This window comes from Thrips palmi, unplaced genomic scaffold, assembly GCF_012932325.1.
Source record: "Thrips palmi isolate BJ-2018 unplaced genomic scaffold, TpBJ-2018v1 HiC_scaffold_8, whole genome shotgun sequence".
Classification (NCBI taxonomy): domain Eukaryota; kingdom Metazoa; phylum Arthropoda; class Insecta; order Thysanoptera; family Thripidae; genus Thrips; species Thrips palmi.
The window spans coordinates 2,473,824-3,019,863 of record NW_023144635.1 but is presented as its reverse complement, the minus strand read 5'-3'; the positions used below and the strand labels follow the sequence as shown (position 1 = coordinate 3,019,863).

Here is a 546,040-nt window from a genome sequence, read left to right as displayed (position 1 = left end):
CATCGCTAGAGCTTCGCCGGCGACACAGACGCGCCGTGAGATTTACGCGCCGCGATCCGCCGTCCGCCCCGCCCGCCTCGTGTTGCACGCTGCAGACTGATTCCGAGAGTCGTTTTCGTCGCTCTGTCCCTCTCGCACCTGCACGTGACGCCCTTGGGCGCGAGAGAGACGGAGCGACGAAAACGACTCTCGGAATCAGTCGGCTGCAGCGCGGCGGCCCCCGCCCCGCTTCCCGCTCCGCGGAGACTGACGGACCTGACGGACTGACACCGGAGTGGCGGCTCGGGTTCAACTCCCGGTCACGCCGTCAAAACTGTGCGCGAAATAAATAGCAGTGGCGTGACCCAGAGAGCGACGACGAGGAGGATGGTGTGCTCACGGCCTGTGACGCGGCCACAGTGTGGCGGCCACACCTTCGGCCGCGGCGTGGTCATCGAGGTGGCCGTTTAGGCGGCACAGCCGCGCAGCCTCACCGACACGTGAGGCAGGCGACGTGCGTGGCGGTGCGACCGGATGCGCACACACACACAGACAGACACACGCGCGCACACACGCACACACACACACACACACACAGGGCGGCGAATGAATGAACTGTTGAATGAACGGATGGTGGCGCTCTCACTTTGAGGAATGAATGGCACACAGTATGGGAAACGGCGCGCCCTGCACTGCACCGCGTCCACCGCGTCCACGGCGTCCCCCGTGTCAGCGATCCGAGAAAGGCGACAGGCGACAGGCAAGGCGGCGACCAGCGCGGCGCTTCCCCATTCACGGCGAGCCCGTCTCTGGAATCACTGCCTTCATTTAGCAAAAAACGACGGCAAAACAAATTGGTTTTGTTGCGACAAGGTGTCGCACCGAGGTTCGCCTCTGCGTTCCGACGGACGTGCACGCCGACGGGATGATGACGGGCTGTGTTCCTCATCGGCGAGGTGCAAATAAGGGAAGATGATCGGGCAGATTAGCATTATCCCGCCCCGTCCCGCCCCGCCCCGCCCCGCCCCGCCCCGCCCCGCCGAGGCAGAGAACAGAACATACATAGCGGGCCGGGCCGGCCGGGCCTTTGTAATTCGGCTGGGCTGGGCCCGTCTTAATACCTCCGCTGACAATGCCACGCTGTCGCACGGGAGCAGCTCGGGGCGGGGCGGGGCGGGGCGGGGCGGTCGGGATGTAAGCCGCGCCCGGTTGGAGAGGCTGCAAACTGATTCCGAGAGTCGTTCTCGTCGCTCTGTCTCTCTCGCACCTCACGGAACGCTCCATGAGTGAGACAGAGAGAGACGGAGCGACGAAAAGGATTCTCGGAGTCAGTCGGCTGGCTGGCAGGCCCTGCCGAATCTCGCGCGCAAATCTCATCTTGTCGCGCGGCCCGCGCGCACGGCGCGGCACGGCGCGGCACGGCGCGGCACGGCGCGATGTGAGGCGACCGCTTGCCGCTTGCTGCTTTGTCGGCGCGGCGGGGCCAAGGGCCGCCAGGGCCCGGCAGGACCAGGCCATCGACAAGCAGACGACACGGCATGCACGGCGAAATAAGAGCGGCCATTATTATCCTCTCGCGCGCCCCGCCCCGCCCCGCCCCGCCCCGCCGCGATGTAAGTGAGGTAATGGCGGTGTGGGAGACCGACACGGCGAGGGCCGTGCCTGCCTGGCCGTGCCGGCGTGGCGTCCCCCGCCGCCGAGCCCACGCCGCCGATCGCGAAGAAGACGACCGCGTTTTGAGCCGCGCGCGTCGCGTCGCGTCGCCGCCCTGCGACACCTACTCACCGCCTGTCTCTCTCGCACCCACACGCGGCGCTCCACGAGTGCCTGCTGCTTCGCGGCGGCGGTGCGGTGCGGTACCGTCCGGCCGGGCAGCATCCATCCTCATCCGGTCCTTGTTTCCTTGCCGATGCCCTGCGTGGCCTGCCCGCTGCAGACTCATTCCGAGAGTCGTTTTCGTCGCTCTGTCTCTCACGCACTCATGGGGCGTCGAGTATAGGTGCGAGGGAGACAGCGCGACGAAAGCGACTCTCGGCATTAGTCCGGCTGCTCCAGATTCAGGGCAATGGGGCGCCCGGCCGTTGTTGGGAGCGTAAACCACCTGGACGGCCCTCTGATGCCGATTCTCCGATTCGGCCCCAGTGCCCTGCGCCGTCCTACGGTGTGCACGCTGAGAGCGAAAGTCCACCGCGTGGTGGCGTTTTCCATATGTCGTGCCGGGGGGACCCCGCCCCGCCCCGCCCAGCAGGGAGGAACTCGAAATTCCAATCACGCCGCTGCAGGGCTCCCACCGAGGTCCCACCCACCGGGCCATCAAATTGCACTCACTTTTCGGCGAGATTGCGTTGCAATGTTTGGTCATCACGCGAACGGCGCCTTCAACACGCACGCACACACACACACACACACACACACACACACGCAGTTCGTCGGCTGGCGATCAGAAATCGTCTCGACGTCGAGACCGCCCGCAGACACACCCGCCCGCAAAAATAATATATTCGTCGGTACAACATACGTCCAACTAAGTTTACGGTTTCCACAGAGAAGATTGCGGGGACGCTAACAAACTAGCCGGCTGAAAAGGTACATATCGAGGAACTTAAGGCAGCACCGCAGGCTGATTTCGAGATGTCGCGTCTCTGTCGCACTCCTGGAACGTTCCCTAAGGGTGCGAGCGAGACAGAACGATGTCTTCTGCCGGCGTGGGAGAGCCCTGCGCGCCCTGCTCGGCCTACGGCGGCCTACGCACTGCGAAAGAAAGACAGAGAGGAGAGGACCCCTCTCCAGCAGGACACTTCCGGCCAGAGCAACGCCAGCGCCTCGCGCCGCGTTCGGTATCTACTTTTCCGCGTGCCAAGGTCAAATAAGATAAAAAGAAATGGAAAGAGGGTGACGCCAAAAATACGCAAAACAACAAAACATGGTGGCGGCGGTCCAGCAGACTGATTCCGAGAGTCGTTTTCGCCGCTCTGTCTCTCTTGCTCTCATGGGGCGTTCCGTATCGGTGCGAGAGAGACAGAGCGACGAGAACGACTCTCGGAATCAGTCGCCAGCCTCGCAGGTCGCCTTGTTGGCCCCCTTGGACGACCCACGTCGCCGCCAGTCGTGTCCCAGAGTCCCGGGGTCCAGGGCCCAACTCTCTGCTATCTATCATCTTCCCCCGTTTACTTCCCAGCAGCACTACGAGACAAATCTTGTCCTCATCTCGGGGCGCCAAGGAGAACCGTGCGTGTGCGTGCGCGTAACACACACGCGCGCGCCGTGCCGAGCGCCGAGCGCGCACACCACTTACCGGCAGTCCATAAGAAAGGATCCCACTCGAATCTCGCGCCGTGGGCAGTTTGTCGTTTGTCACGCGCGGCGTTTAGCCGCGTTTAGCGCCGCGACAATGAGCCTCGCTCTGTCTCTCTCGCGCCTCCAGGGGAAAGCCCGTGGGTGCGACAGAGACAGAGAGCGATCCTTTGGAATCAAGAGGCAGGCCAGGCAGGCCGGGCAGGCATTTCTCATCCTTGATTCTTCATTTCTCTCTCGCACCGAGCAAGCGGCAAGCGACGCGGCTCGCCGCATCGACGGCCCTTCCGCGGCCTCGCGCGGCACGCGGCACGTCGGCGTTAATCTCGCTGATTCCTAGTCCAGCCTCCAGTCGTCTTGGTCGCTCCGTCTCTCTCGCACTCACGGGGCGCCCCGTACGGGTGCGAGAGAGACGGAGCGACGGAACGAGCCTCCGGCCGCGGCGTGGTGGATTCGGCACCGCCCTCGCGTCGCGGCCGCGCGTTATGGATGTGCTTTGGCGCTTGGCGGCTTCGGAGAGCAGAGGCGGGACTTTTAAATCACGCGCTGCAGGCCGATTTCGAACGGCGCTCGCGTCGCTCTGTCTCTCTCGCACTCACGAGGCGAGCCGTAAGGCCGTAGGGGTGCGAGAGAGACAGACGCGCCGCGCGGAGTCGGCCTGCTGCAGCTGTGCGCGCGCGGTGACGTCACTCGCGAGTTTCAACACGCGTGCCTTCGCCTTACGTAAAAAAAATAAACTATCATCTTCCTGTGGAAGCGGGGCTCGTCGCTGGGATACAAATGATAAGCGGCGGCAAGAAATGGAGGAAGGGAAAAAAGGAGCGTTGCACGCGCTGCGGTGTGACACCTGGGATGTCAATAGAGGACTGCAGTGTAAGTTTAGGCTTATCCAGGAGCCAGCCCCTCCAGCCGCCTCTCTCCAGTCCCGGGGCGCTGCGCTGCCCGCGGCGGGGCGGGGCAGTCCGCAGTCCGCAGCCTTCCGCTAACAGCGCCAAGGACCCCCGGCAGGCGATGAGCCGCGGCAGTAAACTCGCGGCGCGATCGGTAAAACAGGGAGGCGAGGACTCCCGCCGGCCGGTAGCGCCTCTCGTGCTCTCGCGCTGACTGCGAGAGACGCGCGAAAACGAAACGGCGTCGTACCGCTGAATTATAGACGGACATAAATTACCGGAGGGACTCCCGGACGCGGACGCCCCGGCGGACGCCCCGGCGGCATGCTATGCACGGGGCATGCGATGTGGGAATGAGTTATTTTGGCCGCCACTCGTCCCCCACGACGACGACCTACTCGGTGACCTCCACGACGGCGACCTCCTCGATGACCACCACGACGGCGACCTCCTCGATGACCACCACGACGGCGACCTCCTCGATGACCACCAGAAGGGCGACCTCCTCGATGACCACCACGACGGCGACCTCCTCGATGACCACCACGACGGCGACCTCCTCGATGACCACCATGAAGACGACCTCCTCGATAAACTATACGACGCGACCTCCTCAGCGCCTGTGGCGCTGACGATACCGGCCCGTAACGCAGGCGCGCTCGGCGGGGCAGTCTACCGGCCAGGCGCCCTCCGCCGCCTGCACGATGCCGTCCCGCGGCGCACGCCAGTGCGACGGCACGGCCCACGCTGCAGGCGGCCGGCCGCCCCGCGCGCCCCCGCGCCCAGGCTCGGACTGGCCCCCAAAAGGCCCCAGCGGATAAGGCCGCAAAAGGCCCCCGATCATCATTATGTTCTTACCCTTCATGACCAACTTTGTGAGGCTACCGCTCCCAAACTAGTTGCGGTCAATAGCCTTCCCGATACAGGGCATGAAAGAGTGGGGTCTTAAGAATACTAGGTCGTCGAGGGAAGCCTTTTACGGCAACTACATTGGACACAGTGGCCGCCCAAAGTCAGCAAAATCAGCAAATTTCCGAGATTCGACCACTTTTTGACCAACTTGGTCGGAAAATCGTTGCGGTCAAAGCCAAAATCGTTGTGGTCAACGTCTTCCCGATACAGGGTATGAAAGAGTAGGGTCTTAAGAATACTAGGACGTCGAGGGAGGCCTTTTACGGCGACTAGATTGGACACAGTGGCCACCTAAAGTCAGCAAAATCAGCAAATTTCCGAGATTCGACCACTTTTTGACCAACTTGGTCTGAAAATCGTTGCGGTCAAAGCCAAAATCGTTGTGGTCAATGTCTTCCCGATACAGGGCATGAAAGAGTAGGGTCTTAAGAATACTAGGACGTCGAGGGAGGCCTTTTACGGTGACTAGTCAGCAAAATCAGCAAATTTCCGAGGTTCGACCACTTTTTGACCAACTTGGTTGGAAAATCGTTGCGGTCAAAGCCAAAATCGTTGTCAACGTCTTCCCGATACAGGGCATGAAAGAGTAGGGTCTTAAGAATAGGGCGTCGAGGTAGGCCGTTGGCCGCAACTAGATCGAACGCAGTGGCCGCCCAAAATCAGCAAAAACGGCTATACTTTCGGAGATTCGGTCACTCTTTGACCAACTTTGTGACGTTACTGGTCCCAAACTCCGCCTGCAGAACCCACGGGCCAAGAGGGTGGCGGCGACGACGGGGCGCGTTGGATAGGAGGAGGTTCGATCAGGCCAGGCATGCGAGCGATAAATTAGAGAGACGGTCCCTCCCGCGGCACGAGAGACGAGAACACGAGGAAGGCATACATCACGTTAATTATGAGGCAAAGACATTGATTTTCTTTGTTCCGCGCAGCAGCCGCGGCACGCACGGGGCTAGCCACGCCCGGGGCGGGCCACGGCAGGGGGCGCGGCAGCCAGGACACTAGAGCAGGGGCCGGGCCGCGACGTGTGGGAGGTCAGCGCCGTGGCGCTCTTCTCGGCCTGCGGACTGATTCCCAGAGTCGTTTCCATCGCTCTGTCTCTCTCGCACCTATAGGGGACGCGCCATGAGTGCGAGAGAGACAGCGCGACGAAAACGACTCTCGGAATCAGTCTGCTGCTCCGCCGCCACACCGTAGGAGCGCTTGGCCGTCACTGACGCGGTGCAGCCGCCGCCAGACGCCGGGGACCTCCCGGACGCGGGCCCCGCCCCGGCGGCGACGCGGCGACCCCGACACGCAGACGTGGCCGTCGACGAACAGGTACGCCCGGGTGCCATTAAAGACAACCAACCCGTCGGGTATCGCCGACTTCCAATCAAAGAAGGGGCCGCGCCGTAGGCCGTCCCGTCCGCCTGGGCGTGCCTGTTAATGTCTCTATGTTGCCGAGCCGCGAAGCCGCGAAGCCGCGAAGCCGCGAAGCGCACGCAGCGACGCAGCAGCCGCGACCCGGCACCAGCAGGCCGTGCGTCTCACCTGCAGACTGACTCCGAAAGTCGTTTTCGTCGCTGTCTCCTTCATTGGGCGGCCCGTACAGGTGCAAGAGAGACAGAGCAACGAAAACAACTGTCTGTCTACTTGTGTCTCGCGCCGCCCTGCGGGTTGGTTACGAAAAGTGCTTCGGACTCTCTCGCACTCGTGGGGCGTCCGTTGAGGTGCGAGAGAGACGGAGCGCTGCGGAGCCACCCTGCTGCACCGGCAGTGCACGGCCGTGCGCGCGGACTTGGAGACGGCCCAACAATGACGGCGTGCGTGCGCGTGCCGTGCCGTGCCGCGTGCCGTGCCGTGCGTCATCGGGGGATGAATGGGAGCGAGTACTACGCGGCGCACTGCTTGTTGGTCCGCCGGGCACGCGCGTGTGCCTCGCGCCTCGCGCCGCGGTCAAGGTGAGCGCGTCCCATTAAGGATGAGTCGCTGCCGCCAAGCTGCCGCCAAGCTGCCGCGCCGTGCCCTATCACCCCCGGGGCGGGCCGCGGGCCGCGGGCGAGACTCTAGCGCATCGCGCCGCGTCACTGCAGGCTGATTCCGAGAGTCGTTTTCGTCGCTCTCGCACTCATGGGGCGTCCCGTGTGGGTGCGAGAGAGACAGAGCGACGAAAACGACTCTCGGGATCAATCCGCTGCGCGCTGCGCGGCCGGCCGCGGCGACCAAGACGTCAAAGTCACGTTAATGGTGGCTGCATGGTGGTTCTCGGGGTCCAGGGGCGGCCCAGGCGCGGCGGGGGAGGGGGCGGTCATGATGATTGTCAAGTCAAAAGCAATTGGCGAGGAGGAATCCCATTTATTTCTATTGCCAGGACGTGGCGGGGCGGCGCGGGGCGGCGCGGGGCGGGTCGGTACCCTTTGAGCGCTGCAGCGCGGTGAGCCTCACGACGGCGGCCATGGCGGGCGGCGACGGCGGCGTGCTCGACGGCCTGCAGGTGGCCGACGAGACCAAGACGACGCACTCAGCGCGGCGCAGCGCGGCGCTGGCATTCCTCCTGGGTGGCTACTGATCCTGGCGAGGGCGGCGCGCGGCGGCAGCTGGCCGGTGCCCGCTGGAATGCGATGCGTTCAGTGTACCGCGACATGGCGTGCATGTCGTCGCGCAGCGCGCACGCAGCGCGCACGCACCGCCCGGCGGCGCGAGGCGGCTGGACATACCCGCCAGGACAACACCCCCACCCTCCGGAATGCGCCGACGTGGACGACGACGCGGCCCGGGCGCCTCGTTTGGCCGCCCCAGTGCAGCCTTCGTCTTCATCCCCCGCGTGCCCGACGCTGTCTCTCTCGCTCTCCGACGGGACGCCGCGTGAGTGCGAGAGAGACAGAGTGGTGGTCGGAGTCAGCCCACTGCAGCGTGCCGCTGTGGCATTCCGGCAGCGATTCCGCGATCCCCGGCCGAGGCCAAGACGCCCGTGACGGGCAGCCGGGTGCTGGCTGCACTGCACCCCCGCGCCGCAGTCGCCGGCAGTCGCCACTCGCACGCGGCTCGGTTACTACTCTGCACCCGGGCACCGTTACAGATGCCGCAAGTGTCTGCTTTACGGGCAGCACGGCGCACCAACAACACGCACCAACACGCACGCACACACGCACGCAGCAGCAGCAGCAGGGCGCGCCCACGAGAGGGCCTGACCCAGCCCAGCCCACGGCACACAGTGCACGCCACGCCACGGCCACTCCACGCCACACAGGTGTGAACGGTCAAACGGCAGCGTCCGCGCAGCGCAGCGTCCTTCACGCCCAGCGCGGCTGGCACCCGTAGCACCCGCAGCACGGTCCGTGCGTGTGTGTGTGTGTGTGTGTGTGTGTGTGTGTGACGTGCGTGTGAATGTGTGTCTGCTCTGGGTGCACTCCGGCTGCCGTGTGCGTGCGCGCGTGTCTGTGAGTGTGCCGTTTGACGCGTCGCAAACAATGACAGTGACCGGCACCGCGGCACCGCGCCCCGGGCGTAAATCACCTTAACGCCAACACATAAACGCGGGTTAGTGTTCTACCGACCCGCTGCCCCCGCCAACACCAACACGGCGACAAGAAGCAGTGGCGGTGCACGCAGTGGGCCGGAAAGACTGGTGGAGGCGGTCAAAATTCCGGACGCGTTTTGAGCTCCAGAGTCGCTAAATGAAACTCGAACCGAACGTGTGTGACCAATGGATTGCTCTCCGAACGAGCAATCCATTGTTGGGGTCACACGTTCTATTCGAGTCCCATCCAGCGACTCTGGAGCTCAAAACGCGTCTGGAATTTCGGCCGCCTCCACCGGTCCACTGGCCCACTGTGCGGTGCCCCAAATCCGCTCCTCTCTCTCCATTTTCTCCCTACCAAAGCACGCATCGCATCAGACAATGCAGCGGATGTCCAGCGCCCCGAGGGGCCCGGCCGGCCCGGCCGGCCCGGCCGGCCCGATAGCCGAGGCAGCCGCCGTCCAAATTAAGATATTTCCCGCGATAGGATCGAACCTCGAAACAATCGCCGGTGCGATGACGCCCAAAGTGACGCCACAATGCAGGCGCAGGCGCAGGCAGGCCGGCCGGCCGGGCTGGGCGCACTCAGCCGCGGTGCAGCCAGCAGACTCATTCCGAGAGTCGTTTTCGTCGCTCTGTCTCTCTCGCACCGATACGGGACGCCCCATGAGTGCGAGAGAGACAGCGCGACGACTCTCGAATGAGTGCTGCAGCCTGCACTGCTTGGACTGGACGGACGGTGCGCGACAACATTGTCTCGTCCTGGCGGCTGGCGGCAGGCTGGCGGTGGTTGGACGGGCCTCGGAAGATGGGCACACTGTAGTGCCGCACTGCACGCCATAAACTGAGCGGCGACGGCCAGCCTGGCTCACGCGTGTAGTAGTGACCGCAAAAAAGGAAAACAACGACACGGCCGCGTCGCGTCGAGAGCGTGAGCAGCAGGTAGGGGATAGGGATACGCTCGCCAGCAGACTGATTCCGAGAGTCGTTTTCGTCGCTCTGACTTCTCCCTCGCACTCATGGAGCGTCACTTATGGGTGCGAGGGAGACGGAGCGACGAAAACGACTCTCGGAATCAGTCTGCAGGCGTCCGGCGCCGTGTCCACCAATCAGGGTCCTAAAACCCCGTAAAGACGGTTTTACAAAATCCCAGCGACGGGCCGCGCCTTAATGTGGCCGGGAAGGTCCATTCAGGCGGTTTATCGCATCGGCAATGTCGGCCCGGCCGGCCAGCCCGCAGCCCGCAGGCCGTAGGTGTCTGTTTAGTATTGGAACAACATTGACGAGCTCATCCGTTTACGACGGCCCCGGGGCCCGTCGCTGAGCGACTGGCTGCCCAGGGCCGCGGGGACGGCCTGCATGCAGTGCAGTGGTGCACGGCCCAGCCCCCCGCCACGGCGGCCCCGCCGAGCGCGGAGCCAAATCGGCCACGGAATAGGAGGAAATGCCCTGAGTGATGGAGCGGTAAATCACGAGCCACCGCTCGCAGGGTCGGTTTCGGGTGTTAAACACACACGCACACACGCATCGCGCCGGTGTCCCACGGGGAAGTCGCCAGCGGCCTGCTTCTGCGTCCCGACGACGCACAGTGGGCCAGAAGACCCGGTGCCGGCAGCCCAAAACTCTAGACGCGGTTTGAGCTCCAGAGTCACTTAACAGGACTCGAACCGAGCGTGTGACCCCACCAATGGATTGCTCGTTCGGAGAGCAATCCATTGTCGGGGTCAAACGTTCTGTTCGAGCCCCAGTTAGCGACTCTGGAGCTCAAAACGCGTCCGGGATTTTGAGCGCCTCCACCGGTTTTCTGGCTCACTGTGCGACGGCTCCCCGAAGCTCTGCCTTCTCCAGCCGCGGTGGTACACTGGTACAGTGAGTACACGAGTACAGTGCGGCCCGGCCGGCCATGTGTTCGCGGGGGGACCGACCCCAGTCCCGAGGCCAATAAGGCGGCCGCCATGACTAACACTGACACTGACTTTGGCTTTGGCGTGCAGACTACCGGGCTCGAAATAAATTTGCCTGGCAGAGCCGCAGCGCCGTCGGGACGACCGGGACGACCGGGGCGACGCGGCTCCCGGGCCCGTTGAGGTAGGCCCCAAGGTGGGTGCGACGCTCGGTGCGAAGGCGTGACAGACCCCCCACCACCGCGGTGCGCGCGACGGTCAAGTGTTGCTGTGCTGCCAAGTGCGAGCAGGCAATTAATCTCTCCAATCGCAAAAGTAGCGGCCGCCGCCACACTCCGCGAGGACAGTTTTTTCTTTTCTTCTCGATTTCTTTTTTTAGGGAGCTTGCTTTTCGCTGGGCCGAGAAGAGGAGGAGGAGCAGGACGAGGAGCAGGAGGAGGCGAGGCAGTGGAGGAGAGAGACTGCAGCGGGAGCGATTTGTCTCGGCTGACGATCATCAGTCGCACCGTGTGTGGTGGCGGACCTTTTCATCACGCCCTTCACTCGCACCAACACACAGGTACACACACACACACACACACGCCGGAGACGGAAGTGCCGCGGGTCTTCATTAATCAGCGGAGCCACAAAGGCACGCAAAGCGACGTAAAGCAAAGGCAGAGATGCGCCGCGATGCGCCGCGATGCGCCGCCGCGGCGCGCTGCGCGTTGTCGTACCGGAGAGAAGCCCATCCATATATTACACCGCCGGGAACAAAACAAAAAAAAATTCAAAATAAATAACGACTCTGTGAAAACATTCCCACGAAAGGAAACAGCAACCCCTTACATAGTAGTGGGCTGTTTATACCGCGCGGCGATTCGTCTCGATGGTTTTTGCGCGTGCGTGAGGAGGACATAACCGCCCCGCCCATGCATGCCGGCGAACGCAGCGCCAGTGACCCTGTGCCGTCACGGGCCGTCACGTAACGCCGCGTCGTCACATCGCCGTGACGCGTTGCCGTGACGTTGCTTCGAGGAGCTCGTCACGCCGCTGTAAATCTCTGCGCGCGTCGCATCGCACAAACAACGCGGCAACGGCAGAGCCAGGCAAAGGTCCCCAGTGTACTAGGCGGAGGGACTCGAACCGAACGTGTCACCCCACCAATGGATTGCTCTACGAACGAGGAATCCATTGGTGGGGCCGCACGCTCGGTTTGAGTCCTGTTTAGCGACTCTGGAGCAAGACTGGCGACCCGTGACTATGAGGCATCTATACTACTGCCGCGCTGCGCCCACGGGAACGCGGCTGCACGCGTGTTGGCCTGGCGGCCTGGCGGCCTGGCCGGTGTTGGCGGTCGGCCATGCCCGGCCGTGGCAGCGCGGCCCGTGTAAAATGGATCAGGCAGGATAATCGGCGGCCGCGGCCGATTAGGTCGTTAATGAGGCGGACGGAAGGAAAGCCGGCCGTCGTTGCCACTTACAAAACCTCCAAACTGCAATCCGCGGCGGGCTGGGCCCCGCTGGGCGTCGAGGCCACGCCATAGCACGCGGCGCCCCGCGGCCCCCATACCGCCCAGGGCTGCCCAGGGCCAGGGCCCGCCGGGGCCTCATCGGCCAGCCTCTTGCCGCGGCCAAAACGTGGATGCGAGATGGGCGAGGGAGATAGCGTTCCCCTTGATTGATTTGTGGGTCCTGGAAGTGGTCCTAGACACGCCGCCGCGCCCCGCCCCGCCCCGCACGGCGCAGCCACCACGCCCCCGAACACGGCGAACGCATGTCGCGGGGTCATTAAGGACCACCGTGCTGGAGCCGCGAGCCGCGAGGACTGCATTCCAGTCGCGAAACACAACGAGCGGCAACGCGCGGCCACCAATCGACTGGAAAGTAATCAGGCCGACTCGGAATAATGACTCGAGCGAAAACAGAATCACATTTATTTTAGAGTGGATTAATTTTACTAGTACGACGCCAGGAAAGCACTGAGGCCGTTGTCGGCCAGCACCCCGCTGGCGAAGGCCGTGACGAACATGGCGACGACGGCGAGGTGCGAGCGCATGCCCAGCGGCCCGGCGTCGCCCCCAGCACTGCCCCCGGCGGGGCCCTTGGCGTGGTCGGTCGCGCCCCCTTTCCCTGAGGGCGCCGCGGGGGCCGCCGTGTCGCCCCGACTTCTCGACCACGACCGCCACGAGGCGCGCGGCGCCTCGGCGACGACGTCCTCCTGGGGGGCCGCGTCGGCGCCGTCCGCGTGACGCTCGCTCCGCCGCTGCCGCCTCCGCTCCTCGGCCAGGCCGCGGGCCTGCCCCTCCAGCCGCTCCAGCTGCAGCTGCTGGCGCTCCATCTGGGCGCGCAGCCTGTCCCAGGACCGCGGCCGGCCGCCCGCCTCCGCCAGCATCCGCCACGTGCTGCAATCCAAGTCCGCGACTCCGCGACCGCCACTCGACTCCCGGCGCCCGGCCCAAGTAGTATTTCTGGCACCTGTGGACTCTCATTCCGAGAGTCGTTTTCGTCGCTCGGTCCCTCTCGCACCTCTACGGGACGCCCCATGAGTGCGAGAGAGACAGACCGACGAAATGAGTCTGCCGGCCGCTCTATCAGCGGCGCGTGTCGCCGTCGTGTCGCCGCACCTGTCGTCCGAGAGCCGCCGCGGGGGCCGCAGCCGCTGGGGCGCGGCGGAGGGCGTCGACGGCGCGGCGTCCGCGCGAAGGGCCGACATGCTCAGCACCCCGGCGTACAGCTGCTCGAAGCGGATCCTGGCCGCCAGCAAGTGCTGCCGCTCGGGGTCCACTGAAAGTCCCCCAAGGAGCACCACCCCGTCGTCACCGGCCGGCGGGTCACCAACGGGTTCAGTCGCCCGGCGGCTCCCCGAGTCACCGACCCACCGAGGTGGGAGGGGGAAAAGGGGGGGAGGGAGCACCAATGCCATGATATGTAATAATGAGCGCGGACTCGAGACGCGAGGCGCGCTCGAGACCATCTCGACGCTTTTTTCGTTGCGATCGTGTTCTGCGCGACGACGCCTCACTCGGCCTCCTTTGCCAGCTGGCTAGCCAGAGCGCCGTGCAAGGTAGGCAGTCAGAGCGCACGTCTGCAGGCGGGCTGCCTACCCGCGCCCCTGTGAATTCGCGCCCGTTGCCTGCCAGTCCTTAAACTTGAACTTGAGAGGCTACACCGCAACCGAACGGGGGGCAGAGCGCAGTAGACTTCCTGCCGCCGACCTGCGAGTGGCGCGCGGTGCCCGTGCGGCTGCACGTCCACGCCGTCGCCCCTTGGCCCCGCGTCCTCGAGGCCATGGTCGAGGCCGAGTTCACGGCCGCCGGCAGGGTCGGCGTCGGAGGCGGGGGCGGGGGTGGGCGCAGGGTGCGCGTCGAAGGCGGGGTCGGGCTGTGGGTTGAGGTCGGCGCTGACGCGGGCCAGCCCCGCCAGCCCTCGCAGTGACGCGCCGCCACGCACCCGCGCGCCGCGCGCCACCGCCAGCATGTCGCGGACGTCGCGGACGTCGCGGACCGCGAGCAGCTGTGCGAGGCCGACAGGCAGGCGGACGGTCGCCGTGACAACCGCGACACCCTGTGTTGGCGCCAGCGCAGTCCCGCGCGCCAAAAGTGATTCCTCGGACAATGCCACGCGGTCCAGCCGCCGGCCGGGCCAGCGTGGGGCGCAACGCCTTACACTGTACACTCCACTCGGCTAACGGACGGACGGACGCCGCACTGTATTAATTTTGGCAGCCGCGCAAGTCAAGCCACGCCGCAGGGGTCCCTGCCCCGGGGCGATGGGGCCCGATGGGGCCCGCTACGCCCATGCGGGGGTCATTGCGCCGAGGACAGTGTACGCCACTACTCCAGACGCGGCGGGGCGGGGCGGGGCGGCCTGCAGGGTGCATTGCACACCGATGCAGCTCCGCGACGACGGCGGCGGCGGCGCGTAATAAGTCAGGCCGAGACGAGAGCCTCACAGCGTCGAGGATCCCGACGTCCCGAGCGCCGAGCGCCCCGACCCGAAACAGAATAAAACAATCCCCGACCCATTACCGGCCGTCTGGCCTGGCTTGCTGGCCTGGCTTGCTGGCCGGCCGGCCGGGTGGCGGGGTGCGCGCGAGGCGAGGTGCACGAGGCGGCGGTGTAATGCTAATTGATTATGTTTGCAGACGTGTCTGCGGCGGCACCGCACCGCGCACCGCCACACCGGCACGGCGAAAGTGATACATGATGGAGTGATGTAAGGAGATACCACGCCGATAGAGAGGGGGGCATGCGTCGTTCGAAAATACACGACGAGTATGTGTCGTCGTGGTTGTAGCGGTCGGATATTAATTCCATCCTCCCCGTTCGTACGACACGCGAAACACGCGCACCTTGCGGCGCATTCCGGGTGAAGACGGTGCACGGCAAGCACGGCAAGCCGGTACGGCAGGCGGCGGGGCCCGCCACCGCTGTTTGTAAGTGCAGGCAGGATGTACACGTACAGTCGTACACTACTCGTGCACGTACGCGCGGTAGGGCCGCGGTGGACAAAGAGATGACGGTAAAACATATATGCGCTATTGTTGCGTCCGCCCGGGCCGCCCCCTCCCCCTCCACCCTGACCTGACTTCTCGGAAGCAGCAGCGAGCGTAGCGCTGTGCCCCGCCGGTTGGTCGGTGAGCCCTCCCCTCGCCGCCGCCTCCCGCGCTCGCCCCGCTGCTGCCTCACAAACTTTGTGTCGTCGGACAGAACCCCTTCGTTAACACTTAGCTTCGTTAGCAGCCTTGTTAAACACATAGAGTCCGCCCCAGAAGCGACGGCTGACGACGCGCCCCGCCCCGCCACGCCCCGCCACGCTAACAAGCCCTGATTGATTTTATTTCGGGAAGATAGTTCCGTCGATTCGGTGCGCCGGCCCTGCCCGGCCCTGCCTGGCCCTTTCTGGGCAGTAAAACGCCTCATGAATCTGCTGTCGTCGCGTGCGGGTAGCATTCATTGCCCCGACCAGGCCCGACCCCCACCGCGGTGGTCCGGGCGGCGCGGGTTCGAGTCCGGGCGGAGTAAATGTTTATTTTTCCCGCCTCATCGTCATTTCCCGCTTCCCAACGCCCGCACACGCACACACGCGCGCACTCTATACACACACAACCACACGCACAGCTGATGCGACAAAGCCGGTATAATGCCTACAGTTTTCTGGCTGCAGCGTCCAGGAAGCTTCGCGACGGAGGCCTTCGCATCGCATTCGCGCTGCCGCCTGGCTGCCGCCCTGGGCTGTGTCCAAGTCCGCGCTAAGTGTTGCCCTGCCTACACTGCGAAAGACAAGACAGCTTTCCGCGACCACGTGCCGGGCGGTCAAATCATTCCATTCATCTGCGTTTAGCCGGTTTGAACGGTTTTAATAGGCGTCCGCGAGGCGTGGGTGGCTCTCGCGGCGGCCGGCGCGCTCGCCAAGCAAAGTCCACTCCGTCGTTCACTTCTTTTCCCTGCCCCGCCTTATTTGCTGCTTTGCCGCTTTGCCGCTCGCCTCGTCGCGGGCAAGGACGCGCCGGACGATGACTGACAGGCGGGGCGGGGCGGGGCGGGGCGGGGCGGGGCGGCTGTTTTCGAAATCCAGTGGCAGGCGAGGGACGGCGTGCTGCATGCATGCACGCCGTCAGGCAGGGGGAATAACATTGGCGAAGGGCGCTGCGAATGTGTACAGCAAGGGTCTCCAGGGACGCGAAGAGCGCTCTGCCGCCGCGGCACCGCGGCAGGGCATCCTTCCCGGGGAATCCGCAGCAGACCCTGTAGTGCCCCCGCCACAAGGACGGCGTCGACGGCGTGGAGACGCCGCGAGCGCCGCACGCGGAGTCCCCGTTTGGTTCGGGCCGACGCACCAAAAGGTAGAAAAACTTGGCCGCTCGTGCACCACTACACTGCGAGTCGTGACTGCGCCATGACTGCACCGCGGCGGCCGCGTGCTGCGACGATGCGACGTACCCGGGGCCTCCGAGGCCCGACGGCTACGGTGTTTTCTCGCTCTGTCTCTCTCGCACCTGTACACACCGCCGTAAGCGTGCGAGAGAGACAGAGCGACGTTTGGAATGGGTCTGCAGGGCCACAGGGCTGCAGGGGCCCCACGACGACGAGGGCGTGTCTGCGGCTTGGAGGACCGCGGCGGCGTGCACCGTGCGGGCAGCGTGCGGTGAGAAGGTAAGGCGGTGCAAGGCGGTGCAGCATTGCCACACGTTTGTTTTTTCGTCCTTTTCCCAGAAGGCGGTGACGACTTGCAAGCGGCAGGGCGAGCAGCGCGCACACACACACACATACGCACGCACGCTGCGCGGTGTGCAAAGCGGTGCAAAGCTAAAAGGCCCCGCCGGCCGGACAGTGGCGTGGCCGCCGCGCCGTGCCGTGCCTCGGCCGCGTCGCAATGAAAGCGCCAAAACGGCGTTGCATCGCGTTCTCACGGCCGGCCGGGCCAAAGGGGCGACGCCCGCGCGCAGCCGACGAACAGCCGGCCGATTCAGAAGAGTCGTTTCGTCGCTCTGTCTCTGTCGCACTCACGGGGCTCCCCACAAGGGTGCGAGAGAGACGGAGCGACAGGGCGCGTCCCTGCAGGTGCAGCGGGGCGTCGTCGGCCGCCCTTCCGTCTTGCCGCCCCTCGGCCAATCTCCTCATTTTCTCGACGTGCAGGGCGTGCTGGGCGCAGCGCGGTGCAGCCGCCGCGCTGGCCTTCGCCGTGCAGACCGTGGTTCCGGATGGAGTGCGCCGACGCCCCCCGACGTCAAGGATGCTCCGGACAGGGTGAGACGGGCATGACGCGTCATGCAGTCCAGCCCAGCCCGGGCCGGTCCTCCGCGCTGGCGGCGCCCCGTGCACCGGAGTCCCCGGCAGGAAGCCTCCATTCTCCTTGCCGGCATTGTCCGCCCCGACAAAGCCGAGCACGGGGATCGGGGACCCGAAACGGACGATGAACGTGTCGCCTTATGGCCCGTGTATGCACACGCGCGTGCCCGCCCCGCCCCGCCCCGCCCCGCCGCGCCACGCTCCGATGCGCGTCGACGAATGAAACCAGTACGGGAATAAATCTGAACGGTCGGCCGCCCCGCCCAAGCAAGCCGAGCAAGTCGAGCAGCCCAAGACGGCACCGCCGGGCACCGCACTGCGGCTGCACCTACTTTATTGAGTGGAATCCACTTCACGTTTAGGCCCGATAAATTAGGTATTAATCAGCCTCGCGCCCCCTCGCCCTCTCGCCCCGGCGCGCGCGTTGAAATCCCTCCAGCGGCGCGGCAGCGCGCGGGGAAGGGAAGCGTGGCGACCGAAGCGGCTCGGCCGCGGTCGTCCTTTTGTGGCCGAGAGACGGAAAACAAATAATGCAAAACCTTGACGCCGAACAAGTCGAACTGGACACAGCGGCACGCCGCCGCGGCCGCTACTTTTTTTACGGCTTGTTTTTGTTTTTTGTATTTCATACATCATTTCATTTCGTTGGGTACAAAAAGTGAAAGCGGTCTCCCTGGACCGGCGTCGCGTCCCGGGGCCCCGGGCCCGGGGTCGGTGTTGTCACTCGCCTGGATTTACATTTGGCGACGGGCCAGAGCCGGGCCGGGCCGCGAGCACCGCGCCCCACGCAGCCCGCCAACCTAGCCTAGTCGGTGGTCACGGCCTCCGCGGCCTGCCCGGCGTGCCGGGGCACTGGCATGGCGGCGGCCTTGTCGGGGCCCCGGCGCGGCGCGTAGGCAACCGGCCTGCACCAAGGAGCAACCAGAGCAGCCTCAGCAGCTGGGATAACCAGCGGACAGACGCAGGGGGTTGATTCCGAAGACTTCACTGTCTCTGTCGCACCACTGGCCGTCCCGTGAGGGTGCGAGAGAGAGAGTGCAGTCCGGGCCGCGGGGTGCGGGGTCGGCCACCTCTGTTTATCGCGGCCCATCATGTCACCCCGCGCTCGGCCCCGCGGCCGCCGCCTTGCGCGCGCGCGCCGCCGTGGCGCTACTTTGTAGCCCAGTGTCACTCGGCCAGCCCGGCAGCCAGGCAGCCAGCCAGGCAGCCAACCCACAGCACAGCCAGCGCAATAAAGCTAGATAGTGTAGTGCCCCAGTTGGCACGCGGGGCACGACGATAGCGCCACCACGTCACAAGCTAAATCAGACGACAAAAAAAAAAAATTACCGCCGCCGCAGCTGGTATTCGATCCTGCGACGCGGGCGACCGGCAGGCGAACCGGCGGCGGCCGCAGCAGCACACCTCCGGTAGCGCGACGCGTCGCTGAGTGCACACAGGCCACACAGGATGCGCACCTGCGTCACCCGAGCCCGTTGTCGCTTGTCGGCCTGCAACACTAAGTAGGGCCATTCATGGCAGGTGCCGGCGGGCAGGTGTGCCGCCACCTTAGGCCGCCTTAGGCCCTAGACCAGACAGACTCCGAGAGTCGGTCTCGTCGCGCCGTCCCTCTCGCACTCGTGGGGCGCCCCGGAGAGGTGCGAGAGAGACAGAGCGACGAAAACGACTCTCGGAATGGTGTGCTGTAGACTGTAGGGACTCGGCGGCGCGGCGGCGCGACCACGTGTGCGGAGGCTCGCTGGCGCACAAGGCGAGCACGGCCAACGCGGCATGGCAAACGCGGCACTTGTTTTCGCACTTTCCCAGTGTGCTCGGCGTGCTCGCTGCTCGCCGTGCTGTGCCGTGCTGTGCCACCAAGGTTCGGCCGTCGCCGTCGTCAGCTGCTTCCTGACGACCGGGCGGCCTGCTGAGGTCGTCGCACTACCTAGTGCTTGGGCCCGCTCGCTGGCCCGCTGGCCCCCCGAACGCCCTCTGTGGCACACTGCCCGGCAACCGTCTCTGTCGCTCTCTCTCCCTCCCTCGCGACCGGCGGCGGGGCTTTGCTAATGAAACGTGACTCGACATCTGGCTCCTTTTGCATGCTCGATCACAGATCCCCCCTCTCTGTCGCTCACACGTCACGTGACAGACGCGGCGCCCTAGTCAGTCCCGCGGCGCCCGCGACGCTCTCCATCGCTCTCTCTCGCTCTAGCGCCTTATTCATTCATAGCGACATTAATCACTGCAGTGCCACACCGCGCGCCGCACGTCCGAGTTGTCTTCGTTACTTTACCTCTCCAGTGTTGCGAGTCGGTTAGTTCGGTCGTCCATCTGACTCGGTGCAACAGCCAAGCCGGCCGCCTTCAAGACGCCCCCATTCACTCACTCACTCACTCACTCTCTTCAACATCCATTCATTCTTCATTCGCGGGAACAAGCAATAGTTGGCCCAACACTGACTGTTCATTACTTGTTCACTGCGAAAGTAGTTCGGGGGCAGCGCAAGCAACCACTCTACTGTTACGTCGCTAACCACCATGTAGCTTAATACACAAAAATTATGGTTCCTCGCACCTCAGTTGGAACAACGGGTTTTAATTTTTTGTTTGCCCGCCACGCGTTACGTCACGTCGGCGTCGAGCACACTAATCCTCGCTTTCCGGACGAGACGCGGTACGCGGTCGTCATGGAAACAGAACCACGCGAGCGGCTGGTTCGTCACCGCCGGGCCGACCAGGCCGTGCCTCGAACGTGTCAAAAGACACGCCCCGCCCCGCCCCGCCGATCCGGCACGTCTAGTTTTTGCGCGCGGCGTGGCGGCGGTGAAGCGAACGGTACCAGGAAGGACGCACGCCGACGAGGGGCGGGGCGTTCTAGGCGGGGGCGTGGCGGCGTGGCGGCTGCAGCAGGCGACGGCCACGGTCAACAACACAGTTCCTAGAGCAGGCCCGCATCATCGCGAATCAGCCCCAAGTACCACAACGGCCACCACGAACACAGCAGACCGATTCCGAGAGTCGTTTTCGTCGCTCTGTCTCTGTCGCACCTACGGCGCGTGCCCTAGGGGTGCGAGAGAGACAGAGCGACGAAAACGAATCGGTCTCCAGCGTGATTCGGGGAGAACGGCGCCGCACGCGAGCCTCATGCCGTGGCCGGCGCGGCCCAACGCCCCACCGTTCGGGGAAGACGACGGACAGACAGACGGGCGCGGCACCGCGAAGCACCGCGAAGCACCGCGAAGCACCGCGAAGCAAAGCGGAGCGCCCTGCCGCGGCGAGGTGGCCGTACAGTGCATTGGGCTGTACGCGATCTTTATTCATGCAGGCGATGGCCGCCTTTTTTACTACCGTCCTACACACCGTGACGCCGACGCCGCCCGCCACCAAGTCCACGTCCACGTACGCCCCCCGGCCCGGCCCGGCCAGCCGGACTCATTCCGAGAGTCGTTTTCGTCGCGCTGTCTCCCTCGCAGCTGCACGGAACACCCGATGTGTGGGAGAGAGACAGAGCGACGAAAGCGGCTCTCGGAATCAGTCTGCCGCGGTGCAGGACAGGAAGCCCGGGGGATTGCTCCTGCTCATCAGGACGACGCGATCCTTACGCCGCGCTTTTGCTTTTGTTGGCTTCTGGTGTCGCACACTGTCGCGCCAGCCGGCTGCTTCCGGGCGGAGCGTCGTCGCCGCTGTCTCGCTCGCTCTCCTTCCGAGACGCCCGCAAGAGTGCGAGGGAGACAGAGCGGCGAGAGCACTGTTGTTGGGAAGCGGCCCCGCACCCGCGGCTGCGCCCCCGCGCGTGAAATTGACGAGAGTCTCTGGCTGCCTCTGGCGTGGGCGGCGCGGGTGGTCCCGGCCTGCGGCCTGCGGGACGGCCTGGGTCGCCTCGCCGCGGGTCGCCGCCAAAACGAGTGGCGAGGGCGAGGAAGAAGACCCCGTTCACGGAAAGCAGCGTGATCTGGCCGCCGGGGAAACGGACGAGCGCTGCAACGGTACGGTCGGGCGGGCTGATTCCAAAACACCGCTTATTCGTCGCTCTGTCTCTCTCGCATTCACGGCGCTTTGCATGGGGGTGCGAGAGAGACAGAGCGACGAGGATCTGCTTGGGCCTTGCAGTGCAGGGCCACCAGCAGGGCGGAACGCAAACACCGCGCCAAATCAACGGGCTGGACCAAACAGACAGACACGCCGAGTCAGAAAAAAAACACAGACTTTTCCCAAACAACACAACTCGCGGCGCGGGAAGTTTTCGGCGCCGTCATTTTTGACGGGGCAGCCCTTATCACGTCGGCGTCAGGTCAGAGAGAGAGAGAGAGAGAGAGAGAGAGAGAGAGAGAGAGAGAGAGAGAGAGAGAGAGAGAGAGAGAGAGAGCGAGGATGACTCGGAGGATGAGGTGATGTTGCAGACGACACACCCCGGCTCGCGGCACGCGCCCGGCCTTGACGATTGCAGCATTGCAGGGCTTTTGGCGGAGGACTCAAACCGGGCCATGCCCTCAGCCCGCGGCCCTCGGGGCGCCCATTTTTAGCGGAGTACCCGAAGGGATTAGGTACTCAGAGCCCCGCCTGCCCCGCCACGTGGAGAATCCACACACCGAACTCGAATGGATCGAGATGTCGTCGAGAGGATGTACAGTAGCCTACACTGTTCGAGTCCGTTAAATCTGACTCGCGAAATTGGCCTCGCGCAGCCATCGGGCTGGCGGGCCACTGCATGACCTTCAGCGCCTTCAGCGGCGCGGCCCGGCGCAGCCCCTCCAGGAGGCAATGACCCCCGTGTTGTGACGCCGGCCCCTCCCCCACCCTGCTCCCCTTTCACTGGCGGATTAAAGGACGTTCGGCTGCCAGAAGCGGGCGGCGTGGGCAGGGCGGGGCGGGGTGGGGCGGGGTGGGGCGGGGTGTGGTGGGGCGGGGCGACAGCCGTGCGGGCTGCGGTAATACTTACGACGACGCCCTCGGCGCGGTCCGCCCCCGGCAGGTAGGCAGCCCTGACGAGTCGGTCCTGCTCAATGTCTCGTCGCTCTGTCTCTCTCGCACTCCCTCGGTGCGCCTGGAGCCCTGGGAGCGCGAGAGAGACAGAGCGAGTCTGCCGGAGGAGCGCGGGCAGGCACTCAGCAGGGTAACGCGACGGCGCAAGGCGCGCTCGCCCGGAAGGAGCGCGCTGCTCCTTCGACTTAGTGCCCAGGGCTCCATCAAGGCTCCAATTACGTCGGGGAGGGCAGGGAAGAGACTCGCCACCTGGCCAGCACCCATCGGGCACCCATCGGGCACACATCGGGCCCTGATCAGACATCAGACATGACTGGCAGCAAACCCTCATTCAAAAGAAACCATCACGGCGCTGGCTGGACCACCAGAGCCATCGCCGGAGCAAAGCCCAGCAGCCTGTCTCTATCCCTCTCGCGCACGCTGGGCTTCCCACCAGAGCGAAGAACCTCCGTTCGAACCTCCGGCGAGCGAACACTGCAGCCGCGGAAGGCGTCGAAGCCGTGTGACGCGTTGAAAACTGCCACCGCCTGCCGCCGGCAACGCCGCTCGGTGCGGTCGGGGCGGCCGCCGGTCAGCGCGGGTCAGCGCGGGTCAGGCCAGGAGCGGTCTCAAGTGTCCTGGGAAAGGCGCTGCTGACGTGTGCCATGCACAGCCCTAAGCCCTGGAGCACGCAGCGGCAAGGCGTTCCACACGCTCTCTCTCTCTCTCTCTCTCTCTCTCTCTCTCTCTCTCTCTCTCTCTCTCTCTCTCTCTCTCTCTCTCCGGGTGCACCCCGCCCCACAAGTGCGAGAGAGACAGCGAACGACGAAGCCACGCGAGGCGCGAGGCGGCTGGTTGATTCAATCACTCCGCGGCGCGTCCACGACGCCGCCACCTCGCTCCGCTGCTCCGCTCCAGGCACGTCGATAAATTAGACGAACTTGCGCCGATAGGGGAGGGGCTGGCTGGCCGGGCTGGCGCTGCGGGCCGCCAGACTGATTCCGAGAGTCAGTTTCGTTGCTCTGTCTCGCCCGCACTCACGCGGCGCCCCGTATAGGTGCGAGAGAGACCGAGCGACGAAACTGACTCTCGGAATCAGCCTGCTGGTGGGCCTGGGCGGGCGCGATCGTGTTGGGCCGCGCGCGATTGCCCCCGCGCCTTGCCTAAAAATTAATTGCCCCGTCGTAGTTTTTTTATTCTCGATCAACTTATGGGCACGCGGTGCCGCGAGGCGCGAGGAGGACCAGGCACTTGGTGGGCACGCAGCGCGCACCCGGCCAGGCCCTCTAGCCGCCAATGACACAACGCGGCAGCACCTGCCCGGAATCGGATATCAAGATGCTGGAAGGCTGGATGGCTGGCCGGTGGACGTCCACCCTGTGAATGAAATGAAGGATCGGAATGAAGGGTCCCGACCAACGACAGCTTAATTTTCGAGCAAACTGCCTGCGGAGGGTTTTTCTCCTTTTCCTTCCTTTCCTGCCTCCGCGTTTTCGTTTTAGTTTTCGTTTTTCGCGCACTGCTGGCCGAGACTTTCTCGGAAAAGCAAGCAAGCACTGCGCCGCCGCGCCGTTGTGCCGGCACAGGCAGGGCAGGGCAGCAGGGCGAGGCAGGGCAGGACGGCGAGCTCCGTCTCAGCGTCTTCGTCTGGCGGAGAGGCAGGAGGCGGGCACCGCCACACCGCCAGGGCTCAGAGGACCCTCTGTTCGGGGTCCTCGGCGCGGCGCGCGGGGCATGGCGGGGCACGGCGGGGCCGGGCGCACGTGGCCGCCCCGGACCAAGACAAGGCGATCCTCGAAGCACTCGGACGGCCAAAAAGATAAATAGGCCGCGCCGCTGGCGGGGCAAGTCCACTGTGTGTGTCGGTGGGGCGCGGCGGCGTCGTCGCGGGTTGCCTGCATGTAGAGCCCCAGGCGCGCAGTGGGCCGGTGGAGGCGGCCAAAACTCTAGACGCGCAGTATTGAGCTCCAGAGTCGCTACACAGGACTCGAACCGGACGTGTGACCCCACCAATGGATTCCTCGTTGGGAGAGCAATCCATTGGTGGGGTCACACGTTCGGTTCGAGTCCCACTGTGAGTCCACTGTGAGGCGCGGAGGGTGGGCGAGGCCGCCCACCTTCGCACTTTGGCCCTGTGGGTAGGCTACTTTCGCGACATCCCCCTGAGCCCATTTCCGGATCCACCCTATGGCAGGCCCGGCCGACGGGGTCCCGGCCGCCAGGCAGCAATCACACAAGCCGCGCCAATCTCCCCGAGACGACGACGACGACGACGCTGCCAATGCAGGCTTCGGCGGGCCATCGTTCGGCTTGAATGGTAAGGAACGGCCACGCGGCGTCAAGGCGCGACGGCGGCACGGCAGGGCGGGCGGGTCCTTGCGGCCGAGCCCAGGACCGGTCCGGCTAGTCCGGCAGGACGACAAGAAGGGCCCGAGGCAGCCAGAGGCATCCAGCGGACGGGACTGCACGGGACGGGAGCGTTGACCCAGGCCCGAAAACACACCAAAGAATAGAGGGCCGGCCGGTCGGTACCTGCAGGGGGTTCAAACATCGCAGCGCGAGAGAAAAAGAGGAGAGGACGCTTTGCGAGCGCCTCGACCCAGACCTCGACCGAGACCTCGAGCCTCGAGGCGGCAGACGCAGCGCTGCGATGACGGGCTGACGGGCACGTCGGCATGAAAGACAGCAGCTGCGGCCCGGCGTCGTTTCCAGCGATACTGCGAATAACGAACGACTAAATACCCTCGTAAAGTCGGCCCGCCGTATTTCATTTGGCAAATCCCAAGTCGACTTGGCTCGCATTACACCGGCCCGTAACGCAAGGGCGGCGCGGCCAGCGAGCCTCACTCCGAACCGCGCGGTCTGTCGCTCTCGCGCCCCGACGGCACGCACCGCGAGAGCGAGAGAGACGAGTGCACTGTTCGGAATCAGCCCGCAGCCGGGCCATCCTTCCTTCGGCTGGACAACAACAATCAATGAGGATGACTGTCGGTAAGTCGGGCTGCCTGTGGGCTGCCGACGCCAACGCGCAGCGCTGAGCCCGAAGTACGCAAAGGTGTCCGTGACGCCATGCCTTTATGAAGGGGTCATAGATAGTGATAGACAGTCACAGCCACGGACATAGACGGTCATAGACGCAGCCTTTATCCGCCACCATAAAGAGTCGTTAATTCGTGAACCGCCGTTCAGTAGAGAGTCGTTTTCGTCGCTCTGTCTCTCTCGCACTCATGGGGCGTCTCGTATGGGTGCGAGAGAGACAGAGCGACGAAAACTACTCTCGGAATCAGTGTGCTGCCGCCGAGCCTCGGAATCGCAGCGGCAGCGCAGCGAAATCGGCCGTCACCGTCAGTCGGTTACGAGGCCGGTAACTAGGTGCTCTGTTCCATCTAGTGCTCTAGCTCTGGGCCTGGCTCGAGTTCAACTCGCACTGCAGCGCGGCGCGCGCTGACCGCCCACGCCCACACGCAGCACTGCGGGGCACCCACGTCCATCCATCACAAGCCCACACTGCAAAGTGCGAACCGTCATTCCACTTTTCCAGGCGCCTCGCGCCTCGCGCCTCGTTCAAGTGGAGGAAACTGCTGCTCCGCGGAGACGGACGGGCGGACAGACAGCAAACAGGCAGACGGACAGACAGGAGACAGGTGACAGACGGGCGGGCGGCGCAGGCGCAGCAACCGTAAAGGTGATATCCAGAATCCGCGCGGTTCTCGTAAAAGACGTGTTTTATGGCGGCTGAACACGGAGCGATCAGCGGCCGGGCAGGGCGGCCAGCGGCCAGGGGGGCAGCACGCGGCGACGGCAACCAACGGCAACTCATCTCAGGATTGGTTTCACCACTCGCTGCTGCACGGCACGGCATGCGTGCCGGCGCCTACATTGTAGGCCCGTCGCGTCGTTTCGTTCATCCCGACGCGGCAAAACAAGGCAGGCATAAGAAGACGCACTCACCTGGCTGCGGGTCCACTGGCGCGCCGCCGTCCGCGAGCGGCGTCTCGTCCTCGGCCGAGTGCAGCACCACGTCGTCGTCCTGGTCCAGGACCTCGTCGATGACCACCACCTCGCTGTCGTTGTCGCCGCCGCGGCCCATCAGGAGGCCTCCGCCGTCGTCGTCGAGGACGCCGCCGCCGCCGTCACCGGGGCCCAGCGTGGCGCCCGGGCCGGGCATCGGCGGCGGCGCCAGCACGTTGGCGGGGGCGGGGGTGCGCGCGGTGGGCGGCAGGTCGCTCGGCGTCCGTCGGCGTGCGGAGGGCGCGTGGCGGAACACGCCCGTGCCGACGCCCGTCCACAGCAGCACGATGAGCAGCAGCAGCACGAGCAGCCCCGCCCCCGCGGCCACCCCGGCGGCCCGCGCCGCCCGGGTCTCGCGCCGCGTCGCGCCACCCCCGCGACCGGGGGCCAGCTCCGCGCCCACCCCCACCCCCATGGCCTCGTTGTCCGTGTCGTCGTGGCGGTCACTCTCTGCAACAGAAAAGAAGACTCGGTGTGAGGGTGTCGGGTTGCGACGCCGGTCAGCTGTTTCAAGGGACAGGTGTAGGCGGCGGCCTCGCCCGGCCTCGCCGGCCCTTTGAGGCTGACATCGGCACCGTGCCGACGCCAATTTATTTTTTATACCCGTTCCGCGAACCCTCTCTCGCGGAACAGCGTCGGTGGAGGCGGAACCTCGGCGTCAGCACCAAGACAGGCATGCCGCCGCGCGGCCCTGCGGCGTACCGGAACTCGCGGCGCCGGTTGCCAATGTCGCCGTCGGCAGGGCGCAGGGGCCGGGACCGCAGCAGACTCATTCCGAGAGTCGTCTTCGTCGCTCTGTCTCCCTCGCACTCCTGGGCGTCCCGTAAAGGCGCGAGAGAGACAGAGCGAAGAAAACAACGCTCGGAGTCAGTCTATAGCCGCCCCCATTCCAGTACAGACATCCGGAGACCCGCAATGCCCTCCCCTGCTGGCACCCTATCAAAACACGCCACTTTATTCACCCTCCAAGATTTATCCGAATCGCGCTGAAATCGGCACGAAAACGACAACACGCGACTGAGTGCCAGGCCGTGCCGCGCGAGGCGGTGCCAGCGGGTTGCCAGCGGTTGCCAGCGCAAGTGGACGCGAAAAAGGCCGCGATGAAATAGTTGCTGAAGCAGCGGCGGTTCGATGCCCCGTCCCGTCCCTGTCGCGTGTCTCCGCGCGGCGCGCAGCGCGAGCGAGCGAGGGATGCAACTTTCCGCCGCCCCGCCGCCCCGCCGGCACGAGGAATGTTTAAAGTGCAAGTTGTCCACTGCCACACCGCCACACGTCACCGACGGCGGACTGCGACCGCGGCGACCGCGACGACCGCCCTGATGTCTGTGTCAGGCCGCCCCTCGCCGCCCCGCCCCGCCAGGCTGTCAGGCCGACGGGGACGCGCAGCGCGCAGCCCCGCGCCTGGAAAAGGTTAGCGCAGCCCCGGCGTGCCCCAGCCCCCATTCAGCAGGCTGCGGCGGACAGATTCCGAGAGTCGCCCTGCCCTCGTCGCTCCGTCTCTCTCGCACCCACAAGGACGCCCCACGCGTGCGAGAGAGACAGAGCGACGAAAACGACTCTCGGATTCAGTCGGCAGGCGAAAGGTCGGACACAACGGCTCGTAAAATTTCGCTTTGATGCCTCCATGCATGCGCAGAGTCAGGCCAGTGCCTGGCAAGGTCGCTTACACGGCGGTGATGTAAGCGCGCCGGGGGGCTGTAGCACTACCACTGCGTGTGCTCATCCGCGGCAGGGCGTCGAACCTCGGCCAAGCCAACCATCGGCTTCGTCGCTCTCGCACCTATACGGATTGCCCAACGAGTGCGAGGGAGACACAGCGACGAAAACGACTCTCGGAGTCAGTCTAGAGCAACCAGCGCAGCCAGCGCGCGGCCCGCGCGGGGTTCGAAGCCCGGCCCACCGCAGGACCCACACTGTCAGCGGCCAGGACGCTGAATTGAACGAAACGGCCGGCCAAACTCGGCGGGAAGGCCAAGCCGGGCGAGCAGCTGTAGACTCGTTCCGAGAGCCCTTTTCGCCGCTGTCTCTCTCGCACCTACACGGGACGCCCCATGAGTGCGAGAGAGACAGAGCGGCGAAGACGACTCTCGGAATGAGTCTGCTGGACACGGCGCCGAGGGCCGCGGCCGAGGATGGCGACGGCGCGCAAGGCGGCGATACCGCCACGCCCCGCGTCATTCATTAGCGCCGTCAATCAATCGGGGAGGCGCGAATTAGCCGCGCAGTGCCGCGCAGTGCAGAGACTGCCGAGGGCGTGGCCCGCCGTCATCGGCGTCCTGGATTGGGGGAAGGCCCCGCCCACGACTCTGCCTCCCCGCACACCGTGTGCACACGTCAACCCTTGTCTGCCCTAATCACCCTCGCTGCAGGCACAAGCGCTGGAGGCAGCCCTGGAGGCGCCTGGAGGCCCTGGAGGTCCTGGAGGTCCTTGAGGTCCTAGTGGCCCGGGAGGCCCTGTAGTACCTGGAGGTTCTGGAGGCCCTGGAGGCCGCATCCCCCTTTATCGGTGAATCTGCTGCCCAGTCGGACTGCCGGTCGGCCGGGCATCTACTTGGCCTGCTTCTCGGCAAGGCTGGCAAGGCCAGCTCTACTCGCCGTCCGCGCCTACTCGGGCCACGCCGCCCCGCCACGCCCCGCCACGCGGCGCACCGTCAGCAGGTCCGCGGTGGCGTGGCCGTCCAGGCCGTGCAGGCCGTGCAGGCCGTCGTGGCGCGGAATGGCGTGAGCAGTGCAGCAGTGCCAATACGGGAAGCCTGCCGTGCCCGCCGTGCCCCAACCCCAGTGGGCTGATTCCGAGAGTCGTTTTCGTCGCTCTGGCTCTCTCGCACTCATGGGCGCCCAGTGTAGGTGCGAGAGAGCCAGAACGAGAAAACGGCTCTCGGATTCAGTCTGCAGGGCGTCTGCTTGGCGACACCGCACACCGCATCGCGCTGCTCGTGTTCGGCAGTCCAGCGCACGGCACCATGGCATGGCGATGGCGACAAGGCGGGGTCGAGTCCTGGCGTCCTGGCAGTCGAGGCGCCAAAAAATGCGTGCGGCGATGCTGGGCATGCAGACGGACGGGCCTACGGACGGACAGACAGACAGACAGACAGACAGACAGACAGACAGACAGACAGACAGACGGACAGACGGACAGGCTGGCTGGCGCCGCGGGCCGGCAAGCATCCGCGACCCCGGAGAGGCCCTCCCGTCCCTGGGGCTGGGCAGGCTGGGTAGGCTGGGCAGCGCGTAGCGGCCAAGGTCGCGCTGCCTGCGCTGCCTCGCCGGCGTTCATTCATGTCACATATCCTCTCTTACGCTCAGCCCGACCCGGCCCGGCGCGGCGCGGCTCGCCAGTTTATCGTCGTGTCGCCAACTCGACCCATTCCTCGCGGCGTTGCTCGGCGTGGGGCTGGTGCTGGTACGGCGTGGGGCCGCGCGACGCCGCCACGCCCGGAAGCGTAAGCGTCGCCCACAAAGTGCGCTAACGAGTACGACGCCGCCCTCGCGGCGCGTAGCGCGTCCTAACGCCGCGTTAAGTGCGGCAAAGCGGGTGCCCAGTGCCATTAATGTGCCCTGCGCTCTACGCCCTACGCGGCCCAGTGGAACGACTGGCCGGCTGGTCCCCGCTCGGAGCGCGTGCAGAAGTCGACCACAAACCCCGCGCTGCACCATTTTCCGAGACTTTCCGCTCGCTTCGACTCGTCCTGGCCGCCAGACGCGCGCCGCGGCGCCTCCGCCGCGCGATAGCCATCAGTGCTGAGGCTGCAGCCTCCGCGTCGCGTCCCCGCCGTCCCCGACGGCCCCGACGGCCGAAAAGGAAAGGAAAGCAACAACAGCGGGGCGAGGCGAGCGCGAGGCGAGGGCCGCACCGCCTTCATCCAGCCCTTGGTCGCGGCCAGCACTGCCCAGTGGCCAGCCCGTTATCACACAAGGTACCCGGGGTGTCGGGTGCCGTGCCGGGGTCACAGGGTGAGGGCCTTGAAAGCCTTTGAAGGCGCCGCCGCCGGGTCCCTACACTCGTTAGCAAATAGGGGGAAGGGCGGTGCGGTTGTCGGCGATAACGGCTCGCCGATGATGCGAGCCGCCAGGCAGTGGCTGCCACCGAGCGCGGCGCGGCGAGTCTGTAAATCAGTTGACAGCAGCGCCGCCGCCCTTTTTCGCCACGCTCGACACAATATCTGCTCGATTTGCGCACGCAATGTCGCTCTCCATGCGTCGTGCCAAACTGAAAAGTGGCAACTGGCTCTGCACAGACAGAGCCACGCAGCGTGGCCTCGCGTTGTATCGCGGCTTGATGAGATTAAGAGCGGCGTCTAAGAGGTATCACAGTCTCCCTCCCCACTTTTTCCACTTCTGCCCCGCCTATTTATTATACACGAGATACGATTCAGGGTTATCTTGAGTCAATGGCCTCGGAAACCATTCATTCGTGTATTCATTCATTTATCGAAGTCGCCAAGCGCCCAACGGTTCATTCATTCATTCGCTGGGCGAATCGTGGGTACTTACTGTGGTGCAGAGGGGTCGTAATCCAGTCCGGCGGGAGGGCGCCACCCCCGCTGCCCGTCCACCCCAGGCATTTCCTTGCCGCCGACGTAATTTTCGAAGAATTTCAGCGACACTCGAACGAAAAACACTGCCGCACTAGTCCACTGCGTTGCTCACTTGCACTTATTCCCTGGTGGTGCCGGCGACGTAGTCCACGTTAAGGCGGCGGACGGCGGCCATGAGGGAGGCTTTCGTGTGCTCACTTGGTTCGTGTCCTCCGGTTCCGAAAAAGAAAAACTCCAACTTTGTGCGTTTCAGTGTGAGGTGTTTGCGTGCCTGTGTCGGCAGGGCAGCTCCGCGACGCTCCGCGACAGGCATCCGATCGTCTCGCGAACGAGTTCACGCACGAGCCTCGTCACTCTGCACCGCCCTGGCCGTGCCCAGCCTTCCCGCGCCGTGAGCTGCCAGCTACTCCACCGCCGAGAAGCCGGCAACTGAACACCCGAGTGGGAAGCACCGCAGCACCGGCACGGCCACCACCAATGTGGCTCCACCGCGCCAACGCCAGCCGCGGCCGCCAGCCCGGCCAGCCGGCGTACCGAACAGGCGTAAAGTCCCCCCCACCCTCACCCCTTTCTTCACCCCTCCCCTTCCCTTCCCTTCCCTTCCCTCGGCGCCCGCACTCTCCTCCGCTCCCCTCACCGCTCTCCGCCAAGTGTGGATCAGACTCGTTGGAGTTGTTCTAATTCAATTCATTATACTCCTTGGTGTTGAAATTATTTGTCTTGGATTTGAAAGGGCCGAATTTGGAAGGCCATGCATGCGAGCTTCTCTCATTGAAGTTTTGTCCTCGCGATGGATTTCGAACTTAATGGAAGTTTAATGAAAATGAGTTGGAGGTCGCTCTTTAAGAAAAATGAAATAATTTAAAACTTCTAAGTAAAATGAACAGTGAAAGCCAGAAAGCAAAGCGAATTTTGTATCGCAAGTTCGACTCCCGCCAAAAGGTGGAAGCAATCTCGACCAATCCTGACCGAACTAAGGGGGGAAGTGCCAGTTCGTTTAGAGTTTCAAAAATAGCTTTACCGTGTAAACAAAACCGTTCGCGCGTTGCACGAAAGTATGAGAACTTACGAAGAACAAATCAAGTCAGAGACTGCGTATGAGAAAAAAAATTGTCTTCTGCTTCTGCAGCCTCAAGCTTGGAGAGAAAATAGAATTTGGTGTTGTACACATTCTAAAACAGATATAATCATGGTAAGTGTTCTCTCTATTTTCATTATGATTCATTCATTCATTTTTTTTCATGCAACAATTTTAAAAATAAAGGAATGTATTCATCTTTTCTGACATTGGGTTAGATAGATTGAGTAACATTTTTTTATTTTAAATCTTCGCATAATTGGTGATTTGAAGGCAACTGTGTTCTAATGCTGAAGTTTGCTATTATCAGGGGAAGAAATCCGAAGCAGTCGTGGAGAAACGGCAGATACCCCAGGTCTTGCGAGGCGTACTTCAGCTAGATGCCCTACTGACAGATAAGTTCTGTGGACTTGTGGAAAAAATTGTCCCTTCAAAATGGCGAGCCCAGTACAAAGCATTGGAGGTAATTTTTGATTTCACTTTTCGGTTTTGTTTGAAGGATTTGTTCTATTATTGTCATTCGTCCACTTTCTTAAGATTTCATGTCATGGGATCCCATGGATCGCTGGATGGCTAGCATTTATCTGGTTGTGGAATAGCCCTTCCCTTTATCAAATGCAAGTGAACTTCTTCATAGGTTTGTATTTAATCTAAAAAATCAAAACCCTCGTGTTTGAACATTTAATCAATTTGTTCTTGTTGTAAATGCATCTTACGTTTATGTTTACCCAGGCCTTCTTCTGGATGTTTTGGTCGTAGCAGTTGTAAAAGCCATCACAAGGAGGAGGAGACCAAAAGGAAATAGAAGCGATATGTTCGCCTCAATGAGTGTTGACAAATTTTCATTTCCTTCGGGGCATGCTACAAGGGCCTGTTACATTGCTCATTTTTTCTCAAGTGCTTTCGTAATTTCACCATTACGGCTTCCACTGATATTGTGGTCATCTGCTGTATGTGTATCTAGAATCTTGTTACATCGACATCATATTCTGGATGTTGTTGCTGGTGCAGCAATAGGTGTTTTGGAGAGCATTTTCATTAGCTATATGTGGATAAGCGAAGAATGGTCGCTGCAGTTGTTGTCAATGATTACAGATGAGAAACTTGAAGGAGGAGAATATCATGTTTAATTGGATGGCATAGAGTAATGCTAAGTTAAAATCTAATTAATTTATTTTTGAAGTGATTTTGCTCTTGTGATAATGATTTTCAAATTCAAGCTCTTGACAGAGACAGATATTTATTTTTAACCAAAATGATGTGCTTCTAGGTAATTTATTTTTCAACAAGACTGTTTGCATTTTCCTCAGCCTCTGTTCTATTTTCCCTCTCCTCCCTGATTTTCCATTTCAAAATAATTGGGAAGTAACAATGAACTGGTCTGCACTGCATTAATGACAATAACAACTTAATACGCTCTTACAATCTTTATTTTAATAACCTGTTATTATAATTCTTATAGATTTAAGGAAATATAATAAACATATTGGTAATTTAAAGGGCTAAACTTGCAATTAATGAGTATAACATCAAAACACCATGGTATCTGTCATGCATTACAATAAATTTTCCACTGAGTTGAGGGAAAACAATTTGCAATAGCTTCTGAGGTAGTTATTTTCTGTAAGGACTAAGATTCTGAAACATAGTCTTCTTAATTCGCACACTGAAACACCAATAGAAAACAAAGAATTAATTGGGACTGCGACAAAAATGAAGTCTATATGAAGTACTATACTGTAAAGGACTTACTCCCGCATGCCAGTAGTGCCCACAGAAAAGAGATGACCATTTTGATTAGTACGCTAAAATCGAAACAAAATTTGCTTTTACCAGTCTAAAATAAGATGAATCAGGAAGCTCACAGCAGTTTAGAAACTCACCGCGGGTGGATGCGGCATTGCTTCATCAAGCTCATCCTCATCCTCAGAATCGATATTCCCCACATTTGGAATGTTAGAGATTTTGCGTACAGCATGTTTCAAGCTGGAAATAGAGAAAACTTTCATTTCCACGTCTCCTGACAAAAGGTAAAATCTACATGAGCTTCACATACCCATTGCCATTCTGATGAGGTATGCTGTCTGTTTCAGAGGTCTGATCTTCACTTAAAAGCTGAAAAGTGGTGTCATAAACAGATTAATTTGAGCAAATATGGGTAAGAAGATGAAGGTAGTCCTCCTGTATGAAGGGTACTCACACCACCCACCGATGACCAGTAATGGCCATATTGAGCCAAAGGAACAGCATGGTGGCTCATGATCCACTGCTCTGTGCTGAAATAAATATTGTAGTAATTTTAAAAAAATCTTTTTTCAATGGAATTTAGGATGAAAAAAATCCTTACCTTCCAATATTGTACTAAAACCTCCCCTCAATTCATATGATTAAGCTTTGTACAGTAATGGGTGAAATTACTTTGAGATGAATCAGTTAGTACATAAAAATTATTCATGTTAAAAGAAAGTAACCCTGATTGATAGTATTATTAATTTGGTTTGTTTCTTGACATGAGCAGGTTAGAGAATAACATTGTTGTGGAGATAGAGAAAAGCTAGAGTTAAATAAGTTAACTAAAGTGTTTATTTATTACAAGTTAAAAAATACAAATAACAAAGCTACAGCAACAATCAAATTGGAATTGAGAAACAAGGAATGTATGGTTCAGTCCAAAGGACATAAAATTGAATCAAATCCAAGACAACAGGAGATAAAGTAAGAACTAGACATGCTCTTTTCTCACCAACGGAATAAAGAAGAAAAGAAAAGATTAGAATCATGGAAAAAGAGAACAGCATCCAGTAAATGGAATGCTCAAGCATGAGATAAGGGAAGGGTACCCCTGTCTCATGTCGTCGATTTCCCAGTTCCTACATTTCAATTTCTTTTGATTTTGTCAATGGCAAAGGAGCATTAATTTAACTATACAAACAGCTACAGGATACTACAAAACCAGCCTGCTCTGATAACAGCACCATAAAATTTCAACTGTTATATAATTTAAGAGTCAACAGAAACTAACACTGGAGGATAAAGACTTCAATAAATGACCCAATTCTTTTTGCCATTGAGAGATTTCTTATTGCTACAAAACGTTGCAGGCATTCTGGTTTGGATTGAAGATAAACCAAAATAGATCACAGCCTGAGAAAATGAAGCATCTAATGCTCTGAGCACACGATTTTTCAAATGTTTTCAAACAGAATTTAAACATGCATTATTATCTAGAAAGGTTCCAGTACATTGAAACATTGACAGATGTGACTTTAACATCTTTGGTATAAGTATTTTTGTAAATAAATTAAAGTAAGTACTTTGGCCTCTATAATAAAGATTAGGTCATCCACAGATTAACAAATGAGAAATAAATAGGAACATGTTAATGTAGTTAAAAGGAATATGCCATTAATAAATATGATGGCATTTAGTAAACAGAATGTTTCGTTGAGTTAAATATCTTGAGAACATCTATCAACATAAGCACATTGTAATGGTCTAAAAACTTCAGAGACAAATACTGACATTCAACTATCAAATTTAATGTAAAAGGAGATCAGAAAAGTAGAAAATAAGTAAGCAAAGTATCTTTGGAACTGCTTGGCAATGTTATGATTGTCAACCTTCCAAGAAAAGCTGCCATGAACTTTAAAAAAAATCTTCTCAGTAGCACAGCTAGTGCAAGACTAGTAATATAGTCGTCAATCAACACACACTTATTAAGGTGCAAAGAGAAAAAATAAAAATAAAACAAACTTAGCACCTTCATAGCAGTTTGCAGATCAGCAAGACTTAGGTCTAAGGCACATACAAAACCATGTCAAAATATACCTCACTATTTTTGAGGATTGATACTGGTCAAATTCATGATGAATGATTACATAGAACCTTCACCGTACAATACAATGAGAGTTGCAACCTCCTGATAGCATTGGAATTGAACTGTATACCCTCTTGCCACAGGCAATAAACAATAATCACATAACTGTTCATACCATTAAACAATAAAAATCAAGAGAAGTCATTGCACAAATGTGCGAGTCACAACATGTATCTTGAAAAATCTTTGTGAAGAATCACAGAAAAGCACTTAAAAAGGGGTATATAACAAGTTTTAAGCTAGGGTATTGAGAGCTGAAGAGGGTGAACAAATGATCTCTAATGCACCATCTTAAATTTATGCAATAAATTTAAAAAAATGGTTAAATAAATTATTCCAATATGAATGAAATCTGCAACTGAGTGCAACTTGTGCAATGTGAGAAGTGTTACAGCAAATTTTTAAATTCTCATTGATACAATTTCTACCAAAGATGCGTGTGATGGAATTTCAGATCCAGTTTACCAGGGACTTCTTCAGGAGTCACTCCATTCGGACCATCACCAGCACCATCGGGTAAGTCACCTTGATTTATAGGTGACACATCAGCAACTGGAGAAATTGAAGATGGACCATTTAGCTTCTGAGGGAGAGAAGATGGACGTATCTGACTTTGCGGCTCCTGTCCATTTGTTTCTTCGCTGGCTGGTGAATCGCTTGAACTTGTTTTGGCAGGAGTAGATTGGTGATTAGTAGCATGAGAACCTTGTCTGTAAGTATTCAAAGGTGTTATTCCCAGTAGAGCAAATTATAATTCCACCTGAACCATGTTATAATGAAGCAATTATGAAAAGAAGCAATAAGTTAACATGACAAGTTGTCCATAGACAACATAAATTTAGCCGGTCAGTGGATGCATTATATCATCCAACACCTTAGTTCACGATCCAGAAATGCGATCACTCATGCTTCAGTAAAGATAGTTAGTCAATGGCATTATAAAAATGTAACAAACCTTGAGCCATTCTGGGCACCCTTGTATTGGTCTTGCATATACTGAAAGGGAAAAAAGTGCAAAGTTACTTAGACACCATATATATTTTTAAAAAAATATATATAAGACATATTTTCAATGCAAGGTTACAATCTGACTTACCTCAGCCATAACACTTCCAGCCTTCTTTGCAGAGTGTCTTCCATATGTGGGCATGGGCGTCATCTCCCCTGAGCGGGACATTGCTTTCACACTTTGGACTGGGTTCCTACTTGTTTTGGAGTTTGAAGAGAAACCTGATGATCCTCTTGCTTTGTCTGGTCAAAAAAACATAAATAACTTAAATTGAAAAAAAAAAAAAAAAAACATAGAGAAAGAAAGACAAGACTTTGTGAATTATTTACCAGATCGTCCATCAAAAAAGCTGTCATAGACAACAAAGCTGTTGGTCTGAGGAATTATGCTGTCTAAGCCATAATGCTTGCACATGAAGGAAAGAAATATTTCCGATGGTTGATCCAAGGCCAAATGATGTGGGTTTGCTTGTTGGTCCTAGACATTCATGGACAATTCAGTTTAATGTTGACAAAACACACACAAGCTCATTAAGAATTTGAAGGTACCTTCAGCATGTATTCGAACAGAGCCCTGCCATTGCCTGATCTCTGTTTCGATTCATGCACATAGAAGTCCAAAACACAAAGTGGATCCATCTCCCACTGAGAACCACTTAGATCGTAGACAAACAATTTTTTGCGACCAACTTTCAGTATGCCGACAACTGTTCCATGTCCCCTAAAAAAACAAATTTAATGTAAAACATAAAAACCAGCAATAATTATGAAGAAAAGGGAAGGGAAGGAACATACTTGTTACCCTCAGGGTCTGTCAAAATATACACAACATGATCAGTATTCCTCAATTTGGCTGCACTGGTAATGGCGACTGGGAGACCCTGGGCTTTTGCAGACACAACACCCATTTTGTCCAGCACCGTTGATATCTTGGCAACCACATCACTGCAAATACAAAAATATAATCACGACCTACATAGAAAAACAAAAGCAATAACTGCTACAGGCTACACGTTTATATTTCCATCAAATGTTCCACTTCCTGTTGGCAAAGAAAAATTTAAACTTTATTCATTTGTGTTAAATCAGGTAAAAGCCAAAGTTTCCTTCAGCCCGGGGAACGCAATGAATGCTAAATTGTTCCAGCCTGCACCAGGTGCGCACTGGCGCCTGGCGTGCACTTGGCGCGCACGTTCGCATGCCCAACCAGCCGTCCCGTCAACGGGGGCATGGCACCATGACATCTGCCCTGATTTTGGGGAAAGGGTTCAACAATAGGGCACGAGTTGAGTTCAATTTAAGGCAAATGGCCCACTTACGGGTGAGTGTTTGCCATGTCCGCAGCATTCCACCAAGCCGGCTCAGATAAGGCCAATAAAACCCACTTTTAAGATATTCCTCCCAACGTGTGGGAGGATTTCGCAACAACCTCATTTCGAAGGTGTGCTGCAACCGAAGACGACGAAACTAATATTACTTACCCGTCCCCTCTTCGGTCGGGCAAATGATTTTCCGGAAGCAAATTGTTCTTGACTTTCACCAATTTCTCCTTAAATAACGCGTTAACACTGAAATTAAACTCCATGTTGACAGATGCTCACAGATGTGCCGACAATCCTACGCTTCTTCTGTTCTGTCAGTTTCGTTTTGTTGTCCTTGTTTTGATGTTGTTGTTTGCTATCGATCTATCTCGTCGACTGTTCGACTCAATTCGATTCGATTGAGATCGAAGTGTTTGGTTCGATACTTAGTCTGCTTTCCTGCTCCTGCTCCGAGTTTCACTTGCATTTTCTTTCTGCAGCTGTTTATATTTTCACGAAAGAAGATTGTGCAATCTTAATTTATCAGGGAAACACATCTAAGCTGGTGCTGTGGTTTGTCATTGGTTCTTCAACATGTCAGAGCCTAGAAAACCGAAACTGATTGTTTTTGATCTTGGTTAGACCTGTGATCTTAGTTTCAAAACATAATTATTTCAGGAGAGTATTTTTTAATAAAATCTTGATACACCATTTCTTTTTCTTTCAGATTATACATTGTGGCCTTTTTGGATAGATACTCATATTACGCCTCCATGTCATCAAAAGAAGTGAGTTTGCATGCAGCCTAGCTTGACAGAGGCACAGTTCTGTTCTTAATAATCTGACACTTTATAAAATTTATTTTCCAGTGGCAAAATATATGACATGCGAAACCAATTAGTGAAGCCCTTTCCAGAGGTCCCAGAAATACTTTCTGATTTGCATAAGCAAGGGTTTGAACTAGCTATTGCATCCAGGACAAGTGAAATTCAAGGAGCTAATCAACTGGTCAAACTGTTGAATTGGGATAAGTACTTCAAGTACAAAGAAATTTACCCTGGATGTAAGGTGAAACACTTTTCAAAGTTCTGTGAAGCTTCAGGGTACAAACATGAAGACATGTTGTTCTTTGACGATGAGCAGCGCAACATCCGAGACCTCTCTGAGAAAGGAGTTACTTGTATACTCGTTCCAGGTGAGGGTGTAACAAAAAAATTGTTAGAGAAAGGTCTTCAGAAATTTTCCTCTAAAGGTTAGACTTACAGAGATTTAAACCCTACATTCCACTTTTCATTGTAAGAGAAAGTAAAGTTTGAAGCTGTGATAAATAAATAAAAAGTCATAATTTTGAACAAATTACTATTGTCAAGTCTTCTTTACAGTGAAATAAAATTGTGAAGGCGATAATGCAGGTGTTGAGTTTTGGTTTGATGCAATTATTTCCTTATTACCTTCAGTAGAACTAACTTTTTCAGCGTAAAAACTTTTCAGTGCGTCTAAATATATGTGACATTTTTCTTTTGCACTCTTATCATTTCCAACGGTTGAGAGAACATCAAATTTGATCTGATTGTGAAGACAGTTCAAGAGCTTTTTATCATCAAAGCTAAGGAAAGGGCATCCTCCATCAGATAGTGGACTAGATGACATATTCTGCCGAAACAAACATTAAGATTATATTGATGGACAAAGTACTTGAGAGTGTTAGAAATCTTATTGTTATACTGACTTGCACTTGTTGGCAACAAGGTGTATGATACTCCCGCCTGGAGCCCTCCAATCCATACATATGACGTAAACTGTAAACATATTTCCTGCCATCTTTTTGCCATGAGTGACTGCATGAAGTACAACTGCCGGTTGATTGAGCATATTCCTTGCTCCAAAATTCAATAGATTCCATTAGCGGCATCCCAATGTCCTTAACAAAATTAAACCAAATTCGCTTTAAAAATTAAAAACAGCAGATAATAGTAACAATAACAAACTCAAAATTACCATGAAATTATACCTTTAAAAATAAACTGTAATAAAAGCGGGAATAATGGGAAAGACGATGACGCTGTCTGAGAGTGATATGCATGTTTCGCATGCATGGAGGGAACAGCAAGCTTGTTTGGTCAACCTCATTGGCTCTCAAGGTGGAATACTTGGACATTGCATTGCTTGGAGCATTTTGGTTAAATTTTAGTTTTAGGACCCGAAACAGGTATCTTACTCGATCGTCATCCCACATGGACGTATAAGAGTTAGACGCCAGCAGCTGCTGCATTCCATGTTTTAAATGTTCACCAAACAAACATCCGAGCAACTGGGACCACTTTCCACATGGTACTATCACTTTGCCTGCAGTCAAATCAACATCCCTTCGAACAATTAATGGGAGGCATAGTGTGAAAGGAACTGAAATGAAAACAGAAATCAGTTCGATTCAAGTTAAAATGGAAGAAACAATAAAAGTACCTACTTTACCTAGAACACAGTGGTCTTGACAGCTTAAGTCATGCTCATCAGTGAAAGTGTGACTTATAGCTTTGCTTTCGATCATGTCTTCACACAATTGCACAAAATGTTTCAGAAAAACTTGGTACTTAGGAAGTGGTTGACAATGAAATAAAATCTCCTTAACGTGGCGTCGAGCTATCCTGAGCTCTTTATCAATCTGATTGTGCTTAAGAAAACGCAACCTCTTGGTGAAGAGAATAGGCTCCGATTCTAACAGAAATTCCTCTAAACTTTTCAATTTTAATGCAACTAGTCTGAAAATAAAATGAGTTGTTATCAAGCAAGTAAAATACAGTTACTTTATTTTTGATGAATTCAACCATGCCCTGTAATTGTTTTTACCTCAGCATGAAATGTCCTGTCCTGTCAAGAGCAGACCCATCAATGAGGTACTCAAATTTGAAATGATCATGGCATTCTGAAATGTCAGTCGATTCCCTGACAAAATCTAAGTAACTGATCCTCTCTTCTACACATTCTTGAAGTTTATGTAGTGGAATATTCCCTCTTGGAGGCTTGAAATAAAAAGTCATCCTGTTTAAGTTTCTCTCAGACTCAACAAGACATATTTTTCATATGTCAGAATTTTTCATACTGTAGTACTGTCATTCTGTTTGTTTGTAAATATTCGAAACACGTGTGTGTTATAAAGCTGAGAAAATGGGTAAAACGGGAAATAAACGACAGGCAAACGACGAAGAGTATGACGCTACTCCACCAGCAAAGCAAAAGCTCGCTCCTCATTTAAAAAATCAAGAGAAACGTTTAATTGTTATTCTGGAATCGGCTCAATTGGAGAGTGTCAAGGTGAGGTTATCTCTTGTAGTTCTGTGATAACCAGTACATTTATCTTTTGATTTCACATGTTTGCCTACTTAATGAATTTCTCTAAGAATATTGAACCCCAATTCAACGGAATGTATCGTCTGTGATCAATGAATCTGTGATCCTGCCATAGCTCTTGTTACTCTATGTTCTACTCTTCCTTGTCCAGATCGGCAATTCGTTTGAGCTCTTGAATTCAGATGATCATCTCAACATGTTACGCAAAAACAATCGGGAGCCTGTTCGCCCAGACATTGCACACCAGTGCCTCTTAATGTTGCTGGACAGCCCTCTGAACCGGGCTGGACTCCTCCAGGTATGCAGTGCAAGCTTCGAATCCTCTGCTTGTATTTTTAAGTCATCTGGTCACTAAGCCCTGTGTTTTACTTAAAGGTGTATATCCACACTGAGAAAAGGGTTCTTATAGAAGTAAACCCTCAGACCAGAATACCAAGGACCTTCAAACGATTTGCAAGTTTAATGGGTATGTGTAGCCTGTTCAATTTACACGATTTTTCATTTCAATAGCATGTTTTAAGGTGTGTTTATTTTTGTTTACTTTTACAGTTCAGCTCCTTCATAAATTCAGTGTCAGGGCAACAGATTCATCTATGAAACTTCTGAAGGTCATCAAGAATCCAGTCACTGATCACTTACCTGTAGGCTGCCGTAAAATTGCGTTTTCATATACTGCCACTAAAGTTGTAAATCCCCGAGAATTAGTACCACCAGAAGAGCCCATTGCTATAGTAATAGGGGCTATGGCTCATGGCAAGGTTTGCATCTCTAACTTATTCACTTTCTGAGGCTGAAATGTCATCGAATTTATATATTTTTCCATTTTACTTTCAGATAAAAGCAGACTATGCTGAAGAGTGGACATCCATTAGCAGCTACCCATTGTCTGGTGCATTGGCCTGTGCTAAAGTGTGTTCAGGATTTGAAGAAGTCTGGGGTGTGGTTTAGCCTAATGTGATATCATCCTTCTGCAAGATAGATTATAAGTTCCAATATTGACTAATAAACTTCATCAAAAGTTAATGTTGATGCCCTGCCCTCTCTCTAATATTGAGTAACAACAAACTGTGAGGGTGTGGTGTCGTTTCTTAACTCCACCCAGAATCAATAAAATATACTATTTCATTGCTTGGTAAGTTACATTTAATTCAACATAGCAACAGGCAAAATTAGACCATACCAAAAGAGTAGGAACAACAGGAAAACTTGAAATGCCCAGGAAACAAAAGAGTGAAAATCCACTTAATCTAGGCAGTTTAACAACAGGTGTGGCAAATTGTCATGGCTCAATAATTATCACAATTACCTTAATATTGAAGTGGGAGCAGATTAATGAGTGTGCCAGTACATGCAGACAGTAAGGGTAAAGCACCAAAAATTAAACTTGCATCACCAGCCTAGATAATACTCGAGGTATAACAACAAAAACTAAAATATATGATATCATATATAATACCAATCAGTTTCATCATTCACAAAGTAGATGATAACATACAACTAAACGGTTGACGAATAACGCCAATAGACAGCACAAAATTTGTACTGTTACAGGAACACATAATCACCAGAAAAAGTGTGGTACAGAACATCATTCTGTAAATAAATTCATTAAACAATTTCATCCAGCAACTCACATAAATTTCATTAGACAACTTAACTAAGCAACTGAAATAACTTTCGTTACACAATTTCATAAAAACAACTCACATAAAGTTAGGGAGATAATTTCACTAGGTACCCTTCTTGAACCTCCTTTAAAATTCATTAGTGACATGGGACAGGTTCACAATAAAGATTGAACTTGACCCTCTTATGAGACCACTATCTTAAAATTCATTAGGCATTCTTGAAATGCAGTTCATTTAAAATTCATTAGATATTCTTAAACTGTAACTCAGTTAAAATAAATTTCATTATACATTCTTGAAACGCAACTCACTTAAAATCTATTTGACAAATAAAAAATTCATTAGACATTTTTTTAACTGCAACTCACTTAAAATTCATTTGAAAATCAAAACAAGTAATTCATTTTAAGCTTAATAGAAACAGAATTCACTCTAAAGCTTTATCTTATCGTAAAAATGACACATGTGACTTCTTGCTTCGAGACACAACCGCTGAAGCAGCAGCTGCAGCATTGGACGGTAAAGCCAAGAGTGACGTGGCCGCTTGTTTTTTAGGGATTGGTGGCATGTCTTTACCAATCAGATTTTCTTTCCCTTTCACTGAAGTGAAGGACCTCCTCCTGCTGAAGTCACCATCAGCCAATGTTTTATTGCCTTTGTGATACAACAGCATGGCATGGTTCTTGGCATTTTCAACATTTTCTCTACCATTTTCAAGAGATGATTTTGACTCTGATGATTGAGGCGTGCTTGACCTGCAGCTTGATTTTCTTCTGCGCCGAGCACTTCCTCCAAATGCATTTTTCCTCAAGACCACTTCACTTGGGAAGGGAAATTTTTCAGGCAAAGTATTAATTTTGTGGGGGCTTGATGGATGTTTGGCATCCAGAAGTGAGTCAACAGAAGCCCCTATTGATCTCGAATTATAAGCTGTGCTTGTGAATGTGTTTTGTCTCATGAGCTGTGCTTGTGCCGGTGACACATCAGTCTTGTTGTACAGGTCTTTAGTTTGGTGGCCTTTCAACACCGGCCGTTTGGACTCCAAATTTAAAGCATCTATTCTGCTTGTAGCTCTATGCAGTTCTTCACGATCATCAAACAAAACAGTAAGTTTCACAGAGGGACTGCTTGGCTGAGGCTTATCAGGCAAAGGTGACAAATCTGGACCAAGAGGGAAGTCAGAAGTTTCCGATATTGGAACATCAACAGTGATAGCTGGTCCAGTGTAACCAGGCAGATGCAAAATTTTCTGCTGCATTCTGGGCTTTGTTTCTGTATCAATTTGAGCCCGGTTACTTCGAATTGCCTCAGCTATTTTCGCAAAACTTGGCTTTGCGGGAATTTGAGGAGGGACACGGGGCTGCTTGGGATCATCAAAGTAAACATGGCGGCCCTGAAAGACTGCACTGTTTTCTGGCTTGGACACGAAGTTTGGAGGTCTTGGCACTTGTTTGGGGTCCATAAGGGCTGATGTAGGCATCACACTAGTGTCGCCAGCATCAGCACTGAAAGATTCATCGATTTCATTCCAAGCCTGAGGTTGAGGCCGAGGTACACTGGTAGGACCACAACGGTTTTCTTTACTGCGCTTTAGATACACCTGAGACAGGACACAAAGAAGACAACATATTGAAGTTTAAATTAAAGAAAATAAAACAATACAGATTAAGAAATTTTCTAACACCCACCTCTGCAAGAACCATTTTATCTCGGACTGCCCTCTCCATAAGAGCCAGTCTGTGTTCTCGGCGGTTCAAAGAGTGCTCTCTCTCATCCAATTCAAGCTCACGATGTCGGAGACTTGCCTCTTTGTCTCGTAAACTCTGGAGGCGAGCTAGCCACTCAGATTGAAACGCATCCTTGCTAACCTAGAGGTTTTAAAAATAATTTTTAATACATAAATATATGCATATTTTCCAAAAAAAAAAAAATTTTGATTTTATAATTGATTACTTACCCTCTCTGGGTCTCTATCCACAGGACTGGGAGGAGGTGCTCTGGAACTAACAACCACTGGTGGCGGAGGGGGAGGCCTCCTTGCAATCTTGCAAGAAATCCCACCATCAGACTCCACAGGAAGATTTGAAAGAATGACAGGATGACAGATCAAATCAAAAATAGATGGGCGTTGGTCTTGGTTAACTTGCAGCAAACTACTCAAAACTTTCTGCAAACTATCTGAGTAGTTGTGTGGAATCCGCTCATATCTAGAAACATATTGATAAGGTTTTATGAAAACAGAGGCATTTCAAAACTTGATAAGTACAGGTTGTGAGCATTGTCGTGCATTACCTCCCCTTGCTGACTTTGGAAGCTAGCTCTGTGATGTTATGAGCATGAAATGGGGGTTTTCTGGCACACAGCTCATAGACCAGACATCCTAGAGACCACACATCAGATTTACTATCATACATTTCACCCTTTAGCACCTCCTAAACAAAAGGAAAAAAATGAAAATCAATAAAATTTTAAATAAGTTCAACAAAAACATGTAAGTAGTAAAAATAAGTGCTGCAATTCTTACTGGGCTCATGTAAAACGGAGTTCCAACCATGGTTTCAATGCATCCTGGTTGATCAGCGTCGAGTTTACAAGCCAATCCAAAATCCCCTAATTTCACATTTCCACTGTCATCAAGGAAAACATTTGCTGGTTTAATATCCCGGTGCAAAATCACTGTACTACTAACCCATGAGTGGCATGTTTGAAGTGCACTTATCAGCTGATACAGAACCTTCCAGACAAATCGTTCTTCCACATACGTATTGTTTCTGAAATTAAAAAGAAGGAAATTGTACATAAATATTGTATTTGGTGCAGGTGAAGTGGTAAAGCAAGTGGTTCATACCTAACACAAGTTTTGATGACTGTAGCCAAATCGCCTCCAGGACAATACTCAATTAATATATAAAGTTGCTTGGTTTCTTTGCATACAATACGATCAAAGTACCGAACAATGTGGGGGTGACGTAGATCTCGCAAAAGACTGACTTCCGTGACCAAAAGCTGTAAAAATATTAAAATTTCAGTTGAGTTACTTGAGTTTTGTCTCATTAGGAATCTTGTCCGAAATAAGAATACCAAAACACAGACCTGTTTCTTCTCCTCAGAGAGACACCCATACTCAATAACCTTCCAGACAATAATCTCATGAGTGTGTCTGTTGCGGACCTTGTAGCAAGAGCCAAAGGAACCGCTGCCAATCAGTTCCAGCACATCAAAATCATTCAGTCTATACGTCATGTCTTCTGTTTACACTTTCATACCATAACCTGGACAAAGTGAATTCACATTAGATGTTTTGGAGTTAAAAAGCACCAATATATTATTGAGTTGCACTTTGAATGAAACCTATACATGGTGGCCTAAAGGCCCTGCTTGAGAACGCTTCAAATGACACCGAATTGTTTATTTTGATTTAAACTAACCGTTGCGTTGCGGTTTAAACCTCAACCGATTGCTTCACCGTAGTTCGAAAAACACTGATTTAGGTTGAACTGTGCGAAGGAAAATCACAACTGTTTCTGTGTTCTGCTTGTTTACACATTCCAGATTTGTTTGGCTTGGGCGCCGTTGGTCGTTTTTCATTCAAATTTAAATCTCATACTTTTCATACTTGTTTTGCTTTTGTTCTCGGCAGTACCACACCAACAAATGATATTTGACGACGTCTCTTCCCTCGTATTTATGTGAAATAATGACCAGGCCGAGGGAGGAAATAGGGTCTTTCTGACATTACAATAAGTATAATTGAGGTTTTCTCTTCGAGAACCGACAATAAAAGGCATTTATAGTTCTCCTGTTCTGATGAAGTTCGCAGAAGGTGTCCCTATGTTGGCTGCGTAGCAACCGCGCTATATTTAAGCCTTGGAAACTAACATCGGCTGCTATTTATCCTTCTTTGTAAATCTCGTTCGGTCAAGAACACTGAAAGAAGTGTGCACGTCTTGTTGACTTCCCTCTTCGTTCTAGGAATGATGTTAAAATGTAACGTCCGGTTTGGCTCATTCACTTCAGCGCTCGAATACTTTGTTATCGGTGGCTGAAATAAATGTATGGAGAGGTTAGAGAAGTTCCATATGTGCACCCATGGTACACCAGTTTTTAAACCTCAAGCTGTAAAAGATGATAGAGAAGTCACACTTCCAAAAAATCTCGCGACCGTAAGATTTTATAGATCCTAGAAATCTTAGAATGAAATATCACCTTCATTGTTTTCAAAATAATCTGTTGAAAGATTGACAGCTTGCACAGCTTTGAAAATGACTCTGTATTATTGTGGTTGGAATGGTTGTGGTCAAGTGAAAGGCCACCCCATTGTTATAAGTACACCTACTGTTGTAGCTGTCGATGGGTCCATAGAGAGTGTCTCATGTAGTTGGTCAGTTCTTTCCGTTGCTACAAGTGAGTAATTGTGTGTGTTTGTACAAATTCAATTTTTGCACCATCCATTTTGTTTAATGTGATCCTTTTATTGATACAGGAAAGTCATTAAGTATGACAGGGTTCGTAGGTAATCAACATGGCGTTTCCAAACAAATTACTCTTGGCGATGGCTCCAATGCAGTTCATGTGAGGCTAAGTAGAGAGGCGCCATTCTTCAAGTTTCAAATTTTGCATTTAAAATTTAAATTTTTTTTTTTGCTTTTACTTATTTTATTTCTAGGTATCCAGCTGTCTCAATCATTCATTGATAGTTAATGACAAAGGCAAATGCTTCGATTATAATTTGGAAACAGACACATTACGGCCACTTCCCAAATTTACGTCTGCAGAATACACTGATGAGGTAGTATTTATTATTTTCTTACAAGAATGTCCTCATGGTTGGAAAAGGTTTATCTTTTTCTGTTTTTTTTTTTTCTTCTCTTTTTTGTCTTGTCAGGAGGCTGATACTCTTGATGACACCATTGTCAGAGTAAGCTGCAGTGACTATAGCAACCTGGCACTTACAAAGTCAGGTAATGCACATCCGAAGCCCCCATTTCAGCCAAACTTCGCTTAGTAAATTTGGTATCAATCTCAATTTTTCCCTTTATTTTTTTTTTATTAATCTAATGAATGTTTACAGGAAAAGTGTTTACCATTCCATCACCGATTAGCTTGCCCAAACTAGTGGTGACCAATGTGTCTTGTGGCAATGAGCACTGTTTATTGGTTACTCAATGTGGATCGGTTTTCACTTGGGGAAATGGAAGGTAAGGTGTTTTTACTGTTGTGTTTTGTTCCTTCAAAATCTCTTTGCCTAATTTTATTCATTCAGTGACTCTTTTATATTGAAGCCGGGGACAACTTGGACACGGTGATTTGGAACCAGAGGAATCTCCTCGTATTGTTGATGCATTGGCAGGAGTTGCAGTTAGCCAAATTAGCGCAGGAGCATGGCATAGCGCCGTGGTGACCTCAAGCGGAGACCTGTACACATGGGGCTGGGGTAGTGATGGGCAGCTGGGTATCAAGGAAGAAGATGGTGAAGGGAATGAACATCCTGCAAGTAATATCAGATTTTTCTTTGCTTTGTTTGCTCTTACTTTAATTTCTTATGCTAAATAACAAACTTTTGCAGAAAGAAGAAAACAAAAAATAGATTCACAGCTATTAGTGGTAAAGTAATGGTACAATAAGAGAATCCCCTTATCCCCTCTTCGTTAGGTTCATATTTAAATGTATTTTCCCAACAGGTGGAAGAACGGGAAGAGAAGTTCAGGGGTACTGTTCAGGCATTCCCTTTGCCTGTGGAAACTCCAGCAGATGTAGAACAAGTCAGTTGTGGCAGTCGACACACATTAGTCCTCCTCGGTAAAATTTATTTGCCATGCATAAGTCCTTCAAGTTACAATTTTCCACTTTACTTTACTCCCTTTTTACAGTTGACGGGACCATATTTGGCTGTGGATGGAATGCCTACGGCCAGCTCGCTTGCTCCCCCGACGTGTGCACCAGAAGCCCTGAACTAAGAAAAATACTGCTGCCAGATTCGAACACAAGAATATCTAGAATACAGTGTGGAGGCTGGAGCTCTTGTTTTTTTTTGTAGCTGTTGTGGAAAATAAAATAAAACCTAAACACTGCCTTTTGAATGAGTTGTGTTTTTGTCCCCTGTGAATTCGAAACTGCCTTGAAGAGAAAGAAGTCTTGGCGGAGGCGGAGAGGGTGAATTAGCCGAGCCGTGCCAGACTCCCGACTGAAGCTGAAGGGATGGGGTTGGTTGGTAACGCCCGAGCACGCGCGCGTGTGTGTGTGCGTGTGTGGCGTGAAGGTGACGAGGCCTGGCGCACAATGGCCACAGCCTCGGCCACAGTCCTTTGAGCACCTTTGAGTCGTGAGACCAACTTACACGCCGGAAGGCTGCTGGGCCTGGGCTGCTCTCACTGGGGAAGATCCGCAGGTTGTCGCATTGTGTGATTGTGTGGCGTGCTCAGAGGACACCGTGAGGGTCACGCTGGGCGCTGAGCGTGCTGCCCGGAGCCTCGGCAGCCTGTTTGACGTGCGGCGCCTAGCGGCGCCACGCCTCGAAAGCACAAATAGGGGAAAGGGGGGTGAGGCGAGATCGCGAGTCGCGCGCATGGAGTTTCGCAGAAGCGGAGAGCGCTACCGCCCGGCAGGCAGGCCACCCAACCAACTGCGCGCACCACGTGGCCGCCTAGTGAGTAGGCAACCCAACTGGCTCCACCCCTCGCCGGCCGCGCTTTGGACCTAGGAACCGGCCGCGCCCCCGCCCCCCGTTTATATGTGTGTGTGTGTGTGTGTGTGTGTGTTTGAGAGAGAGAGAGGAGCAGCGAGTGGAGAGTGTTGGAAGATGATGGGCCGAGAAATGACACGGGCCTTTTCATCCCTCGAGTTGTCATCGCGCAGGTCCTCACAATCGCCTTCTCCTTCGCCCCCTCCCCCTCCGTCGCTCCGTCTCCTTCCTGACGGGCCCGCAGCGTCCGCAGCCAACCAGCCCCGGCGGGCCTTTATGGCATTATTCGTGCTCATAATCACTTGGTGGGCCGCGGTTTGGCCGCGTTGAAAGGAGGCTGCGATGCATGGCTACGTCCTTGTTGTGCCAACTCGCGGCCCTCCGCGGGGCCCCGCCAAGAAGGCCCCCCTCCCCAAAGCTTCATTCCATTCCACATCAACCCCTCACTACAGCAGTGATGGTTATATTGGCTTCGAGTTGTCAGGGGGAGCGCGCTGCGGCGGTGTGAGAACATTTTGGGGGTCGGCCAAGCGGATTCGAAGTCGCCCCTCTCCGTACCAGATTGGGCTTTGTTCGCACTGCCTGCACAAAAGCTGTTCTGAAAGCTGCTCGGAAAATTAAAAATAATGCAATCCAAATTTCGGGGGTGGGCGTATAATGTCGTTAGTTATAGCTCTCAGTGGCCTCCGAAAAAATGGAGTACAGTACGTAGTACGTAGCCACATTTTTTTTTGGCAACTTGGACACAACACAGCCGCCACGCGGGGCGAGGGGCGGGTCCCGATGCTCGCTCCGGCGCATGGACATTCAGAGCACAGAGACCATGCAGACCGGAGTGCCTCGAAACAACGGGCAACGGCCGCATGGACGTTCATGTCGAGTTATCAGAGCTGCCATTTGGACCCGACTTTTATTTCCCGTTTTGCTCGTCGGACGGATAGGCGGGGGGGGGGTCGACAATCGCCAAGGCCCGTCCGCGGCCCGTCCGTCGTGCGTCGAGGGTGGCGCTCGTTCGCTCGTTCGGCCGAAACCATTCGTCATTTTTGCGCGCGTTTAATTTCACGGTGGGCCCGGGGGAAGTGTGTGAGTGAGTGTGAGTGTGTGTGTGTGGGGGGGGGGGGCTTCGACGAGGTGGGCCATCCGGCAGGGCAGGGCGTGGTGACGGCTCCATGCGCCTCGCCAGCCTCGCCGCGCCGTGAAGCGTCGCGTCGCATCCCGCACATTCCCAAAACCGGTCCGGTCCGACAGTCCGACCCAGTGCGACGCGCCCCTCCCCCTCCCCCTCCCCCTCCCCCGTCCGCCGTTCGGCCCGGAGTGGCCTCGCCAACGAAAACGAAAACCAAGTGTACATGTTGCAGCGAAAACTGCATCGGCCCGACAAAAGGAAACAAAAAAAAACGTAAAATATATATGGTTCACTGGGTCAGGCCGAAAAAGCAGGAGGCATTATTTTGGGGTCCGGGTGGAGGGGGGAGAGAGAGGGGCCCGCTCGGACCGGGGAGCGGGGTACAAAACGAACATGACGCTTCGCTCGCCGAAACGAAATAAGGCGAGTAATAAAAATGCCGAGTGCAGTCTGCAAAAGTGCAAGTGCGGGCAAAAGCGGCCCGGCAGGCTGCACCGTCTGCCTGCATCGCCTGCATGCTGAGACAAAGGAGCGGGGTGCGTGGCGAAACCGCCAAAAAATAAGAAAGGCGATAAAAAACGAGGAAAGGGAAAAGAGCAGTTGCAGCGGCGGACCGAGTCACCTCACATCACTTTCGTTTTCAAGGACCTTCCTTCCTTGCGGTGTGCGAAACGCTGGCCCGGGCCGGACCGGGACCGGGCTGCATCCCGGCCCAGCCAGGCGCAGCCAGGCGTGTGATGCGCGAGGATGCAGTCCGCGTCTCTCTTCTCTCTCACGCCTCCCCAAAAGACGAGGGCATGGACGAGGCCGCGCGACGCAAAATGACGCAAACGACAAAACGCAAGCCGATCGCCGCCGCCAGCGAATTCCCTCCAAGCCCGTCGGCGTCGGTCCCAGCCATGTCCCAGCCATGTCCCAGCCGGGCCGGGGGGGGGGGGGGGGGGGGGGGGGCAGATAAGCCCAGGGTCCTCTGGCTGCCGCTGGCTGCCGCTGGCTGGGCCCGGGCGGTGGCCCCGCGATAGGAAGTAACGCGACACGCGGAGGGCTCGCGGGCTCGTCATCCAGTGAGTCATTCTGCTCAGCTATGTGCAACGCGAGCCCGGCCGGGCGCGGTGCGTATGGTGCATCAGCACGGCGGGGCGTAAGACGACGTTTCGGGTTCGGCCTCTTATCGCCCGGCGCGCTAACCCTTTCCCCCCACCCCTCTTTTTCGCGCGACGCTGCCGACGCTGCCGACGCTGCCGACGCCCCGTCCGGCCGTCTCCCTCCCCCCCTCCCCTCCCCGCCCCTGGCCGCTGCATCGCGCTGCACCGGGCCCGCCTCGCCGCCTTGGCCCTGCCCGCCCTGCCCGCCTGCATGCATCCATTACGTCACGTGTTTTCGCGTACCCCTTCCCGCCCCTCTCCCCCGCTCGCCCTCTCTCCTTTTTTCGGAGGGCCAGATGGCCTCGAGCCCGGCCAGCCCAGCCCAGCCCGGCCCGCCTGATGCTACGCCGTGTTGTACTGCACGGCGGGGCGGGGCGGGGCGCGGCGCGGCGGGGCGAGGGTCCCATCGCATTATGGCGGGGCCCCGGAACTCCAGCAGACTCCAGGAGCAGCAGGCCTGCAGGCTCTCCGGCTCGCTCCAGGACTCCAGGACTCCAGGACTCCAGGACTCCAGGCGGGAGGGCGTCGCGGCGGCGCGCGAAGGACGCCCAGCCCGCCCAGTAATGGCCCAGACTTCTCCACACTCCCGGGCGCGCCCTGTCGCCAAATTGCGTTCCAAATCGCATCCTCGCGGCTTCGGCGGGGGCGTGAAGTCAAAGCGTAGTTGAACCTGGTCCAGGCGGTCCAAGTGCGTGCTTGTTGCACGCCGGCCGGGCCCGGCGGCCGTGCCTGCCGCGCGGCGCGCTGTTCGACGCGCTGCCGCTGTCATGTCCTGTCGGGCGACACGTCAAGAGGCTTGACTCCATCTTCACGTTTGACTGCATCGCCTGCCCGCTCATGGACAGAGGGCGGCCGCTATGACCGCCCCGCCCGCCCGCTCCGAGGCGTCAGCGGCACCGTGTCCCGGCGCGTCCCACGGGGGCGCGTCCGTAAACCGAGCGCGGGGGTGGGGCGGAGTGAGAGAGAGCGCGGGGTGAGGTGAGAGAGGGAGAGAGAGAGAGAGAGAGAGAGAGAGAGAGAGAGAGAGAGAGAGAGAGAGAGAGAGAGAGAGAGAGAGAGAGAGAGCGCACGGCCCCTCGGACGCCGCCCCGGCCGTTAGCCCCTTGGTGCGGGAAATGGCGGGGGCCGTCCTTAAGGCCCCGCCACTGCGTCATGCTCTGGCCTCCGCCAAAAACGCAACAAAGCCGACGACTCTACTTACGGGATGAACCCTTCTGTCTCCCCCACCCCTTTCTCCGCGTCGCTCTATCCACTAGAACCCTTCCCTTCTTTGCGCCTTCTTCCCCTTGGCTCCGTCAACTCCCTCACCCACGCCACCCCCGACACTGTGCCTTGCACTGCGCAGCCCCCCCCCCCCCCCCCCGCCGCCTTCCGCGTCTCTTCTCGCGGCGGCCGGACTGACCAGGGTCATCAACACACGGCTTGTGTGGCCCGGGTGGCGCGGCGGGGCGGGGCGGGGCGGGGCCTCCATCCGGCTGATTGACACTTGCGACAGGACAATCATCCTCGTAATGTGGCCAAGTTTTCACCCCTGCCTGCCGGTGTGTGCGCCCTGCCCCTGCCGGAAGCTTCAGCCGTGTATGTGTTTGCGCGACTGTGCGTGTGTATTTGAAGGTGGATTGATTGCCTTGTACTTGCAGCCCCCACAGCATCGCCCGGCCAAATAAAGTAACGGACACCTGCATGACCGCCACCGCACTGCTCTGGTTCCGATCATTGGCGGCCTTCCGGTTCCGGTTTCCGATTGCTGCGTCGTGTGGGTGGCATCGTGGCATCGGTGGCATGCGATGATCTCGGCGCCGTCATGCAGCGCGTGTGCGACGCAGTGCGGCGCAGTGCGGCGACGCTCCACAGCCCTTGGACCACGTTTTTCACCGCCACCCGCCTGCCACGCCTGCCACGCCCTTCGACTGCACTTCGTACTCGTCGAAGGAAGGGCTTGCGGCGGGGAGGGGGTCACGCAACACCGCGCCGTCCATGGCCGCCAACCAAAAAGACCCCCAAGGGCCCTGCGGCCCTGAGGCCCTCCGGCCCGGCCAACTGCATGCGCAAAATTTTTCGTTCGTTTTGTGGCAGCTGCACCCGGTCCTTTCCTGTCCGGCCATGCACCGCCCTCCTCCCCCCTCCCCTGCCGGCTGCACTGGACGGCCCTCGGGCAGTTGCCTTGCTGCCGGCGTGCTGCACTGTGTGTGTGTGTATGTGTGTGTGTGGCGGGGAAGCTCCCAAAGTACCCAGTGACCCAAATACGGCGCGGGTCCTCTTCCCTTAACGGCCGTTGTGCTGAGTCCCCGCCACGCCACGCCACGCCACGTGTGGCGTACACACCAAGCCCTGATGCCGCGGCCGTGCGTGTCCGTTGCACCCTGCCTGCGCGTTGCGCGCTCGTGTGTGAGTGTGTTTGAGTGTGTTTTGCGACGCTTTCTCCGTTTTGCACATTTTACCGAAGCCGGCGGTTCGAGGCGCGTGGCCGTCCGAAACTAGCGGTGGCGCGGCGGTGCCCTGGCGGTGCCCTGGCGGTGCACGGGCGCTGCAGCAGGGGTGGCCTCCCCCCGCCCCTTTCCCTTCCCCCGGCCGGTCCCACCCCTCTCGCCGTTTGCTTTGATACCGCGTCGTGTATGCAACGCCAGGCTACGCCGGGCTACGCCAAGACGCTAGGGAGGGAAAGGCTGGATGGCCGGGTCGGCGATGCACAAAAGTGCATCCTGCCTGAGCGCTTGTGTATGCATGTGGGTTGCCAACAGGCCGGGCTGGGCTGGCTGGCTGGGCCATGCCGCCCTACCCCCGGCCGGCGAGCCTCCGAGCGAAGGGAGGGAGGGGAGCCGGCCAGCCCGCCAGCCCGCCCTTTACTTCCTGCAGCCCGTCCGCCGTCGAGGCCCTCCAGAGAGGGTCCTAGAGCTCCAGGCTGCATCACTCCAGGACTCCAGGCGTGCGTCGGCTTCTAAACGGGCCGCCACTCTGTCCTTGGCTTCCTCCCCGACCCGCTCGCTCTGTAGTCGATTTGCGAATTTCGACGCGGTCCTCTCGAACCCGTCCGCCTCCCCGCCGCTGCCGTCGACTCGGGGGTCGGCACCAGAGGGACCAGTCGGGGCTGGGACGCCAAGCGACGCCAAGCCGTTGTTTGCGCGGGCTCCAATTCTTGCCAAACATATCGGGGCGTTATCGTTTTCCGCTGCTTTCGTGCCGCCAAGGCGCAAAGCCCGGCGAGGCCCAAAGGGAGAGGAGTGCTCCCGCGGAATTACTGCAGTAATGGTTGTTGTGGGCGAGCGGGGCCGCGGCGTGGCTGCGACTACGGCGTGGCACCTCCTCGCCAGCTCCCCGCCATGGCCGCCATGGTCGCCATGGTCATGGGGGTACCCGCTCCGTTCAAAAGCGTCATTTCACTTCGCTGGTGCCTGGACGATACCCAGGGCGTGCCGGGGGCAGGGCGGGCTGGGGCGGGGCGCGGGCGCGGCGCGGCGGGTCTCGGGAGCGTTGCTAAGCACGGCGCGGGTGAGTTGGCCGCACTATACTATTCAGTTCGAAAGGGGTGGGGGCCATCAGGCCATCAGGACTTGCAGGAGGCGAGGCGCGGCGGGGGGAGCCAGAGGAGGGGCCCGCTTACCGTGGTAATTGTTTTCTTTATTGGCTCGAAGCGATGCAGAACACGGTGTGGGAAAGGTACGAGTGGTACGAGCCGGACTGCAGCGCTATTGCAGTCCCTGCCAAAGTCCTAGCGGTGCCGTTGCAGTGGATGCACTGTCAAAGCGCGCGCGCCCACCATTTTTTATTTGCGCGAAATGCATGCTTTCCGTTTTTCTTGAGGTTGTTTGTAGGAATTTGTGGGCGTGCTGCGTCGCCGCGCCGCCGCGCCTCGATGACCGTCCTGTTCGTTTCCGCCAAGGGCCGCCGGCCGGCCGAGGTGCGCGCCGACTCTCCTCGCCAAAGAAGGCGCAGGCGGCGGCCGGCGGTCCCGGAGTGCGTGACACGGCGAGACGGAGACGGAGCCAGCTGCCTGAGGGCCTGCAGGGCCTTCCCGGCCTGCCGCACGGCGGGGCCTGCGGGGCAGCGCAAGGCGCGCCGGCTGAGTATTTTTGACTCGTCTGCCAGACTTCCTTCTCGTCGCGCGAGGAATGATAATTCGCAATACTGCAGCGTGCGCGCTGCGCCGCCCGCTGCGCCGCGCCGCGTGCGTGTCGCACCGCGCTGGAACTGCAACTGCACTGCAACTGCACTGCAACTGCATGGCGGCGGCGCAGTATCGTCCCGCGTTTGCAATCATTTCAAGCCGCGCTGCAACGGAAACGCGTTCGCGACGGCGGCCCGCGCGTTTCGGCGCGGCTTGGCGTCGTGACACTGCACTGCAGCGTTGCACTCGGCTGCACCGCGCTGCACGGCGTGGCGGCCGCCTTGCAGGCTTGCAGTGCTGCGGGCGGTGAGGTGTGGCGACGCCACGGCAACGCCACGGCAACGCCACGGCGTGCGGCGGTCATGGCCGCCACGCATGTGATCGTATAACAGCGCTAATGAAATGTTTCGCATCAACCCTCCGCCGCCCTCCGCCCACGTCGAGGCCGCCGCGCCGCCACGGCCGCCACCCCTGCGACGTGAATGCGGAAGGAGGCAGGCGGGGGTGGCCGCGGAGGCGAGGGGGACGGGAAGGGGGGGGGGTAAGAGCCCGGTGATGCTTCGCATACTTTCTTCTTGGCTGGCGGGAAAGTTGGCAGCAGGCTGTTTCCGAAAGTGGCATCGCGAACCGCCACCAGGCGCGCGGGGTGTGGCGGCACGGCACGGCACGGCCTGCACGGCACGGCGTCGTCGTGGTGGTGTAGTGTGTCCTGCGCTGACCCTGCCCCCCGCCACCACGAGGCTGCCGGCACTGCCGGCACTGCTGGCGAGACAGTGGACACCGCCTGGTGTTTCGGCCATGACGCCGTCGCTGCCGCCATGACCATCTAGCAGACCGTGCCTCAGCATCACGCCACGCCGTGCCACGCCGCAGCACCGTGCTGCCAGCCCCGCCAGCCCCGCCAGCCCCGCCATAAGGACGAGCGCGCCAAAACGAGCCAAAACGAGCCATGTGCCGGGTAGGGGCAGGGCGAGCACGGAGTAGCCACGAGCAGCCCCGACCCGAGCCTGAGCCGCACTCCAGCGGGGTCCCTGAATATGGAAAAGTTTCGCCCCAGGTCCTCCAGGTCCTCCAGGTCCACCGCGGCCGGCTGCTCCATTTTGAGCGTAAAAAACAAAACACTCAGACGAGCGGAATGCTTTGTGGGAACCATGATGGGACAATTTTCGATGGCAAACTCATTTCCGGATGAAAATTGTTTCCGCCAATGAGCTGCTTGGCTGATCTGGCGCACCGGGATCACTAGAAATTTCTTTGCAGCGGACTTGGGTTTGCTGTTGGCAAAGGCTTTGAAACGACGAGCTGGGCATGGAGTGACCGCAGAGAGCTCCTTCCAGTTATTGCCAAACGGCCGGACAGTCTCCTCAGCAGTGCGCGGCGGCGTCGCGGCGGCGTCGCGGCGACCACCCGGCTTCTCGGGGCACGTGTCGCGTCGGCCGGTGGCGTCGCGGACGCGGCGGACGCCCCGAGCGACTCCACGGCGGCGGCCTCACCGCGGCGTCCATCTGCTTGCGAGCGGCGACGTGCTTGGGGGCCTCGGCGTCGTCGTCGCGGTTTGCATCGCACCGGCAGTCCGGGCGGCCAAGCAGTCCAAGCAGGCCAAGCAGGGCAAGCAGGGCAGGCGAGGCAGCGGACTGATTCCTGCTGTCTCTCTCGCGCCAGCGTTGCACTCCCTTGAGTGCAACGGAGACAGGGCTACGAGGAGATCGTTCGGAATCAGGTGGCCGGCGCGCTGGCGCGCTGGCGCTACCGACCCCGGAGCACGGACGCGCGGCGCGGCGGCGCGGCGAGAAAATCCATCAGCCTGACCAGACCATCGCGTCGGGGCGACCCACCGAAGGACGTGCGCAGCCGATATGCCCCGCACCGCAGCGAAGCGCCTGCACTGCACCGCACTGCACTGCACCGCCATTTCCGCGGCCGACCGCCAAGCCGCGCGTCCTGGAGGCGGCCGAGCTCGGGCCGAGGAGAGAAGACGACCCAGGGCGTCGGATGTCGGCGGTGTCGGCCATGGCGGCGGCGGCCTGCCTTAGGCCTGCCTGGAGTCCACTTGCCGCTTCCCAAATCGCCGAGGCGGCGAATTTGGCCTCTGTCGGGGAAGCGGATCGGGAACCTGGAATCGGGGATCGGGTGCGGAAGCCCGAGGCGAAGCCGCGAAGCGAACGCGCGTCGCCGCGACACGTGCAGCGCCTGCACTCGCTGAACGATGGAAACGAAAACCGTTTGACAGAGCAACGGTGACGGCGCCTCGTCCGGTGTGCCCCGCCAATATCGGGCAAATCTCGGCGACCGGGTCGCGGCGTGCTTCTGGCTCGCCATCGGCATGCATCTGCGTTTTTGTAACGGTGCCGGTCGGCCGGCAGCATCGCGACACGCATTGTCCGATGCGCCGCGCCGCCGGCTAAAAATACGCCATTTCTGTTTCAAAGTCAAAAAGATGCAAACTGGCGGGGCGGGGCTGTCGCAACAACGGTGCCCGCCAGCACAGCAGCGCATCTGCCGCGCAGAATCTCGCCTCGCGCCAACGGAGGGCCGAGGGGTGGGCTGCCCTGCCAGGGCTGGCCCAGGGCTGGCCCCGCCGGGCTGCAACGTGATCGCGGCCGTCTTGGCTTGGCCCTTCGGCGCGCTGGCCCGCTGGCGTGGTCGCTGGCGCCGTCCTGATACAGGTGTAAGTCGATCAGCACCGTCAGCAGCGGCCGCCGCCTCCGCTCCGCGCCCCCGCGTCGCGCCGCCAAGCAGCTGCGCTAGCTGCTTCCTGGACCCGGTGGACGCGACGCGAAGCGCAGCGACGCGACGACCCGGCGGAAAGGAACGGGCGGGCGACCCGCGGCGTCGACTCGAGGCGCTGGCCCGGACGGCCGAACGGCGCCCGCGTGGGCCGACAGCGGCGCGGCGGCGTTGTCGTGGGTGGGCCTGTCTCTGTTTTGTCTCCCCATCACTGCCGGTCCCAGCCAGCACGGCCTCAACCGGCACGGCCAGCACGGCCAGCACGGCCACGGCCGGCGTCAAGTGGAGACGGGCGGGGTCAGCCACCGCACTGCTAGAGCAGCTAGAGCCGAGAGGGGCGGACGGCGGACAGCACCGCCGCCAGCGCCCGGCGCCGAAGCGGCAATGATTAGACAAAACCAGTGTGCAAATTTTTTGCGCGGACGATGCAGCTCCTCTTTTTTGGCGGAGCTGATGGCTGATGTAAACAGGCGTGGGGTGCGCAGGGGCAGGGCAGGGGCAGGGCAGGGGCAGGGCAGGGGGGCAGGGGGTGAGGCGCCACACCAGCGAGCCCGCGAACTGCTGAGCCTGCTGAGGCGGCGAGTGGGGCGGGCGGGGAGCGGGCCGCGGCACGGCGGACCGAGAGAGAGCGAGAGAGACGGAGAGACCATTCGAAATCGGAAACAACGGCTGCTGAAAATTCGACGCTGCGTTTCTGGAGGCCGGGAGGCCCCACGACCGCGCGAGGTGGCGCCGCGAGGGCCCTGCCCCCAGCGAGGCCCCAGCGAGGCCCCACCACCGCGGGGCCAGCGAGCCGACACTGCCAAAGGTTTTCCGTTCCATTCCCGAAAATTCGCATCGACGCGTTCGGCAAGGCGGCGGGGCGAGGCGGGGCGCGGTCGCGTCTCGTCGCGTCGCCGCGGGCGAATCTCACACTCACACTGTAGCACGGCCGGCCTGGCCAGCGTGGCCAGCGCCCTCCACTTCGCCGACGACACGATTCCGAGTAATAACCCCCCCCCTCCCCTTTTCGGGCCGCGGCGGTCTAGTGTTGGCCAGGCATTGCCGTGTCACTCGACACCCCGTCTGGCCACCAGCTCCACCAGTCCAGGCCCGGGCCCAGGCCACAGGCCACAGGCCGGCCGGCCGCGCCCTGCAGGTCCTCGCTCGTCCTCCCTGCGCCTCGCCTCGCCTTGCAGGCCGGCAGGCCGGGCCGCCGGGCCCTTGCCAGGGTCCTTGCAGGACGCAGGGCGGCAAGGGAGGGGCGCATCGACCGGGACAAAGGGCCACGCAGGGCCGCCCCGCCCCGCCCCGCCCCGCCCTGCAACGCCGCTCCGCGCCACGCCCTCGATGTGTCCCCGCTTGCATTCACTGCCCTTGCTTGTCGTTGCTATTGCTTCCCAAAGAAGGGGGAAACGGAACGGGGTGCCGAAAAGTGGCAGCCCTGGCCGCCCTCACCCGATCACTCTGCAAAACAGCCCCTCCTGCTGCCGAAAAAGTTCCAAAAACTTTGAAATGTGTTTTGTGATTCAGAAGGAACAATTCACTTCGATGTTTGTTTCGCGATCGCGCGATCCCGCAAAATCTCCAAAAATCGGCGCTCCTCCGAGTGTGTAATTGCCACCTGCCCCCGTTTTTCGGCAGTCCCGTCTGCGCACTGCTGCGCACCCTGCGCACCCAGCGACAGCCGAACGAGAGCGACGCGTCGACGAGCCACTGACAGCGGGTTTTCTGCTCGAATTGGATTCAATTTGCCCCCCTCTCCTTTCCGGCCGGTGCGTACGTCGGCGTGCCCGCGTGTCCGCGTGCGTCCGCGGGGCGGCGGAAGTCGCAACGCAAAAGGCAGCGGCATGCAGAGCGAGCGAGGCGGAGGAGCGCTGCTCTTGACATGATCAATTATCACCCTCGGTGCGGCGGGCGGCGGGCCGCGGCGAGGGCCTCGGCGAAGGGGCGGCGGAACCGTGGCGGAACCGTGGCGTAGCCGTGGAGGAACGCCCGACGAGGCGTTCCGGCCGGGCGTTCTCGGCGGCCTTCGATGCCCAAAACAAAGAGCGTCTTCGGCCCGCGAAAACGATACCCTGGGCCGCGCAGGGCCGCCCATTGCATAACGATCTAATAAGACGAGGCGCGCCGCCGGACCGGTGCGACGGCCGGGCCCAACTGAGGCGGGGCGGGGCGGGGCGCGGCGGGGCGGGGCGGCCTCTTCCGTCCCGCCGGTGCATCCGACTGAAAAACGATGCATTAAACGCTGCAAGGACACCCCGGCTACTTATCGTCCAAAAAGGGACCAAAAATGCACTCGGCCGCCGTGGCGGGGCGGGGCGGGGCGGGCCAGACAATGTACGTGGCCGGCCAGACGGAGCGCGGCCTTGGCTGTGTAGCCCGGTGCAGTGCCCGCTGCACCGCCCGCTGCACCGCCGCGCTGCAATTTGGGAGGGGGGCATTTTGCAGGATGCGCTCACGCCCGCCCCGCCCCGCCCCGCCCCGCCCCGCCTCGCCCCGCCCCGCCCCGCCCCGCCGCGCCTCGCCTCGCCCTTGGGACGCACGTCGCCTCGACATGTGTTTGCGTGCTTCCCTTCCCGCCAAAAAGCCCTAGAGCCCAGCGGCGTTTGCAGCACCCTTTCGCCCTTTTTGCCTTTTGTTGTCGGCCGCAGAGTAATACCCATTCATTTTCCGCAACGTGTCTCTTTTTTTTCGGAGAGGGTGTCTTTTTTTGGCGTTGCAGTTTTCCGAAAATGTTGTCCTGCCGGCGGCCGGGTCGGACGGCAGATGGTGGTGGTGGAAAGCCGATCTGTGCGAACTGCACAATGATGGCGACAGAGAAAGACAGAGAAAGACAAAGAAAGTGCCATTCTCCGGTAATTGGCGCGGCTTCTCGTCTAATTGCTGCGCCATGAGGAGCAAGGCGGCCCGATGCGTCGCCGATAGACCTGCTTACCCCCCCCCCTTCCAAAAAAACAACAACACAAATCAAGATGAAAATTAGCACACAAAAAAAACCCTGAGCTGCAGCGTTTTTGACCAAATTGTCTTGCACAGGTGCATCAAAGTGGATTTCCAAACCGAAGGACGGCCTCGTCGTCGTCGTCGCCTCGCCGGAAGGGACGTCGTCGTCGCCACTCATTTGGGGAGCGAGGACGAAGAGGCCCGCGCGCCCCGACCGCGTCGTCCTAGAAAGTTCTCTTTGTACCGCATGCCACAGGTGCTACAAGCTGCAGATGGGCACCCCCGGCCCGCTCCGCCCCGCCCCGCTCCACAGATCGATGTTGTTGATGTTTTTGTCGAACTGTGCAGTGCTGTGCAGTGCTGTTCAGTGCTGTGCAGCCGGTAGGACGCCACGGCCGGGACTGGCCGGGACACCCGGGACTCCAGCGAAGCGAGGCACCAAGGACCACGCCACTGCACTGCCATCGCGCATCGCGGCGGCGTGATGGAGGGAAGGCGCTCCGAGGCGCTCCGAGGTGTGCGCGTCGCTCAGGCTGTTCCGGCCCGGCCAATCTCGGCGTCTATTTGCAAGGCGGAGTGCATCGCCGCCAACAAAAACGAATGGCCGAGACAATAAACGGGCCAAATAAAGGAAAGGAGCGGGGCGGGGTGGGGCGGGGCGCGGAGAGCGGCTTGCAGTGGCGCGACGGACGCACTCGCTTCGCCGCGATGCACCCGCGCACCAACTGAAAACGCGAACGCCGGAATATTTTGGCGCGCGTCTTCGACTGACTTCCGCGACGAATGAAATCCGCGAGGTTGGCTTGCCCCCCCCTGCCCCTGCCGCCGCTCCAGCCGCTGCTGCCTTTTGCCGTGCCCCTGCTCTCACGCAAATCACCTCTCCCCGAAAAAGTCCCCCGAGTCCGCGCGCCCTCTACCGGCACCGCCGAGCTGCGCCGAGCTGCGCCGAGCGGCAGCGCTGCCGTACGAGGAAACTCTGCTTTTCCTCGTCCTTTGGTCTCTGACCGAGCTCCGACTGGCTCCGACTCTCTGACGAGACCGAGACCGCCCGACTGCCCTGCCGGGCATGGCGTGGCTGGGCATGGCGGTTCCGTATTCGCCGTCCCCGCCTGGAGAGGTGGACCGTCCGCCCGGTCGGCCCGGCGATCCCGCGCCGCGTTTTGTCTCTCTCTCTCTCTCTCTCTCTCTCTCTCTCTCTCTTGGGACACGGGGTAAAAATGGGACAGCATATTCCAAGGGGTACCCGACTCAAGATAATCATTGCGCGTCTAGTTGGTAACCAGTGAAATAATCAACATCATCCAATGAAATGACAATCATACTTTCGGGGATTCAATCACTTTTGACCATTTTTGCGAGACCACTGCTCCCAAACTATCAGCGGTCAAAGCCTTCCCGAGGCGGGGCATGAAAGAGTAGGGTCTTCAGAATAGTAAGGCGTCGAGGGAGGCCTTTGACCGCAACTAAATTGGATGCAGTGACAGCTCAAAGTCAGCAAAAACCATGATTTTCTGAAATTCATTTACTTTTTGACCATTTTTGCGAGACCACTGCTCCCAAACTATCAGCGGTCAAAGCCTTCCCGAGGCGGGGCATGAAAGAGTAGGGTCTTCAGAATAGTAAGGCGCGAGGGAGGCCTTTGACCGCAACTAAATTGGATGCAGTGACCGCTTAAAGTAAGCAAAAACGGTATTTTCTGAATTCTTCACTGTTTGACTATTTTTGCGAGACCACTGCTCCCAAACTATCAGCGGTCAAAGCTTCCCGAGGCGGGGCATGAAAGAGTAGGGTCTTCAGAATAGTAAGGCGTTGAGGGAGGCCTTTGACCGAAACAATGGATGCAGTGACAGCTCAAGTCAGCAAAAACGGTGATTTTCTGAATTCATTACTTTTTGACCATTTTTGCGAGACCACTGCTCCCAAACTATCAGCGGTCAAAGCCTTCCCGAGGCGGGGCATGAAAGAGTGGTCTGAATAGAAAGGCGTCGAGGGGGGCCCTTTGACCGCACTAAATTGGATGCTTTGACAGCTCAAAGTCAGCAAAAACCATGATTTTCTGAAATTCATTAACTTTTTGACCATTTTTGCGAGACCACTGCTCCCAAACTATCAGGGGTCAAAGCCTTCCGGGGCTGGGCATGAAGAGTAGGGTCTTCAGATAGTACGTCGAGGGAGGCCTTTGACCGCAACTAAATTGGATGCAGTGACCGCTTAAAGTAGAAAACGTAATTTTCTGAAATTCATTCACTGTTTGACTATTTTTGCGAGACCACTGCTCCCAAACTACAGCGGTCAAGCTTTCCCCGAGGCGGGGCATGAAAGAGTAGGGTCCAGAATAGTGGCGTTGAGGGAGGCTTTACCGAAACTAAATTGGATGCAGTGACAGCTCAAATCAGCAAAAACGGTGATTTTCTGAAATTCATTAACTTTTTGACCATTTTTGCGAGACCACTGCTCCCAAACTATCAGCGGTCAAAGCCTTCCCGAGGCGGGGCATGAAAGAGTACGGTCTTTAGAATAGCAAGGCGTCGAGGGAGGCCTTTGACCGCAACTAAATTGGATGCAGTGACAGCTCAAAGTCAGCAAAAACGGTGATTTTCTGAAATTCATTTACTTTTTGACCATTTTTGCGAGACCACTGCTCCCAAACTATCAGCGGTCAAAGCCTTCCCGAGGCGGGGCATGAAAGAGTAGGGTCTTTTTAAGCACCTTTTTTTGGTGGGGGAGGGGGGTAATTAGGAACGTAGGATTTAGAATTGTTTGCCCCCCCTGAGGAAATACACTTCCGGCGCCCCTGCCCGAGTGGGTGTGAGAGGGAGAAACAGGACGCAAATGTTCGGAACCACGCTGCAGCAGCCTTCCTTCTCCTCCTCGGAGCGCGCGCGCGCATGGCCCGCTGCTAGGACGCGTTGCTGCACTTTTCGGCCGTGTTGCAGTTGTGTCCGTCGCCGAAGCCCGCCATGCAGATGGAACGGGGGAAGCCATGGGTCTGCCGGGCCGGGTCGGGCGGGGTGGGGCGGGGTGGGGGGCACCGAGCGAGTACGGTGAGTACACCGCACGGCAACACAGGAAACGGGCGGGGCGGCCTGGCCAGGGTGGACACACACACACGCGCCCATCTACACCCACACACACAAACTGAGACACGCACACACACACACACACACACACATTCTACTCTATATATTGTACAGCTACATATATGTATATTCGCAAATGGCGGGCGCTCAATGTGAAAATGACGATAAGCGTGCCTCTGGCGCGTCGTGTGGCGTGGCCAAAAGTTTGTCCGGCAGATGCTGCTTGGGATCGGGGAGCGTGGAGTGGGTGGGCTATCTAGTCGGCAAAGCGGGGGCCGATAGCGAGGCTCGTATAGCGAGGCGTCCGAAACACCAAGTGACATGCGAGCGTTGATGTAGTGTGCTGCCCGTCGTCCTGCGCTCGGCAGGCGGGCGGGCCGGGCGGGCCTAAGGCGGGCCGGGTTGGCCGAGGGCAGTGTGCGGCAGTGTGCTGCTCATGGGGAGACGAGAGGGAAGGGGCCCGCCTGTCTGCCCGCCTGTCTGCCTGCCCGTCTGCCCGTCCTTCTTTCGGCCGCCTGCACTCGCCGCTGCACTCGCCTGGAATGCAATTAGCGGTTATTATTCTTCTCATCCTGATTGTATTTTTCGCGTCCGGCAGAAGTAGCAGCCGTGGCCGAAAAGGAAGAAGAGGAAGAAGGCAAACACACCGTTCCGCGTTCCGCCAACGGCCGCGAGGACCTAGCAGCAGCTGCCGAGCCCCGTCTGTCTCGTGTCGTCGGTTGTCCGTTTCGCCACCACGTTTGGGGCACTGCTCAGCTGCGAGTGACCTGCGAATAACCTCCGTCACTGAAAAATGATCGTCCCTGTCAGTAGAGGGAAGACCGGGGACCGGCGAGCGAGGCCGCGGGCGTGGCGCGGCGTGGCGTGGCGCGGCGTGGCGTGGCTCGCTGCATTTTGGCAGGACCTTGGGCCCCGCCCCGTCCCGTCCCGTCCCGCCCAGCCCGTCCCGACTGCAGTTTTGTCGTTCCGGTCCTGCTCGGCCTTGAGACGTTGCGCCCCGCACTGCAGGCCGCTGCAGGCCAGGCCGGCCACACACCAAAAACAAAAAACAAAAGACGCGCAAAAATTGCAATGCAGCGCGCGCAGCCCGGCCGAGTGCAAGGGCGGGGAAAGGGGGGCAATGGAGGGAGGGGGAGGGAGGGCATAACCGCGGCTAGGAATGAGGCACGTTTGGCATCGAATGCAGGATCCAATATGCCGGCCTTTCATTAATCTCCTCGCACGATGCACATGCAGGCCGATGCAGGCGATGCAGGCCGTCCGGCAGATGGAAGCACGCTGGAAGCTGGAAGCTGCGTGGTGATGAGCGCGCCCTGCCAGGCCCTGCCAGGCCTTGCCAGGAAGTGCAGTATTTCGGCGCGATGTTGGTAATCGTGATGGCGATGGGCCGATAGCCCGGCTCGGCTCGGCTCGACCCGGCTAGGCCCGGCCCGGCTCGGCTCGGCTCGGCTCGCTGGTCGGATCGAATTGGCGCTGCACGTGACTTGACTGGGCGTAGTGGTGTGGCCTGTACAGTGTACGGTCGGTAACCCTAGGGGCCTAGGGGCAAGGCGTCCTGTACCCGACCTGCCTCACCCCGTCCCCCGCGTCCCAATGTCCCGCGCGTCCGCCCCCCGCCCCCCTTCCCCTCCCGCCGCCGACGCGTAGCGTCCTGAGCCGGGCCTAAAGCCTGCAGCCAGCGCAGCCAGCGTCCCGTCCCGGCCAGAGTGCACCAGGGGCCTTGGCTTGGTGCAGTCTGCCCCCCCCCCCTCCCCCTTTCCCCCCGGCCCCAAGCCCGACACGCCAGCCCAAATGAATTGGCGGGGAGCGTCCGTCCGTGCCCGATGCAGTCCGCAGCCGAACACGAGCCAGGGCCCGGCCTGGTCTTTGAGACGGGCTGTCAGAGTGGAAGGCGTTTTCGGCGCCGTCGAATGCAGGGCACTCCGCGAAGGTAGGGTAGGTTCGGGCAGCGTTATCGCGATGGCGTCTAATCAAATCTAGCGTCATGGCTGCAGAGCCATGCTGCGGGGGAGATACCGGGCCTCGATAAACGAAAAACAAAACAGGAAAAGAGGGGAGACGTCGAGTGCAATCCCCTTCCCAACAACCGGTTCCGCCCGGGCGGGCGCGGCGCGGCCACTGACATGCACTGGGCCTGCACTGGGCCGGGCCTGACCTACGTCACTCCAAAACGCCGAAAACCGCCAGGGTCTCTCTCATGGCCAGGCTTGGCCGGCCTTAGCCTTCGTGATGGGGGGGCGTCGCTGGGTGCGTTGTACCGTGAAGGCTTTGTGCTGACCCGTGTTGGCTCCTCGGATGTAACAAATGTGAGAGTGGGGATCACGCAATGTCATGAAAACGCGTACTGATTTCAGGAGACATTGTTTATTTAAAAATCGATACTTGTAAATTAAACTTAATAGAACGTACACATAGTAACCTTTCATGAAAAGGTGCCTCAAGGAACAGGTTTTAAAGCGTGACCATTTTTTTTCGCACCCCGCTCGCGTTCTCCTTGCATTTGTCTTCGAGCTTAATAAGACTGATGCAAGGGGGCCACACATCGAATGTGGCCACAAACATAAACAAAATAAAAACATAACTTCATTTTCAAGAAATCCATCCATGTATATAATTTCTATTAAAAATAAACAAAACATTAAACGATAAACGAGATAAACATGTACGTAGTCTTAGACTTAGTCTGTAAAATGAACACAAAATGTTTGATTGTTAGTCTGTAGTACTCAGTAAACATAAAAGTAAAACAAAACTAAAATTATTACAGACTATGTTGTTATTTTATGTCTAGAAATTGTATTTCTTACCGATGACGGAATCCTGATAGTTTCTATTTTAACAATGATGCATAAAATTAAATACACTTAATATAAAAAAGGTACAAAAAATAGCAAAAAGTAAAGTATGCATTATGTTCTGTAGGGAGCAGATAACTTTAAACACATGAGCAGACACGGTTAAGTGAAATAAACCGAACAAAAACCTGTACAAAACTTGCATGAACGTGTAGTAAATGTACAAAATAACAACTTAAACCTTCTTGTACATGTCGTTGTATGCCCTACCGCACATATACTAGGACAAGGTGCACTAGACTGTCTATGGTACTGAAAATGGCAATTGTAAGTTTACCTGTCTACAAATGACTGAAATCACATTCTATCGATAGGATTTCTACTGATTAACTACAGTAATGAGCTGTAAATGCAATGTTTATTGAGAAACCTTTAAAAACTTTTGTACAATGGTGTATCTAAGTCTTCATGAAGCTACTTTGTTGTAATTAAACTGTGGGGAAGTCCATTACGAAAATCGAGCTGGTATAATTGCAGTGTCCTGGGCGAGCATGAATTATTGCCAAATCAAACCTGAACAGTGTTAAAGTATTATTTGAATGGTATTAACAAGGCTTGAACCATGACTGCTAGGGGACACAAACAAAAACAAACAATACTTATTATTCATTGCAAGTTTACAAAAGAAATGAGATAAAATTGTTTCAAGGTAACCATTGATCATCATTGTTTTCCTTAGCTCCTTTCGCAAATGCACACAATAGTTAACTTTCTCTATTTAACAGAGAAAACATATCACAAAGTAACAATACGATTGCAATTTCTTATGTAACGTGGAATCGCAAGCATTATATTGCATTGGAAACTAAGGAAAAACACAACTAATTATAACAAAGAATGCAAATTGTATAAAATAATGAACATTCGCAAAACAATTGTCTAGCCATCATGCAGATGGAAATAACCAACACATTAGCGAGACTGCCATCGTATAATAAGTAAAGGTCATACCCCTTTTGAACAACTGGTACGGTACAGTCCCTTTGAGACTTCTCATCACACACACACACACACACACACACAACTTGCGCACGAGGATTGGCGCGTGCGTACGTGCGCCCACGCCACGGCCCGGTCGCACGCACGCGAGCGCCTACCCTGTTAAAAACAAAACACACTCACACTATCTGTATCAGGATGGTTGGGGTGCGTTGGTACTCTTTGAGCCGCACTTGCGTATACATGCCACAGTGGACAGTAATTTACTAATGCCAACTGGAATGAGTCACTGCGGGTCGGGCGAGTTCCGTTCAGGTAATGACAGTTTGCTACGGTTTCACGGAGGAATGACGTATAGTTAGACGTTTGGGAATCGGAGGAATCGAGGGAACGCTGAGGAATCGGCGGGTTGGAGTGGAGACTGAAGGTCGGGAGAGATGCAACTACTGAGCCCAGGGAATGTTTAACTGCAGTGGTTTTGTACTGAGCTATTTTGTTATGTGGCAAATCATTTCTAATTGCACTTCAGGTGTCATCGATGATCAAACAAAAAGCGTCGAATGATCTCTCTTGACGTAAACTATCCTAGTATAAGATATTAAAGAAAATATACATTCAAAATTTGGCATCATCACAGATAGTCACATCCTTGGAGCGTCCCAAGATTACGAAAAACTTACTTTTAAATTAAGCATTTTCTCAATTACTTTAATATTTTGAAAGTTAAAATTTCACAGTCAAAGGAAGGTACTTCATAATATAATATACTCTTATATATTTTATATATTTTAACACCAAATAATCAAAACGCTATTATACAATAAGCTTTAAGAAGTATTCCTCTTCATGGCATGTAAGACAATAAAGGGTGTATCATAGTGTGAACACATTTAAAAATAGGAAACAATGTAAAAATGTATGGTTTGTTCAAATTTCTCTGTAATCTTTTAAAAATCTTGGGATATTCCTACAAACACGAAGACATTCATTAGAGTACTAACTTGCACTTGAATGGTCGCATCATAATTATCAAGCTTGCCAAAATTAAAACAAATAGATACATTTCTTTTTAAGTTGGATCATGCAACTTTTATAGATATAACATGGTCGTTTTGCAAAAGCGATATTTTGAAATTTTTAAATAAATTTGACTTTAAGAACTTTGGAATAATCACATTTGTTGAATATATAAGATCAAAATAGACGATTTGGAGGAAACTTTGATATGCAGCGTGGAAAAAGTGACTGAGACTAGTTCGTTTTTCTTAAGTGAATGAAATAGAAATTTCAATAGTTTTCCTTCCCTTTCTCTGAGAGATGGGGGTCCAAAGGACTGGAAAACAACACCACAAATTAAAACCATACAAATACTTACAAAAAATAATCAGTACAGTCAGGTGGCTTGAAACACGCTCACCGTGAACCACTTCACTGATTCCCTCTTTTGAGTAAGAAACGAAAACAAACAACTCTAGAAATGTATAACAAAAGTATTCCTTCCTAAAAAATTTCTACGAACAATCAGTCTCCTCAGGAAATGTCTTGAGTTTTGGTATCCTCCCGCCCTTGGTCCTCGCTCGAGTCTTTGGCTCCGTCTCCGTCAGGTCCAGCCCCACTCGCTGCTCTCGACTCCACTCTAAGTTTACTATCACAGGCACTTTTCACGAGTCCAGACAAGTCTTCGCTCCTCGCCGTCGGCGCCACCGTCGCGTTCGCGGCCTCTAGTCCGTTGATGGCGCCGAGGCGGGCGTCGAGGGCGGGCCGTATGGCCACAGGCACTGCAGCCACTGCGGGCACACTGCCGGCGAGTCGCTCGCTCCGTTCGCTGTCCTGCGTGGGGGAATGGTTCAAATGGAATGGCTTGGCGTTGTTTGTGGCTTGACTTGGCGGTCTGGGTAACCGATCGTCCTCCTCGCGGTCGCCGTCACCGTCACCGTCCTCCGAGAGTTCGTAGTGCGAGTTCTTCTCCTCGCGGTCCGCCACCGACCCGTCCGACGACGGCGACAGGTGCACCACGTTGCTGCGCAGCAGCGACAGCGGCGGCCTCCGCACTTCGTCGTCCTCGGAGCTGCTCGACGTCCGCTGCCGCATCCGCGAGGCGTCCAGGTGGCCGTCGAGGCGGCCGTCCAAGCGGCCGTCCAGGCGGCTGCGGCACAGCTGGTCTAGTAAGGCGTTGTTGGCCATCTTCTCGAGGGCTTCCTTGGGCGGCCGGGAGAGGCCCTTCTCCAGGCCGTACCGGATGATGCCGTCCAGCAGGGTGTTGTTGTCGCTGGAGCTGTCGTCCATGGCGTCCTCCACGTCGCGGCCCCGCTTGAGGCCGAGCGCCAGCGCTGCGGCCTTGCTGGACACGGGACTGCCGTCCGGCGTGGCGCCCAGCCCCACCCCCGGCCTCAGACCAGCTTCAGACCCGGGGCCGGGGCCAGGGCCCGGGCCGGGAGGGCCCCCCGCTGAACCTGGCACCCCCGGCGGCGGGGGCCCTGATGCCGAGCTGTTCCGGCTGTTCTCCTGGGCCTCCTGTAGCCTCTGGATCATCTGCGTGGTGAAGAGCTGCTTGGTGTTGGAGTTGAAGGGCGTCTGGCCGCTGAAGTCCAGCGGCAGCGGCGCGTAGCCAGGGCCCCAGAAGGGGAAGGGAGGGATGCCGCCGTAGCCCAGCGGCATGCCGGCGGGGTCGAACCTGGCCTTGAGGCCGTTCTGCGGCGCCGCGAGGGGCGGCTGGATGAAGGGCTTGGGCTTGCTGGTGCCGGGCAGCCCCGAGGGCAGTCCCGAGGGCAGCCCCGACATCCCCGGCAGGCTGGGCATCTTGTCGCCCGGCGACAGCCTCAGCACGTTCCCGACGCCGACCGCGTCCTGCTTCGGCTTGTCGTCGGCGGGCTGCTGTGGCTTGGGGTCCCGCTTCCTCGGCCTCATCAAGTGCCTCTCCTTGACCTTGTACTCGAGCGTGGAGTGCGGCACGCCGTAGAAGGAGCCCGCGCGGTGCACGCTCATCTCGCCGCGCTGCACCGCCTTGACGGCCTCGTTGAGCGCGTCGCGGTCGTAGTTTCGGTACTTGCCGCGCTTGGGCCGGGTGCCCTTGCCGCTGGCCTGCGACGACGAGCTGCTGCTGGTGCTCGTCGTGGTCGTGGCGGCCCGGGTGGCGGCCTGCTGCATGCTCTTGATGACGGACTCGGCCATGGCGTGGTGCGCCGCCGAGCTGCCGTAGTGAGGCCGCTTCAGGTCGAAGATGGGTGAGATGGGGCCGAGTCGGCTGAGGTGGGGGAACTTGGCCGCCAGCGCCTTGTTGGCCAGGATCTGCGCGGGGCTGGGCGGACTGACGGCGGGTGCGGGCGCGCCGGGACTCGACGCGGCGCCGTGCTCGGAGTGCTGACTAGACTCTCCGCTGCCGCCGCACCGGGAGAACAGGCCGGCGTCGCCGCCGCCGTTCTTGGAGGTGGGTTTGAAGGACGGAATCTTGAGGATGACGTTGGCCGGCGAGGTGGGCCGGTCGTCGTCGGCCTCCGACCTGGACAGTGAGGGTGACGCCGTGCTCCGCTTGTCGTCGTCGCGGCCGTCGCGGCCGTCACGGCCGTCGCCGTTGTGGAAGGGTTGGCCCTGCGCCCGCTCCTCGGCCATCATGCGGTACAGGAAGTCGGGCAGGAGCGGTGACGCGAACTTGGGCAGGAAGTCGGCGCCCTCGGCGCTGGGGCTTTCGCCGCCGCTGCCCGGCGTGGTGGGTCCGAGGCCGGGGCTGGAGCCGGACACGTTGCGGGCCAGCAGGGACTGCTGCGCGCCGAGGAGCTTGGAGATGTACGGCGCCAGCGCGTGGTAGTCCAGCCCCGCCATACCCCACTGGTCCGCCCCGGGGAAGGCGGGCAGCCCGGACGGTGGCGGCGACGCTCCCTCCTCGCTCTCCTCGCCCGCACTGCCGCCCGCGCGCCGCGCCCGCATCCCGTGCTGCAGCAGCAGCCGCAGCGACTCAGGCCCCAGCCCCGCCGGGCCGTCCAGCGGGGACTTGGACATCTTCTCGGCCAGGTCGTCCTCGCCGCCGGACAGCGCGCCGTCGTCGTCCTCGGTGGGCAGGGCCAGCGAGCTGAGCGAGAGCCGCGTGGGGTCGGCGCCCGCCATGACTAGGCTGGCGGGGTCGCACTTGCGCTCCATGGTCAGCTTGTAGACCTTGTTGCGCAGCGTGGACCGCGGGATGCCATAGATGACGGCGGCCCGCCGCGTCCCCAGCTTGCCGCTCTGGATGTCCCGCAGCGCGGCCTGCAGCTCGTCCTCGGTGTAGGTCCGCCGGTGCGTCAGCGCCGTGTTCGGCCGCGGCCGCGCCCTGCGAACAAGCAAGCGCGTCAGACACTCGTCCTCGTCGACCTGGACTCGGGTGCTTACTGATCCAAAGGAAGCGGGAGGAGGAAATGCCTCACTTGTCCCAAATTTTAATATCTATGTTAGTACTTCACAGGACTTTCAAGCATAAGCACACATCTCAACTTATGTATTTATGAAAACTTAAGTCGAGTGACAAAAATGGCGAGTACTCACTTGAAAATGTTCCTGCTGTCGGGCACCTTGAGGGAGTCCCGCAGCGAGTCGCTCTCGATGGCGAGCGCCGCCAGGGCCGCGGCCTTGGCGCTCAGGTCCAGCGGCATGGGCATGTCGATGGGGCTGGCGCCGCCCGCGCCGCTAGCAGCGCTGGGCGAGCAGGTGCCGGGCGAGGACGCCGTCGGAGGGAAGGCCGAGGGGCTGGCGCCGACGCTCGGACTGCCGGACCCGGGGCCCGGGGAACTCGTGTCCAGCGGCGTGCTCCGGTTGGAGTCCTGCTGCTGCTGTTGCTGCTGCTGTTGCTGCTGCTGCGCCGCCGCCGCCACTGCCGCCACTGCGGCCGCGTGCGGCGACGAGAGGTACCTGCAGACAGAGGGCCCGGACGGGCAGGGCGCGGTCAGCAAGGTTTTGTGGTGGTTGTTTTAAGGCGAGTGGGGAGCGAGGGTCCGAGCGCCTGGGAGGTAGGCAACATAGGCGTGCAACGCACGGCTGTCGGCGTGCTGCCTACTTCACAGGCGGTCTTGGCCCGGCGCCACCCAAAACAACGCCGATGACGGTGTGCCTGATCAGGCGGCACCAGGATGACAACTCGTGGCCACCAACTCGAGGGCACGTCGGCCGCCACCTCGCTTGTTTCCCGGCGCGTCGTGCGCGGCGAACGACGTGCTTGGAACGCCCCGACAACGTCGCACACATTCTTCAGAATGAAGAGGAGAACCCTCTTTTTTCGCGGTGTGGCGGCGAAAATGCGGAACGGAAAAGCGGAAAACGGAGAATACCTCTGGGAAGGCGCTGCTTGGCGGGCTAATGGTCGGAAATGGGCGGCGCGGCCGAGGCCGCCGAGGCCGCCGTGGCGGACGGCGGCGCGGTGGCTGGACGACCCGTAAACTTGGACGGCTGCATTTAGCATTTATAGCGAATAGTTGGCGGGTAGTGCGGACACATGCGAAGAGTGTCGTGCGCTGTTCGACCGAACGTGCGCGGCACGAGGGGAAAAAAGGAGGGAGGGGAGCACTGGAGGGGAGGGGAGGGGAAAGGAGTGCAACGCGCGCGCATGCGCTGCACCGCCGGGGGAAGGGGACGGGAGGGGAGGGGTGGTCGGCGAGAATTTTTGTGCGAATATAAGTGAAAGATGGCCACTAGAGCCGCGCTGCTCCGCGGAGGGGCTCCGCGGCTGGAGGGGCTTTTAGCAGGCCTGCCTGGAGGGGCCCGGCCGGCGTGGGGACTGCGGCGGACGGGCGGGGTACTCGGATAGGCCTATCATCGCGGCGAATGGATGCAATCGGATCACGGTCGTCAGTGAGGCGAGCGCGCTGCGAATCCACTCCCAATTTGCGGGCCCACTGCTAGAGCCGCGCCGAGGACGAGGACCGGAGAGAAGGAGTTTGAATTCTGTCTCTCGGCCGCGCGCTTTCGGCTCGCAGGGACTGCACGCCGACGTGCCGACGTCGCGTCGCCCGCGAGGGGAGTGCACTAGGGACTAGTGCGCGCTGCACTTTTCGCCCCCCGTGGTGGTGCGCCGCAGCCGAGGCGCAGCCGCGCGGCCACATGGTGTAACGTTTTTAATTTGCGCTCTCGCGAGTGCCTGGCTGGCTGGCAGCCTGGCTGCCGGGCTGGCGGGCTGCATAGGGCCTAGACCACCCCGTCGCGTGCTTCGTCCTACTCCGCCGTGCTTCGCGGGGCTCCGCGGCTCCGCACTGCGGTCAGGCTGGGACGCGGCCGCCGCTCGGGCGGGCAAAAAAAACCGACAACACACAAAGTAGGGGGAAATAGCAAATGTGTATACGTCTTTACCCTGCCAGGGGGCGGGCAGGGGCCGGCAAAGCTGGCGAGGGCAAAGCGTCGTGCGGCCGCGCAGGCAGGGCAGTTCGGCCCGCGTCCGCGGACCACGGCGCCGGTTTTGGACCGGCGACGGCAAGGCGCGCCTTGCCGCCAGTTGCCGCCAACGAGCCGACGGTGAGCGAATAATGAAGCGTAATAAAACCACGGCTCGGCGCGTCCTCCGCGGCCTAGCGCGCTGCAGCCGAGGCGCGGCAGGGCGGCAGGGCGGCAGGGCTGCGCGCGGCTTGAGTGCAGAACCCTGTCAGGCGGGAGAACAAAGCACGGAGCTGCAGGCCAGCCGGCCGGGCCGCGCTTGGCCGGGACCGCGCGCGGCAGCGCACCGCAGCGCACCGCACCGCGCCAACTGGATCCTGGAAACGGCGCGGCGCGTCGTCGCCGAGCCAAGTCAGCACCAGAGAGGCCGGGTGGCGGTCCGGTCCGCGGTCCGGTCGGGGCCTCGCGCGCCCCCCAGCCGGGCCCCCACCACGCGCCGACCCCGCCCGGCCCCGCAGCGCCCCGCAGCGCCCCGCCATGGCTACGCAGCGCCGGCGTCGCGGAGAGGGCCAAGTGTCCAGCGTGCGACAATATTAATCATTAGCTGGGGATATGAGAGCCACGGCCGGCGGCTGGGCGAGCTATCGACCCGGCCTTGCAAGAACCGCCATGGCGGCTTGTGGGTCCGCGCCACGCCGCGCCACGCCGCGCCACGCCCTGCTCTAGGGGAAGCCAGGCAAGGGACGACCATTGATCAACGTGTTCTAGGCTGGGCTCCGCTAGACTCCGCCGGGCCTCGCTGGCCTAGGCCGGCCTAGCTCAGAGTCGCCTCCGGTAATACCCACACCACGCCACGCCACGCCACGCCACGCCACGCCACGCCACGCCACGCCACGCCACGCTGCGCCGGAGTGGTGCAGCCCACCGCACCGCGCGTGTGTGGGAGCCTGCGCGCGTGTGTGTGAGTGGGGCGGCGCGCCTAGCCTAGCCCAGCCTAGCCCTGCCACGCCCCTCCATGTCGCTCCCCTCTCTAGTGAGTGGCGCGGGGGCCAGCCTGGCTCTAAGCAGGCAGGGCTGCTCCACTTTGAAGGTACAAAACTATTTTATCTGCACCCCACGGCCCACAGCCCACGCCCCCGGCAAGACCTCCGGCCTGGGGGATCTTCGCTGAGAGTTAAAAGCGGCTGCGTCAACCCCGGCGGCCCGAACGCCGAATGCAGGGAACGGTACTTTCTGGAAGGTGGCGCACTGGCCTAGGGAGTCGACCGCGAAATTAAAAGTCGGTCCCCAGTGAGTCGGAGTGGGGGTGGGGGTGGGGCGGAGAGGACGCGGCGCAGAGAGCTGCGCGCCTTTTTGCTCATCTTGCTTTTAAAGTCTTTCTCTCACACCTGGAACCGAAACAGCGGACGCTGCGTCGCACAGGGCAACGCCGGTACACTGCCTTGACACGCTGCCGTACGATTGAGAAAAAGGAACCCCCCCCAAAAGAAGAACCCGTTCGGTATTTGAACCCTCGTACTCACCATGCGGGCAGCAGCCCGGGGTGGCCCAGCGGGTACAGCCCCGACGCGGCGGTGGGGCTGGCGCTGCTGGTGGAGGTGGCCGTCGGCGTCGAGTTGTTGGCGTGGCCCTGCTTGAAGGCGGCCACGGCGGCGAGGGTCGCCCCCATGGAGGTGACGGCCTCCAGGGTGGTCATGGTGGCCGGCAGGGGCAGCAGCGTGCATGCGCTCCCCTCGCTCGCCACGCTCCCGCTGTCGTCCTCGCTGTCGGACGCGACGCGCTGCTGCACAACCACACACATTACTTTTCCCGCTCAACTTTGGCTTGCGTCAAAGTAGTCATTCGACGGAAAGGGAATATTTCGCTCGGGAAGAGCGGGAAAAGTTGGGGCGTTTCCATATTTCCATCAAAGCAGGACAGGTGATCTTTTTGTTTGGACGTTATCGCCCGCCTCCATACTCGTCACCGCGCGGGGTGGGGCGGGGCGGAGCGAGGCGGGGCGGGGGCCGCGGCAGCGGCCTGACCTCGCCTCCAACAGCCCGACCGCGTATAAAGAAAAGGGAGGGCTAGTGCAATGCATGCATGCAACCTAGTGCGACCAAGTGCAACGGGGTCAGGGCCGAATCCGAAGACGGCGAGTGAGTATTATCGTTAATCGCGCGAAAAACAAAAACAACAAGAAGAAAACGAAACATGGCGCACGTACCGTGCTCGTGTCGAGCGGGTCGTCACAGAAGCAGCACTGCAGGTCTTGGTGGGGCTCGAAGTCTTGCGGTGAGTCTGTCGGCCCCCGGGGCCCCTTCGAGCCTTTCGGGCCTTCGGCAGGGTCCGCAGGGCCGTCGGCGGGACACGCCTTCGAGTCGTGGTCGTCCCAGGTCCCAATGGCTCCCAATTGCCGCCATTTCCGTCTTCCCATCAACTCCTCAGCGACGCGCTCCAAACCTGCAAGAGGAGGGACATGAAGCGGAGACACGCGGAGCCACGCGAGGCGGAGCGTGCGGTGGGAGGGGGAAATCACTCGCGTAATAGTCGGGTCACCGATTCCTAGTATTACGCGTAATAGTAATAGCGTAATAGCCAAATTTTTAAAGATTTTCCCTATTTAGGGTCCGATTTTAGACTAAATCTGGATATTTTCGAGCGTAATAAGCCTTCTGTAATAGCGTAATAGAACGTAATAGGGAGTAGTCGGGTCACAGTTTTTAAGAGTGATTTCCCCCTCGGTGCAGTGGGAGGCAGGGCGGCCACCCTGCCTTGACTACACCCAAAAAATGGCTTTCTCGATCAAGACAAATGAAAAAATAAAGCTTGTCTTGGTTTTCTTTTTCAAGAAAAATTTTTCTTGGATGAAACTTTTTAATCTTGTGTATACAAGTTCTCTAGATCAAGATGTTCTTTTCTTAAAAACAAAAATAGAAAAAAAAAACACACAAGAAAAATATTCAAGAAATCTAATTTTTGGGTGTGGGCGGGTGTAGGCACCTGCTCTGTTTCAGTGTCGACTTCTATTCTACACGCGCTACATGCGCTTTTATATGACATGACATGTAACTTTTTTATTTTTAGTTTGCAGTGATTCATGCACTCTGTCTCATTTTCGTGAGTATGCAGTCACACCGAACACGTTGGCCACAGCGGCAGCCGGACCTGCACACTCACTGAAAAGAGCGGAGCGCGTGAAACAGCCGGCACAACACAACAAACAACAAACTAAGAATAATTCACTGTCCACAGTCCGTCCCCCAGAATAAACAGTTTTCTTTCCTAGACAAATCACCAAGAAATACAGCAAAACAATAAATGAATCATAACGGCATGCAATGACAAAGAAGATCCATTGAGCATAAAAAGAACACGACACCGCCAATAAACAACACCAATACAATGACAAATCAACTGGAGATGGAAATGCATGACATGCCGTCCACGAGGCTTGGACCTCGGTGACGGCACGTCTCATCAACGTCAATCGGATGGGCGGACGGGCCGGGTGGGCCGGACGGCTGGAAGGCCAATCTCACGTTCAAATGGCCGCCGCCCCGCCGCCCCCGCCGCCCCCGCCGCCCCCACCGCCACAGTGCCGCCTGATAGCGCGTCCGAGATAGGCTGATAAGCGGCGCCTGCAGGTAGCATAGGTCATGTTCACGACGACGGTGTCCTCGGCCGGGGGGCCGTCGTCGCCGTGCCCCGCGGCCCGGCCGCCAAACCGCCTGCTTGTTGACCGAGGCCCTGCACTGTGGTGGATTCGCAGAACCGCGTCATCATTACTGGCCGAATGTGGTCCGAAGCCGCGCCGCGCCGCCGCCATGGCCGCCCACGTCTGTAACGGCGTTGGAGGGCGACGCGGCGGCGGGTGGCGGGTTCGGCACGGTTCGGTTCGGGCAGGCCGGCCGAGCTAGACTCATGTCGCGCGGGCACCGCGGGGAGCGGCTGCGCGGCTGCAGCAGTAAGCCCATCTGTATTTGGGCCGTCTTGGCGGGGCCGCGGCGCGCACAGCCGTACTCGTCGCCTTGTACGGCGAGCCCAGGCCAGCCCGGGCAGGCCAGCACGCCCCGCGCACGCCGCAGCTGTCGCGCAGTGTCGTGCCGCCGTGCGTTATTTAGGCTCGGATAAAGGGTCGGCTTGAGTCAGCTCAGGGGATTATTATTGGTTCGAGAATGCAGCGCCCGGCAGCGCCGCTACCCGTCGGTATCGAACGTCTGGCCGTGCGTCGCCTCTCATTCCGAGAGTTTGTTTTCGTCGCTCTGCCTCTCTCGCACTCACGGCGCATCGTGCAGGTGTGAGAGAGACAGAGCGACGAAAACCGGCTCTCGGGATCCGTCTGCCGGGCGCGTATCGAACGCGTCGCGAAGCAGCAAGTGTGTCCAGGAGGGGCCAGGACGCCTTGTAACAGTAATGAATAATAGCGCGCTTGTTGTACGCTCAACACATGGCGACGCGCGCATGCATCGCATGCATCGCCCGCACCGCCCGTCTGCGAATGCAACGGAAACCGTTCGCTGCATCTGGTTTCTTCAGTCGATCGGCCCCGCTCTCTTGGAGGCGCGAAACGTCATCGACTCGTCGCTTTGGTCGCCCCGTTTCTCTCGCACTCGCGGGACGTTCCGTACGGGTGCGAGAGAGACAGTGCAACGGCGGCGGCAGCACTGCAAGGCACAGGGGTGGCGGCAGCTCACGCCCCACACCCGTCGAAACGCCAAACGCGTTCCCGATACCCGCCGACCGGTCTGTCTCTCTCGCGCTCACGTAGCGTCCCGCCAGGACGGCGCGACGAAAGCATCGTTCAGAATCAGCCTGTCGGGTAGCCGCCGGCACAGGCAAAGGCCTGCTAAGCCTAGGCGGGAAACCCTTCTGCCTCCGAGGCCGCCCTGCCGCCCTAGGCCGCCACCCCCGCGCCGCGCCACGCCACGCCGCGCGCCCTGGCGGCGCACTGTGCCGACCGTGCGCTGCACAAGATGGCCCCTCGCTACTTACATGCTTTATGAGAGCCGACTGGAATGGCGGGTAGGGTGTAGGGTATGCGGTGGAGGGGCGGCGCCCAGCGCGCCAGCGCCCAGCCCGGCAGCCCGGCCGGCCTGGTTGGCCTCGCGCGGGTAGGCCGGCCCGCCCGGCCCGGCCCGACCACGGCCAGCCCGCTTCGCTCCTCCCCGTATTGTTACCCCGTGGCACCGCGAGGCACCCCAGGTACCGCCCCGCCCCGCCCCACGGAGGGCCGACAATAATTCAGACGCGATGAGGAGCTAAATTATGGAGCGGCGTGGAAGACGGAAAACCGGAAATTGACAAACTCGTTGCCCCGGAAACGCACGCGTGTAATTCGCGCGGCCCGCTGCCGTCGGCTGCCGTGAGGGAGCGGCCCAGGCGACGACTGCGCGATTTTTCATCCTCGCGCGCCGGAGCCTCGCGCGAAGACGGAGCGCACCGCCGGACGAAGCAACAACAACAGCAACAACAACAACAACCCCCTTCGTATCGCCGGGATAAATAATGGCAAACGAAATGCCCCGTAATGAAGCAAAGCCAAACATCGCGGCGGAAAAGCCTCCGCTGCAGCCCCGCAGCCAGGCAGGCAGCCCGCAACTCAAAAGTGCAATACAAAGTTCGAAACGCGCGCTCGCTCGCCGACTTGGCGAGGCCGGGCTCTCGCTATATAAAGCAAAATAACACGAGATTATATGGACGACACGCCCGGCGGCCGCCCGGCCGGCACAAATTTACTCGGCCGCCGCATATAAGATCCCCGGCGCGGATAAGACAGGCGAGGAACAAAACCGAGAGCCGAGCCGCGCCGGGAAAACTAGACGACGCCACGCCGGAAACGGTATATATGTGTGTGCTGCTGCACTTTGTCAGGAATCGCGGTTCTAAATTACCGTATGAAATACGACGGGGGCCCTACGTGTGAGGGCGGGGCGGGGCGGGCGGGGCGGGGCGGGGCGGGCGGGGCGGGGCGGACGAGTCCGAGGGAGGGCAGTGCAGGACGGCGAGGCCCGCCGCTGCAGCAGCCACGCGCCTGTGGAGCGAGGCATAGGCAGCCCGCGCTGCAGGCGGACAGACAGACAGACAGGCAGACGGACGGACGGACAGGACAGACAGACAGACAGACAGACAGGCCGAGAAGAGGCTCTCGGCATGATCGTCCCTGTGCCATTCACGTTCACGTTTAACGGCACACGACGAGGCAGTCACACACTGTGAGTGAGACGAGGACAGCGGACTGATTCCGAGAGTCGTTTTCGTCGCGCCGTCTCTCTGGCGCTCGCGTCGCGTCGCGCCCGGGTGCGAGAGAGACAGCGCGGCGAAAACGACTCTCGGAGTCAGTCTGCAGCGACAGTGACAAAGGCAGGGGGTTGGACAGAGCACAGGGACCGGGCCTAGGGCCCACGAGGGGGAGGGAGCGCAGCAGCGAAATATCAGAAAGGATGCCATATCCGTTATCTATGAGTAATGTTCCTCGAAACAGTCATTAGCTCGCCGCTGCAGTTACGGTACCACACCGTCGTTGCACCTTCAAACCCCTACACCATCAAAAAATGAGGGAGTGAGAATGCGTCGCTACTTCCCGACGCACTTGGCGGCCTAGAACAGCCACTGCCGCTGCTGGCGAAGCTGGCCGCGTGCGGATGACGCACTACTCGTTTTCGAAATTCGCGCGCACTGCCCCACGTCCGGTTTTTCGTTCCTCTCTTTTATTTTTTTGCTTTACGGGTCTTTCATTAGTGCCCCGCGGTGCGCAAATGTGGTTCGTGTCCAGTAATCTTGGCGTAGTTCTGCGAAGGCAGATAAAAACGGGGGGGCTCCACCGCGGCACCGCGGCCTGCCCTGTTTAGAACCAAACGCACGCAGGGAAGTGCGCGTGCGTGCGAATGTGTGTGTGTGAGCCGGTGCATTTCACAGCCTCTGCGCCTCCTCAGCCCTAATTATTGTCATTAGGGCGTCACTTTATGGAAAGGGGGAGTCGCCTACGATTGCCGCCGCGGCTCACGCCAACGCCATCCCCCAATTCTCGACGAAACCTCCTAGAACAGTAGAAAGAGAGAGATAGAGAGAGAGGAGAGAGAGAGATAGAGAGAAGAGAGAGAGAGAGAGAGAGAGAGAGAGAGAGAGAGAGAGAGAGAGAGAGAGAGAGAGAGAGAGAGAGAGAGAGAGAGAGAGAGAGAGAGAGAGAGAGAGAGAGAAAGGACAGCGCAGCCTGCAACGGGACCGAGGTGACTCGTTTCGGGACGGGCTCCGTGGCATCGACGGCCACGTCGTCGCGCGGCCTCGCGTGGCCTGGTCTGGTGTCTTGGGGAAGTAGACCAAGCAGACCGACGGGCGGCGCCCCGGCCGGTGCGCGGCGTACGGCCGTACGGGCTCGGACGGACGAGCAAGCAAGTTTCGCCATTTGGCCTAAAATGGCCTATTGGCACATCGAAGGCCAGTGCACACACACGCACACACAGTCACACACACACACACTAACGCACACAAGCGCCGCGTCAGGCATTGGCAGCGCCGCCACAAGAGATGCAGCACGCGAAAAAAATCGAGACAACCCCGACGAAAAAAAAAGAGAATCAAAGAAGTGTCTAAAAATTTGTATGAAAATGAGAGCCTGGTACGTACTCTAGCAGCACTAACGCATCGCGCATCGAGAAGAAAGTTTCGCACGGCCGCGCGCATCTCTAGCCGCACGGCCGATGGAGATTATTAGCGACTTGTTCCCACTGCGAGGAAGTACCGCTCGCCGCTCCGCCAAACGGCCCGGCCCGCTTTCACGCAGAAAACTGGACGGGGCGGAAACACAGATTTGGCTTTTCTTTTCCTTTCCGTGAGCGCCGCGACAGTGTCGGGGAAAGTCTGTTCGGGGCAGAGGGCGGCGGACGGATTCGCCATTGCGACATACTGTATGCTAATCCCAGACGAGTTCCCGCCTCGCCCACGCAAGATTCGCGAGGACAGACAATGCTCGGCGATTTCTAATTAACGACGCGCTATTTGAGGACGAGGAAAGTGCTTTCGTTCCAAGTTTCATGCAGCTGCTGGCGAAGACATGCGATCCGGACGGCCCTGAATTCGCCTGATAAGGAATCCCGCTAGTGTGAACGATCTAGCCGCGACCCCGGGGCCCAAGGCGGCCCAAGACGGCGCGGAAAATATGGCGACGGCCGTCGGCTAGGTGCGAAGGCCGCCGTCGTGGCGATAGGGGCTCGGCGAGGGGCTCGAGCAGCACTAGGCCGGCCAGGCCGGGACGCCAGTCCAGGGGCCAAAAGAAAGAAGCACTCGATTTAAAATAGACCAGTGGCCGCGCTAGAACCCATGGGGCCATGATTGCGATTGGTCTACGATATGGTCCTTGAGTGCGCCTAGCCGCCTAGCCGAGCGGCCATGCAGCCAGTGTACAAGTCGGACGCGACATCAGACCTAGATTCCGCAACAGTCCGAGGCTGACACGAATATTCCGTAAAAATTGCCCGTTTTGGATAAGAGTCATGCCTCCGTCGCGATAAGTGCTGACCCTAGGCACTCGGTTCATGATTAGTGACCTACATTATCGTGACACCAGCCACCCCGACAGCCGCCAGGCCAGGCCGCCAGGCCGCCAGTCGGCAGGGACGGCAAAAAGTCCCTTCGTTTCGGATGGCGGCGAGGCCGGCCGGCGGGGCGACGCGACGCGCACTTGTTTTATTTTCGAGGCGAGCAGGCCACCCGGCCAGCCGACCAGCGCACCCGGCGGTGGCGAAATCACGACAAAAGTGCAGGATGCGCGCACACACACACACAACCACACTCAGTCACTCTCACACGCGCGGGCACTACCCGAAGCCGAAGTGTGTGCCAACCCCGAGCCGAGGCCATTCACAAACTAGACTTTGGCCCAATAAACAGTGGCCGTCGCCGACGTGCCAAAGCGACCCGGTCGTCGTCGTGGCCGCGGACACGCGCGCGCCGCGGTGACTTGGCGCCGCTTCGCGCGCTGCAGCACAACAAGGAGGCCGTGAGTCACGCCACGGCCGGTCACGCGGCCGGCTTATCACGCAGTGTCACGCAGTGGCAAGCAGTCGCAGGAAGAGCGGTGTCTGTTTTCAATAAGCATGGTTATTTGGGCGGCGGCGCCTCGGCGCGGAGCGGGGCGGGGCGCGCCACGACTTCGTCATAACAACGATGGCGTCGTCCTGCACTCGACACCGCTCGGGTCCGCGTCAAGCTCCTCGACAAGCTCGTCGTGACCGTGCCGCCTGCGCCGCCTGCGCCGCCGGCCGGGTTTATCGCCGTCCGACTCTATTCGGCGGCCGTGTCGAGTTTTCCAACGCGACACCGCGCTGCGCCGCACCGCGCCGCGCCGCCGGGACGCACGAACGGCACGTCCGAGACCCTAAACGGCGCCGCCGCGTCGCCGCGCCGCCGCGTCCGGCGAATCGGACCTAGACAACGGCGAAGCGGCGCGGCGCGGCCGCCGGCCAGGCAACGCAAGTTGGGGGGTCCTGGCGCGCTGCCCGGTCGCAGCGCCGCGCCGCGCCGTCCGTACCCCCGCCGGGGCCACCTGTTATAACCCAGGGGGCGTGCCGCGGGCCCCGTCGTCGCCCCGCGCGGGGCCGCGGCTCAAAGTCATTGCCACTCACTCACTGCACTGTCACTGCACTGCGCGATGCACCGGTCACTTCGCGTCACTTTGCGTCACTTGCACTTCCACTGTGTCCTCGGCGGGATGGCTTGGAGGGACTCACCTCGGCGCGTTGGCTTGAATCACTGCCCGAGACTACACATGTCAAAACCACGGGCGTGTTTTTCCAGTCCGAGCGTCTACCAGAGGCAGTAGAAGCGTATCCTCACTTGCGGCCGGAAAATTTTTCATCTTTTCATTCTGGTCACTGACAACACCAACCACACACGCCGACGCATTTTCAAAGCACCAGCCGAAAACGGAACTTTTTTAGAGGAAATGCTTGAGGCTTGCTGCACTGTCACTGCACTGGTCACTGCACTGTCACTCCACTGGTCACTGTTCACTGGCGATGCACGTTGCACGTGGTGCAGGCGATGCACATGCACAGGACGAGGCGGCGAGGCGGCGAGGCTTGCACTAGAGTCCCGTCCCGTCCCGCTCACTGGACTCGGCTGCGCTCGGCTCGGCTCGGCTCCCCACTCGCCTCGGCTCGGCTCGGTTCGGCTCGGCGCGTCGCTGCTGCACTGAGCTGCACTCCCTGGCCCACAGCTGATCGCAGACTGCGGAGCGCACTTATCGAAGCAAGTGTGCGCGGGGCGGGGCGGGGCGGGGCGGGGGGTGGAGGCCGGTGGGGCCTGGTGGGGGCACGCACACACAGAGCCCCCGCGCCCGGCCGCCCCGTCCGCCCCGTCCTCGCCGCGCCGCGCTAGCCGCGCCGGCCCTTCCCCGCGACCCGCACGGGGGCGAGGCGATGCGCGGGGCGCGGCGGAGCGACGGAGCGGCGCAGCGGAGCACGGCGTCAACGGAAACGCGCGGGCCGGCCGCGGCCAGGGCGGCCAGGGCGCGCCCGGACGAGCATCACTAGAGTATTTTGGCAACAGGTACTGGACACCCACCCCCGCAGAGGCCACACTACAGAGAAAGAAAGAGAGAGACAGAGGAAGGGGAGCCTCAAACGGCGTCGCCGGCGTCAACTCACCTACGACGTAAACCATGTTCTTTGTCCATCGCTGCAGCTCCTTTCTGATTGCCCTGCGCTCTTGTATGCACCGGGCGTGCGAGCATTCCGCCATTTTTGCCTTCAGCCCTTCCACAGCGGCGGCGGCCCTCGTGACGTCATCGGGGCGGTGACGCAACTGTTGCAGCGGCGCAGGCGGCGTAGGGTGGTGGGGGAGCCGAGTGGCTGTTCGGGTGCGCTCGCCGTCCGCGCCGCCGCCACCGCCGCTGCTGCAGCCGTGGTCGTGGCGGTGGTGGAGGTGGTGGTGGTGGCCGCCGCGAGGACGGCGACGCGCGATGCGCCGTGGCGGCCCAGCCCGATGCACAGGCGGCACCGGCCCCGCTGCAACGCAGGCCTAAGCCCCGGCAAGGTCTTGCAGGGACCGCGGACGCCGCGGACGCCGGCCAGCACGGACAGGCCGTGCCTGGGCAGCCTGGGCAGCCTGGGCCAGGCGGCCGCGGGGCGGAAGGGCAGGGCGGGCCGGGCCGGGCGGCAGGCCAGCTCCGCGCTCCGCTCCGCTCCTCGGCTCGGATCGGCTCGGCTCGGCGCGGCACCGTCCGATCTTGTTTTCCGTAGGAAAGGAGGAACACGCCAACACGGCGACTGGTGGGGAGGTCAGAGCGTCAGAGCGCCGCGAGGGGAAGCGGCGATACTCGCTCTGTCTCGCTCCCTTTCTCTCCCACCTCCGCCTTTCTCTCCGTCCGGCGCGTCGCCCTGTCTCTCTCTTTCTCTCTCTCTCCTCCTCCCTCGTCCTCCCCCTGCTCCCCCCGCCCGCCCCGCCGCTACCTCCGCTGCCGCCGCCGTCGTCGCCTCGGCCGGCGAGGGGTGGGGGCTGTGGGGGCTGTGGGGGGTGGGGCCTAGGAGCGCGAAGAAGGAGGAACTCGGGGAAACAAAAAGAAATATCCGGCTGTAATAATCCTTTAGCGTCTGAACCGCCCGAAAAAAGATAATCAATAACAGAAACGGTGAGACGGTGTAGTGGGGGGAGGGGGTTGTCTGCGTTCCGCTGCGTTCTGTGGCTGCGCAGGTCTGCCGGCTGGACAGGCGGGCCGCCGGGGCGCTGGGCTGGGCCCCTCCTTGGGGCAGCGCAAGGCGGCGCGGGGCGGCGGGCGCTCGGCGGGGCGCTAGGCGGGGCCCTGCAGCAGCCGCCACTGGAGGCTCTGGAGACTCTGGAGGCCCGCTGGGCGGCCTGGGCCTGGGCCGGGTCCACGGCCGGGTAGACGTGTCGTCCCTAGATATCCATGGCGACACACACACATACACACTCACACGCACACACACTCACTGCGGCACTCACATCCTGCGCGCGAACGAGGCTTGCGGCTCTTGGAGGTTAGGTCTCGTCGTCGTGAACGCACTCGCAAGTCCACGTCCACGGCGCGACGCACGCGCTATCCGTCCGACCGGTTTGGTCCACTGACCGCACTGCACTGCACTGCACTGTCGAGGCTTTGGCTTCGCGCTTCGCGCTTGGCGTCGAGCGTTCGGCCCGCACCACACCGGCACTGGCCGGCACTGCGGCCCGGCGTGGAGGCGCGGCGCGGCGCGGCGCGCGGGGCTGGACGGAGCCTTGGCGGCCGCCTTGCTTGCGCGGGTTGCGCTCGCTGCCACACAGCGCAGCGCACACAGCTTAAGGCTGTAAGACCATGAAATGCACTGAGTGCAACAGCTCGCCCTGCCCGCCTCGGCCCGGCCCGGCTCGCCTGGCGTGGCGAGTGCAGGCGGTAGGGGCTGCGCCGCTGCGCTCCCCGCCGCACCACCCCCCGCCGCTCGCCCCGCTCCCCCCGCCGCCTCGCTGCCGCTCCTCGCTGCAGTCGGCCCGGCCCGGCCCGGCCCGGCCGCTGGCTGCACCGGCCGCCTGGCTGTCTTAAGGCTGCCGCGCCTCCCCCACCCCACTTACCTTGACACTTTTACGCGGATCGGTCAACTGCTGGAACAATACGCGTAGACGGTGGCGTTTTGCCGCGTTTTGCCGCGTTTTGCCGCGTTTTGCGGGCCGAAGCGACGCCTCGTCGGCGCCGGCCTCGCTGGCGGAGTGGAATGGCTTCATCGCCGCCCTCGTCTGTTTCGCCAGGACCGCAGCGCAGCCTCGACGCGTTCCTGGAGCGATTTGGCGGCGTCGCGGCGTCGCGGCGTCGGCACACTAGAAGTGCAGAAGCGCGCCGAGTCTTAAATCCACGGCGAGGACGTGTTTTTTGCCGTTCGGCGCGACTCTGGCGTCGGCGGGCTGGTCCGCTATCAAAGCGAGTCTTCTGCGTATTTTTATTTTATTTTGTTCCGGTTCGGTGCAGGCAGGCGCTCCGGGACTCCGCGCCGCACTAATTCGATTCTTGTTGACTCGCAGGCCCGGCCTGGCCCGGCCCGGGCGGCGCGGCGTCACCGCTCAAAACCGTTTTCGCGCCACTTTTACCCATTTGTGGAGCCACTCGGGGGAGAAAAATGAACGGCACGGTTGTTTGAACCCGGGACACTTCCCTTTCCTTTCCCTTCGCCGGCCGCGCTGGCCGCCACCGCCGCCTCTATGTGCCCGCCGCGCTAACGCTAACAATAATTAGACTTGTGATCGTGATGCCATTAGACGCGACGACGGCCCCTCCGTAAACTGCCCCCCTCCCCTTCCCCCTCCCCCTTCCTGCCCAAGACGGCCGAGACCAGGTTAAAGCGGGACCGGCTCGGCTCCACTCAATGTCGCCGACATCTATTTCTGGTTTGATGACGATTTTTCCCGGCTGCCGTTCCAGAGTTCCAGCGAGCGCAGAGCAAGCCTCTCCGCGACACCTTCGCAATCGCGCTATGTCTCGTTTTTCGCGGTGTACACACCAGGAGTTTATGCGAGGGCAACTTTCAAACAAGGCAACACAACAGCCTCATTCTTTTTTGCGTGTTTGTGTTTGATGTCGGTGTTTTTTTCTTTTTTCTCGCTTCCCTTGCGATGTTTGATTGACTGGCCATACAGCAGCGCGCGCTCTGCCCCGCCGCGGCGCGCCGGCCCTACGCCAAGCGGGGCAAAGCGAAGCCTCGGCAGATAAGGCGGGAGGTCCTCGCGAAATTAGCAGAAATATAAGCGAAATGTGTGTCGAGGAGCTCCGTTCCGCGTTGCGGCGGCATTATCTGCAGGTGATAATGATTTTTATTCGCACGATAGCGAGACCCCGTTCCGGTTATCTGCCATCGCGCCGCCGGGGCGGGGCGAGGTGGGGTGGGGCGGGTTGGGGCCTGCGAGGATACTTGGCGACAGGGGACTTGCCGTAATTGAAGTTTTCGAAACGGAAGAAATTTACTTCCCTACACTACTGCTGCCATGACGCTATTTTGCGGAGCCAGTAAGTGGCTCTCGGATTTAAGGACGGTCCCCGCGGTGCATCGGCAGGCCGGCCTGTCGGTCAAGGGCACCTCCTGCAGGCTGCACGTCTCGGCGCTGGCCAGGCGTGGCGCGGCGTGGCGTGGCGTGGCGTGGCGTGGCGTGGCGTGGCGTGGCGTGGCGTGGCGGGCGTGGCGTGGCGTGGCGCGGCGCCCGGCGGCTGCAGCGGGCCCGGGCGGGCGGTGCGCGGCGCGCGGGCCGGAGCGCCCTGCTGGCTAGGCAACACGAACACACGCGTGTCCGCCGGGCGGGCCCAGGGCCGCCTGCTGCGTTTTGGGAGTTGGCCCACCCCGACCTACGCCACGCCGCGCTGCCGCCATGCCGCGCTGCGCTACGCAAGCGGAGCCGGGCCCGGCCGGGCCCTGCCGCACCGCGCAGCCCAGCCGTCTGATCCCGAGCACTGCTTTCGTCGCTCTGTCTCTCTCGCACTCATGGGGCGGTCCGTAGGGGTGCGAGAGAGACAGAGCGACGAAGCAGTGTTCGGAATCAGACGGCAGGCCACTCGACGCGCCGCCCGGCGAGTTAGTTGACGGTGTAGCTCTATCCCCATCCACTTACTATTTTTATTATTTTCGTTTCGATGCAGGAGCCCCGCAGAAGTTAAACTTTCAAACGCGCGCTCCAACCCTGCTCCCGATTTCCGCTCTTAATGACATGGGCCTTTACAGCCTCCGGCCGCTCCGCCGCCGCTCCAGTCGAGCGTGCGAATTTCGATCTCTTCGCGGGTGAGGCGAATCGTCTAGCCGGATTGTAGGCAGTAATTTATAGGTCACACACACACACACACACACACACACACACACACAGCACGCACGCACGCACGCACGCACAGGGCCACAGCGATCCAGCTGCCACGCCGGCGAGGAACATCTCATTCGGACGGTAGCGGTGCAGCCAATCAGCTCGTCGCGGAGCACACCAAGTGCCTGCCGGTGGACCAGCGACTCGCGCGCCTTCCTGAGCTGGCCCATAAATTTCGCGTCCATACGAGGCGAGGCGAGGCGAGGCGAGGCGGTCTAGGCACTGCAGGCACCCCGTTCGGCGCGGCGCGGGGCTGCCGGACTGTTAAGGCCAACGTTTACTGGCCATTGATTAAGGTGTGCTTCATGAGGCGGGTGACGGACGGTGGGAATGCCGAATCACGCGTGCACTCTGCGAGTCGGAGAAGGAACACACACTGCTAGGGCTTGTCGCCGCGGGCAGATGATCGCTCTGCTTGTCCCTCCTCGGCCAGACAAATTCGATCACGTTACGCCGTGCGCCAATCGCGCCGTATCAAGGATGTCATTTTTTCGGTGCAGCGACCTCGTAAGCTGATACCGCGATAAACTCGGCCGGCGCACAGACGTGACGAGGAGGAGGAGGAGGAGGAGGGGGAGGGGAAATGCGTCAGGAAACTCGCTCTTGGTCGCCTCTTTCAGTGGGGCACTCCTCGCCAGCCGTCACGTTCCAAAATCAGCCAACCCAACGTTTCCATCGTTTTCGTATTTCCTGTCCGCGAACATTGGTCCGTCTGCTTGATTTTTCTTTTTCGCCGACCCTGTTTTCCCACTGGCCCTGCACTGCGAGGCGCTCTCGGGCGGGATTCCAGGAGGTACACTGCCGCCACCGCGTTGCACCGCGTTGCACCGCGTTGCACTGCGTGCGGCTGGTGCGACCGCGCACCGCGATGCGTTCCCAAAGGACGGCGGCGGCAGAGAAATCGAGGCGAGTGAGACGTTCGGTTCGGATTCGGAGAAAAGATGGCGGCCTGTTCGGCAAGGCGCGGCAAGGCGAGGCGCTCCCCTAAAACAAGCGACGGGCCGTGGAGGGCTGAGGCCACGCCGCAGCGGCGGAGCTGCAGAGCTAGGGGGCGACGGCGCGACCCCCTGACCCAGCAGTCTTCTTTAGACCAGGCTGGACCTGTTCTTGCACACTTCGTTAACAACCTTGAGTCGAGGACGCGATTGGAGAAGCGCGGCTCGAACAGCCATTGTCTCAGTCTCGCAGGGCCGCGCAGGGCGATCCGAGGGCACGGCGCATCCTTGTCTTTCGCAGTGTACCCCCGGCCGTTCTATTATTCTGATGAGAGATCCGAACGTGTGTGCATTTCCCATTCACGACGCGGACGGACAGGCCGGCCGCCTCGAAGAAGGGCAACAAGCTCGCCTTTTTCGCCGAGCTCCGTCCATTTCTTCGCTTTCCCAGAAAAAGCGTGTTCGAAAACAAAGCCTACTCCGACGACCAACACGGGCCGAGCGGAGTGGAGCCCGGCCATGCGGGGCTTCTGACGGCGGCCGTGGCGGCTAGATCGCGCCTAGGTGGGCCTAGACCAGTGGTTCTCAACCTTAGGGTCGCGACCCCAAGTGGGGTCACGAAAAAATTTTAAGGGGTCGCGGCGAGGTAGCTGGGGTCGTGTTTTGGGCCGATTTTAAGCAGCCACTGCGTCTGATCCGAGGCGGGCATTTTGCTCCCTCAACGGGCAATTGGTCTTTGAACCTTCCTTTAGCATGCCTTTGTTACGGAGTGTGATTATCAGTCTTAGTTTGGGAGCAGTATTGTCTCAAAGTTTACCAAAACGGTCAGAAATGTCTTTGAAAAATCGTGTTTTGGGCCGATTTTAAGCAGCCACTGCGTCTGACCCGAGGCGGTATTTCATCCTCCTTCAACGGGCAATTGGTCTTTGGACCTTCCTTTAGCATGCCTTTGTTACGGAGTGTGATTATCGGTCTTAGTTTGGGAGCAGTATTGTCTCAAAGTTTACCAAAACGGTCAGAAATGTCTTTGAAAAATCGTGTTTTGGGCCGATTTTAAGCAGCCACTGCGTCTGACCCGAGGCGGTATTTCGTCCTCCTTCAACGGGCAATTGGTCTTTGGACCTTCCTTTAGCATGCCTTTGTTACGGAGTGTGATTATCGGTCTTAGTTTGGGAGCAGTATTGTCTCAAAGTTGGCCGAAACGCTCAGAAATGTCTTTGAAAAACCGTTGTGACTGTTTTGGCCAACTTTGAGACAATACTGCTCCCAAACTAAGACTGATAATCGCATTCCGTAACAGAGGCATGCTAAAGGAAGGTCCAAAGAACAATTGCCCGTTGAGGGAGCAAAATGCCCGGCTCGGATCAGACGCAGTGGCTGCTTAAAATCGACCCAAAACATGATTTTTCAAAGACATTTCTGAGCGTTTTGGTCAACTTTGAGACAATACTGCTCCCAAACTAAGACTGATAATCGCATTCCGTAACAGAGGCATGCTAAAGGAAGGTCCAAAGAACAATTGCCCGTTGAGGGAGCAAAATGCCCGCCTCGGATCAGACGCAGTGGCTGCTTAAAATCAACCCAAAACATGATTTTTCAAAGACATTTCTGAGCGTTTTGGCCAACTTTGAGACAATACTGCCCCCAAACTAAGACTGATAATCGCACTCCGTAACAGAGGCATGCTAAAGGAAAGTCCAAAGACCAATTGCCCGTTGAGGGAGCAAAATGCCCGCCTCGGATCAGACGCAGTGGCATGCTAAAGGAGGGGTCCCGTGGGGTCGTGAAACTTTTCCTGGGGGTCGCGGAAATTTTTGGCTCCAAATTTGGGGTCGCGAGCCGAGAAAGGTTGAGAACCGCTGGCCTAGACCACGCCAGGACCTCACGGACGCAAGCCTGACTAGTTAGACCAGCGTGCGGGCCTCGCTGAATAGGCGTCTTGCCTAGATCGACTCCCAGATCGGCTCTCGGGGATCGCGGCCGCAGCGGCCATTGCAATGAACAGCCGAAGTTGAAATGATGCCAGGGTCATGCACACTGCGTCACGGCGCGGCGCGCCACATCTGCATTTTAAATGTCCTTAGCGAACACGGAGTGCACGGAGACCGAGCCGAGCGGTGCAGTGCGGTGCAGTGCGTTGCATTCTGGCTGCCTTATCACAGCCCGCCCAAATGTTTGCTTCCCCCGGCGGGGCCCCGCCACCGCCAGGACCGCCAGGACCTGTTGGTCGTTTACCTCACGAACACGGCTCTGACGGCGTGCTGGCGGCGTGCTGGCGGCCCGGCGGACACGCACACAGCCAGGCAGACATACAGTCGCGCAGTCCCAGGCCAGACATGAAGTAAACGTGCCAGTCACGGGACAGTGTTCCAACCGTGGAACACTACCGTTCATTTCATACGGTTTTCAAAACCAAGATAGGTCTGAAGAATAAAGAAAACTACAAAAGCGCCTAGGAAGGGACTACAGAGTCAAGCAGACAGACAAAGGTAGACGCACGCACACAAACGCAGTGACTCATCCCGGCCCATCCCTTCGATCCCTCCAGGAGTCGCGAAAACGACGGGGCCGAAGGCGACAAGGCGGCATGGCCTAAAGGCTCGGCCGGGGCACCAGCGGGGCCCGTCCCGCAAGCACGTGGTCGAGGCCCCGTGACGCTGGCCCGCTGGCCCGCTGGGCCGGGCCGTGGCGAGCCGCGCCAGCCCGCCGTAACGAACTGCAATGTGAGAGGGACGCAAAGAAAGCGCAAAGGAAAAACGGCGCGTCGTGGCGCAGCGAGCAGCGAAGAGAAGGAGCGACTGCATCGGCGTGGTGGGGGCGGCGCGGCGGCCTGGCCGCGGCCACGCGTGGAGGGGAGGGCGGCTCAACAAGGATGCACCGCCGGCACCGCCGCGGCCACCCCCTTCACGCCGCACCCCGCCGGCCCGCCGCCGCCACCGCCCCGCCGCCGCGACCACCGCCGCCGCCGCGCTGCACTCGGAGACTCGGACCGGCCGGGCCGACCGGCGGAGGGGGGCGGACGAGCCGAGCCGAGCCGAAGGGCCGCGAGCCGAGCCGAGGCGCGCGGCGCGGAGCCTCGCGCAGCCGAAGCGAGGGTGGGCGGGAATGGAAAGGAAGGTTGTCTAACTAGCATCCTAGGTCAGGGATGCGGGGCGGGGCGGGGCGGCACGCCACCACGTGGCGGTAGCGCGCGGCAGCGTCGTTTGAACGGAAGTTTTTGGCGCGGAGATGCCTCTCCCGTCCGTTTGGCGGCAATGTTGCTGCGCACTTCCACGACGCCGTGCTCGAGAGCCCCCCGGCGGCCCGCAAGGTCGGCCTCTTATTGGCCTGGCGCTGGGCGCGCTGGGCGTCCTGGACGACCTGGACGAGGACGGCGGCGAGGTGGTGCGAGGTGGTGACCGCACTGGAATCCCAAGCATGGATCTCATATTGGCGGCGCGGTACTGGCAGGGCAGCGCCCCGCGATTCGACATTCCGCGAGGCAATATTTGGGCTTCCGCGGCCGAGCGGGTCGGACACGCGCGGTGCTAATAGCGGAGCAGCGGAGCCCACCGAGCCCCGATTTCATATTGTCGGGCAAAAGCGTGTGCGCGCGGCGGGGGGTTGTGGGGCTGTGGGGCCGTGTGTTTGCCTTTGAGGTGAGCGCCGCGTCGGCTCGGCCCCGACGCCGGGACACGGCGCGTTGAATGGACCCGCTGCCCGCCAGTCGCTGTGAGTGTGAGGCCGAGAGGCGGGGCCGGCAGGGGAGCTGGTCTTAAAGCCGCCTTTTCTGTGAGGGAAGGGAAGGACTCTGACTGCGCGGACGGGGACAGGGCCAGGGCCACCTCGGGCAGCTCAGCATTCCAAGGACGGACAGGCCGCGGGCGCGTGTCCTTACGCGGCCCGGGGCCTCCTTCGTGATTTGGAAGGTCAGGTCCCTCATAGCGGCGACGTCCCTAGCTTTGCGGTTACACGTGCGTGCTTGTGTGCGTGTGTGCGCGCGTGCGTGCGTGTGTGGTCCGAAGATCCGCAGCGCGGTCCAGCGATCCGGACCCACGACGGCCAGGCAAGCGCTTTTATTGTTACTCTCGTTTTGAATCTTCATGATAAAGGAGCTCTTTCTTGTGTTCGCCTCGGTCGCTCTCACTGCTCGATTGTTGCTTGGACGCTCACACTTATTGCCCCAGCCAAGGCCGCGTGGCGCTGCGGCCCGCTGCGGTGCCTCGCGGTGTGGTGCCTGCATCGCTGCATCGCTGCATCGCCTAGCGCGGCCTTCGGCGAGCGCCGTCGCGCGCCGAGCCGATCCTAGGTCTCTTTCCTTTTCTTTTTCGTGCTTTTTATCTTCATCGCGGAGAAAAAAACACGACGGCAAAAAAAATCGAGATGAGAAGGTGAAGACTAAACGAGGGACGAAAAAAGGCCCACTCGACCCCTGTCGCGGGGCAATGATAGAAAAATAGTGGGGTCTATTACCGGGCCGGGGTGTGCCCGCGCCGCCAGCTCGTGCACGCGTGCGTGCTTTTTATCTGGAGCAGGCCGCGGAGGGTGCGCGGTGCTGCGCGGTGCCCGGGCCACCTCCAAAAACCGGATCGCCGAATCCCGGAAGCGATGTTTCGGGGGTGCGCGCCGTGCGCGTCGCGGTCCTGGACCCGGTCCTGGAGCGCCACGAGGAGGCCGGCGGCTTTCACCCCTGCGAGGGTCGCCGCCAGCCCGCCCCGGCCCGCCCCGGCCCTGCCGAAGGAACCGGCTCTATCGTCTTGCTTCGCTTCGCTTTGCTTCGCCTCGCGCGGCATCGCAGCCTGGCCGAGCAGCAACCGGTCACGGCCCGGGCCCGTCTCTCTTGCACTCACAGCGGTTCTCAGCCTCTTCCGACTCGCGACCAAAAAAAAAAAAAAAAAAAAAAAATCGCAACCCTACAGTCAAAGTTAGGTCCCTCGCCCTGAAGGAAATGCTTTTTGACCCGAATGATAAGTGCTCTTGGTCTAAGGAAATGCTCCTTTGGGCAGAAGAAATGCTCTTGGCCTAGAAATTCAGTCTGCCAAGTATTGCGCCTCGGGCACCAAGCCTCGACCACAAAATATTTTTTCTGCGAAGCTAGGCTTGCCCGAATACGGAACACCAAGCACACCGACGCCGCAAACAGAAATCGCGATTATTTTCGCACTTTTTTCACACGCCGCGTCTCGCGCGACGGGGTTGAACAGACACTGCACGCCACTGCACTGCACCCCGCGAAGCGCGAGAAGATGCAGCGGCGGTTGCTCACCTGCGAGGGTGGCCGGCTGACACCAACGTCGCTGCACCGATGCAAAAGTCAGTCGCATTTTCGCATTCATGGCCGCCTGACCCGCCCCGCCCCGCCCCGCCCGGCCGCCCTGGCCTTCCGTTTATGGACAATTACGGCTAGACGAACCGACTCGACTCCGCGCCGCTCCGAGACTCGCCATTATAAATGGCCGCAGCGGAACGCATCACCTGCGCGGTGCTGCGCGGCCAGCCTCGCGTCGAATCGGCAGGCCGCGCTGCTGCACTAGCGAACCGCTCTATAACCTCGCCGTGTTTTACATACGACCGTTAAAACTATGCAAACTGTCCCCCAAATGTTGTGATTTGTGATGACATGCCTGTTGCCCCGTCCCGTCCGGCCGGCCGGCCTAGGGGTGGCACACTGGCAGGCTGGCCTGCAGGCGGGGGTGGGTAGCGCTGCAGCGAGGCAGTCTCACTCTTGAACGGGCGGCAAAGTCACTCTCAGATGGTGCGCCTTGCACGGCAAACTCTCGCAACCACGCGTAGCTTTCGAGACTCTCGCTGGTTTGGCACGAGTCTCGAGGCTCGCCCCGTTCGACTCACGCCAAAGCAGAGGCGCCTGGCGGGCGGGGGCGGTCCCGCGCTGATACGACCGTTTGACACGCGCAAGGCCACAGCGGACGGCGCTGTGAGGCTGATCACAGAAAATGTTCGCAGAAAGCAGGTAAGCGGGTCGCAGAGCAGTGTGCGGGCGCGAACACACACACACAGACACTACACACACACTAGCCAGCACTACACCCACACATAAAAGAATACATTTGTATAATTTGATCCATGCTCTTCGGCGGCGGTGCAGGTCCGTGTGAGAAGACTCTTTCTCTCTCACCCGTGCAGACCCTCTTCCCCTCTCCCTCTCTCTCCCTCTCCATCCCCAGGTACTGCGGGTACCTCGAGTTATTCCCAGATTTGCGCAGCGGCTTGCCGTCGGGAAGTAGGTCCAACTTGTGCGAACACTGCTCTCTCTCTCTCTCTTCTCTCTCCGGGATTTATCACAAACCAGTGTCGCGTCGCTCGCGTCCCTCCTAGACCAGTGCGAGGTGCGAGGGCGGCCCAGTCCCCTTGCGGACCATGCAGATGCGCGCCAGAAGTCATATGCATATGGCATCGGCGAATATGATTCGGAATTTATAATGACATGTTGTATTTACATAATACGGTGTGAGCGACACTTTTTGCGCGAGTAGCGAGCGCGAGGCTGTGGCCGAGTCGAAACTTTTAGGGTGTCGGCACAGCATAAATAGTGTGCATAATGTTTAGAGTCCTGCTGAACCGGGCCGAGGCGGGGGCGGGTCTAGGTTTGTCTAAGATGATTCCCACAGTCTAGGATTTAAAACGAGGGCGCGGGAAATACATATGCAACACGCTCGTTATTTGGAAGGCGTCGCGATCTGGCCGTTGGGGTCCTCCTGCCGGAACTATTGTGGGAGCGCTCGCCTGCTGACGTGTTTGAATCGGGAAGCTGGAGCGACAAATTTCGTTTCTGTATAAGCGGCAGGAAAATAATCTCACGGACTGTATAGTGTACTCATTTTTTTCAGCACTATGTTGTCCCTTTTTTTTTCGCGGCAGAAAGCGGCCTTTGAAGTCGGCGTTTGGCCGTTTTTCGCTTTTCCCCTGGCCGCGTGGATTCGCACATGTCCGGAGGGCTGATGGAGTCAGCGCAAAAGAGGCATTGCTCAGTACAACGCGGTACAACGCCATGACTAGTCCCTCCCCGGTTCGGAGGGGGCGGGGGGAAGCTCTAGCAAGTCTACCCTCCACAGCACTGGCCGGTCGGCCTCTAAAGGCGCAACGCCCTCAAACCACAACGTCCTCGTGGGCATCCTCTTTCTTGGGGAACGCATGCCGTGGCGCACGGGCTTCGAATTCACTTTCGCCAGGAATCGGCATGTCGTCCTCAAACCCCGAATCTGCTGAGGGCCGTTGTCTAAACTGTTGGTGCCTTACGTCGATCGGCCCAAGACAAAGTCGGCCCAGAAGTTCGGCTCGGATCTGCATGTGAATGCTTGAGGATTTACCGGCACTTCCACGCCGACTTCCCCATTCCTCCACCCATTGCCATGCCATCCCAAAGTCCCGACGGATTCGCGAATCAATGAAACAAATCGGCCCGCATAGGCACCCCTCCAAAACAAGCAGCCACACCCGAAAAACAAGGACAACCTGCTCTGGCCGGCTCCCTCTCTTGCCCCCTCCCCACCGGCCCGGTCCTCCCCCTCACATCACACAGCGGTTTAATGAGGTCTTCGGCATGTTATTGAATAATGTTCGATGCCCGTGAAATCATCAATGGGTCAGCACAAGTGGATAGTCTTTCACTAACTCCGTCACCCCTCCCTGCTCCAGCGGGGAGGGGAACGGAACGGGAGCCGATCGACTGTAACACTTTTTTTCACGGGGTGTCTATTTTACGGCACTTAAAATATACATAGATGACGGCGGTGGGGGTGGGGGTGGGGTGGTGGGCATAGATGCAAGCGTGAGAAAGAGAGATGGCGATCGATCGGCCGGTCATTTCCGCGCAAACTCGATCGCGGACCTTCTTTTTTCCCGCTTTATTCCTTCCATTCGTTTTATTCGGCGTTTTGTGACAAAAACGGCCGCGCCGTCGCCGCGCTGTCGTTGCTTTGCCCGTTCGCGAGAAATGAAGCCGCGGCCGTCGTGGTGCCGTCGCCGTTGGCGCGTTTTTGCCGCGTTCTCTATTTGAATCGCGTAGTAGTTATTCTATTCTGCCGCAACCGCGCAAACATTGCCCGTACTGTCGCGCGCGACGGACGCTGCGGACGCTGCGGACTCGCCCCGACTAGCTCCCACACGACAAGATAATTTTTTCGGCCGCTGCACTGCAGGGAGATCTTTTTAATCGCTTTCTTGCGGTGGTAGGTCAAGTTCTGCACTGGACGCAATGACCCTGCAGCAGCAGCACTGCTGCGCCATTCATATGCACATCAAACTTAGGGATGCAAAACGGTTTCATCTCCCGGCAAGACACTGCACTGCACGGCACGGCACAGTGCGCGCCGGTGACGCGTCCTGCAGAGGGCAGTCGGGCCTGCGTTCGACGCCCTGTCTCTCTCGCACTCACAGTGCGTCTCTGAGGGGTGTAACACCGTGTGGAGCACTGCCGTGCAAGGATGGAGGAAACGTGTGTCCCTGCTCGCCGCGGAGGTGGCCCTGTGGTCCTGTGGTCCTGGTGCAGCAGGATGCTGGGAACGGCATCCTGAAAAAGTCTGTGCCTGGCCCAGCCGAGCCCAGCCGAGCCCGGCACGGATGCCGGAATGGACCACTCACTCCGCTGCGTGCAACTCTGGCACGCCGCGCGGCGCTCAGGGATCAAAACGGCGTTCGCGGCCCGCCACGCCACTGTAAAAGGGACCTAGAGGGGAATATGTGCCGGAAAATAAAAGCGCGCCACGCGGGCGTGAGGCGCGCGGCGTGCGGCGCAGCGGCCGGGCGAGGCTTACGCGAAACGGCGGCAACATTTTCGGTTAGGTGCGCAAGCTGCTGAAAAACTCGGTGCGGGGCCGTGAAGGCCGTGAAGGCCGTGAAGTTGAGCTGAGTGTGCGGGGGCCGGGGGGCGCGCTGGGGGGCGTGGTGGCGGGGCATTCCGGCAGGCCGACGCCGAACCGCGCTTTCGTCGCTCTGTCTCTCTCGCACTCGCGGGGGCTGTGAGAGAGACAGAGCGACGAGGCGGTGTTCAGCCCGCTGCGGCCGAGCGGCAGCGGCAGCTTGCACTCCGCAGCGCCCTCTAGGCACCCCCTCCTCCGCGCGTTCGGCTCGGCTCCTGTCGTAAAGCATCTTTGCCCCGAAAAGAACAGCACAGACACGTTTTATGGCCCGTTAGCCAATAGCACCGCCTCTGGAGGACGCCCGCCCGGGGGCGGGGGCCGCGAGGGGGTGTCGCGGGGGCGGCGGGGGCGGCGGCGTCGCGGCGGCGCCTGCAATATGCCACCCCAACAACTGCACCGCGCATCACTTCGGGGGCTGCAGCGGCGCGGCGGTTCTGGCAGGTCCTGGCGGTCCCCTTCCTGGTCCTGGTGGTCCTGGTGGCGGCCCTGGCGGTCCTTCTGGCCTGGTGGTCCTGGTGGCGGCCTGGCGGTCCCTCTGGTCCTGGTGGTCCTGTGGCGGCCTGGCGGTCGCCTTCCTGGTCCTGGTGGTCCTGGTGGCGGCCCTGGCGGTCCCCTTCCTGGTCCTGGTGGTCCTGCTGGCGGCCCTGGCGGTCCCCTTCCTGGTCCTGGTGGTCCTGGTGGCGGCCCTGGCGGTCCTGGCGGTCCCGGCGGTCCCCGGCGTTCGAACGGAGAGTGCAATCGGTGGCGGATGCGGACAGCCGCGCTGCACCGCGCTGCACCGACCGGCGGCCTGGTGGTTGCGAGGGTGGTGTCGTGGCTCTTCATTGTCCACCCCCTCCCCCTCCCTCTCCCTCCCCTCCCCCCGCCGCCGTCCCTTGTAATTAGGCGACGAGCCGGTTCGCCGCGACCAGAAAAAATAATAGAGAATGTCATCTCAATCTGGATCCACCGCTCACCCCTCCGTGTGAGGCTCCTCCGGTGCTTTCGGTTCCGTAGCGTGTGTGTGTGTGTGTGAGAGAGAGAGAGAGTGTGTGTGCGAGAGAGAGATGGAGGGAGGGAGAGGAAGGTAGAAAGAGAGGGGGTGTGTCTGTGCGTGTGAGCGGGAGAGAGACGGAGAGAGGGAGGGCATGTGTGAGTGTGTGTGTGTGTGTGTGTGTGTGCAGTGCAAGGCTTTGTCCGCGGCTGCTACCGCATATTTCGTGCCTCCCCCTCTGCAGCGATTGTCACCGCTGTCGTCGCCGCGGCCGCGTGTGTATATTTGCGTGTGTGTGTGTGTGTGTCGTGTGTCTCACTGTGTGTATGTGTGTGCTCACCTTCACTCTGAAATGTACTCCGTACGACGTGAAATAAATCCCCGCTCTGAATAAAACCCTTTTTCCCGCCGTGCGTCTTTCTTCCCTTTTTTCCGAAATAACCCCCCGCCCCGCCCGCCCCGCCCCGCCCGCGATTGAGCCCTCCTTGCTCCGGCCGGCCATTCCGACCGCCCGATCGGCCCTGTGCCGCGCTGTGCCGCCCTCGGCCCACTCGTCGGCACGTTGCAGTGCAGCGCGTTGCAGCGCGTTGCAGCGCGTTGCAGTGCAATGCGTTGCACCCACCGACACCGGCTCGGCCCGGCGGGCCTAGAGGCCTAGAGGCCGCGCCGTATTCACGTAGCGTTGCGAATTGCAGGTTTGCAAAGGCGGTCGCGGACCGAGGAAAAACTCAAGGGGCAGGGTCGGGGCGCGGGCAGGGCGCCCCCTCCCCCCTCCTCTCGTGGGTTCGGCCCCTGCAGCCAGCCTCTAGCCCGGGCCGGCTGCATCTCCCGTGGTGCATAATGGCGTATATAAAGCATGCTTTTAGTGCTCCGGGCGCTGCGGGGCGAGGGGGGAAGGGGCGGCAAGGAGGGGGGGAAGCTTGCGCCCAGGGCAGCGCGCAGATAAGAGTGATTGGTTCGGATCCAGACGGCAGGGCAGGAGTGAGGATCGCGCGCTCACACACACGCACACACATACACAGGCGGAGGCGCGAGACACAGCACATTCACGTACACACGCACACACACACGCGCACACGCACACACACACACAGCAAAAGCAAGTGCAGCCCCCCTCCTCTCTCTTCCCTTCTCCTTCCTCGCACGGCATTTTCTGCTCATTATCTGTCAATGACTGATAAAGGCTTGTGGCCGGGGGCTTAGCCGCACGGCGCGATGCCCGATCAAAGCCGAAATGTTCGTTCAGCGACCCCCCCCCCTCTCTCCTCCCCGACGACGCGGCGACGAGGAGAGTAGTCAAGTAGCCGTGCGGCCGCAGCGGCCGGCGCCACAGAGGACTGATTCCGAGGGATCGCTGTGTCTCTCTTGCACTCCTTCGCAACGCGCCGCGAGTGCGACAGAGACGGAGCCTGGAGGTGGCGGGGCGGGGCGGGGCGGTCCCTGGAGGCCGTAGTTCGCCCGCATGGGTGCCCCGGCGTCCCGTCCCGGCCGTCCTGGCGCTCGCTCTACTTGGCGACGTCTCCACCACATTATGGCCAAGGAAAGAAAAACGAATCCCAGCCCGTCTATAAGCCGGTCTATAATTTCGACCCTGGACGCTGGCGCGCCATGGCGGTTATGTTGTGCAGGGCAGCCCACGCGGCTCGCGGCGCGCCGCGGCGTTGCGTCAGTTCGCGCCGTCCACTGTGGGACTGCCTACCTGCACGGCGCCTGGCCCGGCTGGTCGAAGCCTGCGCCGTGCTGGGGGCGCCGCCTGGACATCCGCCGACCCGGCTCGTCTTTTGACGCGCCGCCGTGTTTTGCTTTCCCCTTTTCGAGGAAAAGGCTCTGGCACCGTCGTCCCCGAGGCCAGCAGGCAGCTCGGGCCGCCACACCACCACACCGCTAGGCCATGGCTAGGCCGCGGAGTGCTGATGCGGTCAACTCCATGGAAACTGTTGCGCTGCGCGTGGCGCCAGGAAACGACCACAGCGCGTGGCGTGACGTGGCGTGGCGTGGCGGGGCGGGGCGTGGCGTGGCGGGGCGAGGCGGGGCGAGGCGGGGCGGGGCGAGGCGGGGCGGGCCAACTTCCACGCAGCGGCTGCAGCGTACCCCCGGCAGGGATTGTAGCCGCTGCAGCCGCGCGGCCACGCCGTGGCAGGTGCAGGCCGCCCCAGGGAGGGCCGTGTTGGGGGCAGCTTGAGCCACGCCGGCCACGCCACCACGCCACGCCACGCGGCGCGAGCAAACTTTTGCACAGAAGCACTGACTGGAAAAGGGTAAAAGTAACTTTTTTCCCTGAGCTGCTGCTGCTACTGCCTGTTCCTTGAAGTCCGGGAGCAATACTCAGTTAGCCGCGCGAACTGGTGCGCCAGGGCGGGGCGGGCGGGGCGGGGCGGGCAGGGCGCGCTGGGCTTTGGTGCGACCGGCGGCGCCGCGGTGAGTATTGTACATTTTCATACGGGTGAAGAGGCCGGGTGGAGGAAAAGAGAGAGAGAGTGTGTGGGGGAGAGGGAGGAGCAGTGTTGATTGCAAGAAATGAAGCCGCTGGGAAATATTCGCCGACTTTTTAGACTGCATTGCTTTGCTAGTGGACGGCCGCGGCGGTGCACAAGCAGGGCACAAGCAGGGCAGGCGGCGCAGAGCCCCGCTAGGCCATCGCCGAGCCGAAATTGGATTACCTGCACGAGAAGGGAGAGAAGGAACGGAAGGGATTTTTATTTTTCGCTCCAACTTGGCTTTCCGCGTTCGCGGTCGTGTTTCTTTTGTTTTCATTTTTTTTTCCGGTGTGGAGTCACGGCTGCTGAGGCATCGGCAATGTGGAGTTAGTTGCTCGGCGGCTTTTCCGCGACCCACGTCGCCGTCGTCGTCGTCGTCTTGGCCTCGCCCGGGTCGGCACTAATAAGACTCAAATGCCTCGCCGATTCGCTGCAGCCATCTTCAAGGCGTTCCAAAACGCGTCGTGGATTTCCATGCTATGCATCAGTCTCTCTCTCTCTCTCTCTCTCTCTCTCTCTCTTTCACACTCTCTCCCTTCTGTGTGTGTGTGTGTGTGTGTGTGTGTGTGTGTGCGCGTGCGTGTTTGTGTGAGAGAGTGTGCAGATGCACCGCCATGATCTCGCTAGATCGATCTCTGCCATCGGTCCTCGATCCTTGACCCATTACTTAGCCGCGTGTATTCCTCCCGGTGTTTCCGTCTCTCTCGCACGACCGCCCCGCGAAGGCGGGACACCGCGGGTGCGAGGGAGACAGAGTGTCCGGAATGAGCGTGGAGTACGTGTCCGATTCGCGGCGCATTAATTGAAAGGGGCTTCCGGTGGAGGGGCCGGGGGCGGGCCGGGGGCGGGCCGGGGGCGGGCCGGGGGCGGCCGAAGCGAAGGTGGTTCGGCCGGCAGGGAGCGTTGCGCCACGCGGTGCGCGTCGTCTCGCAGGGAGCCACACTGTGATCATCAAATTTCCTGTTTGAGCGCCTCGCCGCGCGGCCATAATATGATGAATTATTTCCTATAATCGGTATGAAGCCGGGCGATGCGTGACGGGCGAGGCTAGTGGCGTGGCTTGCAGTGCCGTGGCTTGCAGTGCCGTGCCGCGCCTTCATACTTAAGGCGAACCTGTTTTGGCTCGCTGCCGGCGGGGCCGAGGGCGGGCCGCGGACAGATTTATCTCCGAAAGTCCTGAGAATCTTCCGACGGACTGATTCGGAACGGCGCGTTCCGTCGCTCTGTCTCTGCCGCACCCTCGCGGAGCACTCCTTGAGCGCGAGCGAGACGGAGTTGTGCGCGGGACCGCGCGGCTGCCGGGTCCTTCTGTGCAAATATGAGAAATGTAGGGAGCGGCCTAGCGATGGCCCCGTATCGCTCTGTGTCTGGTGCCAATGAGTCGGAGAACTGGATCGCGCCGTGGTCGTGTGTGTGTCGGTGTTGGTGCACCGACGTCTGTGTAAAGGGTGCTCTCAATGGAGGCGATACAGGAAAGTTGTCAATAAACGGAACTCGCCGAAGTTACCAAGGGAGTTGTGCACACAATGAGTGGGAGCCGAGTGGTACCGTCCTGCCCCGCCCCGCCCCGCCCCGCCGGGCCAGGGCCCACGCCACGCCGGGCTGTGTCTTCATGGGAGAGTCTGCGGTACGAGCAGCGCGCCGCGGCCGTGCAGCGCTTGCGGCGGGGAGAAGTCGCTGCATTTCGGCGGTTCGTGCAGTGCCTGCACTGCAGCCTGCAGTTGCAGTGCGGTGGCGGTTGGTGCAAGTGACTCGTTCTGTTCCGCTGCGCCGCGGTGCACCCCGTGGTGGTGGAGGGGGGGACCGGATGCCTGCCTGCCTGCCTGGCTGCCGGCCGGGCGTTTTGGCAGCCGACACCCCTTCGCTCACACCCGTCGACAATGCTGCCGCTTCCTGCAGCCCAAAAGTCATCGCGGTCCTGCAGCCTCTCTGCGAGTGCAGTGCCAGTGCCGGCCAGTGCCGCGCCGGGAGCAACAGGCCAGACAAGCGGCCGGACCGGTTCCGGTTCCGTTCCGGTTCCGGCGCGGGGAGGACGGCGGCGGGCGGCCGGGCGTGGCCGGTATTTCGGCTGGCGTCGTCGTCACGGCGTCACGGCCCGGTGCGCGTCGCGCCGCGTCACGCTCGCCGCACGCACAGTCACGTTGCCCAAGGTTATGGTCAAGATGGGCCGGGCGGTGCCGGGCGGCAGGGCGCAGCTCGGGTGGCCACCGGACCATGAAAATGTATGTTACAGATCGTCCGGGGAGACATGTCCCGGCGTGGCAGTGCCACGGTGCCCCGCCACCGCCCGCCCCGCCGCGGCGTCGTGAGTTGTACTGGATTGTCTGCCGGCCTGCCCAAGGGCCTGCCGGCCGCTAGGACTCCAGGCGGGGCTGGCGAGGCCCTGCGTCGTTCCCAGATCAGATGAATCGCCGCGCCGTCTTGGTCGTCGCCGTCCCGAATCCAGCGCGAGGCCTGCGAGGCAGTATTGTTCGCGGTGACTGGGGCACGGCCGGCCACGGCGCGACGCGGCACGCCACGCCACGCCACGGCGGCCACCCATCTGATCTCACAACGCCAGAGACCCTATCCGACCCGCAGCCCCAAGCCCCAGAGTCCACCGCGGGCTCCACTGGAGAAAATCCAGGCGGCCGGTGCCAGGCCGCCGTCGGCGGGGTAGGGCTGGGCGGTTTTTATATTTCAATATCAATACCCAATATTTAAAATATTGAAATTTCTCTCAATATCAATATTTGGTATTGATATTGAATATATTGACTGTCAATATAAATATTGAGATATTGAAATATTGAAAAATTGAAAAATTGAAATATTGAAAAATTGAACTATTGAAAAACGCAAATATCGGAAATAGTAGATCGAGTAAAATGAAAGGAATAAGACAAGAAAAGGTAGGAAACGATGATATATCCATATCATACATTGAGAGCAGCCAGGCTCGGACTGGCCCCCAAAAGGCCCCGGCAGATAAGACCGCAAAAGGCCCCCGATCATCATTGTTTTTACCCTTCATGACCAACTTTGTGAGGCTGCCGCTCCCACACAAGTTGTGGTCAACGTCTTCCCTATACAGGGCATGAAAGAGTAGGGTCTTGAGAATACTAGGACGTTGAGGGAGGCCGTTTACGGCAACTAGATTGGACACAGTGGCCGTCCAAAGTCAGCAAAATAAGCAAATTTCCGAGATTCGACCACTTTTTGACCAACTTTGGTCCCAAAATCGTTGCGGTCAAAGGCAAAATCGTTGTGGTCAACGTCTTCCCTATACAGGGCATGAAAGAGTAGGGTCTTGAGAATACTAGGACGTTGAGGGAGGCCTTTTACGGCAACTAGATTAGACACAGTGGCCGCCCAAAGTCAGCAAAATCAGCAAATTTCCGAGATTCGGAAACTTTTTGACCAACTTTGGTCCCTAAATCGTTGCGGTCAAAGGCAAAATCGTTGTGGTCAACGTCTTCCCTATACAGGGCATGAAAGAGTAGGGTCTTGAGAATACTAGGACGTTGAGGGAGGCCTTTTACGGCAACTAGATTAGACACAGTGGCCGCCCAAAGTCAGCAAAATCAGCAAATTTCCGAGATTCGGAAACTTTTTGACCAACTTTGGTCCCTAAATCGTTGCGGTCAAAGGCAAAATCGTTGTGGTCAACGTCTTCCCTATACAGGGCATGAAAGAGTAGGGTCTTGAGAATACTAGGACGTTGAGGGAGGCCTTTTACGGCAACTAGATTAGACACAGTGGCCGCCCAAAGTCAGCAAAATCAGCAAATTTCCGAGATTCGGCCACTTTTTGACCAACTTTGGTCCCTAAATCGTTGCGGTCAAAGGCAAAATCGTTGTGGTCAACGTCTTCCCTATACAGGGCATGAAAGAGTAGGGTCTTGAGAATACTAGGACGTTGAGGGAGGCCTTTTACGGCAACTAGATTAGACACAGTGGCCGCCCAAAGTCAGCAAAATCAGCAAATTTCCGAGATTCGGCCACTTTTTGACCAACTTTGGTCCCTAAATCGTTGCGGTCAAAGGCAAAATCGTTGTGGTCAACGTCTTCCCTATACAGGGCATGAAAGAGTAGGGTCTTGAGAATACTAGGACGTTGAGGGAGGCCTTTTACGGCAACTAGATTGGACACAGTGGCCGCCATTCGCACATTTCTTAATGAACCTACGGGACGGGCCAAAGTTGCCGATGTATATCGCTACTTTTCCTGTTATTTCAGTATGGTCCCCTTTAAGATGAGGTTTCATGGGTTCATATGGAATACAAGCAAGTTCTAGAACGGTGGTGAAACAAACAAGGCTAAACAAGCCACATTTGCGTTGAAAAACAGTCGTTTAGCGCTGGATTGACTTCAATATCAGATATTGAAATATTGAGATCAATATCATGTATTGAGATATTGAGACCAATATCAATATCGAATATTGATATTGGTCATTTCAATATGCCGATATTGAAATTTCAATATAAAAAATATTGAAATTGAAGTCAATATATTGAAAAACCGCCCAGCCCTACGGCGGGGACCGGTTTTTGCACTCCAAATCCAAAGGTGATACTTTTACGAAAGTTTTTGGCGATACCAGTATTTTAAAGACGTGTATATTTTTCAAGTTGCACTTGGTATTTTTCAAGTTGCACTTTGAATTTTTCAACTCCGACTTCTGCAAAATTTTCGCCATTATCAGCGCTATCGTCAATAGTGTTGCCTTTGGATTTACAGTGGGGGACAGCAAGCCCGCCGCCCTGCCAAAACTTCGGGTGCTTCGTGCCCCACTTTTAACCCTGACAGTGAGGGCGCACGGGGCGCTGGCGGCGTGCAAAATCACACCGCGATTCACACATCCATTGAATTGGAAGGCAGAAGGCACTTTGAATGGGCCTGGCCCGGCCCCACACTGTGGAGTGGCCCGGTCTAATTCATACGTGCTCTCGGGGATGAATTGGGGAGGGAAGCACCTGTGGCGCCAGGCCCCGGCTAGAGTGCGGCCCGTGGCTTCCCTTTGCGGTTCGCTCTTTGATGTGTTTACACATTCGGGTTGGGATGGCTGGGGCGGCCCCGCTGGCCCCACAGGGCGGCCCGGGCGTAGCGTGCGGGCCACTGAGCCGTGTTAGAGGGGTGAGCTAGCTATCCGCCTGCCCGGCCCTGCCCGGCCCGGCCCGGCCCGCAGTGGTGGCGGCCACACTCTAATTTGGCAACCTGTGGAGCGCGCCGCCCGCCCCTCTCGTGTTCGCCGTGATTCGCAAATAACGGGACGACACCCCGTGTGTGATGTTTGCACTGCATTCGACGCGCCGCTCGCCCGGGCTTCAACGACACGTCGCGCCACACCCACCGTGGCGCTTGCTCGTCCATGAAACAGGGTGGCCCTGCCTGACCGCCAGGCGCCCGGTGGAGCAATTACACCTCCCTGGTCCCCTCAATAGCCGCCAGAAATTTCAGGCAGGCAAGAAACCGCACTTCGCTCCATGCAAAAAGTGCTGCCTTACCCCCCCGCCCCTGAATTTCTGTTCAATAATTTTTATGGAAGTTTTATAAACGTTTATAAAGCCAATGGGACATGTTATAAAATGTATACGTGTCTGATTGCTGTCTCGACAAGCTGTAGCAACGGCCTGTACTAAACTGTAAAAAAATTTCTGAAATTTCAGACAAAATTTGGCTGAAGTTAATTAAGAGTAAGTGGTTCTGAAATTTCAGACCATTCCGGCGGTCTGAAAATTTAGAATGGGGTGGTCTGAAAATAAAGAACTAGGTGGCCTGAAAATAAAGAACTAGGTGGTCTGAATCATTAGACACGGCCAGTGTGAAGAAAATTCCTGCCACGTGATCCCAAAAAATTTCATCGTCCTTTCCCTATCGCACGCATGGGGCGCTCCGAATGGTGCGAGAGAGACGGGGCGAGCATTTTGGAATGGCTAGGCAGCTTCCGCTGCGCAGCGAACGAGTGCCGCGGCGGCTCCTTGGCGGCGTTCTCCTTGGCCGGCTACGCACTGCGGACTGCAGCCTGCACCGCCTGCGCCGCCTGTGCCCAGAGGCCTAGGGGCCCGGGCCCACCCCGTGGCGGGGCGGGGCGGGGCGGGGCGGGGCGTGGGGGCGCCAGAAACAATCCCAAAACGCGGCCCAGCCGATCGATGCGCGCTGCATCTCTCTCGCACTGCACGCCCCTCCGCCTCCTCGCCCCGCGGATCCACTTCCTCCTCCGTCTTGGCCACGCCATGGCCACGCCTGGCCCGGCCCGGGCGTAGCCCCAGTTCGGGGGCGCAGGGGCGCAGGCCAACGGCCCAGCCCGGGCGGCCCCGGCGGCCCCGGCCAGCGCGGCACCAAGGCGGCCCCGTCCCGACCGCACCCCATCCCGCCCCGAAAAGCCGCTCGGCGACACCCCGGCGGCGGCGCCCTTCTCCCTCCTCGCCCTCCACCGTCTCCCCGTCTCCCCGCCGCCGCCGCGCCGCGAGAACGAATTTGGAGGCGCGGTCGCTTGGGCGCGCTCTGCCTCGCTTTGCTTTGTGTCGAGGGTGGAAGTGCGCCACCTCTCTCTCTCCGACACAGCAGACACACGCCACGGCCACGCCGGCCGTCCCATCCCCGACTCGCAATTTGGCAACTTGTTGCAACGTGACGCACGCGTGAGTGAGCGAGGCAGGGCGTGGCACGGCCTGGCAGGGCACGGCACGGCACGGCGAGGCACGGCACGGCGTGGTCCGGGCCGCCGACGCCGCCAACCTGTTGCCAACAGCCGAACCGGGATTATCCCATGCCCACCCTCGTTATTTGTTTAAACACAGCCAGTAGAGCGCGCGTGCGGGCAGTGACGTGACAGGCAGCGCGAGGGAGAGAGAGAGAGAGAGAGAGAGAGAGAGAGAGAGAGAGAGAGAGAGAGAGAGAGAGAGAGAGGCGCCCGTCCGTCCCTTTCGCCTGCAGCCCTCTGAGCCGAAAGAGCAGAGCAGCCCCCAATCAGCATCGGGTCTTTCGGGTCCCTCCGGGGTGCCCAGCGGCCGCTTCCGAACGGCGCTCTCGTCGCTCTGCCCCTCGCGCACCCCTACGAGTCGGCCACGAGTGCGAGAGAGACGGAGCGACGGTTCGAGACGAGCCCGGGCTGGGGCTGACATTTGGGCCGCGCGGTCCAATCAGGATCCTTGGCGGTCCTTAATTCCTGTTCCGAGAGCGGCCGGCCGCGCGGGGGCGCTGCCAGGCGCTGCACTGCAAGGGGCTGGCCGAGCCTCATCGACCCGACCGGAGAGGAAGGACGCGAACGAAGGAACGAAGGAAGGTCCTGCCCAACGCGGCAACGCGTCCGGAGGCCGCCCCGCCCCGCCCCGCCCCGCCGCGCCCTGCCCCAAGGCCCTAGGCCTGCTGGAAGGCCTGCCAGAAGGCCTGCTGCAGGGTGCCGGGCCGGCCGGCTCGGCCCGGGTCGAGGGTGGCGGCCGAGGCGGTCGAACTCGCCGGAACCGGGTTAGGGGAGAGGGGGGGGGACGGGGTGGGGCCGGGCTCACTTGGGTTCGGCGGGACGGGGCGGGGCGGGGCGGGCAGGGCGGGGCGCGGATAAGCGGAACCCAGGGCGACGGCCGCACTCACGTTGAGTTAGGTTATGGCTCCCCTCCCCCTCCCCTCCCCTGCCCCCCACACCGTGTTTGTTAGATCGCGGCCCCACGCAGAGATACTGGCGTCGAGGCGACGCCACGCACTGGGTAGCGTCCCCGATCAGACGCGCCCAGGCACGAACCGAAGAAAGAGGAAATAAAACGAAATTCGGATAGGCTGTGCAGGGAAGCTGTCGCAGTGGCTCATGTTTCGGCGCCGAAACTCTCCGTCCGGAAACTGGATGCTTTCGGTACAATGAGCGGGGGAGCGAGCCTTAAGCCCCGAAACGGAGAGCATCGCTGGGAGACAGCAGTCCGAGAGGTTTGTCTTTTTACGGGAGTTTGGAGAAGTATCGTCATTAGGGGGACCGATCGCATTCTGCGCCCGGGGATACTAATAGCACTAAGCGGGGACAGTAAAAAAGCAGCACAATGTCTGTGCGGATACAGATAGACGCACTCGACCCATCCACTATAAATAAAGCGACAAAAAAGCTCATCAGGAGCATCCTTCCTTCCCATCCATCCCACCGCGCGCGTCACCTTCAACACCTTTTAACCCCTTCTGCACACACCACACACACACACACACACACACACACACACACACACACACACAAACAGGTTGCGGCGGTCACAGCCCGCCCCAACAACAACAATAAACGACGACATGCTCCCATTTTGAGCTGATAGTCGAGGAAGCGCGCAGGGGGGCTAGCAGTGACAGGCCCGGTCCCAATTGAACCGGCCAGTGGTTCGCACTCCAAACCGCGTGCACCAAACCCTCTCAAAGTTGGCCAAAGTGATGGGATCTTTGAAAGTATGATTGTTTTGATTATTTCACCGATTGACGACAACTAGACGTATACACTGAGTGTCTTAAGACGGTTAGGTTTATGTTCTGTCGCTCTGTCCCTCTCGCGCCGCGAGTCGCCCCTCGAGTGCGAGAGAGACAGAGCGACGAGAAGAAAGGCAATGAGCGCGCTGAGGAGGCCGGCAAGGCACTGCAAGGCACCACGCACTGCGCGCCGCTCTATTGATCCTCGGACGCCTTGCCTCGGCCGCAGACCGATTCCGGGAGTCCGCTCTGTCTCTCTCGCACTCGCGGGGCGTCCCCTGTACGTGCGACAGAGACAGGGCGACGAAAGCGACTCTCGGAATGACTCTGCTGGCTCGGCCCGGCCCGGCCCGCGTCGGCCTCCGCGACGCCGCGACGCCGCGATCAAGGGATGAGCGAGCCTCTTGTCTTATCTGCGTGACCCAATTCGCTGGCATACGTCGCGGCCCGCACCGCCACGCACCGCCACGCACCGCGCGCCGCGGAAGCCACCGGGAATGATAAACGAATGTTGTGGTAGGGCATGGTTCGGGCCGCGGCGCTGCCAGGGCCCCGCCAGGCCGCCAGGGCCCCGCCTCGCTCGCCTGCAGACTCATTCCGAAAGTCGTTTTCGTCGCGCTGTCTCTGTCACACCGACGCGGGAGGCTCCATGAGCGCGAGAGAGACAGAGCGACGGCTTTCGGAGTCAGCCTGCTGCTGCATGCGGCGGGGCCCTGGCGGGGCCCTACTGTGGGGCCTCGGCGGGGCCCGGCCCGGCCAGGTGGAGGGTGCCGGGCCACTGGCGGCGCGACGGCATGGCATGGCTCTGCTTGGCTTGGGGCCGCTCGGCCGCTCGCTCGCGCGCCTTGCGGTCAAACATACGTCTGGCGTCGGTCATCGCCCAGGGGCCTCCCTTTCACCCTCTCCCTCCCCCCCCCCCCCTCCCTCCCCGCTCCCCAGGGCGCAGCGCGGGCAGCCGCGGCAGCGCCCCAAGGTCTCGCCGTCAGTGTGTGTGTGTGTCTGTGTGTGTGAGCGTCTGTGTGTGTGAGTGAGAGAGAGTGACTGTACTATGGCCGATCGCCGCCTGTCTGGGCGTGTGTGTGTGTGTGTGTGTGTGTCAGTACCTGTGTGTGCGAGTGTGGTGTGTGCGTTTGCATCGGAAAGTGACGCACCGAATTTTCGAATGAGGGAAATGTTGGGAAGGGAGGAGGGAGGGAGGGGGGGGGGGGCGGTTGAAAGCCTCATTGAAAGTGAGAATACGGAAGCCGCCGCCGTTCGGCGGTGGTCATGCATTGTGTAATTGTGTGCGTGTGTTTGGGTGTGTGTGCTCGTGGGTGTGCGTGTGTCATCGGCATTCACTCCTTTGACTTGCAGCAGTTTTAATTGCATTCCGTTTCTTGGCCGAATTCCGCGAGACTCAATGCCGTTCCGATTAACCTTCCGAGCGAAACTGACGTCAGTGGCTCGAATTGAACTCTTAATTTAAATCGATCAGTCCTGATCGGGCCCCGCCTAAACAGACTTAAGTCCGGTTTGACTTTGCCGCGACCGGGGACAGGCGGCATTCACTCGAAGGGCACTTTCAGGCGACATTCATCTGCTAAATAATTTAAGATAACTTTTCACCGAGTTTTTACAAGTTCGTGTTTGCGAACTTTGTCCGAAATCAACCGATTCTTTGTGACTGTTGGTTGGTATTGTTTAGTTCTTTTCCCGCTTGAATTCTTTCTTTTTTTGTCGTTGTCGGTTCCCTTGCAAGTGTGCCGTCCTACTTGGCCAGTGCTGCACCGTATGGCGGCCCTCCTACGCACTTCGAGATCGCCTCGTGGCGTGAACCGCGCCCCGCCCCGCCCCGCCCCGCCCACACAGCGCCACGCCGCTTTCATCATTAGCTTTCATTTGGAGGGCCGCATTCTCTGTTTAATGCAAACAATGTGATTAATGACGTCGACTAATTAAAGAACAAAGCGCTTCGCGTCGAGGCGTCAATGTCGCCAGGTGATGATGCTCCCCAGGAGAGCGGCGTGGATGTGCCGCTGGACTGGATGGGCCCCGCGACCTGCCCCAACATGGTACCTCGGGTCCGCAACGTGGCGGGCGGGGCGGGGCGGGGCGGGGCGGGGCGGGGCGGGGCGGGGCGGGGCGGGGCGGGGCGGGTCCAGGGCCGCCGGGCGGGCCGCCAGGGCACAAGAAAGCTCCCACGGCGCCGTCCGCGCGTCCGCCGCCACAGCGTGCACTGGCACTGCTGCTAGCCGTGCGGCTCCGACCAAACTCCCGCGACCAACAAAACCCCTTGCTTGACTTACTTCCTGCGGGTCTTTGGGGGCCTCTCACCCCACCCTGCCCCACCGCACCCCGCCCCGCCCCGCCCCGCCCGGGCAGCCGGAGCCAATCACGGGCAAGAAGGCGGCCCTCAAACTGTTTCTTGGGATTGGTTTTGCCGTCGCTGCTACGCGTTGTCGCCCCGAGGAGTCGCAGTCCGCCGCGACGCAGTTGGCCGTACCCGCCGCCCCGCCGCCCCGCCGCCCCGCCGCCCCGCCGCCCCCGGCCGGCCGGCACCCCACTGCGGCCACGCCGCCGCGCCTTGCCTGCACTACGCCGCTGGGCGCTACGCCACTGCCTGCTAATTCGATTACCGTCACTTTGGTGACACCTTCCGCTCGCAACAAAGGCTTCCCCGATAACAGCAGCTGGCGGGACGGGCCGCTCCGGCCACTCTTCGGATTGACCCCTCCCCCCTCCCCCCCCCCCCCGCCCCCGGACGCCCCGTCATCATCCCCCGGCAGTGCCCCCGCAGTGTCACCGGCGTGCTCTGCCAGGCTCTGCCTTGTCCAACACAGCTCAGCCGGATCAGGCTTCCACGTCGCTCTGCCGGTGCTCTGCCAGTGGCCTGCCCGCGCGTTGCGTCGCCTTGCTTCTGCTCGGCTTCGGCGATAACTGGAAACCGAACGGGAAACAGCCAAACAGGAAAAGGAGCGCCCGGCTGCCCCCGGCGCGCAGGCAACCCGCCGCGTGCCGCGCGGCGCGATGCGTCTGGAGAAACAATAATATTTCCCGACTCCGACCCGACCCTCCGCAGCGCTGGCTGGCCGCGCTGGCCGCGCCGATTGTTCGGCGAACAAGCGGCCCGCGGCTCGCTCGCTCATTCCTCCGGGGCTGCTGGCCCATTCCGAACCGTGCTCTGTCTCTCTCGCTCTCCAGGGGCGGCGCGGTGGAGTGCGAGAGAGACGGGGCGACCAAAGTTCGGAATCGCCCCTGCCGAGGTGAGGTCGGTCTGCGTTCCGACCGCCACGCGGAAAAATGAAACGAAACCAAAAACTTGGTTCTCTTCTCTCTGCGGTTTTGTGTCGTTGCCCCTCGGTAATAGGAAGGCATTCCGAAGTGCCGGGCGCGGCGCGGCGCGGAGGGTGGAAGTAGGAAAGAGAGGGGCAGGGGGAGCAGCATCGAAAGAGAAGGTAAAAATATGCCGCACGTTTCGAGCATTGGTGCTCACGGACTCACACAGACACGCACGCGCACGCACACCACCATCTCTGTAGCGAGTCGCCAAGGTGAAGAACAGGTGAGGGGAAGAGGGAAGAGAATAGAAGGAGGAACACGGAGAGAATGGAAACGTGAGAGTGACGGTGACAAAGCCGAGGGGGGAGGGGGGGGAGTCTAGGTGGGGGGAATAACAGGAGCAGCTGCCAGGTCAGCAACACTCAGCCTTGAACGAAATTGCTCTAGGACGACTGAGCTCTACTCGCTGCACCTCCAGGGCAGGAGGGGGCCGCGAGGCCCCGGGGCCCCGAGGCCCGTCGGCCGCTGGACCATCAAACGGGCTCGCTGGACCGTGACGACGCCGTGGCGACGCCGCGCTCGGCGTCCGGCTGGACGACGGCGTCCTGGGCCCCGCCACGGCCCCGCCACAGCCCTGCCGATGAGGCACGGATTGAAGGCAGATTCGTGTCGTGGCAGAGTAGATTCGGGCGGGGGCCTCTCGGGGGAGGGGAGGGGGCACCGAGACCTTGGACTGGCTGGGTGCCGCGGTGGGGGACGGAGCCGGGCGAACGACCGGCGAGTACAGGCAGGCAGGGCCCGGCTGGCGGGGCCCGGCCTGGCGGGGCACGACGGGGACCAACAAAGCCTTCTCCAGCGACTCTGGTTGACACGGAGGCACACGGAGGCCAAGCCCGCCGGCAAGCAGGCAGGCTGTGCTGCAGTGACCCGCGCGGAATTCGCCATGCGGGCCGCGGCGGGGCGACGCGACGCCGCGAGATAATTTTGACGGCGTTTGGTTTCGTGCGGCCGGGGACAGGTGCGCGGGGAGGCCCTGAACGGCCTGAACCCTGTGTGCGCCGCGCGGCGGAGCGGCGGAGCGGCGGAGCGGCCGAGCACACACAGATGTGCGCAGTGTCGCGCACGGCGCAGTGGCGGCGGTGGCGGGGGTATCCGCGTGTTATTCGGTTGCCATGTTGAGGTAGGTTCGGCTCGGCGCCTTGCAACGCCGTGGTGTGAATTAAATCGAGAGGGGCTCATAATGAAGTACTGTGCCGCGTCCTCCAAGAGCCGAGCCGAGCCGAGCCGAGCCGAGCCGGGTCGCGCGGCCACCATGTGCTGCAGGAGCCGTGTCTGTTTTGTAAGGGGTCAGTAATCAATACAGAGCTCCTCGCCATTCCCATTTAGATAGGCAGGGAATGCTGGCGCGCTGGCGGCGGTCTCGCGTTGCAGTGCCGGGCGCGTCGCGGGCGGGCGTCGCGGCGTCGCGGCCCTGGGCGACGCTATCGCCTTTGGGCTTCCCTGACGTCGTCGAGTGACACACCTTATCGGCGACATATGCGCAGCGCCGAGACACTGGGAGGGACACTCGACCGGCGGTGACGCCGCTCGCCCCGGCCCGGCCCGCCCCGGCCCGCCGACAAGCCGGTAGCCGTGTCAGCGCGCTGGGATGTTGGCGAGTCTATTTACGGAGGCCGGGGTGCGCGCCGCCGCGGTCCTTGACGGCGTCCTGGCGGACGTCCGGGTGCGCTATCCTGGACAGAATCGGGTTCAAGCTGGCCGGCTCGTTTTCGAGCCACGTCGCCTCGCACCGGATGAGCTCGAGGGGCCTCTCTCTGTCTCGCGGCCCGGCCCCTCCGATAGTAGTTGGCTTTGATCCCGCCGGTGGCGCTGGCGGGGCTGGCGCACGCTGGTGGTGTCCGGTGTCCCGGCCACCCCTGCCGTATCGGCCCCAGCGACCGGCTAGGCTGGCCGACGGCGGCCTCGCGATATGCGCGACGTGGACGAGCTCGGCGACACGGCGGGCAGCGCGGTGCAAGGCTGCAAGGCCGGCCGCCGAGGACACCGTCGTCCGCTGACGGGCACCTCCACCAACGCACGCACACGCTAATCAAGCAGCCGATGCCACCGGCCCGCCAACACTATCCGAACAGTGTGCCGATTCGCCACCAGTCGCCTCGTTCCGTCGCTCTGTCTCTCTCGCACTCGCGGGCACGGGGGCGACGGAATCGGGTGGCGGCAGTCGCCGCGCATAATTTTGGGCGGGTCGCAATAGATATTCGCGCAGGCACAGGAAGTGAAGTGCGTTGTTCTCGGCGTATGATGGAGGATGTTCTGGCGGGGCGACGCGGCGACGCGGGCCGCTGGCACGGCTTATGGCGGGGCGTGGCCCTCGGCGTGGCCCTCGGCGTGGCCCTTCGAGACGCCCTTTATAGGGAGCGCGCGGAACGGCTTCTGTTTTGGCGGTGTAATGCCTGATAAGATATGGCCCCGCTGCTGCCGGCTGCTGCCCCCCTCGGGGCCTCTGCCGCCCCCGACGCCCCCGGCCCCCTGGGGCGGCCCCACCCACACCCACATTGCGTGGCAAGCTGCCGTAAACACGGCTCTATCAATCAATAAAACTTTTATACGTTCCGCGCGCGTTCCGCCCCGCCAGTGTCTTGGCCCCCATGGAGGCCCCGTGCAGTGCAGGCCATGCAGGACACCTTACAGTGCGGGCGGCAGGCCCCCGGGCCCTTACGGTGTCGCGGCATCGGCGCGTCGCGGCTTGTCAGAGCGGCCTGTGCGCTTGCCGGAGAATAGGCTTTGTTTCCGCAGACTTAGCGCGGCAAACGGCTTTACTTCCAAGGGGACTTAGCCATTGGAGGCAGGCCAGTGTGCCTGGTGCGTGCGTGTGTGTGTGTGTGTGTGGTGTGTGTGTGTGTGTGTGTGTGTGTGTGTGTGCGCGTGCGCGCGCGCGTGACAAAAGAGTTTATCCCCCTTTTGGCCGAACGCCACGCCGGAGAACTGTCCAAGCGAGCAAACTAGTTTCGCAAAGTCTATTTAGCCACGGCCCCAAAGTCGGGCCAGCAGCACACGGTCGCATTCAGCGGCCACACCAGAAGTCGCGCGCGGAGAAAAGAGCGCAAACGAAGTTGGATTTATGTCTGTGCAACGCCAGCCTGTGGGTCACAAGTGCAGGCGCGGGGCTAGGATAGCCCGCCCGTCCGCCCGAGCCAGTGTGTCCCCTTTTGATGCTTGCGGGCCGGATGTGGCCCAATACAATGGACCGGGCAGGGGCCCCTCCCCCTCCCCTCCCGCCCCCGGGGGGTCGACCAGCCAGAGCAGCCAGACCTACACCACGGCGTGGCGCAGAGTGCCGCAACAACACGTGAAGCCCGCGCCGCGCCCGCCGAGCCCGCCAGGCCAGCCTGCAGCCAGCTGGACCTTTTGCATGTCGGCGTCCCAATGTTGCCGGCCATCGACCCCACTCCGCCCGGGCGCGGCGGTACAGGACGGGGGCCGCGGGGCCGCGGGGGGCACCGGGCCACCTGTTACACGAGCCGCCGCCCCTCCCCCGCACCGGGCCACGCCCCGTTTGGGCGCCGCGTGCCTTTTGACGGCGCCTCTGGTGAGGCCCCACAACCTGCACCGAATTTCCCTGTTGGCTTCCTCTTCCAACCGCCGCCGCCGTGGTCGTCCTGGCCGTGGTGGCCCTCCTCGCGTGCAGCGGTTCGACGCCGTGCCTCTGTCTCCACGCGTGACGTCTCCATCTCGGCGGCCGTCTCCGGCATCGCGGGATAATCCGCGGCGCACCGCGGCGCGGGATGTGGCTTCGCCGGCTTATTCGCAGGCTTCGGGATTAGTCCTGCGAATAATGACCTGCCGTCCGTCATTCAACTAACTGACGTGGCCGACGCGGCATTCATTAGGGGAAACAAGTTATATTTAGCGCGGCCGTCCGTCCACTCGCTGAGGATCCCGAGGGGGATCGTGTGAGGCACCGCGTATACCTTGCACATTTTTTCCCGTCTTCCTTTCTCGCCTTTTTATTTTTTTGCGGCCGCCCTGGCCAGCCTGGCCGGCCAGGCCGAGACGGGGCGTGGCGTGGCCAAGGCGTGGCAGCACTGCGCAGCACTGCCAGCAGTCCGGCTAGTGCGCCATCGCGTTTTCTATCTCGTCCCCCCGTTTGCAATCTGCGAGTCGCGGTCCACAGTGGGCCAGAAGCCGGTGGAGGCGGCCAAAACTCTAGACGCGTTTTGAGCTCCAGAGTCGCTAAATGGGTCCCAAACCGAACGTGTGACCCCACCAATGGATTGTTTTCCGAACGAGGAATCCATTGGTGGGGTCACACGTTCGGTTCGAGTCCCATTTAGCGACTCTGGAGCTCAAAACGCGTCTAGAGTTTTGGCCGCCTCCACCGGCTTCTGGCCCACTGTGCGGTCCGCCCAAAGCCTTCCCCGCCTCGCTGCTGGCCGTCTGACCATCCTGGCCGCCCTGGCCGTCCTGGCCCGGCCGCAGCCGCCACAACCCGATGCACACAGGCCGGCCAACCCAACCGACTGGCTCGCCCTGGCTAGCCCGCGGGCCAGGCCTCGGCCGGGCGTGCAGCCATGATGCAGGCGTGCCACTTCGGACTTCGGGCGGCAGGATGCAGCGGGATGCGGCGCTGCCAACTGCGCGACTTTCTCGCCAAATACACGTTTTATGCGCGCGTTGCGTGGAGGTTGGCGGCCCTGGCGGGACCAGCCTGGGTCTAGCCTGGCGTGGTGTGGCGGGGCGTGGCGGGGCGCGGCGGGGTGTGGCGGAGCGAGGCCCCTTGATTGGGGTCGTACCCTACCAGTGTGCCCGCTCGGTGGCTCACTGGCTCCGGAGCGGAAGCCATCCCGGAATAATAGGGATGCCCGATGCGGAATGGAGGCACATTGCACGGGCGTAAGTAGCGAGCGGGCCGGGCCGGGCCGGGCCGGGCGATGAAAGCAGCGATCAAGGCGAAGCAAGGCGGGGTCGTTATCGTCAGATCATGCGTGGCGTCCCGTCGCGGGGGCCTCGCCCGGCCTCGCCGATAAGGCGGCAGTGAGTCCGCAAAAACCTCGGGAAAAAGAAGCTCCCCGGTGAGACGGCGGCAGGAATCCGATAATTGCGCGGGTCACAGACTGGGGCGACTTTCTTGCAGAGCCCTGCCAGAGTCCGGCCGTCGTAGACGCCGCAGTAATGGGCGCCCTAAAAGCGGCACTCCGCACAGTGGGCCAGAAGACCGGTGGAGCGGCCAAAACTCTAGACGCGTTTTGAGCTCCAGAGTCGCTGAACGGGACTCGAACCGAACGTGTGACCCCACCAATGGATTGCGCTCCGAACGAGGAATCCATTGGTGGGGTCACACGCGCGGTTTGAGTCCTGTTCAGCGACTCTGGAGCTCAAAACGCGTCTCGACTTTTGGCCGCTCCACCGGTCTTCTGGCCCACTATGCTCCGCCGCCCTGCCCCATGCCTCATGCCTCCCTACCTGGCCGCGGGCCGCCGCGGGCGGGGGCGTCGCCGGAGCGAGGCGGGGCGGGGCGGGGCCGGGGCGGTACCAGCAGGGAGCGCACCCGCTGTAAAGAATGGGTTGCAGTCAGCACTCGGTGCTGCCCTCTGGTGGCAATATGGCGCACTAAAAGCGAATTGAACCGCCAATATATACGCACCGGCGTCGTAGCCTTGCAGCCCCGCAGCCAGGTCTTGCCTTTGCCGTGCGCGGCGTGCACCAGCAAATGCGCCTGGCGACGCACGGACGCACGGCGACGCGTATACGCGGCTTTACGACGCGCCCTGCAATCAAAAGTCCTTTCACGGGGATCTCTCTCGCGCTGTCTGAGCCAAAAACGAGCCTGCAGCACCAGAGGGTGTTGAGGCGCCCTGAGAGGCGGACGCTGCCGCCCGCAAGACGTCCAAGGGGCAGCGTCGCCGTCCAGCCTCACGGAGGCACCGACCGGAATCGTTGCCAAATTTATCGAGAAATCTTAGGTTGTGACGTGGGCGGTCGGTAGGGAGCCATTCTGGCCGCACCGCCAGGCAGGCGAAGCCGTGCCCCCAAATGCCTCGCCCGCCGCCCCGCCGCCCGCCGCCCCGCCGCCCCGCCGCCCCGCCGCCCCGCCGCCCCGCCGCCCCGCCCGCCCCGCCGCCCCGCGGCCCGGAGCCGGTTTCGGGGGTCCTCGGCCTTGGCCGCCCGGCAGGCAGGCAACCCGGCGGCACGCCTGCATCGCGAGTGCCTACCCCGCAGGGGCCCTCCGCGGCCCTGGGCCTCGGGGCCCGCGGCCGGCCGGCCTTCGGGCGCCTTGGCCCTGCCTAGCTTGGCCCTGCCTTGGCCCCGCCTCGGCGCACCTTCAGGTGTGGTGGTCGGCGACGGTGGGGCGCTTTGCTTTTTTGCGAGGCCACCGCGCGCGAGCTTTAAGGGGGCCAAGGGGTTGGTGTGGCGGTGGCGGGTTTGCGCGCGTAAATTTATTCAAGCAGTAAGGCATGGAAACCAATCACCGGGCTTAATGCGTCTTTGCCATGCAAATTGCTGTTCACAAAATATGCAGTGTTAGAGCGCGGTTTTTTGTTGTTTTTTTTTTTGCTGCACTATAAGAGCGCGCTGGCCCTGCGCGCGAGGCAACGGGCCAGGCAGGCAGCCAGGCAGGCAGGCAGGCAGGCCCAGGCCGGCCAGCCCGTATCGGCCGAACGCTTTTCTCACGCGATGCAAGCAACCCGTCCACCTCGAACGGCCGGGACGGGCAGGCCGGGCCGGGCCTCGCCAACCAACTGGGTGGGACAAGGAGCTTGGGGTGGGTCAGGGTGTGGAGTGGGGTGGCGGGGCGCAGGGCGCGGCGCCAGGAGACGTCGTCGTCGTCCGCGATGGCCGTTTGGACAACCCGCAGGTCCAGGCACTTTCTTCCAATTATAGGCGTGGAGGCGCCATACATCATCGTGGCGGAGAGGTTGTGTCGCGACGACAACGCCCCCCCTCCCCTTTTCACCCCGGCCGCCTCTTCCACCAGCCTAGCCTAGCCGCCTCCGCTAGAGTATATGGGCGTGAACACCAAGGCGAGCGCGCTCGCTGCTGCTGAAAAAAGACGCAAACTATTTATTATTTGAAATGGTCGGGGCGCTGCTTTCTGCGGCCACTGCACTGCATGCAGGCCGTGCAGGCCGTGCAGGCCGTGGGCCTCGTTGTGCATGGAGGCGAGGCCAGGCAAGGCCAGGCGAGGCACCCATTCCCCCGGCGGACCGCCGAACCCAGCCCATTTGGCCCAGCGCGCTCGTATCTTGATCTGCTTGCGCGCACACACGCGCGCGCACCCACACTTACACGCGTATGCACGCGCACTGGCGCAACGTAGGACCGGAGCGAAACCTGTTCACTAGGCTTCGCGCTGCTTCGCGCTGCTCCGCGATCGAGGCGTTGTTTGCGCGAGGCTCATCTCTTTCTTCCCTCGGCCGCGCATCTCCGTCCGTCTGTTCGCCGAGGTGTAAGTCGGAATATCGTAAATTAAAATCTGAATGGGCGGCGGCAACAACTGCAGCGGGGAGACTGGGTCATGACAACGAACTCGCTGCGCGGTGCTGCGCGGTGCTGCGCGGTCAGCGAGGCGCCGCGACGCCCACGGTGGACCAGAGCCTCGCTTGCTAGCGCCGGCCAGAGCGCATCAGTGGAGCCCTGTCCTTGGCGGATCCTGGCAACACACTCACCTTAATGATGATTGCCACCTGGGCCTTCGTTTTGATGAATGCCGTTCTCACCCGGTGTGGTAGAGGGTTCAGGGCTCGCCAATTTCGAAGCCCCCATGCCGGTGGCCCCGGCCAAGCTAGGATTTATGCTGGCACATCGATTAGCGGAACGTTCCACTTAAATTCCGACGCGGGCTGGAATACATGGAAAGAAAGTTCTTTACGAGACTCGCCGGAATAAAAGCTGTTGTTTTTGTGTGAGTGTGAGGGAGTGGTGTGTGTGTGTGTGTGAGTGAGCGCGGCGCCATGCACTTCCTTCAAGCATTATGCCGTGGCATTCTTTAATTCATGAATTTGTTCGTCTGGTGCAGCAGGTTATTCTGCATACTAGATGGTAATAGTATGTGGCAGTTTTTAGGATGCAGTTTCTATTTTACGGCCCTGTTTTAGCGGCCCCGCTGCCCTGGGGACTATAATTTTCTCGTTTATCGGACCTGTTGGATTCCGGCCGGCCTGACGGACCACGGCCTGCCCGGCGCCTGCCCCACGCGTCGCTCGGCCCCGTTCCTCATTATTTGGCCAATCAGCGGAAGTCGAAGCGAATGACCCGCCGCCGATACTCCGCGCGCAAGGCATGCGTCCCTCGCGCGCGGGGTATCGCAATCCCGTTCATTTTCCTCCATCGGCCAGGGGAATCGGTCTCGTTGGAAATCCCGCCCCGCCGTTTTGGCAGCCTGTGTGTGTCGCTTCTTGAGAAACGCCCGGTTTGGGCCGCATGCAGCGATGCAGCGCGCGGCTGGCTCGGCCCGACCGGCTGGGAGAGGGGCGGAGCGGGGCGGAGCGGGCAGGGGAAGGGGCCGGGACGGGCCATTGGCATGGCCATAACCTTCCCCAACACGGAGCGGCTGGGAGAGGACGAGGCAGGCCCGGGCCAAGCTAGGGTGTCCACCCGGCCCGCCGCACGCTGCACACGCGAGGCCGTGGAGCTGGACGCCGTCGTCCTGAATGGCGGCCGCCGCGTTGTCGCGCACGTATCCACAGCCGCTTAAAAGTAATGAGCGCGCCGGGTCCTTGGCACTGCACCGTCAGACGGGGGGCTGGCAGCGCTGGCAGGCGTGCTGTTGATAATTGTCGCTGGGAAAGGAAGTCGCAGCGAAATGCACGGCAAGTCGAAGGGCGTCGCGCAGGACGGCAGGACGCGGCCAATTTCGGGCCGCGCTGCACGCGGAGCGCGCCGAGCACGCCGTGCAGTGCAGGGGCAAGGCCGGCATGGGACGGGTGGCCACCGTAGAGGTGCCTCGGCGTCGCCGTCATCCGGCCGGCCGCATTGGCTTTGTTTTGGGTCTGCGGGCTGGCCGGGCTGGCCGGCTCCCCGTCGCGTTGCGCTCCGCTGCAGTCGGGCGGCCGGGCCCGGCCGGGCGCTGCGTACCGCGTCCAAGGACACCGTCGCCACGGCCGCAGGGCACGGCGGGGCACGGCGGGGCCCCGGGACCAGGACGCCGACGCCCAAAAAAGAGGAAAGGGTGATGCTCACCGCGGCATCGCTGCAACATTGCGCAACCTGCGCCCATTTTGGCGGCCAAGCAGCGCACTCCGAGTTACGTGAAAATCGCGCAGCGGCCGCAGCGGCTCGGCACGGCAATGGAAGTGTTATTGGATTCCTGGCACCACGTCCGGCGAGACGGGGCGGCTAGGCAACCCGTGCAGTGGGGCCGCAGAGTCGTTTTCGTCGCTCTGTCTCTCTCGTGCTTGTACTGCCCGCCCAATGAGTGCGACAGAGACACGGCGACGAAAAGGACTTTCGGAATGGGCCTTGCAGTGCAGCGCAGGCCGAGCCAGGGCCGAGCCGGGCAGGCAGGCTCGCTGTGCACACGTCTGCTCGAATGCGTGTGGTTAGCTTGTCTCCCACCTGGCCGTGGCCGGCCGGCCTGGGCTGGCTGGGCTGGCTGGGCCCCGCCGCCGCTAGGTTATTGAACTGCAGCCCATGGCAGCCGACGCTTGCTTCTACTCCTTCTGCCCCGCGCAGCGCCGTGCAGTGCGTGCCCTGCCCCTCAAACCTGTTCAGGGCCTGCTGCGCTTTGTTTTGGGACGAGGCGGTGCAAGGCGGGGCACGGCGGGGCACTCAGACGGCCGGCTACTCGAGCTTCGCGAACGAGCGCTCGCGGATTTTGAACGAATGGCGACGCGCTACCGTCGTGCGAGGGGCGTTTGCTCCGCGGCGAGGGCTCTGAGGACGCGTTGCAGGCCCTGCCGGTCCCTGGAGGCGGCCCGCCACTCGAGGGCTGGGAAGGGAAAACGGCCTGGAGCGGCAAACTTATTTTGACCTGTTTTGATGATATGGGAACGGAAGTATGCCGCGGACGCATTGCGCGTGTATTGTGTTTATCTAGCTTCCGTTACGTTTTATTTGCATACAACAATTGGCTAATTAATGACAAGAGCGGAACACGCGGCCGGGCGCGGGGCGGGGCGAGGGGGAGCAGTGACTTGGAGTAGTGAGGCATCGGCGATGCGGCCGCGGCGATAATGAGACGACGGGGTCCTTATTCACGTTCGCGACCAGACGGCTCATTTTCCTGCCGACGCGGACCGGCCGTCCGACCGCGCGCCGCGGGTTCAAACCCCGGACGGGTCCGCACTTTCGCGAGGCTTTTCCTCGCGTCGCGCGTCGCTTCGGCGACTGGAGCGGGGCGTTTCCCGGCGTGATTCCATCTGAGTCCGCGCGCCGCGGGTTCCGCGGCGTGTCCGCCTTGTCGCGGCTGTCCGCGGCGTCGCGCGTCCTCGGCGTGGCGGGCGTGTCCGCGGCGTGTCCGCGGCGTGTCCGCGGCGTGTCCGCGGCGTGTCCGCGGCGTGTCCGCGGCGTGTCCGCGGCGTGTCCGCGGCGTGTCCGCGGCGGGGGCGTGGCCGCGTCCGCCTGGAGGTGTGCGGCCGCCGCGCCGCTGCGCCGCGTGCAGGGCGCGAGGCAGTGATGCAGCGCGACCCCATTAGTGCATGTTCCAATCGAACACGCGGGGGTCATATGCTAAGCAAACTGCTGGCCTTCACGCCGAGGCGCCGAGGCGAGGCGAGGCGTGTGCGGCAGGGGTGGCGCCCAGGCAGGCGGCGTGGCAGCGCGGCCACGGCGGCCACCACGACCGCCGGGGTCCTCGAGGGCCACCTGCATAGGCCGTGTAGGCAACGCGGAGCACCGAGCACGATAGGGCCGGGCTACTTATTTTGATCGCAGCGGGGAGGCACCGTAATAGCACCTGCGATTGCCTGCGCGCCCCGCCCCGCCCCGCACTGCACTGGAGCCTCAACAGGATGGCCCCTTGCGCGCTGCGCACGGCCCGGGCCTGGCCAAGCTTCCCAGCCGCAACGCAGGCCGCGCACTGGCCAATTTACAGGCAATATAGCCAGCCTCTATTGGGCGTATATATTTCATACCCGTATCTACTGGGCGAGGGCCCCGCGAGCAGGTGGCAGAGTGAGAGGGACTCGGCGGTGTCGATGGTGGTGAAGAAGACGGAGGTGTGTTTGCTGATGTCGGTTGGCTGGCGCGGCCCGGCGCGGCCCGGCGTGGCGGTGCTGCCAACCTCGCCATTCGTCACGCGAGGGCCTGGCCTGGGCCTGGCCTGGGCCTCGCCGCCGCAGAGAGACGCCGAGACGCACCGCGACGGCGACGCGGCGACGCGGCCCGGCCGGTGCCAACTCGTTAGTGACATGGTTGTGACGTGTCCCAGAGCGTGCACCTCGCGGACGTATCAGAGGTCCTTATCTGCACGCAGGCTTCGCAGGCTTCGCAGTTCTACGTGTCGCTATTAAATTTAAGGACTCCGGTGTGACCAGTGGCGCGGCGGCGCGGCGGCGCGGTCCTCGTCGGCGGGGCGGACGACTAACGAGATCCGCGGAGAGCCGGACTCCGCCACTCCGCCAGGATGCCGCCAGCGGGGGGCTTTGACGACATGCAGGCCGACTTTTCGGACGCCGCCACGTCGCCGCGCCGCCGCCGTGGGTCAAAAGGATTAATGATTAGCACACTGGTTTGGCTCGTTGGAGGACGCCCAGTCCCGCGACGATTTTTAAAAAGTCACACGTTTTTAAAAAGCCACCACAACAAACAAGTGGGGACGTTGAGGTAGTCCTCTCACGCTTCTGGATCGGACGGGGTGGCTTCTTCGTTGTTTCTCCTGGAGATTTTCGTCTTGGAATTGGGTATGCAGCGGTGGCAGACCTCGCCACTTATCCGCGGTAGGACGCCGAGGCTTCTCCGCCAAGCTTCGCCAAAGTAAAGCTACGGTCAGTGCAAAGATGATCCCGGCCGAGATGCTCCATTCCAGATTACAACTTCCTCCACAGGAAATGCGCCTCGGCAGTCCGGGAGTCAAGGGACCCGGGCCTGGTGGTCGGCCTGGTGGTCGGCCTGGTGGTCGGCCTGGTGGTCGGCCTGGTGGTCGGCCTGGTGGTCGGCCTGGTGGTCGGCCTGGTGGTCGGCCTGGTGGTCGGCCTGGTGGTCGGCCTGGTGGTCGGCCTGGTGGTCGGCCTGGTGGTCGGCCTGGTGGTCGGCCCGGCCCTCTCCAGCCATTCCTTCGAGCAGGGAGCCTCTCGTCCAGTTTCGCCTCGAAAACAGCGAAAATAGCACCGCGCTTCACAGCGCTGCGGGCAAAACGAAATAATCATGAATTATTCAAAATAAAGTAAAACAAATAAAGGGGGGGGGCAAGGGATTGGAACATGAAAACAGCGGCAGCACGACCTCTGGCGGGCAGCTCGGTTAATTACTCCGTCACTGGGCAGGGCCTGCACAGTGCACTGCCATGGGCACTGCACTGCAGCAGCAGCCTCGCAGCCTTACAGGCCATGCTGCTATTGGCAGCCCATGCGAGCGTTTAGCGAGCTTCGCCAGGCGTGCCTTGCCCCCCCCCCCCCCTGCCCTTCCGTCCAGGGCCTATCCCTCGGTTCGGGCAGGCAACCGGCCGGGCCGGCCGCACTGCGTTCAAGGCCAGAGGGGCGTGCATTTCGGAGAGCACGCTGACCGCACGTCCCGCCACGCCGCGCCACGCCCCGCCGCCGCGAACAGAGAACGCTTTATTCCCTACCACGTTATTAAGGGCCGTATCGAGGCTTTCGCACCCAGCGAACCATCATATTTTATTTTCGCGTCGGATGTGTGTGGTTGCGAATTCGGAATCGCGCGCTCCATTATTCTCGCTCCCACCGCGGAGGGGCCGGAGGGGCGCAGGGCGAGCATTATTTTTAGCCGTACTCCGTCTTCTTCTGCTTCGCCTGCTTCGCCAAAGGAGCAGCAGGGCCACCAACTTCTCCGCTTCGGCGGCCATCATGCCGGCTGCAAAAAAAGAGCAAGCGAACCCGGCCGCTCGGTTGGCAACAACGCCGCGATTTAGGGACCGCACGGTTGGCACTCCTGCTTCGTCGGCCATGGCATGTGGTGCATCCTGCTGGCCCGGCCGCCCCGGCCCCTCCGCCCATCGGGCCGCCCGCCCCGCCCCGCCCGCCCCGCCCCGCCCCGCCCCGCCCCGCCGCCTCTGCCGGTCATCGCTCCGCCAAGCCCCACCAGGCTCGGCCCGCCAGGCTACGCCAGGCCCGCCGCGTTGCCCAAGGTCGGGGTTTGAGTTTCCTGCACGCTCCGATGCAATCGCCGCGCCAAAATTGTTGGGGCAGGGCATGGCGCGCACGGCCGGCATGGCGGCGGCGGGGAGCCGGCTTAGCACGGCGTCGTGTGTGCATGCAGGCCGATGCAGGCTGCAGCCTGGGCCGGCCTGGGCCGCGTCGCGCCGAGTGACGCATCTTCCAAGGGATTTAAAACTGGCTCCGACCGGCGTGGCCCACGGCCCCCGCCCCGCGAGATGCCTCCCGTCACCTTACAGTGGAGGTACTCTGCCGGAAGGATCGGCTGGGAGACGCGGCCGCCCAGCCGGCTGCCTACCTCGCACGGCGCCCTGCCACGACTCGTTTGGCGGCTGCTCGGCCCGGCTGCTCCTCGGGGGATTTAGATTTAGACGTTTGGCTGGGCAAAGTCCGCGGCAAGGAACGAGTAAGACAGTTTCATGGTCACTGCACAACGCACCGGCTGGGCGTAATGGGGGGTCGAGGCGGGGCGCGGCGCGGCGGGGCGGCCGGGTCGCACGCATTTGCATGTCTCTAGTGCGGCAGGTCAAGGACTGGCCGACGGGAAACTGGATTTTTAAAAGATTTCTGACCAGCTTCAACACGAACCTTGAAGAGGCAGGCCGGGGCGAGGCGGTTTGAGTGAGTGGTGAGCGCTCCGGCTGACAATATTTTAGTGCGGCCATTGTTTTTGTTTTTGTTGTTCGGCATTGCGCAAAAGTTTCGACCCAGATTCGGCCGGCGGAAAACGTAGCAGAGCGGCGCGCGCTCGGCCGGCGACGGCCAACTTTATCGCCCAGACATTTGAGCGTTTCGCGTTTTCGATCCGTTTGTCCTCGTGAGTCGTTTGACAGTCCGTAGTGACTCATAGCGCGGCGGCTGGAATGGGTGCCGTGACTGCGGCGAGGCGGCCACACAGAAAACATTCATAATGGCAGCACGACGAAAAATTACCCGAAAGCATTCCGACGCCGTCGTCGTGGAAACGGACGGCCGTAGTCCTTCAAGGCACTGCGCCTCGTCGTCGTCGTCGTCGGGCTGTGGGTTCTGTGTGTGAGTGAGTGTATGTGTTTCGGCGGGCATTGCCCTGGGCCGCGCGCGGGCGGGGTGGGGGCGGGGCGGGCCGTCCGCGTGGCCAAGGTCAGCTACCCCGCCCCGCCCCGGCCCGCCCCACCACCACGCCGCCACATGCAACAGTCGCATCGTGTTTTGGTGAGGCAGAACCGGGCCAACTCAACTCGGCGCCCGGGCGGCCCGGCCCTCAGCCCGGCCCGCAGCAGAGTGCCGCCCAACACGGAATGTGTTGGGGCAGGCCATGGTTTAGTTCGTCGGCCCGGGCCCCGCGCGCCCGCCGCCCCGCCCCGCCTCGCCGCTCCACATCGTGCCAATGAACTCGCCTAATTGACTAAGCGGCCGATTAGCGAGGGGAGCCCGAAGGACCCACTACACTGCCGACACTGCCCGGGACGATTCAGAGCAGTGGTTTCGTCACTCTGTCTCTCTGGGCGTTCCGTAGGGGTGCGAGAGAGACAGAGCGACGAGTGACGGCGCGCGCGTCTTCACGCAGAAACAAAACGGCTCCTGGTGCTGCTCCAGCCGGCCGTTGCGGTGATGTGCGTGCGAATGCTGGCGGAATGGTGTTCGGAAACCAGTCACATTTCAATGCCAGACTGCGCCGCTGCGTCGGGAGGGCTGCTGACTGATTCCGAGAGTCGTTTTCGTCGATCTGTCTCTGTCGCACCACGAGGCGACGGCTCATGAGTGCGAGAGAGACAGAGTGGATGAGTCGGCTGGTACCGCTGCCCGTCTCCTCGTCGACTCGTTGATGGCACCAACGCGGTGCCGGTGATCTAGCCGTGGAGTGCGGCCGCGGTGGCCTTAGCACGGGCTCGTTAGCCGGCCAGTCCGCAGCGCGCAGCCATGGCGCACCGCGCAGCGCGCAGCGCCCCCCAATGTGTCGCACCGCACTTCCGCGCGGCCGCCAACGACTCCTTCCTGGTGGCGGTGGGGCGTTGGGGCCGTGGGCCACCACAGCCGTTGGCGCGGCGGGTGGGCCAGCCCGACCAGCCGGCCAGCCAGGCCGCCAGCCTGCATTGTAAGCAGTGGGCCAGCGGCCCTGCCGGCCCCGGCACTGCCATAGCACGGCCAGCACTGCCCCGCCGGGCCGCCGGCTCAAGGTCCTTTCTAGCGGCGCGCTCTCGCTCTAGCCGCCGTCGCCCTCCCCCGCCCACGCCTCCGCCGCGCCACGCCGCGCCACGCCGCGTCGCGTTTCGAGGCAACAACGCCGCAAGTCGCGGGCAGGGCCGCGCAGCTACGCCCGTCTCGCGGGGAAAGGCGTGACGGGCCAAACGGTGGGCGGCGGTAATGGTGTGTGTGTGTGTGTGTGTGTGTGTGTGTGTGTGTGTGTGTGTGTGTGTGTGTGTGTGTGTGTGTTGTGTCTGTGGAGGAAGGAAATGAGGCGACGTCTAGGAGGACAAAGACTTCACGCCTCGGACGGCGTGCTGCAGCAGAGGTCTCACCGTTCCGTTGCGTCCCGTCGTATCATCGTCGCCACCTCGGCCATTTTGTGACCCCCGGCGAGTCTAGTCTGCGCGAGTCGAAAACGGGCCGCGTTTTCCGCGCCGTTCGTCGACAGCCGTACTCTCTTGCCTTCAATTTGAAGCAGACAACAGCGGCGTGCTTGAGGCAGGCCAAGGCTGCACGGCCTGCACGGCTGCATGCAGGCTGGAGCGTCGCTATTTTTGGTGCTGCCGGGGAGGGGGCAGGGCGGCAGGGCACGAGCACCGCCGAGAGGGGAAGGGGCCGTCGGAGAGGGGGCATTGGTCCGCTTGTGTTTTGGCCCGGCTCGACTCGGCCCGGCTCAACCCGGCTTGGCTTGCCGGCTCTGCTCGGTTCAGTTGGGCCCTGCCGCCCTGCTGTCGACTCGGCTCGGCTCGGCCCCGGACCGCCGACGCCATAGCACGGCCACGCCGCGCCGCCCGCAAACCAAGGTTGCCCTGGGTGCATGCGTGCAAAAAAATGCGGTTTTCGCTAGCCGCCAGTTATTCCGAGCTTCAATTGCCCGCTTCGATCACCGTCCTTCATCCGGCCGAGAATCAAGTAACCGGATGATTATCTGTTACGGAATTGATTCGACGCCACTCGGCCAGCTCGCTGTATCAACGGATCAACAATGTGCTGCACTACAACTCACACCTCCGCTAAAGCGTTTAAACCGAGACCGCCTCCGCTTTGTTAAACAAAACGCGTCTCGCCGGACGGGCGGACGGTTGCAGCGTCCAAAAAGCCAACAGCGCTATTCTGCGGGTTAGGGCTCGGGCCCGGCAGGCAAGGCAGCCCACGCAGGCATGCAGTGGGCCCGGCGCGGCGCTGCCTGCCCTGGCCTGCCCTGGCCTGCCCGCTCAGACGTTGGCTTGGGATAGGTCCTGCCTGGTGGGCCCCCCTCCCCCGGCGTCGCCGCGTCGGGGACCGGACGTCCTGGCCTGTAACGTCACCCGTCACACGCTTATAACGACCGGGGTCTACCTCACACGAGTACAGTCGGGGCGCGCAAGCAGGCGCAAGCAGCGCGTTCGGCGCCTAAAACACTTTATGTTTATTCGACCACCACTGCATTGTGTTCTCTGGCACGCACTCGCGGAGCAATTATCTAACGAGAGGGAACTCCTTGAGCGCGACGCGGCGCGACGTCGCCGAGTCCGGAGCCAGTCCATCGACGGCGTTCAAAACGAACCGCCGCTACTCGCCATGCAAATGTCTTGATCAATTAACAATCTAGAGAGACAGTCGGTGTGTCTGTGCGAGGCGAACTACACTTACCCTCTGCAATTAAAGTAGTCGTCCCGCCATTGTGCGTTCGGAATTAAACATTAGAATGGAGTCATGTGCGCCGCGGCCTGGCTGCCCTGGCTGCCCTGGCCGGGCGTCGCAGGGCGTAGTGCGCCGAGTCTCAACCTTGGCGCCGTGACATAAGGCGGCCATCATTTTTAACGGTGTGACCTAATGTGAGCGCGTCGTCACGTTCTCGCGCCTCGTGACACGATCCGTGACACGAGTCGTGACACGGCGTCGTGCCGCGGTCCAGGGTAGGCAACCTCACGATAGCGCGTGGGGCCGAGCGGCCGAGCGGCGAAGCGCTTACGACCGGTCCCCGCGGCCAGCCCGATCAGACCTCCCATTGGCGATTCGGCCTTTTGGCAACACTGGCGAGAGCGAGGAATGGCGAGGAGAGAGAGAGGCACAGAGGCTGGCCGGCCGGGCAGGCCGATGGCTTGGATGGCTCGGCATGGCGGCTTGTGGCGGCCCCTGCCTGTTTCGCCCAACCGGCTAAGACAAGCACCGCCTTTTTTGCCTCCCCCCTCCTTCCTGCCGCCCCTGGCCGCCCCTGGCCAGTCGGACGGAGCTGGTTCGGCCCGTTCGGACTCGGTAGGGCAATATAATTACATTGGTGCTATTTCATAGCGGAGTAGAGCCGGGCGGCGGCGGTGCCTCGCTCGGCCGGGCTGGCTGGCCGGGCTGGGAACGGAGAGGACCGGGCCACGCCAGCCACGCCGGCCGGACTCCATGGCCGCGCACATCATGGCTCCCAGAGCACCGCGGGGAAGGGGGGAAGGGGGCGCGGCGGTCCCTACTGCAGAAACGTTTATTGCCCAGCCCAGGGCCCCATAGCCCATCGGGCCAACTGGGGAAGGGCGGGGCGGAGGCAGGGAGCAAGGCGAAGCAAGGCGAGCGAGCGGAGGGGCTTAGCGACGACGACTTGAACGGGAAGAGGCAAAAAGCAAAAACCGCAGCACAGGCCGAACCTTCAATCTGGGCAGGGCAGGGCCGGCAGGGCGAAGTGGAGTCGCCGTTTCGTTTCCAGGCGGCACCTAGCTGAGCTGGCCTGCCAGCTCTCCAGGCCCGTCCAGGCCCTCGCGTGCTGGAGCCTGGCTAGCCTGCTGCAGTGGCGCGGGCCTGTTGGCACTGATGTCCTTGCTGCAGAGTGGCTGCCGAGCCAGACTCCGATAGCAAGTTGCGAAGGTTCGGGTCGCGACTCGCCTCACCGCTCTCGCCGGCAGGCAGGCAGGCAGGCAGGCTTGCATGGGGAAGTCTATTGAGAGCCGTCGTGAGGCCATTATCAGCGCTGAAAGTAAAACAAAGGCCAACTGGAACAGCTCCACTAGCGTACCACCTGCCGCCGCGCTGCTTAGTTTACATACTAGTAGCGCAACAAAAATCTCTAAATTAAATTTTAAAATGAAGTCGGTCTGGCGTATCGCTGGCACCGATTTCGAGATATCGCCCCCGCCGTCGTGGCCCTCGCCTTCCTCCCCTCCACCGGGCCGGCATGGCGGCCCCTGGCAGGCCCTGGCAGGCCCTGGCCCTGCTGGCCATGGCGACCTGCCTCACTGCCACGGACATGGTGGCGGGCCATGGCCGGGCTGGGCTGGGCCGGGCCGACCTGCCAGACCTGCCCTACCTCAAGACGGCCGGGCCGGGCGGGCCTCGCTCGGGCCGCTTGCAGCCAGCACAGCCTGCCCATGGCCTGCCCCACCCGGCCATACCAGGCGGCCCATGCAGGCGGCCCGGCGTAGCCCGGCGCGGCCCCCTCGGTCGTTGGCCTCTGCTTGGCCTGCTCGGATGCGTGTGTTGCCGTTGTTAGGTTAGGTTATGATCGGCCACAGGCGGCCGGGCCGGGCTGGGCTGGGCCCCCACCTCACCAGCCAGCCCGGCCTGGCGTAGCCTGGCGGCCCCAGGCCCCACCACATCTGTGTTTGCTCTTTTCGCCTCGTTTTTTTCGCCCTTGTTTCTCTCCCCTGCATTCGCCCTGCGGCCGCCTACGGCCCTCCTCTGCTGTCCCTTTTCCTTCTCCCTTGCGCACCGCCATGGCACCGCCGCGGCACCGCCCGGGGACGAACTTGAAGGCGGGGCGGGGTGGCGGGGGCCGCCCTGTTGCCGATTTGGTCGTGTGTAGCGCTGCCTTTCCTTTTGTTTGCGGGCGTCACGTACGCCGCCGCGCCCATGCACGCCCATGGCAGGAAGGTGCTGCCAAAACGAGCTGCCAATTTCTGCCAAGGGGGATACCACTGCCAAGGGACTGACGGACGAGGCGGCTGGCTGGGAATGGTCGAGCCCTCGAAGGTCAAAGACCAACGGAGCGCTCCCCAAAGCGAGTCAAGAAGCAGCGCCAGAAAAAGGGCGGCCGAAGGGCGAGCCGCGAGGACCGCGTCGAGAGGAGGAAACTGCAAAGCGACTGCCGAACGCCTTGCCCAACGGCCCAGCTTGCCCAGGACCCCGCCAGTGCCTTTATCTGTCTCGGCCCATCGCCGGAAGTGGGCCTGCCGACTCGAGGATCGTTCCGTCGCTCCGTCTCTCTCGCTCTCGTCGGGCGTCCCGCGGGGGTGCGAGAGAGACGCATCGATCCATCGGAATGAGCCAGGCGGCTGGTGCCACCCCGGGCCTCGCCCTGGGCCTCGCCGCTGAGCCGCTGCCGCTTCGAGGGTCGCGCCAATTGAAATGGATTCGCGTTGCGGGGCGCAGCGCGCTGGCCCCGGCCAAGCAGGCCGTCATCATCATCGGCAGCACTAATCCCTGCCCGGCCCTCAGCCCCGCGGCCCCCCATAACTTAGTCCGGCAGGGCCGCGCAGGGCCAATCGGACAAGCCGCGGAGCTTTTTCTAGTGCCGAAGACGCGCAGAGCCCAGCGCCATAAATATTTGTACCCACATCGCGCGCTTCCAGCGTGCTTCCAGTGCAGGGCGCCACTAGTTGAACTTTATGCAGTCCCGGGCCGGGCGGCCGGGCCGCGGCCACGCCACCCGATTCTCAATAAATAAGCCAGCCCGCGCCTTAAATCAAAAGTCCCGTCCGGTTCGCCCGCGGCGGCGCGGCGGCACGGCGCCACAATCAGACCGCGCGGGCCGAGGCGAGGCGAGGCCGCCCGGCAGGTAGGCAACGTAGAGGGCCTCGGACACGGCTGTCTTCGCGTTGCCTACCGCGCAGGCGCTAGTTGGCCCGGCCGCCGAAAAGAGGGAACCGGGCGCGGCGAGGCACCGGGGAGCAACCGCAGGCTGGCCCTCGCGGCGGGGGACGCGGACGCGAAGAAGGAAGAAGAGGAAGAAGTGGAAGAAGAAGTGGAGAAAGAAGAAGAAGAAGAAGAAGAAGAAGCGGCGTGCGTGTTCGGGTCACAACATCATCGGCGATCTTAATTGCGTGTCGCGGCGATGTCAATGGCTGGCTAGCCGGCTCGGCTCGCTCGCAGGCCTGCAGGCGGGGCGTGGCGGGGCGTGGCGGGGCGTGGCGGGGCGTGGCGGGGCGTAGCGGCGGCGCTGTCGAATCAGAGCTCCCGCGGCGGCCTACGTCGGCCGGCCCTTCTGCTACGCGGAGCATCCACTCCATCCAATTAGGTAAAAATGCCGGCGGCGCCATCTCCTGCTCCTCCTTCTTCTCCTCCTCCTCCTGCTTCTTCTTTCTATTTGCGCTGCAATGCATAAATGTGCGCGCGGCCCGGCTCTAGTTTCACGGTCAATACAGGCCTCCTCGCCGTGCGTGCGTTAGTGCGTGCGTGCGTGCGCTGTGGCCGGCCCGGGCCTGGGCCTTCCTCTCACGCACGCACTAGGGCCCGCCCCGGCCCGCCCCGCCCCGCCGGCCGGGCTGCATACAATTACGCATTCATGCTGGCAGTGGTGCAGGGCCTGGGGAGGGGGTGCCCGGACGGCCCGGACGGCCCGAAAGGGGTGGACGGGGAGGGGCAGGGGACGGCGGGTACGTCCCTTCCGTCGGTCCCCGCCGGCCGGGTCCCCGCAGTACCCACACACGTCCCATGTACGCGACGTTGCCAAACGCTCGCCCGAACACGTGGCCGAGGCAGGCAGGCCGAGGTGGAACAACGAACTCCTTCTTGACCAGCACGGCCAGCGTGTCGACCTCTTGGCCGTCTGGATGATGTCCTCGGGGCGCAGCGCACAGCGCGCACCCACCAGGACCCGACCACAGGGTGCCACAGGGGCGTCTAGTACAGTTGATGAGAAAATAATTAGTGGGCGGTTGTTGCGACCGATACTACCGCCGCCATGCCGCCGTGCCCTGCGGCCAGCGACGGGCTCTCACGCACACTGGCGAAAACCGCCGCGGCGTCCCCAGAACACGGGATGAAAAATTGCGCGAAGGCTGGCTAGCCGCGATGGTTGCCCGGCACAAACAGGGCCTTGGCAGCAGTCGGAACCAGTACACCTCTGCTGCCCATCCCGCCTCGGCAGTCCTGCCTACACCGGAGAGCGTCCGCCGACTCAAACACACCGACATTTCTGTGCAACGACATCTATATAAAAAGTATCTTTCCTCAATAAATAACTGCTACTCGTCCGCCAAATGGAGGACGCGGGCATGATGAAGTGGTGGCCACTTGCACTGCTGATTTGCGGCGAGGCCTTGAAGCGGCCTTAATACTGCGAAGCCAATGCAGTCCGCACCACTCGCACCTGCACTAGTGGCCGGCCGGCCGCTCTAGCTGGCCGCGCGGCCTGGCCGCGGGCCCGGCCGCCACGCACTAACCCGGAAGCCTGTCGCGGCGGTCGCGGACGAGAGCCAGTGTTTAAGAGCTGGCCATCAGACGTGATAGAAACCTGCTTCGACTGTGCCTGCACAGGCTGTGCATGGGAATCCGCGGCTCCGCGTCGTCCCGACCGTCCCGACGGCCCGTCTATAAGTTTTCCCGCTCGCGGCCAACAGCGACGGGCAAAAAAAAATGTCAAGGCTGGCAATGGCGAGGCTCGCGATTCCGTCCGCGTCGGCTATTTTCGCCGCGTCGCCGCGCCGCGCCGTGGAGTGCATGGAGCAGGAATAACGCGGTAATAACAGAGAGCCGCCACAACCAGAAGACGATCGGCGAATTTCGTGAAACGGCCTGGGCGGCTGGCTGGCGGGGCTGGCGGGGCTGGCGGGCAGCGGCTTGCGTGGGGCGGTGGACCGCCGCCGCCACCATGGCCGTGCTGGCCGTGCTGGCCGTGCCAGATGAGACCGGCGGCAGCGCAGAGTGTCGTTTAGGCGGTCGTTGGGCGGTGCACTGGCGGTCTGCCTGCCTGCCTGCCCGCCTGGCCCCCACGACGCTTCCCGGTTGACATGCCACAGTCCCTCGCCGCTACACTAAGTCCCCCAAAGGAGCCCCATTGGGTCCGAAGGGGACACGGCCAGAGTGCATCGCCTGCTGCAGACTGATTCCGAGGAGTCGTTTCCGTCGCTCTGCCTCTCTCGCACTCACGGGGCGCCCCGCTAGGTGCGAGAGAGACAGAGCGGCGAAAACGACTCTCAGTCTGCTAGCCGGCGTAATCGACGAACTAGGGTGAATTGAGTAGACGCCGAGTGGGTGGACGAAGACCAGAGACCGGCGCGCCGCTCCGCTCGAGTACCGGCCCGAATTTCCAACCCGGTTCGCATCGCTTCTCGCTCGGCTCGCTCCGCCGCCGGGGCGGGTGTTTTACTCGTTTTACTGCGTGTGTTGTTGGCTTGTTTCGCCGGGCTGCTGGAGGTGCGAGATAGATGCCGCAGGGCGGGGCGGGGCGGGGCGGGGCGGGGCGGGGCGGGTGCTGGGTTGGCTCCAGGGGTGGCCCGGTGCTGCTGCAACCCGCAGGTTTGGTCAGCAACTTTTCCCTTGTCCGTGATTTTTATTTCGAGAAAAAAGAACACTTTAGCAGGGGGCGAAACTTTCAACAATTAGGAAATGAAAGTTGCGGAGAACACACTTTGGTGTGGCTGGATGCAAAGGCCCTGGGGTGCGGCAGCAGCGCCGGCAGCGCAGCGGAGTGAAAATAATAATCATCATCATCACAACAATAATGGCAACAAACGAGGAAGGAGATGGCCTGCCCCGCGACGTCAAGGTGGTCGTCCGAAAGCTCGGCGGCAACGAGACACGTCGAACGTGACGGTTCGTCCGCCATTGACCGTGCGATCGGCGTGCCGGAGGTGCCGCAGGTTGGTGCCGGCCAGAAGGCCATCGAGGCCCCGCTGCAGACAGGCCGGCGGTGCCGCCACGCCGCCCGCTTAATTAATAATCCTTCCCTGCAGGTGAACCGCAGTGGCACCACCAGGCCGGCCTGCCTCGCCACTGGCCTGCCCCACGTCCAAACAGCACCGTGCTCTAGCTCGTTACCAATTCGTTCGCTTTATTTTCGTCCCACTCTTTTTAGCAGATGGTACCCACATTCACACTTGAAACATACTTAAAACTACTATACACATGAAGGTGTCAGCGTGCTTTTACTCTCGAGTCCAGAAACGAAGCGCGTATCCTAAACAATATAATAGGGGCGAGTATTGACTGAGAAATTTGAAAGGGAAAAGAAAAAAATTTGAACTCTACACCCCCTCCCCAGTCTTAATGGGGAGGCCTCCTGCTTTACTTCGGTGTTCGGGATGGGAACCGGTGCTATCAGGTACCTGGGGTTAATCCCGTCAGCGACCCAAGCGTTCGCCGGGGGACCCAGTAGGACCCCAAAGCTCAGACAGCTGGGTCGGAGCACCCAGTGTGAAGCTCTTAGAGGGGCGGGACGTAGAGTGAGACGACAGAGAGACAGAGAGAGACTCAGACAGAGAAGAGGTTTGGTGGGAGCTTCTTGTTTTCGTAGGGTTGGTTGTGTACCCCATGGTACCCCCACTGTCCGGCGCTCCCGTACCGAACATACAGCGTTTTAGGCCAGCTTCAAAGGACTTATCATCGCCTCCCCGACGAATCGAGGAGGCACCACCCGCAACCACACACCGGATGGTCTGGATTGATGGATCAAATACGCCATCGCTCCAGTGCCGAGGCCAACCCGCCGAAGCGGATTGCTTTTTAGACACCCACAGCGGAGTGGCCAGGTGAATGTGACTCTGACCACTACGCTATCACGCTTGTACGTCTGGCAGCGTGTTGGACGACGGGTTTGAGTTGCACTGGGAGGAAGGCGGTCGAAAAATGTATTGAAATGATGGGATTCGATCCCCGGACCTCGCCATCGGAATCACACGGCTTTACGCTCTCGGCCACCACGGCCCATGATGAGGGCACCGGCGTGAGGTGGGTTCTTGACGCAACAGGACTCGACCGACCCGGTCAAAATTTCGCAAGAAGTTGGGGGAGTCGATCCGCCGACCCTAGCTGGGAACCGACGCCTCTACTCCCTGGACCACCACGTCCCATGCACGGAGTGGGCTCACGTGCACGGGTTTCAACCGCACTGGGAGGGGCAGTAAAATTAAATGGAAATATTTGTTAGGAGTCGAACCTCCGGCATGTGGGTCTGTTGCACACGGCTCCGCTCGGATGGCCTCGAACCACCACCCTTAGGATAGTAAGTCGAAAAAACGTATGCGACGCTGGTATTCGAACGCCCGCTTGCGGTAACTCGATCCCACGTCTCTAACCTCTCGGCTATCACAGCAGTTGTGAAACGCGACGGATCATCTGCTTTCATTAACGTTCGTTGAATGAGATTTTTTTGCCTTTCTCGCTCCCACCTTCCCGCGACGCGCGGCTTGCGTCTTGGTTTCCCGCAATGAAGCCTGCTGCTACGCTTTAGGGACGCGTGCGCGGTGCCCGCCCCGCCCCGCCCCGCCGCGCCCCGCCCCGCCCGGGGACGGACGGCCTGCATTAAAAAATGATAATGCGAGTAAGTTTCCAGCCGGCGAGTGGGTGCATGCATCCATTTATCAGGGGCGGGGAGGGGTGGGGGACGGTAGCACGCCGCAGCACGCGCGTGTGTTTGAGTCGTGTGCGTACTTCATGTGTGCAGGCCTGTGTGTGTGTGTGCATGTGTGCAGTCGTGTGAGTGTGTGTACAGGTAGATTCAACTCACCGTTCATTTCCACCGGCCTGGTGGTAGGCCTGGGCGGCCTGGGCTCGTCCGTGGGATGGGTGTAAACGGAGTGGCCCTGCTGCGGGGGCGTGTGTAGGCAGTGTAGGGCCTAGCCGTGGCTCGGAAGGGACCAACGGGCTGCAGGGTCCTCAATAAACAGACGTGTGTGCGCCCCCGGAGACGGAAAAGACACGCATACAACGAACATACACACAAACGATTCACACAATGCAAGGACCAACTACAATTCTGATGCGCCTTGCCGCCTATCATAACCACGCATGGCTTACCTAAAAAGTGAGTGGTGAAAATTTTCACCCGCATATTGGTGAAACTAGACCATTTCCGGCCAACTCCCGCTTTCATGCGACCAGTCTTCTTGTACGTACGTGCTTTTAAAAGCCGCCCTTTGTTCGTACCTAGTTCGATCTATAAGATGGACTCGGGCGTCGCTCGGCGCGTCTCCAGGACGGTTGGCCGCGCCGACAGCGTGGTGCGCGGGGCGCGCTGCACAGTGGGCCAGAAGACCGGTGAGGCGGCCAAAACTCTAGACGCGTTTTGAGCTCCAGAGTCGCTAAATGAGATTCAAACCGGGCGTGTGACCCCACCAATGGATTCCTCGTTCGGAGAGCAGTCCATTGATGGGGTCACACGCTCGGTTCGAGTCTCATTTATCGACTCTGGAGCTCAAAACGCGTCTAGAGTTCTGGCCGCCTCACCGGTCTTCTGGCCCACTGTGCGCTGGGTAGCACCACGGACACGTACGTCGCGGACCCGTCGACCTCGATCTCGGTTTGGAGCGCGTTGCAGTGCCGCGTCGCCGCGTCGCCGCGTCCACAAAGGCCTCGTCGGCCTAGCGCGGCCCGGCCCTGCCTAGCCCATCATGGCCCAGCCGCACTACTGTCTGCTGAATAAAACAAATGCGGATCATTTGCACAGCGCGGCGCGGTGCGTGGAGCCTTCGTTTTTGCAAACGCGCCGCGCTGCCGGCCACACTGATTCCGAGCGGGGCGCCGTCTCCGTCGCACTCGCGGGGCGTCGCGGGGCGTCGCGCGGCGGTGCGAGAGGGACAGAGCGCGGCTCGGAATCACTCTGCCGCGCGGCTGGCGCCGCCGCGGTGGGCCGTTAACACAGGATGCTTTCCCCGTTAGTTTTTCAAGGTTGCATGTAGGAAGGGGCAAGACTAGGCAGGACCGGCCCGGGTGGGTTCGCCGTCCGGCCGCCGGCCTATGGCCAGCCTATGGCCAGCCTATGGCCAGCCTATGGCAGTCCCAGGGCCGATGGCGCGGCCTGTCGTGCGAGCTGTCGGGGGGAGGGGAGGGGAGGGGGAAATAGTGGCCACCGGAAACTGCGTCGCGTGGCGCACAGCGACCCCCTCCCCCACCCCACCTTTTTGCCAAGCCTCCACCCCCGGGCGCAGGGGCCGAGGCCGTCTGTGGCGTCGCGGCGTCGCCTCGCCTCGCCCCGCCCGCCCGCCGCCCGCCCCGCCCCGCCCCGCCCCGCCCCGCCTCGCCCCGCCCCGCCTCGCTCGGCCCGAGGGGATGATCCCAGCAACCGGCTGCAGGGCTGCAGGCGAGGCCGCAGGCCGCATAGGGCGCGCCGCCCAAGACGATACTCCAGCCCATCCTGCTGGAGACACTCCAGGCGGACCACCGCCAGCCTCGCCCGGTACCTCAACAGGCTCCTCCAGCCCCCTCCCCCTTTCCGTCCCCACTATGCCGCCGCTGCCGCCGCTGCTCCGGATACCCAGGCTTCCCAAGGCTGCTGCTCTGGGATTTTCGCCCCATAGCTGCAGCTACAATTACCCATTTTTTCCGGCACTCGGCGCGGAGCGCGGAGCCGCGCGGAGCCGTGGCTGGCTCGGCGGGGCCCGCCGTGTGTGACCGCTATTTCCTTTTCCAGTGCGGGGCCGCCGAGGAGGGGGGGGGAGGGGTGCGCTCCAGACCCGCCTGAAGAATGTCCCCGCGCGGCCGGGCTAGGCTAAGGCCAGGCCGGCCGGCAGGGCGCTAGTGCTGCAGCGGAGGCGGCGGCAAGCAAGCCCTTCATTGTGCCATTCGGCGGCGTGCAAAATTCCACGCTCCTTCTTTGGGCGGATTGCTCCCCTGCGGCAGGACGCCTCCAAGCCGACGGCCTTCGCGCTTGCCGCTCGGCGCAGCCATGGCGCAGCTAGCCCTAGCAGTGTGGTGGATCCCAGTGGAGCATCGCCGGCCCCGTCACGCCGTTCGAACTTGGCGCGGCGGCGTTCGACGGTGCAGTATCTTGCTCGCCGCTCATCTCGTGTGAAGCACCTCCATCTACGAGGCCCTCACCATGATAAGGCCGCAATAAGGCAACATTTAAGAGGCGACTGCTTTTATGCACCGAGATGGGGCCCGGGCAGGGCCTAGGGGCTGGGCCGCTGGGGCCGTGGGCCGCCGGCCGGCTCTTACAGTGTGTATTCTCAGTTTAAGGAGGGCTCACGCCGCGGAGGGAGCGCCACGCCCCCTGCATATCGTATTTCCATACACGCACCGCACACACACACACACGCCAGCAAGCCATGCCGTGCCGTGCCGTGCCGTGCCGACGTGTCCAGCGGTTCCCATGGCGCGGGGCGGCCCTCACTTCACGCCACGCCACGCCATGCCACGCCCGCGCCAAGCGCCACTCGGACACCTCTCTGCGCCTTCAAAAGAAAACGCATAATTAGATAGCTATCGTAGCGCCGTGCCCCGCCGACCGCGCCGCGCCCCGCCGCGCCCCGTGTGCCCGGCCCACAAAAAGAAGCGTATGAAATTAAAGCAATTTACCGTGGCCACACGGCAGGCCGCTAGGCGTGCAGAAAAGCTGTCCGACCACAAACAACGACCGGGTGACGTGATGTGCGAAAAAAATATAAAGACGTGAAACGAGCAAGGGAGAGTTCTGGCGCGGTATGTAGGCACATTGTTTACATTGTTTCGTGAAATGGACGTAGTGCAGCTTTTTTGAATGGTGCCGTAAGCCGTGGCAGTGCGAGGCGGGGGCCCAGGCGGTCGTTCGGGTCACGGACGCCGCAGCCCGGCACAGCCCGGCCGATGCGGGGACGCGAACCCGGGACCCCGGAGTTGCGGACCGTGGGCCGAGGCGGCCGAGGGGCCATGGCGGGGCCGCTCCGCGCCGCTCCGCGCGGCGTGCAGGTCAGCGCGGATCAAGGATCCCTTCAGAGCCGGCTGCCTTCGGCTGCCCTGCTGCAAACCATGAAAACGAACCGCGCTCCTTGCCGCGCTCCCAGTGTACGTACATGTGTGTCGTACGGACTCGTCGAGGAGCTCTCCCTCCAAGTGCAACACGGCCCGGCCCCGCCCTTGCCCTATAGGTCATCCGGGGCGCGGCGGGGCGCGGCGGGGCATTGCGTTTTCCGCATCCGGGCCGGCCACCGGAGAGTCGGAGCTGGGTCCGCGGGTCGCGGGGCCTGGCGGTCCGAAAGGTCGTTCGGCCTCCTTCGGGCCCGCCGCGCGCACCGCCCTGGCGCCGCCCCCGCGTGGCTGTTTGTTTCGATGTCACCCGCTGCGGCGCGCCCTGCCGTGCCGCGCCCTGCCGTGCCGCACCCTGCCGTGCCGCGAATATAACTGCAATTTCAATCCGTTTGAAGTATTGTAACGGGCGGCGCGCTGCGTGCGGAGTGGCGCGGCGGCGTGGCGCTGAGAATGTGACGTCACCGTGACCAGGTCACGGCGCCGGAGTGGGCGAGCGGACCGCCACGCCGAGGGTGCACCGGCGGAGGCATCAGTTTACCCTCCTTGGCCTCCTTCGGGAGGCAGCAGCAGCGGGATGCAGCGCCGCCGTGTCGTCCCAGACACTATCTCACACGACTATCAAAAGAGACAAAGTGGTCTCAGGACGAAACTCGGCACGCTGAGATATCACTAACCACTTGTACGGACTTTCCTTCAAAGTTCACCGCGCTTACTTAACTACTATCTATGTGGGTCGCGCGCAAGCACAACTGCAAGTCGTCGCGTGAGGGCTCACGTCGGCCTCCTCATCTGGCGGAGCGCCGCGCGGGGGGCCTCCCCCGCCCCGCCCCGCCCCGCCGGTCCAAACTGCAGATTCCATTTCATCTCATCCCCGCCGACATCCGCTGCATTTCTCTGGCTGCCAGCCGCTGCTGCCGCCCAGACGGCCCGGCCCGGCACCCCTTGCTGCTCTGACTGAGTGCATTCCGCTCCCCGTGGACCCCCCCCCCCCCCCGCCGATTCATTCCTTCGGAAAGGAAGGTTGTAGACAAAACGAAAGGAAAGGGTTGCCGCCGCGTGCGTTAGTGCGACATTGCTCCCCTTCCTCGCCGACGTGGGTTTCTTTTCGGGAAATGAACACGGAGACGATCCCTGCGAGAGCCCCCCCCCTCCCCTCGTTCCGACTCTAACTTTCCCCCGCCTCGCTCCTCCATAGGCATGCAGCGGCGGAGCGGCGCCCGACCAATATCTCACCATTTTAAACATCTTATCTCCGCGCCGCCGCGCCAGCAGTAATAATTTCATTGGGAACTTGTTTGTTGCAGCGTGCCGGACTAGCGGGGCTCAGCGGGCCGCACTGCACCAGGTATTAGCAACGGCTGCTGTGATTCGCAGGCCTCGCAGGCGGGAGCAGCCAGCAGTCAGTGGTCGCAGAAGGTGATGCACGATTATTTCCGTTGCCATGGTGGCCCCCGTGGGCCCACCGCACCCCCCTGGTCCCCCTCGCCGCCTTAGGCTGCTTGCGAACGGGGGCTCTCGTCGGTCTGCCTCTCTCGGGACGCCCCATGAGTGCGAGAGAGAGAGACCTCACACTCGGAATGAGCCGCCTAGGCTGGCCTGGGCTGGCCTGGGCCTCCTGGATTGGCGTGCGGATAAATGGCAGTTATTAACACGCCGCTAGAAGAAGACGGCCCTCTGGAAGCTGCCCCGGCCGGCCGGCGGAGCGAGGCAGCGAAGCACAGCGAGGCACAGCGAGGCAGCGCGGAGCGGGTAGGGGCCGCCGAAGTGGTAGTGAGCCCGGCAGGCCGGCAGGCCCGGCAGGCATTACGAGGCGGTGTACTGTACGCAGTGCCCACACTGCCTGCGTTAGTTTTGCCCCCCGGCGCGTTGATTTCCCTCGCAATGAGTGGCCGGTAGCGGCGAGGCCAGGCCGCCAGGCGGCCAGGCGGCCCGGGCCTGGGCGGTGATGGCCTCAGCTGCCACCGCCTGCCACGCCGCGAGACGGCGCCGTTTGACGCGCTGGATTTATGAAAAACTTTGCCCCCGCCAAGGCCGCGCCGCGCAGCGTGGCGCCGCCCTGCAGTTACTACTTCCGACTCGACGGCGAGCCTACGCGTGTTCTCTGTTCCCTCTTGTGGACCCTGCTGACTGACGTCGCTCTGTCTCTCTCGAACCTCTAGAGGACGTGCAGTCAGTGCGAGGGAGACAATGATAAAAACGACTCTCGGGTCCGCCGCGCCGCGGCGCCAGCAGGGCGGTTCGAACACACCTGCGGGGCTCCCCCCTCCACCTCAACAGGTTGACAAAGAACCGAATTGCAGCCGGCGCGCCGAGCTGAACATGATGTGTGTTCTGCATGTCCAACTTGCGCGAGCTCGGCTGGAACAAGTCTCGGTAACTCATCCGTTATTGGCGGGAAGGACAAGTCAGGGCAGCAGTCCTGCAGCAGGGCCGTTGTCACACGCTCGTCGCGGCGCGCGCTGCACAACACGACGCAGCCCGGAGGCCCCGATGAGTAGATGAACATCGCCGGCCCGGCCAGGGCGGCCAGACCACGGTGTAGTGGCTGCTGTGCCCCGCGGCCGTTTCGGGCAACAGCGCAGCCTCTGTGACAGTACGGCGCCCGGCCGCCGAGATGGTAGCAATGGCAGCAGCGACACGCCGTTGCAGCCAAAGGTCTATCCTTTTAAGTTTCCTTTGTACCCAACGCACCCTAGACACACCACTTTTATGAAAAATTGACGAACCTTCCGTGCTTATTGACACGATATTGCTGCCAATAGAGGCGTATTTGCAGCAATATGCTGCCAATACGTGTTGAGGCTAGTAAATTTTTCATAAAAGCGGAGTGTCTTGGGTGTGCTGGGAACTCAAAAGGATAGACCTCAACTTAGAGGCACTCACAGCTCCCACCGACTAGGCCAGCGGTTCCCAACCTTGGGGTCGCGACCCCAAATGGGGTCGCGAAAAAATTTCAAGGGGTCGCGGCGAGGTGGCTGGGGTCGCCTGGGGTCGCGGTGGTTTCCCGGCTGGCCCACACGCCGAGCACTGGCTGCTTAAATGCCGCAAAGTTGATCAAAACGGTCACAAATGTGTGTAAAAGATCGTGTTTTGGGTCGACTTTAAGCATCCAGTGCTTCTGATCCGAGGCGGTAAATCACCCTCCCTCAACGGGCAATTGGTCTTTGGACCTTCCTTTTGCATGCCTTTGTTACGGAGTGCAATTATCTGACTCAGTTTGGAAGCAGTACTGCCGCAAAGTTGGTCTAAACAGTCACAAATGTCTGTCAAAAATCGTGTTTGGGCCGACTTTAAGCATCCACTGCGTCTGATCCGAGGCGGTAAATCGTCATCCCTCAAGGGTAATTGGTCTTTAGACCTTCCTTTAGCATGCCTTGTTACGGAGTGCGATTATCTGCCTTAGTTTGGGAGCAGTTTTGCCGCAAAGTTGATCAAAACGGTCACAATTGTATGAAAAATCGTGTTTTGATCAACTTTGTGGCAAAACTACTCCCAAACTAAGGCAGATAATCGCACTCCGTAACAAAGGCATGCTAAAGGAAGGTCTAAAGACCAATTGCCCGTTGACGGAGGACGATTTACCGCCTCGGATCAGACGCAGTAAATGCTTAAAGTCGGCCCAAAACACGATTTTTCAGACATTTGTGACCGTTTTGATCAACTTTGCGGCAATACTGCTCCCAAACTAAGGCAGATAATCGCACTCCGTAACAAAGGCATGCTAAAGGAGGGGTCGCGTGGGGTCGCGAAATTTTTCCTGGGGGTCGCGGAAAGTTTTGGCTACAAATTTGGGGTCGCGAACCGAAAAAGGTTGGGAACCGCTGGACTAGGCCCACCGACTAGGCCGACGCCCAAAGTCGCCCCAATCTCGATTTCCAGACACAGGTCTCCGTTTTGACAACCTGGCGGCACGTGGGTCGCCTCCCTCGTTTCTTCGGGCAGTGCGTCAGCGGGCGCCAGCCCGTGCAGTCTGTGCCAGTGTCCGGGCTGTGCTGACCACAATTAGCTGCCATTACTGCCTGTGCCGGGCCGTGCGGCAGGGCCGTAAGACTCTAGGCGAGCCTCCAGGCCGGACCGGACCGTCGCGTCGTCGGGGACTTCCGATGGCACGTCGCCGCCGCGGTCGCCGGGCGGTCGGCGCGTCGCTCCGGTCTGGTCGGCAGCGCTGGGCCGGGGCTGCGCGGCGCAGCGGCGGTGTGTTTGCTTTCATGTTGACAGCTGCACTGCCGTGCACTGCACTGCCGTGTTCTCATTGTAGCCGCGTGCGGCGCAGCAGCGCAGCCCGTACCCAGGCCACGCCGGCCAGGCCAGGCGCCACAGCAATTATACGCAGAGTGTGTATTCGCCTGCCAATAAGCGGAGGGTCGCCGTCGTCGCCGTCGTCGTGGGCAACCGCGCGGCCTCGACGTCCGGGACGGCGACTTTGTGTTTCTTGCGCTATCACTGACCCTGTAAATTGGTTCCCGCCACGGAAGTCGTGTACCCGGAGACACACACACAGACACACCAACACACGCGCGCGCGCGGGCACGCAACTGCCCCTGATGGCGTCCAGCTTGCAGTGCTAATTGCTCCAGGACGGGATGGTTGTTTGGCCGTGCGGCGGGCCGTGCTCGCGACGTTGTCTCTCTCCAAAACGCCGTCAGCGCTGCTATTGCTGTCGCTCGAAACCTCTTGGCTCGGCGCGCGGGCCGCGGGGCCGGCTTGGCTGCGTCGCCGCGGCCATGGACCACTGCAGTGCTGGCTCGGGCCGCGCTGCACAGTGGGCCAGAAGACCGGCGGAGCGGCCAAAATTCGAGGCGCGTTTTGAGCTCCAGTGTCGCTGAATGGGACTCGAACCGAACGTGTGACCCCACCAATGGATTCCTCGTTCGGAGAGCAATCCATTGGTGGGGTCACACGTTCGGTTCGAGTCCCATTTAGCGACACTGGAGCTCAAAACGCGTCTAGAATTTTGGCCGCCCCGCCGGCCTTCTGGCCCACTGTGCGCTGCCGCGCTGCCGCGCTGTCGCGATATCCATTTGCATGGATGCTCGCGCGGCCGTCGGGCCGTCCGGCCGTCCATTTCCAAAATGCAAATCGCAGCCCATTTATTTTATTGCAATCACACATCCTGCCACCTGCCAATAATGGCACTGCCGTTTCGAAAGCCAATTGTCTCTGTCTCTTTCTATTTATTTTTTTTTTTTGCCGCGCTCGGCTCGCCTAGCGGCTCTGCGCGGCGGCCCTGCGTGCGCGTCGTGGCGCGGGGCTCGGCGCGGGGGCTGCTGTGAGGACGGTGAGGACACTGTTAGAGGGCCATTTTCAGGCCAAATAATTCCCCGCGCGTGACAAACGCGGAGCCTCCTGCCTCCTTCACGCCGCTTCACGCGCGTCCAGCTCCTCAACATTGTCACGCGAACGCGCCGACGCCAGCGGCTTGCCGCGGCGGTGACGGCGAGGCTCGCGGGAAAGAGCGGCACGACGCGCCTACGGCAGGGCATCGCTCCGTCTCTCTCGCACTCGTGGGGCGTCCCGTGTAGGTGCGAGAGAGACGGAGCGACGAAAACGACTCTCAGTGTGCAGGGCCGCTCTGCATGTGCTTTTGGCGCGGCGCACAGCCAGGGGGCTGAGTGCTTTCGTCACTCTGCCCCTCTCGCACTCATGAGACGTCCCGCACGGGTGCGAGGGAGACGAAAGTGCTGTTGGGAATCAGCATACGTGCGGCTGCAAGGGCGCAACGGCAAGCCCTTCTGTCTCTCTCGCGCCACACCGGGACGTCACACGAGTGCGAGAGAGACAGAGTGACCGGCAGCAGCCCTAGGCGGAGCGAGTGACAGCGGCGGCCTCTTTGGGGAGCCGCACGATGGCGGCTGCGTTCCGTTCGCGTTGCATATCATTGGGCCAGGCTGGCTGCTGGCGGCCGCTGGGAACCTTGTTACATTTTCGCAGCCACAAAGAGGCGGCAGTTTATTGGGGCACACTCGGCCGACTCGGCCACGCCGAGATGCGCCGCGATGCGCCGCGATGCGCCGCCGCGACGGCCGGATCGTTAGGGAGATGTCACGCCACTGCGACACTCGGCCCAAAGGGCCCAGGGCTGCGCGTTTGACGTCGCTGGCCCTTCCGCCCTCCACCCCCGCGGCCTCCCTTCGGGCCCATGGGCCCTTTGGACTGGACAGCAGCATCTGCCGGCCGATACTCATCGGACACGCGCGGCAGCGACGTCCTCTGTCTCTCTCGCACCCCTACGGGCCGCGGCCGCGCCGCGAGTGCGACAGTGACAGGCCGACGAAAGCGGAATCATCGTCGGCCTGTGACGTCAGCGCGCGTCAGCGGCTGCCGTTTTCGCTACTTTCATACGGCCCCGCGGCCGCGCGCGCGTTTTGGCGCATGCAACCTGTCCCTTGCGGTGCCGTGCCGGCCGTGCCCATCTGGGCAGGCATCTCTCTCTGTTCGGGTCCGCGCCGGTTTGGATTTGGTGTCAGGCCGACCGTTCGACCGGACGGCAAGGGAAGGGTTCGTTCGCACGGTCTTGAACTGGTCCACCGCGGCGCGCCACGGCCTGCCCTCGGCCTGCCCGGTCCGGCCGCGCTGCTGCTACTCGGACTGGAATCGACGACCAGTGGCGGACTCGGTTCGATCTAAAACCGTCCGATTGAAAAAGCGCCGCTTTCTCTTTCGGGCCTCGGGCAGTCCTGCAGCGCCTGCAGTGTGAAGTAGCGCTCGCGCCCATTTTTCCTCGTTATCAGAGAGTGTCGCCCCCTAGCGCAGCGTCCCTCCGCGTGTCCACGGCGGCACACTGATTCCGAGAGCTCAGTTTTGTCGCGCTGTCCCTCTCGCACTCACGGTGCGCCCCGCGTGGGTGTGAGAGAGACAGCGCGACTCTCGGAATCGGTCGGCGTCGGCGGGCTGCAGACAAAAGGTCAGGCCGTGTTCGCTTAGCCCCGCTTACGAGTGCGTGATGCGAGCGTCTTCAAAAGCAATGCCATCAGTCCGCGCCGGAGTAGGCTCGTTTCGAACGGCACTCTCTGTCTCTCTCGCACCCGTGGAGCATCCCATGGGGGAGAGAGAGAGAGAGAGAGAGAGAGAGAGAGAGAGAGAGAGAGAGAGAGAGAGAGAGAGAGAGAGAGAGAGAGAGAGAGAGAGAGCTGCGATAGCGCGGACGGACCCGTTAAACCTCTCGTCTCGTCCAGCGACGCAAGCTGCATGCTGCAGCCGCGGCTGGCAGCGCCAAGGCCCGCCAAGGCGTTGTTTCCGGCGGTCTTCTTTCTCCGCGCCTCGCCCGGCCGCCCCCGCAGCCCCGCTATCTTGGCCAGAGAGATGGCCTCCCGTGTGAATCAATGTGGATCATCGCCGCTCTCGTAATTCGTTGGCCTGGGGCTCATCCATCCGAGCCAACAACAACAACAAGAACAAGAAAAGCAGCCGCGACGCGGAGACGCAAGGACAGTTCCGTTGACCAGGTTTAGCTTTCGACCAGTTTGGAGACGCGCCGCGCGAGGAGTCTGTGCGTGACGCCGCGCCGTGGCGAGCCGGCCGCGGGGTTGACAAGCGTGCACTGGTTGCAGTGCTGCGGGGCCGCCGCTGCTGCTGCCGCCGCTGGCAGCTGTCCGGGACTACAGATGCCTAGTTAACACACTGCCACCGAGTACCTGTGGGAAACGGTGTGTGCTAGTCCGCTCCGTTTTGATGCAGTGCGACCAATAAATAGTCGCCGGTCGATACGTCTCGTTCATGTAATCCTCATGAGCAGCGTGTTTATGGCCGCGCCGTGCCGTGTCGCGCCGCGCCGGGCGTGGCGACGCGTCTGTATGCAGGGCCGCGGTGCAAATCAATGCCGATACATCTGCGTCGTGCTGGCAGGGCCCGGTGTTTTTTTTTTTGTGGACGTCGCGAGCGTTCCAGCGACCGGCCTGGAGCAGCGCCACTGGCCACCAGCCGTCAGAAGGGCAGCAGTGACTTTGAACTTCGGCACCGCTTGTCATGTTTCTCGCCGAGCTGGTCAAGCTGGCCGCGCCTTGGACGAGCTGCTGACCCGTGTCGACGTCCTGGCCAGTTTCTAGGCCAGCCCCGGCGACCGGCCGGCCGCGCGGCCGCAGAGCAGTGGCGGCCTGGCGGGGCGGCAGGTCTAGTCCGCGGTCGCGGGGCCCGGTCGGCCCGGTCGGCCCGTCCGGTACAGCCATGCAGTCCGAACCGGAATGACACAGAACAGTCCTCTAATTGCGGAGCGCATTGTCCATAAACAAGGCCCCGTGCCGGGCAGTGCAGTGGTCGGCCGGGCAGGCCGGGCCGGCCCGCCGTGCCCTGTCGGCCTGACCCCCTTGGCGGCGCGGCTCGGCCCGGCCCGGCCCTAGTCCACGTCCACCTACAAGTGGGCTCGCCGGCGTCCCACACAGCAATGCTGCAAATGCAGCGGATCGGGCGACAGTTGTGCTTGTCTAGCTCGGGGGGAGTTGGCGGGGGTGTGGGAGAGTGTGGGAGTCCGTCCAGAATGGGGGCATGCACAACCTCGAGGCGGAGCGGGCACAGCCGCGTCCCGGCGCCTTTTCTCCTTTTCGGGTGGGCCGCACAGTGGGCCAGAAGACCGGTGGAGGTGGCCAAAAGTCTAGACGCGTTTCGAGCTTCAGAGTCGCTAAACGGGACCCGAACCGAACGTGTGACCCCACCAGAATGGCTTCCTTGTTCGGAGAGCAATCCAATGGTGGGGTCACACGTTCAGTTCGAGTCTCTTTTAGCGACTCTGGAGCTCAAAACGCGTCTAGAATTTTGGCTGCCTTCACCGGTCTTCTGACCCACTGTGGGCCGCGCAGCCGCCGGCGCCGTGGGCCGTCAGCCCAGTGGGTAGGCAGCGTAGAGGGCCTCGGACACGCGTGTGCGCGCGTTGCCTACAGTGCAGGCGCTAGTTGGCCCGGCCGCCGAAAAGAGCGCCCGGCAGGTAGGCAACGTAGAGGGCCTCGGACACGCGTGTGCTCGCGTTGCCTACCGCGCGGGCGCTAGTTGGCCCGGCCGCCGAAAAAGGCGTTGGACGCGGTGGCTCGGCGGCAGCGCGGTGCGTAGGGCTGGGCGGCAGGGCGTCGCCGGCGAGGTGGGGCCCGGTGCCGCGCTGTGTAGGGAACACGGGACGGGCGCCGCCCTCTGCAAAAACAAGCCACTGCCTACGCGAGCTCCGTAGCCCAGGCTAGGCCGGCTAGGCCCCTACGTGGAGGACATCGCCGTGTTGAATTGTAGCGCAGGGCACGACTGCCGCACCGCGGGCCGCGTGTAACGGCAGTCTGCAGGCGAGGCCAGGCCCCGCCGCCACCGGCCGCCACCGGCCGCCACGCCATCCTGAACGATGCGTTTGACCCCCGCGCTCCTTTCCGAAACGCTCCTCCACTGCGCGCGGCGCGCGGCCTGGCCGAGGGCCTGGCGCGGCGGCCTGCCGGCGTTCCCACGGGGACGTCGGCCGCCCCTCACCCTTGCCCTTGCCGTGGCGTGGACGACGTCGCGGACAACGTCGTGGACGACGTCGTGGAAGACCTGGTGCAGGATTCCCGTAAAGAGTCAGTTTCGTCACCGATGAGTTAAGGACGCCTGTCTGCCTAGCGCCGTCGCGCGTCGCGGCGGTGGGGGTGGGGTGGGGGAGATCATTAAGTAATCAGCTTCCAGCGGGGATGGCGCGGCTTCGGCGGCGTCCTCGGCTTCGACGACTCGCGGTTGGGAAAGCCCTCCTTGGCCTCCTCCCCGCGTTGGCCGCGTCCGCCGCGTCCGCGTGGAGATTTGTGATCGCACTAACGCGGGTCAAATGGACGTGGCGCAGTGGGCGTCTAAAGACGGCCCGCCCTCCACCCTATATAACGTCCAGCACAAAGAGCTCTCCACATGCTTCTCCTGGCCGGGCCCCGCCGCGCCCCGCCCCGCCCCGCCCCGCCACGCCGCGCCGGGACGTCCACGCTGGCCTACTTCTAGTGTGCCATCCCCGGCGACGTGGCCGGCCGCGCTGCCGCGCTCGACGGGGTGCTCCGGAGGCCGTCGTCCTCGTAAGCGGACCGCTTCCGGAGCGCGCGGCGCAGCAGCCAACTCAAATTCACCAATAGAGCGACTCGCTTTGAAGCTGCTGACGCGCGAGAAGTACCTCTCCCCGCCGGCCGGTGGCGCCTTTGGGGTACGATTTCTTTCCCCTGGTGCGATATTGTGACAGGCGTACCTCCTCGTTACTCACACACACACGCACGCACACACACGAGCTGGCGGGTCAGGGTGACCTGGTCGCGGCGAGCTCTTCCATACATCCTGGCCGCTGCCAGCGCCATTTTCTGATCAGAATGGGAAGCACACGCGGCGCGGCGGCTCAGCCGACATAACTGATGAAACGGTGACAACGGTGACAGGCTAAGGTCTGTCCGCTCCGTGGCGCCGCGGCGCCGTGCCGCGCGAAGAGGAGCGGCCGCGCTGGTCGGCAGTGCATTGTTGGGCCGCGGTGATGAAGTGTCTCGCCGCCACGGTTACCATGGTTACAATCACCGAGTGGCTGCATGGTGACGCCACCGGGAACTCCATCCCAGCGGCTCCATAGTCTGGCCGGCGACTCTGGCTAGGGACTCCACGACGGGCCCAACGGACTGATTCCGAGAGTCGTCTTCGTCGCGCTGTCTCTCTCGCGCTCACGGGGCGTCCCTCACAGGTGCGAGAGAGACAGCGACTGAGTGTGCAGACGGGCAGCCCAAGGCGGGCGACGTCTGGCCGAGTGGGGCCCGGCCCAGTGGGGCTGGCCAGGATGGCGACGGCGACGCCACGGTGATGGGCGATGTGCTCCATTCAGCGACCGCTAGCGCGCTGGCAAAGCCGTAAATCATATTTATGGTTGAATTTCGAGCACGAAAGCGCTGACCGGGCCGCTGTGTGAGTGTGTCGGTGTGCGTCGGTGTGGCGTCCGTGTGCGCCTGTGTGGGAGAGAGGACACGGGGCGAAAGAAGGCAGGGCAATAATAGTGGAGAGCAGGGATGGTTGTGTGTGAGTGTGTGTGTGGGTGGGTGGATGGAGCGACGCAGTGGGGGATCGCTAGCAATAGCAGAATGAGTTCCAACTCGTTCAAAAGCCCCCTCTCCTCTGCCGCGGCCCGGCCCAGCCCGGTCGGCATGGCGTGAAGACCCGCGGTTCGTCTCGTGCTGGCCGCTGGCCTGCCGCTGGCCTGCCGGGCCCCGCTATACACACGGCCCGGTGAATGTCCGCCAAGGGAGCCGCGAGGGGCCACTGCAGGCCCGGCCCGGCCCGGCCCGGCCCGCCACGGCCCGGCCTGGAGGATACGACGTGTTCCATCCTATGCGCCCTGATTCCCGGCGAAGCCCGGCTAGCGAGGCTAGCGTGCGGTGGCGGAGTGTCGGCGCAGGGCCGCGCGGGGCCGCGCAGGGCAGGCCGGGGTGTCGCTCAGACAAAAGGGGCCCACGTTACACACGCCAAGGCCCGCATTACTTCATCGCGGCTGCCTAGGTTAGGTTAGTTTCCGTCCCCGTTGAAGGTCAGGTTAGTTTTGGCCCCCGTTGGAGGTCGGGCTATTTTGGTCCCGTTGAGCTCAGGTTAGGGTAGGTCGCTACCAATTGGTGGGGTTAGTTGGGTGCGGTTGGGTATCAAGGCAACACGACCCTTCTTGTAGCAAGGCCCCGTCAAGAAAACAAGAGATCGCCGAAAAACGCTCTCGGAAACGAAAGCACTAAACGATTGCAGATTGGGGCCCCATCCAGTCCCACGCACGCACGCACGCGACTGTTGCGGCGGCGCGAGTTTGACGTGCGGCGTGTGAACGCGCGTGCCACGCCCACCATTACTCCTCGGGCTTGTCAACCGGCCGGGCCAGTCCCGTGCATCACGGGGCACCGCGGCACCGCGGCACCGCTCGGCCCTCCGCTCTTAAAACAAAGCCTTGCATTATGTTGTGAAATGCATCTCTACGAGGCGCATCCTACACCGCATGCATACGCCAGCATACGCCAGCATACGCCACATAGGCGGCCCGTATCTCTGAGTGGCGGGCCGGCCGCCTGGCGGAGCTTGCGAACAGGGCGGTGGCCAACATTGTAGCATGGGACCTTTATGATGAATAACGTTTAGCATGTTAGGCTAGGGCAGGGCGTGGCGTGGCGGGGGAAAGGGGGGGGGGCTTGCTTTCGGGAAAGGCAGGGGGAGAGCGGAGCGCCTGCTGCACACTGATTCCGAGAGTCGTTTTCGTCGCCCTGTCTCTCTCGCACTCGCGGGGCGTCCGGAGCGATGAAAACGACTCTCGGAATCAGTTTGCTGCCGGCGCCTCTCCGCCGGAGGTCTCCAAGCGGTCCGAACCCACCACTCTCGGAGGGTCCTTCCGGTCGCGGTCGTCTGGTTTCCGGTGCCGGTTCAGCTAGGAGCCCCCCCCCCTCCTCTCTTTCCTAGCCCCGTCCCCTCCTCCAGAGTCCCTGCAGCCTTACGCCGTCCCCTCCAAGCAACGGCCACCTTGACACACTTACCGCAAATTGCCAACAGTTCCGCCCGCCCTCCGCCCTAGTCGGCCCCCGCCCCGCCCCGCCCCGACCCGCTCCGCCATGCCTAGATCCATGCAGCACCGAGATAACCCCGTCTCGCCCCGCCCGTCTGCAGCGGAGTCAGGCTCTCTGCAAATAGCTAATAATATGAATTAGCTCGTAAAAGTTATGCACGGCCGACGCGGCGGCTCCTCCAGCAGCACCGACTGCCTGGTGCCGGAGGAGCCTGTACTTGCAGTGGACGCACCGTGGGCCAGAAGACCTCGGTGGAGGCGGCCAAAACTTTCGAAGCGTTTTGAGCTCCAGATTCGCTAAATGGGACTCGGACCGCTGACCCCACCCAATGGATTGCTCTCCGCACGAGGAATCCATTGGTAGGGTCACACGCTCCGTTCGAGTCCTGTTTAGCGACTCTGGACCTCAAAAAATGCGTCTAGAGTTTTGGCCGCCTCCGCCGGTCTTCTGGCCCACTGTGGGCCGTCGAACGCCGAACACTCCGCGGCCGCGCTCCGCAGAGTAGCCGGGCAGAAATCCGCCGAGAAGAGCGCCTTGTACTGCCACGCGGCTACGCCACTGAGTGGGCAAAGTTGGCTGTGTGTCGCGTCTCGGCCGGGGCATGGCCGCGCAGGGGAGGGGAAGGGGGGCACGGCGAGAGATTTATGTGCGATCGGCGATGGTGGTGCGAAACCAAAAGTTATCGGCTGTCGTTTAGCCGACTGTAGGGACGTAACGGCGAAAGGCCGGCGACGGCTGCTTTGCGCTGCTCCACGTTTGGCGCGCCGAGGTTCTATGCGTCTGCGATGCTGGGCTGCAGTGCCCCGCGCGCCGCGCGCCGCGTCCCGTGGAAAAGAGGTTCTGGCCGCGTCGCGTCGCGTCGCCGCCGAAACATTCCAGTGGCGGACCGGCCGGCCGGCCGCGCGGAGCGGCGGAGTGGCGTGAAGGTTTTCCACGTATTTCGCTCATTTCCAAACGAGTTTTACACCTGTCCTCGTTGTTATTGCGGCTCACCGCCCTCTCTGGCCAGAGCCGATAGGCCTGGGCGATGATTGGTTCTGACGGTCATCATGATTGTATCGTGATTGAGTGCCTGTTTGGATAGCAATGATTTGAACTTAAATAAAGTAGATTTTTCCTAGAGGCACAAAATAACCAAGGCGGCACAGGCTTAGGAAGGGAGATCATCGATAGACGATTAATCGATAATCGGTTAATAATCGATCAAACCTTCGATTTCCGATCCGCCAATTGGATAGTCGCGGAAATGATCGTCTGATTCACAAAATGATCAGGATTATTTTCGATTTATCGATTGCCCAGAGTGTCCGGCCACGCCAACTGGCCTAATCGCTGCACGCCGCCACCGCGCGGCCCACTGCCGCTTGATGACCCCCTTCCCCTTTTCCCCTCAGCCGCAGCGCCACGCCGCGCCTGCCTTCCGTCCGAAATGATTCCTGTATCACGTCCTCTGACGCGCCGCGCTGCCGCAGCCGCGGTGCAGCCGCGGTGCAGCTGCCTTGACACACTTGGGTGGCGGCGCGGCGCGGTCTGGCCCCAGCCATCCGCGAGCTAGGCTGCTGGGCGAGCTAGGCCCGGCCAGGCCGGGCCGCCCCCGGCCCACGATCAGCCAGTGCAGTGGCGGAGGCGGGGAGGCGGGGCGGGGGCTATCGGCCGCACTATCGCGGCGTGGCCGCGAAGGACAGCGCAGGGCAGGGCGGCGCGTCGCCCCCGGCCACGCCACTGGACGTGCACATCACACGTCAGAGATGAGCCGACAAAAACGCGAACGCTAACGCGCTGCCGTCGGCGAGGCTGCCGCGACGGAAGCGCCGCGGCCTCCAGAAATCCGGGAGGCGGCAGTGGCGGGGCGCGGGCCGCGTGCCGCCGTGCTCCGCGACGCCCTTGAGCGCGGCGCGGCGGTGCCACGGCGGCGGTGCCACGGCGGCGGCAGCGGCGGTACCGTACCGCGCCAATCACTGCCGCGCTGCCGCAGTGAATGTTGTTACGTCGGAGAGGAAGTACCGCCGCGCTCATCTGTTTCACGCCAGGCGCGGCGCGGCGCCGCGGAAAGTGAAGGTGAATGGCAAGCAAGCTCTTTATGCTGCCAGCTCGCCAGCCCCGCCGCGCCGCCACCGCGCCGCCGCCGTGTCACTGGTCGTAAATATCATTTTCCGATCAGGGCGTCGTGCGGGACGCCGCCCCGCCGAGCAGGCAGGCAGCAGGCAGGCAGCAGGCAGCAAGCGACGTTTTGACTCCCCGAGAGCGAAAGTAGGAGTAGTAGTTCTCTTTATCCCGGCCGGGCAGGCTGCCAGCCCCGCCAGCGCGGCCAGCGCGGCGTGTCGGTAAATTCGTCTGACGAAATAACGCGCGGGACTAAATTTTAATGCCCGCGTTCTCGTCGGCGTGGCGGCGGTGGCCGCGACCCCCCGCGAGGCCCGCGAGGCGCGCACGGCGGTGTGGTGACTGGCCGGACAGTATGGGGCCGGCCGCGCTGCCAAACGACCGCCCCCGCGTCGGCCTGCCGCTGGGCCGTGGGCAGCCAGTCCCTTCGAACGGCGAGCCCCGTTACGGGGAGTCGAACCCGCGACCTGCGTCACCAGAAGCAGGCGCGCTGACCACGACGCCGCCGGGCCCCATAGCCGCACACGTACGGCATTTATGGCGCATTTTTGCCGGCTCTGCTCGAGGCCCTGCTCCACCGCCTACGCACGCCACGCACCTTGAAACACAACGCGAGTCGTTACGGCGCGCGGCCCCTACTTCGGAAACTCACCTCACTGCTTGGCTGCGGGGTGATCTCGAGAGTCGCTTTCGTCGCTCTGTCTCGCTCGCACCCGCACGCGACGCCACACGAGTGCGAGAGGGACGGAGCGACGAAAACGACTCTCGGAATCAGTCTGCTGCTTGACTGGGGACGAGGCGAACGTGTTTGGGAGGAGGCCGGCATAACGAGACGAGCGTAGTGTATCTGATTGGTCCAAAACGTGAGCAGTCTACTGTGTGCGCACGTGTGTGTGTGTGTGTGTGGCTAACAAGCCAGCGTGGCGCAGGGCCGGCAGGGCCGGCGTCCCTATGACAGACAGACGTGCCCTTACGGGATGGGGCTCGACGCGGACCTGGCCCTTCGGACGTCGTCCGCTCATTCCTGCTCCAGTAACGGCGCGCCGCAGCGCTGCAGGCCGCCGCAGGCATTCCCCTGCACTATGAAAAGCCGCGGCCAGATTGAAAACGAAGCGAGCGGTTCGCGTTCGGCTGAGTGTGAACTGTTCGTCCTGACGGCCTGCACGGCCTGACGGGCGGGGATGCCCGGGGATGCCTCGGCGGGGCACGCGGCACGCCCCCGAGACGCGGCGTGGGCGAGCGAGCCCCGGCCAGCCCGGCCCGGCCCGGCCCGGCCAGGCACGCACAGTGGGCCAGAAGACCGGTGGAGGCGGCCGAAACTCTAGACGCGTTTTGAGCTCCAGAGTCGCTAAATGGGACTCGAACCGAACGTGTGACCCCATCAATAGATTGCTCTTCGAACGAGGAATCCATTGATGGGGTCACACGCTCGGCTCGAGGCCTGTTTAGCGGCTCTGGAGCTCAAAACGCGTCTAGAGTTTTGGCCGCCTCCACCGGTCTTCTGGCCCACTGTGGCACGCCTGCACCAACAACCGGTAGCCGTCGGCCGTCGGCCATCGTTCCGCTGCGATGAACATTAACATACGAGATACGCGGGCAGCGCGGGGCAGCGCGCCCAGCGGCCAAGTCCCTTCGCGGCGGGGAAATGGCGGCGGCGTCGCGCGCATTGAGGAAAAGCGGGCCTCTCTCTGTCTCTCTCGCACCCCTACGGGGCGCCGCATGAGTGCGAGAGAGACAGACGAGTCCCGGAATCCGTCTGCAGAAGAAAAGGCGCTGCATCGCGCCAAGAGGTGCACCCCCGGTGGAGGCGGCCAAAATTCTAGACGCGGTTGGACCTCCAGTGTCGCTTAATAGGACTCGAACCGGACGTGTGACCCCACCAATGGATTGCCCTTCGAACGAGGAATCCATTGGTGGGGGTCACACGTTTGGTTTAAGTCCCGTTTAGAGACTCGCTGGAGTTCAAAACGCGTCTAGAATTTTGGCCGCCTCCACCGGTCTTCTGGTCCACTGTGAGGTGGCGCGTGCGGGCGCGGACAGTTTCTCATGGCATGCCTCTCGTTCCCCGGCGGCAGCGGCGGCAGCTGCCCTTTTGGGCCGTGACAGGCGCGAGTGTCTGACGCTCATGACGCACTGGCCGGTATCCCGAATGAAAATGGGTGCTTGCGAGCCTTGTCGGTCTTGTCCGCCCACGACGACGACGACGGTGCCGTTGGAGTAACTCAGGGAGCGGGCAGTGCGCAACACGACACTCCATAACACGCTTCGTACCTACCGCCTGCCGCCAGCCAGCCTCGTGCAGTGCAGTGCAGGCGCAGGCCTAACAGTGGTGCGAGCGGCGAGCTCGGGACGAGCTGAGCTGCAGCACCTGTCTGGCCAAGGGATACCTTGTTGTTGCCTACAATAAAATACATCATCGTACGGTCTTTGCAGCAGTTGGCACACACTCCCTCTCACGACTCACACACACAGGGACTCCAACACACACACAGACTCACTCACACACATCCCTGAGGGCAGGCACGCGTGCAGCGTCAGTGGTCCAGCGGCTTGCGACATTGTCCACGCCGCCCACCGCGCCCCACGTAACAGAGTAAGAGCCGCCCGATTCCGAAGGATCGGCTCGTCGCTCTGTCTCTCTCGCACTCACGGGGCGCCCCGTAGGGCCCCGTAGGGCCGCAGGGGTGCGAGCGAGACGGCGAGACCCTTGGGAATGAGTCGGCAGGTCGCGGTTTATGCCTTCCTCGGCCCGATCCCCAGTCCAGCGGTTCCAGGCGCCACCCCGTGGTACCCCGTGGTCGTGGGACTGGCAGGACGCGCAGGAGGTGGACGCCTGCCCCCCCCCCCCCTCTCGGCCGGCAGGCGCGCCTCGGGGGTAGGCAGCCCAACGGGCTCGGACCTTGCCGTGGGTGGCGGTGGTGGCGGCTCGCCGCTCGGCGTGGCGGCACCGCACCGTAAAGCAGTCGCAGATTGCAGGTGAGGTAAAGCGCGCCACTCCGCGATCTAGATCGGGCGGCACTCGTAGCCGAGCGCCCTGCGACGCCGCACTGCGCCGCACTGTCAAGGCGAGAGTCCCGGGTTCGGTCCCCGCGGCCGGCCGGCCCGGACAGGATTCCTCTCACGCAGGCGGGAGGAGATTCGCTCGCAGGACCTGCGCGATCGCCGCCCGGATGTGGCACTCTGGAGACATCCTGCTGTGTGCACTGCGTGGACTGCGTGGACTGCGTGCGCTGCGTGCTCGGGAAGGACATCCACCTCCGCGGCGTGCATAGCAATGCGGACGAGCGCTCGGGCCGGCCATCCAGTGCCGCTAACGTGGACCTGCACTATCACTGGCGAGGAGGCCCGCGCCGCTGCTCCCCGCACCAGGGACTCTCTGAGGAGGGGGACTGTGGGGTAGTGCCGTAACCGTGCATAAGTCAGCATAAATCCCAAATCTAATCTCGCAACCATAACCCGCTCTTGATGCCCGCCATGCCCGCGCAGACTCCAGGAATCTGGCGGTTCGTTTACGGGCGGCGCCGCCACCCCTGGCGTCCGGCAGCGGCGCGGCGGCCGGCGGCAAGCCCATGCTGGCAACACACACTGGGAATCGCGTTACGCAAGCGAACGGCAGCGCTACACCCTTGTACAGTGTACACCCGGGGCACACACACCTTGGGGATCATCTGGAAAAGGCAGAAGGGGGAGGGGGGAGGGCATTAGTGTTCGCACAACGTCCTCCAAGCCGCGTTTATCGCCGGCCCGTCGTCGCTGGCCGCTGCGCCGCCTGGCCTGGCCTGGCCGCTGCGCAACGTGTTTGGCGGGGTATCTGCTCTGTGTATCACGTGGAGGACATTACATACAATACGCCTCTGCAAACTAAATGGAGAACCACGCGCTGCCCATTGACGCGGCACGGCACGGCGGCTTGGCGCGGCGCGGCGCTACGGCCGACATAACCCTTCAGTTTATTTGCTGCTCCGCGCCGCCGCCATCTGCCTCCTCCTCCTCCTCCTCCTCCCGCTGGCCGTCGACGCGGTGCTCGCGGAGCGACTTACGGCGGCTGCCTACTCGAAAACGGCGTCGCGAGACCCACTTGCGGTGAGATTCAGGCCGAATAGGTGTGCCCGTAATGTATGGGCCACCGTTGGCGCGCCTCGCCGCCGAGCCACCGCGGAGCCCGGAGTCCTCGCAGGGGTCGCGCTCGCCGCGCGCCATCCCGGCCGGCTCTCGCTGACCCCACCAGAATTCGCTCGGCGTCGCTCGGCGTGCCTCATGGACAAATAACCCGTTTGTTCGCGGCTTGCCGGCCTGCCCATGGCGTGCCCATGGCGTGCCCATGGCGCGGCGAAGGCGGCGGCGTTTCTATGGCTTGTCCGGGACTTGTCTATGGCTTGCCTAAGGCCCGCAGATGGAACAGCAATATGTCTGCCGGGCGATGGCGGCATGGCGGCGGCGCACCGCGCGCACACTGCGAACACCTCCTTATTGCGGTGCTGACGGCAAGGCGATGCAGCGCGTCGACGCGGACGACGTGGACGCGGCGACGGCCTGGTGCGTCCCGGTGCAGCCTGGCCTGGCCGGCCGGGCGAAAATATGGCGGTCGAGGTCCGGCAGTCCGGCCCGACGGGCCCGACCAGACGACGCAGCCCGGCAAGGAATGCCCATAGAAAGTGTGGCCAACATAGAGCAGAAGACAGGGCACGTTGGACTGCCGCGCGCGGCCGCGGCCGGAGTCTCTCTGGAACGCCGCCGCGCCGCGTTCGAGGTCATGTAGTCCCGTCCGGAGAAGACAATGGTATCTCGCGCACTGCCTTCGACGTGCCGCGCGGAGCCTGGCGGTGCCGCGGCCCGTGCAGCCCAGCCAAGCCTAGGTGTAATAACAGGCTGCTGCGGATTTGAGCGCGGCCCACGGCCACGTCGGGGAAGGCCTCCCGGAGCATCGAAAAAACGGGGCGGCCGTCGGTTGGAGCGTTCTGACGGTTTCCGGGGCCCGAAGCGCCACGCAACACCGCGGACTTTTATTGCCACCTGACACGTTGAGGCAGTCCGCCGAGGGGTCCGCGCCCATCCAGCTCTGTCGAGGACTCCGCGCCGTAGCCAAGACGCGGCCCGGCGCGGCCCGGCCCGCGCAGCCTCATCGGAATCCAATCGCTGGATACAATCACGGAGTGGTGTGCTGGCGGCCGAGCGGGGCCGGGCGGTCTAGGCGGTCTAGGCCGGCCTGGCTCGCCTGGGCTGGATTGTCGGCGCTACAACACGCCTATTTGGGTTAATGAGGGAGTCAATGCCAGGGAGGCACCGCCGCTCTGGGCTCCGCGCCGGGCACCGCCGTCCGAGGAAGCGCGTTCGAGCATTGTGCCGTCACCGCCGAACAGTGCAGCGGCGGTCGGGGAGGCTGGGCCGGGCCGCCCCGCTCGCCAAGAAGGAGAAGGCCGCGCCGAAGGCAGCCGGCCACCTTTCCGCACGCCGATTAAGAAGCCGCTGCGCTCTTTTTAGAGAAGGCGGTGCGCGCTTCATTGTCTATTCGTAATTTCCCGGTGCGAATTGGAGGAAAATAGAGAGAGAGAGAGAGAGAGAGAGAGAGAGAGAGAGAGAGAGAGAGAGAGAGAGAGAGAGAGAGAGAGAGAGAGAGAGAGAGAGAGAGAGAGAGAGAGAGAGAGCGCCGCCATGGGCCGCCACGTCGTCGCGGGGCCGTGCGCTTGTCAGCACGACAACGCACGGGGCGGGGCGGGGCGGGGCGGCGACGCACTGGGCTCGCGGCGCCCTTCCCGGCCTTCTAGGCCTTCTAGGCCTCCGCTCTAATTAATTAGTAACAGGAATGCGTAGTGCGTGTCTTTCCCATGGGCGGCGCAGTGGCGGCGCAGTGGTGCAGCGGGTGCAGCCCCGCGCCCCGCACGCCAATAGTTTGCCGACGACAACGCGGCCCGGCCCAAACGGGCTGTGGGAGCCGAGCGCGCCTCGGCTGGCTCGACTCGGCTCGGCACGGCGCGGCTCCCTTTGAACGCCGCGCAGGCCGAGGGGTGAATCACTAGTGTACTCATGTGTACAAAATTGCCCGTACTCAGTGTACTCACAAGTTTAAAAAAGGCAAAATTCTCTAGTTTTTCAACCGATAACGTTGAGTGCCGTTAAAAACGCTAAATAAAGCCTTAAAACGTCTTAAATTGTAAAATTTATGAGTAAACCAAGGTGTACTCACCCGTACTCATGTACTCATGTGTACACCAGAACGCTGAGTGATTCACCCCTCGGCGCAGGCCGCCGGCGAGAAGGCCTTCGGCTCGCCTTCGGAAGCGGCAGTTCCTTTCTAGCGACTCTAGCCTGGTAGCGTGGCGGCGCGGAGTAATGGCAGATTGCCGCAGCTGGTGCTGCTGGTGGTGCTGCTGGCCGTGATCGAATTGGACTGAATTATTATTCGGAGGCGGCTGGCGTGCCTGGCCGCCGCCGTGCAGTATGTGAAGGCTGTTATCAATCCGGAGTCACGCGGTGGAAGCCCAGGCAGCCCAGGCCAAGGTCCGGCACCCGGAGAACCGCGGCCGCAAACCGCGAAAACTCCCTCCCCCCCTTTTCCGCCCCGAGGCCCTTCCCTTAAGTGCAGCGCGGCCTGATAGCCATGTCGCTTGGCAATGCACGCCGCGAGGCTCTGCGCGAGGCTCTGCGCGAGGCTAGGCGCCACTGTTTTATTGCTCATTGGCGGTGTGTGTGCCCAAGGAAACGGACGGTCTTGGTGGCGACGGGGAGCGGGGCGCGGATCTCGGCCCGGAGGTCAAGCTCCCCTTGCCGCCGCTCGCGTGACGGCGCGCTGAGAAGAGCCACTCGGTGGCCGAATTTGCCGCCGGGGGGACGAAAGAGCTCTATCTTGATGGGTCTGCCAAGCCGGCGTTGCTGCTTGCCTGACCCGGAACGCCAAAAAGACAGACGGGAGCAGCGGGGCAGCATGCAGCCGCGAGATTAGACCGGCAGCCTTGGCCTTCACTCTTGAACTTCGGCCGGGCGGCGCGGGGCGGCGCGGAGCCGAGTCTCGAAACCCATTCGGCACTTCCTGTGTACGAGAGAGAAAAAGATGGCCCCGCCGGTGCATCGCAGATAAAGGGGAGATGGCGGCGGAAAAAACGGGCGTCGGTGACGTCGTCGGTGACGTCGCGGAGAGCTCCCCGTCGTCCGGAGGTAAACACGAAAACATGGCCGCGTCATTTGATGGTCAAAAACACGCCGAAGAAACGTTCTGTAATGGATCGCTCGTGTCCATTTGTAGGCGACGCGTGTCCAGTGCCGCAGCAGGCCGGCAGGTGCGGGCGTCTGGAAGCCTGGACGGGCAGGTGCACTCGGCGGACGCACCGCCCTGCTGCGGAGCGGTCCGAACAGCGCGTCGTCGCCCTGTCTCTCTCACCCCCACGGAGCGCCCCCTGGGTGCGAGAGAGACAGGGCGACGAGAGACTTTTCGGAATCAGCCTGCCGGGGGGAGGACTCGCCGCCGTCGTCGTTTTGACCGATGCAGTTTGTCCGAGCCCCGCGTGTTCACCCCAAACGAACGCCCGGGCGTTGAGGGTGAGCGTCAATAGTGGAGCGACGCAAAACCAACAACAAAACGGACCGAAAGGGTGAATTTGGGCGGCTGCATTCGGGGGCAGACAATGCGTGGCGGTGTCGCTCGGCAGACAGTGTGGGGCGAGGGGCCCGTTTTGGGCCGGCGAGGGTGCAGGCCTGCAGCGCGCCGCAGCGCGTCCAGGAAGGAAGAGGAGGGGGAACACCTCGGGGAACACCCCGGGGAACACGGAGACGAGGGTGCAGCGCGGAAAAAGTCGGCTGCATTTACTGCATTTGCATGCAAGGGACTGGCGGCAAGGCAAGGCTGGCCTGCCGCGTCGCCCTCAACCGTCTTCCCGTTTCCCTCGAATTTGGCGTGAATTTTTCAGGAGCGAAAGGGGAGATCGCTCTGCTCGCTCGGCGAGATATTCCGCGGCGTGGGAAAGCCTGCCGTGGCCTAGCCTAGCCTGGCGGGGCGGGGCGGGGCGGGGGGGGCGGGGCGGGGCGGGGCGGGGCGGGGCGGGGCGGAGGGAGGAGGAGCAGCCGGCCGGCTGGCTGTTTGGTGTTCATTGCCGCTATTTGAACCAAGTAAGCGTCCACCACCGCGGGGCCGCAGGGCAGGCTGGGCGGCAGTCCAGGCGAGCCCCTTGAAACCTGGTACCTCAAACCAGAAACCTGGACCCTCGCTAAACCCTGGAGAGTCGGTACACTAACCGGTGGATTTAATTACGTATCTCAAACAACAGGCATCCTTATATAATAAATACTTAGAAAGTAAAAAATTTGTTTGAAATAAAGTTGTTTTTGGTCGTTGTTTGCTCGAAGAAATCCCGTCACTGTTGGGTGCCGTCACGAACGAAGGTCGCGCCTTGCGTTTTCGACCCCGAAATCGCGGCGACATTAACAAAGTTGCAATTCAGAAAGGTCAGTTTTTGCGATACGAGAGGCCGAAAAAAAATGGGCTGACGGCAGCTAAGCGCCGCCGCGCCAGCCGTCGGCCGGGTGGACAACTTGTGGCGCAGATACACGCGCTCCGCCGCTGTACATCGAAATTACTGCTCTCGTTTCAGTTTTGTTTTAGTTTTTGTTTGCTTTTTTCTCCTCCTCTCTTTCGTTCGCCGCCGGGTTCTCCGGGATCCCCGCGGCCGCAGTCGGTGGCTAAATAAGTGCACTGCTCTAAGGTCACCCATCCTTGAGAAAGCGGTTCTAGCCCGGCCTCGGCCGGCCTCGCCCCCGGCAGCCCAGCCCATGCCACGCCGTGCCTCGCCTCGCCGACCAAAGCTGTGATCTGCTCGCGTTTTTGCAGTGCGTCCGAGTCCCGCTAGGCGGCGCCAGGCGGCGCTGGGCGCGGGGCGGCGCGGCGCCTCGGACCATGCGAGGAGCCATCGCCAATCATAGCCGCCTTTATTATTCCTTGTTTGTACCTGCAGTCAGTCTCTCTCGCACCCGGGTGGATAGCCCCGTGAGTGCGAGAGAGACAGAATCGGACTGCTGGCGAGGTACGTGTGAACGTTCGCAGGTGATAGTCTCGCCCTTTCTAACGTCAATGCCGGCAATGCGCGATTAACATCCGTCTCTGTCAGCACTGATTGCTGCCTCATTTTTTTTTTCGCCGGTTCCCCAATCGTCAAACGGCCCTACACTGCGATGCTTCGCGCTCAGCTTAGTGGGACTCGCTGTTAACGATTAACTGGGAAAGCATGGAAAGACAGTGCCGTGCCTGTCGGAATCTCATGCAAAATGGAGTCAGAAATTAAATTAGAATCTCGCAAAGATCGCTGGCATTTTTTGTCCACGGGTTCCCAGGGAAATTTCAAGTACTTTTTTACAGTGCTCGGATCAATCACATGATGGTACCATTGGATTCCACCTATGCGAAGGGAGGGCAGCCCATTGATGCCCTCATTCGTTCGATTCAAGTGTTCCTGAGGAGTCTGGAGCTCAAAAACACGAGTCCGCCGAAACAGGTCTTTACTGTGCACTGCTAGAGAAGGCTCCTAAACAAACGTCGCGTTCCCGCGTCTGCAATTACACATGCACGGTGGTGCACGTACACGTTTGGTGCGCATTCCTCGCGAACTGAAAGACTTTCCGCCGCCGAAGGACCGGCGAACAAAGAGCGCTATGCGGTTATGTTTTCCCAACGACTCGCTTCGAATAATGGCACCCCAATTACACTCCAAAGTCCAAGCGGGCGTGAGACGAGACAAGTCTATGCTAGATCGCATATCGCGACGGTCTGGCTGTTGTACTAGTTGTTGTCGGCCGGGCGGCGGCGCGGCGGCGGCGAGGCGGCGGGGCCGCAGCCGCACTTTGTTGCTGCACTTTGGTGCGGTCCAGCGGGCAACACGGCCTCGGCGACGTCCTGGCGGCGTCCCACAGTGCGGCCGAAACTCTAGACGCGTTTTGAGCTCCAGAGTCGCTAAATGGGACTCGAACCGAACGTGTGACCCCACCAATGGATTGCTCTCGGAACGACAAATCCATTGGTGGGGTCACACGTTCGGATCGTGTCCTGTTTAGCGACTCTGGAGCTCTTTGACCGTTTTGGCCGCCTGCAGCGGTCTTCTGGCCCACTGTGAGAGAGGTAACCGGGCCTGCCCGTTCATTCCATTCGCCACACACGGCGTGTCGCTTCTCTCGCGAGATTGGTCGCATGCTTCGCTGCGTGTCTGCTGCGCCGTCCTTCTGCATTACATGGACTCTTTTTCTTTCCCTTCCACATTTCGCACGTTTTCTGGTTGGAGATGGCCGCGTGTAATGAGACTCCCATGCGGCCGCGCCCCGCCGGCCCCGCCACAGTGGAAGGCGAGGCCTGGAAGGGAAGGCCTGGAAGGTGTGGGCCCACACGTGTTTGCAAGTCCAGGGCGGCCCGACGGACATTCGAGCCCTCGGCCACACCGCGGCGCAGGGCACGGCTAGGGCACGCCGGGGCGGGGCCACGCGGCCACGCGGCCACGCCACAGGCATCCAGGGGGCGTCCCTAAGCACCTACACTTGGAACCCTTGGTACCCTTGGTCCTGGCGCGTGTAGCCCAAGCAAACCTCCGCCTCTCTTTCACCAACCCGTCGCGCGACGCTTTTTTGCGCAGCCGCACGCATTGGGCGTGACATGAACGAGATTGCCATGCGCGGCGTGGCCTGCACGGCACTGCATGGCACTGCATGGCACTGCAGCGCCGCGAAAACAATCAACAGCAAAACGATAAACGCGGCCTTAGCCGCGCGCGCTCGCTGACCTCAAGACACTGCTGCCTGCCAACCCCGCACCGACACTCGGTGCTCCAGTTCTATTTTCAGACCGTTTTCTTTTTGAGAATTTCGGCAGCGCGCGCCGCGAAAAAAAAAAAGGAAATCTCCCTCTGCCCCTGACCTAAGCCACCGTCTGCATCGGGGCTTAGCCAATAAAACACACAGCAGTCGTTTGAGTAGCAGATGTTTCCAGTCTGCATGTTGCTCTGTGTGTGTGCGCGCGTGAGCGTGCGTGCAGGGCTGTGCGAATAACGTACCGTGTTATTTAGGCGTCGTGCACCAGACCCAGGCCCTGCTTCGCCCTGCATTCGGAGACTGCATGTTGCCCCCCCCCCTCCCCTTTCCAGCCCCCCCTCTTCCCAGCCCTCCTACACCCACCGCCAATGAGAGTGCATACGCATGCAATAACTCAGGTGCACTTCCAAATGCATTTCCTCTGCACTGCTGTATTTCCGCTTCGTGTTTTTTTTTCCTTGCCCGCGTCCCCTTTTGGCCCTTCAAGAGGGCTGCTGCTTATCGGGCAGCTAGTGCAAATTGGCTTGACGAAACATTCCCATTTTCTTCTTTTGCAATATTTCGACCCTCTTTTAACGTCTGCGACGCGGCACTCCACGGCGATGGTGCACCACGCATGCAGGCCGCGGCGCTGCGCCGGCGGGTAGGCAACCAAGGCGACGCGCGGGAAGCCCCCCCCCCCCCCCCCCCCCCTCCTCGCCATGCCTCGCCATGCCTCGCAGGGCAAGGACCAGTTTTCAGTGTTTTTGACCCACCTCAACGCGGTTCAGGTTAGCCTAGCCGCGGCTTCACCGCAAACCACATGCCACACGAACGCACACACATACCCACGCACACACACACACACACACGCACGCACGACGCACGCACGGCCGACACGTCGAAACAAACCCAGAAAGCGGAGCAGGAGAAGAAGCAGAGGGACTGCGGCGGCGGGAAAAACATAACAAAACGACGATACAAATCCCTCGTCAGGAATAAAAGGCAGTGGTCCGGAGGAATCCAGCGCACTGGAAAACAGATAAAGAAGCAGCAACAGGCGAGCAAAAATGATTTTGGCGCAAAAAATATGAAACGCGCTACGAGCTGCGCGAGTACGTGGCGCGGAGACGGCAACAATAAACACAATGTATCGGACGGGCGGGGCCAGCAGCAGCCCTGCAGCGCGTAGCACCGCCAGCACCGCCAGCCCCGCCAAGGCAGCAAAGCACAGGAAGAGCGAGGAAGGCGTTTGTTTACCTGCCAATTACCCAGTGTGTCCGCGCCGTGTCCGCGGAGCGTCAAACCTCGCGTCACGCCCTCTTAATTATTCACTGTCACCGCTGCCACCGAGACAAGCAGCCCCCGTCTCGCCTCAGTTTGGCAGCGGTCTTGAGACTTGGTTGGTCTAAACGGTGAGGACAGTGGAGAAATCGTGTTTTAGGGTGGCTTTAGGCGGCCACAGCGTTTAATCCAAGGCGGTATTTCGTACTCCATCGACGGGATCGTATTCTTAGAAGCTTCCTTTAGCTTTTGCTTGCTACGGAGTGTGATTTTCCGCCTTGGTTCGGGAACAGGCTTGTGTCAAATTTGCTCTAAATAGCCTAGGCAACGGCAGTCTTAGCCTGCTCCTGGCAGTCTTGGCGTCCTGAGCAGGGGCCGTCTAGTCCAGCGGTTCCCAACCTTTTTCGGTTTGCGACCCCAAATTTGATATAAAAAATTTCCGCGACCCCAGGAAAAATTTCGCGACCCCACGCGACCCCTTCTTTAGCATGCCTTTAATACAAAGTGCGATAATCCACCTTAGTTTGAGGAGGGCAGTATTGCCGCAAAGTTGATCAAAACGGCCACAAATGTCTTTGAAAAATCGTGTTTTGGGCCGACTTTAAGCAGCCACTGCGTCTGATCCGAGGCGGTATTTCGTCCTCCCTCAACGGGCATTTGGTCTTTGGACCTTCCTTTAACATGCCTTTGTTACGGAGTGCGATTATCGGCCTTAGTTTGGGAGCAGTATTGTCTCAAAGTTGATGAAAACAGTATAAAATGCCTTTGAATGCCATTTTGATCCACTTTGAGACAATACTGCTCCCAAACTAAGGCCGATAATCGCACTCCGTAACAAAGACATGCTAAAGGAAGGTCCAAAGACCAAAAGCCCGCTGAGGGAGAACGAAATACCGCCTCGGATCAGACGCAGTTGCTGCTTAAAGTCGGCCTAAAACACGAGTTTTCAAAGGCATTTTCGACCGTTTTGAAAAATTCTGCCAGCCGGGAAACAGCCGCGACCCCAGGCGACCCCAACCACCTCGCCGCGACCCTTAGAAATTTTTTCACGACCCCCCAAGGTTGGGAACCGCTGGTCTAGTCCAAGGGACAGGGATGGCTCGCTGGGCCCTCTGGTCCAGCCAAGTGAGCAGAAAGACGGCGCAAAGTGAGCACAACTTTGTTGTTGGGGCTGTGGGCTAAATAACCGGCGGCTTTTAGTTTTGAAGCGGCAGATTAAAACCCAGGCAAGGACTTCCCTGACCACGACGGTCCGCGTTCGGGAGCGCGGCCGTAAAGCGACTGGGACGCACGGCAACGCGGCAGGTTTCGAGAACCCCTTGCACCGCCCTTCGCTGCTGTGCTGCGGCGCTGCCTGCCTTTGGCCTGCCTTTGGCCTGCCTGCACTCGGCTAGTGCCCCGCGGGTCCCTGCGGCTGGGCTGGGCTGGACCAAGGGCCGGGTCGGCTGCACGGGGTCGGCGACCCTGGCCGGGCCTGGCCGCCCGTCTGGTCCGGCCCAAGCTGGCTGGCAGGCTGCACCATCCATGCAACGCAGGCAATGAGCCGTCGCCCCGGCCGGGGCGGGGTGTGGCGGGGCGGGGGCGGGGCGGGGCGGGGCGGGGCGGGGCGGGGCTGCAGCTCGCTGATTGAGAGGAATCCATCCGAAGCAGGCGAGGCCGGGCGAGGCAGGCTCGCGTAGCAAGTGCAGGCCCTGCTGCTCCTCGGGGCCTGACAGGGCGGGCCTGCATCGCTGCCTCGGCCCCGCCCCCCGACCGCCGCCGAGGAGTTTCAATAATAATCGCGGTGGCCTCAAAGACTCAAATCCGACCGGTCTAGCATTTTTTTCCCGTCGAGTGCGAGTGCCAGACGCGGCCAGACGCAGCCACCCCGGCGTCTTATCTGGCCTGAGATATTTGCATATCACTGCCCGTCCCGGCCGTCCAGCGACAAGGCGTTCCCGGACCGTGATTTGCAATAATAATGGCCGGCGCGGCGAGCCAGGCTAATAATTCAAGATGGATCGTGTGAGCGAAAACGGATTTGAAAAATACAGCGGCGTGGCCGTGACGCTCTGGGCCCTCTGGACCGCACGCATCCACCACAATTCTCCTCTTCTCCCAAGACTGCATGTCCTGCCGCTCTGATGTCCTGCCCATTCCGTTCTGACCGCCGTCGGGCCGTTCCCGTTTCGTCCTGGCAGCGCACTCACACACACACACACACACACACACTGCCGAAACAGGTTCTGTTGTACGGTGCTCTGCGACCATCCTAGGTCTAGCCCTCCGAGCGGGGAACTGCACCGAACATACCGCGCTCGACTCTGCCTGCCTGACTCGGCCGGTCGGGTCGGACCGTCAGGCCGGCCCGGTCGAAGCGCTACTTCCTCCTCCACTGTGCGACGTCGTTTTCGAGGTTTCGAGTCCCGCGCGGACGGAGAGGGGCGACCCAAAAGTGGCGTCCGGTGACATTGACACTCCGTCACTACTACTGGCCGCGGAGGTGAACCTCTCCACGGACTCGGCAGCCAGCGCAGGAGGGCGGCAAGGGCGGCGCTGCGCTGGGAGGGAGCGGGATAGGTCTAGTTACCCGTGACTTACAGCCTGCCGCGGTCGGCCTGGATTACCACTGAAATGTAATCTTTGGGGCAGCGGCGCTGGGATGGACTCGGGAATGACGGCATAAAACATTCAGAGGGGCTGGAAAGGGAATGTATCTATGTAAAGCATCGCCTGGCATCGTCGGGGATGTGTGTGGAATGGCGGGGGGGTCGGCGCGGCGTTTTCCGCGAGGTTCTGCTTCGGACGAATATCAAGTAAGTCCGCGGAGCGCGCGCACCGGCCCTTTAATCTAAATCAGAAAGGGCGTATGGCGACCGCAGGCTCCGCAGCCTGTCGGCGGCGCCAGCGACCGCCGCGTCGGCCGAGTCCGTCCGGGAGGCCATCGGCGTCCTCGCCGCGGAGGGGCGTGCGCGGCGCGCGGCGGCCGCCTCGGTGGCCGAGTCCTACGTGCAGACCCGCAGCGCGGTGGCCGGCCGCCGGCCCAGGGGGAACCCGGGGGAACCTCCCAGGCGCAGCCGCGCAGCCGCGCAGCCTAGCGGAGTTGGGGTCCGGGCTCATGCGTTTCCTGCACGGCCTGCACGGCCTGCACGCACCGTAGCCACGGCGCGGCCTCGGCGTAGCGCCGCGGTCTGTGCGGGGCAGTAACTCATCATCAACCCCGAAGCCGCGCAGCCTTCGCCGAGCTGTGCGGCCCAGGCAGCCAGCCAGGCTAGTTAGGGCGTTGATAAGGCGGAAGGGTGGTCGTCTTGCAGCCTTGCAGCGCGGGGCTCCATTATGGGATGCCGGCGTGTAAATCGGCCACCCTGTTTCACAGTGGCGTGGCAGCAGTAAAGACTCTCGCGTGCGGGCGCGCGCCCCAGGCCCCACCCCCTACCTGCCCGACGCTGCGCTTAGCTGCGCTCGACCTGCTTCCGGTTTCGGGCGGTGTGGCGGCGGGGGCGGGTTGGTGAGTTCGCGCCCCGCCGGGCCACGCGTTTTCCGCGCCGGCTGCCTAACGAGGCTGCAAGAGGAGCGAAAAGGACGGGCTGAAAATGTGAAACGCGGTCTAGGCGGCCTAGGCTAGATCCTGGCCGCTCCCCTTCACCCGCTCGCCGCCACCCTCTGGCAGGCCGACTGGCAGGCCGACTGGCAGGCCTCCCCTCGCCGCCGTCGCCATTTTGGACGCGTTCTAGGGACGCGCATAGAGCCTCCCTCCGCCACGCTGGCTACGCGTGCGTCGCGGCGCTGGTGCATTGTGGCAAAGGTGGCCGCGGCTACACTGCCAGCCACACGTGCGTGTGTGTGTGTGCGCGCGCGCGTGCCCCGTGCGTGGGTTCTGAGCGCGGTACGGGTTTTCCTTTCCATTCAGTTCGCCGTCCCTGAACGTCGCGGCTGAATGAAACCGCGCGAGCGGGTTGTTTGCGTCCGGGCCAGTTTAGTCCCGTCAGCCGTCGGCGAGAGGGCGCTGCTGCTGACTGGGCCTCCAGGGTGCCGCCAGGGTGCCGTCAGCACGTCGATAAGGTCTGCGGGGCCTAGACTGCCTCACAAAGACCGTCTTTGTCTAGGCCCCTCATTTTGTCGTGCACCTTCGCGCAGCGCCGCGCGCCCCGTCCTCCGCGCCGTGGCCGCCCTGCCCTGCCGACATGGCCCCGGGCGCAGCCTGGCGCAGCCTTCCCAGTGCCACGCTGCCGGGCTAGACCAGCTAGGCGGGCGGCGTTGCGCCGTGTGTGTGTGTGTGTGTGTGTGTGTGTGTGTGTACGCGACGCGTTTTCTGCCATCGATCGGCGAGGGGAGTCATAATACGTGCGTCGGAGAATACCATATGAAGCGTGTGTGAGTGCGTGCAGTGTTTCGGACTCGCGGAAGAACTCGCCAAAAAAGGGAAACCTCGCCAGCCACTTTTGTATTGGCATTATGTGCGCCAGAGGTGTTAATTTTCAGCAGAAGAATTCGTTGATTGTGACTGAAATCCGTGACTGATCTAGTACGAGTAAAGCCAAATGAGCGTGTTCACGGAGTAGAGCACATTGAGTGGGTCATGCTTCACAAAGTTTTTGTCGAAAGAGTCCAATACTCCCTCCGGATCGAGCGCCAGGGAAACGAATTAAAGATGCCAGCGACCGTGCCCCAACGTGCGATTCGCTCCTCCTCGCCCCCGACCGTTATTTCCTCCGTTTCCTCCGTAATAGTGAAACTCGAACTGGCCCTCCACGGCGCGACATCCTTCAAAGGATCCACTCGTGTTCGCGCGCCTTTTCCCTTGAGACGGCCGCCCCTCCCCCTCCCCCCGGCGTGGGACTTGTTGTCCTTTCCGTTATTTCGCAAAACTTACTCGCTGAGAGCAATAAGGGGGTTGGAGATGCGGCTCGCCTAGGCTAGGCTAGGCAGTCTCGATATGCAAATGCCTGTAACCGCTTACGTTGCTAACCTAGAGCAGGCTCTCGCCAGCCTAGACGAGCCGCCCGCCCTCCCCTGCGCACGCACGCCGGCCGCCTAAACACCCCCCGTAGCGGTCCTAGCAGCCCGTCCACCACGCCGCGCCACGCCACGCGCGGAGGGTGGGGGTGGTTTGGCTGGGTTGCATGCAGGCAGTGCCTCACGGCCGCAGAGTGCGTCCGGGCCGTCGGGGCCGAGCCAAGTGGGTGTACCTCTCAGCCCTAGCTGTCCCCTCAATCCAGGCGGCACCGCGTTGCGCTGCCCTCCGGGAGTGGCCCTGGGTCCCAACTCCCGGCTCTCAACACACCGCGCTGGACGAGTCTCGGGATCCGAACTGCTTTCTGGGACCTTCCCGTCGACTTCGCGTTCATGACCTCCTTGGTCTCGTGGGGCGTAAGGGTTATTGCTGCCTGCCCACCCCCTTCCTGGGGCCGCCATGGATCCCTGCCGTACCTGCAGTGGCCATAGGGGCGAAAGCGAGCCTCAGGAACAGCCCCTGCCGCTCAGCCTTGCGAAAACGCAGCAGCGCAGCCCGGCGCAGCCAGCGCGGAGTGCTCCCCTTGCCACCCCCCGCGACGCCGCACGCCGGGGAGGGGAGCGACGCTAGGCCAGCTCTAGGCTAGGCGAGGCTAGGCGAGGCTAGCGAGGCTAGGCGAGGCCTACCCGGTCACCGGCATAGCAGGCCGCGCGGACAACATTGATCGCACATTCAACGCACACTATGTAAATAGGCGCAGGGTGGGGATGCAGCCGAATGAAAGGGAAGGGTGGACGGCCTGCCTGCGCGCCTGCATGCCGGTTTTTGCTTTGCATGCGTGGAGGGGTGCGGGGGGAGGGGGACGCGTTTTGCACGCGGGGCGGGGCGGGGCTGCCTGACTAGAACTAGGGAAAGAATGGGGCGGCCCGGCTCGGCCCGGCTGCAGCGTTCGGCGTCGCGGCGCGTCGCGGTCCCCAGCGGCTGCCTCGGCAAGCGCGATGCACTAGTTGGAGGCGCGGGGCGCGCGGGGAGGCGGTAGTGCGCTCGGGGCGACAACGGCGTGGTGGCTGACTGGGAGTGCGCCATCCGTTTCCGTTTATTTCCGGGACGCACGGCGCCTTTTCACGACGTTTTCGAGGCGTTTTAGGTTTTAGGCCGCCGCGTCTCGTAAAGCAGCGAGTTACAGCCAATATCCACCGCGCCGCCGCCGCCACCGCAAGGCCAAGGCATCGAGAGGGAAAGGAATCCAATTTCGAAATTAAGACTGCATGCTCCACTCGCGGCGCTCGCGGCGGAGTGCTGGCTCGGTGACGGTGCCCGTGCCCGTCAACGACGCCGTCAACGACGCCGTCCTCGTGACCCAGCGTTCTAGCAGCACTGCGCTTGCCCATGGCTTGCCCATGGCTTGCCCGGCATGGACGGCTTGGCCCTGGCGCCGCGGCCTTCCCTCGTCGCTCTGTCTCTGTCGCGCTCACGGGTCGAGGGTGCGAGGGAGACAGCGACGAGGCGCTGGTCTGCCGGGCATTACATGTAAAGCCGCACCGCGAGCCTCGCGACGGCCGCGTTGGTCGTTTGGCGCCGAGTGCTGATGCCGTTCCGAGTTCCGAGCAGGTACATTGTTACAAGACGCTGCTGGACCCATCCGCCGCGGCGGTCGCGCCAAGAACGTCGCCGTCGAGGGCAAGCAGCCCCGGCGCGCAGTGCGCCGCACGCACGAGTTTGCCGCGGTTTTGACGACCACCATGGAGCCGCGTGCTTGGAGACGCGAGATTGGATTAATTTTTATTTTGACGAGCGCCGCTTCCTGAGGATGAACGAGGCAGTCCTTGGCGAACCTCATCACGTATGCCCGCGCAGGGCCACAGGCGCCAGAGGGGTCGTCCGAGCCTCATCTTGAGCAGACAATGCGCGGCTTAAGTTTGATGGACGGTGCCGCGACGCGAGGCGACAGCACACTGAGAGTCGTTTTCGGCGCTCTGTTTCTCTCGCACTGGTGGGGCGTGTGGTTTATGCGCGAGAGAGACAGAGCGACGACGACGCCTGTCCGAATCAGTCCGCAGCGCGACGCGGCATTCCCGAGGAAGGCGGCGGGAGGCCGCCTCGGCGATACCCCGCACGCAGGGCAGGGCCGCGGCCCGCAGGGGTGTCGCGGGGTATATTCGCCGCGGTGACGCGAGCGGCGACGCGCGCGTAGGCAACCCGCTCGCCGCCGAGAACAATATGGCCTGCTTCTCGTCGGCTCGCCCGCAGGGCGGGTTCGAGCCCGGGCCGCAGCGCCTGTTTTTTCTTGCGCGCCCCGAGGCCGCGGCGTCGGCCTGGGCCGTGCACTGCGGTGACTGGCGACGGCCGAGCGCGCCCGATCTGCCTCAATAACACATGTACAGCGGGGCGGGGCGGGGCGGGGCGCCGCATACATCCCCTGGAATGCCGGGGCCAGCGCTGGCCGTGCAGGCCGTGCCCAAGCAGGCCGTGCCCAAGCAGGCCGTGCCCAAGCAGGCCGTGCCTCGGCCCGCCGCCCTACTTAGATAGCGATAGAAGGCGTCGCGGAGCCCCTCGGGGCCCACCAGCCCCGCCAGCCCCGCCAGCCCCGCCAGCCCCGCGGCCCGGCTAAACACAGATACTCTACTGCGCGGAATCCAAGAAAAGCAGTGGCGTCATAATAATCGGCCGGACTGGCTAGCTGGCAGTGGGGCAGGTTAAAAGGCAGGCGACTTTATCTGGCAGTGCTTTATCTGGCCGACGGGGCGGCGGCGGCGGCGAGGAGGGGTCACTCCACCAACACACAAACGGAACTTTGATTCCGGTTTGGGTTCGGGGAGCCATACCGGGTCGGCCTCCCCGAGGCCAGACCAAGGGCCAGGCCCTCCCCGCCGCATCAACAGGTCCCCGCAGTCGAATCCGGCTCACCCTTTTATTGCCTTGCAGTGACGCGTGTTAGGGCGCTGGCCAGGTTGCGTGGTCCCCGACCGCAAAAACTAAGGGGAAAAGACCTTTTCGAGGAGCTGGGAGAATTCGCCGTGGCTGTCGGTTTGTATCTTCGCTTCACCCTCTGTTATTTAAAGAAATAAATCGAAAAGAATAAGAGTCGCGGGCGAGGACCGTCTTCCCGCAAGCATCGTTGCAGCACGGCCATCTTCTTCTCGTCGGCACTAAAAAAATGTGCATCTTGAGGCCCTTCGACCGTGGCCGCGGGCGGCGGACCAGGTACCAGGTGTTCTTGGCGCGGGGTGCGGCGGGGTGCGGCGTCCGTCTAGCGAATGTACACGCCACGAATCTGCACGGAGTCTTGCGGTTCCACCGTGCCGTGCCACGCCGTGCCACGCCGTGCCACGCTGTGGGAACGAACGTGCAGGAGCCAAACCCAATCTCCTGCAGGCTGCAGGCAGTGGGCTGACTCCGAGCCGAGCAGTGCCTCTGTCGCTGTCTCTCTCCCCCTCGCAGGGGGGCCTGTGAGGGTGCGAGAGAGAGAGAGAGGAGAGAGAGAGAGAGAGAGAGAGAGAGAGAGAGAGAGAGAGAGAGAGAGAGCGTAGTTTGGCGTCGGGCTGCTGCCGCTGCTGCCCTCCGAATCGACGGGCCGCAACAAACAGCCCGGCCGCTCCTCACCGCATCTCGGCAAAAAGCACGCGGCCTAGCTGGGCTGCGTTGCAGTGTGCCTGCAGATTGGGATCCCTGGGGATCGCAGGGCGGATCGCAGGGCGGAGGGCAGGGCGGAGCGCAGGGCGGAGCGCCTTGCCAGGAATGCACCGGGCCAAGGCGGCGCAGGGGCCAAGGGAGGCCGAGGAAGGCCAGAGACGCTCGGCGCCGCGGGCGGTCCCGCCGGCCGGCCAGCGCGGCGGATCTAGCCGGGCCCACGCCGCCGAAGCCAAGAGCCCGGCGCTGGACTCCCTTCCGGGGAGGTCCGGGTTCAGCTCGGGGCAGCACTCTCCGCCGGGACACTGTCAAAGGCGAGCCGGGTGCAACGGAATCCGACAATATCGCCGGCGAAACGGACACCGCCGCCTCGGCGCCTCGGCCGTCCGCCACCAGAGCCCCGGCACCTACCCCACCTACCCTGGCGTAGCCCTGGCGTAGCCCTGGCGGGGTCCATCCCGTCCGGGCAGCTTCATTTTGACGCGCCCTGGAATGTATACGCGTCGCTCCGCCCACGTCCCGCCCACACGTTGCCGTGAGGCGCCGGGGGGCGGCAGGTCGTGGCACGGCACGGCGTGGTCGCGCCGCCGTTACGACCACCCCGCATTTCGGCTGCTGCGTGAATCACGCGACGCGGGACGCCGACGGACTTCGGCGTGGGCGGCGTCGGCGCCGCGAGCCAGCGATCCCGGTCGAGGTGTTGCAGGGCCAAAGGCAGGAGGCAGCAGCCAGGGAGCAGGGGCCGGGGGGCCGAGCCGGGGGCGTGCAGCGAGGGATATCACTTTACACCGGGGACACAATGGTGCCCTGGATGGGGCGCGCCCCGCACGCCACGCCGGACTGGGGCATCAAGCTCCGGGAAAAACACGCGGCAAGGGGTCTTAGTGTCTGGCGCCATAAAGGGGTAGAGCATCCATGAAAGCCTGACCCACTCTCCAGGGCCCCTGCCTGACACCACGCGGCTCGGCGGGGCAGGGCGGGGCGGAAAAACTTTTCGAGCTGGTCGCCCCCCGCGGAACGCGCGAGGCGCGCTGAGCCGCTGGGCCGTCTCAGTGGCTGATCGTTACTGGAGCACACACACTTTCTCCCGGTCCGGCCGTCTTTGCAGCAATATGTAGGCACACGCACTAATGGGCGCCTCGCTGGACAGCTCGCGGAGGGCGTGGCGGGGCGTGGCGGGGCGGGGCGGGGCGGGGCGGGCGGGGCGGGCCGTGAACTATCGAGACCCCTGACTCACTGGCGGAGTGGTCCCGCCCCGCCCTGGCCGCGACGCCCACCTCACCGCGCCGTGCCCGAGGACGCCGTCAGGCCGTGAGGTAGGCAGCCCGCGCGACGACGGCGCGGTGACGGCGGCGTCCGCTAAGTGGGTGTTGCCGCCCTGCTTGTCGGCGGCCAGCAGGCGGCCGGTGCCGCGACGCATCGACAGCTGAATGAGTCGCGCGGCCGCCTAGACCAGCCTAGACCAGCCTAGGCCAGCCTAGCCGCGTTCCCACGCCCTTTGGCGGCCTGGGGCTGCGACGCCGCGACGCCCACGCGGTCACTTTGCCGCTAAAAGAGCGTTCAGTACCGCCACTTCGAGTCGTCAGGCCACTGCCGCAGCCACGCCGCTCCTCGCGACATGGCACCGGCGGACTGGCGGACACACACGCAATGCAAATGCAGTAGTTGTGCAAAATAGGAGACTGCTTGTCGTTGGCGCACTACTAGCTGCTAGGGCAGACCGGACCGGACGCAGCCTCGTCACAGAAAACACGTTTCGCGCCTCGCAGCCGCGCAGCCGCGGCACCGCGTCGCGTCTGATGCGTGCTGCGCGGCGTGCGTCATAATTCCAGAATTTTAAGTCGCCCCGCTGCTTTTGTAGCGTTTGCGTGCGTTTGTTGTGTGTGTGTGTGTGTGTGTGTGTGTGTGTGTGTGTGTGTGTGTGTGTGTGGCACGTGCCACCCGCCGGAGCGGCCCTGCTGCAGGCCCCGGTCAGTGACATGCGTCAGAAGAAGAATGCGTCGGATTTATGCGACCAGTCGGTTGGCGCCGCGTGGCACGACCGGTGCGGCCGCTGCAGCACTCCTCGTAGTGCATCGCGGTGGCGGCCGGTCTGCCCGGGCCTCATCAAGGCGCCGATGAATTAGTGATGACGAACCGGGCCTGCACTGCACACCGGGCCGACGGGCCGGCCGCCCTGGCCGCGCCAGGGGCTTCAGAAGAAACGGCTGCCCCGGAGCACGACGGCGACGGCCAGCACGCTGGCGGGCTGGTGGGCTAGCGGGCCAGCAAGGTTTTTTTATACTCCTTAATTGGCCGGGATTTACAGGCCAAGCCGGGCGCGGTGGCGCTGCAGTGCAGAGGGTTCATGGCGGGCCGAGGTTCGCCGAGGTTCGACGGCCACCTCCCGGCGACCCCCGCCCCTCGCCCTCGCGCCCCTCGCGGCCGCGGAGGCTGCACGGCGGCACCGCCATGGCGCGCACCGCCCCGGGGCGAAATGTCAATGTCGGCGCCATCGACGGGGCCTGTAATTATGACGAGCGTTTTGCAAAGTAGCAGTCCATCCGTCCACCGCGAAAAAGGATCGGCGGTGCGGCCGCGGCGCTGTTACCCCGCGGCCTTCAACCGAAGCCAGCCACCTCGAGAACAAGGTGAAAATTTGGCTCAAATGCACTTTTTAACAACGTTGTTTATAAATGAAATTCATTTCTAGCCCGCTACTTGACGTTGTTTCGGTTCCCTCGGTTGTTTGCCGTGGGTCGGATCCCGCCTCGGCTCGGCTCGGCCATCTGTCGGGTCATTTGGCGTTGTGGGAAGCGACCGCAGAATAATGTGAAAAGTGGCCTGCAGGCCTGGCAGCATCCCCGTATTGTGTGCGTACTGCGCCAGCCTTCCGGTCGGGGTGTCCGTCTGGCCTCGTCTAGGCTCGTCTAGCTAGACGAGACCGGGCTAGACCAGCCTCACGATGAGACGCGGCGGTCGCGACGCGCACCGTCACTCTCTCGCTGCAATTATCATTATCGCCCACTTAATGCGGTTTTCGTCGCTTCGTCGCAACGATGCGCAATTACCGATAAACCTGGCCAGACAGGAAGAGTTGGCCGCGCGGATTGTTAATCATGGTTTTTCTGTCGGTTTCCCGTATCAGCATCGAAGTTTTTCGCTTCGCTCATTTCTATAATTATCGCAGACAGGTGGCTGCTAGGAGAGAATTCATTCTAGGATGAAATTGGGTGAGCAAGAGGTCGCTCTTCGGCGTGCGTAAATGTGACTCTGTGTGTGTGTGTGTGTGTGTGTGAGAGAGAGAGAGAGAGAGAGAGAGAGAGAGAGAGAGAGAGAGAGAGAGAGAGAGAGAGAGAGAGTGTGTGTGTGTGTGTGTGTGTGTGTGTGTGTGTGTGTGTGTGTGTGTGGCCGTCACAGTTGCCTGGCCATTGCGAAATGGACGGCGGTGCGCTCTCAGGACGCGCAGAAAACGGGTAAACTAAAATGCATAATTTGTCGGAATGGGAGCGAAAGCAGGCTTGATGCGGCCGCGCCGCACATAATCGGCAGATGCACGCATGCACGCGGCTACGGAGTGTACGGAGTCTTGGAGTACAAAAATAAAGCGAGCGCGAATGTAAACGAAATCCGATCCGGCGAGCACTTCACACAACTCCAGGAAATGTATTTTTGTGCATGAGATTGAATCGTTTAAGGATAATAAATATGTATTTTTGTGCTTTTAGCTTCGTTGCACTGTACGTTGTGTCAACATATGCAAATGTTTGTGAAATATCGGGTAACGGTGGATTCGCAAAACTAGACTAGGACATTCAAAGTGAGAGGGAGAAAAAGTACAAAAGCGTCTCCAGGATGCATGCCCACTATCCTTAAGCTGGATCGAGTAAAAGCTTTCGCAACGACTCTCTGGAAGTACCGAGTTTTCTACTTTTTGTCTCTATTTTTTCTCCTTCTTTTTCTTCGTCTAGTCCGTTGTGGAGGCCGTGCCTAGCCAAGATTTCGTCACCGAGCCGCGCGCACGTGAGCCTAGACAGAAGCCTAGCCTAGGCGAGCCTATAATGGACGAGGAAGACAATGAGGCACAGGGCGAGGACGCCGAGGACTCCGCGAAGGTGGATAAAATAAATAGAAAGAGGGAGGAGAGAGCTTGCGGGTGGTACGCTGCGCGATGCTGCGCCGCCGGACAGTCCCTCTCTCTTGCTCGCTCTTTCTGTGGGAGCCGAGCCTAACCTGGCGGGTGCAACGGGGCGAAAAGGTAATAGAAGAATTATTATGGTGGTTGGAAATAAGCGAAGGCTGGATGAATGTGGTGGTTCGCCTTGTGCGCCCAACGCGGACTGCAGCGCGCCGGTCCGGCCAGCCAGAGGATGCCGACGAAGCCGACGCCGCGAGGGGCATTCCTTAAATTCAGACGTCCCCGGTTCGTAGACCAAGGTCCGGCTGCTGACTCGTCGGCCGAACGATGCAATCGAAAGACCATCTGTTCGAAATAGCGTGCTGGCGACATTTGGTGGGACAGTAGTATAGTAGGCTCATTGTTACCCGCCGCCGGTCCCCCGAACTCGCTTGTGCTTTTGTCAAGGTTTGACGAATAAAACACTTTGATTTCGGGGACCAAAGTCTTCATCGTTGATGTGAAACAAATCTCTGAGTGGGTGAGAGATTGGCTGGGCGTGTCAGTTGGTGTGATCAGACGGCAAACATAACCTCACATCCCGCTGGGTTTCGCCTGGCGGCGAGGATTCGGTCCGCCGCGCCATTCCGGCCGCCCTTCGCTCACCGCCTGCTGCCGTCCTGAAACTCGACTTTGCTCCGCAGCTGATGAAGCCATCGACGCCGGCGGTGATTTCATACTAGAGCGCGTCGGCCACCAAAGAGGAGCGCTGACTAGTGCAGGCCGGGCGAGCAGTCCAAGGGCGACGCACGTTGTGCTGCGGGCTGGAAACAAGTTGCGAAAACCATAAAACCGCTCCACTGCCGACTGCCGAGAACAAGAGTGTTGCTCCACTAGTTTTGGGACCGTCCGCCTTCAGGGTAGGGCGCGAACCCTTCCGTCAACGAGTAGCACAGCATGCAGGCCTCGTGGCGTGCCGACGCCGCGGACGTGTTCGAAGCCGCCAGCTCGGCTCGGCGTCGTGGCCATCGGGGCCGATATCAACCGCCAGCCCTGCGGCACTGCGCTCTGCGGTGCTCGGCGGCACGGTGGCGCGCATCCCGGAGGCCTGCACACAGTGTGCGGCACACACACGCATTCATTATTTTCTAATGAATCGAATCTCGGGCAGAAAATCGGCTTGGTGAGCGCTGCTACTCTGCTTCTGCACTGCGGCTTCCTTCGGACAATAATCCTCCGGCCGTCGTCCCGCCCAGAGCACAGCGCAGCCCTCGGCGCAGCCGGGCCGGCCAGGCGGTTTCGATCCTCGTTTCGCCGCCGCTGCCGCTCCGGCACTGGAAAGGGGGCGCCACTGCCGCGGCGCTGCCTGGAATTTGCTCTGTGTCAAGGACTGTCGCCTCCTTCACGTTGCATTGTCACCGTGTTTGCCGTGGCGGGGCGTAGCGGGGCGTAGCGGAGCGCGGTGGGGCGCGGCGTGGCGGGGCGGGCTCGATTCTTGATTTATGTGCCGCTGTCACGGGGCCCCCACGGGGCGGCCACGGGGCTCCTTGGACCCGTTCGAGCGGCGCGCCACGCCGAGCGCCAATCCGAGCGCCACGCCGCTCTCAAAAAGTCTACGGGCACGGGGCATCTCCTTTATAACTGTGGAGGGCTAGTGTTTCGCACCGCGAAGGATTTGATTTCGCTTCATAACACGAAGCACTTACTTCTTCACAGATTTTACAATACATTCGTTTTCTTCGCATAACGAAGCGACGTGTCTTAGTTTTGCTGTGCGAGGGCCACGCTCACGACGTCTGCCGCCTCGCGGTCCGGATCACGCGACATGGCACCATTTGCGAAATCGCGGCGAGAAAGTGAGACTGTGCATAAGTGGGGCCATCCGGTGCGTCGGGCGGCGGAAATCGGAAAGGTCGCGGACAGGACAGGCGAAAAGCGGCTCGTTAGCGGCGGCGGCGCCGATGGAGGCGACGGAACGGCGGACGCCATCAGGCACGAGATCCAGGGGCAGGCCGTCTCGAAGGCAGACAAAACGTCCCTGTAAGAAGGTAACTTTTACAACATCCCTGCCTCCTGAACTTGCTTCTGGGTCCACCCTTGGCCGCGAAAGGGGGTTGACAACCGGTGGCTGACCGAGGCGCCGGGTTTGGCGGCCGCGGCGGCGTGGGTTCGGCAGCGCCTATCGGCCAGCGCCGCGCGGAGCGTGCGTCCCGTGATGAGAGTGAGTGGGCCCAAAGTTTCGAGAAGCGACGCAGTGAGGCGGCGAGGCGCAGCCTGGGCGCAGCATCACGGCAGTCATCGTCACCGAGACCGAGGCCAAGCACGGCGAAGCCTGGCGAAGCCGAATCCGGCGATTACTACCCATTTCCTGCTGGCACTCTGGACGGCCTGACTCACGGGCCGGGCCTTTCGTGAGGTGGCCCGGAGAGTTTCGTCAGCCTCAGCGAAGTGCAGTGATGCGGCGGTCCGGAAAATCCCGCGCCGGTTTCCAGTCCACGGTTTGGACGCGCGAAATAACCTTCGCTGTCACATTCGCCCGGGCGGACGGAGCCGGACGGAGCCGGGCCGGGCGCCGCGGAATGTGTAATGGCTGTTTGGCTGTTTGCGGGCGATAGGACCGGTTCCCGCCTAATAGTTTGTCCGAAAGAGCTAGGCGGCCAAGCCAATTGCACGGCAGCTCGGGCCGAGGCTCGGGCCGTCACCGATGCTTATCTAAGCGCGGAAGATATCTTGCGCGCACTCTGTCCAATTTATGGCACGGACTTGCCAGGGAGGCTGGGGCCCACCCGTTAACGAAATCGCCTCGCTGCCTACTCTGCGACCACAGTGTTCGCTGCAACGAATTCTTGAGTGGAAAGTGACCCATTCCAAGTCTTTCTTGCTGTAAACATACTAACAAAACAGAAGCCACATTGTAAGTTACACCGGATTCTGGAGCAAAGGTCTCGCGGCAAAGCGAGCGCGCCCATCCACGAGCGAACGTGCTTGCGTGACCGCCCCTGTTGGAAAGTGCAGATGGCTCTTGGCTGTGTGGGGCCGTGTGGGGCCGGGCGGCAGTGTTTTGGTTCGTGTGCAGTGGTTGGCCTTGGTGCGCTGTGTAGGGGCCCAGCCTGCCCAGCCTCTCTAGACTGTAGCTAGCGCTAGACGCTCGGCGAGCGCTAGCTAGCTAGCTAGCCCCGCCCGACACGGACCCGGCCGGCCTGTTCCTCGTCGAAGCCTCCTTGAGCCGCCAGCGTGCGCTGCAGCGTGCGCTGCCCGGCCGGCCGGCCGGGTGGACAACACCGCATTGTGTGGGAGTGGCAAGCAAGCAACCTACAATCACCCGTCGTTTTCAAACCCGTTCCAAACTCCGAGGCGTTATCACCATATGCAGAGCAGCGCCGTCCGTCCGCCCGAGGCGAAGAGGGCTGCCTACCGCGCCTGGGAACCTCACGCCGCGCACGCGGAGCCTGGACCAGGAAAAGGCCGGCCTTTTTCAACGCAGGCGCGAAATCCGCGAAATTGAGTCATGCTGTGGCCGTGCGGCCTCGAAGGACGCGCCGATTCCCGTTACCGCACTGGAAGAGAGAGAAAGAAACATGCGTCACCGCGCGTCTTCCTTGTGTTTCTTTTTTCGTCATTAGAGAGAGAGAGAGGATCCCTCTCGCGGGAAGGTCAGTGCGATCGCCCCGGGCCCCGGCAGCAGTGCAGCAGCGCTGCAGCGCGGCCTGCAGTAGCAAGCGGCCAGCCGCGGCCAGCGTCCCGGACTTCTTGTCCTTCAAATCGACGCACAGAGCGCCGCTCGCAGTGCGGCAGCTCGCAGTAGCGCTGCCGTCTAGCATTCACAGAAAGGCAGAAAAACAACGCTGTTCCCTGGAAGGTCCAGTGACATTTTATACAGGATGGCTCTGTTCCGTTTAGCCCAGCGGTTTTCAACCTTGGGGTCGCGACCCCAAATGGGGTCGCGAAAAAATTTCGAGGGGTCGCGGCGAGGTGGCTGGGGTCGCCTGGGGTCGCGGTGGTTTCCCGGCTGACCCACACGCCGAGCACTGGCTGCTTAAATGCCGCAAAGTTGATCAAAACGGTCACAAATGTGTGTAAAAGATCGTGTTTTGGGTCGACTTTAAGCATCCAGTGCTTCTGATCCGAGGCGGTAAATGGCCCTCCCTCAACGGGCAATTGGTCTTTGGACCTTCCTTTTGCATGCCTTTGTTACGGAGTGCAATTATCTGACTCAGTTTGGAAGCAGTACTGCCGCAAAGTTGGTCTAAACAGTCACAAATGTCTGTCAAAAATCGTGTTTTGGGCCGACTTTAAGCATCCACTGCGTCTGATCCGAGGCGGTAAATCGTCATCCCTCAACGGGCAATTGGTCTTTAGGCCTTCCTTTAGCATGCCTTTGTTACGGAGTGCGATTATCTGCCTTAGTTTGAGAGCAGTTTTGCCGCAAAGTTGATCAAAACGGTGACAAATGTCTGAAAAATCGTGTTTTGATCAACTTTGTGGCAAAACTGCTCCCAAACTAAGGCAGATAATCGCACTCCGTAACAAAGGCATGCTAAAGGAAGGTCTAAAGACCAATTGCCCGTTGACGGAGGACGATTTACCGCCTCGGATCAGACGCAGTGGATGCTTAAAGTCGGCCCAAAACACGATTTTTCAGGCATTTGTGACCGTTTTGATCAACTTTGCGGCAATACTGCTCCCAAACTAAGGCAGATAATCGCACTCCGTAACAAAGGCATGCTAAAGGAGGGGTCGCGTGGGGTCGCGAAATTTTTCCTGGGGGTCGCGGAAAGTTTTGGCTACAAATTTGGGGTCGCGAACCGAAAAAGGTTGGGAACCGCTGGTTTAGCCTATGACAACACAATGACATTGCCTGATTTTGTCTTTAAATCTTCCAGAAATGTTTAGAAAATTGATGGCACGCATTTTATAGTTCTCACAGCTGTCTCCAATCAGGAAAGTAACGCCCCAATCTTTCTTCTTCCTTGTGCTTCCTGGACAGAAAACAATGCGGTGCGACTCTTGTTTTCCGCCGCGGCGCGCTCTGCGGTGCAATACCCAGCGACCTCCACCGAGAGCCACAAAAAGCCCCCCGCCTAGGACGCTAAGGACTCCCCCGCACGGTTGCGCAACGAGTAGGGACACTCTCACACACGGCGACAATCTCGCGGCAAATGATTGATTTCAGCCGTGTTCGAACGAGGAAGTGCATCGTAAAGAGAAAAGCATGTCCTTGGCTGCCGGCCGGCGGGGTGGAGCGGGACGGAGCGCGGAGTGAGGCGAGGTGGACGCGGGCTGGAGAGATACGCGCCAGCACCCTCTCTCTCTCCCTCTCCGGCAAATCAGAACAGACACCCTGCAAAAATAAACGAAGGTAAATTAATTTTTGAGCCATTGCTGAGCTGGTGACGCGCTTGATGGAGCTCCTGCGCCACGCGGAGACCTGAACGCGCGTCAGGACGTCAGGACCTTGGGGACTTACTTTGGGAAACGGTTTTGTCGCGAGCCTCGCCTGACGCGTCCCACTATCGATTTCGCTTCGCCGCTTCCTGCGCCATCCATTTCGCTACTAGCCGCGCTGCCCCGCCCCGCCCCACCGCGGCGACGCCCAGCAGGGCCCAGCAGGGCGTTCATTGAGCTGGCCGTGGCGTGGCGTGCCGTCCTCGGGCCGGATGCGCGGTGCGCCGCCGTTCCGCGCGCGGCCGCCCCGCCCCGCCCCTCCTTGGTGCGGTCCGCGGTGCGTGGGCCGTGGATGCGTGTTCGCCAAACTGCAGATACGCCCTGTGGTCCGCTAGGCCGCTAGGCTACCGGCTGCCACCGCGAGCCAGGCCGCCCCGCCAGGCCGGTTTCTTATCGGAGGAGCATGTCTGACTTGTGGTCCAGCAGCAGCAGAAGCGGCAAGGGGCGGGACGCGGAGGCGAGAAGGGGGGGGGGGACTCAGGTTCTCAGGACTACGCCTTCCACCCCCTGCTGGGCCGCGCTGCAGTATGCGTCATGTGTATTTGTACGCATGTGAGCGTGCGGAGCGGTGCCGAGCGGTGCGGAGGGCCCCGTGTGTGTGTTTCGCTTCCTTCTAGTGGCACTACGCGGCGCTGCCGACACGCGGACTCCAGACGCAGAGCTTTTCTTAATTATGACGGCACGGCGCCGCGCGGTGGCCGCGTAAATCAGAGGCAACGGACGCCAGCTTAAAAGTGGGGTGCGTTCGCGAGGACAGGTGCGGCCCGCGGGGAGAGTTATTTATTTTACGGACACGCCGTAATTATATTCGTCTCGTTCGGTCCGCGCGGCTCCAGGCCGCTCCAGGCAAGGCTCCAGGCCTGCAGGGGCTCCAGGCCACTGGCTTCCCGCTCGGCGGCAGCTGTCCGGGACGGCCGGGACGACGCCGGCACGCTAAAGACTCGGTCATTGTCTGCCCGCCAACGTCGCGGCCGCAGACCCCAGAAACCGCGACAGGCAGGCAGGCAGGCAGGCAGCCAGCCCTTTCGCCCTTCGGCCTTCGGCTTGCGAAACGCAACGCGCCCAGCGGAAGTGCATATGGCGAAGGGTGCCCACCGGGCGTGCAGCGTGGCCAGCTCGGCCAGCCCGGCCTGCGCGCACTGACCACGGCCAGGGCCTGCGAGGGCTGCCCCAGGTCAGGGCGCGCGGTGCACGCACAGGTGTGTCCGGGCCACGCCCCCCGCATTGTGCCCCGCTGCACCCTTCCAGGCCCTGCAGGCCCTGGCCTGGCCGCCTCGGTGCCCCGGGGTGTCATTATCGCCGGCCCGGCCGCCCCGGCCGCTCGCACGGTCGGGTCGGTCAGTCGAACCTGCTTCTTTCCTCTGGCCGCGGCGGCAACGATGTGAGAAGCACAGGAGCCGGCGGGGAAGGTCTGCGCTCGCCGCCGCCCCCATCTGTGTCCCTGTCTCGGACTGATAAGTGCAGCCACGACCGCGGCGCGCATGGCCTGCATGGCGGCGTGCAGGAGCAGTGTGAACACGCCCCATCGTGACGGCCGTCGCCGTCCTGGTGGAACTGCCTGGCGCAGCCTGGCGCAGCCTAGTGAAAGGTCACTCCCAACACGCTGCCTGGCGGCATGGCGCTCGCTGGCACCGTCCGTCCTTGAAAAGTCTTGAATGTTCATAAAGACATCTGCCCCACTCCGCCCTCTCTCCGAGCGTCTCTCTCTCCCTCCCTCCAAGATGGCGATCCCAGGCAGGCCGTAAATCACGTGATTGAGCGCCGTTGTCTCCGCGGGCCGTGTGTCTCTGTCTGTCTCCACCCCGCCAAATCAGATAGCTGGCACGGCGTGGCTACGCCAGTGTGGCTGCACCAGTGGATGCTCTAAACACCCCTTTAGCCGTCTTTGGCCGCCGCCCCCGGCCACCCAGTCGCTCCTGGATCCCCAGCGTCGTCGACGGCGGCGTCCTCGTCGTCGGCGTCCTCGTCGTCGGCGTCCTCGTCGTCGGCGTCCTCGTCGTCGGCGTCCTCGTCGTGGCGCGGCCAGTGGCAGTGACACGCCGGGAAGTGCTCCTCTGCATTCGCTGCCGACCACTGCGGCGCTCGGTGCTCCTCCTTCACTTCCCTGCCCGCGGCTTGTTAGCGCCACGGAAAATCGCTGACGAGACAACACGGTGGTGACGTTGACGCGCTTCGCGGACGCTTCGCGACGCGGCGTAAACAAAAACGGAATTCGGCAGTAAAACTGTTGCCGAACCTCAACCGGTAGATGACGCTGCCGGCGCGCGAGCCGCGAGCCGCGCGATGTGCGAGCGAGCGCAAGCAGCGCAAGCAGGCGGCCAGGATAAACCCCGTATTATTTTTACGACGTCGCACTGCCTGGGAAACCTGGCATCGCCACGCCGGCAGCGCGGCCGGCACCGCGGACGCGTCGAATCCGAAAAATACGGAATGAATAAAATATGGTCGGTGCGCGAGGTGCGAGGCCGTGTCGGCGTCCTCGTGCGTGGCTGCGTGGCCGCTGCGTGGCCGCCGCGACGCCGCGTGTCCGTTGCTTTCGTGATTGGCTGCTTACTCGCTGTATTGTTTTCTTTTCGCGTGTCGCGGCGGTTACAAGAAGCGGGAAACGAATCGATTGGAGGCGTCGTCGTCGTCGTCGTGCTGGACGCCGCGGCGGCGTGGCGGCGCACTGCCTTCCTGCTTCGCGCGTTACGGCCGTTACGTCAGTTTGGCCGCTTCTTCGCGATTTTCGTTCCGCGGCTTCGCGGGCAGGACCATGTCCTCCGTCAAGGTCCTGGGGCAAGTCCCTCATCCTCGACCTCGGAGTCGCGTTATTGTGAAATGCCTCGAAGAGAGAACGCCACTCTTCCGGGTGCAAACTGCGGTCCAGCTCACTTCCAACAAAATGCTCAATCCCATCTTGTTGATTTTCTTAGCTGAGGCTGTTCCTTTGAATGGCGATGATAAATCACTACTCTGTGCATTCTTAAAGGAAACCAAGGACACGGGCTCTATTTGAAGCGTTTTCCCTTTTTGTGTTGGCAGTGATCGCGGCGGTTCCTGGAATAACTCGACACCGGCGGCACGATTGCCGTTTCCACCGAGCTCACCCTTTTGCCGCCCGATATAGCCCGCTCAATCGCTAAGCATCGTGATGGCCGACGCGGCGACAAGCCGCCTCCAAGTTTCATCTGGCCGCTCACCGCGCGTCGCGGCGCGTCGCTGCGCGTCACCGTCCTGCACTGCCGGCCTGAAAATTTAAATGCGGGGCAGGATAGGGTTCCCCCTTAAGAGCAATAACGAAGCCGGCACGCGAGCGGCGCGGCGGCGCGGCGGCGGCGCCCAGCACAAATAGAAAAGGTGAAATCTTCATAGAGGCAAGCCTAATTGACGCCACCTGCACTGGTGTGTGTGTGTGTGTGTGTGTGTGTGTGTGAGTGAGAGAGAGAGAGGAGGAGAGAGAGAGAGAGAGAGAGAGAGAGAGAGAGAGAGAGAGAGAGAGAGAGACAGAGACAGAGAGCGTGCGTGTGTGAGTGAGCCAACGCCGACTGCGTGACTGTACTTATTGTTTTTATTCCAATGTATGCAGTTTTAAACTCGGCGCGCGGATTTTAAGGGCTGCTATAGTGTTACGTAACGAGCGATAGGGGCCCTGTTAAAGGCCCAAATTAAAACTGAATTGCGCCGCGGGCGACATGGCGGCCGCCTTGGCGGCGGGGTGGAGGTCGAATTTGCCCGGTGGGGCCGTGCAGGGCAGTGCCGGGCCGCGCTGGGGTCGCCTGGAGGTAATGACATGCACATAGCGTATGAACCAGGAAATGTGGGTTTTCGCGTTTCGCCTCGGCGGCCTTGGCGAGCGTGCCAGACGCCCCCTCCCCCTCCCGCCCCCTGCACACCCGCACCACTACACTACAAGCTCGCCGTTCGCTCCATAGTTTAGTTAACTGAGTCACCGATACCTCTTGCCACTGCCTCGCGCTCTGTCTGACCCGCCGCGGCGCCCCTCGCGCGCGCTCCGTCTCTCTCTCTCTCTCTCTCTCTCTCTCTCTCTCTCTCTCTCTCTCTCTCTCTCTCTCTCTCTCTCTCTCTCTCTCTCTCTCTCTCTCTCTCTTTCTCGTGCGGCATTACTCACCCCAGCTCTTCCGGCAACTGATTCACTTGGCTCTTGTATCGTGAATTCTAGTGGTCTGGCTGCGCGGTTCTGATTGTGGCGCGGAGAGCGCGGCGTGGCGCGGCGTGCCCAAGGCCGCGGCCTTTTCTAGTTTTCTAGATGTTTGTTTCGGAAGGCGAGGCGCGCTGAATGGGTCGTCAAGGGACACGCCCGGACACGCCCGGCCGGCATTGGTTGGGCCGCGCGGGCGGCGCAGACTCGCCGCACTTCCCGCTGCTCGGCATGGCGACCTTGCCGCGGATAACGGTACGGCGGGCACTGCCGGGTAGCCGAACGGCTAGCGCCTTCGCCCGCGGGCCTCAAGGTGACGGGTTCGACTCCCGGTGAGGAGGCCCTGCCGCATGCTGCGCGGTCCTTCCCTGGACAGCCGCTGGCGCCGCTGGCCGCGGTCGTGACAAACATGACCGATTTTTCAGTGTGATCTCTTTGAAGAGACCGCGCGACCGGATGGCGGCGCGGCGACCGTGCTCAGCCAGCCGCGCGGGCCAACGCGCGATTTATAGATTATCGGCGAGCCGCTCCGCTCCGCTCGCCGCGCAAGGTCAGGGCACGGCGGCAAGGCGGCGCGGCGCGGCGCCGTTGCCTTCCAGAGCGCCAGGCAGGTTGCTGTCGACCGAACCGCGCCGGGCACGAGCACACGGGCCCTCGGCGAGGAGGGACGTCGCCGCGGTGCCCTCCCTCCGCCCTTCCTCCCCGAGCCCCACGCCGGCCCTACAGTGGGGCGGCCCTCCGCTGCGCACCCCAAGGCTGCACCTTACACGGGCCGGGCGCGCCGGGCGGGCCGGCCCGGGGGACCTGGCGGACCTACGGCTAGGAATGCAAGGTTGGTCACGCAGCTAGCTACACGCCCCGCCACGCCCCGCCACGCCCCGCCACGCCCCGTGAGGCGAGCATGACCGAAATGCATGCACTTTGCGTTGGGGGTGCCGCCAGGCCAGGCCAGCGGGCCCTGCTGTGCTGCGCCTGCACTGCAGGGTGGCGTTTAATTGTCCCGGGCCATGGCGCCATGGCCGCCTTGGCGCTGTTCGCCGTGCTGTTTCTGGAGGCAGAGTCTCTCCGTTTGCCTCCGGTCGACAAGGGTCCCCTAAGCGCCCCGGTGACGTCACAAGGCAGGCACTCCACGGCGCACCATGGGAATCAAATAATTTATGACCCGCCCCGCCCCGCCACTCCGCGTGCCGCTAGACGCCACGAGTTCAGTTATGGCTGTTATAATATCACGCCTTAGCGTTTTATGCCCGTTGCCTTTTGTCCCGGAGCCTTGGCCCCGCTGGCCCCAACGGCTGGCCCCAGCGCCCCAGCGCCCGGACTGGCGGCTGGCTCCACTCCGGGGGTTTGGAAGGGACCCTGCAGTCTGGCTCCGAACGACGCTCCGTCTCTCTCGCACACGTCGAGCCCTCGGTTGGGGTGCGAGAGAGACACGGCTGCCGAACCGCCCCACTGACATGAACTGGGGCGTGGTGCCGCTTCCGTGAACAAAGTCGCAAGTTCGGGCCCCAATGAGGCCCTTGAGGGGCCCTTACAGTGCCTCGTCCGCCGGCACGCCCACGTGCAGGGCGAGGGCCTCGGCGAGGCCGAGGGCGGCGTGGAGGTACCCCTGTAATCAGCGCGAGCCCTCGCCCGGCGCCACTCGGTAGTTTGGCGCGAAACTTGAAGGACAAGCGTGGTCATCGGGTGGCCACCGCGGGGACGTGGCGGGGACGACGGGGAGGAGGCCGGCGTCGACGAGTCGCCCAGGTTGGCGTGCCCTGGCCGCGCGGACCCACGGGGCGGCCCTACGGGGTGGACCCACGGGGTGGACCCACGGCGCGGACCCAGGGGGCGGACCCACGCGGCGCGGACCCACAGTGCGCCGCGGCGGGGACAGATCCAATCGGACCGCCTCGAATAATTTCCGTGGGCAAAACGCGGTGAGCGCGGAGACCGCGGCGAGCGCCGGGACCCTGTTCACCCTGTTGCGGCTATGAGTTACGGGAAAGCGTTTGCAAACGCGGCATTAAAAATCAACGAGCGATGGATATCGCTATCGCGGCCGCGAGTCCGGCGCCGCGGTGCCGCCGCGACGCCACGCCCGGCACCGGAATGGACTGAATGGAGACGCGAGCCGCCCCGGCCAAATCGGACTGGGCGCCGCACTGCACCGCGTGCACGCGGAGTAGAGCAGCAGATTGATCGCCACGGCGCCACTCCGCGCCCCGTCACGCCAGCCCCTTTTCGGCCAGTGCTCGCCCCGACGGGGCCCCGACGGGGACGTCGGGAAATGACGAGAGTTACAGTGCGCCGCCGTCGTTTGTTTGTTCAGTTTCCGCTGCCGGGACAGGCCGGCCGGCGCGGGGCGGGGGACGCACGGCCCGGTATGGCAAAGACAGGGCAGCTAGGCGGCGCGGGCCGCGAGCGCAGAGCCGCGTAAGCACGCAGCGACGGCGTGGCAGTTATACGCGCACGCGCGCGTCACCCGTGTCGTGCTTGTGGGTCGCGGCGGTCGCAGTCCGCGGGCCGCCAGGTCGCCGCCAGGCCAAGAACAACGAGCAAGGGCGCAGCGCCGGAGCAGCATTAGTCAGCCAAGTTCGGAAAGAGTGTGCCACGCCACGGGTTAAACGGCGGGGGAGAGGGAGCTGGGGCAGGAGAGCGGCGGCACGGAGGCACGGCGCCGCGCGCACGCCGAGCGGAGAGCAGAGCGAGCAGTGCGCCGAGCGAGATGCAGGACCGTGGTGACCTTGACATTTATTCCCAGCACCTTCCCTTCCCTTCCCTTCCTCGAGTAGGCCACTTTCCGCGCTGACCTGAAACCATCGCCGCCTCTTGGCCGCGTCGCCGCCGCTGACGTCCGCCTCTCTTTGTGAGCTTCCTATGCGCTGGCCTGGCGGGGCACTACACTGGCGGGGCGCCGCGACGGCCGCGGCTCTGGCGGCAACATTTTAACGGTAATTACGCTGCCGACGGTCTGACGGTTGGCAGCCGTGTTGCCTATTTCCCGGCCGGGACGCCACGCCCGCCTGGCCGCCTCGCCGTGGCCTTGTCGCCGGCATTTTTACAGCGCCGGCGCAACCCCCGAGCCCCGAGCCCCCGACCGGACTGCCCCGACGACGGCGTGCCCCTGACTCCCCGACGGCGTGCCGCCCGCCCCGCGCTGCACCGCGCTGCACCGCGCGGCCTGGCACCGCGCTGTAAGTAGTTGTCTTGCGTTACGGCAAGATGCCATTCAGGGAAGGACGTAAAGCGCACTGCATCGCCGCAATAAAGCACCGAGCCGGTGCGTGTGTGCGTGCGCGCCCGTCGTGCGTGTGACTGGGCGTGTTATTTTCTCTCGGCCTGGGTGGCGGCAGTCAAAGGGACACAAAGCACTGGGTGGCGGGGCGGCGACGAAGCCGAGCGGAGCCGAGTCGGCCGCCCCGGGCAGTGTGCCGCGCGCCAGGCCGCGCCCGCCGCGCCACTCCGCTTTTTCGGGTGGGCCATCTAGCGCCCGGCGGGTAGGCAATGTGGGAGCACGCGTGTCCGAGGCCGCTCTGTGCGGCCTACCTCGCAGGCGTTTTCGGCGCTGGCCCGCCCGGCCCGGCTGGCGCGCTGCGCGCTGGCACACCGCACCGCTCCCTTCTTCCGACGTCTCCGCGGCAGGGACGTTGCGAAACCACTGTAAAAATCGAGAAAGTGAACGGCGCGCGCGCGCGGCCGGGCACGTAAGTCACATTAGAAACGGCGTCGTCGTGCTAGTGGCCAGGGACGACGACGACGGGGAGGTTCATTCATTATTTCTCATTATACGCGATGTCGTAGTACTTGTCCGTCGTGATGTTCGCGCCACGTGGGGCCTAAGTGCCGCATTCCCACATGGCCCTGGCAGCCCTGGCAGCCCTGGCAGCAGGGCCCGGCCGGCTGGACCACGACTCTGTCGCCGCGGAGCATAGCGGCACGGCGGCGGCGGTGTCGCAACAGGTCGTGAAATTCTCGATTGCAAATGAATTGAGTTTGGGCACGGCCCCGGCTAAGCCCGGCCAAGCCCGGCCAGTGTCGTGCCAAAGAGCTGTATCTCTGGCGGGGCCGGGAGGATCGCTAGAATGTCACCAATTGCACAGGCAGCCAAAGGCAGCCACCGCATTGGAAAGGAAACTGCGGCTCCCTGACCTCGCCGCGGTAAAGGCTCGCCTCGCCACCGCTATCGCCGCGCCGGCTCATCGAAGCAGCGCTGCGGAGTGAGCGGTGCTCCGTCTCTCTCGCACTCGGGGCGTGCCATGGGGTGCGAGAGAGAAAGAGAGGCGGCTGATAGCGACGACTTGTCGAAACCAGCCCGACTCTCGGTGGCCCTAGCCTGCCCTGGCCGCCGCGCTAGCCTTCGCGACGCCAGGACCCTCTCCGTGTTGTGTCGCTGGCCGCGGACAAGATGGCCATTTCGTTCCAGGCCGGTGGCTGAGGACGCCGCCGTGCCCCCGCCCCGCTCTGCCGTGGCTCCGCGCTGCCCTTTGGCCGGGGCAGTTTTGCATTGATGAACTCGCTAAGTGGGCGGCGGGGCGGGGCGGGGCGGGGCGGGGCGGGGCCGAGCCGTTGTGGTCAGGGCGTAGCCGCGCAGCCCGGCATGCAGCGGCCAAACAGCGCGCATTCGTTGCAGAAGGACTCTCTTTCCCACTGGGCGGCGTTGCGCGGGGGTGCGAGAGAGACAGAGCGACGGGCTGGCTATCGCGCCGCTTTTTTGCCGGCCTGTTGCACCGCCTAATAATTCCCCCGAGCGCGACACGCGCGCCGGAACCGCGCGGCCAGGCCAGGCCAGCCAGTCCAGATAGAGAGCAGCTTATCCGCATTTTCAATGAATTCTGGGAGCGTGCCGCTTTTCCGATTACTTTTCCTCGCAAGGGCTGCCCGTTTTATTTCCCTCTGGGGTGTCGCGGGCCGCCCCGCCCCGCCCCGCCCCGCCTCGGGTCGAACCCGGCCCCGCGCGCTGCAGCCCCGTCCTACCCTTGGCCGCCCCACCCCACCCGCCCCGCCCCGCCCCGCCCCCAGGCCGTACCGTCCGTCCGTTCCTTCGGTTCGCCCGCATACGACCGGCCGGCCACTTCCGTCGATAGCGCTGCTGGGCTGCGCGCTGCGCGGGTGCGCGGTTCGCAGGGAGGAAGGGCGCGGCGAGGCGCGGCGAGGCGGGCAACGACAACGCGCCAACCAACCCGATTATTTTTTACGCCCGCCTCGGATTGTAAAGCCGCAACACTGACACTTTGAGTCGTAAAAGTGTTCAAGTGAGCCCTGCTGGTGCTGGCGGTGCAGGCGGTGCCGGCCGCCGGGACCTGCGGGCCTTACGCAGCACTGGAGGCACGGACGGCCGGGGGGGGGGGGAGGGGGGGTCGACCGGCTTACCTGTTTCCAGAAAAAGAATTACAACTCGAGTCTAAAAAATAATTGTTGACTCCCGCCTCCCCTACCCGACATGTAAATGCGACGAGACTTTGCAGGAAAGGCTGCAGCTCGAAGTGCAATCATTAGAATCCCCATTCCCAGACACCCCATGCGTGGCGACGCGGCACCCCCCGGTGCACAGTGGGCCAGAAGCCCGGTGGAGGCGGCCGAAACTCTAGACGCGTTTTGAGCTCCAGAGTCGCTAAACAGAACCCGAACCGAACGTGTGACCCCTCCAATGGATTCCTTGTCTGAAGAGCAATCCATTCGGTTCAAGTCCCATTTAGCGACTCTAGAGCTCAAATTATCCCGTCGGGGATTTTGACCGCCTCTACCGGTCTTCTGTCTGGCCCACTGTGCGGTACCGAAACACTGCCGCCGTGGAAAGAAGTTGGTCGGTGCAGCTTGCCGAGTCCTGCGCGGCGCGCGGGAAGGGCCACTGGCGGAGAAAAAGGGACGTGCAAACACCGGCTGGATCCACGCGCTGCTCGGACGATAAAAACATCGTAAAGGTGACACGTCTCTTGCCCTCGGTGGGGCGGCAACGCGACCCGCAGTGCAGGAAATGGATTGAACGCCCAAATGGGGTTCAAGCAGTGTGGCGGGGCGGAAGAGGGGGGGGGCATGCTCACCCTGCTCGCGCGGCTTGCCCGGCTTGCCCACACAACACGAACCATTACACGGAACCAATAAATTGCGATAGGGCGCCTAGTTTATGCCTCGTCTCACCGGACAGATGAGTGACCTTGGCTCGGCTTCGGCGTGGCGCTGGCGCGCCAAGGCGCTGGCCAGCACTGCTTTCGTCGCCCCGTCTCTGTCGCACAGACGGGGCGGTGCCGTAGCGGCGCGAGAGAGACGGAGCGATGAAGCGGTGCGGTGCAGTTCTCTTCCTGGACGGCGAGCAGCGCGGCCTGCCGGACAAGACCGAGGCGGTGCGGGCGGTGGAGCCGCGATGCGACCCGGTCCGCAATCAAGCATGGAAATGGCGACCGGACCGCGCCGGCCGGGCCGGGCCCCCCGAACGGCCGAGTGGCCGAATGCTGATGAGCCCGCCCCGCCGCCGCCTCGCCCGCCTCGCCTCGCATCGGGGTCGTCCGGGCGGTGGCGCCACCCGGCCTGCACGGCCACCACACTGCACTTCTTGAGGCGGCCTGGCGCGTACGCTCGCTGATTTACCGCACGCCGCATATCACCGGGTCGTTGGCGGTGCGGCGCGGAGCGGCGCGGTGCGGCGGTACAGTCGCCGCAGAAAGCGGCCGCCTTTTGTTTTCGCGGTGAGTCAGACCCCGGCCCGGTGCGGCACCAAAGGTCAGCTCATCCTCCTTCGCGCCTCGCATTTGCAACGCAAATTTCGCACTTTCACCTTTCCAGTGTACAGTGCGTCGCGGCGTTGCGCAACGGACCACGCCCACGCGACGCGCCGCGACCCGGCTCGTTGTCCCGCGACCCGAACGCCGCTTTCGTCGCGCCGTCTCTCTCGCACTCGCGGGGCCGTCCGGAGCGGTGCGAGAGAGACAGCCTCCCCGGATTGTTTCCATTACGACGGCCGGCAGGGGCACTGGGCCGCGCTGGCTTCGCTGGCTGGGGCTGGATCGCGGCCAAAACAGATTTCTGATGATCGGAAAAGAACCCGCGGCGGGTCGTGGCCTCACCGGCCTCTCTGGCCGCACTGGCACACTGCACCTGCGGGCGAGGCAGCGCGTTGCAACGCGCCGCGCCAAAACGCCGCGCTCTTTCTCCCGTTTTCGTTTTGATTATGTTTTGCTCCCGCGGCGCGAATAGTCCAACTGGCCCCCGCTGGGCGTCCGAGCGGCCGCTCTGCGGACGGGTGTTCCAGTTGTGCTTCAAATGACCCACCTCTGAGCTGACCTATCCACATTTCAATTCATCATATGAGTAGAATAACCTTCGGGCTGAAATCCTTTGGTCCTTTCATCGCTTTATCTTTGGCACCCCTGGGCCGACCCGGACCCCGCCGTCGAGTTCGGGGTTGGCCCGGGCCAAGCGGGCCCCTCTTGACGCCGCCAACCGCCGCTTCCCTCCCTCCTCGTCCACCTCGCCGCCCCGCCTGTCAGAACGCATCAGCCTCTCTCTCGCACTCGGTGATTCGGTGGCGCGCGGCCCGGGCCTCTCCACGCCGAATACCTCGACGCGGCCCGGGCCGGGCGGGCGGCGGCGGCGCGCTCCCCTCGTTTTGGAGGACACGTGCGCGCGCACATGCTGCCCCTCGTGCTGCCCCCTCTCGACCCTCTCGGGGGCACCGAGGCGACCTTATTGTTTTTGTCGCGTGGCCTCGCCAGCCTCGAAGCGAGACACGGCTTGAGCAGTCGAGCAGCCTGCCGCGACGCGGTGCCGCGTCAAGACCGTCAAGACCGTCAAGACGTCGTGAGACCCGCGAGGAGGAAAGGCTTGGCCAAGTGGCGGCATTGGCGGCGACGACGCGGGCCAGCTACTGCGTTTCGGGGGTCTCGGAGGGGAGCGGCGCGCCGTCCGGGCCGTGCTGGCCAGCGCGCTCCACCGGCTGCGTATGTGCTATGCGCCTATATGAGGATTGGGTCCGGGAGGAACGCCGTGCCGTGCCATGCCGCGCCGTGCCGTGCCGTGCCGTGCCGCGGCGGTCACAATAAGGATTCCTCCGTTATGAAGCGCCTCCCCTGTGGTGCCGTGGCGGGCCTGGCCGGGCCCGCTCCCCGACGGGGGCCTCGGGGTCGCACGGCCCGCCCCGCCGCGAGACAGACCCGCCGCGAGACTTTTTGCTTTGTGCCGAGGCTAAGGGGCAGGCCTGGCGTGCCGGGTTCGGGTTGGCGAGGCGGCGAAGAGGCGGCCAAGTGTGCAGTGTGCGCGACGCCCGGGCAGTCGCCTCGATGTGGTTGCATACTCATTCCGAGAGTCGTTTTCGTCGCTCCGTCTCCCTCGCACCGCCACGCGACGCCCCTCGAGTGCGAGAGAGACAGCGACGAGGGCGACTCTGTGATGCGTTTCGCAGCCCGCGGGGACGCCGATCGCGGCGTGGCCAAACGGCCGGGGAGGAGTTTTCGGCCGCCTCCAGATGGCGCCGCGAGCGCTCGGCGGCGTGGCGCGGCGTGGCGCGGCGTGGCACATCCATCAGCCAGTAATGAACTGGTTCCGCGTTGTGCTTTCGGACCGCGGTGCGGGTCGCGGCGCCGCGGTGCCGCGGTACGGTACGGGCCGAAGGCAGCGGGCTGCGAGGCACACTGCAAGGCCGCGGGCCGCTCTTACTACTCTAACCATGCGGGCGCGGCGCGCGGCGCGGCCGGTCGCCACTCGTTATTGATGGCGCATTTCTTTGGCTGCCCCGTCGTCCCGTCCCACACTGCGTGGGGTCTGCTGGCCGCAGTCCGCGCTGCGCGGTCGCGGCGTGGCGACGCGTGGCGCGCGTGATAAGGAGACAAACCGGTGATAACGCATCGCAGACGTGTCTGGGGACGCGCTGCTGCACACACACACACACACACACACACACACACACACGCAGAGGAACACAAACACCTGCTGCCTGAGAAACACAGCCCGAACAAAGAACGCTTTAGCTAGTTACCTGCTACCGTTCTGCTCCGCGTGTGAGTGTGTGTGTGTGTGTGTGCCCCACGTAAGGCTTGCCGCTCCCATACCAGCTCCAGTACATCTTAATATCATCGGCGGGCATTGCAGAGCCGCGCGCTGGGCGGGGCGGCCTGGCGGCCGGGGCGGCCGGGCACCGGGTTGGCTCGGCTATAAATCAGGTAGCAGCCACCACTATAACGCGGCGGCTAGGCCGGCCTGGCACTAAGTTGCTGCCCTGTTGATTCTGAAACTCAATCGACTCGTAGAGGAGACCTCACGCACACAGACGCACACACGCACACCTGTGACGTGTCCGGGAGGACCTCGCCGCCCTACAAGTCCCCTGATTACTTTGGTTGTTCGCCCGGATAGGGCGTCGGGGTGGCGGGGACCGGTCGGCCCGGCAGGCATAATCACCGACACTCTCAGCTTTGCGTCATCCAGCAGCTTAACTGACTTACCATTTCCGCCTCGAATTCGATCGGCCTTTTTCATGGCCGCCATGGCCACGCCGGCCACTCCGACTCGGCGAGTCCATTTCCGCCGCGCGGCCGGTCCAAAGTCTTTTCCAACTATCCATCCATCTAGCCGTCCATCTGTACAGTGGTAGTGGAGGCAAGGCTGTTCCCGCTGCTCCCAACACATCGACATTGCAATTACCGCGTCATTTACATTTCGGATGAGCGCTTAGCGGCCCACCTCGCGAGCTTAAAATATCGCCCGATGCCTGGATACGGCGCTGTCGGGGAGGAAGGACTCTCTCTCTGTCTGTCCTCTCTCTCTCTCTCTCTCTCCTTCTCTCTCTCTCTTTCTCTCTTTCTCTCTCTCTCTCTCTCTCTCTCTCTCGCAAACGCACACACACGTAGACACACAGACGCTATCGCCAGTACACACAGTAGTCCGGCAGTAGTGTGTGAGAACGGTTAGCAGAGGCAGGCCTTCTTGTTCTTCTTCTTCCCGGACAGCTTGCTCGGCTTTACGATTCAAGTTGAGGCGGGACGCACATCCCCCCCCCCTCCCCTCCCCCCCTCCCGGAGGTGCGAGGCGTCGTCGTCGGCGTCGCTCGCGCCGAGTCACTGCTAACCTGCTCCACCGAGACCGCCTCGCCGTGCTGCGCCGCGCTCCGCCGGCCTGCTTTGCCTTTTGACCCAGAACTTGGTGCCTCGGTGACTCATCACGCCTTCGCCTGCACCTACGAGAGAGAGAGAGAGAGAGAGAGAGAGAGAGAGAGAGAGAGAGAGAGGGTGTAGGCCAGTGGGGTCTCCGCGGCCCAAGCCGAAAGTGCGGCGCTTCAGCGCCAAAAGCTGTCGTATAAGTGACTGTGAGAGGAGTGAGGCGGGGCTCGCTCCGTTTCTGATGCAATATCCGACCGCCGCGATTTACAATGCAACAGTTGGCACCTTGCGGATTATAGAGACACGCAACAACAACGACAAAAACAACAAATCAGACTCTGCGCACGCGCCCCATGCGTGTCTGTGTGTGTGAAAAGGGGGAGGGGCGTGGTGAGACGGTTCAAGACTTTGGCCGCGTAGCTGTCTTTCGGTCGCCGCCGGTGTTCTCGTAGTGCTTGAAGAGCTCCCTCCCCGGTCGTCTAAATGAGACGCCTTGCTTCGCCTTGCTCCGCGGTCCGACCGCGACACCGCAGGGACAAGGGACGCCGCCACTAAATGGAGAGCATGTACCGCGCGCAATGCATGCATGTGTATGAGTGTATCGCGTTGTGTCCCACGGATCGGGCCGGCCGGCCGGCCGGGGCGGGGCGGCAAGGGGCGGCGCCTGGGAGGATGGCAGATATCCTTGTGATAGTTGTGGGCAACACCCATAGCGCAGGCCGGCGTTGTGCGGCTTGGCCTCGAGGACCTCCTCAGATCGGACGGACGACGACGTTGTGTGTGTGTGTGTGTGTGTGTGGCGAAACCCCGCGCGCTCGGCCGCTCGGTCGTGTCACGCCTTGCAGGGCCCATCTCAGGTAGGCGAGTGGAGTGTGTTCACGGAGGTCCTGCTATCTCAGCATCTGTAGTGGCGAGCGTGTCGCTAAACCCGCGCGAAGGTCAGGCGGCGTGGCGTGGCGTGGCGTGGCGGCGGTGAGAGGCAACACCCGCGCAAGTCGCGCACCCCGACGGCCAGTTACGGCGACGGCGAGCGGCCGGGGGAGCGGGGGCTTGGCAGCGATCGCCAGGACCACGCCACGGTGCAGCGCAGTGCAGCGCGGCACGCTCTGTCTCTCTCGCTCCCCAGCGGGCCGGCCGGGACGGCGCGTGAGTGCGAGAGAGACGACGAAAGCGCTGTTCAGCCTGCAGGCCAGCCTCCACGACAAACACGTAAATAGCGAGCCGAGCGGTTCAAATTCGGCCTTGATGCGCCGCGCGGCCGGCTGGCTCCAGCACACTGGCTCCAGCACACTGGCTCCAGCACACTGGCTCCAGCACACTGGCTCCAGCACACTGGCTCCAGCACACTGGCTCCAGCACACTGGCTCCAGCACACTGGCTCCAGCACACTGGCTCCAGCACACTGGCTCCAGCACACTGGCTCCAGCACACTGGCTCCAGCACACTGGCTCCAGCACACTGGCTCCAGCACACTGGCTCCAGCACACTGGCTCCAGCACACTGGCTCCAGCACACTGGCTCCAGCACACTGGCTCCAGCAAGCAGGCTCCAGCACACGGCTCCACCACGGCTAAAGTACGCTCCGTTCTTAAAAGCATCGGCCCGAGGGCCCCGGCGTGTCACCGACTTCCGGATTTAAACTGACACCACCTTTGCACTGCCCCCTTGGGAAAATTTACACCAGTGCTTGTATCGCAGCTGAGCAAAAATCGTCTGCCAGAAACAAAAATTCGTTGCCAGTGAAGGATCGTGTACCACAACTCTTTTCTTGTTTCTGTTTTCTTTTTTCAGAAATCCTAGTTCGCTCCCTCGATCGCATGGTGCGGCCATGAATTTAATTGGCCCTCGCCCTTCGGCCGAGCCGGGCAGGCAGGCAGGCAGTCTGCTGGGCCGAGCCTTTGGCCGCATCGCGCGCTTCGCGCTTCGCGCCGCCCCGCTGCAGAGCGTCGCGCTGCTCGGCCGTGGTGGCCGTGGTGGGGCCGTGGTGGCCGTGGTGGGGCTCAACCATGAATGGGCCCGTCGGCCGCGCCAGCCTCCCGGTGCAGCGAACAGCGCGCGGTGCCGTCAGTACCACTACACTGGTAGCACTCGGTGCATCGCTCAAGGGCAGAAGGTGGCCGCTGCGGCGCGCTGCGGTCACAACATCTTGTCCATGTCACTGTAATATCACAACTCGCGGGTGTGGAACGAACCCCTCCACAACGGCTGCTGGTGCGCGTATAAGCGCACGCCTGGAAAACCTCGTTTTTCTTGTTGTCGAGGCGCTGGCTCGCGCCGCGCGCGGGGCCGGCGTCGATCCCAGCGGCGATCGCACACGGCGAATCACCAATCTCCGGCGAAAAACGCTTTTAATAAAAACAAACTCTTTTCGCGCGCGGAATCGGGTAATGAGCGCTCCGCAGCCGCACCACGTGCGGACAGGCTGGACCGCTCACTCGACCAAATATTAACTCAGCCGATAATCGAGCGATAGCGAGATTCAATAAAGTTTCAAGAGCAGAGAGCGCCCGGATTAATTGCTTTAATATATAGTTTGGCGATGGTATCGGTTCCGGTGTTCCTGCCAAGGTGCGCCAGGGACGGCCAGGGATACGCTGCGGTGCGAGGCGCGCTCTGATTGGCCAGCGAAATATTGGCACGCTTTGCGGCCAATCTCCTGCCGGGAAGGACGTCATCTTGGAAGTATTCCATTCACGGAAAATTACAAAAATTATATGAGTGCTAGCAGAAAATTAAAAAACCGAGTCTCTCAATTAATTGTCCCTCATTCAAGGTCAAAGTAGAACAGCGCCCTTTGCTTTCTGTGTCAGTACAGTACTTCTAATCACACCACAATCAAACGGAACAAAATAAAGTTTACATCTGTCTGGAAAATGGAAACATATTTTCCCATCTAAATGCTACATGCGCACGTGAATTCAAATCAAGCGATTCCTCTGGCGCCTAATTCGCGGCACAATTCGACACATACGTCCGCGCTGACGTCCGCTCTCGTGGAGAGCCCAGGCCGGGCCAGGCCCGGGCCAGGCCAGAATGGTTTTGTTGTTGCAACCTTTGCACCCGTTCCACACGTCGATGGGGAGTTTCGGTGAATCTAAAAAGCTGCACGCGCCGCTCTGCTGCTAGGCCTGGTTTGCGCTTCACGCGGATAAACTCTTTGTTTCCCTTCAGTAGGGACCTTCGTTCTTCCAGACCATCGTCGCCGCCCTCGAGAAGAAGGACCTCAGCAGTTCAGTTGTCGTTTCTTACTTGCAACGATCGTGTGTGTGCAATTCGGCTGGATATAGTTTTGTTTTCCTCTGCGAAACGATACAAAAGCTAGAAAAGTGATTTCCAAATTCTGAGCGGAGTGGAGTCGGTGGTCAGCCACGCCGCGCGTTCCGTGCGTCGGCCACGTGGACGCGGTGGCGGCCTGGCGGCGTGGCGGCCGCTCGCCTCTGAATCGGCCGCCGGTGCATCTAGCGGCATCTAGCGGCATCTAGTTGCATCAGCGGGCACCGGGGAGCGGCCTAGCGGCGGCGGCTCGAACTAGCCGCGTCTACTAGAGCGCTGCACTCTAGCCAACCAAGGTCGGCCCCGCCCCGCCCCGCCCCGCCCCGCCCCGCCCCGCCCCCTCCCCGTCGCCACACTCCAGCGGCCCGCGCGCCCTCCCCTCGCCTCCTCCAGATTCCAGATTCGGCTGGAGCGGCTGGCTAGAAAAAAGAGCTGTAAAAATTTCAACATCTTAGAAACCTTCGGCGACGCACATAGGTTCGGCGTCGCCCCGCCCCTCCCGCCGCGGTTCTTGTCCTTTCCCGCCGATGATGCGCCCCTCATTGTCCTCGCCTATCAGCCCGCCGTATCTCGCCGCCGTCCGTCTATGAGAAGGAGCGGGAAAAAATGGCATTTTTCGCTAGGAATTGCTCGGTGCGCTCGGTGCACTCGGTGGCGCACTCGGCAATCATCAGATCCGAATCGCTTTGTCTCGAGGTCCTTTCTGCCGGCCGGACGGTTGAGAACGCCCGGACAGTCGCCCCCGCGGTGGGGCGGGGCGCGGCGGGGCGCGGCGGGGCCACGGCACCGCCTGTCTAGATTCTGCATTGTATTATAAAAGACTGGAAATGGGAGGCGCGCGACCACAGAGCACTGGGCGGTTAGGTTCCTCCAACACGCGAGCCGAGTCGAGCGGAGCGGGGCCCAGTGGGGCGCAGTGGGGCCCGGCCGAGCCCTGCGACGGGGCGGTGCCGGGGGCCGAGCCGCGCCGGGTCGGGCCGGGCCAGGCAGGCAGGCTTGTTAAGGGGAAATTGGATTCGGTCGACTCCGGCCTTACGTTTACTGGCTGCCGCCATGGCTGCGGCGCTGCCGGGGCGATGCCGCCCCGCAGAGAGTGCCTATTGAAACCCCCAGCCAGCCCATCATGCGCCGCAGCTAGCCGCAGCTAGCCGCCCGAGCTCAAGCTGAAGCTCGCCAAGCTAGTTAGGCGATGAGCCGCTACCGTCATCGGCCAGTGGCGGATGCAGAGCCGGCCCCAGGGAAGGCGAGTACTTTTGCCTACTGGGGCCAAGTGTGGCTCTTTGCCCAAGTACGTTTGAGGCGGCTTCCTTGAGGCCAACTGGACCCGCAGACTGCCGTCGGCCCGAACTTGCCAGCGGCTGGCGCTGCGTTCGGGGCTCCGCTCCCGCGGGCGTGGCGCTGCAGCGGGGTGGGGGCGAACAACCAGCCGGCTACAAACTGATTTGCAACTCGCCTAATTAAGGTAAAAACGAGGTCCTAATTCTAGCCTCGCCTGAATTAATTCCCGCCAACAAGCTTGCCCGCCCGGCCGGAGGCTAGGGCTGCAGCTCGGCCCTGCCCGGGCCGTGGCGGAGCCGGAGGAGGTGCCACCCCGCCCCGCACCCGGTACTCGGCGTAGTCGGTGCCCAGGAGGTACTCATACAAATCCGTGGTGCGTGGTAGCCCAGCGTCGCGTGCGGCCCCGTGAGCCTACTAACCGCTAGCGCGCGGCCTGACGGGTCGCCGGGCGTGGATGGAGTCCGGAGGATGCGCATCCGCCTCCGCACCCGTACTCGGCGTAGTCGGTGCCCAGGAGGTACTCATACAAATCCGTGGTGCGTGGTAGCCCAGCGTCGCGTGCGGCCCCGTGAGCCTACTAACCGCTAGCGCGCGGCCTGCGCTGCGCACGCTTTGCATAAAGGAATCCAGGAGGACGCGGTCATCGCGCCTTCCGGTCACCGTCACTGTCAGGAACAAGGATCAAATTTTCTGACTTTCAAAAATTTTTGGAACGAAACGATCTTTGAATCTTTTTCCCTCACGACAACGCTTGTTCTTCGGAGTCGCAAGTGGGAAGGGCTTGACGGGGCATCCCCTCGCCGGGCTACGCGCGGCGTGTCGTTTTATCGGTTCATTTTATTGTGGGTATGCTCCCGATGTCCGGGCGACTCGGCGGGCGCGCGGCGCTGGCCAGGCCGAGGCCGGGCGGCACTGGGCGGCCAGAACAGGTCGTTGCCGCGAAGCGCGAAGGGCGGAGCGGAAGGGCTCGCCGAAATAAAACCTCGCTGCAGTGCCATGCAGTGCTGCGCCAGGCCAAGCCAGGCCAAGCAGGGCAGCGGGGCCGCGACACTGCGACATGCAGCACTATGGCGGACCGAAGGGCGAAGCCGCGAAGCGCACTGCGAGTCCACTCCACTGCAGGCTCGTTCCGACCAGTGGCTTCATCGCTCTGTCCCTCTCGCTCTCGTGGGACGGTCCGTGTTGGCGCGACAGAAACAGAGCGACGAATAACAGTGTGCGGAATCGCGCATCAGCTCAAGGGGACTTCTCCGTCGGCGGGCGCTGCAGAAATCCAAATCACTGAAAATCATTCGCCGCCGTCGGTCAATGATTTCCGCTTTCTGTTTCCACGCCGCGCGTCGGGACGTGGTTTTTGTTTTGTTTTCGTTGGGCGCTTTCTTCCCTTCCGCGCGAGTTTTTCGTTGTTCCCGAGTCAATAAAATGGGCGCGCGGCGCGCGGGGTGTGGCGTTGATGGCGCCGGTCGGACGGTGGTCCCTACACTGGACGTTCACGATCTCTTGGGTGTGAAACTTTGTGTTGCACTAGGAACGCACACTGGGCGAGGCGCCTCCACCGCTTTTTATGCTTTTTCCGCGTAATCTCGTTCTTTTCTTTCCCTTGCCGCGTTGTTGTTGCTGATTTTTGTTGCTTTCCCGCGCCGTGCCGGCCGAGCCTCCGCGCGCGGCGCTCTGCCCGGTGATTATGCGTGATGGTGTCGTCCGATTGGTGGCCAAGAAGTTCGCCATCAAGATGTGCAGCTAGGCGTCGGCTCGGCCACCATTACGGCGTGCGTGTTCGGTCATTACGCTTTAAAACTATCATTTCCAGGGCCGAGGGCGCCGGGGGCCGCCGCGTCCGGGACCGACCGACCGGGACCGACCGGCCGGGACCGACCGGCCGGGGCACGCCGGCCACGTGCGACTCGTCGTCGTGCTGGTGGTGGTGGTCGTCGTCGTGGTCGAGGTGGCGGCGTTTGTGGAGGTGGCGCCCGGGGCCAGAAAAGCGCGCGCCAACTCGCTTGGCGCCGCTCGGCGCTTCGCAAAAGGTGAGGGCAAAGTCGCAACAACAACTCCGGCAACTCGAATACGAGTATCTGCGGGCAGCATCTGCGGGAAACGCAGATTGAGACGTCGGGCCGAGTCATCCGTGCAGCGCGTCTGTTCCTACGCAGTGCGCGGCCCGCCCGGAGCGCGGCGAGCGCAGCGCGGCGAGCGCAGCGCGTAGCGGCCGGAGTGACCGGCTGACCGAGCACGCCGCCGCGGGCAGCCCCAGCAGGCACGCCCCCCTCGTCCCCGCCCCCGCCCCTGTCTCGGCCGCCGCTTTTCGGGGCTGTTCCGAACTTGTACTTGCGCAGCGCAGCGCCACCGGAATAAAATGTATAAAAAAAGTAAATAAAAGTTGGGAGCACTCGAGTTTTACGGCCGGGCTGCAGTTGGCGGCTCTGAGGGGCCCAAAGAAAAGGCGCGGGGCGTTGAGGGACCTGATGCACCCTCCACCTCGCGCGGACTCCCCTCTCCCTCTCTTCTCTCTCTATTTTCTCTCTCTCTCTACCCGCGGGGAGCTCTATCCCCCCGGCCAATCCAATCCGACGCGGGGCAGCTTTCAGCACGCAGGTGCAATATGGGCCCTGCGAGCCCTCGTGCGAGCCCCTGCAAGTAAGTAGCAGTTGTGGTGACTCCCGCCCTGCCGCCGCGCCGCCGTGCCGCTGCAGCACTGCCAAGCACCGCCAAGCACTGCCGCCCGGCGTAGGTGGCGAGTTTGGCCCCCACGGCGACAACGACGCCTCCGCCCCGCTATTTTACGAGCCAATTCCAACGGGGCACGAAATGTGACTCGCCGGGCTCCGGCAGCGTGGCGGCGCGGCGGACTAGCGCCTCCAGCACTGCAGTCCGGGGAGGCCGGGCTGCCCAATGCAGGCCCTCACGGCGCTGCAATGTTGCAGCCCCCGCCGCCCTGACCCGCGCACCACCGCGCGGCACCAGCAGGGCCAAGTTAGGCGCCGCGCGGTCGCAAAAAGCTCGTTCGGGAAGTCAAGGTCTGATATCGCGTGCCGGAGAGGAAATGTTGATCTGGAACGGTTATGTCGGGTCAGGCACCACTTCACCCCGGGGGTACGTACGCGAGTGCGTGGAGCGAAACCACGGTCTTGAATGTTGGCTCGGAGTAAGGGCTCTCTGCCGCGTTCGGAAGGCTCGATGCGTAAGGAAGTGAGAAGACGAGGCCGCCGACGGGAGTCGAACCCGCCAGGCCAGGCTTGCTAAGGCAAGGCCCTCACCGGATGCAGTTTACTCGTCATCCACAGTCTTAAGCACACTGGCCAGGGAAGGCCACGTCCTGGTCCGAACGATCCCCAATTTTACTGCTCAGGATTCGGCAAGTGGGCTAAAGTACGCCAAATTCAGTCACGGTCAGCATCAGTGACCTTACATGACCTTAAATCGACTATGGGTATTAGTGTCAAATTTCCGTCGCAGGAGAACACAGTCATTAGAAGGGTGTCGATTGCCACGCACTCGACGTCGAGAAACACTGACTCTGACCGTTATGGCGTCATCTTGACACTTTGGCATGACCTTTCCTCGTTCCTCTGCAAGGGCAGGTAGGCCTTCTCGCTGGAAGAGTGATGCGGTCGGCACTCGGGCGCTCCGTGTTTACACTGTCGGGCAGCAGGTCGGCACACTGGCAGGGGACCGCTGACGCGGCCGCTGCTGACGGGGTGGCCGGCGCGGCGTGGCGCCCTCCGGACACACCTGCGGGGCGACTCGGTGCCCCCGGCCCCCATGGCGCTGAAGAGGCGGAAGCACACCCACCCAGAAAAACGCTTTCTTCACACTTCGTTTACTTGATTTTTCTTGTAAAAACATCTTGACCTAATTCTTCAAACCAAAGAAAACAAGGTTTGCATCATAAATATTTTTCTTACAAGAAACCAGGTAAAGTATTTTTTTTCCAAGCATGTGATACTCTATTTACATTAAAACGAGCACAGAATAGTACAAGACACTTTCTTACTGGATCCCAAAGTCATTTTTCAGGGTGGACCAATGCCAGGGCAGCAGCTTTGCGGTCCCAGAACGAACACGAAGAACACGACGAGCGCGCACCCCGGGAAAGCCGCGATGGTTGGCGCGGACCAGGCGGGGCGGGGCTTGCTCTGGGCGTTTGAGGCAAAAGGTACGGGGCCGCGAGGCGTTTCCAGCAGCTGGAGCCGTGCACAGCTCTTGAATGTGTGTGTGTGTGTGTGAGTGCGTGTGTGTGTGATCGCCGGCGCATTGACGAGCGGCCGGGCGGCCATACAAACACACGCGGGGCCCCGGGGGCAGGGGGCACACACACACGCACGAACGCACACACACAGGGTACACATATGCCCTGCCCTCTCACGTGTCTTTGAAGCGCTCAGCTAATCAGCAGCCTCTGCCCCCGTACGCTTGCTTGCTCTGTCTCACACACACAAACGCTCACACACACACACTTACAGTGTGGGGCAGATGGCAGCGTCCGTGTGTGATCCGCTCGACTCGGCCGCAAGGCATTAAGTAGAGTCTTAGGGACGCTAAAGCAGCTAAAGCGAGAACTCGGGCGATAATTAACCTACCAACAAGCCGGCAGTCCCTGTGCATGCCGCATGCACACGGTTACGTAACAGTCGAGAGCGAGAGAGAACGAAACAGAGAGAGATTCTTAAGGGCGCACCAAAGAGAAGGTTGCGGTAGCTGCCTTCAGTGAAACAGACCCTGTGTTTTTTCGCTTCCTTCAAAAGACGCACCTGACTGTGTGTGCGCGACTAGTTCCCGCGGCAGCAGTCACCGTCTGACAATCAAAGTCTATTGACTGGCGACGGCGGCGCGGCGGTCCGTCCCGACAGAGACTGTGCCGCTGCGTTTCTCTGGCAGTCATTGTTTTGCGCAATGAATGAAACGCCGCTTGATTGGACCGGTGGACTTGTCCGACGTGTCAATGCCTCTGATTGACTCGGAGGTGGCGGGACGGCGGCACCGAGGCCAGGCCGAGGCGAGGCCCAGGCCGGGGTGCAAAAGACACGCTGCTGGAATGCAAATGCGAACTGAGACAAAAGACGAGCCGCCACCGCCCTTGTCTCGCCGCGGCTCGGATTGTTTCAAGCCAGTCGCCCGGTCGGGGCATGCAGCCTGCCTGGCCTGGTGACGCCGCGGGGTCAAGCTCGGTCAGGCTCTGCAGTCCGATCGGGCGATCGCCAGGGGAAAAGGACGAACGGCGCGGCCTCCCTCGCGAGGTCACATCGGGGGCGGCGTTGGTGTTTTCTCCCTCGAAATTTCCGTTGCATATTTCCCACACAGTGCACCAGGGGCTGCGCCGGGCTGCGGCGCTGCGGTGCAATGGCGGAGGGTGGAGTGACAGCCTCGGTGGGCTGCCCGCCCCCGCTGCCCACCCCCGCTGCCCACCCCCGCTGCCCGCCCCCGCTGCCCGCCCCCACCGCCCCGTTTTAATCAAACACGCATTGCGAGGCCGAACCGGCGGAGTGCACGGAGTGGCTGGCGCTGCGCTGCGCACTGCGGTGGGGTGAAGCAGTGAAGCCCCCTTTGGCTATGCCCTGACGTTTGCAGACGTGGCGGGGGACCCATGGGGTGGGAGCGGGGAGGCATTAGACCACCAGCAGGTACAGTGTGCTGGTGAAATGCAAAGCCCCTGTGCAAACTTTTGCAGTACTTGCTTTGCTTTTCGGAGCGCTATGCGATGCGCTGCGGTGGGCATTCACGAGCCGCAGGCTGCTCTAGTGGCCGCGGCCCCGGAGCAGGGCGCGCTCCCCCGCGCCGACCCTCACAGCAACGCGATGATCAACAAGGCCGCCATCTTGTTGTCCGCCGCGCCAATCAGAGAGCGCCGGGCGGCCCCGTGGAGGGCCGGGCCTGGAGGGTAGGCCCGTGGAGGGTAGGCCCGTAGATGGTAGGCCCGTGGAGGGTAGGCCCGTGGAGGGTATGCCCGTGAGGCCCGTAGAGGGCCCCCGAGGGGCGCGCCAACACGACAGCCTGGCGAGGACGGCGAGGGGTGAACCGGCCTGTCTTATTAGAGGGTGCACGACGACGACGCGCTTCTTGTGCGCCGCCACGCCCGGACACGCCCCGCCCCGCCACGCCCCGGTGACGAGATGCGACGCTTAGAGCGTTCAGATATCAAATGGAGGCCCCCTGCGCGGCAAAACGATGCGGGGATGATGACGACGGCGACGTGAATGCGCCTCCACGCGCGTCGCCTGCACCGCTTGCATCGCTTGCGCCGCGAGGGAGCGGCGACGGGAAAAAAATCGCTCGCAGGCGTTTTGTGTACACATTGCCGCGCATCGCACGGCCTGATGACGTCGCCTTTGCCGATCTGCGCGCGACGTTTCACAGTGACAGTCTGGCGACGTGTGGCGTGCAATTGCTGGCGTTTTGATGCGACTAAAGGGACAGGGAAGGTCTGCAGGCTTTTGTTCACGATGAAAAGGCGGAAGATATAGGCCTTGGCGCAAATGCGACACGTCGCTGGTGGAAAGCGGAAAGCCGAGAAAGCGCTCTAGGAGTGCACTCGGCCGAGGCGCGGTGCTGTCCGCTGAACTGCAGCCGCTGGGGCGTAGAGGAGCAAGAGGCACCCCTTGGAACGCCCAACTTTGACGGTCCCACAGCTCGGCAGCCGCTTCGAGTGGATTCTGCGCGGGGCTCCAACGGCTGGTTCCGGGAGGCCTCTCTATGCTCCACCATCGGCTTGCAGCATTTTCCGAACTCACTCTCCTCCGCATTGCCGGTCACGCGGGGCTGCGGGGGCTCACGTGGGGCATTTCTAGATTGCGGGGCGTTTTGTATTGAAGGGCTTTCGAGGGCGAGGCGCGCCTGCCATCCCGCGCACTAACGAGTTGCCTGCCCCGCCAGCCCCGCCAGCCCCGCAACGCTCACGTCAACTCTGACATGGCGGTAGCTGCAGGGGAGCGGAACGCTGCAGAACGCTGCAGCGATGAGGACAGGGCCGACCCAACTTTGTGTGTGTCTGTGTGCACGTGTATGTGTGTGTCTACGTGTGCAGAGAAGCCCGCCGCTCCGCCCACCACGTGTTCGTTCCGCCCCTGATAGGGCGTCGCTCACGGCGGGGGGCGGGGCCCTCACCGGGGTCCTCGGTGGGGCCGCCGGCGATCGAACAGCTCCCGCAACGCCCCGTTTTTCAGCATTTCGCATTATTTTCTTCCCTCTCCGCGCTACCCGGCGCAAAGGGCGCCCTGCTGGTGCCTGCCGTCTCCGATCACGGCAGTAGTAAGAACACCCCCAAGTTACCCGCCGCCATCTCGGTCGGCCCCAGGTCTCTTCACCTGGTGCGTCACCTCACTTACAATTCCTCACGAACCGCGCGCCCCGGCCGCGTGTTGACGACGTCATCGTTTTCACTGCATTTCGCTACGGCAAAGCTCCCGACCAGGCTGCCGTGCCGCTGAATGCGGAAACCGTTGTCAAATATTTGAACGTGGCAACGAGGCGCCAAGGCAATAGCGGCGATAGCATCGCGACCGCGGGCTTTTTGAAAAGACCACTTTGAAGAACCGTGTGTGCATTGGGGCTCGTTTCGCCCGCCGCGCCCCGCCACGCCCCGCCACGCCCCGCCACGCCGCGGACAAGATGGCGCCGCGCGGTTTCCGGCGGGCGACTCTGCAGAAGCGATTATTGCAAAGCGCCAATCGACGCGAAATAACTTGTCCCGGTTCCTGGAAGGCTGACAATGCCGGCCGCGCGACTCTGGCGGCTCCGCGATCGAGGCATCGAAGGCGGCGAGGCATCGAACTGCGGGGATGCTCCAGTAATTAAGCCCCCCGCCCCTTCCCCTGCCCCGCACTGGTAACAAGTACGATCGAGATTAGTCGAAAGGTCGCATCTGACCGACAGAACAGTAGCATGGTGCGTCAGGCAGCGCGGCCGCCCTGCGGCCTGCGGGGACCTGGCGGGGACCTGGCGGGGACTATCGCGCGAGGCGGAGGGGTGTCTTGGTCTCGGCGACGCGGCCACGGCTGGGAAATGTCATACGGCCGCGCGGACCGCCGGCCTGTCAGCCTCGCCGTCGTGGCGGGGCCGGCGGCAACCCTCTCCGTGGTACTCGGCGCGCAGGACCTGCCGCCACCCGACGACAGTAGTATAAACCGCCCCGAGTCACGGGCCGCCATCTCGGCCCCCGGGTCACCTTACCCGTCTGCCACCTCACTTCTCAATTCCTCGCCCATTTCGAAGCTCAGGAAAAAGTGAAACGAGGTGGAACGGCCGTTGGTCTTCCGCGGATCGAGGCGGGCGTCGAACGGGCGGCGGTCGCGGCGCTGGCGGGGTGGCTGTCAGCTCCTAGACGAGTCGGACGCCTCGTTACGTCCGGCTGAACGGTGGCCGCTCGCTTTGTGCTTTAAATAGGGAAGCCTAGACCGGCCTAGACCAGGCTGAGCCCTGTGTCGGGCAGCCGGGCAGCCGGGCACAGGGGGAGGAAAAAACCCTTCTTTTCAATGCCGAGGGCGGGGCACGGGCAGCGCGCCGCACGACAGGACGTCCTCCGTTCAATAGTCTGTCCTAGCCGCGTCTAGCCGCGTCTAGCCGCGTCTAGCCTAGACGAAGGGCAGTGGATCGGAAGCACCTGGAGGCGCGTCTCACGTGCAGCGCATTCAGCCGCTCTCAGCGCAGCGCGGCGCAGCGCCCCTGGACGCAGTCTTCCAGGCAGACTGCTTTCAAACGGTCGGGTTTGCGCCGCGCCGACCAACACGGAACCGGCCATTTCCGCAATGAGATCACGACAAAAAATGCGGGACTACCGGCTTCTAGTGAAAACAATCTTCAGGGACGTCATTGTATGTCTGAACTCATTCTCCGACGCATCCAACACGATTTTGTTGCTTTCTTATTCATGGATTGCAAGCGTGGGACTGGAAGTCACGTGCCAAGTGTTTCACATTTGCCTGTCAGTTCTCTCCGGCCGTGTTCACTTTCCTTTCGTCATCTCCCATTTTGTGTCTGTGCAGGAGTGGGTGGCTACGCAGCGGCCGATCGCGCTGACGCCGCATCGACTCGGCCGACTCGGCCGACCTGGCGGCGGCGGGGAGTGATTTCAACGCCCGAGTCGTGCCGAGTGGAGGCCGAGGACGACGTGCGCGCTCCGTGCTCAGTGCGTTCGAACATGTGTACGCAATGCTCACTTTCTTTCTGTTTCCTTTCCAGTGTATGTTTAAGGTTATAAAAAGTATGTATCATCTGCTTATTAGAGGTAAGTTGAGGGAGAAAAGTGCACCCTTCAAGGGTTGATATCTTGACTTTGAGGGAACCTTCGCCTTCAGGTGAATTTAACTGTGGCTTGCGTATATTTGGGGCTAAAAGGCGTGGGATCTTGACCTGTGTTACACATAAATACACCTCCAGAGGTGCCCGCCTGTTCGAGCTCGAACCCAGACTCTCCGCACCGACCGGTGTGACGCCCTGCATTCTCCAGTCGGCCGTCCGCTTGAAAAGTGAATCACACTGAATGCGTGTCGCGCGCGCCGCGACGCTGCTGCTGCCGCGTCTCCGCGTCGCGTCAACTCATTCCGTCGCGCTGAAAAATTAATCCGCCAGCACAACGCGGCCGCCGTGTCGCTCCAGTCCTGTAGAGACAATGTAGAGGAATGACGTGCCGTGCCCAGCAGAGGCCAAATGAGTTTTCTGTGTTTGGCGGCGCGTTGGGGGATGGGCTGCGGGGTGGGGTGCGGCGCCGTGACCCGGCCCGTGATTGGCACGGCCGGCACGGCCCTCGCGTGCCGACTGCCCTGCCGGGCCTGAAATGCCGCCTGCAACGCCTACAACGCCGAGACGGAACCGGCAAACCGGCACTCCCATCAGGCGCCGCTGTCATCTGGAGCTGTCCTGCCTGCCAGCCCTGCCTGCCCTGCCTGCCTGCCCGCTGACCTGCCTGACACCGTCGTCCTCTCGGTCCGATGGACACCAGCACTAGCCGCGGCGCCATCGGGCTGCCATCGGCTGCCAGCCCGGGCGGGGCGGCGCCACGTCCTGCTTGTGACTTTGGGGCCCGAGCCGATACCGGATGGATACACTGCCAGGATCGAATGGTCGGTCACATCATCGCAGATTATGTGTGGCACAATACTGAGAAACAGCTTAACTTTTCACGTCATTTTTCAGTAGAAAGTTAAAGTGGCACATCACATAAACGGGAATGGGTGAAAAGTGTTCGTGAACAGGTGAAATTTTGGGTCAACATGGATCGTGTAAGAATTGTTTTACATTATAGCACCCGCCTGCTTCATGTAGAAGTTTCGCATCAAGCCAACTTTGCAGATGACAGTTCAATTTCAGTTGCCCAGTAGAAACGATGACCACGAGTAAGCAGTAAAAGAAGGGATACAAAATTGAGTGATCCCATGCATGACACCTGCAACGCCACCGTGTGAGACGGGTCGCGAAGTTTCCTCGCATCGTCCGGCCGGCGGCAGTCTGCTGTCAGAATAGCGTCCAATGGTTGGCCGCCCTGGCCAGCCAGGCCGTGCCGTGCCAGGCCATGCACCCTGACAGGTGGCAGCCCTGATTCGAGGGGAGGACGTTCGGCCACGCTCGGCCACGCCACACAGATCAGGCAGTCAGAAGGCTGACTCCGGGGGTCGCTTTCGCCGCCCCGTCTCTCTCGCTCCTCGCCCCCATTCGTGTGAGCGAGACAGAGCGACGAAAATGCCCCTCAGTCTGCAGGCGTCGCTGCGCCGCCGGGCCGGTGCAATAATGCACGACGCCACTCCGAGCCGGACAGCCCGGCACGGCACAGCCTAGAGCAGCGGCCTGGGCGAGGCTAGGCTAGCGAGGCTAGCGAGGCCCGGCCGGCCGGGCATTAACCTGTCTGCAGTGGAATTAGTGGCACATATCGGAGTGACAGTCACGGCATGGCTTCGGCCGCGCCGCGCCAAGCCACGCCAGGCCGGCGAGGCGTCGGAATCGGAATTGCAATGGACGCGCCACCTCGACAGGGACGGCGAGGCTATGGGATGACGCTGGGTAAGTAGCCGCGACCGAAAAGAGACCGCCCTGTTCCGAAATTGCAATATTATTCGAAAGTCAATGGGCTTTTTTCGGTAGCAGCCGCTGAACTAGGGGTAAGATGGAGAAGAAAAGTGCAAGGTACGAAATGTGCGCCCCGTGACCTGCTGCAGGGATCGTGACGTCCATCGCGACTCACACTTAGATTTTCATATTTAGTTGAAATAACTTGTCTGCTAGTCAAGACATCAGTTCTGGAAGGTTGCCCTCTCGTTCCTATACTCCGAGTACTCCAGTGCAGCTGAACTGTCCGGGGTGGGTGGACAAGTTTGGAATAGTCCTTGGCAAGATTTCAGAACCCTTCGCTATCATAAGGGTCCTCTCCTCCAACTTATTCTTATTAAGCAGATGATACCTCTATCCCCCTAAACACACACCAAAAGAGGGGACAAAGTTGTCAGCTAGTAAATCGATTTCCGAGGCCAAAAACCTAAAATCCTGATAATTTCTTTTTACAGTGGCGGCCCTGCGACATTCTGCAATCCATCGGCCCCGGCCCACGCACTCAGCCATTCATTGCCGTCATCACGGCATCATCGCACACGTCGCCGGCAAAGAATGCCCCTGTGACAGAAGGAGGCCGCCGCGGAGAACCTGGAAGAATGGTTTCGGCAGAAAAAAAAACACAAAACTGAGACGGGCTGTGGAGGCGCGCGCATAGAGGCTGGCGGCGGCGTGGCGGCCGTTGCTTGGATTTCGTAGACGACGATGCGCTGCCGCGACGGGGCTGGGATGCTGGCACCGGAAGGCAGTGCTCTTAATTGGCCCCATTAGCAGTGTGCCCGGCTAGCCGCGTCGCGTTGCGTCGCGTTGCGTCGCGTTGCGGCGCGGTGCCGCCCGTTGCCGCGCCCCCACACTGAATGCATCCCCGCATTCAGGGCCCCGCCGCCACGCCGGTCCGCTTGATCTCGGACCGCGATACTCCTTTTTGTGCGCTAGGCGGGATGAACGTCCGGGCGTCTCAAGTGCTCGGCCCGCTAGAAAAAAGGAGCTCTATTTGTGTTTGGGGACACAGGCTAGCTGGCCTTCCGCGGGCAAGCGCAGGGTCACAGCCCTCGCTGGAAGCTTCGTCGGGCTCGCTTCAATTCCAATGACTCACCTTCTGATCCTACTATACTGGGACGGACAGGAAGTGGCAAAGGAGTAGAAAATCGGGATCTGGAACCTCATTAACGATTGGCCTCCACGGGAGAACACCATGCATCTCAAATGTGCAGACTGCTTTGGTGACGCGGCGGTCTTCCGTCGTTGGCCGCCGAGCCGTCAACGGCCTGGGCATTTTTGGACCGCCCCCTTGCGAGCCTCCCCGACGCCGCCACGGCGGCGGCGGCCAGGGAGGCCTCCACTCGGCGCGCGCAGCGTGCACGGCGTGCACGGTGAGGCGAGAACCAATCAACCAATGGCAGCGCCGCTCCGGCTGCCTCCGGTCGAAGGGGAGCCTAGGGGAGGATGGCCGGGTGCACGGGTTGGCCGCGCATGGCCGCCGCCCCGCGCCGCGCCGCGCCACGCTGCCGGAGTCAGTCGGCCGGCCTGCCTGCAGGCAAGGCAGGCAAGGCAGGGCGAGCAGCCCGCGATAGGATAGGCCGGGGGGACGCCTCTGTTGCCTGGTCGCCATGCCGACGCCAGCCGACGGCAGCCGACGCCTATTGTTCGCCCCTCCACCGGGCCGGCCTGCTTCGCCTGCATTTAGGCGGCCTCGCACCGCCTCGCGCGGCTAATGGGCTTTCGGCCGGCCGGCCCCCGCGGCGCCATCGCCGTCGTCGCGGACCTGGAGCCGGACACGACCGGAACAACGTCGCCGCCGATCCACTGCACACTCTACACACCTTCAAGAGCTTCCCGCATGTAATCTTTACGCCGCCACGCCTTGACCTGGAAAGATCCATCCGTACTCGTCGCTCCGTCTCTCTCGCACTCACGGGGCGCCCCTTGAGCCGTCGACGGCCACCCTCGCGACGACCCCTGTCGTGCCGCTGTTTCCATCCATTTGACGACGCGCTGAAAGGTTCCGCGGCCTTACAGCGTTTCCAGCGATTCCATTACGAGTCTGTAAACGTAACGACCATCAGCGCGGCAGCACGCGGCAGTGGATCACCGCGAGCGCGCCAAATGATTTGCCTTGGCGTGGCTTGCTGCCTTCCAGGTTTACTGGCTTGGTGTGCTTGTTGAGGGTGTTTATGCCGCCAACGACCGCATTTGCGTGGTGGCCAGGCGGCCAGTCCGCCGCGCGGGTGGGGCAGGTACCTGCAGCACTCCACGGAGGCACTCCGGGCGAAAGCACTAAAACACATTTCACGGAACCACGCGCCGAGGCGACGCGCTAGCTCCCTGTGTGTATGTGCGCAACGTCCGCGTCGCGGCTCACGTTCTTCGGCGAGGGACTTTTAGAAAAACGCGTTCGTTCTCTTTCGGCGGGTTGTTCTGATGCATGCTGGTTTGCCTCAGCGCACACTGGTTTTGCAGATAATGTCCGAACAGGGCCCGTTGCTTCCTTCCGCGCGCCATGGACCAACCCCAGTGAGCATCTGTACCCCGCACTGCTGCGCACGGCCAGCCGGTCTAAGCCGGGACGAATGTTTAGCCAAGGTATTCGTATTCCGGGGCAGCACCTGTGCGCGCCACGCGGCGCTACGCACGCTGTGCGCTGCCAGGGGCCGCACCGCGCACCGCGGGCCGCACGGAGCACAGGGGTTGCTCGCCGCGCCGCCGCTCCAGGCCTGGCTTCCCGGCGGCTGGTATGCGATGCGTCCCTTGGTGCCCACCGCCCCGCCTCGGCCCCGCCGCCCCGCAGCCAACTCCCTGACCTCATTATGAAAAATTCTGCCGCACAACGGCGCAGCGCATCGCCTCCTCCAGAATTTCGTTAATTAAAAGTTGCGAAACTCGTTCGGAAAGGAGGAACTGCTGGGCGTGTCTACGGCGCGGCGCGGCGCGGCGGTGCGGGGCTGCATTAAAAGGAGGCGTCTGTGCGAACGCGTCGCTGCGCTCCCCGCTGCGCCCCGAGTGCACCAGCGGCGCAGCCGACCTGGCGACAACCCCGTGCCCGTCCGAGGCCTAGTCCGGGACTCTGAGGCCCTGTCGGCGGCTCTGCTGTCCGAGGCCGCCCTCCGTCCGCCCACCCTTTTCCCACGCCCACCTAGACCAGAGCCGATTCCACGCCACTGCCATTGTCCCATCCCAAGGCCCTGGCCTGACCCCGGTCCGAGAGCTGGCCGCGGGGCGAGCGGGGCGAGCAGCAGGGCGCGAGGGTCGGGCGCTAGTCTCCGCCGCGCTTCGCCAGGGCGAGGGTAATTTGCAACAATAACGGGCAAACGGAAGGGGAACTAAAATCATGCACGCCGAGCATGAGACGGGGAAAGAAGGGGGTGGGGGGTGGCGAGGCGCGGCGCCGGGCGCGAGCGAGCGCGCGCGGAACTTCGGATAACGCTTATTTTGCCGTATATCTCCCTCATTATTATTCCCACATTTCTTGCCTTTAAATTTACGTTTATGCGGCCGCGGCCATGGGCTGCCTCATCGGATGGGAAGGGAAGAAAGGAGGAAAGTGCGGGGCGGTGTTTCTGCTTCCACTGTAAATCACAGATACGGTATCGCGCGGTCAATCTGATTGCGCGCTGTCCGGCCGGGTCAGGCCCCACCGGGTCGAGTCGCCCCGGGTCGAGCCCCGCCGAGTGGGCCGGCATAGTGCCAGCCGGTAGCACCGCTCTTCGTCGCTCTGTCTCCCTCGCACTCCTCCTCGTGGTCGAGAGAGACAGGGCGGTGAAGAGTGCTGCCGCGTGCCGGAGCTTCATGGCGCCGCCGACACAAATTGAACCGAATAACACACACGGTGCCGCGCCGCCATTCGGGAAACCAGTGGCGGGGCGCTGGGGGCGGAGGGGCAGGGCAGGGTGCTTCCGGGCAGCGAGACCCCCCCCCCTCCCTCCTCTCAGCGCGCTCCTCGGCCGTGCGCCCAGCGCGGCGCTGCTGCTTGCCGGAGCGTGACGTTCAATTCAGAATTTCTTTGTTTCGCAGTAATTTGCCGAGGTGCGCACGATTATACATTTTCCGTGAGCGCCTGCCCCGGCCTGGCGGGCTGGCGGCTTGGCCGCGCGGCGCTGCGGTGGGGGGGGGGGGGGAGGGCAACAAGCGCCACGTCCTGGCGGAACGGAACGGAAGGGCATTTTGTGGGCATGTCGAGCGCGCCGCGGGGCAGGCTGGGGCCCCTCGAGTGGCCGTGGGAGTGACTGCTATGATTTGGGCGCGCCCGGTCGCCTCGCTCTGCCCCTCTCGCACCAAACCGCCCCATCAGTGCGAGAGGGGCAGAGCGACGAGTCTCGGAATCAGTGTGCGTGCAGGCAGGGCCCACCCAGCAGCCGTCTGATTCCGAACACAGCTTCGTCACTCTGTCTCTCTCCCACCCCTACGGACCGCCCCACGAGTGCGAGAGAGACAGGGACGAAAGCAGTGCTCGAAATCAGACGGTAGACCCAGGGCTCGCTTGGCCTTGCGACATGCGGGTGCCTGCCAGCCTGCCGCTGTGACACCGCTTGGCTCCGCTTGGCTCTGCCAGCTGGCGAGCCTAAACGCCCCAACGCCCACTCCCTTGCGGTAGGTCAGTCCGCTCCATTCACGGCCTGCTCCTTTTTATTGTGTCGAGTCCCCCTGCATGTGGCCTGCCGGCCTGCCGCTGGGCCCTGCCCTGCCCTGCCTGCCCTGCTTGCCCACTCCGATTTTCCCATCGCACACCTGCTGCCGTCCGGAAGGGGCAGGTAGTAACGCGTCTGGCGTCGGCCGTCGCTTCGGAGTGCGTTACCACGCTGTAGAAATCCCCGCTCGTCACGTGACCCCTGGGTGCGACTCGGCAAGCGGGGGGGGGGGGGGGGGGCAGCCGCCTGCCTGCCGTCGTCTCATTTCTCTGCGGCGAGGCAATTCCGAATCCCGCCGCGCCCCGCCCCGCCACCGTCGAACGTCTGAATTACGTCTTTGCCGACCTACCGCACGAGTCGACAAATCAGTTAGCACTGTTAGCGGTGCGGCTGCCGCTTGCTGCCGCTGCCTTTCGAGACGCAGGACGCAACGGGAGAGAGAGAGAGCCCGCGTCACCGACAGTCGCCTCGCTGGCCGTCGGCAGACTGATTCCGAGAGTCGTTTTCGTCTCTGTCTCTTTCGCACCGATATGGGAGGCCACATGAGTGCGAGAGAGAGGAATCAGTCTGCTACGTGGCGTCTGCCGCGTCTGCCCGACAAGGGCGCCGAAAGTGTACTTTCCGCTTCTGCGGTGCCGCTACCGAATTCTCTCTGACGGCGGAACCGTAACAGCGCCATCATCACCACCTCGCCGTTTTTCGGCACTCCGCTTTAAATATTTAAACCCGATTAGCGTTTTCCCATTGACGCCGCGTCGCCTCCCCCCTCTCCCTCGCTGCGCCCTCCCCTCCCCTCCCCTCCCCCCCTCGCCCGCTCCGGCGTCTCGACTTAGCAACAGGCGTCGGGGAGCAACGCCCGCCTTCGGGGCTGGCTCGCCGCGCTGCGCCGGGTGGCTTGCCGGGTGGCGGCGAGGGCGGCGGGGCGCGGAGAATTGGGCAAGGGGAGGGGGGGGGGGAGGTCGGGGTGCCGCTGAGTCGATCGCTGGACCGCCGCTGCGGGGAAAGGAAAGGACCTCCCGGGCTTCCGGAGCCAATGCGGAGCAATGCGGAGCCAGGCCGCCTGCGAGGTAGGCAACACAGAGGCGGGCGGACACGCGTGCTCCCGCATTGCCTACCCGGCAGGCGCTAGTTGGCCCACCCGGCGAAAGTAGGCGAGCACCGATCTGCCGCGCGGCCGGGCGCTGTTTTCGTGTTTTCAACAGGTGCTCCTCTCCGGTCCGCTACTGTCGGGTAGTACCAACAGGCGGGGCGCGCTTCGGCAGCCCGCCGACAGGGGGCGCCAGGGGCCGTGGGGCCGGGCCGGCGGGGCGGGGTGTCTGGACCAGTCCGGACGGCCCGGCCTAATCAGTGTGAGTGAGACGGACGGAGTCGGGAGTCCGGCGGACGCGGCGCGTCGCCATGGCAGCGCGGCGGAGCGGCGGAGCGGCGCAGCACGGGGCGAGCGGCCAGACGGCGCCTGGCGTCTATAACGATGTCGCTACGTCGCCCGAACGACGCCGGCGGAGCGGAGCAGCGACATCCGAAAAACGAGCGCAATACGGGCAATGGGCGGCGCGGCACGGCACGGCCGGTCTGTACCCTGTCCTCACATCGGCCAGCCTCTTTCGCCGTCGTCGGCCACCCTGCCGGTGTGCCGGTGGGGTGATTAGGCTTCTTCCCCTCCTTCCTGGAGGCCCTGCTCCTGGAGTCGGCGGGGCCGGCTGGGCGCTGCGGTCCTCGCATTGATTTTCGCGGATGTGGAGGGGGCGCGGTAGGCCCGGCCGTATGCCCGGCGGCAAGCGCGCCGAGCCGGGCTGCCCTCCGTAGACCTTTCCTTTCTTCCGTCCGCGACGCCGCGGCGGCTGGTATTTGAACCCCGGTCAGACGCGCCGCGTGCCGCGCGGGGTGCGGCGGTACAAATGAGAATGCCAGAGGAATGTCCGCTCCGGTCCCTGACTCCTGACGTGATCCCGGAGCGGGGCGCGGAGCGGAGCGCTGGCCGTGCGCGGCGGGGCATGCCGCCGTGCAAAACGACGACATGCTTTTCGGCGGTGAGCGTGCCGGGGCCCCGGGCCCGTCCGTGCCGAGGCGGAAACGCGAACCTGTTGCCAAGGGCTGTTGCCTGGCCCGGGCCACGGCCAGGGCGCCAGGGCGCCAGGACTTGTCGCCGGAAATGTCGCTGCCGTTGGGGCCTCGGTCGGGGCGGCCCGGTCGGGGCGGCCGCACTGCCAGCACGGCCGCGCCGGGACCGCCGCTTCCGACTTCCGACCCGGCGGCCAACCTGCGCGCGAAAAAAGAAGAAGAAATAAAGGGCGCCCTGGTGCCAACAACGCCCATCCAGGTTGGCTGCGCTGGAGCTGTCCCAGGGCACGCCGTCCTCGTCCTCCGCCTTTTATGATCCATTTTACTATTATTTGGGGCCACCTAGTGGCACTGCAGGCAGGCCGCTGCTGCAGGGCGGGGAGGGTGGAGGCTGCAAGCAGCCTCTCCCGGGGGGCGTTAGCGCGCTACTTCGCGCACCTTCTACACTGCGCCACGCGGGCGGGGGCGGCGGAGGATGATCTGGAGCTCCTTCCGCCGGGGCCGCCGGCTAATGCTTGCTGCAGGTGGGGAATAGGACGTGCGGGGATTAGAAAGAAGGCAAGGCGCCGCCCCGCCCAGCCCCGCCGATCTTCCGGACCGCCTCACAGTGGGCCAGAAGACCGGTGGAGGCGGCCAAAACTCTAGACGCGCTTTGAGCTCCAGAGTCGCTAAACAGACCTCGAACCGAACGTGTGACCCCACCAATGGATTGCTCTCCGAACGAGGAATCCATTGGTGGGGTCACACGTTCGGTTCGAGTCCCATTTAGCGACTCTGGAGCTCAAAACGCGTCTGGAGTTTTGGCCGCCTCCACCGGTCTTCTGGCCCACTGTGCGCCTTAGCGCGGCGCACGCACACCGACACACCAGAACACACACGCACACAGCGCAGCAAACAACTGATTTTCGCTAAATGCGGTGTGAAGTTGGCTAGGGAAATTTACGACCGATGAAGTGCCAATCAAGCGGGCGGCCGGACGCTCGTCGCCACGCCACGCCCCTTCTGTGTCCGGGGCGGGCAGCCGATTGAGGGGCGCGTCAACACAATTTCACCCTTCAATAGCGAGCGGAGCCATGGCCGGGCTGCTGTTGTCGCCGAGGATCAGAGAAAAGGAAGAGACAGACAACGCAAGTGATTTCAATGCCGGAAAAAAATAATTTTCGACTGCCCGTGTGCGCAACCTTCGCAGCGACGCTCAAGCGAATGCACCCAGTATCGGACGCGAGGCCCAGGCAGGGGCACTAAAGTCCAGGTGCGCCGTGAGGACTAACGACGGGCGAGATGTCAACAGGCGCCCCACAAAACCACGCGCCCTCGCGGCGGCCTGGGGGCTGGGCTGGGGGCTGGGCTGGGTGGCGTGTGCCCGGGCTATTCGGCACTGTACACCGCCGCGATCTCTTTCCCTATCCCCGTCCGGCCGTCCGGCCACACAAACAGGGCCAGGGCCTCGGCGGAGCGGGGCGCGCGGCTACAAACGCCCGTAATCTCTGCCGACAATTGCACGCCAGAGTTATTCCGCGCGCTTTTTTTGTGATTCGCCGCTCGGATTGCTCGGGTGGCGCGGCGCGGCGCGGCGCGGCCTGGCGGTGGTGGGTGTGTTGCGCGCTGCACTTACTCTCAGGTGGCGGGGCGGGGCCGGCGGCCGCTTCCATTGCTTCCACGGAGCTACTTTGGGAATTGCCCGCTGCCGACTTGATTAAAAATGTGAGCAATGTTCGGTCGGGGCCCCTCCTGCACCCCACCCCGTACAAAACAATCGGTCTCACAGAACGATCTGAGCTACAACTTTTTGTGCGGCCCCGCCCCAATTATTGGGAAACGTTCGACCGGGGAAGTCCCAGACGGCGGGCTCGGGCCCACCCGGGCCCACCGCAGGATGCTGGAAAAAGCGCGCCAAATTTTCGGCGCCGGAAAGGGTCCGTCTCCCTCGCACTCCTACGACGGGACGCCTCCACAACGAGTGCGAGAGAGACGGCAGCGGAAGGACCCGCCTTCGAAATGGGTCCTCTGCAGTGTGGTGGCGCTGTCGGGTCCGAGCGAAGCATCAAACTCGCGGGTCCATCCCACTCCATCCCATTTCGTTCCGTTCGCAGCCGATCACTGCCTCGACAGGCCTGCACGATTTACTTTGTGCTGCGGAATGTTTTGGAGCGCGGTCGGGCGGGGCTGGGGCTGCTGCTGCAGCTTCGCGAACTGATGGCTGTCAGATGAGGTCTTGTTCCCCCTTCCCCCCCTCCCTCCCCCCCCCCTCCGTTTTCCGAGACCCGCTGGCCCGCACGCACCGCACGCACTCCGCCAGGCGACCTATCCCAACTCGGGTTTTGTTGCCCCCATCGGCATTCGCCGAGTCGAGCGCTGACAAAACTTTAGGACAGTTTAATAAAAAGACAAAGAGTGAAGTCATATGAAAGCAATGTTGCAGCTCCCCTTCAAAAAATGATCTGTCCTGCTGTCTCTTGCTCCATTATTTTCGTTTGTAACTCTTATTTTTCTTTGATTGATGAAGAAGGTTCCACACCTTGATTCATCAGATTTCATTGAATTTATTGAAATGACTCATTTTTTTTGAGACGTTAAAATAGATTTGGTTAGTGCGATCTGTTTGAATGCGCAGTCCGAAAATCTGCTAATCTACGGTCTTATACAGACCCTGCGGCAAAGACGGAATTCTGGGCAGACAAGCCTTGGCACTGCTTCGCCTGCTTCGGGCCCTGGCGGCCTGGCGCTATGGAATGCTGGTTATCCTTCACCACAGTCCCCCTCCTTCCTTGTCTCTCTCGCTCTCCCCCCCTCTCTCTCTCTCTCTCTCTCTCTCTCTCTCTCTCTCTCTCTCTCTCTCTCTCTCTCTCTCTCTCTCTCTCTCTCTCCCAGTGCTCGCCTCGACCCCATGTCCCGACCCTTCATGCCATTTCCATGGTTCATTCAACTCTTCAATTGTCCGATGCGACAGAGTGTATTTTTAAGCCGCCAGCCCCGCCCCGGCGTCACGCTCCACGCCGAGCTCCACGCGTCTCCCGGGGCCCTGGAGGCGCGTGGAGGCGCGTGGAGGCCTCCAGAGCTTCTTTCGGCGTGAAGCGAAAGCCTAAAGCCTCCCCCGGCGCGAGCGCGCTGTCTTTGAGGCTTACCCTACACTCTAAATGTAGGGTGCCCAGTAACTGGGCGCCTTTGTCGCCCGCCCCACTTTTTAGGGTGCCAAATGTCGCCCAGTTTCTGGGCACCTTTGTCGCCCAGTCTCGAGGTGGACAAACCATTAAGGAACCTGCCTCCACCCATGGACCAGCAGCGACTGAGGTGCCAAAGGTGCCCAGAATCTAGGCACCTCAGTCGCCCAGGAACTAGACACCTGAACATGTTCTACCCTGGGAGAGGGCCGGTTACTGTATGATTTGTCCACCCCGAGACTGGGCGACAAAGGTGCCCAGAAACTGGGCGACATTTGGCACCCTAAAAAGTGGGGCGGGCGACAAAGGCGCCCAGTTACTGGGCACCCTACATTTAGAGTGTAGACTCCGACGAAGTCCCGGCCCATAGGCCCCGATACGACCCCGACCCGGCCCCGATACGACCCCGACCCGGCCCCGACCCGGCCGAGACCCGGCCCCGACCCGGCCGAGACCCGGCCCAGACCCGGCAAAGACCCGGCCCAGACCCGGCCGAGGGGCCGGGCCGGCCGACACCCGGTCGCCCTATAGGGACCCGGCAAAGCCTTGGCCAAGCCCCGACAGAGTCCACCCGAGTCCGGCCAAGTCCGGCCACGGTGTAAGAGTGCGCCACCCGAAGAGTGGTCTCCCTACACCGTGAGTCCGGACTGTGGCGGGTTCCACCGGACTTACGGTGTAGGGAGACCACTCTTCCGGTGGCGCACTCTTACACCGTGGCCGGACTTGGCCGGACTCGGGTGGACTCTGTCGGGGCTTTGCCAACGCTTTGCCGGGTCCCTATAGGGCGACCGGGTGTCGGCCGGCCCGGCCCCTCGGCCGGGTCTGGGCCGGGTCTCGGCCGGGTCAGGGCCGGGTCTCGGCCGGGTCGGGGCCGGGTCTCGGCCGGGTCTGGGCCGGGTCTTTGCCGGGTCTGGGCCGGGTCTCGGCCGGGTCGGGGCCGGGTCTCGGCCGGGTCGGGGCCGGGTCGGGGCCGGGTCGGGGCCGGGTCGGGTCGGGGTCGTATCGGGGCCTATGGGCCGGGACTTCGTCGGAGTCTAGGGTACGGCGCGAGATGCCAAACCCTCCTTCCGCCGTCTCGACGGCGGGATGATTCCGAAACGGCGCTCCGTCCGTCGCTCTGTCTCTCTCGCACGTGTGCGGGACGCCGCGTGAGCGCGAGGGAGACGGAGCACCGCCGCTCAAACTAGGACTGGGGCCGCCGCCGCCGTGCGTCGTGCGTGGCGACATTGTTCGACCCCGCCGGCCTGGCTGCCCTGGCTGGGCCGGCAGACTGGTTCCGAGAGTCGCTCTGTCTCTCTCGCACTCATGGGCGCCCCGCATAGGTGCGAGAGAGACAGAGCGACGACTCTCGGAATGAGTCTGCCGGCTGGTGGGCCCCTCCCCGCGTGCCGCGTGCCGCCGCGTGGCGCGCGCTGCCGGGAGGTCTGTCCCGTTCGGGACTTGATTCGCATCCCGGCCAGAAAGGAAGGGGGAGGGGGAGGGGGCACTTTTCATTGGTGAGACAATGGCAGGTCGGCGGGCCGCGGGCCGCGAGGGCACCCACCGGGTCGCGGTGCCGGCCGCCTAGATGCAGGCCGCCTAGATGCAGGCCGGGCTGGTCGCACGGCCCGGCCGGCCGGCCGATGCAGTGTCCAAGGCCGGGAGCGTGCCGGCGCCTATTCCGTCTGTAGTGACGAGTCGAATCGGCAAGTGAGTCCCTGTTTGCAGCCTTGCAGCGTGCTCGCAGTGGGCGACGGCCCGACGGGCCTGGGACTGGTTCAATTGCCTGAAGTGCAGTGGCACCCCGCCCCACCCCGCCTCACCCCGCCTCACCCCGCCCATGTCAATCACGCGGGCTGCCATTCATAATGATTACATTTCTGCCGTTCTTCCTTCACACTGATTCCACGCCAAACAAATTACTATGTTTGGAGTCAATACACCTTGTACGTGCCCGGGGTCTCCGTCCGCAACTCCCTCTCCCCGCCCCCCTTCTCCTTCGCCCCGCGCCCCCTCTTTCTGTCGGTCTCTAGCAGTCCATTCGAGCGGACGTATCGTACGCAGGCATCGCACACACACAAACACGCATTCAGCCGTTATACATGTGCAAGCACACACACACACACACACGCAGAGGCACAAAAAAGAGCCGCGGAGTCGCTCGGGCCGTGAGAGCAGCGAGCTGCTGCACTGCAACCCCGCGACGGCCAACGAGGAAAAGGGTAGTAGTTCCGATTCCGGTGGCCGAGCGTACAACAACTTGGAGCAAGCCAAACGTTGTCCGTGTTGTTGCCTTTTTTTGCGGTGTGCCTCGGCGGCCAGTGCCTAGGGCTGACCGCGGCCAGTTGCCTTTGGCCTGCCGCTGCTGCCCGGCCCGGCCCGGCCCCGCCTATTTCGTTTCGTTCGGCTTGGCTACGGAGATGGAGATGGAGTTCCCTGAAAGGAAGCATGCTCATGCCGCATCGGACCCTCCCCTCCCCTCCCCTCCCCCTCCCCCTCCCCCTCCCCCTTCGCCCATCTTTACCACGCGCACCTGATGCATTGCTTTTAATAACGTTCCGCTCAGCACGGTAGACCGGCTGTGTCGGGCTGTGCGCGGGGGGAAGAGGGGGGGCAAGGCGGGAGCTCCTCGCAGCAGCCCGGGCTCCCACCTGTCGCCCGCGACTAACAAATTTACGAATGAAGCTCGATGAATGGCGCTGCACTGCACGGCGTGCATGTCCCGCGCATGAGGCAGGGCGTGGCGGGGCGGGGCGTGGTGCGGCACGGCGTGGCACGGCGGCCAGGTGCAGTTGCAGCGCTGCGGGCCTACCTGCCGGGCGGCGCGACCCGCCTCCAGCAGCGGTTCGTCGCTGTCTCTCTCGCACCTCCGCGGGACGCCCCATGAGTGCGAGAGAGACAGCACCGTTCGGAATGGGCCTTTGGGCCGCACCTTGCCTGGCCTTGCCGCGCCGCGCCCTGTCACAACTTTGGATCGTGCGAGACGAGAAGTTGTGAGGCCGCATCGCGCGGGTTCAGGCTGCGGGGTCCGGCCGCGAGTCCGCAGGTGATAAAAGGCGCAATTTACCGCTCGAGAAATTAAGCGTCCGCCTCGGCGCCCTCGGCGGCTTGGCAGTAGTGGCTCGGCCTGTTGGTAAGGCGGGTGGGCGCGGGGACGGCGACGCCCTCGTTGATGAGGAAACACGTGTTCCGGTAAGCAGATGCCCGCCGCCGTGCCGCGCCGAACTCGGGGCGCCGCGGTGTTCTGGCTCCGCCACTGGCGCGCAGGGGTAATCCGCGCTGCGCCCCGCCACGCCGCCAGGCCATGACGGCGCCTGTCCCAAGGCCTGTCCATAGCCGCCCCTGCGACGACGACGACGACGACGACGACGTCAGCGTCGGATTTCACGCTCGGCTGGGGCTGGCCATGGCGTGGCTGCCACCGCGTCGCCCCGGCCGCCTCGCTCACCCACTTGCCACTTTACCGCCAAACTTCTGCGGCGCCCTAATCCACCGCCATACACGCCGCTTGGCTGTCATGGTGGTCATGATGGCGATGGCGCGCAGAGTGATCCCTGGCGGTGATTGGCGCTGCCCAGGGCGGCCCAGGGCGAGGCGGGGCGGGGCGGGGCGGGGCGCCCGGCCCATGCCGAACCGGTTCCAATCGGCGCATCGCATCGCATCGCGTCCCGCAGGACATTGGCCCAGGTCGTGTACGCGGCGGGGTTCTTCCGGACGGGTCCCCGCTCCAGCGCCGTGCTCCAGCGCCGTGCTCCAGCGCCGTGCTCCAGCGCCGTGCTCCAGGCCGTGCTCCAGGCCGTGCTCCAGGCCGTGCTCCAGGCCGTGCTCCAGGCCGTGCTCCAGGCCGTGCTCCAGGCCGTGCTCCAGGCCGTGCTCCAGGCCGTGCTCCAGGCCGTGCTCCAGGCCGTGCTCCAGGCCGTGCTCCAGGCCGTGCTCCAGGCCGTGCTCCAGGCCGTGCTCCAGGCCGTGCTCCAGGCCGTGCTCCAGGCCGTGCTCCAGGCCGTGCTCCAGGCCGTGCTCCAGGCCGTGCTCCAGGCCGTGCTCCAGGCCGTGCTCCAGGCCGTGCTCCAGGCCGTGCTCCAGGCCGTGCTCCAGGCCGTGCTCCAGGCCGTGCATCCAGGCCGTGCTCCAGGCCGTGCTCCAGGCCGTGCTCCAGGCCGTGCTCCAGGCCGTGCTCCAGGCCGTGCTCCAGGCCGTGCTCCAGGCCGTGCTCCAGGCCGTGCTCCAGCGCCGTGCTCCAGGCCGTGCTCCAGGCCGTGCTCCAGGCCGTGCTCCAGGCCGTGCTCCAGGCCGTGCTCCAGGCCGTGCTCCAGGCCGTGCGCGCCACTCCAGCGCCAGCGTCCCAAAGAAGACGGACGGCCGCCCCTCCGCGGCCCGGCGCTCCAGCTAAGCCGATTTTTGTAGGGACTGCAATCCGGGGCTGTGCCCCGCCATGTCCATCACGACCACCACGATGATTGGGCCTCTAATGTCGACCGTTGGCCGGCGGGGGGGGGGCAGCGGGGTCGCGATCGGTCGCGAGAGAATAATCATTCCAACCAGTCATCTGGGCGACGTGCGTGTCTCACAGTCCCACGGCAGGCCGCGGCAGGCAGCCTCGCGGGGTGGCGGCTCACCTCGGCTCACCTGCACTGCGCACAATGCATTGGGGCGGTGCGGACGCGGCGGACGCGGTGGACCAGTTCGGGGGCCGCGCTGTGCCGTGCCGCGCCGCCTCGATGCAATGCAGCGTTTTAATTGGGAAACAATACCGCGCCTCGCTACAAAGACATTAATCCTGTTTCGCGATTAACTCGCTTGTTTCTGCGCGACCCTGCGGCCTGCGCTCGCTTGCCATTGCCGGCATTGCCCTGAACCCTGAACCCGCAGCGCGCCGCCCGCCGCGCCGCCACTCTCGGCCGCGCCATTCACTCGCCGGGCCGCTCAAGCAACGCTCAAGCGTCGCCGCGGACGCAGTGCGAAACACCGGCTTTCTTTTTGCAAACTTTTTTCGCGTGTTTCTCTCTCTTCCCTGATGCATTTTGGTGCCAACAGACGCACGCACTCACAAAGGCGGGCTGCGATGATGCTAATTACCCATTCGCATTGTGGGAGAAGCCCTAGAAAGGGTGAAATTAGCCCTCCAGCCTCCCGCGCGGCGCAGGGCGGTGGGCTGCAGCGGGGAGAGAGGGCGGCGTGCGCACGGCACGGCACGGCACGGCACGGCACGGCACGGCAGGGCACGACGCGACGCGACACGGCCCCCGCATTGTCAACTTTGTCCCTCTTTGTCGTACCCGATGGGGCTCCGCTCTGCGCCGCTCTGCGCCGCGCCCTGGCCCCCTCCCTTCCTGCCTGACCCTTTCATGTCCCTGTCTGCAAGTGTCGGAGTGGCCTGTTGGCACGAGTGCGGGGCCACGGGGCCGGGCCCGCCGGGCCGAGAGCCGAAGCAGGGCTCGAGGGCTGCGCGAGAGTGTGCGGGGCGTGGAAGAGTGTCCCAGGGCCGCGCCAGGCCGCTCCAGGCCGCCCTGGGCCGGTGCCGAACGGGGCCCTCGACCCTCGACGCTTTGCCGCGCTACGACGCCTTTGCCGCGTGGCGCGCGACGCCGCGGGGGCCGTCCCTGATGCCCCTGGCGTGCCGCGGCCAGCCGCAGTCCCACCCGGCGAGGCTTTACTGCCGGTCCCCGGCGTCGCCGTGCAGGCCGTGCAGGCCGTGCTGGCCGTGCTGGCCGTGCTGCGAGGCGGAGGCCTAGACACGGCCAATCACGGGCAGCGCCGCGTCCGGGCCGCCCCGTCCAGGCCGCCCCGTCCAGGCCGACCAGCCGTCCACCGCGTCACGCCCTGTCGCGTCGGCTTCAACGAATTAGCGTTTGCTGTCCGACGGCGGCGGCCAGCGCGGCACGGCACGGCGCGGCGCGGCACGGCGCTGGCGCCAGGCCGGTTTTACCACGGTTTTACCCCTGCCGCGCCCCGCACCCGCCACCCCCTTGCAGTGTGGAGCGGCTTGAGCGAGGGCTAGAGCCTACAGCAGCGGGCTAGGGCGGCGCGAGGCTGCTCCAGGCGAGTCCAGGAATACTGCGCGCGCCGCGCAGGGCGCTGCTAACCTTTTTCAGGCACCTGCTACGCACCTCCACACCCAAGTTGGTTCATGTGTGTGCGTGTGAGGAAAAGGGGGGCTGGAATTTGTCTGTGAGCGTGCGCGCGCGCGCGCGCGCGCGTGTGTGTGTGTGTGTGTGTGTGTGTGTGTGTGCGCGCGCGCGCGCGCGTGTGTGTGTGTGTGTGTGTGTGCCGCCCGCCTCTCCCCGATCGCAAATTAACGCGATTGTCGTGCGTAGAGCAAGACAGCAAGAGGGGAGAGGAAGGAGGGGAAGCTTGGCGAGAGGGGAGGGGAGAGGATTAGAGGATGGCGCGTGGAGGGGAAGAGGCAGGGCGTGTCACGGTCAATGACCGACACCAAAAACCAGCCTTAACCTCGTCGCCGCCTCTCATGTTGAGTGTGGTCCGGGTGGGGGGGAGGAGGGGGAGGGGCGAGAGGCGCGGGAGGGGAGGGAGGGGAGGGAAGCACGACTCGGTCGGTCCCAAAGGATACGAATAAAAAAGAAGCACTGAGTCCCGCTCCGCAGATGTGCACGCCGGCGTTCCCCCCCCCCTTTCCCATCCCCGCGACATGTGCCCTGCTGACGGGCTGACGGCATGTGATGGGTGCGCGGGCGTACGGCGGCGCGGGGCCCTGTTGGGGCCCTGCTCCGAGTCCCGGCCGAATCAGTCCGAAAGGCGCCGATGACGTCTCGATGACGGTTACGACCGTCTCCGAGTGGCGGAGGCGCGAGGCGGCGCGAGGCAGCACGCAGCGCACATCTGGGGGACTGCGCCGCCGTCTGCTGCACGCCGTCCTGACGGTCTTGGAGTGCTTCCCGCGGCGCGGCGCGCTTGCTGCGGGGCCGCGGGCCGAGGGCCGCCGACGACGAGGAAGGGAGAATAAAATTGTGCGCCCGGAGTAACGAAGCGAAACGAAGAGAAGCGGAGCGCGCCGGGGCCAAATGGCCAAAGGCCCCAAAGGCCCCAAAGGGCTCGGCGGCCCGATCTTGCCTTTTTGCGGCACGCGCCGCCATTTGCATACAGATAGTGTAGGCGCAGCACCTCCGTCAAACGGCGTGGAGCGGCCCGGCGGCGGCGGCCCGGCCCGGCCCAGCGGAGGCGGCGGAACGAACGGACACAATCGGCCGGGCGAGGCGCCTGCGAGGTAGGCAGCACAGAGCCTCCCCGGCGCGGCTGTGATGCGGCTGCCTGCCTCGCAGGCGCTAGCTAGCGCTAGCTGGCCCACCCCGAGCGAGGACCTCGGCGTGGCCGCGGCCCCGGAGGACGGGCTCGGTGCCCCGGCGGTGCTGCGCTGCGCCGCCGCGCCACGCCAGGCCGAAATTTAATACTCGCGGCGAACATGTTGCGCGCGCCGCACGGCCGCGCAGTGCTTCCATATTATTTTCCCGCCGCTCGTTCCTTTCTTTTCTTTCCCGCTCGTCGCCGCGGACGCCGCGTGTGTGATGGATGCGGCCGGGGCATAAGTCGCTCTCATATTTCACAAATAATTGGTAACGCGGCGGCGAGGCGCGGCCGGCGCAAGCACACGAGGGCCGCGCTGAGCGACGCCCAGGAACAACAACCATTCGGCCGCTTCCGCTAATCGGTGTGTCGGGGACGTCCGAGGCCTTCGCGCGAGTATTGCCAGGTGCGCATCGAAATGGGGGAGGCAAACCCCTCTCTTGGCCGCTAGACAGCCGCCCGCAAGGCAGGCAACACATCACACTTTGCCGATCTGCGTAGTCCTGCTCCAGATCGGCGGCTGCGGCTTGCAGGGCAGGGCGTCGTCGTCTTATCACTCGCGTGCGTTTCTTCTAATCTCGCAATCACTCGCGAAGCGTCGCGAGCGTCGCAAAGCCGTCCGGGCACGCGCCCCTCGACGTCGCCGCCGACTCCCCGACGTCCCTCATTCATTTCCAAGAGGAATAACAATGCCGGCCTGCCGGGCCTGCCGGGCCTGCCGCCGCCACCCCGGCGTCGCACTCCAGCCCCTGCAGCCCCTCCAGCGCCCGATGTGTCGCGCGTGTGCGACAATGCATCTGGAGAATATAATCCCCGAGCAGATTAGATTCAGAGGAAGCAGGAAGGCAGGCCGGGCAGGCCTCGTGGTGCGCCGCGCTGCACCGTGCGCTGCGAGGTGCAGGGGAAGCCTGGAGACCGGGAAACCCCCAGCGCGGCCCTGCCGGCCCTGCCGGCCCTGCCCGTGGACATGCACGTCGTCGTCGGCGTCCTCCTGCTTGCTTAATATTCTCGTCAACGGGCGTGGCGGCGAGGCGCGGCGCGCCGCACTGCTCGGCCAGCCGGCCACTGAGCACGCCAGGCGCCTAATAAATGAATCAAACGGGCCGGGACGCCGGGCAGGCAGTGTAGTGACAGTTAGCGACAGCTTTATCGCCGTTTGTTTGTAAAGTTGGCAGTCCTGGTGGCGGAGCTGGCGGAGCTGGCGCGGCGCGTGCCGTTTTGTTTGCCTCCGCACACCTTGTCCCGCTCCCTGGCGGCCTGGCCGAGCTGGCAGGCAGGCTGGCAGGCAGGCTGGCAGGCAGGCTGGCCGAGCTGGCAGGCAGCGCCCTCTGCACTCATTACCGCCGCCATGTATTCCAGCGGACGACGCCACTACCGACTGACTACCGCGATGACGGCGCTGCCAACTTGTGCATGCTCCTGGCCGCGCGACACCGACACCACACTGCCAGGGCCTGCCACGCCACTGCCAGCACCCGTGGCGCGAAGGAATGAGCCATTGAGCCATTGGCGACCGCGGATGCGCGCGCTTTTACGAGTCGATTCAAAACGGCGGCGGCGGCGGCGGAGCGGTAAAGCACCACGCAAGTACACTGCACACTGCGTGCGGTGCGCGGAGCCGCCCGCGCGCACCCCGTCGGTGGTGTGTTAGTGCGCTCGCGTGTCCGTGTGTGTGTGTGTGTGTGTGTGTGTTTGCTTTTTGTTTGTTTGTTTTTGTTTTTGCAGGGGGCTGCAAGGAGGATGTCATCCCGACAGGGTCCGCCCATCTCGACCGGGCAGTCCTAGACGAGAGAGGGCCCAGAAGGGCGCCCAGAAGGGCCGGGCCCTCGGCCGGGCCGGAGTGTGTCTATGTGTTCGCGAATGGGGCGCCCATCCCAGTACGAGTACCCCCCCCCCTCTCCCCACACGAATACACACGCATGCACATGCACACACACACACACACTCGCACGCATACAGCGCCGCGCGCTTTGGAAAGATGAAACAGGAACGCGTTTTAAATAATTCGTCTGAGACTTTAGCGGGCCGGCCGTCGCGTCCAGGACGACGAACGAGCGCGGGCGAAACAATGGCGAGGGCGAGGGGGAGCGCAGAACGGCAGAAACTAAAAACTAACGAGTGTAAAGCAGAACTATGTGCGGAGCTGCGGAGCGCGCCCCTGCTGCGCGGTGCTGCGCGGCGCTGCGCGTGGAGTGGGGAGCGCTGAAGTAGGAACAGGAAGGCTTCGGCAACAGAAACAAAAGTACGCGAAAAACCGTTTGGCGCCGCGTCTCCCTGCGGACTGCAGGCTGGCTGCGGAAGGGGTTGCGAAAGGACGCAACGCCCCGCCACCGCGTCCCCTCCGGTCCCCTCCGCCGGTCCCTGCGCGCCGCCAGGCAGCCAGGCCACCAGCGCGCGGCGAAGAGAAATTAAATCGTACTCGCGCGGCATTTGAACCCGGACTCTTTCTGCGTCGCGTAGAGTGCCGAGTGCGGGGGGTGGAACACGAGGTGGAACGAGGCGCTGACGCAAGGGGCGGACGGGGCGAGCGGACGGAGTGCCTCGCGGAAACGGCCGGCGTTTATTTCGGCGGCATCGGCTTCCACGACACGCCTGGGGCTGGACTGGGGCTGGGCTGGCCGTTGACTCACCGCCATGCTGGAAAAGTCCAGCACACTGCAGGCCGCGGAAGCATTGCAGTCCACGGGAAGAAAGGTTCGGTCGGTGGGGTCGGGGCTCGGTCCAAGAAATTTCAGTGGTCGACCTGAGCGCGACCATCACGATCAGGATGTTTGGTCGCCACAACCAGAAGCGTGGTCGCCTCGGCCGGGTTTCAGCCTCCAACCCGTTCCGGTCGATGTGACCAACTCCTTTTTGCCGTGCCGGTGGCGGCATCCCCTGGCTGTGCAGTCGCTCCGGCGCTCCAGTGCTTCTAGTGCTCCGGGCCGCCGCGAAGCACGCGAAGCGAAGCGAACCCCTTCGCCTCGCAGTCCTCCGCAGCCCCGCTGCAGCGCTGCAATGCTGGAATCCCCGCAGCCCCTCGCAGCCATCAGCGGCCACTAGCCAGCCCGCGCCAGCCCGCGCCAGCCCGCGCCACCCAGTGCAGCGAGGCCGTCTTTGCGATAACGCCCGCCCCGCCCCGCCTCGCCCACCCATTTGCATTATTAATAAAGGGGGTGCTGCGCGGAGTCTTTGCGTTCAGCAAGGCGCGGTGGCGCGGTGGCCGAGGCCGGCACGAACACCGCGACGCCGCGACGCCACCCGGGGGACCGCCGCCGCCGCCACCGCGTCCCCGAGGTACCCGCTGCCCAGGGGCCGCGGGGCCAGCAAACAGGGCGGCGGGTACCCGCACGCCACGCCGCGACGGGGCTCACGCCAGCCGCGTCGTATACCCTTCTCGAGTAGGGGCCAGCTGACTCAATTGTTTCCTAGGCGTCGCACTCAGGGCGCCACCCCCTTGACCGACTCCCTGCGAGTGGTGTAGCGTGTGTCCACGGGGTGAGGGCGCGCGGTGTGCCGCGGTGCGCGTGTGTGGGTGTCCCCCAAAACGCACGTCCTCGCCGCTTTTGATGAGAAAACTTGGTCGCCGGCGGCAGTGAAGCCGAAGCTGGAACGCCCGACGCCGCAAGAGTACCCGGTCACGCTCACGCCCGGCGCCAACGGTCGCGGTGTGTACGCGCTGCGCTTGGTTCTCGCGGCCACACACGTCCGCGTGTGCGTGCGTGTGTGTGCGTGCCTCGGGCCTGGCTGTGGGCCTGGCAGTGGGCCTGGCAGTGGGCCTGGCAGTGGGCCTGGCAGTGGGCCTGGCAGTGGGCCTGGCAGTGGGCCTGGCAGTGGGCCTGGCTGTGGGCCTGGCAGTGGGCCTGGCAGTGGGCCTGGCTGTGGGCCTGGCAGTGGGCCTGGCAGTTCGCCGTGCGGTGAGCGCTGCGCCCCCGCCGACTGCAAGGGCTGCGAGGGCTGCGATGCGAAGGGGCGAAGAAGAGAGCCGGAGAAATTGATGCATGTGCTGCGGCCTGGGTCGGCCTGGGTGCTGTGCAGTGCAGTGCTGTGCCAGAGCCAGGCGGTGCTCTCCTTTAAATGCAGGCGGCGCAGCGGAACGCGATGGCCTGGCCGCCCTGGCCGCCAGACCGGTCCGGTCCATCAGCAACAACGCCATCCTAGGGCCGGCGTGGCGGCGGCGTGGCGGCCCGCTCGGCCACTCGCTCACCTCTGCCCCCCCGCCCCCTCCCGGGCCCTTACCGGCCCTGGCCGGGCCTGACCACGAATAATGCACAGATTATACTAATAACAGTTTGCGGCCCAAAGAAACGTGGCTTTGGAAAACAAGCGCGCCACGCCGGCGTGGCCGGGCCTGGCCGGGCATGCCGGAATGGCGTTGGCTATCGGCCTCGGAATGCTCACGGCCTGCGCTACGCTGCGCTACGCCTGCCACGAACACTCTGTGCCGAAACCCGTGTCCCTACAGCCAGCAATGAGTGTTATTACGCCCGGCTCGGAGCGCGGCCGTGGACCGGCGAGGACCGCCCCGCCCCGCCCCGCCCCGCCGCGCCGCGCGACCCCCGCAGGCCATGACGGAACGCCTCCAAACGCGGCGCCGCGATGCCCCCCAGCGCCCAGAGGCCCCAGAGCCCCCAAGGGGGTACCCACCGCGCTAGAAGTGGAGAGGGGAGGGGGAGCACACCCCGGTGGCCAGTGGCTGCTTTAGCCATGAATTAGGAACGCCGCCGCCACGCTCCGCGCGCCGCGGCGCCGCCGGTGCTCAAAGTAATAGCGTACCATCACCGCCGGGCTTTACTCCCCTTCCCTCGCCCCTTCCTCCGAAAAATCCCAATCCCGAGTCGTCGCTTCCTTTTCCTCGCCGTGTACGGACGGACAGCGTTGAGCGTCTTTGAGCTGTTGTTGATGAAGTGGGGGAGGCCGACCGTGCCTTGGGCCGTGCAGCAATCCGAGGCAGCCAAATACGGCGGGCTGCACCGCGGCACCGCGGCCACCGCCATAAGGGCCGCGGGGTCCGCGCGCCCGGCCGGCCTGGCCGCCGAGGAATCCTGTGTGCACACGGAGCCCGCGCCGCGCCGCGCCTCGCCTCGCACTTGTGCCGACACGTAGACACGTGCCGATCCACCACTTCCACCACTTTTTCCTCTTGATCTTTGTTGCTGCTGCTTTTGTTGCTGTTTATGGCCGCGAGGGAACATACGGGACATGGCAGAAATTTATAGGGTGGGGAGAATGGCGAAGAAAGGACATGCAGCCACCTCCGTGGGAACAAAAGATGTCGATATCTGTCACCTGATTTTTGTTTTTGTTGTTGTTGTTTTGTGCTAGCCCCCTAGAAGGGCATCGTCATCATCCTGGTCCGGAAGCGCGTCCGGGGGTAGTTTTTGAGAGCTTGCAGCAGTCCGAGAAGCTCAAGCTAGGCCAGGGCGGCCAGGCGGACGGACCGCGAAGCAGCAGGCCAGGCCTGGCCGCAAGAAAGGGAGGACCATCTGCTCGGCAGATTACAAATTACTGACCCCTCCGCCACGCTCCGCCGCGCCACGCTCCACCCTGCTGCACTGCAAAGGCCTTGTGTCCTGCGCCGCGCTGCATCGCCCGCCGCTACGCCACTGGCCGTGTCGCGCAAACAAAACGATTTTTAAAAGAAGGGAGCGCTTGTCGTTTTCGTACTACAAAGTTGGCGGCGCTGCAGTGTGGCGGCGCCAGGCTCCAGGCTCCAGGCGCCAGGCCGTCCATGGCGTCCTCAGGCCTCATTTCGCCGTTCCGCGCGCAGCATTTAATCCGGGGCTCTCGTCAAGCTTTGGCGAGGAATCAAGATGCCTCTAAAATAATAAAATTGGACAGAAATGGCGTTTACGCCGGTCGTTTGGCGGCTCATGTTCGTAAAAAGGGCCGTAAAAAAATGCGCGGTGGAGCCGGGCGAGCCGGGCGGCCGCGAGGAATGCGACGGGGGAGGGGGGGGCTACGCCACTGTACGCCACGGGGGCGGAGGAAGGACGACCACCGTCCGAGCCCCGGCCTACGCCACTGGGTGCACTGCACTCAGTGGACGCCACGGGGGCGAAAGAAGCAAGGCTCCACAGCCCTGCGGACTGATTCCTAGAGTCGTTGTCGTCGCTCTGTCTCTCTCGCACCAACGCGCGGCGTCCCATGAGTGCGAGAGAGACAGAGCGACGGAAGCGACTCTCGGAATGAGTGTGGTGGCCAAAAGGAAGGCCGACGCGGTGCGTCCCCGCGCGAGCGGGATTAGCGTCCCCGCGCGAGCGGGATTAGCCCGCTTCATGAACCGACCCGACCACGCTTGAGAGGCCTGCCAGTGGCGTGGCGTGGCGTGGCCAGCGGCATTGGGCACTCCGTGGAGCAGGTGCACCGGGCAGCGACCGGTCCGAGCCCGCAGCCCGCAGCCCGCATCAGGCCGGCATCAGCCCGCAATCTGCGAGCAGCCGGCAATTGGGAGATGATTTCATTTCGCCAACAGAACCTTCGGCCTTAGGGCTTCGGCTGGCTTTGGCGTAACGGTTCGCTGGCCAGCAACTCGGCTGGCCGGGCTGGCCTGGCTGGCCGGGCGCGCTGGAGGCCGTGATCCCTCTTGGCATGGAGCCCTGCGTTCGCTGGCTGCGCTGGTCTGGCGCACTGCGTCCGGTAGCTCCTCACGGCTGCACTCGGCTCTTTTACTTCTTGGTTTGCTCCGGTCATGTTCTTCTCCGCGAGCTGCAGCACCCATTACACCATTTCTGCAGCTAGAGTCGCCTCAACCCGAACTCGGTTCCGTCCCTGGGACTCATATTCCAAGTCAAGTCCGAGTTCGGGCTCGGTTGAGACCCGGATTGAGCCTTTTAGACCGCCGGAGCTCAAACGGACGGGGCTCATGTCTTGAACGTATACCCCGTCGGCGCATGCTTTGCATAAGGGCGCCTTTGATCGCCTTGCTGTGACTTCCCCGCGCGCGAGCAGAGCCCCGCGCTGCCCCGCGCTGCCCCGCGCTGCCCCGCGCTGCCCCGCGCTGCCCCGCGCTGCCCCGCGCTGCCCCGCGCTGCCCCGCGCTGCCCCGCGCTGCCCCGCGCTGCCCCGCGCTGCCCCGCGCTGCCCCGCGCTGCCCCGCGCTGACGGGCCATCGAGTCGAGTGGTCGAGTGCAGGCGCATTGCCGCCATTTCAAAGCTCCTACTTCGCCGCCCTTCCCGGCGGCTTTACGGGCGCCACGCAAATGAAGCCATAGAGAGCGGCCGACCGCGGGGCAAGTATCGTGGCAGTCCGCGTCCACGTCGCGGACCTCGCGTCACGTCCCCGTCAACGCGGGGGGTCGGCGGCGGCCCGCCGTCTGGTGGAGCGCCTGCGAGGTAGGCAACGCGGGTTTGGCTCGGACACAACTGCCCACTCGTTGCCTACCTCGCAGGCGTCAGTTGGCCCACCCCGCGGCCTGCGGGCGGAAGTTCCCCGAATCGAGAACAGGGTCTCAGAAAGCAGATACTGTCTCTAGTCATGATTTTTATTTTTACCATATCCATGAGCAGCCATCATCTCCAGCCAGGCTCGATCTCGATCGTCGTTTGAAAGTTTGAAACTTCGCGCCATTCCAAACGAAAACAAAAGGAAACAGTCGGCGGCTGGAGCTGCGACGGCTATGGACATTCTGACAGCAAAAATTGGATTTGTGGCCGATATCAAGCCTGTCATCTCCAGCTCTTGGTGAAAAAGTGGAGTAAACATGTCTACGTTTCGAAGGGCTTGTTTCGGAGCCAGACATCTCTGCACGGGATTGCGGTAAGAGAGTCTTGCTGCAGAGTGAGGGAGCTGGTGAGGTTGGGAACCCATTGTTTGGTGGTGGCCCTGGCCCTGGTTTGTTCATCATGGCTAAATATTCAGTGTAACTCATCAAAAATTTGATACTATTCACGTGTCACTAGATTCCTCTTTTTGTTTAAGGTCTGGATTGGTTGGACGAGATGTAGTGGACTTGAGGGATTTACTTCAAAAGGATATAAAATCTATCCTATGGTCTGCTCTGGATTTAAAGTCAAGAGGAAAAGGGAAAGATCAAATCCAAATAAGTGGTACTCATGTTACTTTATTGATGTCTCGTCCGGAGCCTTTTATTCAGGCTGCTGCTGGCTGTGCTGTTTCGGCCGTAGGGAGCAGCCTAACAACAATTGTCCACGAGTCGCTCAGAGACATGGATCAACGTTCTGTTGAAGATTTGGGACGGTTTGTTGAAATTCATTACTTCCTTCATTTATTTGTGGCATGTAAAAAGTTATCCATGATTTTTTTGTTTCCTTAGTACCCTATCAGCAACTTCTGATGTAATCTTAGTTCAATCTGAAGATCATGGTTTCATTTCAAAACTAGCAACTGGAGCTACCATACCAACGGTTGCTTGGCACTCGGAAAAACACTCTATTGTTCAAGCATTAGCTGACACCATGACTATTTATGAACATTTCAATCTTCTAAGTCCATTAACATTGAGTTGGGTTGGTCCACCAAAAGCCCTTTTCAACTCATACCTCTTCATCATGCCGCGCATGAAAATCAACCTCAGATTCTGCTGTAATGATTCTGATGTGAGCTCAAATATTTGTTTCTTTTTGCATAATAGATGTTTTTGCCCATTTTATTTTGACAATCATGCAATATGATTTGAACTGCAGAGCAGCTGCCAAACATCCCCATCAATGATGAATGAAGGCATTAAAAATGCTGTCACCCACAAAACTGAATTCCACGAGTGCCAGAGCCCAGCTGAAACTGTGTACCGCACTGATATTATTGTTACCACTGGGCATGACATTCCATCCCTGTGTCTTAGAAAGAAGGTGACATCAACTACAACTATATAATTTTTGTAAGAGTGGGTCCATTTATTATTGTTGATTTCTAAAACTTATATCTACATGAATTAGGATGTGGATGAAGCATCTCTAGAATACCTCCTTCTACATGAACTTCCACGTGGGAAATCTGAGCTCTCAGAGGAACTGTTCCGTTCCAAACACTCAGCAACATGGAAGTCACGAGAAAATGTCACTTGGATAACAATGGTACTTGGTTTTACTTCCCATATCTCATCTTATTAGCACTCTATTTCACTCCTTGTGTAATTATTCTCATTTTATTTCCAGGCAATTTTAATCAATGTATTGCAAGATTTTCGGCCATCAATTAGAGTACCCAAGTGGGAGTTAGAATAGTTTGTAAAGAGAGTGTTTTGTTTGTTAAGTATAAAAGTTAAGTTGCTGAGAAGGAATCTGTCATTTGGTCCAACTAAGAAGTTTCTTCTCATGGAAGTGAACATTCATAGAACCATGGTGGTAAAAATAAAATCAACTCTTTCTCATACAACTTTTTTTATTACTTTAAATAAAATGGAAAAACAACTCAAAAATCAAAATGAATTTGATCAATTTTAACAACCCTCATAAAAAGAGGACCAACAGTGAGAATTATCCCATGAGGCTTGAAACATTATTTACAGACTAGTGTCATGTAGACAATTATTGTTCAACAATCAAGTAGCATTAGTAGATTTCAAGCTGAATGAGTCCTTCATACAACCATATATTTTGAGACCTACTGGGCACATGCATTTATAAATACTTAATAAATGTAAAATTCTCTATTAAATTACACAACAAAATAAAAACAATTCATGTAAAAAAGTTACTTAAAGCTAGAGCACAGGCATCTGTGATGAAGGACACCTTATCAACAAACTGCATCCATGTCCGGTTTAGTATAGAACTGATGATTTGACTAAACTGTTATATGATTCAGCTCAATTTCTTCCTCTAACACGATGCTTTCTTTCTGCTTCCATTTCATATGCTGCTTCAAGTTTCCTGACGATTTGACAAAACAGTCAAATGATTCAGCATCGTTTTTTCCTCTTGCAAGGAGGTTTCTTCTTCTGCTTTGATTTCATAGGCTCCTGACAAACAAACAGTTGAAGATGTTAGAACGGCTTATACAGCTGCTAAATTATCTACAGTGGAATGAGAAGTCAAAATTAAAAGTAATCATAGACAGCATGTCCTGTGTCTAAATGAAGCTTCACACATGAAGTGAAATTGGCAAAGGGAACATTACTTAAAAGAGTCCCACCAATCACAGAACAAATTGAAGAAGGTTGTTGCAAAATTTTATGTGCTTCCAAAACAGTTCCTTCAAGAGAGACTGAGAGACTTCATTGGTGAGAAGCTTGTGACATACAGTATCTTTGAACTGCACTTATCACCCCAACAAATTGGCATCTAACGTGACATTGATCACAAAACCTGAGCTAAATCCTCTACAGCGCCAAAGCACAAGATCACTAACAGTACAAGCAAGGTGCTCCTTGTCACAGGAATAATTATTTACATTTTCAAAGGACCACAACATTTTTTTTTAAATAAACAAAATGCTTATGAAACTTTCACACCAAAAACAGATAAAAATGTGGCTGAAGTTTGAGTTTGCTTCTAATATCTACAAGGTGAAACATCTAAAGAAGTAGTTAATACAAAAATACGTTGTCAGTTGAGCTGGTAAATTTCTTTTTGCATTCTATTTTTCTACTTATATGGGTGGCTTACCTCCTTTGAATTTCAAGCATTTCCTAATCGGTGAAAGTACAACAGAATTGCAAACATCTTCTAAGATTTTTAAGAAAAGTTCTTTACATTCAATAAGGTAAAAATTTAAATCTTCAATTTAAATTTTTTTTTTTAAATGTTGATAAGAATCAAGAGGTTTGAAAGTGTGGGAACTGGAGACAAAATGTCTTAGTGAAGTGCCAAGGACTGACTAAGATAAAAATTAGATGGCCTGGTAGGTAACTTAAAAGTGACAATTTTCAAAATGTGAATCTAAAAGCACAACATAGAACACACATTCTGGTGGTGAAACAAGTGAAAGATGGATGAATAATGTTTGCAGGACAGTGGCTGATTGTAAGTAAATGCCAAATAATTTGTGAGGGTAGAACACAGAAAGATGCCCCAGTTGAAGAACAGTTTATTGCCAAGGTGCCCTGAAGACTGCTCTTAAGTACATAGCTGTAAAGGGATGCTAGGGAAAGTCGTTATTGTTTCCCATCATTAAAATTTCTTTTACCCTTTACGTAGAGGTCCTTTATGTGAATATACATGAAAATGCTTCCAAAACCTAATAAACAATTTATATATTTAAGTTTAGAAGGCAGTAACAACACCTACTGAGAACACCTACCTATTGAACACATACCACTGATTCTCCACTTCACCTTATGTGTGCTATATCATCCCATGCAAATTGCATGATTATTGTATCAATTAACTAATCAGTGAGATACAAAAAGATACCAGTCTAGTGACACAAACCTAACTATTCAGCTGTGGAACAAGACATAAAGAATCCCACTCTAGCTTGCTATCAATGACAAGAGTCAGGTCAAGTTTGATATTAGTAGCTCAAAGGAACACAACCATTTTCAGACGACAATTTGGAAGACCAACTTAAATATTCCTGGCACAAAGCTTTGGCACAAAGTTTGAGACTGTTTCAACAACCTCCAAAACAGCAATCTGAAAATTTTTATATATAACTCAATTTATCGAATTTTCAAAAATTCAAGTACATTGTGTTCAAATCTCAATGAAAAGTTTTATTACATTCCTGCATGAATTTTCCTTTACTTTCCAACATTTTAATGCATATTTGTGCAGATAGTTGGATGAGTTTGTAAATGGATGTTTACAGGTTACATCAGCAAATTTAGTATGAAACTGGTTCTTGAATGAAAATTTTGACCTTTGCATTCAAAATATCACTATGCATAACAGTCAAATCTGCCCAATGGAATTCACATTATTGTCTTAATGTGCACCTCTATGTCCTAGCTATGCAGCCAACACATTTCAGTAATTCCTTGAAAAATTAGGAACAAAAACCAGGAAAAGCATGGTCCTCACAAGATCCTCCATCAATAGAAATAAAGTATTTTAACAAATAATTGAACTAACACTAAGTTCAATGATCTAGAAGAAGTCTCACGTTAGTACACAAGGGCTACGGCCACATAGAAATAAATAATGTATGAGCCTGAGACATGGTCATATTGGAATGTCAAGATAGTCATTTCTCTGAATTCACAGCCAACTATTTAAAAAAAAATTTGTGTGGCAAATTTCTTTAAGTTGGATAAATTTTTGAATTTACAGAGGATGACAAATATGTGCTCGACTTATCACAGAACAGAAATACTTTGTGAGTAGTACATAATACTGATATATTGGTAAAGAAACCAATTATAATAAACAGTAAAATTGACACCATGAACAAATACCAATAAGGATTGACAACACAAAATACCATGAGATATGTGGGCCATGAAAACGGTCAAAATTTCATAGACACCTAGCAAAGTACTTGGCACATGGATTTTAACTGATGTAAGGAACATACCAACCAACAGAGGATGATCCCTATTCCCCTGTCTGATTCTGCATTAAATTAGGGAACCAAAACAACTATACCTATCCAAAAGGAATATTTTTTTTTTGTGATATACATGAAATGCCCTAAAATTTGACAGTGATTTGTGCATTCAGTGCCATCTGAAATTTATGAACAAGAAACATACTCTACTTACAGAATCAATTTGAATTTTGAATCCTTTTTTTTTTCTCTGTTTGGCACTCTATTAACACGTATAAGCAATTCTAACGGGCTGTGATGTTACTAGTGCAAAGTGACACAATGCAATGTCTACACAGTGGTTTCTTTATCACTTATTACAAGGATTCCATCATCAGTTATCTTAATTTCGACTTTGGATTCCTTTTCAGAATCTGATTTGCTGTCATCCACAGATCGGAAGTGCTTAGAGTTTTTTGGTGAAGGCATGCTAGCCAGACTCACCTTGCGACCATCCAAACAATCCCGGCTTGAAGATTTAGAGATGGCTTTCAGTGTATTCACTGCTGACTTCTTCATATTCTCTTCATTTAGAATTAGTTCATGTCCCTTTAACATTGTGGATCCCTCCCCGTAAGTGCCAAACTCTGAGCCCAAAAATTCAGCCATTTTGGAAATGTTTTCATGAGATTTGACTTTGAAATTGACAACCCTTCCTTTGGGACTCGAGTCAATTAATTTACTCCCCATTGGTGAAAAATGCACACTGCTGTTTCTGTTTCCCACTGCAGCTGAATTTTGTTGATACTTACTGTATATCCAGCAGCATTAAATAGACCATATTCAGACTTAGTTGTATTCAGCATTTGCTACATCTCATTCAAAGATAACTGTTATCAATAGGTTCTGAAAGATAGAAATATAAACTTTATACTAACTTTTCATTTGTTGTTGAATTAGCCCCTTCTTGATAAAGTTGGTTTTGTTGAATATACTGCATCACAGAATCAGGAACCAAATACTTTATGCTGTCTCCCCTTCGGTGGGCCCTTCTTATCTTGGTTGAACTCACTTCATTTGTAATCCACTCTGTCACAATAAATATGTTTCCCTACAAAACAAGGAAAAAACAGTTAACAAGTACCTTCCTTTACTTTGTCTAGACGACAATAATGTTTAAAATAAATAAAATTCCACTTGCCATATGTTTTGTGAGCACATCTGATTCATAAATAAATCTGTATGGGTTGGTTCCCTCCCTTGTGATAACTACAAGGCCATGTTGCCCAACAATTGTTTCTATCTGAAGAAAAAACAGAAATAAATTTAATTATCAGTTCCTTGCTTGCTGGCACATGATGAGATGGCTCCTATTCAGTGGCCTTGATTCACTTACATCTTTAATATTCCACAATCCAGGCTTCGCAAATGATTCCAGAACATCTGCTCCACAAAGAAGCATCACTTTAACTGGTCTATCACTTCCCGAAGAGGCACATTGATTAGGAATCCAATTACTGAAGTTTTGCACGGCATCATCTACTTCATCCCGGTTTGAACATTGCCTCTGTCGTTTCAGGGGTGAATCATGATTTGCATTCATTGCAGAATTCAGTTGGTTCTAGATGTAGAAAATTAAAAATATGATGAGCCATTGAAAACTGGATGAGGGAAGCTGGTTTTCTGCATCAGTACTCCACCTGATAATGTTGTAAAACTTGTCTAGTTCTTGTCCAGCCTGACTGTTGGCACTCCCACTCAGAGAGCCTCACCCAATCATGATCGGAAAGTGCTTAAAATTGAAATTCACAGAATATGTAATACTGTAAACAAACTTCAGAAATATGAATAGCTATATAAAAGCATTAAATTTTACCCAGTCTGAGCATGTTGCAGCGATGTTCTGATGACACCAGATCTTGCTTCTGGTAGGCGTCATGAACTGGTGACATGACCCCACCGATTATCTTCAGTTGGCCAAGTCGTTCAAGATGGTCACGAGCTATTTCTTGAAAAATAAATGAGAATGGGTACGACGTGTTAGGTACACTTCAGTTAATATTAAAACGCAATGAAAACAATCGCCAAACAAGAATGCCGCAGCAGAGCACTGGTGCAAAAATTCACAAATGCTTACCAAACATTCTGAGGTGCATAATTGTAGGTGGGTTAAAGGAACCACAAGCGACAAGTAGAACATCTGTTTGTGCCATGTTCATGGATTACAGCAAGCAACTGTAACAAAAAATTGAGACCCAGGATTCAGCTTCATACACAAAGTCAAGACCAAGAAACAAATAAACCAATGGAGCTCTACAAAATGTCAGTGACAACAACACACACCTCAGCTTGCAATAGACTAGATACAAGGAAGAGAGAGAAATCACAGACGGTTGTGCAGTTCCACAGGACTAACAAAAAGTTGTCCCCATTTCATTTCATTAAGCTCTCAGCTGATGGGCTGACGGGTGGATGAGAGAGGTTAGAAATTGTTTGGAACGATCAATACTCCGTACTCCCCATACCAACATACCGACTGTCGTAGCAATGAAAGATCCAATATCACATATCAATTGGAGAACAATGCTTAAATTCTGTTTATAATTTAGTTTTAATATAAATCTCTTGAAGTCGAATTTGCTTCACCAGATAATGCAACTTTTACTTTACAGACCACACTTCTTTTAAAAATCTACATGTGAGGGTTGTGGCAATGAAATGCCCTTTGACCAATGAGCTCAGAGAGTTGGGAGAGGAAGTTAACCTGTGATTAACACCTCTTGGCTCTCCTGCTCTTCTTTCGTCTTCGTCTGCTTTGATGCTTCTTCTGCTGCGTGCTGCGTGCGTCTCTCTTGTGACGCCCAGACGCGACTAAATAACGGGATTTTCTGATACGGGCAGCATTATCAGTGGGTGTTGTCAGTGAGAAACACCCTGCGGCCTACACTGCCTTCAGTCGTCGATTCGAGGTAAGATTTGCAAAGTATTTATCATATGACGCAATTGGTGGCCTGTAAGACCAAGTCTTCGGCAGAGAACCGGTAAAGCTCTATCAACGCTGCTTTTGGTCCTCAGGTACGAAAATGGTCGTGCCTAATTTGCCTGCGATCGGAGCTGTGGTTCTCCCTAATGTTGGAGGGTGGGTTAGTAGCTACTACAACCGTGAAAGCATCAAGACATGGTATGAGGTAAGCAGAAACACACCTCTAGCAGCTAATCATGTCCGTTTTCAATCTCAGGAAGCACAGTTTCATCAGTGACCTTACTGAATTTAAGTGCCAATTTTAATTTTGTTTCTTATTTCCTCTAGACCTTGAAACGCCCAGATTGGCGCCCTCCTAACAAAGCTTTTGCACCAGTCTGGACCAGCCTGTACTGCGGAATGGGATATGCTTCTTACCTAGTTTGGAAGCATGGGGACGGCTTTGGTGGTAAGTTTTGATTTTAAAACAACTTATATTGAAGTCTTTATTAAGAAATGCAAGAATGGTCTTGAATGCCCTTTGCAACATGCTTTTTACAGGAATCGCAAAAGGACCATTGATACTGTACTCAACTCAGCTGGCTCTCAACTGGGCCTGGTCCCCTATATTTTTTGGAGCGCATGACTTGAAATGGGTAATGAAAAAATAATCTGATTCTATGGATCTATTTTTAAAGTTTTTCTTATTCTCATATACCTCTTATTTTTGCCCTTCCAGAGTCTTGTTGAGATTGCTGTCTTGGATGTGAATGTTGCCTTGTGTGCAGTTGCCTTTTACAATGTACACAAGCCTGCAGGCCTTCTCTTGCTACCATACTTGGCTTGGCTAGGAGTTGCTACTGCTCTCAATTATGTGATATACAGAGATAACAAATCGATAACTGAGAAAGAAGAAACTAAAAGCAAGTGATCGTCAACTTTAACTTTGTTAATGAAAGTAGTTTTTCTTTACATTTTCCTTACAGTTGCCACCACTACATTAGTGCATTTAATAACAACTGTTTTGGCTTCTTCTTTCTCTTATTGCAGTAATTGTGTTAAATGTTAGTCACATATTTTTTGTACCTTAATTAGGCTGTAAACTGTCTGGACCCTCGATAACTTCATTCATGTGTATTAACAATTCACATTGAATTTTTGCTCTTATCATAGGTAATGAACAGTTCTCTGTTTGTTACTGACCACTGTTGTACTATGGCTATATAATTATAACTTCAACTGATTGTTTCATCTTTTGGTCTTCTGTTTCCTTACCTTTCTAAGTGCATGAAGACAAAGGTGGAATGAGAACTTCATGCTACATTTTGAATTGTCTTTACTTTGGCAGAGGTACATACATTACTAGAGAATGAAAAAGAACTGAAATTTGTTTTAAACACGTATTTAATGTCATTAGTAAAAAGCCCACATGATGACAATAGCAAGTACCGTCTCTCATATCACAAATTTCAATGATTCACATTAACAGATTTTGGCACACCTGATGTGAGAAACAAATGCCAACTTTTTCACTCCTGTTTGATACACTACCTTAAGAGACAGGTAATTTTCAATGGATAGGAATACAGAAAGGAAGAAAAAGCTGCCTCACTGAACAAGAATTGGAGAGACATGCATGCATGAAATGTAATGTGAGTTGGAATGCACCAAAAAACAGATAAACAGCTAGTACTGGACCACAGAGTATTTCAAGATTTTGCTCCTGCCCAGTCCCACATGAAATAACAGTGAATTAGAATGAGCTTAGAGAGCTGTGCAGACTTGGGAACAGAAGTCATTTAGTTGAATCATAGCTGAATAGTTTCTTCTATTCAACAGTAATCTTTCACAGTCAATTTGAAACAGTATGAGGTGCAAACAACCCAACTAACAAGATAACTCTGAAACACTTAACCAGATCAAGAGGAACACATTCATTAATTGTAGAAATACAAAAATTCATATAGGTAATACTAGATTGGCAATTCTTTAAGTGCTATTTATTTTCTTACATAACTAGCCAATGACTATTTAATAATCTTTCGAAAGTGATCTGTAAAGTCCTGTGGGACTAATAAAATAGCAGAACTTAAAATTCAAATTGGAAGGTAATCTGGAAATATTTTACTGGGGCCTTGGAATAAAAAATAAGACCTTTCATGAGTAAACTTGGTCTGAAAGCGAAGCAGTTTGCTACTTAGTTCAATAAGATATTTTTTAAAAAAGAGATTTTAAACAACACAAAACACTTGAACTAAAGCATAACCCAAGAACTAAAACAAACAAATAAAAATCTATGTGATGAAATACACAAGCTATTCATAATAAATAAAATGAAATGAGTGATAAGACTATGGTATAAATTGGAAGTGGCAAAAAAGCCTCAAAAGAAAGATCTGTTAGAAAATATATGAAAAGTATTCTGTAGGATTCGTCAGGTATTAGAAGGTTTTTAAAAAAATACTGGCTATTAACTCATACAGTATAAGGGCCTCATTATTTATATGAAAATGTAAGCACAAGGCAATTATATATGAGTTCATATAAATGATGGACTAAAACGTAATAAATCTAAAATTACCACATTGTGCATTAATTTCACTAACGATAAACCAAGCTCATCAGATCCTTACATAAAGAAAATTGTGCTGCTGTCCAGTCTGGATACATAAACTTTCAACAGAATAAAAAGAAATCACCACTCAACACAAGACTAACATCAGATAATCACAGTCTAAAAGCTGGAGTCAGACTTGACAGAAGTATATCAGAAAGGCAAGAAATTTAACTGGTGCTTTGAGTGATTTGAATGCCAAACCAAGCAAAGACTCAGTAAAAACGGGCAATATTGCACAAGCAAGAGTATACACATAAGGTCATGTTGAAGATCACAATAGTATTAAAAGAAAAGAAAATTCAGTCAATTTAAAACCTTACGAGTGTAAAACAATCTTGACAATATACCTTTCTGGAGTACTTCATTCCACACTTTAAGATGTTTTCAGATGTCTTCAAAGTTCAAACACTATTTGAAGATTCATCTACATGCCATCTTCTTTTAACGCCACAAATTAACCTACCGCAAATTGCTGCTCAGAGCACAATTCATCCGAGGCGGTAGGTTATGACTCATGAATGCCACCTTGATTTTTGCAATTCAATTTGTCCTTCTAATGTCTTAGCTAAATAAATCACCAATAGCTGTAAAAAATAAAAATAAAAATGAGTTAAATTAAATTTTTTTAAAGGAGTTTTCAAAGTGGAGTTTCAAAAAACTGGAGCTCCAAAATGGAATTACTTTACCTGTGAGAGGGCAACTCCAAGGGCTATTATTGCAATGGTGTACAAGTTTCTTTCAGCCCATGAACGGACAACATCAATGCAGCCATTTGCCCAAACTCGTTTCCCTGCCTCAGCAGCCTGAAAATTCGAATGATTGATTAGAGAAACGAAAATGTAAAGAGTTGTTGAAATACAAAAATTTCTTGTTTTGAAACCACTAGGTGCCGAAGTATGGATCTAATAAAATTTAATAGTAGTACTTACAGGGTCTTTCTGCACTCCATATCCACACATTATATTCACTAAGCCACTCTGTAAACAAGGTAACAAAAAAGTAAGTACTACATTTTTTATTTTTTTTTGAAGATGAGAAAATCCAAAGTTAATTGAAAGGGTAAAAAGGGGAAAGGTGAAAAGGGGAAAGTGGTAAGTAAACTTACCGAAATATCAGTGGCATTTATACAACAGCTAAAAGGCACTCCACATTTTTCAACACTAGCTAGAGAGCTACAGTTGAAATATTCATTTTTGGACCAATCTTTGTAGCCTTCAGAACTCAAACCACAGCACTGAAACTAAAATGAAATTGGTTAATTAACATTAAATCAAACTGCGCTGAACACTTGACAAAGTCAATAAACTTACTTCTTGCTGAGCAAAATCAATAAAATTCTGGAGATCAGCATCCTCTCTGTACATGTGAATTATTTTGTCAGAGAGTGTCTCTTCTAACATTGACTGCATTGTATGAGGAAAAACAAAACCCATGATTGCTATGGCCATTTCTAACAAAAAGAACACTAGAAGGCACAATGAATACTGTAAAGAAGGAAAACAGAACAAAACCATTAATCCAAATAGTTGCAGGGAATGGGATCCAAACTTTAAATGTTTTTTCAAATATTAGAGCATTTCCTCAAAATTGTCAAACTATCAATACTTACAAATTTCAGGAGGCATGTATTTTCTCTCAACGCTCCAACACAGCCAGCAAAGCTGACCACGAACACCACCCCGCCAGCAAATATCATGACAAGTGAAACGTTCAGAATCACATCATAGACTGTTTCCACTTTCACTAATCCTGATGCTTGCCATTTATCCACAAATGCATAGAGTCCAATGCCAATAAGTAAACCACCAAAGAGCTGAAACATAACAAATCAATTTGAACATTATTTACATGCCTGAAAAGTAGACATTACTCGAGTGATACAACCGTCCCCATACAAAGAGAAAAACAGGGACAGCTTGTGCTCAATCTGACAACCAACTACTGAGAATAATTATACAAACTGATGAATTAGGATCCATAGAAAATGACCAACGATCATGCGATCGGAAGACTAAACAGAATATCTGTTCCTCTGAGGTTGACCCCGATTGCTTGCTGTATTGTTGTCAGACGTCCGAACAATTACTCACCCAGAAAATGAAATTGAGGAGGAATATCATATATTTGACGCAAAGGCTAACATGATTAAAATCATGCAGCCTCCGACCAGGTGGGCGGTTCATGTTCGAGCGAACAAGAGGAACTTCTGCCCGTGGCGACAGAGTGACAGCTTTGTATGAATCCTCTGCACAAAGCAAAATAACCTCCAACCCGAAGTACTTGATCCGAGATGAGGTGCAGGGGAGGGGAACAGACGCGCATTCATCACATAGTGCGTCTTCCAAAGGATATTCTACAACCCAACAAAGCGCAGAAAACTTCTCCAAAGAGATCGGGAATTAGTAATGAGTGTATGTAAACACGGGAATACAGACTGAAAATCGCTCAATTTGTTCCAGGTGCGTTCTGCTGCCAAGCCGAGCAACCCAACGGTGTGATTTTGTTACGGTCAAACCTGGTCGCTATGGCAGAGACTCAGACCCTGAGACTTTGACTTTTAAAACTTAGCAACTCTGGCTTATGCGAATTTATAAAGCCACAAAGAAATTGAGCAGGTCGGGTCCAGTTTAACATCAACGAGCTAAAAGTTTGGGAAAGGGGGCGGGGGGCGGGGCACAGGGCAGAGGGTAAGCGGGGTGGGGGCGGGCAGGGGCGGGGCTCAAACGTCCTTGAGGGAAGGTCAAACACACTCAATAACAGCGCCGGATCAGCGAGGCTGGCCACTTGTTCGGGTGTATTTGTCAACGGGTGAACACCGGCTGAACACCGTGTCACTGTCACTTCATCCACTTCGCCTAAACCCCATCAAAATGGCAACCTGGTTTTCCTGCGTTGAGATGGGACCTCCCATCGAAGTGTTCGCGTTGAATAAGTCTTTTTTGGAAGACAAGCACCCTCAGAAAGTCAATCTGGGAGTTGGAGGTAAGGTTACTATGGGAGCTGTCTCTTTTTTCGAGTTTCTTATGTTTGTTGCGTATTGTAAGAGGCAAACTACCTTTTGCCACCTGCACCACCGGTGTCTTTATAGCCTACCTACCGAAACCTTCGGCGTTTTAATTCATGTACTATTACATAATAAGACAATTATTGCTCCAATCTGGTTAGTATCTGTAGGTCAATGGGTTCAAGGTCCATTTCTTCCTATTGTGACCCTTATCTGAGTAGGCCGACAGTTGTTATGCTTTCTCTTGATAGCTTGCACAACCCTGACCTCTACTGACTGATGCTCTGTATTATTTGTGTTTCAGCGTACAGAACGAATGAAGGCAAACCATGGGTGCTGCCTGTGGTACGTCGCACGGAACAGCAGATGGCAGCTAATGAAGAATTGAACCATGAATACCTACCTGTCTTGGGACTGGAAAGTTTTTCCTCTGGAGCGACTGGCATGCTCCTTGGATCAGACAGTCCTGCATTGGCCGATGGACGAGCATTTGGAGTACAGACACTTAGTGGTACAGGAGCTCTTAAGGTTGGAGCGGACTTTCTTCATAAGCACCTAAAACTCACCACATTCTACTACTCATCGCCAACTTGGGGTATGTCAAACTTTATCTCGTATTTGAAATATCCCACTTTCCTCAACTTCAAATACACTGACCTTCTTTTATTTCCAGAAAATCATGGACTAATCTTTAGCAATGCTGGATTTACTGAGCCTCGCCAGTACCGCTACTGGAACCCTGAAACCAGGAACATTGACTTTGAAGGAATGCTGGAGGACCTGAAGAATGCTCCCAAAGGTTCAGTCATTATTTTGCATGCTTGTGCCCACAATCCTACTGGCTGTGATCCTACTCCTGAGCAGTGGGAGAAAATAGCTGATGTCATCGAAGTCAGTATTGTCTTTCAAACTGCTTCTTCTGTCATTATCCAGTGCTGTTCCATATAATTTTAAATTTCCATTTTACTCAGGAAAAAGGACTGTTCCCATTCTTTGATTCAGCCTATCAAGGCTTTGCCTCTGGTGACCTGCTGAAAGATGCACAAGCTGTTCGATACTTTGTAAAGCGAGGCTTCGAACTGTTTTGCTCCCAGTCATTTGCCAAAAACTTTGGCCTTTACAGTAAGTTATGGATATTGCTAATGGGCCTCTGTGGAACTGAAGTTGATTTGCTTCTTTGGTAACTTTTCTTTGTGTTTCAGATGAGCGTGTCGGTAATTTAACTGTTGTGATGAAGGATAAGAAGTGCATGGCTGAAGTAAAGTCTCAGATCACCTTGATCATCCGAGGAAATTACTCCAACCCACCGAACCATGGAGCCCGTATTGTATCTACAGTGCTCAATGACCCTCAGCTTTTCAAAGAATGGTAAATACTGCTCAGTTACTCAAAGTTAATAGTTTTATATGAACTTTGTGGTTCATTTATATTTGGTGGTTTTCATGCGCAGGGAAGATTGTATCAAGACCATGTCAAGCAGAATTTTGAGCATGCGCAAAGGGCTGCAAGAACGTCTGGAGAAGTTGGGAACCCCTGGCTCATGGGATCACATCACAAGGCAGATTGGAATGTTTTCCTACACTGGCCTCACAGGTGAGCATATTACTTTCAACATGAGGGAACTGTTCTCCATTCTATGCTACGCTTTTCACTTCTCCTCCATAAACTTACCACTGGCTCTTATTTTTTCATCTTCTTTACAGAATCTCAGGTGGCTTACATGGTCAAAGAATTCCATATCTACCTGCTCAAGTCTGGACGCATTAACATGTGTGGGCTTACTACTAGCAACATTGACCATGTAGCTCAAGGCATTCATGATGCTGTGACCAAAGCTCCCAAGTAAATTTTGTTTATGGGCATGTACCTCCAAGAATTGATTGAGCTATATAGAGAAAAAAAGGTAGGGAGATTATGAGGCTTTGATTGTTACCGTTTGTTTTTAAGGTCTATAGTTTTAAAATGTAGGAGTTATTGGTTACCCTGTAATCTTGTGCAAAGACAATATGTTACATTAATTAATTAATGAATATCACCACGGGTTCATTGTTAAAGCTTTTTAAGTATTATGTTGCACAGTGTGTTAAGCTGCCACATTTGCCTGTTTCATAGATTTTGTAGTTTTAAGGAGAACAATGCATTTACAAAGTTCCATGATGTCGCATTTTGTCCTATAAATCCTAATTAAATGCCAATGAGTTTCCTAGTCAGTGTCATTCCTTGTGTGGAAGCTTTGGATCATGATAATTTGAAGTAAATTTTACTCTGTACTTAGTTCTGATCCCCCTCCTCCTCTTATTAGGAAAATCATGAGTTGTGTGAAATATTGTGAGGTCTTAGTAAAGAAGAATTTTTTTTAACCATGTGACTAAATTTATTTGAACACACTACTAAGTACTTCCAGTCTTCAATGAGGAGCTACTTGAAAACTTAAATTGACTAACGAACTTCTCCATTGGCCCCATTCACTGACTAGATTAAAGTTAGCATTACACTAACACTAAACTAAAAATCTGCCCGAAGAACATTGAATCATTCCTTGCCTCTACAAGATTGAACAACAGAGCTCGGAAACGAAGTACTACACAGCAAAGTAGAAAATAATACTGAACTTTCAATACTTTGGTAACAACTGTACAACAAGACAAGTAATTTTACATCGAGAGAACTTGTTGCATCAATACAAAAGACACTAAAGATAAAACTGAGAGCCATGAATCATTATCTGCCAAACAGACTAAAATTAATGAGATGGCATTAATGGTTCATCATGCAACACAATTGACAGCAAACATTAAAAATCTTGATGTTTACCCTACTTAAAAGCTAACATTCTTAAGGTTAAAAAGTATAATTATAATTCTATAATGAGATCAGTTTTCTGAAGTCTTTTGAAACAAAAGTAATCATATTCTAAATAAAAATCATCACAGACAATAACAGATACATGAATAAATAATAGGGATTAATATGCAAGCCATCACAGCAAAATGATGCTCGACTCGATAGCATTACACATGGCAATACAATACTGACTTTAACTTTCCAAACACTTGAGTTCATGAACCATGCTTAGTAATATTTTATTGAAGAATACAGAACAAGTAGTGACTGAGTAAGATCATTCAATGCACAAAATAACTTTATTATAATAATAATTCATACTAATGATGTTTTGAAGTAGAGGCACATTTGTTTGAATTTAAAACTTCCAGAAATGATTCTGTTTTGGCCCAAACCTGATTAGTGTACTCATCTAGCTCTTCCAAACATTGGAGCAAGGAGCCATCCTGAAAGTCACAAAATTGAGATAACATGATTGTATGTCTCATTCAAGTAAAAAGAAACAGGAACAAAAGAAGGAGACAACTTACCATCTCAGAGCATTCTGGTACAACAGAAGCGTCCAGTTGTTGCTGAGTAGGTGGTGGTCGCACACTAGATGGTTCCGCATGAGTGATGTGCTTGTATTGACATGGACATTCATTTGACGGCAATTTGTCTAGAAGCATGTCGAGTAAACTTACTAATGTGTGTAAGGTAACAGAGCTTTTGAGAGTATTGATTTTCATTTCCAGGGTCTTAAGAATATGCTGAAGTGATCTCTCCTCTTCAGGATTTGCAGGTACAACATGGTCTTGATCTTTCAACATGAGTGACAAAAGTTTAGCAAGTTCAGATCCATTCATTTGAGTTGCAATTCTGTGAGCTTGTCCCTTTGTTTCACAAAAAGTTTCACTCTTATTGCGCACTTCCTCATGTCCTGATTTAACAATGCAACCACATGGTTTGTATTGTCCTTCACAGGCATGTGACGAATTTGAACCTTTAGTCACTTGCAAATTGGAGGAACAGTTCTTGGGAAGCATCGAGCAGCTTGATTCTGGTAGAATAGATGAGTTCAATTTGCTACTTTGGTCTGAATCTGTGGCAAGTTGACTAAATGAATCAGTGCAACCAGATACTTCACCCAAGCAAAGCATTGGAACGATTGGTGTACTCATTTGGCTGCTGCTAGATGGAAACTCCACAGTATTTGCAGCATTGACTTGAACTCCAATACTAGAGAAAACTTTTCTCAGTTTTGAGTTAGATTCATTGCCTTTATAGCGAGAGGGAAATTCAGAATCAGGTGTATGAAGGCTCTTCTGCCAGCGCTGAACCTGGAAAAGCAAGGAAAAATTACAATCACAACTGGTAAATATAAAAAATAATTACAGTAATTCAGCGTGATTGCCACTTACTTTCTTTATTGGATCTTCATTAGGTTCAGCATTTAAAGGCAAAGGCCTTGGTGACAGAAAATAGCTCCCAATGCCAGTGTCAATAGTTACTTCCTGAACAGGATGGTGAGAAGAGGAAACTGATGATGCATCAACTGAAGACTTGGAATTCAGGGGAGTAACAGTTCGATCCAACCGAACAGAAGTGCAATACAAACTGGATATAGGCCGTAAAGGTGCACTTATTACGACTTCTTTTTTTTTCTCATTACCATTGTTGTACTTAGACCATTCATCTTTGAAATTCAAGCTGGAATCGGCAGTATCTATATTCTCAAAGTTAGAAAGGAACATTGAGCTAGTTAGACTACAATCATCAATTTCAGATAAAGCTGATGGCTGTTTCATTTGTTTAGAAAATGAAGCCTTTGGGTTCAAACTGTATGATGACTGACTCTTAAACCCAAAGGACTCATTTTTCATTGCAGGTGGAGCTAAATTTTCATGCCAGCCAAAGCGAAGTTTATCAATTTTGTTTTCTGCTTCAGCATATTTTCCAAGAAGGCAATTGTAATCTTCTTGGAGCTTCTGCAGAAGACGGTCCTTTTCTTCCATGTCTTGCTGCATTTTTTGAACAATGTGAATCAGAGCTGGATTGTCCTCGGGTTGAGAGTGATTGTCTTCAAAAGTTTGTTTCAGACGGTGAACAACTGAGTTTTTGGACTGGGCTCTTTCTTTTCGCCTCACTGCATCTGCATTTTTTATACTTTGAATATAATGTTTCACTTTGCTCTCAACATGGTCATAATTGCGTCCATTACTGCTCAAACTGAGTAAGCTTTCCGAACGCATGAAGCCCGAGTCTCTTGATCTGTTACGCAAGTAAAGAGAAGACAGAGAAGATCTTTCCACAGGTAAACGCTGGGAGGGATTTTTAAGGCCATTTGAGGGAATGCTTGATACATCATGCAGAGAGTGGCTGAGTTTTGATTCTCTGATGTGATTTAATTTATCAAAATCTAATGCGTTTTCACTGGGAGCTCTTTCTCGGAAGACATTGCCTTGTCTATCTCTAGAACTTTCTGACAAGCAAGAATTATTCAGTGGACAGTAGAGTAGATCTTCAGAGTTCGATCTTGGACTAGCATACAATGTCTTTGAAGAGCTGCATAGCGATTGCAAACTGCCAGATGCAACAAATGGCGGTTCATCTTCCATTCCCTCAGCCTTGATAATTTTGCCACAAGGGTCTGGGACTATTTGCCCCTCTGAAGACTTCGGTGAAGAACTAAGGCCTTTCCCATCCACACCCAAACTTGAGATTCTGGACAAACAACTTCCACATGATTCAGAAAAGCTGGTTGTATTCTCCATCCATGCTGGCTCAATATCTTCAAGAGTACCAAGATATGAGGAAGAGTTCAAATAATTTGATTGAGAATCCACCAAACCAATGTTATGAGGGTTCATCTTCTGAGGACTATCCATTTAAATGACTGTAACAAACCCGGACATAAGTTAGAATATTTTTTAAAAACGATATATGTACATATGATTGATGAAGTGGGGAACCACATTTAGTTACAACACATTCACTTCCACAATAAACTCAAACTCTAAACGAGGGGCTACCACGAATAACCTGACAACGCGTGTCCAGGAGGTAAGCAACAAATATTCAATCAAAATGAATTTGAATACGACCAAAAACCTAGATAATTCAAAATACTTACAAAAGCATTACAAGGTTTTCGGGTCGAGTGTCACAACTCTGTTTGACTTGGCTGGCTTTCTGATTCTGATTTCCCTCTGAAACCATTTGTTGTTTTTCCTTCCTTGCCAGCCAATGGCCACGGCCGACAAGATTCTACACACCGCAGACCATAGATAACCACTAGGCAACTAGAGGAGCAGTGCTCTGGGCTTGCAGGTCAAGAAGCAAAACAAACAATTTATCACTGCAGCCAAAATTTTTATTAGAAGTAACAAAGATGTATAATTTTCTTTCAACGTGAGACATCGAGTCATTAGTGGCCATTATTAGGAGAAATAAGTTAAAACTGAAAATCCCGGGCTCCAAAACGGTGTCTTAACAAAAAAAATTTTTAAGTTGAACCCAAATATTGCGATATTGTCCTTCGTCGAATAAATGAATGTATATTGCGTATTTTGTAGGATGCCACAGCAAAAATGTCTCACAAGTTCTTTTTGGTCTCAAATCGACGTATGTCATAACTTAAAAGGTTGATAGGTTGCACAAACTGTGTGCAGTTTACGTTCGATTTTGCTGTTGTTAGTGTGTTTGTGTTTTTATCCAAAAGTTGGTCGTGATTGAATGAATAGCACAGTCGCATTAAATGCCGAGTAATGCGTTAATTCCAAACATGTATTCTTTTACGTATTGGGAGTTGCTCCCACTTAGGTGAAAATGGTCGATTGTAACAGAGTACCATACTCAAACAACATGAATATGGTGTGTCGGCTATGTCTGTCAGAGGACGGCAATAAAGTGCCAATTTTTGATGATAACAACAAACATGCTGTGCCTTTACCGATTCAGATCATGTCATGTGCACAAATTCAGGTGAGCAATGTTGGAGTTCATTCTTCACGTTACGAGGACTCGTTGATGGTCTTGGCGGTGGAAAGTTGCATCTCATTTCAGTAATTTTACCCCCCAAATATTAGAACCAATTATTGTATTCTTAAATACGTTGAATAGTGTGTCATTTTTTATTTATTTCTTGTTGATTATTTGTTGGTTGTCTATGCTTACTTGTGCATTACTTTTGTGTCATATCCATTGTATCTCAAAATCTAATTCATAACCTCTGACAAATAAATATGCGTTACAACACAGTTTAAATGAAGAATTCTTCCTACAGGTCTATGCCAATGATGGTCTGCCCTCTCAAGCCTGTGCTAACTGTATAGAAAAGGTAGAGCAGTGGTTCGAGTTCAAGGGAGTGTGCACCCGCTCTGATGAGAAATTACGTCAGTTAATTGTTAAGAAAGAGGTGAGTTAAATCAGGGCTCGGTGCCTGCCACATTTGATTTTTCAGCTCTGTTCATATTACAATTTATATTTTGCAGAGCTTGCCACAGTGGGAAGACGGAAGAATGAGCTCAAGCCCAAAGCCAGAAGACACAAGTCAAAATTCATCATTCTGTCAGTATGAAAATGGTCAGCCTCAAGAAGTCGAGGTACCAGAGGTGGAATGTGATGTTGGATTTGCCTCTGACCGATGTGAGGATTCGGACTCAGAAAACAGTGTTACAAACAATAAGGAAACTACCAGCACTTCTAGGGATAGAAGGAAGCTGACAAAGGTGCAGGCTTCTCTGAAAGATGGGTCACTGCCTTCATCGGAGATGTATTTCTCTTCTTTAGATGAAGAAAGTGCTTCTGATGGGGATGCTGACTGGGATGAATTCAAATGTGAGGTGTGTGACAAGGTTCTTAAGTCAGATGCTGCTCTTAAAAAGCACAAACTAAATCATGCAAGAAAGCGTAAATTTCCTTGTACTATCTGTGGTAAAGCATTTCTGTTTAAAAACCATCAAGTGCGTCATGAACGTAATTTGCATGGGAAAGACCCAGATGATATTTTTCCTTGTACTGGATGTGAGAGAAAGTTTACCAGGGAATTTGAGCTGAAAGCACATTATCGCACCCACTCTGATAATGTGACATTTGAATGTGAATTTTGTAGCAAAGTTTTGGAAGATGAACCCAGTCTATCAGATCATATTAAGTTACATTTGAGTGACCGACCGCACATTTGTGAAACATGTGGAAAAACATTTGTCCGGAATAGTCACCTTAAAAAGCATATTTGGACTCACAGTAATGAAAAGAAACCTCATCGATGTTCTTATTGTGGTAAATCATTTTTGGACCTGAGCTCTCTCCAGGACCATCTTACAACTCACACAGGAGAAAAGCCATATCTGTGTACGCATTGTGGTAAATCTTTTTCTCAAGCACCAGCTTTAATCATGCATGAGAAAATTCATGCCACTGGACGCACACACTCTTGTAAATACTGTCCTAAAAGATTTACTTCTGCTGTTGAAGTGTCAGAGCACATGAAGGATAATCACTCAGGAGAGAAACCTTTTACATGTGGCACCTGTGGTAAGACTTTTGCTATGCAGATTGTTTATCTAAAGCATGTAAAGCGTCATGAGAGTTTGTTCCTGTGCAATGTCTGTGGCAAGACCTTCTCAAGCAAGCAAGGTTTGAAAAGGCATGTTCGCATTCACACTGGAGAAAAACCATATCTTTGTCAATATTGTAACACCTATTTCCGAACCTCTGCACATCTTGTAGAACATGTTCGTATTCACACAGGGGATCGCCCTTATGCTTGTGAAACATGTGGGAAAAGTTTTGCAAGGAGAACCCACCTTCAGCAGCATGTTCGCTCTCACACTGGTGAAAAACCATATGTTTGCAAATACTGTGGCAAACCCTGGGCTTCTTCCAGCAACTTGGCAGAACATGTTAGGATTCACACTGGCGAAAAGCCTTATATTTGTCAAATCTGTGGGCAAGCGTTTGGAAAAAGGTCTGCCTTACAAGAACATCTGAAGGGACATTCCTCATCAGAGGAGATGGGAGCCAATACCCCTGGCCCTGCATCTTCTCCTGGGAGTGTATCTCTCCCATTGTCTAGTTCAGGCCAGCTGTCAATGGCTGATGAATCATGGGCTTCCAGTAATTTAATGGATCATGTTAGGAGTCACTCTGGCGATAAACCTTACATATGTCAAATTTGCGGACAAGCATTTGAAGAGGAATCTGTCATGCAAGATCATATGAAAGGACACTCTGAGAATGCTCATTCCCCTTGTCCCACCTCACCATCAGTAGGCATACCTCTATCTCTTTCAAGCTCAGGCCAAATGTCATTGTCAGTGCCCAATGTTCTTGCTTCTTGATTGAACCTTGATTTGGCTCAGCTGTTGTTTTTCCCACTTTTTTTTTACAGACTATGCCTACTTGTGACAAGAATGAGTCTGTCAGTACTACTACCATTGTAACTTTATTCTGTTTTGCCTTCTTGAATTGTACTTGTTCCTGTTTTTTAATGCCTTTCTTGTATAGATACCAATTTACAATGTTGTGAGCTTATATAACTAGGTTAAATGAGCATTGCACTAGACATTCAAATGCTATTGTGATATGAAATGAGATGACTATTGGTCCAGTTTCAATTCTACTTTTTTTATTGTCAAAGAAAAATGTGATGTTGTTCACTGTTGACTCAAGCTGCAGACATTCTTGGGGTGTCTCGCTCTTGGTAATTGACACAATGACTTAAGCAGTGCAACAATTTTATTTTCCTTGGACCCTCTGCATGATCAGTAACCTTCTTTGTTTGTACCCCGCTGTTCATGGAATCTGTTTTTAATAGTCTAGAAATTTTCAGAGGCTACCCAATATGTTAATATTCATACTTGACTGTGATGCATGAGTGTTTTCTCAGGGAAATAATTGTAAACAGAGATATTTTGATCTTACAAGAAATATATTGTAATGAAAATTAAAAATAGTGAAAATGGAATAACTTTGACCAATGAGTGTTACATAGTAAACGAGTTAACAAATTAATCAAATTCTTCTCGCTCTTCATTTTGACTGAAATGAAATTAATATGAAATGAAGTAACTTAACAACATGATAAACATAGTTTCTTAGTTCACAAGTGAAACGATTGAATCAGATCCTTGGCCTTCCTCTTCCCCAAGCACCAGTCGGTTGGTAAGATGCTCCTTCTTGAATGCTGCCTCTGCCAAGGCCGCTCCACTGCACACCCTGGAGAGCAGGCCCTGCCGCTCCTGGATTTACAGGGCCGGCTGAAGAACTGCTTGATGTTGAAGCACTTGGTTGGCCTCGCCCAAGGAATCCCTTAGGTAGTTCTTTTGGATATCTGAGGGGTTCTAAAGTCGCATTCTGCAAAAGTAAACCAAAATGTAACAATGCAACAACTAACGTAGAATAAGCCAAATGAACATTTTCATACAGAATACATACTTCTTTGGGCTTCATAGGTTCCGCTTTCACCTTGGCTTTGGTAACACCCTTGAGACTTTCATCTTCATCCCTCTGCTGGATGTGCCTCCGATGCTCAGCCCTGAAAGCCTTTCTTTCAGCAGGAGGTACACAATGCACGCCTCTGATGATTGACTTTTGCCTAGCGTTTTCCTTGGGGTCAAAGCAATTAACAGCTCCCTAAAGAAAAAGGAAAAGGCAGATTAGAAAGGAAATTATCAAAATTTCTTAGACATATGCGAATGAATCCTGGTAACTCACATCGTCCCAATTTTCTCCTGAATCCGGCAGCTCAATGTGCTCTATTGGAGCAAGGCTCTTAAATTCCTCGTTGTTGAAAGTAACAATAGACGCTTGAAAGCTGTGCCGATTAGGGCATTCATGATTTTCATGGTGCTACAATGGAACAAACAAAATAAAGTCAAACAAGCACAAACAAAATTATAACACCAAAATAAGTTAAAATCTTATGTTACCGGAAGTTCTGCCTTGGGCATATGATGATTGCTGTTGTGAACACAACGGCCCCAATCGAGGGATGCGTGCTGTTTCCTGCACTTCACAAGATGCGTATTCATACGGTATTTTAAAATCGTGTGGGCAGTGTTGTATGGGCAAACTAAATACTTCTCTGTTTCATGGCTCATGTTAACTGCAAGAGAAAATCAAACACATAAGATGAAAACTAATAGTTTGAGAATAAGGGGTGAGAAGTCAGTATACCAGCTGATGTGAACAAAGGTTAAACGTAGGCAATCAATAAACAAATATCAGGAATATAACCCCATAAAACAGGATACTTTCTTTTAAGCTTATTACTTCCACCCCATAAAACAAAATCTTTTCTTTTTAGCTAAATACTTTCAAAGATTTAGAATGCCACTGGGATGATCAAATTGGAGAAAACCCCGAACTATTAGGCCAAATTAGAGGAAAATAGAGGGTTACCAAAGAATACATATGGAACACCCTGTAGTGCATGCACACAAACTAACTTCAGATTAAAACAAGCTTAAATTGATTAACTTGACCTAAATGCTGTGGGCATACCGTTTCAAGGTTGCTGCGAACAATGCAGCAAGAAACTAATGACAGGAGGTGATCAGTTTCAGAAACTGATGCAAGCCTGAACTAATGCCTTCGACACGCACTTGCACCGTTGCAATGCACACACTACACAAACACAACACCAACACAAAGCTCTGCTTCTGCTGCTGCTACCACTGGAGCTCGAATACGACGACTGACCTACTGCCGCCGCTGCAACCCACCACTACAACTTGGGTCCCCCTCCCCCTCCCCCTCCCCTCCCCTCCCCTCCCCTCCGCGACCATCCGCGACCTCGGTCCCCCCTCCCCTCTTCCAAGGCTCCAGCAGCGGCTCCAGCAGCGGCTCCAGCGTTGCCGTCCCTTGCGTCGCAGGGAGGGAATGCCCAAGAACAGACAAATCCCGAAATTTTTGGTCGGAGGGGGCCAACCCTAGAAACCCTCGCTCTCCCTGTCTTGACAAACCTGCAACCTCCTTGGAACTCCCTTCAGGCACCGCAAAAAGCTTGGTGCCTGGTGCCTACGTACTGAGTTCATATTTATTCGCCCAGCACAAATCACGGTGTATAGGAACATAGTGGCGCGAATGGGGGCGGCCACCCAAACCCATGATCCGCCTAATGACCCCCAGCACGCGACGCACTAGTCGTGTAGTTTCGACTTCCTATTTATTTCAAACCGGCTCTTAGTTCCTGTTCCTCGTTGAGCTCGTCTTTTGCGTCCTCCGGAACTCGAGGGCAAATGGGGAAAAAGCTGGCATACGAAATTTCAGCTTCCCGTGCCGAGGCACGGCACGAAAACCTGGACCCACCAATTTTCAGAAAACGACAGTAGCAGAGTATCGGCCACCGTGGTATCGGCCGTGTCTCCGCCCCGCCCCACCGCGATCCAGGCGAGGGGTCCAGGCTGCGACGTCCTGGCTCCGGGACTAATCCGGGACTCCACGGGCAGGTACCCGGAATAGGGGGCGACAACCACCGCACCGCGGCCACGAAGCGCAAGGACTTCCCAGAATTCTGACACCCGGGGGCACCCGGGCCCGGGGCTCTACGCGGAACGCGAAGACTGCTGCGTCCTGTTGTGCCGGGGGATATGGGACCGCCCTTAAATACCGGTCACGTGGCGACTGGATGGAACTGAGAGACCGGGAGGGAAAAGGGGGGGGCAGGATTTTGCTTTGGGGAGGCTCACGGCTGCTCACGGCTCGCACTTTTCTCTCGGAAGGGGGAGGAGTCAACTCCCCTCACCCGTGTGCCGGTCCCTGCAGGCGACTGGGCGGGCGCCTGGAAGGTAGGCTACTCATCCTACCGCTGCAACAGCATTCTAACGCCCGCATTCGTGATGTGCAACGGTTGCACTATAGTCCCTAGAGCAGGCCTCCGCCGCCTCCGCCCGACGATGCAGTCAGAAAAATGCTTGCAGAGAACAGCGAAATCAGCATGAGCACGGTGTCAGTGAGGGGAAGGGGGAGAGGGGTACTCTATCGCTGTTGTGCAACGCCCGCCCCAGACCCACAACCCACGATCATGACACTCAATCTTTTTGAAGAAACGACCCTCGCCACATTTATACGAGTTGAACAAAACAAATCAAACTGGGGAAAGGACGTGACGATTCGGACGGCAACCTTCAACAATGCATACATAACCCTTCTCCCTCGCGGATGCAGCTGCATCCTGAACCGAAATAATCGCCACAAAGGGACCCACATAATTCGATCTGAAAAGTGAAATTCGGGAGAGATTCATCTTGCCCTACCGCAATCATCTTTATTTACTAAGTACGAAACTGCCGACGCGGCCGCCGGCCGGCTCTTCTCGTAGCAAGAACAGCAAGAACCGTTCCGGTGAACAGAAACCCCAAATTACCTGGCCCCGTAGGGATTTGGGGAATCGTCGGAAGTCCGGCCATTTCCTCGTCCTTGGCTAGGCTTTGGGCTAGGTAAGGATAGGTGCACTGCTTGCGTTTTTTTGTTGACTGGTGGCGGTGGCAGCGTGGAGCGTGGCGTGGGTGGAGGCTTCCTAGTGCAGCGGTGGTGGTGGTGCGGCGGTGAGGCTGGGGTGTGAGGATGGGGGCAGGGGAGAGAGGTGGATGAACCACCACCACCACACCTCTTTTCCCTCCCCGTCTGCTTCTTGAACGAAACGAAACTGCAAGAGCAGCTAATGAAAAAAGAATTTAGTAAAAGAGGATCCTACGGGTCGAATATTTCACAAATAATCATGCCAATGAGACAGAAACAGTCGCGGAAGGGTTGAGCGGTTGGCTGTTCTGTTGTTTTCGTTTCCATCCGTCACCCCGCCACCCGTTTGAACTGAACTTTTCAAACCGCTTCTACGGAGCGGCGCTTTTTGAGGTGGTCTGAAGATCACGGAACGTATCCGTTGCCCCTGTCTCTACAGAACTTCGCAGAACCTGATATCCTGGATGAAACCGTGGTTGCAGGTAAAAGAACACTGCAAATAAAACTGACATTTTTTGAAATAAATACTAAATTTATTGGTCTTGTATACAGCTTGGATAAAGCAAAATTAGGACATGCATTGCAGTGTGAATAAATGAGCCTTCACTTTACCCTTGAAGATAACAGTTTTAATATGAAAAATGTAGCACAAGTACTGTTGACAACCAGTGCATTACAATTGAAACATGTTCATTGTGGGTCTTCCAAGGACAAAATTAACTAAGAACCAAATTTCTGAAGTAATAAAAGGAACAAGTATTCCAAAGTATTGCAGCAAAATGAAATATATTATCACAGAGTTTCTAATACTTCAGAGGCAAAATGCTAGGCACTGGTGTGCAGTTTGCCAACTTCACTTCAAGAGGCTTCAAGGCGTGAAAACACCAGTGTGCCCCTACAACTTCCGTTTTCATTTGAATCCATTCATGCTTTTCTCAGGAATCTTTGTTTCCCAAAGCTGGATGGAAGAAGGTCTCAACGACATCAAGAGCAAAAATTTTGAACAGAAATTAGCAATGTATTCTACAACCATCAATAACAATAACCAACAAATAGACATGCTTTCCTTCAAATTATCAGTACCATTTTTTTTAATAACACATTACACATTATAATACTGAGACACTCTTCTTTAAGTCCCACACACTAAGCGGGCAGTGAAAAAAAAAGTACAAATATAACAGTCTCTTGCAATTATTGCACACTGCAAATTTTATAAAGGAATGCAATTGTAACTCAGTGTGACTAACTATTTTTCTTTAAAAACAAAAAAAGATACACTAAAAAGCTATGAGTTCAAGAATCGCTGCTAGTACCAATGAAAATAATACTTTGAATGTAGTTTATAATCTAAGAAATAAATTCTTTACAATATCAGTTTTTAGTTCTAGAACATAGTCATACCAAAAATAGCAAGCACATAAGAGGTCTGGCAAAATAGACCATACCCTTCCAATATCAATGTTTTAAATTAAGTTACTTTACAAAATTATACAGATGCAGTCCACAAAAGATCCGAATGTTTTGATGACACAAAAATGCAGCAATTATTTTAATAATGCACATTATGACACGAATTACATCCTGCACACCATCCTGCAGACTGTTGGAATTTTTGAAATGTTCGAACTAAATCTAAAGGACCACATCTGTTTCATTGAGACTTTCAAATCTCATGGGGACAATCAAAACAGAGCTACAACTTCACAAGCAGCAGCAAAAACAACCTATTTTCTGACTTTTCATAATTTCCACCATTATGACTCACAATTACAAGTTCAAAACGGTTCCAAAAATGTGCTACCACAGTTGTAGATGCACTTTGACAATGTTATTTAAAATCTGTACACTACCCACAAGAGAAGTGAGCCTATCAAAATCACGCTTACCGTGCTCTTTATTTTTTTAAGAAAAAATGCTGCATTAAGTAAGAGTCAAAATGTAAAAATTAAAACAAACAAAATTTGAAGTTTCAAAATCATAAGCTATTTTTGAGAGTCAAGTAATGTTTTATGAAATTGTTATCATGTCACGATGCTGTTTCACTTGGGCTTGAAGCTTGAACTTTTGCACTCCACAAAAGAGAGCCCCCAACACCAACCTGTTGGAAAAAATCAATCAAATTAATAATAAGTCTAACGATATAAGGAGATGCTAGTCTAGGAACTTAAGACTTGCCTGTTCCCATGTCTGGCTACTAAGAACGGACAGAGAACTTGCGCGCTTCATGCTGCAACATAAAATAAACATAATCATTTATGGTGGAAACAAAAGTTTTACAAAGATTTAACAGTAGGAGCACAAAACTCACAATTGGCAATGAGGCCAATATAGATCAAAAGAGATAAAATGAGGTGTGCCCCACAGTTTAACAAAAAGTATTGCAAAAAGGCTTGTGTAATATAAGCATGTTAGTAAAAACATTGTGAACGCTGCCAGAGTAGAGAACATTATGATGTTTCACAGCAAAAGCGCAAGTAGCATGCAACTTGATTGAAGCCACAGTTCATCCAAAATATGAAAGCATTTTGTTTGTACATTGAGAGTATTTGACATTTAAAGGGATATCTACTTGGCCACCAAATAAAAGAATGATGAAAAAAAAACTTTACTAATTCATTCAACGCACACCTTGCTATATGTAAATCATTGTACAAAATGTACAAAATTTGGCAAATATATTGAAGGCTGCCTTTGTCACTGCCTTCAGTCAACATTGGAGCACTCATCTGGCAAGGGCTCTTGGTAAAAAAGTGCAAGTACCACCTTGCTCCTTCCATATCCATAGAATTTGCACACTTTATACACCTACAGATAACCATGCCCAGATAGCCAAAACTTATTGCCTACTTTGTGACAATTCAGAAAATCAACTTAGAAGTACAGCCCTCTTTTGAATTTTATGGCTATGTTCTGACATGCATTATTCTTCTTCCTTAGCAAATTTGAAAGCTAAACATTTAACCTGTAGCCGGTTGCAAAAGCAACACACACACATCCATGTGTATGCGTTTACAGACACAGACCTGTGTACTGTACATAGAATATAGTTGTTCCCTCTCTTTGACTTGAGAGTCTACAAGGCAATGTCATGCACGTTGCTCTTCACTATTGTGTACAACAAAACTGGTCAACATTGTGCCGCTAAAGATGATGTGATTAAGTTATTTGATTGTGATACAAATAATAACAATGAGAATTGACATGCACGACAGTTGACTAAATAAATAATTTTAGAACCCAGAAAAAATGAAATAAGGACCAAATTGTTGTCTTATAACTGTGAAAATTTGTTCCTGCTCTGAGGAGTGTAACAAAATATATCTGGACTCAAGCGCCATACCTGTGGGCCAGCCCATCCAACTCGGCTCTGGTTGGCATCGATAGACGCTGCATCAATTTGGCACTGGAGCGTCTTATTGAAGCCCTCAGCTTCGTGAAGCTGGCGCTCCGTCTTAATGGACTGGACTACAATCACCAACATACGAATGGTGCAAAAAAGGGCCTGTCATGATTTGCAGCACTATCTAGTCTAGATCCCAAACTATGGAAAATAATATCAATAGGTTATGGTTTAAAAGTGTATGGAAGTATGCAAATTCAAGTAATCTCAATCTCTAATATTTACACTTTTAGTAGCAACAATTTTTTCCTCCCACAACAAAGCAAGGGGGTAAAAAGAATTAACAAGAACTCAGCCGTCTGGCTCCCATCTTCCTCTCAAAGTGTGTCATATAAGAGTATCTATCATTGTGATACCTTCTCTTGGATTCTCACATTTCCATCCAACTGCAGTCATTTGATTATTCTGAGACCATGGTGAAGGACTACAAAATTAAGTACACAAAAAGTAGCAGAAGTGGTGTAAGCAATAAAGTGCAGTTGAACTACTGAAACCGTTCAAAGTATAGCTTTGGTTAGAATTATAAAAAAGAAAATAGAAAAGGTGGCAAAAAAAGTGTCATGTCATGCAATTGGAGTGATTGCAGTTCTAGACATAAATAATCAACAAAATTCGAGCAAAGGCAAACTGATAAAGGACGAAAAAAAAGGATCTAAGAGCAGAAAAATTAGAAACACTTAAATCTGTTGATCACAGACATAGCCTTAATTTATTTAGTATCATACACAATTGTTTCTTAAATATTGTATCAAATTCAGCCAAAAGTTAAAATTATCTACTACCTTCAACAATCTACCTTATTGCCACAAAATTCTTAATTGTGGTCATTCACTATTGACTCACACATTCAAAAGTGAGCATGGGCATGGTGCATGTAGAGTACACCTTTAAAGCTCATGAATTGATAACATGATTGCACATCACATAGGTTTCAAAAGCTTTGCACAGCACAGGGAAAATTTACAACAGTATTAATCAACCTCTTCAATATGAAAAGATAAGATATAATATTTCAAAAGTCAACAAGATTTACGTTAAAAACTTAAATGTGAAGCACTAAGAAACATCCGAGTGCAAATACCATAGTAAAATACATCTTTCAAGTTTTAACAGGCTCAAATAAAAAAAAGACTGTATAACCTACAAACTAAAGGAACTAACAGCTCTTCAATGCCCAGACAGCAGCAAATTAATCTATGTTATACAAAATGGGCATTGCTTTACATTTAAAAAAAAAATATCTTTTACACATAAAAAATTGATGCAACATAACAAGTGGTGCAGCAAAACTACATTTGCAACATCAACCATCAAACAACAAGTGTGACTAGACATGAGTGCAATTGGGATCAAACATCATCAAAGAAAGACAGTCCATCACCAGTGAAAGAAAACAGTTGTATTGAAAGAATATCAAAGTCTTTCACAGGAAAGGTAAAAATTTGACTTATAAGTGAGGTATTAATATCAAATTAAGAGACAGAATGTTAATAACAGAAGTGTTAGTAGTTGCATACTAACGAACCTTCAGGGATGAACCATTCATTTAGTCCAATAGAGTTTGCCAAAACTGCCTTAAATATTTGAAATTGCATAATCAGTTTGCAATGCCCACTGGATATTACATAAAGTTCCATTAAATTTAAGGATACTGAATGCTTTAATGCACCTGTCCGACAAATGTCAGTCTACACTTCAAATAAATTTCACTAAAGAATAGAACACATGATAAAACATGCAATAATAGTCTACTTGCAAATCAATGAGCAAACCTATGAAATTTTACAAACTGATAAAACTATGGGTGCTGGGTGTGGTTCTTATGCAATGCACTATGCATTCACAAGCCGAAGACATCAAGAAAAGCCATATCAAGTAAGAATAAATTGGTATAAATCAAGTAACAAAATTTTCACAGTGCATACAACTCATCAAAAGCACCCAAGAATAAAAACGTAGGATTTCATTAAGATAGTATGTAAATACTAAAATGATCAAGTTCCTCTTCCAGAAAAATACGAGACAATTCACAACACTTTAACAGTTAGAGTTCTGCAAGTGAAAATTGTGAAAGCGGGAGCACGAGAAAGTCATCAACAACAGTTGCTTCAGCTATTCTGGTTGAGGCCCAATGCGTTGAACAATTTGCTTTTGAGCCCGCCCTGCCTTGCGTCCGGGCCTGGCCCCGCCATGCTTGGCCCCGCCATGCCCGGCGCACTGGGTGATCGCACTACATATGACACCGGTGCAGCTGACTACGACAAAAGAGACAGAAAAAAAGAGTCAAATAAAAAAGTTAAAAAGCATATGAAAATAAGGGTGAAAATGGAAAGCATGCAAAACTTGTATTTGCCTGAAATTAAATGAGTAGTCAAAACAATTGTTTTCTTTGTTTCGGTTTTTGGGTTTTAAAGAATGATGGCAAGGCATATGATATGGACATGCCATTTTCTCCTATTGTAATCCTCAGAGCACAGGAAAGGTGAAATGAAGTGTGTTTACTATTTGGGGGGAAGGAAGTAGATGCAGAGGGTCAGTTATGTGTTAATCCATCAACTGATCAAGGATGTGAGGCAGGTAGTAAGGGTCAGGTTTGACACCCAAACATGCAAGAAGTTATTAATCAAAAATAAGATTCCTTCTTTGTCATCATTTTATAGAAATCTCAATTGAAATGAAAATCATAAGTGATCAATTTAAGTTGGTCTGTTCTGCAGTGCAACAAAATTTAAGCTGTCAAGACTAAAACCACACAAACCCACTTGATCCAATCCCAAAAGCGTAATTTACAGATAGAACAAAAGAACAAGAAAAAAGCTGTAAAATCAAATATACAGGGAGATAAAGAACATGCATTCATGCAAATTTACTTTAACAATAGCGGTAGGTTGTATGAAATTAAAAATCAAACAACTGCTGATGAAAAAAATTAATTGAAGCCTTTGTGGAAGTAGTAAAACAAACAAGCACCTGCTTTGTTGAGTGCGCATGCTTACCACAGAGAGTGTTGGAGAGAAATGTAGGAATACAAACTTTAAAATATGAACTATTTTTAAGGACTATCTTAGCATCCTAGATGAGCCTAAAATCTCATCTGTTATTTTAAGTCTATCTAAAGAAAATACTTAAGCTTATGAAAAATTAGTAACACAAAGGCTATTTTCTTATTTGAATAAAGACACTTATAAGGACTATAAGAATGTTCTGTCTACTACAGCAAGGTCCCCAAGTGTGCTTAATCCATGAATTAAAAGAGGAAAAAGAGAGCTATTTTGAAAAAAGTAAAATAAAAGGCACAAAGCCAAGGAGAAGAAGAAGACAGAAACAGAAATGGCAAACTATAAAGTGAAAGACAACTCAGGTTTACAGAGCAATTACGTGCGCGCGCGCACACACACACACACACAAACACACACATCGATAAAAAACAAATCCAATTACGAACGTTACGTGTTAATTTACACTCTTTGACAGCATAATTGGATTGAATACGGGACAGGATGAAGGGAAGAACATTAACATCAAGGAAAAGACCCGAGGAGCACATTTGACTGTGATCACAGAACAAGATTTTAAAAAAGGACGCGAAAGACTGTGATGTGTGAAACTGTCTTATAATTTAGGGTAAAAATAAAAAAATTTCACTAACCTCTTCACTTGCTTCGCTGGGCATTGATTCAAGTGACTCCCGCGAACCTCTGCGACTAGATCGCTCACGACCACTGGAACTGCGCCGTTTCTCAGCACTGCTTGACATACTTGTCTCAGCTCCAATAGTACTTAAGACCTGGGCAACCTTAGTCTGCTTCACAATATCCAAAGCCTAGTGGGAGAGAAACAAAACCCTTTCAAGAAAAGAAATATGAATTAATGCCAGCATAATCGACAGTAGTTAAAATTTCACCTCTTTTCTGGAGCGTAATGCACAGTCTTCTAGTGTTTCTGCCGCCTCATATTTGCCCTGCCTTCTGTACAAAGCACCTAAATTTTTAAGGGTGGTTGTGACCGTGGGTGAATCAACCTGCAACCATTCAAATTTTAAAATAAAAAAACTATTTAAAAAAACAAAAAACAAAAAAAAAACAACCAAATGTTATGAAAAGTTTTAAAAACGGTTTTTAATTAACCTTTGCTGCTTTGTGCCAACCGCCATACTCTCCATATGGAGCGTTTTCCTTATTGCGGTGTTTATTCTCTTCTCGTTCTTCAGCCACTTGCCAAATGGGTTTGTTGTCGCCTGCAAACGTACACTTCCATTAATAATGAAACTTCCTTAGTAACCAACAAAGGTTCGATCTGTGAACTTCATTAAACATGAGAGCAGTTGTCATGAATTTTCACTCCATGACAAATGAAATAAAAGACAAAAGACAAAGCAAAACTACTTCCCTGACTATTTAACTACAATTTACTAAGCAGAAACTAGGATATGACATAACAGACTAAGAGTGCTCTGTATGTGTTTAAACACTGTCTGTGAGTGAAGGGAGTGGTGCTGAACATAAAATGAAAGGTACACAAAATAAAAATTGACAAATTTTATTCTAGGCATGTTATGTAAATTTACAGAACAGTACCACTCTCCTCACACACAAAATCTTAACTGTTTCCATCACCTGTCATATAGAACCTACTACAAAAGTAAAGATTTAGTAGAAATATCAGTTCAAAACTATGTATTGCACTTTTTAAAAGCAAACAGATTTTGGGTGCTTTCCATAGGCAAACGCCAACGTCACCGTTGCCCAACATCCGGAAGGGCCAGCGCTGCTCAGAGTAGACACTGAGCCTTGACTGTGCCTCGGCTGAGCCAAAACAATTTTGAATAGGAAGCAGAAAACAATCAACGCTTGAAATAGGATGGAAAGCACCCATTGTCCCAATGTCTTACCACACAGAATTAATATTGAAGAGATCAACGTATGCATCTCATCAAATCAAATACATAAGAATTGAAAATTAGTCTCTGAAGAAGGGAAAAGAAATGCATCAAAATTGAAGAATAAATGGAATGTTTAAGAGAGTTGCAAACTTAAAGTGTAGATACTTTAAAAAAAAATAACTCAGTTAATTTCTCTTCAGCATCAATGTAAAGAGTGTGACAAAGGAGAAAGTAGTACATTCAAAAGTAGAAAAATAAATAATTCCTACATTAAGAAAAAGGCAAACATGCAACTAAAAAAGAAGCAACAACAAAAGGACCCTTACAAATAGAGAGGAAAAAAACAAATAGAAATGTAAAGCCATCTGAATAGAACTATAAATACTTTCTGTGCATGACAAAAATTCCTACCACTAGGAATAAAAACCAAATTACAGAAAGTCTAGATAACATAATAAAATTCAATCGCAACTTTAGTCATGGGACTCCCTTACATTTCTCACACTGAACACAAACAAGTTGAGGAACCAACAGAAATGAAAGAAAAAATACAGGCAATGATGACAATGATACATAATTTAAAGTGACTGTCACACATTTCTGTTAAGTGGTTTTATTTTTAACCATCGCACCTTTTTCTAGCAGTAGAATAGAAAAAATATTGAGTGCTTTAATTGATTGTTTAACTTGTTAACTTGATAGTTACCTAAAGGGCAGTCAATAGTTCATGCCGATCAGAATGCAAAGATTAAAATTGCCAGTTGTTGGCCTACAGTGTTCGGCTTCAGTCCAGACCACAAAGCAACAACAAAGAATATACATGCTTTCTCCAAGAGGCTACTTTCATTTGAAGCTTCAAAACACACATAGCTGCGGAGGATTTTTCTAGTCCCATCTTTACATGGGGTTAATGACACCAGGTGAGATCAAGCCGCAGTAAATGTGTGAAGCTAAGTAGGAACCTTTAGGAAAAGTGCATAAATTTTATAACTTAATTAATGTAAGTTTTCTCTCTCATCATTAAGTGAAAACTAATCAGTCAGGGCAGCAGCACCTGCTTACCTTACACTACATGTAAAAATGCCACAAAAAAAGCCTACATTACCCTCATTTTCCAAACTTTTGCCCTAAAGAGAAACATGAAGTTTCATGATAAACCCTCTGCTTTTCAATAAAGTCAGCATAGGTATTAGTTTGCAGCACATCGCATATTTGTGTTCACAAAATGGAAACTTTACATTTATTTTCAGATGAAACAAGTCCAATACGTCAAGAGACACAAAAACAACATTTTAAGTCTGATACTAACAAATTCCTACGACACACATTACAACATACAATTCTACACCCATAAGCTGGTGCAGATCGCGGAAAAGAAGGGTGGACGGTCATGAGTTCTCAGTGCAGCACTCCAAGAAAGGTGCAAGGCACTGATTAGCCTCTGCAACTGATGTGAGAAGTCATTGACACGGCCCCCACTAGTCCACTCCTCTTTGGGATCTACTCCAGCTGATTGGGTGATTAATTAAGGGAAAGCCAACTGACAAGAAGCTGTAGCAGTCTACACTACCGATAGAAAGTATCTCCTCTAGTCACACACAAGGCTAAAAAATTACTCTTCCACCAAATATTACCAAAGAACGCCAATTCAGAATGTACACAGATTAATTGATGCCAAGTCATTAAAAAAAAAGACAATGATAAGTCTTAATGTGTCACAATATGAGTCATTTTCGGACATCACTAAATGCTTACTTCTTTGGCACCACTTGCACAGGTTGGACAACGTCCTGCTCAAGGCAATAAGTTCTAAGTCAAAAATATCACAATTCTTTTCATACTGTCTGAAGGTATCTGTGTATATCCCTTAGCGAACTACTAGGCATGCGTAGTTGGTGGTGACTTACCATCTATAGTTCCAAACTCTCTTTCATGTGCTCTAGTTAGAACTTGCTTGTAGAGGATCTCTGCTTCTTTGAACTTTCCCTGCTTCAGGTAGCACGACGCAAGATTGTTTTTGGTTTTTGCAACATTGGGATCGTCAGGTCCCAATTTACTTTCATAAATCTCGAGGGCCCTTTGGTAATACCTCTCAACTTCCTCAAATTTGAACTGAAATTCAAAGTAGACAGGTTTAACAGAAATGAAACTTCTCAAACAAATTATAATCTGTAAAAGTAGTTCTTGTAAGTTTACCTGGTTCTGACAAAGTAAAGCGAGATTGTTGAGTTGCTTCGCTACATCAGGGTGATCCTTGCCAAGGACTTTCTCGCGTATTTCTAAAGCCCGCTTGCAAAGAGGCTCAGCTTCCTTGTACTTCCCCCGTTTACCGTACAGAACAGCCAGGTTGTTCAATGTGGCAGCGACCTGCGGCAAACCGAAACAAATTTAAAGAGACCAATAAAACACCATAGCAAACGCCACGCCACTGCCATGGCAGAGCACTGTGCACCGTGCACTCACAGCCGGGTGGTTTTCGCCGAGGGTCTTCTCCCGGATGGCCAGGGCGTCGTTCAGGAGGTTGGCGGCGTCCTTGTACTTGTTCTGGTCCCGGTACACCAGCGCCAGGATGTTGAGCATGGTGGCCACGTCGGGGTGGTCGTGCCCGCTGGTCTTCTCCAGGTCCTCCAGGGCCTGCTTGCAAAGCGGCACCGCCACCTCGTAGCGGCCCTGCGACGCGTACTGGATCACCAGGTTGTGCAGCGTGCGCAGGCGGGCGGGGATCTCGTAGCCGGCGTTCACTTGCTGGGCGTACTGGTTGGGCGGCGTGGGCGACATGTCTGGAGCAGGACAAGTATCACAGTGAACCCTCGAAAGCGTCAGGCGTCAGGCGTCGCTGCACACTCAACTCACTGTTTCTGTCATCCGCGTCGTCGTCGGGGAAGAGGTCCACGACGGGGTCGTCCTGCCGCGGCCGGTCCGACTTGGTGGACTCCGTCATCAAGTCCTCGCCCTGCAAGCGAAGGAGAGGACACGCGTCAGCAGAGGTGTTCCCCTCCCCTTTGCGCCCAGGCCCCATCCCGGATACTCACGATGATGTCCTGGTCGTACTTCCGCATGCTCGTCATGAAGTCGATGTGCTTCTTCTCCTCCTCGAGCTGCGCCACGGCCTGCTCCGACGCCTGCAGCTTCTGCTGCGTGTTGGCCAGCTCGTCGCGCAGCCACGCGTTCTCCTGCACCAGGCGGCGCACCTGGGCGCGCAGCTTCTGCTTCTCGGCCTCCACGATCTGCAGGTGGGACGCCAGCGCCACCATCACCTGTTGGCCAAATGCGGAAATGCAGTCGAGGCAAGCACACTGCTAACTGCCCGTCGCGCTCGAACACGGTCACTTTGCTTGATCCTGAGTCAAAGAGCCAAACGCTAAAAACCCAAAACCACGAAGGAATTCCCTTTCCTTTACCTGCGCCTCGCCGAGCCCCAGCTCGATGGTGTCCAGGGACTGTCTGAGGATGCCGACCTTCTCGGTGCCGAGGGGCTGGTGCGTCTCGCTGGCCGCCGCCGCGGACAGGCCGTTGAGGATCGAGTTGTGCTCATTCTTGAGCGCCTCCAGCCCCTGCACCACCGTCTTGGTGTTGATCATGATCTCCTCCTGTGTCATCTGCGTCATCCTGCCGATTGACTCGATCTTCTTCCTGCAACACACAGACAAACAACAAACTTAGTTTCGCCATGAGAAAGTTCACGCCGCCTGGCGCATAATTAACCCTGGCCCAGCGGTTCTCAACCTTTCTCGGCTCGCGACCCCAAATTTGTAGCCAAAAATTTCCGCGACCCCCAGGAAAAGTTTCACGACCCCACGGGACCCCTCCTTTAGCATGCCACTGCGTCTGATCCGAGGCGGGCATTTTGCTCCCTCAACGGGCAATTGGTCTTTGGACTTTCCTTTAGCATGCCTCTGTTACGGAGTGCGATTATCAGTCTTAGTTTGGGGGCAGTATTGTCTCAAAGTTGGCCAAAACGCTCAGAAATGTCTTTGAAAAATCATGTTTTGGGTCGATTTTAAGCAGCCACTGCGTCTGATCCGAGGCGGGCATTTTGCTCCCTCAACGGGCAATGGTCTTTGGACCTTCCTTTAGCATGCCTCTGTTACGGAGTGCGATTATCAGTCTGTTTGGGGGCAGTTTGCTCAAATTTGGGCCCAAAAGCTCGTGCGCAAAACAGGGGCGTTTTGCACCACTGGGGTCGACCGGGCGCGCAGCTTTTTCTCCCTCCAGGGGAATTGCAGGGGGGACCTTGCCTTAGCATCCCTGTTGGAAATGCGATTATCAGTCTTAGGGGAGCAGTATTGCTAAATTGACCGTCAGCGTCAAAAAGGGTTTTTAAAACTTTTTTGAGCTTTTGGTCAAAGAGACAAACGCTCCCAAACCAAACGAAGGAAATCCCTTTTCCTTTACAAAGGCATGCTAAAAAAGGCCCAAAAGCCGATTGTCCAGGGACTGTCGAGATACCGCCTCTCGGTCCGAGGGGCGGGTGGTTGCTTAAAACGGCCCGAACACCGTTTTAAAAAATTTCGAGTTTTGGTATTCTTGAGCAACCTCCCCTGCAAACCACCCGTCAAAGGTGTTGGAATTCAAAGATCTTCCCGTGAGTGCGAAAATCCCTGCCTTGGGATCGACTTCAGTGGCTGCAAAACAGCCCAAAAACAAACCCCAGCTATCCCCCATTGAAAATTTTTTCGCCCCCCGGGGGCGCATAATTAACCCTGGCCCCTTTCGGATTTCGGCTAGAGCTATTCCCACGGGTTCTGCCTTGTTCGCCGAGGCCGTGGAGCCGCGGCGCGAGGTTCGGCTCCCCGGGAGCGGGAGCAGGGGGAGTAGGAGGAACAGGGGGAGCAGGGGGTCGAGCAGGACGCCGTGCCGACGAGGCGGCCGACGACGGCCAGAAAGGGAAAGGGCGTCTAAGAGGCTTATCAGCGAGACGACGTCTTAATTGAATCTCACAAACTGTCACAAAGGGCGGAGCGCCGGAGCCACGCTGTCGTAAACCTGCTGCAGAACAAGCTCGCCCGCCCGCCGGCGGCCGCCCCAGAGCCGCCCCTCTCCTCGTCGAGCCTCTCGCGGAGCCGCCCGCGAGGTAGGCTGGCGCACGGCGCGGCGCGCACTCCTGTTGGGCGGGGGTGTCTACCCTCCGAATGACAGGCGCTCCCGTCGAGGCCGCGAGAAAAGAACAGGGCCTGGGCCTGGGCGGCGGCGGCGCGTGAACGGATTGGCGCCGTCTCTCTCGCGCCCTCACGGAGTGCTCCATGGGTGGGACAGGGACGGCGAGGAGGACGGCGAGGCGGACCGGAGGCGTGGCACGGCGCCAAGCAGCCCTTCTTTCTCTCGCTCGGCGCGCTCGTCGGAACGAGTTCCTGCTAGCTCATTTAACCACTCCAATCGGGGAGCGAGCCCCGGCCCGGCCCCGGCCAGCTCCTCCGAGAGCCATTGGGCGAAGGGCGGGCAGGGCACCTCGAGTCGAGGCCACCGAAACAAACCTCCCCCCAAAAAAGAAAAGGGACAAAACAAGAGCGGCCCGCGTTTACGGCCGACAGCCAATCAGGGCGCGACACTGCTTGACATCGACACGGCGCAAAGAACGGCGTGGCCGCTGGAGAGCGCGCAACAGGTCAAGTCAACGAGGCAGCCAGTCGCAGGCAGGCAGGGCTGCTTGCTTGATGAGTGCGTTATCGAAAAAAAATGGGCGGGGCGCAGCGCGGGGGAGGAGAGGCGCAGTCTCGCGGGGCCAGACTCGGCGGCAAAAAGAAAAGTTAGCACGGTCGTCGTCGTCACTGTCAGCGGAGAGGAGTGGAGTGGAGGAGTCGACGGGGCAGGTCCCTGTGCGGGTAGGACGGCGCGACGGGGCGGGGCGATGTGGACGTCGTCGTGCAGCCGCTTATCTCTGCGACAGGCTGCGCGCCAGTCCCCACCCCCACCCCCACCCCCCAGCCCCGACCCGCGGCGCCGCGAGCTCCATACGTTCCGTATTTGATCGAGATTGGGTCCCGCCCAACTTTTATTGCCACGGGTCCGTCGTGGCCCTTGCGTTCCTGGCCCCGCGGTGGTGCAGGGCGCAGGGCGCGGGGCCCCCGACCGGACAGGACAAAGGCCCAAGCGAACTCCACGGCAAGGGAACAAACTCAAAACGCGTGAGTTCTTCCCAGACTTTTCTATTTTCCCCGTGGAAGTGTTTGGTCTCCGGGGTGAGAGACGCGCGCGCCGTGCATCCAGCGCTCAGCGCATAGTGTTTGGCGAGGCGCCGTGGAGCGCCGCGAAGCACTCGGCGAAATTGCTGTTGGCGGTCAGACTGCTCGTCGGCGCCCCCGGCGCCCCTCCGCGCTCTGTCTGGACCGGGCGGGGCGGGGCGGGGTGGGGCGGGGCGAGACAGGCGCGCTCACTCCACTCCAGAAGCGCGGCGCCGCCTGCACCGCCTGCGGCAGCGCTTTATTAATTTCTCATACGGACCGAGTCAACAAACAGGCCGCCCCGCCCAGCCCCGCAGCGCCCCCGCAGCCACAGGCTTGTCGTGTGTGTGCGTGTGCGTGTGTGTGCGCGCATCTTCCGCCCATCTGCCTTTCCGGTCCAGCGACGCAGGCGACGCAGGCGAAGGGAACGGAAGGCGATACTAGCATTGTACTGCGCGGCTCCAGAGCGAGGACGCCCAGGCCGCGGCCTCAAAGGCCCCGAAGGATTCTGCGGCAATCGCACACGTCCGACCGACTCGACCCCAAGGCTCGCCCCCGGGCTCGCCCCAAGGCGCGCTCCTGGCCTGCTTGGCCTGGAGGCCGTGCTGCGCGCTGCGCGCTGCGCCACCACCACGTTCTCCGGGGGCGGGGCGGAGCTCGGGGCGGAGGCAGGCCGGGCAGGCAAGGCACACACATCCAATTCAGCGGCGGGGCTGGAGGGGCTGGCGGGCCAAAGGAGGCAGGCGGGGCAGCCAGCCGCCCCCGCCGCCCCCGCCGCCCCCGCCGCCCCCGCCCGGGCCGATAACAAGGAATCCCGAATGAGGCTCACACACACACACACACACACGCGCGCGCACACACGGCGGAGCGCGGAGGAGAGCCAGCCCGCCCTCGCCGCACCGACAACGAACCGCCGCGCCGTGCCGCTGCTTCCCTTTTACGTGTACTGCGCGGCCGTCTAAACGGTCTGGCGCCCGTTCGGGCCGAATGAGCCAGCGGGGGCGAGTTAGAGCCCTCGACGCCGCCGACGACGTGCACGACGACCCGAGGTTCCCCGGACCGCACAGCATCCGACTGGCGGCGTGACGTCATCGCCGCGCTCGCGTCCGCGCCGTCCGCGCCGTCCGCGCTTCCACGTCGGCGACATGGGCGTTAATGGGCGCACGGAATTGGGTCACAAACAGAGCGAGCGTCGTCGCCTGCCCCGGGTGCCTCCCGGTGCCTGCACTGTGTCAGCGCGGCGGCCGTCGTGGAAGGGCAACCCGGCCGGCCGCGGAGCCGTGGCGTTTTACACGCTGGTGCACCATGGTGGTCGCGGAGGCCGACAGGCAGGCAGACAGGCCGACGCCAGGCTGGCGGGGACACCGAAACCGAGGGCCCGAAATAAAAGACAGCGGGAAAAGAAGAGCCGGGCCCGGCGCTGGGTGGGCTGCCAGTGGGCTGCCAGTGGGCTGGCATGCCGGCGGGCCGAGCAGCGCGGTGCAGCGGCGCGGAAGGTCGCGGTCCGCTAAACCGCAGCGCGGCACCTTCCTGGAAACGGAAGCCCCCCCCCCCCTCCACCGCACCGCACCAGCGCCGATGCAAAGGCCCCCCAAATCGTGAGAGGCGAGCACCAGGCGCAAACTAGAGGAAGAAAAAGGGACATGGAGGCGCCGCGCGTTAGCTAACAGCCCCGCCTTGCAAATTGCCCCCCAGGGGGCGCAGGGGGTCGGGACGCCGCCAGGCTGCGCTAGCTGCGCTAGCTGCGCCACTGGCAGTGGTGCCGCAGAGTATTGCCTATCCGAGCGTGGCCATGAGTAGAGCGGCGGAGTAGCGCCGGGCTGCTGCTGGCTCGGAACATCATTTCGCCGAGGCGTGCATCCCATTTTCACGGCGGAATGCGCGGGGCGGGGCGGGGCGTGGGCCTGCTACTCGCTTCGCAGCGCCGGCTTACACCGGGAAAAAATCACAAAACAACAACAACAACACGGCTGGAGCCAGGCCGCCAGCGGAGGCAGGACTGGTACAGCGCTACGCTCCACGCAAAGCATTCCATTCCACTCCACTCCGCCGTGGGCCATGGCCCTGCTGGCGCGCTTTGGCACTCCACCACGCCAACGTGACTCCGGCACAATTATAAATTTCAACTTTCTTAAATGGCCGGGGGGGGGGGCTGCCAGCGTGCCAGCGGCTGCCGCCAGCTTCGGCTCCAGGGTCGCGGCGAACCCCGTCGTCCCGCACGTCCGTCCCGTCCGCTCGCAGGGACGCCTTTGGCGCCAGGGGAAAGTCAGGCCGAAACAAAGTTCCCGAGTCATTCACCGAGGACAGCGCCGCCTGCCCCGCCAGCCCTGAATCACGCGGCCGCCGGCAACCCCGCCACAAAGTAACACTATGTTTGAGTTGCCGCCCCGCCCCGCCCCGCCCCAGCGTGGTGCACCCGGCCGTCCTGAATAAGGAAGGGGCCTTCAATTTACAGCCAATACCCGCCCGCTGGCTTCCATAACTCCGGGCGAGGGGGGAGGGGAGGGGGATCAGGCGACATGCGGCGCTCATAAGCGAGGAGCGAGGGCGCTAAAAGCCACCCCGTCCGGGGCGCTGCGCGCAGCGCGGTGCAGTGCGCCAAGTCCCCACTACCGCCACTACACGGTGTTGTTGTTGTTGTTGTTGGCGCTCTCGTTGGCGCCCCATCCATCACAGCCGTCATCGACAGCGCCGCAACATGTCGCCGCACACGTCCGCGGGGCCTCATCGGCCTCGTCGCGCCGACTGCCGAAATAATCAAGCGGGGGGGGCCTAAGCCCCCTGTCCGCAGCAGCGCGCCTGGCCTGCCCTGGCCGCACCGCCAATCACACGCCTCGGCGGGCCCTCCACTGTGGGGCCCGGTCCGCCCAGTCCGAAGGGGGCGGAAAGAAAATGCCGTAAAATACGACGCCGGCCGAACGCGCGGCCGCGGCGGCAAAGCTCCAAGCATCAGCGATAACCCTTCCAGGACTCTTCCAGGCCTCCGCCCTCGCCGAGGCGTCCAGAAGCACGGCCTGCGTGTCGGGGCTTTGCGCTCCGGGCTTTGCCGCCGTGCGGCGGCGCAAACAGGCTTTTTGCGACACGCCGCGCACCGCACCGCCCCATTATCCTGGCCAAGGACGCCCAGAGCCTCCTCAATTCCGTTCCGAGGAGGGCGTGGCCACGCCGCCACGCCGCCAGGTCAGGAGGACGGCCCCCGCAAGGAGGAGGAGGGGGAGTAAGAGAAGGAAGTACTTGCACAAGTTCCACCGCACGACACGCGGTGCAGGCTGCCGGGCGGGCGGCCCTGTCGGCCCTGTCGCGGGGCCGGGCCTGGCCGACTCGTGACGCCAAACTGGCGCCAAACTAGGGCCGGGCCAAGGGCCGGGCCACCAAGGGCCAAGCCCTGCCCGCCCGCATACTGCCGCCCTGCCGCCGCCCTGCTGGCGTTCGGCGGGTCAATCCGTTCCGGTAAGCAGGGGGCGTTGTGGCCCCGGCCCGCCCCGCCCCGGAGAGGCCGGTGCGGTAATCACGTTGCGTGCTGCCTGACCACCGGGCGCCACGCGCATTACGCCGCTGACCGCGAGGGAAGAGCGGAGGCCCCGCTTACGCTCCCTGCTGCCTTGCCTGCTCGGAGAGCGCGCTGGTGCCGAAACAGCAGCGGGCCGGCGGGACGAATGCCTCGCGATTTGCAGGAGCGACAGCAAGACAAATCGCAGCCCCGACTCCCCGCGGCCCAACGCATACGGGATAGCGTCGCGTGGGGACGCCGTCGGTCGGTCGGTCGGCCGCGGCCGGGGCCGCACCGCCCCTTGGGTCTCGGAAACCAACAAATCGCAACCCAAGTCGGCGCGCTTCGGCTGACATCGCCGCGCCCGTTTGTCGTGGTTCCCCTCCGTCATTTCGGGCCGCCGTGAGTACATCGACGGACACAGCGGCAAGTCCACCAAGCCAGAAGCAGGCCAACCACGAAAAACTCGGCGAAAATTACCCCTTTTTTTCCGAGGTCGGCCTGGCGGAAACCAGGACACTGTTTTCGTGGCGTGTGTCGTCGGCAACACGCCGTCCTTGCGTCGAGAACAACAAACACACGACGAGGTGGGGGCGGCGAGGGGTGTCGCCTCGCAGTGTACGCACCGCCCCGACCACCCTCCAGCCACAACAGCCAGCACGCCCCGCCGCGCCCCGCGACCATAACCCCCACAACAGCGTAGGCCGCCCCCACCCCCCACCCCTTTCACCCTGATGGACTCAGCCATTGTTCCTCGGCAGGGAAACAAACGCCAGCCAGCCAGCAGCCAGCCCGGGCCCAGAACGAACGAGACAAAGGGCGTCGATACGAAAAGGGAGGCCGCCCCGCGCACGGCGGCACGGCGGCACGGCGGGGCAAGGCGGCACGTCCAAATGCGAGGCGGAAAGGGCGCCGCGACGCCGCGCCACTGCAGACTCATTCCGCGGAGAGACGTTTTCGGAATCGGTTTGCTCCAACGGCACGGGCCAAAACGACGGGCAAAAAGCCATCAAGCCGACTGCCTCAGTCCTACGCAGACCACGGCCTGCCTGTCGATGCCTTGCTTGGTGGAGACGCAGTGGAGTCGGAAGGCTGGTCGCTGGTTGGCCCAGTCGTCCGTGGCGGAAGCAGGCAAGCCGAGGCAAGCCGTTAGAGTCGGGGGGACGCGGCGCGGCTGCACTTGGCACCGCTAGGCCGCCCCGCCTTGGCCCTGCTTGGGCGATTCCGAGGGGCCGTTTGGCCACTCCGTCTCTCTCGCACCCCCACAGCGGAGGGGCCGCGGCCGCGCCGTGAGTGCGACAAGGACGGACGGAGCGGCGAAACGGACCTTCGGAAGGAGACGGCTGCCGCCACTTTGTTCCCAACTTTGCGCCCGGGCGAGAGAGTGCCGCCGCGGTCCAACTGGCACGACACAGTCACCGTGTGCGTGTCGCAGTGGCCCTGGCAGGCAGTCGCCCTGGACGCCCCGCCTCGCTGTCGTCGCTCTGTCTCTCTCGCACCTGAACGTAGCCCTCCGCGAGTGCGAGAGAGACAGCGACGAAACGGTCTTTCGGCATGAGGCGACCGGCCCGGGGTGTGGGTCTCGGTGTGGGTCTCGGTGTGGGTCTCGGTGTGGGTGGCGGCGGCGCCTCCCTGGAGGCCTCGTGCCGGACCAACAGGGCAGCAGGGCCAGCCTCGACTCGTCGCCAGAGTGCTGCGTCACCAGTCACCGAGACCTTGGATTCCCGGCCGGCCCCCGGCCCCCAGGCACGGCCTTCCAGATACGTTATCCAGAGCGGCCGTGACGGGGGCCATACACGGTGCGCAGCCACTCGCGTCGTGTCCAGCACGGCTCCAGCACGGCTCCAGCGCGGCCGGGCGTGCCAACGCGCCGCCTCGCCTCAGGCTGCCTCAGGTTGCTCGGGCTGCGGGGCGCCAGGCGACGCAGGCCATGCCGACGACGGGGCACATCTGCCCCCTTTCTCCGCCGTGATTGGGTTACACTGACTCAGCCCGAAGCCCGACTCGGCGGGAACGACAAAGAAAGGTCAGCCTGCTTCGTAGACTGACTGCGGGAGGGTCGTTTTCTCGTCGCTCTGCCTCTCTCGCCCCGAGATGGAACGCCTCACGGGCGAGAGAGAAGGACAGAGCGGCGAAAACGACTCTCGGAATCGGTCTACGACTGGCTCGGCGTTCGCGCGTTCGCGCCGCAGTCTGTGTCGGCACACTGTGGCACTGTGGAGCGCTAGCGGCTAGCGTCCTCTCTGGCTAGCGCTGGGTGCGGACCGCGCGGACCAGCCGGCCGGCCGGGCAGGCAGGCGGGCGGGACGCGACGCCCCCACCGCCACGCCGCGCTGCCGCGCCGCGCTGCTGCTCGGTGCTGCTGCCGTCGCTGCCGTCGCTCCGCTTGACTTTCACGGTCATCGCACTGTGTAACACCGCGACCGAGGAAAAAGAGGCGGGGGGAGAGGGGGCGGTAACGAGATATTTCAACCGAGGCCGAGACAACGGCCAGGCCGAGCCACAAAATAATAAAAACGCGAGGAGGGAAAAAGAGAGTGGAGGGGAAATCTTCTTTACGGTGCCGTAATGTCAGGCAGAAAGCCGCGAGCTGAGGCTGAGAGAGCGCCGCGGCAAGCACAAGCACTTCACCTGCCGCCTGCCCTGCCGCCTTGCTGCCGCGATCACGGCTTTCACCGCGGCAGCCAGGCCGAGCCCGACTCAGCCGTCGCCTGTCGTCCTCGTCGACACCAAGAAGCGCTCACGACGGGCCTCGCCTCCTCCAAGCGACGTCAGGACGACGTCAGGACGTCAGACAAGACGACGGTCATCGCCTCACGCGCACTCACCGCGGGGGCGTAGCCGGGTTGGGTCAGTCCTTCACACGGACACAGGCGCACACACTGACACTAGCACAACACTGCGTCGTAATCCATTGGTGGGGCGGGGCGGGGCGGCTCGACCGGTAGGCCCGCCAGCTGGTGGACGTGACTTCGTGACGCCGTGACGTCGGCCGCCGGGCTGTACGAGTGTAGGGCACCGCGGACTCGCGGCGTCGCGTGCAGTCGCGTGCGGCTGTGCGGCACAGCCAATCGGAAGCGCGGCTCGGGCCTGGCTGCCTGCTGCCTGCCGTGCGGCTGCGGACTGACTGGGGCCTACAGAGCCGCGGGCCTCGCGGCTGCCTGCCAGCCCCGCCAGCCCCGCCAGCCGCCGCACGCTCACTGGACTGCGGGATGCCCCCGCCGCCCCGCGGCCGCCGCGGCTTGGGCTGGAAGGTGACTCATGGCATGGCTGACTCACAGCTGGGCCGCCGCAGCGACTCCAGCACCGCTTCAGCACCGCTCCAGCACACCGGGAGAGAGTGGCGAGAGCGCGCAGTCGGCATGGCCGGCGAGAGAAGGGCGGCCAAACCTCGCGGCTTTAATCCGCGAGCGGCCTCCACTTTTCACACCTGAGCGCGCCTCGCGCCTCGCCTCGCCGAATGGACTCGCCTTCGAGCCGAGACTTTGGCTGCCGCACTGCCGCACTGCGTCCCGTCCGAACCAGCCTCATCTATCCGCCCGACTTATCCCCCGCAGACTGATTCCGAAAGCCGTTTTCATCGATTTGTCTCTCTCGCACTCTCCTATCGGAGCGAGAGAGACAGCGCGCCGAAAACGCCTCACGGAATCAGCCTTACGGCCGCGCCGAGGAAACCAAGGAAGCCTGGAGGAAGGAATCCAGGCGCCGCAATTAACGCGCCCGCCACAGGCGAGCCATTCCGAGCGGCGCTCCATCGCTCCGTCTCTCTCGCACCCGCAGGGCCGCGCCCCGAGAGCGCGACAGAGACAGAGCAAGCGGCTGCTGCTTATTTCTCCGCGGACCGAGCCGCGGCGCCACGCCACGGCGCTGCTGCCCGACGAGCACCAAGACAACAAAACGGCTGGAGGAGGCGGCGCCGAGGCGGCGCTCGGCAGGCGCACGCGGCGCTTCGTAAAACGCGGAGAGAGGGAGGGAGGCTTGTTCTCACGTTCGCTAGATTTCCCCGGACGCCGTCGTGGCGCAGCGCGGCGCGGCGTGGCTTGGTCACTTGCACGCGCCGCCGCGGCGCACCTGACCGGCGCCTGGGCCGCTCGAAGCAGGCCAGCAGCCAGGCCGCACGAACCGACCGAACGAACGACTGAAAGGGGGTGGAGGTCGCGGAGTGCACAGAGTGGCCGTGTTACTGCCCGCGCTTACAGCGTGGTAATGCAACACCGCGCGCTACGCGGTGCTGCGCGGCGCTACACCGCTACGTGCCCGGCTTCGCATTACGCTCCCCGCCGGAACGGGGCCTCTCAGTACACATTACGCCCGGCGGGCCCAGCGAGCGGCAACACCGAGCAGGTGCCGCGCCGGACCGCCGGACCGTGTCCACGCCACAAGCTGGCTGTGCCCCTTCGCCCCGGCAGGGCCCCGCCCGGCCCGGCCCGGCCTCAAGATGACCTTCGGCAAGCACTCCCCCGCCCGCCGTCGTCGTCCGCCTTCGGGCACTCGTCGTGCGGGCGGAGAGGACCGTGATGGCAGTACAGTACGGACAAAGTACGCCGCGTCACACTCACACACACACACACACACACACACACACACACGTGGAGTGAGAGAATCGCACGCTGGCCAGCATGGTGTGTACTATGCGCCTGCCTGGCCCTGCGCGCGGTAAAACGCCATTTTCCATCCCCGCCAAAGTGATGTTGGACTCGATGTTCGCGGGGCGTACGACAACTGGCGGTGTGACGGCGCCACGCGGACGGTGGTGTGACGGCCGGGTGACGGGGTAACACGAACGTGGCACCTGGCGCAGGCGAGCCGCACCGGCCCCACGGGGCCAATGACAAGTGGCCGCCCGCTTTGTCACGTCACAGCCAACCCCCTCCAGGCCCGCCAGGCCGCCAGGCCGCCAGGTCGTGGATTCGAGCGGGGGCGGGGGCGGGGCACCCACCCCCCGGCGCGCGCCATCAAGAAGAAGAAGTAGAAGAAGAAGCGGGAAAAGGGAATAAATGAGGCGGAGGAAGGTCGCGGCGTCACGCCACAGCACTACGACAAGAGTGGCCGACCGAGCTGCTCCTCTCCGGACTCTAAATTTGATCCAGACGGGACGGGGCCAGGCCAGACGCAACACTGTGCGACACACACACACATGCAGCAGACAGAGGCTGCCATGACTGACACCGACAGCGCCGCGCCTCGTCACGTTATTAGCGCGGCCGTGACACGCGGCGTGACGGCGGCTTGTGACGCGGTGTGACAGTGCGGTGCGCCTGATGGCGGCCGGCACGCCAGTGGCACGCCAGTGGCACGCCAGTGGCACGCCAGCCGACCGACGGGCCGGATAAATAATGTAAAACTCCGAGCCGGAGCCGAAGCAGACCGCGACGCCGCCAAATCATCGTCGTGCCAGTGTCGTGACCCGGGCCATTCCGGCGGCATCCTGGACGGCCAAGCAGCCAGCCAGCCGAACAGCCAGCCAGCCAGCCAGCCAAACAACCAGCCCCGGCCCGGACACAATTTCCGGGCCGCGCCGATTCCGCCCTTTCCGGGCCGCTCGGCGCGCCGAGGCGAAAGCCGCGCGAGTAGGCACTAACCATTCGGCGGGCCGACGCGCTCTCCCATTGAAAAATTTGAAATTCAAATGTCGGCCGAAGCAGAGGGCGGCACTGTCGCCAGGTGAGGGGTCCTGGCGTTGCCTGGCGTGCCGCCCTCGGCCCCTGACGCGAGGTAAGGGAGGCAGCGGCGGGTCGAGGGGCACGACGATCTGGAGGCAGGTCCAGAGGCAGGCCCGAGCCCTGCGAAGCCCTGCGAGACCAACTTGGCCTTGAGACTGCATAAACAGGTCGATCGCCAAAGTTAAATGAGTCGCACTAATGCTGCATCATCTCGGGGCCGGCCCAGGCAAGGCCCAGGCGAGGCCCAGGCCCAGCTGGGCCCCGTTCTGGGGAGAGCGCCGCCCCCTTCAAGACGACCGCCCGCGCATCTCTGGCGGGTACTAACTTGGGGGGTAAGCCACTCCAGCCCCGGCCTCCAGGACGACGACGCGTCTGCAGGACGACAAGAAGAGCGCCATTCTCGTTCAAATCCCCGGTCCCGGAATAAGGGCCCTCGGACCGGAGGACCGGACCCTTTCCCATCCGAGCCATTGGCGCAGGCCTCGTCCGTCCGGCGCCGTGCCGCTCCAGGGCCCAGGGCTGGAGCGGGCTGGAGTCCGGGCTTGGTGGGTCCGGGCCGCGGCGGCTCGCAAATCGGGCGGTAAGCCCGGCCAAGCCCGGCCGCGTATATTACCGGCCGCCGCGATGGTGCCCGCCACGGCCCACCACGTGCACGGGGAGAAGGATGGCGGCGCCCCGCCTGCGAGTGCGAGAGAGAGGGGGGGATAGAAAAAGGGGTCGGGGGAGACTCGCTCCAATATCCAGTCGTGCGTCATGCCACGGGACGTCGAGGACGTGGAGGACGTCATAATCCCCTCGAACGCCGCCAAAGCCCGGCGCTGTCGTCGCGACGAGCAATTAGAGCGGCGCGCGATATTGGCACCGCGAGCACTGCCACGGCACTGCACGGCACTGCCACGCGCGTCCGCGGGATCGCGACGCCCCGCGACGCCGCGCCGCGAGTGATTAAAACAAAAGTGGAGGACGAGGAACGAGACGTGGCGGTGCTAATGCTAATGGCGCTGGGCGCGGCGGGGCACGGCAACTTACTGCAGCGGTGGCTCTCGGGGCCAATTAAAAGTTGAATATTGAACAGACCAGCCCGAGAGCTCTCCTCTCCAGCCCAGAGCCACCCAGAGCGCGCGCCCAAACTTTTTCGCCGCGCCGGGCGCGCGAGAGAGGCGCCGTGCTCGCCGAGCTCCGCGTGCTGGCCGCCACCGAGGAGGCCGTCACGCAGCCCCGCCCCTCCTTTCACTTTGCCGCGGCCGGCGCGGCCACGGCCGGAACACAGCGGCCGGGCTAAGGGCCAGCCGCTCCGTCTGTGTGTGTGAGTGTGTGAGAGAGAGTGTCACAGCCAGCCCTGTAGGACTGTTCCGCTCCGGAGCGCCAGCGCCACAGAATGTTCATTACGTGCAAGCCCGGATAAAGGGCTCCGAGGGCCACATCGGGGCTCGGGGCCTAGGGCCGGGCCCAGGCCCACTTGAGGCCGCCTGCCGAGGGCAGCGGGCGAGAGGGCAGGGCGGCGAGAGGTTCATAAATCCCCCTCCCCCAACTACCGCCCCGGCCACCAGAGGGAGGCGCCCGCCCGCAAATGCTCCGTGCTCCCAGACTCGGGCAGGCCCAGCCAGCGTCGCCGTCCCTGCCCGCACCATTGCCACGAGCGCCAGTGTGTGTGTGCGTGTGTCTGTGTGCGGAAACAGACAGACAGACGTACAGACACACAGACACACACACACAGACGCGCAAGACCGTTGTCGCGCGGCGCAGCACCGGAAACAAGTCGCTTCTGTTGGCCAATCCGCTATTCTCGGCGCGTACCCCGCTTCGCAGTGCGGCGCTCACGCGCGTGCGGCACGCCCTGGGTACGCCCTGCAGGCACCCTGCAGGCTCGCCCTTACAGGCACGCCCTGGGCACGCCTTGCGGGAACGCCCCGGCGTGCGGCAGCCGTCTGGCAGGTGCCGGTCGGCAGCATGCAAGGGGGGCGGGGCGGGGCGGGGCCCACGTGTGCAGCCACACAGCGGGTACACTGCCATTCGCTATATACGCGGTGCCCGCACGGCGCCGACTGCGCGGGGACGCGTCGTCGTGGTGCCGCAGGGCGTCGCGGGGCGTCGCGGGGCGTCGCGGGGCGAGGCGTGGCCCCGCAGGGGGTCGTAGCGGCACGTTGCAGTGCGCACGGCCACGCGCAGCCACGCACGCACGGGCCACACGATCCGACGAGCAAGGCCGGGCGCGCACGTGTGTGTGTGTGTGTGTGTGTGTGTGTGTGTGTGTGTGTGTGTGTGTGTGTGTGTGTGTGAGCGTCTGAGTGTGTATGTGTGTACATGACTAGATAAAGCAGCACGCGCACCGGAACAAGAGACACGGCTGGCAATAGGGTCGCCGTCGGCACCACTGGTAGTGGAGTGGGAGGGGGGCCGGCGTGCATACGCTGCTAGCTGCAGCGACTGCAGCAGCAGCACGTCAAGCCCGGCCTTTCGGTCGCGCGACCGCGACCCCGCGGCCCCGCTCTGGCCGTCCCTGTCAGAGGCGGGGACGACTTCGCCGATGCCCGGGAGTATCGACCTGGCCGTAATAAAGTTGCCCCGAATCCTTTCCGGTGCGCCAGCCCCGCCGGCCCCGCCAGCCCCGCCAAGCCCGGCCGATGCGATACCGAGAGGGTCTTACGAGCGCGCAACAGCAGCAGCAACAGCAGCAGCAACAGCAGCGCTCCTCCAAAGTTTGCGGCGCCGCGCCCGGCCGCACCAAGAAGACCCTCCGCCAGTACGCCAGTGCGCACGCCAGCCCGACCCGCCAGTCGGACGAGGACGTGTTTAATTTACGTCCCCGACGTGCCTCCGGCTCGGCCGAGCCCGGCCCCGCCACGGCTTGCGCCACAATGTGTCTGGGCTTGGTCCTCGAGTAGGAGTAGGAGGCAGACAACAGTGGCAGTGCAGTGGGGCTCGGAGCGCGAATTAACCCCCGCGCCGGGGCAGGGCGAGGCAGGAGCGAGCGAAGCCGCGTCTAGCCAGCGAGCTTCACCGCCAGCTTCACCGTCCCCGCGCGCCGCGAACGCCGCACCCGCGCCGCGCCCTCACCAGGAGCAACTCGAGTTGGCAGTCGTAACTCCACGGGGTTGAGGGCTGCTTGGTATTCAAAGGGAGGGCACGGACGGGGCGCGGAGGCGCGGTCGGGCCGGGAAGGGTGACTGGCGCCTCCCAGACTACAGCCCGACCACCGCCCGCCTCACCTGCCTCGCCCCGCCCCGCAACGTCAGCGAACGGTTAGTCAATATCCAGACAGGCTGACAGAGCATGACCCATATCGATTAGGCGTCGTCGGCGACTCCGCAGGCGCCGGCCAGGCGGGCCCGTCCCGGCCTGTCCCCCAGGGAGTCCGGCGAGAAGGCCCCTCCCCGCTGCGGCCGTCCCACAGTGGGCCAGAAGACCGGTGGAGGCGGCCAAAACTCTAGACGCGTTTTGAGCTCCAGAGTCGCTAAATGGGGCTCGAACCGAGCGTGTGACCCCACCAATGGATTGCTCTCCGGACGAGGAGAGCGCGCGAGTCACACGCGCGGTTCGAGTCCCATTCAGCTACTCTGGAGCTCAAAACGCTTCTAGAGTTTTGGCCGCCTCCACCGGTCTTCTGGCCCACTGTGCGTCCCCGACCCCGCACCCGACGCCACCGCCAGCCCCTCCCATGCAAACGAGCTACAAGCCGCACTCTGCGGTCAGCCCGCCGAAGCCGACCCTCAGCGCTGTGCCCCACCACCAGGATGACGACCAGCCGCAAGCGGATGCCGCCTCACAGTGTAGCGGCCGGTCGCCGCTGTCAAAGCGCGCCCCGGCCCATGGGGGGGCATGGGGGCCCACGGGGCCAGCCAGGTGAGGTTGTCGACGGCGCGGCGAGATTGGGCCTGGCCGGCCCGGTCCGAGCGGCGAGGGGGTGGACGTGGAGGAAGGGCGCGGCGGTCTCCTATTTCCGAACGGAAATGACAACACAGGGCGCCGGGGGGCACCTCGGGCCGGCAGGCCAGCGAGGCGGCCCGATTAATCCGGACACAACCTCGACGGCGCCCCACGTGTGGCGAGGCGCGGCGCGGCCAATGGCGAATCTCGGCAGCAAGTAAAGGCGACACGACGCCAGCCAGCGGTCGCGCCGTCGAGGTGGCGGCCTGCTCGCCGCGCTCCCGCGACGCACGCCGTAAAACACGCGCCCATTCGGCTGACGGTCGTACGGGGCCGTGGGGAGGGAGGGTCGCCGCGGGGCGCACCGCGCACGCCGGGGGCACGCCAGGGGCAGGCTAGGCAACGCGTTAACCAAGAGCGACGTTTCGCTTCGGCCCGACACGACTTCCATCCCGCAGCGAGTCCCTCGAGTCATTTTTCTCTGCGCTGTGCCGCGGCGTGGCAGCGAGCTGCGTTCGTCGCTCTGTCCCTTTCGCACCCCAGCGGCGCCCCGTCGGGGTGCGAGAGAGCGAGAGGCTGCGTCGGGCTTGGCGACAGCGACAGCGACGCACAGCAGAGTCGGCGGTAAACAACATTCGGGCCAAGCAAGAAGGGACGCCTTTCGACTCGGCGCACGCGGACTTTCTCGGGAAAGACCGAGTTCGCTCCCCCCCCCCGTTCCTTTTCCGTGTCTCTGCAGCGGATGTGCACCACGACGGGGACCGAGACGGGGACCCCGCCCTCCGCCTCCGCCCTCTTCGGACGTAAGTCTTCCTCACGCCGCTGCTGTTCTGCCGACGCGACACGTCTCACCTGGTCTCACCCCATCGGGGGGATCGCATGGCGCCATCCAAGGGGCGGGGCGGAACGGGGCGCAGTCCCCGGGGTGGTGTCGGTCGACCCGATCCCAGAGAACGGGGATCACATCGCTGTCCACTGCCGTGTAATGAAGTGCAGCAGCAGCAGGCACCGTATCTGGGCCACGCCGCGCCGCGCCAGTCCTGGGGGGTTCCAACCGGGTTTATCGGCCTGGCACGGCGCGGCACCATGCCGCCGTCCCTCATTCACCGCACTGCCCCCGGCCCCGCAGGCACCAGGCACCGCGCGGGGCTCCCCCGTGCACCGTGCAAAAGAGCTGCGGAATAAGTACTACACTCCGCCGCCATGACGTATTCCACGGCTCCACCGCCAGACAGGCCACGGTGAGGGGCGGCGTGGTGCGTCGACCTGCAAACGCCCGGATCATCCCGGTCGGATCAATGTCGCGTCCGAGCTTGGCGCCCGGCATGCCGGCCCGGGCATGGCCGCGATATTGGCAGCCCGTCGGGACGACGCCGTCAAGCCCGTCAAGCCGCGAGGCCGGAGGCGACGCGGAAACTCGGGCAAACACAGCCACCGGGCCGCGGGCCCCCTCCCCATTCCTGCTAGTTCCACCTCGGTCCGACGCGGCGGCTCTAGACTCCGCAGCGAGCCGATATCGCCTCGCTGCAGGGGAACGGAAAAAAGAGGGGGCGGGGGCTGTCGGCTCTGCACTAAAGCGGGGCACATTATTGGAGCGGCGTCGCGTCAGAGCGTCGGAGGCGGAGGGGACTGCAGTCGCAAACGCACTCTACTCGCAGCACCGCGGCACGGTCGGCCTCACCGAACGCCGTGCAGCGAGGCAGTGCCGCGCGCAGCCGTGCGAGCGGGCGGCCTACCCTCGCGGCGTTCGCGGCCGGGGAGGCCGGGGAGGACGAGGACGCTGCAGCGTTACTCACCTGGAAACAAACAAACGCACGAGGTCACGACAGTGTTAACAGTCTACGTCTTCACAGACACACACGCGCACGAGGTCACGACAGTGTAAGTGTAGCAGCCTGCGTCTTCACGCACACGCACGCACACACGCACACGCACGCACACACGCACACGCCCGGGCCTTCTGAACCGGATACACCTGTTGCCACACCGGGTGCTTCCGACAGGCCCCTGGAGGCATGCTGGAATTAGCGCACCGTCTCCTGGAGCCAACACAGCCGACCCCCCACCCCCCACCAGGGAATGCAAAACTGAAGTAAACACACGGGGCGGCCTCGCGATCGGGGGCGGTTTTCTTTGTGAGTGGAGGGGGCATGGAAACGAGTCCGCCAGAGTAAACTCGGCCCGAAGGAGCGCATGCTGGTCATGGTGGCCTTGTTGGTCGTGCTGCAGGCATGGCCCAGGCATGGCCCAGGCCGGGCTGCGTCCAACGGCAGGGTCCGGACTCCGCGACGGCTTGGGCTGGGGCACAGCCTGGCCAAGTCTGGCCAAGCCGGGCACAGCTGCGGCGGAACAACACGCTTGCTCAGCCCCCGCCGCCCCCGGCCGCCCCGCCGTGGCCGCCCTGCCCGCCAGCAGCCCAAGTCCCCTCATTAGTAGCGCCGTCTCCCTCTCACACACACAGCCCAAACTGCGCCCGCTCCGCAAAAAAACAGGATATTTCCCGGAGCTTTTTCAATCACTTTTCACAACGGACTTTTTCCTCTTTTAAAAATCCGTCGGCACTGATGGGCGCAGGAGAGGTGACCGATGAGGCCTTCAGCGAGTTTTCAACGAGTTTCCAGCGAGCTTCCGCCACTTGAAGCGAGCTTTTCGGGAGCTTTTCAGCGCCCAAGCTCGCGGCGTGGGTAATCCCCGGCGGCGAGATGATTAAAACTTTGCCCGCGGCGCCAGGCGAAAGACAACAACAAAAATAAAAGAGCGCGTCGAGAGGCGTCTCCGATGCCTGCGAACGGAGATCATCGCGGAGCATAAAAGAGGGGCGAAAACAACAAAAACAAAACGTTCCTCGTTTATCTAGGGCTTTCGGCTTTGGCCTGCTCGCCTCCTGTAAACGGCCGTAATGCAAAGCCGCGTCGCGTCTCGCGTCGATCCCCGGCGCGAAAGCGAACAGAGGCCGCGCGCCGCAGAGACACGGAGCATAATCATTTATGACGTCAGCCTTGGAAAGCCTCTTGGCCTCCGCACGGCCGAGGATTTATGTCCTCGACGTCGGCGACCTTGCCAGCCAGCGCGCCATATCCCCAAACATATAATGCAAACATGAACCACATGTAAAAACAGTTTTATTCATGGTGCCCGGCCCAGCGGCCCAGCGGCCCGAGCGCGGCCAGTGCCCTCGGGCAGCCAGGCCGGGCCGGGCACAGTGGGCCAGAAGACCGGTGGAGGCGGCCAAAACTCGAGACGCGTTTTGAGCTCCAGAGTCGCTAAATGGGACACCAACCGAACGTGTGACCCCACCAATGGACTCCTCGTTCGGAGAGCAATCCATTGGTGGGGTCACACGTAAGGTTCGAGTCCCATCTAGTGACTCTGGAGCTCTGCACGCGTCTAGAGTTTTGGCCGCCTCCACCGGTCTTCTGGCCCACTGTGGGGCCGGGCCGGCGGCCAGCGCGACAGCAGCGGCCCAGCGCGGTGATAAGGGGTCGTTCATAAAACGGCGTGACGGACGACGCGCCGCTTTTTGGGCCGCCTTTCCGACCACTCACGACCGGCACGGCCACGCCGCCACGCCGCGGCTTGCAGTGGAGTGGGAGGGTGGGTGCACTGTGGCGGGGCGCGAAGGCCGTGATAAGGGATAACCACTTTATTCGCAGCACCGTGGCCGGATAGTGTGGCGCCAAACAACCGTTAAAAGAAAATTACAAAATGAAAAATTGAAGGAAGAAAAAGACCACCCTTTTCCCCGGGGGTTTTAATAGCTCGAATTTCCCAGTGTGGGGGACAGAGAGGCCGCCGTAAATCACGGGTTATTTAATTAGACGTGATAAGGCGAGGCTTGCCGCTTGGCCGCGCGGCCGCGGCGGATCGCTTGATTAGACCGGCCTGCGTGCTCCGTCTCGCTCGCACGCACGCGGCGCCCCGTATGGGTGCGAGAGAGACGGAGCGACGTGCGGCCCGAGCGACCGCACCGCACCGCCCAAGCAAAGTGCCGCGCCCTTTCGCCCCGCCTTCGCCTTTCCAATTTCCCTGCGCTGCGTCCCTTTTCACTCTCTCGCTCTCGGTCTCGGTCTCTCAGCGCGGCGCCGCCGCCGGGCGGAGAGCGCCTGCGAGGTAGGCAACGCGGGCGCAGCCGTGCGCGCCGGCACAGCATCCTCGGACGGCGGGCGCTCGCTCCGCCAGCCCCAACACGAACCAGCGCCGCCCGCACTCCTCGCTCTGTCTCTCTCGCACTCACGCAGCGCGCCGTGGGGGCGTAGGGGTGCGAGAGAGACAGAGCGAGGAGTGCGAGCGACGTGACGTGGCACGCCGTGACGCATCGGCCACGTCGAGGCGGCGCCGTCCCCGAGGAACCCCTTTTCTTCTTCGCAAAGCCCTGCCGTGCGCCCCGCGCCGCCCCATCCCGCCCCACCACGCCCCGCCATCCGCTCCTAATGGAACTAATACCCGGGCTCAGCGACGGGGGCCGCCCCCTTGTCCGCCCCTTTGGCCGCCCCCTTGGACGCTCCTTCCGGGTCTCCTCGGTCTAGGCTCGCCGGGACTAGGCAAGGCCAGGGGGTTGTATATCCTCTTACTGGCCCCGCCCCGCCCCGCCCCGCCCCCCGCGCGCACTGGCTGTCCTCGTGCCGCCCTCAGCGCCTGTTCACTAAGTGCAACTTATGGCTCCGGGCCTGGCACATGGCGGGGCAGTCTGTTACGGCCTGGGGCGCGCCGCGTGCCGCCTGCCGTCCGGACTGGGCGGGGCGGGGCGGGGCGGGGCGGGGCGGAACGCCTCCACGCCCACTGCCAATTGGACTTGCCGGGCGTCCCGGCCAACGAGCGCGGCAGTGCGGCGCATTATTTCGCCATCGTTACGCCCCGCGCCGCGTCTCGCCGCCCTGCCGACCCGCCAAGGACCTCGCCAAGGACCCTCGCCGGCATGGCCGCGGCCGTTCGATCCGCCATTACGGCGTCCTTAAAAGAGCCTTAAAAAGTGGTAAGGCGCAAGGCGCGCAAGGCTGCCCTGCATCGCGGCCGCTCCACTGCCCGCCCTTTTCCACGACTCGTCGTGACCTCCATTCCACGATTATGCCGACATTTTTCACTCGAGAAAATTCGGAATTCTGCGACAGGCCGAAAAATATTGGTGCTGGTTTCATTTTTCGTATACGAGGCCAGTTCAGTTTTTCCATGACTTTTCCACGACGGCATTTCTTTTTCTTCCCCCTGGGATTTGCCTGGCGCTACGCTTTTCCGGCCCCGGCGCGCCCTGGCGGCGCCGAGCCAATCCGCATAGGCATTAGCCCGCATCCGCGGCCCCACTGATAAGCGCCGCCATGTTTGGCAAACACGCCCGCGGCCGTCAGCACCCCCCCCCCCCCCCCCCCCACACACACACACACGCCAGCACGGCGCACTCGGCGTCGACACCAACCGACCAAACCAAACCAGCCCGGCCGTGCCGCGGTGTCGCGCCGCAATTCGGCTTTCTGTTTTTGTTTCTACTTCACCCCGGAGTGGAGCCAAATCGCGAAAACTAGATAACAACCAGTGCGACCGACCGCGGCGGCCCGCGACCTCAGTGCGCCAGAGCGCGAAGCAGCGCGAAGCAGCGCGAAGCGGAGGGAGATCGCGTGGAGGGATACGGCTAATCCCGGTTGGACACGCTAATCAAGAATCTGGCCCGCCGTGCCGCCGTGCCTCGCGTGATGGCGCAGCCAGCCAGCCCTTTAATTGTGGGCCAACTTTTCCGGACGACAAGCAGCGCGGCGGCGCGGCGGCGCGGCGGCGCGGCCACGCCCCCCCTTGTCTCCACTTGGGAGAGCGCGGCCAAGTCCGCGACGCGGCTCGGCCGGAAGAGAAGCGACAGCCCTGAGTGGACGGCCTCCCCTCCCCCTCCAGTGAAAAGTGACTCTGTCCCCTTTTAATTATGCATTTCTACGTTTCTCCTTGAATTAACTCGCCTCAGTCTCTCTCTGTCTTTCTCAATCTTTCGGCCTGCCGGTGACAGCCACTCCACCCTCCGCCCCCGGGGCCGCGGGGCGCGGGGCGCGCGAGAGAGAGAGCCCGTGCTCGTCAGCTGCCATGGCGCAATACAGAAGCCCAATCGGGCGCACTAACTCTAAACCAATTTCGAGTTTAACGTCGCGCCGCGCTGCGCCGCGTTGACCCGTCCGGCTTCCTCGAGGCAATCGATGGCCGCCTCGGAGGGAGACAAAGGCGCCCCGCGTTATTAGCAATCCGCCCCGCCCCGCCCCGGGCGAGGCAAGACAACGATAAAGCTGCTGTCGAGTTTAGGGCCGGACCGGACCGGTCTCGGCTTGGCAGGGCTCGGCTTGGCAGGGCTCGCCACGGCACGGCTCACGCCGCTGGCCCTGGTCGGGGCGCTTCGGCTCGGATCGGCTTTGCAAACGGAAGCAGACCTCGTCCGAATTAAAATGCAAAGCAAAGCAAACAAGAGGTGCACGGTGCGCCCCGCCGGCCCGCCGGGGCTGGCAGCCAGGGCGCGGCGGGCGGGGCGGGTCTTATCAGGCGGCCAGGCAGGGCTGGCAGCCCGGAACCCCAAACCCGGACTGGGCCGCTGCAGCTGCGCGCGCTCCGCTCGTTTACACGGGGATGAGGACTGCCGACGTCTCCCCGGACTTGTTGCCAACTTTAGACGGAGCCACAAAGAGGAACCCGCCGCCCCGCCAGGGCTGGCAGCCAGGGCGGGCAGCCAGGGCTCGCGGTCGCGCGGCCACAGCCCGGCCGCTGGAGGATAACTTGCGACACGACACAGCCACCCCATTCCCTCCCTCCGGGCTTGACAAGCAGCACCACGAGACGCGCGGCGGGCGGAGAACAAGAAGACCCTAATCATGACTGACGCCACTGGCTGCGCGGCCCGCCGGCCCGGGCGGCATGATGAATGCCGAGGCGTGGGAGGCGGCGGAGTGGAGGCACTACAGGCCTTTCCGCGAGCCCACTGCCAAAGCGGCGAAGGCAGCGGTTGGGATTGCTTTCCGCACCGCCCATCAGCCCCGAGCCCCGCGTCGACGCGAGGGCAGGCCGAGGCGAACAGAGCGACGGGCAGGCATTTCGGCAGGCTGGCCAGGCTGGCAGACCACCTCGAATAGGGGCGAGGCAGGCAGGCAGACAGATCCGTCGGGGGAGACAATCAGGGCAGCGAAATCGCTACGCCGGAAGCGGGGCGGGGCGGGGCGGGCAGTGCGGCGGCACGGCGAAGGGCCAGTGGGGCCAGAGGGATTGCGGGCCGAGTGAGACGTGCTGCACCGCCCCGCCAGCCCAGCCAGCGCCGCCACTGCAGCCCCGCGCTGCGTCAGCCAGCGAGGCCCCCGCCAAGGCCCCACCCCTCCGGTCTCATCTCCGCCGCACCGCCGCGCCATCCGCCGAGCAAATTTACCCGAGCGCTTTGGAACTGCGGCCGTCTCAAGAAGCAGTGCGGTGTGCCTCGCCAGCCTCGCGCGGCCCCGTCAATCAAGGCGAACAGCGGCGCGCTTCGAGACTCGCTCCGTCTCCGTCGCACTCACGGGGTGTCCCGCAAGGGTGCGAGAGAGACTCGAGTTCCGCACAGTGGGCCAGAAGACCGGTAGAGGCGGCCAAAACTCTAGACGCGTTTTGAGCTCTAGCGTCGCTAAATGGGACTCGAACCGAACGTGTGACCCCACCAATGGATTCCTCGTTCGAAGAGCAATCCATTGGTGGGGTCACATGTTCGGTTCGAGCCCTGCTTAGCGACTCTGGAGCTAAAGACGCGTCTAGAGTTTTGGCCGCCTCCACCCGTCTTCTGGCCCACTGTGTTCCGGCGTCGCCACAATCGCTCGTCCCACTTAGGGAAAAGTGTGGCCGCCGCCGCGGCCGCCAGAAGCACTTGGCCAAAGCCATTCCAAACTCGGCCAAAGCGGAGCCAAAGCGGCGGCGTGCCTCCCTCGCGGTGCCGCGGCGCGCCCCCATCGCCACGCAGTGCCAGTCCGTGTCCGCGCGCGCATTCAGCAAACTCAGCCACTCCAGGGCGTGCTCCAGGCCGCGCTCCAGGCCCACTCCAGCGCCGCTCCAGCCAGAGTGCTTTCCAGTCGCCGGAGAGCCGAGCGCCCCGGCCAGCAGTCCCGGGCCTCGTCAACACAGCCGTCCGCAAGGTCGCGGCGAGGGCGCAGTGTCACGTTTTCACTCGACGAGTGCACCGGGCCGGGGTGCAGCTCGTGGTGTCGCGGGCACGGCCGAGGCCAAGCACGTCGCCGTCGTGCCCCCGCCACGGCGTCATCGCCTCGCCGCGCCTCGCCCCGCAGTATGCAAAGCGCGACGACACGCCCCGACAAAGAGCGGAGTGCGCGCATGCATGCATTAAAAGTTAAAAAATGAACTCGCGCCCTGTAATGGTAATGGTGGGGGCGGGGCACGGCACGGCAGATGCCGCGCCACCGCGCGCCCCGGTGGCGGTACTACACCGCAAAAACGCGCGCGACACGTAGTTTGCGGTGGCGTGGCGCAAGTTTAAATTGCGCGCTGCGGAGACGGGGAGGCTGTGCAGACACGCCAGCAACGCGCACACACTCACACACACACAGACCGACCGACCGAGAGAGAGAGGGAGAGAGAGAGAGAGAGAAACTAAGAAAAACGGTCGGCTTCCCCGCGTGCCTCGCCTGGCCTCGCCTCTCGCGTTCCTCATTGACGCCGGCAAGATGAGCTTCGCTCTCGGGGTGAATTATTGCTGTTGGTGTGGTGGCGGAGTGGGCGGGGGGAGTGCGATTACCTCGCGTTTTATTATCGCTTCCCTGCTGTCTGCCAGCCCCGTCTGCCCGTCGGCCGCCCCGCCGCGCCGCCAGGCCGCCAACACTCAGCCGCCCCGCCCCGCCCCGCCCCGCCCCGCCGCGGAGCGGAGCGGACCCCATCTGTTCCCATCGCTGCACCCGGCTGCCCCAGTCGAGTCGGCCGGACGCCGCGGGCAGTGCGGCGGTATTGATTCCGAGACTTTCATTGAAATTCTTTCCTGGCTTAACAAAAATAAAACGAAGCGAAATAAAGTAAAAGAGTATTCGTTCGCAGCGACGAGGACAGCGACGACGACGGGGAGGTGTTTCCAGAGTAAAATACTGTCTGGCGCTGCCGCCTCTTCGCGCGCCGCGAGGAGAGCTTATATTAAACTGGTTAAATTTGCGAGAGAGCAGCGCGGAGCAGAGCAACCCAACCCCAGCCCGCAGTGCAGCAGTGCGGGCAGAGCAGCGCGGGGACCATCATTACGTCGCACCCAGTCTTTCCATTATCCTGGCCGCCGCGACGCCGCGACGCCGCGACGCCGAGCAGGGCGCGGAGCACTAGGGGCGCCCACTCACAGCAGTGCAGTGCGAACCAGTTCGTCCGGCTCAAGGACACCGAGGCCGTCACGCCGCCGTGCCGTCACCAAGGCAGCCGGGGCGGCCAGGGCAGCCGAGGCGCGCCGGGCTCCCCTCGAGGCGGCGCGCCGTCGGGGCGGATTTCCTGCAGAGCCGGGCGCAGAGATATTTGATTCCGAGTGGCGCCGCACGCGCAGCACGGAGCACGGCGCGGCGGAGCCCCTCAAGGGCAGGGGCATGTTTCACCGCTTCACCGTGGCGCGGGCAAGGCGGGCAAGGCAGAGAGGAAAGCGACCTGCTCGCAGAGTCCGGAAAAGTCATCCATCCCTCAGGCCGCGCAGCGCCCATCCCTCCGGGCTCCCCGGCGGTCGACGGTACCCGCCAGTCAGCCGGCGGGTGGGTCGGTACCCACGGCCGGCCGTCCAGCGGGGCTTCCGGTTGCCGGGGCGCCCCGCGACGCCCCGTGGCGCGGCCCGGCCCCGTGCCTCCGCGCGCACTGCATAAGAGATGCAGCGGGTCTAGAGCCCCCCCGGGGGCTCGGCGGACGGGCGGGGCAGTGCCGGGCAGGGCGGGTCCGTCCCCGGGGGAGGGGTGTGGGCGGGGGCGGCAGCTACATCGTGGTGCTGGCGAGGCCGGCCCCGCTCGGCTAAAAGCCCCCCGAGGCCCGGGCCGCCCCCGGCCGCCCCCGGCGTCCGCACGGACCGCGGCCATCGCGGCCGGGATGAAAGGTGAGACACATGGCCCACGTCGCGCGGCCTGGCAGGCTGGCATGGCAGGCCTGGCGGACAAAAGCGGCAAAAACGGGGAGAAGGAGAAGAAAGGGGAAAAGTTGGCGAGCTGACGGGGCGGGCAGGGCGGGGCGTGACGGCGCGACGCGTGACGGGGATCAGGGAGCAGCAGTGCGGGCCTGCGGGTCGCAGGGAAGAGAAGAAGGAAAAGGGGGAAGGAATAAGGCGACATTCCGCAAAGTTTGCAACCTTCCTCGCTTATTTTCGGCGCGCGGACACGCCGCCATCGCGTCGGGGCCGTGTCGACGTGTGCGTGCGACAGAGACAGAGACAGGAGAGGGATGCGCGACTAAATTATGCAGCCGGCAGCGCGGCGTGGCGCGGAGTGGCGTGTGCGGGCCATTGTGGCGTAATCTGAGGTCCCGGCAGGCGAGCAGAGGCAAAGGGGGCTCGTATGGCACACAACAAGCTTGAATGCCGCCTGATAACGACAGCAGCCTCCCCCGCCCCCTTTCCAGCCGCCCCCAACCCCAATCTGGTCCGCCCCCGCTTCGGCAACAACTTCCAGCAACCACGGCACGGCCGGGCACGGCGGCAGGGCGGCAGGGCGGCGGCCCGACAGCAAAAACCTGCTTCTTTGCCGAGCGCTTCTTTGAGCGCCTCGCGTCGCGCCGCCGCGCCGGAATACGTAATCCGGCCAAATTAGGCGGCGGACGGAGCGCGGACGGGACGCCCTCGCCGAATTTCAACAACTGCACGGACTGCACGGCCCGCGCGCCCACTCGGCATGCGGCAGCGCTACAGCAAGCAGGCCTTTTTGCTGCCCTGCCTGCACGGCCGCTACGTCTGCCGCACTGCAAAAAGCCAGCCAGCAGCAAGCCAGCCAGCCAGCGAGGGTAACTTCAGACAGAAATTCATCAACTTCCTAATAGTGCAGCAGCACACCCGGCTTGGCGCCCGGACGCACCGCACCGCACCTCTGACCGCCGCGCCCCAGTTTCGCTCGCACGGCGGAGCGGCGGAGCGGCGCCCCTGTCCAACTTGATCCCAAACGAACATAAAGTAAAGGTGCCCGGCCGGCCGGGCGGTGTACATCAAAACGCCGCCAAGCCCCCGGGACGCACGCTGGGCGCACGCGGCACGCGCGCGCTGCCATAACTCACACCGGGCCTATCCTCCATCGGGCGATGGCCAATGAACGACGCGCACGCAGCACGCACCAACCAACGGCCGCGGCCCACGCACGCGCACGCACGCGTCGACCAGCCCTGCCAGGGCTGCCCGCACAGCGCGCCAGGCGGCGCCAGGTCACGGAAGCCGCCGCCATCGGCAAAGGCCCGTAAACTAAACTGTTTCATTCTTTGGACAACACAATCCACTACGCCCTTCCCCCGAGTCCTGGGCAAATCAGCCTGGCCCCCGAATCTGTTTTCCGTGACTATACCAACATTGTGCAAGAAAAATGGAAACTTTTTGCAGCAAGATTTGAGGAAAATAAAGTGAATTCAAAGTTAAATTAATGATGTTCTAGCCTGACCCTGACCAACAAGACCGAGAACAAGACCCAGTCTTGAGGTAGTTTGCCGTGCCCCCATTGCAATGGGTCTGCCCACGCGTCCCCGCGAGCACGTGTGCACGTGTGTGCGGGTGAAAGAGAGAGAGACAGAAAGAGATAGACAGAGAGCAGAAGAGGAGAGGAGGAGGGGGAGGGGAGGGGGGACGTTAGGCCCGAGTGACCTGTACCCGGAGGCACCCGTGTGCTGCAAAGGACTGGGAGGGACAAACACACATCCCCGCTACAGGCAGACAGACGGACACACACACACGCACACACACACACACACACACACACCGCGCGTACACTCACACAGGGCACTCATCAAGCAGAGCCCCAGCGTACAATAAAACGAGAGAGAAAACGCAATAAAAAGCAATCAAGCCATTCATTGGTTAAAACGAAGGAGAGGATTGGCGCACATTTTAAGAAGCAATTGAGGGTGAAACACTGTTAAAAATGTTATGAATTTTCATTACAAATATGCATTGAAAATTCATGAACGCCATTAAATTTCATAGCGGCCATAAAATTTCATAAATATAATGAAATGTCAGAACACATTTCATGAAACGTTATAATATCTCCTTGAAAAATCAAGTCTGCAATGAAACGTCAAGAGATTTGATGAAAAGTCAAAACGTGAAACTACAAATTTAGTGTGGTTCTGAAAATTCATAACCAAGATATAAAATTTCATGTCGGTCTTTGACTTGTGATGGGCAGGTTTTGATGGCTCTTACATTGCCCGGGTGGAAGAAACTTCAGGTTTGACTGAGTTAGAACCTAATCGTGATTCGGAATATTCCTATGCTCTTCCCTGAGTAAATGTAGCGTGATAATATAAGTAGTAAATCAAACGTCACACCAAAAATGAATTTTAGTATCATTTAACGCAAACTGTGGTCAATCCACTGCTCACATGGTGCGGCCTGCCAGCCACCTGGGCTCAAAGTCAGGTTTCAAGAAGCTGCCGCTAGGTGGCGCTCGGAGTGCCGTGTTCGTTCACTTGTAAGTTTTGCCTATTCATTTAAGTAAAATCAATATTTTTTTCAAAAGTTTATCCTTGGTTACCTAAGTGAATATCTACTCTAGACGTATGCTAAAAGTGTTAAACAAAATATTACTCTGAAGTCGAGAAAAACGCAGAACCATGTTGCGACTCGCTGGCGCCTACAGTCGGCCATTGGGTTAGGTCCAGCGAAGGCCTCCTCGTGGTTGTGGTACAACATGCCACCAACTCATCTGACTGAGTATCACTCCGGGTTAAGATCTATATCTAAGGTGGACCTAGCCCGCTTGCAATTTTTGGAACTGGTGTTGGCCTGAGAGTCAAGATACCGGTCGAGTTTAAATTACCCATTTATGAAAAACAATACCACAAATGGAAATAAAATGTCAAAACTTGCATATGAATTTTCATTAACAATTTAATGAAGTTTCACAACACTTTGCTATGAAATTTCATGGTGATTTTCTGCAATGAAATTTATTTCATTGCAGAAAATCGCCATGAAATTTCATAACAGAAAAGTGATAATAATTACATTAACATGTTTTGAAATTTCAATCCGAATTTTTTAACAGTGAAGTAAAAAACATAAAAAATAGTTGTACGTAAACTGAAAATAAAAAGCCGGCTGGGGGATAAAACGAAAGCACGGTGCTCGGCGGCGGCTCGGGGAGGTTGTAAATAAAACGACCACCACGGCGCGGCCATGGTAGGCCATGGTGGGCCATGGTGGGCCATGGTGGGCCGTGGTGGGCCATGGTGCGCCATGGTGCGCCATGGTGGGCACCGCGGGGACGGCTAATGCGATCGGGGAACACGAGTGCGATCAGAATCGTAAAGCGCGTACCGACGGACGGACGGACGGACGGACAGACCGGGGCCAACGGACAGCGGACGGACGGACGACGTCCACAAAACCGAATCGACAGCGGGGAGGGTGCGCTGTGCTCGCGCTGTGCGCTGGCTGCGCCGCGTGCCCAACCCTCAAGCAGCGGGGCAGCGAGGCAGCCGGGCCGAATCGGCCGTAAAAAGACGAAACGCGATCCATGCCGGCGCAGAGACGATCCAGAACATTTTTGTCGTCATCTTTTGTTTTCGTTTTTATTTTTTATTTTTTTCTCTGCTCCCCGGGGGACTTGTGGCGCCAGCCGACGACACCCCGACGGGGAAAGGGGAGTCGAGCGCGCCACGCCGCGCCACGCCGCGCCACGCGCAGCCCACCGCATCGCGTTTCGCGTCGGCAGCGCGTCGCGTGTTGCTGTTTCAAATTAATTAACGGCCTGCTTAGCGCCCGTCCCCTAATGCTGCGGGACAGGGCGGGGCACTGCAAGGGCAGACACTCGGAGAATGGGAGAACTGGCAAGGGGGCGTAGGGGCGTCCATATGAGAAGAAAAAAAACTTTGTTGTGGTGTGGTGATCAGCTTTTTGATTGCATAGCCATCGAATTCGAACAAAGTCGATCACCACAACAAAGTTCTCTTTTTCGCGTGCAGCTCGGTCCAGCTTGTCCAGACTGCGGGTGGCGGGCCATGAGGACCAAGGGCGCCAGGGGCCGGGCAGGTGGACTCCGTTTGACTCGACTCCACAATCGACTCTGCAGCGTGGCGTGGCTGGGCGGGGCGGGGCGGGGCGGGGCTTGGCGTGTGGGCGGGGCGGGGCAAACATCACAAGCTGCGGGTGGCTGCGGCCCCGCGGCCCTTTCCCCTTCCAGCCGAGAGCGCAGGGCAGATCACAGGGCGAGGCGAGTCGGGGACCACCAGGCCAGTGTCCATCGGGCGGCTGCGAGAGGCCGCGCCGCGCCGGGCCGCCAGGACGTCAAACAGAACAGGAAGCAAAAGAGGAAGGCAAGATACTCACACTCGGTAGGCGATGATGGCCTTGGACATGCTAGACGCTAGGCGGGCCTAGGCTGGCATCGGGCTGGTGCTGTACACTGGGATCTGGCTGCGGGCAAACTCGCGCGCTCAAAGGGACGAACGACGAAAGCAAGCCACCCCAATCTGCCGGCTGTCAGGCCTATTCTGGGGCCGCCCCGCGACGCCCGGCCAGGCCGAGGCCACGGTATCCACGCCCTGATTGCCCCATTTCGGACACGTCAGGCCCAGCCTCCCCGACAACACTCATTCAGGTGGCGTGCGTGCATGGAGCCGACGGCCGCGGCCTCGCCGCCCAGGAGCTGCAAGGCCGCCGCGACTCACAATGCGCTACAACAAGGCCCTAGAGCCGCGGCGGGGCGGCGGCCCTAGTGTGGGCACCCGGCCGTGCTTCGTCCCTGTTCGCCAGGTTCGCTTCGATCCGCCGCAAATGACGGCCTGAATAATGCAGGGCCGCCAACACACAACGCGCGGGATGAATAAAACCGACTCACTGCCACGGCGCGGCACGGCAGGGCACGGCAGGGCAGGGCACGGCCCGGCACGGCCTGCAGAGAGGCGAGGCCCTTCGAGGACTTCCTCCCCTCCCACGAGCTCCCCCGCGACGCGCCAGCGCCGAGCAGGCCGGCGGCAGCGGCCAACGCCTGCGAGGTAGGCAACCCTACCGCAGCGCAGTCCCCGCGTTGCCGCGCTGCCGGGCGCTCTCCTCCGAGGCGCGCGGCGCCAGGCGACTAGAGTTGCCGCCCGTCCCGAGACGTCCCACAGTGGCGTGCCGCTGACGCGCTGCAGGCCCGTCCGGCCCGTCCGGCCCGTCCGGCCTGTCCGGGCGCAATGATGAACGAGGAGCGGACAATTTGCGCCGAGAGAAATGGCCGGCCGGCCCGGGCGTCGCAGGTGTGCGGCGAGGCGGCCGCGTTCGCGAAACCTCGCGGACCGCCAAGTCCAGGGCCTCGTCGACGTTCGCCAGCGGCACGCCAGCGCCGGGGCTTCCCCTAATTGCCTCCTGCAGCCAAGGCGGGGCGGGGCGGAGCGGGGCGGGGCGGGGCGGTTCACATGGTACGTGCCATGGCGGCAAGAGCCGAGGCGCCGAGGCCGTGAGGGTGGTTATGGCGCTGAAGAGGGGCATAAAGAAAAATGTTAATGCGGAATGGGGTTGGCTGGCCTCCACTTTTTGGCCTTCCATCGCGAGCCCGAGCCGCAGCCCGGAATGTCGAGTCGCACGCCCCGTGCTTCGCGGCGGGACCCGCCGCCCCGAGGGCGCAAAAGGGTGGAAGGGGCGGGGGGGGGGGCGAGCCGGGCCGTAAACGGGGTGTAGAGCGCATTACTTCCGCGCAGAAATACGTTACAAGGATGTGGAGGGGAGGGAGGGGGAGGGGAAGCGCTGAGCATGCCACCCCGCCTCTATCGGCGCGCCTACCGCCCCGCCCCGCCCCGCCCCGCCCCGCCCCGCCCGCACGCACGCCGCGGCGACGGAGCGGGCGGAGAGCGGAGAACGCCCTGCGCGCGGCGCGCGAGGCAGCGACGTCGCTCATGCGACATGCGCCGCTCCCTTCACTTCAAAGGGTAACCGAGAAAAACGGAGCGATAGGACGACGACGCCGGGGCTTTTCGCTGCTTTCGCCGTCGGCCCTGCGCTATGCTCCGCTTGGCTTTGCTTTGAGATTCCAGCCCCGCGGCGTCTGCAGGCCGATGCCGAACGGGGCGCCTCGTCGGCCTGTCTCTCTCGCACCCCAGAGGGACGCCCCGTGAGTGAGAGAGGGGGAAAGAGAGACCGCCCACTCCGAGTCCGCCTGCGGGCAGGCCGCCCCGACTGCAGGCCGCCCCGCCCCGCCCCGCGCCGTTCCCTTTGTGCCCGTCGAACCCAACGGCTGCTCTGCAGGCGGATTCCCAAACGTGCTTCCGTCGCTCTGTCTCTCTCGCACTCGCAAGGCGTTCGTGGGGGAGAGAGAGAGACAGCGCGACGAAACGACCGTTCGGAGTCAGTCTGCAGGCAAAGGAAGAGGCACGCGTCGTGGGATCAATAAAGCAATGTCCTGCGATAAAACGAGCCGGCGTCGCACGGCCCGGCCGAGGCCTGCCCCCTGGCTCGACTGGCTCGCCGTGCCGCTTAGCATCCTTACGGCCGTCGTTAAAGGGAACAGGTGCGGATGGCAGTCGGCCGCGCTGCTGCAGTGTCCTCAAACGACCATTTCTTTTCCGGTGTGCAAGCAACCTGCTGCGCGCGGCGCTCTGGCCCCGATGCTTTTTCCCGGCCTGCTCGTCTCTCCGGGCCGACCGTCAGCCAGCTCCTGGCACACTGATTCCGAGAGTCGTTTTCGTCGCGCTGCCACTCGCGGGGCGTTCCGTGTGGGTGCGACGGCGACCCTCGGAATCAGTCTGCAGGGCGGCGAGGCGCAAGGGCGCGGGCGCACAGTGGGCCAGAAGCCGGTGGAGGCGGCCAAAACTCTAGACGCGTTTTGAGCTCCAGAGTCGCTAAATGGGGCTCGAACCGAGCGTGTGACCCCACCAATGGATTGCTCTCCGAACGAGGAATCCATTGGTGGGGTCACACGTTCGGTTCGAGTCCCATTTAGCGACTCTGGAGCTCAAAACGCGTCTAGAGTTTTTGGCCGCCTCCACCGGCTTCTGGCCCACTGTGGGGCGTCGTGCTTTGGTCGGAAGCCCAGTCCGCGATGCAGTGGAAGGACGGGACGGGACGGCGGGCCCTGCCGCGCGCTCTCTCGCACCCATGGATGGCTCGAATGGGTGCGAGAGAGACAGAGCGAGGCGACGCTGTGCGGAATGGCCCTACTGACGGAGCGAGGCAGAGCATCCGACACCCGTACGGCTTCACTGGGGAGCCGCCGTGGCGGGGGCCGTGGCGCCGCGGTGCCGTCCAGCCGATGGAAACATTTCCGGCAGCGCTCCCACTTCACCGCACCGGTCACGCCAGGCCCGCCAGAACCCGTTCCCGTTTTCCCTTGATTTACGTCCCCCATTTTGTCCGTCCGTCAGACGTTACTGGGATCCAGCGCGGAAAAAAAAATGACAAAAAAAGTTAAATTTAGATGATTTTTTTTTTCGCGGTTTTAATTAACAGAGCCGGTCCAGGCTGAGGAAGACGATGGTAAATTTGCCGGGCCGCAGAGGGACCGCACCGGGGCGGCGCAGACGCGAAACATTATTAGTGCCCCGACGGCACCAGGCGCAAACAGCAGCGCGTCGAGGGGCGGGGCGGGGCGGGGCGGGGCGGGGCGGGGCAGCCCTCAGGGGAACGGCACAAGCGTTACCTGGAGCAAGGCCTACACTGCAAAGCCGAGGGCACACACAAACACCGCCCCGCACCAACCTCAGCAGAGTTTAACCAGGACAACCACGTCCCGGTGCGATCCAATTTCGGCTCCCATCGACCCCGAACCTGATACGAGCGAATGGTCGCCGTTCCCCGGGGCGTTTTGTCTCGCAGGCCCGCGGCCCGCGGGTCGTGTGCATGTGCGCCGCGCCTGTCTTTTATAGACGCCACAGAGGCACGCCGAAGAGGAACTCGGGGGCACTCGGCGGGGAGGGGGAGGCGCGACGGGCACGTCCACGACGCCGTCGCGCGCCACGATATGCCACGACTTCCGCCGGGGAAATGAGACTACGACGCGCGAGAAATGGAGGCGGGGCGGGGCGGGGCGGGGCGGGCCGAGTCCCGATCCATATCCCCACGAGGAGTCCCGCATCCAATTGGGGAATCGAGGGAAGAGGATCGGGGACCGCCAAGCCGCCGCCAGACGACCACCACGACCGCGACGACGGCGACCTCGAGCACGTGCACAGTGCACAGCGAAGGGCGGCAGTGAAAAGACGGCGCACCTCGCGGTGCACAGTGGGCCAGAAGACCGGTGGAGCGGCCAAAATTCGAGACGCGTTTTGAGCTCCAGAGTCGCTCAATGGGACTCAACCGACCAATGGATAGCTCTCCGAACGAGGAATCCATTCGTGGGGTCACACGGTCGGTTCGAGTCCCATTTAGCGACTCTGGAGCTCAAAACGCGTCTCGAACTTTGGCCGCTCCACCGGTCTTCTGGCCCACTGTGCGGTGCCTGGCGATGCGCCGCGGCAGACTCGAAGGTGCGAGAGAGACAGACAGCGCGCCACCTATCGGCCTCGCCCTCGCCAGGCGCCGCGAGGCGCCGCCAGGTGAGGCGGTCACCGGCCGCCATTTTCTGACATTTTCTTTCCCTCCCCGCCGCCGTGCAGTGCGCCAAGCGGCGCGTCGCGTCTTGATCGTCTTGTTGTTGTTGTTGTTGTTGACGCTGCCGTTGTTGTCATTGTTAATAATGCAGCGCGAGGAAAATGGAAAGATGGCTTTTTTTCGACGCGGTCGCGGTGAAAAACACGCGAAACCGTGCCCGGCTCAATGGCACGGACTCTGCACGGCACAGGTGACCACAAAAAAACAACAACACAAAAACGGCAAAAAATGCGGTGGGAGCAGAAACACGCGCACGCAGCGCGCTATTTTGTTGGGAGCGGCCGCTGGCGCACGTAGTGGCCGACGGCCTCCAATTGTACAAACGTGATGCCATTTCAGAGACAGAGTGCCCTCGACAAACGCGCCGCGCGCTGTGCCGTGCGGCTGTGCGGCCGTGCCACAGCACTCTCCCGAATAGTCACCGCACCGCAGAGCGGCAGAGCGCTTCGCCGGGACTCGAACCGGGGACCGTTACGGGGGCCCGCAATTTGTGCGATGCGATTCCGCACCGCCCCCTCCCCTCTCGGCGTGGCTCGGCGTGGCGCGCCACTGCTAAAGAGCCCCCACGGCCCCACGGGGACACACGAGCGTCGCAAGAGCGCGCGCAAGGCGCACCAGGGCGCGGAGAGAAAAAGGAGGAGTGAACCAGGACGTTGGGCTGCACGATGAGGGTCTCGGCCGCGGCCACAGCGAGCATCGTCTCCGTCCGAAACGAACGCGGTGCCACTGTAAGAATTCGTCGTCACATTGACATTTTCATCACTTTCATCACATATGGTGACATTCCATTGTCAAAGCTCCCATCAATGTCGCATGGGCGTGTCAACAAAGAAACATCAAGTGACAACCAAAAATTTCACAGTGCGGCCTCGCCCACAGCGCAATCCCAGGATAAGGGAGGGCGGAGGGGAGGGAGCACCCAAAACAGTTGCCCGCACCCAATTACTGACAGCAGCGCCAGTTGTCCGGGCGCCCCGGCCGCCCTCTGGGCTGGGGACGAAGCCCCGGGCCAGACCAGTCCAGTCCAGCCAGTTCGGCGGGCAGGCGCGCCGCCGCGAAACGCAACCGCTGCCACCGCCCCGGATTCGGGATTGAATCCTCCACGGAGTGAGTGGTGGCAGCGGGGCGGGGCGGGCAGCAGTCCATGGCACAGTCTGTCAAGCCAAGCGCCGTTTGGGATTGGCCGAATCGGAAGGGCAATCTGCTGGAAAGGGGGGGGGGGCGTTCGCGGTGCCAGCGGTGCCCCAAGGGGGGTAACTGACGCGCTAATCCAAGCGGGGCTGGGCGGGCCGACCTGCCGCAACACGGCGGCCCTCCAGCCAGCCCTTTGCCCCAGCCCTTCGCTCCGGCCCTTCGCTCCAGCCCTTCGCTCCAGCCCTTCGCTCCAGCCCTTCGCTCCAGCCCTTCGCTCCAGCCCTTCGCTCCAGCCCTTTGCTCCAGCCCTTCGCTCCAGCCCTTCGCTCCAGCCTTTCGCTCCAGCCCGCCAATTTATTTGTTCCGCCCCTTACTCCGGGGGAATCTGGCGCTACATCCGCCCTAATGCAGCCATTCATCCATCTTTCTCAAAGGACCCGGCGGCGGCGCGCTCTGCCGCAGCCAGCCAGCCAGCCAGCCAGGGCTGGCAGAAAAAGCGCAGCGCCCGGGGGGCCGCGCCGCGGGCAGGGCAAGGCGGAGTGGCTGCCGGGTTGGCGGGCTCGACATGCAGATGCGGGGCTGAATAGGACGGACGTGCGCCATCACGGCGGACCCAGAAAGGAGCGGCGAAAAGGCGGCGGAGGAGCGGTGTTTGAACCCAGAACCCAGGGCCCTGGCTTGGCCGACCTCCAGTCCGGCCCGACCGACGACGAGCACCGAGGAGAAGTCCTCTCTCAAAGGCCGACCTCGTGCCTCGGGGTGCGAAGAGCTCTGCAGCGAGACAACAACACAAAACCACCACAACAACAACAACAAGCTGCCGCACCGGTGCACCACAAGGATTCGCCAGGAATTTTTAAGGCGCTCGGCGTGGCGGCCGCGGAGCCGCACGCCAAGGGGTGCTTCCCAGGCTATGAGCCCCGGGCCGGGCGCTAGGCGCTGCAAGGCGCTCGCTCCGCGCGGCTTTTGGCGGCAAAGGGATGGCCCGCAGCACCGCGCGGCGAGGCGCGGCGAGGCGCGGCGAGGCGCGGCAGGGAGCAGCAGCGACGCGATCCCCGCCAAGATAAACCTCGGCGGAATGGAAAACACACACCGGAGGGAAGGCAAGGGCAGGGACAGGAGGGAGGCGCGGCCGTCGAGCCCCCGGGCGGCGTGGCGGCGTGGCGGCGTGGGCCCGCATACCGCCCCCGTAATGACCACCCATCCCCATCCCGCTGGGCCGTGCCGGGGCACCGTGCCGGGGCACTGCACCGAGGCACCGAGGTACCCGGGCACCGCCGGTACTGGCGACGGGGAGCACCGCCCATCCTGACAGCCGGCCAAAAGCAACACTAAAACGTACAGTCACCCCTGCGGAGTTGCGCGACCCGGCGGCGCGGCGCTTCAACGGCGCGGCTCGGCGCGGTGCGTCGGCGGCGCGCGGGGCGGCCAAGCGGCGCGGCAGAGGGGGGTCGACGCGGACGCGCGGTGCCAGAGCCGGCGTGGCGAAGGGCGAGAAGGGCGGCGGCGTCGTCCCTCCGCTCTCCGTACCGACCCGGCCGCCTCGGCTGTGCGCACACGACTGAGCGCCGCGTGGCGCCGCACCCACCCCGCCCCGCCCCGCCCCGCCCGCCACCCTCCGCGCCGCGCACGGCCCTCGGGGCCTTCTGGTGCAACACAGGGCGCAGCTAGCGCAGCCAATGTGGTGTCCGGCTCCTTTCTGCACACAAAGGGCGCGGCGTGAGAGCACGACAAACACACCCGCACACACACACACATTCGTGCATGAATGCAAACGGGATCGCGCTGATAAGCGTTTGCTTTGCGGGCCAGGCGCGGCGTTTCGAGTTCGCCGAGCAAACCGACCGAAAGCAAACGAACACGGAGAGGCGCGAGAGGACGGCGGCCACGTCGACTACCTGAACACGGCGGATCAAACTCGTGTGCGTGTGTGTGTGTGTTTAAACACGTACGGCGCCCCCGCTTACATCGCCGTCGTCATGGCGACGGTCGGGGGGCACAGGTGGGGTCACGTGTCCGCCACACAGACAGACACACGGAACAAAGAAAAGAATTTGGCAGCCCCACTTCACGGCAGCCTCCTCCGCGCCACTTCACCCACTTGGCCCACTTCGCCCGTGTCAATACGATAAATCCCCCGTCAGACAGCAGCGGCGCCCCGACGGACGGACGAGCACCTTCGGCTACCTCTGCAGACCGATTCCGAAATCGCTCCGTCTCTCTCGCACTCATTCGGAACGCCCCGTGAGTGCGAGAGAGACAGAGCGACGAAAGCGACTCTCGGAATCGGTCTGCGGGTAGAGATAGAGACGTGAGGAGGTGGGGGCGGCCGGACCCAGAGAAAAAGGACACGTGGGCGGAGCGCGAGGCCGAGAGGGACATGGCGGACATGGGGTGCGCGCCGATCACACGGACGGCCGCGACTCCAGCTCCAGTCCATCCGGCGGCCCGGTCCGGCGGGAATTCTCGCCAAAGTTGCTGAGTAATTCAGTTAGCTAGTTAGCACAGGGCTTTGCGCGCCTGGCCCGCTTTGCGGGTCCAAAGCCACAAACACTCCAGCGCTGTTGAAGTTGAAGGTCGCCCGGAAGCGCCGGAAGGGGGCGCGGCGGCCGCGGGTGTGCTTTCCGCTTTCCTCCGAGAAAAGCTGGGACGCCCAACATCCTCAACACCTGGGGCGATGTAGAGAGGAGGCGGACGGGAGGGGAGGGGAGCAAACATTGTGATGGGCGTACTCTACACCCCAGCCACCCGATCCAACAACTCCGATGGCCTCAAAAAGAAAAGTTGCGCCCAGCGCCGAGTTTCTCCTCTCTTTTCCCTTCCGGTGCGAAGTTTCGGTACAAATGTCCCCCGCGGAGAGGCGGGGCGGAGCGGGAAACGAGACAGCGCGCGGCCGGATAAGCTGGAGTGCTGGAGCCGCCGTCCTGGAGCGAGCACTGGCGCACCTGCAGCGGAGTGCTGCACCTGCCGACAATGGACCCGTCTGCCGTCAAGCGGGGACGCCAGTCGCACGCGGCCACAGCCAAGTGAGCCAGCCCCGGGTTCGAGACCGCGCGGAGCAGCAATGAAAAACAAGTGGCGGCGACATGCGGCGGGCTTGCATGACTTTGCAAGCCGGGGCCGCCGGGGCCGCCCGGACGTCCTCAAACGCGATAATGAGGGCTTCGGTCTTGGAAGACGACGTGCCGTGCCGTGCCGTGCCGTGCCGTGCCACGCCATATCGTCGTGTCCACAAGCACGACGGCGAAGGGGTGGGAGGGGCCCGGCGGCTCGCCGGCTCGGTCGATACTCCACCCGCCACACCGCGACGCCCCCTCCCCCTCCCCCTCCCCCTTCCCCGGCGGCGCGCCCGCTTGGCCGCGCGGCCGCCAGAGGGCGCCAGCAGACAGCGACGCCGGCCGGCTCGCGAGGAAAACACACGCACACCCCTCTTTGATATTTCTGAAAGTTTCACGTAAACTTGGGGCCGCGTTTAGCCCTCGATAGGCCGCGCGGTGCCGCCGCGTGGGGGAAAGGGGCGGGGGCGGGGAGCGCGCTAAAGACCGGCCCGCTGCGAAGCCCAATCGAGTTTAACACGCACAGCAAAGCATAGGCTGGCTACATAAAACAAAGTGGAAATATTCCCATTCTAGATTCAGCGTGGTGGACTTGGTGGGCACGCCCACCGCCCTGTGAGAACCTGTCCGGGAGGCGAGGCCGGCCAGCTCTGGCCAGCGTCGGAGACGACCGACTCCTGAGACCGCCCCGCCCCATACCCCGCAAGGATCCATCATCGCAAGTCCATCCCACCGGCCGTGCCAGAAGCAAGAGCAAGAGCCCCGCATGCTCTGCCGCCACACTGTGCGAAAGCGGGAAGCCAAAATGCATCCCAGCAGCACAGCGCAAACGGCGAGGCTGCGGAGCGAAGTGCATCGCCACGACAGCCAGTACTACACCGAGTCGGTGCACTGACAAACGCCGAGCAAAGCCGCCAAGCCGTTTATCGGCCCAAACCGGCAACGACAGTTTTCCGCGGCCGACGGCCGAAAGGCCGAACCCGACCGGGTCGGCCGGGCTGCCGAACACTGTAAACGGGGCCTTATCTGTCAGGGCCCCGCGAGGGGCCATCTCCGTGCCCGCGGTGGGGCCGCGGTGGGGCCACGGCGCGGCCAAGCCTAGCCCAGCCCAGCCTGCGGGCCGGGGGTGGCTCGCCCGGTCAGCCAGGCGGACTCCGAGAGTCGTTTACGCCGCTCTGTCTTTCTCGCGCCTACACGGGACGCCCCATGAGTGCGCGAGAGACAGCGCGACGAAAACGACTCCCAGAATCGCTCTGCGGAGTGAGATAACGCGGTGGTCGTTTGGGATGGAGGCAATCCAGTCCAGTCCAGTCCGTCGCGGGGCCTTGGGGCTCGGCCGGCGGGCCCAGCCCGGCGACAGGGCTCTGGGCTGCGGTAGCGCGGTCGCGGTGCGGGTTATGGCAAAGGGCGCCATGGCCAAGCCGTGCCATGCCGTGCCATGCCGTGCGATTGATGCGGTTCGACCAGGGCCCCTCCCCTTTCGCATCGGTCCGAACTCCAGCGGTTCGCGGTGTGTGATGCACGGCCCTGGCGCAGAGCGGGGCACATAAATCGTGCCAAAGTTGAGGTAGGCGGGATGAGAATTTAGGGGCGCGCGGTTGCAGGTCGGGACGCGGGTCCGACGGAACGGGAACGCTGGAAACCGCGGTGGTTCGCGACGCGCTCTCACATTAGCCGCGACAAAGCACGTTTTGCCGTGCGTCCCCGTTGTCGCTCTGTCTCTCTCGCGCTCCCAGGGCGTCCCTTGGCAGTCCTTGGCGATGAAAGGATGGGCGGAATCAGCGCGCTACGGCTCGCCCTGTCCAATTTCCAGCCGAGCATTCAATTCACTGTCCGGCCCGTCGGCATACCGTCGGCCAGAGCCGGGGAAGGCCGGGGAAGGCGTCCCGCTTTGCCCCGCCTCGACGGTCGCAGCCTTGGCGGCCTTGGCGACCGCCACCCGCCACTGCCAATGGAGATAGCCGACGCCCGTCCGGCCGAACGGCCGTCTAGTCCCGACGCACTGCATCACCGCGGTGGGGCTGGTGGGGCTCGGGCCGAAGTGCCAATGAGGAGCGGAGCGCGGAGTCCCCGGTAGATACAGAGAGCGAGAGACACACACAAATCGGCTACGCGATCCCCCCATATCCCCCCCATGGCTCAATGGTCAGCAGCTCTGTCCACCGGGGTCCAGCGGGGGCGGGGGGCGGCGGCAGGGGGCGTTTGGCGCCACACACACACAGACGGGAGAGAACAGACTATCGGTCTGGAAGCCCTCCGGCATCCTAAGACTTCAGGATCTTGGACTTTCAAGGGAACAGCCAAGGACACCTCTTTTTTTTTCCATTCCTCATCTTCTTTTTATGTTTGCTGGAGTTTATGCCAAAAACTGTAGGCAGTCAGTTACGCTGCACAAAATTTCTCAGCTGGTTGAATTTCCGCAGCTGTAATAAATTTAAGAGTTGTCCCAAAAAAGTAGAGTTGTGCCACTTACCAAGAAATTGGGGCCACAAGTATCGAAAGGCTACAAAATCATTGCAGGCTCTGAAAATAAAAGACAAGAGTAATATCAGCAAAATGCAACATGCCACATATGAGTTTCTAAATAATGCCTTTGCTTACATATCCTCCCCTACTACTTATAAATCCAACGGGTCGACTGCTAATTAATCTAGGTGACCCAAATCATGGTTCCACACAAAATTTAGAGACCAAAAAATTTTCTATTATATTAAAAATTTATTTTTGAATTTAACCCCTACTTTTGGGATAGATGTATACTTAAGATTTGACCTGGGCCATTGTGAGTCCATGAACCCTGACATTCATTGCGGTGCAAGGTTACGATTGGCACATATAAAGCAAGCCAATCATCTGCCTTAATTTTGGATTGAAAACAATAAAGAAGAAAATAAAAATGAAAATTGAAGTGTGAAAACTAAAACTCGAGAATTGAAACTCAAATGCTACAAAGGTAAATTTAAAAATAAACCAGTGGTTTAGCCTCACTTTTTTAAAGTTTTTAAAAGGTCAATGTAGCAAGACCGTTCATCCACAGCTGTATATTTTTGATTAAAAATCAGATTACAGTGTTTCGATATGGGCAACCTTTTGTTCTAAGTTTCAGGCAATAGGCAAATTTAGATCACTATACTAGCAACGGTTTGACCCGGTCCGTCAACATAACCTTAGTAAGGGTTTTGATGCTAAACGGGGGCTCCATAGTAGTGAGTAGAACGGTGTTTTGAAAACATAGATGTCATCCAAGCATTTTTCAGTTATTCACAAACAATGATATCGTACGAGGAGAAGTTATCAACAAGCTGGGATGTTTACAGTAAAGTACACGTACGGGTGATTTTTAGACTCATCACCTTCAGCCTCCAGCAAAGAACCGCAAAAATATAGCCGGTATGTTTTAGCACAATAATGTTTAACAACACGAATAATGTCGAACCTGGTGGGCTTGAGCACAAAAGATGACAATTACCAGAAGAGTCGCATACGTTTACGATGATGTACGTGCACTACTACAACCGCAACCGCGGTGAACGCACTCTACCGGCAGGCAGGAGAAATTCGATGGGCTGGCAACAGTCATTCGCGATCTACACCTCTCCACCCACCCACAATTCTTGGTTCCTCGGCTCCTTGAAATTGCCTACATTCAGGGGACAACATACAGCGCTGCGCCACGGACCCGCGGGAACTACTGATATGGCGGGAGGTTTTGAACTTGGAACATATCAAAAAAGGTTTGGGAAGTAAATTTTGATCCGTATGATCTTAATTCTAATGAAGATGCTTCCCATGATAAAATATTGTGGCCTAAAGTGGATCCCAGGCACATGATTGACTACTTTTTGGTGTTCCCAAGAGCTCGGGTTGGGGTGGTCCGACTAAAGCTTTCTCGACATCTTTTATTTTAGACCTAATTTTTTTTCTTTAATTATTGATTGACTATTTCTTTGTTTTGTGATCACTGATCATGTTAACCTAATGTTTCATTAGAACTTCAATGTAACTTCTTCTTGAACAATTGAGTGAAAAACTTACTTATGCAGCTTTTTTCTTTGACTTTTTGTGCGCAAATGAAGTGAAAAACTAATATTCCCCACCTTAATTTAGAAATTGTTTTTATTAAATCTTAATATATACTAACAAATTGTTCACATGCTCGCCCTTACTATCACAGTTAAGAGAGAATTATGGCTGTAGTGTCGATTTCTTTATAAACTGTGATAAGGGCGAGCAAGTGAGCAATTTGTTAGTGTATATTAAGATTTAATTAATACAAACTTTGAACGAAGGTGAGAAACATCAATTTTTCTCTTCATTTGCGTACAAAAAGAGAAAGAAAAAAGCTGCATAAATAAGTTTTTCACTCAATTGTTCAAGAAGAAGTAACATTGCAGTTCTAATGAAACAGTAGGTTAACATGATCAGTGATCACAAAACATACAAAAGAAGTCAATCAATAATTCAAGAAAAAGCAGTAGGTCTAAAAAAAAAAAAGATGTCGAGAAAGCTTTAGTCGGACCACCCCAACCCGAGCTCTTGGGAACACCAAAAAGTAGTCAATTATGTGCCTGGGATCCACTTTAGGCCACAATATTTTATCATGGGAAGCATCTTCATTAGAATTAAGGTCATACAGATCAAAATTCACTTCCCAAACCTTTTTTGATATGTTCCAAGTTCAAAATCTCCCGCCATATCAGTAGTTCCCGCGGGTCCGTGAGGTAGCGCCACGGGTCGCCGATGTTAGCAGCAGGCCAGAGGAAGGTAGAATAGAACTGCTAGGTGAAAACTGCTTAAGGTTTCAATTTTCAACAGTTTTAAAACCGACACAAAAAAGTTATCTTCTACTCTAAATGTAAGGCTTTCTCTATTTTGTTGTTCTGCTGCGCAGTACGCCTTGAAATTTTGATATCCTAAATTTTTGCTTTGGTATGCTGCTAATTACTCGTGGGTTTAGGTGTGGATTTTGGTGATTAAATGTAGATAGTAAGGGTTGAGGGTAAAAAAGAGAGAAAAATATGACACCAAAAAAGGTTTACTTTGGTCTCTACAAACATGATCCATTTAACAATTTGATTCATCAATATTATCAATAAACACCATGATATTGGAATTAACACAGCAGAAAATTTAAGACAATACATACAAGAAAGCAAAAAATTGCTTTATGATAATAAAAGACAATTCAATCATTTCTAAACACAGTCTCATTATCTTGTTTCTTTAAAAAAGATGTTAGACTAAAAGTGACAGAATTGTGCACAAACACAAATGGTTGCAAATAGTTGAGCCAGCTGTACACAGTGTACTGCTGGTGTACTGTACTCCACAGAGAGTGTAGTGATCAAGGTAATAATCAGTAAACAGACCAATAAAACAAAAACACAATAACCAACAGGAAAACAGTGCAAATTTGAACAGAGAACACAGAATGATTTTGGACAAGGACAATGTAAGATAGAAGTACATTAAAAATAATAATAAAAATGAAACTAACTAAGGACAGTTTCATTAAGGAATTCATCAGATAAGCATGATTTTCCACTAAGTTCCCTCGTCTATAACTAGTCTATCCAAGTCAGGCACAGGTGTCCACCAGTCAAAAATCATTTCGTTATTCCAGTCTTCCAAAAAGGACAAATTCCATTACAAGTTACAAATTGAGACTTTCCAAACTAAGATTCAGGATAAAAGGGAGCCATTGGATATTTTATCTGCTGTCTTAACTTAAGAGAAATATCACCGAAGTCTGAAGCAAATATGATGGATTCCTTACGAGATGGTAACATAAAATTAAAAGAAAGGAAAATAGAATAATAGGAAATAAACTAACCACATTCCACCAACAAGCGCTGTCAGTTAATTCAAAGATAAGTTCTACAGAAGTGTATGCAAAACCAGAAATAAGCAGAAATGGCTATGATATAGCATTATAATAAAGCTCCCAGAGGAAATTGTCACTACTACTCAAACCAGAAAAGACTACAGTCACTCAGCTAAAACTTCCTGACCATTAGATCTTCATTAAATAGTTATCATACATAAGTTTCTTTTCTTTAACAAATGTAATGCATGTTCTCTACACTTTAAGAACTAGTTAGACTAAAGGAAAGAAAAGAAGCATTTATAAAGATTCTGTCATAGAATGACCTACAATGACCTATTTTTGGGCTTTTGAAATTTTCTTCAAATTTTTGTGCATTTTAATAACACTACAAAAACCTTAAAAAGTTCCTCTGGGAGTGCTGATAATGCCCCCACCACACTTAAATGGCATCAATATCAAAGTCATCCTCTTCATCAGCAGCAGGCTTAGGCTTGCTCACTGACTTGGGCTGCTCCTTCAGAGGTGAGGTCTTCGCACGATCATCATATTCAATCTGTTAGGAGGTAATACCAGCAATTAATTTAAATCTCAGCAAAATAAGACAAAATATCATTGACTCAAAATAAAGCTGCTTTCAAAAATAAGTGTCAACTTGCCTCAAGGTCGTCATCTTCTTCCTCTTCTGATTCAGATTCTTCTTCTTCAGCCTCCTTCAGCCAGTTGATGAAAGGTTGAGCCCTTGCATGAATCTCTTCACTCAGGTCACGAGAAACATACTTCTTGCTGACCTTGCTATCCCAATCCAGAAGGGCCTTCTCCTCTAGTATGTCGGCATCATACAAAATCTAGAAGAAAGATGCAAAATTTATTCCAAGTTGATACGTAACTTTCCTTAAAAATATGTATGAGGAAAACAAAACTTACCTTCAGGATGGCAGGCACCTTCGGGAGAAGCAGATCCTTGTGTAGGGCAATAATTTGCTCAATGCCTCCGATGAAGTACTTCTGGGCCTTCAGATCTTCATGGGTGAAACGCAGGAACAGAACACGGTATTTCTTGATCTGAAAAAGTGACCAAAGGTTGGAGGTAAGAAACCAATACTAATGATTAATTTGACAGCAAGGTTGAGAGAAAAAGTAGACATACCTCAAGATGGATTTTTTCTGACAGCAAAAGTTCAGCCAAAACAAGTGGAGCCTTGGTTTTGATCTCCATGTGCTCGGCCTGAGTGAGAATTTCACGCGGAGCATTAGGCTGCAACAATGTCCCAGCATCACGGCGCTGCTTCACGAAGTTATAGAAGATGTCCATGCGTTCTTTCTCAGTTTTCTCCAAGTCATCAGAGATGGTCATCCCTTTAGCTCCGTCAGTCAGATCCTGAAGACGAGCACGAACTGCTTCTTCAGAGCAATCCACTTTCCACTCTGGTTCATCATCATCCTACAAGGCAAAAGATAAATTAAAAATCATAAACATCTCTCCGATACAAGAAAAATGAGGCTTGTTCCACTCACAGCTACTTCTGGTGCCTCAACGTTGGGGTCTCCTTCATTGTCATTGTCAGAAGAGCGGTTTTCTCCATTTTCACCATTTTCACCGTTAACCTTCTTGGTGCGCCTTGAGCGTTTGCCTTCGGTCAGGGAAGAACCTTGCGTGGCAGGGTTGGTAGCTGGACAGAACAGAAAACATTGTAAGAAACAATACATCTATTAATTAAAAGCAAAAAAAAAATTGAAAAAGATGCACTTACTTGGGGGATTTTTCAAAATGTACGTGTTCAGTTTGTGATTAAAATCAAGGGTTCCATGATAGCCACAAGCTTTGCAGCCCTGACTGATGATGCCTTTCTTGGCTTGCACACTAAGAACAGTTTCAGGATTATCGCATTGTGGACACAACACAAATTTCCGAATGAAGCCATCAAGAAGATCTTGCAATTTTACAGCGTCATGAGATCCATTCACAATGTAACGATCATTCTTGAAGTCAAAGTTGGTTTGCGCACCCAATTCACAACCAAAATATTTGGTTGGGTCTACATGTGAAAAAATAAAACAAAAGATAGCAATAAGTATTGAGATTAATAAAAACAACTTCATTGGAAACCATTTGTTAAAGTGCTTACACGTGGCAGGACGTCCAAGTGCCTTTGCAACTTCAGCCATGTTCACAATGACAGTTTTGATGCCATTGCCCTTGCCTTCAACTTTGGCAAGGATCCGGGGCATCTTGTACCTGTAGAAGGCATCGCTCACCGCACGGTTCACGTTCAGACTCATGGTGGCGAGATCTGTTACTCTTCTTCTTAACTAGGTCTAAAAATTAATTAAAATATTAACTACCCAGAAAATCACAATTAAATATAAAATGCAAGATGAGATGAATTACCTCCTATATCAGGGCTTGCGTGCCTTATGAAAAAAATTGTGGAGGCCTGCCTCTCAGCAGGTGAAGTTGTAGTCTTTATAGTCGGCGTGATGAGGGGGATAATAGCAGTGCTATGATGACAGCGTTGCTGGCGGTTGTGAGTTAGTGTAGGAACAATGGGGGCGTAATGGTGGTGGTTGGGTGACCTAGTCACGTTTCTCTAAATGGTTGCGATTTCCTATGTCGGTTACTGGAAAATTTTGTTGTCCTGGGAGAAATAAAATATTCAATATCAGGGAATATAGACATAAATATATTCAATACTTTCTTTTTAATAAAATGTGTACAAACCTATGACTGATAGGCCCGTGCGGCTGATATGAAATCATACACCTCCCTCCTGGGCCACGACCGGGCTCTTGTGCTATAGGAGAACTCCCAGATCTACCTCTGGATACTGTCCAAGTTTCTGCAACAAAATAAAAGAGGTTATTTTTAAGAGATATTTTAAACATTTACACACACTTGAACACAGTCAATTGAAAATAATTTAAATTTGTTCTGAAACTCCACCCTAATTAAGTAACAGTTCACCACAATCCAACATTTTAAAACCTATCGGCACCAGCGCGCTAACACCAGCTGGAATCAGTTCAATGGAGCCTGCACCAGCACGGACCGTCCAGGAAAACAAAAATAGCCCAACGGCGCGCGGAGGCGGCCGCTCAGACTACAAGACTAGGGTAGGACAATAACTAGGGCTCCTAGTTTAAAGCAGCATTCAAGGACTAAATAAAGGAAAAGGGCACCCAGCCAGGACTACGGCCCCTGCACGGCCCTTGCACGGCCACGGGGTGCACGGGGGCAGGAGCCCAGCGCAACCAAGATGGAACCCGGATCCTCACCAGCTCTGGATAGCACCATATGTTTGAGCAAGCGTGTGGAGAAGTCCCCTCCGCTCGCGAAGTGCCGGACAACCAGAAGGAAGGAAGTCAGTGTTTCTTCGGAGGCGGTGATGAACACCGACTCGAAAAGATGAAAGGCGAGAAAACGGGAAAGAAACTCCCAACGACACACGAGCAGCCGCGACCGGGTCAGTCAAGGAACGAGAGCCTTCGCAAGCAGGGCTGGCAGGGCTGGCAGGGCGACCACCACACCAACCCCCAGCGAGGCCCCGGCAGCCCGACACCCACCCCCATGCCTCGCCTGCCTTCCCCAGGCCGCGCGGCTCGGCGAGGCTCGGTGCTGCTTCGATCGGACGGCGCGGGGCATGGCGGGCATGACGGGCATGGCCACCCCCCGGGGCCAGCCGGGCCGCCACCCACCATGCGTCGCCGTCCCCAGTCCCTGGCTGCTGGCTGCCCCTCGCCGCCCGTCCAGTCCCTGCCCCACCCCCAGGTGCGCCCCTTCCCCGCCCCCGCCGCCCCCGCTCGGTCCGGCCGCGGCGAGCGTCGCCACGCCACGCAGCACGCAAGCAAGTCCAGCGGCCGGCTGCCGCGTCCAGGGAAAGCCCAGGAAAGCCTCGGCGCCAAGGAAAGCCTCGGCGTCCTGGGAAAGAGCAGGAGAGCCTCGGCGTCCAGGGAAAGCCCAGCAGGCTGATTCCGAGAGTCGTTTTCGTCGCTCTGTCTCTCTCGCACTCGTGGGGCGTCCCGTATATGTGCGAGAGAGACAGAGCGACGAAAACGACTCTCGGAATCAGCCTGCAGGAAAGCCTGCAGGTCCGCCAAGCCTCTGATCTGCCAGTACCTGGCCCTGGCCGCCCACCGCGGACGCGTGACGGCGCCACGCGGCCTGCCGCCCGCGGCGCTATCGTTACCGACCGGACGGACGGATGACGACACCTTCGTCACCGCGGTGGCGATACGGGCGCGAGCGGGAATGGCCCGGGCCGGCCCAGGCCACCGCACGCGAGACGACGTGCGAGCAGCAGCGAGCAGCACGTCAGGCTTGCCGTCAGCTTGCCGTCAGGCCAACGCGGCCAGCAAGCAGCACCTGTGGCTCCGGACAGACCGCCACGTCGCGGTCGCGGGACGCAAACGGCCCGCCTCAACGACCGTGTGCATCGTGCACCGAGAGGCCCGTCGGGGTGGCCAGGCCCACCGCCTCACCAGGCCACACCCCTGCAGCACGACGCTCAGGCCAACGAGTTTAGCCAAATAGAAAAGAATTGATTGGTGGGTGCGCGCATTGCCGCTTGCCGCCCGGGAACGGCAGCGGGGAGGGGAGGGGCGGCAGACCGAGTGTTTGCGAACTGCGAGGTGTGCGAAGGTGAACGGGCCCGCGGCAGGGCGCGGCACGCCGTGTCAGGGGCACGCCACGCCCCAGCGGGCCGAGCCCCTCCAATCTGAACCCCGGCACTTCACGTTCGCGAGGCTGAGCCCCACTGCGCTGCAAGGAGCCGAGCCCCAACCGACAACGGCCGGGCGGCTGGAAGGCTGGAACTGGAGAATCGGCGGGGCTTTCGCGCGGTCGGCCCGCGACCCACTTGGGACCTTCGAGGAGGTCCACTAGCGCACGATCCTCCTAGCATTCCGTGCCAGCAGCCCGCCACGCCGGCGTACGCCAGGGCGTCCACACGGCCAAGCATTCCCCTCGCACTTTTACTTTTCGATGATGACGTGCTGTGTCGGGGTTTCCCCCCGGCAGTCCTCCGTCCGCGTGATCTCGAGGATGCACGTTGACGCGGCGGACGCGGCGGCCGAGGGCCGTACCGCGTCCCGCGTCAAGGCCAAAGCCGTGATAAGATAGGGTGCAGCGATGGAACTCCAGACAGGCACGGCCGGCGGCCCGGGGCCCCTCGGCCCCTCCCCCTTCCACCGCGTGCCGCGTGCCGCGGGGCGTCCACGTCCACGTCGAGGAACTCGCGAGGCTCGGCCGCTGGCTCCGCTGGCCAGCCGCCAAGCAGACGGACCGGGCTGACCAGGGGCCAAAGCAAACAACTGGACTGCCTGGCTCGGCTCCGCCCGCTCCGCCCCGACGGCCACGTCATAGTCCGCGGCGCGGCGGCGCTTTCCGGCCTGCACGGGTCTGAACCCACACCGACGCCCAGCCCAGCGCCCAGCCCGCCCAAGCACCCCGTGACCCTCACCTGGGCGCCCGCAAGCCGGCCTCGGCAAGACCGTGGCGTCGCGGCAGCCCCGGCCCGGCCTCTCTGGCCAGGACGTCAGCCACCCATGGACTGCTTCAGGGAATGAGCGGCAAGGCGCGCAAGGCGATACCGAGTCGCGCCGAGTACGAAGTGGCCGTGCGTGGGCCCCGGCGCCGCCGCCATGCCGCCACCGGGCCGCGGCCGCTACACTGTGGCCGCTACCGCCGCGGCGCGCTACCCAGCGCTACCGCCGCCTCACGCTCCTCACGCCACACTCGAGGGCATGGCACGGGTAGGAATCGGGCGGCCGACTGCCCTGCTTGCCCTGCTTGCCCGGCCCGACCCGCAGAAAGGCTGACTGAGTTCGGGAAACGCGCACACTACTGTACCCATCCAACCACAAAAAGAAAAAAAAACAACAAAAGATTAAAAAAAATTGTTGATACGCGGCGCCGCATGCCACCGAGTACACCGCGCGCAGCGGCAGTCCATGCCTCAGAAAAATGACATTTCGACATTTTCTTATCATTTTCTTGCCCAAATAAAGTGACTGGAGAATGTTGATAGGGGAAAAAATCCATGTTTCAATTCAAGCATCACATTCGCAGGCTTTGTAAAGAGAGGAGAATCAATTCAGCTCAAAATTAGCTGCTTGGGAAAAACAGAAGTGCCATTTTTAGCAGCAGGGAACTAAATGGATGTTTTATCTACAGCTAAATATAGAGGATATCCAGCAGTTTCCAATTGTGTCCGATAGAGAAATTCTTAATACATCTGTCTGCTGTTTCTAATTTATATTTAGCTGGATATAATAGTTTAAAAATAACAAAAAATAATTATACACCGTGCTGCTCACATTTATTTGATGCTGACCAACAATATATTCAGCAATCAAAGGTGAGATTGCTAAAACAATTACACAGCCCTCCAAATCGGAAATCCTCAACTTTAAGCTTGTGAACAGGCAGTTCGCGAAAGATCCCGTGTCGAAACTAGATGGAACGCAATACTGACATTATGAATGCCCGTCTCGCAACGAACATATCACAGAAAATAAAAGCAGCCATTGTAGATTCCTATCATTGGTTTAGAACTGGAACCAGAGTGACCTAGGGCAATGCAGCAAGAAGACCTAACCTAAAACATGTTAATATTGGATTGCTGATGCCAATAAATAAAATATTTACAATAAGACTTCAAAATTTATACCTAAATAGGAATGTTTGGCCTTTTATTCCTCTTCATATCTAATTAAACTGGCAAGAAAGTTATAAATAAATTACTCTAACACAGACTTATCACAAGGCAAGATGATTTTCACACCTGAAATATTCCAGAATCCTGAGTGCAGTTAGACATAGGTGAAGTTCAGGAGCAAAGAACAGGCCGCTACTGTCAGGTATTTCAAAACCGATGGCAAGATACCACTGCTAATCCTTTGGGCGACCCTCTGTTGCTGGGCAGACTGAGACTATCTCGCAAGGCGAACTCCAAACGGGCTGGCCACATTTCTTATTGTTGGAAAGAAAAGACTCACCTTTGCAGCTACGGAAAGTCATAAAAACCGGGTAACGCCCTATTGGACGGTAGCAGTACTGCGACGAATAATCAAAATATCGGCAGCACACAAGAGTTGCAGCGGGGCTCACTGCCTGGTCCCCCTATGCGCCGTCTGGAACAAGGAAAACACCACCATTCTTGCAAAATCAACAAAGACGGGGAAACAATCGGTGCCTAGCTACCGTGCGAGAACGGAACCCGGAGCTTCGGCCAACAATGTGAATCCTTACAAAAATTGGGAGAAGTCTCCTGAGGGGAAGAATGAGACAAGACGTGCTTCAACACGCTTGATGCACGCACGCAAAGCACACTGAGCTGAGCGAACAGACTCAACTGAGCGACTGTGGACTGAACTGACGATGATGATGACGAGAATCACGTAACACCGCGCAAGGTTCATGAACGACACACGCAATACTTATCATCGAAGTACACGCCTGCCGTCACCGCCTAAATTAAATACCGATTTAAATCAAAGGTATTGCACACTCACCTGCGATAGAACACGCGAAATATCTGCGAGAATAGACGAAATAAATAAATATTTATACGGGAAGTGACGTCACAGTGTAGGCAGCAGCACTGTCGCGGAACAAAAGCACCAACCCAAAGCAATAAAATGTACAACTTTGAAAAATCTTGCTCACTCCAGAATAGTAAATTTGTGTGTTTAGACATTTAAATTGAGACTTTTTAAATGTTTGAAACCATTTTTGCAAGAGCAATGTCTCTTTTTCCATCACATGAGCAGGTTTCACTTATTGCATTGTTGCTCAGGCTGACGCGCATGACGTCATGATCACTTGACAACAGACAGAAGACAGACGGACAACTACTGTGCAGTGCTCCGCACAAGGTGTGTAGGTTATCTTTGGTACTTAAGCCAAAGTTTCGTCTGGTTGCCGTCCGCGTATTGTGTTTGTTGTGGCACCCGTTCTCAGTTGCTCGTCTTTTGGTACAGGTGTTCATCATGACATCAACGTTCACGTGCATTACGTGCCGAGTGGCCTTCCACGATGCCGAGGGGCAGCGCACCCACTACAAGACAGACTGGCATCGCTACAACCTCAAGAGAAAAGTGGCAGATTTGCCTCCAGTGACGGTCGAAGAATTCAATCGCCGTGTCGTAACCCAGAGAGAAACCGACGAGGCTAACGCTCGGGAGGTGTCCATTCGTTGCAACGTCTGTCGCAAATCTTTCACCAATCAAAAGGCAATGGACAACCACATCAATTCAAACAAACACAAGCTGAAATTGAAGGAAATCAACGAGGAAGGTGGTATTCTCGATGGACAAAGTATTCAGTCCACTAGAGTCAAAACAGCACCTTCAGTTCAGTCATCAGTCAAAGATGAGTCATCCAAAGACGACGATGCAATGGACACAGACTCCGAGATCGAGGAAGTTGATTCAGACGAATGGGATGACGACTGGAAAGATGAAGACAATCCTATTTTCCACAACGATTGTTTGTTTTGTTCCCATCATAGCAGCAATTTTCTGAAGAATTTGAAACATATGTCAGTTGCTCACTCATTTTTCCTCCCAGATGCCGATTTCCTTGTCAATCCTCAGGGCCTACTAATGTATCTAGGAGAGAAAGTCTGTCAAGGGTTTATGTGCCTGTGGTGCAATGATGCAGGTCGTGCTTTCCATTCAGCCAATGCTGCCAAGCAGCACATGCTTGATAAAGGTAAATGAGGTTTTAATTATTAATTGACAATCCATTATTATATGATGATTACTGACCGTTATTTCTCTTTTGACAGGGCACTGTAGAATGTTGTTTGAAGGTGCAGCTCTTGCTGAGTATTCAGATTTCTATGATTATAGCAAGAGTTACCCAGATGGAGCCAATGCCGACCCTGATGAAGCGGTTGAGGTTCCAGTGTTAGATACTGGTGATTACCACTTAACATTACCCTCTGGAGCCACTATTGGTCATAGATCACTGTTTGTCTTCTACAGGTAAACATATTTATTTTTACAATCTTCAATGAAAACAATACTTTTAAGTACATATATTTAATTCCTACTTTTAATTTCTAGACAAAGTCTCAACCCAGATCGTACTGTTGCATTACCACAAAAGAAGCTAAATTCATTCTTGTCTACCTATCGAGCATTGGGGTGGTCTGGAACAGACAAGCTTGCTGCAGCAAAGTAAGATTTCAAAGTGGATTTCTAATTTTGTTACCAACTACATTTAAGATTCTTACTAATTTCATTTCCCCTTTGTGTATTTATTTTTTAGGAAAGCACGTGATATTAACTACATCAAGAGAGTTCAAGCTAAGCACCATATGAAGGTGGGAATCAAAGCTAACAAACTTCAACATCATTTCCGTCAACAAGTTCTCTTCTAGGTGGAATATTTGTTATACCAGCCTTTTAAGGCACCTGAATAAATTAAATAATTGTACTGTAATCACAATTTAACCTGATGCTTGGATTCATTTCTCCTCCTTCGCCCTAACAAAATTGTAGAAAGCATTCAAACCAAAAGCACACATCTGACTTTCTAGTGGAGGACTTCCCTCCGAACGTCAGAGAAGCATGGGGGGTGCGTGGCGCGGGACAGGCAGGTCGGGAGTCGCGCAAAGGACGGGGGGTGGAGGGAGGCGCTAGAGCTAGGAAGGCTAAGACTTAGCGCAAGTCTGAAGTCTGCCAGGACAGGGTACGTCCGGACCCCGCCTGGAGGAAAGAGGATTATTTTTCTTTTCTTTCTTCGCTTTTGTGAGGCCCTGAGCTCCGAGCTCCAGCATGGCTCCAGAAAGGAAATGAGACCGCAGCCAGGAGACGTATGAGGCCCTGCCAGGCGCTGCCCCGAACCGAACTGACAACAGCGAGGTCCCGAGCAAATACGCGAGCAAGGACTCGTCTTCCCGTCGTCCGAGTCGCAGCATTTTAGTGAGCGAGAGAGACAGCCCGACTGCCGTGTCCGTCCAGGATGAGGGAACTATGCGAAGCCTCGACCTCTTCCCTGGAATGACCAAGATAGAAATGAAGCAAGCGCGCCGTCGTCGCACCAAAGCCTTTGCGCGTGTTCCGTGTCCCTGTCGCTCTCCTCCGAGTTGGAGGTCGCGGAAGCAGGCGCGCCAAGCGAGTAAGCAAACGAGGAAAGGGGGAGATGGCGGTACTCCCGATCGGCAGCAGGGAGACGGCCCACGTCGTATAACACAATTATCCGTCTCCAACTGGGGGCAGGGGCACGAGAACGAGGCGGAGAGACGGAGGCTGGCCCCGGAGCGGCTCCGGACTCGGCGAACAATCAGGGCAAGGAAGAAGAGAGGAACCGGAAGGGGGGGGGTAGCCCAGGCTCGGGCTGTAGCGGCTCGTGCCTAGGGCCAGCAGAGTACCGGCGAGCAAGAGCCGTCCGCGAGCAACGGCGCCATTTCAGAATTTCAGACCCATTCCCCGGTCTAACCTACCCTGGCTGGTACGACGCCCTAAAAAAGGCACGTAGTCACGGCCGGTCCTGCAGAGGCCTGGGAGATGGCATCTTGGCGGGCGGGGGGTAGGCTGCCGGGCCAGGCCTGTCATCCAAGCTGAAAGCCACAATCATTTGGCTCCCCAATCTCCGGGCCCGATTCTTCGTCACCTTAACAGCCCCCTCCAACCCCGCAGCGCCCGCATCGCAAGGGTTGTGGCGACGGGGCGGGGCGGGGGGTTGGCAGTGGCGGTAGCAGGGGGCCGAAGCAGTGCCAGGGGGCGCGTGCTGGGCGGGGTAGGGGGTAGGGGGTGGGCACGGAGGGAGGGTGGGGGCGCCACGCTACGCCTGCCTTCGCCCCTCCAGCCCAGCCTCCAGCCCAGCCTCCAGCCCAGCCTCCAGCCTGCTGCTGGAGTCCCAGCGTACGGGGCGCACGCAGCCAGCACGCCAGCACCCACCCCGCCAGCCCGCCAGGCCCGCCAGGCCCGCCAGGCCCCGGCGGCACCCGCAGCAACAGATAGACGGCGGACGCCCTGCCCGCAGGACGCCCCGTGCCGCAGGACGTGGACGACGAGGACGACGTGCCCGGCCAGCCAGCACCGCCAGCACCGCCCCGGGCTGCGTGCTGCGTGGACTCCCCGCGCCGCGCCACTCCAGGCCACGCCAAGCCACGCCAAGCCACGCCACGCCGCGAGAGGCTCGAGTGACTGGAGACGTTCCACGGCGCTGCCTGCAGGTGAGTGGAGCTATGCACCGTGCGGTTCTCCGGGCTGGGGGAGGGGTGGGGGCGGGGGCATGCGATCTTAAGGGAATTGTCTGGGCTGCCTGTGGCGGGCCGCTGGGAGCATGCGCACGTCGCTACAGTGCTCGTGACAGCCTGGCGCTCAGTCAACCTTCTCTTCTCTGATGTCATGGAATATAGTTTTACTTAAGGTGTCGGGGATCGAAAATAAATCATATCGAAAATTCTATTCCATGTTTCACCCGAAGTGAGTAAGTTAGCGAGGGGTGGACGCGTCACACTCAACAGCAGCATTAGTGGAGAGAAATCACGATCTCACGTTTTAGAAAATGTGTAGGCCCACTGTTATTTTCACTGTTACACTGCGGGTCCACCAGCCCAGCCGCTATCCTTGCCACGAACGCTTTCAGCGCTTTCGACGCTTTCAACGCTTTCAACCCCTGCCAAGGGCTTTCAGGCTCCGCTGCCCCGCATGACAAGGAGAAAATCCGGTGAGTCGGTGGCAGAGCGGCCCAAGGCCCACCCCCATCCGGCTTGGCGACGCGGCCACGCCACGCCACGCCACGCCACGCCACGCCATGGTAGTCCCGATCTACACGGACATGGAAGCAATGGAGGCTCGTCACAAGGCAGGGGCAGAGCGGGGCGAGGAGCGAACGAGACGGACTAGGTCAAGGTCGCCCCTCCCCCCTTTCCCGGGTAATTTGGTGCCCAGCTGAACAAGAGCGACTCGGAATCAGCTTTGCTGCGGCCTGCGCCGCCAGCCACGCTCCGCCGTCTAAAGCCCTGCCAGCTCCTGGAGCTACCCTTGCATCTCCCGCCTCCCAGCGCTTCCAGCGGTTCACGCTCGCTCCCAGAGGGCTCTACAGTGACGCTGGAATCTGCTCTTCTCCGAGCGCTGCCCTAGGCCGCTGCCCCCCAGCGGCTTCGACTTGGCGGCCCGCAAGCAGCGACCCCCTTTTCCACCCCTCCCCCTCCGCGCAACAAATTAGCCGCGATTCTCTGCCTTTTACTGACGCTGCTGCCGCGCGCGTTGCGGACTAAGCGCGCGAAAGCGAACAGATGAGCACTTTGCAAAAAAGAGGGGGAGGGGGGGCGTGGTCGTTGGGGGTGTTGCGAGGGATGACAATGCGGGGAGGGACGCGGATTAGCGTGTGAGTGACGGGCACGTCCGATGGAACGCCATACCACCCCGCCCCGCCGCCGCCCCGCGCCGCCCCGCCCCGCAGAGGCTGCACGCCTGCTGCCCTCCACGCACGCAGCCACCATCTCGGCCCCTCGCGTGCCGGACGCCCCGCCCCGGAAAGTGAAATGAATAAGCGCGCGGAGAGCAAAAGGGCTTTTGGCGCCAAAAGGGCTTCTGCTTCGACTCGACGGCGCCGCGCCGCCACGAAGCTCGATCGGGCTCGATGGAACGGTGCCGCTCGCTCAAGAGCTCCTCTGTCGCTTTAATTTTGGGCCGGGATCTACTTCCGATTCGTCCGCCCGCTCTAGTCCGGGTCCTGGAGCAGGGACTCAAAGGAAGGCTCTGGCCCCGGGGCGCCGACGGGCCGACGGCCCACCCTGTGGTCTGCGGCCGCTGCGCGCGTGGCGCCTAGAGTGTACAGTGTACAGTGTGCCCGGCCAATAAGGCCATGTTTCATCCACCGTCCAGCTTCCAGCGCATCCACACCCCACCCCTCTCGCTTTTTGCCCCACGACCAAGCTGACTGACCCCCAGGGGAGCATCTCACCCCTTCCGACTTTCGGGAGCCGAATGTCATCGCAGTTTCCTCCACAGCCCCTCGAATACAATTTGGACGAGATTCGTCCTATTTCGTGTCCTGTTTACTGTGTCTGTTTGTCCTGAAGACGTTCTCCCCGCTCCTGGTCGCACAATTACCGAACCAGGTTCTGTGGTTTCTGAGGTCGCGGCACAGTTTCGCGGTTCCGCAGTCCTCTATCAGGCCGAGGTTGGCGACCGCGGAGGGGAGTGGGGGGGGGCGTCCCTAAATCCTCTAAACGCTTCTAAACGCTCCAGCAGTGCTATTCCAGAGTGCGATGGGGCGTCCCCCTTCCCTTCCCCTTTTACAGTGGACCGCGTTTCCACCCCCCACCCCCAACGTGCCTCTCCCCCTCCTTTCCAACCCGCGGCCCCGCTCCCCCGGAGTGAATCCCCGGACAACGTTTTACGACGCCGAGTGCTGCTGCCTGGCTGCTTGGCTGCCCGCCTGCCTGCTGCCCGAGCCCCTGCAGACGGATGGATAGGCCACCGTCAGCGGTGGCGGACAGCTGTGTCGAGCGGGCGGCCTATCCCGTCGTGCACAGGCGCTCCGATGGAGCAGCGGGTGAAGCGCCCAGTTCATTGGGCACTGCGACGTGGCGGGGCGGGGCGGGGGGGCGGGGGGGCGGGGCGGGGCGGGGCGGGGCGGGGCGGGGCGGGGCGGGGCGTTGTCGCGCCCGGAAGGCCGATTGCCGTGCCGTGCCCCTGATGCCCTGCACCCTGCAGGGCAGCCCAGGGCAGCGCAGGGCCCCAGGGGTGTACTGGACCGTGGCGGAACTTCGGCCGGCCGCACAAATCAATATTCCAGTGGTGGTCCGCGCGGCCCGGGTCCTTTTCACCCTGGGCATCAAAAAGCGAAAAAGAACAGAGCGGTCACGCTGCCGTAGCAGGGTGGGGGTGGTGGGGCTCTCGCTCTCTCATTCTTCCAGGACACCTGCGGAGGATCTCGCTGCTTTCAGGGGGCTTGGGTCTCTGGGGTTGGCGGTCGAATTGAAGGAGGGGGGGGGGGGCGCTCCACAACAGCAGCCCGGCAGACTCATTCCTCAGCGAAACGCCGAAAGGTGGCAGAAAGTCTTTTTTTGTTTGCCCGGCCTCGTCGGCGCGCCACCACTGTGCCTCCACTGTGCCTCCACCACGATCGGCCAAGCTGTCACGTCGCGTCACGGTGGGAGGGAGAGAGGCTCGGAGAGAGGGGAGGGGGCTCTGAACCGCAGCAGGTGACTTGCCCGTGACAATGGGGTGCTTGTGGAGCACAAGGGGTGAGGGGGTGAGAGGGGGGGGGGGGCTGCTCCAGCCTCCAGCCCGAAAGATGATGGGAACGGCCGGGGTGGCAGGGAAGGCCTGCTTGGTGGCGGGCGCTGCGTGACGGCCATGGCCTCGCCGTTCCAGGTTCCAGGATGGCGTCCGGCGACGAGTCCGGCGACGTCCGCATGGAGGGCCCCATCCCGGAGGAGCGCTTCGACGACGTGATCGCGCACCTCCGCTGCAGCTTCTTCGCGGACGAGCCGCTGAACCGGTCCGTGCGCCTGTGCGAGCGCGGCCAGCCGCACCGCGAGCTGGAGGAGCACGCCCGGCAGACGCTGCGCGACAACCTGTCCGAGATGGCGCTGGACGCCGCCACCAACCAGGTACGCCCTTTATCTCTCTCGCACTCGTCCCGCACGGGTGCGAGAGAGACAGACGGGAGCGTTACTGACGACGCGGTGCATGCATCGGCAGGTCGTGGGGGTGGCGCTCAACGGCGTGCTCTGGCCCGGCGACCTGGACCAGGCGCAGGCCAAGCTGTCTGACATGGACGACGCCAAGTTCCGGCGGATCTTCGGGCTGCTGTACAGCGTCAACAGGCGGCTGGACCTGTTCGCCGCCTTCAACGTGGACCGCATCTTCGAGTGCCGCATCCTGTCCGTGGACCACCGCTACCGGGGCCGCGGCCTGGCGAGGACGCTGCTGGCGCGCTCCCTGCAGGCGGCCAAAGACGCGGGCTTCCAGGTCACAGGGTCCCCACAAGGTTGCTTCGCTTCGCGACTAACTTTCTTCTTACTCACCATCTAAATTTTTAATTTTTTCGCAGCTTGTCAAGGAAGACGCGACGGGCTTGTTCTCCCAGCGCGCCGCGGAAAGCATGGGCTTCCAGACTCTCCACGAGATGCCGTACGAGGAGTACAAGAACGAGGACGGTGGCATCGCCTTCCCCACAGAGGACCCACACAAGACTCTCAAAATCATGGTCAAGCAGCTGCACTGAGTGCACTGAGCTGCGCCACTGCATATCACGACCCTCGGCCTTCTTCATCGATGGGGGAATATCTTTCTGAATGAGGTTTCGATTCAACCTCCCATTTTCTACACAATAAAACTAAAACCGAAAGTGAGCGGCTTTGTTAGTTTAACAGTGACATCTAACTAGACTCTTCCTTTCCTTTTCGCGTTCGGAGTTAAAGAGGTTTCTTTTGAAATGTAAGACACTGTAAACCTTTGACATATTATTTTTAAAGTTTCTAGACGATTGTTTTTGTAGGCCCCGAATGTAATATTAGGAGCAATTTATTCTTGATAGATCTAGTGACTGTGAATAAGGAAATGAATAAATAAAATTGCCTTCCATTCAGTTCTGGGATTGGGACCATTCAATATGGGGGATAGTACTATATGGTTTGAAAATTGTCTACTCAGAAGTCAACGTTTCGCCCGTACCTTTCTGGCACTGAAATTGCTTATTTGCTGTTGGCTGGCAGTGTGGGCTATGTTAATACATACTGGAATTCTGAAAAACAAAAAGGAAAAAATATCTAAAAGTTATTATTTGACTGTGCTTTTCTCCTTGATGTCAACAAAATCAATCCTTGATTACATGCATATTGAAGTCTATTGCCTGTAGAGTGAATAATTTGAGAAGTTTATCACATCATTGTAAAGGAAAGTACTGAGTACACTCAATTTTTGAACATGTATTTCAGTTGTTTGCCTAAACAATAAAATAATCACATTAAAAACAATAACGATTATAGACATGGAGTAATTTTATTGCATTGAATATAGTTGGGGTGACCTCTTTTTCCTTGCCAGATAGAGTATTGTCATTTCCTCACACAAAGTTTAGGAAAGATACAATTATTGTGCAACAAGCTTTCCTGAAATAAGAGATGAGCAATGCAGCATTCAATTGTAGTTTTCCCTTTGAAAGCTGTGTTTGTTCTCATTAAGGTCACTAATAACATCATAAACTAAAATATCAACAAACATCAGTATCTACAATAAAAGCTTTATAAAGTCAAAGAAGACACATTCCACAAACTGACACAAAAGTTTCCATTCCAAATTTAGACTCAGCCAGGCCCCAAAACAAAATATACAGAAGATTTTTTTTTATTTTATTTTTTAAATTCAGTAGTAACAAGAGTGGCTGATAAGATATGTTGAAAAAAAAATTTGGTTTCTAGTGATGAGTGGAGCCTATTCTTACAAAGAAGATTATGGTTTAAGACATGAGTGCAGTCTTGCTGTTTACAATAAGGCCTGTCCCAATGAATGAACACTCAAATTCCTACATAAAATAGAATGGTATACAAAATGGAATGTCAGGATCTTTCTGGTTGGAGCTAAAGGACAAAGTCTCAGACCACACACTAGCCTGATTAGCTCCAAATAAACATTAGAAGCCACTACTTAACTGGGTGTAAAGCAGGGAAGCTTATTTACATGGATGCGGCTTCAAATTTCAGACATGGTTTATCTAAAATTTAAAACCCGTATAATCTTTTAAAATGATCTGATTTCAGTATTTACAAACAATGTGATAGTGTATCCACAATTTCAAATAATAAGATGTTAAAGTACAAATTAAGTTCTGCCATTAAGTATCCTCATTTCAACCAATGTATTTACAGGTAAAATTTATTTTACATTAGGCACAACCTACATTATGGTAATAATCATTTGTGAGAAACCCAGGAACAATCCTAAAAATTCTCCTAACAAATAAAGGAGAAAGAAATTTGTCCGTGGACATTCTCAAGCACATTCAATTTCATCACATATAACAAATTCATTTTGAATCTCTTTATAAATTTCTTATGCAGAACAAAACACCTACAGAACATTCACTGCAACATGATGAACAGGGTAGTGGCAAGTACCCAATTTGTGAAAACCAATACTGATTAGATGCAAAAATATATTTAATCAGAAGAGCAAATCTTCATCCCCTTCATCTAACATGTTGGAACCATGGATGTCAACTCCTTTAGCCTTCATTTCTGCAAGTTTTGCTTCAACCTTTTTACGAGCAATACGTTTCTTGTCCTGAATTTTCTTCAACCTGCCCAAAAGATAGTAATAACACTTAAGATTTGTTGTTTCATAGAAAATAATGGTTCATATCATGATTCATTACTTGCCTGTAAAATTCTTCACGTTCAAGCTCATCCAATTCAGAAATAATATACTGCAAAGTGCGCTCAATGCGGGGAATAATCACTGAAAGACAAATTGAATAAGATTAATAAAACACTATTTAACTTAGTTTACTTCAGTGACACAGTACATGAGAAAATTCTTACCATGCTCAATAGCATTAACACGGCGATTAGTAATTTTGATGACCTCATCAAGAGTAACAAAGGATGTCTGAAGTGAAGCCAACTCAACCAACAATTTTACAGCAGCTTGATAATTCTTCTTGAGTTTAGCAAGCTGTTGTCCACCACGGGCAAGACCAGCCAACTCGTAACAATCTGTGCCATCCTGATAGCATTCAAACACTGGCAAGGTGACACCTGAACAAGGAAAAAGAAAGTGAATCTTACACCAATACTTAAGCAGAACTGGAACCATTTAATCTTTGCCCATTGACAGTCTCTAACCTACCGGCAACATTATCTTTCTTAGAGCGAATCTTGATCTGTGCTTTCTGAACATTTTGAAGAACCACTTGGTTGAAATCGCCAGTGGTGAACTTTGCCTCCGCAAGGGAGAAGGCAGCCTCTTTCATCACTTCACCCATCAGAGTCTTGGTCTACAAAGAAGCAATTATGAAATGAATTGCTTATCAGATGAATACATAATCAAATAAAATGAAGAAAAGCTTTCATCAACTTACTTCAACAATCTTATTCAAAATCATACGGAATCTCATCTGAAGAGCATCAGCTTTCTTCTTTAATAAACTGTGTCCTTCTGAGCACCTGTCAGACGGGCTTTCATCATAGTCTGGGCCCTGCAAGATACAAAACAGAAAAACAATGCCGTCAATAAACAAAAGGTTGGCATTGTTTCAAAAGTTACATGCAGCATGAGTGTGGGTAGATAATGTTACAGGTGAAGTAATAAGGTAGTGTTTGGCAACATCCCAGGGAAATCGCAGAGAGTATTTACCATTGAAGTGTTCAAAACACTGACAACAGAGCACGACTAGGTTATGGTCACGTGTGTACTAGCGACTAATTCAAAACCCCCAGGGATAGAAACATCTTTTGAACGCAACATGGTCATGTCCCGAGAAAAATGTTTCGATTTTCGTAAGGAAAGAAAGCACAAAACACGTCAAAAGAGATCCAGCCTGAGAGCACCATCCTTGTGCCAAAAGTCCCATTTCGACTGATTTTCCGTGGCAAAAGAACGGTACCACTTACAAAATGTTTCAGATAGAAGTGAATAAATTGCCAATAAAATACTTACCCCCGAGAGGGGAAAATAGCCAATCTATCCTTTCCAGACATTTTGATGTGAAATGTCCAAGAACAGTCCCAGCAGAAAAGTCAGCTGACGTTAAGCAGGCTGATCAGTCACGCGCTAGCGCTGTAAAACTTGACAGAGCACACGAGTAAATAATTGAAAGGAAAATTGTCAAGTCACTGATTTTATCAAAATCAACTTTAATTGTCTCATTTACCTCTTCTTGCTGTACGCTTGATGAAATAGAGCCATGTAAATGCGTCCGAATTCGGCTTTTTCGACCATGCAAAGTGTGGTAGAACTGGCTATTTCTTTCGAAATCCCAAAAGGCGGTGAGAAACAACAACAAGAACAACAAGAAACACACCGCAGACTTGGTTTGGTTTGAAAAGTGGACTTTGCTTGAAGTCAATTTGTATCAATCATGACTGAAGAAAACAGCGTGGGAGCGGATCGTAACATCGATGAAGATGATCTCTACACTTTCCTGAACCTGCCAAGAGATGTAAGATTCCTGACAAAGAAGGGCTCTCGATTTAGTTGCCGTGAAGGTTGTACCCGGTTACCTATATATAGCACAAGTTCTGCTTCCCTTTACTTAAATATTCTCTGATATATTTTTACCACAACTTGTTATTGTTAAATATCTACCAGGCCGTTTTTGTGGCTCATAGGGACTTCACTGTCTGAACCCTGGGGGCTAACTTTTAGTCTGCTGATATCTTAACCTCAAATGTGATGCAATTTCACTCTTCTTCATTTCATCCTTTGCCTTTAGTTTGCCTTAGTTTCTCACTCAAATTTTCACTACGTTCAACGTTTAACGGTCCATGAAACCTCACCCCAATTGTTTACATGTCTTGGGCTTTCATTTGGTTTTAGGCCACACGAGAGCAAATACAACAGGCATATCGTCAATTTAGCAGAATTTACCATCCAGACAAACATACTGACCCTGCCAGGAAAAAAGAAGCAGAGACCCTTTTCCAGAAAACTAAATATGCCTATGAAGGTATGTTGTCATGAGCACAATAACATTGGATTTTAAGATCTTTGTATCACAACAAATGTTCTTACATGTTTAATTTGTTCCTTTATATCTTTACTCACAGTCCTTTATGATGAAGTACAGAGGGCTATATATGACAATTATGGATTGAAGAACCTTGAGGAGATGAAGCATGGGGAGCAGTGGGCTGTAGTTCAAAGGACAATGACTCCTCAAGAAATACGTGAAGAATATGAGAGGTTGGCAAGGTAATATTTGCCATGTCTTCTTTTCTTCCCTTTATTCATATTTTTATTTTAAATGCATTGATTGCATTTTACTTTTATCAATTCTGGTTCCAGAGAACAAGAACAGAGGCAATTGTACCTCCAAACAAGACCCAAAGGGCTAGTTAAAGTTCGAGTCAATGCGACTGATCTTTTTGATAGCTATCCTTATGACATGGAGAATGAGTGAGTGACTAATTTCATATCCTTGAAATACTTCTTAAAATGTTTGAAAGAAGAATAATAATTTTGGTGTTTTTGTTTTCCAGAGGGAAAATGTTTGGTGATAAAGCCATTGATAAATGGAGAAGTGTAGAGGTATCAGGAATGTCATTTTATCAATATATTGAAGCACCGCTTACAACACGAAATATTCTGTCTTTGTCAGGAGAACTATCTACACAGAATGGGACAGGTACAGAAATGTGTATATTTTTGTTCTTCATTGAACCATGTTTGGAAGAATCCTATTCATTATTCTTAGGCTCTTTGACTAAAATTTAAAAAAAAAAAAACCCTGATTTGGTGGCTTTACAGGTTCGGGTGTTTTGTCATTAAGTATTCGGAGGCTTTTATCAAATCGAGGAAGAATAGCATTCACTGTTGACGTTGGCAATGGCCCATCATATTCTTTCAGTGGGTACAGTACATTTGCAAAACATTACTTTTGTGACTATGGAGTGGGATTCCACTTTGACCCAGAAGGAATAGGTCTCAACTTGCATTCAGGTATATGAAGTTTTAAACGGCTTTGTTCAGCAATTGTACTGAAGCTAGAGTGTAGCACATTCTGTATCTCTTGTGTTTATTCTCTCCTCAGCTGTTGGTGTTAAATTAGATGACCATCTAACTGGGATGTTGGTTTTTAAAGGAGAGCGTGGCTTTTCTTCCTTGAGTACAATTTTACAGTATCAAGCAGAGAAACTGTCATTATCATTTGGAATTCAATTAGGTATTCCTGACACTAATTTAAACTTCAGCTATTCCAGAAGTGTTATAGATGATTCTTTACGGTTGAAATTTGGTGCCAGGTTTGTATTAAGTGCAGTAGTTGTAACATGAGGATTTTTAATATCGTTTAAAAATTCCATTGAAATTTATTTTATTTTATCTTAAAGGTTTGGAACTCTAGGAGCACGGATATCATATGGTGCACAGAAGCAGGTGACTGATCACAGCTCTGTTGGTGCCACTGTGACAGTTGGTGTTCCTCATGGTGTCTCTTTGACATTGAAATTGACCCGGGCCGATCAGACTTACCTTTTACCTGTGGAAATGTGTGAAGATATACTGCCTGCTCCTGTATTTTATTCTTCAATTTTACCTCTAGTGGGCTGGATAGTCGTTAAAAAATTCATAGTTGATCCCATGGTTCGCAGCCAAGCCGAGAAAGACAAAGAAAAGCAATGTAAAATGAGAAAAAAACAGTATGTGCTTTTAAAAATATGGCAGCAATTGAAGTGAAAATATCTAATAATCTACTCTATTTATCTGGGAATGGTTTCCTTTTTTTCAGGATGGAACAGAAACAAAAGGAGGCTGAAGCTGCTGTCAATTTAATGAGAGCTCAATTTGAGAGAGTTCGCACTGAGGAGGAGTCACGGGGAGGTCTCGTAATTGTGGAAGCTAAGTATGGACGTATCATCTCCAGTGGAGATGTGCGTACTGCTGATAGTTTAGATCAGTCAGAGGTCATTGATGTCACCTTACCTGTACAGTGCTTAGTGAAAGATTCAAAACTTATCCTGTATGAACCATCTAAGGTATGTTGATACTTCCAATTCTAACTGTTATCAGATCAGCTCAACAAATTTTCATAATTTTCCTCCTTGCTTTGTCTAGTGTCATCTCCCTGGCTTTTATGACCCATGTGTTGGTGAAGATAAACAATTGTGGGTGCAATATCTTTTCCATAACAATGTTCATGAAGTAACTGTTAAAGATAGTGAAAATTTGCGGATACCAAAAACATGTAAGTAATGTTTATGAGATTATATAGTATAAATGCCTCACTATATAATTTTGACTTTTTAAAATTTTGTTTCAGCTCATCGAGTCAATACTTCATCATGATGTTTGGCAGTGACCAAAATATAGACTGTAGCAATACCTTGCAGTAATTTAGCTGTATATTTTTCCCTGAAAGGCTGGATGATTGGATAGGTGAAAATATCTTGTATAGTCCTCCTCCCTCATCAATGAACTCATAAGCTTTTCAAATTAATAGGTTAAAAATTTTAATGTCTAAGTTTTAAATATCTCATACCAATCAAGTCCTAAATCCATTGCCTATTCCTTGTAGACACTTCAGGTAGATATTAAAAATGAGCAGTTATCCAGCTCAGATCATTTTTTATGGTCTTTGTCATGCTGTGAACTGCATTTTCAAGAAAAGTAAAATGTACTTTGTCTCTTGTCATGTTGTGAATTGTCTGTTATTGTTATGTTTGATAAATACATTGCTTTCAGAACTAATTTTGAAAAACACATTTATTTAAGGACAGGAGGCGTAAGAGTAACCAATTCTTGTTTTCTCTTGTCGCAGAACATGGGTCTGCAATATACAGCAGATGTTTGTAACTGTTTTGCCATTTGCTGAATTTTTTTTGGCAAATACACGAAGAGGTTAAATGGATGTAACTAGACAAGAGGTGTTATCTGGATGATGAAAGAAATTGCATTGCAAATCTACATCACTTGAATGAAGTAAGTACATCCAAGCAACTACCTTTTTTTTCTTTATTTGATAAAAATGGAGAATTCAATACTGAATTGGCAAGCTAAATGCATTGTGAACATATACTTGCATTTTAAAATGCAAATGGTAACTTAACAGTCCAAGGCCCAAGTCAGGATTGTGTTGTACAGAAACTGCCTTACACAGGCAAGGCAAACAAATGCTTTCAAATCAGTCTAGAGAGCATTTCCACATATGATGTACAGAATATGGTTTCCACACAAAATGAAAATTTAGACAAGTGTATTGAATTATGCAAAGACAATAGGTTATTTTGACTAATCACAGAAATCACAGAAAGAATGGCAAAACGAAATGCAAACTAGATGTTTTTCTTTTTTTGATATTTTTACAATGAGAACATCTAACATGAACTCATGACGCACTATTTATCTTTACCTCCACAAACAACTTGAGATAATGCATTGCATTAGACTTCATTTTGGATGATGTACCAGCGTTGGAATAAGTGAAGTCACCATAATGGAAACATTGTAGTGCCAACGCTGCAAGTCCAGCTATCACAATTTAGCAATTTGACAAAGAACATGAATTAATAACCTAAACTTGTTTTACTACTTGGCTTGGCTGTGCCTGATTGCTACTAGCTGCTGGTTGTGGTACAGGTGGTTGCTGAGCTTGTTGAGGTTGAGAGTCAACTTGTCCAGAATGATGATGTTGTGGGGCTGCCTGCTGGGAGGCAATATGATTCTCAGCTTGGTTGTGTTGATTGGAAGTTGGTGGCTGGAACTGCTGTGGTTGGCCTTGATATTGTGGTTGTCCCTGGAAATTCTGAGATGGAGCCTGGAATTGTTGAGGATGGGCCTGGAACTGCTGTGGCTGACCTTGTTGAGGATTAGCCTGGAACTGCTGTGGCTGACCTTGTTGAGGATTGGCCTGGAACTGCTGTGGTTGACCTTGTTGAGGATTGGCCTGGAACTGCTGTGGTTGACCTTGCTGAGGATGGGCTTGATACTGCTGAGGAGGAGCCTGGAATTGCTGTGGTTGACCTGGATGGGCTTGTTGATACTGCTGAGGTTGACCTTGAGGATGAGCCTGGAATTGCTGTGGTTGACCTGGATGGGCTTGATACTGCGGAGGCTGACCAGGATGGGCTTGATACTGCTGGGGCTGACCTGGATGGGCTTGATACTGCTGTGGTTGACCAGGATGAGCTTGATACTGCTGTGGTTGACCAGGATGAGCTTGGAACTGTTGCGGGTGCGCATTAAACTGCTGTGGATGACCTTGGAACTGCTGTTGAGGGTTTACTCCATACTGGGGATGCAACTGAAAAAAGAATAAGGATCATAAGTTTTAACTCAACAGAGGAGGGCGAAAATGGGGGGCGAGTGTGGATGAAACTTCTCACCCTTCCATCAGCGATCATTGCTTCAATTTCATGTTGCCTTTGCAATTCAAACTTGTGATACTCTTCAGGGGTGTACACTTGCTGCTGGTCTAATGATTCCCAGCCGGGATCACTGTTAAAGTCCTTCTTTTGAGTTTGTGCATGGAATTCCTCATAACTGATGAGGCCATCTCTGTTTGTGTCAGCTTCCTGGAATACATGTTCCCGCATACGCTCCATTTCCTCCATCCTCTCTCGCATGTCGTCTTCGGGTGCTCCAGCCTGGTACATTTTATCTAACTCTTTCAGGAAAAGAGCTTTAACTTCATCAAAGTCCCACACGCCGTTACCATCAAGATCTAAATTAAAACAAACACATTGTAAAATAAATTTAACTTAGAGAAGCTTTGTACCATAGGAAGACTGAACTCACCATGCAGATGGAAAAAAGTTTTAGGGTCAAAGTCTTGGTTGTCCATATGGTCCTGTTTCTCCCATACTTCCTCTAATTGTGGTTTGCTGATAGGATGATGCAACTGAAAAATGAGAATGGGTGAAGTCATTTGAAAAGCTGTGTTTAAAGTGGTAAAATACAATTTAGTTAGGAGTGAAAATTCATACCGGGGCGTGCTTCTTATGCTTTTCTTCCATGTTGTGCAGCTCTGTCTCAAATTTCTTTTTCTCTTCCTCAGTCATATTTTTTGTCTTTTCATGGTTTTCAAACTCTTTCTGCATCTCATACTCTTTAAATTCTTCCCTCCGCTTCTTATCAGCTTCTGCTAAATCTTTCGTTGTCTATGGAACAAAATAGGATTTTAAAGAAGGCTCTAATAAGACAAGACTGTGAAAATTAGTTCATGTACCAACCTTGGCAATAAGTCTTTTTAAGTCCTCTACTTCAAAAGTATCAGGATTTGCATGATCAACATGTTCTGTGTCAGGGGCACTGTGAATTCCAAGGTGTTCTGTGTCCAAGCCCTGCTCCAGCTCAAATGCCTTTCGAGCATATTTCCGGAGACGCTCCATTTCTGTCCTCTTAACTTCATCAAGACGTGTTCGAACAGCATGGCTTACAAACTCCAATTCATGGGCAATTTTACCAGTCTGAAAAGATTTCTTAAATTAGCATACAATTTCCATTAGCATAAATGACTCATTATTACAACATTAGTTACTCGTATGTCCGTGTCTTCTGCTTTTTGAAGTTTATCCCGGAATTGGGGATCACTTTCCAGAGCTTGAACCACTTCTTTTAAATAGCGATTATACTCAACACTGAAATCATCCTGAATAAACAATGCAAACAGAGATTAAGATATTATAACAATGAAATTTTGAACTACCACAGCACAGAAAGATTGAAAATCACAAACTAAATCATATCTTACATTTTCTTTCTGGTCAATATCGTTAGGACTTTTAGTGGTTTGAGTGACAGGTGGAGCTACAACACCACTTACAATCAATGACACGTATAAACAAAAATAAATTTTTAAATTCATGGCCTGCAACAGTAAAAAGAAAGAGAAAAGCTTAAGAGACGTGTAAAAAAAATAAAACCAAAAAAGCAAATGTATCTTCTACCACTGGACATCATCTGAAACTTGTACAAAACTGGTTGAGTGTGGTAAAAGGGACATAATATCTAAGTGGTCGCTCTTGACGAAAATCATATGGTTACTCGAAAAGATAAACAGGAAATCCACACACCTAACCTTGAGCTATGGTTTCCCAAAATATGAAACCACAGAAAGGTATCAGGCTACCGCAACTGACAACAACAAACAGAATGTGCACTCACTAGGACACGTGTGACAGTGGTATTGAACCACGTAATCTCTCCTGGTTATTCAATATGTTTACAAGTGCATCCTTGTCACTTTCGACGAGATGTGTTGTGTCGTCAGTCGTCGCGTTTCCCTTCCACTTCCCCTCCCTCCCCCTTCCCCCGGTATATTGTAGAAGGCGCTTTTCTATGAGAATTTGTCGGGTGCTGCCAGCGGGTTTTTTGAACCAGAACTTCGGCCTTCCCCAACTCCTCTGTCTGTCAGCTCGGCCCCGTCGTGCAGTAAAGCGAGTATTGAGATGTCCCAATAGGACCATTCGAAATAATCGTCTTTATTCAATTTTTTTTCCAGTATGTGATGCATGAAGAAGACAAAATAATACAAATTACAATAAAATACAACATGATACAACATAAATTAATAATAATTGTAGGACAACGACACTACATTTGAAATGTGAGAAAGTGAAATACCCTACATATAAGTTGCAATAAAAAACCACACATACTTTAACATATTTCAGTCTCATAATAATGTACTGTTTACCGCAGTGAAACAGTAGTAAAAGATGTGAGAAATTAAGTAGAAACATGCAATCTATTTTTTTAGAAACATAATGAATGATATCTACAAATACAAATAAAAAAGAAATTCAAAACAGCAAAAATCCAAACATGTATTGAATTTCAAGAGGAAAAAAAGCATTATTTACAACTAACTTAACCATCAATTTGGCATTAAAAAAGAGATTTTAAGTTTCTACAAAGGTACAAATTTGTTTGTGCTTAACAACTTCTCTTTGTCATCACAGACACATTTTAGAAAGTGATTTGTATAATCAAAGGCACGACCACCGCAAGTTTCACTTTATCGATTTCTATAAAAGTTAAATGGCCGCCTAGGCCAATCCATTCTCTGAAGTAATTTTTCTCTAGCCATCCATTGATTTACAAGTCGTTTTTCATATGGACGAATATAAGCCTCGATCCACTCTTCTATTGTGTACTGGTCATAGACTTCTAAAGCAGCATTTCTAAATTCTGTTTTCAAATTCATGAGTTCCATCTTGAAGCGGTCTATTTCAGAAGTAGCTGCCTCTACCTGAAAAGGAAGCTTCCATAACTTCTGCTGGTTCAATTTTTAAAAAATGAATATAGAATAAGGGACACTTTATTTTACCTGATGAGGATTAGAAACATTCCACTTGATGTTTTGGTCACTCATCCATGCACGAGCAACAGGGTTGTTAATCCCAGTTATGGGATTCTCAAGTTCCCTTTGTATGAGGAAAAAACGTTGAACTAAAATGAAGACCGGAGCTCCGGGGAATACACACGTTGTTCCACCAATGTGTGGAGGAAATGAGACGTCACACCGAAGCAGGTCGAGTAGTTTTGATGGAGCATCAACTGGATAGGCTTGACACAAAGGAGCAACCCATGAGTACAGTATTTAAATCTTGCAAAAAAAGAGGTGATGAGTAAAATAATCTCAAACATACTATGCTTGTAGTTTTGAATGTAGTAGAGATTGAGTATGAGAGAAGGAATACCAACAGGGAATAATTCACACAACACTGAAAAATGGTCATATCGTTGCCACCCTGTCATCATGATGCCTCTGAAATTAACTTGATGCTTGAATTGTTCCACAATGGCCATCCATGACATGTGGTTTTCCAAGTGGTATGCTGGAAATAAATACAGAGAACAACAAAGTGTTATGACCAGAGTTACTTCAGTGTGGTGGTTTCTCTGTAGGTACTGTACGTACTAAAATTAGTGAGAAGTTGGTCAGGTCCAGTGGCTCCCTTGAAAGCAGAGGCAATCCAGATGTTTTTGAAATTGTGAGAATACATACTCCAAATATCTGAATTAATATGCATTAGTATGTTTGGATGATAGTTCCATACAACAGGTTCCACCCATTGAGATATACCGGACTCAAACAGCTCAGTATACGAAAGAGAACGAAACATGTCTTCCCAAACAAGGGGCATTACATGTGAGTGTTTTGTGCGAATATATCTAAAAGTGGAGCAAAATTGAATGGGGTTACTTATAAGATTTTTATAAGAACATGACCTAAAGGGATTAAACTTACTTGGCAACACTTTTCACATGATTTATAAATAGTTGACCTCTGTTCCAAGTTTCTTGTTTCATTTTATCCATACAACGAACACATTTCCCCAGCTCATATACTTCATCAGACCCGATGTGAAGATATTTTAAATTAGGATGCCAATGCACAATTTGATCAATCATTGCATGTAATACCTTCATAGTCCTGTTATGTGTTGGGCATAGTGACTGAAAACAATTAATGATTGTTAAGACATTGATAAATCTGGTGAATTCCATTTAAAAATTAAAACTTACCCCAACATTAGAAAAAACCTCTCTCATATCAATATTTTGCTTTAGTTTCAGAAAGAATTCTAGATGTCCGAATGTTTGAATGAGAGGGATAACTTCTATCTGGTTTTCTTTAGCCAAACTTAATATCCGTTTGATATCCGGAATTGAATAGGCATTGTAAGCAGAAACATTCTCAAAATAAGGACCAGAATACGGAAACATGTCTTCATATTCCATCAGAATTCCATTAGCTCCATGCAATTTCAAGAAGGGAAATAAGTCTTCAAAATAAGACACTCGGGGGGGTGCACCCTTAAGATCCAGATGAACCACCCGATATTCTGGAAGAAAAAGAAACACCATTGTAATTTAAACTCCAAACATGAGTAATGTAATCGTTTTGTGAGAAAAATCATACGCAATGTGTGTTCTGAATCGCGCCAAGTTTGCACGGCAGGAGTATCTTTCTTCATATTAATCCCAGCCAGAAGTTGTTCCTCCTTCTGGCGCTGTTTTAGGAGGTGTGCTTGACTCTGAGTCATGTACTCATTTTCTTCTGAGGCTACAGCATTCATATTTGCTTTCGCATTTTTAAGAGCCTTGGATTTAACAGAGTTGAATTTTGAATGGGTATTGTTTCCATCCGACATACCATAAATGAGAAGCATAATGATAACAAGAGTAACAGAGGCAAAAATGTACTTGGAGCTAAGTCTATTCAAACTTATAATTTTCATGTTGACTCAACAACAAAGCTCAAGTTACTGAATTAAAACAAAACTCTGCAGATCTAATAGAGAAAGTGGTGACTTCTTAATCTACAGATTTGTCACAGTTTATCTTCTTTCACTGCCAAAGTAGATGCAATGCAGACAAGCCGAGCTAAGCCCAGCAGACGACCGTTCATCGAATGAATGGGTTAGAATTTGCCTCAGCCGCTATTTGCGCCTCCATGACCACACCGTGAAGCCCCCATCCGGACAGCAGGCAAATTCTCCGTCCGACGCTTCACAACGTGAGGATCAAACTCCTCCCGGAACTATCACCACTGTTTTCAGTTCAAAATCCAAGCAGAAGACGGATCGAAGATTGACTCATCCGAATCAAAACACAATCGCCAGGCACGTTTCCAAAACATCTAGCAGACTACGGCCACACGCGCGGTGCAAACATGACGGACGTAACATTTCCTCCTCAGTAGCTGCTCTCTCGTCGGTAGTGGAGCGGCTCTGGGCAGAATCTGGCGGCTGCAGCGATTTGGCGACCTGGCTGCATCGAAGCTGCACTGCCATCCGCCCTTTGGCGCGCGAATCCACGCCGTCCAGCCTGCTTCCAGCCTCGGTCCGGCGGGGAAGTACAACCGCGGCGCGCGCGGCTGGTGGCAGCACTGCCACGCCACTCCGGGCCACTCCGCCTGACAGCCACAGGACGAGCCGACGGCACCCGACGGGCTGAGGGGCCGACATGCACAAGTGTCAAAACAACAGCTGTTTGATAGTGGCGATAATTCAGTCCTCGGCCCAAGGCGAAGGCAGAGCCAGTCTCCGTCGCGAGCCGGGACAGTGAGGTGCGCGAGGAAGAGCGGGAAGCGCGCGGCAGGGACACAGCGTGACCATGGCAGAGATGATTTTCGGCGGCATAGAAGGGTGAGTACGGCACTGGCACGCCTCTAGCCGCGCCGCCGCGCCGCGCCAAGTGAAAGCAGACGCCCGGTCCGCGCCACGCTGCGCCACGCAGCGCGCGCCGCGACCGTCTCCGACCGGTGTCCGGTGTCCACGCACATTTTCGAAGCCCCCGCGCCGCGCCGTTCAAATTGCGACGCGTTTCGCGCCTGCGAGGTTATGCAGATTGGGCGGCAGGTGTTTCGCGGAGGAAGACCCGGAGAAAGACTTGTCAGTTGATTAAAGGGGTTCAAACAAAAGCTCCCTTTTGCGGGTGCTGTTCGGTAGGTCAGGATCGCGGGACGATTCAGTTTCATTCAGCAACTTCAGGAACCTTGTGTGTGTATGACATGTGGGCGAAGTCATTGAATGTATGCACACTTTCTAAATAGCGAGTTTCCAGAAAGCCCAAAGTCTGGAAAGCATTTTGTTTCGCAAGCTTCTGCGCCGGACTTGTGCCTCGTGCGCTTGGCCGCCTCCTCCAGCGCCGCGTCCGGTGGAAGTTTGATCGGCGAGGCCCGGCCATTCCAGCCATTCCACGCGGCCTCACATTCCGCCCGTATTGTTTCCGCCGCAGACCGATTTCTAAATGCCAGTTGGGCTGGGCCGCGTCCCTCGCAGTCCCTCGCAATCCCTCGCCCCTCACGTCGCTACCCGTTTTATGGGCGGCCAGCGCGTGCGGGTCGTCTGGCCGTCCACTCGCAATAACGTTCGTGCTAAATGCCCACGCATGCATACCAATACCGATGAAATCTCGCGAGGCGCGGATCAGGGTTCTCTGGAGAGGGGCTAGCGTAGCGTGTGTTGCCTGCATGCTGTTTGCCTACCTTCCAGGCGGCCTTCCCAGTTCCCAAGGGGGGAGTGGTTACCCCCCACCCCCTGGATCCGCACCTGGACCTGGACTCCATTGGCTGCACAGTTCCAGGCCGTCTGGCACAGTTCTAAAGAAAAAGATAACGTGTTCGCTTAACGATGAGCCACAGCGTCCGACGCTTCAGACTGTCTGCAGACTTTCCTTTTTGAGGGCGCGTTCCGCGGCCCTATCGCACGAGGACTGCGCTTGTACAACTGTCTCGTCGCGAAGTCGTAAAAATGACTGTACAGGTTGCGACGACTAACTCTTTAAACCGGTGGGTCTGTACACGCACGCAGCGTGGGAAAGGAACTTCCCTGTGAACTGTGTGTCTTCTCCACCATGCAAATCACCCTGCCCCGGTGAGATGACAGTTTTCTTACTTTCTTTTCTGTGGGTTTTGTTTTCAGATTTTATTCTTTTTACAAAAGCGAAAAATGAGTTGGGCGGGTGGGCTGCACGACGGGCCGCGTGTTCCTGGCGAAAGGCGATTTGAACCCTGTTTTCGCGACCGCCAAAGTTGGAGCCATCAATCTCGCGCGACTTTGGCGCGTCGCGTTTTGCCCCCACCGCCCCCACTTATCGAATGAGGAGCGAACTTGTCTTGGCGCCGAATCGCTCTGCGCCGCTCTGCGCGATGAGGGGGCAGAGTGACACTGTCTCCGCCAAGTGCTCTCCGTCTGCACCCGTCTCGCGTTCAACCCATTGACGGCACGGAGTGCCATGGCATGACATGGCCGTCGACGAGACACGCGCGTCACATCTTGAGAGGCCCGCTGCCGCCCGCTGCACCGCGCGGTCCATGGACGCGTCCCACCCCATGGCGGCACATGCCCAGTGCCACTTCATGGCGGCCGCGCGGGGTTGCCTCGGCAGGCACGAATCCAGGGGGCGTCGCCACCCCTTTCCCGAAGGCGCCTGGAAGGCAGGCAACAAGTCGCACTGTGGCCCCGTGGGTATGCAACTTTTGCGACACCGCCCTCCCCTGAAGCCTGAAGCCGTTTCTAGATCCGCCCTCCTGCCTGCCTGGGTGGCGCGGGGCCCCATCCATGGTTGCCCATGCTGACAAATTTCCTACCCAGCCGGTACGAACACTTGGCGCGTTTCCGGCCCCAGGCCGCCTTGACGAAGGTGTCGATCTGCATGTCATTACCGGGACGGGGGCCCTGCGCCGCTCGCCCGCCACTTTCGTCGCGTTTCTTTACGACCTTGTATTCCCTGACCGTAAGTAGAGAGAGAAAAAAAATTAGCCGCCATTTGGTTGGCAGGACCGTTGCCAACACGCTTCCACTTGAAAGGCACGTGGAGTCGCGGCTCTGCGTGCTGCCCCGGTGCTGCGCCGCCAGTGAGTGAGAGTGAGCGAGAGCGACAGAGAGGGCCGCCAGATACGCGACTCGAGCTGTCTCAAGTGGGCGCCAAACCTTATCGAGCCCTCACCTTGGCATTGCGTCCGTGCTATGCCGTGCTACCGGTCTAGGATGCGGAGCGATGCGCAGCGATGCGGCCGAGAAGGACAAGGGGGACCATCGCCCTCGGCCGCCCTCGGCCGCCCTCGGCAACACGCGCGCGCCGTGCCGCCGTGTCGCCGAGGCGCCGCGCTCTCCTGCAGACTGATTCCGAGCACTTGCTCTCGTCGCTCTGTCTCTCTCGCACTCGTGGAGCGTCCCGTAAGGCCCGTGAGGACGCTCCATGAGTGCGAGAGAGACAGCGATGATGAAAGCAACCTACCAGCACTCGTCTTCGTCGTCCTCACCTTTCGCCGTTCGACTTTCGTCCTCGTCTCGCCACCCCCTTCGCCCTATTGCCCGTTCTCGTCTATTCGTCCTCGGCTGCGGCTTAAATCGGCGCTTCGCTGTGCTTCGCCCACCCTGCTCCGCTGCCTTGTTGTTATTTTGGCGCGGATGGCAAATGTATGCGCGCGGCCAGCAAGGCCGGCAAGGCCGCAGGCATCGACACATCGACAGCCGTTGACCCTGCCGGCCCTGCAGGCCCTGCTGCATATCTTATCACTCGCCACTGTCACGGGCACGGTGTGCCGCCCGCCCAAGCGCCGCCCGAGCCCCGCCAGGAACCAATCTGCATCGCGGACCGCCCGATCCGCCAAATGCCAAATTCGGCCGCCCGGGTCCGGCTGCACCCACTGGAATGGCACAGGCCGATGCACTGTGGAAAGGTGGGAGAGGAGAGGAAGTGGCGCGGAAGTGTCCCTGCCCCTGGTTGAGCCCGTTTCTATTTTCGGCCCCCGCGCCTCCAATCCAGTAGAACTGATTCCGACAGTCGTTTTCGTCGCTGTCGCTCTACACGGAATGGCGCATGGGTGCGAGAGAGACAGCGAAGGAAACTACTTTCGGAATCAGTCTGCAGCCGGGCTGGGACTAGGACTAGGGTCCTGGACCGGTTGGCCTGGGTCCCGGCGGGTCCCGGGTTGCGTCGCCCATCCAGAGAGTGTAAAGTTGTTCCTGTCTCTGTTGCAGCGGCGCCACCCACTCCACGGTGGCCCTGTTCGACTCGAAGGGCACCCGGCTGGTGGAGCTGAGCGGGCCCAACACGAACCACTGGGTGAGTCCCGGAAGTTGCTCCCAAGTCTTTGTAGTGTGAGGCTTGGGACTTGTGCTGACTGCGTGGTGTGACCGTTGCAGGCCATCGGGATGGAGGAGTGCCAGCGGCGCATCGCGGCCATGGTGAACGACGCCAAGGCCCAGGTGGGGGTGCCGGCGAGCCAGCCCCTGGCCGCGCTGGGGCTCAGCCTGAGCGGCTGCGAGCAGGAGGAGTCGAACCGCCTGCTGCAGGAGGGGCTGGAGCAGCGCTACCCGACGCTCAGCAGCAGCTACGTGGTGTGCAGCGACACGCTGGGCGCCATCGCGTCGGCCAGCGAGGGAGGTGAGGGGAAGCTGAGCACCCTTCCTTGCAGTGGACCGTCCCCGCCCTGCCGCCCCTTCGAGCCAGACGACGCCGTCTAGACTGATTCTGGGAGTCGCTTTCGACGCCTTCTCTCTCTCGCACCCATGCGGGGCGCGCCTTCAGTGCGAAAGACACGGAGCGACGCAAACGACTCTCGGAATGGGTCTGCTTCTGGGATTGCTTGGATTGCTCAACCCGGGAGCCTGAAGCCAGACGAGGCCCGGCCGGAGTGAGCGGCCCCCCGCGGCCTGCGGCGTAGGCAACGCGCGCGCATGGCGGTCGTGCGGGACTGCCTCGCCCCGCCGTGCCACGCCGTGCCACGCCACTCTGCTGCGGGCGGGTCGGTGACCCGCAAGTCGCACTGACCCCATCAATACCCTCCACACTGAAAGGAGTGCTTTTCTTTTCGTTTTCAGGCGGCATTGTCATCATTTCGGGCACCGGGTCCAACGCGCTGCTGCTGAACCCCGACGGCACGGAGGCGCGCTGCGGCGGCTGGGGCCACATGGTCGGCGACGAGGGCAGCGGTAAGGGGGAGGGGGAAGGGGATGGGACTTTGGCATGTGGACCGTGGTTGGCGGGAATCTTATTCGACGCGTTTTGCAGCCTTCTGGATTTCACACAAGGCTGTGTGCGGCATCTACCACGAGCAGGACAACTTCACCAAGTTCCCCTATCCCTCAGACACGCTGTTCTCTCTAGTCAAGGCGCACTTCGGCGTGGAAGACAGGTAAGACCTTCTGCCTCGCTCGCGCCTCCAAGGCGCTCTGAGTTGTCGACGACGGCTCACTCCGTGCTTCTGGCGGCAGGTTCGCGCTGCTCGGCCACGTGTACGACAAGTTCTCCAAGTCGCACTTCGCGGGGCTGTGCAAGCGGATAGCGGACGCCGCGCGGGCGGGCGACAAGCTGTGCCAGTGGCTGTTCAGCGAGGCGGGCAAGGTGCTGGCGGAGTACATCCAGGCCCTGGTACCCTCCATCCACGCGGTAAGCGCAGTCTGCAATCTCAGGGCTCCATCAAGTCTGGAAAACCTGGAAGGTCGAAAAAAATAATCTTAGGCTTGGAAAATTTAAAAAAAGTCTCAAACATTTTTATTTTGACAACTTTTAGAAATTTAAACAAATTTTAAAGTTTTCCTTGAGAACATGATCAGGAAAGTTGAAATTTTTGACGACTCAAACTCATTCCCTTCTGGGCGTTGCCGGCGTTGCAGAGTCTGCTGCGCGCGCCCGGCGGCGTGCCCGTGGTGTGCGTGGGCTCCGTGTGGAAGAGCTGGGACCTACTGCACGACGCCTTCGTGGCCCAGCTGCGGCACGGCCAGGGCCGCGGCAACCAGAAGGGCCTCGCCGTGCCCGACCTCTCGCTGCTGTCCCTCACCAACAGCGGGGCCATCGGCGCCACCATGCTGGGCGCCAAGAACCTCAAGTTCCCCCTGCCCTGCGACTACAGCGCCAACTACAACGTGTTCTACCAGTACAAGCGCGGCTCCACCACCAACGGCACCACGTGAAGGCTCAAAACGTGCCCCAAGGAGGACTGTTCAACGCTATTACTCGCAATCAAACAATACAGACAGACACACAAGACGTGGTAGACTTGTGTTGCTCAATAATATTCCACTGGCAGCGGCCCCAGGGTTGCCCGGCCTCTCGTGTCGCGCTAATAAGTTTTAGGGAGTGATGCCATGGTGTCTGGCCAACAGACTTTAAATAAACAAGTAGACTGATAAGAGTATAACACAAAGGGTTAGCCCAACATGTTACTCGTATTTGTTTCGCGATCAAATCGTATTCTATTTTCTGTCAATTCATCCATTGTATTTTGTGCACAGACAACAACACTAATGATAAGATTCGGTATGTGATAAGTAAATAAAATCATGCTTCCATTTTGAATCGACTTGTCTTTATCCAAAGACCTATCAACGAGCCGACCAAAAGTGGTCCCGTTTAGCCGCCAGACGGTGGCGTATGGTTTCGGCGGTCTGTCTCTCTCGCGCTCCTACGGGACGCACCATGAGTGCAAGCGAGACAGAGCGACTAAACCATCCTTTGGAATCAGGCAGCTGTGCACGGCGGTTGACAGTCGGAGGCCTGTCTGTAGCGCCTGTCACGTAGGCCACCAACTCGAACCGCAGCACACGCGTGTGGAGACGGTGGCCTACCTTGCCCCTGCGAAGGCACGGCGCAAGATAGGCCACCGTCTCCACACGCGTGTGCTGCGGGACGAGGGAGATGCCTACCTGACAGGCGCCGCATTCAACACGATGTGCAGATTTACAGACCACTCCCAGAAAATTTGAAAAGCCCGCCAGGAGAGAGAGGGAGTGGGGAGTTGCCGTCCTGACCAATCAGAAGCCCCCGCCCGCCGGGTATCTCAACTTCTTCTTTATTGTCTTCTTCTTGCGCAGTCGTCTATACTCCACGACCTCTCACCAGCAGACGACGTGAGACTCGTAGGACGCGGCACACCCGTATTTGCATTAATGTGACAAGCGTCAATGTGAATCAGTAATTAAAATATTTTTTTGCTTTTTTAAAATTGAGGAAGGTTACTTACAGCTGTCATCTGTTCTCTGCTCATTGGCAGTGACTTCTCGGCCGTAAACTCCCGTTATCGCTCCCTGTCGTCTTGTTTGTTTTGGTTTAGTGGTGTTGGATTCAGGTTATGTAATAGCTTCAATATCATTTAACTAACAATGGCAGTCTTTAGTAGCCTAAGAATTGGAAGCTATGCATCTGGAAGGTTTTTGAAAAAGCATCATCTTTCAGTTTCTCCATTTACAACAAATGGAAAATGGAACAGGTGAGTACCTGCTTAACTCTGAAATGGAATTACTATACCCTTTCATAATACAGTTCTTCTGAATAAATTTTTAACAGGGGGCTAACGACTGATGCGTCAGGAGGTTCCTTTGATCTTGTTGTGGTTGGAGGAGGAATAGTGGGAGTAGCCTCTGCGAGAGAACTCCTTTGCAGGCATCCAACTCTCAAGGTGGCTGTTGTTGAGAAGGAGAACCGCTTAGCAGCTCATCAAACAGGACACAACAGCGGAGTCATTCATGCTGGTACGTTTTGATATTTTTTCCAAAAATGATAAGCATATAACGAGTTTGGAATGTATAATAACAATGTTCTATAATAATAACACATCCCGAAGGCATATACTACAAGCCTGGAACACTGAAGGCAAAACTGTGTGTAGAAGGACTCCGCTTGACCTATGAGTTTTGTGATAAACATAATGTACCGTACAAAAAAGTTGGAAAGCTTATTGTTGCTAAAGACAAATCAGAGGAAGCCCGCTTAATGGATCTATGGGATCGTGGACAACGTAACAATGTCCCAGATCTCCGTATGATAGATTCAGCAGCCATAAAAGAATATGAACCATTTTGCCAAGTAGGTTTCAATAACTCTGTACCATTAAAATAGCTCTGGGTTCCAAAATTGTGTCACTAAAATTCACGTAATTGCTCAAACTCTCTTTTTTTAGGGATGGAAAGCTCTTCATTCTCCTCACACTGGAATTGTAGATTGGGCATTAGTGACAGAGTACTATGCAAAAGATTTTCAAAATAGAGGAGGAAAAATATTCCTAAATTTCAATGTAACAGGATTCAGTGAAGCAACAGATACCCAAGGTGGGGAATTCCCAATCAGAGTGACTGAGCCACAAAGGGTAATTATTTTTCTTTCACTGCTTTTGATAGTACCTCTACATATGTCATGTCCATGCATATCACCTGTTTCTGTGATTTCAGCATCTTAATGCTCGCTACATTTTAACCTGTGGCGGACTTCATTCAGACAGGCTAGCAAAGCTATCTGGATGCAACCCTGTGCCACAGATTATTCCTTTCAGGGGAGAATATTTGTTGTTAAGTAAAGAAAAACAACATATGGTGAAAGGAAACATTTATCCAGTAGGCAAATTTTAAAGAAATAATCCTTAGATTTTGACAGAAACGAACAATATGAACTAAACCTTGATATTTTTAGGTTCCAGATCCACGGTTTCCATTCCTTGGAGTACATTTTACACCTCGGATGGACGGGAGCATTTGGTTAGGACCAAATGCTGTTTTGGCTTTCCAAAGAGAGGGATACAGGTTTAGTACAAACTTTTCCTAGTTTTTGTTAAATTATTAAAACAAATTCAGTTAAAATAAAATTTTGATTCGTTGGATTTCAGGTGGGGAGATGTGAACATCAAGGAATTGGTGGAGGTTCTGAAATTTCCTGGCTTCAGAAATGCAGCAGCCAAACACATATCATTTGGCTGTTCGGAAATGCTTCGTTCTGTCTTCATAAATTTGCAGTTGAAAGAACTCCAGCGTTTTATTCCTAGCATTGAAGCAGCGGATATTTCTAGGTAATCTTTTTCCTTTTACAGGTTTGCCTTATCACTAGCATTTTATTTAGAGAGCTGTTATGAAATGTCTTTCATTTATTCTCGATTTTAGGGGCCCGTCTGGTGTCCGAGCTCAGGCCATGGATCTGTCTGGGGAGCTGGTCGACGACTTCGTCTTCGATTCAGCGCCAGCAAGCAAAGACAGCAAACTGGGGCCGAGAATCCTACACTGCAGGAACGCGCCGTCACCTGGGGCCACATCCTCCCTGGCCATCGCCAAAATGATTGTCGATAAACTTGACACTGATTTCAAGCTGTGATAACTTTGCAATAAAGTAAATATGAAAATAATGAGACGCTGCTCGCGGTTTCTCGGCCCACGCCCCTCGGCGAGTCCCTGGCCTGTCACTGTCACTGACCGACGGGTGGAGGCCGGGCCCGAGGGTTGGCGGCAGGTGGGGGTTGTGGGGGTGGGGTGCGGTGCGGTCCGCGCGTCCACGCGCCTTGCGGCGTCGCGGCCAGTCGAGTCGCGTGGCCCGCCGTAACGCGCAGCGCGCCGCGGTGGCCGCCTCGCCTGGAGTCCGCGACGACCACGACCGCGCCGGCCACGACCGCGCCGGCCACGTCCGCCAGCTGCCAAGTGAGAGGGTCGCCCCATCTGAGTGGCCGACGGCCGGACCGGGACGTCGCGAAGGCGAGGAGTCAACGGGGAGAGCGGCGCCGTTCCTTCACGAACCTCGCGAACATTATGAGACGGGGGATGTCCCGCCACCAGGATCGACGAAGTGGTCGCTGTCTTGGACATCGTCGGAGCCTGCCGGGCCGGTGTTCGGCTAGGGAGATTCAGCCTGAAATAGGTTTGGACGTGAGGGAAATCTAAACCAAGTAGTGGCAGTACGTAGGGTGATAGTAACGCGTGCATCCCATGTTCACACGGTTTTAGTGCAAGCGGGAGTCGCAGTCGCGCCTGGTCCCAAAGTTACATGCCTCAATCCGCACCGGAACATGGCGAACATAAATCTACCCTTTTGAACGGAAAGTGCGGCCTGTCCCAAGCGTTTCTGAAGGTCCTCCGCGAGGCGAGGGCCGGACAGCGGCAGCGGCCCCACCGGTCGATGTCCGCCGTCCGTTCTGCTCTGTGTTCGATGCCCGATGGCTTCTGGCTTCCCCTTGCCTGCGTGCACGGCGTGCCGGCGTGCCCGCCTACAGCGTGCCGGCGTGCCCCTTCGCCTGGGCGGGGACACCGCACGGCCCCGGCCCACGCGCTAACCTTTGCGAACGTGTGGCGAAGAGTCTCGCGAGGTGGAGACGTCGAAGCGGTCAAGACTGCCACTCCAGTTGACGTGCGGTCTATCCCCCCCCCCCCCGATCTATCCCTTTTTCCGCCTTCCCCAATTTATCGAATGGAACGAAGTTTTGCACTTCCGACCTCCAAAAAGGCAGCTCTTGGAGGCTTGGGCGTCTGGGAGGTGTAAGACTTCAGGCAGCATTTGGAGGACAAGAAATCCTGGAGCAGAACAATGCGTAAACAATTTCAACGTCGAATCGGTTTATTTTTGGCGATGAAATCGGCGTCATTTCATTTGACCTTTTCTAGTGCGGCGGACGCAGCGCGACAAATCAGAGTATCGGCTCTCGGTCGGTCCGAACGACGCAGCAATGACATGGAGGGTCACCCAAGCACTGCGGGCCGGGAGTGGGAGAGGGAGTGGTTGGAAATAATAACTGTCATGAGTCCGGAAGTCGAGTCGGCGTCGCCAATAGATCCCCGATGACCTTGCCGATGGCAGTCGTCGGAGACTGCATACTGCATATCGAACCGCTATGTTTGTCCAACGCGAGCGTGAAAAAAGGCGGAATCCGGTTCCACCTGGCGAGCGCCTTCGAGTGTACCGGCGCTCACGCCTTTCTTGAAGCAAACGGGAGCATGACCACCTCACAGTGGGCCAGAAGACCGGTGGAGGCAGCCAAAATCCCGGACGCGTTTTGAGCTCCAGAGTCGCTAAATGGGATTCGAACCGAACGCAAGACCCACCAATGGATTGCTCTCCGAACGAGGAATCCATTGGTGGGGTCACACGTTCGGCTCAAGTCCTGTATAGCGACTCTGGAGCTCAAAACGCGTCTAGGGTTTTGGCCGCCTTCACCGGTGTTCTGGCCCACTGTGCACCTTGCTCGTCCCATCTAAATGCATGGGGGAGTTTCCTTTGTAGACTTGAAGAAAGGCACCCTCCTTGGAGCGCAATGCTGCGCCTTAGTTTTAGCAGTGTAGTAAAGTGATGCACATGGCCGGGGAATTGGCCGGTCTGGCTCGGCCCGGGCCGGGCCCGCGAGCGACGGGGCGACGCCAGTGTATCGGGCCGGACACGGCGGGGCCAAGCCAAGCGGCCACGCGGTGCGACGCGGCCCCAATGGGGGCTCGCGTGGGGTTGCACGCCGAAAGCCGAAATCGCAACGACCAATCAGCACCGAACCCGGCCAGAACGCGGCGCTCCACCAACATGCCCTTGATGGACAAACAGATCAGTCGGAAAGGGAGAAAAGGGACTCCGCAGCTCACCAGGGCATTGCGGTGTGTGTCACATCACAGGGAAGCCCCACCCGCCCGGTACTGCCCGGTACCAAGTGGGTGCATGGCAAAGGCCTCGGGGTAGGTCTCGTACCCACCTGCCGTGGCAGAGGGTCGTCGATTGGACGCCAATTTTGCCATCGCAATCGTTCGATTTGTCGCCTAGGCTTGGAGTAATACTGTTAGGGAGTCCTAACTAGAGCTGCACCTTTCTGTTTGCCAACGCCCTGAAGGCTTGATTTTCAACTTAGAGACTTTCCCAATAGCTCATCTTGTCACAAAAAGAGTGAGGATTTACGGGATGCAAACAGATTGGAGCTAACCCATACCGTTCCGGAGTTCAGGGCGTTTCTGTGCGTGGCACTAGGTGTCCGGCGAATCGCAGAGAGAGAAAGAGATAGTTTCTGAACTTTGCCACCATATAGCTCCTGACTGGGGCAACTTAGAAAGTTCTGGTTTTGAGAAATGGATTTAGAAGGCGAAGGAGATGGACGGGATGTAATCAGCATCGATGAATTCGGTCGGTTTCATGGAGTGCCTTTCCGACCGGGTGGTTTTCTCTCTCTAGCATTCGTCAGGACAGCTCGGCCCACCGCCGCGCCAGTTAGGACTCCCCACAGTATTACTCCAAGGCCTAGGCCGCAGTGCATGCGCCGTCGCGAAAGTCGTTAGCGACCGGTCGCGCGTCTACATTATGCCATTGTGCGTCCGGTGGGTCTGATTGCACCCTTGCCGCCGGGCTGGGGCTGTCGCCGGGCTAAGCTCCGGGCGGCCCAGCGCGCCGCGCCGCGCCTCGCGGTGCTGATCGAAATCGCCCACAGGCATTGAGCAGTGAACGAACGGACCGGGCCGGTGCCGGCGCGGTGCGCGTTCGATACTTGAATAAAGTGGGACACAAAGCGAACCGCGCGAGCGAAGAACGAAGAACGGACTCACAGGGACACGCGGTGGCGGTCTGGCCGGGCCGGCCGGGCCGGGCGACACCCCTTTGCCGACGTGCCGAGGCCGGCATTCATTCTTTTCATTCAGCCGCGGCCGTGGCTACGGGGGCGGTAACGCGTTCCTCCCTTCGGCTGCCGAACGATTCAAAAGACCTGTTCGTCCCTCTGTCTCTCTCGCACCCTTATGGAGAGCCCCAAGAGTGCGACAGAGACAGACAGACGAAACGGCTCTTTTGAATCGCTCGTCAAGGCGCCTTTCAATGCGCCAAGCCGTTGACGTCAGCCCAGTCCAGAAGCCCAGCACGGCCCGGACCCGCCCAGTGCCAACCCCCACGGAGGCAGTTTGTCACACCGTGTCCACCGTGGCGGCACAGCACGCAGCACGCGCAGCATGCCAAGGAGCAATGTGCCGCGTCGCTGCCTACGGGACCCGAGACTAGGGCAGTCCCGGGCCTAACCTAACCTGGTCTGGTACCGCTACTCCCCGCTGCAGGCTCATTCCGAACAAGAGCTCGTCGGTCTGTATGTCTCGGACTCTTTCGGCGCCCTCTAGGGGTGCGAGGGAGACAAAGCGATGAACTGTGCTTCCACTAGGGGCGCCCCCCAGTTACCACCTCTACGGCGTGTTGCAGGTGGCGAAGAGGACGGCCCGCTGGTGCGCAGCGCGGGTGCTCGGGCCCGAACTTCATGGCCCGATACATCAACGAATGCAACCTCATTCTGCGCAACCTGTCACAGGAACTAAGGTCCGTCTTCCACCTTTCCAAGGAGGGAGAAGCGGCCGAAGCGGGACGTTGTACGCGTCAATGTCATTGAATTCATTCTAGGTCCAAATGCCCCACCGACGAGCAGTACTGCTGCTACCTTCACTGCTGCTTTGTGAACCGCCAGCACAAGGAGATCTGGGAGACCTGGTACTTTTGGTAAGCGTTCCCTTCAAGGAAGTACACCTTTTCACGGCGCCGACAGGCTAAAGTTTAGGCGCGGATCCATGGGGGCAGGGGGGGGGGGGGGGGTGAGGCTAGCTGCCCTTTGTTCCTGTAGTCAGGGAACTTTGGCGACAAGGCCTCCTTGAAGCCTCCCTGGGTCCGCCCTCGTGAGCCTCGGCCGGAGTGAATGGCAGGCAGTGACAGGCGTCCGGTCCGTCCGGTCTCACAGGTTCGGCATCGCGGTGCTGGCGCTGCTCCTCGTCACCTCGGCGACGTCCTTCCTGGTGGGGATGTGCTTCCGCAAGCGCCACCAGCTCATCCGCGTGCACCACCATCACCACCACCAGCCCGAGGGCGGAGTGGCGGGCGCGGCGTCGGAGCGCGGCTCCACGTCGACGCCGAGCTCCTCGGACGCCACTGCCGGCGTGGAGGCCCTGGAGGACGCGCTGTCCGTGTCCGCCCCCGTGACGGCCGTGACCGGCCCGGACGGCCTCATCCAGCCCTACGTGGTGGGCGGCCTGCCCGCCGAGGTGGAGGCGCGCTATAAGACGCAGGGGCCGCAGGGCACCGAGACGGCCATTTTCCGCAGGTAAGACCCTCCCTGGCCCTCCCTGGCATGGCCAGCGGGCTCATTCCGACACACACACACACACACACACTCTCTCTCTCTCTCTCTCTCTCTCTCTCTCTCTCTCTCTCTCTCTCTCTCTCTCTCTCTCTCTCTCTCTCGCATCTGCATTGGACGCCCTGTGAGTGCGAGAGAGACAGGGCGACGAAAGCGACCCTCGGAATCAGCCTGCAGGACGCCCACCCAACACGAATTGCAAACGACTCAGGCGAAGGCCGCCTGTGATCGGGCGGGTAGGCAACCCGGTGAGCTCGTGTGTGTTGGTCCAGCAGTCTTTGCCGACGTCGCTGGGCGCTCAGTTGCGCCAGCGTAGTTTTGGCTCTACTCAATTTAGACGGCGGTTGAGACGAGCACAAATCATTTCCTTAGGTGCGTTCGACTGCACTGCCGTGCAAGAGAATGCAGCACAACTGGCGCAGATTTGCCTTGAGATTTGTGCTCAAATGGGCAGGCTTGTCGTAACTACGGTAAGCTACCGGCTCCACCTTCGGCTCGAGTAAAATCCACCGGAGAAGACGCCGAAAGGAATAAAAATAGTGAAGCGTAAACTCGCGGGGAAAGCCAAAAATGTCCTCTCTAGGCCAGAACTTGGTGTGTGTGCGCTGTGCAAACAACGGCATTGATTTTCCTCCCCGTTCCGTTTCCGGGCGGTCACGTCGCAGACACAGCCGCAATGACAGCCTGGGGCCCTCGACCGGCAGTGCAGACGGCGAGGACGACGACGTGGACGACGCGGACCTGGGCGACGTGGCGGGGCCCCTGGAGCCCGCCTACCCTCCGATGCAGCCCGTGACCATAGTGCGCGGCACGCTGCCGGAGGGAGGCTTCCGACGCACGGACACGTACACGGAGCTGGTGCTGCCCCCCGGCTACGTGGACCCTCGACCCAGCCACAAGCAGCCGCCCTAGCGCCCTAGGGTCCGGCCTAGCCATGCGCTAGCATTGGTCTGTAAAGTTAAGGGCGCGCGCCCGAGCGGCGCCGCGCCGAAGCGCCCGAGCGCCGCCCGCGGAACGAAAACATGCCATGAACTCGAACGTGAATGCTCAAAACCAAAAAGTGGGTCAATAGTTGGATTCCCTGAACCATCCCCTTTCCAAAAATATATATTTTAGTGCACTTTGGAGATGTTTTCGTTCCGCGGGCGGCGCTCGGGCGCTTCGGCGCGGCGCCGCTCGGGCGCGCGCCCTTAACTTTACAGACCACATGGCGCTAGCCTCCGAGCGCCCAGAAAGCCTAAACCGCGTTAGGCCTGCCAGCCAGTGGCGTGCCGGCCAGGCCTCCACTTCTTTCAGCAAGTATGTGGACTCGCCGGACTATCCGATCTGTACTGTTTTGGCTGAGAACTGCGTGTCAAGAAGAGTGACGGTGTTACTCCCCCACGTGACAACAAATATATTGTTATTCAAGTATTTCTAGTGTAGTTGATGGTATTTTTTTTTTTTTTAGGTAGCGCACCTGTATTTTAGGAACTCTTCGTAACGCGGCTTTTGATGTGGTTTGAGATTTGATGTTATTGGTAATATTCTTGATTTTCAGTCTGTATGTATGAATCGTGTTTAGAAATCAGCTTTTCCCTTGCCTCAGTAACCAACTCCTTCTGTCCATGTGCTTGTCTTCATGTTTGGTGCACTCTGAAAAGCCATGGCTGTAGCACTCTGATGTAAAAACTGATGGTTGAAGTTAAAGGAAACTGAGCCAAGACTTCATAATAAAACAGTTTCTTTTATTTTCGTATATTATAATTATTGTAATAATAACAATTACAGTCTAGAAGTCAGTTTCTTCTGCATGGACACATACCAAAAATGCATTCCAATGAAGACAAAGAATAATACAAGTCATGATATGTATATGCCAGGATTATTTTAAAAAGTTACATAAGAAGAAACAGGTACAAGAGCTCAGCTCCCTCATCACCACCTCACATCCATAAAAAAACAAATCACAAATCGATGCAAAAATAACACACAGACTGTCTCAGTAAGGGAAGGAGATTCTCTTGTCAACAAACACAGGCACTATGAAATATGAAGTAAAATCTGAATCAAACTAGACTTGCAGGGCGATGTTTGGAGAAAAATCTAATGTATACAAAAGTAAGAAAATGTATGTGCCTCATTTAAAAGAAACTCTTTAAAAAAATGAAAACATGACAAGAGAAGTAAAAACAGGAAGACTCATTCTTTTCCTTCATTTAGAGTCGGCAGTGCAAATTGTGACGTGGCGAGTGAGGGATTAATCGAATATAATGGCCCAAAAGAATGTCCTGACAGGAGTTTCTTGCTTTGGTTCCAATAGGCTTGAAATACAAATGTCAGTTAAATAGTGAGGTAAATTTGCATTGAAAATATTCAAAGGATCAGATAATGGTAAGTGGCATGTCATTGCTGAACAAATTATGAATACAGAAGCACCAAAGCAACCCCTTACACTTTGCACTTTACTCAAAAAATATGTTGCAAGTGGTTAACTTATTATTAATACAATCAAACAGCATACCAGAGCTACTCATTTAGCTTCAGAATAGTAAAATGAAAAAAAATCTACATTAGGGGAAATAAAATATATTAGTCATCTTGTCACAAAACTAATGCTAGAAAAATCAAGGTAGTACATAGTCATTAGAACACTAGATTAAATTGCAACAGCTACTTTCTTGAGCAAAAACCTTACTCCAAAGTCAGAATAACAAGGCATCTGTTGTAACATGATGCACTAAACAAGGATGGGAGAAGGAGAAAAGACAACAGATTTTTAAAATTAAACCTAAGACAACAAAATGTGAACCAGCACCTAAAAACAAGTGATTGAGCTTTTAAAGAGTACAAAGAGCAGCCCCAAACGTAAGATATAAGCACATAGTAAGCAAATGTCAAACATATTTTGAAACTAAATTATTGTACATTGTTGAAGTTCACATTTTCTTCATACAACACCCATATTTCACTTCAATATCACATGAACTTTTCACATTGCCTGGGCATTTGGTGGAAGGACATTCCAAGCAAATAAATTTTCTCCTTATTATTGGCACATGTGAGGCAGGCAGGAACACATTCAGCAATCACAATGCCACTTACCATATTCAAAACAATAACCTTTGATAATAATTTCATTTCGGTGTTGAGCGAAAAATCTCAGAATGGAAGCTTAGTTTTAGTAACATGAAGACGCTCAAAAGCAAATGCTCACATGAAAACGAATGAGGAAGTCATCTGCTTATGGTTGAGAGTGAGATAAGTTCGTTTATTTTAAATATGAGAATTCTCACCCTACTACAGGATTTACCTGCAAGAAAGTCCTCCATGCAACACTAGATCCATCACACATTACTGCATTAGCACTACACACAACTTAGGTTGAAAAATTCACACTTTAAAAAGAAAAAAAATGTATAAAAAAAGGATTATTTAAAAATAAGAAGCCATTTGGGAAACAGTCTTAAGAAACAATTTAAGATGAGTTTGGGACAGAAGCAAGATAAGATTTTATATTTGGTTTCTAAAGAGCATTATATGTCTTTATCAAACAAGGAATGATCTTAATTGGTCTTGAAAGATGCAAGTTCAATACATTTTCTATCACAAGTCAATGCCTTCAGAGGCTATACATGTGTCTCCCTTCAGTTAATACCTCAATTACAGGTTTAATTTGGATCAAGTATGAATTTAATATATCACATGAATCAGAGTAAACAGAAAAGCTTAAAATCCACCAATATACAGATTTTGAGGACACAAAACACTATAGAAAATCTCATGAAAACAATTAATGTATGTTTCCTCGAATTCACATGATTAGATGCAACAAGTAAACAACAATTAAGACTAACAATTATATACAAATGTTATTTAAAACCTAAGTGATTGCACTTTAACTTTTAACACCACATATCATAGCATAGGTCATCTGCTGAAGGGTTGAAGACTGGTAACATAACCTTGGACTAAACCCCTCAAGATGACAAACAAAGACCCTTCTAGACCTGACTCGCGGTCAAGAGAGGTCAATGCACTGAACAGAACTAACCTAGTCCGTCTTCTTTTCATTTTTAACTTTCTGTTGTCTTGAACTCTTATAGTCAAGGAAAAGAGTACGAATATCAGCCAATGATTTCTCAATAGTTTTGGCAAACCTGCTAGAGTCCTGATAATCAAAAAGCAATTTTTAAAAAAATGAGTAAAATTATCACAACATAATGAAGTAGAGTTTAGTAAAGTGTAAGTTTTGATACTTACAGTAGTGCTACAGCTGCGCTTAGATGATATATGGAAAAAGATGAGATCTTCACCAGCGATAATGTAAGAGACACCATAGCCATCATCAGCAACAGGGCCAAAGCCACCTCCAGCACTAATACACTTAGGAAACTTCTTCAGATCCATTTTGTTGGTCTGGCCATGAGGAGTTTGAGATGTTGAAAGCCTCCATGGTTCACTTAATACCTCCTAAAAAGAAAGCAATAAGAATAAGAAAAACAATAATTTTCAAAATCACATATCAGTAAAACCAAAGGTAAGGTAGTCATCAGAAACATGCCTTTAAAAAGGGAGAATCTACTTCCAGATACTTTGAAACAACATATAAACAGAAAAGATGGCGGTCGATGCCTTTCCCACACATGGCATCTTGAATGCCTTGGTGATGAACTTTGCAAGCAGTTTGCAAAAGGGCAATTCGTTCTTCGGTCTGTAGAAAAGACAAAATTAAAACAAAAATGGGAAATAAAGGGAAGAAGTGGTGCAGTTTAGTATTTCAGTTCTTACTTACATTAGAGTTTTTGTTTTCCATAGCTTTGACCCAAGCTGCAGATTCAATTGTACATGGTCTTACTGTTTCAGTTCGTCCTTCAAGATACAAACGAGTCATAGATGCCTCATATGTTAAACTGAACTTTCCAGCATCCTGAAGAACAGAAATTAAGATTAAATACAATAAAATACTACAAGGAAAGAGCTGGTTTTCTTCAGTAATAGAAACATACCCTGTAGTAGGCAAGCTGCATGGCCATCTGAATATATGCATCAGGACTCAAACGGCAGTCCTTCATGAATCCTTTTCCATAAGCATCGTGAACATAGATCCTCAAATCAACATCACTCAAAAGATTTTGGGCCAACTTGAGAGCAACAGAGAAAAACAATCAACACAAAGGTTTAATGTGCTAGATGCAGTATTCTTTATAACATGAATCATACCTTAAATGAAGTGTCAATGGCAGCAAGAGCTTTCTCATTGAAGTCCCATTGCAATCGAGTAGGTGCAGGGGGTGTGAATTCAGGTTCACCAATTGTATGCCCATCAGGCCCATATCTACAGGTAGCAAAAAATGCTTGTCTTAGTACTCCTGAACATTTTCACTAGACGTGAAATATAAAACTCAAATTTTTATGCTTTTAAAGGGTTAATAATGCTTTTTTTCTATGGATGACAGTGAAACCTACACTAATACGTATTAAAGTTGCATATGGCATATTGCAAGTTTTATTCACTGACTTTCCATGATTACTAGTTTCCGCAAATTTAAATCTAATGCATTTTCCATCTTATACCCAATAACTCAGTAAAAGTAGGTTTCACTGTAATGTTTCCATTGTAAAATGGAAAAGGAATGTAAAGAGATGTTCATTAGTTTCTGAAGGAGGAGGAAACTAGCAAGAGGCCTAGTGCTTCTTAAATGTAGGGATTAGCTTGTGCTGATAGCAAAATATGCAAGAATAATTTGTTTGCACATGTATTAGGAAATAAATTTCTAGTTTGATTTCAGAAAAGCATTAGCAGATTTAAGGTATGTTAGCAGCATGCATCAAAATAAGGAACACTCATGCATAATTAAGAAAGAAAGATGACCATAGAACAAGTGGGCACAAAGTCATGTGAGACCAGAAATAGTCGATAAAACCATAACGGTAGATTCAAAAGTCTGTTTTGACTGAATAAAGAAACAACAAAATTCTATTCTATCCAAGGGATTTGTTAGATACAGGAAATGTTCAAGATATGCAGGGATTAAGTTTTGAAGCATTCACAATGAAAAATACCTTAATGTATGACCAGGGAGGATGAGAAAAACAAATCAAGACAAAAAAAACAAAAAAACAGAAGAGTTACCCGATTTCATTGTCTCCAGCCATCACATGTTCCCATAAATGTCCCATGACAGGGGCGTCAGCCCTGGTGAGCAATAGAAACGACTATAGTACACAGTTTGCACCAGAGTAAGACAGAACCTTGCACCACTAACTTCCTACCACTTCACTAAAAGATTTAAAAACAAAACAAAAAAAAACAACAAAAATAACACACACACACCAAAAAGAGAGAATTTTTGTTTGGAAAGAATGTAAAAAGTTGGTTCTTACATGTGAGGATACCAATAAGAAAAAGAATGACTATACAGCTAAAATAACACCACTGCTCAAAGTTGAAAAGCAACAGAAATAACTGAAAATAATATCTACAAAAAATAAATAAAAGCATCTGACAAGACTACAAGAAAGTTCTGATACTGGATCCATTTGGTTCTGAAAACACTAATGTCTACCATTTGAGAAGCTCATTTTGCAATTGCTGAAAGTTGATCCAGTCATGAGTTTAATCTGGATTCTCATGTAAGTAAGATAAGTTAAAATAATAACCTTTAACAAGTTAACTTGTATTCATTGTGAAACATTATTGTTTAATAAAGTGGCAACAGGGCTTGAGATGAATCCTAGAGCTGCAAGAAGACCCCATCACCATTAAATATTTAGTGTATTATACAGGTACACAGTGAGTAAGGCTTCATATCCCAAACTGAAAAATATATTGGGACCAAATCCATTGCTATGGTTCAAAGAAAAGAATTTGAAGAGTGATTGTAATTATAAAGCCTTTAACAAACTGTTTATCTAGTTTGGAGCCACTAAGATGCTCAAGACATTGCAAGCAGAAGAGCAGAAGGAGAAGCAATCTTAATACATAGTTTAAATATTTTAGGGGAGAATGGAACATTTTTTATTTTACCCAGCAAGCATAGCTTCCTCTGTCAAAACAAATTCCCATAGATGGGACATTACAGCTGCATCAGCCCTGCAGGTCATGGAAAACACAAACATCATATGCTGTTAAAGAGACCATAATCATATTTGCTTTCAACATACGAACGACAACCATTAATTCCAACCAAACTGCAATTGATTAATTCTGTGGAAATCTTCCTCACATAGTGCTGAAGAAAAGCTAAAAACAATAAAACAAACGTTCTACCAACAGCCACACCTATCAGAAGAATGGATTCACTTAAATGAATCTGTTGAGAGTCTAACTTATTTAAAAATGACTACGCTTTGTGAGAGAATGAAACAAAACAGGAGGTTTATATCAAAATAGATCAGTTGCATAATCAGCTATAATCAGAACATGTTAAATGAATGCTGCCAACTGCCAACCCCACTGTCTCAGGTAAATTTGGTCTGCATTGTTCATTTTTCAAGGACTGTATTAAAAGCAACAGACTGGAACAGACACTGAATTTCACTCACCATGAATGTTCGGAGTTAAAGCCAATCTGCAACAGAGACAATAATTTCAACACTCCCAACATGTGACATTAAAAACATACAAATATAATTTTATTTGATTAATCAGAGCCTTACCCTGCCATTGGAGCCGATACATAGAGTGAAAGATTTATCAAACCATCTATCACATCCTTTGCCATGCAGAAGGACACGGCCAAATTTGTCCAAGAGTTCAGGACGGCTCTGGCAATAAGATATTAAAATGTTTAGATCAGAATTGTATCATCATTGAAGTGAACATTCTACTTTCAAAATGTAAATTTGTACCTGGTCAAACTCAAAAGGCTCATCATCAAGACTAACAACAAACGCTGCTTTCTCAACTGCATCCAGTGAAACACGGTTAGTGCCCTTGAAGAAAAACTCCTGCCTTGTGTTGGCCCAGTGCGTACGTTCTCCAGCAGTGAGAGCTGCTAATCTTTCTTCACCAGGCAATGGTTCAGTCTTATTTTCCAAAATAGCTTGCATTTGCCTGAGCAAAAATATATCAACATTTAGTAAAAAGGTATAAGGGAATAAACACTTCAATAAATAAAACTTATATACTGTAGGACTTACACTTCAAGTTCACATGGTAGAAGCAACCTGTTCTTGTAGTAAATCAGGACTTTGAAGTACCGACCACGGTGAAGCACAACAATGTGGTTAGAGTCAGCATAATGCACAATGCGGTCAGTTTCAACCCCTGGCACTCTTGTAGTGTTAAAAAGACGTTCATATTGCCATGAGCACAAAGGAACAAGGCCTTGAATAAGGATCTGAAACAAGAGCACAAAAAGTAGTAGCTAGTCAACTTCTTTTAAAATATGTATTCCATAAATCTGGCTAAAATTCTTACAGGTTCCATTTCTTGACGTTCAATCAAGCGACGATACTGGAGACATGTATGAATGACAGTGGCAGCTCTGGCAGCTTGGATTTTGGTAGGATGCATCAAAATAGCATCAATACCATAGAAGTTCGAATTTACCATAAGAGGAGATCGGCCTCTTAAGTAAACATACTCTTCCCACCAATCAGAAACATAGTTGCTTGCCCACCTAAAGCAGTAGAAATCAGAAGGGTAAGAACAATAATTGAATGTGGGAAAATGAAACGCTGAAAATTAGGCTCACCATGACTTCAGTTTGAGGTATCGCTGCAGCTTCATACCAATGCCCTTTTGGAATTCCTCAGCAAGTTTTACCATTCGGTGATATTCATCATCATTCAAAAGTGGACGGACACTTCTTAAATACTACATGAAAAGAAAATATGTTTAGAAAAAAACTCTTAGTTGAGGAAAGCAGTCAAACAGAAATGTACAAAGTAAATTTTATACCCTATGCACAGTATCATCAAGAGCAGGAACCGGTAATTTTGGAAGAGAGCCCTGGAAAGAGTATAGCATGGGGCGGCTGACACCGGACAATGATTTAACTAACAAAAGCCACAATTTGGTTTTTAAAGAAATGGATCTGCCACGTCCTCTCTCTTCATACATCCACCCTAGAAATAAAAGAAAAAAAAATCATCATTGAAGCTATGGATTTATTACGGTTTTTAAGAAGTATTTGGTCAACAGTTCCCTGAGGATTGCTTGCCAAACTGACCTTTGTACATCAGCAACATTCTCAATGTATACCTTATAACCATAATTATAGCCAACCACACACTCAGTGCCACAGTGAAGCATGCCACCACCTGCCAGTGAAACGCTGTGCTGCAGACAAAGTCAAACGTTAACTTTATGTGGAAAACTCAAAGTGTCTGTATGTTAAAACAAGAATTTTTTCAAAGCCAACCTTGGTAAGTGCGGTAAGAGCATTCCCACAAGTCCTATAGGAAGTCTAACACCAGCAAAGTGAAGTGCAACTAGTATTCCCACTGTTGCCCACAGGCTCTGCAAAGGAGCTGGGTACACTCCATTTTTCACACTGTTCTGGATTTGGTAGAGGGCACAAATACACAATTAAAACATGTTTTAATTAAATCATTTCACAAATTTGCAGTACACTCGCGTGACTGTACCTGAAATCTCCATAGCCTCTTCTTCCATGACCGGAATCCGGAAGACCAGACGAGGTGCAGAACTTCCCTGTCGAAGTTGACGTCCCATCCCTCGTGGGTGATGGAAAATGAAAAGGCTACGGCAGAATGGGCTTCTGCCATGGCGCCCTGGTGGGAGTCCTAACAGGACCTGCCAACAAGAATGACAATGCAAACCAATTAGTCCAACTTCCACAAGGGCCATCAAACCTCATCCCTGGCGCGCCATGGCGGCCCAAGCAGCAACAGGTGGCGGTGGCGCCAGGGACTGGGGCCTCAGCTACGAGTGCCACCGCGGCGCGGCACGGACTTGGGCGTCAAGTCACTGGAGGAAATGTCAGCACGGACAACGTGAACGTGGCGGTATGCACTGCAAACCTCGGGGCCCAAGAGTCGTTGCATCGCTCTGTCTCTCTCGCACTCACGGGGCGTCGCCTAGGGATCCGCGCCCGAGAGAGAGAGACAGAGCAACGAAACTGCTCTTCGGAATGGCTCGACCGGAAGCCGCCACAGGTTCCGAGCGGCAGCAGTGGCTGAACCGCGAGTACACATACAGTACTGTACCTGCGGCAGGGCCTCCGCCAGGCACAGCGGCACGCGGCACCGCGCGGCACCGCCCCCGGTCAAGGCCGCAGCAAGGCCGCAGCGCAGCCACCTCGCCGGCGACCCAAAAGCGCGGCAGCGCGGTGCGCGGTCTGGTCGCACACGCCAATCGGCTCAGATGTGGCTAATTGGGTCCGAGGGGCCGAGGGGAGGGGGAGGGACCGTCCGTCAGCGGCGAGGCCGGCCGCCAATCAGCTCCACTTGCAAACAAGTACCCCCTTCCCCCTCTTCCCGTCATGACCCCATGGACGCAGCTGCGACGCGCCGCCGCACAGGGCCTCTCCTCTCCTCTCGAGCGCACCGAGACAAAGGCGTCGTGCGGCGCACGCCGCGCACGCGAACAACGCCGGCAAGTACTGTACGACTTCACGAAGTCGAACGCGGGACGCCCGCCAGGCCGGCCAGGCCGCCAGGGCGGCGAGGTGGACGGGATGCATCGACGACAAAGAAGAAGGCCCAGTCACTCGCGGTAGGCGCATCGCAGCACGCAGTGCCGTGGCGGCGAGGCGGCCCGCGTGGCCGCTAGGGCCGCAGCGCATGCGTGCGAGGCCAAAAAGCCCTCGCGACGTCGCGACCTCCGGGGCCGCGCCAACGTACACACCGCGTACACAGCGCCGATAAGGCCGCCGATGAGAGGCCGGGCCCCGGGCCGGCGGGGAAGGCGGGGCCGCGAGGAGGAGCAGGTTCGGGCCGTTCAGCCGCCGGGGCGGGGGGCGCAGGGGGGCGCGACGAGGATGAAATGGCCGGCGAAGTGGACTCTGGACCGCGCGGCAGCACGCGGCAGGACCGGGCGGGGACGTCCACGACCGTGACGGCGTTCTATTCTCACAGGCGGGAGGAGGCAGGGGCCGAGGGGGAATGACAACACCACACATCTGCGCTGCCAAAGCGCATCGCGGCATCGCCGTCGTCGCCACTCGACCCATTCCGCTGCCCGCACTCCCCGCTCCGTCTCTCTCGCACCCCTACGACTCGACTCCAGGAGTGCGACAAAGAACGAAACGATCCTGTGCGGAATCAAACGGCAGCGCAGTCGAGACACTTGCTGTGCCGTCACATCACGTCGCACGCGCCGGCAGCAGTGTAGGCTACAGCACAGACACCTGGAGCTCCTGGAGTGCACACAAAGCAGTGCCTGCCACCGGTGTGCGGCCTGAGGACGCGCGGCCGAGGGGCCATCGCTATTTTAGGTCACCGCCCCGCACCGCCAGGATTGTCTGGTCCTGATTCATTCACAGCTCCAGCCAAGTCCTCGCGGGCAAAGTCCAAGACTCCAGCCAAGTCGTCGCGGGCAAAGTCCGAGCAAAGTCCAAGAGTCACTGCGGAGCCCCGTATAGCAGTCCGGCGGGTGCCAAAGCCTGTCAAGCCGAGGCGTCAATTGTGCAAGACTCATTTGGATCACTTCGAGTCCGTCAGCGAGTTTTGTCGATAAAAACAAGCGCCTCCACTTGTCTTTCACCGCCGCTTCCCGCTCCAAAATAATGAGATAACCAAGGGGAAAAATGTCCCCAGGTCAACAATTCAAATCAAAGTTCATCGCGATAGGTTGGCACGCCGTCAAACGGACGCCGCAGAAGGCGCCGCACCTGCCGCAGAGTGGACGCTTTTCTTCGTTTCCTGACGTATCGGTCGAAGCAAGCGCGCATCGAGGGGGCCTGGGGGCGTAGTCCTCCCCCGAAGGCGGCGAAGGCGGTCAAAAAGTAAGCAGCTTTTGTGGCATCGCCCTGCTCTCTGGATCCGCCCCTAGCTGGCCGCGACAAGCCACGCATTTCCAACCCTTCTCGTCCTGCATCTCTTCTTTTTAGACAGTGAGCCTTCTACGCTTTGGCCGTCCGCGTCGCGACCCTTGGACTCCAACCTCAACGACCCGACAGACAAGGCAAGCCTCGGCCGCCTTGGCTGGGTGGCGCTTCTTCCTGCGATTCGCTCTTCGCCGAATAATGGCCGACGTTCGAGTTGAAATCGGCGAGCCGCACTCTTTGCACCGCAGCGTGCCGTGCCGCAATTTGCCGCGATGACACTTCCGCCTGCGGTCCCCGCGGTGGCGATGCACGCCGCGATGCACGCCGCCACGGCGCAGGCCCCCACCCAGCCCCGCCACGCGCAGCGCAAAGCGCAGCACAGCGCCAAGGCGAAGGCCGCGGATTGTGGGCATTCCCTACTGTACGCCGAGAAGACCCACCCAAGCCTGGGTCGCTGGGCCGCCTGGCAGTCGCGGGTTCGACTCCCCGCGAGGGTCCGCGAGGACTAGTTCGTCACATTGTCCGTCAACGGGGCGGTGCGGCCCCGGCGGCTCGGCCCCGACGGCCACGCGAGTGGCGCGGCGGCTCAGACACACGGCGCGAGTACCGTTCGGCGCCCGGAGGCTCCACGTCGTGGCCGCAGCGTGCCACAGCGGCCTGATTCCGAGAGTCGTTTTCGTCGCCCCGCCTCTCTCGCACTCATCGGGCGCGCCGTACAGGGGCGAGAGAGACAATGCCGAGTCCCGGAATCAGTCTGCAGCGTGCCGCCGCGTGCCGCAGCCGCGAGCACGGCCGAGGGCATGGCCGAGGGCGTGGCCACAGGCACATCCACCAGACAATGCAATGCTGCTTTCACCGCGCGCGAGCGGTGCCCGCCACTGCCCGCCCGACGGCCGGCCGAAGTGCGAAACGACCTCGACGACCTCAAGCGCCAACAAAGACAGCGCCTCGAAAAAATGAAGCGGGCGTCGTAATGACTCTTTGGTTATCGCGTAGGCTTCTTTCCGAGCCGTGAGACGCGGGCGCGGCGGGCGCGGGACGCCGCGGTGCTCGGTGCAACGCGGCCCCGCCCGGCCCCGCCGCCACGGGTTGCAACATCGGCATGGACCCGGCCAGGGGCAGCGGCAGCAGCGGCTGGATCTGGGCTGGGCTGCGTCGGCTGGCCGTCGGCCCAGCAGGACTCAGGACGAGCCTCCCAAGGTCAGGTTCGTTCGGCCGTACGGCCCGGCGCTGCCATGCTGGGCCATGCTGGGCCATGCTGCACACCACAGCGAGAAAACGAAAACACGCGCCACGTCCAGACAAACAGGCGTCGAGCGCGTCGAGCGCGGAGAGGAGAAGAGCAGCCCCGCGATGGAGGGCTAGGGCCGCCGGGCCGCCGCCACCCCGGCGATAGCGGGCCGAGAGGAGGATGACGCCCCGGTCAAACGCAACAACCAACAACCAGCAGCGCAGTAAACATCCGGATTCGCAGTTCGCACGGCACAAAAACACACGTGGCGTCGCCGCCCTGATAAATCGGCAGCGGTCCAAAACAAGAATCAAGGCGAGGAGAGGGAGGGAGTGAGCGGAGTGCCCCCGTCCTGCCGCGGCCCCACGCCTCACGGGGCCTCTATCGCCGCGGTCCAAAGGCCGGCTAGGCCGCGCAGCGCCGCGCCGCCGCGGAGGAGGACGCTCTCCACGCCCCGCCACGCCAGCCACGACACTGCGAACATCGCTGGCGTCGCTCTGACAAAGAGACAAAGCGCTGTGCGGAATCAGTCTGCAGCAGATGACTTGCCAGGACTGCGTCGCGTCGACTCCAGACGCGGCCGTCCGCGGAAGGCTACGCAAGGCGCGGCGGCCGTTGCTCCGCAAAATGCAAAGCGAGCGACAAAGTGCAGCACCTGCACTGCACACTGCACGGCGCGAGTATGCGCTTGTCGGCGGCCGCGCCGGCCGCGCCGCGGTTTGCGCAAGGACCGCTTTGGTAACAGCACGCCGCCCGCCCGGCCCGTCCGCCAGCGCGGCCATCGACCAGCTCACCTCGAGGGCCGAAGGCGGCGGAGGGCGGCGGCGGCTCGGGCGGAGGGGAGCACCGGCACCGCACAGCGCGGCACGGATAATTGAAACAAACAGAGGGACACAAAACGGACGCGGCGACGCAGCGCTGTTCCCGGCGGCCGGCCGCGCGGCGACGGTGCGGGAGCTGTCTCTCTCGTACTCCTTCGGCACACCCCGTGAGTGCGAAGGCGACAGAGCGAGGAGTGCGGGGGCGCAGAGAAAGTGGTGCGGGGCACCGCGCCGCTGTCATCCGTCCGCTCTTCGGCCAAAGAGCGGCGAGGTGCAACCGGGCCTCGCGCCCTACATTCTCCAGGAAAGGACCTTGATAGCCCTTCTGGAGTCACGCTGGAGTGCGCAGAGGGACCCGCGCACTGCGGCCTTTTGTCTGTTGCGCTGCACGCGCGTTCGCGCTGCCGCCGGGTTGCCGCAAACGGCAGCAGCTGGGGCCCGGGCTGCCTTTGCCTTGCCGCGGCCGGGCGTTGCGTGCGGCCCCATGGCGGCAGCGAGACCATAGCATCCATCCCGAGGGGGCGGCGGGCCGTTCCTATCTACAATTTCTTTTTCCGACATTTACATAAAACCTTAAAACGGCCGCACTCCGCGCGTCAGACCCGCAGAACGGCGACGACGCAACGTCGGCTGGCCTGGTTGGCCCGGGGCCCTGCCCGGGGCGCGGCCCTGGGAAACGAGCCTCCAGCCCACGGGACCCACGGGGTGCTCCGGCGCAGCCAAGTCCCACAGCCCTGCAAAGAGGCCCGCTACTGCTACCACGCGTGCAGTGTGCACAGTGTGCACCGCAACGGGGCCGGGCGGCGGGCAGCGGCGGGCCGACCTGCCTGGGCCCCTCGATGCGATGAGGCAACAGGCAACTCGGACTGGTTTGCGTTGGCGTGCGTGCCAACCACGCGTGCCTCCGTGCCGCGGTGCTGCCCTACCCTTGGCGGCCATTGGCGGCCCTGCCGCGAGAGTAAGGTGCAGCGCGGACGACCGCCTTGGGGTTCTACCGTGGGGTCGCCGGCGAGCACGGCGAGCACGGCGAGCACACGCATCCGCTCGCGCCAGTTCGCGTACCCAACCGCAGCCGGTGCGCGGAGCGCGCGGCGGCGCGAGGGAAGCCCCGGCTCAGGCTGAGGCGCTTCGGCGCGCTTCGGCCACATCCGAACTGGGCGGCGTCCCCGAGCTGAGCGCCTTGCACGACTGGCAGGACAAACTCCACTCATCATCGTCATCAGCGCTTTTTGGGCGGAGTTCAATAAATGGTGGGTGCGCGCTGCAGCACATGGTGTAAGTTGACCTTTGGCGCTGCTGGTGGCAGGGCAGGCAGGGTGGAGCTATCGGGATGGCGGGGTCCAAGTCCGAGGCAACCCAGCCCCGGCCAGCACGGCCCAGCACGGCGTGGTGGTACAGGTTATCAAAGCAGTTAAGCGCCGGCGAAGATTCCTTTCCTTTTTCCAACGCCACGCGCGGGGGGTTTGAAAAGAGGGCAAAGGGAGTAAACAACTCGCAGTAGTGGCTCTGCTCATGCTCGCTCTGCTCCCGCGTCCCGACGGGCCTGACTCGCCACGTGCATTTCGCCGGCAACACTCGGACTCAGGAAGGCCGACCTTCGCCTTCGGTCCTTCGGTCCTCCACTCAGTGCCCGTGTCTTGTAGTGACTCGACGCAAAGCGATAGCGCCGACGCAGCCAGAGGCACTCCACTGCCACAGCAGCCCATTCACCCGAGCCCCAATAAAAAGAGACAAAATGAGGAGGCGCGAGTCGAGCCGAGACTGTACCTACTGACCAAAAAAAGAAAAAGATACTCGTTTTTGTTGAGATAAATAATGCGGCCCTCAAGTGCAACCCTGTGAACAAGGTGCTAAAGGCGCGACGCGAGCCTTGCGACGCTTATGCCAGTTCGCAGCTTCGCAGCCACGCGAGAAGAAGACGCTCTGATTGCACCCGGGCTGTATCACGCCGGCAGGCAACAGCTAAAAGCTGGAATAAGCTGTGGGATCCTCCGGTTGTGATCTGCAGCAGGCCAATGCTCTCCAGCCCCCAGCAATGTCAACAGAATGGATACACAAGAAAAAGAAAGGACAAAAAACATAACTAAACACTGACAATTTGAAGGACGCTGTTTAACATGAATGAAGACATTACCAAACCAGCATCGCAATGGTTCAAAAACTGAAGATAAGTGTAATGAGGGTACACTCAATGGAAGTCAGCGCTCCATTTTGACTGAGAACTTTATCAGCAGATAAGAGAGACCCCCCACCAGACAAACCCACGGGCCAAATAAGAGGCCGCCCCACCTACACTCACATCTTCCTTCCGGGGGTGTACTTTGAACCGAACTTTGACCTTATGCTGGCTTTAAAATAACTTTCCTACCAAGACATTAATCTATTTCAACAGATTTCATATTATCAACTTCAGATAGTTAGAACAACTAATTAGAAACTCATTATTAAGTGAATGAAATCTTTTGATGTGAAATTCTCTGCAAGGCTTAAGATACAAGGCCTTGGTCTCATAGACATAATGAGGAAAAAATTAATGGTGGTCTAAAAAATCAACAAAAAAATAACAAATTTTGATAAAGCTTCAATGATTCCAATAGATTTCAAAAATCTGAAAATCCATGGATGCAGGGAGTTATTTCTCTCTCAATCTGTGAAAAACATTGAGAAAATTCTCTAAAATCGTCTGGTGTGACCCAATGAGAAATTAAATTTAAGGATACTATGCCACATTCTCAAGCGAAATGAAAGAAAGGGTCTATTCAAAATAATCCTCTGCTCCTACACCAACTAAGGTTATGGGCTCTGTTTATTTGGGCCACAGCTAAATCAAGATTAACATGGTCATAAATTCATACACGCGTATTAACACATAAAAATCCGAAACTGCATATTTATTGCAACAGGTAAGATACAGAAACATCCTTCGTCGACGTCGACACTTACCTCCAAAAGAAATAATGGTGAGACTGTCCGGGGGTACAGATGAGGACGAAACCCGGTTGGCAGAAAGCGACCAACTTAAAAGTAGCCAGCACAAATGTGTTATGGAATCACCACACTCGGACAAATCGCAAAGCTCGATGAGGAAAACAGTGTGGAAAACAAAGTTTATCGTCTCCGCACAGCCGAATCCACAGCACCGAACCACTCCACCGCGGAGCGGGGCAGAGAATGAGGAGGGACGGTCGGCTCGGCTCTCGGCTCGGCGCACGGGCGGACGGACGGGACGGGACGGGACGGGACGAGCGACGACACGGGACACGGGGAACTGGCCGAATCAGAAGGCCGAGCGGCGACGGGCAGCTCGGCTCGGCGCGTGGAGTAGAGAAAAAAAATTGGAAACAGAAAAGCCAACAGGGTAGGGGACAGAAGAGCAGTGAACAAGCAGATGATGGGAAAACAACGAGTAGGCAAAACTAGAATAAAGTGGAAAGCGGCAGGCAGGGCAGAGCTATCGGCGAGGTGGTGGTGGAGGGGAGGGGTAGGGAAAGCCAATTGGGAGAATTCTGAAGACCTTTGAAGACCATGGCACATTTCCATTTATTTTTCTGTAGGAAGATGATAAAACAGGCGTACGGAACAACTCCAATTACGGATGATCCATCCACGGGTTAAATTCTGACTGCCCTCACTTTTTTTAATTTTTTGGTTACATGATAGTGGTAACACTGGGTCAATAGCGGCAACGGATGCGAACGGTTTGAACTGAGCTGTTAACGGTAAGCACGGATCGGTAAGGAACGAGTGAGTAGTGGAAAACATGGCGTCAGGCACGAGCTTTAAGAAGGTATTTAAATTTTGTTGACTCTGCTCTGATGTGAAATTCTCGACCACATATAGTCCACACTTTTCCTTTCCCCAGTGCGAAAATGAGCAGGCAATTCTTTTACCGTCCCCCACTACTAGAGAGCAATCGGGGCTCATGATAAAGAAGCTCACTGGAGTATGTGTCTCTACCATCGCGTTCCTCAGGAACCTGTTTGATAGTGAGAATTTTGAAACAAGATCATTGTGTGGTCAGAACGTACAGATTCTCAAGAGATCATGCCATCGTAACAATGGGGTGGACTGCCTCTTAAAATGGCTCAAAGGGGTCTTTGATGCCTTGGACAACAAATACGTAAGTAGTGCAATGAGGAGAGGGAAGGGGTATTCTGCCACAGTTTTACATTTGTTCTCTTTAACATGACTGTTGTTGGTTACAGCTCAAAACAGTAAGTTTAGAGATAAGGGATGTGACAGGCTTACTGTTGGAAACATATGAGTTTCATTATACGTTCCATGATGATCAACCACTGTTAAATATAGAAACATCTAAAAAGTAAGTCACCTCATTTTTTATTTGTAAAAACCTAGTGCTGTTCAACTTGGAATAAGTATGGCTGTATCAAGTCAAAGAAAATCAACACATCAACAGATCAATGGATCAAGGTGGGGCGGGGCGGGTCGGGGAGTATAAACTATTGAATCAAATGTCTTAGTATGCCCTAAGTACTCAATTTATTCAACATGTTTCTTCGTTTTAGACCTATTGTGCCATCCCCAAACCGTCCCGGTCCGCTGATCTGTTGATTTGTTGATTTTCCTTAACTTGATACAGCCTGTGTTTTTGTTGTTTGAAGTATCCATGTCGGCGGTACTGTTTGGAGAGACTCTTCTATGGAAGAAATACGGATTCTTCTGCGAAACATTCTTGTGGCAACATCTGCTCAACCCATACTGCCTCCTAATTGCTTCACATCTGTGAGGATCCACTATCATGATGGTTTGTTTCATTTTGTGAAATCATGTCACTCTGATGCGTTCCTGGTTTCATCAAAATTGGAATTATTTTTCCAGGTACTCCAGAAGATTATGAACCGCCAGGATTCAAACCATTTTTTGGAGAATCACCAGATCATGTGCACCCTAACAGACTAAAATTGGCATGCGGTCAAGTGTCCACAAAATTCCATACTTTGAATATTAAAACTAAACTTGCACAGGTACTGAGCAACTTCTCACTGAAAGCTATACATTGTAGTGTTTTTAAGTTTCATCTTTATCTGGTATCTTCTCCAAACACTAAAGCAAATCTTATCCTTTTTATTTTTAGACTATCCCAAGTTCCTCTGAACCAAGCACTCCTGAAATTCGTTGTGAGTGTGGATTGGAAGATCGTGCTGGAAGTTTACTCAAATGTGAAACATGTGGAACTCTACAGCACTTGGTAGGAGTTGTTTCAAGTGTATTTTCATTTTCAATTGGTCAATTTTATTTCTATTTCAATCACAAGTGCAATTTTTTCCAGGCTTGCTACAAAATATTTTCTGAGGAAAATTCTCAATCACAGAGAACTCACAAGTGTATAAAATGCGGAAATTCAAAGCCACCTAAAGATTTTGATGCAGTAAGATTTATTTCAGTATTTTTTTTGCTCTCTAAGTAATTGGCACGTTAATAGCTCCAACCTTTCCTCCTTTTCTTTTGTAGGTGTCTTGTTTGTTCCGGCGAGTTATAGCCCTGTGTGCTAAGAGCAAGTCGGTGTCTATCAAGAAACTGACCAATGAACTTAATCTAAACCCTGACTCTGCTTTAGTGCACATGAAAAAGCTTCAAAGAGAGGGTGCCCTGCAAAAGAGTATTGTGCCAATTTGTCTTGAGAAAACTGAGTAAGTCACTTTTTAATCTGTATTGCAACATTACTCTTGCCAGATACTGATAAGTAATGGACAATTTCTGTAATTTTTTTATTGCAGTTTCATGCACACGGTTAATAAAAGTGCAATTGACAATTTCAAAGTGAAATATTTCAACTAAAGGAAGTTCAAAATTTGTATTTAATTCACAATGTGCCACATTTGTTTATTCAAAAATTAAGTTGTTGTTAATGATTAAGATAAAAATAAACAATGCATTATTTATATAAGAAAGATTTTAATTCAGTTTTCCAAAGATCAGAAATAAAATTTGGAAAGGAACAACATTAAACAGAATTGATACATTTGTTTTCTAAATACATGATCCATTTAAAAATGATGTAACCATACAATAAATAACAATTAAGTACAATTAATACAGGGACATTATGTGTTGCAAAGCTAAGAGATGAATGCAGTGAATTTTTCTACACAGTAAATTTTCCCAAGCTATGAGAAACATGAATTTGTACAGAAATAAGAAACTATGAACTGGAGGAAAAAGTATTGGCACAATGAGTAAGGGACATTGACCATCTTGGCAAGTTTGGTCTTAGGTCCCACACCAAAAGTATCTGACACCTCAACTTGTCAATTAATTAATTTGGGAGAACTCATTATTGTATTCTTTGACCCAGAAATGCTGGTAAAGACTGACAGGCGGAATCCCAATCAATAACTTTGTGGCAAAACAATTTGTAGTTTGTACTTGAAACAGTATGACTACACAATATATAAATCACTATGCAAACAAAAAAAAGAAACAGGCTGTGCTTGGATTACTTTTGTTTCCACATAAACTCCTCCTGAGCCAAACTAGAAGATCAAGTAAACAGTTCCAAAAGGCAATATGGTATTCACAGAGTACAATACAGAGGGCTTCAGTTCATTATTGGTTGATTGCTTTTTTTCTCTCTTTACAATCACAATATATATCAGAAGAAACTGACAATCTGTTAACTTAGTGTTTGACCACCATAAGATAATAAATCCAGCTCAGCATTAAATTAGAGGAACAATCTGTGAAGATGAAACCCCTTCTAACAACACTTCAGTACTCTCTCATGATGGAATACACAGTATGCTCAAGGGTATTGACGTCGACGAGCACCGCGTTGTTTATCAAACCGCATTTCCATTTCTTCCAATACTTTAGGAGTGTACCGAACAACAAGCTTCACAGATCCTTGGGCCTGTTTCAAAAGTTCTACAGCTCTCTCGTGATTTTCACCCTCAACATCCTGAAAATTAAAAAGGGATATGATATGATAGTTTATTTTTGGCAACAATAGTCTACATACAAAACATTTTGCCTAACTTACCACTCCATTCACAGAAAGAAGTTGGTCACCTCTTTTCAGCCCACCATGTCGATCTGCCACTCCTCCCGGGATGATCCGGGATATGTAAATTGGTGATTTCTGCTCTTTGCCACCCATAACATTGAACCCGAGGCCTTCTTCTGTTTTAGGAAGTTCTATGACTCGAGGGTGAGCATGACCCTCACTGGCAGCAAATGCAGCAATGGTAGCTTTTGCAGTAGCAGATGCTCGCATATCCTGAACAAGTAAGATACACTTGTACTTCGATAAAAATGATTATCAAAGGTACACACTAAGGGAAAAAAAAGGTTTGAGGTACAAATCACCTGTGACCCTTGAACATCCACAGTTTCATAAACCTGCTCATAAACCTCTCTCACAGCATTGAAGAAGTCACTCTGAAGAACCTTCTGCAGTGCTGCTAATTTAGTACCAGGTACTTCCCCACCTGCAAAACCATGCAAATATTTAAAATCTGGTTCTAACTGAATAAGCTAATGTAAAGGAAAACTTGTAGGATTGACTAAACTTAATACTAATATTCTTATCAATAGGGTTTGGATTATAATCTGCTGACATGAGCAGATAAACAAAAATATACATACTTTTCTGAAGCTTCTCGAGTAATTCAATGACTCTATTCACATCTAAAGAAACAGAAATTATGTGTAAGTACATGTAGGTCATGCATACAAGTCTAACAGCAAGTCCATAAGTTATGGTAGGAAAAAAGACAAATAAGATCTAATTTTGTGAAGTTGATATGGTGGCATTGACCTAAGAGCTTTGTCATGACATTTTCTGCAGAAATGATTAAAATTCATGTCATAGCCACTGAGCAGGTGGATCAAGAACAGGTGCCAAAGATCACGGAGTAGATATGGGCATATTTTTAGCGAGAAAGTAGAGTTACAAGACACAATAGAAGTATTCTACGATGTCATTCACTCGCTGTGGCTGCCCAAATATATAGTAATGTGGTATAAAGACTCTTTGACTACTAGGTTATTTTTCCATGAAAGAAGAAGAAAGAGACATCTTACCCGGTTTAAGGGTGAGCGGTTCGCTCACGGTCGTTGCCATGATAAGAACACAATATTGCAGTCAATAAGTTACCAAAATACTTCCAAATATTGCGGGAGAATGTGATGAATCTGTTCAACAAAATACTTTGTGTCAAGACACTTGGACCACTGTTGACACAAGAGCTGGGAGACGTCGTCTGCTAGGTAGTCTCTCACATAAAAAGTCATGTGGTACGACAAAATATCAAAAAACGAAACAACGCGAATAGACTGACCCTTTCGTAGCCAACTAAAAAATACCATCGGGTGTATGATTCGAGATGACTTTATTTTTTATCTTGCTAAGTCCAATTCTTTGGTACAATTGGCATTCGTGGTCCTTACGGGGATCAATACTATCGAATCAGGAGGTCAAAGGTGGTCTATGTGATTCAGGTTGTTTATTTGAAAGTTGACCTCATTAGATTTGAACGACTACATTCTTAAATATAAGATATAAAATAATATCACGTTTGAGTTGTCTATGTGGACCTACAGACCTGAAAAAAACAGTCTTTCGAAAACTTGCTTGTGAGACCCTGGGTGCGCAATATAGCTCCCTTGGCCACCATCCCGCCAACAAGTAAAGAAGAAACATCGTTGGTGGGGGCACTTCTGGCAAGCTCGATCCGGATCACTTCAGTGTCTGCTCGGCCTCTCTCTTTCTTCCCGTTCGTCCGCAGGATCGGTCAAGATGGCTAACACCGACGTAACTTCGTTTATGAAGGATTTCTTGGCCGGTGGCGTCTCTGCCGCTGTGTCCAAGACCGCCGTCGCCCCCATCGAGCGTGTCAAGCTGCTCCTGCAGGTTCAGGCAGCTTCCACTCAGATTGCGGCTGACAAGCAGTACAAAGGTGAGTTGCAAAGTAGTGGCCATTTTGGGCCTTAGGAGGCACCGGTGGCATGTGATGTCTGGAGCATGTTCCCGCCGCCCCTGACTGCAGGTCATCTGTCCGACACTCGTATCGGAAGCCCTGGACTGTCGCAGGTCACTGGGTCACATTGACTGCCCTGCTGGGTCATGTACGAGACGACACGACACGCTTGATTGACGTCACGGGGTCCGGGGCCGCGAGGCGAGCGGCGCTAAGTTATGCCGTGGGGCACGGAGCGGACCAGCGGAGCGTTGGGCGGGCATGGCCACGTGTACGTTGTGCGCCTGGCACCTCCTGGCATTCTTGGGGGATGCTGCGTGCACGGCCCGGACCTTTGCACGTTGTTCTGAGCCACTGTTAGCTGGCCGTCGCCAGTGTCCCCCTCGGAAGCAAAGAAATCGTTAACATCGCAATGGAGGTTAGGTTGGTGCGCCCGTTTCTTAGCGTTCATTCGGTCCTAGGACTGATTGAGGATTCCGTATGAACAGGATTAGGTTTGGTTTCCGCACTCATTCATTTGTTGGTCGTCCCGTGAACGTCATGGTAACTTCCATTGATTTGAAGATTGCCCATGTCCTGTCCTATTGATTTTTTCTCCCCATTGACACCATTGCTCCTGGCAAGTTCTGAGACCAATTCTGCATGAGTGACGTAGGGATGATTATGTGAACGCGTAATGGGCTGCAAGATGCCTCTGATAACCTATCTTATCTTTTCTGCTGAGGCATACATGTTCAACTTGCTCTCTTCATTAGTTTCACGAGAAAGCAAATCCTAATTTTTAAAGTTATGACAGTTCTCTAGTTTTCTGAGCTTTGGATTAAGGTACATTTTTTTTGTCTTCTTTCAGGCATTGTTGACTGCTTTGTCCGTATCCCCAAGGAGCAGGGCGCACTCAGCTTCTGGCGTGGTAACCTTGCCAACGTCATCAGGTACTTCCCCACCCAGGCCCTTAACTTCGCCTTCAAGGATATCTACAAGCAGATCTTCCTTGGCGGTGTAGACAAGAACACTCAGTTCTGGCGTTACTTCGCTGGTAACTTGGCCTCTGGTGGTGCTGCTGGTGCCTCTTCCCTCTGCATTGTCTACCCTCTTGACTTCGCCCGAACACGGTATGTCTTTTCATCCCTAATCAACTGAACTGCTCAAATGTTTTGTGAGTATTATATTTTCTTTGCTCTTTTAGTCTGGCTGCTGACATCGGCAAGGGACCCGCTGACCGTCAGTTCCAAGGTCTGGCTGACTGTCTGAAGAAGACCTTCAAGACTGATGGTCTTTCTGGCATGTACCGTGGATTCGGTGTGTCAGTCCAGGGTATTATTATCTACCGTGCTGCCTACTTTGGCTTCTTCGATACTGCCAAGGGCATGCTGCCCAACCCTAAGACCACTCCCTTCCTGGTCTCATGGGCTATTGCTCAGGTCAGTTTCCATCTCCTATGTTCTTAATTGTGTATGAAGTTACATGATTTGTAACCATCTTTGTTTCTTCCTTTTCAGACTGTCACCACTGTTGCTGGTATCGTGTCTTATCCCTTCGACACCGTGCGTAGGCGTATGATGATGCAGGCTGGCCGTAAGAAGGCTGAGGTTATGTACACCAGCACACTTGACTGCTGGCGCAAGCTCTACGCCCAGGAGGGTGCCAACGCCTTCTTCAAGGGTGCCTTCTCCAACGTTCTCCGAGGCACTGGTGGTGCTCTTGTGTTGGTGTTCTACGACGAGATCAAGAAGCTCATTTAAATATCTTTAGGAATAATTTAGGTAGAAGTGCAGGCATACACGGTTGCGAGATCTGACTCCACATTCCAGTCTCATTCCGTTGAGAACAAATTGAAATCGGTAGAAGATCTGCAGCTTCTAAACTGGTGTAGTGCATTTCGATCGTGAATGCAGACCATGTCAGTGTACTGACCCGTGTGTATCAGTCAGATTTGCATCTTGGCTTACACTTCAAGAATAGCAGAATTTCAATTTTTAAAATCTCGAACCATGATGTTTAGGTTTGTTTCTCAGTATTCATTGCTCGATCGGGAAGAGCTAGAGAGGCCACAAAAGTGAAGTAAAATGGAAGAATTACCAAAGACATTCCATCCTTCATGGCTGTATCAGTGTATCATCAAGATGGAATGGTGATTGCAAGAGATTTTACTGTAACTGTCTAACAATAAACGTTGACATTCAATACTGTGCCTAATTTTCCTTCCTTTTCTGAAGTTATTACAAGTGTGGAGTAAAAGATCTGAAAGTCCATCTGAATCTCTACATTGATGAGCTTTCTCATGTGTTGACAGTTCAGTTCTCCTGAAAGAACCTATCTGGGCCAACCTACTGCCCGTATTTTAGCAGGGAATTCGGGACCGAGAGCCAAGACGCTCTTTTAGCGTCTGCGTCTGAGCCGTCGCACCTATTTTTAATCCTAGGCGTGCGAGCCACAGCAGGGTCAGGTCCTCCCCCTTTCCATTCCCGAGGACGCCGGGCTGTAGGTCACGTGTGACTGTTGTCACGTTAGACGAGTGATGCGTGTTAAAACTAGATTCAAAACCCACCTTCCCCTCGTGTGGAAATTTTGCACAGCGTAGCCGATCTCTGAATCTCTCTCAGTTTTGGCAGACGATTTCGGCAGACGACAATACCATCAGGGTGGCCAATGCCTAGGCTAGAAATGGTTGAGAATACATGACTCACCGATAGAATCGATTGATCGTCTGACGACCACGCATTGCTCAATAAAGAATTTTCGCTAACAAAGTGGTTTTCCGACTAACTGCTCAGTCCTCGTAGCATCAGAATTAATCTAAGTTCTTTTTTTTCTTTAGTTTTTTTTTCTTCATTTTTTTTTCGCGGAAGGTTTAATCTACCCTACCTTCCGCCCAGCCGCCCCCCCTCCCTCCCCTTCTCCGATCAGCTGACACATTGATAGGAGCCAATTCAAACAGCTGCTGGACCGTTGACGGTTGCATTTTGTCAAAGAATTTAAGTGAAGTGTGAAACATCTACTCTTTTAAATCATGGAAGGAAAGAAATCGAGGTAATAACATCATAAGTACAATCCGAATGTAATGACAGCGAAAGAAAGCGATGAGGTTTGAAAACGTCATTGAAATGTTTTTATACCGTTGTCAGCGGGAAGGGTACACTCCCAGGAAGTGTCCGCATTACCGCCACAATTTGGGTTGTACTTTCGTTGCCCCTTGAGGAGCGTTGATTTCGCATTCAGTTCTAGTGTCGTGGTAAATATATTTTTGAAAAATCAAAGCACCAGGGTACGAAAGCGTAGCCCAAGTTCTTAACCTAGTGTCTGGATGATGGACAGAGGGATAGACCCGTGCACGCATTGTGGTGTTAATACTGGCCCGCGGGTACAACTTGCGCCTTTCGCCTCTGGGGAGCAGCCTTGCAGGCTGCAGGGCGGCTACACACAGTGGGCCAGAAAACCGGTGGAGGCGGCCAAATTTTTAAACGCGTTTCGAGCTCCAGAGTCGCTAAATGGGGCTCGAACCGAACGTGTGACCCCATCAATGGATTCCTCGTTCGGAGAGCAATCCATTGGTGGGCTCACACGTTCGGTTCGAGTCCCATTTAGCGACTCTGGAGCTCGAAACGCATCAAGAATTTTGGCCGCCTCCACCGGTCTTCTGGCCCACTGTGCTACAGCCCCTTCCCAAGGGCGCGTCAGCAGCGTCACTGCGAGGCTGCGGGGCCGAGGCGTGGGGCCCCGGCATGCCCCGGCCCCTGTTATATTTCGGGGGAGCACGGGTACCTCCACGTCTTGCCCCGCTTGGGGCCCCGCTTGCCCACGGCGGGCTGGCAGTGGGCTGGGCCGGTGTCCAACAACAGGCCTTGGCGCCACTGCACCCATTGCCTACTAGCAAGGCATCGCCCGGCCCAGCTCGCCCGCAATATTTTTAGCAGTGTGGCGGCCAAGAAAAACAAGGTTTTGTGTGTGAGGAGGGCGTTGTCTGTAGATTTTGACGCCTGGTGGAGCAAAAGAAAAGACTAAAAGAAACAGATTCCCATGCGTTCCCGCAGCACGAGATAAGGGCCTTTACAAGTTATTACGTAACGGAGGGGCGAGGTGACTGGGCGGGTTCTGCGTGGCCATCGGATTACTTTTTGGATTGCGCGAGAAGGGGCACCAGGCGTAAACAGTTGTGTCTTCCCTTTGTCGATTGCCACGCGGTGTTCTTTGACACAGCTTGCAATTTTGCCAATCGCCGCCCCCGTCTCCCGGAGCAGAGCAGGCAGAGGGCCTTTGCCACTGCCCGGACGAGGAGCCCGTCAGGAGGTCCTGTCGCCTGGAGGAGCGGAAGCGGGCCGCACTGGGGGCCTTCCGCGCCCTGCCCTGCGAGATCCTGCAGTTCGTGCTGTCGTTCCTGCCAGGTAGGCACCCTAGCCAACCAGAGTCCAAAACGGAACCAGCTTCTCGCTGTTCGCCACGCCCCCTTCCTTTTCTCTTTGGCGCAGCGAGGTCGCTGTCCCAACTGGCCCTGGTGTCGTCGGGCTGGCGGTCTTTCCTCCAGGAATGGCTGCAGCTCAGATCGACGGCCTGGATCGTGTCCCCCGCCAGGAGGTTCCCCGGCCACGGCGACGCCTTCTACGACGAGGTACGGTCGCAGCTGGGGCTGTGCAGTGGACGCCATGGCCGCGTGACTATGTTTCTGATCCACTGCCGTATTCCGTGTTGCAGTACACCGAGCTGGGCATCTTGTGCCGGCGAGTGATCGCCTCCCCCGCCCTGCCGCTTCGTGTGCATGCCTTCTGGTCGGTGCTGAAGAGGGTGAGTTGGAGAGGGGGGAGGGGGCTGGACCAGTTCAATCCAGAATAATGACCTTGCTTGCCTCACCGTGCCCTTCCTTGCTCCCGCAGATCGAGAGGGCCAACCTATCGCACCACGAGCCGGACCAGTACGAGCCCAGCTTCGTGGCGACGGCAAATTTCTTCAAAGCTGCGGTGCCGCTGAACTGCTGCCGATCACCGGGGGAGAGGTTTGAGGTTCGTAACAGCAATAACCACAACCCCCCTCTGATGCAATGTGTTGGCGCCGGGCCAGCCCTGGCCAGCCTGCCGGTGTGCCCCCCTGCCGAGCGATTCAGAAGAGTCGTTTCGTCGCTCTGTCTCTGTCGCACTCACGGGGCTCTCCGTAGGGGTGCGAGAGAGACAGCGGCGAACCGCCCCTCTGCATCGCTCGGCTGTCCCGAGAGGCGTGAGCCCCTCTCCGCACCCCTCCTCCGCGCCCCCAATGACGTCCACAGGCCGAGGGTGCTAATTTTTCCCACGGCCAAAACCCGTCGCTGAGGTTCAACATTTTGCCTACCCCATCCGACTGTGCTTCTCTCCTCTCCAGGCGATGTGGCAGATCGTGAGGGACTGCATCGGCGACGACTACCTGCTGCTGCACCAGCCTGCCGGCCGGGAGGCTGCCCGCGAGACGGACCTTCGCCTCGCCCTCCGCGTGCTGTTCCTGTCGCCGTCCCCGCCGGCGCGCCACGCCAACACGGCGCGCTTCGACCGCGGCTTCCTGCTGCGCGCGCTGCTGAGCAAGCTGCCGGAGCCGCAGCAGGCCGCGCTCATCTTCCTCTGCTACGGACCGCGGTCCGGTGAGTCATCGCACCCGGGGCTCTGGCCCTAGCTCTAGCCCGGGGGTGCCTCCGCCGCGCCACCGCGCCGAGCCAACGGCCGCGACCCCGGCCAGCCAAGACGTCCTTGCCGTAGTTCACCTCGTCGGCGCGTCTTGCGAGACACGCGCCTCGCGCCCGTGATCCCCAAGTGCCCCACTATCAACACCACTCGGCCGCGGCGTCGCGTCGCGTCGCGCCGCGTCTTGCTGGGCGGTGCGTGTAGCATCGCGAGTAGTCAAGGACATTGTGCTGGGAGGGGGAGAGGGGAAGGTTAGCATGACTCGATGAGCGGAGGCGCGTTGCGCGTTGCGGTGACAGTGGCCCCTCGCGGCGACAGACTGCCGGCAGTACATCGACACGGACACCTGATCACTCATGAGCCCCAACTGGATCGCTCTGCAACGCGATGCTAGGTGCAATATGCCCCCGGCCGCTGGGCACCGCTGGGCCGCCGAGTCCAACGGTGGCGTCGCGGCGTCGCGTGGGAGGTTGACGGCGGCCTGCGCTGCGCGATGGCTACGCGGGCTACGCGGCGGCGGGTGAAGCATGCGAGGCAGGCGAGACGACCTACTTCGTTCGGCCGGATAGAAGAGGCGATGCGACAGGGACGGGACGGAGATGTGCGTTGCGGCCGTTGCGAACGCGACCTCGACGGCGGCCTTGATACTTTCTCAGTCCCCAGCCTCAGCCTCCCCCCGTGGCCGCGCGGCCTCGCGGCGGCGGCGACTTGGCCCAGCGGACGGGGAGTGGCTAAACCGAACCACCGTACACACAATGAATAAAGAGATAGCAAAATTGGACGCGCCCTGCGAAGTCGCTTCAGTTGGTTCTGAAGTCATGTGACGAGTCGCGACTCAGAAAGAGAGCGAGACAGACGGCTGGCGCCGCACCGCGCCGCACCTGCCAGTGTGCCTGCTGGTCGCTGCTGGCTGCTGATAGGGAGGGCGCAAAGGGCGCCGATTGCGCTTGTTCATGATGTGATCCAAGGATGGAGGGCTGGTCTCGCGGCCGAACTGCCGAACTCCTGTGGATGTCATGGCACTGCAGTGCAGGCCCCGGCCCCGGCGCGCCGAGGGACCCAGAGAGGGACCCCGCCACGTCTGTCGCGACGCGTTATCGCACGGCGGCGTCATGCTCTGCGGCGAGCAGCGCGGCAAGCGCGGCATGGCATGGCCGGGGTGCAGCCTTAGCGAGGAGCGCGGCTTAGCGTGGCGCGAATAGGAGTCTTCTCGCCAGCTTTGCCAAGAGGAATCCGCCTGGTCGGCGCCACGTTCGCGTTTTAACTGTACTTCCATTCAATTGCATGGGGGCACGCGTTGGCGCCCTCATGCCGTGGGCATGCCCCGCCCTCCTCGCCGTGGAGCGACTTGACTTGGCCTTTTGGGTCGGAATGGTTTCTTTCCTCTTCGCCGTGTACTCGTTACTCGATCCGCACCTCGCCGCCACCGCCGCACAGAGGTCGCCCACCGATCCGGTTGGCGCACAGCACTGGGCGTACGCCGGCGAGGCGCCTTGCCCCTTGCCCCGCGTCTTCGCCGTCCCCGCCGCCGTCCCCGCGGCCACGTGACAGCCACGTGTCGGCGGGCCGGGCCCCCTCCAGTGCGAGCTCCGGTACGCAGACGAGACAGCACTCGGGGTACGCGCAGACTCGCAGACTGCGCTAACCTGGCAGCCGGGCTCCGCGGGCTCCGCGCCCGTAAGTCCCAGTCCCAGCGCCCGCAGCCCGCGGCGGCGTGGCCGTCCGTGCTGACCGTGGGCTAGCGCGGGCATACCTGACGGGCTGACGCTAGGGAACTGCGCCAAGTGGATCACGGCGTGGCAGGGCGTAGCGCAACTATACCAGAGGGCTAGATCAGGGCTACTTTGTGTTGGTCTAGCCCAGTGGCGTAGCAGCGCAGCGTCGCCCGGCGAGGTGGCTGGCTGGGACGCCACGGCAGCACAGGCGGCGCGGAGCGACCGCCGAGCCGACCTTGACCCACGCGGGCACACGCGGGCCTGAGCGGGGTCCTCCCTGCCGTGTCTCCCGCCCCCGCCCCCTCGCCGTGCCGCCGCCCGCCCGCGCGACCCCGCCCCTCGAGGGCCCCCGGGCCGCCCCCTCGCCGTGCGGGGCTTTGCCACCACCGTGCTCCGCTGCTCCACAGCTCCGCTAGCCGTGCAGGTGCAGTACAGTGCACGAAGCTGCACCGCGACGCCCCCTTCGGGCCTTAGCTCCCCGATGGCCCCGCCATGCCGCAGCCCTCGCCGCGCCGCCACGCCCTCCGCGCGAGCGAGAGCAGAGACGCGACGGCGGTGGGCGAGGCGGAGGCGGTCATCCCCGACCCTGTGGCGCCTCGTCGCCTCGTGGCGCGGCGCCTCTCGGCATGGGCCGCGGGCCGCGGGGCGGTGCCGGGTGCAGGGCCGCAGCATGGCCTGGCAGGCCTTGCCTGGGCCCTGGGCGTGCACGGGTCCCATTGATCGGGCGGTGCCGCCTGGGAGTGAGCGCAGCGGGACCCAGCCGCGGCTAGCCGGTCAGCTGACTTCCCTGCCTAGCCTCGCGGCGGGCCGTTGGGCCTTCGGCAGGCATGGGCTCTGTCTGCTGTGCCCGGCGAGGCTGACGAGGCTGGCGCATTGCGGCGCGGTCCCGGTGACGAGGACACGAGGACGAGGCCCCGTCCTATCCGCCCAGCGGCTTGGCTTTTCCAGCGTCGCGGATTCGACATACGAGGCTGACTCGCCGTTCCGCAGCCTGAGCCATACCCGCCTCGATTTCGGCCATCAGCTAATTTTCGCTTGGGTCCCATGACGCCCTCGCGTACCACAAGCGGGCAGCAGGCGCGGGAACGCCGAATGTACTAATTTGCCATTCGAGGCTCGGGGACACTGGGGCGGTCAGCGACTACTGACCCGGCCTGGCGCCGCGGGGGCAGCGCTGAATGCCGACGGTCAGGTACCTCTGGGCCACAATTCAGCGCGAAGGGGCACCGAAGGCTTTAGCGACAAGGAACAAGGTGGTGAGGACGGGGCTGGAAGGGCGCGTAAGCGAGCGTCACTGGCGGCCTGGCCTGGCGGCCTGGCGGCCTGGCGGGGTGCGCGGCGAGGGGCGGACGCGGTCAGCGTCACCCTGCCTGGGCCACTGGATTCCAGGGAAGGGGCAAGAAGGCAGGCAAGGAAGGCAAAGGAGGGTGAGGGGTGGGGGGCTGCGGGCTGGACGGCGGGAAACGCGGCGGCTTGCTTCGGACTGGTTCGGCACGCGGTGAAGGTCACGGAGCTGCGAGTTCATGGGTCCTCAAAGGGTAGAGGTGAACGCCGCCCCCGCCGAGCCATGGCCGAGCCAAGCGTGCTCCCCACCCTCGGCGCAGGACTGCGACCGCGGCCCGCAGCGGCCGCAGGCTGCAGGACCAGCCGTGGCCGCGTTACATCCTGTCGTCGCCGAGAATTGGCACGCCGCGGCGTGCGCAGCGTGCGCAGCGTGCGCGTTTGCTTGCGCGGCCGAGGGCGGCCCAGGGCGGCCCAGGGCGGCCCAGGGCCCCGTCCGGGGCAGGGCCGTGTCACTTTAGTACTTCGGCGCGACCACGATCTGCGTCAGGGACCGATACAACCACAATCCACAAACCGGGCCGGGGGGCGTTCGCGTGCCGGAGCCGCAGCCGGCTGCGCCGGGCAGAAGGCAGACTTTGGCCGAGCCGTGGCGGCCGCCAGAACATTTTCTTGGCGAGCGATGACGAGACGACGACGGCGGCCTGGCCGAGGGCCTGGCCCGTCTCGCGCGGACACTGCCGCCGCCGCCGCAATGGCTGGCGCTCACTTGAGAGAGGACAGGACACCGCGCGTAGGTCGGCAAGGCACGGCCGGCACGGCGCTCTGTGTCGCTCGCTCCGCGTAGAAGGCTCTAGGGTCTAGCGGCAGTCTAGTGGCCTAGCCGGCATGGGTTCACCTACGACCCCATGCCCCCACCCTCCCCTTCCTGCCCAAGGAGGACGCCGAGGAGGCGTCCAGAGCCGCGACGCGGCCAAGCCAAAGCCAAGCCGGCCAGGGAAGTCTCGGGCCTCGGCGTGCTCCCGCTCCCGCGTTAGCCCGCGTGCCAAGTGCTGTACTACCGTGCCGGGCCGCCGCCAGGAGGCAGCACCGGCCCGGCCGAGGCGGCGCCGAGTTCCCAGCCTTGGCTATAGATGGCAGCGCTTGGGCGGTGTCGCAGTGATGTGAATGCAGAGACAACGCTGCCAACTTTGCCTCGCACGTTCCCGGCAAAAGTACGCATTTTCAGTGAATTTAAAGCATGACATGCTGTGGGAGTGTTTGGAAAAACTACTGGGTTAGCTTTATTAAATGTTTAAACTATTACGATGTGCGGACGGGTGTTCTAGAGACATTGTTGGGGACATTCGGAGGGCAGCATTTTACCGGACACGCGTTGGAAAGGTCACACCCAAAAGCGCGACCACGACAGCTAGATGACGCCAAGCTTTCAGTAATTTTAATCTCGTGGGGTCTTTTTCTCTTGGCCGAACAGAGATATGACTCAGTGGCCGCGGTCTGAGAGTAGAACGTGGCCTTACATCTGACGCCCGCTGTCCTATCTGGGGATGTAGCTCAGTGGTAGAGCGTTCGCTTTGCATGTGAAAGGCCCCGGGTTCGATCCCCGGCATCTCCAGAAATTTTTTTGGGTCATCTGCGCCGCTTTGTTTCAGGAGACGCGATCGAGTGGAACCGACCTTGCGATGTGGTGTTCTGCACCCTGGCCCAGATGGCGCACGTGGTCGCGGAGATGGGGATGGCGATCGAGGCGCTGGCCCGCAACAGCACTCCCGAGTCCATCTTCAACCTCGTCCGGCGCTTGACCAGTAAGACTGCCATTGGCTGCCGTGTGCTGTGCTTGTGGTGCGGTCGCTGCGAAACGAGGCTGATTGTTGCTGTTGCTGCAGAGACGCCCAGGCCGTGGCTGCCGCGCTACGAGGTGACGCTGCTGCTGACCATGGGTCCCCGCGCCGCGGGTGCCGTCCTCGCCGGGTACGCGGTCACCGCGCCAGAGGCCATGCGGGAGTCGCGCTTCATCTCCACCAGGATGGCGCAGATGCTGTCCCTGGCCCAGCTCTACAAATCTGTGAGTTCCTTTTCGCTTCCCGAGGTATCTCCTGTGTCGAATGGGTGGCCTACCCACCCGGGGTCTGAGACGCACGTTCCTGCCCGCGGGGGAAGGCCACTGGCGACGGCCTTGCCTGCTTCAATGCTTAGTGATTTGTTTCCTTCATTGCAGAAACTGACTTCAGGAGAGCAGTATACTGGACCAATCTTAACTGTGAGTGAGAAAATATTTGAGATCTGATTGAATGGCATTTATGATTAACCTCATGAGTAATGTGTGAAGTCTTTATTGCAGGCTGCCTCAATGGATATTTTGCAAGTTCTTCAGCATTTCTTTCGGTTTGTACCAGAAGATGCACACCCCAAGAACCTAGTTGATGATGTTGCAACACAGGCCTTTTTCCTGGCTTTCAATGTTGGTACGTAAAGTAACAAGCATATGCTTAAAAAGATTGAGATCTTTGACGCTATTTCATCTTTATCGTTTTTACAGGTGGAACACATTTTGTTGGCCATGTTATGGATGTGATCAATCCCATTCTTCACTACTATCAAGGCAAACTAAATGTGTAGTTCCAGGTGAAAACTTCAGTGCTGCAAGGCATTTAAATTGACATTTTACTGCTAGATGAAATTTTTCTCCTATGAATTCTAGTATTTTATTGATTATTGCTTTATTTATATTTTTATGTCTAGTTGTTACCTGTTTACTTTAATATATTTTATTATTCCTCTACTTCTGTGATAAAGCTATTCACTAGAATTCTTGCAGTAGTTTAAGTAACAATGAACTGTGATCAACTTCATATTTAATAGGTGATTAAGACCCTCAGATGAGAAGAAAGTGTGTATTATTAATGAACTTAAGGTGAGCGTTAGATATGATTAAACAGGACGTGTCATCCCTTGCTTATTTTATAAGTTATTGTATCTTAAATAAGGCACCAAACATATGGTCCAAGTTTCAAAATGAAATTATAAATAAATAAAACAATTTGTAACAATACATCATGTTTATTAATATTTCTCAGTCATATTGTAAGTAAGGTACAGGGAGAGTACAGAACAAACGCGATCTTCAAACCCTTCCAGATTACGGCGGCGTCATAACAAGACAGTTTGCAGTTACAAACTCTCAAACAAAACAAGAAATAATGCAGCAATGCAGACACTTATCACTGTCATGGGGAGAAGAAAACATGGATGTCCAAACAAAGCCTTGCTACTTTTGAGCAATTACATACAACTTGTTCTAAACCTAGCGTACGAATCTAATCTCAAATTAATGTTCTAACTTGGATTTACATGATACGAGCCTGGCAATACACAGGCTGTGTACGCTATAACATTTTGGAGCAATAAGTGAAGATTGGCCATTTTTACTTTGACTTTACTTTCTATGACTAAAGAATTAAATTTAAAATTTTATCAACAACGACAACAAATCAACTAGGACATCCATGCAAGCTGAAGAATGCTATCATGACGATAAGCATGAGTGAAGTTACACAAACTTCAAAGATATCATAATTAATCTCACTCCCTCAGCAAGTGTTTGAAAATGCAAACTGAACCTTCAACCACGGTTCAGAAAAATATCTGGGCAAACTGCACTGCCATTACAAAAATGTCAACAATATGGCAACAACAACCAGGCATTAAAGCTGGTAAAAATCATTGTAGCAAATAACAATTTCAGAACAACTGCAAGTTTCAACGTTTTAACAATCATTAGAAAAACTCAACTTTGAAAATAGAGGATATAGCCACAACTTGCTTAAAACAGTAGAGTATGGTAACTGGTTCACCGCTTCGCAGCCGCCAGCCCAGCGTTCTGCTTCCAGTCTTTTCAATCAGGAATCACAATAAAACCAAAGACCGACAGCGTCACGAGATAGCGGCCTCCCGCCCACACAACCAAACAAAAAGGTAAAACCATTAAACCATAAATAAATACCATTAATGAAAAATACTTTGGTGATTTCATTTGTGTCTTACAGTATTTTTTTTCCTTGTATACCATGAGGCCGAACAGGCTAGAAAAATGAGCATGCAAAAAAATAGTCTTCACAATTTCCCCAGACAAAAAAAAAAAAAGGAACAAAAAGAGAACATGAACATGAGTGGATGATCACTGAAGCGCGCAGCAAATGCCGCCACACGGGACACCGGGGCTCTGTCCCTTGAGCTGCCTCAGCAAGTACGCCGACTTGGCTGCCAACTCCTCAGCCTGGGCGTGGACGTCGTGGACGGCCCTCTCCTTGGTCGGGGTGTTGTTCTCGTCCCCGGACTCGTCCGAGTGCACGCCTGAATCGTGCTGCTCCGAGAGTCCAAGGTTGACGTCGATCTGTTTGTCCGGCGACGTCCTGGCCGACCTCACCCCGAACCTGATGTCTAGGTCGGGGCGCAGCTCGAGGGCCACGACGGGCGGCAAAGTGTCCTGCGGGTCCTCGCCGAATCGGTAGTACTTGGCCACGAACAGGCTGGGGTCACACAGCGTGTCCCAGGCGGCCTCAGTCTCGGCCTCGTCTTGCGGGGCAACCCTTTCCTCCACGGCCTCGCCGCGGCCCGGGCCGGCGAGGGTGGTGCTGCTGGTGCTGCTATGAGATGATGCACGGAAAGGGTTGCCTATCGCGTTTTTTGGACCGGTCATTTGCTCCTGCTCCACGTCCTCCTCGTCGGCGGTGTCGTCCTCGGCTTCCGAGTCAGAGTCCGAGGGCAGCGCGAGCGACGGGGGAGGCACTAGGATGTCCTCGTCCTCGTGGTCACGCAGCCACGCCGTCACGGCCTCCGTGATGCGCAGCGGCGACTCCCTGCTCGCCGCCTGCTCCTGCCCCGTCGCGGAGGTGGTGGCTGGGGTGGCGGTGGTGGTGGCAGCTGCGGCCAGCGGCGACATGAAGATGACGGTCTCGCCCTCGTCCGCCTCGTCCGAGGACAGCGACGACGAGCTGGTCGTCAGCTCTCTGCCCGGCGTGGGCGCCCGCTCCTTGGCGTTCTGCCTCCACTTCTTAGGCCGGCGGTGCGCCGAGGACGGCGTCAGTCTGTTTTCCTTAGGCTCACTGGACTGGTGCTCAACAGGGGAAGGTGAGGGTGACCGCGGCTCCGGCTCGGTCTCGGCGACGAGTCGCGGCGCCGTCGGGGCGGGGGGCGCAGTGTCCACGGGAATGTCGACTTTGGTCTCGCCGCTCTGCACCGTGCCGACAAGTGCCTCAAGCAGCACGTCGTCGACCGGCCGCACCTTGGCGTCGTCGACGCGACGGCCCCACGCCAGGGACGTCTCCGGCCGCAGCGACAGGGCCTCGGCGTCGTCCACCGCGGGGGGCCCCGCGGGGGGCGTGACCGGCGTCGCTGGGGGCGTGGCTTCCATCACGCCATTGCAACCGCCACCGTTTGAGCTGAGATCAGTCTTGGCAGTTTGTCCCTTCTTAGGCGCTTTCCTCTTGGCCGAGGGCCCTTTGGTCTTGGCGGCGGGCGCGGCGGGCGCGGCGGGCACGGCGGGCACGGCCTCCCCTCGGCTTGGTGCGGGCTGCACGCTATCACACTCCTCCTTGCTCTCCGTGACAGCTCCAGCATCAGCGTCGCGCGACGGCGACGCACTTAACCTAGCCTTTTCGGCGAACCCATTCGATTCCCGGCGGTTTGGACTAGATTTATTTTTAATTTTCTTAACTTTACCATTGGATCCATTCACAAGTTTGTCTCCTTTCACAATTTCTTCATTCACAGCATTGTTTTGATTGGCCTTCCCTTTCTCTTTTAAATCATTTTTGTTATTCAAAATGACCTCAAAAGTTTCATTCCCTGTCCTGAGTTCAGACGAGTTCTTCCCAGATTGACTCGAGGTCTCAATACACGGGGATGGTGACGTCTGGGCCTCTACTTCCACAGCCTCCGTTAAACATATCACTTGCCCGTTGCACACGGGCACCTTCTCCACAGACTCTAGGGCCTTCTTGGCGGGGGCGACACACTCGCCGTTGACGAGAGGGAGGGCAGCCTCCGACACGGCCTTCTTGGCCACACAAGGCACTTGACCGTTGAGCAGCGGCGCACTCCGCTTCGCTTCCAGCTGCAGGGCTTGCTCGACCTGGCTGGGAAACGGTGTCGAGGACTCTAGTGGCGAGGCCGCGGCAATCGGCGCTGCCTCCGCCGCCCCCTTCTCGACGGTCTGGGACTGGTTGGGGGCCTCTGCAAGCGTTGGCTCGGCCGGGGCGGCAGACGGCGCCACTGGCAATGCTGGTGCGTCTGCTGGCGGCTCTGCGGTGGCCGCGGACTTGTCCACGACACACAATGGTTCTGCGGGGACGCTGGAGGGCTGCTGATGCTCCGGCTGCGGGGCGGGCGGCGACGCGTCCGCTGGTGGACTCGGAGGGACTAGAACTTGCTCGTCAGCCTGGGGCCGAAGCACTTCCTCCACGTCGATGGTGAGCTCGGCCACCCCGTTGTGCAACTCGGGCTCCGGGGTGTGATTGGAGCCGATTTCGCAGGTTCCCTCCTGGACGGGCGCTGAGAGTGCAGTGCTGACGTCGGCGACGTCGGCGACGCAGGCCGTGGGCGTCTGCGGTGGCGTTAGGATGCTCGACGGCTCCCAAGCGGACGCGTTGCCGTTCAGCGTCGAGACGGCGGAGACGGCGGCGGCCTTGGGCACGAACTCGGGGAACGCGTCGCTGTCCGGCGGCGTGGCCTGGGCCGACGCCTGGGACGAGTCCTCCACCGACTGGCCGCTGAGGCTAGACGGGCCGGCGCCCTCACCCTCCTCCAACTGGTTGTCCTCGGAGCTCGACTCTTCGGAGCCCTCGTCCGTTCCCTGGAACAAGCCACGAGCAGGTCAAGCCACCGCCGCACCACAGGGCTCAACACACCCTCGAAACAACGGACAGAAACTTACCCCTCGCCTCCTCTTCCTCCTCCGTTTCTTCTTGCGTCGCTTGCCGACCGCGTTTACATCACAGACAGGTCCGTACGGCGGGCCCCCTTGGACTGACACTCCTGGAACAAACAGCAAGACGGGGTTCAGCGTGGCGTGCCAGAGCTGTCCATCCCCTGGAACGCGGCGCCAGCGCGCCAGCGCCGTGGCCGGCTTGACCGCGAGCGCTAAATTTAAACCGCGGCGCAGAACGCAGCCACAATGCGGCACGGCGCCACAAGGCGCGGCGCGGGGATAATCTGACGCCGGCCACCTGCGCCCCCACGGCCACCCGACAGTCAACTACGCCAAGGGTGGCCGACGACCACGCAAGCAGCGAAGAAACAAACTAAGACAAAACGCCCAGCGTGGCCAAGCACTCCGACCTCTGCGCGGCGACCCGGAGGACCCTGACGACGACGGCGACCCTCAAATGCACGCGCACGGCGAGCTGCACCGAGACTGCGACGCGGTGCGCGGTGAGCGCACGGCCGTGTCTCCGCTGCCCCTCGCCGCCGGGCCGCGGGGCGGGGCGGGGCGGGGCGCGCAGCCCCCGCGCTTGCCAAGAGCGAGCAGCTCTTCGGAAATCCAATGACTCGCGTAACTCGCGGCCCGGGCCGGCCACCCCGAACCTCGAACGCCCCGAACGCGACAAATAACGGCCGACAATTTACGAGGCGCGGCCCTAATTTCGGAGGCGAGGGCATCGGGCAAGGCGCTGGGCTTCGGCCGGGGAAACGATTATGAATGGTGCGAACCTCAATGAAAAACGGGAGCGGGCCTTCATCGCGCAGCAATAAAGGGGCGGAGGGAGGGGGGATGCCGCCGCCATTCTCCCACGACCCGGTCCCCGCCGGTCCCCCGGGGGAGCGAAGGCGGGGTGCATGGCAAGGCGGAAGGCGCCCGCCAAAAGTTGGACTGACTCCATTCCGATTCGCGAAGCCGAACCGAACGCCTTCTGTCAGCATGTTAATCGGCGCGTCAGCTGCCCGGCGTCGGCCGTCGGCCCGTCCCCTCGCCAATGCGGTTCACGGTTCAAGGGGAGACAAAAACAACTTTCCGACCATTGCGAGTGGGGGTGCGGGAGCGAGAGAAACCGAGGGGCCGAAGCCCTTGCCGGCGCGGCGCGGCGCAGCGCGGCGGTTGTAGGGGTGTGGGGGTGTGGTCGGCCAAAGTGGCGAGAGGCGAGGATGGCTTCCCGCGACGATTCACATCCGAGCCGGCCAAAGGTCAGTGCAGCGCAGCGTGGCGCCTGGCGTGAATCACGCGCCAAGGTGCAGCTGCTGCAGGCCGCAGCGAGGGCGGGCCCGGCAGGCCCGGCGGGGCGGAGCAGGCTGCCTTGACAAAGAGGAAGAGGGCCCCCGCCGCCCCGCCGCAGAGGCGCACGATGAATGCGGCCGCTGTCAGCCTGACGGCCCGCGGCCTGGCGGGGCGGGGCGGGGCGGGGCGGGGCGGGGCGGCCAAGCCAGGCATGGCACAGCCAGACGAGAGGCGCGCCGATCTGGAACGACCCCATCCCCACCGTCAAGACGCACAACGCGCAGCGCACGGCCGGGGCGAGCTATTTCGGCGCCCCGAAGAGGCGAGCGAGACGCGAGCCAGGGACAGTAGGCAAAAACAAAACAAGTGGACCCCGCACGGTGCACGTCCACGCCCGGTAGATTCACGCCCGCGACGGGGCGAAGCAGTAACAGTGCAGTAACAGCCTCGCTCGCCCCCGCGGTCAGCAGCGTTGCAGGCGCGCTATATTCGCGCCACGGTATTAGTCAGCAAGTCAGAGGCGGGAGGCAGGGGCGCGGCGTAGAGATACGGGCTGCATTAGCAGCCAGCGCGCAGCAGCTTCCTTCCTCGCGCACCCCTGCGGGACCCTACGGGACGCCGCATGGGTGCGAGGGAGACAGGGCGGCCAAACCAGCCGGCAGCTCGGCGTACAATGCTGGCAAATATAGAGGGCGGAGCGTCGGCAGCGAATCGAGCGGGGAAAAGGGCAGAGTGCGCGTGAGATGGATTCGAAGCCCCGCCACTCCGGCGGGCTGGCACCGCTGGCACCGCTGGCACGGCTCTCGAGAGGAAGGCGGTAGCACAGATAAAAGCCAGAGGTCCCGCGACTGCTGAACTGCTGAACGCGGCTACGCGGCTGCACCGATGCGCCTGTCCCGGGCAGTCTCGCCCTGCACGCCGTGCTGCCACTCGGCCGATAGGGGCGGGACGGCGTGGAAGAAGACGAAGGGTGCCGAGGGGGTGGACGACGACAAGCAAGAGGCGCCGGGCCGCCGGGGCGCGCGGCGGAGCGACGGACTCGCCCACGGCCAACAGGATAAAGAATAGAGCCCAGCCAAACCAAAATCCCGTCACGTATAACTAATGCCCACAAAAATAACGCTAGAAGAATAAAAAAGAAACATGCGTCTCTAGCTAGCCAAGGAATATCAAAAATAGAGAGGTACGAAGAAATACAAAGAAGAGAAGAGAGTGAGAGAGAGAACAAAAATATCCTTGATGCGTTACTCAGATTCGCTGATGCGCCGGTCCAATGCGGTCCGCGAGACAGCTAGCCGGGCCGGGCCGGGCGGCCGGGCCCTCACCCAGTGCTTGGCCGAGCCTAGGACGGCCCACCAGGCCCGTCAGGTCCGTCAGGTCCGTCAGGGAGAGAGGCTTGCCAGCCTTGCAGGTCGGGCGCCCATGGGGGCCTCCCACGGGGTCTCTCCGAGCTGACTAGGCCCCAGCACCCCGAGGGGGGTCCCGTGGGAGTCCCCCCTGGGAACTGGTCGGACCCTACAAACAGAGCCACATGCACTGCATGCCCAACTAGCGCAGCATTTTGCACCACGACGCAGCACACCGGGAACACGGGGACGAGCCGAAGGGACCAGGCAAAACACTAGTGTCACTAAGTAGGCTAGCCAGGGGGACGAACGGGAAGTTAACAAACACTGCAACGATTTAGTTGAGGCTTACAGTATGGAACACGCAAAACGACGCGGTGCAATTTACAGCCTACCCTAACCTACCGAAAGACTCTGCGCCAGTAGCTAATCCCTACTCCGCTACGAACCATTAACCGACTGGGCTAGCGCGGTAGCGCGCTGAAACAAGATACTCACCGTCCAGACTGTAGAGCGGGGTGCCGAACATGTACTGGTACATGTAAGGGGGTGGGGGATAGGGCAGGGGCCCCATCGGGGGTAGGTTGGGTGGTCCGGGGCTGGGGCCCGGGCTGGCGCCACCGGGCAGTCCCACGGAGTCGCAGTCCTGGGGACTGCTGGGGGGTCCACTGGGAGGCCCACTGGGAGGCCCACTGGGCGGCCCGCTGGGCGGGCCCGAGCCAGCCGATTCGGAACTGGGACCCGAGCAATTCTGCAAACAACAAAGCACCAATGGCGGTCAGTGCGGAGTCCAAGCTAAGCCGACGTGCGAAGAGTCCGCAACTTGTGACGTCACTCACCTGCGAGTCCACAGAGTAGCGCTTCCGGCCGTGCATGTAGCAGTAGTCGGACGGCACGGGGCCGTGGGGGCCGTGGGGCGGCGGGGGGCCCATGTGGGGGGACATGGGCGGCCCGTGGTGAGGGCCGTGAGGCGGCGGCGGCAGCCGGGGGTTGAACCATTCGAGCGGCGGTAGTCCCATGGGCGGCAAGCCCATCATGCCTCCGGGGCCGGGGCCGACCACCACCGTCACCGCGCCCGTGTAGGGGTCGTACATCTCGTAGCCGCCACCTGCAAGTACCCCATCAACTCACTGCGAGGACTCCGTCGAGATACGTGGGCTGCGGGCGCCGCGAGGGTAGGCAACCCCGCGGCCCGCGCGCAGGCGTGTTTCCGCGCGGCCTACCCTCGCGGCGCTCCGCGCTCCACGCTCCACGGCGCGCAGCCGCGCAGCCTTGCCGCGCGCAAGCGGCCCAAGCGGCCAGTCCGTACCGTTCACGTAGTACATGCCGGTGGCAGGGTCCACGAAGGCTCCAGGATAGTAGTATGCCTGGTCGTCCATCAGGTCGGAGCCATCACCACAGTCTGCGTCCACGCTCTCTGCAAGAACAAGCGGAGGATGAAAACCAGAAATAGACGCCATTTGCGGCGCCAGGGGCGCAAACTGCGCCGCGTTGCGATCATGGCCGCGGCGTGGCACGCACCTCCATTGTGCAGCGCTCCGTCGCCGTTCGTCGAGCCGTTGGCGCTGCCGTTGGGGTAGCCGTTGGCCGCGCCGTTGGCGTACCCGTTGGCATACCCGTTGGTGGCGGTGCCGGGCTCCGTCGGGCGCTTGCGGCCCAGGTATCCCTTCTTGAACAGCACGTCCTGTCGGGGCGTCGTGATTCGGGTGTACTCATCTGAAATGAAAAACAGAAACACTAACTGATAAAACCTGCGCGACAAAGAAATTAGGCGCCTCGCTCAAGTGAAAAGCCCGAAACGCCTCGTCAGCGCGGCGGCGGCCCGGCGGCGGCCCGGCGGCACTGCAAAACGAAGGCTCCCGCCTCGGAGATGAGGCATCGAGATAAAGTCATTGTGGCCGCGGCCGCTCCCCCCGCCACCGCTTGTTTGGGTGGAGACCATCAAGGCACCACTGACCTACACGAGGGGCGGCGGGGCGCCGCGGTGCGGAGGGACAGGAGGGACCCCCTCCATGACGTCACGGATCGATCCTCCCTGCCGCCACTTCCTTCTTCCCCGCAAAGCCAGATAGCGCCCCAGCGGTCCCCCAGTGCCCCACCGGATGAGGCCCGCCCCCGCAGCCCCGCCACCGCGGCCCCCGCGCTCCTCCGGCTACCCGCGGCAGTCCCGCTCGCGCACCCCGTCCGCTTCCAGTTTTATTGCACACTTTTATGCCCAACCCCGTTGCAGGGGATTCATGGCTCCAGCTCAAACTAGCCTGCATTCCGGCAAACTGCACGACGGCACGCATCCGGCAGGCAAATCTCAACCAGCTGCCCTCCAGGCACCAGCAAAAAGTACACGGCAAAAAGACCAACGCCCTTGTTTTATTCGCGACCCGTTTAAACGAATCGCTATAACCCGCGCAGCGCAGCCGTCCGTCACCAAGGACTGCCAGAGTCAAGTGGGCGCCGCGACGAAGCTACGCGTACCGCGAAGTCAATGCGGCATGCCGTCGCGCGCGCGGCGCCGCGGCCGCCAAGGAGGGCGTTAGCGCTAGCGCCCCAGGGAGGCAGTGCAGGGCCCGGCAGGGCCACACCCAGGACCGAGGCACGCCGCCAAAGCATCACCGGCAGGCTTTGTACTTTGTACAGCCGCCAAGCGCACCGAGCGCCCCCATCGCCAGCCAGAGGCGCTGCGTCGTGCCCCGCGGCCTACACCACTTCGCGAGGCTTCGAACCAGGGCACCGCCGCGCCGCACCGCCGCGCCGCACCGCCGCGCAGCGCACCGCCGAGGCGGAGCCGTCCGTCACACCGCGCGGTGCACGCTTTGAAACCAGAGCGGCCGAAGCAGCCCGACGGAGACAAGGCCTGGCCTCCTTCCGCGACAGCGCCGCCAGGGCCGCGCCTCACCCCCTTACCAACTTTGCTGACGTTGACAAGGGGGTTGTCCGCTGCGCCCAGCACTGCCCTGAGTTCGATGTACTCCGAGCACTCGTGTGGGCCCGGCGCGCCCGTCCAGTTGTCAAACTCGATACACCCGCTAAAAAAGCACTCCCGGGCGGCCCTCCGACGCACCCCGTCGGGGAACGCTGTTTATTTAAGCCGGCGACAGCTCTCGAGTGACAGCGGGGCGCTGACGGCGACGGCAGGGGCTGACGGCCCGCCAAGGACGCCGGAGGCAGCCGCCAAGGACCCTCGTCCTGCAGCAGGCCTAGCAGGGCCACCGCTGGGACAGGCAGGCCGCGCTTACAAGGCGGCCGCCGGTGCCTGGCCCGCCCTGGCCCGCCCTGGCCCGCCCTGGCCACGGTCCACGACCAGAATAGAGACCGGCATGCGTTCCGATGGCCGAGGGCCGCGGTGTCCGAGCCACCGGCCGGTCAGCCAGGCCACCCCCAACACGGCGCGGGGCGCGGCGTCGGGGCACCCAATCAGCGACGTCGAAAACAGCCACCGCCTCCAGAAGGCCTCGGGCCCCGCCACGACAGCGAGGCCGCCGTCATTGACGACACCTTCCGGTTTCCGCCGCGTCCGCGTCGTGCCCTGCGCCGCGGCACACACTAGTGACAGCCCCCTTATAATGAGTCCAGGCGTCTCGCCTCGTCTATTCGAGGCAGCATCCCCAGACAATTAGCCAAGGACCGCGACCGGCGCGACCCCGCCGCCCCAGCTAAGCCGCAGCTAGGCCGCAGTCCGCACCGTGTCGTGTCGTAACACCGATGCGTCGCCAATACGAGGCGCTGTTACACTGCTACACCTCGCGGCCCGGCGGTCGGGGGAAAAACACGGCCACACGAGGCGAAAAGAGAAAATAGCCACAATAAGGCAAACGGGCGACGAAACTGGTACGGAGTGTCCTTTGGTTTGGTTGGCGTTACTGGCCGGCCGGTAGTACAAAGTGGCCGTCTGGCCACCCTCCGAAAGAGAGAGGCGCCAGCCCCGCTAGATCCGCCAGCTCTAGGAAGGACAGTAATGGGGCCTTCGTGCCCCCCCCCTAACCACTAATTGTGGCAGCAATTAGAGTGCGTCGCATGTCGACAGCGGCAAGAGCAAGCGGTGACACCGCGCACGGCCTGCACGGCCGGCGAGCTCCCACGCACGCTCCAAAACACGCCGACCGGAACCATCGAAAAGAGAATCATCAAAAAATGACGGCGGCACTGCATTATTAAGCGGAACGCGGCGGGCGGGGGGCCGGTGCGTGGGGGTCAAAGGTCAAGGTCACGACGAGGAAGTACAGCGGCCGCGCCGTCCTTTACAACTACTCATTAAATGTGCACGCGGTGGGGTGCATGGCTGCATGGCCGCGCCATCCATCCTCCCCCCCCCCTCAATCCCAGCCTTCCTCATGCCCTGGAAACACCGTGACCTTTCACCTTTCCCACAGCCACGAAAGCTGGACGGGACGGACGACCAAAAAACATAAGTTTCACATCTCGTTAAATTAAGACCGCTGGTAAACGGGGACCCCATTAAAAAGGAAGACGACGCCTGGGGCCTAGACGAACCCCATTCAGAACGTGACCCCCCCCCCCCTCTTGCAACGTCCCCTACCTTGCTGGCTTTACAAGGTACTATGTCCCACCTTTCAGACTTGAGTCCCTACATTTTGATTCCAACCAACGCTTCGTCGAGGCCGAGCCCCTCGAGTGCGAGGGGGACAGCACACTGTGCACCTACCCTCGTTGAACGTCCTCTTCTCCTGGCCCGAGGCCGCGCCGCCGTTCTGGGCCTGGTGGTGCTGGTTGAATCTTGGCCGCGGCTTCCAGTGCCTCTGCGCGCCGCGGTCCTCGTCGCGACTCTCCTCGTCCTCGGAGCCGTCATCTGGAACACCAAAACACATTTAAATTCACGTAACCATTCCGTAACCGCCCACCTCGGGAGCCACCGGGAGGGCCATCCGAGCGGAACTTTTCCCACAAACATTTCGCTGCCGTCATGGACAGCCAACGGGCTCGCTCACGCAAGGAAATGGGGGAGGGGACCGGAGGGGGGCACGTTTGGAAGCGCACGTGTCCAGGACGCGAGCGGGGACCGTGGTGGGGGCGACCGGGGGGCTGGCCGTCGTGGAGCTATGAAAGCACAAATTAAGTAATGACGCTCTGCCCTACTACGCCCCCTCCGCCTCCCCCGCGGTCCAGGCCGTCCAGGCCGTCGTCCAGGCCCCACCGGACACTGCCTCCAGCCAGACCAGCTCCGACTCGATCGGGGCGGTTAGGTCGGCCACCGCGACGCCGTGGCCACGCCCGCGCCCACGCGGCCAACCCGCCGAACAAGAGCAGAGCTAGGCCCGGCCAGCACAGCAGCAGTTTCGCTCTGTCTCCCTCGCACCTCTGCGGGACTCCTCGTGAGTGCGAGAGAGACAGAGTGGCGAAGCGGCCCCCTCGGAATCGGGCGGCGGAGGAAGCGTCAGAGGGATCATCGTCAAAGGAGCGCCGCAAAGGCCGCGCTGCCGAGGCGTGGCGTGGCGTGGCGTGGCGTAGCGTGCGCGGGGGCTTGCCGGGGCTTGACCCACGCCAGGAGGGGCCCAGGGTTGTTCATCCCGGAAGGAGATAACACCCGTGCGCGCGCACACACATGCGCGCACACACCCACACACGCACAATAATTGTACCGCCAGGCGCGCGCGCACTGCAATGACAGCTGCACTGTCATGTCAAGGCGAGTGCAGCGAATGAAACGGGTCCCCGCGGCGGGCAGGCAGCAGGCACCCTCTGCCCACTGGGACTTCCCTCAAATAATAGAGCGCCGCGCGTCAAAGGTGCGCGGCACTCCCCACCCCGTCAGCCGTTCGGTTGGCCCCCGCTAATATTAGAGGCGGTGCCGCGGTGCCCCCATGCCGCCGTCCCCACCACCATCACCTTGACAGTCGCCGCCGCCGTCGCTGCCGTCCCGCTGGAAGCGCCGGATCAGTCCGCGGATGGCGCGCACCCGCGGCGAGTTGAGCCAGCGCTGTTCGGCCTCCTCGAGGCGCTCGTCGTCGGCGTCGGTCACCAGCTGCAGCCCCCGCACCAGCAGGGCGCGCTGCGCCGCCCCCACCACCACCAGCACCCGGCGCCGCCTCCGCCACTGCATGGCGCCGAGCTAGCGCGCTAGGCCACCGCGTCCAAAAACTTGGGTCGACGGCGTCGTCGTCGACGCGGTCCTCCGCCCCCACCGGCAGACGTCGCTGCTGCCCCCTCCACGGCCCCGAGCTGCGCCGTTCGATCACCAGAGCGCGCTGCGGGCTGCGCGCCTCGGTTGGCGGCGGCGCGGTGCGACGCCGGTCGGTCCGTCGGCTCGGCTGGCGCTGGGTCCGCTGGGTCCCGGTGCGGTGCCGCCGGCCTTGTGCCGGTCGGGTCGAGTCGAGTACTGCACTGAGCAAGCGTCGCCGTCCCCGGCACGGCAGCGTAGCGGCAGCGCTGCCAAGCCCCAACTCCCCGACCCAGCCCAGGCCATCCCGCCAAGCGCCGCCGAGCCCCACCACCGCTGCAGCCGCGCCGGCCGGGAGGCCGCGCCGTGCCCGGGACGCCGGCTCGGGCGGTGGGGTGCCCGCGGGGCGCAAGGAGCCGCCCCCAACCCGCCCCCAGGCCGGGCGCCGCTGCTTCCCCTTCCTGGTCCGCGCCGCCCCCGCAACGCTTTCCAGCGCTTTCCAGCGCCTCCACGGCTGGAGCCAGGGAGCCAGGCCGAGCCGATTTATTGAGTGCGAGACCTAGGCCGCGCATCGGGGGCGGGCGCAGCGGGCGCGATGACACCGCGTCGGTAACAGCGAGACGACCCGCGTGGCGACGTGCCAAGCAGCCGCGGTCCGCGCCAAGGAGGCTGCCAGCTCGACAGCTCGCCAGGCCGCCGGGCCGCCCCACCTGCACCGCCTCTCCAGGGCCTCGGAGGGCTGGGCGGGCCGGCCGCGCCCCACTCGACGCCAAGCAGGCCGAGCAGCCCAAGCACGTCGTGCAGGCACCGCGGGCACGGAATTAAACAGCGCCGCGCAGGCGCCTCATTAAGGCCGCGACTGTCTAGCGGGGAGCGGAACAAAATAAAAACACGAGCTGGGCCGGGGCCTGGGCCGGGGCCTCGGCCGGGGCGGGGTGTGTGACACGGAAGGGGCCGCCCGCCCCGCCCCAACCCCGCCGCGCCGCGCCGTTCCACGGACGTACCTGCACCGACACGGGAGCGGCGTAGCAAGAGGCGCATGTCCTCTTTGATTAAACCCACCGAAAAAAGAGCGCAAGCCGAGACGCGAACCAAGGGCCCCCGCCTCCGCCCTCCCCTTTCACCTCGCCCTAGGGCCGAGCAGACTAGGTTGGCTAGGTTGGTACACGCCAATTTCATCCCAACATTTGCTCAGGGTAAGAAGGCCGTGCCCCGTGGAGCCCTCCTGCACTGGAAAGGGGAGACCCTCCCAGGGCCTAACCATTTCACACACCAGAACGAAAAAAAAGGGGAGAAAGAAACACATCAAAAAAGGTGTAGGCGTGTCACCGGCTTGTCCTAGCCCAGACATGCAACCAGGCTCAGCTGGCGGGACACGACCCCGCACACATAGACGTGTTTGTATGTGTCGACGCGGCGAGCGTGTGTGTGTAAATGCATACATGTGCATCGCCACGGCCAGGCCGGGCAAAAAGGGATAGGGAGAGGGGAGGAGTGAGGAGTGCAGCCGGAGCAAAGGTGAATAGTCATGATGAAAATGCATCGGTGGGTCGCTTCGAGGCGGCGGAGCGGCGGCCGTATGGAGATGGGCCCTAGGCCCTCGGGGGCCTCGGCGGCACTGGAATGAATACAAAATGGCCGCCTCACTTTCCGCGCGCCACCACACTGATTCGTCGCTGTCTCCGTCACCAGTGCGGGGCGCCTCGTGAGTGCGAGAGGGACGGCGACACTTTCGGAATGGCGCTGGGCGGCGCGCGGCGCAGCACCACCTGCCGTCGCGCAGGCATAATCAAGGGCCGCGGCCGACGTACTCGACGCCCACGTGGAGCGTGCGCTGCAACATCGAGTACCTGGCGGCCCTGGCGGCCCTGGCGCCACTCAAAGCGCCGCGCGCCGCCGTCAGCCGGGATGTGGAGAGTCACCGTGATCGGCGTGCTCCGCGGCAAGGCGGTCCACAGTGTCAAGTCCACCGGGCGGCGCGGCAAGAGCCAGCTGACGCAATAACAGCAATCCCGGGCGACACGAGGACCTGCCTGCCACTTCGGCGTGGTCCCGCGGCCCCCCTCTTGACGCGGATTCCTCTCCCCGGGCCGCACGGCCGCCGCCGCCACGTGGCGTAAGAATGCGCCGTCGACCCCAAGTGCCGCAAAGTCTAGCCAGACTAATGCTCGGCACGGAGTAGCAGGGCGAGGCTCTGCGAGGCTCTGCGAGCTCGGGGGCTCCCATCCCATCGCCGGGATGCCAGCGTATCGACCAGCCCGCCGCCCTACACGGCCCGGGCCGGGCCGGGCCGCGCCGGGCCGCGCCGCGCCGCGCCCTCCGCCGGGTGCGAGAAATCACGGCGAGGCCGGCGACGTCGCCCCGGGGAGGCTCGCGGTCGCGGTGCGCCACTCGCGGCGAGAAGGCATCTGCCCCACTCATAAAACCCGATCCTCGACTTCGGCGCGGTCGCCCATCCCGGCGCCAGCCAGGGCGGCCACCGCGCACCTCCCCGCCGCCCCTCCAGCCGGCCGCAAACCGCGGGGCCGCCGCCGAGTCGTTAAAAAAGCGACGCTGCCTCGAAAACAATCAATGTCGCGTCGCGAAACGTTAACGGCCCCCGACACTGCAGGACACGCGCTCATTGTAGGCGGCCGCCGGTCGGCCAGCACCGGAACGGAATGTCCAAGGACGACGACGCGCCGCCCCGCGCCGCGGCCGGCAGACGATGCTAAACTTACCGGTCAAACTTTCCACGCCCCACCACCCTTTACTGCACGTGCAGGGCGGCGGGAGCGCGGGGCAGCGGCCACCCAGCTAATTAAATATATGTCGGACCGCGAGGCTGCCTCGCTGCCTTGACCGGGGCGGCGGCAGCGCTCGACATGTCGGCGCCCCGCAGCGCCGCAGGCTGACTTGACGAGGGAAGGCCAAACATCCAAAGCCGGAGCCTAACCGCCCCGCACGCCACACAGCTGCGCGAGGCGCCTCTAGGCCCGCCCGCCCGGCGCCAAGCCGTTTGTTTCAATTTGCAGCCCGTCGCTCCAAAGCCGACAGTGCGTGAAATCCAACCAAATTAGCCCCGGGCTGCCCCGAACGGCGACGACGCAGTCGCTCTCCGCGCCACCAGCCGCCAATCTCAACCGCGGCGACGCTTATTGCGTTTGCGAGGCTTCCGGCCAAAGCCCAGGCCCGCTCCGCCCCGCCACCGAGAAGAGCCAGCGGAAGAGGCCGCCGTTAGCATCTCAAAGCCTTCACACCTCGGGCGGCGCGCGTGGCGACGCGTGGCCGGCACCTGCCCGTCAGTGCGAAACCGGGGCGCGGAAGGGGGTGGGGGGCGTAAGGCGTCCACGCTCGAGACACTGCTGCCAATCGATTGGGTCCGCCTCCAAGCGACAAGAGACCACGACCACACTGCAACTTGCATCGTGCCAGTCACGAAATGGGAAAGCACCATCACACTGTTGGCCCCACGGCCCGCCCTCCCGTGACAGACAAGACACTTTTTCCCTCTCGCCTTCCCGCTTCCGTTATCAAGGCCCGTTTTTGCCGCGCCTCCTCCGTGTACGACGCACGTGTCGTGTCCACGCGTCCCACGGGGCCGCCGCGACGGCGTCCTGGACGGTCCCGGGCCCCGGGCGCGGCAGGGCAGCGCGACGGGGTCACCGACACAGCCGCGCCGCCCGCCCGGTCGGCCCGGTCGGATCTGGACCGCACCGCCTCTAGCGGCAGCAGTGGCGGCAGGCTGGCGGCACCAGCCACTTGGACCGAGACCGAGCCGGGTCAACGAAGACGACTTCCCCCAGCTCCAGGAGGATCACGGGGCGATTCCAGGCGGCTCCAGCGGCCCGCCCTCACCTCCGCCCTTCGCCCAGTTGGCCGCCGTCCAGGCCGTCCAGGCCCACCCCACCAGCCTCATCCTGCAAATGGACACGCTACGCCCCGACACGCAGCCTGGCCCACGGCCTGGCCCACGGCCTGGCCCACCCCGCGGTCCGAAACAGTAACTTTCACCGCCCGGCAGGGCCACCAGAGACACCAGGGCTACCAGAGTTACGAAGGCCCCCCGTCCACAAAAGCCAAGGCTGCATCTGCCGTGCGAGACGTGCGCCAAATTCCCCCTCTGCCGAATTCCCCGCCCGGCGGACTGATTCCCAACAACGCGCCGTCGCTCTGTCTCTCTCGCACCCCTACGGAACTGGCCGGGAGTGCGAGAGAGACAAACGCGATGTGCGGAATCAGTCTGCGGGTCCCCCTATAGAAACTGGAAGGGCCGAAGGGCGGCGCAAGCAGCAAGGAATTCATCATGCGTGGTGGACTCCACTCCCCCAGACAGCCGTGCCCGCCGTGCATGTGTGCGTCGTGGGGTGGGGCCCGGCCCGGCCCGGCCGACCCGGGAGGAGCGGAGCGGAGCGGTGCGGAGCCACATCGTCTTTTTGGGGTCCACTTCCATGTGCGGGGCCGCGCGGGAGGTAGTGCATACAGGCCTCGAGGTAGTGCAGCGAGCGGCACCCCGCCAGGACGACGCCGTGCCGTGGGCGGCCGTGGGCCGTTCGTCTCGCCCTCGCCGCTGCCGGACGGAGCGCCAACACCTACTTAAGTTTCATCAAACTCAACGCAGTCGCGCCCCACTTCCATCGGCAACGACGCAACGGCGCCGCATGCATATGCCAGTCCCGGCGCCGCCGGCGTCGCCTAGTAGCGTCGCCCCCTGGAGTCCGTCGGCGTCGCCGTCCGCCGGCACACGCCGTAACACATTCGCGGGCATAAAGAAGGCCGGCCGGCCGGTGCCTCGAAGACTCGTCGAAGACGCTCTAGAAGGAGAGGCGCACTTACATAAAGGTTGGCCGGGCTGACGCAAACGCGCGCAAACCCCGGGGGGCCACACGGCACACTTTAATCTTGGCGAGCCATCCACCCGCCGCGTAACGAATTTCAAGCCAAAGCTGCAACCCTCATGCCGACGCGGTACAGTGCGCCAGCTTGGGCGCATCTCGGCCAACGGAAGCGTGTCCCACTGGAAGGAGGGACCCTTGCCTCTGCCTTCGCCTTTCATCCCTCGGCTCAGATGGGCCATCCCTGCGGCCTTTTGCTGCCTTTGGCACGGCCGCGGACGGCCGGCCCCTGGAGCCCTGGAGGCCCTGGAGGACGGGACAGCCTCTGTTATTCATACTGCCCGCCAGCGCAGACCAGGCCAGGCAGACCGTCCCGTTGCACGCACAAAGCGATCGACGGCCACGTGCTTTAGAGCCTCCATCAGGGGCGCTAGCGAGCCGAAACGACGCGCTGCGGGCTGTCTCCGACAAGTGCCACGTCGCTGTGTCTCTCTCGCACCCCAACGGAACGCACCCCGAGAGCGAGAGAAACAGAAGAGCGACGAAAGCACTCTGTTCGGAAACAGCCCGCAGCACACAGCGAGGACAACGACTGCCGCGCGCGCGCGTGCATTTGCAATGGATGCCAACTTGCAGCGCAAGTCGACTGCATCATGAATCGAGGACAAAAGGGGGCGTGGCGTGGCGTGGCCGCACAATACACACGCGCCGCGCCACGCCGACGGCGCCCCGTTCATCAATGAAACCTACGGCATCGCGACGAGGCGAGCCCCGCAGGCCCGCAGCCCCGCCAAGCCGGCAGGGCAGGGCGGCGCACCGCGGCGACCCCGAGCCGGACCCAAACACACGGCCGCCCTGCGCCCTGGCCGCCGTCACTGGGGAGGCGCGGCGCCCAGGAGGCCGGGAAAGATAGCGCGCCGCGCAAAGCGAGTGCTTTCATCATCACGGGGCAATCAGGGCGTCTAGGCAGGCACCTTATCTAGGCAGAGGAGGAGGAATCGCGACTCAGCAAAACCGCTACTACGGGGAAAACGGAGCGACGGCGGTTAAAATAAAACCAATCCAACGAGCGATTTGAAGGCCTTCTCGGTGAGCGAGCAGCGGGCCCGCTGGCCGCGTCGCGTCTCGTCACGTCACCGGCGGCGCCAGCGCTGGCAGGCTTGCGGGGGCTGGCGGGGCCTGGCAGCTAGGGCCGCGACAAATGTGCCATCCACTCAAAATAAACAACCCCGCGCGCCAATTAACACGTGGACCACTAATAACGATTCGCCTGGTCGTGACGGACCGCGTCGCTTTGTCTCGACGCAAACGAATCGCTCCGGGGCCGCGGCGCGGCGTCGCGACGCCCAGCTTGAGCCTCGCGACGGGCCAGCGGTCAACAACAATCCAACGAAAAGCGCCCGCAGTGGACTTTCATGTCAGACGGGGGACGCCGTCGAGGGGCCAGGCGAAGCACGGGGACGCCCTACAACAAATGGAGCCACATGTGACGCCGACGTGCGGCCATGCTATATCCGGACCAGCATCGCCGCGCCCAGGAACGCCACGTCGGCACGCATGCACCGGGCGGCGGGGCGAGGCGCGCCAGGAGGGGAGCACCGCGCCGCGCCGCCCTGGAGGAGGCAATGCAGTGCATCGGCACGCAAAGCAAACGCAATTCGAGGCACGTGACGCCGGCGAGGACGGGGCGAGCACCGCGAGGGGCGGGGCTGGCCCCTGGCCGCCCCTGGCGGGCTTGCCTACCGGTAGCTTCTTCGGAACCGCGCGGCCACGACGGCGTCCTCCGCGTCCACAAAGGCCGCAGTATCCACCCTCGCCGGGCCAAAGTAGCCGTGACGCCGCCATTGTGCGGACGCGCGGCATGAACGGGGCGCGCGGCCTTATTACACGTCACCGACGTCACCGGGGCCGCGAGGACAGGCCCACATCAATGGGGGCCTTGTGCGCCTCGAGCGCGCTGACACCGAGATTAATTGGCCCTGATGAACAGCCGCGAAACACTCGGAAAAACTAGCGGGCGGCATTCCCTGCAGCAGCACAGCGGACGGGGCCTCGACCATTAGGCCCCCGAGCGGCACGACGGCACGGCAGCCAACCCTCGGGCCCCATCAGATCGGCCGAGTCCGGCAGGGTGACGGCAGGGGGCGAAGTCACCCACTCGGCCACCCACACGCCACGCCGCCATGCGGTCGCCGCCAAACTGCCGCCGCCACCGCCAGCCTTCGGTCGAGGGTCCTAAATTATACAGCAGCGCGCCACCGCCAGTCAATAGAGACGACCGCGACACCCGGTAAAACCCATTTCCCCCGAACACTTTGTACTAGCGCTGCGTGTTCTCCGCCTCCGCCCCGACCGGCACGCGGGCGACGAGGGGCGGGGAGGCGCGGCGCGGCGCGTTCCCCGCGGAGAGAAAAAGCCAAGGGAAGCACCTGCGGCGTGTCCGGCAGCGAGGCACGCCGTCAACGTTGTTTGTGTTGGCCGGCGCCCCGATGACAGACGAGCGCCGGCGTGAGCGCGGCCCGCCAGGCCCGCCAGGCCCGCCCCCGCAGCGTGCCGCAGCGTGCCGCAGCCACGCGTCGATCTTCATACCGGGCCAGCAGGGCCAGCAGCCTCATTCGCCGTCTCTCTCGCACCAGCACAGCACGCCTCGTGCGCGAGTGCAAGAGAGACGGGGTCCGGGGTCGCGGCGCTGCTCCGGCCAGCCAGCCAGCCAGGCACTCTCATGATTGGGACGGGACGCAGGACGCACGGCGAGCCGGCCGGCCGGCACTTGAGACGCAAAAACACACACAACGGCGCTATATTATTTTCAGGGCAATTTTGCCGACGCCCAGTGCAGCGCCGCGGCCGTAAACCATTTCGAGCAGCCTGGCCGCGCCGCGCCGCACCGCGCAGCCCAGAGGCCAGTAAATTTTCAACAAAACTACGGCAGCCGCAGCATCGTCCTCGACGACCGTACCATCGCGCCGCGTCATCCCGACAGCCATTTTATAATCGGTAACGTCGCGCCGCGGCCGCCGGGGCCGCCGCGGCCGTTGGCGGCGAAGGATTAAATTCTAGACCGACAATGCCTCGTAAGTCGCAACGCCGTGCAGTGGCGCGCAGCCTCCCGGTAAAGCACGCGGCGCGGCATGCCGCCGCCCGGACACTGTACTATACAATGCCCCGCGGCCCGCCGCTTCTCAGCCTTCCAACCACCTCGCGCATCGCACCTTGGCGAGGAGGCTTCCGCGGGCCGCGACGCTCAAACGACGCGCAGCGTCGCTGGCAGCGCGTCGAGGCGCCGCCGTCGAACGACCCATCTCGTCGGCGTCTGTACTTCTTGCCCCCTCCCCCGCCGCCGCCACACATCAGTCGGGCCCTCTGCAGCCGTTCCCGCCGCGGACCGCGACTAAAGTTGAGCGTCGTCACGAGACGGGGTCTCGTTTGAGTCATCAGGTAACACGTGTAAAGCAAACGAAATGTGACAGGAAAAAGAATCCCGCGACGCGCGGCCCGCGTGACTCGGTGGGGGGAGGCGAACGACTTGGCGCGGATTAAGCTGTCACGAGACTGTACGGGGAAAATGGACCTGGCGTACGGGGCGTACGGGAAGGGGTGGGGGCACGCCGGCACGCCGCGGCGGGCGGGGCTGTACTAAAGGGACGATGGATACTTCATTAAAGGCGGCACCAAAGGGGCAGTGACTCCGCTTGCTCCGCTGCAGCGCCACGGCCCGCGGTCTGCCAGTGGCGTGGCATGGAGGCGAGCCCCGAGCCCCGCGGCGCCCCGCGGCCGGCACGCTTATCAGCCGCGGCAGCAGCGGCCAGGAGACAGGAGCCACGCCAAGCAGCGTCAGATAGGAAAAGCAAGCCCAGGACTGCCGCCGCGGGGATTTGAACCCGCACCCACGGCGGCGACGATGCGACTACCGGCTCCACCATGACGATAAGGACCGCGACGACAGTGGCGGGCTGGCGGTCCTGGCGTGCACCCACCGGGACACAGACTACTTGCGTCAAGAAGAATGCGGTCCACGACGGACACGCCGGGCCAGATGGCGCAGATGGCACGCACGCAGCGAGGCGTGCGAAGCGCGCGAAGCGACGCGCGGCGAGCATCCAAGCAGGTGGCGGACTTGTTAAAGAAGACATCTACAAAGGGCGACAATTCACCAAGCCCCCCTCCCCCCGCCCCCAACCAGAAATCAGCCCCCTTCCCCCTTCCGCCGCGCCACCGCGTCGTTACATAATCGGGGCCATCATTTCGGCTCAAGCGGGGCAGCGGGGCAGCCGGGCAGCGCGGCGGAAGAGATGGAAGAAGAGAGGAGGCTGCCAGAAGGAACGCGCGGGGGGCCGAGAAGCCGCGAAGAAGAATCAGAAAGAATCGAGCCACGAGCAAAGAAAGCGCGCGCCACGCGTTCGTTCGCTCGCGTTCTCGCGTTCGCCGCACGTGAGTCGGGAGGAGGAGGAGGCTGACGTCAACCGGTCATGTGCCGCGGGCCGCGCAGGCCGCAGGCACCGACACAAGCACCAAGGGGTACCAGTATCCATGCCCGGCGCCCGCCTGCCAGATTTAGTGGCGGGAGGGTGCGGTATACACCTGTCATAGCCGCCCCGCCCCGCCCCGCCCCGCCCCGCCCCGCCCCGCCGGCATCAAGGGGGTGTTTGTTGCGCAGCGCGGCCAACGCGGACGGAGCGGACGCTAGCGGCGGCGGCGTGCACACTGCGCACACATTCCGACATCAGATGACGGTCCGCCCGCTCCGCGCCCGGCCGGCCGGACAGCTGCTCACTGACGGCGGGCACGAGGACGAGGAGGGAGGGGAGCGTCACAACACACGCACGCCGCCATTAATCGCCCAGACAGATCCAGGCCACTTTTCAGCTGCCCAGCCGGCCGCCAAAACGCCAAGCGCGCGTCAATGCAGCCAAAGGTGCAACACAACACGGCCGCCTGGCCCTCGGCCTGGCCTTCCCCGGCGCCGCCAACAAGTCTGTGATTTACAAAGCGGACGCGAGCCTTTTCTACCGGACGAAACAAAAGCCCGGCTAACGTTCTCGCCTCTCGCCGCTAGAAGACGCCACCGGCACCGTGAAGAAGCCCCCCTCCGGGTTCCGCGCCTTTTTGCCTTTTTGCCGCGCACTGTCTCTCTCTGGCATGGCGCACGTCAAAGCGACCGACCGACAGATAGCGCCACAGATCACACTAAACGGAGCAATCACGGAGGGAACACTGCCCCCTCCCCTCTAGCGTTTCCCACCGCGTGGGGTCCGTCAACCAATCGCAACGCGCGGAAAAAAAAATTCCGCGCACGGGCTGCTCGCATAGAAACCGGCGCACCATCCAAACCCCAATGACCCGGCGGAAAAAAGCAAAAGCACAATTCATGTCCAGTCGACGCACGCACGCACACACACGCCACCGTTCTTCAGCACGTGACGGCCATGTGGACGTAATGCCCCACAGTGCAGCGCCGCTGCACCGGGTCATGGGCACAACGACACGCAGGCACGCCAGCCAGCCCGGACGAGCGGACCGGACGAGCGGGGCTAGAGGACTCCAAGCGGACCGCGCTATGCACGACCGCTCACTCGTTTACAAACGTTGGCGAGATCATTCGGATTCTGCGAGGAAAATCTCAGATACACTGGTGACAACAGGCACGGATCTCAGGGGAGGGGAGGGGGTATTGCCGCCTAGGCATGCCCTTGGCTGGGCCGCTTCCTTAGGAAAATCCTCGATCCGCGCCTCGGCCACAAACATAAGAATGGCGACCCCACGAGAAATGACAGTGGAGTCGCCCGGCGGGACTCATCCGCGAAGGCAAGTCCCCCTCCCTCCACTGGGCGTCGCACCGGTCAACTCTCTCGCGTGACTGCAGGAGGACACAAATAGTGTGGCGCGCGGCCGCGGAGGACGCGGAGAGGGCCGAGAGGCAGGACAACAGCCTTTAGCCCTCCCGGAATGCGCCCTTTCGAAAAACGGCGCGTTCGCCGCGGTGCTCCCCCACCCCCTCCACCGTCTGTCCGACGGTGATTCAGGCACCTGCACTCGTACCGTACTAAACGCAGCGTCACTCGAATCACCGCGTCCTATCAGTCGAATCTCCGCCACACCGAGACCGCGGCGGCCGCGAGGCGGGCGCCACTTACAAAGTATTGCCAGGATGACGAACCAAAACGACGTCGCGGCTTCCGCGTCAACGCCCCGCCCCGCCCCGCCAACGAGCCGGGCATTATGCACCGTCAGACACTATACTCACGCATACCCCGCCGCGGACAGGCGAGCCGCGAGCAGTTGCTACCGGATACCCTGCAGGCACCCAGCAGACTGACTCCGAGAGTCGTTTTCGTCGCTCTCTCGCACCTGTGCGGGACGCGCTGTGAGTGCGAGAGAAAGGGAGCGCGACGAAAACGACTCTCCGAGTCAGTCTCGAGGTACCCTGTCTACGGTGCCCTCGCAGGAGCTAGTCACACCCACCTGCTCGGCCGCCACACTACACTGCCATGTCTACACCCACTCCACTCGAAGCGAGGCGGCAGCGCCCCGTCCGGCTGAGACCATAAGCCGGCCGGGCCAAATCAAAGGCAGCCCGAATTGATGAATCGGCCCTCTGCCAGGAGGAGCGATTCCGGCAAAGTGATCCGTCGCTCTGTCTCACTCGCACACCGGACATTCCGCGAGTGCGAGAGAGAGAGAGAGAGACAGCGGCGAGGCCACTGCCCGGAATCAGTCTGGTGCCGCCCACTCGATGCCCGGGCCACCTCATGAAAGCCAACGGCATGGACCCGCTGGCGGTGGGGCCGGCGGGGTGGGGCGCGAGGCGAGAGTACCGGTCGAAGGGGGCTGCTTAAGAGAAGTGCTAATCTAGTTAGTGCGGCCACGGCGGCAGTCCCCCTCCCCTCCACGTACCGGTACCGCCACGCCCGGGGCCGCCGCCCGCCGCCCGCCGCCCGCTCAGTCTCGATGAAACGCCTCCAGCCCAGCGCGACACGGCCAGGACCGCCACAATTCATTAACGGTTTTCCACGAAACGGAAAAAAAAACGCGGCACAGGAAGGCGCTTGCTACGAACACCTTTGGCAGTGGCGGAGCGCCCGAATAACGGAAGAGGGGGAAGGGCAAAGCAACCGCAAAAAGAGGCGAGGGGTGGAGGGGGAGCCCGCTCGCCACGGGGAATATCACTGCGATGTCATACATAAAACTTTCACTCGTAAGGTCGGCCGGCGTAGCGCGCGCGAAGTCCGTGCCGCTCCACGACGGGGCGGCGAAGGGAGGGGTTGGCGCCGGGGCTGGGGGCGGCCGGGGGCGGCCGGGGGCGGTCGGGGGCGGCGGGCCGCGCAGTCTCAGCGATTCACTGCACGAAACTAGTCGGACGTGCAGCACACGGCGAACAGCCCCCGGCCGGCCGCGGAAGGGAAAAACAGGAAAGCCCGGAAAACGTGAAAAGCGGGAAAAGGAAAGCGTCTTTATCGAGCCGGGCCAGCGGCAGGCTGCGGCGCTGATAAGTCTTTCTAAAAACACAGCATTAACGGCACCGAGGCGCGGACAAAGGAAGGCCGAGGCGGGAAGGGAGGGCTAGGCTCGGCGGAGGGCCGCCCGGCCTGTCACCTTCTAATTAATCGCAAAAACGACGAGAGCGAACGGGACGAGAAACAGGACGCGCGCCAGGCAGGCCAGCGCCAGCCCCTCAGAATCCGGGGGGCCCAGTACACTGATTCAGAGGGTTGTTTTCGTCGCTCTGTCTCTCTCGCGCTCTTGGCGGGGCCCCGTAAAGGTGCGAGAGAGACAGAGCGACGAAAACAACCCTGAATCAGTCTACAAGGAGGACGATAGCGCCGCCACCGGCAATCCGACGGAAATAGACGCGACACGGCGACGCGGCGACGCAAAGCACGTAAATTGGACAAAGCCCGCGGGGCGGGGCGGGGCGGGGCGGGGCGTATCGGTATGCCGGCCGGGTCGCAGTGATGAATCGACGCCCCGCCCCGCCCCGCCCCGCCCGCCCCGCCCCGCCCGCCCCGCCCCGCCCCGCCCCGCCCGACACTCACTCCCGGCACGCCCCCGGTGCACCGGGCACTGCGGGCACCACACCACCGGCCCATACAAATGCCGGCCAATTTCTCGGGTACGCGACACCTCGCCGATTAGCGCTGGGCAAGCGACACGGCCTGCTTCGTGAGCACTGCGACGCGAGGATGCGCCATCGATCTGCGGGCCCCGCAGGGGCAGGGCCCGGCAGGCCCGGCAGGAACGCATCCATCCTTAATCAGGGCCTTGAGTGCGATTGAGCGTCTCCCACGCGAGGCCCCGCCACGGCTTGCAGTGTGGATCCCGCGGGAACCCGCCCGGGGCGTGGCACTGCGGGGCACTGCTGGGCACTGCGGGGCTCCGCGTAGCGTGGCCTGGGAGGCATGCAGGTGCGGCGACCGCGGCCACGACGACCACCAAGACCGCACGCAGAGACTCGGCGGACGAAAGCGGACAACCTTTGTGGGATTTGGCGCGACATCCCCCCGGACTACGGCGGGGCGACGCGGAAGGAAGGACGCCAAAGGACCCGGACCCCCACCACCGCGGCCCACTGGGCTGCATCCGGCCGGCGGGCCTGGCCCCTACCTCAGGGAAGTCCCCCCACACAAGCCCAGCACGCCCAGCACCCACAGGGCCAGCGGCCCCCGTAACAACTCACAGCCGCCCCCGCCCGCTGCCCCCTACCCACTTCGATTTTCCAGCCACCCCCGGCAGACCCGGCAGACGGGGGCAGAGGGTGCAAGGGCGGGGGCGCCGGGGGCGGTCAATAGGCTCAGTTAGACAACCATCGGCAAGGGGGCGGCAGGGGAGGATTCCAGAAGTTGCGGCTGGAGCCCGTCGCAAAGCCTGCATCAGCAAAAGGGTGCCGACGGTGTGCCGACGGTGTGCCGACCCTCGCCCCGGTCCGACCTCATCCCCACACCACGGTCACCGCGGACCTGCCAGATTCAGCACGCAGCCGGACCAGCCCCACACCATCATCAGCATGCGGACCCCCCGCCCCGCCCCGGCCTCGTCGCCAAGCCACACGCAAAAACAATAAGTTGTAGCAACAAATATCTTTGTTCATTTTGGCAAAATCAGGTCCCAAAATCAACATGGGTACGTATTCGTTGGCGCAGCCAAATCTTTTTTCCGCGCAAACCCACGGTAACGCACCAGAAACGGCACATGGCTCCGGAGGACGGCGGCGTGCAGAGCGGAGCAAAGGCGGCCAAATTTGATTTGCGGAACCCGGCGCCGTGGCGCCGTGCCTCGGGTCAGCCCGGCCCGGGGCCGCGGGGGGCACAACAAGGAGACCATGGCCTTCTCCAGCGCGCACACGCCCAGCCGGGATAAGGCCTTGCGTCTCATCAGCCCGATAGAATTATGACAACGAGGTGGGAATGGAAAACCGGGGGGGGGGGTTGGGGGGGGGGGGGTCGCGGCCTTGGGGCGGCGACGGCTCCAGCGGGCTCTGGAAACTTCCGGCCCGAACCGCCTCCCTCCAGCCCCTCCCCTCTCCGGCCTCCGCGGCTCGCCCCGCTCGCCCTGCTCGCCCCCCGACGTTACAACTACGGACCCCTCCCCTAACTACTCTCGATGACGGAGACAAACTGAAGCACCTCCCTCCGCACTCCGCAACCTCCCCGGCGGCACAGGCGCCAAAGTGCCGCCGCCGCAGCAGCAGCAGCGGCACCTCGTAGGCAAATCAGCGCGCGAACTCGAGCGGCGGGAAGCAAACGTGTCCGCGAGCGAGGCCCGGAGGGCTGCGTGCACAGTGTGTGCACAGCGGCCGCAGCGCGCGACGCAGAGCCGCGCGGCGCCTCGCGTTTGGACCAGAACGGACCCTGCGGCCGGTACCTGACCCGGCCACGCCCCACCCCGCCCCGAGACGTGCGAAGGGATTAACTCGGTGACCTTGGCCACCAACTTGGCGCCCAGTGTCGCTTTACCACCGCGGGCTGGCTGCCCAAGGGGCTGACGGCGACGGCACTGGCGGCAAGACGCGGCAAGACTGGTTCCCACACAGTGCGACCGTCGCCGTCCCCCTCGTGAGATGTCACGTGAGAGGGACAGAGCGACAGAGCAGCGTTCGGAAGAACCAGACAGAGTACAGCACCCCGTCATTGGCTTACGTTAGCCAGCGCTCAGCGTCCCGAGGAGGCGCCAAACGGGGCGTCGGCGAAGACACAGCGCTCGGCCGTGCGACCGGCAGGGCGACCGCCCCTCTTCCAAGAGACACGCACCCCCTTGCTCTTCCACCGCGGGCCGTGCACCAGGAGCATGACGCGGCGTCGGGCCCGGCCAGAATGCGTGGTCACGTCGACGCTGCCTCCGGTGGCAGACCGATTCCGAGGGTCCTTTTCGTCGCCCCGTCTCTCTCGCACCTGTACGGGACACCCCACGAGTGCGAGAGAGACAGAGCGACGAAAGCGACTCTCGGCATCAGCCCGCTGGCTGCGGGACACATGTCATTACGGAGGAAGTGCGGCGGGTTCGGGAGAGAGAGGGAGGCAGACAAACACGTGCACCAGTGCAGCGGGCAAACGGCACACTAGAAAAGACTACAAAGGCGGCCGCTCGATCGACTTGCAGCGCGGCGCGCTGTCCACCACACCCATAATTGCGGCAGTGCAGCAAACTGCCTCTGGGGGGTGCAGCCCCCCCCCCTTTTCTCTCCGGATACCCGCATCGTGAAGCACAGCCATTCCGATTCACACTCAACCAAACGGCCAGCCCCCCCCCCCCCGGACGGATATTGAACTCTTACCCCTTCCCGCGGTCCGTTTGTCCGTCCGCGGGCCAGCCGGGCCAGCCGGGCCCGGATCAAGGGCTTGGCGACGAGCTGCCGGAGCGCTGCTAGCCGCGTGCCCATTCGGATTCCCATTCACACCGCCAAATAATTAAACCGGCGCGGCCTCGGCCTCGTGGCTCATCGTGACGGCCGCCCCGCCACGTTATTTCTTCCGCGCCGCGCCACCGGGCCAGGGGGTGCCAGGGGCCGCTTCCGAAGACGACGTTCGTCTCTCTCGCACTCACGGGGCGTACCGCAGGAGACAGACAGGTGTCTTCGGAATCAGCCCTCCTGGGAAGCCGCCGATAAATAATATTCGTTCGAGGGTTGGACTCGGGGCGGGCCGCCGCACCACGCGGGTGGCAGCCACCGCGGCGGAACGGACGCCCGGCGGACACAGGCAGACGCCGCGCGGCGTGATCTAGCCGGGGCCGGGCCGAGCGGTGCCGAGCGGAGCCGAGCGGAGCCGAGCACAGGGCCACAACAAGCCCCGCCGGGCCCCACCGGACAGGCCGAGCCGAGCCGGGCCGAGCGGCAGCGCACCGCGGCCGACTCGTTCGCGATGAGCGCGACTACACGCACGCCAGGCCGCCAGGCAGGCACGACACGCAAAGGAACGGACCCGGACGTCGGCGCCGACCGGGCACGGCCGGGTACGGCCCGCACCGAATAACAAACACGCCCGAATTAATTTCATCAGAGGAGGAACCACCATCATTACAATAACGACCGCCATGACGCCGCGACGCGGGCTCGGCCGCGCGGCCGCCAGCGAGCACCAAAACAACGGCCTTCGCCGCGTCCACGCCGTCCGCCGCGCCACGCTACAAAATGCAGGCCAATAGGACTGCGCGACAGTGGCCCCGTGACCCGGCAGGCCAGCAGGCCGGCAGCAGTCATGAGCACCGGGTCACCAGAGCGCTGGTCCGCGAGCGCGGACGAGGACGTCACAGGGGCGCAACCCGTCCCCCCCCTCTCCCGTTCATTAAGACCAGCTCTCTATGGCCTCACTTCCACTCCACGCGAGCCGCCGAAAGGCTGAGAGCCACGCGGCCATGCATAAGCAAACGCACCCAAGCCATTCGCACCGGTACATATGTACACGTACGAGCGCCATTTCCATATCAAGCGAAGGCGTGCTGCCAGCGACCACCAATCCGCCGCCCCCTTCACGTCAAACAAACGCCGAATTTCGCGCGGGAAAAAAGTGCGCACACAAGGCGAGCTGATTGAACGGACGCAGTGCCACCACACAGAAGTATACTTGACGAAAATTCCCGCCATGCGCCAGTGGCGAAAGGGTTGCCATTGAAACCTCAGCCTGCCTACTAGGCAATACATGATACCCCGGCTTCGCTATCCAGGAGGTTACTGGGGTTTGGCGACCCCTTCCACACCGGTGCACGGTAGGAAGTTTTGCCCACTCATGTGGCAGGACTGGAAGGACGTGCGAACATGCACACCGGGACGGCGGCCGCGTTGTCGTCCGTGTCCGCGCGACGAGTGTGTCAACGCGTTTCCGACAAGCTCCGCCTCGCCGACCTGCCGTAAAGCCCCACACCGGAAAATACTTGGAAAAGGCATTCGGCGTTTGTCGCGAAGAGCGCGGCGGCGAGGCGGCCTACTTCACTTCCTTGTCCATCGGGCCGCCCCACGCCGCGCCCCACGCCGCGCCCCACGCCCACCACGCCGCGCCACCTCACGGCTATCAGCCGACCCGGCCGTCCATAATGAAGTAAACAAGCGCCTCTACGGGCGCTAGAGGGGCAAAAAAGATGACAATCGCGCGATTTGAACCCGCAACCCCAGCCTTCACCGCGAGCCGAAATGCCCCTCCGCTATCAGCGCGATCAATCTTCGCGCGGCGAGCAAGGCGGCCGGGAGGGGCGAGGCGGGCCGGCGGACCCACGATGTAGCTCGGCCTCTTTCTGTCCCCGAGGCGTGGCGCGGCGTGGTGGTTGGCAGGCATCGCCAGCATCGCCGCCCGAGTTTCGACAGAGTACATCCCGACCGCCGGGGCGGCCAGGGGCGGCCCAAAGCGGGGGGCAGATAAAGCATCACGGAAATCGAGAAGGGGTGACACTACACGTTATCGCCGAGGACCACGATAAGGCCCCAAAGCCCCAAGGAGCAACATCGCCGTCGTCTCGCACAGCCGGCCGACTCGAGGTCCCCGGCGGCCGACGCCTCGGACACCTACCTGCCTCACACCCTCGTTCGCCACGCCGGGGTCTCCGTCTGGGTCTCCCCGGCTGCCTTCGCAGAGGCGTGAGAGACAAACGCCCAGCTGGGCGGGGCGGCCCCGGGCCCAGGCCTCCCAGCCCTGCGCATAGATAACAGGTGCAGCCTGTCTGGGGGCGGGGGAGCGCCCCTGGGACAGCCGGGCCGGGACACTCCAGGTTGACGCACTGCAAGACCGCGCCGCCGTGCGCAGACAGACGGCGCGAGGCAGCCCTGCGCCCCCTGCTATGCAATGCGTGCACTGCGGAAGGACGGGGGAGTAATGCCTGATCCCATTCCTGACGCACCGTCTCTGACGCAATCTTGACGAAGTGCTGACACGGCGGCGGTCCAAAAGGCCGGCCGTCAGGGGGTGCCGGCCGGGGGCTCGCTGTGCGATACAGAGCCGCGCCCCGCCCCGCCCCGCCCGCCCCGCCGCGCCCCGCCGCGCCCCGCCGCGCCCCGCCTGCCGGCCAGCCCACGGGCGCTAAACATAGCGCTCAGGCGGCCAGGCCAAAGCCTCGGCCGGGCATTCCCTGCAGGTAACAAACCCTTCCAGAGTGACGGCGACACGCCGGGTCCACGAGGACTCGCCCGTCGGCACGGAACACGACGAGCGGGGCCTGGGGCCGAGTCTGGGGCCCGGGGCACGGCGGCGGGGGACGTGTCGCGTCGCGGCAACGGGTGTGTTTGTCAAGGACCGCACCGCCCCACACTCGGCGGAGCCCCATCCCAGCAGCCAGCCAGACAGGCAGGCGGGCAGACCGAGCAGCCAGCCCGGAGTCGAGTCAACCAACCCCCGCGGCACGGCAACAATGTCGCGCGTGAAATCCAGTCATCGGATGACAGCGACGTGCATGCGCGCTCACCGCCAGTCTGCCGCGCACTTCCTCGGAAAGCCTTTCGGAACCCGATACACGCAGACTCGACTGCGGGCCGCGTCCGTCCGTGGAATGGGGGCGTGGGGGCGTGGCAACGCCCAGGGGCGGCGCAGGGGCGGCGCAGGGGCGCACCTGCCTGCGGCCTACGGAGCGGACCCGATCCCAAACACAAACAACGCCACACGGCCCTTTCTCACCAAACGTCAAAGCCGCCTGCACTCGGCCGAAGCCCGACAAGCGACTCAGACAAGGGCTCACGCCGGCTCACGCGCACCCCCGGTGACCCGTCCCACTCCCCTCCCCCTTCGGATAGCAATTAGACTTTCAACACCGGCTGCAACCAGGCAGCATCAACCGCTATATCGAATTACTCCGCGTCCGTCCGGGCCATTGGAAAAATAAACACCTCGCGGGTCAACGCGCGGGCGGAAGGAGAAGCAGAGGGGCTTGGACTTCCCCTCGGCTTGGCGGCGCGGCGCGCTCGGCGGCGAGGGAAAGCCGACGCGAGGCAAGCGAAGCGAGGCCGCGGGGACACACCTTCCACCTTCGCGGCGACAACGGGCTGTACCTCCGCGCGTACACACTCGTAAACAAAAACAAAAATTCGCCGCGCCGGCGGACCTGAAGCGAAGCCGGCGCCCCCCACCGCGGCACGGCACGGCACACGCTGAAACATCACTTTGCAATACGTTACCCTGCCGACAAGTCCGTGTCACGGGCTCTACGAGCACGGCCGCGCGGCGCCGCCGGGAACTACCGCGTGGAGAGCCCCCCTCCCCCCACCTCCACAACTTCCTGACCCTTCCCCTTTCACGGGACCCAAGCACGCACGCTTGTTCCTCTTTAATACGAGCGCTGGAAAGCTGGAGACCTAGAAAGCTCTGGAACGGCACAAAGCACCGGAGAGGCCGACCCGCCCGGCCCGCCGTCGCACCAAGGCAAAGAGTTTCCGAACACTGCCAAGAGAAAACCATTTCCAATTATGTTTTCGCGTCATCGTTTTTGGCAAGTTTCTGGCGGTCCAATTTTTGTGGGCCCCGTGATGGCACGGCCAAGGCCGCGCGATGGCTTGCCGGCGACGCGGCGACGCGGCGCACGACACCGAGTACGAGGAGGACGGCAGGGGGAACGGAACGGAACAGCAATGTGCGAAGCGAGGCGGCGGAGACTTCGCGACGGCCCGCCTGGCCTACAGTGTACAGTAATCGTCATGCCGGTCGCGTTATGCAAGTACCCAACCCCTCGAGAGGCGGCAGGGGATGGCCTGCGAGTGACGCAACGCCAAATCGTCCAGTCCAAACTACTCGAGATAAAAATAGCCGGACATAATCGGCCGCGTACGTCCGGCGAGGGAAAGGAAGCGGCGACACGCGAAATGAATGGCACGGCACTGCAATCCAACGAAACAAAGTGCAGCACGGCGGTGATTCAATTCAACGATTCAATGTCGGCGCAACAAAGTGCAGCACGGCGCTAATTCAACGATTCAATGGCGGTGCAACAAAGTGCAACATGACGCCGATTCATCGATTCAATGGCGGTGCAACTAAGTGCAGCACGGTGCAACAAAGTGCGGCTCGGCGGATTAAGATTACAGTGCAGCAATCAGCGTGATTAGGCTCTCCTGGCGTGTCGCGCCGCTCGATGCTCGACACATAAATATCACGGCGAGCAAGTCGAGCCTTCCTGCAGGGCCTGCAGGGCATGCCCGCTTCCGTTATCAACGAGCAAATACTGCCGCGGACCACAGCCTCGATGCGCAGCGCGCAGCCTGTCTCTCTCGCACCCCGGCGGGGCGCCCCGCGAGTGCGAGAGAGACAGTGCGGTGACGCAGGCACTTGTCTCGGAAGCGCTCTGCTGTGCAGTGCAGGCGCCCGTAAATCTAGCCTCGCGTCACGGCGAGCAGTACCGCCACCGCCGGGCCGACGCGACGAGACGGCGGCGAGGACCCGGCCCGGCCGATTCCCTCCCAGCCTCGTTTCTCCGAGAAAATGGGTTCCGCCCCGCCGCGGGCCGCGGGCTGTCAACCGGCCGTCACCCACGCCGAAACACCGCCAGGCAGTTTCCAATGAGGCCGGGCTCGGCCGGGCCGGCCACCACGGCCACCGCGCCGCGGCAAAGACGTGGCAAACCGGCGTAATGAGAAGCAGGAGGGCCTTCGCGGCGCGACGCGTCGCAGCACTGCGCAGCCACCGGCACGTCGCCCGCCGGCACTACACTGCCGTCGCTGTCCCCTCGCACCCACACGGGACGCACCGCGAGTGCGAGAGAGACAGGGCGACGAAAACGACCCTGCGGTGCCCTGCGGTGCCCTGCGGCAACGAGGCCGAGGCGCCGTGGCGACGGAAGTGACGCGGCGGTAATCGAGGCACTTCTGCTATCCATAATGCCGAACCGAAGCAAGCCGGCGAAGCGTTCGCTACTCGAAGCTACGCGAGCGGGGCGCCGGGCTGGCCGTCTAGTCCTGGGCGGAGCTGTCTAGACGCGGCCGGCAGCGCGGCGGCAGCCTCAACGCCAGAGACAACGTGTTTGTTGAGGCCGCGGCTTCGGCTTCAGCTTCCGCGGCGCGACTTCCGCGGCGCGCACCTGCAGGCCATGCACCGATAACCGCAGGCCGCGCCGCCGCCCCCACCCTCCGCGTGTTTACTGTCACGCGGCCCGTCACGCACGCCACGTGACGGCCAGCACGTCACGCACGTCACTCCTGCGTCACGCCCGCCGGCACGTCACACACACGTCACCGGGGAGAAGCAGAAGACACTCACCGCCGATGGGCAGCACGCGCCACCTCGTCTTGCGCTTGGTCCCCTTCTTGCCCATCCTGGAGCTGGTGTTGTTATGACAGGCCCGTGGTGGCCGTCGTCGTGCCCGGTGTCGCTGCTGTCACCGCCACTGGGTTGCGGAGGAAGTCGTCATCCACTGCGGTGCCTGGCCGCTGGCTGCCGCTGGCACGTCACTGAACAGTGTGCCGGCGCCGGTGCCCTGCCGTGCGCGGTGCGGCGCTGGGCCGCGCTGGGCGTGCGAGTCGTGTCGTCTGCTTCCTCACTGCGTGCTCCCTGCACTGCGCGGCTCGCTCGGCACGGAGCACCCTCGCCGTCTCCGCGCACTCTCCGCCCTTGCCTCCGCTACCGCTCACACCAAACTGGCCAGAGGCTTCGTATCGAGCACATGTCCTGCCCAGTGCCTCGCCAGCCTTTCCTAGTGCAGCGGCCCGAACGCGCGCCGAGCGCCGCCCGAACGGCCGCCGAGCCGCCCGAACGACCGGGCCGTGGCGAGCCGAGCCAGCCCGCCAAAAGACCGGCCGGCTCGAACGGGGCGCGCTTCGGGCAACGGGCGGGGGCGGGCCTTTGGCCTGGGGCTTGCCGAGGGCCTGGAGCTGCCTGGAGCTGCCTGGAGCGGGCCGAGATGGGGATGAGGTTGAATGAGGAGCGGGTACCGTTCGGGTAGCCAGTGTACCGCGGGCCGTGGGGGGCAGGGCTGAGCGTGGTGGGGTGGGGTTACCCGGGCGCACCGCGGCCCGGACGGTGAGGTCAGGTCAGGCCTCGCGGACCCAGCTCACCGCCAGGTTCACCACCAGGTTCACCACCAGGTTCACCACCAGGTTCACCACCAGGTTCACCACCAGGTGGGGTGCTGCCGGCCCAGCCTGCCAGGCAGTGCTGGGCAGCCGTCTCGGCGCTGCGGGGCCCTGCCCCCTGTTCCGGCACGTTCACGTCGAAGTGGCCTGCGCCGGGCTCGGACGAGTACTGGCCGAGCGCAGAACGCAGCCGCCGTTGCACTGCGTTGCACTGCATTGCACCCCGCCCCCACCTCCACCGCCTCGCAGCCTCGCACCTTTAATGACACCTCCGATTGCCCGAGGCTGCCCGCGGCCCTCTGGCCCTGCCAAGGGTTGCGTCCAAACCGGCAGGCCACGCGTTGTTGTGCCCGCGGCGCCAGCGCGCCAGGCCAGGCGTTTTGAAAGGGGTTGTCAAGCCGTCGCTGCCCTCGAACTGTCGCGGCGTCGCGGCGTCGCACCCAGGGGCGGAAGGGGCAAGCCCCGCCGGAGGACGAGCATGCCCGCGCCGAGCTTGGCGTCGAGCAGGGCGAGCAGGACGCACCGCACCGCTCTGGTGGTTAGCGTCGTGCGGCTATCTTATTAGCGGCGGTCCCGCCCCACCCCGCCCCGCCACGTCCCGCCTCTCTTCCTCCTGCCCGGTGGTCTGCCGCGGGTCTGCGTCTTCGGACCCTGAAAAGAGCACCCGGGGAAATGGGCGCGTAAAACGAGCCCCCAGAGGAGGGTCCCGGGGGACTTGTCCTGATTTAGACCCCGGCAAAAAGGGCGCAATCCTGTAGGCTGCGCGCAGAGGCTGCGCCCAGAGACTGCGCCCCTCGCCCAGCAATCCGCCAGGTGAGAGTTCAATGCCGCGTTAAAACGAGTGGCCGGGGCCAAGGGGCGGGGCGAGGCGAGGCGGCGCCGAGGCGCGGTGGGGCGTGGTAGGGCGTGGTGGCCACGCCTGCCGATACGAGATCCGATCCGAGAACACAAATAGCACACCGGGCCCTTGCACTCTGTGTCATCGAGCTCCGAGATCTTGGTCCGGCCGACTGAAAACCACTGAAAACGCCAATCGAGCGGAGAGTCGCTCCGGCTGCGGACGCGTCGCCGTGCTGAGGCATGGCTGAAGCACGGCTGAAGCGTCCCCTTGACTTTTGCCATAGAGCGGCCCACGCTGTCCAGGGGACACGGGTTATCTGCTCCACTGTGCAGATAGCCTTGCCGGGCCTAGCGCGCCGCTCATCCCGAACACATCGCATTTCAAGGTTCACTTTCGCCGCACTAATCCGTTGATCTACAAGTCAACACTTGTAATACGCTGGGTTCGGAGTCACTCATGACGCCTCGCGGGCCCAGGTAAAACTATCTTAGTGGCACTTCACGAACATGCTACCGTCTAGTCTACAGAGCGGAGGTGACAAATCCATCCAACACCCAAACAGGCGAGGGAAGACGTATCGGGAACTTGCTATTGAATATTACATTACGAAAATAGTTTTCCATTGAAACTCATTGAAGTTATCATCAGAGTCTGTTTTCGTGCTCAGCAGATGGACTCTTCCGATACGGTGTCTTATTCGAGGGACGCGCTGTGCTTTGATGATCTCGCTCGAATGTCTGCGTCCGCGTTCGCTTATCACCGAGTTCCGCTCGGACTTGCACACCGTTCGAATTTACCTCGAACGAGGCCCCAAAAGCACGGATTAGCCCCAGCTAAGGTTGACAAAATAGACCTTTTCAGTCGTCGCCGAGTGAAAAACAACAGTAATTAAAAAGTCAGAAACCCCTAGTAACGTACCTTCTGGTTCCTGGCTTTTTGATTACTTTTGTTCTTTATTCGGCGGCGACTAAAAGGGTCTATTGTTCTGAATTTTCAGACTGCTTTTTTTTTTTCAACAACGTATCTGGAAATTTGGGAGTGAAGTAACCAGGCACTGTCCGGGCAGGTGGGACGGCTCGTGACTAGTGTGATCCGGCCTTTGTGGCTTGTTAATAAGGGACGAGAGAGAAACGGCCCGACGAGAAGCAACGCGAAGCAACGCGAAGCAAGAAAAAACTCCGACGCCGCCGTGCCATCAGGGACACGCGCGGAGCGGGTTCGCGTGGCATGGCGCGGCGCGGCGTGGCGCGGCGTGGCGTCGTTTGCCCGCGATATCGATAGATCGAATCGCCTTCCCCCATCTAAAAGTCAGAGGCCAGCCAGCGGGGCCGGCCGGGCCCGCGACGACGACGACGGCCCGCCGAGTGACATCCCGGGCGGGGCGCTGCGGCCGGGGCACTCTGCGCTCCACCCTGGGGGCCCGCCGCGCCCCGCCGCGCCCCGCCGCGACCCCCGCCCCTCCCGCAGGCCGATACCGAGTGGCAGGTCTCTCTCTCGCACTCACGGGGCGTGTCACCGGTGCGAAAGAGTCAGGCCGACGGCACCCTCGCTCGGCGTCAGCCTCCCGGGCCGGGCCGCGCGGCTAGGACTCTAGGACCCTGGCGTCACGGAGCGGGGCATGCTGTCGAATGGGTAGAGGCTCATCAGGCGCAGGGGGGGCTTGGCGTGGCGCGGCAGCGCGGCAGGCGTGCCCCGCCCCAAGCGAGCCCACGGCGCGCACGGCCTCGCAGCACACTCGTTCCGAGAGTCGCTTTCGTCGCTCTGTCTCTCTCGCATCGATGGGTCTTGCCGTGTAGGTGCGAGAGAGACAGAGCGACGACTCTCGGAATGAGTCGGCAGGCAGGCGACGACATCGGCGACATCCTCGTCCGTCAATCGTGAATAAATGACGACCGCGCCGCGCCGCCCGAACCGAGCAGGCAGCCAAGGCAGTCATCGCGCCGCGTCGCGCAGTGCGCAGCCAAAGGGCAGCCAGCCGTTAGCCATTCGGAAAGCCGTGTCAATTATTTGGCGCGCGTTATGAAGGCCCCGCCGGCCGAACCCTAACGGTCGATGGAACGAGAAAAAGAAATAGAAATACGGAGGGGCAGAAAAAGCGGCGGGAAGATTGCGGAGCGCGCTGCAGATGAGCAGCTGAGCCGAGCAATGTTAATTAAGTGTCGATTGTCCGCCTCGCCGCTGCGGCGCGGCACGGCATGGCACGGCGATGAAAAAGTGGTGCTTTTCCAGTGCGGCGAAATTGCTCGCATTCGAGGGGGGCGAGGCCACAACTGGCGCGGCCCGGCGCGGCGGGCGGGTCTGCGCGCCGCCGGGTTGAAAACAGCGCGAACCGTATTTTTCATCAAGACCGCATGCACACGCGATTGAATCCGGCCACCGAGCCCTATTATAATTTAACGAACGCGCGCTGGCACGAATCTATACCCAGTGGTATTCCCTCGGGACCTACACCCTGCGCCCTGCACCTCGCCTCGCCGTCGTCGCCTGGTACAGTGTGGTGGTGCCCCGCTGCCTCGCGGGATGGAGTGTGCTCGTCGTTGTTTTGCGGCGATCCGCAGCGAAGCAGCGCCTCCGAGTCTCGCGGCGTCTCGCGGCGCGGCTCCACCATTGACAGGTCGGCCGGCCCGGCGCCTGCCGTCGCTCTGTCTCTCTCGCACCCCAGCGGCACGCTGCGGCACGCTGCGGCACGCCCCTCAAGTGCGACAGAGACAGAGCGACGAGGCGATCCTTCGGAGTTCGGAGCTCTTGGCGGATGCAGCACACTGATTCCGAGAGTCGTTTTCGTCGCTCTGTCTCTCTCGCTCTCGCGGTGCGTTCCGCACGGGTGCGAGAGAGACAGGGTGACGAAGACGGAATCAGAGTGCAGAGGGCTCGGCGGGCCGCGGGGACCGTCGCGAGGCGAAGCCGCGAAGGGCGTTGACCGCCCAAGATCGCCTACCGTCGCGCACCGCGCACGCCCCGCACACGCACGGCATTCACAGTCTGGCGTGCGCGTCGCTGCGTCCAGGCCGAGCCAGGCGCCCCGCGGAGACGCGACTAGCAGTTAAATCGAACAATGCGCTCTCAGGGTTACAGTGCAGGGCTCTGCTCTGCTCTTAGGCAGAAGAAATGCTCTGAGGCGGGAGAAATGCTTTCAGGCAGAAGTTCTGAGCGAGCAGGAAAATGCTCATAGGCAGATATGTTCTGAGCGGGCAGGAGAGATGCTCTGAGACAGAAGAACTGCTCTGAACTCAGAGCCCTCTCTCAGTCTCTATATCTATCGCCAGCAACTGGGCGCACTCCGCACCGCGTCGCCGTGCCGTCGCAAAGGACAGGACACACTCGCTCACAAATAGAGAGGCTCTGATGCACTCGGTGTTACATGGTGACTAGCCGGCCGCCATGCGTGACCCCCTCTGGTCTAAAATATCCCGCGCCGTGCCGCGCCGCGCCACACGGACAATCATCTCGCCGCAGCCGCAGGTATATGCACAGTGGGCGCCGTCGTCTTGCCCCAGGTCGGGGGCAAAAAACGCAACGCGGGCAACGCGGCAGACGGGACGAAGTTAGACACAGAGGCCCTTTTATCTCGCGGCGTGCCTTGCTGCACCTGCATGTGACCGGGTTGCTCTCCCGCCTCGCGCGGCGTCCTTGCGGGGCGGGCGGCGTTCAGGGCCGCGGCGTCGGTCAGGGAGAAGGCCCTGTTACCCATGGCGGTGGAGGGCCGCCTCTCCGCCAATTAAAAGGACGCGGTACGCGACAAACAACGCGTGTATCGCCGTGTCCGCGCGCTGTTCGGCGTGTTTGGCTCGGCGCGGCGGGACCTGGGGCCTGGGCTGGGGCCTGCAGACTGGTTCCGCGCAGCGTTCCGTCGCTCTGCCTCTCTCGCACCTGTACGCGACGCCCCTTGAGTGCGAGAGAGGTAGAGCGACGAGAATCCTGTTCGGAACCAACCTGGCTGCCAGGCGCCGCGGTGCTCGGCACCACCCCGACCGGCCCGGTTGACACTTGAGGCTCGACACACCGGGCACGCGGCGCCCGGGAGGGGAGGGAGGGACAGGCGGAGCGGGACGTTGACATTTTCATCCGCCCTGCTCGAACCGCCGAACACTGCATGGGCCTGGTGACGGTGGTGACGGTGGTGACGGTGCACCGCGGCGGCCACGACCCTTCGCTCATGGCCGCACCCCAAGGGCCGACGGGCCGAAGGGAAAGGGAGGGCCCGCGCCGCCGAGGCTTCCGTCGCGTAAATTTAGACAGTAGGGACCGTGTTTGTGATTTAAAAGGTGACAAACGCCACCGTGGACAAACCTCGTGGCACGCGACCAAGTAATGCCCGGTAGCCAGCGAGCTGCCCCGCGCGGCCCCCGCCCTTCTGGCCGGCCTGGCCACCGGCCTGGCCACCGGCCTGGCAGTGCACCGGCCGGCGGGGAGGGTGGGTCCATAAATCAGGAGCGGCAGCAAAAGTGCACCGCACTGCACCGCAGTGCAGCGGCGCCCCGCGGGCAAGCGCAGATCGGTGGAGGGCGAAAGGACACTTACCCCTCCGTTGCCGCCTGAAAGGCAGGCGAAAGGCCACACATTGTCCCTGTGAGTTGGCAGAAAGTGCCACTTTCCTCCCCTCAGGCCAGCTCTCCATCGGCCACGCCACTGCTCGCGAGTGCAGCCTGACTGCCAGCTCGGTCTGCCCCGCCCTGTCCGCTGGAGCACCGGCCGGCTGGTGCAGGCTGGCGCATGCTGGCGCATTGCGGGAGGCCCAGGTCCCAGGCCCAGACTCGGATTCAAACTCAGATCAATAGGTTGTGGGCGTGGGCGGGCGTGAGCCGCGGCCCGGCGGGAAGGTGCAGCTGGGCGTAGGGCGGCCCAGCGGCCCAGCGGCCCAGCGGGGCGGAGGGCGGAGGGATCAGGGAGGGTTAGGGAGGGACACCAGCAGCGCCTCGCCGTCTCGCGGGTCGCGGCAGGACCGGGCCGGACCGGGCCGCCAGGCCGCCAGGCAGGCCGGTAGGCAAGACGAATGTGCCTGCGCGGACAGCGGGGCGCGGCCATAGCGGCGGCAAGGCGGCGGCGCAGCGAACCGCGATATCGCCCTCGCGGAGATGATGATGTAGTACATGACGAACGAGGCCCTCGCCCTGCCCAACCTGCCTGCAGCCCATCATGTTCATGCTCTGGGCTCCGGCCTCTCGGCCACCAGGCCAGGGCGGGCAGCGCGGCGATTCTCAGGACGCTCCCCGCCTAGCCTCGCGCGAGGAGGCCGAGCTCTCGGCCGCTGCGCTGGGTCAGAGACAGTTTTGAGGCCTGCGTCACATCTGTGACACTATGGGACTTGAGTGGCACGTCTAGGCGGACACCGACGGGGCGCGGCGGGGAAGCGCGTCTCGCGGGGCGCGGCGGAGCGGGGCGGGGCGCCGGGGTCCACCTCGTGGCGGCCTGGCGGCTGCAGACGCGCGCGACGATGTGACGCCCCACCTGCCGCCGTCACATGGGCCGGCCAAAAATGGCCGCCGTTGTTGCGTCACCGGGGAAGTATTTATTGAGCGGCTGCCGCGCTGCCGCGTCTCGGGAGTGCTCAGGAGCCAGTGTCCCTGCAGGAGCAGTGCGCCGGAAGCTGGGCCGGGGGCCGCGCCTCTGCAGCCTCGGCCTTCCCCTCCAATCACAGCTGCAGCGCCGTGCAGCGCACTCCGTCGCCGGCCATTCCCACCGCCGCCTTGTTTGTTAGTGCGACGCCGGTCCGGTGCACTGCGATGCACTGCGATGCACTACACTGCGATGATGCACTAGCGCTGCGCGGCCTGCCCGCCTCCCGCCCGCAGTCCGCGGCCCCGCAGCTGCGCCGATTGATAGAGGAGGGAAAAGGAGATTGTGTGCGTGACCAAGGACGGGAAGGAGAACAAATGTGGCCGGCTTAAAAATACTCTTGGCGGTGGTGGCGTCCCGCCCGGCCCCGCGCCGCCCCGTCCACATTCAGCCCTGCCGGCCCGCCGCGGCCCGCCGCGCTGCCGTGCCGTGGCGACATCCCGCGTGCCGGGGGCAGGGGCGAGGGGCGGGGCCAGGCGCGGGCAGAGGGAGGGCCTCCACCGCCTCCACCGCATCCACCGCGCCGGCCTGCCAGCGTGCCAAAGGACAATCGCTGTCACCAGCAACTTTCGCTATCGAAAACTTATCATTTTTCCTTCTTGTTCTCTAGTGGGGGAGTCCGTCCATCCGGGTGGCGCCTGCCGGGGCCTGGCGGGGCCTGGCCGGGGCCCCCGAGGCGAATGGCCTGAGTGAGTGCGTGACCGTGTTGATGTCATGCACGCTATCTGCAGCGTGGGGCGTTCAGCCGATTAACGACGGTTAATCACTCCGTTTCCCCGTGCCGATTGATTTTCGCGCAAAGTGACCGCACAAGTCGGCGGGCTCTTCCTCGGCGATACCCCGTGACGACTGGTTGGTGCAAACCGGGCGCGTTTCCAAGCAAGTTCCCTCAGGTTCTCGAACCGGCGTCCTCGCGCACTGGGAGTAGCGCTGGCAGTCACGCGCTTACTCGCCAGGAGTATTCCCGGGGCTGCCGCGCGGCGGAGGCGGCGGAGATACCCCGCGCCATGGCGACACCACGCCGCGCCGCGCCGCGGTGCGAGTCGACGGCAGATGGCAGCGCCGGTCGAGTTGTCGAGTTCCCTTGCCCGGTTACAGTGTCCCAGTCCTCGCGCCCTCGCGCAGGAAGTATCGACGGCGTGGTGCCGATCGTCAGCCCCCGCCCCACTTCCGGCGGCACTGCGGGGAAGTCCAGCAGCCAAGGAGGCCGTCAGGGTTTGATCAGGGTCCGCGCGACACCGAGGGCAAACTGCCGAGCCTCCAAGTCATCCCAGGGTAGTGTAGGCCCTGGTCATCACCCTCTCGAAAAACAACAACGCCACAAAGTCACCGCCCGTCATGAAACTCGGTGAAATGGATCCGCAACAGGTGCGGCCGTAGGGGAAGGGAAGGACCCCGTCGATGACCTCCGCGACGGCGACGGCGGCGCGCCCGGCGACATTACTGCTCCATAAAGTGCGCCCTTATCCTCTGTCTCGGCCTCAGCTTCGGGCGTGTCGTCGCCGTGCGGGGCGGACTTGTCGAGTAAATTTACTCGGTCCTGTGTGGTGTTGCTCGGCACAGCGCTGCCACGACGCTGCCCACAGCTGTGTCGACGTGTTGGCCGGCACGCCGGCGGCGCGCTGCCGAGCACCGCCACATCGCCACCCCCGGGACGAGTAGGCGGGGCGGGGCGGGGCGGGGCGGGGCGGGGCGGAACGCCACCAGCAGGAAGTAGAGCGATCTGGCCCGCGAGCCGGCCGGCCGGCACGCCCTCGGGCACGCCGCGGTGACGGTGGCGCTGCTGTCGACAAAACCCAACCCCGTCTCCGCGCGCCGCACCGCGCCGTGACATATTGTCATTCTGACCTCAGAGCCTGCCCGGCTGGTTGGGGATCATCGGCGCCATTAGGCCCGTGGGAAAACCGAAACCGCCGACACTTGCCAACAGGAAGCAGTTTTTCGCTGCCTGTAAACTCGGATCTTTTTTGCGGGTCTGAGAGTGGCTCCCCACCGTGCACTGCGAGCTACACTGCGAGCTACACCGGCCGCTGGTTGCCGCTGGTTAGGTTAGGTCGTGCGTGGTTGCGCCGCGCGCCGCGCGCTGCGACGGGGTGTCTGGCCGGCGGGCTGCTGCCTGGTCGGCCTGGGGCTTGGTCGGCTTGGTGCGCGTCGCTCCCCCCTCTCCGCCGCCCCACGGGGGCCTCGGGGCGCACGGCGCGTCAGTGGCGTCCAGGGGCGTGTCGGGAGCGGAGGTCCCCGCTGGTCCCGGCCATGCATCCCTTGCGGCCCGACCGCCGTCGCTGGCTTCCCGACGAGGCCTCGTAACGCCCGAACCACGAACCCCGAACCCGCCGCCGGATCGGCGTGAACGTGAACGAGTACCATGCGCATGTGTCGCCGCCATCGCCGCCGAGCGTGCCCTGCCACCCCTCCCCACCCCCGCGCCCTCTGGAGGGGAACTGCAGTGAAAGTGAAAACAGTGCAGTGACGATGATGATGACAGTTTCCCGAAAGGATTACCCCCGCCATGTGACAAGCTGACTCGCGCGCCTGAGCCATGTCCACCTTCAGGAGCTACGTAAGTACTCACGCAACCCGCGTGCCCGCCGTGCCCGGCCATGCCCTCCGCGCGGCCTTGTCCCCCGTGAACCTGTTGGCTGTCAGCGCGCTGCAGGGCAGTCCGCATGCTGTGCCCGGGCCAGCCTCGCATTGGGGGCGGCCGCGTTCGCGCTTCACGTGTCGACATCCGCGTGGGCGTGCGGGGCGTGCGGGGCGTGGGGCGGCCGGCTGCATTTACACACTGCACGTGTTGGGCACGGCCGGCGCGCGGCGCGCTGCGCACCCAGACGGACGCGGAGGCAGACGCCAGCTGTCAGGTCGTCGAGCAGCAATCCAATCGGGCGCCAGATGAAATGCGACGCGGACGCCACGCCGGTGGCGCGTGGGGTAGCGCCGCGTCGGCCCAGCCGGCGGGTCCGGCCGTGGACCGTGGAGCGCCTGGAAGCTAGGCCGTGCCGTCACGGCAGCGTGCGCCGCGGGCCGGCCCGCCTCGCAGGCGATTCAGCGCGCTGGAGCCCGGAGCGCGGCTGCTGGAGCACCGCAGCGAACGCGGCCGCGGCGCACAACCGCTAAGGCTCGCCTATTTCCCCCCTTTTTCGGCAAAGTTGGAGCTGACAAAGGCGTTGCCACGCTGACGGCCTGACGGCCACACACACCACTTTGCCGCCGCCGCCGCCGCGCCGCGCTTTCCCGTGACTCCGCATCGTCCCCGCTCTTTAGGTTCGCTATTTTAAGAGAATTGGTCGTCTTGTGCAGCGCGGTCCTCGTTCTTCGTCCCTCCGTGCCGAAGCCGGCCTCGGTCGCCCCGGCAACGGCGGCGTCGCGCGGCCACGCGTCAAAGTAACTCATATTTTGACGCCGAAATCGGCTGAATTTTGACTCGGAGTCAAAGTACAGTCCGTTCTAACGATGAAACAGAGACCATTTTGACGAAATTTAGACTACCTCTGTTCTCATTGGGAAGAGACAGTACGTTTATTAAGTTACACAGCCTCACGGTTACTACTACAGTGAGGTAGAACGCTCAGTCAACACAAAATGGACGTCAGAAAAGTTATTTGACACATGCTGCAACCCCTCTCTTTCGATCTAGGGCGCCCCGCTCCGTTTCCCGTTTTCCGTGGGGTGGGTACCAAAGTTTTTGGGTCGCGCAGGCAGTCGTGCAGGGCGGGGCAGCGCAGTGCAGTGAAGGTTCATCGCGAAGCTGTCGGCCAGCGGGGGAGGGGGGAGGGGAGGGGTTGCCTGACGTGACCTTACCCTTCGTGGCACGCGGGAGGGAAGCGAGCGCCTAAATCGTTTCGTGACTCGACGCCGGGCACACGCGAAGCGCTGCGCGCGCACAAATTAAAACTTTGGAAAGTGATTAGCGGTGGAACGCACTCTGCCCGAGAGAAGGCAGACATGCGAGGAGGACTCGGACGTGTCGGCGCAGTCTCGCACTAATGCGAGGGAGGCTGCGCACTGTGCACGGCGCGGCACGGCGCGGCACGGCGCCGAGGTCCGCTGCTCCTTGTAAACACAGCCGAGTCCATACGGCGCCGAGGCACGGGCCTGCAGACGCCCTGCCTGCCCACCAGAATTGGGTCAGAGGTGTGCTGGGCACTATGGACGTGCTGCAGAGCGCAGAGCGGTGGCTGTGCTGGGCTGGATCAACACTAAACACGCCGAACAGGGGGAGGAGTAGGGTCTGCTTGCGGTCGGTGATTTTAGTGGCGCTGCCCCCGAGTCGCTCGCCGCGGAGCCGAAGGGGTGCGGCGTGTACAGTGCTCCCGGTTCGCGGAACCGCTCGGGTCGCTGCGCGCAGAAAACGGGGCCGGAAGTGGAACCGCAACAGTGCCGCAGCCGGCCGCACCGCACACGCCGCCGGGGAGCGCCGCCGTCGGCACGAACCCCGTTTGAACGCTCGCGTCGGGATGACACGAACGCGGGGAAACCCCGCCGCCTGAAGCGGCACGGCCGGCCAGCGCGGCCAGCGGTGCCAGCGGCCAGTGTCCGCTCTATGAAGCGCGTCGCGGCGCCCCACGCCCCACGCCCGACGGACGCTGTGACAGAGTGCGGGGCAACGGCTTTTCAGCGCCATCGCGCGCCAAACTCGAAACGCTGTTGTTCAAGCCTGCGGCTGTGCGCGGCTCGGCTCGCCGGATGAGTTCCAATGAGAGCCAAGCCATTCCGATGGTTCGTTTCGTCCATTCGTCTCCCTAGCACAGCGGTTCCCAACCTTTTTCGGTTCGCAACCCCAAATTTGTAGCCAAAAATTTCCGCGACCCCCAGGAAAAATTTCGCGACCCTACGCGACCCCTCCTTTAGCATGCCTTTGATACAAAGTGCGATAATCTGCCTTAGTTCGGGAGCAGTATTGTCTCAAAGTTGATCAAAACGGTCACAAATGTCTTTGAAAAATCGTGTTTTGGGCCGACTTTAGGCTGCGTCTGATTCGAGGCGGTATTTCGTCCTTCCTCAACGGGCAATTGGTCTTTGGACCTTCCTTTTGCATGCCTTTAAAACATAACGCGATTATCTGCCTTAGTTTGGGAGCAGTACTGCCGCAAAGTTGATCAAAACGGTCGCAAATGTCTTTGATAAATCGTGTTTCGGGTCGACTTTAAGCATCCACTGCGTCTGATCCGAGGCGGTATTTCGTCCTCCCTCAACGGGCAATTGGTCTTTGGACCTTCCTTTTGCATGCCTTTGTTACGGTGTGCGATTATCTGCCTTAGTTTGGGAGCAGTACTGCCGCAAAGTTGACCAAAACGGTCACAAATGTCTGAAAACACGTGGGTTCATCAACTTTGCGGCAATACTGCTCCCAAACTAAGGCAGATAATCGTACTCCGCAACAAAGGCATGCTAAAGGAAGGTCCAAAGACCCATTGCCCGTTGAGGGAGGACGAAATACCGCCTCGGATCAGACGCAGTGGATGCTTAAAGTCGACCCGAAAGACGATTTTTTAAAGACGCGACCCCAAGGTTGGGACCCGCTGCCCTAGCACCCTTGCGGGACGTCCCATGAAAGCGAGTGAGCCAGAGTGACGATCGTTGGGAATCGCTTGGCAGTGGTTCCCAGTTGTGTGGCGTAGGAGGGCGTCCAGGGCGTCTACAGACAATAATGCCTCGCCTGCCGCAAGCCAGCTTCCGCCCCGCACGACGCTGTTCTGGCCGCCCTGGCCGCCCTGGCAGAGCAGGCCGTCAGCTGTTCAACGGGCACCGCGGCATCCGCTGCGCTTTTGACACAGAAGTCGCCATTGTGTTGGGCTGCGCCGGGCTGCGCCGGGGTGAGCAACCCGAAGGGGACTCGGAAGGCACCAGGGTGGACACACCGGTTGCTGTTTGCGCCAAATCTATTCTGGGGCGCGCCACGCGTCGCCACGCACCAGCTCGCCCGGCAGCCCCTCCCCTCCCCTCCCTCGCCATCCCCTCCACGCAGCGCCGCGCCGCCCCGCCGCAGCACAGTGCCCGCGCGGAAGGGCTCAGCAGCTGGCGGTGACGCGGTGGTTCTTGAACGCGGTTCCGGGCCGCCAGGGCCGCCCAGCATCAGCTCGTCGAGGTTGTCGAGATGGACACGGTGTGGGCGTTGGCGCGCTGTGTTGGCGCGCTCTATTGGCGTAGGCCTGGGCTGCCGGGGCGCAGTGGCGGGGAGTGCTCTCGCATTTGCCATTCGCACGCCACTGTTTGTTTACCTTCCAGACTCACACTCTGGGCGGCCGCGTCAGCCCGGGCGTCCAGCCTTGCCACCAGCCTTGGCGGCAGCCTTGGCGGCAGCCCCGCTCGAGCCGACAGATGCCTGCCACCAAGGCTGCCTTCAACCGAGGCGGCCAGATATTTTGCCTGAACAGTCAATGAATGTGATGTGATTACTAAAAGGATCGAAAAGGAAAGTGGTTTGAGTGCCAGTATTTCCGGAAATATCCGACCAACTTTGCAACAAACCATTTCTAAGGTATTCACACTTATTTACCTACTCTTTGGTGTTCGCTAGTGTTCAGAGAAGTATGTGTGTTCATTCATTAGAAGCATTCCTTGCCCTAGTTTGGGGGCACCAACGAAATTTCCTAAAGTGATTAAGTTTCTGAAAGTAGCTCACTTCGCTGCGTCCAAGTCCAAAGTTTCGAAAATCCAGCGGTCGCACCAACGCGTCCCTTGCTTCCCTCGAGCCTGACGGTGTATAAGCGGGTTGGGCGAAACGGAGGTCGCTCTAAACGAATGGGCAAGCTGTCCGAGCTGGGCTGTCTGAATTTGACCAGGACGCGAAAAAAATGCTTTTATGAGCAATGAGCACCGGTGAGTCTTCTTGACTCGGAACGCAAGGTGCACCGCTACCTGGCCGAGCTGGTGCTTCCCTGCGCCGAACCGCGAGTGGCGCCCTCTGCGCGGGAGTCTGCGCAGGCGCTGCGCCGCGCTAGTGCCCGCGCCCGGTAACAGAGGGCAGCACCAGTGGCGACGGCCGCGGGAACGTTCGAACGGCTCCAGGCCCCGGCAGATGCCAGGGGCGCCGGAAGTGTATTTCCTCAGGGGGGGGCAAACAATTTTAAATCCTACGTTCCTAATTACCCCCCTCCCCCACCAAAAAAGGTGCTTAAAAAGACCCTACTCTTTCATGCACCGCCTCGGGAAGGCTTTGACCGCTGATAGTTTAGGAGCAGTGGTCTCGCAAAAATGGTCAAAAAGTGAATGAATTTCAGAAAATCATCGTTTTTGCTGACTTTGAGAGGTCACTGCATCCAATTTAGTTGCGGTCAAAGGCCTCCCTCGACGCCTTACTATTCTAAAGACCCTACTCTTTCATGCCCCGCCTCGGGAAGGCTTTGACCGCTGATAGTTTGGGAGCAGTGGTCTCGCAAAAATGGTCAAAAAGTGAATGAATTTCAGAAAATCACCGTTTTTGCTGACTTTGAGCGGTCACTGCATCCAATTTAGTTGCGGTCAAAGGCCTCCCTCGACGCCTTACTATTCTTAAGACCCTACTCTTTCAGGCCCCGCCTCGGGAAGGCTTTGACCGCTGATAGTTTAGGAGCAGTGGTCTCGCAAAAATGGTCAAAAAGTGAAAGAATTTCAAAAAATCATCGTTTTCGCTGACTTTGAGCGGTCACTGCATCCAATTTAGTTGCGGTCAAAGGCCTCCCTCGACGCCTTACTATCTAAAGACCCTACTCTTTCATGCCCCGCCTCGGGAAGGCTTTGACCGCTGATAGTTTGGGAGCAGTGGTCTCGCAAAAATGGTCAAAAAGTGAATGAATTTCAGAAAATCATCGTTTTTGCTGACTTTGAGCGGTCACTGCATCCAATTTAGTTGCGGTCAAAGGCCTCCCTCGACGCCTTACTATTCTAAAGACCCTACTTTCATGCCCCGCCTCGGGAAGGCTTGACCGCTGATAGTTTGGGAGCAGTGGTCTCGCAAAAATGGTCAAAAAGTGAATGAATTTCAGAAAATCACCGTTTTTGCTGACTTTGAACTGTCACTGCATCCAATTTAGTTGCGGTCAAAGGCCTCCCTCGACGCCTTACTATTCTTAAGACCCTACTCTTTCAGGCCCCGCCTCGGGAAGGCTTTGACCGCTGATAGTTTAGGAGCAGTGGTCTCGCAAAAATGGTCAAAAAGTGAAAGAATTTCAAAAAATCATCGTTTTCGCTGACTTTGAGCGGTCACTGCATCCAATTTAGTTGCGGTCAAAGGCCTCCCTCGACGCCTTACTATCCTAAAGACCCTACTCTTTCAGGCCCCGCCTCGGGAAGGCTTTGACCGCTGATAGCTTGGGAGCAGTGGTCTCGCAAAAATGGTCAAAAAGTGAAAGAATTTCAAAAAATCATCGTTTTCGCTGACTTTAAGCGGTCACTGCATCCAATTTAGTTGCGGTCAAAGGCCTCCCTCGACGCCTTACTATCCTAAAGACCCTACTCTTTCATGCCCCGCCTCGGGAAGGCTTTGACCGCTGATAGTTGGAGCAGTGGTCTCGCAAAAATTGTCAAAAGTGATTGAATCCCCGCAAGTATGATTGTCATTTCATTGGATGATGTTGATTATTTCACTGGTTACCAACTAGACGCGCAATGATTATCTTGAGTCGGGTACCCCTTGGAATATGCTGTCCCATTTTTACCCCGTGTCCTATAATTGCTCCAACTGACCCTAGGCTCGATTTTCGCAGCTTCCCACCAAAGTCCAGGGGGGGGCGATGCCCCCCCTGCCAAATTCCAGGGGGGGCAGCCTGCCCACCCTGCACCCCACTTCCGGCGCCCCTGGCAGATGCAGCTTGAAGGTGCAGCGCGCGATTCAAGCGGCCGGCCGTCTTAGCGCCGGCGAGTTAGGCCACTGGGCCGTCACGCAGCACACCGGTGTGGAGACGGTGGCCTACCTCGCCCCTAAGGCAGGCGCAAGGTAGGCCAACGTCTCCACGCCGGTGTGCTGCGTGATGGGCCCATGGCCTACCTCGCAGGCGCTACGAGCGCTACAGGTCATGAACTTGAACTTGAGAGGCTAGACCAGAACTGATCCTATGCCGTTCGGGCCCGGTAATTCCCATGCTTGCACTGCGCTGATGCTGATTAAGCGGTGCTCGCGGAGGACATTAGGAAAGTTATTCCAAACCCACAGGTTTTGTGCCATTACAGCTTGTTCGTTGCACCAACAATTTATTTGAAATGCGGACATGTCTGTTTGGTTATCAAAGAACCAAAAGTTTCTTTCGTTTGAAGCAAGAAACTTTTTCTCCGGGCTGAGCGCGTCGCACGAATTAATGCGCCCGATAAAAAGGCGACTGAATTAAGCGCGGCGGAACTGCGGAAGCCGAAACCCCGAACCGAGGCGAGACGGAACCGGCGGCTGGTTTTGCCGCAGCGCCGCAGCGCCGCCAGCGATTGACTGCGGCGCACAAAAAGCCAGTAATGGCGCTATCACTGCACACCGCCCCGGCGGCGGCGCGGCGGCCCTGGCCCTGGCCGAGCCCTGGCACTGCGAGCACTGTAAGTAGCGGCGCGGAATGAATGAGCTCATCGCCCGGCCGGAGTATTTCACTGTCCGGCCCCGGCCGCCCTGCCATTGTGCGCCACTTGTAACAGAGCACATCGCCCAACTGCACGGCACTGCATTCGCCGGCCCGTCCGGCTCAGTGGCTCAGTGTCACTGGCGGCGCCTTTTTCTCCTCTTCCGAACCGTTGTTGCGCTCGACTTCCCATTGTTCGCTATCTCGCTTCCGCCGTGCCGCCGCGCCGTCGTCGTCGGCTAATTATTCCTTCCCTCCACACATCATGGCCCGCCGGCAGGCCTGCCTCCGACTCGCCGACATTGGACCGTTTTAGGACCGTTCCTTCCTGCGCCGAGTGGAGTGCGCCCGCGAGGAGCAGGCGGAGCAGGCCGACGGGCAGGGCAGCGACCCGCGGGGCCCTCGCCGCGGACCTCTTGCCGCGGCCGGCGCGGTGACGGCGCGACACTGCTCGGCCTCGGCTTGGCCTCGGCTTGGCCGGCCAGCAGAAGGCAGGGCGTGGCGCGGCTGCTCGGCGGCGCGCTGCCGGCAGGACGCCGCGAGTCGAGTAACGCCCCGCGCCGCCGCCACCCCGCTGCAGACGGATAATTAGGTCCGGCTTGCCACGGCCCGGGGCGGGGCGGGGCGGGGCGGGGCGGGCTGCTCTTGCCCCCCGCAGAGATGATCGCGGCCGGCCCGCAGAGCGACGCCCGGAGACGCCTTGCCTCGCCGCGGCGCCCGCACGCCACGCCGCCGCCCGGACGGACGTCTAATTTCGCCGAGATGATTCGCCAAAGCGGCACTGCCTTCGGTTCCCTTCGGTTCCCTTCGGTTCCCTTCGGCTGCCTTGTCACTTGCGGCCAATAAGCTACCAGTGTAGCGCTCAAGGGCACACCCTAGCCCAAGTTCATTGCCAGTGCTGGTTCTTTTCTCTCGCGAAATGATGAGAACAATATGCTGCCCATGCTCCGCCGCTGGAGACACTCGGACCTGTTGACAAAGTGCACTCTTGTGCTTGTACGCCAAGTGGTCAGATGATCAGAAGCGCCGACAACGAATGCCCGTGGCAGGTGCAGGCAGTGCAGGCAGTGCAGGCAGTGCAGCAGTGCAGCAGTGCAGGCCGGCCGGTGTAATGCGCGGCGCGGCGAGGAGGCTCGGAGCCATTGCAGAACAAACGCGGCTGTCAAATACATCAGCATCGGAAGGCGCGGCACGCCACGCCGCCCAGGGCACGGCACGCCTCGAATTGCCCATCCACCGCAAAGGTCGCGGGGGTCCGCGGGGCGCGAGGGGTTTACTGGTTTACAGACGCTAGAGGGCCGCGGTGTATGATTCGGATCAGTGCGGTACGCCTCCCCGCCCCCTCGCCGCCCGGTGTGGGGCCCCGCGCCCCGCGCCCCGGGCCCCGCGCCTTCCCTGCTGACGCCCCGGGGCCCGCGGGGCCCGAGCGCCGCGCGCCCCGCCAGTGAAGTGAGCCGATTCTGAAATAACTCGTCGAGAAATATGCGCAGATCCCCCAGGCGGACATAACAACCTTGCAGGGCAGAGGGAACCCGGAGGGGGATCCGGAGGGGCATGGCGGAGCCTCTCCAGGCCGCGCCAGGCCTCGCGCACCGCGAATGGGATCGCCTTCGAGTCGATGCCTACGCCGTGCCTACGCCGTGCCTACGCCGTGCCTACGCCCCCCGCCCGGACGCATGCCAGCGCGGGAGAGGCCCAGAGGTCAGGAGCATTGCCAGCCGGGCCCTGGCCGGGCCACTTGGATGATGGCCTGCTGGGCCTGGGCCGCTCGAGCCGCCGCCTGCAGTGCAGTGCACCGCCACTCCGCCACTGCAAACTGAACTCCGCGTGCGCTGGCCGCGCTGGCCGATTCAGCGGGAATATTTTGTGCAGGGCAGGGAGCGGGCCGCGGGGCGGGTCTGCACCTTGAGACCTGGATTTAGGCTCTCTGCCGTGCCTCGCCCTACCTCGCCACGTCCACGTACTCCTCCATGTAGAGACTATTTTCGGAGAAGGGGGAGGGGGAGGGTGTACGAGTGGATGAATCAGGCTTGTGCAGTGCAGTGGTGGTGTACAGGAGCTGGCAGCGTGCCAACGGGGGCAGCGGGTGGGCCGCGCGTCCCGCCCCCGCGACACCCACCCCGCCGGTTCCGCCCCCGCCGCCCCCGCCGCCCCCACAACGACAAGCGGCGTGTTGTGGCTGCCGAAGGTGCGCCTGGCACGGCGATAGACTGCTGTCGCATTGCCATGGCGAGTCACGCAGTCACGCGCCTGCTCTCTGTTCCAGACACCATGGAGCGCCCGCCGAGACAACTCCGCCGCCGCCAACAGCCCCAGCTCCAGCACCTCCACGTCGGCGTCGACGGCCAACCAGGTACGCAAACGCGTCGAACTTGGAAACTCTCTGGGCCCGTAGGTCAGCAGTTAGTCATTTCTCTCCTTTTGTTGAAAACAGCATGCGTGAAATTGGGACGTAGTGTGCCAGGATCTGCTGTGCGAGGCGACCTTAAGTCGGGAAACTGATTGGCCCTTGGGCTTGAATCACACAGCGGGCTGCACGGTCTGAGTGCGGCCTGTCTGCAGAGCCACTGTGGGCCCCTGTTGGCGAGAAAGTAAGGGAGCGCGCATTAAATAGTGCCTTTCCCAAGTTATTAGACGCTCTGTGTGCTTGTGTACGTTTCCTGGCAGTAAGGAACGCGCGGCCGGGCGGCCGTCTGGCGTCTGGCCCGGCGCCTAGACCACCCCGACCCGGCCGCGCGAGACCCCGCCAATTTGTGTTGAAGGGTGACTTCCCGACTTCCGCCACTGCGATAAAACTGCAGCGTCTTTGTGCTGGTTGTGGTTCCGCAGGCGCCGGCGTCCCGCAGCAGGCTCACGTCCTACCGGTCCTCCAGCAGCACGTCGGCCACGCCCTCCGTCGGCACCAGCGGGCCCCCGAGCGCGGCGGCCAGCCCCACCCCGTCGTCGCGGTCCTCGCTGCGGTCGGCGGACGCGGGGCGCGAGCGAGTGCAGCCCGCCCCGCCCCCGCAGTCCCCCGCGCTCACCTCGGTGCGCGAGCGGCTGGCCGCGGCCAGGGACAAGGAGCGCAAGGCCGAGGCCGAGGCGGCGACCGCGGCCGCGCGCTACGCCCCCAGGGCCACCACCCCGGCCGAACCGCCGACGCCTCGCTTCGGGTCCCGGGCGTCCCGCGAGCCCGAGGCCAAGGCCGCGGTCGGTAGCGCCACCGCTTCAAAGTATGGCGGGTACACAAGAACGCCCTCGACCACGTCCAGTAGGAGCGCCGCGGCCGCGGCGTCGCCTGCCCTGGACAAGAAGGAGCCGCCGCCGCCGCCCACTCGCTACGCCGTCAAGGACGCGGGCGTCGCGGCGACAAGCAGGTTCGCCGACAAGAAGGACTCGGCGCTGAGCCCCCCTGCGACTGTGGGGCGCTTCGCAGCGTCCGCGTCCTCGGCCGATAGTAAGAAAGATGCGACTGCTACCCCGGCGACTAGCAGGTACTCCGACAAGAAGGAGTCGCCGTCGACCCGACTGGCCGCTCCGGCCTCAGCGGCCTCGGCCGCGACGACCAGCGATGCCGGCGCCAAGAAGGAGGGCTCCGTGCTCAGCCGGTACATGTCCGGCTACCGGCCCGGGGCGGCGACTCAGCCGAGAGGACGCAGCCCCGACCAGAAGACCAGCAGGTTCCTGCCCGACAAGAACAAAGACCGGGATAGGAGCACGTCGTCGTCGACGTCGGGATACTCGTCGTACAGGCCGACAAGCCTGTCCACCTACTCCAGTCCCAGGTCCTATTCGAGCGGGCTCTCCAGCGGGCTCTCCAGCGGGCTCTCCAGCGGGTTCTCCAGCGGGCTCTCCAGTGGCGTGCGATCGCCTGCCAGCACGAGCCAGAGCTCCCCCGCCAGCAGTGCGGCCACCACTCCAACCAGCGGTCCTCCGGGGTCAGCCGGCAACCTGCCGGGCGCGACGCCGGCCAAGCCCACCCTGGTGTTCGGCAAGCCCGAGCCCGCCGAGGCCGTGATCGCGGCGTGGCGCGACGACTCGGCGCCGTGCATCTTCTGGGTGACGATGGTGACGCGCTCCACGTCGCCCACCGCGCCCTCGCCGTCGTACTACCTGCGCACGCGGCGCGCGGACCAGGCGCGGACCACGGAGCGCGAGATGCGGCGCTCCAACAGCAGGCCGGAGCGCTGCGAGCGCACCTGCCAGACGGACGACATGGAGACGCGGTGGTCGCGGCACGCCGGGCCGTGCGCGTTCAGCTCCTCCAGCTACACGGCCTCGGCGCAGGGCTCGACGGCGGCCTCGTCCGCGCGACTTGGCTACCGCGAGCCCACCGTCATCACGCCCACCTCCTGCAAGAGCCCCGAGCCGCCCAAGCCCGCCAAGACTGAGCAGCAGGCGCCGCCGTCGCGGTCGCCGTCCAAGAAGGACGCGAGAGCGTCACCGGCACCGAGCCCGCCTAGCGGCCCGCCTAGCGGCCCGCCTACCCCGGGCAGGGCTGCCAACAGTGACGCAAGCCCCGCCGGCACCGCCAGCACCGCCACGACGGCGGCCTGCACCTCAGTGCCCGGCAAGTGTGTCGTCAAAGTCATCGAGAGTGCCGCGGTGCGACAGAAGGTGGCGCCCCTCGCGCTCGCTTCCCTCGGCTCGCTCGCCGCGGGACAGAGTGGCGGCGCCGCCCCAGTGCAGGGAGGCAGCGCCTCGGACCTCCCCAGCCCCAGCCTGGTCATCAAGATCCCCATCAAGGACTTCCGCAAGTCGGCGCTGAACGTGGCGCTGAGCGAGGACGAGGCGGCCGAGTACAAGAGGCAGCAAGCCGAGCAGAGGAAACTGGTGAGGAAGGGCAGTGCGGGCGGCAGGAGCACCTCGGAGAGCTCGGAAACGCCCTCCGATGCCTCGGCCGCGGCGCGCGAGCCGGGCCCGGCGCCCCAGCTCGTGAGGCCGGCGGGCAGCCCTCGCGCCCCCACGCCGCCCTCCACCCCCGCGCCGCCCGCCACTCCCCCCAGCCCGGCGGCAAGCGCGGCAAGCGCAGCAAGCATGACCAGTGTCCTGCAGCGACAGCCAACAACTCCGTCATTCCAGGTAAGCGGGCCTCGCGCCGTTACTCAAACGGTGGAAGTGCGTTGGGTGCACTGTAAGTGCGCAGGTGTAAATTGCACGCTACTCAGAGGCGTTGTTCGCAGGCGGGACACATCTACGCATTACGGGGCGCACCGTAGTGGGTCTTATATGGGAAAACCCAGTGCACTTTTGGTTAAAAGCATGAAACTTTGCACACTTGTAGTTGGGTGCCTAAGGATCAATTTCCGATCGGGAGGCAATCGATCGGCGCAGATTTGAGGTTAGGTTGTCCCAGTACTTTGGTTTCAGAGTATTTCTATTTCGGAATAAAATCTGTTGTCGGTGTCTGGCGCGTTCCTCGTTGTTCATGATTTATTTGAAAAAAAAAAAGAAGAAGCGTCAGTAGTTTTACAGCCCGCACTTATGTAAGTTAACTCTGTCCTGACGTTGCCAAGGCTGCGTGCGAACCGTCGCCCGTCTTTGTAGACAGTCGTGTTTTCAGAGCCGGGCAATTTACGGGCGAAAACAGTATTCAGAAAAGGAAAAAAATATTCGATTTCACGAAATCCTGGTTGTTGGGAGGTTGGTTTCGTTGTGGCGATAATGATCCCAAACTAAGGCGGGAAATCGCATTCCGTAACAAATGCATGCTTAAGGAAAGTCCAACGACACATATCTGCTTAAAGTCAGACCAAACTACGATTTCTACACATCCGAACTAAAGACCTTGTTTTCGCTGAGTGCGCTGTGGCGGTTTGCAGATTCGTCGCTCGCCCGAGCCCGATCCGAGCTGGTCGTCGTCGAGCGCGCCCAGCGAGTCCAGCAGCGATGACGAGTCCTCGCAGTGCAACGGCGTGGCGTCGCGGCCGCGCGTGTCGCGGTCGCCGGGCCAGGAGTCCCTCACGGCGCACGACAAGCCGCCGCGGCCGCCGTCGCACGCCACCGCCGCCGCCAAGCCCCGCAAGGCCCAGGACGAGGCCAAGTCCTTCCTCATGCGCGCCCTGGGGCCCGTCACCAACCTCTTCCGCCACGGCAGCAAGACGCCCACCGAGATGGACGCGCACCGCGACGAGGCGGACGACTCTGTCGGCGAGGTGGGCCTGCAGCAAGGCCTGCAGCAAGGCCTGCAGCGAACCAAGAGCACGCGGTCGCTGGGCAAGACGGACCCGGACAGCGTCAGCATCAAGTCCAACGAGTCCGGCAAGCTGTACAAGATCCGCAAGCAGTACTCTGGCGAGCGGCCCTGGTGGCAGGAGAGCTCGGACAACATCGCGGAGCAGGCAGCCGCACTGCAGCGCGCCCCCAGCACGCGGTCGCTCAGCAAGCCGAGCCAGGACTCCGACAAGGAGAGCGTCAAGTCTTTCAAAATCCGCAAGCAGTACTCGGGGGAGCGGCCGTGGTGGGTGGAGAGCGCCGAGAGCATCCCCGCAGCCCTGCAGCGCGCCCCGAGCACGCTGTCCGTCAACAGTGTGGGCACGGCCGCCGGGACGAGTCCTACCGGCGCCGTCGAGGAGAGACGCACCCTGGCCAACCTGCGGCCCGTGGAGTCGGGCGAGCGCGCTTGGTGGCTGGACAGCATAGAGAACATCGCCGAGGGTGTGCAGCGGGTGGCCTCGGACTGCGCGTCGGCGGCCTCGGCGGCCTCGGCCTCCATCAGCAAGGCCTCGGACTCCTCGGACAGGGACGCGTCCTCGCACCGCGACGAGACCAAGTACCGAATCACCCGCATCTACTCCGGCGAGCGGCCGTGGTGGATGTTCAACAGCAACCCCACGTCGCTGGCCCCGCCCCAGCAGCAGCGCAGAGACACCACGGCCTCGCCGAGTTCTTCTGAGGTAAGCGCACCACTGCTTGTCTTGGCGCCCTGCAGACTGATTCCGTTGGTCGTTTTCCGTCACCATGTCTCTCTCGCTCCCCTTGGGAGCACTCCACGAGTGCGAGAGAGACGGAGCGACGGAAGCGACTCTCGGAATCGGTCTGGTGACGCGCCGGCCCTCACACTGTGCCTTACATCCGCAGGAGAGCTCGGAAGATGAGAGCCGTCACCGCGCGCCGACACCTCCCCGTCGACAGCGGCCGCCTCCTGACAGTGACGCTTCCAGCGTCGCGTCGGACTGGCCCGGCTCCGCCCCCTCGCCCTGCCCCCCGCTGCTGCCGCCCCCGCCCCCCGTCCGGTCCTCCAGCTGGCAGCAGCCGCCCCCGGCGCAGCCCCCGTCCGCCCCCGCGACGCCGCGGCCGCACCGTCCCCAGCGGCCCAGGCACTTGCCGCTCTTCATCGGCGGCCACACCAACATCGACGACATCCTGGGCAACGTGGTGCCCATCTCCGCGCCGGACCTGGGCCTGGACCCCATGGACCTGGACGGTGAGTAGCATTCAGAGTGGCCGAACAGGCCCACAAAGGCTCGACGGAAGTCCCTGGCAGGACGGGACCGTTGTCGTTGTCCTCCGGACTTAGAAAGGAAAGGAGGACCCAGCGGCCTGGCGGGCGCGTCGCGGCTCGCCGTGGGACGCCGCGGTGACGGCCAGGGCTGCCAGCCTGCCAGGGCGGCCGCGACAAGGGCCGCGACGACGAGGACGGACGCGGGCCGCTTCAACTGTACCGCGCTGTACGTCGCGTGCACCGCGTTTCCGCCGCCGGCGAAAGACTTTACGGTGTCACGGCGCATGACACGAGAACAAGGCACCATGGAGACACCATGGAGGCACCCGGCCGACCTTCGGGACCTTCAGGACCTTCAGGCCGCGGCCCATCCAGGTCGTGTGCGATTCCCCAGGAACTAGGTGGAAAATCAGCCGCACTTACAGCAGAAAATGAGATGGAATGGGTCTGTGGGTGTCACTTTTCATACCATGCGTAGTAGATTTAAAAACGTTTATCAGAAAACCAACTTTTACAAGTGCGGAGAAACTGAAAAAAGCAGGTTTTTCTTTCTTTCGGCGTTTGGACCTTTGTAAGGCAATTGCGGGGCTGCGGGGCGGGGCGGTGGGGACCGCACTCCTTTGGGGACTCGTTCGCCTGGATCGCCGCGTCGCAATGCTGCAATGCGCTTGTGCTGCGCGCCGCCCCGCCGCCCGTTAGGCTCATGGGTGGTTTCTCATCTTCGGCGAGGCACGGCACGGCGCGGAGCAGCGCAGCGTGGGGCACAAGGGACAGCAGCAGGAAGCCCCGCCCCGCCCCGCCCCGCCCCGCCCCGCGCGGCCGCGCTCGCATTCTCATTCTCCTGGCGTCCGGACCGTCCCCGCCGCACTCAGCCGGACTAACCGAGTAATTGATCTCATGTCAGCCGAGCGATTCAGAAGAGTCGTCTCGTCGCTCTGTCTCTGTCGCACTCACGCGGCACTCTGCGCGGGTGCGACAGAGACAGAGCGCCGGGCTGCGGGCCGCCTGGCCGCGGGGTCCGCGTGGACGTCCCCTGGCCGTCGCGGGGAACGACAACGACGGCTTCATCCCGCTGCCGCTTCCTTTCCTTTCCCTCCGAGCCAAAGACGAGATATTCCTTTCAAAATTGGGCCGGCCGCGCCGCGCGGGGCGCGGTGCGGAGCGACGCGACGGTGCCGCGCTGCACGCCGCCACGCCCTGGCTGCCCCGGCCACCACTCTCCTCTTGGCGGCCACCGCCCGGCGCTTGGCTGCGTCGTCCTGGCTGCGTCACAGCGCGCACCACGCCGGCTACGCCACCGGCGGCGCGAATCCACCAAGCACTCGGAATACGAGCGAACAGACGGCGCGCTTTTTATTTCGGACTTGTTGATTTGATGGGGAATTGGACCGGCAGCGCGGACCGCCCCCTCGGACGGTCGGATCTGTTTGTCGCAGACTGCCTCCCGCGGCCCCCTCCCCTCCCCTCCCCTCGCCTCGCCCCTCGCCTCGCCCCTCCCCTCGCCCCTCGCCCCTCGCCTCGCCCCTCGCCTCGCCCCTCGCCTCGCCCCTCCCCTCGCCCCTCGCCTCGCCCCTCGCCCTGCCCATGGGAACCAAGGCACGCATCGCTGCGCGCGCCGACTCGCGGAGCGGCGCAGAGTCACTCGACTTGCATTGCTCTTCTGTTATTCGCTGACGTTAATCGGGATAGTCTGGGCGGGGCGCGGCCGGCAGTTTGATTCCGAACAGAGCTTTTGTCGCTCTGTCTCCCTCGCACCGGTCGGAACGGCCAGTGAGTGCGACAGAGACGGCGCTCGGATTTAGGAATGAGGCGCGGTCGCCGTCACTGCTCGCTCCCCTAGACAAACGCAGCTGCCGGCTCCCAACTCAGCGCCGCAAGCAAGCTGCAACACGGGGACAGGCTGCAACACACGCGAGCCCCCGGCCCCGCCTGCCCCGCCTGCCCCGCCTGGCCCCGCCTGGCACCCATTGAACCCGAACGCACGCACGCACGACGCACGAACGCACTCCTCGCCGCCGACAAGAGCACCTGTCGCGTCTAGCAGTCTAGCTCTGCGGACGGCCACCTGTTGGCTGTTGCGGCGGGCCAGAAGGACGCGGGAAGAAGGGCGAATTGAAATGAAATACCAAGTGTGGATTGATTTCGTTACATATTTCGGCAGATTGTCTTACAAGTTTATGAGTAGTTTTCCGATCCTGGCTGCACTGTCGGCTGACCGGGCCGCGCGGGGCGGGCGGCACTTTCAACCGCCTCTCGCTCGTCCCACGCCCCACGTCCCACGTTCCGTCGCGCGGCCGAAGTGTAAGTTCAGCAAGGCGCGTGAGGCGTGATAGCGGGCTTATGAAGGGTGATCGGCCCCGCGGTGCCCGCGGTGGCTCCAAGCCCTCGAAGCTCCAAGCTCGAAACTCGAAGCTCGAACAAACGGTCGTAAAGAAGGTGGCGTGTGTTGGAGCCGGGGGCTGTCGGGGGCCGGGCAGTCCGTCGGGGCGGTCGGGGCTGGTGGGTAACACTCTTGTTAAACTCTGTCACGATAAACAATGGCGTGGCCGTGGCGTGGCCGTGGCGCGGCGTGCCCCGGGAAGGGCGGAGAGAATGGCGGTAGCGGGGCGACACGGGGTAAGAGCGTGGGAGCAGGGCGCCTCTCCGTGTGTGAGTGTGTGTGTGCGGGCCGGACTACTTAGCCGCGGCGTGGCAGGCCAGGCCAGGCCCGGCCAGGGCGCTGCGGTGGAGCGCACGACGAGCTCGGCGATGTGCGATATGGCCGCGCTGATGTGATGAGCTTAGATGAGCTCGGGGTCGCATCGCGGCGGCAGCATCAGCGAGGACGAAAAGACGAAGAAAAAAACGAGAAAAAAAGGCGTCAGTTGGGTGCTTGCTCAGCCCCCGGGCGCCCTGCCTGCCTTTTGCCGACGCGGTCCCGTTGCACCGCCTGCACTGCCTGCACCGCCTGCACTGGGAGCCTCGCGTGGAGCCCGGCCTGCTGCTGCGGTACGTCGTTGGGGCCTCGGTCGCGATGAGCAGGGTGATGGCGCCGGTGATAATGGCGACGCTGATGAGCACGCCCGCCGCGCCGCGCCACCGCACTCTGACCCGGTACCCCGTACCCGTACCCAGCCGCCACACCTCGCCGCCGTGGCCGCCGTGGCCGCCGTGCTCACCGGATTCGTTCCGCAGCCACAGCGACGCCGACGCCATCCTGGATCCGTATTCCATTTTCGCCGCGCGTTGAGGTCTCCGGCGTAATCACACACGGGAGACCGGGTTCTTGCTGCAGCAGAACCCCAGTGGCGATATATTTACGCTCGTGAAAACTTGCGCGAAACGGTCCTGAAACGTTGTTTTGCTGCATTTTCGCAGGCGACTCGAGCGACTCGGAGCAGGCGCGCGAGGTGGCCGCCGACCAGGTCCGCGTCCACGACAGCGTGGCGCACACGGCCGTCATCGAGCACCGCCAGCAGCACCACCATCCGCAGCAGCAGCAGCAGCAGCATCGGCAGGAGGAGCACCGCCAGCAGCAGCAGCGGCCGTTCCAGCCGCCGGGGATGATCAAGGTAAGCCGAGGAAGGCACCCAGGGCGGGGCGGGGCGGGGCGGGGCGGGGCGACGCGACGCGTAGCGCCTTATCAAATTGGGCCGGATGGTCCTCCGCGGCCGTGCAGGTAGGTCATGCGAGGCGCGGCCTGCAGGCAGGGCAGGGCAGGGCAGGGCAGGGCAGGGCACGCCACGCGCCGGCCCCAGATAGTGCTGTTATAGGCCCCACGGCCTGCCGGCTTGCCTGCCCGCCAGCCCGGCGGATCGCACCGCCCTTGCTGCAGCCCTTGCAGCTGTATGACGCGATGCAGCGATAACGTCAATTATTTTATAGTGGCAGTGAATTAAAGCCCCTCACGGTGCAGCCGGTGCCCTGCCTGCCGCTGTGTGTTTGTGTGTGTGTGAGAGAGAAAGAGACACGCCCCGGCCAACACGACCGTCTCGTCGCGTACGTCGCCGAGCGTTTATAAACCGCTTATTATTTCCCCTCTCCTGACCGCGTCCCGGCGTCCCTTCCCGGCGTCCCGACGCTATCGGGACCGCATCTCGCATCTCGGAGCATCGGTATGTGTCTCACGGCGCGGCTGGCGCGGCTAGGGCGGCGCGCGGCGCGGTGTCCATTGTGGGGACTGGGCCCAGTCACTGGGGACAGTAAGGCGCTCCGACGCCTTCTAATCTCGCGGGCTCTATTTTTCCTGCGGCTGGACGACGCGACGGCGGCCGAGGAGAGGAAGGGAAGGGGGCCAGTACGACCAGCCTGCCGCCAGCGGGGGACGCGGCCGCCTAGCCTTTAATGGTAATGGGGGGCGCGACCGCCGTGCGGGGTAGGCCACCCTCCTGCGCGTGTGTGCGCGTGTGCGCCGGCTGCCTACCCGGCACGGCGGCCGCCCGGCTCGCGCGGTGTCGCTGGAGCGGCGCGACGACCACGACGCTTCCCAGAACGACAACGAGGTGGCGGTGGCGGCCAGCGGCCACTTTGCGACGAAAAGGCAGGACGGCGTCGACGGCGGCCATTTCTCCAATTTGCCGCCGTCGGTTCTTCTTCCTCTCGCTCGGCTAGGCCCTGGCCAGGCCAGGCGCATCGCGAGGATGACTGGTGCTCCGCGCTCCGCGACCCGTGCTGCTGCATCAGGTCGCCTAGCCGCCCTGGCCGTTTTAGCAAAACAACAACCATGACGTCAGCGCCACGCCGAGCACGCCGAGCACGCCGACGCGGCCGAGAGGCAGTCGGAGAGGCCCACCCGCAAAGAGGCTGCGTCCCTCCATTTTTTCTCGCCGCTTCGAACGCGGCGGTCCGGACGGTTTTTACGACCTTTTCCACGGCAAAGTGATGTTCACTTGGACTTTGACGGCCGGGCAATAAGCGCGGCGTGGCGCGGCGTGGCGTGGGTTGGCGCGGCGCGGCGTGGTGCGGCGCGGCACTGCCTCGGAAGCCGATATGCAAGGCGCTGCCTAGGAAAAACAATCCGCGCCTGCAGCCGCGAGGTGCGCATCCCCCGATCAGGCACCGCCAGACTCTGTCTCTGTCTCTGTCGCACTCCTGCGACGCTCCGTAGGGGTGCGAGAGAGACACAGCGACGAACCGGCGCTTTCGGCAACAGCGTGCAGACACGCACACGAACAAACAGCGCGGTATATTGGAGTCCTCTGCGTTTCCCGTTATAGAGTATTGCTAAGCCATTTTACACCACACGGGGCTTGCGAGTGTGTTGGTGTGTGTGTGAGAGAGCGCGCGCAGGGCTGCCAACCTAACAGCCCCGCCTTGCTTCGCCTTGCTCCGCCTTGCTCGCTCTTATCGGCCTGAAGGGTCGTCACGTTTCACATAAAATCGTGTTGGCGGCCCTGCCGGCCCTTCGCCTAGTGCCTCGCGCCACGCCACGCCGCGCCGCGCCTCGCCCGCTGCAAGGTTAATTACGGCGTTTGTTTTTGCCGGGATGTGTCTCGGCGAGGTGTTCAATGATCGCGCGACGCGGGGCCAGGCGGGGCGGTGCCGGCTGCTGCTGCTGGTGGTTGCTGGCGGCGTCGGCGCGAGTATCTCGCCGTATTTGCGTTCCCCGATGAACGCGCGCGCTGCAGCACTGCAAGCGCGGTGGCACGGCAGGCACTGCACTGCAGGCGTGTTCGATTTGTTCCGTTCGAACGGGCGGGGCGGAGCGCGGCGCACACGGCGTGGCCTCTAGGCCGGAGGTGCCGCTATCGTGTGGACGATTCCCCCCCCCCCTCCTCCCTCGCGGCCCGCGGAAGGCGCCATACGCCTCTCCACGTCGTGCTCCGGTCCCCGGTCTTCAGTCTCCTCGGCGTCCCCGAAAACGAGACGAGGGTGCATTACCCGCGGCCGATCGCGGCGGATTAGGCCAGCGGTTCTCAACCTTTCTCGGCTCGCGACCCCAAATTTGTAGCCAAAAATTTCCGCGACCCCCAGGAAAAGTTTCGCGACCCCACGGGACCCCTCCTTTAGCATGCCACTGCGTCTGATCCGAGGCGGGCATTTTGCTCCCTCAACGGGCAATTGGTCTTTGGACCTTCCTTTAGCATGCCTCTGTTACGGAGTGCGATTATATGTCTTAGTTTGGGAGCAGTATTGTCTCAAAGTTGGCCAAAACGCTCAGAAATGTCTTTAAAAAATCATGTTTTGGGTCGATTTTAAGCAGCCACTGCGTCTGATCCGAGGTGGGCATTTTGCTCTCTCAACGGGCAATTGGTCTTTGGACCTTCCTTTAGCATGCCTCTGTTACGGAGTGCGATTATCAGTCTTAGTTTGGGAGCAGTATTGTCTCAAAGTTGGCCAAAACGCTCAGAAATGTCTTTAAAAAATCATGTTTTGGGTCGATTTTAAGCAGCCACTGCGTCTGATCCGAGGTGGGCATTTTGCTCCCTCAACGGGCAATTGTTCTTTGGACCTTCCTTTAGCATGCCTCTGTTACGGAGTGCGATTATCAGTCTTAGTTTGGGAGCAGTATTGTCTCAAAGTTGGCCAAAACGCTCAGAAATGTCTTTAAAAAATCATGTTTTGGGTCGATTTTAAGCAGCCACTGCGTCTGATCCGAGGTGGGCATTTTGCTCCCTCAACGGGCAATTGTTCCTTGGACCTTCCTTTAGCATGCCTCTGTTACGGAATGCGATTATCAGTCTTAGTTTGGGAGCAGTATTGTCTCAAAGTTGACCAAAACAGGCACAACGATTTTTCAAAGACATTTCTGAGCGTTTCGGCCAACTTTGAGACAATACTGCTCCCAAACTAAGACTGATAATCACACTCCGTAACAAAGGCATGCTAAAAGAAGGTCCAAAGACCAATTGCCCGTTGAAGGAGGACGAAATACCGCCTCGGGTCAGATGCAGTGGCTGCTTAAAATAGGCCCAAAACACGATTTTTCAAAGACATTTCTGACCGTTTTGGTAAACTTTGAGACAATACTGCTCCCAAACTAAGACTGATAATCACACTCCGTAACAAAGGCATGCTAAAGGAAGGTTCAAAGACCAATTGCCGGTTGAGGGAGCAAAATGCCCGCCTCGGATCAGACGCAGTGGCTGCTTAAAATCGGCCCAAAACACGACCCCAGCTACCTCGCCGCGACCCCTTAAAATTTTTACGCGACCCCACTTGGGGTCGCGACCCTAAGGTTGAGAACCACTGGATTAGGCGGCAGTGCTGGTTGCGGCGCTCGCGGCGTCCTGTCTCCCGGAGGCCCTAAACGAGATGTAATGTGGCCTCCGGACTCTGGACTCCGGACGCTGCATTGTCCGGGGCCCACTGTAAAGCGACCGGGCAGGTAAGGCTAGCCGCGCCAGCCAGAGCGTGGACGCCCCGCCCCGCCCCGCCCCGCCCCGCCCCGCCCCGCCCCGCCCGGCCTATGACCGGTAGCTGCGTCGCGTCACGGACGGTCCCGGCCGCGCCACTCATGGACACTCGCCTCGCATCCTGGCCATGCTGGCCCGACGGCCTGCCCCGCGTGCGTCATCTTTTAGCACTTTCCGCCGCGATTTCTCTGACTCGCGCCGTTGACACACAAATCGTTTCGCGGGCTGGAATGGAACGTTTCTGAACTTTTGACGTTTCAATTTGAAAATCGTTTCCCTCGCAGCCCAACTCACGAACGAGACAAACAAATTAGAGTAACAATGGAAAAAAACTAATTCACTTTGGTCCCAGAACTTTCCGACCGGCTAAGAACGTTGTTACGCCGAAACCAAAAATAATGGGAACGCAAACACAAATTATCTAGCCTGCTTGGAGTGGGTGAGTGGCGATGGCTGTGGGCACACGCCCGCCCGCCTGTTTAACAGTTTAACACCTGCCTGGCCGGCCGGCCGGTTTGAGGGCCGCGCTGCCGCGCTAGGCGGCACTAGTGGGCGTCCGGGTGCAGCGCGCTGTGCACAGTGTGCACACACATCATCGCCACCGCCGTGCCGTCATTTCTTCGTAATGAATTCTCACGCTGCACCCCGCCTCTCTAATGACGCAGCCAAATCCGCCCTCCCCGTTGCCACTCGCTTTGGTCGCCTCTCCGCTGCTGCTGTTGTTTTTGTTTTGCTGTTGTTTTTTCGCGCCAAATCGTAAAGCCAGCAGCCCATCCGCACATGCGCCCTTTTAGAGGGCACACGGCTGGCAGTGCGATGGAGCCGGAGGATACCCCGCGGGGGCCGGAGGGGGCCGGAGGGGGCCGGAGGAGGAGGGGGCGGCGGGGGCAACACAACATGCCCTCATCGGCAGGGTAACGGTGGCCGGGCGGGCTGGCTGCACCGGGCACCGGGCCCCCGCTCCTGTTACATTCGCGTCGTCTTTTTGTCCGAAACGGATTTCAGGTTAACAGCAGCGCTGCGCTGGCGCGGCTCGGCTCGGCTCAGTCGCCTCGGCTCGAACCCGGCTCGGGCTGCCTGATGAGTGCACTTGGCTCACTCCCCGCGCCTTCCCACACGCAGGAGGGGGAGGGCAGGGGGGAGGGGGGCACATGGGACGGTATTGGTTCGCTGGTGCAAGTTGCCGGATGCATGCCAAACATTCAGGCCACCATCAGTACCTGCGAGCGGGGATGCACTCACACACTCACGCTGTCGTGCTCACACACACACACAGTCCACAGTCGTACCACACACACACGGCCACACACACTCACACGAACGCACGCACAAACAAACCAACGATTCGCAAAGTTTTGGAAGTTTCTCCCTGCTCGCTGCGGTGCAAATTCCTACGGCGAAAAGAGGCGGTGGGTCCGGCCGCGTTTCTGTTATTTTGGCTGCTGTTGTTGTTTCCCCCGTTTTGTTTTCGTTTTCGTTTTTTCACTCCATCTGCGCGCGGCGGGGCCGCCGGTCCCCGCGGGCTGACCTTTTGCGCTGCGGAACGAAAATCGGCGTGTCCCTTGATTGTCCTGAGCAATTTTTAAGGCCCGTCGTAAACGGCGTTATCGTCCAGCCGCCTCTGCTGCCGCGGGGCCGGCTGGGTCCCGCCGTCCTTTTCCAGGCATCAGCCGTGTGTGTGTGTGTGTGGGGGGGGGGGGGTCTTCTGCCTCCCACTCCGAAAAACGTCTTCATCTGAGGATGACGTTTCAACGCGCCAGTCTTTTCCGGCTGGCCGGGCGGACGCAGAGACGCAGCGACGCAGCGCCGTGTGACAGGTGTTCTGCGAAACGGTATTAAATGTCGGCGCACCGTAGGGCAGGGCAGTGCAGGGCGGTGCAGGGCTTCGGCACGCACCTGCGACCCCAATGTCTTCTTCACACGGAGCGCCCACGGCGACGTGGAGCCCTAAGGGCACCCTCTCCCTTTCGCCGTCTCTTTGTTTCCTTATTTCTATTCTTCTCTCGCCGTTTTCCAGACTTTTTTTTTGCTGATGCTGTTGTTACAAAATGCTCCGCGCGGAACAGTTGTCTTCCCCCCTCCCCCTTTTCCATCGGCGGGGATATGAAATTGACTTTGAAAAGTGGGACAAAGTGGCCCTCAGTGAATGACCCCACCGGTGTTCCGCGGTTCCCGGCGGTTCCGCCGTGCCGTGTGACGGAACAGTGTCGTTACGGGCGTCACAATGAGTGGGAGAAACACTGCCCGTTCGCTCATCACTGTTATTCTCTCATGACGCGCGCGCGCTTTATTTCATTTCTGGCGATGACCGCAAAAAGAGGAGGGAGAAAGAAGAGGGGAATAGCAAAAACGAGAAAAAGGAAGGAAAAGAGACGCGTCGCAGCGCTGGCTAGGCATCGCGTGCTGACCGCGCACTGGGTGAGCTTCTATGCTAATCGGAGCCACGTTTCCTTCATCGGCTTTTGCGTACCGCAGGGGCCTGATGAATCCCCCCCCCCCCCTTTTCCCCTCGCCGCGCGAGCATATTACATTACACGATGACTGCTGCTCATTTCACACCTCCCGGCCGTTTATTGTTACGCTGTAATAATGGCAATCATCTTTACGGTGGCGAATACAGGCGCTGCCGCCCCGCCCCGCCCCGCCCCGTCGTCGGACACTGGTGCTCCTTTTTTGGGCGCCGTTTATGCCGTGCCAATCACGGCCGTGATGAATACGAGCGTCCCGCAGCAACGGTCCGTCTCGCCCTTTTTTAATCCGTCGTCGTCGTCGCGGTCCTCGGCCATGCCTCGGACATGACCTGCCCGACGCACTCGGCGGCCTCCTCGCGGTGCCGCGGGGCGACGCGGGGCGACGCGGGGCCGTGCGAGCTGCACAAAAGGCCGCCGGAGCGCGGCCGTCGACAGCCTCTGGCAGCCCTTTGGACCAGGCAGCAGCAGCCTTTGAGCGGCCGCCGCGCCGCCATGACGCGGTCCGAGCCGGCAGCCGGGCGCGTGAAAAATCGTTTTAAATGACTGCTTGTCTTTGCGGCGTGGCGGTGCGGCGTGGCGGTGCGGCGGCGCGGCGGCGGGCGGGGTGCGTGCGAGACGGCGGCCCACCCGGACCGCCTCGGACTGCACGCCGCCGCTCGGACGCGTCCCGTCTCGAACGGAACGGGGTTGCGCAAGGCGCTGCAAGGCGGAGCAAGCGAGCCAGCGCGCCAATTGGAATTAGGGTGACGCGCTTTGCATCCGCCGGAGTGCGAGAATCGCGCTGCAGGACTCTCTCTCGCTCGCACTCATGGGACGTCCCGCACAGGTACGAGAGAGACAGGCCGAGGGCCTCACTGCGCGGATTCACCCCGTTGGGCCCGCACCGGCAGGGCGGGGCGGGGCCTGCACACTGATCCCGAGCTCCGCTTTCGTCGCTCTGTCTCTGTCGCACTCATGGCGCGTCCCTCAAGGGCGTGAGGGAGACGGAGTGACAAACAGTGGATCAGCCTGCTGGTGCCACCCATTTATTGAGCGGCGGTGAACCGTGACGGGCCGAGGCCGGGCCGAGGCCGGGCCATGGACATGCAGATGACGCCGCACTCCGTCACCCGGCCGCCCCGCCCCCCCGCGCCCCGCCTTGCCCTGTCCGGCCCGAAGGCCCGAAGCCGTGTGGCCGATGATCCGGGCCGCGATGCAGGGCAGCCAGGGCAGGAAGCCCCACTGTGTGACCGACACGAGGTGGCCGCCGCTCAGCGGAGCGATCCCGAACCAAACACCGCTCTCTCGCTCTCTCTTACACTCTCAGGGCGTTTTGTGTAGGTGCGAGAGAGACAGAGCGACGCTGTGCCAAATCAGTCGGCCGCACAGACATGGCGCAGTTCGGGAAAGGCTCACTGCGCCTTGCTCGCTCCAGGCCCCAGGGCCCGCGGCGTGGCGGCGTGGCGGCCTGGCCCGAGGCGTGGTTCGTTGACATCGCCGGGGAAGAATGCCGGGGCATTAGCAGTCAGCTGTGTCCCTCCGCAGGTGGCGGCCGCGGATCGTAATCTCGTAAACTTGGCCTCCGCCGCCACGGCCCGCCCGCGCTGCACATGGCTGCACCTGTTGACGGCCAGCTGACGTCACGGCGAGGAGCCCCTGTCTTTGGGGCTTCCTGCCGCCTGCCTGGCTGCCCGGCCGCCTGCCTGGCCGGTTGTAATCAGTGCACCGACGGCGGCGAGGGCGGACTGCGGACTCGTCAACACCCACGGGCAAAAACCACCGCGCCAGACTTGATAACGGTTCGCGAAGTGACCGTGTTGAAGGTTTGGCTGTGTCTCGGCTTGACAAAAATAATTTACGGCAACTTCGAAAAGTAAATTGATCGGGTTTCGAACCCGTGTCAGACGGGCTAAGGTCGAGCAGAGCCGCCGACAACGCGACTAAACATGACCGCGCTTCTCCGGCAATGGCAGGAGTCGAGAGAATGCAAATTTACTCGTTACAAGAAGCGAGTGTTTTCTGGACGCGGGACAGGCCGTCGTATATAAATTGGAAGTTCGGCTGGTCGGGGAGCGGGGCAGCGGGGCAGCGGGGCAGCGTCCGCCGCGTACGCGTATCGTTAACGCCCCTCCGGCCTCTCTTCCTGCCGAGGCGTTCGGCTGGTTCGGCACAGGACAGCCGAGACGGGCATAAAATGCCCGAAATAGCGGCACTTTAAATGCCAAGGGCCGAGCGGGGAGAGCCCCGACGGAAAGATGAAATTCAGCAGTTTTTTTTTTTTTTTGGCGGAGACTTTTTTTTTGCACGGTTTATTGGCACGCGTCACCAGTTTTAAATTTTTCCAAGTATTTTTCTCCAACGTCTGCGCCTCTGGCAGTGCCTTTTGCAGGATCACTGGCGGTCAGTCGGCCGCCGGGGAGGGCATTGCCGCACTGGTGCTGCCGATCTGACCGTCGGGTCGGCCGGTCGGGTCGCACTGCCCGACGCCCCGCGACGCGCCGCTGTTCACAGCGAAGCCCCGATCGCGACATCCCCCGACGGCCGCCGCGGCCGCCACGCGCCGGCCAGGTGTGGGGGTGGGGCGGCCTCTGGGCCCCTCTGGGCCCCTCTGGGCGGGTCGGCCGCCGCCTGGTCGCCGCGGCCGGCCGGGCTCGGGGCACACCACCGTCAGAATTCCCACGGTGGTGGGGCGGCCGCAGCGAGCCGGTCTCCAAGACATTCCCGCCCCTTCCCCGCCCCCTACCCGGGCCGCAGCCGCCGCCGCGCTGGGGCCTCTGCCCCTGCTCCGCCTGCCCGGCCCAGCCCAGGCCCAGCCGCAGCCGCAGTGCGGTCCAAGCCGGCACCCGGCACGGTGGAGATCGCTGTGGCTCGCCTCGGACGGACGGAAGCGCGCGAGATGCACGTCGAGTGCTGCGACGAGCACTGACCCGGCGGACCTATAGTGTCTTGTCTCCACGAGCGCGCGTGCGAGTGTGTGTGTGTGTGTTTGTGTTGCGCGCGCCCGCGGATCTCGTGTGCGTTTGTCTTCGTGATCTTAGTGAGTGTTCCCTGCAGGTTGGTGCGAGTTGCCCCTGACTGACTGACAGCCTCAGGCGGCGACCCGCGAAGGCGTTCGCCACCAGTTCGCGACCCCACGCGGGGCCTGCCGGTGCGCCCCACGGTGCCCCTCGGGAGCCCCCACGGGGGCGCGTAAGTGCAGTGGTCTGGTCTGGTCGTCGAGGGCGTGTGAGGGCGGGGCGGGGCGGGGCGGGGCGGGGCGGGCGCGACCTGCTTTTGGGACTATCGCGTTGACAAGGCGAAGCCAGCCGAAGTCGGCAGAGGGAAACCCGGGACGACATTGGGCTCCTATCAAGAGGATGTCAACGCCCTGGCTAATCAGGTGGCGAAAGGCGTATCCATGACATTGCACAGGTTGGGCCGAGACAGCACTCATTTTCGCCACGCGCGTATGCTTGTGTGTGTGTGTGTGTGTGTGTGTGTGTGTGTGTGTGTGTGTGAGAGAGAGAGAGAGAGTGTGTGTGTGTGTGTGACGTGGCGCGGCGCGTTAGGTCACCACACGGGGCTACACGGGGCGGGCGAGGCGAGGCGAGGTGACAATGGCATCAGTTGAGGGCACACTTTCTAGCCGCAGACCGCGAGGCGAGGCAGGGCAGGGCGAGGCAGGGCAGGGCGAGGCAGGGCGAGGCCCACACAGGAAAGGTCGCGGCGGACTCACTGCCCTACCGCACTGTACAGGACCAGGGAAGGGACCAGGACGCCGCCGTCGCGGCCCCGTCAAAGATATTGGGAAACTGGGTCCCCGGCGTCGCGAAAGAAAGAAAGCCGGACTGCGTCTGACTGCGTCTGACTCGCGTCGGACCGGAAGGCCCGACCGAAGGGAAGGCGAGGCGACAACAGAGGCTCGGCAGGCCGGCCAGGCCGTCGTGCGTCTGCGAACCCTTTTGCATGAGAATAGGGAGATGTCGCGCTATCGGGACAACAACGGCCGCAGCGGCCAGGACGGCCAGGACGGCCACGAGAACAATATGGCGAGGAGGAGGCTCGATCGTGATTACCTTTATGAATTCCCCTCGCGGGGCACGCTGCTTGGCCGACTCGGCCTGGCCGGGCACGGCGCGTGGCTCTGCTGCGCACTGATTCCGAGTGTCGTTTTCGTCGCCCTGTCTCTCTCACACTCATCAGAGCGTCCCCGGTAGGCGCGAGAGAGACAACGCGACGAAAACGACTCTCGGAATCAGACGAGCCGAGATTCGCCTGCGGTAACCTGCTCCATACTTGTGGCGCGGCCCTGCAAGGCGAGGCGGCCTCTTTCTCTCTCTAGCTCTCCGTCGCACTCTCTCTATCTCTCTCGCTCCTGCAGCGAGTCCTGATAAGGCCAGCGCATCGCCGAGTCGCCGCGCCGCCGCGCCCTTGCTTGCGGTCCCCGCCAGGTCCCGGCCAGGTCCCGGCCAGGTCCCCGCCAGCGCACCAGACGGTCGCGAATATTTTGGCGGCGCGGCGTCATGGTCGTCGAGCTTCCGGCGGTGGTGCGGCGGGGCGGGGCTTCCCAGGAGCGCCTCATAAGTCAGCTTCCGTCGCGGGCCTTCCGCCTGCTGATGCATGCCGCGGCGTGCTACGCTGTGCTACGCCGTGCTACGCCGTGCTACGCCGTGCCGCGCGGACGGGGGGCAGCTGGCAGGAAGTGCGCCTCGTCTCGTCAAGGGCCGAGGGCCTAAGGGCCGGCCAAGGGATGCGCCAAGGGCTGCCAAGGGCTGCCAAGGGCTGCCAAGGGCTTCCCTACTTCCCCATCCCGCCTCGCACAGTGGGCCAGAAGACCGGTGGCGGCGGTCAAAACCCCGGACGCGTTTTGAGCTCCACAGTCGCTAAGCGGCACTCGAACCGACCGTGTGACCCCAGCAATGGATTGCCCTCCGAACGAGGAATCCATTGGTGGGGTCACACGCTCGGTTCGAGTCCTGTTTAGCGACAGTGGAGCTCAAAACGCGTCCAGAGGTTTGGCCGCCGCGACGCTGGTCTTCTGGCCCACTGTGCCTCGGCCCGAGCCTCCGTTTCGAGGGAAGCACGCACCGAGTGCGAATCTCAGCGAACGCAGAGGGCCGCCCTTGGAGGGCGTGGCGGAGAGAGTCCTTATCTCGCAGGTGATAAAGCATGCCGCGTGTTTGTTGTGTCGAGGCGAGGGGCGCACGGACGAGACTTGGAGACAGTCGGGGGAATCGGCACGACGGTTTTCTCGCCGCGGTAAAAGTGATTTGGCTTTGCGCGCGCCGCGCTCACATGCACATCCAGCCGCACTGTCATGCAGGCAGCGGCCCCGCGGGGCCGCGGCCGGCCTGGGAAACCTTCCCACATTACGTTGTATCCGCTTGGAGGAGCACCGCGTTGCCCCGGGCGGGGCGCCGTGTCTCGCGCCCTGTCGTGCGAGGCCGGCCTGGCCGAGCCGCTGGTGTAGAAAGCGAACGCGCCTCGCCGAATTGCTGACCAGCGAGTAAGAGTGTCGCAGGTCGCGGCTTCGAGTCCCGGTAGCGGCGGCGGGAAGCGTTTGCCTCTTCCGATCCGTGCCTGGCGGCCTGTGGATAGAATCCGAGGGTCCTTCTCGTCGCTCTGTCTCTCTCGCACTCACGGGGCGTCCCGTGAAGGTGCGAGAGAGACAGAGCGACGAACGCGACCCTCGGCATCAGTCCGCAGGCGTCGCGTCGTGCCACCCCGGCCAGTCCGCTGCAGCCCGCTCGCGGCGCAATCGCCACGATCAAGGCCGGCTTGTTGGCCGCGGCCTCGGGGTGCGCGGGCGGCGCGGTCTGGTCGTGCGAACGTGTCCGCGTGCGCGTGCGTGCGGACACGCGGCGGGTCGCGCGGGTGAAAGGCGCCTCGCGTCGTGGACGTCAACGACAGCGTGCCCGGCGAGGTCCACGACGTCCGCGACGTCCACGACGTCCGCGCTGCCACATCCCGGTGACAAGAAAGAAAACAACAGTGAATCCCTTGTATGTTTGGGGACCGGAACGAGCTGTCGAAAAAAGTATACAGTGCGAACCCGGCACCTCAAACTACGTACAGTAAAGCCCGGCATGAAAATAAACGGGATTGTAGTTTTTTGTCGCAGTGATCGGCTCGTCCCGTCCCGGCCCGTCCGGGCGCGCTATTGAATGCCGGCCCATTCCATTCACTGGCCGACTAATTTCTGGGTACGCCACGCCGCTACGCTGTAATGACGGTATGACGTGTGCAGGCGGCGCGACTGTTTGATTCCGAGCTTGCCGCTGTCTCTCTCGCACGCCTGCGGGCCCTGCGGACGCGCGACGAGTGCGAGAGAGACGGAGCGACGAAAGCGCGGTTCGGTTCGGTTCGGTTCGGTTCGGAGTCGGCCTGCAGGAGGGCGCAGGGGTGCAGTGCGGTGGGTCAGTCAGTCCTCGCCCCGGGGCGTGAGGGCCGACCGACCGACCGACCGCCGACAAGATGTATATTCCTACTGGTGGCTCGGTTTAAATGCTTGCGCTACGCGACGATGCGCGTGTGCGGCCCGCGTGCGTGTGTGTGAGCGCGCGCGCCTGTGTGTGTGACTACTTATTCTTATTAGAAAACATGAGCAGGCGGTGCATTTAGCCGGTGGCGCGGCCGGCGAGCGGAACTGACTAACCTCGAGATGGTCTTTGGAGAACGCCGCGCCGGTGCACTGCCGTTGCCGGCCGCGCCGCCGCCGCGCAGCTGTCGCGCGTTTTTCACTCAAAACAAATCCATCTCGGCGTGGGCTGGTCAAGCACCCGTTACACAACGCGGGCACGTTCTCCACGTCGCCCTCCTCGGCGAAGTCGAGTCCGGAAGCGATGACGGCCACCCTTTTGGCCGCCCGGGTTACGGCGGCGGCGCGTCCACGGCGATTTCATGCGAGAATCGAGAATGGCAGAGCCACCCAGTGATGGGCGCCCGGGCGCGTTCGGCGGTGGGTTCGGGGCGGGCGTGGCCACGGCGTTGGGTAAGGCTGCTCCGGGCCGCGCTTCCCCGGCGCGCGCCCAGAGGCGCCCAGAGAGGCAACGCCAGAGGCAAAGCCAGAGGCAGTCCAAAGTCCAAAGGCGGGGGCGGCGCTGCGGCGGCCAAGTGCATCACATTCTTGCCGTGAAATTAGGGAGAAGTGGCGAAAGCTGCGCGCTGCCGCGCGCTGCGACGTCCGGGCGTCCGCGGCGTCCTCGCAAAGGCCACGGCCACGTCGGCCACGGCCAGATTACAGCTTTCGGCGAGTCCCGGCGGCGCGTGGTGGCTAGAGCTGCGGTCGCGGCGGCGGCGGCCTTCCCCCGCGGCACCGCGGCACGCCGGCACTCTGTGGTGTCCGAGGCAAATGGCACGAGCCATCCACACACGCAAGGAAGGCGGAAACGAGAGTCGTCATGCCGCGTCGCTTTTTGTACTCTTACCTTTTTCTAAACTCATTTTTTCCCCCTCTCCCCGGCGAGCAGCACTTGATTAGCCTTTATCCGTCCGGGCCGTCAGTCGAGGCGCTGATTGGCTGATGGTCCCAGTTTGTGGCCTCGATGGGCGCGCCGGGCGCACCGAGGCACCGAGGGCGGCGTGTCAATTAAGCTACGATTCAACGTGTACACGGGTCACGACTGGACACGGCGCACGCGCGGCGCAGCGCAGCCCAGCGCAGCGCGGAAATACTTCTCGAATCCGTGTTTGAGACTCTCACAATAATAAAGTATCGGCGCGCCCGATCGCTCCCTATCTCGTCGTGGAGCGGCGCGCGGGGCGCGGAGTGCCGGCGCGGCGCGGTCCGCGGGGCCTGGCCTGCAGGGCCTGCAGGGTCTGCAGCACGCCGGCCGGGTTATTCAAAATGGGTGCACGGCGAAAGGAAAGGGCGGCAAAGCCAAACGGCGCCGCACGGCCACACGCCGCCCGGGAGAAACTTCTCACGGATGATCGCGCCCCGTGAGCAGTATCGCAAAACAACAACAACAAAGTGAAAAATCAATCATGAGGAGCGTGGCGTTGGCGTTTCCGCGTAAGCCCTGCCAAAACCAAAACACATTTGGGGGCCGCCGCCCCACTGTGGGACTGGGACGCGCCCCGCGAACGGGCGCCGTGTTTGACCCTCGGTAAACACGTGTCCCAGGTTGCGGTGCGATTAGCTATTCGGTGGGCGCGCCCAGGCGGTGGGCAGTGGGCTTCGCAAAGGGAAGCCCTGCAGCGCCTCGTATTTCGGGCCGGGCCAGCCGATGGGGTGGGCTGCGCCATGGCCGCGCTGCGCTGCCGCTGCCGTCACGGCGACGTGTTGTTGTTGCGGTTGACGGACGGGCCTCTGGCTGCCTCTGGCCTGCGGGCTGATTCCGAACGGCAGTGCTTCGCCGCGCTGTCTCTCTCGCACCCAAGCAGGGGCGGCCCGCCAGTGTGCGAGAGACGGAGTCCGACCACTGGCTGGGCCGGGCGCGCGTTTCGGCCGAATCCATTTTACGGATGCAGCGCTGCCGTGGGCCAGGCAGCCATGAGGCAGCCAAGAGACAGCCATGAGGCAGCCATGAGGCAGCCATGAGGCAGCCATGAGGCAGCCATGAGGCAGCCATGAGGCAGCCATGAGGCAGCCATGAGGCAGCCATGAGGCAGCCATGAGGCAGCCATGAGGCAGCCAAGAGGCAGCCATGAGGCAGCCAAGAGGCAGCCATGAGGCAGCCATGAGGCAGCCATGAGGCGAGGCTGCCGCGGGGCGCAGATAATCAGCCCGCTGACACCTGCCTGACGCACGCCCGGCTGGCACGCTGGCACCCTGACACCGCCGGGCCTGAAATGTTTATTCTAGAGAGCGGTAATTAGTATCAAGTTATTCGGCCACTTTCGGCGGACGGCACTGGGTAAAAAGTTCTGTAAGAAATAAAAAGGCGAAGTTTGGAACTTGTCGATGAATGAAGAACAGGAGCCTCTTCATCCTGCGCAAACACACAAACATACCGACACACGCACACACACACACACACACACACACACACACACACACACACACACACACACACGTTCATGCTGTGCTTACGGACGCGTAAAGAATGTGAGGAAGGGGACGCAACGTCCAGGGAGGCCTGTTGGAGAGAGTACTACTGTACTGTACATACAAACACAGACTAACACAGACACACACATACTCACACACACTAGCTCGCGATGCTGAATATTAGAAATGTATGTCGCATCGGTTGCTGCCGCCGCTCGGGTAAACTACCGTTAGCCGCGCACACGGGGACCATGAAGGGGACACAGAGGACCGGGAGGGGGAGGGGGGGGAATAGACGCGCAGATAGCCACGATAACTGGACATGATATCTCGAGTGATACGCGGACCCCCCGCGAACTGGGCGCCACTATGAATACGCGCGGTGAGTTCGCTCGGAAACGGGAAGGAAGAGGGGGGGGAGGGGGCTGCCCCCTGGAGGCGGCTCGTGGCGGCGGGGAAGTCCGCGGAGGTCCACCGCGCCCCGTGCGGGACCATCGCGGCCCATCGGCCCATCGGCCCCCGCGGCTACCTGCCGTATTGTTATGTAGTGTTACCGTTACGGCGTCCTGGCGGCGTCCTGGCGGCGTCCTGGCGGCGTCCTGGCGGCGTCCTGGCGGCGTCCTGGCGGCGTCCTGGCGGCGTCCTGGAGGCGTCCTGGCGGCGTCCTGGAGGCGTCCTGGAGGCATCCTGGCTCCCAGCTGGACAGCCCGCACGCTGACGGCGGTCGCGGCGACGCCCCGGCTCCGCCGTGCTCCGCGCGTGGCCGGCGTTGGCGGTGACCTCTGACCCGCACGAGGCGCCGGCGTAGCTAATGGCCTGACGGGAGCGAAAGGCGCGAAAAGGAGGAAGCGGTTGAATGTGTGCGACACTGTCGGTACACTGTCGGTGCACTGTGCGGCCGTCGCCATGACTACGCCCATGGCTGTCCGCGGGTCCGCGGTGCCGCATTCCAGCGGTGACGGTCAGGGCCGCCGCGGCGACGCAACGCAGCAGCGCGACGCGGTGGCCTGCCTGCCCGCCGGCCGGCTGGCCTACCGATCGCGGCCGCGCCAATAGCGCACGGAGTACGGAGCCATCGGCGGCAGTGGCCAAGGCAGTGGCGGCTGTGGCGGGACGGGCACCACACGGCGCGGCGTGGCGCGGCGCGGCACGGCGCGCACCACTCAAGGCTGATGAGAAAGTCGCAGGCAGCCTGAACTGGCCAGCATTCCGCTTATGGCCATTTACAGTGAGGAGGCCCTGTTGCACTTGCCTGCTGCCGGGCGGCAAAAAAAGATGAAATGGCGAGAAGAAAGCATGGTGCGTTGGGCCGCTGGGCCGTGGGGCCTTGGACCGCCGACGACGGACGCGCTGCTTCGGCGCCCCCGCTGCGGCTGGTGGCTGTGAGTGCCGGGGGGTCGCACCGCAGCCTGCACCACGGCCTGCACGATGGGGCATCGACACGAGCCCGTTGATTGGAGGGGCTCTCGGCCGGAGCCGCAATTCCAAACGGGTCGAGCCTCTCTGGCTGGCTTCTTGCTGCCGGGCCGTGCCGTGCCGTGCCGTGCCGTGTATGCTTGTCACCAGCATCGAACTCTCTCCGGCCAGCGCCACGCGCTCCAGGCCGTGTGCGCGGGTCAGTTGGCCACACCGGTGCGATAGGTCAAGGTCGTGTGGTTTGGGGCCGCGGGGGGCGCGGACGGGGCACTGACGCCAGCAACGCCGGCAGCATGCGCGCTCTGACCGCAACGATTATTCAAAAATATTTGGTTGAGCATGCAGGCCGTGCTTGTGCCCGGCTATGCCTGACTATGCCGCCCCGACCTGGCTAGAGGTCGAGGTCGAGTCCTTGCGGAGAAACTCGACTTTTTTCGGAGAAAACTTGCTCAACAGCAAGAGCAACCTCACGCCCGCAATACTTGCCTTGCGGCGTGTGTGTGCGTGAGGCCGCGTGTGTGAGTGTGTATGTGTGCTGTGTGCGGGATGAGTTAGAACCGTAGCCAACATCTAAATTGTCGGAGTATAGAAACGACGCGACTACACACATACACACCGGCACACGGCCAGGAGGGAATCAGAGGCGGTCCACACACACACACGGACCTGTACACACACACACACGCGCACGCTCACACTGGAAAGACCGGAGTAGTACGACTATCGGTACCGGCAAGGGTACGGGGTAGGCCGGGCCCGTTAGCTGTGTGTGAACTTTTAGCCGCGATGTCGTGCACACAGTGCTCACAGTGCAGTCGTCCCATTGGCAGCCCATCGGCTGTCCGCGAGTCCGCGGCCCGCACAGTGTAGGTACGTCCTATCCGGGCTATCCGGGCTATCCGGCCTATCCGCGCGGCTCCGCGGTAAAGACGGCCGAGGGGAGCGATGCTCGACGCAGTGCCGAAGCCCGGCCGAAGGCAGGCCGAAGGGCATCCCTAATCCATCCGGGCTGGCGCGGCTGGCGCGGCTGGCGTGACCGACCGAACGACGGACTGCGCGATGAACGGGGTTGCCCCGATACCCATCGCTCTCGCTCAACCTACCCATTGCTCAAAGGCGGGTACGGCGCGGTGCCTTGCGCGGTGCGGCGTCGGGCAGTAAGCACCGCGGCGCCGCGGCCGCGCCATCCGTACACGTCAGGGTGCACCGCGTGGAGTGCGTCGAGTGCGTGGCCAGGGCGGCCCGGGGCACCGCCAGCCCCGCCAGCACCGCGACGATAAGCGAGCAGGGTCGGCCGGCGGCCATCCGGACGCGGAGGCAGCGGAGGCCGTGAAGGATGAGGGGGTCAACTGCGGGGCCGCACGCCGTTCGGGCCGCGCGGACTGCAGACCGATTCTCTCGTCGCGCTGTCTCTCTCGCATTCCTTTGGCGTCCCGCAAGGGCTGGAGAGAGACAGGGCGAAGAAAACGACGCTCGGAATCAGTCTGCAGTGCCGCGGATGGGTTATGCCGTCCGTAATGGCCGCGAGGGTTTGCCACTCGGCACTTATAGTGTAGCCACTCGGCCACTTTTGTAGTGTAGCCTCTCGGCGCAGCGCGGCAGATTAGGGGCAATAGGGAAAAGTTGCAGAAGTCTCGTGCAACTTGGCGAACCGTCCAACTTTTTCTTCTTCTGAGGGGCGGCGGCGGCTTGTCGCGCTGCGGGTGGGGCCTACAGTGTGGGGCCGGTGGGGCCCTACAGTGTGGGGGCGTGCGGAAGTGGCGAGGCAGCCCGCGCCGTGTAGACAATGCAGTCAATGCACGCGGAGGTAATTACCTCGCTTAGCCAGACCCGGCCACACCGAGGCAACGGGGTCGCCCCCTGGTACCTCCACTGGAAACGCCGTGAAATCCCAAGAAGACAAGAATACAGCAATTTACCAAAGACTTTACCAACTTACACTCGGGACTACGTCTACGCAGTATCCCCGTTGTCAGGCAACAAAACAAACGCGTTAAACATGCTCCTACAAAACAAACGCGTTAAACATGCTCCTAGACACGCAAAACAATAAAAGACAATAATGTTAATTTTTTGCCGAAGGGCTGCGATGGGAGTGGTGCTCACCGGTACTGCCCCCCATCTCGCCGCCGGCGATCATAGCTCAAGCTCTTGCATCGGCTAAGAAAAGCTCCGTCTAGATCGTAGGGTCAGATTGCAAGGGAGGGTGGCGTACGACTCCGTTGTACAATCTACTGCAAAAATTACATCAATTAATTTTATTTGTTTGAAGGGGAGTTGTTCATTTCTCCTACCTAAATGTTCGCCTACCTGTCTATTTCGCCTACCTAATAAAAATATTGAATAAAAATATTCAATAAAATATTGCCATTTTTCGCCTACCTATAGTTCGCCTACCTAATAAAAAAATTAAATAAAAATATTCAACAAAAAAACGAAAAAATCGGCGGCAAAAAGTGGCAATACGAAAGTCTCAAGGAGACCCGCCGATCAGCTTCGGTGTTCTTATGGGAACCGGGCCTTCATCCGACGCTCCCTGCCGCGCAATTCGACAGATTAGTGGGTTCGTATTGGGCTGGCCCACCCGAAGTGCGCGCGGTTTCTGTGGTACAGTGAGAGTCCAGATTCAGAGGCCTTACCTCAGAGGGGTCACATTGGGTATTTGAACCCGCGACCCCGAGTGCCGAGTCTAGTCAACTCCTCTACCCTGACCGCTCAGCCACCGAACCAGCTTGTCGGCGGCGATGTCGCAACTCCTCTTGAGCTGCCGTTCGAGAAATCTGGTCCCGAAAAAATGGTACTTTGAGCGGTCTCGAACCCGGGACCTGCTGCTCCCCACATCATGCTCTTAACCACTGAGCCACCGGGACGCCATGGCACCCGCCCTGCCTGCGCTGGTACTCAATCTTCTCTGGATATACCTCCCCAAGCAATTGGTCGCCGAAAAAATTGTATATACTACCGGTCCCGAACCCGGGACCTGCTGCTTCCCACATCATGCTCTTAGCCACTGAGCCACCGGGGCGCCATGGCACCCGCCCTGCCTGCGCTGGTACTCAATCTTCTCTGGATATACCTCCCCAAGCAATTGGTCGCCGAAAAAATTGTGTATACTACCGGTCCCGAACCCGGGACCTGCTGCTTCCCACATCATGCTCTTAACCGCTGAGCCACCGGGACGCCATGACACCCGCCCTGCCTGCGCTGGTACTCAATCTTCTCTGGATATACCTCCCCAAGCAATTGATCGCCGAAAAAATTGTGTATACTACCGGTCCCGAACCCGGGACCTGCTGCTTCCCACATCATGCTCTTAGCCACTGAGCCACCGGGGTGCCATGGCACCCGCACTGCCAGCGCTGGTACTCAATCCTCTCCGAATGAACCTCGTCAAGAAGTCGGTTGCCTCTGCCGAAAAATATGGTCATGGTACTAGTCTCGAACCCGAGACCTGCCAGTTAGGAACGCAGCACTCTAACCACCGCGCTACTTGGTTGCTATGCCCAGCGCTCACCCCATCGCCGAAGTTATTATTTGTCCAGCATCAAGCAAGATGGGTGGCTATTGAAGTTTGGCGCTAGGTTACTAGCGTGCGTAGTAACTTGGTAGCGCCGTGGTTAGAGTGCTGTGTTCCTAACTGGCAGGTCTCGGGTTCGAGACTAGTACCATGACCATATTTTTCGGCAGAGGCAACCGACTTCTTGACGAGGTTCATTCGGAGAGGATTCAGTACCAGCGCTGGCAGGGCGGGTGCCATGGCGTCCCGGTGGCTGAGCGGTTAAGAGCATGATGTGGGAAGCAGCAGGTCCCGGGTTCGGGACCGGTAGTATACACAATTTTTTCGGCGACCAATTGCTTGGGGAGGTATATCCAGAGAAGATTGAGTACCAGCGCAGGCAGGGCGGGTGTCATGGCGTCCCGGTGGCTCAGCGGTTACGAGCACGTTGTGGGAAGTGGCAGGTCCCGGGTTCGGGACCGGTAGTATACACAATTTTTTCGGCGACCAATTGCTTGGGGAGGTATATCCAGAGAAGATTGAGTACCAGCGCAGGCAGGGCGGGTGCCATGGCGTCCCGGTGGCTCAGTGGTTAAGAGCATAATGTGGGACGCAGCAGGTCCCGGGTTCGGGACCGGTAGTATACACAATTTTTTCGGCGACCAATTGCTTGGGGAGGTATATCCAGAGAAGATTGAGTACCAGCGCAGGCAGGGCGGGTGCCATGGCGTCCCGGTGGCTCAGTGGTTAAGAGCATGATGTGGGGAGCAGCAGGTCCCGGGTTCGAGACCGCTCAAAGTACCATTTTTTCGGGACTAGATTTCTCGAACGGCAGCTCAAGAGGAGTTGCGACATCGCCGCCGACAAGCTGGTTCGGTGGCTGAGCGGTCAGGGTAGAGGAGTTGACTAGACTCGGCACTCGGGGTCGCGGGTTCAAATACCCAATGTGACCCCTCTGAGGTAAGGCCTCTGAATCTGGACTCTCACTGTACCACAGAAACCGCGCGCACTTCGGGTGGGCCAGCCCAATACGAACCCACTAATCTGTCGAATTGCGCGGCAGGGAGCGTCGGATGAAGGCCCGGTTCCCATAAGAACACCGAAGCTGATCGGCGGGTCTCCTTGAGACTTTCGTATTGCCACTTTTTGCCGCCGATTTTTTCGTTTTTTTGTTGAATATTTTTATTTAATTTTTTTATTAGGTAGGCGAACTATAGGTAGGCGAAAAATGGCAATATTTTATTGAATATTTTTATTCAATATTTTTATTAGGTAGGCGAAATAGACAGGTAGGCGAAATAGACAGGTAGGCGAACATTTAGGTAGGAGAAATGATATAGACTCGTTTGAAGCTCATCTAAAGTATGGAGGCATACTGATTTAATGTAATTCCGTTGTGACTTTTGTTGAATTGATGTTTTTGCGGCTTCTCGGACTTCGTAGGTGATTTCAAAAGCGGTGCCGGACGGGGGTGGTCCGGCAACTAGTACCGCCATGGCCTGCCAGACCAGACTAGACCAGACCAGACAGGGCCGGGGATGGGGTTGGGGCAGGCCGGGGTCAGTTGTTTTCGGGTTGGGGGCACCGTGGGGCCGCCGGCGGCACGGCGTCGTTGACCTCGCGGGGTCGGGTGTCACCGAGAGAGAGATGCTCGCCAGTCTCTTCAGGAGCACCCCCTTCTTGTCTTGCAGCAGCAGCGCTGCAGCCCCATGGCTGCGTGAGGGAGGCGCCGCACCCATGCGGGTCGAGAACGGGGCTCGCGGGGCGTCGGGGGCGCCGGCGCCGCCGCCGCGGGGTGGCGTGGGTGGCGCCCCGCCGGAGAATGGCGGCGGCCTCGGGGGCGGACTGCCCGGGCTGGGAGGGTCGCCGATGACGCTGGTGGGGTCGCTGCCGCCGCTGGGCCCGGCCCTGGGCCCCGGGCTGGGCGTGGCGCCGGGCGGGGCGATGGGCGCCTGGGTCACGTGCCGCGTGCAGTACCTCAACGACACGGACCCCTTCGCGTACGCGTCCAGCTTCCCGGAGCCGGCGCGCCCGCCGCTCCACTGCTTCAGCACCGTGCTGCCGCTCGCCGAGCAGCTCGCCGCCGTGCACCGCCTGCTGCGCGCGCCCCAGCGGGTGAGTCCGTCAAGACGGCCTAGACCGTCGCCCCGGTGGAGGGTCTGTCCTGTCGCTGCTGGTGGTGGTTGCCTCATGTTTATTTTTCCAGGAGACCTCCCTAAGCAAAGCTACGGCTCTGGAGTTTAGCCGCGCGTCAAGCGCGTCAAGCCCATCCCCAAGTAATTCCCCCGAGACGTCCACGGCCATTCATCATCCCTCTGAGTCGAGCTTGTCATCGATGCGCGCCCATTCGGCGCCCATTCGGCGCCCATTCGTTGTTTAATGGACTGAAATGAGTGGACGGCGCGTGCTTCGAGCGCTTCCAAGCGCGCGGCGGGCTTGGATAACTTTAATGCGGCGCGCGCCTCTTTTTCTTTGCCCCGTTCGTCCCTCTCCGCGCCGCCGTGGCCGCCGACTCCGCTCGGCGCACGCGTGCCGCGGTGCAGACTATACATTATTAGGGCTAGGTAAACTGTGTTTTCTTGCCGCGTAGGCTGCATCGGGGCCGGGCCGGCACGCCGGGGCACGCCGGGGCACGCCGGCTAGCGGCGGCAGCGGCGGCAGCGGCGGTGGCAGCGGTAGCGGCTAGAAGGGGCATCGTTAGGACATCTGGCCTATCCATCATTCCAAGAGGATTGTCTACACAGCATGGCAACGCGGCTCCGCGCTGTCCGGCCCTTTGACAAAATAGGCTGCGGAAGGAATCTTGTCCCCTTTTTTCCCCCGCACCTCCCCTTCCCCCTCATCTTGTTTTAAATCGTGCTTCGAGGACTTCGTGTAGTTCTAGCCAAATCCCCGCCTCCCTCCGGTGACTTTTTCTCAAAACTGCCGCTGCTGCTGTCACAGAGGCGTGAAAAAAGGAAGAAATATTAAGAATCGCGCTGGCTGAGCATCCGGCGTCCTGCCGAGTGGAGTGTCTTCCATTCCAAAGACTCCGGCGGACTCCGGCCGGTGGAGGTGCAGTGCACTGCAGTGCGGCGGCCGCGGCGGCGCGTCCCGCCGAGCGGAGTGTCTTCCATTCCAAAGACCCCGGCCAGTCAAGGCGCGGCGTCGCCATTAGGATGGACATCCCGCCGGCAGGCTGCTTCCGAGCAGGTTGTCTCTCTCGCACCCGTACGGGCGGTGCGGGCCGCCCCATGGGAGCGAGAGAGACAGAGAGAAGCAGTGTTCGGAATCGGCCCGCGGACCGGGCTGGGGATAGGCGTCGCCGTGAGAAACGCCGAATCGAAATTCCAGTGGCGCGACGCAGCGAGGGTCGCCGAGGCCGCCGGTCTGGGCAGGGCTCGGGGCAGGGCCCGGGGCAGGACCAGCACGACCAGGGCGAGGACCGCGCGTCGCGACTCACGACCGGCGCGAGCGACTTGACTCTGGTCCGCCGCGGGGTCGCGCGGGGCTGAGGCTGTGCCGGGCCGCCGCGCCCTCGGCCGGCCCAGCGGAATTCTAAATATACAGCGCGGGGCCAAGCCGCCAGGCCGCCAGGCCGGCAGCAGTGCTAAAATCCCCACGCACCGGGGCGCCCACTCAAACCCTACACCCCGCGGCCGGGCCGGCCGGGCCTCGCGCGTGGACCGCCACGGCGCGCCACCCAGCCACGCTTCCTCGAGAACCACGGCGAGCTTGTAGCCCTTGCACGCTCTGCCGACAGTGGACGCCTTTCAGCAAATAACCAAATACGACACGCGTTTAACAAACAATAAAATTTAAAACACTCGGCGAAATTCGAACGTCCTCAGAGCGTGTCGGCGACAGCGGCAGCAGCGGGGAGCGCCTGGGAGGTAGGCCGCGCCGCCGCAGCCGTGTGTTGCGGGGCGGTCTACCCGGGACTTCGCAGGCGGCCGAGCGCCGATGGCCGAGACTGACGTCGCGTCGCTCCACGCTCGGCTCCACGCTCGGCTCCACGCTCGGCGGCTCGGGTCGCGCCATTCGGGCCTCGGGTCGCGCCCCGAACACGCCCGGTCGTTCAGCCGCCGAATAGCGCAGCCATGCGCCGCGCGCAGCTCCCTGATTCGAATTGAAAAGGGCGCTGTTATGACGCCTAGCTTTACGAGCGAGGCCTTGCCTTGTGCACCTGTGTGTGTGTGCGTGTGTGCGTGCGTGTGCGCGTGTGCGTGCGTGTTTGTGTGTGTTTGTATTTGTCCTGGACCTGTTTGCCTGGGTAAATAGGCCCGGTGTGGCGCGTTTGTAGCGGAAGTATTATTGTCGCGGGGCTTGGCCAGGCTTGGCGCTGCTCCGCTGCCCGGCCGCTCGGCGCGCGAGGAGGCCGCCGAGGCCCTGTCCCTGGCCGCCGGCTGTCCGTCCCTTCCTGGCTTGCCGGCCAACAGGGCCGCGCTTCCGGCTCGCTGACGGCCGGCACCGAAATCAGGGTGGCGTGTGACGTGTGCAGCCCGTGCAGCGCGTCGCAGAGTCCCAACTCGCGCTGGAGTCCGGCGACGGCCGCCGCCTCGCCCTGCCGCGCACCGAATGCGCTTAATAATAGCACCTGGCACCTTGATTTCTTGCCGAGCCGTCGGGGCGGGGCGGGGCGGGGCGGGGCGGGGCGCCGAGGAGGAAACCCCTTCGGACTGCAACTCGTCTGATAAACGCTGCAAACATACGGATAACAGTACTCACTCATCCTGCATAAATCACTTTGGCGCGGACGGCGGGCGATCCTTGGCGATCGGCGTGGCGGGGCGGGGCGGGCGGCGGCGGCGCGGCGCGGGGGCGCGGGGCGCGGACCGATCCGCCACATCATCTTCTGGGAACGGGTATCATCCCGTCCCGCCTCCCGTCCCGCGGGACGTCCCGGAGTCCCCGCCAGGATTGGCGCGCGGATCCTGTCCGCGCCTCGCCTCGCCTCACCCCGCCAGGCACGACCGTCGTGTGTGTGTGTGTGTGTGTGTGTGTGTGTGTGTGTGTGTCATACGTGAAGTCGTTGACCAAACGTGTGCACGTCCCCGCGTCAAAACGGAGTGGAAGCACGTGTGTGCGTGCGTTTGTGTGTGTATGTTTGTGTGTGTGGTTGTGACGACAGGTAAAACTGGGGCAGCTCAGAATAAACGCGCGCGCCACGCGGCCTGGCCGTATAGCATCCCGGGCGTGGCGCGGCGCGGCGGTCGCGTCGCGGAGGGTTGGCGCGTCGTCGTCGCCTGCACGCTGGTCGTCCGTCACACCGGTAGCCGTCGCAGCCGTCCCGGCCGTGCCGTCCCGGCCGTGCCGTCCGCCGGCTGGGGTATTCTGATGCCACGTCGCGATGTCGGTTCTTCGCCGTCTTCCGTCTTCGCCTCGGTCTTCGCCCACCTGCACTGCTTGGGGCGGCCCAGGCCCGGTGACGCGCCGGGTCGTCATGATGTAGATGTGGGGTAACTGTTAGCCGCGTCAAACTGGAACCCGTTCCCGTCCAACTAGTCCGCGCGGCGGGCCGGTGCGCCGCGGTGCGCGATGCGCGATTAGCCGCCACCAAGGCCGTGAGGCACTCCGCGTCGACTTCGTGTCGACTTCATGTCCACGCCTGGCACGTACCGCACGCTCCGCACGACGCACCGGAGGCCGCGGGCACCGCCAGGGCACCGGAAAGGGCCCGGTTCCGGCTCGAGGCAGCGGACGGCCAGGCGGTCAGGGCACCGCCAGGGCACCGCCAGGGCACCGGAAAGGGCCCGGTTCCGGCTCGAGGCAGCGGACGGCCAGGCGGTCAGGGCACCGGTCAGGGCACCGCCAGGGCACCGGAAAGGGCCCGGTTCCGGCTCGAGGCAGCGGACGGCCAGGCGGTCAGGGCACCGCCAGGGCACCGCCAGGGCACCGGAAAGGGCCCGGTTCCGGCTCGAGGCAGCGGACGGCCAGGCGGTCAGGGCACCGTCAGGGCAGCCAGGGCAGCCAGGGCACCGGGACATCCCGAAATGAGCGGCAAGCGCCAGGGCCGTAATCCGGCGGGCGCGGCACGGGCACGCGACGCAAGCGCCAGGGGCCGAACCGCGGCCGGCAGGGCGCGCGGGCAACCCGCGGGGACCGGGGAGGGACCGCGGACCGGAGGCGCTGCGGGTCGACGCTGCAGGGACGCTGCAGGGACGCTGCAGGGACGCTGCAGGGACGCTGCAGGGCGCTGCAGGGACGAGGCCCCCGAGTGCGGAAATAGCTTGGCGCGGCTTGGCGCGACCCTCCCACACGCAGCAGGCGCGGCGGCGCACCGCTCGGCCTCAAGCCGCGAGGCACAAAGGCATAATGGAACGAGTGGCTGCAGTCTTAGCGAAGTGAGTGGGGCGAAGCGGGGCGGGGCGGGGCGGGGCGCCATCGGGAGGGCCGCGGGGACAGCTCAGCGGGCCGCAAATAAAGCCCGACCAGGGAAGCCGGGGGTTTCCGAAACCAAGCTGACGCGGCGCCCCCGCCGCCCAAGGAGTGCCCTGTTTCTGCGCCGCCGCCTCTTTGGCCGCCGAGTCGCCGACGGCAGCCGATCGGCGAACGCGTGATGAACGGACGTCGCGGACGGACAGCTCGACCCGCGGCCGCCGCCACGGCGTGCTCCGGGGCCGCGCGCACGCTCACACGCAGTGCCGGCAGCGCCCCCGGCCACGCGGAGCGGAGATCGTGACCGTATTGTTTTGACTAGCGGCCGACGAATAACATTTTGAGAGCAAATATCATCCGGCCCCGCCGCTCCGCCGCGACAGGCCGGCCGGCCCGTCCGTCCCGGACCGCTGACCCGCTGATCTTTGCGTGCAGCGGCGCGCGGGCTCGTGAGGTGTGAAACTGAAATGTGCGTTTCCTGGGGCTGTGCCCCGCGCCGGCCCGCCACTCCACGCCCGGCCACGCCCCGCCACGCCCCGCCACGCCCCGCCTTGCCGGCAGCAAGCGGCTTGGTGCCCACCTCCTCACCTCACCATTAATTTAGCGTCATTCATTGTGATGGATCGCGGCTCCAGCCCCGCGGCCGCAGTGCCCGCCCTGCGCCGCGCCGCGCCGCCGCGCCCGTCCCTCGCGGGGATTTAAACGCCCCGCACTGTTTGATGATCCACCACTGTTATCAAGTCCGTTCCGTATCGCAACCGTCGGCACGAGTCATGGAGCGAACTCTCGAGGCGTAAGTCGCCTTTCTCCGAGCATCAAACTTATAATAGGGACTCGAACGCTGCAATTTTTGCCAACTTTTGACGGCTTCTAGCGGTCAAAGCCCTCCCGCGACTTGGCGTTACTTTTAACACCCTGCTCTTTTATGCCCCGCCTTGGCAGCGCCTTGACCGCACAAGGTAGGGAAGCACCGACCAAACTGTCGGCAAAACTTTGAAATTTTGCAGAGTTTTTGTGCCGTGCTCCAGGCCACGGGTTCAATACCTCCTGCTTCCTCTTTCCTCGTCCCCATTTTATTCGAACGGATCTTCCCGGGCTGCGCCGTCGTCCCGGTGTCCCGCAGTGCCGGCCCGATCGCGGCGACGCGGCAAGCCGCATTGCTGGTCCTGCTGGTCCGGACGAGCGCCGCGCCGAGGACGTGACGCGGCGCCGCGCAGCGCAGCGCGCATGCCCTGGCCTAGAGTCCTAGGACTTGGTTTCTCTAGCCTACAGTCCGAGGACTTGGTTTCTCTAGCCTAGCTAGACTTGGTTACTTACAGCCTAGGACTTGTGTCTGTCAGAGTCCTAGGACTTGCTTACTCTAGTCCTGGGAGGACCCGGGTTCCCGGTCTAGGTTTGTTACTCTAGCCTTTGGTAGGACTGGTTACCTAGCCTAGGTCCCTAGGACTTAAGTTACTGCCTGGAGCTAGAACTTGAGCTAAGCCTAGAAAATAGGACTTGGTTACTCTAGCCTGGAGTTCAAGGACTTGGCGTTACTCTAGCTAGACTGTCCAAGAGTCCTAGGACTTGGTTACTCTAGCCTGGTTCAAGCTGGGCCAGGTCCCAGCTGGGTACTCTAGCCTGGAGTTCAAGGACTTGGTTACTGTGGCCAAGAGTCCTAGGACTTGGTTACTCTAGCCTGGAGTCCTAGAACTTGGTTCCTCCAGCCTAGAGTCCTAGGACTTGGTTGCTCTAGCGAAGAGGCCTAGAGACCCCCACTTTGCACACTGGTCGTGACGCTGATGTCCTGCTGCACCGCCCCGAAGACGCACCTGAGGACGGCGCCGAGGTCAGCTCCCGCAAGCAGGCTGATTCCGCACTCTGCTTTCGTCGCTCTATCTCTCTCCCTCGCGCCAGCGGCGTAGCCGCGTGAATGCGAGAGAGACGCCGAGCGACGAGAGCAGTGATGTTCGGAATGGCGGTGCCGGGCGGTGCAGGACTGCAGGCCGCCGTTTCTGCTCTACATCCTCGGGATAAAGGACGCGCCGGCCGCTCCCACACCGCCAAGCGTTCGGACGACGGCGAGCCCGCCGAGTGGGCGGGGCAGGCGTCGAGGGAAAGGCGTCGGGATGACTCCACGCAGCGCGGGACGCAGACGACCCAGACGACCTGGACGCCGCCGCGGCAGCCGAATGACCGCCAAAATCCTGGACTATAGTTGCGCAGGACAGCGGTACCGGCACTGTGAAAGTCGTCAAGCTTTGGTTTTTTGCCGTTGTTTTTTTTTTTTGGCTGCCGGCCGCAGGGCACGGCGGTATGGCTCGGCTGAACTGGGACTGATGCGTGGGACGGAGTCGAGTCGAGACGACGGAGTGCGTCTAGTCTTAGTCGTCCGAGCGCCGCGCCGCGCAGGCCGCCCTATTTTCTCACACCTCTTCCTCCTGCGTCCGAATGGCAGTCCGCCAAGAGGGCCGCCGTTTGTGAATGTGTGAATATGCGTCTCTGTGTGTGTGTGTGTGTGTGTGTGTGTCTGTGAGTGTGTCTGTCTGCGCGTGCGTGAGCATCAGAGCGGTCCCTTTGACACGGCCCGTCCTGCGTGTTGCAGCTGGACGATGCCGCCCTGCAGCTCTACAAGGATGGCGACTTCGGCCCGTACCTGGACCTGGACGCGTCCATCGCCGAGCAGCAGGAGGACTTCGAGGACTTCCACGCCAAGTGAGTTGTTATCCTGGCAGCGCTCGCCTTCCGCTTCCTCGCGAAGATTGTCGCTGCCGCGGACGCGAGGCGTGGCGAGACGCGGCGTGCTGCAGCGAGTCCGTTTTCGTCGCTCTGTCTCTCTCGCGCCGAGACGGCACGCCCCATGAGTGCGAGAGAGACAGAGCGACGAAAATGGACTCTCGGAATCGGTGTGCAGCCTGTGGCAAAGCGCGGCCCCCATTCCTGGATCGTGGCCCCGGAGCGTGCCAGCTCTAGCGCCAGCTCTAGCGCCAGCATGCCGGAGCGCCGGAGCCCCGGAGTGAACCGGGGGGCGGCCGGGCCGGGGCGGCCGAGAGCTTTTCCGGAGCGGAGCGAGCGGAGCGCATGCTGAGAGCCCGGCGAGGAGCCCGGCCCAGCGCGGATTCCGCCCGCCCGGCCGAGTCTTTCTGGAGCGTGCTGGAGGCTCGGCCTCTCTGCCTCGACCCGGCCGGTCACTCGACCTGGCCGCGGAGCCTTGCGCGGAGCAGCACTCAGTCGGGAACAAAATGCGCTGCAAGCGATCCCAATTTATTTTGTTGGAGAAAGGAGTGGCGGGGCAGGGCGGCCAGGGTCGGGTCACGTAGCTGCTCAGTCGCTCTGTCTGCCGAGGCGGCGAGGCGACGGCGTGGCGGCCGATGGGGTCCGGACGCTGGCGCCTGGCTGCGCCTGCCCGGCCCTTTCCCCCGCGGGGTGGCCGCCGTGGCCGCCGTGGCCGCCGTGGCCGGGCAAACTCGGCGCTGCCCCGAGGACGTCGCCGAGGGCCTGCTGGCCGTGGACGCGGGGCGCGGACCGTCATGTCGCGGACCTGCCGCGGAGAAAGCAGTGCGGGTGGCGTGCGCCCCGCGCGCTGCGCGCTCACTGTAAACACGGGTAAAGACCGGCGGGCCGAGCGCTGTCGAAGGGATCTCGTCGCTCCGTCTCTCTCGCACCCCCACGGGACGCCCCATGAGTGCGACAGAGACGGAGCGACGGAACGGCTCAGTCGGCCGCAGAGCGCGGTACGGCGCGGGCGATGACGGGGCAGCAAACTCCGAGTCAAGTGCCGCGCGGCCGCCTCGCCGGCGAAGTCGCGGAGGCCCTGGAGGCCCTGCAGGTGGAGGAAGTCAGTCGTCTGCAGCGCGCAGCACTCATTTGGCATTTCGCGGAAATACCACGCAAGGGCACGCCCGGGCACAAGGCGGAAGGTGGGGCCGAGCGTTGCGCTGCCTTGGACTTTATCTCTCCAATTTACCACTTTCAACATTATATCAAGTCAGACCCGTGAAAAAATCTTGTAAACAACCAAAAATTAACCACGTAGGCGACATGATGAGTACACAGGTGATCTTCATGCCCGAGCCTTGGGTTCTCTGGGCTCGCGATCGGCCGCGTGGCCGCGTCCGCCCGGGTTCGCCTCGCCTCGCCTCGCCAGGACGCTCAGTGGGCCAGAAGCCGATGGAGGCGGCCAAAACTCCAGACGCGTTTTGAGCTCCAGAGTCGCTAAATGGGACTAGAGCCGAACGTGTGGCCCCACCAATGGACTGCTCTCCGAACGAGCAATCCATTGGTGGGGTCACACGTTCGGTTCGAGTCCCATTTAGCGACTCTGGAGCTCAAAACGCGTCCGGAGTTTCGGCCGCCTCCACCGGCTTCTGGCCCACTGTGGGACGGCGGCGTTCCGGACGCAGCGCGGCGGCGCCCCGGCCGGCGGCCAGACACGGAGGGCTCCGGTGTGCTCCGCGCTCCGCTTTCGCCGCGCGTTTTTCGACCAGGCGACGTTTGCCTCGCTAATGCTCGATGCAGTCCTCGACCTTCTCGACCTTCCCCAGGCTTTCTAGTGCCGTTTTGCCAGGGCGACGGCGTGATGCCTCCGCCAGCGTCCTGCCGCCGGCCCTGTGCTGCGGACGGGCCGCGCGTTGGTGGGTGCGCGGCGCGGCGCGGCGGTGCGTCCAGAGGCCTAGCGGCTCCGGGCGCCGCGGACCGCGCACCGCCAGGGGACTTTATTGGCGGTCTAAGTAATTGTTGCCGCATCACCGGTCCCAGCCGTGGAGGAGTAAAGCCCGCGCGGGGCGGGGCGGGGCGCGGGGCGGGGCGGGGCGGGGCGGGGCGGGGCGTTCCGCACGATGGCTGAGTCACGCAGGACTTGGCAGGACCGGACCGAGGGCCGCCAGGGCGAAGGGCTAAGTCGTCGCGGAATGACTGCGCCGTGATGACGCGGTACGCAGTGCGGCACGGCACGGCACGGCCTGGGACATTTAGCCCCATTACAATTAGGGCTTGCAGGCTGGCCGCGCCGTGCCGTGCCGTGCCGCGCCCTGCCGAGTGCCTCGCCGCGCCAGTCCTGCTGCGCCGCTGCGCCGCGCCGGCCGGCCCCATGCAGTCACGACCTCGGCTGAAACACGTCGCCGTGTTTGCGTCTCTCTCCGATTCGGAAAAGAAAAGAACGCAAATCCAGCAACGGCTGCACGGGCTGCCCGCGCTGCGCCGCGCAGGCTGTTGGAGGTATGCAGTGCAAGTGCAGATCGCGGCCGGCCAAACAATCTGCGCCGCGTAATCACGGGGTTGCGACTCGGCGCAGCGCGAAGCAGCGCGGCGGTCCGCTTCGACGACAAGTCCGTCTTTTTCCACTACTTCCTGAGTGCGCCGCCGCGGGGCCGCGGCCTGACCTGCAGTGCGTTTCGAAAGCCTCCCCCGGCGCGCTGACGCCGGCTGACGCGCTCATCACTTCCCCAGGGTCGCTTTCATTGCAATCTGCGGCTCGCTGATGGCGTCCGCCGCGTCCACGCCGTTTACAAGAGAGATCCTCTCCGGCTAACCGCCCCTCGGTGCTCTGATTGAGAGGCGGGGGCGTTTTCCCGGAGATGAAAAAAAGGCCAATCTGCATGGAGGCGTCGGGCGCGTCCGGCCGGCCGGCCTGCTGGTGGACGTCTGCCCCGAGCAGCTGTTGCCGCTATCAATATTCCGAGAGCTTTCCTCGCGCCGATGGGCCATCGGCTCGGCCATCGGCTCGGCCATCGGCGCCATCGGATCAAAGCTCTCGTTTCTCAGTTTCTCCCTTGGGCCCCCTTGGACCGGCCTGCCCTGGGCCTGCCGGCTTGCCGACCTGCCGGAGTGCCTCCGATAAGCGCGCCTGCGCGGTAAGGCTGTAAGCGGCCCGGTGCACCAAGCCGCCCAAGCCGCCACCGCCCGGTCGTGCTTTTGTCTCCGTTATTTCGAGCCTCGCAGTGTATTGGTTTGGGGGCATTAGGGCCGATAAAGGGCGCACGGCGCCGCGCGGCCCGCTGCTCAATGCAAGTGGAAGTAGACCAGTGATACTCCGTGATAATCAGGCCCGACTACATTCTTCCCTGTCCCTCGCTCTTGTTTTCTCATTCAACACGAATGCGGCCGTTCTGCCGCTGCTGTTGTTTTTCCCCGGTTGTTTTTCCTTATTGCAATGAATAGAATTGTCTGGCCGGCCGGCCGGGCCAGAGAGCCGCGCGCAGCAAATGGCGGTAGTATTTATGCAGGGGTCATGGCGGGCCGGAGACTCTAGCCGCGCGGTGCGGTGCTACGCGGTGCCCTGTCCGCCGGGTTGCCGCCAGGCACCGCCAGGTGCACAGCTGCCGCAGCTGCCGGGTATTGACTCGGCCGACCTGCCGGGCCGGGGCGGCCGGAGCGGCCGGAGAGACGCTGCGTCCTGCCGGGACTCGCCGGACTCGCTGACTCCAGCTTGCGACGTGCGGCGCGAAGGCAATGCAAAAACTCGGCCGGCGGAGCGAAAACAGAAGAAAGCTGAGTGCAAGGGTAATGCCAGGGCGTTTTTAGTTTCTAAGCGCGGAAAAGCGCGCGCGGCCGTGGCGTGCGCGCCGACGCCCCAAGGGTCAACGTCGCCGTTCCGCCGTCGAATGTCATCGCCGGCCTCGGCTGCAGAGGCTCTACTTGCAGTGGAGGGGCTCCATCGGTCCTTAGGCACGCCAGGCCTCGCGCCAGGCCGGGCATTCCGGTGTAGGGACGCTGGGGACGCGGCGGCGACGGCCGGAAACGAAGCCGTGGCGTGTCGCGCGACACTGCAACTGCATCCACCCCCGGAGTCCCGGACGACGACGGCGACGACGACGTCCCGGAGGAAGGCCCGGCGGGGAGATCTTGTCCGTTTGACGGGTTCGTTGAAGCGTGGTAGTTAGCTGTGGGAACTGTTTGCCCGGCCCAGCCTCACAATGAGCATTCCAGAGCCAGCCTGCCGCCTCGCCTGCCGCGGCCTGCAGGGACGAGACAGCAGGGCGACCCGGCCCTGCCCCGCGACCCCGCCAGTGCCGTGCCGCCGTGCCGGCCGTCGGCAGTCATTGACTCGGAAAGTCGCTCGGTCGCCAAACAGATTCGCCTTTCCACTCCAACGCTGACCTCTGTGCCTGCCCTGCTCCGCCCTGCCCTGCTCCGCCCTGCTCCTCGCACCGCCCTTTCTTTCCGGTAAACAAAAAGCGGCGAGCCGCTCGATTCACGGAAACTATTCGCCGCGTCCGACAGCCTCTCCTCTCCTCTGTCGGCGTGTCGGCCTGTCGGCCTGTCGGCGCGGTGGTCGTTGTTTTACATCCCTGAAAACGGAATGGCGCTCGTAATAAGCGCCTGGAGCCCTTTACTTTGAAATCGCAGACGGCGGCGGCCCGTCCCTTGGTTTCTTAGGCCGCGCTCGTCGCGTCGCCGTCGCGTCGCCGTCGCGGGATTTGTTGACCGTCGTCGCCGTGCCGCCGAAGCCGCCGGGTCGGGGCTCGACGAACCCTGCCGTGCCCTGCCGTGCCCTGCCGTGCCCTGCCTCGGCAGTAAAAGGCAGGCCCTCTTTGGGGCGTTAATGCATCCGCAACAATCGGCGGGCCCCGCCAGGCCCCGGCGGGGAAGGCCCCGCCACGCGGCGCTTAAACGCCTTTAATGCTTGATCGCGTCGCCCACCGCGCGTCGCCCATATCGCTACCCGACCGCCAGGACCGCCAGGCCCGCCTCGCCGGCTGCGGGGCGCCGTCGAGGGGCGCGGGGGATACCGAAGAATGCGAAGCAGGGCGAAGCAGGGCCCGATTAAGGACATAAATGAGGCGAGGCCAGCGCACGTCGGCGGCACCGCGTCCAGCGTGGTGTGCTGCAGGGCCTGCAGCAGGGCCTGCACGAAACGAGGAGGAACGGGTGAAAGGGCGCCATCAGTTCCGGGTCCGGCGGAGCGGTGCCGGCCGCGGCGCGCGCGTGCGCCGAGTGCAGCCACGCGACCGCCCCGCCCGCCCCGCCCCCTGCTTGCCTCCGGCTGCCCCCGCAGGCCCCGCGGACCAAGGGTCAGCCAGGCGCGCCGCCTCCGACCGCCCCCGACCGCCCCCGCGCACCGGGACCTCCAGGACCTTTTGCACACGTGCCCCGGCGCACGCCGCGACCCAGTCTGGCAGCCATACTCCACGCTCCACCGCGCGGTCCATACGCTTAGCATGGAAAGTCTGCGAGGCGCGGAGTATGGCCGCATCACGACGGCACCGGGCAGGGCATACGTCTCGGGCACCAGGCCGTCCCGTCGTCCCGCCTCTGCCGGGCCCTGCCGGGCCCCGCCCGTTTTTCTTGCCTCTGAAAATTTGCATGCCGTCCTTCCATGGCTTGGTGGTGCTGGCGGTGCCGGTGCCGCGGTGCAGGCCAGCCCCGGCGTCCTGGCGTCCCGTTCGAGTCGTGCCCCGTGCTCGCTGGCCGCGCTGGCCGCGTGTCCGCGACGACGTGACGTGACGGCCAGCTATACCCGGCCGGCCGCAGCCTTGGCTGCCTTGGCTGTGACGGCCTGCATTTGCTGTTCCTGCTGGACACCGTGCTGGAGGCCTCGCTGCCTCGCTGCCTCGCTGCAGACCGTCGCCGAGCCCGACCGAGGCCGTGGCAACACAGCCTCTGATCTGCCATCGCGACTGCCTGCTGCAGCGCTGGCTGGCCTGGCCGAGGGCCTGGCCTGGCGCGCTCGCAGGGCATTCTCGTTGCTTCTCTTTTCGTTTTGTTAATGTTCTTGCTCCTCGCTGCTCCTCTTCGTATTCCCTACCCCTCCCTCTCCGCCCACTCCCGTCCCTTCTGCATTCCGCTTCCTCTCCCGTCCTTTCCTTTCCTCGGGCTCTTTTTTTTTCCTTCTCTTTTTTCCCCGATTCGTTTTCTCGAGCATTTCCTGCTATCGTTTCTCCCCCTCCCCATCGTGTGTACTTCTCTTTCTAATCAGCATGGCCATAATTCGCACATGGTCTCTTAATCACTGGCTCCATCGACGTGCCTTTAGTCCTGCCTGCCAGCTCGCCTGCCCGGCCCAAGGCCCGGCCGCCCGTCTGCCAGCCTGCCTGTCCGCCACGCCTTTGCATGCGCCATTATACCTCCGCCCTTTATAGCCACCCCGCCCTTCCACTGCCAGCCCTTCCTCGGCGTTTACGGGTGCTTTACCTGCACCCCTTTCTCTGAGCTGCAGTGCTGCAGTCGGCCCGCCAAATCTCTCCGCGCCAATTATTTATTATTATCCAGCCATGCGGACGGGGGACGGGACACGGGACGGGACCGGCCCGGTCGGCCCAGCTGCGATCCGTACTCGTTAACGACGGCCGTGACATCGACGTCCCCGCGCGTGACCGCGCCACCGTGCGCTGCGCGCTGCGGGCCGCCCGCGCGGCCCCAGCAGGCCCCAGGCAGCAGGCAGGCCCCAGGCTGCCCCAGGCCGGCCGGCCCCAGGCGCCACGGAGACGGAGACCTGAACGCACGACGAACCGCTGCGGAGCGCGAGCGGCGAGCCAATAGCGGCGGGGCACAGTGGGCCAGAAGACCGGTGCAGGCGGCCAAAACTCCGGACGCGTTTTGAGCTCCAGAGTCGCTAAGTGGGACTCGAACCGAACGTGTGACCCCACCAATGGATTCCTCGTTCGGAGAGCAATACATTGGTGGGGTCACACGTTCGGCTCGGAGTCCCACTTAGCGACTCTGGAGCTCAAAACGCGTCTATAGTTTTGGCCGCCTGCACCGGTCTTCTGGCCCACTGTGCGGGGCCTTCTTCTTCGTGGCTTTCACGGACTTCCCGAAGGGTCACTGGCTTCCTTTGCTTTGCCTGCTTTGCCCGCATGCACGCCGCGGCTCGCCGCCACCTGCACGCCGCATATTTTTGCCGGCAGACTATTTTGCGCGCACCGTTACAACGAAACGATGCGACGCCCGTAGCCAAGCACGGCTAGGACCGGGGCGCGCCGCGCCTTGCCGCGCCTCGCCGCGCCGTGTTGCGCCTCCGTGTCGTGTTCATGGGCAACAAGAGGCACCTCTTGTCCGCGCCGCGACACGCCGACACGGCGCGGTGCAGTAATCGCGCGCCGCTTTTTTACGCGCATATTATCGCGCCGTAAAGGCAACAAACTGCAGCCAGGCGCGCCACGCCGCGCTCCGCTCCTCCGAGATCCGATTGCTGACAAGATGCACATGGGCTGCATGGGCTGCATCGGGCGTGCTGGCTGCCGGCCCTTGCGACGAGCCTTGCGAGCACCCGGCCGGCCTGGACGGACCTCGTTAAGGCGCGGCCACATGCAGCACATGCAGCACGTCGTCATGGACGGCACGCCACCGTGAGCGCGCTCTCTGGTCGCCACACGGACGGCACGCCGCGGCACGCCATGAGCGGCGCGTTTTCGTCATCGCCGTCCTCGCGGGGCCGCCGCCGTGCCGCCGTTCTCTATGGGCGCGTTGCTCCGCGTTGCTCCGCGTTGTAGTGTGTACACTGCTCGACGACTGACTGACCGCGTCCCCCGGCGTCCTCCTCCCCCGCCGCCGCGACGCTCCGGAGATGGATGGCCGCCGCGACGCTGCGCGACGCTCCGCGATGCGAAACGTGTTCGGCGCGGCGGCGCGGCGTGCATCGGGGACATTGCCGGGCTGGGCTGGCTGGCTTGCCTTTGGCTTGCCTTGGGCTTGCCAGGCCTTGTTATGAGATGATGCGTGCCCTTGTACTTGACTTCCATACCCACATAACTGGATTGCAGCGCGGCCGGTGCCGGTACGGCGGTGCGGCCAACGCCGGTGCCATAGAGATGCCGCACACGCTTCGGGCCGCCGCCACTGCCGCCGCCGTGGACGCGGTCGCCGTCGCCGTGCCCCGCCGTCTCGCGGTCACTGGAACATTACAACGCGCCACTTCCACGCTATGGCACTTGGCCGTCATCTTGTTAAGAGTTTTAATTGAAGTGGAGTTGAGGCCTTGATTGCGGGAGGCGCTTCTGTCGATTCCATTCCCGAATCGTCAGGTCGTTTTCAAGTTTGCTTTTGTCTGGCTGTTTTTCCACGTGGACACGCACCAGGGCCGTGCGCCGACTGCGTGACGCTGCAACACCCCGTCACCGACACCTCTCCGGGTCCTAACCGGCCGTGCCCTGGCCGTGCCCCGCCAGGTGTGGACCGGGCCACTGTCCGGGCGGAGCAGGGCGGGGCGTGGCGGGGCGTGGCGGGGCGGGGCGGCCGTGCAGTGTGCCTTGCAGCCGGGAGTCTTGATCGGTGGCCATCCTGGAACGCCGCGCCACGCCACGCCGGGTCGGGCGCAACCGGCTCGCGAGTCTGTCGAAGTGCTTGGCGGGGCTTGGCGGGGCTTGGCGGGGCTTGGCGGGGCTTGGCGGGGCTTGGTGGGGCTCGGTGGGGGAGAGGAGGGCGGCCCGCGGCGGCCGAGTCGGGGCGACGGGGCGACGCGGACGGGAGGGAGGCTGGGCCGGTGCGGCGGGCAGGGCAGGCTCGCTGCAAGCAAGGCAAGCAAGGTCATTGCCGTGTCCCCACTGGTCCCCACTCGCGTCCTCTCTCTGTCCACCACACCCCTTGCCGCCCTGCCGCCTGCCTCTTCCGCCCCGTGCGCTGCTGGCAGTGTGCTGGCAGTGCTGGCACGGCCCCCGCTGCTTCCCTCCTTATATTAGTGTAGTGCTTATTCCATTGGCCCTGCCGCCCTGCCGGAGTGAGAGTGCCGTGCCATTTGGCTCGACGAGGCTGGCACGGCCGGGTCGATCGCGGCGTCGAGCTGTCGAGCTGTCGACTGATCCCGAGGGTCCGCTCTGCCATTAGTGCGAGAGAGACAGAGCGACAAAAACGACTCTCGGAAGCAGTCTGCTGGTGGGGTAAAGGTGGCCGCAGGGACAAAAGTGCGAGTCCGCTCCGCAGATCTCCTTGACAGTGCAGGCGCTGGATACGGTGTCGGGCCTGGCGCACTCGGGCGCGCGGCAGGCCGGCCTACTCCGCAGGCGCTAGCCGCCGGCAGGCCGCCCACCGCCCCCCGGCAGGGTATTTCTTGGAAGCCGTGAAAAGTGACTCGGCCTAGTCGTCCATGCGGGGAGTGTCCTGGCCGTCGGACGGGCGGAAAACGTTTTTCGGCGGCACCGCGTGGCCCAGCCCGAAGCGAGGCCGCGTGGCAATGGCCGTGACACTCGTGACCATGCTGGTCGTGCTTGTGCTCGCTCCGCGTCCTCACAAGGCACGGCGCTGTGGGCTTGGGGCTTGGGCTTTCGCGGGAAGCATTCGAAAGATTTCTCGGAACACGGGCCGGGCCTGCCGGGCCTCGGGTGCTCAAATTGGCGTAATTCAGCGGCTCGGGTGGCGCTGCCGTTGAAGAGGTGCGATTTGGGGGAATGGTGCTTGTTTTTCGAGCAAGTCACGTCGCCTTGTTTATTTTTATATTTAGTTGGGGAAAACAAAAGGACAAAAGGCGGCCGGCCGGCCTAACTTGGAGTGGCGGGGCGGGGCGGGGCGGGGCGAGGCGCCTCTGGACTGCATTGTCCCGGCTATTTCGGCGGCCCGCTTCCCAACGACACTGCCACTACACTGCCACTGCCGGGCAGGGCGCTTGGCCGGACCGCGAGGCTCCGCCAGGCGCCACGGTGTGCCCGCCACGCCACCGCGGCCACCGCCACCCGGAGGGAGGCTGCCGCCTGGAACCTGGAGAACCTGGAGACCCGGAGGCTTCGTGGAACGCCGCAGGAATCCAAGGCTAGTTGCAGCTAGGGACCGGGCAGGGGTCCCCTGGGTCTTGCAGGAACAAGCGCATTCCTGGTGCCGCCAGGCCTGGCCAGGCTATCCCCGCCATTTCACTGAACGCCTGCCAGGCGCCGCGCCGCGCCGCGGGGCGGGGAGCACGCCGGCCCCTCACCTCGCCGAGTGTAGTATTCGACAGTGTGGCCAGCACTATAAAGTGAGCAGGCGGGCAGCACGCCCCGGCCGCGCGCCGCACGGCCGTGAGACGACTAGTTTTACATCTCAGTCCGCTCCGCGCTCCGCTCCGCTCCTCGGCCGGATTAGCGTGTCATCTTCCCACCGGGGAGTTTATGGCGCTGCACCGCGCTGCCTGCGCTGCCTGCACGCCGCCAGGCCCGGCGCATCATTAAGGCCATCACCGTGCATGATGCATGGCGGTGACGTCGTGACGAGCCGTCATCGGCGTCCTGGCTCGGCCCGCCCTGGGCCCGCCCCGGCCTAGCCTCGATGATTCGATTTGGTGATCGCCGCGCCTCGCGCAGCGCGCAGTAAAACCGCGCGCCCCGCAGTTCGCCCGACCGGGAGGGAGTCTGATTCCGAACAGCGCTTCGTCGCTCCGCCTCTCTCTGCTGGCACACTGGGCGGCGCACGCCGTTGTTTCCTCTGGGATGATGACTTACTCCCTCGCCCCCCGCCGGCGCGTCCCGCTGCAGGCCCTGCAGGCCCTCCAGGCCCTCAGCGCCGCGTCGCGCCGCTGGAGGGCGGCCGCGTCGTGACCGTGATTTCGCTGCAGAACAATGTTGTTTAATGGCCAATTTGCCGCAAAGATGTGACACAAACCGCGCGCTGGTTGCGCAAGGAGGGCTCGCTGTTCGCGCTGTCCGACTCGAGTCCGGCCCGGCCAGTCCGCCGGCTGGAGGCTCTTCGGCGAGAAGGACCAATCGCAAGTCTACACGACGCGCCCGGCAGGCAGGCCGTTCCAGCACACTGGTTCAGAGAGTCGTTCGCGAGCGGCTTTCGTCTACTCGTCGGAGGCCTTGACCAATCAGAGGCCTCCACACCTCCCACTAAGAGGAGGTGTGGGGACGTGAACGACTGTCTGAATCAGCCTAAGCTCTATAAAGGCCAGCGAAATGCGACGTGGCGTTAGGGCCCCCGCCGCGGTCCCCGGTTCGCTCGGTGCACTCTGCGGGCGACACACCCGGAGTGCCCCGGATGCCCGCGCTGGCCGGCCGGACTGGGGCTCAAAGCGGCGCGGAGCGCAGACGTGGCCAAAACTGGTTGCCGATTAATGGCAGTAATGAGATGGGCGCATCCCGTTCGGCCACGGCGGGGCGGGGCGGGGCGGCCCCCGTCCACCAACCCGCTGCAGGCCCTGGCCCTGCAGGTGGTGCTGGCCAAATTTATTTCCCGTGTTGCCCTAACGTTACCCGTCTAGTGCCCCGCCGCGTGGCGGTGGTGGTGGCGGCGGCGCGGCCCCGTCGACCTCATCACCGGGCATTGTGCGCCGGGTGGTCCTCCTCCTCCAGGTCTTGAAGGTCCCGAAGGTCCTGCCGCCTGATTGTGTTGGCTCAACTCAACACCTTCGTTTCATTTCGGATGATGGGCCGGCCAGTGCATGATGGGTTCGGTGGGTGGGGGTGGGGGCGGCGCGGGGCGGCGACTTCGATTCCCCCCTCCCCCTTCTCCAGCCTCCGCCGACCCGGCCTGACTAGGGCCTGACTAGGGCCTGACCCGCCGCGCCGCCCGCTTTTACCCTTTTTACCGGCCCGAGTGGTGTGCATTGTTCGCACTGAGGAGAGTGCCATCCAGTGTGGGAAAACATTTACGTAGAGCGAGGCGTGGGGGCGCGGCGGCGCGGCGGCGCGCTGAGAGAGCTAGCCGCCGGCGAATCCAGCCATCCAGCCGCGGAATGGGGAACGGGGCGACGCGGGGCGACGAAGAGCGGGGAAGAGAAAGAAAGGTCGTTGGAATCAAGGCGGATGACGTTGATGCGCCCAGTGTAGTGCCCGGTTAATTAAGTAACTCACGCCTCGTGACAGCGCGCCTGCGTCGTGATAACTCAGCGCTCCTCCCGTCGACAGTCGACGGGCTGCCGCCGCCCGTCCGATGCCCGTCCGATGCCCGTCCGATGCTCGGAGTGTGTCAGAAACGTAAACACAACAAAGCAGGACCGTAAATGCGTGCCCGTCTTTTGTGTTGCAGCCGGAAGAATTCCCTGGTCCTGCGCACCCAGCTGTCCGTCCGGGTCCACACCATCATCGGTAAGCCCTCCTCCTCCCTCTTCTCCTCCTCCTCCTCCTGCTCCTTCTTCTCCTCGCCATTAATTAAACGCTCTCCGTAATCGGTTGCCAAGTGAGCCCCTTGCTGTGGTGTTGCAGAGAAGCTGGTTACCTCTGAGGGACGTGAGCTGCGCCGCGCCCTCTTTTCGCTCAAACAGATATTCCAGGTAAGCTGGCCGTGCCGTGCCGTGCCGTGCCCCGCGGGGCCCCGCCGCGACGCCCTAGTGGTCCCCCTCGGGGTCCTTGACTCGCCCTGCCTGTAGAGCCACGGGGCTACACGTGTAGCCTGGTGGAGCGAAGCAGCGAAGCGCGCTCCACCTTTCACCCCGACACGGGCCCGCCGACGTTATCCAGGCTAACGGCAGTTTTGTGTGTATATTTTGCTTAGTGAGAACACATTTAATTCATTCGACCGGAGGGAAGGTTTTTTTTTCCGAGTCCCTTTACATGTGCGAATACTCCTCCCCTCCGGTACATCGCAGTAATCTAGGACGTGGCCGGGAATCGAACCCACGACCCGCGATCCCCGAGGTGATGCCTATGACCACTGAGCCGTGACGCCGATCTCGTTGTGATGTGTTGCAGGAGGACAAAGACCTGGTGCACGAGTTCGTCCAGAATGAGGGCCTGTCGTGCCTCGTCCAGGTCGGCTCCACGGCGGACCAGAAGTACCAGAATTACATTCTTCGAGGTGGGTCCGCGCGAGCAGCGCTGCGCTGCAGTGTAGTGTACTGCCGAGTCGCAGTGTAGTGGCTGCCGTGGCGCTGGTTGGCCGCCTTGGCCGTGGCCGTGCCGTGGCCGTGCCGTGGCCGTGCCGTGGCACTGCTGAGATTATGATGAGAGGAAGCGCAGCGAGCGGGGCGCTTTAATTTAAAGCGCTGCAAGCTCAGCGTGCCGCAGCGTGCCGCGTCCGGACTCCACGGACTCCACGCGATCAACTGGATGAGCTCTCATCTCCGGATCGACTCGGCCAAGTGAATGGAGGAGCCGGGGAGCGTTTTCGAGCCTCACAGGCCTCATTACCCTCTCATCTCAGCAATCTTTTTACTTAAAAACAAAAGCCGGCAATGAGCCGTGCGTTTTCCTTGAGCTTTGTTCATTTTCTGCGGAATGGTCCTAGGCTGATGGAGCAGAACGTGTGTGAAATAAATACAGCAGTTGCAGAATTAAAAGCAGTTAGGTTACTTGCAACATGATTGGACATTTGGAGAGACTGAGCTAATCCCCTTGGTGCTGCAGCCCTGGGCCAGGTGATGCTGTACGTGGACGGCATGAACGGCGTCATGGAGCACCCCGCCACCCTGCAGTGGCTGTACTCCCTCATCGCCAGCCGCTTCCGCCTGGTGGTCAAGACGGCCCTCAAGCTGCTGCTCGTGTTCATCGAGTACACGGACGCCAACAGCCTGCTGCTGATCCGGGCCGTGCACGCCGTGGACGCGGCCGAAGGTGAGTGGTCGTCGTCGTCGCCCCCCGCCAGGCTGCCAGGCCGGCACGCAGGTCGACCGACGCAACCACCGCCGCCGCTCCCTTACACTCTCTCCGCGGCGCTCGGTACTCACTCGTCGCATCGCGTTCAATTATTTGAAACGGCTCTGGCGGCGGCCGCTCTGGCTGCGAGGCCAGTCCGCTCTGCTCATCTCCGCGCCCGGCTCGGCTCCGCGCTGTGCGCGCCCCGCGTGTTCCGGCGGGGCGGGCCGCCGCGGTGCTCGACTCGTCCGCCTGGACGCACCGCGGGGGCGTCGCCGACGTCCCTACGGCGTATCGGCGATGGGCTTTCACTCACGTCCGCGCGGACGCCGTAATGACGATGTGTGTGTCGTCCCTGTGGGTGTCGCAGGGCTGACGCCGTGGTCGCGCGTCATCCGCCTGCTCATGGACTACGACGCGGCGGACACCGAGCTGCTCATCTACGCCATGACGCTGCTCAACAAGACGCTGGCCGGCGTGCCGGACCAGGACACCTACTACGACCAGGTGGACCTGCTGGAGGAGCAGGGCATCGAGAACGTCATCAACAGGTGAGGGTGCCGTCCCGACGCGATGCGGGTTCGAACCCCGGCCGCCCCGCGGCAGCGCGCTGGCCTTTGGTTTTGTTGGTCGTGTGGCGTGCACCTTGTGCATGCGGTTTCCATTTTAGTTATTCACGACAGCGACTTCCGACGGAACACAATAACAGTTGCAATCGCTTTTTAAAGGTGAAGGCTCGGCGCGCGAAGCGCGAAAAGCACACAATACCACAATCGTATTCCAACTCTCTTAAATCTCGGTCTGGGCAACATGATACCCATGACGCCCCGCGCGGGTCCACGCTGGGCCGCCATGGGGCCACGGGGCCATGGGGGCTCACCTCTTTATAGTCACGATGCGGTGCCGTGGTGCCCGCGGTCTGACAGGACGGGGCAGGGCTGCCAACATTATGCAGCCATAACTAACAATAACACGTTGCGCCAATGCCGTTGGCCGTTGGGTTGGTAGCGCTGCACCTTGTGCTGCTGCACTGCTGCACAACGGGAGCAGGGTGCCCGGGGTGCCAGGGTGCAGCAGCCGGGAGCCACCGCTTTGGGGGTCATGGCCACGCCGATGTCACGCCAAGCGAAGGGCCTGGAGCCTCCAGTCTGAAGGGCCGAAGGGCGCTCCGGGCATCAGCCCGCCATTCACGCTCACGCTCACCACGTCTCCCTCTCGGCCTTCCAGATACATGTCCCGCCAGGGCACCGACCTGGACCTGCTGCGGCAGCTGCAGATCTACGAGGCCGTGCTGCAGTTCGAGGATGGCGCGGGCGGCGGCGACCGCGGCCTGCCGCAGCCCCTCCGCCAGCTGGACGACAATCTCAGGTCAGCATCGGGGCTTTTGTTCTAGCCAGGGGTGAGTCCGCCGGCCGTCGGCGTCGGCGTCGGCCCGTCGCCCGTCGAGTCCGAGAGTTGCGAAACTCGTTTGCATGCCATCGCGGTGCCTTGGGGGTGGCCGTCGGATGGACGCGGGCAGCACGCGGTGGTTGCTCCGCGCCGCGGCACCGCGGCCACCAGCGCATCCGCGGCTCCGCGCGTCGATGCCACGTCCGCGGCAGGCCGGCAGGCCTACACTGGCAGGAGATGGCTGTCGGGTGCAGGCCTTGCAGGCGGTGCAGGCCCGCCCCGTTGTTGGTATTCCGGGTTGCAGGATAATGCTCCCCTCCCCCTCCCCTCCCCCGCCCGACGCCCCGCGTCAAGAAGATCTTTTTAGCGTTATGCTTGTCGCAATAAATAATGCTGTCCATCACCGCGCCGCCAGGCCCGAGGCCGCCGCCACGCGGCTGCTTCGGATTTACTGCATCGTCTGGCTCGCGTTGCCGCGCCGTACAAAGAAGGCGTCGCGTCGCGTCGTGGCGAAATCGGATCGCCGCCCCGCCTTTTCGTTTCCCCGCCGACTTTTCCTCCATTCAGTCTCGGCGGCCGATGACGGTGTTGACGAGGGTCATGCTGTTGAACAGGAAGACGCTCCGGAACCGCAAGTCGCTGACGTCGGACCTGGGCATGGGCGTGGACAGGCGCCGGTCGCGCCGCCACTCGACGGGCACCGTGCCGCCTCACCTGCGCCTGTCCGGCCTGTCCGCCAACGCGCAGCCCGGCGGCCCGGGCGCCGTCCCCGGAGGCGTCCTCGGAGGGCGCCGCGAGGACGGCGAGGACTCCAGCAGCTCGCAGTCGTCGCAGGCGCTGGACTCCATGCACCTCAACGGCAACTACAAGGAGACGGGAGGTGAGTGTGTCCGTCGCCGCGTGGCGGCGTTCGGCGTTCGCCTCGCCGAGGCCCTGGCCTCCATTAACGTATGGCTTTGACGTTTGCCGTGTGCCGCCGCGCTGCTGCTGTGTGTTGCTGAGTGTTTGCTTGGCCTTGAAGGCGTGCAGGACGTCGGCGTGACGCCCGCCCTGCGGCGGCGCAGGGAGCGGGCCGAACGACAGCGCTGCTTCCAGCGCGAGCAGGCCGAGTTCAGCGTCGGGGGGCGGCCCGCCCAGGGTGCCAACTCGGACCCCGGCCCCGTCAGCCCGCCACTGGTGCCGCCCTCGCCGCCGCCGCCCCCACCACCCCCGCCGCTGCCGCCCCCGCCCCAGCCCCTGGGACTCAACCTGGGCCTGGGGCTGCACAACTACACCGTCCCGGACGAGGGTAACGCTTCCAGACTCATACCGCCGCAGCTTTTGAGTTGATACCGACTAACCGGCTGTGGAAATAACTTACCGCTTACCGATTCCGCGAGTCGTTTTTGCCGCTCTTTCTCTCTTGCACTCATGGGTCGACCCACATAGGTGTGAGAGAGACAGAGCGACAAGCCTCGCCCCGCCCTGCCCGCAGGTCTGACGCCGGCGCAGCGTCTGGCCAACGGCACGTCCGGCGTCCTCTGCCCCGGCGTCCCCGGCGTTGGCGCGGACTCGAACCTCCTGCGAGCCGCCGACCGAACGCCGCTGCTCAACGCCGTCAACCGCATGGACTCCCGGCACGACAACTCGTGGGCCTACCTCGAGGACAGCAACGGGCACGGCCTCGACGACCTGCCCGCGCGCAGGGAGAACACCGTCAAGGACCTGACGCAGAAGCTGGCCAGCCAAAACATCCTGCAGAGCCCGGTAGGCGCCATGTCCACCCACCACACCACTGTAAGGCCCAATGAGCGTGGCCTGCAATCTCAGAGTTTCGCTTGCGATTCCAGGTGGACGAGAACAAGTCGTTCATCAATGACATGTCCGGGATGGCCGGCATCATCTCCAAGGCCAAGGAGGGCCTGGCCAAGAGCAAATCCAAACAGGACGTGTCACCAACGACGCCGCCGCCGCCGCCTCCCTCCGCGCCCGCGCCCAAGATCAAGTCGGAGACGGAGCTGCACTGGGAGGAGCTGGTGTCGAACCTGAGCCGGTCGCTGGAGCTGTGCGACCTCGACTTCACCGACCTCCACAGCGACGTACGTTTGCCACCGCGTCTCACAAAGCTCGCTGCAATGTTTAGCCCAGCTCGTTCCCAACCCTTTTGGTTCCGGGCCCCGGATTTTAGCCATCTTCCCGGCCCAAACCCCCAGGAAAAATTTCGCGCCCCCGCGCCCCCGGCCCAATGATTTCCTTGGGGGCGACTGCCGCCCCCAGTCCACCCCAAAACGGCACTGTCGACCTCCAACGGTTGTGCCCAAACCCTACCCGGGGTCTGTCCGTGGCGGCGTCCCCCTCCGGGCAAGGCTTTGACCTTCCAGCGCCACGGAGGCGGTATCAGCCTTTGTCCCGCGAGCAGTTTTGCCACAAGTCGATCAAAAACAAGAAGGGCCGTGAAACTTTCGGAAAAGGTGCTCCCAATAAGGCAAATTTGCCTCCGGTACGGCTTTGCAATTGTAATCAAAAACCCCGCTGTCGGATTGCGTCCCCGTCGGTCCGACCCCGTACCGCTTAAAGTCGGCTTCACAACAGATTAATTAAGATTAGGGACTGCTTAGACCAACTTTTGCGGGGGAGTTTCGCTTCCAAAATGAGCAAAAGCACTCCGTAACAAGGCATGCCCAAAGGAAGCCAAGCCCTGCCCGTTGGGGATGCCCATCTACCGCCTCGGTCAGAAGCCGGATGCTTATACCCGCCCAAACGGCGATTACCCGGCCTGATTCCTTTGCGGTCTCTGCTCCACCAGGTGCGGGACGACCCCGCGGCCTGGGCGACCCCACGCCCCTCGTCGGACGAGCGCGGCCCGTTTGGGTGGACACCCAGAAGCTGGAGCACCTGTTGAGTCCCGCACTCAAGTTACCCACTCGCAGGTGTTCCATGACAGTTAGGGACGTCCTCGAACCGGCCAACCGCCAGGGGTGTGCCCCCGCGGGCCATGAGCTGGGGGTCAGGCCGCCGCCACCAACAACGCAGGTGTGACCCAAACGGCGTGCCACTAATCCAGGCCGCCGTGTTCGGGTAGCCGCCGGGATCTGGGACACATGCAACGACGCCGGCAGCTCTCCGCCGCCGCCCCGCGGCAAAGAACAGAGCCGTAAGTTTCTGGAAAAGTGCCATGCATTGCATCTGCCTGAGTGCCTTTGCAATGTATCAGCCCCGCTGTCGCGTTGCGTCGCGTCGCGTCCGGCCGCGTACCCGCTCCAGATCGCTGCGTTTCACTGTCAGATTGAATTAAGATTAGGGCCTGCTCGAGTATAATAATTATACGTCGGGCGAGTTACGACCGCCATTAGCAAAGCAGCGTGCCGGGCCGGGCAGCCAGCGCAGCCAGCGCCCTGCCGCGCGGGGTATGCCCACTCCGCCGCGGTGAGACGCCGCGCGCGATACCCCGCGCCGAACGGCGATACCCCGCCTGACTTCCCTCCGGTCTCTGCTCCACAGGTGCGGGACGACCCCGCGGCGCTGGTGCGGACCCACTACGCCCCGATGCTGTGGGACGAGCTGCGGCCCGTAGACGTGGACACCCAGAAGCTGGAGCACCTGTTCGAGTCCCGCGCCAAGGACCTCATCTCCAAGGTGCTTGCTCATGCTCAGTTAGGGCACTTCCTCAGAACACGAGACACGCAGGCGGTGGCGGGTAGGGCCTAGTGCGGTCTAGTGCGCACGGCATGCTGACACCGGGACCACAAACCTCCACTAATCAGTGCCGGGTCGGGGGCGGCCGGGGATTTCTGGGACGACATGCAACACGCCGGGTTTGTCGACCTGCCTGCAGGCTGCAGGTCTCTGTTTCTGTCTACTGCCATCTTCACTTCTGCTTGAGTGACACTTCGCAACGCATACTCATCCACGTGTCCACGTTTCCACGGCACTACAATTGCTACAACGCACTCCGTCGAGTAATGCTTACTTCGTGTCCACATGACATTCTCTCTTTTCGCTTATTGGTATTCACACTTTAACACCTACTACTATTGACTCTGGTCGAATTGTGTCGTTATCTTTACCTGTTAAGCCGTAAATTTAATTTTGACCACTCGTCCCGATTTTATTGTAAGCTCCTATTTTTAAGTTATGTCAATGGTTGTGGTTTTTTTAAAATAATATTTTATGGACCGTATAGTGTCTGAAATAATTTTGTGGTTGCTTCATTCATTTTATCTTTCAGCTTGTAAATATAGTAGGGCTGTGGCTGCATCATCATTTTATATCATACATCTCTGAAAAGCTCTCATGTGACTATTCATATCTTCAAAGCTTGCAATTCTAAAAACATCAACATCAATTTTTGTTTTCTTGTGTCACATGCGCGCTTTGGACCAGAGTTTTGCTGGGGGTTGGTGGTGGCGTTGGTGGTGGTGCTTTCGTTAATCTGCTGTATATTTTTATTTTTGTGCTCCTCTCCTCCACCGGCGTGTGGCTGGATGGTGTTGGTGGTGTTGGTTCGTCCGACACATCTCGCAGGAGGTAAGTTTCCCTCTCGACCCTACGCTGGTAATATACTGTATTTCGTCATTTTTATTTTCCATTTTTTTTTCGAGGCGAGGGAAGGAGGTAATGGAGGTTATTACAACTTTGTTGTTCTGATTGTAAGGATTTCTCTATCAACGGTTTCGCAGTTTTTCATGTTCACGGATTTTTTTGTAACTTTGGGTACAAACCATCGCTCTTTCAATCGCGTCTATTGATTTGCTGAAAAGTAGTGAACTAGCACTAATCATCCGGGGTTTGTCAGAAATCAGTAATATGCCATATTCGCACCGTGACTCACATCCACTTCTGATTGTTAACCGCATGCACCCTCCCTCTCTCCAGAAACAACAAGAACTGAACAAGAACAAGGAGATCATCGTGCTAGACCACAAGCGCTCCAACGCCATCAACATCGGCATGACCAAGCTGCCGCCGCCGCGCTCCATCAAGACGGCTATCCTCAAGATGGACGCCACCGTCATGAACCGCGAGGGCATCGAGGTGAGCGGCCGGCCCTTTCGGAGGCCTGGAAGTTGAAACTGGGAAACTGGCATACGAAAAGCGAGTCGTTTTTACAGAAACTGCTGACGATGCTGCCCACGGACGACGAGCGCACCCGCATCCAGGAGGCGCAGGCCGCGGCGCCGGACACGCCGCTGGGCTCGGCGGAGCAGTTCCTACTCACCCTCGCTTCCATCTCGGAGCTGCCGGCGCGCCTCAAGCTCTGGGCCTTCAAGCTGGACTACGAGAACATGGAGAAGGTGAGGGTGGCGGTGGCACCCCCTCCCCCTCCAACAGCGCCCCGCGGCCTCCACTAACACGCCCCGCTCTTCCCGCAGGAAATCGCGGAGCCGCTGATGGACCTGAAGCAGGGCATGGAGACGCTGCGCTCCAACAAAACATTCCGTTGCATCCTGCAGACGCTGCTGTCCATCGGCATCTTCCTGAACGGCAGCCACGTCAAGGGCTTCCAGATCGAGTACCTGGCCAAGGTGCCCGAGGTCAAGGACACGGTGCACAAGCACTCGCTGCTGCACCACCTGAGCCACATGGTCATGGACAAGTTCCCGGACGCGTCCGACCTCTACAGCGAGGTGGGTTTTCCCCTTGTGCCTTGGCGAGTTGCGACCGCCGGCCTCAGCGCGAGTTACAAAGACTTTACCGTTCGACAGATCGGCGCCGTGACCCGCGCGTCCAAGGTGGACTTCGACGAGCTGGCCGCCAACATCGTCCGCATGGAGACCGAGTGCAAGGCGTCGTGGGACCGGCTCAAGCTGGTGGCCAAGCACGACGGCTCCACCATGGTCAAAGTCAAGTGAGTACGCGGACCGGCGCTGCCCTCGGCCTCGGCCCGTCCCGATGCACGCTTACTGTTCTCTCGGCCTCCAGGATGTCGGACTTCCTGGCGGACTGCGCCGAGCGCATCATCGTTCTGAGCGTGGTGCACCGGCGCGTCATGAACCGCTTCCACCGCTTCCTGCTGTGGCTGGGCGTGCCGCTGGCCAGGCTGCCGGACACCAAGCCCAGCGAGTTCTGCCGCGTCGTGTCCGAGTTCGCGCTCGAGTACCGCACCACCCGCGAGCGCGTGCTGCAGCAGCTCCAGAAGAAGGCCAACCACCGCGAGAGGAACAAGACTCGCGGCAAGATGATCACCGAGGTGAGTGACCTAAACCAACCTCTTGTCCTGATCGTCGTCGCCGTGCTCGCTGACGCTGAGTGTCCTGCTGCAGGTGGGGAAGTTCCAAGGCAAAGAGGTGCGCGCCGAGCTGCGCGCCGACGCCGAGCTCCGCCAACTGCTGGGCAGTGACATCTCGGACGTGGAGAGCATCCACGGCACCATGCCCTGGGGCCGCCGTCAGAGGAAAGACATCGGTAAGTCACACACACACAGCTACGCACACAGCTCCGCGTCCTTCGGCTTTCCCTGACGAACTTGCACCTTGCAGGCCGCACGGTGCTGAGCCCTCTGAGCCCGCTGCTGCGGGACGACGCCGGCAACGGCGACAACCTGACGGACGGCGACGACGAGATCCTGGAGAGCCTCGTCAAGACCGCCACCAAGCTGCCGTCGTCGCGGACGGTGCCGCGGGAGAGGAAGAGGACGCGGCACGCCGACCGCAAGTCGCGTAAGTACCGAAGGCGGCCCGCGGTTCGAGACCCGGCCGCGCGCCTTGTCTTCTGTCTTTTGGTGCGTTTCTGGCGGGAAGTCGAGGAGCGCCTGGAGGGTAGGCCTTGCGGCGCCAGGCACGCACGCGTGTTCGCCGGGCTGGCCTGCCCGCGCGGCGCTCGCCAAGGCCCGCCCACTCCACTGCACCTCACTCATGCCGTTCTGCACTCTGTCCCCCGATAGTGAAGCGGTCGCGCACGCGGGAGAACGCTTCCATTGCGGGCAACGTTAGCGAGTCCCCGTGATTCGTCCATGGTAAAGTGGTGTGTGCAGGGCACACGGTGCCTGCCTCTGTGTGTGTGTGTCCGCGTCAAGTAATGCGTGCCCGTAGACAGCTGCACTAACCCGCAAGTGACGCCGCCATTTCTTTTAACGTTCTAGCCCGCCTTAGATGCCTTTTGTGCGTTTTATTTTAGTAGACGATCCAACAGCTTGAAAAGATCCAGCGATTTTCAGGCTGCATTTTTTTTTGCCGTGTGATGTATGACATTCAATTTGCCTCCCTCCTAACCAGCATCCTTTCTTTTTCAGCCTGAAGTCCCCATGTTTTTTCCATGTCATCCATTTGTTTCGAGCTTGCTGACGTCACCTTTTTGCAGTGGACTCACTGTCGCCCTCTCTGTTGCAGTGCGGCGCACCCTCAAGAGCGGGCTGTCGGACGAGGACCGCAAGCACCTGGCCGCCTACATCAAGGGCTACTGAGTGCTCGCCTTTGTTGCTCTCCCGTGTAAATTAAATTAATTTATATTAATGAATAAATAATTGGGTGACGCATCGGCTTGGACAGTGCCGGGCGGAGGCGGCATGTGCGCGTGGGAAGGGGGAAGGGGGTTGGGGGGCGCGCCTGCAGCGCCTGCAGCCAGACTGACTGACTCACTGACTGTGGCAAGGCTGTGCTGTGCGAGCTGCAATCTGAAGCAACAGTCCTCGCCCTCTATGTCTGTCTGAATCCACCGACGTGTATTGTCTACTTTATTTTAGAGGATGCTTTTTGTTCATTTTGTTGCTTTAGAACGTTACGTTCCTATTAGAAATCAATTGAGTCACCCTTCTTTCGTAGTTTTAGTTTTATGACTTGTTGCACGTAGTAGGTCCTCTCCCCTCTTACATGCCTTGCAAATGTGATACAGAAAGTGTGAAGTAATGCTAAAGTGTTGCTAGTCTTTTTTTACAAATAAATACTGTGTATTTTTACGCTTTTGATGAAAAATATTTGAGCTTGATTCAGATTTGTATTCATGATCCTATGATTAATTTGTAAGGGCACAAAAATAATAAATGTTATGTGAGCAGATTCGGCTGTCGCTGTCACTCATTTCCAATTCCTTGTCCGTCTTGACACGGGGAAGCCTGCGAAACATAAAATTTGCCTGCTTTTGCACGCACTCTAAAACTGACCGTGTTGGGCCAGTGGCGTTGGGCGAAAGAACCAATCAAAAGACCAACGTAGAGACCAATTTTAACCTCTGGTACGGCGCCGTGACGAAGGCAACCCACCACACTGCCCGGCTGCTCAGGCAACCCATCGCACTCCCCGGCGCAGCGTGGAGCGGCGCGCGCGGCGGACGCCGGGCTGTACACTGTTATTGCTCCGCGACCGGAGGTCCCCGATGCGTGGCACCATGGTGGCAGGCACCCCCCGCAGGGCACAGCGCCGTAGCGGTGTAGCACTGCCTGGCAGTACACAACATCTCACTTGGAAGCGGGCCGGCCCTCTCGACTGCCGAAATTCGACAACAAGATGGGGTGGTGCACCATGGTGGTGTATGTCCCGGCAGCAGAGGGGAGGAACCCAAGCGCCGCCTCGTGCCTTTTCCTCTCATTGTCCTTGTCTGGAAGCACTTGAAGTATGAATAGTGACTACCATGTCGTGGACCATAAAAAAACGTTTTTTAGAAAAGAACCCTTGGTTTCGAACCCAGAAGTTCAGCATTGCCCAAGCGGCCAAGCTAGCTGTTCGCCCGGTGTTTCAATGGCTGGCGTCACATTTTTGGCGCGCGACTTTCCTCAAGTCCCCCCAAACAGCGGCGCGCTTTTTCCCGCCACAATAGCCCCGTGGCGCGATGCGGAGTCTATATCATTTCTCCTACCTAAATGTTCGCCTACCTGTCTATTTCGCCTACCTATATTTCGCCTACCTAATAAAAATATTGAATAAAAATATTCAATAAAATATTGCCATTTATCGCCTACCTATAGTTCGCCTACCTAATAAAAAAATTAAATAAAAATATTCAACAAAAAAACGAAAAAATCGGCGGCAAAAAGTGGCAATACGAAAGTCTCAAGGAGACCCGCCGATCAGCTTCGGTGTTCTTATGGGAACCGGGCCTTCATCCGACGCTCCCTGCCGCGCAATTCGACAGATTAGTGGGTTCGTATTGGGCTGGCCCACCCGAAGTGCGCGCGGTTTCTGTGGTACAGTGAGAGTCCAGATTCAGAGGCCTTACCTCAGAGGGGTCACATTGGGTATTTGAACCCGCGACCCCGAGTGCCGAGTCTAGTCAACTCCTCTACCCTGACCGCTCAGCCACCGAACCAGCTTGTCGGCGGCGATGTCGCAACTCCTCTTGAGCTGCCGTTCGAGAAATCTGGTCCCGAAAAAATGGTACTTTGAGCGGTCTCGAACCCGGGACCTGCTGCTTCCCACATCATGCTCTTAACCACTGAGCCACCGGGACGCCATGGCACCCGCCCTGCCTGCGCTGGTACTCAATCTTCTCTGGATATACCTCCCCAAGCAATTGGTCGCCGAAAAAATTGTATATACTACCGGCCCCGAACCCGGGACCTGCTGCTTCCCACATCATGCTCTTAACCACTGAGCCACCGAGACGCCATGGCACCCGCCCTGCCTGCGCTGGTACTCAATCTTCTCTGGATATACCTCCCCAAGCAATTGGTCGCCGAAAAAATTGTGTATACTACCGGTCCCGAACCCGGGACCTGCTGCTTCCCACATCATGCTCTTAGCCACTGAGCCACCGGGGCGCCATGGCACCCGCCCTGCCTGCGCTGGTACTTATTCCTCTCTGGATAGACCTCGTCAAGAAGTCGGTTGCCTCTGCCGAAAAATATGCTCATGGCACTAGCCTCGAACCCGAGACCTGCCAGTCAGGAACGCAGCACTCTAACCACTGCGCTACCTGGTTGCTACGCACATCCGTTGGTTGCGCGCTCACCCCATCGCCGAAGTTATTATTTGTCCAGCATCAAGCAAGATGGGTGGCTATTGAAGTTTGGCGCTAGGTTGGTGGCGTGCATGGCATCCTGGTAGCGCCGTGGTTAGAGTGCTGCGTTCCTGACTGGCAGGTCTCGGGTTCGAGGCTAGTGCCATGAGCATATTTTTCGGCAGAGGCAACCGACTTCTTGACGAGGTCTATCCAGAGAGATGAGTACCAGCGCAGGCAGGCGTGCCATGGCGTCCCGGTGGCTCAGTGGCTAAGAGCATGATGTGGGAAGCAGCAGGTCCCGGGTTCGGACCGGTAGTATACACATATTTTTCGGCGACCAATTGCTTGGGGAGGTATATCCAGAGAAGATTGAGTACCAGCGCAGGCAGGGCGGGTGCCATGGCGTCCCGGTGGCTCAGTGGTTAAGAGCATGATGTGGGAAGCAGCAGGTCCCGGGTTCGGGACCGGTAGTATATACAATTTTTTCGGCGACCAATTGCTTGGGGAGGTATATCCAGAGAAGATTGAGTACCAGCGCAGGCAGGGCGGGTGCCATGGCGTCCCGGTGGCTCAGTGGTTAAGAGCATGATGTGGGAAGCAGCAGGTCCCGGGTTCGAGACCGCTCAAAGTACCATTTTTTCGGGACCAGATTTCTCGAACGGCAGCTCAAGAGGAGTTGCGACATCGCCGCCGACAAGCTGGTTCGGTGGCTGAGCGGTCAGGGTAGAGGAGTTGACTAGACTCGGCACTCGGGGTCGCGGGTTCAAATACCCAATGTGACCCCTCTGAGGTAAGGCCTCTGAATCTGGACTCTCACTGTACCACAGAAACCGCGCGCACTTCGGGTGGGCCAGCCCAATACGAACCCACTAATCTGTCGAATTGCGCGGCAGGGAGCGTCGGATGAAGGCCCGGTTCCCATAAGAACACCGAAGCTGATCGGCGGGTCTCCTTGAGACTTTCGTATTGCCACTTTTTGCCGCCGATTTTTTCGTTTTTTTGTTGAATATTTTTATTTAATTTTTTTATTAGGTAGGCGAACTATAGGTAGGCGATAAATGGCAATATTTTATTGAATATTTTTATTCAATATTTTTATTAGGTAGGCGAAATATAGGTAGGCGAAATAGACAGGTAGGCGAACATTTAGGTAGGAGAAATGAACAACTCCCGCGATGCGGCAGGCAGGCAGTTTGCTGCACTGGGGCCAGGCAGGGCCAGGCAGGCTCGTGGGGCGGGACGTGCAAATGTGGCTCCACAGTTGTCGGCGTCCTGACGGCGCCTCTAAATATTAAAACAACGAGGACGAAAAGGCCCTGCTGGTTCGAAGCGACCGCTTGCGGCAGCGCCCCCTCCCCCCTTTTTTCCCTCCAGGTCCTGCTCCTGGTCCGCTCCTACAAGGATGTGGTTCTCAATATTTGACGCTAATGTCGTGTCTCGCCGCCTCGCCCCGCGGCCTTCGCGCCTTTGCCAAGCACGACTCCACTGCCAGCACCGACAAAATCCGCTGTTTCCTCCCCTTTAGGTGTTGCGTGTTCTTTTTGTCATGCTTTTGGGCATACTACAGCCCTTACAGTGGCGTAATTTTCTAGATAATTGTATTTCAAGGATTGTTTCTGATGTGTTTTGCTGTGTATTGTTAGTGTTTCGTTCAAATAAAAGATTCTCGTAAGATTTTTCCTTTTTTTATTGAAACGACTTCAGCTTTAACAACGCGGTACAATCATACTGTTGCATTTACCACCTACTGCTGAGATACAGTCTTCGCTGCCACGTAGCATAGAAGTGATCTTTGATTTGAGCCCAAAATGTACAAGTGATGTAAAGTACACATTCAACAGCGCATAATCACAACAGTAAGGTTGTATCCTTAGATCTATAACTTACACAACAAAACATAACAAATCGTAACAAAGGCATCCGAAAGGAGACACAGACGACACAAGAATTGCAAGTAAGAATGACGACTGAAAAGACTCAGTTGTCTAAACTTAGAGAGGATACATTCGTTGATGCTTCGATTCATTCGTGCTAACACATGTGCATAACTAAGTCTTAAATGTACACATTTACAACAGAAAAATTCGTCCTTGCTGCTTTGGAAGACCGTCAACGTTGCAAAGCCTTGTCCACGCCAGCGGAAAGGAAAGTCTACTTGGCTGGTCAATGATGGACATTTTCAAAAATTTAACTACACTTTTCGTAAAAAAAGGGACAGTCACAATTTTCTCTCACCTCGCTAGCATTCACACACACGCACACACACTCACTCACTCAGTCCTGACGCCCTCAGGCAAAATACTTTTCGAGGTACAAAAAATGTTGGCCCCCGCCGCCAGGAGCCTTCGCTCAGGGTGGAAAATGGGACACATATCTCCCCCGAGGGGCGGGCCGCCTGGCCGCGGGGACCGGCAATAAATTAAGGGTACTCGAATGGGACGCTCTACAGCTCGTCGTGCTTAGGACCCGAGAACTCGTCGTGGGAGATGAAGCCGTTCTTGTCCTTGTCCTCGTGCTGGAAGATCTCGTCCACCAGCTTGTCGTGCTCCTCCAGCATCTTCTTGACGTCCTCCGCGCCCTCGCTGCCCTCCGCCGCCACCATCTGCTTCTTCAGGTAGCCGCTCACCTATGACCCCGCAAAAAAAGGCGCAAATAAAGAAAAACGCAAACATAAAAATCGGAAAATGGCGGAGCGAAAAATTAAAAATCTGCGCAGATACACATAATAAAAACCGAAAAGATGTTAGACGGGAGGTAGAGGGTGACTGACACGTGACACGCACACCCATACTGCCAAAAAGTTTCAAAATAAATTTAAAATTTTCCAAGGATGTGTTATATTTGTTGTGATTCTGTATGCACGATCCCTTGGACGGGATCGAAAATTTGGCGTGTGCGTGCCAGTGCCGGGGAATGGGGCACGGTGAGGCGGCAGGGGTGTCAACCCTGGGGAAAGGGAAAGGGCATTTAATATGCCGGGAGACAGCCACGGCACGCAAAGGGGAAGGCAAAACCAAAAAAACAGGAAAATAAATAGAAAAGACCAAACGAAGATGTCACTCCAACCAAACAGAAAAGAAACGCAAATGATAAAAATAAAACACTGAGGTGAACGCCCAGCGGCTGGTATGAGAATGGAATAATGCGATGGCAAAGCGGCTCATCTGCGCTGTCAGATGGATGGCGTGGAAGTCGGGGCGGGGTGGGGCGGGGTGGGGTGGGTGAGGCGGTGTCAGGGCGAGGCGGGGCAGAGGGGCGTCAGGCGGGCGCGGCGAGGGCAGCCCTCACGTCAGCTTCTTGGGCGTTTGTCTGTCTTGGTCGTCATGTTTCGATGCTGAGCAAGCATGGATGAGTTTCCTCCACCGAACGGCACGCCCAACAAACGGCACTTGACCACCACCTCCGCGACTCCGCGGCCACGCTGGGCCACGCTGGGCCGCGCTGGGGACGGGGCGCGGCGTGGCGCGGCACGGCACGGCACGGCGCTCCAGCGACACACCACTGCACAGCACAGTTCAAGTCGAGCACCGCGCACCACACCGACAGTCCACAGAGACACAGCTCCTTACAGCTCGTCGTGCTTGTTGCCCGAGAACTCGTTGTGCGAGATGTAGCCGTTCTTGTCCTTGTCCTCGTGCTGGAAGATCTCCTCGACCAGCTTGTCGTGGTCGTTGAGCATCTGCTTCACCTCCTCCGCGGCATCCCCCTTCTCGGCCTCCTGCAGCTGCTTGCGCAGGTAGCCGCTCACCTACACAACAGACACACACTCAGGCCGTCTCCGGGAAGCTGCGACACACTGTGACACCGTGCGACGCGGAGCCGGCAGGCATTACGTTAACATTAGCGCATTCACATTGACACGAGGAGAGCAGGGGGCCGCCCGGCTTGCCGCCCGGGCACTACGGCGGGGAGGTGCCCGACGTGCCCGACGTCCCACGTCCCGTCACCGTCAGTGACGGTGACAGCGTGCCCTGGCTCGGGCTGGCTTGGGCCTGCTGCAACATGCATGCCCCGCTATGCTCGGCCATATCCCTCACGACGCTGTCGCAGCGCACCGCGTCCTCGACGGGGTGGAATCCGAACCGACGGACGCGGCACGCGGCGCTGGAGCGGTGATTGGGCAGGACGTCGTCGGTGACGAGCTGAGTCCGGAGCAGGACCGACGGCGACGGCCCGCCATGGCGGCCGAATGCCCGAAGGGCAAGGCAACAATATCGCCGCCGAACATCGCGAAATTTTGGCGCGCTTTTCCCCTTTGTTTATTTTTACCCAGTCCGCTTCCGCCATTACCGGCAACCCGCCACACCTGGGCCAGGCCCTTGGCCGGCCCCTTGTGGCCCTCGGCGGCCTAATGAGTGCGGACGCCGCCTTACCTCCTCGCGGGAGAGCTGGTTGTCCTTGTCCGAGTCGATCTCCTTGAACACGTTGGTGGTGGGGGCGGCGTCGCCAATGTTGAGCAGCTCCACGTTGAAGGTGAGGGTGGCGCCTGCGGGGGAGGATGCCGTTGTTAGTACGTCTCCAGCGGTTCGTCGCTCTGTCTCTCTCGCGCCCCCTCGAGACACCCCGTGAGTGCGAGAGAGACGGCGGGCCACCCTACCTACCTCCGGGGATGACGTTGCCGGCACCGCGGTCACCGTAGGCCAGCGCGGGGGGGATGGTGAGCTTCCTGACCTCGCCGACGCACATGTCGGTGAGTCCCTGGTCCCAGCCCTTGATGACCTGGCCGACGCCGAGCTGGAAGGTGAAGGGCTGGTCGCGGTCGTGGCTGCAAACACATCGAGAACGGATTAGTCGAGGCTTGGCGAGGCTTGGCGTTTCCAGTGCCGGTGCAGGCCGATGCCGTTGCAGGCAGGCCGTGCAAAGTGGATTGCGACAAAGTGGCGTTTCGTTTCCCCTCCGGCCCTGGTGCTTCCTGGAGCGTCCTGGAGCGTCGGGCTCGCCGCAGGCAAGCGGCACTGCGGATGCGCCGCCATTATTAAATGATGCACGCCTTTCAAGTAATGCGCGCGCGAATTCTCCGCCGCAGTCCACGAAAACAAGGCCCGCCCCGCCCCGCCCCGCCCCGCCCCGCCTTTTCGGCGAGCCACTTTAACGCGCGAGTAATGAGAACACTTGTTATCGCCAGGGGAGACGCAAGAGGTGGGGCGAGGCGTGGCGGGGCGGCTGCGCTGCCGGGGTGAGTTGAGCCACTGGGAATGAATATTTTAGCCGGTCCTGATGACTCCGCTTGCACCCCGCCCCGCCACGCCGCTCCACGCCGCGCCAACACCCCTTTGGCTTCCCCGCAGCCAGGCCCAATCCTACCTTGCCGGCCGGCCAGCGGGTGGGGTGGGGGGAGCTTCACTTCACTCCACTTCTTCCCCTGCATGTTCCTTATCTCACGGGCCGCTGCGGCGGTGGCGGCGGCACCCCTATTTCACGATCGGACGTGCACTGACCCCGACGCGCGCAGCGCGGCCGCGGCGTACCCGTCCGTGCCTCCGGGTCCCTTCCAGTCTCCCTTCCAGCGGCTGCAGGCTGGAGCAAGGGCTGGAGCACGCTGGAGACCGCACCGCAGTGCCCGTCCCAAGGCCCACGGAGCTAGCGGCACCTGAACACGCCCCACCCCGCGCCACTCCGCGCCCTCGACTTGAACGCCGTTCTGGGGACGCACCTGCGCGCCGTGCCGTGCCGTGCCGTGCCGTGCCGCGGGCCAGCCGCGCGGAAGGTACTTGAAGCGTGGCGCGGATTCAATAGACCTCCCCTCCCCTTACCTCCCCCGCAGCCATCGTTATCAGTGAAAAGATTTCCATCACGAGGACGGCCCGCTCGGCCGGCAGCAGACACGCCGCTGCGGCGACGGCGACAGTTTGCTTTGCAAAAAGAGAGGGACCGCCGCGTGCCGCAAGGATTTCAGTTAAAAAATACTTTCTTCCTGGCGGCAGTCTAAATCTTCATCGGGGAAAAGTTGCGGGCGGTTCCGCGCGCTTTCATACACCTTTAATGGCGGCGCGGCAAAGTTTGGAGGGCGCGGTTTCGCGGTCGGCCTACCCGTCCGACCGCCCGGCGCGGCTCTTGAAACGTCTCCAATCGGAATCCGTAATTAACGTTTCGCCGAATGGATGGAATGAAATGAGCCGGCCCGATTTGGTGCCGCCTCGTCGAATCCGGCTTCCGGACTTCCGGGCCGCGCACGCGCCACGCGGGGCACGCGGGCCGGCCGGACAATGAGGCGGGGACGTTAATTGGCCGCGGAAAGAGGAAAGAAGTTATCGATTCCCAGGGAGGCATTCCGGCCTCCAGCTTCAGCGACTCGGCGGCCACTTTCGGGAGGGAGCGAGAGAGAGAGAAAGAGAGAGAAGCAAGACGGCAACGGCCGGAACGTTGTAAAACTGTATGAAGAACCGGCAAAATTTCGCTTCCGGAAGATTGGCAGCGCAAGGGGGCACCAGAGTTAGTTTATGGAGCGCTTTTTGTAACATTTATATCCGTGGGGGCGGCGAGCACGGCCGGGGGAGGGCAGTGGCGGGCCTGACCGCCGAGGTGCGGGCCGCCAAGCCACCGGCCGCCAAGCCACCGGCCGCTACCCATGATCCCCGATAAGTCGAGATTGTTAATAAATTATGCAGTTGGCGTCCGGCCGGAGTCAGGCTGAACGGGGCGTAAAAACGGACACTGGAGGCGCGCCGGCCGGGCTAAGGACGGCCGGAAGGGCCCGGGGAGGGGGGGGGGATGGTAGTCCCGGGGGACACTCGCCCAACTCGACCCCGCACCACCGAGGAGCGCCACCGGACGGCACTGTAACCTCGCTCGGCCCGAGTATGAAGGATGGAGGGACTCGGCCAGGAAAGGGTGCTGCATCAAGGCGTGCATGACGGGCAGGCCGAGGCCGGCCGAGGCGCACCGCTGGTTTACCGCACCGCCTGGCGCTCGCCGTCAAGATCGACAGTCCGGGCTTGGGGGGGGGGGGAGGGGTAGCGGGATTGCAGCCTCCCTGCCCCGCCGGCCCAGGTAGCGTCGTGTTTGGTGGCTGCCTCGCTGCTTTATATTTCCGAGCGGGCGCCACGTCATTCATCACACAGAGCGCACGGCCTAGCGCCACCCCACCCCACAACAAGGACAACGTCGAAAAAATACTTGTAAACTACTGGCGGAGCTTTGCGGGCTGTGTCTCCGGACGATCGCGGGGCGGTGCAAGGGCGCGGGGGCGCGGGGGCGCGCGCGGGGGGAGCAAGAGTGAAAGAACACGACGGGCAGGGGGGCGAGGCGGGAGAAAGGCGCGCACCACTGGAGCATTAACTACAAGATAAATTATACAACTTCAGGACGGGGGATTACGGGAGTGTCATAGCTGACAATGTCGCCCCACCCCCACCCCCTCCCCCACCCCGGCGCCACGCCGCGCGCAGAGTGGAGGTGATCCCGCGCCGCCGCGCGGCTCGCTGTTCGCCGCTGTTTGCAGTCGTACAAAAATTATTTCGAGTGACGCGGCGAACGCGCTCCATGGCTCCCCCGCCGGTGCCATCCCTCATGCCGCCGCGCCCCGCGTTCCACGCCTCGCCGCCCCGCCGCCCGCCCCGCAAGTTTCGCACACCTTTCTCGCACGCCGCGCCGCCGCGCCGTCGTGCCCCGCCACCGCGACAGATGAGCGCGTTTGTCAAGAGCGCTTTGCTCTGTCGCGTCGCCAGGCCGCCAGGCAGAGGGTGGCGCCCGCGTCCCCCGCCACCCCTCGCTGCTCCCCGATGCCGCGCGTGGCGATTTAGTCCGCGACCCTTGGCGGGCCGCGAGCAGGCAGCAGCGCCGCAGCCGACGACGTCACGTCGCCTCTCCGTCAGATTGACAGACAACTGACATCCCGCGAGTCGCACCGACTGGGGGCCGACTGGGGGCAGGCGGCGCCCCTCCAGCCAGTCCGATTTATGTGCTCGAGTCCTGGACGACGGGAAGGCCTGGAAGGCCTGGACGGTGATGGGACTGGCTGCCAGAGTGCGCCATCCAGCAAGTAGGAAGACTGCTTGTGGATTGAGTTGGCCAGTGCTAGGATGCGGTCCAAAATTTGCACTTCGTTTCTTACTTGGAGTCTACGGTGCACGGCTGTGGATTTGCCCCCCCCCCCCCCCCGCGCGTGGCTGGCCTGGCCGGGGCAAGCATGGGGGCGTGCAGCACCACAGCTGCATCCTACCCCGCCCCCCTTCCCTGCTCTTTCCTTTCCCTTTTCCGTGGAGACTGACTACATCCGCAGCCACTCGGAAGTAATCCCGAAGCACGACGGCGAGGGGCGCGGTGGCGACGGGGCGGCCCGGCGGGGCCCCGCTGCGCGCTGTGCTCCGAGGGCTTTGATGGTCAGCCCGTGCACACACGAGCCCCCACCCCCGCGTCCCCGCGCCCCTAGCGGCAGGGAACGGAACTTAAAGTGACTTATTGGCGGTACCGCATGGCCGTCCGCCGTCCGCCCCCGCCTCTCTCTTGCCCAGGGAAGGGACGAGGAGGCCGCCGTGCAGCAACTGGGTCTCGTTCGAACGTCGAACGTCGCTGCCGGCAGAGTGATTTCCGCGCAGTGCGGGTGTCGGCCTTTCTCGCACCTATGCGGAACGTGCATAAGTGCGAGCGGGAGAGAGAGAGAGAGAGGCCTCCCGCGGAATCAGTTTGGTCTCAGTGGCATGGCTAACGCTGGAAGCCCTCCGTCTGCGCTGCTACGCCACTGTGTACGTGTACCCGGCGACTTCACGGGTCGCCTGCGCTGCCTGCCGCCTCGGCCGCCTCGCTCGTGTCGTCGTCACGGCGTGCGCTCGCTTGCTCGCTTTCCGCCGCGTTGCAGCGCTGCGGCGCGGTGACGCCGCAACGCACCACGGCGGTGCAACGCGCCACACCGAGGACCCCGCCGAGGAGCCCGCCGAGGAGCACGCCGAGGGCCACACCGAGGACCCCGCCGAGGACCCCGCCGAGGAGCACGCCGAGGGCCACACCGAGGACCCCGCCGAGGACCCCGTCGAGGACCACGCCGAAGGCCACACCGAGGACCCCGCCGAGGACCCCGCCGAGGACCCCGCCGCGGACCCCACCGAGGACCCCGTCGAGGACCCCGTCGAGTATCCCGCCGAGGACCCCGCCGAGGACCACGCCGAGGACTTCAGCATGGGCGTCGTGGAGTTATTGATTCATCGGCGGGACGGGCGTCGCGGATTATTCGAAAGTTGATCCATGGCGCCGACGTGGGGTGGGACGAGCCGGAACGCCATGCCACACCGTGGCGCTGCGACCCGGTACCGGGTACCCGCGTTACGTCGGGCGTGATGCAACTCGGCTATGGCGGCGACGCGACGCGACGCGCCAGCCCTGCCAGCCCTGCCAGCCCTGCGCACCGGTACATGCTCTTTCGAACGCTAGACCGGTTTGCGGAGGCGGCAGCGGCAGCGGCGCGGAGGGGCGTGTCCGAAAGGAGCTCAAGGAACCGGACCCGCCGACTCGGAATCGGACGGCGCGACCGACGCGTCGCGTTGTTCTGGAGAATTCGCGACACGTCCTAGTCGGGCAACGCTGCGCTACGGCGCCGCGGCCGCGCGGGTGGAAACGCTTAGGCGTCGGCGTTAAGGCCTTAAGGCGTTGCGTTGCGTAACGCACGCGGCGCACGCGGCGGTGAGAGGCAGACAGGCCGGCCGCCAATAACCGCCAATCGCGTCGTTCGCGGTTCCGCCTTCCGCGACCACCGCCGCGCGGCACTGGGGCTGCGGCTGTGGCACGGCACTGTCCAGGCACTGCCGAACCAGCCCATCAGTCCGGCTAGGCCAGACGACCTGACCCGGCCAAACCCAGCACCCATTCTGTCATCGCCGTCAATTTTCGCTTCAGTTTGGAAAATTCTCCGTGGCGTTGTTTGCGTCGCCTAAACGCCACTTGTTCCGCGCACTTCGATGCATCTGGCGGGTGTCAAAGACACTTGACGCGTGGCCCCGGCCGCCCCGGCACTGATAAAAGCAGTCGCGCTGTCTCCGCGGCGCGACCGCGGCGTTGGCCATCAGGCGATTGCCGCGGCCTGACGAGCACATCCGGCGGCTGCCGATAACAACGCCTTCCGCCTGCCTGGAACGCGCTGGAGGCGACCTTGGTCGCGTTCAGACCGACACCCTGCAGGCCGTCGTGGCCGCCGCCGTCTTGTCTTCCAGCAGGCGAGTCCAGCGAGTCCAGCTGGACGAGGTGACGCGGCCGCGGCGCCGAGGCGAGCCGGGTGAAAGCGGGCCGCGCTGTGCGGCGAGCGGCGGGGACCGGGACCGTCGGGACCGGGACTGCAGGGCTGCCGACACTCCGAGCCAGAGCCAGCCAGAGCCAGAGCCCAGCCCCGCGGCCGCACGGAGCCCCGGCACCGGCCTCACGACGCGTACAAGCTGGGCCCCGGCCCCGGCCGTCCCGGTTGCCCCGCCGAGCCGCGCCACTCGACCGTTGTTGTGAGCGCCATGCCACGTCGGCAGCAGACACCGCACTGCACCGCGCCACGCGGCACGGAGGATCGTAGCAAGGAGGCCACGACCTCCCCGTTGACCCGCTGGGCAGCGTACTGTACCTGGAGTCGAACTTGGTGCCGTCAGCCAAGGTGCCGGTGTAGTGCATGGTGAGGCTGTCTCCGTTCTTGGACTTGACGCTGCAGCCGTCGGGCACACTCAGCATCTCGATCTTGAGGCCTTCGGGGGTCTCCTTGACCTCGCCGGCGATCGCGACGGCGGCCACGGCGGCCAGCACAAGGGCCGCGACGGCCTGCCTAGACGCTGACGGGGACATGGTGGCGTGGACGGGGCAGGGACGGGGCGTGGTGATCACGCGGGCCGACAGACGCGGACTGACGCACAGGCCGGAGGCCGGGGCCTCTGAGTCTCTGAGCAACACGCCTGCCACTTGTTGGAGCGGCGCGGCGGACGCGGCGCGGTGCGCTGCCATTGGCTGCTGGGCCCCGCGCAGACGCCCCCGGCCCCCGCGCGCCCCGCCAGGGCCCCGCTGCGGTTCGGCTGCGGCTCGGCGTCGAGCTTCGGGATCCTCTCGCCGCCGCGCTCGGCCCTCGGCCCCCGGTTCGGCCCCTCCGCGCTCCGCGGCCCCCGCGCCGCGCCGCGCCCCGCAAGCGTTGTGCGTGGCGCACACGTGGTCACGCTGCAGTGGCTGAGGGTCTTCGAGACCATCGTCGCCACGGACCCAGCGAAGCTATGAATGTCCGTCATTTCTGTCGCCGGGGAAGTGCCAAGCGGCGCATTTTGATTGGCTTGACGGCGTCCTCCACTTGTACTCCGGGCCGCGTCGGAGGCGGCACCGTTACAGTGTAGCCCGGCCTGGGCGCGCAGCCACGCGCAGCAATGTCAATGTGACGCGGGCAGCTGGGGCTGCTGCCGGGTCGCGCCGCGCTGCCGGACCCGCCGGACGAACGGAGCGACGGCAACCCGATCCATTTCTTGGCATTTCATGGCCACCATAAGGAGGCTGCGTGGCGGGGCGGGGCGGGGCTCGGCGTCATACGCCGGTCAGTGCGGTCCAGCCTGCTACATAACGCCGCGTCCACAGACTCAACCACAGCGCGCCACGCTGAGAGAAAGTATTTCGGGCGAAACCTTTACGGGGCACCATCACCATCCAGAGTGGTCCAGGCCCGAATTGAGCGGACCGAGCCCCGAGCCCCGCAAGGCGTGCCGCGTGCCGCACCCCGCGCTTCCGCGAACCGCGTCTGTAGACTGATTCCGAGTGGAGGGTCTCTCTCTCGCACTCATGGGGCTCTCCGTACCGGTGCGAGTGAGATAGACCGACAAGCGCACTGTGCGGAATCCAGTGTACTGCACACCGCACCCGAACGCGTACGCGAAACGCAGCCCCCTTGCCGCTTGGACCGCGCGCATCATTTCGAGAGCCTTCATAACAGCGCCAGCTCAGACGAGGTGTTGGGAGAAACAACTTTCCATGTCGGCCATTCTGTGCAAAGCGGTGCGCAGCGCCCCGCCTCGCCCTGAGAAGCCACCGCCACGCCCCGCCACGCCACTCGGCGCCTCTTTTACGCGGCCCGGATTCACTCCCACGGGCAAACACTCGTTTTGGTTATAACACAGCCCGTGAGGACCTAGTGGCCCTAGGCTCGTCCGGGCGGAGCCTCTAAACGATGTCCGTGCGGGGCGCCGCCTTTTGCTCGCCAAAAAGTGCAAAAAAGAGCGAGAACCGATCCGACCGAAAAACTGCACGCATTTTCTGGCGGTGCCGGTAGTTGAATCTATCCGTTTGGCGTTTTGGCGGCTGCCTGTTTCTCTGCCTCAAGAGGGGAAACTTGTCGGCGGGGGGCGACAAAGCGCGACGCCGTGCGCGGGGCGCTGAGCAGAGCGGAGCCGCGATGCCCCGCGTTGGCTCGTTTCGGAGCGCCAGCGTGCGCCAGCGCGACGAGCCGGCAGCGTGGAAAGGAACAACAGCTCCTGACCTGGCCGACGGTTATCCTCGCCTTACGTGGCCGCCGTGGCCGCCGTGGCCGCAGATAGCAGATCGCCGCCCGCGGCGCGAAATCGCGAAACGGCGACATCAGCGATGCTGCTGCCTGCCGCCAGCCCCCCGCAAACAAAAGCGAGCGCGTTTCAGTCGTGAGCGGCGAAAGTAGGACCGGGGAACTTCCAGTGTCGTGTCGTGTCGTGCCACCCGCACTAAAAATGGCGCCCGAGTATCGCGTTATGATGATCAGCCCGTTTCTCCCCGACCTCGCGCCGCCTCGCGCCGCGCGGCCGAAAGGTGGCTGCTGCTGCATCTCTCTTCCCCCTCCCTCTACCTCTCGTTGGTTTCGCTGTCGGGCACGTACATCGTATATCCGGTCCTCGCCATGCGGCGTCTGCAGACCAGTGGTCGCCGGGAACCCTCCAGACGCCCCCGACGCCCCCCCCCCTCGCGACTCGTATTGCACGGCCTGGCGTGCGACGTGGCCGCGTGGCCGCACGCGGAGAAAACCCGGAAGTGGACGCCACTGTCGTCGGCAGGGCCAATCCAGCAGTCCAGCAGGCAGTCCACCCACGAGCGCGGCGCTGGAAGCATCGGAGGCACCTCCCGGTCGGGTTGGAACCTGGAAGGTGCAATGGAACCCCAGCCAAGCTCCATACCGCCCGGGGTGGGGTAGGCAACCCGGAACGGCGCACCCACGCCACTGCAAGCTGCACTCCTTGACTTGCCTGCCGCGCCGCCGCCCAGCCGCGCATCCCGAGGAGCAGGTTACGTCAGCGAGCACGGCAGCGTCCGGGCTGGAGAGGCGCGCGGTGCACCTGATGCGCCAGCCGCCAGCTGGGACGGCCCGGCCAGGCCCGGCCAGACCCGGCGGCGCGGACGTCGCTGACCTTTTTACAGCGGCCGAAGCCGAAACGCGCCGCCGGCGTGGCCGGCGTGGAGGGCGGCGGGACGTGCGCTGGGCACTGCGCGCAACGCAAGGCACCCCGTGGCACTCTACTGCTACTTTCTCCCTCCGCACTCCGCAACGCGTGTGTCGTGCCGGCCAGCCCGGCCAGGCCCCGCCCGGGTCACCTGGCCAGTGGGCGTATGCGGGTGGGGCGCGGCGGGCCTCTTGGCTGGTGCACTACACGGCGGGTGTCTGCCGCCGGAGCGCGCGCCTCCACAAACACACACACGTCACCGTGTGAAGTCCGTCGCGGCCCGCCGCCGCTCTTACGGCACTCTGAGTCATCTACGCGATGCCCTAACCTCGGCGCGGGCTTCCTCCGCCTCGACTGCCGCACCGCGCGCCGCGCGCGTCGAAGCCAAGCAGCCGTGAGGAGTGTCGGAGAAAGCAGAAACGGAACAAACAACGACTTGAAACGAAATGTGCTGGGAGCCGCCGGAGAGTTTATCAGGCGTGGCTAGTGGCGGCCTCCACGCCCCCGCGCCCCGACCGGCCGGCCGCTGGGACGTGATGACCCCCGTGACCCGCCAGGACGCCGACGCGGGGCTCATTCTGCTCTTTCAACGCTGTGTCTCTCTCGCACTCAAGGCGCGTCTCGCAGGGGTGCGAGAGGGACAGCGCGACGTTCGGAATCCCCGCAGCTGGAGTCTATATCATTTCTCCTACCTAAATGTTCGCCTACCTGTCTATTTCGCCTACCTATATTTCGGGGCTGTTCATTAGACCTACCTCACAGTTGACATACCAATATATTTATTAATAAAAATATAAATATGAATACTTGAATAAAAATATGGGACTATAAATAATAGTGCTATAAATATTAAAAAAAAAGGGTTGACCTACCCCACAGTTGACCAAACCCCATATTTTTATTATAAAATTTTTTTAAGTATCGTCTACTGTCACTGGGACACTGTCACGCTTCACCTGCCGCGACGTCATCGCGCTTCCCCTGCTGCGACACTGTCGCGCTTCCCCTGCCGCGACACTGTCGCGCTTCCCCTGCTGCGAGGCCGTCGCGCTTTCCCTGCCGCGACACTGTCGCGCTTCCCCTGCCGCGACACTGTCGCGCTTCCTTTGCCGCGACACTGTCGCGCTTCCCCTGCCGCGAGGCCGTCGCGCTTCCCCTCCCGCGACACTGTCGCGCTTCCCCTGCTGCGAGGCCGTCGCGCTTTCCCTGCCGCGACACTGTCGCGCTTCCCCTGCCGCGACACTGTCGCGCTTTCCCTTTTCCGCGACACTGTCGCGCTTCCCCTGCCGCGAGGCCGTCGCGCTTCCCCTGCCGCGACACTGTCGCGCTTCCCCTGCCGCGAGGCCGTCGCGCTTCCCCCGCCGCGACACTGTCGCGCTTCCCCCGCCGCGACACTGTCGCGCTTCCTTTTCCGCGACACTGTCGCGCTTCCCCTGCCGCGACCTGCGCGCCCCCTGCCGCGACACTGTCGCGCTTCCCTGCCGCGAGGCCGTCGCGCTTCCCCCGCCGCGACACTGTCGCGCTTCCCCCGCCGCGACACTGTCGCGCTTCCCCTGCCGCGACACTGTCGCGCTTCCCCTGCCGCGACCGCGCGCTTCCCCTGCCGCGAGACCCGGCACAGCCTCGCTGTTTGACGCTGGCCGCCTCGCTGTGGGGTGGGGCAGCCCGCTGTTTGACCTGGCCCGCCCGCTGTGTGAGGCTGGCACAGCCTCGCTGTTGACCTGGCACGCCCGCTGTTTGACGCTGGCACAGCCTCGCTGTTGAGGCTGGCACAGCCTCGCTGTTTGACGCTGGCACAGCCTCGCTGTTTTACGCTGGCACAGCCTCGCTGTTTGACGCTGGCACAGCCTCGCTGTTTGACGCTGCACAGCCTCGCTGTTTGACGCTGGCACAGCCTCGCTGTTTGACGCTGGCACAGCCTCGCTGTTGACGCTGGCACAGCCTCGCTGTTTGACGCTGGCACAGCCTCGCTGTGTGACGCTGGCACAGCCTCGCTGTTTGACGCTGGCACAGCTCGCTGTTTGACGCTGGCACAGCCTCGCTGTGTGACGCTGGCACAGCCTCGCTGTTTGACGCTGGCACAGCCTCGCTGTGTGAGGCTGGCACAGCCTCGCTGTTTGACGCTGGCACAGCCTCGCTGTTTGACGCTGGCACAGCCTCGCTGTTTGACGCTGGCACAGCCTCGCTGTGTGAGGCTGGCACAGCCTCGCTGTTTGACGCTGGCACAGCCTCGCTGTTTGAGGCTGGCACAGCCTCGCTGTGTGAGGCTGGCACAGCCTCGCTGTGTGAGGCTGGCACAGCCTCGCTGTGTGAGGCTGGCACAGCCTCGCTGTTTGACGCTGGCACAGCCTCGCTGTTTGACGCTGGCACAGCCTCGCTGTGTGAGGCTGGCACAGCCTCGCTGTTTGACGCTGGCACAGCCTCGCTGTGTGACGCTGGCACAGCCTCGCTGTTTGACGCTGGCACAGCCTCGCTGTTTGACGCTGGCACAGCCTCGCTGTTTGACGCTGGCACAGCCGCGCTGTTTAACGCTGGCACAGCCCCGCTGTTTGACGCTGGCACAGCCTCGCTGTGTGAGGGTGGCACAGCCTCGCTGTTTGACGCTGGCACAGCCTCGCTGTTTGACGCTGGCACAGCCTCGCTGTTTGACGCTGGCACAGCCTCGCTGTTTGACGCTGGCACAGCCTCGCTTTGAGGCTGGCACAGCCTCGCTGTGTGACGCTGGCACAGCCTCGCTGTTTGACGCTGGCACAGCCCGCTGTGTGAGGCTGGCACAGCCTCGCTGTTGACGCTGGCACAGCCTCGCTGTTTGACGCTGGCACAGCCTCGCTGTTGACGCTGGCACAGCCGCGCTGTTTGGGGGTGCACAGCCTCGCTGTTTAACGCTGGCACAGCCCCGCTGTTTGACGCTGGCACAGCCTCGCTGTGTGAGGGTGGCACAGCCTCGCTGTTTGACGCTGGCACAGCCGCGCTGTTTAACGCTGGCACAGCCCCGCTGTTTGACGCTGGCACAGCCTCGCTGTGTGAGGCTGGCACAGCCTCGCTGTGTGACGCTGGCACAGCCTCGCTGTTTGACGCTGGCACAGCCTCGCTGTTTGACGCTGGCACAGCCTCGCTGTTTGACGCTGGCACAGTCCTCGCTGTGTGAGGCTGGCACAGCCTCGCTGTGTGAGGCTGGCACAGCCTCGCTGTGTGAGGCTGGCACAGCCTCGCTGTGTGAGGCTGCCACAGCCTCGCTGTGTGAGGCTGGCACAGCCCCGCTGTTTGACGCTGGCACAGCCTCGCTGTGTGACGCTGGCACAGCCTCGCTGTTTGACGCTGGCACAGCCTCGCTGTGTGAGGCTGGCACAGCCTCGCTGTTTGACGCTGGCACAGCCTCGCTGTTTGACGCTGGCACAGCCTCGCTGTTTGACGCTGGCACAGCCTCGCTGTGTGAGGCTGGCACAGCCTCGCTGTGTGTGGCGGGCACAGCCTCGCTGTGTGAGGCTGGCACAGCCTCGCTGTTTGACGCTGGCACAGCCTCGCTGTTTGACGCTGGCACAGCCTCGCTGTTTGACGCTGGCACAGCCTCGCTGTTTGACGCTGGCACAGCCTCGCTGTTTGACGCTGGCACAGCCTCCCTGTTTGACGCTGGCACAGCCTCGCTGTTTGACGCTGGCACAGCCTCGCTGTTTGTTGCTGGCACAGGCCTCGCTGTGTGAGCTGGCACACCTCGCTGTTTGACGCTGGCACAGCCTCGCTGTGTGAGGCTGGCACAGCCTCGCTTTTGACGCTGGCACAGCCTCGCTGTTTGACGCTGGCACAGCCTCGCTGTGTGAGGCTGGCACAGCCTCGCTGTTTGACGCTGGCACAGCCTCGCTGTGTGAGGCTGGCACAGCCTCGCTGTGTGAGGCTGGCACAGCCTCGCTGTTTGACGCTGGCACAGCCTCGCTGTTTGACGCTGGCACAGCCTCGCTGTTTGACGCTGGCACAGCCCGCTGTTGACGCTGGCACAGCCTCGCTGTGTGAGCTGGCACAGCCTCGCTGTGTGAGGCTGGCACAGCCTCGCTGTGTGGGCTGGCACAGCCTCGCTGTTTGACGCTGGCACAGCCTCGCTGTGTGAGGCTGGCACAGCCTCGCTGTTTGACGCTGGCACAGCCTCGCTGTGTGAGGCTGGCACAGCCTCGCTGTTTGACGCTGGCACAGCCTCGCTGTTTGACGCTGGCACAGCCTCGCTGTTTGACGCTGGCACAGTCTCGCTGTGTGAGGCTGGCACAGCCTCGCTGTGTGACGCTGGCAAGCCTCGCTGGTGAGGCTGGCACAGCCTCGCTGTTTGACGCTGGCACAGCCTCGCTGTTTGACGCTGGCACAGCCGCGCTGTTTAACGCTGGCACAGCCCCGCTGTTTGACGCTGGCACAGCCTCGCTGTTTGACGCTGGCACAGCCTCGCTGTTTGACGCTGGCACAGCCTCGCTGTTTGACGCTGGCACAGCCTCGCTGTTTGACGCTGGCACAGCCTCGCTGTTTGAGGCTGGCACAGCCTCGCTGTGTTGACGCTGGCACAGCCTCGCTGTTTGACGCTGGCACAGCCTCGCTGTTTGACGCTGGCACAGCCTCGCTGTTTGACGCTGGCACAGCCTCGCTGTGTGAGGCTGGCACAGCCTCGCTGTTGACGCTGGCACAGCCTCGCTGTGTGAGGCTGGCACAGCCTCGCTGTGTGTGGCTGGCACAGCCTCGCTGTGTGAGGCTGGCACAGCCTCGCTGTTTGACGCTGGCACAGCCTCGCTGTGTGAGGCTGGCACAGCCTCGCTGTTTGACGCTGGCACAGCCTCGCTGTGTGAGGCTGGCACAGCCTCGCTGTTTGACGCTGGCACAGCCTCGCTGTTTGACGCTGGCACAGCTCGCTGTGTTAGGTGGCACAGCCTCGCTTTTGACGCTGGCAAAAGGCCTCGCTGTTTGACGCGGCACAGCCTCGCTGTTTGACGCGGCACAGGCTCGCTGTTTGACGCTGGCACAGCCTCGCTGTTTGACGCTGGCACAGCCTCGCTGTTTGACGATGGCACAGCCTCGCTGTTTGACGCTGGCACAGCCTCGCTGTTTTCGCTGGCACAGCCTCGCTGTTTGACGCTGGCACACCCTCGCTTTTTTGACGCTGGCCCAGCCTCGCTGTTTGACGCTGGCACAGCCTCGCTTTTGTGAGGCTGGCACAGCCCCCGCTGTTTGACGCTGGCACAGCCTCGCTGTTTGACGCTGGCACACCCTTTGCTGTTGTGACGCTGGCACACCCTCGCTGGTGGGCTGGCACAGCCTCGCTGGTTGACGCTGGCACAGCCTCGCTGTTTGACGCTGGCACAGCCTCGCTGTGTGAGGCTGGCACAGCCTCGCTGGTTGACGCTGGCACAGCCTCGCTGTTTGACGCTGGCACAGCCTCGCTGTTTGACGCTGGCACAGCCTCGCTTTTTGACGCTGGCACAGCCTCGCTGTTTGACGCTGGCACAGCCTCGCTGTGTGAGGCTGGCACAGCCCGCTTTGTGAGGCGGCACAGCCTCGCTGTTTGACGCTGGCACAGCCTCGCTGTTTGACGCTGGCACAGCCTCGCTGTGTGAGGCTGGCACAGCCTCGCTGTTTGACGCTGGCACGGGCCTCGCTGTTTGACGCTGGCACAGCCTCGCTGTTTGACGCTGGCACAGGCTCGCTGTTTGGCGCTGGCACAGCCTCGCTGTTTGACGCTGGCACAGCCCGCTGTTTGACGCTGGCACAGCCTCGCTGTTTGACGCTGGCACAGCCTCGCTGTTTGACGCTGGCACAGCCTCGCTGTTTGACGCTGGCACAGCCTCGCTGTTTGACGCTGGCACAGCCTCGCTGTGTGAGGCTGGCACAGCCTCGCTGTTTGACGCTGGCACAGCCTCGCTGTTTGACGCTGGCACAGCCTCGCTGTTTGACGCGGCACAGCCACGCTGTTTGACGCTGGCACAGCCTCGCTGTGTGAGGCTGGCACAGCCTCGCTGGTTGACGCTGGCACACCCTCGCCTTTTGACGCTGGCACAGCCTCGCTGTTTGACGCTGGCACAGCCTCGCTGTTTGACGCTGGCACAGCCTCGCTGTTTGACGCTGGCACAGCCTCGCTGTTTGACGCTGGCCCAGCCTCGCTGTGTGAGGTTTGGCACAGCCTCGCTGTTTGACGCTGGCACAGCCTCGCTGTGGGAGGCTGGCACAGCCTCGCTGTTTGACGCTGGCACAGCCTCGCTGTTTGACGCTGGCACAGCCTCGCTGTGGGGAGGCTGGCACAGCCTCGCTGTGTGAGGCTGGCACGGGCCTCGCTGTTTGACGCTGGCACAGCCTCGCTGTTTGACGCTGGCACAGCCTCGCTGTGTGAGGCTGGCACAGCCTGGGCTGTGTGACGCTGGCACAGGCTCGCTTTTTGACGCTGGCACAGCCTCGCTGTTTGACGCTGGCACAGGCTCGCTGTTTGACACTGGCACAGCCTCGCTTTTTGACGCTGGCACAGACTCGCTGTTTTGGGTGGCACAGCCTCGCTTTTTGACGCTGGCACAGCCTCGCTGTTTGACGCTGGCACAGCCTCGCTTTTTGACGCTGGCACAGCCTCGCTTTTTTGGAGGGGTGGCACAGCCTCCTGTGTGAGGCTGGCACAGCCTCGCTGTTTGACGCTGGCACAGCCTCGCTGTTTGACGCTGGCACAGCCTTGCTGTGTGAGGCTGGCACAGCCTCGCTGTGTGAGGCTCGCACAGCCTCGCTGTTGACGCGGGCACCGCCTCGCTGTTTGACGCTGGCACAGCCGCGCTTTTTTGACGCTGGCACAGCCTCGCTATTTAGGCTGGCACAGCCTCGCTGTTTGACGCTGGCACAGCCTCGCTGTTTGACGCTGGCACACCCCTCGCTGTGTTAGGCTGGCACAGCCCGCTGTTTGTCGCTGGCACAGCCTCGCTGTTTGACGCTGTCACAGCCTCGCTGTTTGACGCTGGCACAGCCTCGCTGTTTGACGTTGGCACAGCTCGCTGTTTGACGCTGGCACAGCCTCGCTGTGTGGGGCTGGCACAGTCTAGCTGTTTGACGCTGGCACAGCCTCGCTGTTTGACGCGGCACAGCCTCGTTTTTGACGCTGGCACAGCCTCGCTGTTTGACGCTGGCACAGCCTCGCTTTTTGGACGCTGGCACAGCCTCGCTTTTTGACGCTGGCACAGCCTCGCTGTTTGACGCTGGCACAGCCTCGCTGTTTGACGCGGGCCACAGCCTCGCTGTTGAGGCTGGCACAGCCTCGCTGTTTGACGCTGGCACACCCTTTGCTGTTTGACGCTGGCACAGCCTCGCTTTTTGAGGCTGGCACAGCCTCGCTGTGTGAGGCTCGCACAGCCTCGCTGTTTGACGCGGGCACCGCCTCGCTGTTTGACGCTGGCACAGCCGCGCTGTTTGACGCTGGCACAGCCTCGCTGTGTGAGGCTGGCACACCCTCGCTGTTTGACGCTGGCACAGCCTCGCTGTTTGACGCTGGCACAGCCTCGCTGTTTGACGCTGGCACAGCCTCGCTGTTTTGGGCTGGCACAGCCTCGCGTTTGTGGGGCTTGGGCACACCCCCTCGCTGTTTGACGCTGGCACAGCCTCGCTGTTTGACGCGGGCACAGCCTCGCTGTTTGACGCTGGCACAGCCTCGCTGTTTGACGCTGGCACAGCCTCGCTGTTAGACGCTGGCACAGCCTCGCTGTGTGAGGCGGGCACAGCCTCGCGGGGTTTTTGACGCTGGCACAGCCTCGCTGTTTGACGCTGGCACAGCCTCGCTGTTTGACGCTGGCACACCCTTTTTGTGTGAGGCTGGCACAGCCTCGCTGTGTGAGGCTCGCACAGCCTCGCTGTTTGACGCTGGCACCGCCTCGCTGTTTGACGCTGGCACAGCCGCGCTGTTTGACGCTGGCACAGCCTCGCTGTGTGAGGCTGGCACAGCCTCGCTGTTTGACGCTGGCACAGCCTCGCTGTTTGACGCTGGCACAGCCTCGCTGTGTTAGGCTGGCACAGCCTCGCTGTTTGTCGCTGGCACAGCCTCGCTGTTTGACGCTGTCACAGCCTCGCTGTTTGACGCTGGCACAGCCTCGCTTTTTGACGTTGGCACAGCCTCGCTGTTTGACGCTGGCACAGCCTCGCTGTGTGAGGCTGGCACAGTCTAGCTGTTTGACGCTGGCACAGCCTCGCTGTTTGACGCTGGCACAGCCTCGCTGTTTGACGCTGGCACAGCCTCGCTGTTTGACGCTGGCACAGCCTCGCTTTTTTGACGCTGGCACAGCCTCGCTGTGTGAGGCTGGCACAACCTCGCTGTTTGACGCTGGCACAGCCTCGCTGTTTGACGCGGGCCACAGCCTTGCTTTTTGGGACGCTGACAGATCTTACCAACTGGGTCAGATCTTAACCTACTCTTGACCCTACCCTTTTCTTGGAAGGGGAAAAACATGTACTCCCATGTGGTGGGGGAGTAAATATCCCTAGGGACCAAGTACTCCCCTGCTAGTGTGGGAGTACATTGGCCCTAGGGATGGTGTACCCCCCCGGGGGGGAGTACACCACCCCTAGGGACAGTGTACCCCCCCCTTAGGGAGAGTAACCATCCCTAGGGATACCCCCGGGAGTACACTATCCCTGGGGTCATTGTACTCCCCCCCCTCGAGGTGGGGGGTACACTACCCCTAGGGATGGTGTATTTCCCCCTAAGGGGAGAGTACACTGCCCCTAGGGATGGTGTACTCCTGGGAGTCAATGGTTACGAGAGTATAATGCCCCGCCCAGACCGGCGTGTCGTGCGCTAATCGAGTCCGCCACGACGGCGCGCCGCGGCGGCCCGGTCGCAGGCTGTCTCCGGGACGGCGCGATGTCTCTCTCGCACTCACGCAGCGTCTCACTGGGGTGCGCGAGAGACAGGGACACGCAGAGCCGCCTCAGAGTCAGTCCCGGGCCGCGCGCCGCGCTGCGCCGCGGCTGGTTGAGTAATGAATTGTCGCTCAGATGGCCGATTGGGCACTTCCCCCTCATGCACCGCGGCGGTCCCCATGTCCCGGCCGCCGCCCCGTTAGCGCAGTTAGCCCCCGCCCCCGCCCCAATCCACTGGACGGGCCGGGCCGCCCCGCTGGAGGCCGTAAAGGCCCTGCCGCGCCCAACGACGCATTTACCGGCTGGGAAAATTCAGCGGGGGGCGTTCGGTACTCCTAACGGTGATGGCTGACGTCGTGGTTTGTTCGGGGACCGACCCGCCTCCCTGCAGGCCGCGCTTGTGGACGGTCGGCCTCCGGGTTTTGGGGGAGGGCCCGGGAGGGCAGGGCGGTCGCTCTGAGGTGGGCCACTCTGAGACAAACGCCTCCTGGCCGGGCCCGGGCCAGTGGGCCGTGCTGGCCGGGGCCCTGCCGTGAGAGCCTTGGGACCCAGGACTCCCCCCAGGACCCTGCACTGTGGCATTCCGCCGGGCTGGCCCGCCCATCTCGTACGATACTGCTCTGCGCGCGCTGCGCGGCATGAATACGGGCGTACACTGTACACACCGCACACGGCTCCGGTACCCATTCCGGTACCCCCTTCGGTACCTACCGGGGCCGACGACGCCGCGGGCCCCCCGCGGCCACGCCCTGGCTCTCTTCCCGCCCAAGCGCCCCGTCCCGGCCGGCAGTCCCGGGAGGCTGGGCCCCCAGTGGCGGGGCTGACGGGGCCGGCGGGGCCGGCGGGGCCGCTCGCTGGGCGGGCATTTAGCGGTGATGGCGTAGTTACCCCGCTGCGGCGCGTGACGGGGGCGCCTGACGCGGTTCCGGCCAAGTCTCCAGTCACGCCCACCCACGTCACCGAGCACGTCTCCGAGCACGTCACCCCGCACGTCCATCTGGACCTGGCCTGCAGGCTGGTGGGTGAACTGGCCGCTTCGGTTTGCGCTGCTTTCAGCGTCTCTCTCACCCCTGCCGCGCGCCGTAGGGTGCGAGAGAAACAGAGCGATGAAGCGCCGGCGCTGAAATGGACTGCTCGGGGAGAAGACGACCACCACGTCGCCCGGATCGCCCAGAAAGCATCCAAAGTCTGATTCCGAACAAAGGCGATTCGTCGCTCTGTCTCTGTCGCACCCCCCCGGCACGCCCCGCGAGTGCGAGAGAGACAGTGTGGCGGAAGCACCGTTCGGAGGCGGCCTGCCGCCGAGATTGGCGGCCGCCCACCGTGATTAGCCCCCCTTGGTGGCGGCCGCCTCGTTTTAATGAAGCGGCGGTTCGTTCTTCGTTCGCTCGGCCCCCCGGCCCCCCGGGCCCGGCCCCCCTGATGACTGCATCAATATCGATACGGGACGGCGGGACGGGCATGGTGGCGGCATGGCGCGGCGGGCTGCCCCGAAGTGGGCGTGGCGGCCACCGGCGGCCGAGGTGGGACCTGTCGCCGCGGGGGCCCTTTGGGGGTGGCGCGGCCGCTGCCGGTTGGGCACTTCCGCGCTGGGCGTCCGCGAGTCCGGCAGCGGCCGCCGGAACCGAGAGGCGACTCCGCGGCGCTCCCCGGCAAGGCCCGCGGCAAGGTGGACGGGACGGCGTGACGCGACGCGTCAAGAGCGCGCCGCCGTGCGACAGCAGCGCCGACAGCGCCCTGCCGGGGGCCCCGCCGGGGCCCTGCCCTGCAACGGCGTCTCCGCGGGAGCCTCGTCACGAGGCCCTCGCGTCCGCGCGGTCCTGGCCTGGCTAACGGGCGTCTCGAGGTGCGGGGTCGCCGCCGAACGGCCACGGTGCTTACGGCCGCGCCACGCTGGCGCTACGACGGGGCCCTCGGCGTAGCGTGCCGAGGTGGCTGTGGCACTGCACGCGAGGGGGCGCGATCGGGACCGCGCATTGCATTTGTTGCATTCCTGGCGCTGCGTGCACGGCGCTCGGTGGGCGGGGCGGGGTGGGGCGGGGCGCGAGGTACAGGCCGCGGACGAGGCCCGGGGGTAAGATTGTTTCATATTGGTCAGGTGGCGCGGCGCCGCCCGGCCGGGCCCGGCCTCGGCCAGTCGCGTGGCTCCCACACGATAAACGGGGATTGTTTTGGGTGGCCGTTATCCTGGTCGGCTTGGTGGCGGCCAGCCTGTCCGGGGCTACGCTAAATTCGGGCCGCGATTATCACTGTTTGCGGCCGAAAGCCGAGAACGGGGACGACACGCGCCTGGCGCAAGGCTGCGGGGGTGCCCGCTGCACTGTTAGTGTCGTGTCACCCCGACAAGTGGTTTCCAGGGCGCTGCAAACTGCACTGCGGGGCACTGCGCACAGCGAGTGTAGTCCGGCCTAGGGCTGGGCGGTTTTTCAATATATTGACTTTAATTTCAATATTTTTTATATTGAAATTTCAAAATCGGCATATTGAAATGACCAATATCAATATTCGATATTGATATTGGTCTCAATATCTCAATACATGATATTGATCTCAATATTTTTAATATCTGATATTGAAGTCAATCCAGCGCTAAACGACTGTTTTTCAACGCAAATGTGGCTTGTTTAGCCTTGTTTGTTTCACCACCGTTCTAGAACTTGCTTGTATTCCATATGAACCCATGAAACCTCATCTTAAAGGGGACCATACTGAAATAACAGGAAAAGTAGCGATATACATCGGCAACTTTGGCCCGTCCCGTAGGTTCATTAAGAAATGTGCGAATGGCGGCCACTGTGTCTAATCTAGTTGCCGTAAAAGGCCTCCCTCAACGTCCTAGTATTCTCAAGACCCTACTCTTTCATGCCCTGTATAGGGAAGACGTTGACCACAACGATTTGCCTTTGACCGCAACGATTTAGGGACCAAAGTTGGTCAAAAAGTGGCCGAATCTCGGAAATTTGCTGATTTTGCTGACTTTGGGCGGCCACTGTGTCTAATCTAGTTGCCGTAAAAGGCCTCCCTCAACGTCCTAGTATTCTCAAGACCCTACTCTTTCATGCCCTGTATAGGGAAGACGTTGACCACAACGATTTTGCCTTTGACCGCAACGATTTAGGGACCAAAGTTGGTCAAAAAGTGGCCGAATCTCGGAAATTTGCTGATTTTGCTGACTTTGGGCGGCCACTGTGTCTAATCTAGTTGCCGTAAAAGGCCTCCCTCAACGTCCTAGTATTCTCAAGACCCTACTCTTTCATGCCCTGTATAGGGAAGACGTTGACCACAACGATTTTGCCTTTGACCGCAACGATTTAGGGACCAAAGTTGGTCAAAAAGTGGCCGAATCTCGGAAATTTGCTGATTTTGCTGACTTTGGGCGGCCACTGTGTCTAATCTAGTTGCCGTAAAAGGCCTCCCTCAACGTCCTAGTATTCTCAAGACCCTACTCTTTCATGCCCTGTATAGGGAAGACGTTGACCACAACGATTTTGCCTTTGACCGCAACGATTTAGGGACCAAAGTTGGTCAAAAAGTGGCCGAATCTCGGAAATTTGCTGATTTTGCTGACTTTGGGCGGCCACTGTGTCTAATCTAGTTGCCGTAAAAGGCCTCCCTCAACGTCCTAGTATTCTCAAGACCCTACTCTTTCATGCCCTGTATAGGGAAGACGTTGACCACAACGATTTTGCCTTTGACCGCAACGATTTAGGGACCAAAGTTGGTCAAAAAGTGGCCGAATCTCGGAAATTTGCTGATTTTGCTGACTTTGGGCGGCCACTGTGTCTAATCTAGTTGCCGTAAAAGGCCTCCCTCAACGTCCTAGTATTCTCAAGACCCTACTCTTTCATGCCCTGTATAGGGAAGACGTTGACCACAACGATTTTGCCTTTGACCGCAACGATTTAGGGACCAAAGTTGGTCAAAAAGTGGCCGAATCTCGGAAATTTGCTGATTTTGCTGACTTTGGGCGGCCACTGTGTCCAATCTAGTTGCCGTAAAAGGCCTCCCTCAACGTCCTAGTATTCTCAAGACCCTACTCTTTCATGCCCTGTATAGGGAAGACGTTGACCACAACGATTTTGCCTTTGACCGCAACGATTTAGGGACCAAAGTTGGTCAAAAAGTGGCCGAATCTCGGAAATTTGCTGATTTTGCTGACTTTGGGCGGCCACTGTGTCTAATCTAGTTGCCGTAAAAGGCCTCCCTCAACGTCCTAGTATTCTCAAGACCCTACTCTTTCATGCCCTGTATAGGGAAGACGTTGACCACAACGATTTTGCCTTTGACCGCAACGATTTAGGGACCAAAGTTGGTCAAAAAGTGGCCGAATCTCGGAAATTTGCTGATTTTGCTGACTTTGGGCGGCCACTGTGTCTAATCTAGTTGCCGTAAAAGGCCTCCCTCAACGTCCTAGTATTCTCAAGACCCTATTCTTTCATGCCCTGTATAGGGAAGACGTTGACCACAACGATTTTGCCTTTGACCGCAACGATTTAGGGACCAAAGTTGTTAAAAAAGTGGTCGAATCTCGGAAATTTGCTTATTTTGCTGACTTTGGACGGCCACTGTGTCCAATCTAGTTGCCGTAATCGGCCTCCCTCAACGTCCTAGTATTCTCAAGACCCTACTCTTTCATGCCCTGTATAGGGAAGACGTTGACCACAACTTGTGTGGGAGCGGCAGCCTCACAAAGTTGGTCATGAAGGGTAAAAACAATGATGATCGGGGGCCTTTTGCGGTCTTATCTGCCGGGGCCTTTTGGGGGCCAGTCCGAGCCTGGCTGCTCTCAATGTATGATATGGATATATCATCGTTTCCTACCTTTTCTTGTCTTATTCCTTTCATTTTACTCGATCTACTATTTCCGATATTTGCGTTTTTCAATAGTTCAATTTTTCAATATTTCAATTTTTCAATACCTCAATATTTATATTGACAGTCAATATATTCAATATCAATACCAAATATTGATATTGAGAGAAATTTCAATATTTTAAATATTGGGTATTGATATTGAAATATAAAAAACGTTAACGCTAACGCTAACGTGAAAGCAGATGATACTTAAGAGAATGTTTATTGAAATGTATGAATGTGACATTTTGTCAATTTCTTTCAAAGAGTAAACACTTGGAACTCTTTTTTTGACAAATTTCTTACGCATGGTAATTCATGAAAATGTCAATTTTAGTATAACTTTTGAATATCCTAACGTGCCATTGTTTTGTGTTAAACATGTTCGCAATGACGGTGGGACACTCATATGTCCGATACCACTTGTGTTGGGTATCATTTTCGTTGTTTCAACGCGAGGATGCACAATTTGGTGGCTAATCACATAAATAATCAATACCCGTAAAAGTTGTGTTCGGTACTAGGGCAAGGCGCCTTGCGGCACGCGG

General features: G+C 59.2%; 36 protein-coding genes and 1 non-coding gene across 65 annotated transcripts; 20 read left to right on the top strand and 17 right to left on the bottom strand.

Moving 5' to 3' along the window:
- Positions 1-31,778: 31,778 nt before the first annotated feature.
- On the top strand, positions 31,779-33,130 carry LOC117654004 (phospholipid phosphatase 6-like). The gene is made up of 4 exons (XM_034400131.1): positions 31,779-31,934; positions 32,131-32,283; positions 32,358-32,457; positions 32,553-33,130. Exons 1-4 carry the CDS (start codon positions 31,800-31,802, stop codon positions 32,948-32,950), a joined length of 786 nt encoding a protein of 261 aa, XP_034256022.1. The 5' UTR covers positions 31,779-31,799; the 3' UTR covers positions 32,951-33,130.
- A 98-nt stretch (positions 33,131-33,228) lies between these two features.
- LOC117654003 (alpha-tubulin N-acetyltransferase-like) lies at positions 33,229-38,445 on the bottom strand. 2 transcript variants are annotated; one of them, XM_034400129.1, is made up of 11 exons: positions 38,187-38,325; positions 37,501-37,650; positions 37,255-37,426; positions 37,036-37,183; positions 36,794-36,948; positions 36,653-36,693; positions 34,021-34,096; positions 33,877-33,935; positions 33,704-33,806; positions 33,573-33,625; positions 33,229-33,486 (listed from the first exon to the last, which is right to left on the bottom strand). In XM_034400129.1, the coding sequence occupies exons 1-11, from the start codon at positions 38,288-38,290 to the stop codon at positions 33,435-33,437; spliced, it is 1,113 nt and encodes a 370-aa protein (XP_034256020.1). In that variant the 5' UTR covers positions 38,291-38,325; the 3' UTR covers positions 33,229-33,434. The 2 variants fall into 2 exon arrangements, with proteins under 2 accessions (XP_034256020.1, XP_034256021.1); XM_034400130.1 differs by lacking the exons at positions 33,229-33,486; positions 33,573-33,625; positions 33,704-33,806; positions 33,877-33,935; positions 34,021-34,096 and adding an exon at positions 34,381-36,407 and having other exon boundaries at positions 38,187-38,445.
- Positions 38,446-38,503: 58 nt separating this feature from the next.
- Positions 38,504-39,417, top strand: LOC117654006 (magnesium-dependent phosphatase 1-like). Its single transcript, XM_034400133.1, has 3 exons — positions 38,504-38,643; positions 38,734-38,794; positions 38,876-39,417. Exons 1-3 carry the CDS (start codon positions 38,601-38,603, stop codon positions 39,261-39,263), a joined length of 492 nt encoding a protein of 163 aa, XP_034256024.1. The 5' UTR covers positions 38,504-38,600; the 3' UTR covers positions 39,264-39,417.
- Positions 39,349-41,094, bottom strand: LOC117654001 (DNA primase large subunit-like). 2 transcript variants are annotated; one of them, XM_034400123.1, is made up of 5 exons: positions 40,854-41,094; positions 40,479-40,765; positions 40,018-40,409; positions 39,736-39,927; positions 39,349-39,659 (listed from the first exon to the last, which is right to left on the bottom strand). In XM_034400123.1, the coding sequence occupies exons 1-5, from the start codon at positions 41,042-41,044 to the stop codon at positions 39,372-39,374; spliced, it is 1,350 nt and encodes a 449-aa protein (XP_034256014.1). In that variant the 5' UTR covers positions 41,045-41,094; the 3' UTR covers positions 39,349-39,371. The 2 variants fall into 2 exon arrangements, with proteins under 2 accessions (XP_034256014.1, XP_034256015.1); XM_034400124.1 differs by having other exon boundaries at positions 40,018-40,352.
- A 3-nt stretch (positions 41,095-41,097) lies between these two features.
- Positions 41,098-42,377, top strand: LOC117654005 (ribosomal RNA small subunit methyltransferase NEP1). The gene is made up of 5 exons (XM_034400132.1): positions 41,098-41,318; positions 41,506-41,652; positions 41,730-41,820; positions 41,904-42,112; positions 42,189-42,377. The coding sequence occupies exons 1-5, from the start codon at positions 41,172-41,174 to the stop codon at positions 42,300-42,302; spliced, it is 708 nt and encodes a 235-aa protein (XP_034256023.1). The 5' UTR covers positions 41,098-41,171; the 3' UTR covers positions 42,303-42,377.
- A 97-nt stretch (positions 42,378-42,474) lies between these two features.
- On the bottom strand, positions 42,475-46,611 carry LOC117654000 (serine/threonine-protein kinase BRSK2-like). Its single transcript, XM_034400122.1, has 8 exons — positions 46,411-46,611; positions 46,076-46,254; positions 45,831-45,988; positions 45,507-45,753; positions 45,275-45,414; positions 44,940-45,189; positions 44,671-44,850; positions 42,475-44,582 (listed from the first exon to the last, which is right to left on the bottom strand). Exons 2-8 carry the CDS (start codon positions 46,223-46,225, stop codon positions 43,428-43,430), a joined length of 2,280 nt encoding a protein of 759 aa, XP_034256013.1. The 5' UTR covers positions 46,226-46,254; positions 46,411-46,611; the 3' UTR covers positions 42,475-43,427.
- Positions 46,612-46,824: 213 nt separating this feature from the next.
- LOC117654002 (RCC1 domain-containing protein 1) lies at positions 46,825-49,062 on the top strand. 3 transcript variants are annotated; one of them, XM_034400127.1, is made up of 10 exons: positions 46,825-47,145; positions 47,228-47,386; positions 47,466-47,554; positions 47,649-47,771; positions 47,868-47,943; positions 48,054-48,180; positions 48,265-48,476; positions 48,549-48,586; positions 48,664-48,781; positions 48,853-49,062. In XM_034400127.1, the coding sequence occupies exons 2-10, from the start codon at positions 47,245-47,247 to the stop codon at positions 49,017-49,019; spliced, it is 1,092 nt and encodes a 363-aa protein (XP_034256018.1). In that variant the 5' UTR covers positions 46,825-47,145; positions 47,228-47,244; the 3' UTR covers positions 49,020-49,062. The 3 variants fall into 3 exon arrangements, with proteins under 3 accessions (XP_034256018.1, XP_034256016.1, XP_034256019.1); XM_034400125.1 differs by having other exon boundaries at positions 47,220-47,386; XM_034400128.1 differs by having other exon boundaries at positions 46,873-46,885; positions 47,220-47,386.
- Positions 49,063-67,117: 18,055 nt separating this feature from the next.
- On the bottom strand, positions 67,118-85,726 carry LOC117653037 (mushroom body large-type Kenyon cell-specific protein 1). Its single transcript, XM_034398377.1, has 6 exons — positions 85,522-85,726; positions 77,103-77,338; positions 76,420-76,679; positions 73,082-73,444; positions 72,525-72,869; positions 67,118-72,464 (listed from the first exon to the last, which is right to left on the bottom strand). Exons 1-6 carry the CDS (start codon positions 85,613-85,615, stop codon positions 70,097-70,099), a joined length of 3,666 nt encoding a protein of 1,221 aa, XP_034254268.1. The 5' UTR covers positions 85,616-85,726; the 3' UTR covers positions 67,118-70,096.
- Positions 85,727-241,939: 156,213 nt separating this feature from the next.
- Positions 241,940-243,874, top strand: LOC117653172 (ornithine carbamoyltransferase, mitochondrial-like). Its single transcript, XM_034398638.1, has 6 exons — positions 241,940-242,301; positions 242,464-242,742; positions 242,819-243,101; positions 243,189-243,353; positions 243,441-243,578; positions 243,660-243,874. Exons 1-6 carry the CDS (start codon positions 242,246-242,248, stop codon positions 243,726-243,728), a joined length of 990 nt encoding a protein of 329 aa, XP_034254529.1. The 5' UTR covers positions 241,940-242,245; the 3' UTR covers positions 243,729-243,874.
- Positions 243,868-249,814, bottom strand: LOC117653171 (nicotinamide/nicotinic acid mononucleotide adenylyltransferase 1). Of its 4 annotated transcripts, XM_034398635.1 has the most exons (10): positions 249,446-249,615; positions 249,256-249,373; positions 249,050-249,147; positions 248,789-248,920; positions 248,613-248,704; positions 248,309-248,533; positions 248,114-248,215; positions 247,851-248,023; positions 247,417-247,723; positions 243,868-244,465 (listed from the first exon to the last, which is right to left on the bottom strand). In XM_034398635.1, exons 3-10 carry the CDS (start codon positions 249,129-249,131, stop codon positions 244,406-244,408), a joined length of 1,173 nt encoding a protein of 390 aa, XP_034254526.1. In that variant the 5' UTR covers positions 249,132-249,147; positions 249,256-249,373; positions 249,446-249,615; the 3' UTR covers positions 243,868-244,405. The 4 variants fall into 4 exon arrangements, with proteins under 4 accessions (XP_034254526.1, XP_034254527.1, XP_034254524.1 ...); XM_034398636.1 differs by lacking the exons at positions 249,256-249,373; positions 249,446-249,615 and adding an exon at positions 249,677-249,814; XM_034398633.1 differs by lacking the exon at positions 249,446-249,615 and having other exon boundaries at positions 249,256-249,435.
- LOC117653175 (translocator protein) lies at positions 249,744-251,125 on the top strand. Its single transcript, XM_034398642.1, has 5 exons — positions 249,744-249,881; positions 249,988-250,100; positions 250,223-250,343; positions 250,436-250,530; positions 250,614-251,125. Exons 2-5 carry the CDS (start codon positions 249,996-249,998, stop codon positions 250,803-250,805), a joined length of 513 nt encoding a protein of 170 aa, XP_034254533.1. The 5' UTR covers positions 249,744-249,881; positions 249,988-249,995; the 3' UTR covers positions 250,806-251,125.
- A 135-nt stretch (positions 251,126-251,260) lies between these two features.
- Positions 251,261-255,084, bottom strand: LOC117653173 (tetraspanin-33-like). The gene is made up of 7 exons (XM_034398639.1): positions 254,582-255,084; positions 254,101-254,304; positions 253,802-253,975; positions 253,597-253,731; positions 253,421-253,468; positions 253,178-253,294; positions 251,261-253,075 (listed from the first exon to the last, which is right to left on the bottom strand). The coding sequence occupies exons 1-7, from the start codon at positions 254,672-254,674 to the stop codon at positions 253,004-253,006; spliced, it is 843 nt and encodes a 280-aa protein (XP_034254530.1). The 5' UTR covers positions 254,675-255,084; the 3' UTR covers positions 251,261-253,003.
- A 143-nt stretch (positions 255,085-255,227) lies between these two features.
- LOC117653170 (aspartate aminotransferase, cytoplasmic) lies at positions 255,228-257,855 on the top strand. The gene is made up of 7 exons (XM_034398632.1): positions 255,228-255,473; positions 255,800-256,090; positions 256,169-256,386; positions 256,467-256,617; positions 256,698-256,863; positions 256,946-257,088; positions 257,199-257,855. Exons 1-7 carry the CDS (start codon positions 255,362-255,364, stop codon positions 257,339-257,341), a joined length of 1,224 nt encoding a protein of 407 aa, XP_034254523.1. The 5' UTR covers positions 255,228-255,361; the 3' UTR covers positions 257,342-257,855.
- Positions 257,846-261,589, bottom strand: LOC117653166. Its single transcript, XM_034398621.1, has 4 exons — positions 261,452-261,589; positions 259,740-261,214; positions 258,870-259,658; positions 257,846-258,785 (listed from the first exon to the last, which is right to left on the bottom strand). The coding sequence occupies exons 2-4, from the start codon at positions 261,204-261,206 to the stop codon at positions 258,660-258,662; spliced, it is 2,382 nt and encodes a 793-aa protein (XP_034254512.1). The 5' UTR covers positions 261,207-261,214; positions 261,452-261,589; the 3' UTR covers positions 257,846-258,659.
- Positions 261,590-261,978: 389 nt separating this feature from the next.
- Positions 261,979-265,335, top strand: LOC117653167 (zinc finger protein 260-like). Its single transcript, XM_034398622.1, has 3 exons — positions 261,979-262,302; positions 262,604-262,735; positions 262,812-265,335. Exons 1-3 carry the CDS (start codon positions 262,147-262,149, stop codon positions 264,660-264,662), a joined length of 2,139 nt encoding a protein of 712 aa, XP_034254513.1. The 5' UTR covers positions 261,979-262,146; the 3' UTR covers positions 264,663-265,335.
- On the bottom strand, positions 265,232-268,883 carry LOC117653174 (gametocyte-specific factor 1 homolog). Of its 2 annotated transcripts, none has more exons than XM_034398640.1 (5): positions 268,691-268,883; positions 266,253-266,428; positions 266,038-266,172; positions 265,759-265,956; positions 265,232-265,677 (listed from the first exon to the last, which is right to left on the bottom strand). In XM_034398640.1, the coding sequence occupies exons 1-5, from the start codon at positions 268,731-268,733 to the stop codon at positions 265,444-265,446; spliced, it is 786 nt and encodes a 261-aa protein (XP_034254531.1). In that variant the 5' UTR covers positions 268,734-268,883; the 3' UTR covers positions 265,232-265,443. The 2 variants fall into 2 exon arrangements, with proteins under 2 accessions (XP_034254531.1, XP_034254532.1); XM_034398641.1 differs by lacking the exon at positions 268,691-268,883 and adding an exon at positions 266,827-267,035.
- A 413-nt stretch (positions 268,884-269,296) lies between these two features.
- On the bottom strand, positions 269,297-322,722 carry LOC117653168 (kinesin light chain). 9 transcript variants are annotated; one of them, XM_034398631.1, is made up of 13 exons: positions 310,713-310,799; positions 280,472-280,703; positions 280,103-280,327; positions 279,924-280,023; positions 279,534-279,850; positions 279,267-279,437; positions 278,978-279,182; positions 276,316-276,425; positions 276,093-276,209; positions 275,838-276,011; positions 272,129-272,253; positions 270,964-271,015; positions 269,297-270,886 (listed from the first exon to the last, which is right to left on the bottom strand). In XM_034398631.1, exons 1-13 carry the CDS (start codon positions 310,739-310,741, stop codon positions 270,815-270,817), a joined length of 1,929 nt encoding a protein of 642 aa, XP_034254522.1. In that variant the 5' UTR covers positions 310,742-310,799; the 3' UTR covers positions 269,297-270,814. The 9 variants fall into 9 exon arrangements, with proteins under 9 accessions (XP_034254522.1, XP_034254521.1, XP_034254515.1 ...); XM_034398630.1 differs by lacking the exon at positions 272,129-272,253; XM_034398624.1 differs by lacking the exons at positions 269,297-270,886; positions 270,964-271,015; positions 272,129-272,253; positions 310,713-310,799 and adding exons at positions 272,866-274,443; positions 321,612-321,661; positions 322,575-322,722.
- Positions 322,723-324,155: 1,433 nt separating this feature from the next.
- Positions 324,156-332,584, bottom strand: LOC117653387 (eukaryotic translation initiation factor 5). Of its 4 annotated transcripts, none has more exons than XM_034399030.1 (11): positions 332,475-332,584; positions 331,959-332,093; positions 327,685-327,802; positions 327,355-327,601; positions 327,092-327,281; positions 326,717-327,001; positions 326,481-326,635; positions 326,113-326,406; positions 325,890-326,027; positions 325,622-325,810; positions 324,156-325,518 (listed from the first exon to the last, which is right to left on the bottom strand). In XM_034399030.1, the coding sequence occupies exons 5-11, from the start codon at positions 327,243-327,245 to the stop codon at positions 325,405-325,407; spliced, it is 1,329 nt and encodes a 442-aa protein (XP_034254921.1). In that variant the 5' UTR covers positions 327,246-327,281; positions 327,355-327,601; positions 327,685-327,802; positions 331,959-332,093; positions 332,475-332,584; the 3' UTR covers positions 324,156-325,404. The 4 variants fall into 4 exon arrangements, with proteins under 4 accessions (XP_034254921.1, XP_034254920.1, XP_034254923.1 ...); XM_034399029.1 differs by lacking the exon at positions 332,475-332,584 and adding an exon at positions 332,212-332,371; XM_034399032.1 differs by lacking the exons at positions 331,959-332,093; positions 332,475-332,584 and adding an exon at positions 330,422-330,452.
- Positions 332,585-332,739: 155 nt separating this feature from the next.
- On the top strand, positions 332,740-334,421 carry LOC117653388 (zinc finger protein 622). The gene is made up of 5 exons (XM_034399034.1): positions 332,740-332,837; positions 332,943-333,675; positions 333,752-333,950; positions 334,032-334,145; positions 334,237-334,421. The coding sequence occupies exons 2-5, from the start codon at positions 332,952-332,954 to the stop codon at positions 334,346-334,348; spliced, it is 1,149 nt and encodes a 382-aa protein (XP_034254925.1). The 5' UTR covers positions 332,740-332,837; positions 332,943-332,951; the 3' UTR covers positions 334,349-334,421.
- Positions 334,422-336,075: 1,654 nt separating this feature from the next.
- On the top strand, positions 336,076-340,715 carry LOC117653949 (dopamine N-acetyltransferase). The gene is made up of 4 exons (XM_034400007.1): positions 336,076-336,148; positions 339,306-339,544; positions 339,636-339,905; positions 339,988-340,715. Exons 2-4 carry the CDS (start codon positions 339,314-339,316, stop codon positions 340,159-340,161), a joined length of 675 nt encoding a protein of 224 aa, XP_034255898.1. The 5' UTR covers positions 336,076-336,148; positions 339,306-339,313; the 3' UTR covers positions 340,162-340,715.
- A 129-nt stretch (positions 340,716-340,844) lies between these two features.
- On the bottom strand, positions 340,845-343,648 carry LOC117653948 (V-type proton ATPase subunit D-like). The gene is given in 7 exon segments (XM_034400006.1): positions 340,845-342,234; positions 342,314-342,392; positions 342,476-342,691; positions 342,783-342,930; positions 343,015-343,094; positions 343,097-343,131; positions 343,593-343,648. Coding segments are annotated over 7 exon segments (735 nt in total). The 5' UTR covers positions 343,634-343,648; the 3' UTR covers positions 340,845-342,098.
- A 270-nt stretch (positions 343,649-343,918) lies between these two features.
- Positions 343,919-346,951, top strand: LOC117653946 (dnaJ homolog subfamily C member 11). Its single transcript, XM_034400003.1, has 11 exons — positions 343,919-344,094; positions 344,472-344,601; positions 344,702-344,846; positions 344,940-345,050; positions 345,134-345,279; positions 345,402-345,593; positions 345,685-345,895; positions 345,983-346,291; positions 346,381-346,627; positions 346,707-346,836; positions 346,912-346,951. The coding sequence occupies exons 1-11, from the start codon at positions 344,014-344,016 to the stop codon at positions 346,935-346,937; spliced, it is 1,728 nt and encodes a 575-aa protein (XP_034255894.1). The 5' UTR covers positions 343,919-344,013; the 3' UTR covers positions 346,938-346,951.
- Positions 346,952-347,336: 385 nt separating this feature from the next.
- On the bottom strand, positions 347,337-350,899 carry LOC117653944 (nucleobindin-2). 4 transcript variants are annotated; one of them, XM_034400001.1, is made up of 9 exons: positions 350,754-350,899; positions 350,341-350,457; positions 350,128-350,238; positions 349,820-350,056; positions 349,574-349,747; positions 349,386-349,488; positions 348,974-349,311; positions 348,463-348,891; positions 347,337-348,426 (listed from the first exon to the last, which is right to left on the bottom strand). In XM_034400001.1, exons 2-9 carry the CDS (start codon positions 350,452-350,454, stop codon positions 348,163-348,165), a joined length of 1,770 nt encoding a protein of 589 aa, XP_034255892.1. In that variant the 5' UTR covers positions 350,455-350,457; positions 350,754-350,899; the 3' UTR covers positions 347,337-348,162. The 4 variants fall into 4 exon arrangements, with proteins under 4 accessions (XP_034255892.1, XP_034255889.1, XP_034255890.1 ...); XM_034399998.1 differs by having other exon boundaries at positions 347,337-348,891; XM_034399999.1 differs by having other exon boundaries at positions 347,337-348,891; positions 350,663-350,868.
- A 133-nt stretch (positions 350,900-351,032) lies between these two features.
- On the bottom strand, positions 351,033-354,179 carry LOC117653945 (hexosaminidase D-like). Its single transcript, XM_034400002.1, has 7 exons — positions 353,518-354,179; positions 353,121-353,440; positions 352,843-353,051; positions 352,513-352,766; positions 352,241-352,429; positions 351,919-352,157; positions 351,033-351,840 (listed from the first exon to the last, which is right to left on the bottom strand). Exons 1-7 carry the CDS (start codon positions 353,834-353,836, stop codon positions 351,607-351,609), a joined length of 1,764 nt encoding a protein of 587 aa, XP_034255893.1. The 5' UTR covers positions 353,837-354,179; the 3' UTR covers positions 351,033-351,606.
- Positions 354,180-354,527: 348 nt separating this feature from the next.
- LOC117653947 (N-acetyl-D-glucosamine kinase) lies at positions 354,528-360,407 on the top strand. The gene is made up of 7 exons (XM_034400005.1): positions 354,528-354,745; positions 358,088-358,172; positions 358,253-358,493; positions 358,931-359,041; positions 359,121-359,244; positions 359,324-359,498; positions 359,726-360,407. Exons 1-7 carry the CDS (start codon positions 354,714-354,716, stop codon positions 360,020-360,022), a joined length of 1,065 nt encoding a protein of 354 aa, XP_034255896.1. The 5' UTR covers positions 354,528-354,713; the 3' UTR covers positions 360,023-360,407.
- A 505-nt stretch (positions 360,408-360,912) lies between these two features.
- On the top strand, positions 360,913-363,221 carry LOC117653905 (L-2-hydroxyglutarate dehydrogenase, mitochondrial). The gene is made up of 8 exons (XM_034399914.1): positions 360,913-361,317; positions 361,395-361,579; positions 361,672-361,913; positions 362,008-362,193; positions 362,276-362,437; positions 362,514-362,623; positions 362,707-362,886; positions 362,978-363,221. Exons 1-8 carry the CDS (start codon positions 361,211-361,213, stop codon positions 363,183-363,185), a joined length of 1,380 nt encoding a protein of 459 aa, XP_034255805.1. The 5' UTR covers positions 360,913-361,210; the 3' UTR covers positions 363,186-363,221.
- Positions 363,222-363,479: 258 nt separating this feature from the next.
- LOC117653908 lies at positions 363,480-369,659 on the top strand. Its single transcript, XM_034399919.1, has 6 exons — positions 363,480-363,722; positions 367,008-367,121; positions 367,203-367,298; positions 367,534-367,893; positions 368,595-368,873; positions 369,137-369,659. Exons 2-5 carry the CDS (start codon positions 367,063-367,065, stop codon positions 368,839-368,841), a joined length of 762 nt encoding a protein of 253 aa, XP_034255810.1. The 5' UTR covers positions 363,480-363,722; positions 367,008-367,062; the 3' UTR covers positions 368,842-368,873; positions 369,137-369,659.
- Positions 369,640-385,182, bottom strand: LOC117653904 (carnitine O-palmitoyltransferase 1, liver isoform). Of its 2 annotated transcripts, none has more exons than XM_034399912.1 (18): positions 384,864-385,182; positions 377,506-377,674; positions 377,280-377,416; positions 377,088-377,197; positions 376,817-376,983; positions 376,611-376,732; positions 376,334-376,535; positions 376,054-376,253; positions 375,763-375,967; positions 375,571-375,678; positions 375,457-375,482; positions 374,939-375,004; positions 373,132-373,246; positions 372,918-373,052; positions 372,704-372,838; positions 372,473-372,622; positions 372,172-372,381; positions 369,640-372,079 (listed from the first exon to the last, which is right to left on the bottom strand). In XM_034399912.1, the coding sequence occupies exons 2-18, from the start codon at positions 377,644-377,646 to the stop codon at positions 371,963-371,965; spliced, it is 2,346 nt and encodes a 781-aa protein (XP_034255803.1). In that variant the 5' UTR covers positions 377,647-377,674; positions 384,864-385,182; the 3' UTR covers positions 369,640-371,962. The 2 variants fall into 2 exon arrangements, with proteins under 2 accessions (XP_034255803.1, XP_034255804.1); XM_034399913.1 differs by lacking the exon at positions 374,939-375,004 and adding an exon at positions 374,045-374,107 and having other exon boundaries at positions 384,864-385,181.
- Positions 385,183-385,416: 234 nt separating this feature from the next.
- LOC117653906 (HORMA domain-containing protein 2-like) lies at positions 385,417-387,802 on the top strand. Of its 2 annotated transcripts, XM_034399917.1 has the most exons (10): positions 385,417-385,492; positions 385,581-385,707; positions 385,783-386,040; positions 386,126-386,241; positions 386,543-386,685; positions 386,760-386,905; positions 387,016-387,129; positions 387,211-387,309; positions 387,393-387,571; positions 387,659-387,802. In XM_034399917.1, the coding sequence occupies exons 2-10, from the start codon at positions 385,681-385,683 to the stop codon at positions 387,717-387,719; spliced, it is 1,143 nt and encodes a 380-aa protein (XP_034255808.1). In that variant the 5' UTR covers positions 385,417-385,492; positions 385,581-385,680; the 3' UTR covers positions 387,720-387,802. The 2 variants fall into 2 exon arrangements, with proteins under 2 accessions (XP_034255808.1, XP_034255807.1); XM_034399916.1 differs by having other exon boundaries at positions 385,437-385,707.
- A 14-nt stretch (positions 387,803-387,816) lies between these two features.
- Positions 387,817-390,370, bottom strand: LOC117653909 (protein lin-7 homolog C). 2 transcript variants are annotated; one of them, XM_034399920.1, is made up of 6 exons: positions 390,221-390,370; positions 389,964-390,074; positions 389,526-389,567; positions 389,247-389,368; positions 388,921-389,157; positions 387,817-388,839 (listed from the first exon to the last, which is right to left on the bottom strand). In XM_034399920.1, exons 2-6 carry the CDS (start codon positions 390,001-390,003, stop codon positions 388,684-388,686), a joined length of 597 nt encoding a protein of 198 aa, XP_034255811.1. In that variant the 5' UTR covers positions 390,004-390,074; positions 390,221-390,370; the 3' UTR covers positions 387,817-388,683. The 2 variants fall into 2 exon arrangements, with proteins under 2 accessions (XP_034255811.1, XP_034255812.1); XM_034399921.1 differs by lacking the exon at positions 390,221-390,370 and adding an exon at positions 390,162-390,177.
- Positions 390,371-390,606: 236 nt separating this feature from the next.
- On the top strand, positions 390,607-393,039 carry LOC117653907 (ADP,ATP carrier protein 1-like). The gene is made up of 4 exons (XM_034399918.1): positions 390,607-390,838; positions 391,710-391,971; positions 392,046-392,280; positions 392,359-393,039. Exons 1-4 carry the CDS (start codon positions 390,679-390,681, stop codon positions 392,599-392,601), a joined length of 900 nt encoding a protein of 299 aa, XP_034255809.1. The 5' UTR covers positions 390,607-390,678; the 3' UTR covers positions 392,602-393,039.
- A 717-nt stretch (positions 393,040-393,756) lies between these two features.
- On the top strand, positions 393,757-402,544 carry LOC117653311. 2 transcript variants are annotated; one of them, XM_034398917.1, is made up of 11 exons: positions 393,757-393,889; positions 395,057-395,241; positions 395,326-395,465; positions 395,549-395,638; positions 395,728-395,853; positions 396,206-396,458; positions 401,147-401,299; positions 401,381-401,559; positions 401,713-401,754; positions 401,836-401,959; positions 402,034-402,544. In XM_034398917.1, the coding sequence occupies exons 1-11, from the start codon at positions 393,870-393,872 to the stop codon at positions 402,111-402,113; spliced, it is 1,392 nt and encodes a 463-aa protein (XP_034254808.1). In that variant the 5' UTR covers positions 393,757-393,869; the 3' UTR covers positions 402,114-402,544. The 2 variants fall into 2 exon arrangements, with proteins under 2 accessions (XP_034254808.1, XP_034254807.1); XM_034398916.1 differs by having other exon boundaries at positions 401,824-401,959.
- On the top strand, positions 401,038-401,109 carry Trnaa-ugc. Its single transcript has one exon. It is a non-coding gene; the product is annotated as a tRNA-Ala (tRNA).
- Positions 402,535-437,026, bottom strand: LOC117653310 (nascent polypeptide-associated complex subunit alpha, muscle-specific form-like). Of its 2 annotated transcripts, none has more exons than XM_034398915.1 (8): positions 436,637-437,026; positions 413,713-413,856; positions 410,574-410,768; positions 410,362-410,469; positions 409,892-410,160; positions 409,551-409,803; positions 406,429-406,529; positions 402,535-406,347 (listed from the first exon to the last, which is right to left on the bottom strand). In XM_034398915.1, exons 1-8 carry the CDS (start codon positions 436,689-436,691, stop codon positions 403,672-403,674), a joined length of 3,801 nt encoding a protein of 1,266 aa, XP_034254806.1. In that variant the 5' UTR covers positions 436,692-437,026; the 3' UTR covers positions 402,535-403,671. The 2 variants fall into 2 exon arrangements, with proteins under 2 accessions (XP_034254806.1, XP_034254805.1); XM_034398914.1 differs by lacking the exon at positions 436,637-437,026 and adding an exon at positions 414,894-415,122.
- Positions 437,027-446,062: 9,036 nt separating this feature from the next.
- Positions 446,063-458,281, top strand: LOC117653035 (mucin-5AC-like). Its single transcript, XM_034398376.1, has 5 exons — positions 446,063-446,405; positions 455,630-455,716; positions 456,193-456,288; positions 456,373-458,153; positions 458,257-458,281. The coding sequence occupies exons 1-5, from the start codon at positions 446,385-446,387 to the stop codon at positions 458,279-458,281; spliced, it is 2,010 nt and encodes a 669-aa protein (XP_034254267.1). The 5' UTR covers positions 446,063-446,384.
- Positions 458,282-458,324: 43 nt separating this feature from the next.
- On the top strand, positions 458,325-516,566 carry LOC117653034 (FH1/FH2 domain-containing protein 3). Its single transcript, XM_034398375.1, has 24 exons — positions 458,325-458,424; positions 459,165-460,238; positions 460,423-460,768; positions 464,144-464,337; positions 493,395-493,504; positions 505,661-505,719; positions 505,837-505,904; positions 506,323-506,428; positions 506,977-507,183; positions 507,575-507,755; positions 508,432-508,572; positions 509,208-509,479; positions 509,615-509,881; positions 510,068-510,339; positions 510,423-510,671; positions 512,074-512,208; positions 513,448-513,606; positions 513,684-513,866; positions 513,945-514,199; positions 514,278-514,420; positions 514,495-514,762; positions 514,836-514,977; positions 515,052-515,231; positions 515,901-516,566. Exons 1-24 carry the CDS (start codon positions 458,380-458,382, stop codon positions 515,972-515,974), a joined length of 5,130 nt encoding a protein of 1,709 aa, XP_034254266.1. The 5' UTR covers positions 458,325-458,379; the 3' UTR covers positions 515,975-516,566.
- Positions 516,567-520,114: 3,548 nt separating this feature from the next.
- On the bottom strand, positions 520,115-529,269 carry LOC117653608 (FK506-binding protein 2). Of its 2 annotated transcripts, XM_034399404.1 has the most exons (5): positions 528,983-529,269; positions 523,047-523,210; positions 522,819-522,931; positions 522,015-522,193; positions 520,933-521,071 (listed from the first exon to the last, which is right to left on the bottom strand). In XM_034399404.1, the coding sequence occupies exons 1-5, from the start codon at positions 529,195-529,197 to the stop codon at positions 521,068-521,070; spliced, it is 675 nt and encodes a 224-aa protein (XP_034255295.1). In that variant the 5' UTR covers positions 529,198-529,269; the 3' UTR covers positions 520,933-521,067. The 2 variants fall into 2 exon arrangements, with proteins under 2 accessions (XP_034255296.1, XP_034255295.1); XM_034399405.1 differs by lacking the exon at positions 522,015-522,193 and having other exon boundaries at positions 520,115-521,071.
- Between the last annotated feature and the right edge of the window lie 16,771 nt (positions 529,270-546,040).

Coding starts and splice junctions, on each gene's coding strand:
- LOC117654004 (XM_034400131.1), top strand. CDS start 31,800: ATGAGAACTTACGAAGAACAAATCAAGTCAGAGACTGCGTATGAGAAA. Junction 32,284..32,357: donor CCCAGTACAAAGCATTGGAG/GTAATTTTTGAT, acceptor CACTTTCTTAAG/ATTTCATGTCATGGGATCCC. Junction 32,458..32,552: donor GCAAGTGAACTTCTTCATAG/GTTTGTATTTAA, acceptor ATGTTTACCCAG/GCCTTCTTCTGGATGTTTTG.
- LOC117654003 (XM_034400129.1), bottom strand. CDS start 38,290: ATGGAGTTTAATTTCAGTGTTAACGCGTTATTTAAGGAGAAATTGGTG. Junction 37,651..38,186: donor CCCGACCGAAGAGGGGACGG/GTAAGTAATATT, acceptor TTGTATTTGCAG/TGATGTGGTTGCCAAGATAT. Junction 37,427..37,500: donor ACAGACCCTGAGGGTAACAA/GTATGTTCCTTC, acceptor TTGTTTTTTTAG/GGGACATGGAACAGTTGTCG.
- LOC117654006 (XM_034400133.1), top strand. CDS start 38,601: ATGTCAGAGCCTAGAAAACCGAAACTGATTGTTTTTGATCTTG. Junction 38,644..38,733: donor ACTGATTGTTTTTGATCTTG/GTTAGACCTGTG, acceptor TTTTTCTTTCAG/ATTATACATTGTGGCCTTTT. Junction 38,795..38,875: donor CCTCCATGTCATCAAAAGAA/GTGAGTTTGCAT, acceptor TTTATTTTCCAG/TGGCAAAATATATGACATGC.
- LOC117654001 (XM_034400123.1), bottom strand. CDS start 41,044: ATGACTTTTTATTTCAAGCCTCCAAGAGGGAATATTCCACTACATAAA. Junction 40,766..40,853: donor ACAGGACATTTCATGCTGAG/GTAAAAACAATT, acceptor TTTTATTTTCAG/ACTAGTTGCATTAAAATTGA. Junction 39,660..39,735: donor CTTGTTGCCAACAAGTGCAA/GTCAGTATAACA, acceptor TTGTTTCGGCAG/AATATGTCATCTAGTCCACT.
- LOC117654005 (XM_034400132.1), top strand. CDS start 41,172: ATGGGTAAAACGGGAAATAAACGACAGGCAAACGACGAAGAGTATGAC. Junction 41,653..41,729: donor ACCGGGCTGGACTCCTCCAG/GTATGCAGTGCA, acceptor TTTTACTTAAAG/GTGTATATCCACACTGAGAA. Junction 41,821..41,903: donor ACGATTTGCAAGTTTAATGG/GTATGTGTAGCC, acceptor TTACTTTTACAG/TTCAGCTCCTTCATAAATTC.
- LOC117654000 (XM_034400122.1), bottom strand. CDS start 46,225: ATGACGTATAGACTGAATGATTTTGATGTGCTGGAACTGATTGGCAGC. Junction 45,754..45,830: donor GTCATCAAAACTTGTGTTAG/GTATGAACCACT, acceptor TTTTAATTTCAG/AAACAATACGTATGTGGAAG. Junction 44,583..44,670: donor ATAAAATGGTTCTTGCAGAG/GTGGGTGTTAGA, acceptor GTCCTGTCTCAG/GTGTATCTAAAGCGCAGTAA.
- LOC117654002 (XM_034400125.1), top strand. CDS start 47,108: ATGATAGAGAAGTCACACTTCCAAAAAATCTCGCGACC. Junction 47,146..47,219: donor TTCCAAAAAATCTCGCGACC/GTAAGATTTTAT, acceptor ATCTGTTGAAAG/ATTGACAGCTTGCACAGCTT. Junction 48,587..48,663: donor TAGATTCACAGCTATTAGTG/GTAAAGTAATGG, acceptor TTTTCCCAACAG/GTGGAAGAACGGGAAGAGAA.
- LOC117653037 (XM_034398377.1), bottom strand. CDS start 85,615: ATGGCGGAATGCTCGCACGCCCGGTGCATACAAGAGCGCAGGGCAATC. Junction 76,680..77,102: donor ACCCGCTCGACACGAGCACG/GTACGTGCGCCA, acceptor GTGGTTGTGCAG/CAGCGCGTCGCGTCCGACAG. Junction 73,445..76,419: donor CCCGGGCTGCTGCCCGCATG/GTGAGTACGAGG, acceptor CTCTGTCTGCAG/GTACCTCTCGTCGCCGCACG.
- LOC117653172 (XM_034398638.1), top strand. CDS start 242,246: ATGTCTACGTTTCGAAGGGCTTGTTTCGGAGCCAGACATCTCTGCACG. Junction 242,743..242,818: donor TCTGTTGAAGATTTGGGACG/GTTTGTTGAAAT, acceptor TTGTTTCCTTAG/TACCCTATCAGCAACTTCTG. Junction 243,354..243,440: donor CCCTGTGTCTTAGAAAGAAG/GTGACATCAACT, acceptor TACATGAATTAG/GATGTGGATGAAGCATCTCT.
- LOC117653171 (XM_034398636.1), bottom strand. CDS start 249,131: ATGAACATGGCACAAACAGATGTTCTACTTGTCGCTTGTGGTTCCTTT. Junction 248,921..249,049: donor TATGCACCTCAGAATGTTTG/GTAAGCATTTGT, acceptor TTATTTTTCAAG/AAATAGCTCGTGACCATCTT. Junction 248,216..248,308: donor GATTGTGGAATATTAAAGAT/GTAAGTGAATCA, acceptor TTTTTTCTTCAG/ATAGAAACAATTGTTGGGCA.
- LOC117653175 (XM_034398642.1), top strand. CDS start 249,996: ATGGTCGTGCCTAATTTGCCTGCGATCGGAGCTGTGGTTCTCCCTAAT. Junction 250,344..250,435: donor GCATGGGGACGGCTTTGGTG/GTAAGTTTTGAT, acceptor TGCTTTTTACAG/GAATCGCAAAAGGACCATTG. Junction 250,531..250,613: donor GAGCGCATGACTTGAAATGG/GTAATGAAAAAA, acceptor TTGCCCTTCCAG/AGTCTTGTTGAGATTGCTGT.
- LOC117653173 (XM_034398639.1), bottom strand. CDS start 254,674: ATGAACCGCCCACCTGGTCGGAGGCTGCATGATTTTAATCATGTTAGC. Junction 253,976..254,100: donor ATACATGCCTCCTGAAATTT/GTAAGTATTGAT, acceptor CCTTCTTTACAG/TATTCATTGTGCCTTCTAGT. Junction 253,295..253,420: donor ATGGAGTGCAGAAAGACCCT/GTAAGTACTACT, acceptor TCGAATTTTCAG/GCTGCTGAGGCAGGGAAACG.
- LOC117653170 (XM_034398632.1), top strand. CDS start 255,362: ATGGCAACCTGGTTTTCCTGCGTTGAGATGGGACCTCCCATCGAAGTG. Junction 255,474..255,799: donor AGTCAATCTGGGAGTTGGAG/GTAAGGTTACTA, acceptor TTTGTGTTTCAG/CGTACAGAACGAATGAAGGC. Junction 256,618..256,697: donor CAAAAACTTTGGCCTTTACA/GTAAGTTATGGA, acceptor TTTGTGTTTCAG/ATGAGCGTGTCGGTAATTTA.
- LOC117653166 (XM_034398621.1), bottom strand. CDS start 261,206: ATGGATAGTCCTCAGAAGATGAACCCTCATAACATTGGTTTGGTGGAT. Junction 259,659..259,739: donor ATGAAGATCCAATAAAGAAA/GTAAGTGGCAAT, acceptor TTGCTTTTCCAG/GTTCAGCGCTGGCAGAAGAG. Junction 258,786..258,869: donor TACCAGAATGCTCTGAGATG/GTAAGTTGTCTC, acceptor TGTGACTTTCAG/GATGGCTCCTTGCTCCAATG.
- LOC117653167 (XM_034398622.1), top strand. CDS start 262,147: ATGGTCGATTGTAACAGAGTACCATACTCAAACAACATGAATATGGTG. Junction 262,303..262,603: donor TGTCATGTGCACAAATTCAG/GTGAGCAATGTT, acceptor TTCTTCCTACAG/GTCTATGCCAATGATGGTCT. Junction 262,736..262,811: donor AGTTAATTGTTAAGAAAGAG/GTGAGTTAAATC, acceptor TATATTTTGCAG/AGCTTGCCACAGTGGGAAGA.
- LOC117653174 (XM_034398640.1), bottom strand. CDS start 268,733: ATGGCCGGACTTCCGACGATTCCCCAAATCCCTACGGGGCCAG. Junction 266,173..266,252: donor TGCCCAAGGCAGAACTTCCG/GTAACATAAGAT, acceptor GTTCCATTGTAG/CACCATGAAAATCATGAATG. Junction 265,678..265,758: donor AACCTATGAAGCCCAAAGAA/GTATGTATTCTG, acceptor TTACTTTTGCAG/AATGCGACTTTAGAACCCCT.
- LOC117653168 (XM_034398631.1), bottom strand. CDS start 310,741: ATGTCCAAGGCCATCATCGCCTACCGAGT. Junction 280,704..310,712: donor GCCATCATCGCCTACCGAGT/GTGAGTATCTTG, acceptor TGTGTGTTGCAG/GAAGAAGATCGAGTCAATCG. Junction 276,426..278,977: donor AGAGTTTGGAACTATAGATG/GTAAGTCACCAC, acceptor GTACGTTTGCAG/GCGACAACAAACCCATTTGG.
- LOC117653387 (XM_034399030.1), bottom strand. CDS start 327,245: ATGAGTCTGAACGTGAACCGTGCGGTGAGCGATGCCTTCTACAGGTAC. Junction 326,636..326,716: donor CATTTTGAAAAATCCCCCAA/GTAAGTGCATCT, acceptor TGTTCTGTCCAG/CTACCAACCCTGCCACGCAA. Junction 325,519..325,621: donor AAGAAGATGACGACCTTGAG/GCAAGTTGACAC, acceptor ACCTCCTAACAG/ATTGAATATGATGATCGTGC.
- LOC117653388 (XM_034399034.1), top strand. CDS start 332,952: ATGACATCAACGTTCACGTGCATTACGTGCCGAGTGGCCTTCCACGAT. Junction 333,676..333,751: donor GCAGCACATGCTTGATAAAG/GTAAATGAGGTT, acceptor CTCTTTTGACAG/GGCACTGTAGAATGTTGTTT. Junction 334,146..334,236: donor GACAAGCTTGCTGCAGCAAA/GTAAGATTTCAA, acceptor TTTATTTTTTAG/GAAAGCACGTGATATTAACT.
- LOC117653949 (XM_034400007.1), top strand. CDS start 339,314: ATGGCGTCCGGCGACGAGTCCGGCGACGTCCGCATGGAGGGCCCCATC. Junction 339,545..339,635: donor TGGACGCCGCCACCAACCAG/GTACGCCCTTTA, acceptor ATGCATCGGCAG/GTCGTGGGGGTGGCGCTCAA. Junction 339,906..339,987: donor CCAAAGACGCGGGCTTCCAG/GTCACAGGGTCC, acceptor ATTTTTTCGCAG/CTTGTCAAGGAAGACGCGAC.
- LOC117653946 (XM_034400003.1), top strand. CDS start 344,014: ATGACTGAAGAAAACAGCGTGGGAGCGGATCGTAACATCGATGAAGAT. Junction 345,280..345,401: donor ATCTACACAGAATGGGACAG/GTACAGAAATGT, acceptor GTGGCTTTACAG/GTTCGGGTGTTTTGTCATTA. Junction 346,628..346,706: donor TCCTGTATGAACCATCTAAG/GTATGTTGATAC, acceptor TGCTTTGTCTAG/TGTCATCTCCCTGGCTTTTA.
- LOC117653944 (XM_034399998.1), bottom strand. CDS start 350,454: ATGAATTTAAAAATTTATTTTTGTTTATACGTGTCATTGATTGTAAGT. Junction 350,057..350,127: donor CAGAAGACACGGACATACGA/GTAACTAATGTT, acceptor AAATCTTTTCAG/ACTGGTAAAATTGCCCATGA. Junction 349,489..349,573: donor AGCATAAGAAGCACGCCCCG/GTATGAATTTTC, acceptor CTCATTTTTCAG/TTGCATCATCCTATCAGCAA.
- LOC117653945 (XM_034400002.1), bottom strand. CDS start 353,836: ATGAAAATTATAAGTTTGAATAGACTTAGCTCCAAGTACATTTTTGCC. Junction 352,430..352,512: donor CCAACTTCTCACTAATTTTA/GTACGTACAGTA, acceptor ATTTATTTCCAG/CATACCACTTGGAAAACCAC. Junction 351,841..351,918: donor ATGTTTCTAATCCTCATCAG/GTAAAATAAAGT, acceptor CTTCCTTTTCAG/GTAGAGGCAGCTACTTCTGA.
- LOC117653947 (XM_034400005.1), top strand. CDS start 354,714: ATGGCAGAGATGATTTTCGGCGGCATAGAAGG. Junction 354,746..358,087: donor ATTTTCGGCGGCATAGAAGG/GTGAGTACGGCA, acceptor TCTCTGTTGCAG/CGGCGCCACCCACTCCACGG. Junction 358,173..358,252: donor GGCCCAACACGAACCACTGG/GTGAGTCCCGGA, acceptor TGACCGTTGCAG/GCCATCGGGATGGAGGAGTG.
- LOC117653905 (XM_034399914.1), top strand. CDS start 361,211: ATGGCAGTCTTTAGTAGCCTAAGAATTGGAAGCTATGCATCTGGAAGG. Junction 361,580..361,671: donor CAGCGGAGTCATTCATGCTG/GTACGTTTTGAT, acceptor CACATCCCGAAG/GCATATACTACAAGCCTGGA. Junction 361,914..362,007: donor AATATGAACCATTTTGCCAA/GTAGGTTTCAAT, acceptor CTCTTTTTTTAG/GGATGGAAAGCTCTTCATTC.
- LOC117653908 (XM_034399919.1), top strand. CDS start 367,063: ATGGCCCGATACATCAACGAATGCAACCTCATTCTGCGCAACCTGTCA. Junction 367,299..367,533: donor TGGGAGACCTGGTACTTTTG/GTAAGCGTTCCC, acceptor CCGGTCTCACAG/GTTCGGCATCGCGGTGCTGG. Junction 367,894..368,594: donor GAGACGGCCATTTTCCGCAG/GTAAGACCCTCC, acceptor GTCACGTCGCAG/ACACAGCCGCAATGACAGCC.
- LOC117653904 (XM_034399912.1), bottom strand. CDS start 377,646: ATGGCAGAAGCCCATTCTGCCGTAGCCTTTTCATTTTCCATCACCCAC. Junction 376,984..377,087: donor AATGTTGCTGATGTACAAAG/GTCAGTTTGGCA, acceptor TTTTATTTCTAG/GGTGGATGTATGAAGAGAGA. Junction 372,623..372,703: donor TGGAAAACAAAAACTCTAAT/GTAAGTAAGAAC, acceptor TCTTTTCTACAG/ACCGAAGAACGAATTGCCCT.
- LOC117653906 (XM_034399917.1), top strand. CDS start 385,681: ATGGCGTCAGGCACGAGCTTTAAGAAG. Junction 386,041..386,125: donor ATGCCTTGGACAACAAATAC/GTAAGTAGTGCA, acceptor TGTTGGTTACAG/CTCAAAACAGTAAGTTTAGA. Junction 387,130..387,210: donor GTGGAACTCTACAGCACTTG/GTAGGAGTTGTT, acceptor AATTTTTTCCAG/GCTTGCTACAAAATATTTTC.
- LOC117653909 (XM_034399920.1), bottom strand. CDS start 390,003: ATGGCAACGACCGTGAGCGAACCGCTCACCCTTAAACCGG. Junction 389,369..389,525: donor ACTCGAGAAGCTTCAGAAAA/GTATGTATATTT, acceptor ATGGTTTTGCAG/GTGGGGAAGTACCTGGTACT. Junction 389,158..389,246: donor TGGATGTTCAAGGGTCACAG/GTGATTTGTACC, acceptor TTACTTGTTCAG/GATATGCGAGCATCTGCTAC.
- LOC117653907 (XM_034399918.1), top strand. CDS start 390,679: ATGGCTAACACCGACGTAACTTCGTTTATGAAGGATTTCTTGGCCGGT. Junction 390,839..391,709: donor GGCTGACAAGCAGTACAAAG/GTGAGTTGCAAA, acceptor GTCTTCTTTCAG/GCATTGTTGACTGCTTTGTC. Junction 392,281..392,358: donor TCTCATGGGCTATTGCTCAG/GTCAGTTTCCAT, acceptor CTTCCTTTTCAG/ACTGTCACCACTGTTGCTGG.
- LOC117653311 (XM_034398916.1), top strand. CDS start 393,870: ATGGAAGGAAAGAAATCGAG. Junction 395,854..396,205: donor CACCGGGGGAGAGGTTTGAG/GTTCGTAACAGC, acceptor TCTCCTCTCCAG/GCGATGTGGCAGATCGTGAG. Junction 401,755..401,823: donor ATACTGGACCAATCTTAACT/GTGAGTGAGAAA, acceptor TAATGTGTGAAG/TCTTTATTGCAGGCTGCCTC.
- LOC117653310 (XM_034398914.1), bottom strand. CDS start 415,107: ATGCAGTGGCGGAGGCGGCGCCGGGTGCTGGTGGTGGTGGGGGCGGCG. Junction 410,769..413,712: donor GAAGAGGACGTTCAACGAGG/GTAGGTGCACAG, acceptor TTTTCATTTCAG/ATGAGTACACCCGAATCACG. Junction 410,161..410,361: donor CGGCATGTACTACGTGAACG/GTACGGACTGGC, acceptor GGGTACTTGCAG/GTGGCGGCTACGAGATGTAC.
- LOC117653035 (XM_034398376.1), top strand. CDS start 446,385: ATGTCCACCTTCAGGAGCTAC. Junction 446,406..455,629: donor TGTCCACCTTCAGGAGCTAC/GTAAGTACTCAC, acceptor TCTCTGTTCCAG/ACACCATGGAGCGCCCGCCG. Junction 458,154..458,256: donor GCGGCCGAGTACAAGAGGCA/GCAAGCCGAGCA, acceptor GCGGCGCGCGAG/CCGGGCCCGGCGCCCCAGCT.
- LOC117653034 (XM_034398375.1), top strand. CDS start 458,380: ATGACCAGTGTCCTGCAGCGACAGCCAACAACTCCGTCATTCCAG. Junction 506,429..506,976: donor CCAGAATTACATTCTTCGAG/GTGGGTCCGCGC, acceptor TTGGTGCTGCAG/CCCTGGGCCAGGTGATGCTG. Junction 513,607..513,683: donor TGAACCGCGAGGGCATCGAG/GTGAGCGGCCGG, acceptor TCGTTTTTACAG/AAACTGCTGACGATGCTGCC.
- LOC117653608 (XM_034399405.1), bottom strand. CDS start 529,197: ATGTCCCCGTCAGCGTCTAGGCAGGCCGTCGCGGCCCTTGTGCTGGCC. Junction 523,211..528,982: donor GGCACCAAGTTCGACTCCAG/GTACAGTACGCT, acceptor ATGTGTTTGCAG/CCACGACCGCGACCAGCCCT. Junction 521,072..522,818: donor ACCAGCTCTCCCGCGAGGAG/GTAAGGCGGCGT, acceptor GCGGGGTCATAG/GTGAGCGGCTACCTGAAGAA.